The 557,325-nt window shown below is 38.8% G+C and overlaps 12 protein-coding genes, 2 long non-coding RNA genes and 3 pseudogenes across 23 annotated transcripts; 8 read left to right on the forward strand and 9 right to left on the reverse strand.

Moving 5' to 3' along the window:
* Window positions 1-13,012: 13,012 nt before the first annotated feature.
* en1a (engrailed homeobox 1a) lies at window positions 13,013-18,464 on the forward strand. The gene is made up of 2 exons (XM_051709836.1): window positions 13,013-13,813; window positions 15,510-18,464. Exons 1-2 carry the CDS (start codon window positions 13,336-13,338, stop codon window positions 15,821-15,823), a joined length of 792 nt encoding a protein of 263 aa, XP_051565796.1. The 5' UTR covers window positions 13,013-13,335; the 3' UTR covers window positions 15,824-18,464.
* Window positions 18,465-48,592: 30,128 nt separating this feature from the next.
* insig2 (insulin induced gene 2) lies at window positions 48,593-60,390 on the reverse strand. Its single transcript, XM_051709844.1, has 6 exons — window positions 60,314-60,390; window positions 54,675-54,986; window positions 54,351-54,475; window positions 52,739-52,905; window positions 52,560-52,659; window positions 48,593-49,906 (listed from the first exon to the last, which is right to left on the reverse strand). Exons 2-6 carry the CDS (start codon window positions 54,919-54,921, stop codon window positions 49,865-49,867), a joined length of 681 nt encoding a protein of 226 aa, XP_051565804.1. The 5' UTR covers window positions 54,922-54,986; window positions 60,314-60,390; the 3' UTR covers window positions 48,593-49,864.
* A 5,207-nt stretch (window positions 60,391-65,597) lies between these two features.
* Window positions 65,598-69,062, reverse strand: LOC127447788 (uncharacterized). The gene is made up of 3 exons (XR_007898416.1): window positions 67,653-69,062; window positions 66,092-66,187; window positions 65,598-65,979 (listed from the first exon to the last, which is right to left on the reverse strand). It is a non-coding gene; the product is annotated as an uncharacterized LOC127447788 (long non-coding RNA).
* An 8,274-nt stretch (window positions 69,063-77,336) lies between these two features.
* On the forward strand, window positions 77,337-94,340 carry usp37 (ubiquitin specific peptidase 37). The gene is made up of 24 exons (XM_051709796.1): window positions 77,337-77,477; window positions 78,473-78,714; window positions 80,861-81,023; window positions 81,699-81,793; window positions 81,883-81,998; window positions 82,118-82,195; window positions 82,283-82,371; window positions 82,451-82,544; window positions 84,974-85,129; window positions 85,220-85,351; window positions 85,721-85,844; window positions 85,944-86,149; window positions 88,506-88,623; window positions 88,766-88,845; window positions 89,409-89,573; window positions 89,653-89,700; window positions 89,788-89,902; window positions 90,265-90,478; window positions 90,582-90,742; window positions 92,050-92,110; window positions 92,246-92,361; window positions 92,454-92,523; window positions 92,652-92,790; window positions 92,998-94,340. The coding sequence occupies exons 2-24, from the start codon at window positions 78,541-78,543 to the stop codon at window positions 93,077-93,079; spliced, it is 2,796 nt and encodes a 931-aa protein (XP_051565756.1). The 5' UTR covers window positions 77,337-77,477; window positions 78,473-78,540; the 3' UTR covers window positions 93,080-94,340.
* Window positions 94,341-97,991: 3,651 nt separating this feature from the next.
* ndufb3 (NADH:ubiquinone oxidoreductase subunit B3) lies at window positions 97,992-101,900 on the forward strand. Of its 5 annotated transcripts, XM_051709850.1 has the most exons (5): window positions 97,995-98,068; window positions 98,186-98,274; window positions 98,551-98,686; window positions 98,768-98,909; window positions 100,598-101,113. In XM_051709850.1, the coding sequence occupies exons 4-5, from the start codon at window positions 98,776-98,778 to the stop codon at window positions 100,746-100,748; spliced, it is 285 nt and encodes a 94-aa protein (XP_051565810.1). In that variant the 5' UTR covers window positions 97,995-98,068; window positions 98,186-98,274; window positions 98,551-98,686; window positions 98,768-98,775; the 3' UTR covers window positions 100,749-101,113. The 5 variants fall into 5 exon arrangements, with proteins under 5 accessions (XP_051565813.1, XP_051565810.1, XP_051565808.1 ...); XM_051709853.1 differs by lacking the exon at window positions 98,551-98,686 and having other exon boundaries at window positions 97,992-98,068; window positions 100,598-101,141; XM_051709851.1 differs by lacking the exon at window positions 97,995-98,068 and having other exon boundaries at window positions 98,154-98,274.
* A 5,761-nt stretch (window positions 101,901-107,661) lies between these two features.
* LOC127447758 (CASP8 and FADD-like apoptosis regulator) lies at window positions 107,662-114,294 on the forward strand. The gene is made up of 10 exons (XM_051709806.1): window positions 107,662-107,703; window positions 108,290-108,591; window positions 108,703-108,808; window positions 108,956-109,091; window positions 109,362-109,429; window positions 109,515-109,566; window positions 109,833-109,879; window positions 110,344-110,419; window positions 112,098-112,608; window positions 113,282-114,294. The coding sequence occupies exons 2-10, from the start codon at window positions 108,305-108,307 to the stop codon at window positions 113,409-113,411; spliced, it is 1,413 nt and encodes a 470-aa protein (XP_051565766.1). The 5' UTR covers window positions 107,662-107,703; window positions 108,290-108,304; the 3' UTR covers window positions 113,412-114,294.
* Window positions 114,295-117,641: 3,347 nt separating this feature from the next.
* LOC127447743 (disco-interacting protein 2 homolog A-like) lies at window positions 117,642-323,947 on the forward strand. 5 transcript variants are annotated; one of them, XM_051709775.1, is made up of 39 exons: window positions 117,642-118,074; window positions 233,783-233,854; window positions 246,815-246,931; window positions 247,138-247,257; window positions 265,557-265,802; window positions 269,188-269,319; window positions 275,804-275,923; window positions 282,320-282,517; window positions 282,617-282,708; window positions 283,127-283,237; window positions 283,894-284,017; window positions 284,110-284,219; window positions 284,819-284,921; window positions 285,575-285,639; window positions 285,820-285,913; window positions 294,835-294,954; window positions 295,068-295,182; window positions 295,292-295,431; window positions 297,751-297,887; window positions 298,555-298,635; window positions 299,083-299,210; window positions 302,113-302,227; window positions 302,418-302,625; window positions 303,096-303,196; window positions 303,405-303,485; window positions 303,584-303,707; window positions 303,960-304,081; window positions 304,474-304,585; window positions 305,198-305,307; window positions 305,412-305,542; window positions 315,795-315,963; window positions 316,308-316,478; window positions 317,118-317,147; window positions 319,403-319,464; window positions 319,636-319,693; window positions 319,843-319,917; window positions 320,064-320,238; window positions 320,499-320,622; window positions 321,525-323,947. In XM_051709775.1, exons 1-39 carry the CDS (start codon window positions 117,951-117,953, stop codon window positions 321,775-321,777), a joined length of 4,770 nt encoding a protein of 1,589 aa, XP_051565735.1. In that variant the 5' UTR covers window positions 117,642-117,950; the 3' UTR covers window positions 321,778-323,947. The 5 variants fall into 5 exon arrangements, with proteins under 5 accessions (XP_051565735.1, XP_051565736.1, XP_051565737.1 ...); XM_051709778.1 differs by lacking the exon at window positions 117,642-118,074 and adding an exon at window positions 223,328-223,428; XM_051709776.1 differs by lacking the exon at window positions 317,118-317,147.
* On the reverse strand, window positions 235,316-240,317 carry LOC127447790 (uncharacterized). Its single transcript, XR_007898418.1, has 3 exons — window positions 240,214-240,317; window positions 239,352-239,441; window positions 235,316-235,532 (listed from the first exon to the last, which is right to left on the reverse strand). It is a non-coding gene; the product is annotated as an uncharacterized LOC127447790 (long non-coding RNA).
* Window positions 323,948-324,004: 57 nt separating the features above from the next.
* Window positions 324,005-368,731, reverse strand: si:dkeyp-118h9.7 (sacsin). Its single transcript, XM_051709772.1, has 8 exons — window positions 368,601-368,731; window positions 343,266-343,337; window positions 342,901-342,988; window positions 342,664-342,775; window positions 339,903-340,049; window positions 337,143-338,580; window positions 336,965-337,053; window positions 324,005-336,733 (listed from the first exon to the last, which is right to left on the reverse strand). Exons 2-8 carry the CDS (start codon window positions 343,298-343,300, stop codon window positions 325,797-325,799), a joined length of 12,846 nt encoding a protein of 4,281 aa, XP_051565732.1. The 5' UTR covers window positions 343,301-343,337; window positions 368,601-368,731; the 3' UTR covers window positions 324,005-325,796.
* Window positions 368,732-368,968: 237 nt separating this feature from the next.
* Window positions 368,969-375,411, forward strand: LOC127447769 (zinc finger protein 239-like). The gene is made up of 2 exons (XM_051709832.1): window positions 368,969-369,540; window positions 374,123-375,411. The coding sequence occupies exon 2, from the start codon at window positions 374,175-374,177 to the stop codon at window positions 375,180-375,182; it is 1,008 nt and encodes a 335-aa protein (XP_051565792.1). The 5' UTR covers window positions 368,969-369,540; window positions 374,123-374,174; the 3' UTR covers window positions 375,183-375,411.
* Window positions 375,412-376,228: 817 nt separating this feature from the next.
* On the reverse strand, window positions 376,229-386,198 carry LOC127447732 (immunoglobulin superfamily member 3-like; annotated as a pseudogene).
* A 27,128-nt stretch (window positions 386,199-413,326) lies between these two features.
* On the reverse strand, window positions 413,327-464,807 carry LOC127447753 (prostaglandin F2 receptor negative regulator-like). Its single transcript, XM_051709798.1, has 9 exons — window positions 464,452-464,807; window positions 457,195-457,566; window positions 451,735-452,148; window positions 442,563-442,946; window positions 434,966-435,388; window positions 433,472-433,876; window positions 431,939-432,046; window positions 418,023-418,334; window positions 413,327-414,802 (listed from the first exon to the last, which is right to left on the reverse strand). Exons 1-9 carry the CDS (start codon window positions 464,501-464,503, stop codon window positions 414,624-414,626), a joined length of 2,649 nt encoding a protein of 882 aa, XP_051565758.1. The 5' UTR covers window positions 464,504-464,807; the 3' UTR covers window positions 413,327-414,623.
* Window positions 464,808-469,194: 4,387 nt separating this feature from the next.
* si:dkey-11f4.20 (T-cell surface antigen CD2) lies at window positions 469,195-475,040 on the reverse strand. Its single transcript, XM_051709833.1, has 6 exons — window positions 474,932-475,040; window positions 473,657-473,950; window positions 473,277-473,528; window positions 472,966-473,031; window positions 472,611-472,760; window positions 469,195-471,157 (listed from the first exon to the last, which is right to left on the reverse strand). The coding sequence occupies exons 1-6, from the start codon at window positions 474,987-474,989 to the stop codon at window positions 471,000-471,002; spliced, it is 978 nt and encodes a 325-aa protein (XP_051565793.1). The 5' UTR covers window positions 474,990-475,040; the 3' UTR covers window positions 469,195-470,999.
* Window positions 475,041-481,795: 6,755 nt separating this feature from the next.
* Window positions 481,796-491,640, forward strand: LOC127447766 (uncharacterized; annotated as a pseudogene).
* Window positions 491,641-503,473: 11,833 nt separating this feature from the next.
* Window positions 503,474-514,522, forward strand: LOC127447765 (CD48 antigen-like). Of its 2 annotated transcripts, XM_051709825.1 has the most exons (7): window positions 503,475-503,689; window positions 508,937-509,230; window positions 511,360-511,605; window positions 511,740-511,856; window positions 512,003-512,191; window positions 512,783-512,953; window positions 513,493-514,522. In XM_051709825.1, the coding sequence occupies exons 1-7, from the start codon at window positions 503,578-503,580 to the stop codon at window positions 513,552-513,554; spliced, it is 1,191 nt and encodes a 396-aa protein (XP_051565785.1). In that variant the 5' UTR covers window positions 503,475-503,577; the 3' UTR covers window positions 513,555-514,522. The 2 variants fall into 2 exon arrangements, with proteins under 2 accessions (XP_051565787.1, XP_051565785.1); XM_051709827.1 differs by lacking the exon at window positions 511,740-511,856 and having other exon boundaries at window positions 503,474-503,689.
* A 2,678-nt stretch (window positions 514,523-517,200) lies between these two features.
* Window positions 517,201-523,240, reverse strand: LOC127447763 (eIF5-mimic protein 2-B-like). Its single transcript, XM_051709823.1, has 12 exons — window positions 523,132-523,240; window positions 522,368-522,443; window positions 521,287-521,463; window positions 521,107-521,201; window positions 519,875-519,940; window positions 519,639-519,774; window positions 519,431-519,540; window positions 519,172-519,342; window positions 518,912-519,058; window positions 518,415-518,553; window positions 518,202-518,324; window positions 517,201-517,685 (listed from the first exon to the last, which is right to left on the reverse strand). Exons 2-12 carry the CDS (start codon window positions 522,429-522,431, stop codon window positions 517,651-517,653), a joined length of 1,263 nt encoding a protein of 420 aa, XP_051565783.1. The 5' UTR covers window positions 522,432-522,443; window positions 523,132-523,240; the 3' UTR covers window positions 517,201-517,650.
* Window positions 523,241-534,100: 10,860 nt separating this feature from the next.
* Window positions 534,101-541,540, reverse strand: LOC127447733 (trans-1,2-dihydrobenzene-1,2-diol dehydrogenase-like; annotated as a pseudogene).
* Window positions 541,541-557,325: the final 15,785 nt, after the last annotated feature.

Raw genomic sequence — 557,325 nt, forward strand, 5'->3', positions numbered from 1 at the left:
AGCCTGGCCTGAGGTATCTTCCACAGGTCAGCCCATCCTAAAACTCTATTTGATGCACCTTCCCATACTGTCCAGCACCCTTGCTGTTGCTGGCTGACTGCTCAAATCATATACCCTTCCTCTTCCATCCTAGATAATTCTGTCACTACCAGCCTCTGTTTTTTAGAGGCTGCTGACCACAGTTTGGGAGCCCTCCCCCCATCCAAACCCACCTCTTCCTGACTGGGTTCTTCTAAAAATATCTTGTTGCTTCAGTCTTAAAACTGTCCTGTTTACAACCTTCTCTGCCTTCCAGGCATGGCCTGTTTGGATCTGGGCTTGACAAGCCCTCACAAACTGTTAAGGCCATGGTAGCCTTGAATCTTACCTGCATGACACCATCTGTACAGTCTCAAAACTGTGTACTTTTGATGAGCAAATTAAGCTCTCCAATTAAGGCTTTAAAACAAAGTTAGTATAATAAATTACTAATAATGATTATAATTATAAAGTGAGAATGATTACTGTATGATAATAATGATGGAGATGATGATATATACGCAATAAGTAATTATGATGATGGTGTTAGTCTTTTCTGCTCTTGTTTATTCTTTGTAATGGGCCTTCAACAAACAGTCATTGTTTAATGGAACAACTTTGTGAGAAATTTGTTATTGTCAAGGAGAACTGAAAAATTCTATCTTAATAAACTAGTTACACCTTCACTGGACTGAATCCCTTAGTTCTAAGAACAGCCTGGTCTTCTCCTGCTTGTAACCCAGCGTGATGGACTTTAGTGGCAGTTGTGAGGCATTTCTTTCAACCAATGCTACATCTGAAAAACAAAGCGGCAAGCCCAGCCACTTCCTGATGTAACTGTTGGCCTTGGTGTCTGTCCTTGCCACTGCCGCTGCAGTGATCTCACACATTTTTAGCGGCCTCATCAGGTGATGATCCAATGTAAATTGGTAACATCAGACCTTGTGTTAGCCCTCTTTCAGCTGCTTCATAACCAACACTGCCATGTGTTTATATGACTGATCTGCTGTGTATTCTCTCCCTTAACTTTGAATGGGCTGCTCTGCCAGCACCTAATTCTTTCAACATCCACCTCAAAGGATATCCGGTCGCTTCTAATTCCCTTACGAATAGAAAGGCTGCATTACTTTGCTGGTTTGATCTTCATCCTGGCCCATACCAAAAGCTCTTCCAGCCTTTTAAAGAGTCTGTTTGCACATGCAGCAGTCTGGAGAATACTTGTGACGTCATCCATATAGCCGCGCAGTGCTGACAATCTCACCCCAGATTGTACACAGATTCCTCTGGCCATCTGTCTGGCACCAAATAGGATGATCTCGAATGCTTTAACTTTATTATTTTTAGATTTCTTGATGTAAACTGGAGAGCTAACAACCTGATCCTCCTCTGCCATGGTTGCGGACAGGTAACAGCAGTAATTAATGAATGAATGAATGAATGTTACATTTATACAGCTTTACACAGTGAATTGGGGATTCTCCTCAACCACCATCAGTGTGCAGCATCCACCTGGATAATGTGAAGGCAGCCATAGTGTGCCAGTACACTCACCATACACCAGCTATTGGTGGAGAGGAGAGAGTAGAGTTATTGAGTCAGTTAATGGATGGTGATTATTAGGAGGCCATGATTGATAAGGGCCAATGGGGGGAATTTAGCCTGGACGCCGGGGTTACACCCCTAGTCTTTTTGAGAAGTGTCCTGGGATTTTTAATGACCAAAGAGAGTCAGGACCTTGGTTTAATGTCTCATCCAAAGGACGGTGCCTTTTGTCCCCATCACATTACTGGGGCATTAAGACCCACACAGACCGCAGGGTGAGTACCCGCTGCTGGCCTCCCTAATACCTCTTACAACAGCAACCTTAGTTTTCCCCAGCAGGTCTCCCATCCTGTTACTGTCCAGGCTCAACGCTGCTTAGCTTCAGTGGGCAACCGGTCTTGAGCTACAGGGTGATATGGCTGCTGGAAAAGTTAAAGTTGTATTGTATTCCATTTTAAATTCTGTCACAAATTTTGGATTAAACAAATAATCAAGTAAAATATTGGAAGACTATATTATTCTAGAAAGCTGTCTGATGTGCTCTGTGACTTGTGTGATTTGCTTTATACAGATGAAAAAATGGAGAGGATATAATGATGGCATTTACTGATGATACAGAAGAGTCGGGTTGATCAGTTGAAAAATTATGATTGTTTAGATGCAGTCATTTTATAATTTGTAATTTGAATTACTGCTGTTTTGGCTTCTAGAATATGTAGTATTTTAGTGGTTGAAGATAAAAACACTGTCTGAAAATGTCACGTCCTGAGCGGAGCCGATTCCCAGAGTCTATGCCAAGCTTTGGAGTTGAATCTTGATACCCAACCCCTCGGAACAGAAAAAATTGATTCTTTTTGGAATTTTTCATGCCTACTTGCTGTACTTAGTGGAAGAGGCATTAAGCTACCAGGCTGCATTGCTGGTCTGACAAAACAGTTGTAAATAATGGAGAATGTGGCAACAAGTGCAACTTCAGAGAAGACAGCACCTTACAAATATAAGTTGAATACTTTACCATCACTCTATGCTGTGTGAATATGTATGTTGTTTGAGATACAAGTGTTTAACTGAGGTTGGCTAATGCACTAAAGCTAGCTGCAACACATCACATGCATTTGAATACTTTCATCAGCTTTTAAATGGCAAATGCTTCTGTGTTGCTAAAATCCATTCGTTTGAAAATTCATACACTGCATGGCTAAGTGCATAGTGTATTAGTGTGTAGTGTATAGGCTTAGTGCATCATTTGGGACACATACAATTTCAACAATGTAAACATAGGAATTTACCCTTCGCTAAGCCCCACCTTAAAAACTTCTGACCAATCCTGTCTTAGCAACTGTTGCTGGGCCACCATTACTGCATTTGCTATTTTCCAATGACAGCCTATGGAAGTAATGTTAGTTTGAGTAGTTTTAAGTGGGATTTTATAAAAATAAAAAAATAAAAAATAAAAAATAAAAAACGTTGTCATTTGTAATAGTGACACGAGTTACCCAGAGAGGATACCCGCAGTGTTTTTCTTTCTTTCTTAAAAAAAATAAATCTTTAAATAAATCTGGAGAAGAGCATGTTATGGATTAAACTGTGTCAGCCCTCATTGTCAAATGAACATATAACATCTGCAACGACACCTGCTTTTGCTCAAAGTTAAATTAAAGCTAATAACTGAACGTTAATTCATTTAAGTATTGATTAAGTCATAGTAAAAGCAATAGTAAATAAACAGTTTACAGTGTCAAAATTAGTGTTATGAGATGTTATAAACAGCTCTGTTCACTTCTGCTAATGTTATTAGATGTGTAAATCACTATTAAATGAAGTTTTTCTCTTTTCAAGTGACTGTAATAATCATTTGCTTTGATTCTGATTCACAGTCTCCACAGTTTTTAATCAAATTACTGTGTAATTTAACCATTTCTTTTACAAAAAACTTCAGATAAATATGCATTACTATGTCACTCTTCATACCAGACCACGTTAAAATATTATCCATTCCGTTTATGAGAATACTGTGCCAAAAACCGTGTCGTTCATGGCAATCTCCCATTCATTAAAATGGGGAGTTCTGCAGACTGCAGAGCTTAACAGAGGGAGCAATATGGCGTCATTTTTATATCACCAGAACTTGAATTTGAAAAAGCCTCCGAATTCATGATCTTGAAAAAAGACTGGGTGTAATTTGATGTCATCAAAAATATTTGCTATTAATTTTAAATATTTGAAAATACTTTGTGTGAATTCACCTAAAAAAAACAAAAACAAATTCAGGTTGCGAAATTCAAGTTTTTATTATTCAAGTGGTGGATTTCAGGTTGTGAAATTCAGGTCTCAATATTCAGGTTATTGAATACGGGTTGAAAAATTCAGGTGGCAAATTTCGAGGATGACATCCGGGAATGCAAAGAGTAGCACACATGTGTCGATGTAATCCATCTCTCTTGGACAATCGCAAAGCGATGGAAACAGCTCAAAAGTTATTTTAAATGAATTAATGAATATATACAGTATATTATACATATATAGCAGTAAATATATATTGCTTAAATTTTTAATAATGTGCAAAACGTCTTTTCTTTGCTCCTTGGCAATTCACATTGAACGAATCTGCTGAAAAGGTCATTAAAATTATTCACGTGCACGCATACATGCCCAGATAACACGATCCCCAGTTGATCCATAAATCCGGCCAATCTCAGTGGTACATCACCGTAAACATCTCTCATTCAGAAGTTTCAAATGTTTTTGTGTTGTTTTGTGGTCTGATTAATTACAAAACGTCTGTGATGATCACATCTGTATGAATATAAGAGCTACTTTTAACCCATGAAGAACACACGAAAAGCGAAAGCAACCGAGGCATTGTTTATGACTAATGTTTACATTGTAGTCAGGCAGTGTGAATGAAGTCTGTGCTTCATAATCTTACTTGTTGTTTATTGACCAACATTAGTATATACACATAAAAATATATACTGTGAATTGACATTATAGTGCTTTTTTTATTATTATTATAATGTGTTACAATCTTGACATACCATAGTCTGGGTGTTACGACTATGAACATATGAACATATATACTGTATTTGATACACAGATAACGGAAATGTCTAAATAAAGAAGAAACATATGTTATATCTCTGTTCTCCCCCTTCATCTCTGCTTGACTTGGGTGAAATGAAGCCGTGTCACCTGAAAGATAAAACTTTAATGAAAGAAAAATACAATTTTGGCTCTGGTAAGTAAACAGCGGTATCACTTTTTCAAGATTTATAAATAGAAGCAAAACTTTTGCTGGCTTTTGTCGCATCCCACACAGCACACTGTCTGAAAGTAAATGGAATTTTGGTCACAAAAGCAGCATAATCATACAGTGATGTCACATGTAACAGGTCAATATGCTCATGCATTACCGTGAATTTTTAATTAGATTTTTTTGGTATATGCACGAATTGAGTGTATAGGAAATTAATATAATAATACCTGATTAATAATAGCTACAGGAAATGACAAAGAATACTTTATATTTTAAGTGGTTTACGAGGACTTTTTTTTAGGTTATAAACTGGTAATTACAAGGGTATTACGCTATAAATGTGGTTTATGAGGACATTTCTAGTGTCCCCATAATTCAAATCGCTTAAAAAACATACTAAATGATGTTTTATTGAAAATGTAAAAATGCAGAACTTTTTCTGTGAGGGTTAGGTTTAGGGGTAGGGTTAGGTTAGAGGATAGAATCTATAGTTTGTACAGTATAAAAATCATTATGTCTATGGAGAGTCCTCATAATGATAGCTGCACCAACATGAGTGTGTGTGTGTGTGTGTGTGTGTGTGTGTGTGTGTGTGTGTGTGTGTGTGTGTGTGTGTGTGTGTGTTAATAGTTAAAAGAAAATGTGAGGAAGAAAAAGACTGACATTTAAGGTTAAATGACTTGTGTAATGATCACTTTTGATCTTGCAAAACAAAAGAAACTATAATGGAATACTGCTGTCTAATTTTAGTAAGGGCTACAAATTCTCATATTACAGAACACTTCTCTAAAGTATATAGATGGAGCCCAGATTTGTATTTCATGAAGGTAACGTGGTCTGCCTGAAAATAAACATAATAAATAAGACACTGACAAATCATCAGTAGTCTACAAAGCTACATATGAAGTTAGACTATCCAGAATTTTGAGAAAAATATTAAAAAGCGAGATGGCATTCTAGCGCCAGCAATTCAGACTGATGTAAACAGTTAGGAACAGAATGTGTGTTGTACATTCAAAGTTCACTATATTTTCATTCAACACTAGTACAAATGTCCAAGAGAAAATGAAATATAATTATAATAAATATAATAAATATTATCACACAGCCAAGACATGCAACACACTTACAAAATGGGTAAAGCCGGATGTTGTTTCAGTCAGCCAGAGGTCTGTATTATTTCACTTATTTACAGTAACAACAAGAGGTAGCTATATACCTGATTCATGTTATCTATATATATATTTAGATTTATTATTTAATACTTATTGAAAACTATTTTTGTTTTTTGTTTTCAGACTTGCAGTTAAAAAGAGGTAGTTTGATTATTTGTTTCCACTGGTAAATGTCATTTGCCCATATCATTATGAAATAAGGTTCTTGATGAAACTTGCTGTTAGGTGAAGGATCCAATTTAATAATTAAGTTGATCTTTTCTTCAAAACACATTAATGAAACATTATAAGTATCCCTAAAGTATACCTTTTAGTTTTTTCACAGTGTTGTTGTCACAGTTGTTTAAAATGACTTTTGAGCTGTTTCCATCGCTTTGCGATTGTCCGAGAGAGAGATGGATTACATCGATGCTAGTTTGCTCTTCCTTGCATTCCCGGATGTCATCCTCAAATTTTGCCACCTGAATTTTTCAAACCGTATTCAACAACCTGAATATTGAGACCTGAATTTCACGACCTTAAATACACCACTTGAATAATAAAAACTTGAATTTCACAACCTGAATTTGTTTTAGGTGAATTCACACAAAATATTTTCAAATATTTAAAATTAACAGCAAAAATGTTCGATAACATCAAATTACACCCAGTCTTTTTTCAAGATCATGAATTCTGAGGCTTTTTCAAATTCAAGTTCTGGTGATATAAAAATGACGCCATAGAGCAAATGTAATCAAGGCGGCGGAGCTTAGCATAGGGTCAGTTAAAACGCTACTAAGCATGTATTGCCCTAAAGCATTTCCGGCAGCGGTAACAGTAAGTCTATCACTGTTGTTTTGAATGAGTTTGAGAACTGGAAATGTTCAAGGGACAAAGACATTACTTCTTTAAACCCTCCTTAAACTATCCTTTTAAAAAAATGTAAGAGATGCTACATGTTCTTTTTTGGTGCCCGGATGACTGTTGCCTGGCTGAGTGTATTTTACACTTTTTTTTTCTTTTTTTTTTTCTTTAATAGGTAGGCTATACTTACCTTATTAATTTAGCAATTCGTTCATTTATTTATCGGAGTTAGTGCATGTTTTTATATTATTTTAATAGTTTATTTAAATACGATTAAATAACATACATGATGCACCTACTTTTGCTGTTGTTCTGCGGGTGACTGCATGAGTGTGCTTTCACTTACAGTAAGCACCCTTGACAGCAAGAACCTTTGGGCCAAATGTGGAAGTTAGTTGTCACATCTGGCCTAGATCTGAAATGGCTAAACACATGTGGGCCAAACTTTCACCATATATGTTTTGCCAAAGCTTTAGAATTGGAGGGAGTGACCGGGGGCCTGGGTAGCTCAGTGGTAAAAGACGCTGGCTACCACCCCTGGAGTTCACTAGTTGGCTAGTTCGAATCCCAGGGCGTGCTGAGTGACTCCAGCCAGGTCTCATAACCAAATTGGCCCGGTTGCTAGGGAGGGTAGAGTCACATGGGGTAAACTCCTCGTGGTCGCTATAATGTGGTTTGTTCTCGGTGGGGCGTGTGGTAAGTTGAGCGCAGATGCCATGGTGGATGGCATGAAGCCTCCACACGCGCTATGTCTCTGTGGCGACGCGCTCAGCAAGCCACGTGATAAGATGCGCGGGTTGATGGTCTCAGACGCGGAGGCAGCTGGGATTTATCCTCCGCCACCCGGATTGAGGCGAATCACTATGTGACCACGAGGACTTAAAAGCGCACTGGGAATTGGGCATTCCGAATTGGGTGAAAAAGGGGGAAAATCCACACAAAAAAAAAAAAAAGAAAAAAAAAAGAATTGGAGGGAGTGTCTTGGGCATTGAGGTATATGGCCCAGAAGACAACACATAGCTGAGAGCCATGTGTGGCTTGGCTATGGCAAGCCATGGAAAACGTTAACTTGTGAACATTTGGTTTATACTTGGAAAAACACATGTAGGCAGGTGTGGTAGTCCACACTTCAGCCTGTTCAACAACGCCATTGGTTGGTCTCGATGTTGTGGCATCTTCTTTCAATTCCTATTGGTGGAGGAGTGAAACTGTCACTGCTGCAGCAACTTAAAAACTGGACTGTGGCCATTTTTCTCACTCTTTTCTCTCCTCACAACTGCTGCATCCTTGCACACCCTTAAGTAGCTTCAGGTAAGTGAAGTTTTGGCATTTTAAAATCCTATTACTGATATATTAAGAAAATAAAAAAAGAAAATTATCTAATATTTTTTTAGTTTAGGATTAAAAGTGTTAGGCGTAGATGATGTGTGTAGTGTTTTCAGGTTATAATTTTTTTTTTTAATGTGACTAATTCTGTTGATTCTATCTAATTCTATTTTCTTCCTAACAGGTTGTGAGTGAAAAAGATATTGTCCATGGGTGAGATTTTTCTAATATGACTACCAACTTTAATACACATTTCATGTGTTATGTTTAACATTATCTTAACTGAAAAATTATAAATGATTGTAAGTATGCTCACATCATGCATTAGACAGTTCTAATCACTTCCAATGTACTGCCAACATCAACACACTTCTGTAATGTTTAACATGTTATTTAAAAAAAATAAAATTTAAAAAAAAGATTGTGATTTAAATTTGTGGTTTATGTTTGACTTATTTTGCAGTAAATTAAAGTATTGAGTATGGTTGGTGTTTTTCTGGTTAAATTCTGGGAGAATACTGGTATTTAGTCTATCAGCCACATAAGGGCCTTCAGGCCTTAACAGAACTCAGCCAAACAAGAATTACATATAAGGCCCATGTATGGGCCACACAAGCTTTACTGATTTGACTTTCTACTGGTGGAGTTATGGCATGGTTTTGGTTCAGTTCTGGCAAAAAATATCTGTACCAAATTTTGGCCATCCATTCACTTTCTGAGCTAGGCCACATTTCAGCTGTTTATTTGGGCCAAAGCTGTGCCATAGGAAATTTGCTGACTGGGCACCCTACGATTATTCCAGAACACTCGTAGATCTACGATTACTTTCAAGTGCCTACTACTAAAGTTACAATGTTTTTGGGAAACAGCCCTTAAATCTAAGATGATTTGTATAAATGGTTTGGGGAACTGCTGTAGTGCCTAGAAATAATACAGAGAGTGCTTAAAAATGTCCATGTAAGAGCTACAAAGATCTAGAAAGGGAAAAATTGTGTAGGTTTTGCTTTCTTTCTTGCTTTCTTTCTTTATTTCTTTTCTTTTTTTTAACAGCCAATGGTTAGCATGCGGATTCCGTACCGTGAACTTGTGCTACTCCAACTGGCCACAAGAGAACGCAAAAGACTTTCGAATTGCAGCTTTTCCGCATCGTCTGTAATGTTCATATTCACCTACATCAGCTGTTCTGTTCGCAAGCTGTCTAGAGAACATCTGAAGACATATGAAAGAAAACTCAGCAAAATCAGATCCTCTTAATGATACGATTAAATAGGTTAAGAGGTTAATTTACTGTAGCTAAAATGACGCATAACATATTCTAATAATTATTATCTGCAAAAATTTACCTTAAAGCCAGGAGACTTGGTATATAAAAAAAATAAAATTAAATTAAATTAAAAAAAATCCTCATAGTTGTGAAATATTTAGAAAATTAAAATGTTATGGCAGTCGTATTAACCGTTTTAAATGTATGCAAAAAAAAAAAAAAATAAGGTCATGATTATATTTTTAAGGTCTGTGGAAATGCATTTTAATTTAATGTATAGGCCAAAAGGGAACTCTGTGCATCTCAGAAAAAACGTAATTCATAATTCTGTCTTTTAATATTTCTGACCTTGTAGTTAGAAAGCTATACATGGAATAGAACAGAATCAAATAAAATGCAGTCTACACTTGGTTGGTCTGCATCTGTTCTGCTAGCATGAGACCAGCATTCTTCACGCATGACCAAATTGGCAACGTCCAAGCAGGTCCTAAGATCTAGTGTGCTGTGACTGGCGATGTGTAGATGTGTTACCCCCAAAAGGGTCTCCGACTGTGCATCGGGTAATAATATCTGTCATATCGTTACTCGATGTCTACCTTTACGCACCTTTTCTTACACGATCCAGATGTCTAAAGAAGCCCAGAAGGTAGGGTATAACGGGACTAAAGGCTCCGCGGGGCAAAATGTTCCTTTGATTTTGTTTTCTCCCAAAACACTAAATAGCATTAAAAACTACCACAGGACTTTCAACACCTGTTTGACACTACAAACTGCAAAATATTCCTGCTGATCCATGAGATCATTGCGTGTAATGTCTAAAGGTTGATTTTGAGGCAATTTAATCTAAAATTGTATATATATATAAGTTGTACGCTGATGAATATCCTGGAAATTATAACATTTATTTTGAAACAAATTACTTATTTGTAATTTTCAATTTTGCTCAAGGTGATTATATCAAAATATTTTCAATAACTGTCCAATAAGTGAAGGATAGTATTTGGGGTTAAAAGCCCCCCTGTTGCAGGGGCTAAAGGCCCCTATTAAACACATTGTTTTTTAAAAGTGGGGCGAATAGGTTTGTTATGAAAAATGTTCAAAGTGTGCTCACATTGACTGATCCAATCACAATGGAGATGCATGTGTTTGTAGAATACTTGAGATGTAATAAAATGCCAAATGTGTTTAAAATAACAGGAAATGGTTGACTTTATTCTGAAGTGGTTATTTTGAGTAAGCATTATCTTAAATTTACTCAAAAAAGCATCTTGCTGTCTCAAAATTATTTGCATTTGTTGACAAATGTTGCACTATAACTACTGCCCCAGTATCTACACGATATCACTTTAAACCCCCTATAGGGACGTTTTACCCCAAGTGAGGGAGCCTTTTACCCCAAGTGAAGGCTCCCTCAGCACCTTTTTTAAAAACTGAATTTTAATCAAAACAACCTTCTGTTATTATTTATTTTCACACAAATTATGTTGCTCCATCAATAATCAATAAAAATAATAATACTTTTTTTTTTACTTTGATACATTTTTAAGGGGTGCCTTTAGCCCCATTGTACCCTATATGACGCCAAACTTGGATCCTTGAAGCTTGAACTTGTAGGTCAGTGTCAAAGCATTCAAAGCATGAATATAATGCCAGTATTAGTCTTATGGACTAATGTCTTACGGTTGGAGTTGGCAACAGTTCACCCTCTGATGTCCATTGTAGAAGACTGAAGTGAAGTCTGGCCGGCACAGGCTGCAGTTAGTCATCATCACTCAGCCACAAGTAGCAGCGGAGTCCAACACCAAGCAGGAATGGAGCTCGATCCTCCTAACCTCAGGATAGAAGCTGGATCCGGCCGGCTCTGGTAACCTCGGGATAGGAATAGTATAGACCAACATTTTGCTAAACAATGAAAAATAATTAATCATAAACACTCTGCCACCTGAGGGCTTATATTAATCACAGGAGTTTAGCTGTCAGTTAAGTCAATTATGCACATTTTCCCATAAACGCTTTTATGCAAAGCTGTTTATGCATTTAAGCCCTTTGCAAGGCAAGTTTGATTAAACACCTCTTGCGTGTATTATGGCAGTGCCTGTACCTGGGCTGTATTCACTGCTGTATAATTAACGCCTAACTGATGGTATGGAAATTAAAGCTATATATTATGTTTTTATGGGGGTTCTTAAGGCGCGTCTTGTGAGAGATAGCAGAGTGTTTAGCCATTTAACTGCATAAATGAAGAGGCCTCACAAATGCTATTCTTCAAACTGAGGCAGCTATACCATTCTAATTAGACATTAATTAAGTGCCAGCAGATTCTCGAGATAAAGATTTCAGGCACTCTCAATTACTGCGAACTATAAGCTTGACAGTATGCCCATCTGACTTTCAGTATAGTCCTGATAAGGTCTAAATTAAATGAGGTAATAATACCTTGAGGTAGTAGTACTTATTTTATTAGTAGCAGTAGTAGTAGTAGTAGTAGTAGTAGGCTAATTATAGTATCTGTATTTTATTTGTAACACCAAATATATTTAGATTTAAGTCATTTAACAAACACTCTTATAGGAAATGTGCTTTGGTTTCAAAAGTGAAGAATAGCAAATTGTATTTGGGTGATTTGCATGAACCCTGTCAAGAAAATGTCCTGGTCATATTTAACCCCAAATCAATATAAAAAATATGAAAATGTATTTTGCATAAGGAAAATGAGCACACTATAGCCCTACATTCCCGATATGTCTGTTTAAGAGCATTTAATCTGGAAAGCATCACAATTTACATGCTAAACATCTTAAAAGGTCAGATTTACAAACATTCTGGATCATAAACGTCTCAAAGACATCTGCTGAATGTCTTGCTGACATCTGAGAGGAAACGTCGTACAGATGTATTGCATATGAGCAAACAACCTTAAAAAAAATACGTTTTTCAGGTATACTGTAAATTAGAGATATAAATCCAGAGATATGTAAAAATAGCCTACTTAATTATGCCATTTTTGATGTGGCAGTGGGGGTAAAAGTCACAATGTAAAAAAATGGCACTGGCCTTAAAATATACCTCTTCTTTATTCAAAATGTAACTTCTTATTTCTTTCTTTTGATTTATAAGTAAAATACCGTATTCTTTATAGGCCTATAGGCTAGGCAATAGGCCTACCGTCGAAATAAATTTCGTCTATGGCTCTTCAAAGCTCAAACAGCCGAACACTTATTATTTTTAGGCTATTTGAAAGAATGCATCCCACAAAGAATTGCACGCTTGGCTGTGTTGAATTTGAATAATTTTCCGGAAAGGTTTTTTTTTGTTGTTTTTTTTTTTTTAAAAAAGGGGGCTTAAGAAAGACATGCTTTTAAATTTAATTCTCTCCTTGCGAGTCAGGACCCTAATGGTGTGAGCATTTGAGTGTACTAGGGGACAGAATTAGACTAGTGCGAGCGCATGCACTGTTTGATATCCACGAGCAGCTCAGCGCGGAACGGCATTGGACGCTGACACGTACGTGTGACACAAGAGTTCATTTTTCATGGATAGGCTCCCCACTCGTTTGTGATCTGATGCGTTTCCGGCTAGAGTGGGCGACTGAGAGTGGTTGCCGTTGCGCACAAGTAGAGTTTCAGAAAAAGGGCTGTCATAAACTGTGGACGGGCAACGCAGAGTGTCTGCTTATGAAAGTTGCGTGTGGGCTGTCAGTCCTTTCAAAACTCGGACTCAGAGACGGCGCGAGCGTGGTCTCCACTGCAGGTCAACAAGTTGACTTCCAAAATGTACTCACTTTCACGGGAAATGAGCGCGTTGTTATGGATACATAGATAACGTTTCCCTGTCTTCTGTCTTCTGTTCTATTTTGAACTGAGTAGGTTTCAGTCCAACCAGTGAAGCGAATATTAAAGGGCAAAGCTGTTATGGAAGAGCCGCGGGATCAGAGCAAAGATGACAGCGTTTCTTTATCTCCTAACCTGCGCTCTCCACCTCTGCTCCCGCCGCAGGCTGCGCACCACATGCACATAAACACTAATTTTTTCATTGACAACATTCTTAGACCGGACTTTGGCTGCAAAAGGGAGCAGGGTCCAGACGCACACACGTCCCAGAGGGGGGTAGGCCTACGTTGTCTTTCTCTCCCCAACACTGCTTGCTCGGACTCTAACTCCAGCGCCGACAGCGTTTCTTCTTCAGCCTCCTCCACCGTCTCATCCCCAGCCAACAGGAGACATTCCCAGGTAGATGATGGAGTTAATGCACCAAAATCTGGGGTTGTCCCGGCACCAACCGTTGCTTTGAATAATCCAGGGGAAAACCCCGCGCCCAGTAAGGACACCCGAGAGCGTTTGTGGCCCGCCTGGGTTTATTGCACAAGATATTCTGACCGGCCCTCCTCTGGTAAGACATCTGATAACAAATAATATCAAATTGGGCGAGCGCATAGACTACATTCCCTGGCCCAATTAAAAGCAAGGATATGCAATGTTTCTAAATTAAAATTAGTGACTGACAGTTTACTTATTTTGCTTTATTTACTTTTACGCAATTTCTCATTGTTGTTATTACCCCAGCTTTTCCAGCATAACTGCGTACAGTTTTGTCATGGCAATAAATTACACTAAATTAAAATGTAATAGAGGTTGTCAAGGAATGGAACACGCAATTCCCAGTGTAACACACTTGATCCGGGTTGCATTCAGAATTGTAGCCTATGCAGTTTCCAAATGTGCAGACTACTACTGAATTCCTCTAACATCTTTGATTTTGGTGACTTTTGGTCGTTAAAATATTTCGTTTCGGTAAAGGAATATTAGAGCAGAAGAAAAGAAATAATAGGCCTGTACCGTCATCCTGCCGTGGTGCTTTTTTAACAGATCAAATTAACCATTTAATGACCAACAATAATTGCAGAAACAAGACCACAGTGTCTTTGGGGGTTTTGGGGTCTATGCGAACACGATCCATCCTAAAACTACTGTAAAATTATGGATTTCTATTTGTAATAAGTTAATAATTGATTGCACTTTAATAACATATATTTTTACATTATATATTTTAATTTTGTCGTCTTTACAATAGGCCTATTCAAATCAATAATTCATGCAATTCAGGAAAACTAGACAAGCTATAACAACATGAACAACAACAACAAGAACAATAGAAACAATAATAATAACTAATATATCTTGAACAATCTCTTTAAAAATTGTGCTTACATTTTTAAATTCTTTGCGTTTTTAATCCTAAACATCTGCAAGTCTACTATAACATTTTAAAAAATAAGAAATAAACAATACAGTTTTAAATGTCTATGATTGACCTCAACAGAATAAGACAAAGTTTTAGCTTGGCTACACTGAATTGAAGTCGTTACTGACATGTTTACAGTTATTTAGCTTATTGTATATTCATTTCCAAAACTATTATGAGGTAAATCTTTTTTTTTTTTTTTTTTTTTTTAAACGAGACCTGCGAAAGGTCTCGTGGATACTATATATATATATATGTATATATATATATATATATTTTTTTTTTATTTCAGATTTCAGATTTCAGTTTCATTTAAGATAAAAAAAAAAAGTATTTTTATTTTAAATGTACTGGCCTTATACATTCCAAATATATATTTATCTAATATAGCTATTTATTCGCACCATCAGCACCTTAGTTTGTGGTTTTGCTCATTTTAAAACAGATCATTCAACTCTGGCAAAATATTGCATTTTTATTTGTGCACCTTTCTAATCAAACAACTCCAAAAAAAATAATAATAATATAAGACATCAATAATAACCTAATAATAATGCGCATGTTCGAAATAGAAATTGATATAAATATGATTTACTGTGTAGAGACTGGTACAATTTGAAGCATTTTTCCAAAAGAAAACAAGTCCTTTACTGTTGTTCAGGTAACACAAGTTCTGTTAACAAGTTCAAACAGAAGTTATTTTGATCTTTATTTCAAATGGTGTTGCACTGAAACAAATATTCGACACGGCAGTGCTCTTTTGTCAGTGTGATCCAAATCGGCTTTGATATTTAATGAGATAGTTGATATTCATGGATTCGTCTCATTGTTGTCTCCACACAAGGGCCAAGGACCCGGAAACTGAAAAAGAAGAATAACGACAGTGAGGATAAACGACCCAGAACGGCGTTCACAGCTGAGCAGCTCCAAAGACTGAAGGCTGAGTTTCAGGCCAGCCGGTATATCACGGAGCAGCGCCGGCAGACTCTAGCGCACGAACTCAGCCTGAACGAGTCGCAGATTAAAATCTGGTTCCAGAATAAACGCGCGAAAATCAAGAAAACCAGCGGATTAAAGAACGGCCTCGCGCTGCAGCTGATGGCGCAGGGACTGTACAACCATTCCACCAACACCATTCAAGAGGAAGACGTCAACTAGACGAGAGAGAGAGAGAGAGAGAGAGAGAGAGAGAGAGAGAGAGAGAGAGAGAGAATAGGAAAATTGGTAAATGACCAGATATTGTTGAAAGGAACTGTGGCTTGGCCTGTGAAATTACCCGATCAACCATGGGCGAGTGTGTCAATTTCTTTAAAAAATAAAATAAAATAAAAAAAAAGAGTAGAAATAAATCTGATGGTTCTTGAGGTGGAATTGAATTAATTAACGATTGATTTTGAAAAGGGTATTAAAATTCAAGTAGCTCGGGATTTTTTTTTTTTTTTTTTTTTCATAGTCAAACAAGGGCACGACATTATTATATTTTTTCTGAATTCCTATTTTAATGCAGTTAATTTCTTCGTGCCACAGATGTGAATATATTCAGTTTACAATAAGATGCCGAATGTTTATGACTTGAAAATCGAAAAAAAAAAAAAATGAACATTGCAATATTTTGAATATTGACAATATTTTTCCCCCACTTTTTTATTCGACTTGGTATAATGAGATACTTAAATATCTGATATCAGATGTTATTCTTTTCTAAATATTTAATGCTGTATCCAAATAAATCCTTTTATACCTGCAATATGTAGCCTTTATTTTATCCGATATTATGTTGCCTTATGGTGTCTGCATCGTAAAATATGCTATTCTTTCTTGCATTAAGAATCAGAGATGGACCTCTAACTAGTGGAATAACCAAGAGCATTAAACAGTCGTTTTGTTTCGCCGTTATTTATTCCTACGTTATATTTACGGCTATTTACATGCCATGCTGTTACATGCCATATTCATGTATTACCCTCACACAGACGCATTTAGTATCGCAGCGTAATTATTTCATCAATGCAGGCTGATGCATGTAACATCAAAACACAATCCTTTAAAATGAGTCAATAATATAAATATGAAATCACTTTTTCTTGCACAAAAACAAACATTTTTGTAATATATACAGAGAGATTACTCTGTAGTTAATTTCTAATAATAACAGATTTGGATATAAATTGCACCCATGTCTTTCCCAACCCGAATACTTTATTTTATTTTTTTATTATTATTTTGTTTATTTTTTAAGCAGGGAGATGGGGAAACGGTACACATAATGTACTATCTTCTTAACGATATTCAAACTGTCTAATAAGAATAAGAATAAATATCATATTGAATTTAACGATAACGTGTAAATTAAGAGAAAGGCTTTAATGCTGATTTGCATGGCTCTGAGCTGTAGTTGAGTAACTGTTTTGGTGGTGTGTTGTGGGCATGTCCTGGCTTTTTTAACAGATTAATCAAGTCAAAAATGACAGAGAACAGTGAGCACCGTATCCTGATGGCAATCACTGTTTGTTTTCTGAAGCTCTCTGCCCGGAGCAACATTTTACCCTGGCATTTTCATCTGACATACAGAATGTGAGTTGTTGGATTCGTGGTTTTCTCACACTGTTATTGTCTCCACCTTTATGACCCTCTACACAAGGCGCGCCCGGGCAGGCTCGGTTGAGTGCAGGAATTGGAAACTGTCTAGTTCAAAAGCGAGTTGCTTTGATTAAGATCTTGATCTGCAAATCGACGTTTTCTCAAGTTCTGAAAATCTACACTGGAAGCCTTCAAACTGTGCATTAGAGATAACAAAGTAATGCAAGATTCCTGTACGCGTCTTACGATGTGAAGATTCTTCAGTAATGCCTGCAAGTCCTTTGTGAAGACCTATATTGCCACAGAAAGTTACAGTTCAGCTAAATTATGCGCATTCTTATTCGCCCTTTGTCATCAAGTCTCCCACTAAGCGTTATAGAAAACTGCTTGTGTGCAGCATTCGGGAACGAATTAAACGAGCAAATGAGACGATGTTGCGGGATGTTCTCCGCCATCAATCACTGCGACAAAGTCACCAAGCCAGACTTAAAACTAAATTTGCTTAAGCTAAATGGTGAATATACAGGAACATGATAACAACAAAGCCACGCATTTGACAAAATGAAAAACGAAGGTTATAGTATAAATAGATATACAGGTTTTATTCAGACAATTAGACTCTAAAAATCGACGAAAGTGTCGGTCTCATTCATTTGCGTCAATGCATTTGTTTGAAAATATCTACAACAATATTTACACCGTCAAAGTAAAGTCACACAGACTGTAGGCGGGGCAAAAGGCTCCTATAATTTTTGTTTTCTCCCAAAACACTAAATAGCATCAAAAACTACCACAGGACTTTCCTAACCTAACCTTACCTGTTTATCACTATGAACAGCTAAATTTTCCTCTACCGTGAGATCATTTACGTGTAATGTCTAAAAGTTGATTTCGAGTCAATTTGATCTAATATTTAATCTTTTTTTTTTTTATGTTGCAAATTTCATATTTAATTTTGAAACAAATTACTTATTTGTAATTTTCAATTTTGCTCAAGGTGATTATATCAAAATATTTTCAATAACTGTCCAATAAGTGAAGGATAGTATTTGGGGTTAAAAGCCCCCCTGTTGCAGGGGCTAAAGGCCCCTATTAAACACATTGTTTTTTAAAAGTGGGGCGAATAGGTTTGTTATGAAAAATGTTCAAAGTGTGCTCACATTGACTGATCCAATCACAATGGAGATGCATGTGTTTGTAGAATACTTGAGATGTAATAAAATGCCAAATGTGTTTAAAATAACAGGAAATGGTTGACTTTATTCTGAAGTGGTTATTTTGAGTAAGCATCATCTTAAATTTACTCAAAAAAGCATCTTGCTGTCTCAAAATTATTTGCATAAGTTGCCCATAACTATTGCCCCGGTATCTACACTATATCAATATAACCCCCCTGGGGGCCTTTTTCCCCAAGTGACGGAGCCATTTAGCCCAGGTGTGATGTAAAAGGCCACCTCACCTCCTTTTTTATTTTTATTTTTATTTTTTTATTAATTTGATTCGAAACAACCTTATATTGTTATTTCTATTCGCGCAAATTATGTTGCTCCATCAATATTCAATACAAATAAATATATTTATTGAATCTTGAGACACTTTGTGACCAGAAAAAGCACATTTTCCTTAAGGTGTGCCTTTAGCCCCGTTATACCCTATATAAGACTTTAGCAGCTGATCACTAACAGTGGTTTGTATGTTTGTTTCAAGCACCTATAGTTCAACTATTAAATTCGAATAAATATTTAAATGCTCCAAATGTTGTTACCTTTGCCATTTATACAGTTTTATGAATTGTTCTGTTGCAAAATTGTTTTTATGTTTAGGCTTTGTTAAAAAAAGGCATTAAATAGCATATATAAATACATTATATTGTGGGAAATGGCTTATTCTTGCAATTCCAAATGAGTAAACAGCAGTAGGCTCATTGTGACAACTTGCCCCATATAGTGCGACAACATGCCTCACTATAAATATTTTTGTGCCCAAGAGGCCTTTCAAAACCTTTCAAAAATAAACCTACCCTGAGAAGTAGGCTTTTTGGTGTACACGTGTGACAACTAGCCCCGGACTAAATTCCCTATTTTGCCTATAAAGAGCAGCGAAAAACTAAATTCGTTTGAATAATTTCATTGCTGATTTTTATTACATTAATTTTGCCCAGCTATTAAAAAAATATTTTGATACTAGAATTTTAGTTTAAAGAATAAAATTCTAATTGATAGGCCTACTATCACAAAGATAACCATGCTCTTCTGGAGAAAACTGTGCAGATGCAACAAATGCAACAACAACCCGGTCAAAATTATGCCTGCAGACCAAGTGTACTATTTGTGTATATCCACCGCGCTTTGCAAATACTCCCTGTAATTTGTGCTAAAGCAGCATGTAAGCTTTACGGCTACTAGCCGCTCACATTGCATAAACATCTGACTGTGTGTGTGTGTTAACCGGCTGAATATCTGAGAATGCTGGGGTGTGCATTTGGAGGGTGGAGGTGGAGTGGGAGGATCTTAACAAGAACTCAAGGTTCTCTCCAAGTTCAACGGCTTCAGTCAGCTCATTCATTTGTTCGTTCGTCTGTTCACTCCCATTAGGCTACTTGATTCATGAATTATTTTGTAAAAACCTTTACTATTTAAAATTGGCTAGAAAGCAATTCACTAGCCTATAAAAATTGTAGATACGCTGTTGAAGTTGGCTTTTTTCTTTAGATAGTAAGCTATTCGTATTTCCTGCACATTTGTTGCTCTCAGCCTATCAAACTGATTGGCCACCGGATCTTCCACATCTTTTATAAAAGAGCGGGAAAACTTGTAGCATTATAATTTTCAAAACAAAACTGTTTTTCACTTTTGTAAAGTCGAATATAGACCTATAGGTCAGTTTTATCAATCCTAGTATGTATCTTATTTTCTATTTTGTGATATCATTTTTGGGGTTTTCAGGGCAGCAAACACAAAAGCCTGCATTGTATATTTGAAGTGCACCACAAAGTCGATTTTAATCTTTGTTTTGTACTTAGTCGGTGCCTAATTAACCATACTCGGTTAAATATTTTGCATGTTATTGCGCTCTAATACTATTTCTAAATTTCCGCTGGCATTCGTGTGCAGAGCTCGGACCCGGAAGAGCCCAGATGACGATTCGCACATATCCCATCTGTGTGTCCAGGAGCTTGGGTTTCCACCGGTAGTATTTTTGGAATGGAGTTCCCCTCTGACCGTGGATGACACGTTTAAAACGCCGTGACAACGTGGTGTGTGGTCCACCGCACGCATCTGTCCTTCAGTGGAAGCCCCTCGCGAGGCATGCATTTGTTCATTTTATGCGGGGAAAAACTCAGCAGTTTACTGTTCAGCATTTCTCAAACAGATTATCTTGTATGGCTTTGTCTGTCTGTCTGTCTCATTATCAGGCTGTCTTTCCCACTTTTCTGTCTGTCTGTCTATTAGTCTTTCTTATTTGTCTGTCTGTCTATCAGTCTATCAGTCTTTCCTATTTGTCTGTCTGTCTGTCTATCAGTCTTTCCTATTTGTCTGTCTGTCTATCTGTCTATCAGTCTTTCCTATTTGTCTGTCTATCTATCTGTCTATCAGTCTTTCCTATTTGTCTGTCTGTCTGTCTATCAGTCTTTCCTATTTGTCTATCTGTCTATCAGTCTTTCCTATTTGTCTGTCTGTCTATCAGTCTTTCCTATTTGTCTGTCTGTCTGTCTATCAGTCTTTCCTATTTTTCTGTCTATCTATGTATCAGTCTTTCCTATTTTTCTGTCTATCTGTCTATCAGTCTTTCCTATTTGTTTGTCTGTCTATCTGTCTCAGTCTTTCCTATTTGTTTGTCTGTCTATCAGTCTTTCCTATATGTCTGTCTGTCTATCAGTCTTTCCTATATGTCTGTCTGTCTATCAGTCTTTCCTATTTGTCTATCTGTCTATCAGTCTTTCCTATTTGTCTGTCTGTCTGTCTGTCTGTCTATCAGTCTTTCCTATTTATCTGTCTATCTGTCTATCAGTCTTTCCTATTTGTCTGTCTGTCTGTCTATCAGTCTTTCCTATTTATCTGTCTGTCTACAGTCTTTCCTATTTGTTTATCTGTCTGTCTATCAGTCTTTCCAGTTCATCTGTCTGTCTATCCATCCATCCATCCATCCATCCATCCATCCATGCATCTAGTCTTTGTCTAACTGTCTTTTTTTACCAATTAATCCATTAATTTATATGTCTTGCTTACTTATCTAAGCTTTCTGACTGAATAAAAGCTTACAAAACTCTAGACGGAGCATTTGCATCCATGTTTTATGCAGCAGGTTCAGTTTGTTACACTATGGTTCTATTCCAAAGCTTAGTGAGGGTGCTCCGGATGCAGCATTTTAAGACATCATGGGCATGCTCCCAACGAGAGGGTTGTTCCAAAAGGTAGGTATCTTAATTATGCTGCCTCTTAAGATATCTAATTCTGGACAAATTCTAAGGTATCATTGTATGTCTCATTCCCCGGGTAGGTAATCCCAGAATGCACCGTGATGAGCTCGGTGGAAAAATAAATCCAAGATGGCAGACGAAGTGAGGGAAATTTAGATTAGAAATATACTTATAATCAGTGTTGGGGGTAATGCAATAAAAGTAACACGTGTTATGTAATCAGATTACTTTTCCGAGTAACAAGTAAAGTAATGCAATATTTTTTAGTTTAGACCATAATATCGGAGTTACTTTTTAAATAAAGTAACGCGTTGCTTTTGTACACCTCTACCGTCCCTGTATTATGAGAAATCAGGAGTAAAAGTGCGCAAACTTCAGGGAGGAGATGTAGTGCATGATGGGCATTGTACTCCTATAGAATGTGAGGCCAGAGACTATTTAGCAGAGACCAGTCACTTCTATTTAAATGAATGGGAGAAATTGGAATGCCCAACCAAGAAGCTCTAGCACCCAACAGTTAATAGATGTAGAAAAGAAGTCACGCCTTGCAGGTAAAAGAGCCAATCACCTTTTAGATACAGACATCGCCTGTCAATCAACTCGCTAACTCGCATGCGCATTTCGCGTTTTAGCGTAATATGAGGTCAACATTCAGTTGAGTGAAACAAGGTTGATCCACGTGTTAATACACACTGCATTAAAAAATCAGTAAATGTGTTTAGCGAGAGGGACTATAAGACATGATACACAGGGTGAAATACTCACTCAGTTTACTGACTTATGCAGCCGAACTGCTCCGTGTTACAGCTCCCCGTATATAGGAGAATGGGTTGAGATAAGTTGGCTCTGGAGCTGTGGCTCCGAGCAACATTCTACATCGATTGTGTATGCAGAGAAAATGTCTTAGTTTCTAAAAATATTTGAAATTTTTGCTTTATAATAAACAAGTAGTTTGATTCATGAAACAAATCGACATTTTGGTAGCATTAAAAGCATTGTATCAACATGCGACTTCGAAGTTGTGGCATCTGTATGCACCATGGATCAACTCAAAACAAGCGTGCATAGACATGACTTAAGTGAAAAATATTAATTTACTCATCAGACTTATTCCTTGAACATGTTAGGCTGGCATTCCCCACTGAATTTTATCCTTACTTCTGAAAAACATCTTAAGTTGACTCTGGCATTGTCGATGGAAACATCACATGATGACATATGATGCAGGTTCAAGTGTTGGACTTTGCTGCTTTAGGTAAGACAGTGGTTATTCTTCATTAGTCATGTTGGCTGGCATGTTGATGGAAAAACAAATCATGAATATTCATGTTATTGATTCTTTATTAGAAATATGACATGAAGACCTACTTTCTAAATATCTGTTTGTTTACTGTGTTGTTTTGACATGAGTGTTACAGTAGCTAGCATAACCTGTAATGTCTCTTATATGCAATGCATGGCTTATTTGTATGGAATGCATAGCATAGCAGAAGACAAAGTGGCTATGAGAAAAAGTAACGCTTTACTTCCCATAAAAAATAACTGTTTAATAAATTAAGTTACTTTTTAAGGAGAAACGCGATATTCTAGTGAGTTACTTTTAAAAGGAACGTTACCCAACACTGCTTATAATCCATTCAATACTGAAAAGTATCAATAAATAACAGTTTAATAAGATACAACACTGACAAATTTACCTAAAATGTGTGTGTGCTGTGCATATTTATGCTCATTAGAGGATTGCGTCGTTTCCCTCGATTCACCTGTATTGAAATCAGTTGCGAGTTGACTGTCCCATGCGCTGCGTGTGAGGAGTGTTATTTGAATGATGTGCGGAGCTATGTAGAGCATTCCAAATCGCTCTCTTATGAGGCATCATTTCAGTAAGGATGCTGACATTGAAGACAGCTGCCTATGTAGGCAGTAGATAGCGAGGCAGATCACTAAGCTTTGAAACAGACCTAGTGTTTCATCTGTCCCCCAGTGTTCACCTGATTTTCTCCACGACCTTGCATCCTAGCATATTCCAAAATGTGTTAATTTTAAGTTGACAAATCAATAATTATAACAAGCAAAGGTTCCTTTAATGGTCAGACAGGAATAATGATTTATTCACAATGAAAGAGGAATAAGAAAAATGTACCCCTTTCTAATTATTTCGCACCAGTGTGAAGTACGTCCTTCAAAACAGAGAGCGGATGCTAATGTAAATGTGCACACTGATAATGACAGTTCAAACTTGCATGAGAAGAGAAATATTCACAGTGTCATAACTGTACTCGCTCTACCCGATAAGCTCCGCTTCATGTTGTCCCAAAAGAACAATCCTTAAAATCGCTGAAAACAGCTTCTCGCAACTTATTGCTTTATTTCACACTTTTGCTTCCTTGAGATGCCCATAATGATTGTAATCTACACAGAAGGGAACTAAAAATAAGACAAAATTCACAGACTCTTATCTTGACTCCTTGATACCTTAAAGCTGTTGACGGTTTGGACTGTCTCATTAATTAACCTGTGACAGCAGTGAGTGCAATACACGGAAGCAGTAGACCCCTTCTGACATCTAAGAAGTATTGAAAGAATTGGACAAATATCTGGCACAGATTGACTCTAAGCAAGACCAACCGAAATGTTTTCTACAGACATACTAAATGAGCATTTAAAGTGAAGATTTAACTGTCGCATGCTGACATGAACAAATATTGTCAACTCTGAGGTTAAGATGGACAGAAAGAAATCAAGATGTTGCTTCAATCACATTGGGTGTCAGGGGTTTGGTTTTTGTTTTTCATCTCTACTTGACAACATGAACCACAGCCATACAAGCTGTCATTGCATTAACCATTGTAAAAGCAGTAAGGAAATGTTTGTCAAAACACACACAGTAAATGCATATTAGCTTTAAATGACTCAATCCTTAGAATATTTATATAGTTATAAAGGGTCTCATATGAAAGTTTTACCCTAGGTATTCAATGCATTTTTATTAGCTGATATGATGCTGATGCACAGACAAATAAATAAATACAAAACAAATATATTCATGAGTAGTTATGAAGAGTTACGGAAGAAACAGAAGGGAGCTCACAACATTGCAGGGGAAATTACTCTAAAATGCAGGAAATTACACTGATTGCTGGGTGGCTTGTCAAAAGAGGAAACATTGTCATGTATGAGACAAATGAAAGTGACAGGAAGAGCTTCATCTAGATTATATTCATTTGAACCAACACTCTGTAGCGCCACAGAGGGTCTCATTACAGGTGGAATCACAGTCTGGTATGACAGTAGTATAACACAGCACCGGACAGCTTTGTAGAGTAAAATTACATGCCATATCATTCACTGAATATATCTATACTTCTTATATATAAGTCCTTTTAAAGAGTTAGAAAACCCCAACATATTACAACACAACACAAACCATCAGATAAAAATACTTTTTACATCCATTAAAATGTTTAGAACTTGCCAATATCACAGTTTGACAGCACTTCACATTATCAAGGCAATCACATCCTCAACTGCAAAACTGCAACAATTACATTGTATTTATGGGTGATCTCTTTACTTTCTAGATCTAGATTTTTAAATCTTCTAAAATAGAACCTGCATCAGTACAGATGTTCCGTGCCCCTGCTTTTCCGCACAGGAAAGCATAATGTAGCAATTTTTAGTGCATGCCAATCAATGGTCTCCAGCCCTTGCCTTAACACACATCACATCTGTATAGCCTACTGTGAGATTCCTTCTTTGACTTCCACTATCGATAAAGAGCAGACCAACTCTAAATTGCAGTGTGTGCATGTCTGCAGGATGTCAGTATGCTGTCAGTAGGCACCTATTATTATTGTTTCTCCGGCCAGACAGAGTGAGAGCGGACATATGGCCTCAAATCACACAGACACGAAAAACATACACACAGACAGTCAAGGATGAGCCAGCCAAGTGCAGACAAGACTATGCCCAGGATAGCAGCAGTAATAAATCTTGGACTGTGTTTGGCTGTGACAGTTCAGATGCTATCAGCAAGTCAGTGGTCAGTCAGTATAACTAACAATGAGCAAGACAGGAATCATCCATAATACAGACATACATACTCATTATAACATTCACTTACAGACATACACTTTGAGATGGATTATTACTGTGGAAACGTAGGAAAACAGAGTGAGCAAGAGAAACAATCAGACAGATAACAGTGGTAATAAGGGCTCAGTGACACTGAACAGAGTAAAGCCTCAGGCTATCAAACACACTGGGATAAACTTGCTTAAACTTAGCATTATAATCCATCTGTAAGTACCTGACACAAAAGCGATATGAAAACAATTATAATTTCACTCTTCTAAAGCCTTCAGACAACACAAGCCGCCTTCTCAAAATGGCTTTACTGAGACTCCATTTATCATTGTTTTCTGTCATCAGCTGATATATGTGTGCGAGAGATCAGGATAAGGGGAGCATGTGCTCTCTGACCTCTTGATTGGTGATAAAAGGATCTGGAGAGAGGAGGGTAATAGAACAGTATGGATCATTCGCCTCATTGGCTCTCAGAGAGAAGAGAGGGACACAGGCAAAGCGGTTGCCAAGGAAACTAACTGCATTTTCTTTGCTTTAAAGTGAATCATGTATAAGATTTAACTTGTTCCTCTACATTTTTTCCCCTTCATTCTTCAAATAATCACTGTATAAATACGTATGTAGCTAACCGTGGTAAAATATTACATATTTTTTTGTTATAAAATATTATATAGACCTACTATATATACTCAGTAGGTGGTTGATTTTCATTTAAAAAAATGTAACTTATCCTTTTTGTAAAATGAGGGTGTCATTAAAACTGAATTGGAGGAGTCACGGGACACCATGTGAGGTTCGGACGTGTGAACGGCGAGATCTGTGCCCTTTGCTAGTTTTAACACTATTAATGGCATAAACCAGTGAGATTCGATACACTCCCTTCCATAACAGTTCAAGCAGGACAATATATCAAAGAATTCAAAATTCATGGGCTCAGGAGACATTAAAAGACACTTACGTGCTCAAGCTGACACCCTCGAGAAGGCCCCGAGCCAGGGAGTCGATTTGGTCGGAGAAATGAGGGAAATTCGGCGAGAGATGTTGAACATGTCAGCAATGCTGATGAAGGTTGTTGCTGACTTGGAGGACCTCGCTGTACTATGTCGATCGATCACTGCCATGGAGACAAAATTCTCTGAGGTGGTTACAAGAGTGGGGGATGTCGAGAAATGGATCGATTAGCTGGAGTCATCGGAGAGGGAATTATCTGCTAATCTGCTAGTGACCAAGGTGCATTTGGAACATGTCTGGGAGAAGTTGGAGGACATGGAGAACCGTAGCCGGCGGAATAATGTCAGAATCGTCAGAATTCCTGAGGTCGAAGAGGGTCAGGATATGGTGAAATTCCTGGAAGGACTCTTTCCGAATCTGCTTGACATTACAGGCCATAAGCTGTAAATCGAGTGAGCTCACAGGGTCCCAGCTCGGCGATCCGCTGAGGGAGACAGGCCCCAATCAATTCTGGCCAAATTTCTGAGATCATCCGATAAAGATCTTGTGTTACATGAGGCGAGGAGTAAAGGAAGGCTTTCTTGAAAGAACAACAGCATTTTCTTTTTCCTAGACTTTGCAAATTCAACAAGAGGGAAATGTGAAAGATTCAAGGAATGCAAGAAACTCTTACATCAATGGAAGGTCGCTTTTGCACTGATATTCCCGGCCAAATTGAGAATAGATGCTAAGGATGGCCGAACATTCGTATGACTGTTCGAGGAAACTGAGCGCCTTTTTTTTGTACTGGTTCCGCCTTGCGGCTAGAGTTTGTTTTGTGGAGTAGCACATCTTCGGGACAGTTTTGTGGATGAATCTACACGGTCTTTGTGTTTATTCTGCCTATTGGCTGGAGTTTGTTTTATAGATTATCTTTTGTTGTGTAATTCTGTCTCACAAAATTTGTATAGAAACACCAGACTTGAGCAATCAGACGGCAAAGTTGTCGCAGGGGCTCTCTAGGCATACATGGACTGTTTGAGTTTAGAGGGATGGATACCAGTTGGCGCTGTCGTGCGCGGGGTTAATGCGCACGTTTTTCTTTTTCCTGTTTGTTTGGTTTTGGGGGAAGTTCGGGGTTTGATTGTTACACTAATGTTGGAATGTGGTCTTTATAATTTTGTTTTTGACACCCAATCTATTTTTTCACATATGTCAAAATGTCAAATGTTAATTTGAGTGGATTGTCTCTCTCCACGTGGAATGTTAATGGGTGGGGGCACCCCATAAAAAGAAGGAAGGTTATTTCTCTTCTTAAGCGTAAGAAATATGATATAGTGTTTCTTCAAGAAACGCATCTTTCCCCGCAGGAAGCTGAAAAATTTGGGAAGGTATGGGGTGGACATGTTTTCTTTAGTGCTGGCTCAAGTAAGAGCAGGGGAGTCATTGCACTGATAAGTAAGCATCTACAATTTAAATGTTTCAAACAGATTAAAGATAAATTAGGAAGAGTCATTATTGTTTTAGCAGAAATTCAGAGGCAAAGTCTTATTTTGGCTAATATTTACGCACCTAACATTGATGATCAGGGCTTTTTTATAGATCTTGAAGGGATGTTGCAAGCTCCTCATGATATAATATTGGGAGAAGACTTTAATCTTTTGATAGGCTCAGTCCTTGATCATAGTGAAGCAAAAGTGTGCAAGCCCCCTAGAGCAACACTGACGCTTCACGGGATGTGTAAAAATCTTGGTCTTACAGATATTTGGAGACTTTTGAATCCATCTGGTAGGGACTATACATTTTTTTTTCATCCCCTCATTTCAGCTGTTGTTGATTGCTCAGTAGGAAACATTTTAGTCTCAGATCATGCCCTGGTGTGTTTAGAGGTGTTGCCACATATGGAGAAAAGGAAATCATATAGTTGGCACTTTAATATATCCCTTTTGCAAAATCCTAAATTCCAACAAATGTTAAAGGCTGAAATCAATGTTTATATGGAGACCAACTGGTCCTCAGTGTACTCTCTGGGCGTGTCTTGGGAGGCACTTAAAGTGGTTCTTAGGGGCCGGATCATACAGTATGCCTCATTCACCAAAAAATCCAAAGCACGAGAACTCGTGGAGTTGGAAGGGAATATTAAAAGTGCCGAGGCAGAGCTGAAGCACCGAATGTCGTCTGATGGCCTCAGAGAATTGACCCGATTGAAATACAGATATAATACTATTTTGTCACGGAAGGTGGAGTTTTGGCTATTCAGGGCAAGACAGTCATACTTTGAGTCAGTGGACAAGGCAGGAAAACTTCTGGCTAGATATATAAAACTGAGAGAGTCTTTTTCTACCATTCCCTCAGTGAAATCTGCTGGTGGTGAAATATTTACCTCAGCCATTGATATTAATAATGCTTTTAAAGAATTCTATCTTGATCTCAATAGTTCCACATCTTCATCTACTAATGAGGATATTAGAAACTTTATGGAACCATAAGAACTTCCTAAACTGACGGCTGAGCAAATGATTCTGAGATGACCTTGGAGGAGCTTGGCGAGGTAATTAAGGCCTTGCCTACAGGCAAGGCTCCGGGGCCAGATGGCTTTGCTGCTGAATTTTTTAGATCTTATGCTACAGAACTCCCTTCTAGAAGTTTATACGGAATCATTAAAGAATGGAAAGCTTCCGCCTTCCGCCTTCTTAAAAAGGACAAAGATCCAAGCGAGTGTAAGAGTTACCATTCAATTTCCCTGATCCAGCTAGACATTAAAATTTTGTCAAAAATTTTGGCTAACCGATTAAGTAAAGTTATGAAATCTCTTATACATATAGATCAGGTGGGGTTTATTCGGGGCCATAGCTCTTCTGATAACATTAGGCGTTTCATCAATATCATGTGGTCAGTGGTGAATGATCAGACTCATCTCACTTGATGCCAAAAAGGCATTTGATATGGTATAATGGGATTATCTTTTTAAGATTTTAGAAATGTATGGGTTCGGGAATACTTTTATTGGTTGGATTAAGTTACTTTATAGACACCCGGTAGCGGCAGTACAAACGAATGGATTCATTTCAGATTATTTTATCCTGGATAGGGGCACCTGGCAGGGTTGCCCTCTTTCCCCATTATTGTTCTGTCTTGCCCTGGAACCGTTAGCAGCTGCGATAAGAAAGGAGGATGATTTTCCAGGGGTGGTGGCAGGAGCTGTGGCTCATAAGCTTTTGCTTTGTGCAGATGATATTTTATTATTCGTCTCTGACCCTATTAGATCTATGCCTTGCCTCCACAGAATTATTCATTACTTTCCTAAGTTCTCAGGATATAGAGTTAATTGGTCTAAATCCGAAGCTTTGGCTCAGACAGCGTACTGCCCGGTAACAGCTTTTCAGCTGGGCGCCTTCCAGTGGCCCAAACAGGTCACTAAGTATTTGGGTATTTTATTCCCAGCAAATTTGTGTGATTTATTTACAGTTAATTTTGACCCTTTTATAAAAAGTTTTTCGAGCAATGTGGGCAGGAGGACTTCATTACATTTATCGATGACTGGGAAGGTTAATGTTATTAAAATGAATTGTATTCCAAAATTCAACTACCTGCTACAATCTCTCCCTATAGATGTCCCCCTCTCTTGTTTCAAGCAATTTGATAGCATAGCGAAGTCCTTCATTTGGAATGGTAAACGTCCCAGATTACACTTCAGTAAATTACATAGGCCGATTGACAAAGGTGGGCTTGGCCTACCTAAGATTTAGTTTTATTATTATGCATTTGGTCTCAGACATTTGGCTCATTGGTCGCTTCCACCTGAGAGAGCCCCTCCCTGGTTTTGTATTGAACACAAAGTTCTTGCCCCTATTTTGTCATTGCAAGGCCTTTCTATCAAACTAACCAGAGAAGTGAAGTTACACCCCGTTATCTTGCGTTTGCATGCGGTATGGTCAAAAGTGTCCAGAATGTGTAATTCAGACATTTATTTAAATATTGTCTCGAGCATATGGCTGAACCCAAAATTATGTATCAATAAGTCCCTTTTCTGTGGACAGAGTGGATTGTGAGGGAGATTAATATGCTCGGTGACCTATATGAGAGTAGAATGTTGAGATCCTTTGAAAATATTGTTCAACATTTTGGGATTCCCAGATCTCAATTCTTTAGATATTTACAACTGCACCACCTGCTCTGTACTATTTTTGGGAGAAGCATACTCCCCCCTAAAGCAACAGACACTCTGGGAGTGGTGATTACTGCCTTTGGAAGAGGTTATGAGGCATCAGTGTATTACTCCCTGCTAATTCAGGGTCTGGGGGATGGAGCTTCAACGTCTCTCAAGAGATTATTGGAGAAAGATTTAAACTTGGTATTGGAGGAGGGAGTGTGGGCTAAGATTCTAAAAAATGACAAGTCTACATCTAGAGATGCAAGGGTGTGCCTTATGCAATTTAAGATTTTACATCAATTCTATTGGACCCCCTCTAGATTGTATAGGCTTGGTCTTAAAGACATGCCCACCTGCTGGCGATGCCAATCAGAAGATGGAGACACAACCCATGTTTTTTGGTGGTGTGTTAAGATCCAAGAATTTTGGTTGAGGGTTCAGAGTTTTATGTGTGATGTATTGGGAACTCAGATTTCATTTTGCCCCAGACTCTGTATTTTAGGTGATGGGGCAATCATTAATATAGGGGATAAATACATAAAAAATTGGGTCCTAGCTAGTGTTATGATTGGCAGAAAAATTATTCTTAGGGGATGGGGGTTGGCTGGAGCACCCTTGTTTCGAGAGTGGCACACAGAGATGGGCAGGGTGGCGGCATTGAGGGAAAGTCATATAGAAGGCTAGGTAGCATGGATGCGTTTAATAAAAAATGGGGCAACAATCTGGCCTTTTTGTAGGGTTCTCAGGGAGGGGCAGTGGGGGGTGATTTGTAGTTTTAAATGTATGATTTTATTTTTTTATCTATTCTGAAGTGTTTCCTCTTGTCTGATAAAATTATTTTTATTTTTTTTGTATGTGTGTATACATTCATTTTGTGTTAGACCACTGAATGTTTGTAGTGTGTGGGGGGGTGGGGTGGGGGAGTGTTCAGGGGGAGGGATATGTAATTTGATATAATTTGATTCTGTGTGTATGTTCTGTTTCTTCAGTCCTGTTTTGTGAATCAATAAAATGTTAATATATATATATATATAAAAACTGAATTGGAAACTATCATGTAGTCTTGTCCTAGACCCAGACTTTCAATATTAAACTTTGAAAATCCATTAGAGAAATATAAATTAAGACATGTTTGAAACTGTGAAAATCTAAACAAAGAATCAAATAAACAAACTATTTCAATATTTATTGTGTGAAAATTATTTCTATCAATTTTTCAATAATTATGACTGTCCCACAGTTGTGGCATCACTTCCACCACACCAATTTTTATTTATTTGTTAATTTTTTCAAAAGTTAGAGTAGGCCTACTTGTTTACCAAGTTGTTAAAAGTGTTGGTACAGATCATGCTTGAAATAAAATATGAGATAAGTGATGTTTGAAGAAAAAAAAGAAAATTCAAGGTCAATAGAACGTGTGCACAGAATATTTTTATTGAGTGTAATTTCCAGTCAAGCTGTAATTTTGCAAAAAGTGTGAAAATATTTTTAAATTGTGTGTATTTAGGATACATAAAATGTTACCTATGAAATTTGCCTCAGCAAAACAAAGGAGGTGGTCATTTGATTTGAAAAACTTTAAAAAGGCTATTCCCATTACTGTAATTTCCACCACAGAACTCTATTTAACGCAACACAGAATTTGCGGTTTTCATGATTTCAGAAGAAAAAACAAAACAAATATGACACAAATGTTTTGCATGTCTATATGCTGTTGGACATTGTCAAAATAGTGAGAGTGTGAAAAATGTTTTACAGTAACAATGCTTCACTTTCAAAAAAAAAAAAAAATAAACAGTGTTAAAAGTGCCCAGAGTTGAAGAAACACAAATATACAATATGCATTACATTAACTATATGTATATTATTCATATAATAAAAAATAATGTATAATTTCTATTTATATTATAGCTATATATGGTTTATAAATGATTATTCAATCAGCTTTTACCATAAACACATGTACCTGTATACAGATGCTTGCCATCGTACACTTATGAACACACCTGTACAACTTAAAGAAAAACAACTACCTTGTTGATCAACAGACACTTTTACACATATTTAATTAACTAACTTAGATGAAAAACAATTTAGCAAATCTAATCTAACAAATCTATTCACCCCATTTAAGAAAACCAATGTGTTTTATGGGGGGCTTTTTACCCCAAATACTATCCTTTCATGTTTTGGGGATTTAGTCACCTTAAACAAAACTAAAAATATCGAACAAGTATTCTGTATCAAAATACATGTGATAATTTCAGGGATTTTGATTAGCTTTTGATGTACATACATTTGAAACATTTTAAAAATGATTAAATATTAGATCAGATTGCCTCAAAATCAACCTTTAGACATTATTCGTAATGATCTCATGGATCAGGAGAATTTTGCAGTGTGTAATGACAAACAGGTGTTAGGGAAGTACTGTGGTATAGTGTTTTGTGAGAAAATAAAGTCAAATGTGCCTTTTACAGCGGGGGCCTTTAGCCTGTTGTACCCTATAATTCATACATACACAAAGACAATAGACAAATATGCAGCAGGTACATGTCATCTGTGCATATATGTTTACTCATAGTTTATTAATGTGAATGTTAATATCTAGGAGATTTTTGTGTCTTGATATAAAAATAAATCACGTTTAGATTGTAATGATCAATCGGTCAAAGTAATTGATAAATGTAATGAGGAAATGATTTAATGTTCAGTAGTATGTTACAGAGGTTAATGAGCTAATTATCACTTGAATTGAATTGATTAACCTCTTACTCCAAATCTGTGTGCTTTGAGGAGACTCTGTGTGATGGAAACACAATGTTACACCAGTCTCTCAGCCCTCATTACAACGACAGGGTCAAAAGTCAACATGACCGAGTCCATCTGCTGCACGCACACACACACACACACACACACACACACACACACACACACCAGCCTGTCTGCTTTCATATGCTAATGAGATGGCTACAAGCTCCTCCATTTATACTCCTTTAAGTGAATGTAAAATTAAAAACATGTACACATAACCCAAAACCTATGACTCCATGACATAACTAAATCTTTAATAATAATAATAATAATTATTATATTTTTTTGAGCACTGGCTGTATCACAGCTACAACTCTAGCCCAGATAGCTTTATTCAGTTGCCAAGATTGTAGCTTGGCATTGTGAGTTGTGCTGTACACAAATACATATTCAGAACTCCCTGGGATCATTGTAAATAAATGTCTCTGAATTCTTACAGTTAGGATCTCAAAATATACTTTCTGGAACCCAATTGAAGCTTCAAAAATGGCCTTTTAGAATTTGTGTGTTGGCTTAGATTTTAGAATCTGCCAAATATAATACACTGAAAAAAGTGGGAACCTGCAATTGCTATGTAAGTAGCAATTGTGTGTTAGCTTGATCTTTAGTGGGTGGCAAGGACTGCACAGTTGTTATGAGCTATATGACCTAAATAGGGTCAAAGGTGAAATGTTTATTAGGAAACAGGTTAGTAACTGTTTTAAATAAGTTAGGGACCTCACAAACCTCCCCCTCCCCCCACCTGCTCTGCAGTTGACACCTGACACAAACAAAAAACATATATGGCAACCAGGGGCAGACTGGCTGTCGGGAGCACCGGGCATTTTCCCGGTGGGCCGCTGGGTGATTTGGGCCGGCCCCTTGCTGCACAAGTATCGGCCAGTCCTACAGGCGGTATAGGTGGCCATTCTGGGCTTCAACATGCCCGCATGTATCCCATTAAAGAGTGAATTTTCAATGAACTCTGCATGGTAAAGTCAGTACAATGGCTTGCATTTTGATAAACTGAAATGACTTTTATTTTGAAATTACTTATACATCATAGCGCATTTCTGTATGTTAACATTCACACCTCGCGTGGAACTCATTATTTGACATACAAATCACAATAATGGTGACAACCAAAGACAACATATTAAGTATAAGATGAGCTCTGAATAATCACAAAATGAAAAATAACTGCAAGTTACAACAAATACAATAACAGCAGCATATATCAAATCTGCAGACAGTAAAGCTATGAGCAGTACATAGTCATTTGCATAATTTATTCATACCACAGAGAGCTGAAGTGCAGCTTGCAGAATAGTGCTCATGCCTGATAAAAATGCAGAAAATAAGTCATGAAAAATATTACTTTGTGGTTGTTTGAGACTTTGAGGCTTACTTTGTTTAAATTAAAGCAGAAACAGAGCTTGTCAAAACATTAGGCTTGATACATCAAGCCCAATGAGACATTCTTGAGAATAATCTGGGGGAGGAATTAAAACTGCAGATATAAAGATGCAACAAATTCACATAGAGTGAAAATATGAGCAATTAATCTGCAAAAAAGGTATGTTTATTTATTTACATATATTTATATTTGTATATTTATATTTATATATGTACATATTCTGGCCAACTTTGTTTTCATTTATTTATTTATTTTAAATAAACTTTTACACATAGTTATGTGGGTAACTGACATGAAATTTTAAGCATTGTCATCAGTGTCCTGCTGTGTGACACTTTCGTGACTAGCTATATATACATATATAATATATTATCATTATACTTGTTGTTTTCACAAACTCATATTAACTAAGGCAAAAGTTTATTTGCACTTCTAGAAAAAAGTTGAAAGGTGATTAAGATCTTTACAAACTTTGAAGAAATGCTGACTTGTCACAGCACCTAAAATACACACTTTCCCTTGTACTTTAATTTACATTTTAACCTATATCTGTATGTTGGGAAAATTTTTCATACATTTTTCAGACATGTTATTTGTCTGAGCTATAAAGTGCTTATTTTAGTGCTTTCTCTAAAGAAATGTAAAACAATCCACCCATCACATTTACAGTAGTTTTATATGTTTTAAAGTTATGTCAATTTTTTTGTGCTGTGGGGCCTGTTGTCATGACTACTAGTCAATAGAATAAAAAAAAAAATGTTAACACAAAAATTGTAAACTGAGCCGGAAAATGAAATTAATGAGCCGGTGTGTTATGGTGTGGTGTGTTGCGGCCGGCTTTGGTGGGTCGCTCTGGGCCAGGGCCACTTTTTAGTCCCAGACCGCCCCTGATGGCAACACACAACATGTAAACAGATGTATAGCAAGACTGTACTAATGTTAAATCCTTGATGGCAATGAAGGGATTATTTTTATGGCTTGCATTTGTTCATAATCAGTAGTTATCTGACAATGTAATGAGTGAGGGGTGACAGCAAAAAAACAAAAAAAATAGTTTTTTCATTCCACTCACACAATGACTCAGTTCAGTGATTCACTTAAAACATAAAACATGCTAATTTGTCGCCACCTACAGGCATACAGATGAAATCTGCAGAAATTGTCACAGAAGGAATCAGTGAAAAAAAAAAAAAAATAACAATGATTTAAAATCCCCATCACTATTTGGAAAGCTGTGAGCACAGACAAGCAGGGTGTCTCACTTCTGAGACAAATTCATCCCCAAGCTATAGCTAAGTATGCAGGCTTACTTAAGTACACACATATAGAAACAGAGATGCTAAGGCAATGCAGAGAAATTCTCAAGGGACAATTGGAGGTGCCTCAATGTACAGACTGGCAGTCTAGACGTCTCGCTCTGTGTCCTCTTAAATAAGATTTCTCTTTTTCTTTTACTCTCTCTCTCTCTCTCTCTCTCTCTCTCTCTCTCTCTCTCTCTCTCTCTCTCTCTCTCTTGCTCCCTCCTGCAGAGTGTAAAGAAAGACCAGGCTTCTTCACTTCCTGAACATGCAGAGGTCTTGTCATGTTGTCATATATGCTGTAGGGGGGAACTCTGATCACCCATGCTCAACAGGAACAGTAGGAGGAATCACACACACAGACAAACAAATGAAATTAATGAAAGAAGTGCTACTGCTATCCTGAGGAGGTCTAAAATGGCATTTATTTATTTATAATTTATTTATTTATTTCTATGTTTATTTTGTTGATTTCTTGTTGTTATTATTGCCAAGAAATGTAAATCTGGACTTTGTTTGTTAAGCAAAGCAAAGTAAATTTTAAACTAAAACACATATTTTGAAATGTTTGTTTTTCTTTAGAAACAAAGTTACACACTTCAGCTTTAAGGTTGTTATTAATTAATTAATTAATTAATGTAATTATTTATTGAAATTTCTGAATTGTTTCTTGGCAAAAAAAAAAAAAAAAAACATAATTCCCTGGGAATGGGCCAAATAAATTCATCCCACTTATGCATCCACTCAGGACTCTATTTTTAATGGAGATGATCACCCTCTGCCACTGATCACAGACCTGTGGGCAATCTTAGCTCTGCTAATACTCAGACTTGTTCATCACTCACATTGCAAACCTTCCACTGTCAGGTATTTCTCTCAGCACACTCACAAGCAGGGAGATCCTCCTGTAAGAACATGTGGTGTCTTTCAGTAGCTAATAATGTAAATTCCAAAACAGAAACTTGGCAGCTTTTTGGTGGAGGAATGAGCTTACCTCTTTTTGCTTTTGCATCACACCAGAACATTATTTTATTTTATTTTATTTTATTTTTTATTTTTTATTCATCAAATGTTGCATGGAAAACTGTGTATGGATTGTGTAACAATTAATGAGCCCACACAGTTGGCTCTTACACTCACCAAATCAAAATTCACTTTTACGTATTATGAAATGTCAATAAGCCAGTTTTAAAATTGCCTGTGTGTGCACAGAAAGCTCTGCACATTCTGCAGAATTTAAATGCTCATTATTCACAAAGCTGTACTCAACACCTGTACCTTGCATATTTGATTATTAAATAATTTGCCTAATTTGATTATGCATTTAGCTATCAGTAAGTGTGTATACTCTCAGCTCCATTTATCATTTCACCACTCCACAGAATTCAATTTTCCAACAAAATGGCAAATGTAGTTCACAACATACTTCCCTGGAGCAAATCGGGGGTCAAGGATTAGTTGGTTAGCTTCTGCAGTTAGGCCCTGCTGGTAGATGCAGTAACAACACCATTATGTGAACAAAAAGCATATTTCTCCTTTGACTGACATTGAAAAGTTGCCATACATTCTGACTAAATATTTTATTTTTAATGCAACATATAAATCATAAAAATAAAAAATAAAAAAATATCATTACATTATAGTAGATGTTTCACCAGTTATCAATGTTTGGTCCAACCGTGTGATCACCTGGGATCTGGAAAGGACCAACCTAGTGCCTCAAATCTTTGGAGTTATATCAAGTAAGGAAAGGACTGAATTTGTATAACAATGTATCAATGATGGATAGTGGCAAACTGATTATTAATGAATAGTTTTATAAAAGTTTGTTTATGCCTAGCATTGTGTGAATTACCATAAAATACCAAAATGATATGGTGGCAAGGCGCTATTGCTAGGTGAACTAGCCAACTTTAAGTGACTTTTCGTGTTGACTTATTTATATTTTATTTTCATAATTGTCTGAGGGCTTTTAACAGTGTGCAGTTGACTTGTGTTTTTCCCTGTCTGCTGGCAAGGAGTTATAAAATAGAGTGATCAGTCACATAGCATTTATGGTTTAGGTGATCAGCTCAAAAATATTTCTGAGCATGAAGCAAAGATGGCAACAGCCAGGTCGCGACTCACATTCTTTCAGGGCTCAATGCACCAGTCGAGCAACTGCCATTGAGATGAATGGGAATGCTAGTGGATAGCTTTCGCCAGGGATATTAGAACTTATTTGTACAAACCATGTTGGTAACTGAATAGTAAGGGTGTATATAAATGGTTTTTACAGCCATTTTACAGTAATTTACAGCCATCAATAACCGTCCTTGTGGTTTATGATCTGCTTGAAAGCTGGTCCATGTACTGTAAATGTCTGGCGTATTCTGACAGAAGTGTGCAACTGTATTTCAGTTTGTCTGGTCCATATCCCACGTTCTCTGTATGGTTGGTCAGCCCCTGCTGGTGGCCTGGCTACCCCTGATTTTTGACCTCTGGACAGGTGGCTGCAACACTTTTTAAAACCAGTTATTTGACCCTACTCACACTGAGGTCCTGACCCTTGCAATAGGCACCTGCTCTGGACTTGCAATGATGAGATCTCTCTTAATACAACAGTCAACTATCGACCATACCAGAGACTATTCAGCTCGAGATGGAACACTTCATAGTAAAATTAATGGGAGAAATCAGAAAAGCCAATATGGCGGATGTAGGGAAGACCAGCCTTACAGGTAAAAGAGCCAATTACCTTTTTGAGACAGGCATTGCCTGTCAATCAACTCAAGAATGCGTGCATGTGCATTTGCTGGACCAGACTGAAAAATAGCTTTTTTTTTTACGTGATGTGAGCTAAAGAAGCACAATTTATGATACCAATGTTGACAGATTTTATTGCTGATTTGAAATATGTTCTGTGATCTTATTCTTGGCCAACCATTTTAGAGATTTCAGTCTATCCCCATTCAAGTAGATAGTAGTTGGATACATTTATGCTGCTTGTATCCACAGAAAATAGTTGTCCGGGAGCGTTCAAAAGATGGCCGTCAAGTGGACTGACCTGCTTTGAAAGGGACTTTGACTATACTCAGACAGACTAGTCATAGAAATTCAGCACACACATATCTATGCCACATGTAAACACTGGTTTAATGTAAGTGCTTTAATGTACAAGTACTTATAGGTGAGTTAAACTTACAATCCCAAAACACACACATATTTGCAAGGGAGGAAATAGTGTAGCAGTGATGACATATTCACCACAGGTGCAGGTGAATTAGGCATAAATAGGTGGAGACATTAGTTGTGATCATGCTGTTAAAATGTTTCATGCCATTTTTTTAATTTATTTTTTATCTAATAAACTACTTCCTTAGAAATGTTCTTCGTGTATTTAAATTCTTTAAAAAAAAATTAAAAAAAATAAAACAATGATACACATTTAAAGAAATAAGACTTTTTGTGTTGAGATATATATATATATATATAATTGTCTGTTGCCACACTGCACATTTTAGATGTTTTTCTTTTCTGACACCAATTCAGGTCATGGAGCCTCTATTAATGAGATGAGTGGAATCTGGAGTGTTCATCAAGGGAGACATCTAAAATGTGCAGGACTTTGGGTCCCTTGGGCCAGACTAGCTTACAAGATCGATTGTCAAATGTGACACTACTGGACTTCACAAACAAAATTTCTATTCTGTTCCTGTGATCTTAATCTTTTTTTTTTTTTTTTGTTGTTGTTTTTGTTTTTTTTCTATTCTGTTTTTTGATGTGTTTTTGTGTGGGAACAGCTCCTCTGGTGCCTACAGCAACAACCTTTTTATTTTTACTGTTATTACTTTTGTGATGAAGATATAAAATTAAAAAAAAACTGTAAAACTATGTGAACCTTTTTTATTTATACAATTGTTTTTACTCCAAATGTCTGAGTCTTTGATACTTCAATGTCATTTCAACACTATCACATTCTAACACTGATGTTACAGATTGCCATGTTGATTCAAAGTAAATATAGATTTTTGGTTGAAATTTCTGTGTAGTTTCAACAAAAGTAATGTAGAATAAACATCGGAGTGCAACATTGATTCAGTGACATTAACATTGATTTGATGTTCAAATTTCAGCGTTGAAATTCAACAAAAAATGATGTAGAATCAACATTGCAGTGTAATGTTGATTCCATGACAAGCATCGCATTTTTTTTTTATTATTTTTTTTTTTTTTAAATGTCAACATTGTTTCAACATTAACTGTGGGTGCAAAAGTTATATTGAACCAACATCACCTTGTAACGTTAATTCAGTGCCATTAAGGTTGATGCATCAAAGTTGATTTAGCATTGTTTCAATGGTCACTTGCTATCTGGGTGGTCTTGTGTGAAAGGAATAGTCTTCATTGACTTTCATTGTATCCTTTTTTTCCTACTAATGAAGGTGAACAGTGTCTGAGTCTGCAATTCTGCCTAACATCTCCATCCTTTTGTGTTAAAAAGAAAGATCAAATGAGTTTGAAGAGTAAAGGGTGATTTTCATTTTTGGGTGAATTATCCCTTTAAACTCTCAGACTGTTACAACAGCTTATTCCAGCAAACATGCATAGCTTTTTGTACCATATACTGTATATTTATAGTGCATATAAAGCTACATCCTGACTCTAGCTTTATGTATGGTGTGATGGAAATCAAGTGGATGAATATGGCCCAAGTGGAAATTGTCCACGCCTGATATGGTTGCTATATATGGCTTTCCTTTTAGGCTATGGAATTTTTTGCCCATTTTAAAGTCCACTAGACAAAAAAAAAACTAAAGTCTGATCACTTTGAAAAGTATACAGCACACCAATCTTCAAATGAATTCTGTTAGTCACACTGTCTGGACATTTTAAATTTAAAACGTGTGTTCAGTGTGGTCTGTTTGTGTTAATGCACTTGTCATAGGAACAGCATTCAGACAGATTTCTATCTACAAACCGCTACTACTGCAATTAATAAAGATGAAGAGGTCACAAGTAGTCTGTGTTTGGCTTTTTAATTTTTCCTTTAAGCAATATGGACTTAAGGGTGTGTGTGTGTGTGTGTGTGTGTGTGTGTGTGTGTGTGTGTGTGTGTGTGTGTGTGTGTGTAAACATATGGCAGAGAGAGGTGCTGCTTTGATTTTAACTCTTTCCACAGCAGTAAAACGCATTCTCTCTGCCTCTAGAACAAACTAGAAACAGAGCTTAACTTTGACCTGGTATATTTGCATGTAAGAGCGTCTAGTTGTATCCATTGCCTTGAAATGCATTATTACTAATCAGTTTTAGGTTTATAGATTTAAAAGCTGTTGTGGTTGTTTCAGACTTGCATTTCACAGGTGAGTGTGTACAAAAAAGAACATATCTGAATGAAATAACAAACAGGAAAGGCAGATATCTTCTGTAATATGTGCAGGCAGGGGCTGTTTGTTGATAATTTTCTATCAGCGCTCTCTAGTGATAATAAAGTGGACAAGTGTTGTTCAACCAGAAAGTGTTTCTTTACCTTTTAGCTTCATTTTGAATCGTACTGTATATCTATTATTCATGATTCTAAAACTAACAAACTTTTTGTTAATTGTTTTACATAAAAAATAAATAAGTATATAAAAACATGGTATTGTGGTACTTTTTGTTTTGCTGAAAAAAAAAATGATTCTTTGGCTCAACAACCATGATGTAGTTTCTACTCAGAAATGTACATATTTATCAAAGTTTTAGCTTTCCTTAATTCGCATAAACGTTTACAGCACAAAATATTAATTATAAGGTGAACTTAGAGAGATACATAAAGTAGATGAATAGTTGTGAGTTCCTTGAACTTCTTTGGCTGAAAAATCCATAAAATTAAGATTTGAAGTACTTCTAACTCAAACAAGTAAGTACAGAACTGAGGTTGTGGGGAATTCCCATAAGTCCTTGTGCTTCAATATAAGCATGTTTGTTTGGTCAGAGGGAATATATTGGGTCATTTAAAAGTTGTTATTAAGGATTTCTAGATGATGATTGTTTTGTGTAAAGTCACCATCAGGGTGATTAGCGTTCCCTTTGGTGAAGTTGAATTCTGTTCAATCCATGTAATTTTTTCTTGCGCATGTGAACGTTTGTTGCTGAAGTGCAGCTTTATCTGCACTTCTTTGAGGAATAAATTGTTCAATACCTCATCTCAGTCATTATTTTCTTTTGAGCTTCTTAAATTAAGTAGAAACAAAAATATTAAAGTTAATTTGAAACAACATGCTATTAGTTCATAAATCTTATACGTGGGACACCTTTTTAAGTAAATAAAGTTGAAGGAACTGATGCATTTGTGTAACAAATGTTTTCTAGTTGTGCTGACATAAAATCACCATAAGCTGATTTACTTAAAATATATATGTAGTATTTTTGCATCTCGTTTTTTAAGTAAATCCAACACATGTTTGTTTCAGTGTAGTGCAGTTTATTATGGTTAGCTATGGTATTTTTTGTGGACATTATAGTTTAATGTAACTTTGTCATTTATTGTCCAAAATCCTCACCAATTTCTCGCTTGAGTTTGTGTAAGAGTGATTTAACTTTATACATTTTACTAATGCATCATGATGCACTGTCTTGACTGCCATAGGTCTATGTTTTTATTTGTTTGTTTGCTTGTTTGTTTGTTTTTACTTTTCATGGTGGCTGTCCACATTCTTTAAAATAAATAGGCCTGTGCTGTATTGTGTCCACTGAAAACATCCTTGTTTCAGCCCCTGCAGCCCGTAGATAAAGACTGTCTATAGTGCAGGTTTGTGTCAGAGATCTTCACCTAACTAGACAAATTTACCCCCCCTCCGTGATCAGTCGCGTGGCAAGCAGAATTAGGCCTCCTGTCAATCAAGATACACCTGCTGTTCTATCTCAGTGTTCATTTAAGAGCACACTATCATGGTCAGGATTCAGAAGCAGACATATTACAGGCATCCAAGAGGAAAACAATCCTGCTGTACAAATGTGTGATGTGTCGGAACAGCCTTTGGTGCGCAGATACTGTAGAGCAGGGCAGATTTCATGTTTCAAGAGTTATCACAGAGATTGTGTTATTTGTGCAGACTGTCTCGCTTGGAAATTGAGGGCTGTACAACAAATAGCCTTTAATTAGAATACATTTTGTGAATTTTATCTAAACAAACTAAAGTTAGATTTAATTTTTTTCTAAAAGCTCTATGAAAAAAAAAAGCAAGAAAATAAAGAACGCACTCATACAGGGATACGCTGAAGCAAGGTTCAACTGTTATGAATGTAGACCTGTTGAACTGTGTTCTAAGCACAAGCTTATTTTTCATAATTTTCAGGTCAGGACAGGTTGTCACATTCCTGGGCAAGTTATCACATGTTTTTGTAATTTTATACAATTTAATAATTAAAATGTTGGTTGACCAAAAAAAAAAATAATAATAATAATAAATAAAAATGCAATTTGATATGTTTATGTAATCTTTTCCATTTTTCATTTGAATTTTTTTGTTTCATCATTGATTCATTATTTCAATTTTGCCGAAAAACCACTTAATAGCCCGTAATACATTTAAAATACAGATATGCTGTGAAAAATGGCTTTTTTAAAAATAATATAAAAATACAATTGTTATATTATACTGTATAATATTATAATGAATGATTTTAACCCCTTAAACTCTGGTGCATTTTTGGGCTGCCGCCCGCAGTTTTTCACACTCAAATTTAGGTGCTCACCATTCACACATACTGTGGACTAATAGCAAAAAATTGGTCTCATTTATCAGAGAACCACCCAAATAAAAAATTAAAAAAGACTCCAATTATTCATAAATATTGTTATATGTGTTTATAATCTTATTATAAACAGAATATATATATATATATATATATATATATATATATATATATATATATATATATATATAGTTGTTGTCCTAAATTTGTAAACATGCAGTTCTGGTTCTGATCCAGATTTCATATTTTGTTCTGGACAACTAAGATATAACATTAGATTATTCAGCCAAGCAAGCTCACAGACATGTAAACAGTGGCTAATTTGTTAGAGAACTTCCTAAGTTAAAAGCAGATATAAAGTTTTTAGGCATTTGGGGCTTACAGCAGCAGTTATCAGAGCCTAAAAGAACATTTGTATTTGATGACTTACAGAAATCATATTTCACTTTGTGATTCTTTTGAAAATTTTTCAAGCTGTGGTATTAGTGCAACACAATTTACTACATTTATGTGCTATGTGAAGGACTTTTATTTTTATATAAATATTTCTACCCCATTACCTATAATGTATTTTTCTAATTTTCAACACGAATGTTTTGAGGCCTTATTTTGTTATTTTAAGTAACATAAATGCAGGAGTGATTTAGTGGTTATCTCTGAAAAGTTCAGATTCTAAGCTTTCCAATGATACCTCATATGCCTGACTTATGTATACAGAGACTTTAAAATTTTAAGCATAAACTTTTTTCACAATATAGTATTTTAAAATCTTGTGTCAAATGACAGTTAGTGACTTTCAATTAAGTTAATTACTTTCTAGCCCATTACTTGGGTTACGCTTATTTCTAAAAAAATATATATATTTCTACATAATATGTACCATGGAATATCTTCTTTATTTATATTATCTATTTATAATTTGTTAAGTTTAGACAAATTATTATGCAGAAAATGATGCATTATCTTGAAATAAACAATACATTAAAAAAATATGCATAATAAAAAATAAAATGAAATAAAATAACAAATTGAAATAGAGATACATTAAAGAAACAATATATATATAAAACACAAAAAGAAAAGTATAAAGAGTCTGGTGTTTTTTTTTTTTTTTTTTTAATCTATCATGTCATGTTGTGCTCAAAAATCTACAGAAAACAGATGTCATGTCCAAAACAGATGTACAGATTTCCAGGAAATTTTGGAATGCCTTCTTGTAGCACAAAAATAATTTATTTATTCATTCATGGAAACAATTTGATACATTCCTCATATTGGCAAACTAAAACAGATTATAAATTTTCAAGGAGTTCAAAAGTGAAGGAGAGCAAGAGAGAGAGAGATATGGCACACAGCTGTTTCAGATCAGTGGGATGAGTGCAGTTTGTTCACACTTTCACACACAGAACTGAGGAGAATGGATTAACTAGAGCAAGAAGCAGAGATCTTCTGCATGAACCTTTATAGAACGAGGCAGCATGTGTGTGTGTACGACAGAAGTAATATTTTTACTGGATAACACTCCCTAGAGACTTAGTGATCACCATTTGTTGAGGCTTTGAGCAGTTACATGAGACCACACACAGATTGACACAGTTTTAATTGATTAAATGCACGCAGTCCGTAACTGTGGGATTAAAGCAGTCAGTGTTCCTGAGATGTGGAGGAGCCAGCAGCCACTAAATTTCCCATCACACACACAAACCAGTCTTTCTCACACTCATATGCTTGGATATGTGCACAACAGGCTGATGAGTAAAAAAAAAAAAAAAAAAAAACTTGTGTGGTGCTGACATAGTGGGCTAAAGCACAGAACTGGTATGCAGAAGGTTGCTGGTTCAATCCCCACAGCCACCACAATTGTGCCCTTGAGCAAGGCACTTAACTCCAGGTTGCTATGGGGGATTGTCCCTGTAATAAGTGCACTGTAAATTGCTTTGGATTAAAGCATCTGACAAATATGTAAATGTAACTATTATACAGAATGCCAATTAACTAGTTACAGCAGACATAAGCTGCCAGAGCTACCCTGCTCACTGCCAGCTGTTTTGTGTGAAGGTACAACTCCAACACCAAAAACCTTGGGACAGTATGGAAAATCCTAATAAAAACAAAAAGGAGTGATTTGTAAATTCTATTCACCCTGTACTATATTGAAATCACCACAACATATTATTTGATGCTTTACCATGTGAAGTTAATAATAATTATTTTTAAACATACACACTCATTTTAAATCAGAGGATTGCAACACACTCCAAAAAAGTTGGGCCAGTCAAGTGTTTACCACTGTGTAACATCACCATTTCTTATAATAACATACAGACACTGGCTTTTGGACCTGACTCTGATAACAGCTCGGATGGTCCTTTTCCTCTTTGGCCCAGAGAACAAGACATTTTTTTTCAAAAACTATTTGAAATGTGGAATCGTCGGAGCACAAAACACGATTCCACTGTTCTACTTTCCATCTCAGTTGAGACCAAACCCAGAGAAATCAGCAGCACTTCAAGACAGTGTTGATGTATGGCTTCTCCTTTGCATAGTAAAGTCTTAACTTGCATCTGTGGATGCAGCGGCAAATGGTGTTGACTAACAAAGATTTACTAAAGTAATCCCAAGCCCATGTCATGATATCCATTACAGACGCATGACGGTTTATAAGACGGTTTACTTTACGTCTAAGTGATCGGAGATCACGCACATTCAGAAGTGGTTTTCCAGCAGGACAACGCCAAACCACATACTGCCCAGATTACAAGTGCATGTCTGCGTAAACTGAGAGTGCGGGTACTAGATTCATCTGCCTGCAGTCCTGGGCTGTGTTTCCCAAAAGCATCGTAAGCCAAAGTAGATCGTAGAAACCATTGGTTCCAATGGTCTCTAAGATCAACTTAAGCTTGCAATGCTTTTGGGAAATGCAGTCCTGATCTGCATTACGAAGCACACAATACGGCAACGAAGACCCCGTACAGCTGCACAGCTGAAGACCTGTATAATGGATGAATGGGGGAAAATTCGGCTTGCTAAACTTAAACTTGTGTCTTCAGTGCCCAAATACTTAATAAGTGTTATTAGAAGAAATGGTGATTTTACAAACTGTTTTGTAGCATGTTGCAATCATCTTTACAAACAGAATTTACAAATAACTCCTTTTTGTTTTTATTAGCATTTTCCATTCTGATCCAAGTAGATTTTACTGTGTCAGCCTTGTCCAGACAAACATCCATTGTAAAATACAATTACGTTACAAATTATGATAATCATAAGAAAGAGTGAAATAAACAATTTTGGCAAAATGAATATTATTGTGTGAAAATTATTATATACATTTTTCCAAATGTACAACTGTTTCACTGTTTTTTCACCACACCAAACAATTATGAACCTAAAAAAGTTTTTTATTTTTTTATTTTAGTATGCTAACTTTGATAAAAGTATCAGCGAAAAGCATGCTTGAGATGAAATATGAGACAATAGATGTTTGAAGAAAACAAAGAAAATTCTAAACAAATATCACCTGTGAGCATATTTTTAATTGGGCATCTTTTTTCAATCAGGCTGCAATTTTGCCAAATTATGTAAAAAAAAATAAAAATAAATAAAAAGTGTCAAAAAATTATTAAATTGTGTGTATTGAGGATCCATAAAATGTTAGCTAGAAATTAGTCTTAGAAAGTTGGGCTTTTTATTTAAAAAAAAAATTTTTTTAATGTTATTTCCATCAGCGTCATTTCCGCCACAGAATTCTAATAAACACAATACAGAATTTAAGATGTGCTGGAAATGACACTGTGCTGGGAATTATGACATTCAGAAAAAAAAAAAAAGACACAAATATGTTGTGACGTATGCACATACACTGTTGGACATTGTAAGTAAACAAATTAAATATACTAGTGAGTGTGGAAAAGGTTTTAATAAGACTATATATAACTACTTGGATGTTTGGGTGCATAAGGCAGTGAGAATCATTATGCAATAAAACATTTATCTTAATATCAATTCAAATCAATTCTCTAAAGAAAACTTCAACCTTTATTTATTGTATTTGGTATATCAAGAAATTTAGTAAGACATGTTCAGTACACCAACCTCATGGGACACTTTCCCTTGATGACAAAGGGGCCTGCTTTAGGCCAGCCTGGTGTAAGAGCAGGACTACAAGCTTAATAGAACCCCTCAGGTTTGTGGGTTGCCTCTCTATGAAAATAAGGGACTATTTTGGGTCTATTGACAGTATCTGTGCATACAGTTGATTGCTGCAGAAAATCATTTTTGACTCATCCCACAGTTGGTAGTGCACAATAAAAGCCTATGAGGCAAGTGTACATACTGCAAGTAAACATTTTAAATATGCAACTGTTGCCCTGTTATGAGTCCAGATCCCCAATTAGGCTGTTCCCCCAATTGCGAAAGTCCTGCAGACTTAAAAACTGTCAACCTTGGCATAAAAGCTGAAAGAAACAGAAAAACACTACATACACAAACTATTATAACATTAAACACACAAGAACAGATCATCAATACATTTCAAAGAAAGTCTCTTTTAATAATGCAGATGTAATATCAATAACAAGTAGCCTAACCTCTTCCAAAACTTCCAACTTAACTTCCAAAAACAGTGTGATTAAATATAGATTGTAGATTGAAAATACATCCCAACATGCTTTCAGACGATCACAAATTAACTTTAGAACAGTTCCTGCGAGTCTACAATTGTTTTAACCCACTGTAACACTTGATAAATTTTGCTGACTATTCACTATTTTCATACAATTTTCCTTGAAATAAGAGATAATAGTAATTTCCCTTAATTTATCCAAAACCAGTGCACAGACGGTGGTCTGACAGTTTAAATGTTCTTTTAATTCCAAGCTCGATCTGTTAAGGCTTTGGTAAAAATCAACGGAATGTCACTGTTTGTCAAAATAATTTAGATTTTATTCTGATGTCAAAACAACTCTTTATATATGACTTAGTATAAAGTGATCTCTAAAGCTAAGGAATGCTTCATTCAGTCAGAACTGAGGAATTATTCGGGTCTGGCAGGGACTTATCTGGTTATTACAAGAAATGCAATCACTTTTAAGTATGTAATAAACTAATTAAAGCAGTAGTAAACACCAATCCTTTAGCTAATGAACACATGCTGGTGAGTAACAGCTAAGAGGTTACTGCATGTTGGTTAGTCTGTTGTAGAATATGGTGTGAGGTGGGAGTCAACTGTGCTCTGATGCCTTCTGGTGGTGGATTACAGACACAGCAGAAGTGAGCTGCCCTTTATGTAGTGACATGTAAATGATCCCTCACTAAGAACCAGGTGCCCTTTCATAATACTCTATTGTCCCCTTTACTGCTCAATTTTCTGTATGAAACATCGAAAAATGAGAACCGATGGTGGTGCTGCATCCAGATGACACTCCTTCACCCATCACAGAGGATGGAGGTGGCAATGGTAGTGTGTCTAAATATTTAGTCAATATATTATCCTCACTTATGAGTGAAGGACAGTCATGCATTTTGACCAGTCATAGTCAGTTTGGCACTTTACTGTAGCCAATAGCGTTTTAGCGCTGGTGCAGATGGTACAAGTGTGTAATTGATTTTATATCCTGCCGTTGCACACTCTGAAAACCTGATGTGCAAAGAACATATCCTCAGGCATTAATTATAATACTGTCCCATCCTCAAACACAGCGAAGCCCCTCTTAGCAATGGATCACTCTGATAGTCATTGTGCTCTCGGTTGATCCCATGCTTCTTCATCCTGGATTTCCTGATGTGGGCAGAGGCTTCTCCATTAATCCAGATGGGTCTTTTCCTGACTGACTTTGTACTCATACTGTAGGAAGAAAAAAATATATACTTAAACAATATACTCTAAAGCGCTGTTTAAAACCTAGTGATCTGCCCATCCAGGCAACATTTTTAGGCATCATAATAAGTTAACTCTCAATGTGAACACTATTTCAAACAGCAAAAATTATGCCACCTTACATGATACCCTGTTTTGCTGAAGTTCAAGAAAGGACCATAGAATATGGCAATCCAAGAATGCATTGTGATGAGCTCTGTGAAAGTCTTCATCCAAGACGCTTTTTTTCCCCCTCCCCTTTTCACCCCAATTTGGAATGCCCAATTCCCAATGTGCTCTAAGTCCTTGTGGTGGCGTAGTGACTTGCCTCAATCCGGGTGGCGGAGGACGAATCTGAGTCCGTGTCTGAGACCGTCAATCCGCGCATCTTATCACGTGGCTTGTTGTGCGCGTTACCGCGGAGACATAGTGCGTGTGGAGGCCCACGCTATTCTCTGCGGCATCCACGCACAACTCACCATGCGCCCCACCGAGAGCGAGAACCACACATTATAGCGACCACGAGGAGCTTACCCCATGTGATTCTACCCTCCCTAGCAACCGGGCCAATTTGGTTGCTTAGGAGACCTGGCTGGAGTCACTCAGCACGCCCTGGATTCGAACTTGCGACTCCAGGAGTGGTAGTCATCGTCAATACTCGCTGAGCTACCCAGGCCCCCCCAAGATGCATTTTTAATAAGACTGTCGATTTAACATGTTAATTCAGTGTGATTAATTATATAAAAAAATAATGCGTTGAAAAAAAATAACACAATCACATCCCGAGTGTACATTAAGGAAGTTTCCTACAGACGGAGCAATTGAAGCTTGAAGTACCACCTTCAACATGTTTAAGCGAGTTGCAGTGAGCAGGAGGTAGTCAACCCAACTCCAGTTATACAGGTAAAGGTGGTTTTACATGGTAATCTCAAGCTCTCTGTTCATTTTCAGTGGGAGAGAGGTGGCAGAACAGAGGTGGCTATCCAAGCGGCACCACTTTCCACACTTGTTTGTGAGAATCCTGCTGCTTTGTCGTGCATGAATGTCTGTGGCACACACTGCTCAATAAAAAATGTTAAATATCTTTTCGTGGCTACCACTTGTATTGCCTAATCGGAGGTGATTTTATTCACAACTGAGCTATATACAATGTTTCTTTGAAGGTTTGAGTGGTGTAACAGGTGATATTAGACAATGTTTGGAAACATGTATAGCTTGTGAAAAAATAGACAATTGTGGAATGTATGCAAACGGACCATGGACCGCCTATTTTAAATTTGCTCTTCTCAAAAAGAGCATAACAGTGCCCCGTCCATTTATTCAGCATCTGGGTTCTTAATGTATTTTGTTTTCCATTAATTTCTTCCACTGACTAATAAAATCCTTCATAAAATAGTTGTAAGCCATTAACCAAACCAACCAGCTCCAAGGAGAATCACATCACAAACTTTCTTTTGAAGCAAAAGCGTATTTGAAAATCGGACAAAAAGACAAAAATACAAGAATGTGTACATACCGTTTTTCATGAGGGTACAAACTACAATCCCATGAATGATGTAATTGAACAAAAAACAAGGGGAATATATCCAACTATTGATTTTAGATGGTTGATTATAAGAAACAATATAGTTTACAGTATGTTTATTGCAAAATATTCCGATATGTACAAATAAATAAGTAGTTTGAGGGTGAAGGGAGACCGACTCATTCGCATAATTCACAGTGCATCATGAGCGTGGGCGGTCGTTTCCAGGCTTGTTTGGCAGGCTTTCTTGGCCACAGTTCTCTGATTGGTGGATCTTTCTCTGCTGCACCATGGGTAATGTAGTTGTTCCCCATGAATTCTACTAATAAACACGATTTTTAAACAATGAAGTTGAAATAACACAGACTGATGGCTTCAATGGAAACATATATCATCAATAACAGATTTGTACTTCTGGAAAAAGACTGTTGCACTCTATAGAAGCCTTTCTTATTTGTTACATTTCTTACTTTGATAGTTTTGTGCAATGACATTCATCTGATCAAAGTCACGTGAACATAACGGAGCCTAATTAAACTTTCATTGGATTCTTAACACCGACTAGTCATTCAGACAACCCACCGACAAGTCGATTTTGAAAATTGGTAGTTTTGCACATACCTATTATATTATTCATAATTATGTTGATTATTATATATTCAATTATCTGGGGGCCTTTTTGGGCAAATATTGATATGCGATAAAATGTGATTAATTCAATTAATTAATCATTATACTGTATCATGTAATTAATTCAATTAAAAATGTTAACCGATTGACTGCCCTAATCTTAATAGTAACGTTTTCTAATTAAAAATGCACTATTTCTGTCAGAGTGATGGCCTTATGATAAATGCAAAACCCCAAGATACTGAGCAACTTCTAGCTGGTGATTTTTTTTTTTTTTTTTACAACTGAGCATAACTAAAAAAAAAAATTATTTACACAATAGAAATTTCAATGCCTTTTTATTCATTTCTTTTCCAGGCATTCCAGGCATAGAAATTAAAATACACAAATTCCCATTTATTTCCTGGTTTTCCCATGACCGTGGGAACCCTGTCATTAGGATTGGGAAGAGTATGTTTATGTGAGTGAGCATGTGTGAGAGTTTACCAGAGCTAGTTGCCTTCCGATATTCCCCACAGTTATCACACCCGCAAAGAAGATACATGGCAGCCAGGACCGAATGTACAGGAAGTCAGGAGAGGTATATCTGCACACATATTTACAATAAAGTACAAATGGTGTGAGCAGTAGATGTTTGTAGTGTGTTGGTGTATGACAAAACTTACTGAAAGACTCCATTGTAAACCAGTAGCTGAGTGGCCAGTGTAGCGAGTATTGCAATGACGACTCCCAGCCCAAAACCACTGCGTGAGCGATCAAACGTCCACCACAGGCCAACAGATAAGGCAGCCAGAGTCAGTGACAGCTGCACGTTATTCGCAAAGTCCACCTTCTGATAACAACAGTGTTAAAGGCAACAACTCATACAAAAATGAACTCCAAAATAAGCACCATCATTTGTGTGCACTGTGCTGAGAACTGCTGTCAGTCAGAACGTTTACATGCACTTTAAAAGTTCGGAATTCAGTCTAACTAAAATAATAATGAGTCTTTTTTATATGTCACGTAAAGGTTTAGTCAGACAGAAATTGTACCAAATTAGCAAAGTTGAACTAAAAGACCTACTGTAGATATTGTGACTGTATCTCGGCTTCATCCAGCATGTATACACATTAATCGCACCACAACTGGCCTCTGCGTTGTGCACAAACTCCGAAAAACAAAGCTGATGCACAACATGTACCATACATATTTAACACTTGTTCAGCTGACATCTTTCCTCCACATTTTCAGTCATGCATTATCATGTATACTTGGAAAGACAGATGAAGACTATAGCTCGACTACGAAAAACCCGCCGGAGCTTGATTATAACTGCACATGTAAAACATACCACTGCAGAAAAATCTTTTTCTTTTAGTTTTCTTTTATCCTCCTGTTCTGAAACTTTTGAAATCCTGTAACACTCTCACACTGACCATGTTTATATGCATTTACGAAAATGGTTTATTCCAGGGTTTTAGCAGAAAGCGGCATTCTGAAATGTCACGTAAACAGGAACGGTGTTTAAGGGATTAAGAGAACACAGTTTAACGCAAATAGGTTTCTCTCGGAGAACGCGGCTTACTGTTGCCATGTAAACACATAAGCAGCATTCTGGTGGGCGTTTGAAGTGTGCGCGTGGATGGAACAGACCGGGATAACAAACATCATAGGATGGAGCCCAACAATAAATCAACACAGCGGAAAGAATTCAACATTTCTGGGTGTAAAGTGGGAAAATCACAAACTATAAACTTTACCCATTTATACACACCAATTTAAAATATCTACTATCCTTCACGTTTGTGTATATGCACTCATACATTGGGGAAATCCTGGTGTTTTACATAAGAGGGGAAATTCCACTATTGCAGTGCAATTCAGCTGCAGGTTGTGAAAGAAAGTGAAGGAAACAAACACAGCAACAACTCTAGAATATCTGGAAATAAAGCGAAACAACAGAGAGTAAAATAGTGAAGTCTTCCTCAGATGCCATGTGTGTTATTTACACAAGCGTCGAGGGAAAATTACGTTGCTGTGGAGAAAGCCGCTTACCGACCGGGCCGCATGTATAAAGAAGGAAAGAGTACGCTGCTTAAATAGTGCATGTAACACTGTTTTCTCACAATAAGCCACTTTCTGGTGTCCATGTAAACATAGTGATTGATCCTAAGACTGACTGCATGAATGGAGATAATCTACAGCAACTGACAAGCAGCAGCTCAAAAACAGATTTTTGTTAAAGGTTACAAATAAAAAATAAAATGTGCAATGTGAGATGTGTGAGAAGGATACAGCACTGGCATGATTTATGCCCACAAAGACGGCCACACAGCGCATCACATTAGACCACTCCCTCTTGAGTTTATGGGGCTCCCCCAGACGACTGTCCATACAAGGATACAGCAAACCTATCAATGCTGGAAAAAGAAGAGTAGCATTCAATGGCTCATAAATAATAAACAAAAAAAACATCATAAATCTCAAATGCTATGCAGTGTTGGGAGAGACAACCACATTTATTTGCGGGACTGAATACCCCAAGTTTTTGTTTCCTTATTAATTCCATATGTTTCAGTACAGAGCATGTGTTAGTACAGTGAACATATGTGCGTTTACCTGTAGCTGTTCCGCAGCAGGGTGGAACCCACCAGGCAGATGAGAAAATGCTGCTGATGACATCAGGAGGGAAAAGAGTGACGTTACGCTGCACCTGTAGCAGGTTTAGCACCAGTGCCAAGAATACGCCCACCATAAAGAGCATGGCAGCACGGATCATCAGATTTATTTTCTGATTCGTGATAATGCTGATGTAGGGCCCCCGTCGCATCGGAGCTCCACTGCTCATTGCAGAATTCTCCGCCATGCCCGCAGTGACACAAGGAAAACCCAGAGAACCTACATCTGCTGCTGTCAGCTGACATCACACACCTGTAGACGAGATGATGATGAGGATGGTGCCATGCTTCTATAATCATTAATAATAGAGGATTTCGATTGTGGATTTTGCAGATACCGATAACTAATGTGGTGGAAAAGGCAGATAACCGATTAATCAGCCAATGGTTCTTTAAAATCGATCTATATAATAATAAAAAATATCTTATTCTTTCCTTACTATGAGGGGCACAGACGAAAAGCAGTTTATTGTGCAACAAAATCCCCAAAATAAACAAAGAAATGAAGATTTGGTGCATAACTTGGGAATTTTTTACTTTAAACAAGCCCGAAATACACTGGGGGCTTTTATTTTGAAATTATAGAGATTTGGCTCCGTTACAATTCTCTATATGTGAGTATTTACCAAATTAAGCTTTTTACACTCACCAGATGAAAGTTTTGTATGTATATATTTCACCACATGGTTGACTGATAAGGAATAAGAAAAAAAGGGAAAATGAAAATAAAATATTGGCAACTACTGGCATATATTTTTTTCTGATAACCGATAGTTCCAAAAAGCAACTATTGGTACGATTAATCGGTAAAACCAATAAATCGGTCTACCTCTTATTAATAACTGCAATAGCTATTAATAGCGGGAAAAAAACGTATTGCTCTGGAATTGTATTATACTGTAGATACATTGTTTCGCAACTAGTTTTGCTTCAGGACCTAGATTTTACAGTGGATGTTGAGTAGTGACTTTAGTCCGTTCCAACATTTTTTATCATAATAAAGTAGCAAGACCGTCTCAAACATGAAATCTAATAATATTACATAGCTGCATAAAGGCGCAGTCACACATACCTTTGCACAGCGAAATTCTGCAGGCAAAGTACGGTCATCTCAATGGGAATCCACACAGTTGTGCATTTCACGCGATGGACTTCTGGTGGCAAAGAGTTTCCCCTCAAGGGTTTCAAGTTTGGTGAACTTTGACAGCGGAAATCGCTAGGGATGGGCAATATCACTTATTTTCTTTTCGATCTGATACCAAGTACTTTTAGGCCAATATCGCCGATATCAATACCGATACCTCTATTAAATTGAATTTTTAAGAATTCTTTGGATAAAATGAGTAACTTAATTATTACTAAATTTTTTTATATATTAATGGCCTAAACAGAAAATGATTAGGCTGCTTTGTTTACCCTTTAAAAATTAGTATAAGCCACATATAAAACCTCAAAATTAACCATAGATATTATTATATGGTTACTATTACTAAAACCAAGTTACCATATGGATACTACAGTAATGCTGTAGTAAAACCATGGTTAATTGTATCAAAGCCTTGGTTACTGCCAAAAAGAAAGAAAACATGGTTACTACAGTCGTGGTTACTAGTCATGGTTAATACAATATTACTACAGTAAATCCATGGGTAGTTTTCATAAGGGTATCATTTATCAACGAGGATTAAAGATCATTATCAATGTTTTAACAACTCTGAATTTAAATAAACCTGTAAAAATTGTCAAACAAGCCCATTATAATAAATGTCACATCTAGGTTTGTCATAACTTAGTGTAAATGCTGCTTTTCTGTCATTACCCTCTTTGAACGAGTGCTTTGACTGAAAAGGTGAGCGCCGTCTGACTGCTAGTGTATTTTAGCATTTAACAGTTCCGGTGTCATGCAACTATTCACGCATATAATTCTTTTTTTCCACTTCGAAGCTTATGAGATGCATTAATATTCATGTTATCTAAAGGGGCCTGGGTAGCTCAGTGGTAAAATACACTGGCTACCACCCCTGGAGTTCGCTAGCTCGCTAGTTCGATTCCCAGGGCGTGCTGAGAGACTCCAGTCAGGTCTCCTAAGCAACCAAATTGGCCCAGTTGCTAGGGAGGGTAGAGTCACATGCGGTAAACTCCTCGTGGTCACTATAATGTGATTCGTTCCCAGTGGGGCGCGTGGCGAGTTGAGCGTGGTTGCCGCAGTGGATGGCATGAAGCCTCCACATGCGCTATGTCTCTGTGGCAATGCGCTCAACAAGCCACGTGATAAGATACGCGGGTTGACGGTCTCAGACGCGGAGGCAACTGAGATTCGTCCTCTGCCACCCGGACTGATGTGAATCACTACGCGACCACGAGGACTTAAAAGCACATTGGGAATTGGGCATTCCAAATTGGGGAATTTTTTTTAATATATATTCATGTTATCTAAATAATAAGATCACTTGTTAAAAAAAAATCTACAGAATCTATATTTTTATGTGAGGATTGATATTGTTAATACCACATTTTTTTTTTAACTTCATTCTCCTAGAGTATAAAGTGTAGCATAAAAAGAGGCTGCTTGGCAGTTTTTTTTTTCCGCTTATTTCACATGCGCTCAACATTCACCCACGCCTTCTTCGCCCGTGGAATTTCACCATTTGAAGGTATGCTTGACTGCGTCTTAAGCTCAACAATATTCAAAATTATTAAGGCTGAATAGGAAAAAGGACAATTTTGTAAATACATAAAACCACAGTAGAATGTGATTTACCAGACAAACACACACAGACAAATATTGTATTAGTAATAGCCATATTACCAAGTGACAGATTAATTTGAGCCAAAATATTTTACTGTTTGGTTGGACGCAGAACTTTTTATTTAACGTAAACACTAAAAGATGTGGGAAACATTTTCTCCTTCTTTTAAAGCTAAAGTGAGCTATTTCTGATTTACTAGTGTCACCAAATGGAATTGCAAAAATAAGCATCGTTTTAAAACTGCTTTTTCAAACTCTCCCCGTCTTTCGTTGATCGAACAGACTGATTGGACAGTCCTGCCCCAAACTTACGCCACTGGTTGAGTCAATGTTGTTGCATCAGACTGGATGGGACACTCAAAAGAAACAGAGCAACTTTTATAGCAAAGAGACACAGTGTTTACGGTTTTCGAACACCAAAAACATTACACACTCCAGCTTTAAAGTAATATTCCGGGTTCAACACAAATTCAGCTCAATTAACTGCATTTGTGGAATAATGCCGATTACCATAAAAAATGGATTTCTGACATACTTCATCCGGGGTCCTGGGCATTGTCCCGTGACCCGAATATCTGATGTAATGACAACAACCACTAAAATAATCTTCTCTGGTTTTGTTAAACAAGCTTCATTTAAGCACAAGAAACAAATTTCTTGGTATATATCTTGCTTGTAGTTGAGAAGAGCCATCCTAATTGCAGTTCTCCGCTGCTCTTTTAAATCCAGCATTTTGAATATGAGATCTCTGTTCTCGAGGGATTATGGAATCATAAAGTGTCCAGTCGATCTGCACTTCAGAATCTCACCGGAAACAGTAGGTCATCCGGTATTTCTTGCTTACTGTTTAATCAATAATATGGACTCGGACATACTACTCCATTGGCATACTGTTTTTGGCATACTACTGTATATAGTATGGAAGTATGGATATTCGTAAACAGCGATAGTTTCAAAAGTATAGCCGCAAGACATAAACATTGTTAACATTATTTAAGTGTGATAAAATCACTTGCTAACCTTATCTGAGTAAAGTTACGTATATCCAATATTACAACAAAACCCTATAATTCCGGTATTGGATATAACTGTACACAGAAAATGTTAGTAAATGATTATATCACACTAAAATCATGCTAACATGTATAATGTTTGCATCTTGTGGCTATATTTTTGAATACTGTAGCGTTAATGGACTGGCCCCATTCACTTTCAAACACAAACCCTTTTTTGTTTATTTTTTGTTTGTTTTTTAAATAAACAACAGGCAAGTTGAAATCATTTTTTGTGGCAACATTATGCCACAAATGCTGTTGATTGAGCTTAAAGGTGCACTAAGTAAGATTTTAGCAAGAATTTAGCTGGCTTTTACTCGTCCAATTGGTCCCAGAAGTAGTTTGCAGTTTTGGACTCTATACTGACACCTATCATCCTGGAGTGCTGTCGCTTCTTATCAAAAGTGTTTGTTTATGATCTGCTTTGTTACTTTTAATTGGTGTTTTTATCTGTCTCATATTACACACATCCCTATAATGGACATTCTTCTATCCAATCCAAACGAATGTCCGCGCATTATTGTGCAACGGACTGTGACCAGACACTGCTTTGTGCTCGCATTTGCGCATGTTTTTACACAGGACGCGGCAAGCACGAGTGTCTAGTTCATTTTAAATGAGAGGCATGCGGAAAGCGGCAAATCGCAGGTGGTTTTGCAAGCAGTGCGCAGGCTGTGCTCGTACACCCAAAATCCTGCCACTGCTGTTGGTGTGCGTGTAGGTGACCTTGCGAGTTCTTGCCACCCCTGAAATCATGACACTAGCAACACCTTGACTGCACAAAACGCTTCCTCTACTAGAGAAAGCGGCAGCCATACAGCGATTCCACCGCTTGCCGCGTCCCGTGTGAAATGATTTATCCGTGATCTGTGAGAGCTGCAGGTCGTAGCTGTTTAATCACTCCAGCGGGGACCTCTTGTTTGGACATTTTATCTTTCCACTTTTACTCATTCTGTTTGAACTGTCTGGTGGATCACACTCCTGTTTATCAATACCGTACCATCATTGTTACCACTGGTGACCATTGCATGACACAGTGTCATGTGTTGTCAACATGGCACCGCCCATGAGGGGGCGACCCGCTCCATGTAAAATTAAACAGCTTTTATAGGGTGTCTGATGTGACTGTAGTCTTCATCTCACTGAGTGTACATATTTTTCAACATATTTCTAAAAAATGCTATTCATGTCTTTATGTGTAAAACTTTTTTAATTAGCAAAAACTTACTTAGAGCAACTTTAACTTGTATTGAACCCGGAATATTCCTTAAGCCTATTTATTTTGCTAGCCTAACTATACGTGACTATATGGTTAATTGCATTTGTGTTATTTGCACTGATCCAGGTGGACAATTCCTGCTATGAGTGTACTGTACAGTTCCTTGCGATAAAAACACCAGCTAAATGGCACAAAAACACATAAACATGAAAGGTCTCTGCTGATCACTTGACAGTTCTCAAACAAACCTGTATCTCTAGCTAAAGCGAAGTGACCAAAGGCCACATTAACAGGCCAATGCAGCTCTAACATCGTTAAATATGTTACTTTGATGACATCTCGGGGGGGGAATGAATAATTCACATTGTCCAAACACAGACAATGATGAAAGCACTAGCAGGTCGAGGCTGTCGGATTCTCAATTCATTACATCCACACTAGTTTGTCCTGATCCAATGCGGGAGAAAATACCTTTGTTAATTTCAGATTACATCCAAAGTCTGCGGCAACTGGCTATATTGTAGTTTTTTCTTTATACAATGACATAAACCACTTACCGTTGTGCCGTTTTAAAGGATCTAGTTTTCTCTCTCTGAACTAGTCTCGAGCGGAAGTCTGTTTTGCGGAATAATGCTGAGGACTTCCGCCTCGCTGGTCGCGCGGCCCCGTCAATAGCCAATCAGAGGAGGAGCTGGTGACGTAATGAAAAAGAGTTTCACGTGCCTTCTTTCTGAACGTAAAGCGTTAAAAGATTATTAACGATAAGTTTCACAGTTTCACACATACTTTTGAAACGTGGGGAAACTATGAATGTAACAACTTTCACAGTAATGCAAAACAAGCAACCAAGGGCACTGATTCAACCTCTATCCTAAAGTATCGATACTTCCGATTTGATGTTTCATCGAGAACGTCGATCCTCACATAAAAATACCGAATCTAAAGTAAAAAATAAATAAATAAATAAATAAAAAAGGAAAAAAAGATACGTGATTTTATTGTTCAGTTTCCATGAAAAAAGGCGAATTGCATCTGGATTTAATTTGCAATAAATAACAAATCTAAACGCGACATTTATTTTAATGGTCTTGAGTGATGTTTGTCACAAGTCAGTTATAAATTTAAGGTGATCCAGCCATTAATCATGTTCAGTAATTGGTAATAAATGATAAATAATGATAAATAGTTAGAATAAATAATAAAAAGTTTAAATAGTTCAAATATAATAATGTTAATACATTTTCTGTTCTGTTTAAGCCTATAAATGTAATATAAATATATCATAAATATGTATATATATAATAGTTAAAATTGTCCATGTTGTCCCAAGAATAAAATAAAATAAAAAAATCTATTTAAAAATTGATTGGTATTGGTAATCGGAATTGGCGATTTTGGCCTTGAATAATAAAGGTAATAAAATAAAAAGTGTTATCGCCCATCCGGAGATCTTATATACTGAGATAACAACCTCCACATTTTTACCATAGGAGAGAGTGGTCAACTACAAAGCCCTTCTGATAGGGAAGCCTACAATGTTAGCATCGATTAGCATTACGCAGCCATTCCATTGACATTCTATGGCGGTACACTGGCGAGGAGACAAGAGGCTGTTCATTTTGAATGGGTGTCTATGGAGAAGAAGCTTCACAATGCTGAATAAACTGCTTTTGTGAGGAAACAGCTCATCATTTAATGAATTAACTACCTGTTTGAAATGGAACCTAGCCTTGCTCTGATATCATGCTGACGTATGCCAAAAAACTTTCGCGACTGTGAGGCGGCTGTGCCAGGCGGTGCAGTTGAGCGCAGTTGCTCTTCCCTGGCTGCGTTCCATTTCAAATTTGTATCCCCTTCCCTTGCTAACTTCACTCTGTCTCATGGACTCGAATGCATGTCACTGCTCACGTTGCGCAAGTGTCCACTACTGGCGGAAGACATGCAGTGGGTTTAAATGGAACACTCTTAACCCATGATCACTTGGAGCATGTTGAAGGCTGATGTCAATTTGTGGAATTATTTAGTGATTTTTGCACCTGAGGAAACAATGTTTTCGGAGATTGATTTCAGAGGCTTATGTTTAAATCTTGTATGTTTAATTGAAATGAATTGTTAGAAAGGATTAATCAAGATTTACACAAACGAACACATAGGCTGATAAACAGTTTAAGGTAGCTACAAGTATTATGCTGTTAAATCTCAATATAACTTTTCTAAACTACTCAATTGACCTAACTTCACTTCCATTACACATTAGAGTTGTATGGGGGTGGGGTTTGTGAAGTGCAATCTGCTGTCACGTCACAATAGAGTTGCATTGGGGGATATGGAGCTGCCTGAAGCGTACATCAGAGTAGGCTCGCTCCCTCTGTCAAAATCGAGGGGTTGAGGGTCTGTCAACAGAAACTTCCCTCGCTCACAGAACCAAGTGGAACGGACTTCCTAAATGGCAGCGGGGATTCCCCCGATGGGATTTGCTTAGGGGAGTTAGCAAGTGGATGTTAAAAGTGAAGGGGAACGCAGCCCAAGTCGGACACATTTCTAACCGGCATGCACCTCGCGGTGATCACCGGTGATCGGTGCTACGCAGATTTTGCTCATCTCAAACGAGCTGGATGAGAAGGGGTATTAACATGTGGTATGGCATCTTAAGTTTTGGAGCCTCTGGCACATGCTGGAAGTTGTGGCACATCCGGTGGCATATCCGCTTGTGAGTGGCATGTGCCACTAAATTTGTGGCACATGCCACTGGATTTTCTGGCACATCTAGTGGCACGTTCCACTGAATTGTGTGGCATTTCCGGTCGTTACAGGCATGTGCCACTGAAATTTGTGTCACGTCTGGACGACTGACACATGCCACTGTATTTTAAGGCATATTGTAGACGTTGTCAATGATACGCACCGGTTTATTTAACGGTAGTGATGGCACGTGGACATACTGTATAAATCACGTTGCTTCCTGACATTAGCTTTTAGCAGGCTAACCACACAAAGCCAAAAATGTTTGTTTTACAGTGTAGTTTAGGTCTGTCTCGTGTTCTGTTGTAAAACGCGTAATGCATGAAATGTATTTTGTTTTCTTGTAATAAAGTCATTAGTCAACATAGGTGTTTTATTTTTTAAATTGTCACTGTGCTCTGACAGCTTATCTATTTAAACTGCTTAACTTTTCATTATATTTGTATGGTTAATGTCACTGTGGTCACCAATGTGTGATTGTATTCTTCTGAGTCTATGTAGAGTGGTGGCTACAACTGTAAAATTTAGAGAGAGTAAAAGGATATTTGCCAATTGCCACAAAGAATTTACAATCAGGTTTGGCTTAGATCATTTGTAGACTAGCAATGTGGAATATGGCAAGATTATACAGTGGCTGTAATGATTGATGTGGTTGTTCATGTTTTTCATGTCTTTTATTTTGAAAATCTAGTTCCTGTTTTATGTCATGTGTTCCCTAGTCATAGTGTTTCCCTCCATGTTCTTGTGTCTTGTTTTCATTGGGTTATTGTCTTTTTATCTTGTTATCAGTTAAAACCTTGTTTTACCCCTTGTCCATGTATTTAAGCCCTCATGTTTTCCATTGTCCTTTGTCAGGTATTATGTTTGGTAACGTTGTCAAGTCAAGTCAAGTCAAGTTCATGTTTATTTGTTTAGTTCATGTTTATAGTTAGGGTTATTGGATCTCACTTTTGTTAATAATATTGCACCTGGGTTCTTCACTCCATCGTCATCATCTTCGTCATTGCCAGCGCCAGCGCATCGTTACAAAATACCTGACCTAACCATGAACCCAGCAATCCAACTCCTACACCTACATCAGGAGAATCATCCCCTAGAGGATTATGTGGAGGATTTCTGCGCTCTGGCCTGCCGGGTGGACTTTAATGAGGTCGCCCTCAAAAACTGTTTTCGTTTTAGATTAAGTGAGCCAGTTTCCTCTTTGATGCCTGGCGGTTGCAGTTCCCTCAATCTGGTTCAGTATATCGACCTTGCCCTGCAGATTACTGGTTCTACATTCACTGTGGGGAAGCGGATGCCGAGCCAGATGCCGAGCCGGAGTCCCACGTCATGGTCGACGAGCCGGAGTCCCACATCATGGTTGACGAGCCGGAGTCCCACGTCATGGCCGCTGAGCCGGAGTCCCACGTCATGGCCGCCAAGCCAGAGTTCCACATCATGGTCGCCAAGCAAGAATTCCACGTCATGGCCGCCAAGCCAAAGTTCCACATCATGGTCGCTGAGCTAGCACCATCTTTTGCCCTGGATCCTCAACCTGCTTCATGTCATGTCACATCAACGCCTCCATCTGCTCCATGTCACATCACAGCCACGTCTGAGCCTGCTCCATGCCACGTCACAGCCACGCCTGAGCCTGCTCCATGCCACGTCACAGCCACGCCTGAGCCTGCTCCATGCCACGTCACAGCCATGCCTGAGCCTGCTCCATGCCACGTCACAGCCACGCCTGAGCCTGCTCCATGCCACGTCACAGCAACACCTCAGTCTGCTCCATGCCATGTCATGGCCACATCTGAGCAGTTGGACCTGGAGATGGTTCCCGCCCTTGTACCCACCCTATGGACACTTCCTCATAATCAGGCAAGGGGAACTTTCGACCCTCTGACCCCACCTGGACCCTCCGAGCCCTGGACTCTGCCTTGGCCTGTCAATCCCTCGACATCACCTCGGCTCTACATTCCCTCGGCTCCACTGCGGTCCTTCAGCCTGTTGGCTTTACCGGGGGTCCCTTGTCCCTCCAGCTCCTCCTTGGTCTGTCAGTCTCTGGCTCTGCCTTTGCTCTCCGATCCTCTGGCTACGCCTCATCCCTCTGATCCTTCAGCTCCACCGGGGACCTCCTTCCTTCCAGCTCCACTTTGGTCCCACAGGCTCTGCCACAGTCTTCCGATCCCCCAGCTCCGCCTTGCTCCTCCGGGCCTCTGGTGCCGCCTTGGTCCTCCCTGCCTCTGGCTCCACCCTGGCCCTTTGAGTCTTTGGCTACTTTCTGGGTACCAAGTTCCCTGCTGTCGCCCTTCAAGTCTCTCACGGCTCCAACTTCCATGGCTCCACCCCTCAAGTCTCTCACAGCCCCACCTTCCACGGCTCTGCCCTTCGAGCCTCTCAGGGCCCCACCTTCCATGGCTCTGCCCCTCAAGCCTCTCAGGGCCCCACCTTCCATTGACTCTACCCTGGTCCCATGCCCCCCCCCCCAGCTCCCTACAGAACTTTGGAAATTATGTCATGTTTAATGTGTTTGTCTATGTTTTGGGACGTCGGGAGCCACCCCTAGTGGGGGGGGGGGTATGTAATGTTTGATGTGGTTGTTCATGTTTATTATGTCTTGTATTTTGAAAATCTAGTTCCTGTTTTATGTCATGTGTTCCCTAGTCATGTGATTCCTGTTTCCCTCCATGTACTTGTGTCTTGTTTTCATTGGGTTATTGTCTTGTTATCTTGTTATCAGTTCTGTCTGTTCATTGGTTCGCTCGTCATTGTTTTACCCCTTGTCCATGTATTTAAGCCCTCATGTTTTCCATTGTCCTTTGTCAGGTATTGTTTGGTAACATTGTTATGTCAAGTCAAAGTTAAGTCAAGTTCATGTTTATGTTTTGTTTAGTTCATGTTTATAGTTAGGATTATTGGATCTCACTTTTGTTCATAAAATTGCACTTCGGTTTTTCACTCCATCGTCATCATCTTTGTCATTGCCAGCGCATCGTTACAGTGGCACCTTTTGTCCTTTGTCTGGAATGACATATGAAAACACCTACAGTTGAAATCACAAGTGTTGATGTCAAGGAGAAGAGAAGAAAGTGGGAGATGAAGCTTGGCTCACATACGTTTATTTATCTTCATCAGATCACACAAAGTGTGATTATGTGTCTTCAAGTTCACACACAGAGATGTTATCTGTGCCTTTAACTGTTCACACACACATAGATGTTACGAGTGCACCTTTGTCAAAAGCTTAAGAGAGAATAATTGCTTAAATACACAGTTATGCATACTGTTGCAGAAACATGCAATGTACACACAAGGTAGACTTGTGAACATTGTTGCAGGAAGACATTAGTGCCTTTCCAAATACAGAGCTGTAACTTTCACCTCTCTCTAACTGCTAATGGTGTCTAAACCAAGAACACAACATTAAATACAGTGTTCTCTACAAGAGGAAAACAAAATGCCATCATGTCCATGTCAGCAGAGGTCTCACAGTGGTACCCTAGAAAATACAGATAAATTAAAAATGGTTCAACTCGTTAAAAAAAATAAAAATAAAAAACATACAATGCACATGGCAGCATCACTGATATTTTGAACACTATTGGACAAACCTGCTTCTAGAAGAAGCCTTGAAAGTTGACATCACAGCTGGTGGAGGAAGGCCACTTTCTGGGTCTCATAGATCAAAGCATGTCCTCAGATAAAATCTATGTAAAAACAAAGATAACTCAAAGAAATATATATTGTAAGTCGACATTTCATTGCATACATATTAAAAAATTATAACCTTTCACATCCTATCCTTCTTCTTTATATACTTTCAAAAGCAGTGAATGTGAAGAGACTGTGAATGTTTTAAAGTGAATTATGTTTCATGCTTTCAGGTTGAAACCATGAAGTTATTCATTTTACAAATAATGGAGCTGTATGTTCTTTCAGTTTGTAGAGCCATACAGTACAGTATATGAAGTATGCTTGGTCTCAGACATTAATTCCATAAACCATTAGAATGTAGAATGAAACAAACCTCTAGGAGCATCACACACACACACACACACGTGATCCCAAACAAGCCACTTAGCTTTTTTTTTTCTAACAAAATAGCCTGTCTAAGCTGCCGACTCCACAAGTGTCACCCAAGTACCTCAAAATACAGTGGCATGTGTCAGTCACTACCGGACGTGCCACACATTTTAGTGGCATCTACAGTGGCATATGCCACTAGTGACCAGAAATACCACCAGATGAGCCACAAGATATAGCAGTACGTGCCAATGGCATCAGAACGTAAGATGCCATAACAATTAAAGTTATAACCACTGCTGCATTTAGTGGCATGGCATCTCTGTCCCCGTTTACACCTGATATTAAAATGCATTTCAGGTGATCCAGTCAGATGTGGTCAGCACTAAATACAGATCTAAACGGCATCTAAAATGTTTTGTGATTGGATCACAAAAACCACATATGAATGTTTGTCTTTTCTGACTTTGTTGCAGTTTATTATCATGCAGTTACACACTGACATAGTGATTGATGTATGTCGTCATGAAACAGAGTCCCTCTCCTCCAAATCCGATCACAAGTGGTCACAGAAGACGCATTTAAGCGACCATGTGTAAACAGTGATGTGTCTCACCTGACCACATGTGATCGGATCACCCGAGACGCACCTTAATACCAGGTGGAAACAGAGTCTTACAGTCTACATGAAAGTTGGATACGGAAAGTTGCCACATTATGCTTTGGCAAAGTAAGGTAAACATAAATGCATGCAAAGAATGCTGCACTGATAAACTCTCTCGTCTAGTCATTAGTCACGCTTTAAAGAGGGATTAATGGAAATTAAATACTGTATGGATCCAGAAACTGAAAGAACAGATTAATAACAGATTTGCACATGCCGCTGAATTTAGTGGTGTGTCTGGTTGTTAGTGGCACAATCAGTTTCTGGATCCATACAGTATGAAAGTTTCATTAGTCCTTCTTTATAGCTCAACTAGTGACTAGAAGAGAGTTTAGTGTAAATACATCTTGGTCAATACTGCATTCTTTGCATGCATTTATGTTTTGTCTGGTTAAAATCCATTAAGAACTTTCGCAGGATAGTGGCATATTTTAAGATTTCTGAGCTAGAACATGATCTAAACCAATGCTTTACACTTAACTAACCCATCAGAAGTGTAGGGTTGCATCTTACTCTCAGTAACTCCAGCAGAATCAGTGTGCAGCCAACCTAAACATACATCACACTGTACCCACTACAACCTTGCAGCACTTGGATACAATAACCTGTTATTGTGTGATAAAAAATTTTGTTAAAACAAGAAGGAAAAAAAGAGTTAAACGTGAACTGCCTTAAAATCTTAGAGTGGTTTAAAATGAACAAGGCCTATTCTTGGCCCACTTTCTAGAAACAGAATGCATGACAGTCACCAGTGATGCACCTTAATTACTTTTTCCAGTTTCTACATGCCCTATGAGGTAAATTGTTAAATATGAATGAACTTAAAGATACTATTACAAATGATACACATTAAATGGTTAAAGTTTGTTAACATTCACCTGCTTTTACATGAACATGCAATAGAATGTGCAATAGACATGCAATATAACTAATAAATCCATGTACCACTCTGGTATGTCTTTCTAAAAGCCCCAACAAATCATAGTTTTTGATTCATATACATAAAACAAAAACAACATAAGAGCCAGACTAAACTATACACCATACATTTCAAACCCAATTGTACTATCTCAATATTTTACCCTTACCACAGAATGAAGTGATCCCCAGCCAGGCTCAGGGCTCTCATGCTGACTGACACATCAAGGAAAAACCTATAGTGCCTTCAGGTTTAAAGTCATTTAAAGAATAAATAATAAATTAGGTATTACCACGAAATACTCCAATAAAACATGAGACTTTAAATTTACAACCATAAAAATGTTCAGCAATACACTATCAAATCCGATAAGTTTCAAGTGGAGATATTTTTGAATGATCTGTTTTCTCCATGTGGAAATAAATGCTGGGAGCATGACACACTTTGAAACAGTGTTGTTAAGAATAATAAATAATTTCTGGGTGCATCAAGGGTTCATCTATTATCCAGAGATACTTCTTTCTTTAGCTAATAGCTAACCCGATTAGTTAAAACAACACCGACAGTTGCCACTTACCTTTCATTTTCTGCCATGTCAGTACAAACACTGTACTGCATTTATGCCTAATTTTTTTTTACAGCACAGTAAATTTTTGTGTATGTGCTGCCGACTTCTCCTCAAGTGTTTATCGACGGTATCAAAATGCAGCGGCATATGTCAGTGCCACAAAATCACTGGCATGTGCCACAACTTCCAGATGTGCCACAAAACCCAGCGGCATGTGCCAGAGACACCAAAACATAAGATTCCATACCACAAAATGTTAATACCGCTACTGGACTGGATAGTGAAAGGTATTTGGTTGGTGTCTCATTTAGTTAATAGTAGTGGCTGTATCATATCATATGAGAATTTGTGCCTTAAATATGATTTAATTGGCAATCGGAACACATTCAAATCCATAACTAAAGCTATCCCCAACTCTATTATATCAGAATCAGAATCAGAATGAGCTTTATTGCCAAGTATGCTTACACATACAAGGAATTTGTCTTGGTGACAGAAGCTTCCAGTGCACAACAATACAAAACAGCAACAAGACAGAGATAATAATACAAAATAATAAAAAATTGAATAAAAAATAAATAAATAAAAATTGAATAGAAAATAAAGTATATATAGAATACACAATAAGACATATATATATATATATATATATATATATATATATATATATATATATATATATATATATATATATGTCACAGATCTACCTGACACTCCTAGCACTAATATCCTCTCCCCTGAGTACTGATCACCTGCACCTGCCACTCATCACTGCATCAATCAGCTCCACTACATAAAAACCAGATTCTCCTTTCACTCTTCATCTGGTCTTGATTCAGAATACAGACTCACATACCTGTTATCGCTGAAAGCCTCTCCAAAGATATTCCTGTGCAATCTCTTCCTGACTCCACTCCTTCGCTACTCCAACGATCACCAAGGTTACTGTCATTCACATCCTCTCTGTGTTTGTTGTTCTATAACACGCCAGTTAATCTCTATTGTTTGTTTGTTTTCAATAAACCCCTGCCGCCGGTGGCAACATCATCTTTGAGTCTGGGTATCTGTGACCAATATATATATATATATATATATACGTAGTGCAACTCTAAATACAAATCTGTTATATACAGTGCAAGGGAATGTAATGGCTGAAGAGGTTGGATGTGTTGGATAAATATAAAAAGACTAGACTGTGAATTGCACCTTAATTATTGCTCAATGGCGCAGTTTTAACTGTTCATAAGATGGATAGCCTGAGGGGAAAAACTGTTCCTGTGCCTGACGGTTCTGGTGCTCGGAGTTCTGAAGCGTTAGCCAGAAGGCAACAGTTCATAAAGGTAGTGGGCAGGGTGAGTGGGGTCCAGAGTGATTTTTCCAGCCTTTTTCCTCACTCTGGAAGTGTATAGTTCTTGAAGGGTGGGCAGGAGGCAACCAATAATCCTCTCAGCAGTCCGAACTGTCCTTTGTAGTTTTCTAATATCCGATTCCGTAGCTGAACCAAACCAGACAGTTATTGAAGTGCAGAGGACAGACTCGATGACTGCTGAGTAGAACTGTATCAGCAGCGCCTGTGGCAGGTTGAACTTCCTCAACTGGAGAAGGAAGTACAACCTCTGCTGGGCCTTTTTCATAATGGAGTCAATGTGGGTCTCCCACTTCAGTTCCTGTGATATAGTAGTGCCCAGGAACCTGAATGACTCCACTGCTGCCACAGTGCTGTTTAGAATGGTTAGGGGGGTCAGTATTGGAGTGTTAACAATTAGTCCACAATCATCTCCACCGTTTTGAGCATGTTCAGCTCCAGGTTGTTTTGACTGCACCAGACAGCCAGCTGTTTAACCTCCCTTCTGTATGCAGACTCATCGTCATCTCGGATGAGGCAGATGACAGTGGTGTCGTCTGCAAACTTCAGGAGCTTGACAGAGGGATCCTTGGCAATGCAGTCATTGGTGTAGAGGGAGAAGATTAGTGGGGAGAGTACACATCCCTGGGGGGCACCAGTGCTGATTGTACAGGTGCTGGAAGTATGTTTAATACAGGTGTATTGTACAGGTGCTGGAAGTATGTTTATATGTTTATTTAAAGGAACTCCATTTTTACAAATTATATTTCCATCACCCCGTGTCTCCCACAACTTTTAATTGGAGGTTGTGATTTTTTTTTTTTTTTAGAGAAATTGCAGAACACGCACCCCAGTGGTCAAAAGTTCAATTGACAATGACACACAAACATAAAAAAAAAATTATTAAAAAAAACAAAAAGGTTGTACACACATTAAAAACTGCAAATCACTCTCCACTGCCCCTCCCCGAGAGCCGTCTAAAAAGGCTAAATACAGGTGCATCTCAATAAATTAGAATGTCGTTGAAAAGTTCATTTATTTCAGTAATTCAACTCAAATTGTGAAACTCGTGTATTAAATAAATTCAGTGCACACAGACTGAAGTAGTTTAAGTCTTTGGTTCTTTTAATTGTGATGATTTTGGCTCACATTTAACAAAAACCCACCAATTCACTATCTCAACAAATTAGAATACATCACAAGACCAATAAAAAAAAACATTTTTAGTGAATTGTTGGCCTTCTGGAAAGTATGTTCATTTACTGTATATGTACTCAATACTTGGTAGGGGCTCCTTTTGCTTTAATTACTGCCTCAATTCGGCATGACATGGAGGTGATCAGTTTGTGGCACTGCTGAGGTGGTATGGAAGCCCAGGTTTCTTTGACAGTGGCCTTCAGCTCATCTGCATTTTTTGGTCTCTTGTTTCTCATTTTCCTCTTGACAATACCCCATAGATTCTCTATGGGGTTCAGGTCTGGTGAGTTTGCTGGCCAGTCAAGCACACCAACACCATGGTCATTTAACCAACTTTTGGTGCTTATGGCAGTGTGGGCAGGTGCCAAATCCTGCTGGAAAATGAAATCAGCATCTTTAAAAAGCTGGTCAGCAGAAGAAAGCATGAAGTGCTCCAAAATTTCTTGGTAAACGGGTGCAGTGACTTTGGTTTTCAAAAAACACAATGGACCAACACCAGCAGATGACATTGCACCCCAAATCATCACAGACTGTGGAAACTTAACACTGGACTTCAAGCAACTTGGGCTATGAGCTTCTCCACCCTTCCTCCAGACTCTAGGACCTTGGTTTCCAAATGAAATACAAAACTTGCTCTCATCTGAAAAGAGGACTTTGGACCACTGGGCAACAGTCCAGTTCTTCTTCTCCTTAGCCCAGGTAAGACGCCTCTGACGTTGTCTGTGGTTCAGGAGTGGCTCAACAAGAGGAATACGACAACTGTAGCCAAATTCCTTGACATGTCTGTGTGTGGTGGCTCTTGATGCCTTGCCCCCAGCCTCAGTCCATTCCTTGTGAAGTTCACCCAAATTCTTGAATTGATTTTGCTTGACAATCATAAGGCTGCGGTTCTCTCGGTTGGTTGTGCATCTTTTTCTTCCACACTTTTTCCTTCCACTCAACTTTCTGTTAACATGCTTGGATACAGCACTCTGTGAACAGCCAGCTTCTTTGGCAATGAATGTTTGTGGCTTACCCTCCTTGTGAAGGGTGTCAATGATTGTCTTCTGGACAACTGTCAGATCAGCAGTCTTCCCCATGATTGTGTAGCCTAGTGAACCAAACTGAGAGACCATTTTGAAGGCTCAGGAAACCTTTGCAGGTGTTTTGAGTTGATTAGCTGATTGGCCTGTCACCATATATAAATTTTTTGAGATAGTGAATTGGTGGGTTTTTGTTAAATGTGAGCCAAAATCATCACAATTAAAAGAACCAAAGACTTAAACTACTTCAGTCTGTGTGCATTGAATTTATTTAATACACGAGTTTCACAATTTGAGTTGAATTACTGAAATAAATGAACTTTTCCACGACATTCTAATTTATTGAGATGCACCTGTAGTTGCCCCATTTTTTATTAAATAAACCCAGGTTTCCTAGCCTTCTATATGACATTTCTTCCAATGCCACTACTCTGCCCATCTCTGTATGCCACTCTTGAAATGAGGGCGCTCCAGCCGACTTCCATCCCCTAAGAATAACCTGTCTTCCGATCATAACACTGGCTAGGACCCAATTTTTTATGTATTTATCCCATATATTAATGACTGCCCCATAGCCTAAGATACAGAGTCTGGGGCCCAATACGTTACACATAAAACTCTGAACCCTCAACCAAAATTCATGGATCTTAACACAGCACCAAAAAACATAGGTTGTGTCCCCATCTTCTGATTGGCATCACCAGCAGGTGGGTGTATCTTTAAGACCAAGCCTATACAATCTAGAGGGGGTCCATATAATTGATGCAAAATCTTAAATTGCACAAGGCGCACCCTTGCATCTCTAGATGTAGACTTGACATTTTTATTAGAGTCCTAGCCCACACTCCCTGCTCCAATACCAAGTTTACAATTTTCTCCCATAATCTCTTGAGAGAAGTTGAAGCTCCATCCCCCAGACTCTGAATTATCAGGGAGTAATACACTGATGCCTCATGACCTTTTCCAAAAGCAGTAATCACCACTCCCAAAGAATCTGCCACTTTAGGGGGTGTATGCTACTCCCAAAAATAGTACAGAGCAGGTGGCACAGCTGTAAATACCTAAAGAATTGAGACCTGGGAATCCCAAAATGTTGAACCATATTTTCAAAGGATCTCAACACTCCATTCTCATATAGGTCACCGAGCATATTAACCTCCCGCACAATCCACTCTGTCCAGCAGAAAGGGGACTTATTAATACATAATTTTGGGTTCAGCCATATGCTCGAGGCAACATTTAAATAAATGTCCGAATTAAACACTCTGGACACTTTTGTCCATACCGAGTGCAAATGCGAGATAACGGGGTGTAACTTAACTTCTCCGGCTAGTTTGATAGAAAGGCTTTGCAATGGCCAAATAAGGGCAATATCTTCCTGTTCAATACAAAACCAGGGAGGGGCTCTCTCAAGTGGAAGTGTCCAATGAGCCAAATGTCTGAGACCGAATGCATAATAATAAAACAAAATCTTGTGTAGGCCTAGCCCACCTTTGTCAGTCGGCCTATGTAATTTACTGAAATGTAATCTGGGACGTTCACCATTCCAAATGAAGGACTTCGCTATGCTATCAAATTGCTTGAAATAAGAGAGGGGGACATCTATTGGGAGAGATTGCAGCAGGTAGTTGAATTTTGGAATACAATTCATTTTAATAACATTAACCTTCCCAGTCATAGATAAATGTAATGAAGCCCATCTACCCATATCGGTTAGCCCAAATTTTTGACAATATTGTAATGTATAGCTGGATCAGGGAAATTGGACGGTAACTCTTACAGTTATCTTTGTCCTTTTTAAGAATCAGACTGATCCGGGCTTTCCATTCTTTAATGATTCTGTACAAACTTCTAGCAAAAGTGTAGCCAGTTCTGTAGCATAAGATCCAAAAAACACAGCGGCAAAGCCATCTGACCCTGGAGGCAAGGCCTTAATTACCTCGCCAAGCTCCTCCAAGGTTATCTCTGAATCAAGAGAATTTAGGAAGTTCTAATGGTTCCACAAAGTTTCTAATATCCTCTTCAGTAGATGAAGACGTGGAACTATAAAGATCAAGACAGAATTCTTTAAAAGCATTATTAATATCAATGGCCGAGGTAAATATTTCACCACTAGGTAGTGGTAGAAAAAGACTCTCTCTGTTTTATATATCTAGCCAGCAGTTTTCCTGCCTTGTCCCCCGACTCAAAGTATGACTGTCTTGCCCTGAATAGCCAAAACTCCACCTTCCATGACAAAATAGTATTATATCTGTATTTCAATTGGGTCAGTTCTCCGAGGTCATTAGATGACATTCGTTGCTTCAGCTCTGACTCTGCACTTTTAATATTCCCTTCAAATTCCACGAGTTCTTGGAGGCATACTGTTTAATCCGGCCCCTAAGAACCGCCTTAAGTGCCTCCCAAGCCACGCCTACCAAGGATACTGAGGACCAGTCTCCATATAGACATTGATTTCAGGCTTTAACATTTGTTGGAATTAAGGATTTTGCAAAAGGGATACATTATAGTGGCAACTATATGATTTCCATATGTGGCAACCCCTCTAAACACACCAGGGTGTGACCTGAGACTAAAAAGTTTCCAACTGAGCAATCAACAACAGATGAAATGAGGGACTTAGATATAAAAAATAAAAAAAATCTATTCAAATAAGTAATCTTAAGAGTAAATCTTATGGACTGATGAAAAAAAATTATAGTCCCTCCCAGAAGGGTTCAAAAGTCTCCAAATATCTTTAAGACCAAGATGTTTACACATCCTGTGAAGCGTCAATGTTGCTCTAGGGGGCTTGCACACTTTTGCTTCACTATGATCAAGGACTGAGCCTATCAAAAGATTAAAGTCTCCTCCCAATTTTATATCATGAGGGGTGCCAGCGGCTTGCAACATCCCTTCAAGATCTATAAAAAAGCCCTGATCATCAACGTTAGGTGCATAAATATTAGCCAAAATCAACCTTTACCCCTGAATTTCTGCTAAAACAATAATGACTCTTCCTAATTTATCTTTAATCTGTTTGAAATATTTGAATTATAGATGCTTACTTATCAGTGTAATGACTCCTCTGCTCTTACTTGAGCCAGCACTAAAGAAAACATGCCCACCCCATATCCTCCCAAATTTTTCAGCTTCCTGAGGAGAAAGACGCGTTTCTTGAAGAAACACTATATCACATTTTTACGTTTAAGAAGAGAAATAACCTTCCTTCTTATTATGGGGTGCCCCAACCCATTCACATTCCACATGGAGAGAGACAATCCACTCATATTAACATTTGACATTTTGACATATAAGAAAAAATAGACTGTGTGTCAAAAACAAGATTATAAAGAACACATTCCAACATTAGTGCAACAATCAAATCGATAGGCGAAACCAGCACAAAAAAAGCACGCAGATTCCTCAAACAGTCAAGCAAATGTTCAGTGAGCCGGTCCACTCGGCTGCAACATGAATGCAAACAAATGGCTTACTCCAATGACTTAGCAAGAAATACTCCACAAAACAAAGTCCAGCCAATAGGAGGAATAAGCACAAAGAGTGTGTAGATTCATCCATAAAACTGTCCTGAAGGTGTGTTACTCTACAAAATAAACTCCAGCCGCTAGGCGGAACCACCACAAAAACAGCGCGCAGATTCCTCAAACAATCAAGCGAATGTTCAGTGAGCCGGCCCACTCGGCTGCAACGTAAGTACAACAAGATGACTTACTCACTCCATTGACTTTATGAAGGCCATCGCTTGCTGTGGGCATGTGAATATTTTACGACCATCCTTAGAAACTATTCTCAATTTGGCCGTGAATATCAGTGAAAACATAACTTTCTGTTGACGTAAGCGTTTCTTGCATTACTTGAAACGATCACGTTTCTCTCTTGTCGAATTTGCAAAGTCTGGGAACAAGAAAATGCTGTGGTTCTTCCAAGAAAGTCTTCCTTTACTCCTCGCCTCGCGTAACACGAGTTCTTTATCGGATGATCTCAGAAATTTGGCCAGAATTGATCGGGGTCTGTCTCCCTCAGCGGATCGCCGAGCCGGAACCCTGTGAGCTCGATCGATTTCCAACTTATAGCCTGTTATGTCGAGCAGACTCGGAAGGAGCCTGTCCAGGAATTTCACCATATCCCGACCTTCTTCGGCCTCATGAATCCCAACAATCCGGACGTTATTCCGCCAACTACGATTTTCCATATCCTCAAACTCTTCCCAGATGTGCTCCAAATCCACTTTGGTCGCTAGCGGATTAGCAGCTAATTCCCTCTCCGATGACTCCAGATAATTGATTCGTTTCTCGACATCCCCCACTTTTGTAACCACCTCAGTGAATTTTGTCTGCATGGCAGTGATCGATCGATGTAGTACAGCAAGATCCTCCAAGTCAGCAACGAGCTTCGTCAGCATTGCCGACAAGTTCAACAATCCTCGCCAAATTTCCCTCACTTCTCCGGCCAAATCGGCTCCCTGGTCCACCGCCTTGTCAGGAGCATCAGCTTGAGCACGTAAGTGTCTTTTAACGTCTCCAGAGCCCAAGGGTTTTTAATTATTTTACATATTGAGGCATTGGGCGACATGGGCAGTTTCCAAGGGCGGCATCTTGCGGGGGTTGAAGCGGGTTTCGCCCAGGGCGCCATACAAGCTAGAACCGCTACTGATCATATGTTACATATAATGATATATAACTTAAGTTATAGATTGTGAAATTAAAGATGTGTAGTTGTTTGTGTTTTTCAGTTAGCCTAGACTTCAATGACATGCTATTACGATAACGTGACAGGTTTTTACTCAGGCATTACAAATGGTTTCCCCCATGGGGACTCGATTTACCAGGCAGACTCAATTTATCATGACACCGGAACACGCAAAAACGAAGTATACCTGGACCTTATTCAGCACACTGAAACATTTCCTCATCCATTTAAAGAAAAAACGGCTTCTGGACTCCTCACCAGTCTCCGGTCCATAAAATGCATATGGGGTAGCTGCATTATGCATTGCTTCGCAATCTTTGAAAACTCATTGTAGAAGGGCTCTGGCCCATCCCTACCTTTTCACACAAAATCTCGCGTGTCTTCACGCTCCTCATCTCGCCTCCCATTTCCGCTCTGAATGTTCACATTCCCGCCATCATTGACTGCTCGTGTTGCTCGAGCGCAGATAACATCATACCCGGCGAAACTCACAAACTCTCACTGCGCTACATTGAGAGGATACATCCATTCTCCGGCGCTTGCTACTAGGACATCACCCTCCTGCAGGTAAACGACATGCGGTTTCTGAGCCGAATTTGGCCACTTTTCATCCGAATGGTCAGTTAGTGGAGCCAAAGCCCGTCACACGGCCTGGGCTGCTAATGCTAGTTAATTAGCTGCGTGTGGATGACGAGCGTGTCGTTATTTAATTGCGTTTTGTATGAATACTGCAACATGAGGATGCGTTTAGGCGAAAGCTTTGTATTTTCTTTATTTTAAGGGCTTTAATGTGAATGCGTGAGGCGCTGTGGGGTCTCCGGGGATGCGAGTCAAGTTGGTTCATTTAAAGCGCGCGTGATGTCTTTGACGTGTGGCGTTTGTTTACTTCAGTGTTTACTTCATTAAACACACTGGACTTAATGCTCTTCGGGATGAAGTGTTATAAACGAGAGTTCTGCTGTTGTTCTGATGCATGGGCCGATAGTTAACTATAAAGTGTTAGATGTGTGCCATGTTTATGCTCAAGGCACTTCTGTGAGCTTTTGATTTGAAGACTCTTTATTGCTTTATTTTATATGACATATTTTTAATAGTAGATCAAAGCATGAACATTACTGTTTTGGTAAAGGTTTGGGGTATTAAACCCCGTTTTGTGCACCAGGTGTTTGAGAAAGTTTTAAATGACCGAAAGCCTGTTGTTACACCACCAGATATGTTTATTATATAAATTTAAGCGCACTAATGTCTATGATTCGGTGCGCAGAGATTCATTCTAGCTTTATTTATTTTGAAGTGATTTCATTTCTGACACGTGGGTTGCGTGTCTTGCTTGCTAGGTCGTTGTTTAAAATGTAAAGACCGTTCAGACGATTTCTGTGTTATAGATTTTAGTAAAATACATCATGTATATACATGGGAATGCAGTAGCTCATTTACAACTAATTCTAGAGAAAAGCAATAACACCTAATGCAAATGATATAGCTGCAATTTACGGTTATGTCTAAACTCATTCATGTTGGAAACATGTTTCTCTTGTCTTTTGTCGGGGTTTTCGTTGAAGATCACCTGGCCTCATCTGTTCACCCTCAATTGTGTCCGGAGACGGAGTTTTGAGTGCCTCATTCACTAATGGCCGTCGCAGTGCCCAAGCTGACCAGCGGTGGCACTGTCCGCATTCGCATCAGGTGTGGGGAGTTGGGGACCACCAAATGGAAAGAGGGAATCTTTGAAATCCACGAGAGAGACAACAAAATAAACCTGTTACTGAAGTTCAGCAGTGGTGGTGCTCCGAGAAGCTTTCAGGTATGGAAGTGTAATCCTTTAAGGGATAGTTCACCCAAAAATGAAAATTCTCTCATCATTTACTCACCCTTGTGCTATCCCAGATGTGAGACTTACTTTCTAATGCAGAACACAAACACAATTTTTTAGAAGAATATTTCAGTTCTGTAGGTCCATACAATGCAAGTGAATGGTAACTAGAAGTTTGAATCTCCAAAAAGCACATAAAGGCAGCATAAAAGTAATCCATATTACAGTAGTGGTTAAATCCATGTGTTCAGAAGCAATATGATAAGTGTAGGTGAGAAACACATAAATATTTAAGTCCTTTTTTGCTATAAATCAACACCTTTGACCAGCCCTTCTAAGTGCTCTTCTCTTAAACAGTTCTTTCTTTCTTTTTTTTTTTCTTTTTTTTGGTGATTCATATTCTTTGTGCGTATCACCTACTGTGGTGGGAGAATAATTTATAGTAAAGTTTTTTTTTATTTTTGATCTTAATGTTGATCTGTTTCTTACCCTCACCTATCGTTTCACTTCTGAAGACATGGATTTAACCACTGGAGTTGTATGGATTATTTTTATGTAGAGCTGCAACTAACAATTATTTTTATAATCGACTAATCTAACGATTATTAGACTATTCGGGCGATTATTGTAACGATTAATCATTAGCCCTTAACCGACTATTCAGCTTGTGCCCCAACTTAAAAGGATGTATAACACGTGCTTGCTAACAATAAAGAGGACAAAATCATCTTTAAAAAATACCTCTAAATGACATTCACTGAATTAAATGAAAAAAATACTTGTTTAATTAAGAAATTCACTGCAAAAAATCTTATTGTTATCAAGTATATTATCAAGGATTTTTAGATATTTTAAAATATTTGTATTTTTAATATTATATTCAACATTCTCAGATAACAATTTTGTCTTCTGCAGTAATAGCTGCTTAAGTAAATGTATGTTGTTTTAAAGGAGTTTTAGATATTTATATTGGAAAACAAGCCAAAACAAAAACAAAATCAAAAACATATTTTGTTACAGTGTATTATGGGGCAAAGACTACCCTCTCTCACCTTTCTGTTCACTTCAATCCATCTTTAACTCACAAAATAAAAAACATAAAAAAACCTCTCTTATTAATAAAGCTTTGTATTGCCAATTTTCTTTACGATAAGAATTGCACAGTGACATATATTATGATTCAATAAGTCACGAGTCATCACGTTATAATCTAGCTGCATTAAGCGTGCGCACTCGAGGGATGAGCGTTCCTGCGACAGTCTGCATCAGCTGGCGCAGTTTCAGTCTTTCCCCCTAAGATCGGGACACTTCACACAACTCATAGAAGAGGCACGGAGCGCACAGAGAAATGCCAGTTTTGGATTTTGTAGTTATTTACATGACCAGCTTCCTTATTATTTGAACTTTAATAAAGCTATAACACATTAAATAGAACTGCATTAAAGATGTAAAGCTGGGGTGTGTCCTTTAAAGACGCTCGACACGCAAGTTTTGCTTCAGCGGCGCGGCAGCTCCAGCTCCACTTATTCCACAGTGAGGGTGCTTCAGTATTTACTTTATTGGTATTTTTGCATTATAATTCCCTTATACTTTGCGATCTACATCACCTGAAGCTGTTTGGAAAGTTTAGAGTGCGTCTGGACTGTGAGATGTTTTCTTCCTCTCCTCAGTCAGATGCGAGCTGCAGTGCTGATCTCATGCGTCATCAGAGTTTTATATGATCTCATGTTACATTAAATGAGATAATACAGCTATTTGAAAATGAAGATTTTTGTCGTCAATTTTTGTTGTTGTCGATGTTGTCAATAACGTCGACTAATCGTTTCAGCCCTACTTTTATGCTGCCTTTATGTGCTTTTTGGAGCTTCAAAGTTCTGGCCACCATTCACCTTGCATTGTATGGAACTGCAGAGCTGAAATCTTCTTCATAAAAAATCTTAATTTATGTTCAACAGAAGAAAGTCATACACATCTGGGGGATGGCGTGAAGGTGGGTAAATGATGAGAATTTTCATTTTTGGGTGAACTATTCCTTTTAAGAAACAATTGCATTGTTTTCCTCTGGTATGTACAGTGTTGAATGCTACTCTTAACATGTATGAATGCTATTTTGACTGATTTGCTTATTTCTTTACAGCTGAATCACAATGTAAAGCAGGTTTCATGGGCTCCAATGCATGGCCCGAACCGTGTGACTTTGACCCTGAAAGACACAAGTGTCGTCATGATGGACAAACTACCCATGTTAGTTGCAAAGAAAATGAGGGAATATCTTGAAGTGGTAAAGCATGGGAAAACAGGTATGTTTGTTTGTTTCTCTGAATAATTAATAATTACGGCATGCATTGCATCACATCACAACTTGTTTTAGGATAGTTTTCAAAGATTAAAATTTCAAACAGATCAAACATTTTGGTGAAATGCCAATATATAAAACCATGTAAATTATTTGGCTGCAGATTAGCCACACATTTTTTAATCAGTCATTTAAAATCATTAAGCATTTTGCTGAAAATGGTAGATGTTTGGTAAAGTGTGTCAGATGGGTAGTCGTGAAGGTAAGCTTTGCCTCTAAATGCAGAAATTACTTTTACAAATACTTGTAAATAAACATAAATTGTCCACATATTTCCCAGTCATTCAACTTGCCTCTTGACATAACACCACTTATCTTTAATGTGTATTAGAAATAATTTTTCCATTGGTGTGTGTTATAGACACTTTTCTCATTTGCATTGATCGCAGATATCTTTAAAACATAATTAGGAGTATTGGTGTATTGGTTTTAACCTCTCATTTCTCCTTGCGTACATGAAGTAAAAAGGGACACGTTTACCCCACTCTCCCTAATATAAAAATAAAGTGCTTTACAAATGAAACTTACTTGACTTATAATGGTATAATAACATGTAATGATTATTTAAGTTGTTACATCAAGTTTTATATTGTTTTTTTGTCTTTGTTTTCCCATTTAGTTTTAAAGACAAACCAGGGAAGTGCCAGTTTTGGATTAGTCCTTGGGAATCGTACATCACAGAATGACTCTGGCCTCTCTCAATCGGAAAAACAGGTAGTACAGCGTCACAAGCAAAATCTGCCCAGAAATGCATGTGAATGCTTGTCTAAGTGTTCTTTTACTGACCACCTGTTTCCTTTCAGACCACCCCAAGGCGTCCGAGTCTTGACAACAGAGATGACTGCACACCCCGGAAGCCTCTCGGGAGTCCCAGTCGGGTAACTTCCACACCTGGCCGCAATGGACTCTCAGAAAACAGGTGTGTAAATTCGCCTTTGCGATGATGCAAAATGGTACAATGTTAGTTTGAGAAGATGATTTTACTGTTTGCTATTTTGGTTAATTGCACCTAATTTGTGTTATTTCTTTTCCCTGTAGGAGTGAGAAGAGGAAGAGGCTCATGAACTCTGATGGTGACATGACTGAGGACTATCCCAAAGAGAATGACTCGTCTAGGTAAATAAGCCTTACAGACTCGTTCAGACTGTTAAAATTCATCTGAATAAGAAGAAACTAATTTTTTTAAATATTGCCTGTATTCAGCAACAATAAGGCCATCACAGACACATCTAGAAAGTTTCTGCTCAGCTGCAAACAGAAGCTCAAGCAGTCAGAGGAGAACAGAGCATCAAGTTAGTGCCTATTCATGTTTCATCCACTAGAACTGTTTCCTCTCGGTTGTGTAACATATGCTTATTCCTTTTTCCTCAGCTCCACTCGTTTCTGCCCCTCTCCAGCCAACATCCTTTTATGGGACCAGAACAGGAACTAAAGACTATACCCAAACCCATTCATTTTTGGACAGGTAAAGAGCCTCTGACTTGATGTTATTGCTCATTTGTGTATTGGCTGTGCAAAACCTGTGCATCAATGTTTAGAATAGGGCTGATTTTTTTGATAATCAATTAGTCTTTGAATATTTCTTGGATTAATCGAATAAAAACCCATTTTATTTCCTGTATTTTATTCAGATGTATTTATTAAAAAACATTAATGATTGTATGCAATACAAAATATTGTGTTCAGAAATGTTTAAAATATAAATGTTATAAAATAAATTGCATGTACTTTTTTCTTTTAAATCCCTGTTTGTCCTCGGTTTGGAAACAACAGGACAAATTAAACCACTCTATTATAAATGATAATAAACAAAACAACCCCAATCTAAGCGTTAACTGGTAAGAGGTACAACCCCAATTCCTAAAAAGTTAGGACAGTATGAAAAATGCTAATAAAAACAAAAAGTAGTGATTTGTAAATTATATTCACCCTTTGCTTTATTGAAAGCACTACAACTACACATAATATGATGTTTTTACTTGTGAATTTCATTGTTTTTTGAAAATGTACAGTAATTTCAAACCAGATGATTGCAACACGCTCCAAAAAAGTTGGGACAGTCGAGTGTTTACCTCTGTGAAACATCACCATTTGTTCTAATAACACTTAAGCATTTGGGCACTGAAGACACAAGTTTGTTAAGCTTAGAAAGTGGAATTTCCCCCATTCATCCATCATGCAGGTCTTTAGCTGCACAATTGTACGGGGTCTTCGTTTCTGGATGGTGTGCTTAATAATGCACCACACATTCTCAATTGGAGATGGTCAGGACTGCGGGCAGGCCAATCTAACACATGCACTCACTGCTTACACAGCCGTGCACTTGTAATCCGGGCAGTATGTGGTTTTAAATTGTCCTGCTGGAAAATGCACGGACGTCCCTGGGAATGATGGTGCTGGATGGCAATATATGTTGCTCCAAAGTTTGTACATATCTGTCTGCATTCATGGTGTTCTCACAGATGTGCGTTACCAATGCCATGGGCACTGACACACCCCTGGCCCATACAGACACTGGCTTTTGGACCTGACGCTGATAACCGCTTGAATGGTCCTTTTCCTCTTTGGCCCGGATAACACGACAGCTTTTGTTTAAAAAAAAAAAAAAAAAATTGTTTTAAATATGGACCAAAAAACACAGTTCGACTGTTCTACTTTCCATCTAAGATGAGACCGAGCCCAGAGAAGTCGGCAGCGCTTCTGGACAGTGTTGATGTATGGCTTCTCCTTTACATAGTAAAGTCTCAAATTGCATCTGTGGATGCAGTGGTGAATGGTGTTGACTAACAAAGGTTTACTAAAGTAATCCCAAGTCCATGTTCATGATATCCATTACGGATGAATACCGATTTTTAAGACAGTGACGTCTGAGGGATCAGAGATCACACACATTCAGAAGTGGTTTTCGTCTTGTCCTTTACATACAGAGATTTGACCAGATTCTTCGAATCTTTAAACTATATTGTGCACTGTAGAGGGTGAAATGCCCAAAATCTTTCCAATTTGTCTTTGGGGAACAATGATCTCAAAGTGCTGGATTATTTGCTGAAGCATCTGTTTGCAAATTGACAAGTATCGAATGATCCTTTCTCTTGAAGTACTAGGCTGTTTTTGGAGGCTCCTTATGACATGATTGCTTCACCTGTTTAACATCTCCTGTTTCACATCGTCTTATTTTAACTCACCAAATTGTTGTTAGTCTTAAATTGCCGCTGTCTCAACTTTTTTGGAGTGTGTTGCAATCATCTGGTTTGAAATGACTGTACATTTAAAAAAAAAAAAAAAAAAAAAAGGAAATTCACAAGGAAAAACATCATTGTGTAGTTGTAGTGCTTTTTAATATAGCAAAGGTTTAATATAATTTATAAGTCACTCGTTTTTATTTTTATTAGCATTTTTCATACTGTCCCAACTTTTTTGGAATTGGGGTTGTAGAATATTGTAATGCCTTTATTCTATAAATATAAGGGACACTGTGCAGTAACTGTACAATTACTGTTCTTAAATATTTCTTGCATTATAAGTAAGATTTCAATTAGATTTTCATCCAAAACCAATGTTTAACAAACGGCACGTTTAATTCAAATCTTTTAAGTGTTTAACAAAGTGCTCTGGTGCACTGGACAACTTGGGTCATGTTTTTTCTGCTTGAACTGGTCTACGTCATTTTTCAAACAAGTTGAAATCATGCAAACGTATTTTTCACTACTGTAAAGTGACGTCACTGACTGAGTTTGTGCACGCTGCACCTTGATAATGAAATTTGTTGATTATTTTCATTAATGATTATTGCCTATTTTTTTTTATTTGTTGTTGCAGCACTAGTTTGGAAAATATATTTAAACAGTGCCCACATTGCTGTTAGTTTTATGAGATCTGACCATGTCTTTACAGACCCAGCAGTACAGGCCAGTCTCCCTCTGCTAAAAGAAGTCTGATGTTACCCAATCACTCAACTCCCTTTAAAAAGGTGCGTCCAACTTTGGACTACGGTGGTTGGAACAAACCAAGGCCGTCCTCATTGGCTCAGCCACAACCTCCACTACAAGGGTAAGTGTTTGAGCCTTGCCAACATTATACAGCCCTGCATGTTTCAGTGGTCTTTATCGTGTATTCATTGAGTTTCTGCACAAACATTAGATTCTCCAACCTTGGGAACACATGTTACATGAACGCCATCCTACAGTCACTTTTCAGCCTGCCTTCATTTTCAAATGACCTGTTGAAGCAAGGAGTCCCATGGAGGAGGGTCCCAATCAATGCTCTTCTGAGGTACGCTCATGCTGTAGTCTGTCTTCATGATGAAGTATGCAACATTTCTAGAAGCTTTTTACAGATGTGAATGAGATACGATTTAATATTAGCAAATGAGAAGTGCACAAAAAGGTTCAAATTAAGCACATATTTTATATGGTATTTACTCAAAATTCACAAATGAAAACAGAAAATGGTCATCCACTGAGAAGGCTGTTGGTAGATTTTGAAACTGACACAAGGGGGAAGAGCCACTGTTAAACTGCCAAGGTTATTTGCTGATCCTGATAGCTTAAAACATATCACCAGATATTGCCTGGTCAATATATAGTTCTATCACTAACTTCAAGGTGAATCCCACCGTTACTGTTATGTTCTGCTTTACAGGCGTTTTGCTCACCTGCTGGCTAAGAAAGACATCTCCTCTCCAGAGGTGAAGAAAGATCTTTTACGGCGAGTGAAGAATGCCATTTCATCAACTGCTGAGCGTTTCTCTGGTTACATGCAGAATGTAAGAGATCTGATATCTTTATTTATATTGAAGACACACTTGATTTACTGACACATTATGCTCACATGAAGCAAGGGCAAATCAGCTGTCTTTACCCAGGATGCCCATGAGTTCCTGAGTCAGTGCTTGGACCAGCTGAAGGAGGATGTGGAGAAGATCAACAAAAGCTGGAAGAATGAGCCCTCGGTCTGGGAGGAGCCTCAGAGGGCACGGTTAGCAGAGGAGGCAGATACCTCACGAATTTACACTTGCCCAGTAACGGTCAACATGGAGTTTGAAGTTCAGCACACCATAACGTGTAAAAGGTGAGCTGACCATGTTTAATTAAGCAATAAGTTACGAGGGGCCGTGCTTTATTGTGAACTTACGACTAGATGCCCTTGTTTGGCACAGTGCATGGCAGAGAGCCAGTGACCCATTCTGCCATGAGCAATTTCATTCATTAGCACAACTCTAGGCTGTTTAAGATATTCAAGCAACGTACTGATTGGTCACGTTTGGAAATGCTGTATATCGGCTATTTTATGATGGTTTTGAACATGGCTCATCCAATCTAATTTTGAAGCTGAAAATTTGTTTTATAAAGCTTTGCTATTAGATTTTGTTGAAGATTTGTTTATAGCCACAGTTGGTGTAATGATTTAATGGTGTAACTGCTGTTTGAAACAAATTTAAACAAATTAATTACGTAAGATGCAGAATTGATTTCATGTGTCAATATTTGCTGAAAAGTCCCCCAAATAAAGAATTCAATATTTATGTATTCCACTAGGGATGCGCAAAACTACCAATTTTCATAATCGACTAGTCGGTCGGTTGTTTGAACGACTAGTCTGTTTAGGATATTAATGTGTAATTAGGCTCCATTATGTTCACGTGACCCCAATCAGACACGTTTTGGAGGGATATACGGATGCTCAGCGCAGCACTTTAACATGTTAACTAACAAATATTCAACAAAAATATAGGCTGTATAGCTAACATATTATTGCACAAGGTTGATCCTCGCTGCACATCCAAAAGCACAGAACTGCAAGATAAAGATACGGGTACACCTAGTTCAAGATATCAAGCAATTTAAACCTTTTGTACTGCTATTAGGGATGTTAATGATTAATTGAAAATCGGTTCATTGTCGTTAGGCCTGTCGCGATTATTAAATAATCGTCTGATCGCGGTTATTTGAGAGAACCGCGATTATTGTGCACTTCAAATTCCAATCACATTTAATGCCCAAATAAGGGAATTTTAAGCAAATATACAGGCTAAATGATGTCAACGGCACGTTTGTGTGTCATTCAGTTGATCTCCGAGCACCACTGAGCCACACCGTGGATGTCAACCAGCAGCTCCTGTTCGGAAGAGCGCGTGAAGTGCGCGCCGTCAGCAGAGGCTCGTGCCAAACTCCTGTGAAAATATAAACTAACAAATATAAACTTTGATAGTGAAAGCAAAGCGCTCTGGCTTTAAATGATCATGTAATGGCAAATGTTTCTGGTCATTGTGAGTTCATATACGCAGTGACACAGAGGAGACACACGCTTACTCTGTTTCTGTGGAGTGATCAAATGATGAAACAAAATCTCAAGGTTTTGCATTATGAGAAATGAGGGCTCGTGAGTTTAATCAAAGACCATTAAAATGTGTGAAAGTGAAGAAATTAGGACAGGAATATTTTACTATTGCAAAATATAATATACATATAAAAACAAAATATATATTTTATCTTTTATAAAAAATATAGCCTATAATATAAAATATAGGAGTTCCAAAACAACAGTGTAAATGTAAAACTGACCAAAATCAAAGTTGACCAAAATGAGAGACATATTTTAAGTATTTAGAAATATTTTTTTTAAAACATTGTCATTCATAAGTTTTTAAAGCCTTAAAAGGAAATCATATATCACTATTTTATTATTTGAAGAAGTAACTCTTTGAAGTTAAATATGAAATCTGACAATTTATGACAATTAATCTTGAAAGCCCTGAAACAGACCATTAATCTTCATAATCGCAATTATTTGTTTGACAAAGTCAAATTTCATAATCATGACAGCCTTAATTGTCGTTAATAGTTTGATTAAGCTTATCAATCATCGATTAATTAATTTCAGGACAAATGCATTCAGTAATCATGACAGCAGAGGTTGATAAGGCTGTCTATACAGTCACGTGCCGCTAGAGGGAGCTTGCGCTCTGCATGTCACTTATCCAAATCACAGAAGAAGCCACACAGATCAGAGATTAAGTGGGCTCAATGTAAACAATGATGGAGTGTTTCTCTATAAATGAACATTAATGTTTAATGCACACACAGTGATAGTTTGTTGAAGTACAACATGACAACAAGCACTGTTGAACTCGTTTCATCCCAACCTATGATTACATCAGCGATTGCTGGGAAAGCAGGAAAGTACATTCAGCTGACATCACGCTATCACCAGAGAAGCGGTAGCTTATGTTATGTATTATGTACGATTATATAATTTGCGTATCCATTAATATTGTAGCCTTAAATGCCACATTTTTAGGACACTGTATCAATGTAAAAATGTAGTTTGTAAAATAAAATAAAAAGAACACGCCTTGAGACCCTGGCATTCTGCTCCATCTAGTAGTCAGGGTGCTAACACTACTCTCTGTTCCTGTGGTGAACAGCTGTGGAGAGATGGTGACAAAGCGAGAACAGTTCAATGACCTGTCCATCGACCTGCCACGCAGGAAGAAAACGCTCCCTCTGAGATCCATACAGGATTCTCTAGATCTCTTCTTCAGAGTAAGCATCAGCTGTTTGTAAGAACACACTTTGCTGTATGTTGTCAACAATCACAACACAGTGTCTCATTTCTGTTCAGAGATTTATTTCACAATATGGTATTGTGGTTTTTCATCACCCTGTCTTTTTTTATTGTTTGTAGATAGAGGAGATTGAGTATTCCTGTGAAAAGTGCAGTGGAAAAACAGCGACTGTCTCTCACAAATTCAGCCGACTTCCCAGGTTGGGCTAATAAAACCATTACAGTCAAGTCTTAAAGGAATAATTCACCCAAAAATGAACATTCTGTCATTTCCTCACCCTCATGTCACTCCAAACCTGTGACTTTTTTCAGTGAAACACGAAAGGAAAAAATTATAAAAATCTTTTTGCCATATAATGAAGGAAAATAGTGACTAATACAGCGACACGTCAACAACCTCACACCTCATTGGTGCTTGCATGTTTCACAACCAAACATCATGACGTCAGTGTGCACAAACCAATGAGGTTTGATGGTGTGCTTTTTACAGGAGTTGATCAATGAGTTAATTTGAGTGAGTAGTGACTGGTGGATTTTTTTGTATTTATTGTCCTTTCTAGAGCTTGACAGCCCAGAGTCACTATTCACTTATTATATGGTGTGAAAACATTGTAAAAATGTTCTTTTGTGTTACACGGAAGAAACAAAAGCATTTGGATTTCGAACAACATGAGGGTGAGTAAATAATGACTGAATATTTGGATTAACTCAAGACCAGAAATAAATTCAAAACCAGAAATGTGACAAATTATTCTCTCTTCAGAGTGCTGATTCTTCATCTCAAACGGTACAGCTACAACACCCAACTGTCTTTGAACAGCAAGCTGGGCCAGCAAGTGCTGATCCCCAAATATCTCACGCTGCTCTCCCACTGCACAGACGCCACACGCCCTCCTCTCAGCCTTGGCTGGAGTGCTCAGACAGCCCTGTAAGCCACACTCTAACACACTCTCTCATTTAATGCAGTGCCTTTCTCTTCCGCTAATAGTTATGCATGCCATTTTCAGCTCCAGAACACTGAAGGTGTCACAGTCTGTCAACTCTTCAACGCTACGGTGAGAAAGCACTTTGTGTTCACTTAAGATATATTCAGTCATGGTCAAGTATTCATACTTGTTTTGCTTTATTTTTATGGTTTACAGAATAGGCTGTCAGAAGTCAGAGAGTTCAGTCAGTATGTTGTGTGACTCTGATAGTGAGGAGGAGCTCGTCAGAAAAGTTAGTCGCAAACATCAACCAGAAGATAAGATGGAAGAGGTGAGATGGTGATAATTAAAAAAAATATATTTCTTAAGAAATTGGTTTAGAATAATGTCTGATTCCCAAATTAACCGTTCCTTAGACATAATTTATTGATCTAAATCTAAACAGAGTAAAAATGGCAGTATTTATCCATTTTAATTTTACAAAAAAAAAAAAGACACAAGATGCCTCATCAGGCCTTCTGGGAACACTTAAGCAATGACTCGGTCAAATGTTTTTTAACCTGCTCATTGAAACAAACTGTGTGAACAAACTAATTCACTAAAATAAATCAGACTTCCCAATGCTACTTCAAAATGCCCTGAAATGTATTGAGGTGTAACTTTTTTTAAGATTCTCTCTCTGTTTCTTCTCAGGTACAACACAGTGGGCAGGTAGTTCACTCAGAGTTTAATGCCATCAATGATGACGAGATGCTGGCAGCTGTGCTGGAGATGAGTCATGACACCAGTCTGTCTGCATGTCCTGATGACGAGCCAACCAGCAGTCCTGACACAGGGTTTGGAGATGCTGACGGCCAGGATCTGACTCATCATTTGGATCTGCTGGATGGAGATAAACAACATGCTGGTACACTATTAGAAGTCCTTGTTTTTTTTTTCAATCAGTAATGCCAGTATGAACCCTGATCATGAACTCAAAACCAAGTTGATTTTGTTTGGTTAATGTGTAGATGCTCTGGAGTCTCTGGATCTGACTATGGATGAGAACAAGGAGAACCAGACCCCTGATGGTGTGCAGGGAGAACTGGACTGGGTGAAGCAGTACAGCTTAGACCAGGAGCGAGAGGAACAGGAGCTGCAGCAGGCCCTCGCCCAGAGCCTGCAGGAACATGTAAGTTTCATTTTACACATCCTCTACCTGCTCTACATCGGTGATGTTGTGGTACCGAGTTGAAGGGGTTAAAAAAGCATTTCCATCAATCTGAAAATTGGCAATGAAAATTCAATGCATTGATTCTGAAAAATGATTATAATTTACTATTACTATGCTACTACTATGACAAGTTTAGTGTAAGCAAACAAAAGCATTGGTTAGCATGCTAAGCTAATTTTGCCTAGAGGTAGCATTGTGATTAAATAGCCTCAAAAGATCAAAAACCCTACAGTTAGCATGCTAACCAATAAGCATGCTAAGCTATCATAACATGTAGCATGGTAACCATTTTCTTTTGAAATACAGGTGATGCAGTTTCCAGACTGCTTAGGTAACCTCAGGACATTGTGGATGAAGCATAACATTTTAAATTAATTAAGGGGTTAAAAAGACATATCACTTTATATGAAAATTCAAAATGGCTGCGATGCAGTATGCATGATATTGTATTTGGTATCTTTGGATTCTGTATGACCCAAGAAATCCAAAACACAAAGCTCATGAGTTTAGGGTAAACAGTTCAAAAGGTACAGACTGAAATAGCTATTTTTGACTTCTTTTTTTGACCCATAGGTGGCGCTGTCACCAAACTTTGCATGTACCCTCAGATCATGGTCCTAATGAAGCATACCAAGTTTTCGTTTCGGTAGGAATAAGCATTGCCGAGATACAGCCTTTCATCATGTTTCACGTCGACTTCGCATTGGTATAATTTCAAAATGGTAGCACAAATCAAAATGTTATTGTGTCAGTTCTGTTCAGCTTAATCTGGAGATTATTGTAGCCATTGTTTGGGCCAGAAGCAATGGCAGAAGAAAAAAAGAAAATTGTTTCAAGGCCAAACAGTTCAAAAGATATGCGCAAAAGAAAAGTGGATTTTTGAACTGGTGGTGGCGCTGTAAAGTTTTTCCTAGAGACCCCAAATTTTGTCTGAGGGCTATTCATAACCACCCCTATCAGTGTGCCAAATTTAATGATTTTCTTATTAATGGTTCATAGGGCTGCCATAGACTCCCAGCCAGAATAATTTAGGGGCTTGACCTCTGAAAATGGATCTTAAACATCTTATATAGGTTAAGTTGTTTTTCCATTATATTTTAACCTGGATTTTACAATGAAAATTATCATAGGAGCTGGCATGGTGTTAAAAACAAACATAATATCCTTTTCAAAAAACAATTCTTGAGCATGAGAATTTTTCCTCTCCACTAACTAACATTTTAATGTTTTACAATGATTTACAATGATTGTTGTTGATTCCACAGGAGGCGAGAGAGATGAGAGAAGAGGATGATCTGAAGAGAGCCACTGAGCTCAGCCTGCAAGGTCAGTATGTCAAATCATCACAGTATGTTTTGTTCCAGTCCATATCACATTTCTATGCATATTATAATATGTATCTTGTTAATATGGATGTTTTTGTATTGAACGGTGCATCTGTTCTTTGTTTTGTTCTTGTAGAGTTCAATAACTCTTTGCCTGAGCTGCTGTGCTCTGATGATGACTCTGGGAATGAGGATGGTCTGGACATGGAGTACAGTGAGGCTGAGGCTGAAGAACTCAAGAAGAATGCCGAGGTGGGTCTGAAGCCTCTGCTGTAAAATGCTGTTTTATAAATGTCCTTTTTCAGGGTGTGGTTTCAATGATTGTTTAATGCTTTGCTCTCTAGACTGGAGACCTTCCTAACTCTTTCAGACTCATCAGTGTGGTCAGTCACATTGGTAGCAGTTCTTCGTCAGGTATTGACATTTTTCTGTCCTGTTATGTGTTCATGAATGTAATTATGTAACACTTTAGTTTCACATTTTGTTGTTGATTTAAGCACACAGTCACAGTTCATTGGCTGGTTTTGTCCTTCACAACATAGGCCATTACATAAGTGATGTCTATGACATGAAGAAACAGTCCTGGCTCACGTACAATGATCTGGATGTCTCCCGCACGCAAGAGTCCGCTGTCCAGAAAGATCGAGACAGGAGTGGATATATCTTCTTCTACATGCACAAGTAAGTCTTTTCTTTAATCATCTAATGCAATCAATTCATTAAGAAAGCTTAAGATATTATTTTCCTTTGTGGTTTAGTAAATCATCAAATCAACACTTTCTCTAAGAACATTTTTGCAGTACATTCGAGAATTAGATTTAGTTTTTGGCTGGACCCCTCAACAAGGGATCATGTTGCATTGATCTGATGAGGTCTGTCTGTGTTCAGAGATGTGTTCGAGGAGCTGTCTGAGCTGGAAAAGGCAGGAGGGAACGGTGACGCTGGCCGCACTGTGCTGCAGCCGTTATGAGTCTCACCCACACCAACATCCCATTTAGGTGGATCCTTCTACTGTTGAACAGCCAAACTGAGCCAAGGGTAAAAGCAGCACCCTTCATCAGTACTACTGAAGACCGTCCACACATATAAAACACACCTACTTCTGGCTCTTTTTCTTTTATATTTCTCTATTTTCACTTTTCCCATTTCTCCCTGTGGAGTACTGTTGCTGTTTCAAATGTAGACTACAGTTTAGATGGGCAAATGTAGTAGAAACCCAAGTGTTTATGGGGAAAAGCAAAGAAAAATAAATATAAATTGAAAGCATTTTGAGTTTCTCAAAAGGGTTTAACTTCAACCTCAAAAATATATATATATATATATATATATATATATATATATATATATATATATATATATATATATATTTCTTTGTGTTTAATATAAAAAGTCTCTCTGGTGAACTTTTATGCGAGATATATGAAGTCAGAGAAAGCTTGTTCTCTATAACTTTGTTTTAGATTTTTTCTGTATGATCTATTGCATATAAAAAAATATTCTTGTATGTTTTGCCTAAGGGTGTAATGGGGAAGATGGGGTGTCTGTTTCTTGTTTGATATGCAGCTGAAAATGTGGTGCAATATTTGCTTTTGCCAGATGGCTTTTAAATGACTGTCCTTTAGCGATGAAGAGAGATGGGGAATAGTTCCGGTTTATGTTCAAGGCTTTACTGAAGACTGTTGTTTTATTTCATATTTTATAAACATGACTCGAGCTCAGTGGTACTGATGTAGCTTGTCTTTTTTTAAAGATCTCACTCCAATATTCTCCAATAAGCCTCTCCAACACCAAAAGACCTAGTTAACTATTTTCTTCCCCTTCTCTGTAGAGCTTTACATTGTGAAGTTGCACAACCGTTGTGTACATTGTCTTCAGAAAGAAGTCAAATAATTCTTACACCTTTACTGAATATAGAAAGTATACCAATGTGACTGCTTCATATGAAGTCAGCTTATATGATTATTTATTTTAGGACCTTTTTTTATAATTTGTAAATTGCTGTCTGATTACAGTGTATTGTCATTCACATTTTAACCTTTTTTAGTAACCATTTCCTTATTCATGGTTTCTGTGCTGGTCATCTGAGGTGGTTTATGGAAGAGTGGAACTTGTCTGGAAATTGTGTGTATGGTGTTCTCTGAAACAGTGGTATAAGCTCTAAATAATTGCTTAGTATTCAGTATTTGACTTCTTTAAACACATTTTAAAATAAAATTTATTTAGAAAATAAACTGCTTGCATTTGAATCAAGTGATGATACAAAAACCAGATGTTCCCAGTAGTGCATTTTAGCAGCAGTTGTGGTTTTTCCAAGCGCCAACAATTTCTGTAAAAGAATCCATGCGGTGTCTCGTCACCTGTCCTATGTGCATCTCTTTGTAAGTGATTCGAGATGGTGGCCAGTTAGTCTGTTGAACTCTCCAAGAATATAACTTTCTGTAGCATCTGTCAACAAAAGAAAAAAAAACACTTTGTGATGCATGCATTACATGTTTATTATGCAGCTCTCTGGAATAATTGGTCAATTGTGGCATTCTGTGGTCATATACAGTGGTGGCCAAAAATATTGGCACCCTTGGTAAATGAGCGAAGGCGGCTGTGAAAAAAAAATCTGTATTGTTTATCGTTTTGATCTTTCATTCAAAAAATTCACAAAAATCTAACCTTAAATTGAAGTAAACTAATTGAAAGGGGGGGGAAATATCTCATTATTAAATATTGTTCTCCAAAACACATTGGCCACAATTATTGGCACCCCTAGAAATAGTAAAATATATCTGAAGTTTATTGCCATTCATATTTTACATTTTTTAGTACACCTGGGTGACTAGGAACATGACATTGTTCATCCATGACTTCCTGTTTCACAGGGGTATAAATATGAGGTAACACACAGGCCAAATTCCCTTAATCATCAATCACAGTGGGTTAGACTAAAGGATATAGTTCTGATGTGTGGGAAAAAGGTTGTTGAGCTTCACAAAATGGGAAGTGGCTATAAGAAAATAGCTAAAGCATTGAAAATACCCATTTCCACCATAGGGGCAATAATTAACAAGTTCCAATCAACTGGAGATCTTTAGAATTGGCCTGGAAAAGGATGTGTCTATATTGTCTCCACGCACAGCGAGGAGGTGGCCAAAGAATCTCCAAGGATCACAGCTGTCAGAAAGTCTAAAAAAATATATAAACCAGACATCACCTACATCACACATTGTTTGGGAGGGTTTCAAGAAAAAAAAGTCTCTGCTCTCATCCAACAACAAACTCGATTGTCTTCAGTTTGCCAGACACTACTGGAAATTCAAATGTGACCAGGATCTATGATCAGATAAAACAAAACAAAAATAGCTTTTTGGCAGCAAACGCCAGAGATGGGATTGTCGCACACAGAGATGAAGTACCTCATGCCTACTGTTAAATATGGTGGTGGATCTTTAATGTTGTGGGGCTGTTTTTATGCCAGAGGTCCTGGACATCTTGTTCGGATTCATGGCATCATGGACTCTATCAAATACCAACAGATAAAAAATCAAAACCTGACTGCCTCTGCCAGAAAGCTTAAAATGGGCCCTGGTTGGATCTTCCAGCAGGACAATGATCCAAAACACACATCAAAATCAACACAAAAATGGTTAACTGACCACAAAATCAAGGTTCTGCCATGGCCATCCCAGTCCCCTGGCCTGAACCCCATAGAAAACCTGTGGGGTGACCTGAAGAGGAGAGTCCACCAACATAGACCTCTGAATTTGAAGGATCTGGAGAGATTCTGTATGGAGGAATGGTCTCAGATCACTTGCCATGTGTTCTCCAAACTCATTAGGCATTATAGGAGAAGACTCAGAGCTGTTATCATACAAGGGTGCAAATAATTGTGTCACACACATATTTGACAAACTATTTGTTTTTTTATAAAACTTGTGGTTGGAATAGTTTGATATCTATAGATGTTTTTTTTTTTTAATTAGGATAGAATTTTGTGAATATTTTAAATGAAATACCAAAAGGATAAACAATAAGGATATATTTTTCATAGCTTTCTTTTCTCATATTTACCAAGGGTGCCAATATTTTTGGCCACAACTGTATATACACCGATCAGCCACAACATCAAAACCACCTGCCTAATATCGTGTAGGTCCCCTTCCTACCACCAAAACAGCTCTGAACCATCGAGTCATAGACTCCACAAGACATCTTAAGGTGTCCTGTGGTATCTGGCCATCTTCATTGTTTGTATTCACCGCTCTGTGGAAGAATGCCTATGTGCACAGGCGCGTAGTGTTTTTTTACAAAGTAACATCGCCAACTACTGGCCTGGCATGCATAAAACAGCGTTTTTAGTCATTTTCGCGGATACGTGTGAACGGGATCGTTTTGACAACGTTGTCGTCTGTACGTGAAACTTTTCCGTTTTTAGTACATCGTTGTCGTGTAAACGTACCATATATAAATAAATAATAAAAACAACTGTCCATATTCATCTTTTATTTGGGATGGGGATGTCAAACATACAGCCCGTGGGATGATTTGCCGAAAAAATAAATAAGTAGGCTAATGTTTGAAAACATTCACGTTGATTAAGCCTATAACTTGGGTAAGATGTATTCGTACTATTATTTTATAAGCAACAGCAGAACAGATAAACATTTAAATTTGTGGCGTTGCATGTATGTTGTAGCTTGCATCATCAGTGGAATTTCTTTAAATTACGCGGGACATTCAGCACTGGCAGAGTCACGCGCAGCAGTGAACGCCACACGTGTCTGAGGGTGACAAGTGGCCACGCGTTCCCAATGTGAAGTTTCTCTCACATAAATAATGACAACACGGACAGGTCCAAGGATATTTTATGTAATAACTGTTGCGTTGTTTCCGTCCCATTGAACTATTCTTCATTTTAAGCGGGTTTCAGTTTCTGGGCATTTACGTTCGGTTTTAGTTAGGTTTATAGAGGCCAAAGCTCCAGCCAAAGAGCGAGCGGTTCTCTCCTTTTCTTGTAAATATTATTGCTTGATTCCCTTCAACTAATTGTGTGTATTTGTGATGTAAACTCTGGTTAATGAAGTTAGTAAATTCTGTGTTTTTCCTTTTGTTCCGAGTAAAATTTGCACCCACCAACCCGACAAATGTTTTAAGACCAGTTTAACTCTGAGAATATAGAGACTGATCATTGCAATAAAGATTTGATCTTATTTTATTTATTATTATTATTATTGAACAAATATTACAGGGGATACATATATTAAAAAAAATAAAAAATTTAAAACAAGTTAACAGGAAATTTGAGGTAGAGCAAGGCAATAAAGTACATTTTCAAACAAGATACAGTAAACAGAGATAGTCTACTAAAAAGAAAAACTAATTCACAAAACATCAAAAGCAATAGAAATTAAACATACAATTAATGAATAAAAATAAATAGAAATAAATAACATGAAACTTTAAAAAAAAATCACCTTCAGGAAATCAGGAGGTAAAACTAATAATGAAACCATATTTTTTTTTAACCAACAGGGCAGTTTTAGCGGCTTTCTTGTTAAATGATGAACAAAGAGAGTCATAGAATAGCTTTAGATCGACACAGAAAATCCTAAAATTGGGCTTAGAATCACTGACTTTACATTTATGGAGATGAAACTGGCCATAGGGAGTTAGCATTTTTAACCTGTCATCCATCTCCTTTGACCCTAATTTGAGTCCCAAATCAAAAACAGTACATTCAATATTTCAAAAATAAAAAGTTTGTTGTAAGCAGAGAAAATAAGCCAGGCTACTTCTTTCCAGAACTCCTTTGCATAATCACATTCAAAAAACAAGTGTGGTATTGTTTCAAGATTAAAGTCGGTGTGGTAGTCCCGTCCATTGATTTAAAAAAAAAAAAAAACAGTTAGTGCGCATGTGCGAACCGGTCAGATCTGTGGAGGACTAGTTGGAGAATTTTTCAAAATAAAAGGTAATATTTGACGAATAACGGCGCAATGTTAATTCCCTCTCGAGGGCTTCAATAGCAGATCCTTTTAATAATGTTTTATCATGTTGATATAAATTTGAACAAATAAATGCATTTCAGAGACGTTAACCATTCTTCTCAGGAAGTGGAAAGTGAACTTCCGGCTTTGCTTGTGTGTTCGTACTGGAGGTCACTTTGCTTAAAAAAAGGTAGTTATGCTGCTCTTTTACACACGAACACAATTTATATATATTATATAACTATATATATTTATATAAATATTAAATAACTTTACACAGAAAATGTTTGCAAATTTTATCACACTAAAATCATGTTAACATATATTATGTCGCAATACTTTTGAAACTGAGTATTTTAATATTTACAGATTGGCCCCCATTCACTTCCATTGTAAGTGCATCACTGGAACCCAGATTTTGACTTGTACTGAACCTGGAATATTTCTTTAACTGTCATTCCCTTAGGTCTTCTGTAGAGACTTTAGCTCAGTGTTTCTCAGACCTGCTCTTCAAGGGACTTCACATTGTGGATGTGTCCACATCAGCAGATTAGTAGACTGAACAATGAACTGAGTTGGTTATGTCAGAAAAATAAGCCTCTGTAAGCGGAATAAAAACTAAAACAAACATTGCTTAAGTTTTGTATTTTCTGCTACTGTTAATAATTGTGTTATCCCTTCAGCAACAGTCATGGGTGGAGATCACGGGCATGGGCACGGCAAATTGTCCATGCCAGACTGCAAAGTGTGGAAATGGGAAGGAACGCCGCTGGAAGTGACCCAGCAGAGGCTTGCTCGAAGAGGACTCAGGGACCCCTGGGCTCGGTAAGATTATTTAATTTTTTGCCTAAAGTTCTCCAGAACTCATATCAGTGCAATATGAACATAATTGCTGATTTTTGTTGTCAGTAATACTATTTTAGCATCCTATGCTTGCTTTGAGGGTTTGAGTCCGAGTAGTGGCTCGTGTCACCATCATACGGAGTTTGATGTATCACAACTTGACAAACAAACTTAAAACTCATAATTATTATTTTGCTGTGGGTATTTATTTATATGCATAGCCATAAATCACTCAAAATTATCTGTGACTTTATGCTCTTCATGTAGGCATGTGACGGTATAAACCTTTCACGTCATGATAGTTGAAGCTTTTATCACGGTATACGATATTATCATGATATTGAATTACATTACAAAAAAGGTTTGAGCAATAAACAAACTTTATTGTTGTTCTCGTAATAAAAAGATTAATTACATTTTCAGTACCAGACTGGCCTTTAAATTAACAGATAACAAAGAACTTTGAAAAGAACCTTGAACATTTAAAAAAACTACCATCAATGCCAAATATAACATTAAGTTGATGTCTTAATATTTAAATGGTCATTATGCCATGGGGCCACTGATCATTACAGATCAGGACAGACCTTGTTTTGTTAAAGAAAGGCAAGACTAAATTAATCGAGCCAGCTACTAAGCTACAAGAATGCATGTTTTTTGGATAGCAAGCTAGTTGCTAATATATAGCTAGCTAGAAATGCACGCAATGATTGTCCCGCAGATGAGCGAACATGTTGTCCACGGCAGTTTCGCTGCCACTTTTCTCCCACGTGTTTTACACAGATGGAAACCATCTCCAACCAACAAGCCCTCTGCATTTTTATGGAACCCAAAATGCTACCACACTTCCGACTTAATCCTAGTATCATGTGGTTAAAGGGTCAGTAGCGTTCCTCCTTTAGCCACGTTTCTCTTCCACACTGGTTTGTTTACATCAGAGTGCGCATGTGTCATTTGTTCCGCGTGCACGCAATGTTGTGAATCTTGATTCGTTAATTCTGAAAAAACTACTGTGCAATCAGAAAAATGAAAGGGAAAAAAATGGCCAAAAGGTTATCTAGAATTATTTACAGTATTTTGAAGTGCCCAGCAAGTAAATACGCTGACTACCACCCCTGGAGTAGCGAGTTCGAATCCAGGGCGTACTGAGTGACTCCAGTCAGGTCTCCTAAGCAACCAACTGGCCCGGTTGCTAGGGTGGGCAGAGTCACGTTGGGTTAACCTCCTTGTGGTCGCTATAATGTGGTTTGCTCTAGGTGGGGCACGTGGTGAGTTGTGCGTGGATGCCGCGGGGAATAGCGTGGGCTTCCACATGCGCTAGGTCTCCGCGGTAACGCGCTTAACAAGCGACATGATAAGATGCGCGGACTGACGGTCTCAGACACAAAGGCAACTGAGATTACAAACTCCACTCTCTAAACATATAAGGCAGTTGTTCTTTTCTGTCATCGTGTTTGGTTTGTTAGGCATTACTCTTTGTCAAGCTCATTCAGAGCAATATGTATTGTGAGAAGCATCATAGTTGTATAGAGTTGATACAACGGATCTCTTCAATTTAGGCCATCAGGTTAGTGCTTTTTATGGAATTAAATGGATTGAAGAGCATTTAGTCAGTTGTGCCTTATATGTGAGAGTGAGTGACAAAGACAACAACGCTTTTGTTTTTGCAGGAATGAGGCATGGAGATATACTGGCAGCTTTGGCATCCCTGTTACCTTCCGAGATATTCTCCTCCGTGGATTTAAGACTGGATTCGCAGCATTTGCAGTGGCGCTGGCAGTCGAGTATGCTTTCTTCCCACCAAAGAAGTCGGAGCACTAATATCATGGCTTGCCTATAGTAGTTACAGCTCAGGAGAGCCAATCACCACCGGACTCTGTGTTTCCTGCAGGTTTTAAGCCTGTTGTTGTTTTCCATAAAGACATTAGCCCATGAAAGCCCATCCTATACCTATGTGTTGAATCATTATTATGTTTCCCATGACCAATCTAAATAATAAATATAAGTGAATTTGAATGTTTCATGGATATTTGTAGTCATATGTTTAGAGCCATCAGTCTTTAAATCTTTCACTGATATTACTTATTTAGATAAATATTTACATCTGGCTTTAAAAATAAATACTAGTGTTTTTTTTTTATTTTTTATTATTATGGGTGTATAAAGAGAGTCACATGGGTGCTATTCTTAAATAATAGATAAATAAATCTTAAAATAAATACTCAGTTATAACATGTATTATAACTGTTTCTACACTGCAAGTAAGTGCTGCAACAAGACTAGGACGCTCATGTTATAATATGCAGAGTAATTTTTTTAATGTCTTTCTCAATTTCTTTAGTAGTTAAATAGCTACCAGGAAAGAAAAAGATTGAACAAAATAAGGTTATATACACTATATGGCCAAAAGTTTGTGGACACCATATGTGCTTGATGAACATTTGATTTCAAAACCGTAGGCATCAATTTCCCCCTTTGCTGTAATAACAGCTTCCACTCTTTTGGGAAGACTTTCCGCTATACTGTATGTAGTAACATGGCTGCAGGGATTTGCTCTCATTCAGGCACAAGACTATCAGTGAGGTCAGGAACTGATGTTGGTCGATGGGGCCTGACTTACAGTTGCTGTTCCAGTTCACCCCAAAAGTGATAAGTGAGGTTCAGGTCTGGGCTTTGTGCAGGCCAGTCAATTTCTTCCACGCCAGACACAGTAAATCATTTCTTTATGGACCTCACTTTGTTCACAGAGGCATTGTCATGCTGGAACAGAAAAGGGCTATCCCCAAACTGTTGCCACAAATTTGGAAGCACACAAATCCCAAGCCATTACATAAAGAAACATTAAGATTTTTCTTTACTGGATTTAATGGAGTAACCAAATTCATTAATTAGAAGGAGGTGTCCACAAACTTTTGGCCATATAGTGTATTATACTAGGTCTTAATAGACACTGCACATTTTCTGATGTACTAAATCATATTATTTGTGATCTACACAAAAAAAATTGTGTTCCTTTTCCAAACTTGTTTTCTTTGCTTTAATTTGATTGTCTAAATGTGCACTCTACTAAATTACATTATGTATACATCATGCTTTGCATGGGACTTGATGCAGAGAGTAAACATTTTAAAATTAAGTGTTATTTTAAGGAATTTTTGAACAAGATGAGAAAAGGGGGGTACTTAATAGTGTTTAATGTTGTTATTTTGATATTTAGAACCAATTCAGTTACGCTGGGTTATTGTGGTGAAGAGTTGAGCTTTTTGCTGTGGTTTAGGATGGGTACACAAACATCTTGTTGTATGTTGCTTTACTCAGAAGAGCAATTACTACTTATTTAGCATGCTAATGTATGCTTTTGCTAGCTAAAAGTTAGCATAACCTTATAACATAAATCAGTAATGTGGCACAAATATACGAAACACCTAAAGCTGGCTCCACACTAGCAGACTCAATATGGGTGGGGGTGTAACACTTAGTAAATGTTTTTACTGATCTTGCCCTCCTAGTCACAGAGCCTGTCACATTTACCGATTAAAAACAGAGGGAAGGTGTCACACTTAACGACTGCCTTTGACTTTTCTCAGTGCTTCACTGTCACGGCCCATTTTCACAGCCAATCAACCAGAAGCTTTTGAATTCACAGGTATTTTTCAATATTACTTCAAGAGTCTGCAGCATCTGCTATGTTAGGTTGTTTGTTAAAGACATGTCCTGTTGATAACACACAGCAAAAAATTGCATCCTTTTCACAAATTTTTTGTCACACCGCAAAGAGCTGGGCAACAAACGTGTGTCATTTGGTAGAACGTGAACTTCAAAAGTATATTAAAGCACCATTAACTAAAATAAAACAAAATAACAAACTTGTAAGGTATGCATATTTATACATAATTGTAACGAGTTCAGTGAAATGAGGAAGTGGGAGATGGCGATTCCAACTCAGGAATGTCACTTTATTCAACATAAAATAAAACGCGTTCGCATCAAGCGTAATGGTTAAGCTTAAATTTTACGGACGGCAGCGGCCAACACAAACAGCTTCGGGTGTCTGTTTCTCTCTCCCCTCACACCCCAAGGTCTGGCCTCTTTTATTTACCCATCTCTCACTGCGAACACAGAACCAAGCAATTACCAGCAATTCATCTCAGGTGAGAACCCTTAATGCTCACTCTCTTCCCAGACGAACGCTTGACCATGCCCTCACCACCACATATCCCCACTGCCCGACTCAGACCGGGGGACCGTCTGGAACACCCCCCCCCCACCTTCTGGAGAGGAAGTCCGCGACAGCCATCTGCCTCCCTGGCCTGTGGACCACCTCAAACTTAAATGGGTGATGCAGGCTTTGGCATCCTTCATGCAGTGGAGCCACTGGAGTGGGGTATGGTCTGAACAGAGGGTGAATGCTCGTCCCAACAAATAGTAGCTGAGAGTGTGGACCACCCACTTGATAGCCAAGCACTCCTTGTCTATGGTGCTGTACATAGTCTCTCTCATAGAGAGCTTCCGATTAATGTACAGCACCGGGTGCTCCTCCCCCTCCACCACCTGGGAGAACACCGCACCCAGCCTCCTGTCCGATGTGTCCATCTGCAAAACAAAAGGGAGAGAGAAGTCAGGGGAATGCAGAAGCGGCCCACCACAAAATGCGGCTTTTACCTGCGTGAACACTTGTTGGCACGGCTCCGTTCACTGGACCGGGTCTGGAGCTCCTTTTCTAGTGAAATCAGTCAGCGGGCTGGTGACATTCGACTAATTAGGCACAAACCTTTGATAATAGCCAGCCCCAGGAACTGTCTCACCTCCTTTTTGGTCTTGGGTCTCGGGCAGGTCGCAATTGCTGCAGTTTTATAAATTTGGGGCCACACCTGACCGTGACCCAAGTGGAACCCCAGATACCGTAACTCCACATGCCCAATTCAGGTTTAAATTATTAAATTATTGTTAATTTTGACATGACTGATCCACAGAGCACAAATATATCTATAAGCCCTGAAAACTAAAAGTAACAATGCTCCTGTTCGTTCAACTTTTTCGGGTTTACTGTGAGCCCCGTTTGTCGCAGCGACCTCAGAACGGCACCCAGATGCTGCATGTGCTGCTGCCAATCATTACTGTAAATAATGATGGCATCCAGATAGGCATCAGCATACGCAGCATGCGGTCTGAGGACCCTGTCCATAAGATACTGAAACGTAGCCGGTGCCCCAAACAAACCGAATGGAAGGGTCACAAATTGGTGTAAACCAAACGGTGTGGAGAAGGCTGTTTTCACGGGACATCGGCGTAAAGGGGATCTGTCCATGGATTGAGGTGGTAAATCTGACGTGCCTCGCCCCTATCCTTACGCACCACCTCATAGTCGACTTCCCCAACTCACCGTGTGACCTCAAAAGGCCCTTGCCACTTTGCGAGTAACTTTGAGCTCGATGTGAGCAGCAATACAAGTACTTTTATCTCCCTTTGCAAATTCCCGTAGCCGAGCTCCCCTGTTATACAGCTGGGACTGACATTCTTGCACCTGTAGCAAATTCTCCTGTGATAGTCGCCCCAGTGTGTGACGTTTTGCTCTCAGGTCAAGAACGTCTTGAATTTAATTTTTGCTCTGTGAAGGTCCTTCCTCCCAATTTTCCTTCATGACGTCTAACACACAATGGGGCTTACACCCATATAACATTTCAAACAGGGAAAACCCCATGGAGGCTTGCGGGGCCTCTCGCACTGCAAATAACAGGGGTTCGAGCCACTTATCCCAGTTCCGAGCATCTTCGTACATGAACTAACGAATCATATTTTTTAAGGTCTGATTAAATAATTCAAGCCGTCCGTTTGTGGATGGTACACTCTTGTCTAAATCAATTTAACCCCCAGTAATTCGTGCAGCTCGAGTAGTGTGCGTGACATAAAAGCAGTGCCCTGATCAGTGAGGATTTCTTTCAGAATCCCCACTCGGGAGATAATTCTGAAGCGTGCCTCCACAACACTACATGCTGAGATGTTGTGCAGAGGCACTGCTTCTGGATATTGCGTTGCGTAATCCACCAGGACTAACGCAAAGCATTGCCCGCATGCTAATGGCCCGACGAGGTCCATGCCAATCCATTCGAAGGGGACCTCAATCAACAGGAGGGGGTGCAATGGTGCTTTTGGAGCGGCCAGTGGATTCACCAGCTGACATTCACGGCATGTTGCACACCACCGGCGAACATCCCTGTGAATGCCTGGCCAATAGAAACGGGCCATGAGACGGCTTAGTGTTTTCCCATGTCCCAAGTGACCTGCCATCGGATTATGATGAGCCGCCTGGAATAAAAGTTCCCGATGGCTCTTTGGTACCAACAAATGGGTTGTATTTTCTTTTGTCAGAGCATCTTGTGTCACTCTATACAACCGATCTTTTACAATTTATAAATATGGATATATGAGTGCGATGCCTGGCTGAAGACGTTGACTATCAATCACTATCACTTGGTCAAGCACGTGCTTCAAGGTTTCATTTCGCGACTGCTCTAGAGGGAAATCCTCAACCGGGAATTCCCTAAGGGCGGGGGCGGATAACCCCTCCCCTTCCCCGGCGCCAGCCTGACGCGGAGCAGACGCAGATGGCCCAGGCCATGCCTCCCCATCCACACACAACCCCTTCAATAATAATCGAAAAGCCGGCCAATTTGTTCCCAAAATTAGTGGATGGGTGAGGCGAGGACTAACCACCGCTTCAACATTATGCTTTTGTCCCCGGAACATTATCGTGACAGCCATTAAAGGATAATCATGAATATCCCCGTGTACACACCTCACACCTCACCCTCACCCGATTATTTGCATCCAATGCCCCGTTTTGAACCAAACAATGATGAATGGAGGTTTGATTACAATCTGAATCCACTAAGGCTTGGCATGTACCCCCCTTAACACTCAACGGTATCTGGTACGTCCCTGCTCGATCGGAGGCAGTCTGTGGAGAGTTGGGGACTCGGATCAAGGCCCCCACTTCCATTACCGGGCACTGATCTCAGACATGACCCGGCTCCCCGCAACTCCAGCAGACTGGAGGTGGCGGGTTCCCTCACTTGGGGTGAAGAGAGGGGAGAGACAGGGTTTGTTGGTGCAGGGAACCCCCAAGAACAGGGAGCCGGTTTCGGGGGAATGTTTCCCCATATCCGGGGAAATGGAACAGGGTGGAAGGAAGGAGGGGGGAGGGAGAGAACCGGGGATAATACAACAGGGTGTGGGGCGCCAGGGCCCCTGGATATGCTGCCAGATGGTCTTCCGCCAGCTGGACCGCCTCGTCCAGCAACACCGGCCGGTGGCACTGGATCCATTCGGCTGTCCCCTTCGGCAGCCGGGAGACTGTTTTGCAAGCTATGGTAGTGTGCGGGATTTTTTTGCTTTTAGTCTTGATAAATATATTTTTCTCTTATTCACCTACCTATAACTTTTCAGGTGTGCGAGGGGCTTTGAATTATCATATAAATGTAGACTACCATATATTTATATAATCAAACGCTGTATGCAAATATAAAGCTTAATTTGACGTTATATAATATAACATAAGAGCCAATTATTAAATGTAAAAGATTTATAGTCATGTTGTGCAAAAATATGGGCAGCTGAAATGTTTATCTTTTAATAGTCTGTCATGATATGAAATATTAGATATCATACAAACATACTTGTTGACTCCAAAGAGCAATAAGCTTCTCATCCAAATGCAGGTTCAGTCGCTTTCGCAAGGTTATTTTTATCTGTCATTAGATGCTTTTGCATTATTTCTGCATTGAAAAGTACCTGTTCTCACAGTCATGGACCTCCCTGTGGTCGCTATAATGTGGTTCTCGCTCTCGGTGGGGCGCGTGGTGAGTTTCCATGGATGCCGCGGTAGTGAAGCCTCCACACGCGCTATGTCTCCGCGGTAACGCGCGCAACAAGCCACGTGATAAAATTCTAGGATTGAGGGTCTCAGACTCGGAGGCAAATGAGATTCGTCCTCCGCCACCCGGATTGAGGCGAGTCACTACGCCACCACTAGGACTTAGAGCGCATTGGGAATTGGGCATTCCAAATTGGGCAAAAAAAAACTTTCCATTATGTTGAAATTACATTAACAAATTTTGACAAAAATTAATGAGCTTAACCAAGATGCGAACATACGTTGATGTATCTTAACTGATTCACGTGGAACCGATGTACCTGATTAAATCATGTAAATTCATAGCATTTCTTTTTTTAGTGTGGTCATGTTTTGATAGTAGCTGCTATATTTTTATTTGAGATGAAATATGACTGGTGAAAGGTAGATAAAAAAAAAAAATTTCTATTCTGGCAATTTTATAGAACCCTTACAGTCTTTATATAACAAAAAATATTGTTAGAGAATAAGGAAGTTTGGGTCAAAATTAGCCATGTTACACCACCTTTGGATTTTTTACAGATTATAGTGCCATTAAACGTAACATAATACAGTATATATTGTAAGAAATGGTGAACAGAGGCAGACAGTACTAAATTTCCGTAATTTATCAACCGCCATACTCTTCAACCAAATGCAGGCACTCGATCAAGAACAATGATAATAAAAGCACTGATATGCACTTTACTCCTCTCTGCTAAAAACTTCTTCAATGTTTCTGCTAATCTAGATGAGACCCCCAATTCACTTTCATTTCCTCTTTCCTCTAAAAGAAACCATTACGTCACGGAGTTCCATTAGGATTCACTCACTGAACGTTACGTATTTTTACCCCTGTTCAAACTAAAGAACAGCTCTGTCGAGGTAAGGTCTGCTTTTTTTTATCGTTTGTTTGCATAATATTTTACTGTAATTTCTGACGTTATGACAGCACATAGCCACATCACATTTAGTGGTCACAAACCTACCCCATATTAACCTTAGTTTAGGCAAATAATACCATATTTATTAGGCTAATACCATAAAGAATTATATTAAACGACATACTCTATAACTATAAAAAATAGTTCCTACAGATAGCCTATTACCCTATTGACTATTGTGACAGAAAGTTTCTGAAAGCTTCTTTTATTATTTGAAGGAGATTTCATTTTAATATCATTATTTTACACTAGTTAATAGTCAAATCATATATATATATATATATATATATATATATATATATATATATATATATATATATATATATATATCAGTGAAGAAAAAGACTAATTTCATATAGGCTATACATAGAAATTCAGTTGTGGAAGTGGTATGATCATCTGGCTCACCAGTTTAGTTTTGACAAGAAAGTATACTGGCATAAACCCCCCTGAATATTTATTTGAGTAACTGAATGGTCTTATTCAAAGTGATGACACATAACAACACTGTTTTTTTCTTACCACAGTCAGTTTGAAACAGAATGTCAGGGCAGCTGTACCACACCATCAGTCAAATCACAGATGAGCTCAGCACTGAAGAATGCAAGCAGATCTCTTACCTGTGTGGGGCTCTTGATATGGACATGTTCTCTGCTGATCCCAGAGGAATGTTACAATCTGTGTTGTGCCAAATGAGGATGGATTATGTGTTCCTCATGGAGCTCGTTCTGAAAATAAAACGCTACGATCTGCTGAGAGGAGTGCTGATGACCAGCAAGAGTACGGTTGAGGGAATGTTAAAACATGGACATGCTGTACCTGAATACAGGTAATATTCCATATAGTTGTTGTTTTTTTCTTTCTTTCTGAATGGTGTATACGTAGGCCTACTATGTGCATGAGAATTGGTCTTTTTTTGCTGTATTCTCTGTTCTTTTAGATTACTGATGGCTGATGTCAGTGAGGAGATGGGCACTGAAGACCTGAAATCATTGACATTCTTACTGAGAGGCACTTTACCGAAACATAAACTGGAAAACGTCCAGGTATGATGTACTCAAAGCTACACTGCATTGTCATTGTATGCTGTAGCATTAAGATTTGTCTACAATAGCCAAACCTGTTCATTAAAAGGGTCTGCCCATAGAAGTATTTACCATCAAAAACATTGACAAAAGTATTCACAATTGTAGAGTTTTCTAGACATTGTGGTGGAGCTGGAGAAGCTCAACCAGCTCTCTAGTGAGAAAATGGACATGATCGAACACTACCTGAGGTCCATTCACAGGGCTGATCTGGCTAAAAAGATCAGCCGTTACCAGCAGAGAGGTGAGATTCACCATCAGTTAAAATTTAAACACTTTTGTTGTTATGGTAGATTTAAACAAATAATACAAATTGTAATTTGCCTGTTAATTGTCTCTTATTGAGTACGTCATTCATAAGGTAACAAAGGATGCATGAGAACAGGACTGTCAAATGACTTCAGTTCCTCTTATTTTACCCTTTTTTCTCTTGCGTCATTGTTAGAAATAAGCTCATGGAAATTTGTGAGGAAATGGAGTAATTCCATTGATTTACATTGAATTGCTTTTACAGGACTAATGACAAACCAAGGAACTTCCCCTCCAGACAGACTGCAACTCGGCAGATGCAGAAATGCATTGGTAAGAGATTTAGCCTCATTGCTTTGTCTAAGATAAAACTTAAAAATGTGTGTTGATTTTCACTTTACACTGTTTTTGTCCTCAGCCGAACAATTCATCAGTTTCCTGCAATGTTAAGCAGGTTCCCAAATTCTGTGGTGAGTACATTCAAAGTGGGCAGAACAAGAAAATACACTAGCGTAAACGTGGACACACCTACGCATTCTGTATTACTACTATTTTCCATATTTTAGAATACTGTTTTTATTGTTAGCTATTATTATGTATAGAGCCTCCCTTTGTCTAAATTAAAGCTCTTGCACAGGTGTGTCCAAACTGATACTGTGTATTCAGTGTAATTATATTGCTCAGTAATAGAGCTGCCTTCATATTACATAAGATACATTTGTTTTTGTTTTCTTAGATAAGATGACCGCTGTGAAGAAAGAAGCACTTAGCTCCTGTTGTCAGGTAATGATTGTGGATTTAAGAGCTAAGTTTTCTGTTATTTCTATATTAATAAACATTACTTATTCTACATTAGAAATAGGTGTACAGAACATACTTGTTCTTCAAATGTGTACTGTATATGTGTTCAACACAAGGAGCATTACACTCAGTTCAGATTTGTTTATTTCAAGTTTCAGTGTGGAAGCAGATGCATACATATGTAATATATAATTTATATACTTTATAAAATTGCTCATCGAGCAGTGTCTCTTTCTGGGACTCAGTTTATTTGGATTGGTTGTCTATTTTTAGACTTAATTACAGTTTAGCATAATGATGCAAAAACAACATGTACTCAATAACATTGTAAATGCATATTATTTGAAATTAGCTTAAGCATTAGAAAGAATGTGATTGATGTTCTGCAATAAGAATGTGGTCAAACTCGGTTTGTGACGTGTTTTGATTTGTACTCTATTGAGCAGAAGGATGAAGAATACAGTATGCAGAGTGATCCCAGAGGAGTGTGTTTAATCATAGACTGTGTCGGCACTGAAGGAGGTGAGAAATCACTGATCTCTATTGCACTCTTTTATATTGTTCAGATAATCAACAGATTTTGTGATTGAAATTGTCTTATACTGTGTTTTGAATTGACTGCTTTGGTACTATTTTTTGCAAGTATGTGATATTTTCAGAACTTTCCAGACAAAACTCCAGATTGATCACACTTTTATTCAATTCATTTATTCAAAACCTCCTATCATGTAAATTATAATTTTTTAAAACAATGTATAATACAAAATATATAAAGTTCAAAATTACAATATTTTAATATTTTTTCTTGGTCTTAGAGTAAAAAATGTCAAAGTAGTGTAGGCTAATCGTTGGGAAACTGTACAATAAAAAAATAAAAAGTCTCATTAAAAAGGCAAAACACATTTCTTATTGGATTCATATTCAACTGTAGGTTATAACAGAATGGCACAATCATAAAACAAAACATGGCAACAAAGAAAAAAATGAAATGACCCCTGTTCAAAAGTCTCCATACCCTTAGTTCTTAATACTGTGTATTGCCCCCTTTAGCATCAATGACAGTGTGCAGTCTTTTGTAATAGTTGTCTATGAGGCCCCAAATTCTTGCAGGTGGTATAGCTGCCCATTCGTCTTGGCAAAATGCCTCCAGGTCATGCAAAGTCTTTGGTCATCTTGCATGAACCACACGTTTGAGATCTCCCCTGAGTGGCTCAATGATATTAAGGTCAGGAGACTGTGATGGCCACTCCAGAACCTTCACCTTTTTCTGCTGTAACCACTGGAGGGTCAACTTGGCCTTGTGCTTAGGGTCATTGTCATGCTGGAAAGTCCAAGAGCGTCCCATGTGCAGCTTTCGTGCAGAAGAATGCAAATTGTCTGCCAGTATTTTCTGATAACATGCTGCATTCATCTTGCCATCAATTTTCACAAGATTCCCCGTGCCTTTAGAGATCACACCCCCCCAAAACATAAGTGAGCCACCACCATGCTTCACAGTGGGGATGGTATTCTTTTCACTATAGGCCTTGTTGACCCCTCTCCAAACATAGCGCTTATGGTTGTGACCATAAAGCTCTATTTTGGTCTCGTCACTCCAAATTACAGTGTGCCAGAAGCTGTGAGGCGTGTCAAGGTATTGTCGGGCATATTGTAACCGGGCTTTTTTGTGGAAATTAATGATAAAGTTGTATACACTCAAATGTATTCAAGTTGCAAGAAAAGTATTTTAAAACCTTTTTTCCTTGATGGTAACACCACTTGACATTTTTAACATCATTAAATCTTTCTTTTGTGTGTGTGTGTGTGTGTGTGTGTGTGTGTGTGTGTGTGTGTGTGTGTGTGGAAAATGCTAAAATTTTTCCCCAAAAAGTTATGAAACCAACATGAACACAAACACTACATTTCTACTAACTTGACCAGTGTTTTAAACTAGTTTTTGAAAAGATTTGTCATTTTTATTCCCTCAGATGACCTTATTTGTCAATGATCCAGATGGCTCTTGGTTTGATATTTTGTCTGATCTACTGATCTAAGTTTAGACATTTTAAAGAGTGACTTAAATGTCCAAAAGAGCCCAGATACCTTTTGGGTCCACTGGATGCTTAAACAGTTTAGTGATTTGTACTATTAGTGCCACTTAGATCTGAAAATAGTAAGCAATAAAACCTCAAACAAATTGTATGCTTTCATGTCCATGCAGACCAGCTGGCGAAAACATTTAAGGGCTTACACTTCCATGTGATCATACACAAGCTGCTGAGTGTCAGAGATGTGCTGTCCACTCTGACGGAAGTGGCCCGACAGCGGGATCACTACAGGGCATGTGTGTTTGTTTGCTGCATTATCAGCCGAAGTCTCTCATCAGACCTGCTGGCCACTGACTCCCACGGCCCAGGATTGAACCTGGACACAGTCAGGCACCTGTTCACCCCAAACTCCTGCCCTGGCCTGGCAGGCAAGCCTAAACTCTTCTTTATCCAGAGCTATGATGTGTCAGTGCCTCAGGGGTATGATGGATGTACAGGGTGTGGAGATCAGGGAGATTTGGAGACAGACGGGACTGTGCTGTTCTGCAGGGCAAGGACTGTCCCAGCTGATGCAGACATTTTCTGGAGTCATTGCTGGACTGGAGGGAAGAAACTGGAGATACCAAACCACCAGTCTGTGTATCTGCAAGCTCTGCGATCCTCCTTAACTGAGGGACAGAAAAGGTTGGTCAACAAAGGCAGACTTTTGGACTTATTTAAATCTTTCCTGTAGTGAATAATACTGTATTTTCTATTGTGTTCTATTCTATTCTATTATATATTTTCAGTCAGCTTTACAATAACGTTGTATTCATTAACATTAGTTAACTACATTCTTAACAGTGAACAATACTTAATCTAAAAAAAAAAAAACATTAAACATGGTTAATGTTAATTTCAACATATACTATTTAATTTCTTTTAATAAAAAGTTGTATTTGTTAACATTAGTTAATGCATTATGAACTAACAAAAAACAGTTGTATTTTCATGAATTAACATTAACCAAGATTAATAAATGCTGTAATAAAATTTGTTCTTGTTATGCATTAACTAATGTTAACAAATACAACTTTATTGTAAAGTGTTACCAATACCAAATGTTTTTTTTTTTTTTTTTTTTTTTTTCAGTTCTAAAACATACTGTTTATTTCCTGTTTTAAAATAGATTTTGAATCCCAAATTTTCAATGTAATCTCAGACTTTTGGACTGCACTGTATTTCAGGATCTCTATGGAATAATAACCAGCTGTGTATGCTCACTATTTCAGAATGAGGGATTAATTTGATCTCTATTGATCTCTCTAGTAAATCCTTCAGTATAACTAATTGCCTATGTTTATTTTTTTCTGTACAGGAGGACTCATTTGGTAGATATACACATGGCAGTGAATCGTGAAGTATATGAGCACAATAAGAAATCTGCAGAATCCTCTTGCTATTTAAATCTGAGACACACTCTGAGGAAAAATGTCTATTTGTCATGATTCTGAACACTTATGTTTAGACATGAGTGGGGTTATACATAAGTAAATGTTGATGTTGATGCCAACTCCAACCATAAGACATGGAATACTTCATATGCCACTGCCTGAACCTTGGATTTAGGATAGACCTCACCAAAATGACCTGCCGGTTGAACTGCAGTTCACCTCACTGATCTCTGCCAGCATCACCTTGGTCTAATGATGGACTACACTCTTATAATGGAATACATCAACTATCAATTAATTGCCAACAAAAGCCTTCATCAGCCAACTAACCAAGGACAATGCATCAATGTGAACTTCTGCAGTTCATCCAGGATGTACTTCAGAGACATTAGTCATTAATCTTACAGTTCATATAAAATCTTTGTTTTAAACACTGACCCTTAACACTTACTTAGTTTAATAATTTTAAACCATGACTTGCACTATACATAAGTAATGTTGGCATTATATTCATGATGTTAGCCAGAGGGGAACTGGCCCCCTCAGTGAGCCTGGTTTCTCCCAAGGTTATTTTTCTCCATTAACCAACATCTTATGGAGTTTTGTGTTCCTTGCCACAGTCGCCTTCACAATACAATTATAATTTAATTATTTAATTTTTATACACAATTTACAATTATATTTAATCAAACTACACAATGATCACTCTAAGACTTTATAAATGTCACAGTTTCAATTTTTGTTAATGCATGATTTTCTGTAAAGCTGCTTTGAAACGATGTGTGTTGTGAAAAGCGCTACAAATAAAGATGACGGCTTAAAGGTATATGTTTATAAAAGAACATGTACAATGTCTAACTTTAAGTAATATCATAATGATGTTAATATGAATTGTATCAATTATAATTTGCATCATGTTATATTGTTTCAATAAATGTTTCTCATACCACATTGTGTTACTGGACTCATTGTTTGGAGTTTCCTAAATCGTCCACATGTCGGCAGTGTTGACTTTCTGACAGTTTGAAACTTTACCAAATACACTGTAAACCCTAATGCTGTCATTACCGGAAAAATCAAGTTGTCTTAATAAAACATTATTTGAAGGGCTGAACTCAAATATATAAGTTCCTTGAACTTAATTTTCTTAAAAATCCAGAGACTTAAGATTTTAAGTGTTAATAACTCAAACTATTGAGTAAAAACAATTGAGGCTATGGGGAATACCCACAATGCCAAATATATCAAATTATATATATATATACACTATATTGCCAAAAGTATTCGCTCACCCATCCAAATAATTGAATTCAGGTGTTCCAATCACTTCCATGGCCACAGGTGTATAAAATGAAGCACCTAAGCATGCAGACTGCTTCTACAAACATTTGTGACAGAATGGGCCGCTCTCAGGAGCTCAGTGAATTCCAGCGTGGTACTGTGATAGGATGCCACCTGTGCAACAAGTCCAGTCGTGAAATTTCCTCGCTACTAAATATTCCACAGTCAACTGTCAGTGGTATTATAACAAAGTGGAAGCGATTGGGAATGACAGCAACTCAGCCACGAAGTGGTAGGCCACGTAAAATGACAGAGCGGGGTCAGCAGATGCTGAGGTGCATAGTGCGCAGAGGTCGCCAACTTTCTGCAAAGTCAATCGTTACAGACCTCCAAAGTTCATGTGGCCTTCAGATCAGCTCAAGAACAGTGCGTAGAGAGCTTCATGGAATGGGTTTCCATGGCCGAGCAGCTGCATCCAAGCCATACATCACCAAGTGCAATGCAAAGTCTCGGATGCAGTGGTGTAAAGCACACCGCCACTGGACTCTAGAGCAGTGGAGACGCATTCTCTGGAGTGACGAATCACGCTTCTCCATCTGGCAATCTGATGGACGAGTCTGGGTTTGGCAGTTGCCAGGAGAACGGTACTTGTCTGACTGCATTGTGCCAACTGTGAAGTTTGGTGGAGGGGGATTATGGTGTGGGGTTGTTTTTCAGGAGCTGGGCTTGGCCCCTTAGTTCCAGTGAAAGGAACTCTGAATGCTTCAGCATACCAAGAGATTTTGGACAATTCCATGCTCCCAACTTTGTGGGAACAGTTTGGGGATGGCCCCTTCCTGTTCCAACATGACTGCGCACCGGTGCACAAAGCAAGGTCCATAAAGACATGGATGAGCGAGTTTGGTGTGGAAGAAGTTGACTGGCCTGCACAGAGTCCTGACCTCAACCCGACAGAGCACCATTGGGATGAATTAGAGCGAAGACTGCGAGCCAGGCCTTCTCGTCCAACATCAGTGTCTGACCTCACAAATGCACTTCTGGAAGAATGGTCAAAAATTCTCATAAACACACTCCTAAACCTTGTGGAAAGCCTTCCCAGAAGAGTTGAAGCTGTTATAGCTGCAAAGGGTGGGCCGACGTCATATTAAACCCTATGGATTAAGAATGGGATGTCACTTAAATTCATATGCGTCTAAAGGCAGATGAGCGAATACTTTTGGCAATATAGTGTATATATATATATATATATATATATATATATATATATATATATATATATATATATGATATTTAAATAACATTTTATAAACACAGTTTTAATTTTATTCTATTATTCAGTGGTAAAAATGAATGGTGTACTTTGCATAGTATTTCAATTACTGTATAACTCCAGAGAATAAGTACGGAGAAAGAAAGTTAAAAACACGCAGACAATTTGAATATTCAGCATCTAGACCCAAGGCTGTAACCATGTCTTGAACATTGGGGGGGACCAAACCATTTTGGGGGTGCGGGTGTTGAGGTCACAAATATAAGTATCTTTTTGGTCCTTTAATATAGTAAAGGCACTGAATGGAATAATTTTCTGAATAAAGGCTTTAAATGCGATAAAGGCCCAAAATTATATAATTTTTGGTTTTAAAAGATACGTTTTTTTTTTTTTTTTTTTAAGTTGACAGTACAAGACTAACACTATGTCTGCACTGCTAGCAATTAGCCTGTTTCAGTCATCTTTTCTTTCTTTTTTGTGCTGTCTCAAAGAAAAGATGAGTATAATTGTAATTCTTTTCATCATTGATGTGTCTGTAAAATGACATGACTGTGTCAGCTGACTAGCAAAAAGAAAATACACAAAATGATTTACTGCCCTCAAGTTGTTCCTCATTGTTTTTTCCTCCCAGTAAAATCTTAAGACAGTCTGTTCTTCAGGAATCCTAACTCTCTCTCTAACGCTCTTTTCCATACAAAAACCACTGCTGTCATGGTCCAAAGAGAAAAAAAAATCATTATAAATATAGCATAAAAGTTGTTGTATGACCCCAGAAATCTTGGAAAATATTGCACAAGTCATTTGGACTGTTATGATGTCTTTATACTGAACCTTCACTAGTTCTTTATAGTATTTGTCCTTTATGAAGCTCGACAGCTCCTGCTCACTATAAACTCTTATTCTATGGAATAGAGCTGTTTAAATTTTCATCATGTTCCAAGGAAAAAGTAACAACATATGGGTTTTGAACAACATAAGGATGAGTAAATAAGTAAGTAAAAGTACATTTTCCATTTTTAGGTGAACTACTCCTTTAACTGGTGGCTCATCCTCAAATAAAAGTCTCTAATAAAAGAAGACTCTTAGGAGATGCTGTAAAAATTTAGAACTAATTAAAGACATAAAGAAATTATTTAGACAATCTCACTGATTTGAAATTATTACTTAATAATATTTGCATTACAAATATATGACACTGTCATAAAACACAATGTAAGACACAAGTCACAGGTCTTATCATGTTCTAGTTTTAATCTGAGGGTGCAAACGCTTTACTTTTTGTTATAGATCATTTTCTAAGACAATATCAAGTGAATTTTCTAAAAAGCTACTTCAGAAGCTTGACAGATAACCAATATGCACACATTGGCTCTTTGTCTCAAGTCTTGACGACTTGTCCCCCTCAATGTATATTGTGGTTACGGCCCTGTCTAGACCTACAGACACTTAATCATCCATGGTATTATCAACTGGGACACTGAAATATAAAATAAATCCATATACAATGATTTTAGATGTAAATGTTTATATCTTATAGTGATATATATGGGTGTTTATCATGTCGTGAGTTCTTCTTTATTGTTATTACTTTTTTATTGGAGTACTTCTCAAATCTCAATCCAAGTGCACGGATGTGTGTGTGTGTGTGTGTGTGTGTGTGTGTGTAGGTGAGTGAGGAATCATTCAGGCGCTGTTCCCGCAGCTGCTCCACTGCAATGGCGATGGCGGCGCAATGAAGAGCGGAGTTGGGCGAGTTTCCCTTTGTTTTACAGATAATTAAAAGGAAACCTTTAGTTATGCACGATGATCCAGCGCTAAATACGGCTTGAACAAGGGTGTGAATCTTGCATTTTAACATTTTATCTCAGGTGGTCGGAGCGGTCGGGCTGTGAAGGCAAACAGCAGCTTATATGCAACCGCCCCGAATACTTCTCACATCTGCATGCCATAAGCGAGCAGCACGCGCGCACCCACCCACCAGCTGATCTGAGCCACAAAAACCTGCTGGCCGGCGTGGACCTGGATCTTCCCGAACCAACATTATGGCAGAACGCAATTCCACCGGATTACTCATGATGATGTTGGAGCCGTCACCGGCGATCGCGATGACTCTCCCGGCGGAGGTGCGCGAGAAGCTGGCGGAGCTCGAGCTGGAGCTCTCCGAGGGTGAGTCGCTGCTTTCCCGCGTGTATGAGTCTGGGAAGCCCTTCCGACTGATGCGGCATGAAGTAAAAATATCAGGGTTGCATCACCAGTGAATAGGGATTGGTACATGTTTCATGCATTTTTGTGACGGTGGGCATGCAAAGGCAAGTCCAGAATTATGTATATACATGACACACACACACACACACCCCTGTCCATATGTGCTCTGAAATATTAGAGCATCCCTGCATGGAGATGATGAAGATGATGACAGGTCGGTGTAATGCAGGAGGTCAGTGCTGTGTCAGCAATGATTTAGAATCACCAACTGATAAACAACTGATAAATACTCTGTCAGTTTTGGCAAACAAGAAGAAAAAAAAAAAACATGTTGCATCCAAATGAATGGTTCTGTTTGAATTTGAAGGTGCTGGATAATGGAAAGGTACTTTTTTATTCATGCAGTTGTGATTTACTAGTAATAGAAAACACACATTAAAGTTGGACTAAATGAGAGTTGGTTACAGAACTGGTTTTGTTTGAAGCTATGTGGTCAGTGTTTATGCTGTTATATGGCTATGTAAATGTCAGACATGAACATCAGCATGCATTTCATGTCATGTGGCAAGTCACATCTAATATTGATCAAACCTGTTTCTTCTCGGATAAGGTAATGTTTGTCACTGAACGACCACTGCCACCTAATTTATCTTTGAACATAACATTGAAATCAGGATACAATAATAGTTAGATTACTGGACAATCATATATCCACTCTAATTATTCTCTCTGTCTGTGAGAGATTTGTGTCAAGTAATGGAAAAATAGTTGGACCCATAAGAGCAACACAATTCTTTTCACCCATGTACACACATTTACATGAATGCATTTGGCAGAGGCTTTTATCCAAAGTAACTTTTCCAGAATGATTTAATGATTTAAATGAAATTCACACAATTGCAGGGGTGTGTTTGTAAAGGATTGTTTTGTCAGAACCAATTATGGGCAGTACTCATCCACATGAATTTTAAGACCTTGGTTTAAAACGTTTTGCTCTATATTGCATATGTTTATTAATTCAGGGCCATCCATAATTATTTGTTCTGCTTAGTGATGCTCTGACCTTTTTGTAGAGTGGTATTGAAGGCTTCTAAGGATTCAGAATATTGTCCTAACCCTTCTTGTCTTTTAGTTTACTCTTACAATAATTGTGCAAGACTCATTCTTATAATCTGTTTCTGTAATGATTGTTTCATAATTGTGGGAATATAGCTACACTTTGCTAAAGTAAGTTAAACATTAGTAGGCTACACATTTTGTTCAAGGCATTTAGAAGAGGTATTCGTTAGAGGTCGTCCGATAGTGGGTTTTGCAAATGGCGATAACTAAAGTGGTGGAAAAGACAGATAACCGATTAATCGGCTGATAGTTTTTAAAACTGATTTAAAGAATGTTAAAAATTTCAGATGCAGTTTATTGTGTAACCAAAATCCCCCAAATAACCATGAAAAATAAAACAATTAAGCACATTTGCATCTCAATTACTCATTACTGTAGTGTATTTGGTCATTTTTCTTGGAGTGTGTTTTTTTTGTGATACTACCATTATTATCAATGAAGATTTTCATACTATAATACTGTGTTTTGTTAATTTATTACAGTAAAAATGTTCTATGTAATGAAATATGTGCCAATGTGTCTTGAACTTGAATTTTAGGACTTGAATTTGAACATGTTTACTTAAAATTGAATTTGCAGTTTTGAACTTGAATTACATCAAACTTGAAATTCAAATGTATGTGGCACGAATTCAGATTGTTAAATTCAACACTGATTCAGGTTTTATGTTCAGATTTGGGTAAATTTGATCTATTTGGGTAAATATCCGGGGTACTCAGAAAGAGCAATTGAGCCTGTATGTAATCAAACTCCTTTTTTTTTTTCTCCCAATTTGGAATGCCCAATTCCCAATGTGCTTTTAAGTCCTTGTGGTTGTGTAGTGATTTGCCTCAGTCTGGGTGGTGGAGGACGAATCCCAGTTGCCTCTGTGTCTGAGACCATCAACCCGTGCATCTTATCACGTGGCTTGTTGAGCGTGTTGTCACGGAGACATAGTGTGTGTGGAGGCTTCACGCCATCCACTGCGGCAACCATGCTCAACTCACCACACCCCCACCAAGAACGAACCACATTATAGTGTCCACGAGGAGTTTACTCCATGTGACTCTACCCTCCCTAGCAACCGGGCCAATTTGGTTGCTTAGGAGACCTGGCACGCCAGCACGCCCTGGGATTCGAACTAGCGAGCTAGTGAACTCCAGGGGTGGTAGCCAGTGTATTTTACCACTGAGCTACCCAGGCCCCCAAACAAACTCCTTCTTGACCAATCACAAAGCTCAGAGTTCACATTTGGAAGAGGAAGGGTCCACTGTGAAATTGTGCCAACGTGAGATCACTGACATGCACAGAACTGGGGCTACAGGGTCACAAGCCCCTGCCCCTTTCGTTCACAAATCTAAAAGGTGAAGGTGCCCTTTTAAGCAGAGGTACCTTTAAGAGCGCGGAGGTATCTTTACTACAGCAACCCCCCACGCTCAACAACTATTGCCGCACCCCCTGTATGTACAGTATACAGGGGGAGCAAAAAGGAGTGAGTTTAGATTGTTGTACTCCACCTAAATAGTAGATTCTTTAACTCTGTTACTGTAACATTTGAGGAGAGATGAGGCAAGAGAGCAGGATCTAAACACTGCTACTTTCAATGGGGGGAAAAAAATCAAGAACCAAGGCATAGAAACATAAGAACTGAACAAAGCATTACTGCCTAGTATGGACAAGAACTGACAATGAACAGAGGAAAACACAGAGATTAAATACACAAGGAACTAATGAGAAAACAAGGAACACCTGGGACTAATACACATAAGAATCAATGAAACGAACTAAAAAACCCATAATCAAACAAAAGACACGAAGTGAACAATAAACAAACATAGTGACCCCGGTGGTCGCCAGGGTAATCCTTACAGTAACCATCTGCAGTGACAATATTTGACTGAATTTAACACTTATTTTGTTAAATGGCCTACTTTAAATATTGGTGTTTCGCTGACTGGCTTTCAAAGTCTTGATGGCATGCAAGTATTTAAAACATTTTTGTGACCTTTGACTTGCCCAAAACAGATGCATTTGGTACTAACTGTTCTCAACATGGGAACTAAAACTTCATGGATAGAGATGTAACACTGAGATGGTTTCAAGGACACAGATTTACTGTTATTATTACTGAATGATGTTTAGAGATTTCAATGGAGAATCACAATTCAAACTGCAGTTCAGTTCAGGTGGTTAATCTGTGCATGAGAATCCAGCCCTGAGGCTATTTCTTTTTTTCAAGGGGCACAGATTAATTGTTGTAACTCTTGCATCATGATCATGCAGGTAGAAAGATGCTGTGCTGAATGAAATACATTTCACTTGTCGATATGTATGCATGGGTAGATTGCACTGCATTGTTAGCTATGTTTAGACAGTATACATTTGAATGTCTCAAGGGACTTTTTTTGTTCCTGAGTAGATTGTAATAGGCAGAATGTAAATAACTCCAGGCTACTCTAAATCATTCATTTATAGCCAATGGCAGAGGTTTTCAAACTAGGGTCTGGGGGCTGCAAGGTGGTGTTAGGGGGTCTGCAAAAATTTCTGAAAAAAAAAAGTTAAAGTTTACAGAATTTGACATTTTGACAGTTTCATTCTGAGAATCATAAGAAATTTAAAAATTCTGGTTCTGATTCCTCTAAACATTTCAGTTTTCTTAACGGTTCTATTAACGATTCTTTTAGTAGTTTTGGGGAAGAAATATTTGGAAATAAGAAATGCAGTTCTTATTGGATTTACTGCACACAGACTGTTCTAAATAATTAGATCATTTCATGTTTTAACAGAACAGAGGTCTGCAAATAGTGTGGTTAAACAGACTTTTTATGAATGACACGCAGTTCAGTATGTTTTTGATAGACTAAGAATTGAATGAGCTTATAAAAGTCATTTGTTTGATTGTGGTTTTGCACTGTAGATTCAAAAGAAGCGACTACAAAAGTCTTTAACTCAGAAATCAGGCTGCAATGGACACAATGTATGTTTTGTGGTATAGATTCAAAAGAAGTGACAAAAAAGCTTATAGTTTGGGAATCGGGCTACAATGCTCCCAATCTTTATACATGAAAATATATAGCTGCCTATATAATTTAGCAAGGGGGTCAATTGCAAGGCTATCGTCATATTTGGGAGTGCTTTAAATCAAAAAGCCTTTGGGATAAAAGTTTGAGAAGATGATTTCTCAGCACACCCATTTCGGTGATATCTGTCAGGTAGTAGATGCATTTCATGTGTGGTATTCCAAAAAATCCATTTATAGCACCTTTAAGTCATAATTGAGTAGTTAGTTAGACTTGGAGAAGTACTGATTGTTCTTAGATTCTCGTGACCCAAGGTTTAATGGAAGCTTGCACCTTAAGCTGGAAAGTTAGATTACGTGCTCTGGTGTTCTCTAAGGGTTTTAATGGGAAAGGAGTGGGTTGTGAGGGTCTGACCAGGGAGCCATGCAGACACGCGGAGCTTTTGACCTTGATATGGATCAGTGGTGGTGAGATGGGGTGTAAATGAGCACAAGAAGACAAATAGTGTAGTCTACATTAGGCTCTACTTTCCCAGATAATTCATTCTCTGTCTCATTTTACATGTTATTGTTGATCAACCTCTTGAAAAAGAGGGTGTTGCCCGGTCTGACAACAGTCATATGTCAAGTCATACTATGAATTTGAAGCAAAACTATATTTTTCAACTTAATAACATAATATCACGGGGTCATGGTTTGTTTGTCGCTAGATGTTCCTCCATATACTTCCATCTCATTTGGTCGGTCAGGCGACTGAAGACTTGAGTTGTTTTTCAGGGTGGGAATTTTCCTGATGTCTATATATACATATATATTACTGTTTGTTATTGCTGGATTAAGTGTTTGTTGCTTTTTACTTGTCCCTGTCCAACAAAGTTGGAGTCAAATGTCTTTATTGTTGGCAAAAGTGTTTGGACCAAGACCAAGTCAAAGTTCACTCTATCCAGCTGTTCTGTTTTATATTCAGTTGTTTTTTTTCCATGACTGTACTGTACATACCAATGAGTAAGCAATGTTGCACACTGGAATTTGGGATTTTGATATGAGATTCTAGACTATTAACTCCTATGAAAGCCTTATGCATTTCTGGCCTGGGATGGGTCTCAATAAAGATTTTTTTTTATTTTTTTTATTTTTTATTTTTTTTAAATTTTTAATTTGGAATGCCCAATTCCCAATGTGCTTTTAAGTCCTTGTGGTTGTGTAGTGATTTGCCTCAGTCCAGGTGGTGGAGGACAAATCCCAGTTGCCTCCGCGTCTGAGACAGTCAACCCATGCGTCTTATCATGTGGCTTGTTGAACACGTTGCCACGGAGACATAGCACGTGTGGAGGCTTCACGCCATCCACCGCGGCAACCACGCTCAACTCACCACGCACCCCACCGATAACGAACCACATTATAGCGACCACGAGGATTTTACCCCATGTGACTCTACCCTCCCTAGCAACCGGGCCAATTTGGTTGCTTAGGAGACCTGGCTGGAGTCACTCAGCACACCGATCTCCAGGGGTGGTAGCCAGCTTATTTTACCACTGAGCTACCCAGGCCCCCACTATAGGGTTTTTGTATTTGAGGGGGTTTCTGCAGTCTTTTGATGCAGCCTTCATTAGCATTAGGCCAAAAGTAAAGTTTGTCTGGATTTGGAGGTTTTTAAGAGGCTCCCATGAATCAACATCTCCTCAGCAAATGGGGCGGGTTGGAGTCTCAAGAATACAACTTAGTGTAACTTTTGAAATGTGGCATTTTTGGACGGTACCAAAACAACATGATCACACTGGAAGTCGGCATGTTGTTTGAGAGTTCCAGTACCCCAGGATCGGCCACAGTATGCCGACTCACTGACAAGCGGCATCTCCTATCAGACATTTCTGCATCGACTCCAGTGTGTTTACCTGAAGCACGTAGCGTCAGGAGCATGGGAAACCCGGGTTCAATTCCCGCATTGAAACCAGGAAATAATCATGTTTGCAAAATCAGTGATGAGTACGATTTGGATGTTGCATTTTTTCCCTCTAACATAACTTTTTTACTCCACTGATGGTTAGATTTAGGTTTGGCATTTGGGGGGGACAGTTTATAAAATATGCATTGCTCTTCACTGTATTACAGCCTAATAGCTGAAAACAACTCGCTTCACAACTCGCATTTGGCGCCCCTCCGTGGACATTACACCTGGAAAATAAAGCTCGTTTGTACCCATACGCCCTACACCACTTAGCGCTTTGGCCACTGGGGGCAGTGTTTTGCATTTCGGTAAACAGAGACTGATTTTAGCTAAAGAAAAGTAAACCTACTGTTTCTGATGTCACTATGAGATCAGACTGTCCTAAAATGAATTGATTTTCTAGTGCAGCAAAAACATGAAACTCTTGGACAAACCCCATATGTGTAGTATTAATTACATGTTATTTAGAAGAATTCAGTCCCTGTAATTTGATGTCACTCAAAATGTCACTCCATGTCTTTTGGTAAGATTCCTGTGATTATTACCGCATTCCATTCAAAGTCGGAGATGGGATATTCCAACTTGACATCTGTGAAAATGAATTGACAATGGCATACAATTATCTCTGATTATCAAGAAGATCATTTCACATGTTTTAGATACCTGTCTCACCTGACAAACATTGGCTAAACTGATCTTATGATAATTGTATTCATTTCATTTACTTAAAAGTTACGTTTTTCCAATGACTGTGTACATATCCCTGGATGCCACCATATTGGGGTTGAAAAGTTCTGTCTGCGCCAAGTCATGTGGCACTCTGTTGTACATTTCCAAGTAGGAAATTGGAAATTCCGACTTTCGTGTTGAATGGAATTCAATATTAGCACACTGAAAAAATGTTAACCATAAAAATGTCCTTCATGTGTAACACTGGTTTTCTTCAAGTACAAAATATTATTTACATCACTGAATCAATATCAAAGCAAGTTACATTCAGCTGAATTTTGCTTTAATCATTTGAAATGTATTGATAGCCAGACTTAACGAAAAACACAAATACACAAATAAACGCCCAAATGCACAAATAAACATCCAAAGGCTTTTGCTTGAATGACTTGCATTAAATTGTCTTTCAGGTTTCTAAAATGCTAAACACATGAAGTTGACCACACAGATGTTGGCTAAACTCCCAGCCACTCTTTATTTCTGGGATTAGAGCATGTCCCAACCGCTGTTCGAAAAAGAAAGCTCGCTGCTGACTCGCACCAAACAGTATCCCATCTATATAAACTCTACTGTGCTGGTTTTAGCCAAGAACTCGTGCAAGATACTCGGTTTTGCCTGCGGCTGTGGAGAATAGATTTTCTGAAGCTTGTGCCTGAAAGCATGTGAAATCTTCTAATGCTGCACGCTTCACAGTTGTGTATGGGTATGTGTGCGAGAGACAGTTTGTGTATTTGTATTGTTGTCTGGATTTGTTGTTTTTTGGGCTGTGTTCTGTTTGTTGAAGCTGATCTCTTCCCTTTCAAACACTCAAGAACCCCGCTGCACGCCTCGCTAGGTCACATACGGCTTACGGTTTTATGGATTTCTTTTGCTGATGTTTATTTTTTTTAAACTTCTTTCATTTCATGCTGTAAGATTAAATATCAATAATTAATTAACTGTGCAAGGGGAAAGCAATATTGAAATACATTGCTGCAGCTTTGAGTTTATTTGATTTAAGATAAGCCCACCACAGGACTTTTCAACAGACACGCTCGTTTTTATCTTTTCACTTTTTTTTTTGGTAGTCATGTTTTATTTAACAGTGTGTCGCAGAGTTTTTGTTAACACTGTCTACTACACACACTAATGGAATCTCTCCACTCTTTTAGAGGAGTGTAGATAATTAAAGTGTAGATAATGCTGTCCTTTTCTGCATATCGCTGCCCCCTTCCGCATATCACGGCACCATTTTGTGGCGCATTCTACATAACATGGCGGCCCATGGGGTCCCATTTCGCAGCCCACCAGGAAAAGTCCCGGTTCTCCCAATGGACAGTCCGCCACTGCACCCCACTGAGAGCGAGAACCAGATTATAGTGACCACGAGGAGGTTACCCCATGTGACTGTACCCTCCCTAGCAACCACGCCAATTTGGTTGATTAAGAGACCTGGCTGGAGTCACTCAGCACGCCCTGGATTCGAACTCACGACTCCAGGGGTGGTAGTCAAGTGTCACTACTCGCTGAGCTACCCAGGCAACCCTGTGTATAATTTGAGTTTTAAAGTTGTTTGAATCTTATTTTTTTCAGTCGTTTTAGTGTTTATGGTGTTTTGTCATCATGGCAACAAAGTTGTATAATTGGATGAAACTTTTAGTGATCATGTTAACAAGCATAGTGTTTACATCCTCTGGCTATATTTTTGAAACAGTGAGTATTTTAACGTTTAAGGGTTGGCCCCATCCACTTCTCATTGTCTGTAACCCAGATTTTTTTTTTCTTTTTTTCTTTTTATGAAAAGGAGGGACGAGTCGAAATGATTTTTTGTGGTAATCAACATTAATGCTGTTAATTGAGCTTAACTTGTATTGAATATTCTGGTCAGCCTGGTCTGGTTTAATGGTGGCTCTTCAACACGCAAGGACGCAGTACTTTAATATGCATGTGATAATATAATTTTTAATCAGATGGAGCTATTTTTGTCAATTCTTTGTTGTATTGAATAAAATACTGTTATATTTATAATCAGAAATTCTCCCAGATTCCTCCCTAATCAAGTTATCTTATAAGACAACATAGTTATCCTGCCTACTTTTTGGAACACCCTTGTTGGAATCATGCATGCCGACTTAAACTGCTGTCTAGGTGGGCAGTTCACTAAGTTTCAGAACCGAGCCAGTGTGTATCAGTTTCCTGCTGTATGTTCATTATCAGTCATCTCTTCAGACACACTCTCTGACTTGCTTGTGTTGTTTTATCATACACCTGCTCTCTCAGGAGGTATTTTGTGCTTTCAGCACTCTTGAAGCAGGACTGTTGTAGTGGATTGATTTATTGCTGGCATGAGTCCTGGGCGTGTGATTGAAAGCCCTGAGCAGATTGGGAGTGCACATTTTAATTTCACTCCCTGTATCCTGCGTTGGCTTTCTGCTAACTACTGCTGTCACATCAGAGGGGTCTATCTCTTACATGTATGTGAGATTGAACAAGGGTTTAATACATTATACTTCTGATCTTCAAGACTAACACATAAAACATGCTTGAGGTTCATTGTTTTTGCCAAGATCCCATTGCAGAGCAGGAAAACAGGTGGCTTCATGAAGCTATATGGCTTGACTCCCAACGTTTGAAAGTCTGAATCCTTAAATTCTCAAGAAAAAAAACAAAGAAATATTAAAGCAAATAAAGCCTATTTTTAGGACCATTAATATTTACATTATAATTTCTTGATAATTTAGCACATTTCCCCACAAAATTTCATTAGCGTTAAATAATTCTCATTGTTCTCAATGATGATTCTCATTAAAATCTCAATACTGTAATACAGTAATTTTTTAATCATTAAAGGCAATGCATTTCTATATCACAAATTAAAGGCAACACAACAGATACAGCATAATATATTAATACATTTTAAATAATAAATCATTTTTCACATTACAGTAATGAGAATTGGAGGAAGGAAATATATTTATTTGTCAAGATAATAATGTCACAATCTAAAAATCTTGAAAAAAAATGTAGGCAAACTATAATTTATTATTGGAGTGAAGTATGACCCGGACATGTTCTTAAACGGTTTTGTGAGATTCACACATTAATTGTTACAGGTATGTTTTGATAGTGCACTGAAGAAAAATCATTTACATTTACTGTAAAATATTGGCAGCTGTGGTTGCCAGAAATGTAATGTAAAAATACTGTGACCATGTTTCAGGCTTTATGGGATGTAATTTTGATGTCTGTATATTTAATGGTTCACTACCGCCAGTGGCGGATTTAGGCATGGGCGACATGGGGCGCTTGGCGGTGGCAGCACTGACCCCCCCTTCAGCACCCCACGTATGTCTGCTTCAGCCTTTCAGATGGGTACGGAAACCACATGGTGCCCTCTGATTGGTCCACCGCTCTGCAAGAACACCAATCAGAAAGCAGTCTCATGGGCACAATAAACACCACTGAGAAGCACAGGAAGGTCAAATTAAATTTAAAAGCTCTGAGAATAAAACATCTCAACTCACCTTTTTGGTTTGTCAGTTAGTTTTTTAAATTTATTTTTCCTTAGTTTACGTGGGGAAAAAACATAAATGAAAGATTAATCTCTCATTTAAAGTTTTAAATGTCAATTTCATGAAATATGTGAAAAATAGTGAACGGGTTTAAACGGGACATGATGTACCATTGTGCAGGCCTAGTCATCGCTTTTTTTCAGTGTCTCTGACACATGTATTCCTCAGTAACATTTCATAACGTCTGTCAAATTGTTAATCCATGCGTGGTTGGACGATGGGCCGGACCTTCCCACTGAATGTGTGGCTACATCAGATTGAAGCCACACATTCAGTGGGAAGGCAGTCAAGGACACCTTCCCAAACCAGACTCATGATTCAATCTTGCCAATGTATGGTCGGTTCAAGTGTAGGCCTGTACAAATATGGAACACATGAGCTGAACCACTCCACTAAAACTATCACCTGACATTGGTTTATTGAGTACAATAAAACCCGTCTTTGTCTGCCTGATTGGATCAGGAGAGAAAATCTTTTTGTTATGAACAATTTTACATGACCCCAACCAAATGAACCAATGAGATGTTTGCCTTTCCACACTCTTCACATTTTTTGGGTAAATATTATGCATAATTCAGGAAAGCCCATGTGACTTTGTGTCAGAGGTCAGTGTGGCAGCTCCTTCGAGAATTTCACAGATCAATGTTTCCAAAGCAAGCCTCAATAAAAAGGATGGCCTGCTGGCCCGTTAATGGAACAGTCACTTGCCCTATTGGGCCACTGCCGCGTTGCAAGCCTTATGTCATGCAAAACGTAAACTTTTGGGTGCTGATTTGTTTATCATTTCCAACCCATTATAACTGATGCTTCCCAAGTCATTCAGCCATTTTGACGAAATCTCATATATATCAGCCAATATAACTAGAAAACGTTGCCTTGGTGACATTCTTAATCAGCAGACTTTGGAACAGCAATGTTCAATTTATCACTGAGCATGTTTACATGCACCTTTTACATGCATCTTATGCCGTTTATGCTTAATAAGCTTAAGAAGATCATGTAAATGCCTTAAACGGTTTTCTTTTGTTGGGGAAAGGTCATTTACGGTTTAAGCATAAACCGATTGACACAGGTGGATTTTTGCCCATTACACCGATTTTGCATTGCACGTAAACACTCTTTATCGCCGTTCTTACTGGCTTATCCAATGTGCGCAAGTGTTGTGCGCATGCCTGTTTACGTTTTGATGTCAAAAGCAGAGAATTACCTGATTATTTCAAATCTCACGTTATCACGGTTTTCCTGCATTGCTGGAATAAAAAAAAGGCTATTGATATGCGTGTAAACACTCAAAGAAAACTAAATGTATAAGTTAATTAATTAAATGTAATTAAAAAAATAAAAACATATTTTATTACGAAAAAATATATATTTTTAAAATAACTATTTAATTAACAATATAATTCAATATCTTATGAATTAATGAACTCTATCTTAACTATTTAAATAACTATATAATTAATTAATTTTCATATTTGTGGCAGGGCAAGTAAAAATGTTAACTACTGGCCTGGATCTTGCAAAGCCTTTGGAAGTCTGTGCCATGGACATATGCTTGATTTATCCATAGTCCTTCATCTCATTTAAGCCAACATTGCCCCAGAAGGTTAAAACTGTTACAGAGGGCTAAAAATGACATGGTCCCTTATGAAGGCCGTGCTAAGCGAGTCTAATGCCGAGTTGGACTGCTGGGATGCATGAAGAATTAATTTCTCCATATAAGAAATTTCTGTGTGAATGACCAGCACTCGGGCTTTTGTGTCCGGGGTCTTTTCATAGCCCACAAAGAATATCCATTATCACACTATAGGTGCAACACGGCTGGACTCCAGATTCAGCGATGGGGTACCTACTGAGTCTGAGATCTTACGCTGTTCTCATGGGCATATTGGAGTGCAAAGTGTCTGTGTGTGTCCTCGTAACTTTGCCAGGAATTCATAACATTTTCATTCTGCTTAATGAGTAAAATCAACAAGCTTCTCTTGGCACAAGACCTGTTGGAGTGGTCTGATTAGGCACCGGAAATGCTTTGAATTGCTTTTTCCAGCACATATTTTGAGCCAGGGTGACCAATAATTTTTCAGTAATTAACTGGCTATTTGCAATTCCAGAATTCCTCAGACATTCTTTTCAATTATTCAAGTGCAACATACCCGAAAAGTTGACTGATGCTCCATTGTGTTGTAATAACCCCCTTGGAAAAAATGCCCCTTTTCTCAACTCGATCTCATGACAAGTTGTAAGAATAGTACGTGATGGCAGAATCTCAAGAAATCAGATGAGTTGGCTTGCACAAAGTGAACAAGTTCTACTACTGTGTACCACAGAAGAAAAAGAAACAGCAGGGTTGTGATGTAGCGTCCTGACGAAAGATTAATTTCACGATCCTTCAGGTCTGCACAATTAATCAAAATAACATCAAAATGGCGACATGTTCATATGTGATTATTAAACCGCAAAAGGCTGTGATTAAAGCAGAAAAACATGGTCTGTGTGCACTTGAGAATAATCGGGTGACGCGCTGTTCTGTGCACGCGCAGGGCTCGTGGGCTCGTGTTTTTAGCGCTTTTAGAGCAGTTCATGTGCAGTGTGAAAGAAAAGTACTGCAGGCACAAGCATTCATGCAATTCCAAGCATTAGTAACCACTATTTCGTCTTTATCCCCCTCCTGGCTGATTAGGACGATTCAGCGCCGGGCATGCGTCCTCATGGCCCGGCCACGCCCTCCTCCTCGTCACATACACACTAACACTTTCAGTGTCAAAATAAAAGCTCCTGGTCAAGGTGGAGTAAATATGACAGAAATACTGTATATTACTTTTGTATAAAACAAATCTAATCCTCAAAACAATAATAATAACTCAGTATTACATTATAATAATAAACTGGGTCCCACAGTAATAATTTAATATTATGCAATATTCAGCTGGGCTCCTAAAAATAAGTAAGTAGTTTTTGCACCTTGTTCATTCACCAATTTTTTTTGTGTGAAAATATATAAGGGTAAACAATATGTTTTTTAAGCTACTATGTGTCATTCATTATACATGGAATATAAATATAAAGTGCATATCAATGAAAACGATTAAATCTCATTCTCCCTTGTGTTCATTTAGTGAAAACTGTGGGAAACATGCCTTCATTGTTTTTATATAGATTTTTATTTAATGCTTTTAAAATATTGCATCTACTTGGCTAAAATAGTTGTTTGGATGAAATGATGGTTCCTACATAATTATCAAGATACATATTAAATATCATAGGTTGGCTGCAAAATATCTATATTTATTTTTTGTAGCCATATTGCCCAGCGTTAACATATTGTACATCAGTCTTTTTATTGTACAGTGAGAAACAAACTGTGTTCACAGTAGTGGTGCACCGATCAGGAAATTTGAGGGCGATACGATCTCCGATTTTTTTAACACTAAGATCGGCCGATACCGATACCGTTTTTTTCTTAAAGTGCCCTTTGCCACACTTTTGCAAGTTATATGCTGCAGTTATGTTTATGCCCCACACAGTAAAATATCAGTAACACTTAACAAAAAGATTCCATTTGTTAACATTATTTAACAGCATTACTGTAGTTAACATAAACTAATGAACTTAATGTAAGTTACAACATATACTAATACAATTTTAAAATCAAAAGTTGTTTAAGTTAACTTTAATTCACTATGAACAATTGTATTTATATTAACTAACATTATGATTAATAAATGCTGTAAAAATATATTGTTCATTGTTTGTTCACAATACCTAATGCATTAATGTTAAAGAAATGAAACCTTTTTGTGTTACCAACATTACATTAAAATTACATTAATTGTGAATTGCTAACATTTTATTTGTATTGAAAACAGTTATTAATAGTTCTGCTGTCAGTATGAAAAGGTAATTATGACATACTTGCTACTAAAAACCATGAGAGCAACACACAGAAGAGATGCTTTCAAAAGTAAGAAAAATATATCCATTACAAGCTCTAAAACTGCTCCAGTGAGAAATCATTAATATCTATGATTTGTTTACTGTCTTTGGCATCTTGTTGGAACATAAATCGCTAATTATTAAGCAAATGCGTGAAGACGCGGTGCCGTTATTGAAGGTTAAACAGTTACATCTGTTATTAGTGGTATTGTGACCAACATTAATCTGATTTAAATGGGGATCCTCACAGAATAGCACTGAGATGAGTGACTGATGATGAGATATTAAGAGCACCTGGAGAGCCGCATGTTTGATTGACACAGAGAGCACTCATGTTATTTGTTGTTTAATTAGTTAGCAGCCTCTTTATCCTCTTCCTGCTCACTGTGCAATGAGTCAGAATAACTACCATAATAGCTCTAGAAAATGGGCAACTTAGTATTCATACACGTGTAACTCTTAACACATTTTTAAAAACAAAACGGCATAGTCATGTGAATTACATCATGTCTGAAAGTTTAAATTCATGAATGCTTAGAATTGCCAACAACTCACCCTCCAAATGTCACTCTGTCATGCTTCAAGGGCTGAGCAAGCACTCATTTATTAGAGAAGCAATGTATGTGTGATTCTTTGTGTGATGCAAAAAAGATCGGCCCTGATTCTAAGCATGATCAGCCGATCGTCGATCACAGATTTAAGACAAATATCAGCCGATTTCGATTGGTGGCCGATAGATTGGTGCACCCCTAGTTCACAGACATTTCCTTTATTTACAGAAAGTTTTTGGTAGGAGGTAGCAAAAAGTTTTACATGTTTATTGTATCGATTTGAAATAGTTTTGGTTGATTGGTTGGAATAAATGTTGTACGATACCGTAAGATTTTGCCATGTTGTACAAATTATTACAAATTGTCATTTGTTATTTTTTCTTGTTGTGGCTGGTTAGGACAAAAATTACGTAACATGGAAGAAATTGCTTTTATCGCTTGTCACTTTATTGTGTCACAGACTACAGATATTTTGTTTTATGAGCAATGCATATTATTTTTATGTTTAAGCATCTGAAATGCAGAATAGATATTTAGTTAGTGTTATTTCTGCTTTTTTTCACATTAATAAATAACAAACACAACATGTATTAATAACTGATTGTATTAATGAACTAATATTTTTATATTTTTATTAGTATTTCCTATTCTATCTCATCTCTGTTTTGAGCTGTCTAATAGTTAAGCCTAAAATGCTTTTTTACTTGAGAATGAATGACATAAAAGTCAAACAATTTATTCAAACATTTAAATAAATAACTTCACCATTGAGGGGGTGACATTTATCAGTAGACCAGAAGAACCAGTAACCAATTAAGTAGAAAACTGTAAACAATAAAATAAAGGTCAAACCAATTAATGGTCTATCTTTAATTAGGACACGCCATTAACTGTGTGTAAACAGATGATCTCAATACAGTAAAGATAAACTGAAAGAGCATAACACAAGTCTCTCTGTTTAGGGTTTTGTCAGGCTTGCACACAGAGATCAGTATTACTTTGAGGTTGATGTGTGCTTCTGTGAGGTTCTTGTGTAGGTGAGGTCTATCTATGTGGGCGGGGCGGGGGGCACACACAAAACAAATAGGCAGAAAATCTATGGAATGTGTCCTGTCCAATCAGCTCCGAGAAGTCGGCCAAAGTCCTCGAGAGTGGAAGATTGTGTCTAGTTGTGAATTTTTCAAAGTTCCCGCAGGATTGAAAACACAGTCTTGACCTTAGTAGTGTTTATAGTTTGGATTTAAAGCCAGCATTTAGAACACAAAAACTCTACTTGGCAAATGCATTTGCGTATACCAGAGAAAAGAATGACATTTTCTTCATCCTGCCTGGCGAGAGCAAAACCAGAGGCTCTTTTTGTTTTGAAAAACACATGTATGAAGATCCAGACTGTCTTAAAGGCATCTGAAATATGGGTGTTAAGCTCGAAAGAGCGCTTGGATAAATGCTTGTACATGAGAAAGGAGGAGTGGGAGAAAGAGTGAGGCTAATGTTAGATGATGAGCCAAAAGTTCACTAAAGTAATTGCAGTCAGATCTAGCCAGCTTAATAATTGTGAATCTTTTATTTATTAAGGCAGCAGGTCAATTTTAAGACTCATTATAAGACGGCATGAGACCAAAACTGACTGTATTTACTTAAATGTCCTTGGTCTTATTGTGCACAGTTCGTCATCATAGCATGTTATCTTACAGAAAAGGATTTCATTAACTTTCTTTTCTTTTGATGTAACCAAGGTTGCTCAGTTGGGAAAAAATAATGTTAGCCAATAATATCAAAGCCTACTTTTGAAGATCCAACCAAATCCTGATGCATCAAATGAAGTCCCGCCCTACATCATTTCCCAATGAATATTCTGAGAGAATGCTGTTAAATTGTGGAGAAAATGTAAAATTGTTGCAAAAGCCATTTCATGAAGACATGAAATGGATATTGAGGACTGAATTGTTAGGATACTCATGTTGCTCATGAATTTTTACAAGGTTTGAAACCAGAAAATGTTGAATATAGCTGTTGCAGATGTCTGTTAAATGGATGTGATATCATAATTGTGTGTTGTGGTACAGTAGACATTCTCTCTGTCAGCTGCATGTGAATGGCAGCAGTGCATAGTGAACGTTACGTTCCTTTAGCAGCAGTAATGAGTGTGTGTAGAGCTGCTGGGGTGTTCATGGGTTTCTTGTAAATGCAGGAGGAATCTCAGGACTGCGGTCTTGTGAAATGAGACGAAGACAACACAACTAGCCTGTAATCTAATGAGCACTAACACGCTCTCAGGACACACCTCACTGATTCACACATGACATTCTTCAGAAGAAGACAATGAGAGCACACACTGAGTGTTTTGCCCCAGATCCAGGACTCTGATGATGCCTTGCACATAAAGTTTATTCCTATTGGTACACAGATATCTGTTGTAAAAGTTTTAAAGGCCCCATTGACATGTTATCAACATTTGTTTTGAGCGATCACCAGTGGACAACTCTAAATACAGCTGTAAACAAAGTCCAAAATATATTGTGATCGGACCACTTTCACTCAAACCACTTTCAGACATAGTTGAAAATTCATGTGGCCTCATCACTTTTGTGTTGACTCATTTGAGTCTTGTAAATACCAAGTGTAATTGAATGTATGTCTCGGCTGACCATGATTTTAAAAGCAGATGTAAACAGGGCTAAAGTGTCACTCACTTAAAGGGATAGTTCACCCAGAAATGAAGATTTTCTCATAATTTACTCTCCTTCATGATATCCCAGAAGTGTATGACTCTCTTTCCTATGCAGAACACTAACAAAGATTTTTAGAAGGATATTTCAGCTCTGTAGGTCCATACAATGCAAGCGGATGGTGACCAGAACTCAGAAGATCCAAATGGGAAATTAAGGCAGCATAAAAGTAATCCATAAAACTCCAGTGGTTTAATCCATGACTTCAGAAGCGATATGATAGGTGTGGGTGAGAAACATATTAATATTTAAGTCCTTTTTTTAACAATCAGTCTCAACCAGTAGGTGGCTGAATGTGAAAGTGTAGATTTACAGTAAACAAAAACTTAAATATCGATCTGGTTCTCACCCACACCTATTATATCGCTTCAGAAAATATAGTCTTAATCATTGGAGCCTTATGGGTTACTTTTATACTGCATTTATGTCCTTTTCTGGTCACCATTCACTTGCATTGTATGGACCTACAGAGCTGATAAATTCTCCTAAAAATCTTTGTTGTGTTCTGCATTAGAAAGAAAGTCATACACATCTGGGATAGCATGACGGTGAGAAAATGATGAGAGAATTTTCATTTTTGGGTAAACTTTACCTTGAAGATCAGAATGAAATAATTAGGGACCTTGTTAAAAACTAACTTTAGCCACTTGTTTCTAACATTGGAATCCTTTGGAATGATTTTCTTATTGATAGCTTATGTACAAAGAAGAAAAATAGGATCATCCACTGGTCAGGAATGATAGTATCTTACAATGACTGTGCGGGCTAATTTGACATGTGAATGTGGGCAATCATGTTAATGTTCTCATGGTTGTGACATAACCACAAAGATTGAATGATTTTTGAACATTTTTGCAACTTTGTTAAAAAATAGTAATTTTGGACTGGGTAAGAATGTTGAGTTCTAAAAGTTGCTCTATGTTTTCATAGTACATCAAACTCTATTTTAAAGGATATTTAAGGTGATGTGTAATCCTTTTGAGATCATAAGGCCAATTGTAGTGTGATTTTGTATGTCAAACATTTAAAAACATCACATTGTATGCTTTCTTTTAGGGTTTGGTCATGTTATCAGCTAATCTAGACAGTTTCTGTGTGTCCATGCTGTATGTTTTGTACAGAGTTCTCTTGAGGTTAGCACAACCCTTTTCAACTTAAATCCATAAAATGAGTATTTGTAGCCATATATCAGAGAAAGAGAGAGAGAGAGTTCTGGAAGCAAACAGCCCTCCTGTCCCGGCATCAGAGCTCCCCCAGCTGCTCTACTGTACCTCTCTCGGACAGAGGTCCCTGGCTGAGCCAGAGAAGATTAGTTCTGCTGCATGTTTCTCTGAGGGGAACCCAGAATGCTGGAGAAGCACGCCTGATGGGCCTGAAGCCAAACTGCAGGGTCATGCACTGTACAGGGGGACAGGCTGCCCTCCACCGCCCTCCTTTTTCTCTCTCTCAGGAGCAGCTGCTGCAGTTGAGGAAACAGCCCGCAAGCTGAATGCATGATGGGAAATACATCTGCTTAGTTATTTATCCCCAGGTCTTTGCCATATAGGGCATATCTGACTCTCAGATCCGAAAGCTCAAGGCACGGGCTGAGAGAGAGGTGTGTTCGTACAGCTTGCACAGCATGCAAAGAAGTCCTGAAGGTAGGCTTTTGAAAGATCAGAGTTTCTGTTGATGCCCTGCAGCATCTTGCCTTGATCACAACACTTGTTGTATTTGCAAAATGATATTATGTGGTTCATTACATGTATCACAGCATTTATGAGGTGAAATGTCCTCTGTGTGGCACTAACTGCAGGTTAAATGTTCTGCAAAATAGATGAGAAGGTTAAAGTAAAAATTCTCTCATCATTAACTCTCCCTCATGCCATCCCAAATGTGTATGAATTTTGTTCATCTGATTAACACAAGCGAAAATGTTTAGAATAATTTCTCAGCTCTGTAGGTCCATACAATGCAAGTGAATGGGTGCCAAAAGTTTGAAGCTCCAAAATCCACATAAGGACAACATAAAAGTATTCCAGGCAACTTTGGTGGTTAAATCCATATCTTCAGAAGTGATACGATAGGTGTGAGTGAGAAACAGATCAATTGTTAAGTCCTTTTTTTTACTATAAATCTCCACTTTCACATTCTTCTTCTTCTGTTTTTGGTGATTCACAACCTTCGTGCATATCGCCGCCTAATGGGCAGGGAGGAGAATTTATGATGAAAAATTACTTAAAAATTTATCTGTTTCTCACGCACACCTATCGTATCGTGTCTGAACACATGGATTAAACCACTGGAGTCATATGGATTACTTTTATGCTCCAAATTTTGGCACCCATTCACTTGTATTGTGAGGACCTACAGAAAAATGAAATATTCATCTAAAAATCTTCATTTGTGTTCAGCAGAATAAAGAAATTCATACACATCTGGGATGGCATGAGGGTGAGTAAATCATAAGAGAATTTTCAAATTAGGGTGAACTATCGCTTTAATGAGTATATGAGTTTTAAATAAACACAACCCTAAACCTAATTGATAGTGTCATAAAAAGCAAAGGTGAGATGAAAAACAGATGAGGTTTTTAAGGTATATGCTTTATCAAGTTTTAAATCAACAAAAGGGAACTTACTCTAAACATTAAACCTCAGTGTAATCAAGAGTTGGGATGCACCGATACTGATACTGATATTGGTATCGGAATCAGGTCTGATACCACGCTTATGTACTGGTACTGGTACTCGTAAAAATGCTCCAATACCAAAAACCAATACCATCTGACGTACGAATGTCATTAGTTAATCATTCAATGCAAAGATTAAAATCATGTGATGTCCTAGTGAGATTATTTAACAGCAAAAGCTGCGATTTAATGAGATAAATATATAGTTTGCACATGCAGTGTTTTAAATGTGAATGCTTGTGAATGTGTGGAGCTGGTGTTGTGCTGACATAGAAACACAAACTGCTCATACATTATAGACAATATAGAATTTACAGTTTCATTTTTTTTAATGCATGATTTTCTGCAAAGCTGCTTTGAAACGATGTGTTGTGAAAAGGGCTATACAAATAAAAATGACTTGACTTGAAATGACTCATACCTTTAAGAGATCCGTTGAGTGTTTTTATATATATATATATATATATATATATATATATATATATATATATATATATATATATATATATATATTTTTTTTTTTTTTTACCCCAAGTAAGCTATTCTGGTCTTTAGATACTGAAGATATTGTATCTCTAGTTCAAATCCCAAACCGTAAAGGGATAGTTCGCCCAAAAATGAAAATTCTCTCATCATTTACTCACCCTCATGCCATCCCAGATGTGTATGACTTTCTTTCTAATGCAGAACACAAACAAATATTTTTAGAAGAATATTTCAGCTCTGTAGGTCCATACAATGCAAGTGAATGGTGACCAGAAGTTTGAATTAGGGATGTGCAAAATGACTAATTTCACTGACATTTAAACAAAAATTTTGAAGTCGACTAGTCTAAAAAGAAACCAACCTTATGAAAACAGTCAAAACATTTTTTGTTTATGCGCCCCATTTAAATACTTAATCTGTTCAAAATCCGATGCTAAATTCCTCTGAAAAGGGGCATTTATGTGCAATGTGCTCACCTTGCATTATGATAATTGTACATTAAATATAGAACATGACACACATTCACTGAATCAACGTTAGTAAATATTTAACAGGCATATTTATTGAAAACAATTGAATGAATAGTGCAGGACCAATAGAGCAACCCAGCCTGTTCTAAACGAATTTCACCATGTAAAAGTTACTTAACATATTAAAACAGTAAGGACATTGTTGAAAATAATTAACAGGTAGACTAAGCCAAAGCTACGAGAGGAAAAAAAAAGAGCTGAAAAGTTGAGCGTATTTCACACCTTGCAGTCGCGTATTAGCCATTGATCTGATATGAAAGCTGTTCAGTAAAGAACGTTAACCAATAACAGTTACAATGTAAAAAAAAAAAAAAAAAAAAAATATATATATATATATATATATATATATATATATATATATATATATATATATATATATTTTTTTTTTTTTTTTTTTTTTAATGCTGCCTTTATGTTATTTTTGGAGCTTCAAAGTTTTGCCACCTGTTCACTTGTGAGGGTGAGTAAATAAGATAATTTTCATTTTTGGGCGAACTATCTCTTTATGGATGGGTAGTAGTCAAAGCGATGCTTATCTTGTCAAGCACCAAAAAAAAAAAAAAAAAAAGCTGGGCCCTCACAGGTGACATCTTCACACAAATACAGACACATAAATGAGGGAGCAGGGTTAACCAATGCCCTGACCATTGACCTTAATACAGGGTCAACATGTAGCCTGCAGCCCTCAAGAGATCCTTAGAGGAGCTATCTGTCTGTCATTGTCTTATGGGTTAAGTCCCTCATTCTGCCACTGTATTTGTTCACTGACTCGACCAAAATGCTTTATTTTTAAGTGTGTTATTTTATGAGGTCCGATTTCCTCTCTCTTACTGTGCTTGTTTATTGAGAGAGGTTCTGGCTTTGCTGCTTACCAGTCTACAGCCTGTTTAAGTGGAATAACAGACTCAGCCCAGCTGCCTCAGCAAAATATTATCCAATTTATTTTTGTAAAGAATATCCTGTCATTTTAAGGTGAACTGTAAGTGCAGAGCTTGGTGAGAAATTTAATTATAACATTTGAAGTTTGATACAAGCTCTGCTTGTTTCATTGACAATGTTCCATTTTAACCTCAAAGGGCCTCTTAGAAATGCCTATTAGGGCTGGGCGAAACCAAAGTCTTTCCATCCAGTCAGTCCACTGACGGCCATCTTTGGAATGCTCTCGGGAGGCTATTTCCAGTCATGCCAGTGCAACCCCTATCTACTTGAATGGGGGGACACCAAAATCAAAAAAACGGTTGGTCAAGATTACGATTAAAGAACATATTTCAAATCAGCAATACAATTTGATAATATTGAAATCATAAATTGTACTTCTTTACCTCAGATTACGCAAAAACACACAATTTTCCCGGCTTGTATAGCTAATGCTCATGCACGTTAGCGAGTTGATTGACAGGCGATGTCTGTATCTAAAAGGTCATTGGCTCTTTTACCTGTAAGGCGGAACTTCCTTTCTACATCAGCTGACTGTTGGGCGTTTCAATTTCTCCCTTTCATTTAAATAGAAGTGGCCAGTCTCTGCTAAATAGCCTCTGGTGATACATGGAATTTTCACCATGTATTATTTGCACTGTCTTTGCTGGTGATAAAAAATCATTTGGCCATCCTTGGGATATGATTGGCAGGCTCCTCCCAAACTTACATTTGGAAATTTATAACATTTAATAATTGTACCCAAGCTAATAAGAGACAATGACGAGTGTTTTTATGACAACATAAAGCTATAATTCCTCATCATTTGGAAAAATCATCTGTAATGTGTGGCCATTAGCCTCTTACAGTCTTTGATTGTGTTACTGAGAGAATTGGACAATAAGGAACCCCTATTAGATTCCATCTTGCCACTCTCCGCTGTTAAAGCAATTAAAGTGTAGTGCGATCCTCGGTTCGCTTTCAACGCTGGGTTCAGCTGGAATGCTCGGAATTGGAAAAACCCTTTAAGGTTCCTAGTAATTCAAGAGCAACAGAAAGTCTGCTTTTATTTTATGGTAAAGATGAAATTTATGCTGCACACATTGCAGTAATAAAACTATTTAGTTCCTGAACCAGAAACACCTCAGTGAGTTGGAATGCCTGTGATGGGAGGTAAATGTGAATGCATAGATAAACAAGCTATGTCCTGATTCATGCTCTCAGGTTTTGGTATTGAGGCTGATTTATGTCACAGTTAATGTATAATATTTCTTGTTTTGTTTTATTTGAAGCATGTTTTCAATTTTGGTTGATATGTAGATCTGAACGGCTGGATTCAGTGCTGGGCTGGCAGGGACATTGCTTGAATTCACAGGACACGGGGACAGTTTTTTATTTTCAACAGATTAGTTTTATACACATTGGAAATCAAACCATTATAATGCACAGTAGAAAAGATGTATAACTTTAGTTCTTTTGAAACCTGGCAAATAAACCTTTCCAGGGTGATATGGGAATACTTTATGTCATGTTGGTGCCCTCACGTCAGTGATTCTTGACTGGTTTTGCTTTAGAAACCATATTTTAAATGGGCATCAAGTGACAACCCAACACAATAGCAAACGTAACATGTATTTAATACAGGCTTGGTAAATTTTCTTTTACCTTGCGTAGTTCATGGTTTTGGAGGATGAGGGCATGTCACACAACCTGTCCATATTGACATCCGTCTAATTTAATTGGCTTCTACCCAATGATTTTGCACCAAAATACTATAAAGGTTAAACTTTTGAGTCAACAACAAAGATATGGGAAGCATTTTCTCCTCCCTTTTAAAAGATACAGGAGGTTGACTGATAGTGGATTTTACCGATACCGATGACTAAGGTGGTGGAAAAGGCAGATAACCGATCCGAATCATAAAATGTTTAAAAATGTTCTTATTCTTTTCTTACTGTGATGGCCATAGACACAGAGGTAATGTAGTTTGTTGTTCAAAAAGAATCCCAATAATAATTAGAGAAGCACTGATATGGAATTTCTGGGCCGATACTGATAACCGATAATTGACGACTCATTGTGGCCGATACTTGCTGCTATTCAAGTTTTGGCGAATGTAACATGAACCAGAAATGTGCCTGTATTGCAGATAGAGTATATGCTGATTTGAATGAGAAATAAATGACAATACACTTGCATAAATTGTATGGTGCCCCTTTATATGAGTGTTTACGTTAATCCTGATAAATTGCTCACAGAGAGATTATTATGAACTTCTAACTGCTGTAACAATGCATTAAACCAAAACGAGGCAATAAACAGCATGTAAAGAAAATTAATAACAAAATCTCTGTAATCTCTGTACACATTGTGTAATATTAGTGCATTGTGCTCGTGTGTCTCATTCACAGACACTTGTTACAGTGCTCATCTGTGACAGTTCTGCTGTACAATTTATGAAATGTGAACACAATCATAATGGGAATAGGTAACATCATACAGATCGAATAGTCATGAGTTACAATGTTCGAAAAGTCTCAACTCATAAAATACAACTAGCACATTCGTTTCACTCACAAAGTAGTGTTTTTTTTTTAGCCTCGCGTCACTCTGTGAGGATTATTTCAAGATCTGTGCACTGTGTTAGATTGTGTTTTGACTTGTTTTCATTGCAATGCTGTGCTATAAGTAGCAATGTGCTATTTTCCATATTCTGTTTATGTTTCAAGAAGTAATAAGTGAAAATGATTGCCCCAGGTAGCATGTCATTACTTACAGCAGATGATCCCGACTGAAACCAGCCCCAAAACAACATAACAAGGTGCAAAATATTCCTCAGAGTGACATTATCTTGGCTTTCTCTGACACAGACACGTTGTGTTTGCACATGCGCACTGTCGCTTGAGGCAGCCCGAGTCTCTGCCTGAAGGAAAGAAGCCACAGGCAGAGATTCTCAGCCCCAAGTATATAAACTGTAACAAATTATCAGCCAAAATATGGCCGACAATTCCATTATTGGAGTGATGATAATATTTGGATTTTCCTGGTTATTGGCCAATAATACTGTATATCGGCCGTAGATATACAGTATTATTGGCCAATAACCGGGACAATAGATTTTTGACTCAAGCGCGAGTATTTTGAAACAGGAGTTCTAGGGTGAAATTCTACCTTTCAATCAACCACTGCAAAACATGATTTTTCAACTTCGCCGGTAATGGTGGCTTGAAATGGAAATAACCGTCTGGTCAGAAAATCAGGTTCTACATTGTTCTCCAAATAACTGAGAATTCTGTTCTAAATGTCATGTTTGTGCTAAGATTAAATGCAAGTATAATTGGCAGAAACAGTAAGCTGAGTTTTATTATCATGCAGACGTATGCAGTCATGAAATCAGATTAACTCCGCTCGAAATCCTAAAACAGATGTGGTCAAAAGAGACGCATATATGATCAGGTGTAAATGGCAATGGCGCCTGTCCACTTGTGATTGGATTGCCTTAAACACATCTTAATACCAGGCAATAAAGAGGGGCATGACACACACACACACACACCGCGGGAGTGAGAGAGAGCGAGTGAGATCAAAACTGACGCACTAGGTTTAAGTGGTTTTCTTGTGTATTTTTTTATCTGTCAAAATGATGGAAAGCATTTGAAATTATCCTTCAATGTTTCAAAAAATCTGTAAATGACGGAGAATTTTCGGTTAACACAACCCCTGGGTGGATCTATGGCACTATTGAAACATTGCTTTGTTTGAGCAGCTCAACCAATGGCATACAAATATGGGGCGGGGTTATCTGTTTGCAGACCAGTGGTAGATGGGGGAGTGTTTGGGAAGCTTACATTGAAAAATGTGGTGACTTCTGGTGCCATTAGACTTCAATGAGGTCCTAACAACATTCAATTCAATTAATGTGTTAACACCAAAATATCAAAGGAGATATTTAAGTCTTTTAACACACTTTTGTCCGTGTTCCCTGTGAAGTCGGCACGGAGGTATCTTTTTACATTTTCACATTACTTATATCCTCAGCCTGTCGTTTGAGTAGTGTAAAGCTTTTAACATGGTGTCATTTCCTCTCGTCTCTTGTTAAGTTCAGGTTAAGGCCGAGAGTTGAAAAACAGCGGCAACTGCAATAGGATGTAAAACCAATGTCCAAAAAAGTCCCTAAATTTATTATTAAAAATAGTTGCAATAAATTATTGTTCTACGAAGTGATATAATTCAATAGCCAATCTCTAGGCTGTTTACAGTTTCTAAGTAACAGTAGCAATATGCTGTTTTAATATGGAATTCGGGTGATGTGCAATCATTTCAAACTTCAAACACGACTCATCTACTCTGATTTTGGAGCTGGACCTATCTGTTTTTATACAACATGATTATAAAACGGATAGTTCAAACTCTAAATTTTGATTGGATAAGCCACATTCATAATGATGGTGCGCAACAGTCAGGTTCTGGAAGTAAAATCCCAATTATTTTCTCCATAGACAAATTGATATTTAGCTATAAAATCCCTATGGGAAAAATGTAAGGGAAAAACACTTCCTGAAGCAAGACGGCTAAATGAACAGGTGCTGTTGCACTCTTTTAAATCATTGTTTGCTTTAAATCAAAGTTTGTAATGTTTAACAGTGCCCACCCACTTTTCAGCCGACTTGGTAGTGTTTTTCCCATTCATTTCTCCCATAGGAAATGCATAAAATCCTTCATAAGAGTTCCAAGCCATGAACAAAACCAAACTTTGATTTGAAGCAAAAAAGTATTTAAAAATCTGACAAAAAGACCAAACATACAAGAATGTGTGCTTAATATCTTTAATAAGGGAATGAACAACAATCCAATGAAGCATTGTGAATGACGTAATCGATTTTAAAACAATGGAACAATATAAAACTATTGATTTAAGTTGTTATATTATAATAATTATTTAATTGTACTGCAAAATATTCAGATATTTGCACATATATAAGTAGTTTGTGACTGTAGGAAGACCAACTTAATTGCGTTATTCACAGTATGCCATGCGAGTGGGTGGTTGGTTCAGCGCTTGTTTGGTGCACTTTGTTGGCTGCAGTTCTCTGATTGGTGAAGTGTTTCTCTTTAGAATCATAGGAAGTGTAGTTCTTCACCAGAAATTGCAATCAAATAATAATACGTTGAAGTAACAGTGAAGTTGTAGTAAAAATAACTTCTACTTTTTTACTTACGGATTTTAACTTCTGGAACCAGAATGTTGCGCTTTATTAAAAATTGCTGATATAATTTCTGAATTCTAGATTAATTCACCAAGTTGCTTGGCAACTGTCAACAGCCCACAGTTAAGCTAACAGAACTTTATTATTTAGTCTAAGAATTGTAGCCTATATTGTGATTATTATTTATGGAATGTGTCTTTGTTGCCTTTTATCATATACTGTATTGTCTTTTCAATATGTCTTTTATCATATTGTTGTCATTGTAATTTTTATAAAAGCAATAAGCAACTCAAAGCTGTGTGTTATAGGACTTTTACTCAGTTAAGGGTAATGGTAAAATCATAAAAACAAACAGCGTCGAATGGCTTATTGCCGTTGCATAGAATGCAGTGGAGGAAAATATTCACAGAATTCATGTTTGATACTCTGAGCTCTGGTCTAAGATGAGAGCGAGTTAAACTAGCAGGGCTTTCTTTGCAACTGGTGTTGTCTGAAGGCGAAAGCAAGCAGCAGTGTAAAATGGTAAGGTTTCTGCTTCAGGTACTTTCTAAATGAGGGAGATTAATTGTAAAATAGTGGAAGAGAACTGTGGAAGAGAATTATTCCAACAAAGTTACTTGACAATAAGACTGTTGAAACAGTTATGATGAAGAGATGGAACCGGAGAACCTTCAAACCTAAAGGGATAGTTCACCAAAAATACAAAATGTATGTTATGTTGTGTTTGCTCACAACATGTTGTTATGGTGTGTGTGGGTGTTCATTTGTAAGCACTGGTTGGACAGCAAGGTGCTGGTATCCTGGTGTGAAAAAGATGGTTCACCATGTGTGGTGGCTGAATGCGCAGATTTAGTGTGGTTTTGAAGGGATAAACATTACATTTTGTTGAAAAGAGAAGTCAGCAGTGATGATGTCTGTGGATTGGTGTTTATATGGTGGATTTAAGAATTTCTTTTCACATGTTTTGACATAAGACCCTGCTGAAAAAGAGATAGAGAGTGCGAATAATTTCATGCTGGATAATGAGCAATGCACTTTAGTCATTAGAGTTATACAGTCTGCAGTGCAATGCACACTCACTGACTTCTCAAAGCATGCCATAAAAAAAAAAAAAAATAAAAAATAAAAAACCTCCATAGCACACACTTAGACCATAAATGGAAAATATATAAGAAAATTAGGGCTGTCAATCGATTAACATTTGTAAAATTAATTATTTTATATGCGATTACTTAATCAAATTATTTGCATATATAAATATTTGTGGAGAAAGGCCCTGAAATAACAGTAATTCAATAAATATATAAACATATATATATATATATATATATATATATATATATATATATATATATATATATATATATATATATATATATATGATACACACAGTGAAGCGTCCAAGTGCTAATGGTGTAAGACCATCAGTGCTTGTGGAACGTCTCTCGTCCAATCAGATTCGAGGACCGGAACTAACTGTTGTGTGAGTGTGTGTATATATATATATATATATATATATATATATATATATATATATATATATATATATATATATATATACAGACACTGACAGCCAAAAGTTTGGAATAATATTTGAAAAAACAGATTTTGCTGTTTTGGAAGGAAATTGGTAATTTTTAATTAATTAAAATTAATTTATTCATTTTCAATTAATCAAATTATTTGCATATATAAATATTTGCGGAGAAAGGCCCTGAAATAACAGTATACATACACATATATATATATATATATATATATATATATATATATATATATATATATATATATATATATATATATATATATATATATACAACAGTTAGTTCCGGTCCTCGAATCTGATTGGACGAGAGACGTTCCACGAGCACTGATGATCTGACCCCATCAGCACTCGGACGCTTCACTTTGTGTATCACTCCGCTTGTGTTCGTGCCATTCTAAACTAAAGTGTAAGAGAAGTGCAGATGTGTTAAGAGCTACTGTTTGTCTTTTTTTATATTATATATGTTAGCCAACAGGTGGTGGCAAAAGATCATTTTTATGTGTAATATGAGCCAATTGGTGACGTGAAGTGAATCCGCGTCAGCCACTGTTTACATACAACAGCGTTCGCAATAGTAGATCGCTACTACACTACTAAAGTTAGGAAATAGCTTTAAACGGCTTTAAATGAACAACTTAAGCATTACGGCTCATCACAGCTGAGAGACACAACAGACTGATTGATTACAGAACTCAAGGCACTTACCTCTTACCGGAGTTTCCACATTGGATAAATACTGTTTAAAATGGTGGAGGACATTGCGGTTTCTATAGTGATCAACTCTTGCGCACCGGCTACCGCGAAATAGAGAGGAATACCCCCGCTTGGATGGCTATTTATTCACACTATCGAGTGATCCAAGATGGCGGCACGGTAGCACGCAGCGGCCGCTCCGGATCCAAAATTGTGCTATTTTTTGTTTCTTAGTCCGAATTTTACGGCACATGGACATCGGAGCAACCAGTGTTCATGTTTACCATCACCAGACACTGCTCAAATACAAGAATCATGCAACGACCAAGCTGCATGATGATCTGCAGGAGAAGCTACGCGACCTCGGCTTGCTGCGGAGACCAGGCCTCCAGTCCTCGGCGTCGCCTGATGCCGGTGGCCGGGGGAGGGGACATCGTAAGCAGTGTGCAAGGAAGCGGAAGTACGCAAGAGGGCGGGGGTCCATGCAAGGCTAAAAACAAACCCTAGCCGGTCGGCCCTTCCATCTATCCTGCTCTGAAATGTTTGCTCCCTGGACAATAAACTGGACTACATCCGACTCCAGCAGACTACGCGGTGTGAGTTTAGAGACTGCTGTGTCTTTGTTTTCACAGAGACGTGGCTCAGCAACAGAGTTCCGGACGCCGCCATTCAGCTAGATGGACTCGCCTCGTTTTGTGCCGACAGAAATCTAGCTCTGTGCGGTAAGACTCACGGTAGTGGCTTGTGTGTTTACATCAACACGGAATGGTGCAAGAACTCTATGCTAGTCCCTAGCTACTGCTCATCGCTGGTGGAGTTTGTGACTGTTAGATGCAGACCTTTTTATTTACCACGGGAATTCACCACTGTCATTATAACCGGAGTTTACATTCCCCCCAGTGCTAATGCTAAGGAAGCGCTCTGTGAACTGTATGGGGCTATTAGCGAACTGCAGAATGCTCACCCTGACGGACTGTTTATTGTCGCTGGAGATTTCAACCATGCGAATCTCAAGACAGTGCTCCCTAAATTCCATCAGTATGTGGACTTTGCAATGAGAGGGGCGAACACGCTGGATCTTGTTTACCCAAACATCCCAGGCACATACCACCCCCACCTCAGCTACTCAGACCACATCTCTGTTATGCTAATCCCAGCATACAGACTGCACGTCAGGCGCACAAAACCGCTTCTGAAGCAGGTGAAAACCTGGCCAGCAGGAGCCATCTCTGCTCTTCAGGACTGTTTTGAGTATACTGACTGGCACATGTTCAGGGTGGCTGCAACATTTGGCGATTCTTCCAACATGGAGGAATAAACAGCATCAGTGACCAGCTACATCAGCAAGTGCATTGATGATGTCACTTACTCCAAGACCATCACCACACGCTCCAACCAGAAGCCGTGGATGACTGTGGAGGTGTGTGTGCTGCTGAGGACCCGGGATGGCCCTAAATACAGCGAGGGCCAAACTGTCCCGGGCCAACAGAGAAGCAAAGCGCGCACACACCCAGAGAATCCACAGTCACTTCCAGGACAGCGGCAACACGTGGCGCATGTGGTAGGGCATCCAGGCCATCACCAACTACAGGACAACATCAGTTGCCTGTGACAATGATGCCTCGCTTCCAGATGCGCTGAACGACTTCTACGCTCGGTTTGAGGCGCAGAACGACGTGGCGGCGAGGAAGACCACCCCTCCAAAGACAAGGTGCTATGTCTTACCATGGCTGATGTGAGGAAAACTCTACGTAGAGTCAACCCACGGCTGCTGGACCAGACAACATTCCTGGCAGAGTGCTCAGAGGATGTGCTGACCAGCTGGCGGATGTTCTTACCGACATCTTCAACATCTCTCTGAGCAGCGCCATCGTTCCAACGTGCTTCAAGGCCACCACTATCGTCCCCGTGCCGAAGAAATCTTCAGTGTCCTGCCTCAACGACTACCGTCCCGTCGCACTCACACCCATCATCATGAAGTGCTTCGAGAGGCTCGTCATGAGGCACATCAAGACCCAGCTTTCTCCCTCACTAGACCCACTGCAGTTCATTCAGTGCACTCATACGTTCGAATGTTGTTCATAGACTTCAGCTCAGCATTCAACACAATCATTCCTCATCATCTGATTGGAAAGCTGAACCTACTGGGCCTGGACACCTCCCTCTGCAACTGGATCCTGGACTTCCTGACTGGGAGACCTCAGTCAGTCTGGATCAGGAACAGCATCTCCACTGCCACCACACTGAGCACTGGGGCCCCCCAGGGCTGTGTGCTCAGTCCACTGCTGTTCACTTTGCTGACTCACGACTGTGCAGCAATGCACAGCTTGAACCACATCATCAAGTTCGCCGATGACACAACTGTGGTGGGTCTCATCAGCAAGAACGATGAGTCAGCATACAGAGAGGAAGTGCAGCGGCTGACGGACTGGTGCAGAGCCAACAACCTGTCTCTGAATGTGGACAAAACAAAAGAGATGGTTGTTGACTTCAGGAGAGCACAGAGTGACCACTCTCTGCTGAACATCAACGGCTCCTCTGTGGAGATCGTCAAGAGCACCAAATTCCTTGGTGTTCACCTGGCAGAGAACCTCACCTGGTCCCTCAACACCAGCTCCATTACCAAGAAAGCCCAGCAGCAACTCTACTTTCTTCGAAGGCTGAGAAAAGCACATCTCCCACCCCCCATCCTCACCACATTCTATAGAGGGACTATTGAGAGCATCCTGAGCAGCTGCATCACTGCCTGGTTTGGGACTTGCACCGTTTTGGACAGCAAAGCCCTGCTGAGGATAGTGAGGACAGCTGAGAAGATCATCGGGGTCTCTCTTCCCTCCATCAAAGACATTTATGCCTGTGGCCAAATCACAGCAGTGCTGATTTAGGGCCATATAGCACGATTGCAAGTGTATGCATTAATATACATATATTTCTATATATAAATATAAGCCCGACCGATATGGGATATTTTAGACCGATACCGATTTTAGAGGGGGAATATTCACAGATTACCGATATGGTGGCCGATATAGTTAATTTTTGAGCTGGAATGAAAAAAGACCTTTTCTATGTGGATTGTCCACCGATTTTGCACTGATATGACTATGTGTAGAGCCAAGGAGGGCGGGGCCGGGCTGGAATGAGACACACCCGGTCCCCAATCAGCCTGATGGGGCGCGCAAGGGATAAAGGCGGCCGGGGACGACAGTTCGAGAGAGAGAGAGAATTACAGACAGCTGTACTGTGTGTTTATATTTGTGTGTTTTGTTTAAGTTGTTTATTAAATTATTATTTAAGTCGTCAAGCCGGTTCTCGCCTCCTTCTTTCCACCAAACCCCCTTACACTATGCAAAGGTACTCAGAAAGCTGCTTTCTTATACAAATATTTTTATAAAAAATATTTGACATTATTATTATTATACATTGTCAACAAATTCTAGAAATGAACACTGAGAAAATAAAGAATAAATAAAAATAAAATAAATAGCTAAATAAACATAAGAACTGTTTAGTATCAGTCAAATGCTGACTGTTTTAATACTGCCAGTCAATTAGGGGCAAGTTGTAAAACAAGAAGCATTTACACCTGCCGAGTCAAGAGATAAACAGCGGCAGCTGTGTTACACCGTATTCTGCTATACAGGTTCAGGGGAGCTTTCAATGGTGGAAAACCAGACTTTTAAATATTACATTTTATAAATAGAATGACTGGAATTGTTCGGTTGAAGGGGGCACCAAACTGTGAATCCCGAACAAAACAGTTTGTTGAATACATGTTTACACATTAGCTTCCACTCAGCTGACAAGCAATGAAAGTAGCTACATGGTTAGCTAGCTAGCTATAAGCTCGTTGTCATGGAGAGTAAAAGATGGACGTTGTTTATTTACTTTCCAGCATTGCGTCTCAACAACTAGGTAACAACGTAGCGTGAAATCAACACTCAACAGACACAATCCACCACCACATGGTTGTCTGCTGAGCTGCAAAAAGATGCTCTGATATTTACCTTTCAATCTGCTACATTACTGACTGCATGACAAACTATAGCTGGCTAACATAGCAAACAGATGTGATAAACATGAGTGACATGGTTGTCAGGGACAGGGTGAACGTTATATTAGTTATATTGAAAAGAGAAAATGATGGGGTCATTGTTTATTAACTTTCCAGTATGTATTTCACAAACTAGTAACTTACCGAGAAGACACCGCTTAACACCACACCACTTAACTCCGCCCTGTCTGCATAGCCACCGTCAGCTCAGCTCTATAAACAATGGAGTTGGAGCGCGCTCTGCTGGACAAACTACGTTATGACACCAATTCTAAAGCATTGTTTTCTGCATTATATGTTCTGAAAAAAGTTTTCATATCTGTGCATATTGGTAAACATATATGGCAATACCAATATACTGGTGAAAGGCGATATTAGCCTTTCACCGATATATCAGTCGGGCGCTAATATATATATATATATATATATATATATATATATATATATATATATATATATATATATATATATACAGTACTGTGCAAAAGTTTTAGGCACTTGTGAAAAATGTTGCATAGTTAGGATGTCTTCAAAAATAATGCCATATATAGTTTTCATTTAGCAATTAATGTCATGCAAAGTCCAGTAAACATAAAAACGCTAAATCAATATTCGGTGTGGCCACCTTTGCCTTTAAAACAGCACCAATTCTCCTAGGTACACCTGGACAGTTTTTCTTGGTTGTTGGCAGATAGGATGTACCAAGCTTCTTGGAGAACTCTCCACAGTTCTTCTGTCTATTTCAGTTTATCTATTTAGTCTCAATTGCTTCTGTCTCTACATGTAATCTCAGACTGACTCGATGTTCATTGGGGGGGCTTTGTGGGGGCCATGACATCTGTTGCAGGGCTCCCTGTTCTTCTATTCTAATCTTTTCTATTTGCAAAAGTAATGTTTGGAAGTCTAAAATTTATTTTTCCTATTGACACACTAAAGCTGAAGATATAAATAACCATCTTAAGACAAATATATATATACAGTACTGTGCAAAAGTTTTAGGCACTTAAGATGTTTCACCAAAACATTTGTCTTAAGATGGTTATTTATATCTTCAGCTTTAGTGTGTCAATAGGAAAAATGCATTTTAGACTCCCAAACATTACTTTTGCAAATAGAAAAGACACACACACACACTGGCGGCCAAAAGTTTGGAATAATGTACAGATTTTGCTGTTTCGGAAGGAAATTGGTACTTTATTTCACCAAAGTGGCATTCAACTGATCACAAAGTATAGTCAGGACATTACTGATGTAAAAACAGCACCATCACTATTAGAAAAAAGTCATTTTTGATCAAATCTAGACAGGCCCCATTTCCAGCAGCCATCACTCCAACACATTATCCTTGAGTAATCATGCTAAATTGCTAATTTGGTACTAGAAAATCACTTGCCATTATATCAAACACTGCTGAAAGCTGTTTGGTTTGTTAAATGAAGCTTAACACTTCTCTAGAAACTCGTCAGTCAATCATTGTTTTGAGGAATGATAGCTATACAATGCTTGAAAAACAGAATATTTCATATAAAGGTGTACACTACAGTCTTCAAAGACAAAGGACAACTGGCTCTAACAAGGACAGAAAGAGATGTGGAAGGCCAGATGTACAACTACACAAGAGGATAAGTACATCAGAGTCTCTAGTTTGAGAAATAGACGCCTCACATGTCCTCAGCTGACAGCTTCATTGAATTCTACCCGCTCAACACCAGTTTCATATACAACAGTAAAGAGAAGACTCAGGGGTGCAGGCCTTATGAGAAGAATTACAAAGAAAAAGCCACTTTTGAAACAGAAAATCGAAAAGAAAAGGTTAGAGTGGGCAAAGAAACACAGACATTGGACAACAGATAATTGGAAAAGAGTGTTATGGATCTTAACCCTATTGAGCTTTTGTGGGATCAGCTAGACTGTAAGGTGCGTGAGAAGTGCTCGACAAGACAGCCACATCTATGGTAAGTGCTACAGGAAGCGTGGGGTGAAATGTCACCTGAGTATCTGGACAAACTGACAGCTGGAATGCCAAGGATCTGCAAAGCTGTCATTGATGCACATGCAGGATTTTTTGATGAGAACTCTTTGAAGTAGTTTAAGAAGTTCTGATTTTTTTTTTTCAAATTGTAATAGTAATTTTTCACATTATTAATGCCCTGACTATACATTGTGATCAGTTGAACACCACTTTGGTGAATAAAAGTACCAATTTCTTTCCATAAGAGCAAATCTGTACATTATTCCAGACTTTTGGCTGTCAGTGTATATATGTGTATGTGTGTGTATGTGTGTGTGTGTGTGTATACTGTATATACAGCTCTGGAAAAAATTAAGAGACCACTGCAAAATGATATGTTTCTCTGGATTTACTATTTATAGGTATGTGTTTGAGTAAAATTAAAATTTTTGTTTTATTCTATAATGTACTGACAACATTTCTCCCAAAATAGAAATAAGAGCATTTATTTGCAGAATACCAAAAAAGATTCAGTGTTTTCAGACCTCGAATAATACAAAGAAAACAAGTTCTTATTAATTTTTAAACAACACAATACTAATGTTTTAACTTAGGAAGAGTTCAGAAATCAATATTTGGTGGAATAACCCTGATTTTCAATCACAGCTTTAATGCGTCTAGGCATGCCCTCTATCAGTCTTTCACATCTTTTATATTATTATTTGCACTGAATTAACACATTAAATCATCAGCCTTAATTAAAATGTAACAATGCTCTACCTGAAATGTGTAAAATATTTGTGGTGATGAATAAGCATAAGCACATACAAGGAAAGCATAATTTTGCATTACAATACATTAATTTTTTCTTGTAATAGTTACATTTGATACATACTCATATTTGCATTTTACAATTTTCATACCATGAAATGTGCCACTTTCATAGAATAAAACCTGCAGTAAGTATAAGATACATGGAAGAGCTTATACAAAGCTACTGTTAGCAAAATATGATATTCATTTTATAAGATTCTCCTAGAACTTTTCCATATGGGACATGTTCACACAAATCTTCTGACAACTTGCCACTTTTGGCTTCTCTATCCACAATTTGAAATATTTAGACTCTCATAAACCACCAGCCATTCATTATTTCCCATTATTCCAGACCTTTAATGCAAGTTTTGGATGGTTGATCTTAATAAGCTCAGAGACATCATATAGAATGGATGTGGAATTGACAGTATCCATGGAAACAGACTGTTACCCCCCCCTCTGCTGGTGATTATCCATATGTGAAAATGTTTAGGTGCTGTTCCATCCTCCGAATTCTCATTTCATTTCTTTCTCATTCTGTTTTAAATATTAAGAGGTTTTCAGTGACAGGCTCACACAAGTTTGTCCTCTCTGCCCTGAGTGGATTGTAGGGGAGGTGTGTGTGAGTGTGCTTTTGTGTTTGCTGAGGTAACCAAAATAAACAGTGATATCGGTCTCTTTGCAGAAGGATGTGTCAGTCAGTGGGCCCTGTGATCAGGGGCCGTGTGTCTTTCTGGTATTTCCTCTCACTGTCAGAAATTCCCTTTAAACAAGCATTTTTAGAGCCTGATTGAACCTTTGTGTTTGTGTTTGTGTGCATGTAAAAGTTTGTTGTAAAATGACAGACTTTCGCATGCAATAGCTGAGTCACACAGCCTGCCAACTCAGGAGAAAAGAACACCCTGAAAATCTTAACAACAATGTTACGATTCAACCTCAAACAACACCATAGAACTGATGGAAACTTTAACTGATGGAAACCCTTTAGACCTGTTTAATATGTTCACTCAAAAAACAGATATTTCTGGCTCTGAATGGTTTGTGTTGTGCTTTACAAAACTCCTTAATCATGGTAAAGACATTGTAACATATGGCCTCTCATGGATTATTACTTTATACACCCCCCCCCCCCCAATTATGTAATCGAAAATTATTGAAATATACAAAATAAACTGCATTGTCTTTTGACTTTATTTCTTAAAAATGTTTTATTTAAAAACACTATGAAAACTAAATGAAAATTTACACTTCATTGAAAAAGGATGTGAATGAATGGACATTTGTCACAATGACAACATTGTTCAGTTATTATATGCATGCTTTGTATTACATAAATGCATTACACATTTTAATTATGCCCATATACTTTCAATACATACAAAAAAAAGAATAAAAATTGATACTGCTGCAGGACAAACTGCTGGAGACATTTTACACTGGATAGATATTTTTAATGACAACTAATAATTACAAGAATTCATTCATGTGAATGGAAATCCGCCTCAGCAGTATCTATAAAAGCATTTTTAAACTCCAGTAAACTTCCAGTAATAATAAATGACTGTGATGGGCCAATCCTGGCCAGTGCTGAGAAAAGTAACTGGTACCACGTGACAGTGCCATCTTCAAGTTTTTTTCCCCCCTTTTTTCACCCAATTTGGAATGCCCAATTCCCAATGCGCTTTTAAGTTCTCGTGGTCGCATAGTGATTCGCCTCAATCCGGGTGGTGGAGGACGAATCCCAGTTGCCTCCATGTCTGAGACCGTCAACCCGTGCATTTTATCACGTGGCTTGTTGAGAGTGTCGCCACGGAGACATAGCGCGTGTGGAGGCTTCACGCCACCCACTGCAGCATCCACGCTCAACTCACCATGTGCCCCACTGAGTATGAAGCACATTATAGCGACCACGAGGAGGTTACCCCATGTGACTCTACCCTCCCTAGCAACTGGGCCAATTTGGTTGCTTAGGAGACCTGGCTATTCGAACTAGCAAACTAGTGAACTCCAGGGGTGGTAGCCAGCGTCTTTTACCACTGAGCTACCCAGGCCCCAATTTACCCCTGATTAATGACACTGAAAAATTCTAATAACCACTGAAATAAAAACAGACCTCAGACCAAAGCCGTCACGTGGTGTCCCTGGGTACGTGCCTTAGCCCACACCACAAGGTCCACCAACTGTCCTTCTCCACACGTTATATGTCATTGAAGGGCCGATAGCGGACGCGGAGCTCTCTCTCCGCCAGACGATCGCCCGCTCCTGCACATCTCCCCATCAGAAAACTCCTTTGCACGCACTCACATCCATCTAAAAAAAGTCATTCATATCACTTGTGCCTTATATTTAAATTCTTCTGAAGCCATTCGATAGTGTTGTCTGAGGAACAGACTGAAATTTAAGTATCAATCTTTGTTTACATAAGCGCAGCTGTGAGCGCACCTGACAGTGACTAAACGCTTTGGGCTGTGGAAAGCTCCACGCAGGAAGCGCTGTGGTGCCTGGCGAAAGTTTACCATGTTTGGTTGGCTGATTAACACAAGTGATAACTTTCCATTTTTTCAGTTCCAAAATCGGATAGTAAACATTTTCTGTTTTCTAGGATTTTTTCACCAAGTTTAAGTGAATTTGAGTAAACAGTAATAGTGTTAAACAATAATTTGTTTCACTTTAGAAATGTTATGTTGATTAGGGCTGGTCGATATGCAAGAAATATGTTTACAATATTTTTATAAAAAAATATTGTAATATACGATTACATCGTCAAACCCCCGGCCAAGGGATCGGTGAATATTCTTCTTTATTTGATTTTGCTTTAAAATTAAATGCATTTTTTGAAACATAAAAAACTCAAACCAAAAATATTTCTAAATTCAAATGACTTCAAACGAAAAAAATAAATAAAATAATAATAATTTTAATTAATGAAGTGGTCAAAAAATTGTACATAACCACCTGTCCATTTGCTGTCACTCAAGTATCCGCCTCTGAACAAATAGCGAAACAGACACGCGCATCAACTGCTTTTCTTTCATCTGTTCTTTAAAATATAATAAAGTGCGTTTGTTCAAGCGCCTGTCTTTGTGTCTAACAGCATTTCTGGTCACGTGTCAATACGTCTTACAGTTAGCCCGCCACAGTGGCAGGTAGATGAGCAAAACTGCCTGCCATGCGCATGATATAGGCTACCCGCATTTGGTGGGTGCTAATTTCAAACCCTGTGTGGCTGTTTCATATATTTGCCGACTTCCCAGCTCTATGGTTTTGTAATTACCTGATGTTGTTGATCTTTGTCTGTCAATGAGTGTCACAATCGGCAATGGAATATTTGTGAGATACTGTCGATTTCCAGTTACATCGTCCTATGGCCCAGCCCTAGTGTCCATCTGGTTTGCTGTTGTTAAATTGTATTATATATATCGGCAATCGAGCTCGGCATTGGCCAATAAAAACCTGTATTGGTCAACTGCTAATATCCACTAACGTTACATTTTAATTTATTTTTGCATCCAGTCTGTGAAATAATCAGTACATATTATGAAAATTAATAATATTATCAATATCATCAAAACCAATACTTGTGAATTCCAAAGTCTACACACATTTTCTACCAATCCTTTCTGTCTTTTCTGTATAATCATTTGTGGACACTGCTATGTCGTTGTATGACATTTGTTTTATTGTGGTTTCATCAATTTCATATTTACCTGCCCCTAAATGGCACATAAAAACCAATCAAACTGTAGTTTGTAGTTGCTTTTACATGCCGATCAGACAATCTTTCTGTGTAAATGGGTGGTTCCTTGCCAGAATAAGCTGCAAAGACTTTATGCAGATTTTCAGAAGTATGACTATGCGTTGGTTCCCACCATCAGTATACAAGGGGTTCTACCAGCCTTAACAAGGTTGATAAAGATGCTTTCCCATGTGAACAGTGTCCCCACTGGCTGGTAGTCCAGCTTTTCATCCATTTAAACCAGCTAATGACCGTCTTTGATCAGCAACAAACCTTGTAAAACCAGCTACCATCAGAAGTTGGTTTAAACTATTTGTTTGTTTTTTTTGGGCTGGATTTACTTTCTCATTTTTCACTTTTCCTCTTTTCATTTCTTTCTCTCACTCTCACTCTCACTCTCTGACTCAATTTCTGTCTCTTCCCCTGGCTCTGTCATCGTCTTCCTCATACAGATGAAGGTCTGTGTGTTTGTTGTCTAATGAGCCATGAGACTGCTCCTTTCACAGCTACAGTTCAGTGGCCGTGCCCCGTCTGTCCACTGTGGCTTTGCTTCTGGTGCCACTATTAGTGTAATTGCCCATAGGACACACAGCCTTCTTACTGTGTAAAACTAGTCAACCCTGTAACTGAGTCAAAAACAGCGATAAACATTTAACGAAATATTCCAAGTTATTGTAATTAGGGGTGGGCGGTATGACCAAAATCTTATATCACGATATCACTCATTTTATATCACGATAACGATATATATCACGATATAGTTAAATTAAAAATCAATCAATAAAAATTGGTTTATACTGTATATTAAATAACCATATTGTAATGCCTATTTTTGAAAAATCCAGTCATTGAATTAAATACTTTATAAATGAAAACTACTTCCTCTGCATATCATTTTCTCTTTATTCGGAACTTGACAAAACATTGGTGGTATTCAAAAAGTGGTAATCAACCTTACCACAATGCTAAATTTCACATTTCAGTGTGATGTTGTTGACTAGTATTATTATTATTATAAAACACTTAATTAGGCTCTTAATGTCTTAATGTAAGAATAGCCATCTCTGTAGACAATATTTGAATATCTGAAAGCAAAGCTGGTTTGTTTTCTAATATCTTAACATCATTCAAACTGAATTTTATTAAGGGTGATGATTAGCGATCGACTGATATGGGTTTTTTAATGGCTGATGCCGATATCCAGAGAGCAGGGTGGCTGATAGGCCGATACAATGCTGATATATCACACAATTTAATATAGTAAATAACATAAACATAAAATTGCTGAAAAATTAATAAATTCTTGTTTAGCACTATATTTACTCAATTTCTCACTAAACTTTATCTTTGTAAAAAAGAATCTAAAAAAAAAATAAAATGTAGTTTCAATGGTAGATAGCAGTTTCTTCTGATTTCTGTTTAGTCATCAGATTTTAGTAATTTATTTGCACATGAAGAAATTGTTAATATGTTAGGAAGAAGGAAATAACAGTACACACAGAAGTCCAGCAACCAAGGATGGCATGTCCACGTTAGCAATCGCATTTTCTCCAAAAACACAGAATCAAACCAATTGAACATACAATGTATAGTGAATAAGACATTTACTTGTAGCACACATGAAACTCTTTTACTTTGAAGTTGCTCTTGCGTGCTCGTGCGGATCCAGCTCAAGCAACAGTCTCCTGACAGTTTAAATGGCCTGGATCACCTGTTTGGATTGTCATGGAGTGACCATCATGATTTGTGAATCAGAGGAACTTTTGATCCTGATCCTGAAGTTTTGATTCTGGCTGATAGAATACTCGCTTCAGAGAAAGATATTAGATGAGCACTCGATGGAAAGAAAACACTGGATTTTCATGAGGTTCGTGAATTACATCTGTTAACGAGATATCTGCATATTTGCAGACATATATAATAGAAGTTTTATTATATATTTGCCTTTTATCATTAGAAAAGTGACAGAGAACTGCTGAGGAGAGACTGTTAGAATACGTGCTTCACGTACACCGGTTGCCAAATCTCTACCGGTTTATCATGTCTGGTATATCGCCCACCCCTAATTGTAATGCATATTCTAATATTATTTTGTATCACTACTAAAAAGATGTAAAATGCAATGCAAGCAAAGCAGTTCACTAAATGAATTAAGTTCCCAATACTGAACATGAGAGACAGAAAGTGGATATTTTTGTCGAGCATGTTTGATTATTGCCACAGTTCGCTCAACTGTGAAGCTGCATGTGCAATACCATAAGACAGTAAGTATTGATTTGTTACTGTGCAAGCTGATCTGTTTTGAAAACAGTAGCTGAGCTACTGTCATGCTACTGAGATATGGAGTTAAGTTAGTACATTCGCTACATTCAGTGTGTTACTCCCTTACTAGTCACACACACTCATCTCCCATTCATGACTTCCTGAGCCATTTTATCTGGCCGAGTGTTATCATAAGACAGCATGGAATGGTTGCAGGAAAGGTGTCACTCACAAACATGCTCTGTAAGATAGTGAAATACAGACAGAGAGAAGCAAGTAGGCTGAAGATAGTGTTGACTATCATGGAAACCTCTGAGCTGTCAGCCGTTCTCAAACACACTGAGTTGTTTTTCCCACAAATCGATGAGTTGAGGAGCCTGTCTTTATTTTGTAACCTTAGTCTTACCCTCAGATGGCACATGGACTGTTCACAGAATGTCTGATGCATGTTGCACATAAACTTGGTAAGATCTTTCAGAAAATTGTAAGCTGCAATCTGATTGGCTGGTTGTATGCAACTTCTGTGAGTTTGAGTGGACAGGTTTTTATCAGTCAGCCTGGAAATCGTGTTTACAAGGTAAAAGAACTGAGGGTTTTCTTAACTTAAGGGGTATCTTGCAACCGGGCCCAGTGCTGCCACTATGAGTACTCCTGAGGAAGAACTACATATTCAAATCTGAGGCACTTAAATAGGGCTGGCTAAAAATATAGATTTTCCGGTGAATTGCAATCTTCATTTGAACAATCCCAATATTGATTCTTAAAGAGATAGTTCGCCCAAAAATGAAAATTATTTCATTATTTACTCACCCTCATGCCAACCCAGATGTGAATGACATTCTTTCTTCTGCAGAACACAAACGAAGATTTTTAGAAAAAATATCTTAGCTCAGTAGGTCCATACAATGCAAGTGAATGGTGACCAGAACTTTGTTGCTCCAAAAAAAACATAAAGGAAACATAAAAGTAATCCAAATGACTCCATTGTTTAAATCCATGTCTTCTGAAGCAATATAATAGGTGTGGGTGAGAAACAGATCAAAATTTAAGTCTGTTTAAGTCATTTTTTACTCTAATCCTCCACTTTCACTTTCAGATGTGAAAGTGGAACTAAACAGGCATTACATTTGATTTTTAGATGTAAAAGTGAAAGTGGAGATTTAGAGTAAAAACTTTACTTAAATTTTGAACTGTTTCTCACCCACACCTATCATATTGCTTCAGAAAATATGGATTTAAACACTGGAGTCTTATGGATTACTTCTATGTTTCTTTATGTGATTTTTGGAGCTACAAAGGTCTGATCACCATTCACTTGCATTTTATGGACCTACAGAGCTGAGATATTCTTCTAAAAATCTTTGTTTGTGTTCTGCTGAAGAAAGAACGTTATACACATATGGGATGACATTATTCAGTGTAGTTGTGCACAACGCACCACCCACATAGAGGTTATTGCCAAACCAAACAACTTCCTATTGTTCAATGCCTTGAGACGTTCCTCGAGGGGAAATTCTTCGACACCGGAAGTCCATCGTGCAAAATTCACGATTGTGCGGATTCCCATTGAGATGACTGTATTTCACCCGCTGAATTTTGCAGTGCAAATGTATGTATGAGCTCGTGTTAACAGTCAGTTGTTGATCAAAAACAACAAAAAGAAGCATTTAATTCTAATCAAACACTGCAAGAATGTGGTAAAGAGGCCACTCCACTCTTTTAAATGTGCACACATCTGTGAGAGGCTAGCTGAACTGCTGCTATTCTTAAAGAGACAGTATCGTTTTAGCACTTGTTCTACTTGTCAATGTTAATACTTGTAAATAGTGCAAAATAGGCATGTAAAAAATAAACAATTAAACATTATATATATATATATATAGTTATATGTAAGACATATTTATTGATGGAATTATTGTAATTTGTAATTTTCTAAAAAGCTAAAATGTGACCAAAATGATGAAAAACTCATGATAAAATGTATAATTCATATTTTTGTAATATACCAAGTTAGAAGGTCCACTGTATAATTAATACGTAAGCAAAATGGACATTATGAGCTCTATTTCTGTGACTGCGCTAAGTGCAGCGCTTAATATTAAGAGCTTGTAAATCAGAACAGAATTAAGAAATCTGTATCAATACCCAGCCCTACACTTAAATAGAGGTAGCAAGTAAACTTGATATTCATACTTCTGGGTGGATGGAAAAGTTTGATCGCAATGTCTATGCACATTGTACTTTTGTGGTATCATCCTTTCAAAATATACTTGCCCAAACTGTCATGTAAAACATCTTGATTTTTTACATGTCTGTCTGACGTGAGCAGTCAAAAGTGGGCTGTTCTTATCAGAACAAGCTGCCATATGGACCAGACTTGTCGATAATCAAAAGTCTTCAAGACTATGGTTAACCAAGTTTTGTTTTGATTACTTTAGTATTAGCTTAAATTTAGATCAGCATTTGCTTAGCGTATAGATCAACAGATATGAAATATTAATCAAACCTTTCAGAGTTGAATCAAGTTAAAAGTTGTAACAAAACGTGTTGCTAGCACAGAGAGAGAATTCCTATAATTTGTCTTTGTAATAGAGCGAGTGTTCTGGCAGCTCAGAGATCTTCTGAATGTTTTTGAGCTGATGTCATTCTACAGTCTCCTGACTTCTTTTAACGTTAGCGTCAATGCTGGCAACCAGATGACGGACCAGCAAAACTATCCAGTGATGTAGCATGAAATAAATGTGTTGCTCTATGATGTGTTCTTCCTTACTGTCACCATAAATGGTCAAAACATGTTTGTTGGCCATGGATGATACGAGATTAAAAAAATATAGGCTTGTGTTTCAGTGGAAAGCATGGAGGTCTGTAATACCTGGAGGGAGCTCTTAGCATTGTCATTCATCCCAATAGCAGAATTGCTCAAGAAAATTGGTATAATATAATTGAATATTTGCAATTTGTATGTTGCTTGCAAAACATTTTTTGAAGCACTGTTGGCAAGTTTAAATTGTCAGTTTTGAATGGCCATCAGTGATGAAACAAGCTGACTGCATAATGGTGTAGATACGGTAGATATGGCATCTATCAACAGGAACTGGCCATTCTTTTTTTTAAATTATTTTTTATTGAATTTTCAATGTAATACAAAAATAACAAGACATCGCCCCAAAAAAAAAAAAAAACAAAACAAAAAAAAAAAACAGAAAAAAAAAAAAATCCAGACTTTATAAAACTGGCCTGTTTTTTTATGTAATACATAGGCAAGACGCTCCAGGGGAATCAGTTCAAAAATTATCTTATGCAAACCTTTAAGTGATGGAGATTTATCACTAATCCAATTAAGTAAAATATTTTTTCTGGCAGCAAAGGAGAGAATATTATACAATTTCTTGTTAGCAGATGAAACAATGCATTTATTAGGTATACCAAAAACCAATACCTTTTCAGTCTGTTGCATGACCACAGACAATGTGTTAAAGTACCTACTTCAGTTTTACATTTTAAACACATAAGCGATATAGAGGGGTTAGGAACTGGCCATTCTAACCAGCTCAATCCTGACTCCATGATGCCATTAATCTCCATAGAGCAGAGGGGATTCTGGGTTTTCCAGATCGGAGAATCAGTCAATAGATAGCAGCTGCGCAGGAAGTGTGTTTCTGTGAATATATGCGTGTTGGCACGTTTATGTGTTTGCATGTATGTGTTGGCACAGTTGTGTGTTTTTGCATGAATAAAAGTTGGCAGTCTGCGAGTAATGCCCTCATTGTACTGATGTCTCTTTTCTCAGATTCACAGAACTGTTTACTGTATTGCCCTAAACTGGGTGTGCAGGTGCAGAAAAGCAGAGATTGTGTGTGTCTGAAAGATGAGGAAGAAATGGAAGACATGAAAGGGAAAAAGGAATGTTGAAATGAGGGAAGATTGTGTGCCAAATTGTGTGTGTTTGTGTGTGCTTGCTGGCTAGCGGCAGTTGCGTCTCTACAAGTAGCAAAGCTATTAGTGTCACTACGTTTTGGGGTGGTAGTCAACAAAGCTATTTTATAGATAAATTATTGTTATAAGTCCAACCAGGGGACAAATGAACACTTGCCCATTTACTTTGCAGTTGGCTGAAAACTTTAATAGCAACTGCAACATTTTATGGCTTAAATGGAATTGTAGGAACGGTATTCTGTCCGTTCTTATAAGTGACCTGCATGTTTCCTAAGAAAACATGTTGCATGGCTTCATACGTCTTTTTCCTCAATGGAAAGTTGCCTTTTTATCTAGTATTGTTTTTTTGTTTTGAATTTTGGTAAGCACAGACTGATTTTTGCCACGGTCCTGTCACTCTGCCAGTCTGGGTTTTTGTCTGACAGGACTGTGGCATCATCGTCCCATGTCTGTCTTGTGTTTCGTTGTCTATCTTTGTGTGAGCGCACGGTTTCGGTAGTATTCCCTGCCGTGCGCTCTTCGGTCTGTCTTGTTTCATGTCAGGAGCATAGTGTCTAGATCCTGACTTCCTGTCTGGTTCAGCTTCGGTCTGTGTCAGGATTCGGACACTCATGCTCCATGTCTGTCTGTTATTGACGTGGGTGCATCGCGCTTATGTCATCTTGGCAGCATGCACTCGCGTCAATAGTTTGTCTGTCTCTCGAGAACACGGGTGCGCCTCGCTTCGTGCTCGCATTGCATGCCCGGGTCACGAGCTGTCTTTATGTTGTGCTGAGGTTCAGTCACTTCGGTCTAAGGTGTCGGGTGTGTGTGTGGCCGAACTCTCGCACAGGTGTCCTGTCTTGTTTTTGTTACCTGTTGTGTGCATCGCATGGAATTTGCCTCAGGTTTTGTTTAGTGCGAGAATGGGTTGCATCACTTTGTTTGGCATTGCTACGCATTCTCTCATCTTGTTTGTAGGTTCGCATGGGCGTATATTGCCTTATTGTCTTGGCGATATGCACTCATGCCATTAGGGTGTTTTGTTGTCTTGTGAGAGCATGTGGCTTTGTTTTGTTTCTGTATCGCCGTGTATCTCTCTGTCTTACGTCATACCTCGCCTCCTTGTTTGCCCATTATTAGTTTATTAGTCACATCTGCCCTGTCTTGTTCACCTGTTGATTTCTCTCCCTATTTTAGTCTCGTCGTGTTTGCTGTCCAGTACCAGTTCGTCTTGTTTGTTCAGTCGGTGTTGGTCTCATGTTCTGTCAGTCTAGTTCGTTTCTGATCAGTCTGGTCGGTGCTGGTCCCTGTTTCGTCTGCCCCAGCCCCTCTTCAGTTAGCTCTGCCCTGGACTTGTTTGTTTTCCCCCTTGTGGGAGTTTTAGTTTATTTTTTTATTTATTTTTGTATATAAATAAATTCCTTTTTTCACTCTGCGTTTGGGTCCTGAGCCTCATTCTTTGCATTCGTGACAGATTTTAGCTGAAAAAAAAGTAAGTCAGCTGCTTCCGATTTCACTGTGGCCACATTCACACAGCAGCAGAATACGGTTGTCCTGTTTTGAGTGCTTAATACAGTTGCTTTCCCACACAGTTCAGTTATTTACGAGAGTAACAACTGCATTCTATAACCGAACTGACACCCGCAAATTTTCAGGTCTCACAACCGCATTCTCGGCAAACCCGTGCTGTGTGAACGGAACCGTACTGGACAACAAGTTGTCTGTCACGTCATTTAATGTGAGAGAGCCACGCTGCACTGTACATGCGTCACTTGGGGTTTCATTAACTCACGGTGACGGAGATATTAGCTGCTTATAATCTGAAGATTCAGCTGCTGTTTTCCACCGGCTGCTCACGGGCGCAAGCTGCGTGACTCAAAAGCTGCGCTCTGCACGTGGTTAAAAAAAACATTCAAAGCCGCTGCTGTCGGTTAATTGTGATCTGATGGATGAACTTGCGCCTCAATTGGACTTCTTTATTTAAAAACGGCAGGTCAAAAAGGGGGCCTGGGTAGCTCAGCGAGTATTGACACTGACTACCACCCCTGGAGTCACAAGTTCGAATCCAGGGTGTGCTGAGTGACTTCAGCCAGGTCTCCTAAGCAACCAAATTGGCCCGGTTGCTAGGGAGGGTAGAGTCACATGGGGTAACTTCCTCGTGGTCTCTATAATGTGGTCACTATAATGTGTGGTTCTCGCTCTCGGTGGGGCACGTGGTGAGTTGTGCATGGATGCCGCGGAGAATAGCGTGGGCCTCCACATGTGCTATGTCTCCGCGGTAACGCGCTCAACATGTCACGTGATAAGATGCGCGGATTGACTGTTTCAGATGCGGAGGCAACTGAGATTAGTCCTCCACCACCCAGATTGAGGAGAGTCACTATGCCACCACGAGGACTTAGAGCGCATTGGGGATTGGGCATTCCAAATTGGCGAGAAAAAGGGGAGAAAAAATAAATGCCAGGTCAGTCGTGGTAAGACTTGCCGGTGTTATGGACTTCGCCATCTTTAGTCACTGTCGCTATGGTTACAGCTGTTAGAATACGGTTGTGACTTTGGTTGTTCGTTCATACAGACAATATTCAAACTACTACTGTAAGCTGTTGTATGAACAGGACATTTCAAGGCTCACACCTGTAAGGAAATACGGTTGTCAATCCCAAACACTGACTGTGTGAACGTAGCCTGTGAGATCAGTCTGCTTTTTCGATAGTTTGGGCCACATCCACACCAATATATTTTCATTTGAAAACTTTTGCTCTATGTTTTGGCCTTCCGTTCACACTGAGATGGTGTTTTTGTTAGTGAAAACTGAGCTTTTTGAAAACGCTCTCCCAAGTGGATAAATTTGAAAACAGCATCTAGTGTGGACTGGGAAAATGGATATATCTGAAAACGATTATGTATTTGTTGTCATGTGACGCAGTCATGTGATCTATTCAACCAAAACAACAAGGTGGCGGCCTGTGTTATAGCGGCTGTTGTAATTTTTTGCTGTTATACTCACTTTGATAGCATTGTTAAAGATAAATGTTACTTTGCACAACATTCACATTGCGTTCCTTCAAAGGTGAAGGGAAGTTTACTCGGAATTGGTGTCCGACGACGGAACATGAAGACAGTTGCGTTTTAGACCGTACATGCAACGGGGATTTTTTGCATGCGCAGCAACAGGATTTAAGTGTTTTCATACGTGTCAGTGTGGACGTGCAACTTTCGGAAAATGCTTGAAAACGGCAGTGTGGACGGAGAGAGTTTTGAAAATGATAACGGGGCTTTCAAATGTATACGGATTAATATAGACATAGCTTTAGAATCATAATGATGTCAGATTTAAAACTGAAAAACACTTGATTCAAAATCTTTTCAATGATTCAGTTAAAACTGTTTGCAGAATGGTCTGAATCAATTCACAAATCTTACAATTTCATACTTCACATTTAAAAAAAGAATATTAACTGGCTTAAATGGAACAAACTTCTTTTTCAATGTAGCTAATAGCTTTCTCTAATAAATATCTTTCAGTTCAGGTTAGCTAATTCTTCTCTATAGTGTATCTACAGAGGCTGTGTGCGGAGAGACTGGAGAGCAGCTCTTGAGGAGGAGAGCCGGTGTGGGCAGTAAATAGTGTGGCCGTCTGGATGGTCACAGGGCATCCTGGCACTCATACTGTCTGCACTCAATGCCCACTCTGTCTGGACCCCGACTCACTGCTGCAGGACAGAGCTGGACAGTAAAGAGACAAACAAAAGTGTTTTGAGCTGGGTCACAACAGGCCAGTAATTATCAACCCACCCTTCTGTGCTCAGCTTTCCTTTATGTGTCTCTCTCTCCCTCTGTTCCCTGCCAGAAAAAAACAGGTCATACCAGATTAAGGTTTTTTGGAACTTTTTTTTGTTTTTTGCAGTTTTTTCTGATTCAAAGTGGTATACCAGCTCTAATGAGCTTGACCATAATGGTCTACCAAGTTGAGACCAGGTTCACCAACTGGTAGTATAACTGATCAACTATTTAGACCAGCACTGGAAATCATGTAAAACCAGCAATATATTAGTTGCAGTGACTCCAAATTATTTACTTCACTTTCAGTCTGTTCCTCACACAAATCTGTTGAATGGCTTTACAAGACTTGAAATATAGTGCACAAGTATGGCTGGGTGATAAAACGACCTCAATATTTAACAGGGAAAAAATCCTCGATATTGATGATAAACTTTTGAGTAATTTTAAATATTTAGGCTGATGTTCTACATCTAGATAATTGGATCAGGTGCGTGTCACTAAAAACACAAGCAGTTTGGAAAAGTTATACATACAACTAGCTAACTGAATCACAGTCTTAAAATTAGCCGGTTAGGAAGTATTAGCTGGCTAGCGGCTACCTAGCCTCATTACTGGTGTACATGACAGCAGGGATAGGTAGCCGCTAGCCAGCTAATACTTCCTAACCGGCTAATTTTATGACTGTGATTCAATTAGCTAGCAAGCTAGCTAGCTAGCCATCTGACTAAAATTATATTGTTGAACAAGACAGCACTGACGGTGCAATACAGCTATCAATTGAACACAACAGCAACTCCGACATCAACACTGTTGTTTATGTCATACTATTTAGTAAAACACTTTTTTCATGATCCATAGCACTGTCACTTCCATGTTTATTTTTTAAGAAAGACTACCTAACTAAAAACTGAGGAGCAATCCATGGTCTTAACTATGGTATACACAAGGGCAAGTAGGTTACAATATAGTATATAAAGTCATGTGTAATATTATAATATATTTCCTGTGATGTTTAATATTAGGAAATAAACTGGCCTGGTTTGGATTCCTAAATTATTAAGAGTCTGATAAAAGAAAAACAATATCTGTTGAAAACAAACAAATGAAGTAGAAAAAACATATTTACTATTGAAGCACAGTCCCAAATCAGTAAAGTGGTTTACTCATGAATATTATAAATAGCCCTATAGAAATAAGTTAGTTTGACTTCCCACAGTTCCTTGAAGTACAAAAAACTCTGTTGAATTCAGAAGTTTCTAGACGCTTAGATGATCAAAAATAAATACTATTCATTACAAAAATGAAATGCAACAACTTATCTTAAATATTAATTGCAATTATGAAAAAACAAAAACTGCTTCCTGATGAATGTGTATGTCGGCCACCACTGAAGATCAGTTTTGACCCATGAAAAACCCTGGTACTGTAATGTGAAAAGATCTCATTTTTATTACCATAATATGTCTGGATGTTTTACTTTTGAATTTGTAATTCTAATTATTCTCGATGATAGTTCTCATTTGATTGGCATTACTGTAAAATTACTTTCTTTTATTAAAGCATAAATTAAAGGCAGCACAACAAATACTACCATATTTAAAGTGGTAAGTATTAATTAAAAGGAAATATTCATTAAATAAAATTTGTTTTTGTTTTTTTACATTATGGGAATGAGTATGATTTTTTTTCTCGCAATACAGCAGTTTTGTTTGAGTAGCGGTGTGTGTTTGTGTTCTCAGCGTGGGTGTGTTTTTCTTATGCCTTGTGTTATGTGTGTTTAAGGGCTTGTGCTGTTGGGTTGAGTGTGTGTATTTGTATACGTTTTTGTACAGCAGTTAGTGGCTGTGTTTGTTTGTTTGTGGGTGTGAGGTGTAATGTGGGAGTGTGTGTTAATATCATGATTGTGGGATTATGGGTACTTTAAGAATATGTGTAGGCCTAGTCACTGTTGTGTAGTATGCAATAATGAGTATAAGTACAATAGGCCGATATATCGGTTTTACTAATTAATCAGTGCCGATAGTTGTTTTTTGGAACTATCGGTTATCTGCAAAAATCTATGCACATTTTTTTTTTTTTTTCAGTGCTGGAGGACAGCGACCTCTGGAGGTGAAATAAAAACAATCATTAAAACATCGTGGGGATTTGCTATTTTTAAAGGTGCTATATGTAAGATTGACAGCAAGCATTTGAAATGGGTACTGCAGTCCAAATTCAAAATATTGGAGAGTTGTCTGCCCCAGAATTGAAGCTCATGCGGGTTGCCAACTCAGCATCCGTTTTAAAGGATTTCTGGGCTTTAAGCTGTCTCCATCTTCCAAAGGCATCTCCAATATTTATCCTTGTTTTACTATGCCTCTGGTCATGGTGGTTTTTAGATGGATGGCGAGGCTTTTTAGGTCAGGTGGAATCTGTTATCTCTGATCCAGTTTGTTTGCTGGCTTTCATGGCTGAATCACGCAGTGTTGTTTGCCTGCAAACTTGTTCAAATCTGGCAACCCGGCGGTGTCGAAATACTACTGGTGAGTGGGCAGTGGGCGGGATCACACAGGCCAAAACATAAACAGAAATTCCGGCCAGGAATAGAAATTTCAAAGTAGAATACACTGGCTGTAGCATTGTTATCGGAGAAGCCAGTATTTCAACTTAGCATGTTTCCTAATTCTCTAATGACATATTATGGTCATTTTATGATTTAGTACAGTAAAAATATTACATATAGCACCTTTAAACAGCTTAATTTGGTTAATACTTAAATATAGAGCTTTGTAATGGAGCCATGTCTCCAACATTTCAAAATAAGAGCCCCTTGTGTGTTTTGGTCATGTTTACATTTAAAAGTCCCACATGATGCACCAAATCTTAATTTTTTTATGATTATTTTGGAATTGTGGCTGAACAAACTGCATAAACTGCATCTGTGATTGTATTCATTTTGGACTCTTGTAGCCTCTGTTTCTGTGCCCGTCGTAGTAAGAAATATATATATATTTTTTTTACATTTTATAAATTGGTTTTCGATCTGCATTTTAATCTGTTATCTGCCTTTTCCACCACCTTGGGTCAGTCATAACAACTCTTGGAAAGATTTAGCACGTGAATGTGGGTATGACATATTTATAGGATATTGATCTTGGCAGAACATAAATTACATATATATAGGATATTGGTTTTGGCGGACTAGACTGCGACACTGCTGCTGCTGTAGATCAAATATGGAGACTTGCCACTGATATGGTGGCCGATATATTTCATTTTTGAGCTGGAATGAAAACAGACCTTTTCTATGTGGATTTTTCACCGATATGACTATGCAAAGGTACTCAGAAGGCTGTTTTCTTAAATATTTTTTATCAAAGAATATTTGACATTATTATTATTATACATTGTCAACAAATTCTAGAAATGAACACTGAGAAAATAAAGAATAAATAAAAATACAATAAATAGCTTAATAAACATCAGTACTGTATGTTTAGTATGTCAATTGCTGACCATTAAAATAAAGAATAAATAAAACAAATAGCTAAATAAACATCAGTACTGTTTAGTATCAGTCAAATGCTGACTATATTAATACTGCCGAGTCAAGATAAACAGATAAACAGCGGCAATGGTGTTACACCGTATTCTGCTATACAAGTTCAGGGGAAACTTTCAACGGTAGAAAACCAGAATTTTCAATATTACATTTTGTAAATGCAACGACTGGAATTGTTCGGTTGAAGGGGGCACCAAACTGTGAATCCTGAACAAAACATTTTGGTGAATACATATTTACTCATTAGCTTCCACTCAGCTGACAACAATGAAAGTAGCTACGTGGATAGCTAGTTAGCTATAAGCTCGTTTTCACGGAGAGTAAAAGATGGACGGTGTTTATTTTACTTTCCAGCATTGTGTCTCACCGACCAGGTAACAACAATGCATGAAATCAACATTCAGACACAATCCACCGTTGTCTGCTGAGCTGCAAAAAGATCTGATGTTTACCTTTCAATCTGCTACATTACTGACTGCACTGACAAACTATAGCTGGCTAAAAGCAAACAGACATGAGTGACACGGTTGTCAGGGACAAGGTTAATGTTATATTAGTTCCCTATCTGTCACTCACTCGACGTTGTGTCGATGTAGTGACACTAGGGGTCACTCTTGGGAGCCCCAAACACCTCTGCTTTTTGAAAAAAAGGCCAATGGAAATTGGCAAGTGGAATTTGCATGCCACTCCCCCAGACATACGGGTATAAAAGGAGCTGGTATGCAACCACTCATTCAGATTTTCTCTTCGGAGCCAAGTGGTTCTATTCATTGAGCTGAATTCATCCGCCAAGTTCATTCACCTCATCTGCTGGATTTACGGTGCATTTCAGCGGCTTCTCCCCCTCTGCACCCGTGGAGTGCAGAGAACGCCTCTGGGTGCTTCAGAACAACAAAAGAGTATATTTAAAAAAAAAAAAAAAAAAAAAGTATATTTTCAATTCTAAAAGAGCAGCACACACGGAACGTCTTTTTAAAGATGTCTTTCCGCTTGTGTGTTATTCCTGGTTGCGGTCATTATCTCTCCGCTTCTGACAGCCACGATCGCTGTTTTGCGTGTCTGGGGCTGCCCACGCAGAGACTTCGTTCAGGTGGTCCAGCTGATTTGGAGTCGATTCGGTCAAGCACAGGTAGACCTGTTTGCTTCCCGGGAATCCTCCCACTGCCCGCTTTGGTACGCCCTGACCGAGGCACCCCTTGGTACAGACGTGCTGGCACACAGCTGGCCCCCTGGACGAAGTGAGCCAGTGAGCCTTTCCCCCAGTGAGCCTACTTGCACAGACCCTGTGCAAGGTCAGGGAGGACAAGGAGCATATTGTCCCAGTAGCACCCTACTGGCCCACCCATACGTGGTTCTCGGACCTCACGCTCCTCGCGACAGACCCCCCGGCGAATTCCCCTGAGGAAGGACCTTCTTTCTCAGGGACGGGGCACCATCTGGCACCCGTGACCAGACCTCTGGAATCTCCACATCTGGCCCTTGGACGGGACGCGGAAGACATGCGGTGGTAGATACGATCACTCAGGCTAGGGCTCCCTCTACGAGGCGCATGTATGCTTGAAGTGCCATCTGTTCACTAAATGGTGTTCTTCCCGACGCAAAGACCCCCAGAGATGCGCAGTCAGATCTGTGCTTTCCTTCCTACAGGAGAGGCTGGAGGGGTGGTTGTCCCCCTCCACCTTGAAGGTGTATGTAGCCGCCATTTCGGCACATCACGAGGCAGTGGATGGTAAGTATTTAGGGATGCACGACTTGATCATCAGGTTCCTGAGAGGTGCTAGGAGGTTGAATCCCTCCAGACCGTGCCTGATGCCCTCGTGGGACCTCTCTGTAGTCCTTCGGGGTCTGCGGTGTGCTCCCTTTGAGCCTCTGGAGTCAGTTGAACTCTCTTTGAACACTGCCCTCCTGACTGCACTCACTTCCATCAAGAGGGTAGGGGACCTGCAGGCGTTCTCTATCAGCGAATCGTGCCTGGAGTTTGGTTGTTTACATGTACAATAGCAGGCGATTCTCAGCTGCCTCAAAAAAAAAAAAAAAAAAAAAAAATTATCGGCCAAACAGAAAAATTTCAGCTGATGCGATAATTTAAAGACAGAATATCGGCCGATTTATCGGCCTCGCGATATATCGCTCAACCACTAATACATACAGTCATACCATCCAGCCCTACTCTGTACTGTGTCTATTTAGTTAAAGAAGCAAAAGCTCTAAAAGTACAACTCCAAAAATATGTTTGAGTGAGGAGGTGGACTTTGACCTCATGCTTGAAGCCCTCCATCACAGACAGCAAAGTCAAAATATATTTACCCTATTTTCCATCACTTTTGGAAAATAATATGCAAATGTGTGTATTTATGTGCTTTCTCACATTGAGAAGAAGTGTGGGCGCAATGTGTCACATAAGCAAATCTTTCCAGGATATGGAAAGAGAAATACAGTATATGGATATGAAAATACTGTAGTAGCCTATATGCAAGGAGAATCAGGAAGTCAGAACAAAGCCCACACAACATCCAAGTGCTTGAAACTCTTGGCATGTTTCCTCTGCTTGAAGTACTGTATTGGCTTTTGACTCTGTTGTCTGTCCGTTGCCTGCACAGGCTCAGTTTACACGTCTCTCAATCACTGACTTACTCTCTGAAATGACATGCGTTCCCTGTTTTGACCATGACTCTGCAGATCTTACCAGTGGTTTGGCAGATATTGAAAAAGTACTGAAAGACAGATTTCTGCATTTATAAGGAAGATGACACATGTCTGTTTTTGGCCTGTTTTCAGGAGATCAAATAGTAACATAATGAATGATTGCTGCTGACCATTTAAGACACTATGAGAAGTTTGACAAAAAAAAAAGTTGTTTTTTTTTGTCCTCTCAAGGAGGTGTTAGCATTCCCATTCATCTCAATGGAAGTTGCTCGGCTGGCACGTGACCTCCATGAAGTATGCAACCATCTTTGCTTATGGGAACTCTGTTATGGGAACTTTTTTTTTTTTTTTTGAGCCAATCACCTGAGCTAAAATGTCACATGACTAATCACTCTGGAGCTGCAGGAAGATGATGTCCTGACATGCAGACAATGGTGATTGATGGCACTAGTGTAATAAGTCCAGCATCAGTTTTGTCAGTGACTCCAGCCAGGTCTCCTAAGCAACCAAATTGGCCCGGTAGAGGTAGAGTCACATGTGGTAACCTCCTCATGGTCGTTATAATGTGGTTCGCTCTTGGTGGGGCGCGTGGTGAGTTGTGCGTGGATGCCGCAGAGAATATAGTGAAGCCTCCACACGCGCTACGTCTCTGCGGTAACGCGCTCAGCAAGCCACGTGATAAGATGCGCAGATTGACGGTCTCAGTTGCGGAGGCAGCTGAGATTCGTCCTCCGCCACCCGGTCACTACGCCACCATGAGCGCATTGGGAATTGGGCATTCCAAATTGGAGAAAAACGGGAGTTAAAAAAAAAAAAAAAAAAAAAAAAAATCAGTTTTGTCAGACTCCGTTTTAAAAGTTGATTAAACTATATAATGCAGAAAAGTTGAGATTACTTAAAACAATTAATAAAACTTTCATGCCATTTATGCCAGAATTGGCTATAAAATGTGGAATGCCATAGAATTTGACATATTTTGGATGAATTAATGTATAAAAGCACCATTATTCAAATTAAAATCATGGTATGTCTATAAAAACACAAAAGACTGTGATTGAATTAAAGGGATAGTTCACCCAAAAATAAAAATTCTCTCATCATTTACTCACCCTCATACCATCCCAGATGTGTATGACTTTCTTCTGCAGAACACAAAGATTTTTAGAAGAATATTTCAGCTCCGTTGGTCATTTCAATGCAAGTGAATGGTGGCTAGACCTTTGCAGTGTCAAAAAGCAGAATAAGACAACTGTAACGTGTTGACTGCTGACAATGATGGCAATGACGAAGACGAAGATGAGAACCCAAGTGCAGTTTATTTACAAAAGTGAATCCAAAACCCTAACTATAAACGTGACTTGACATAAACATGACTATGACTATGACTATGACTATGACTATGACTATGACTATGACTATGACTATGACTATGACTATGACTATGACTATGACTACAAAACAACATTCACATCCAATACTTGACCACTACACAATGGAAAACATGAGGCTTAAATACATGGACATGGGGGAACATAAACCAATGAACAAACAGAACTGATAACAAGCTAATTAAACAATAAACCAATGAAAACATGACACATGAACATGGAGGGAAACAGGAATCACATGACAAGGGAAACAGGAACTAAACATTTCAAAATAAAAGACATGAATCAACAGAATACATATGACAACAACATTAAAGTAATCCATTCAACTCCAGTAGTTTAATCAATGTTTTCTGAAGTGATCCAGCCGGTTTTGGGTGAGAACAGACCAGAATATAACTCCTTTTTCACTGTACATCTTGCCATTGCAATCTCTAGACACAATCATGATTTTGAGCTTGATTACACTTCCTAGTGCTTGATGCTAGGGTTGCAATGGTATGAGATTTTCACGGTACGATAACCATCTCAGAAAATATCACAGTTTCATGGTATCATGGTATACGGTATTACACAATTATTATTATCAGTTGCAGTGACCTTTAAAGGGGTGAAAACAGAAGGTTTTTTTTTTTTTTTTTTGGACGAACAAATGCTTTATTATAATTGAAATTTGAAACCATTTTTTTTTTTTTTAATGGAAGTATGTGTAAAAAAAGTTTCCCTTTTGGAAATAAATAAATTGAATAAATAAGAAAGCTAACAGAATTATAATAATAAACCAAATTATAAACATGATTAAAAAAAATAGCATGTAACTATAACATGTTATATAACTAAAGCATGTTAATTTACATGTTAGCATGTTAAATTAACTACTAAATGAAAAATAACATCAGCTGTGTGAGCTTTTAAAGTAATGTCCTATGATTATTAACAATTAACATATACTGTAGGTGTGCGACAGTGCAGCCAGACTGCTCTTGTCTGTACCTTTAACTCAATGGTTCTCAACTGATTTTGCTTCAGGACCCAGATTTTACATTGGAAGTCAAGTGTCGACCCACCATAGTAAAAACGTAATCTGTATTTAATGTATTCTAGGTTGCATTTCCTTTTATGTTGCATAGTTTTGTTCATGGTTTTCAAGTACAAGGACATGCATCAAGTGACATTACTTTTGTTGTTGACGTCAACAACAAAAGCGACTGGAAGTTTTCTCTCCCCCCTTTTAAAAATTGAAGAGCATATTTACTTACATGAGCCCATTATTATCCCATTTGTTTCCTAATTTCAAACTTGATTCAAACAGAACATACATATTACACAGGAGGAAAGGCTCCTCATTACCATGGTTAGGTCAGTGTAGATAATCTTAAATAATAGTAATAATAATAATAAATTATAGTATTTATGAAACAATAAATACTAGCTGAAACACATCTTGAAACTTTAACTACAACTGCCACTGTTGATAAAAAATGAGGTCTAATAGAGTCTACCTATAGATTATTTCATATGAAACTAAAACATTTTGTCAAAATATAACAATTACTTTTACTCATGTAAAATCGTGAAACAGTTTTGTAAAGGTGCTGTTTGGCATGTCAGGACTGCCTGCTGTTTGAGAGGTTCGACTTGACTTCCTCTGTAACGCTTTAAACTAGAAAAGTCTCACTAGAATTTAAATTGGTCACATCAATTTTGAGGTCTGCGCTCCGCAATATCGAGGGAAGCCAGGTTGTTGCACACGGGCGCCAGAGAGAAGAGAAGATCATGATCGTGAGCTGGTTCCGTTACACTCGTGCGAAAGTGCAGATGAGAAGCCTTTAGCTGATTGCAAGATTATCATTAAATCTGCCTCGGCAGTCCTAAATAGGCTATCACTTGGGTGGCTGCCGAAATATCTTCAATGGGAGAACCATGTCATTGTTCTTTCCCTGCTGTCCGTGACCTAGTCCGAATAGACCTGCGACCCACTTTTGGGTCGCGACCCATCAGTTGAGAAACACTGCTTTAACTCGCACACACACTCACTTATGTCAGACCCCTTCGCCTCGCTTCTCTCTGACATTTTCTCAGCTGCATGTGCATTGACGAGTCTGACAGGCAGTCGAGGAGGAAATGAGATGCGCACGCACGGTGAGATTCTCCGTCCAGTTGCATTTTTTTCTCAATACTGTAGATAAGCAAATGTACATGGTATGAAACTCAATTTTCATACTGTGGTATACCGTGAAACTGGTATACCGCTGCAACCCTACTTGATGCATGCGCAGAGCACTAGACAGGAGACTGCTGTCAAGATTTATAGTAAAAAAGGAGGTACATTTTGGTCTGTTCTCATCGCTTCACATGACATTGAGTAAATGATGAGAGAATTTCCCTTTTTGGGTAAACTAACCCTTTAAATAAAAATATAGTCTGTATATTCTGCGTGTAAGACAGTGAACATGTGAAAATGGCTGGTCATACACTGACAACACCACATCATGAGCGTCATGCGTGCTTTGTGTGTGAAGTGCAGAAGATGACTGACAGCAGAGCGCTCACTCTCCTTGAAGCACACAAGCACATGCAGACTATATATTTGCATAAGTAAATCACAGCCTTTTGTGGTTTATCTGTAGGTGAGAAGTTGTTGTCAAAAACATAGAAACTGATCATGTGCTCATGATCACGGAGGTCATTCCCCTGTCACTGCCAGTATTCACGGCCACTGAGGCCATTCCCCAGTTGCTGTCAGCACTCCCGGCCTGAAAGGGCTTCACTTGGTTTTCCTCCAAAATAAAAGCTCAATTTAACGATGCGTGAAACTGAAAAAATTGTGACAGAAATATAGTACCAGTGTATGGTAAATTTGTAATATTCAATATAATAATAACACTACTACTACTATTAATAATATATCAATAATAATTACCTTATATTTAAGCAGATCTGCACAAGCATGTCATGATTACCCTGGTGACCACTAGGGGTTGCCATCTATGTTTATTGTTTCCCTGCCTGTCTTGTGTGTTGATTATGGGTGTTGTAGTTCTTGTCATTGTCTTTTGTTTAATTGGTTCTTGTGATTATTAGTCCCAGGTGTTCCTTGTTTCCTTGTTTGCCCCTTATTTAATCCCTTGGTTTTCCTGTTTTCTTTGTCAGTTGTTTACCATTCATGGATGTAACGGTCACTGCCTGTGCTCATGGCCACGGAGGTTGTTCAACAGTCACTGCCTGTGCTCACGGCCACGGAGGTTGTTCAACAGTCACTGCCTGTGCTCACGACCACGGAGGTCCTTCCCCTCTCACTTCCAGTGTTCACGGCCATGGAGGTTGTTCCACAGTCACTGTCTGTGCTCATGATCACGGAGGTCATTACCCTGTCACTGCCAGTATTCATGGCCACTGAGGCCATTCCCCAGTTGCTGTCAGCACTCCCAGCCTGAAAGGGCTTCACTTGGTTTTCCGCCAAAATAAAAGCTAAATTTAACGATGCGTGAAACTGAAAAAATTGTGACAGAAATATAGTACCAGTGTATGGTAAATTTGTAATATTCAATATAATAATAACACTACTACTTCTATTAATAATATATCAATAATAATTACCTTATATTTAAGCAGATTTGAACAAGCATGTCATGATTACCCTGGTGACCACTAGGGGTTGCCATCTATGTTTATTGTTTCCCTGCCTGTCTTGTGTGTTGATTATGGGTGTTGTAGTTCTTGTCATTGTCTTTTGTTTAATTGGTTCTTGTGATTATTAGTCCCAGGTGTTCCTTGTTTCCTTGTTTGCCCCTTATTTAATCCCTTGGTTTTCCTGTTTTCTTTGTCAGTTGTTTACCATTCATGGATGTAACGGTTTGTTCTGTTTTCATGTTTTAGTTTCCTGTGTTTATTTTAGTTTCCTGAGTTTTTATTAATTAAGCCTGCATTTAGATCCTCTTACTTTTGACTCCTTCCAGCAAACGTTACAGAACAACTGACCCATGCCATGATCTAGCAGCTTTAGAACTCTTATCTCATTGACAGGGAACTAATTCCACTGAGGAGTATGTGGAATCGTTTTGTGTGCTTACCAACATGCTAAATTGGGGAGACACTGTGTTTAAGGACAACTTCCGTATTGGCGTCAACGAGCCCATCAAGTCGGGGTTGCCAGGAAGCAGAATTAACTGTACTTTTGAACAGTATTTAGATTATGCCTTACTGCTAAATCCCCCTACTACTCCAGTCCCCATGTGGCTCTCAAGATTCTCTCCTCCGAGATTCCCATTACAGAGATCCCAGTGGTCCCAGCTTCACTGGTCTCTACTTCAGTGGGCCCCAACACGGTGGTCCAGCTGACCACGCCTGCCACGGTCAACGAGCCAGCGCACACGCCTGCCACGGTCAACGAGCCAGTTCCTAAAGACTCGTCCATCCCAGAGCCAGCACCTAAAGCCTCATCTGTCCCAGAGCCAGCACCTGAAGCCTCGTCCATCCCAGAGCCAGCGCCTGAAGCCTCGACCGTCCCAGAGCCAGCGCCTGAAGCCTCGACCGTCCCAGAGCCAGTGCCTGATGCCTCATCTGTCCCAGTGCCAGCTTTCCCATAGCAGTGATCACGGCCGTCTGGAGGAGGAGGAGAAGGGCTCCTACTCACCTGTCACTGCCAGCGCTCATAGCCACGGAGGTCATTCCCCTGTCACTGCCTGTGCTCACGGCCACGGAGGTTGTTCAGCAGTCACTGCCTGTGCTCACGACCACGAAGGTCATTCCCCTGTCACTGCCTGTGCTCACGGCCATGGAGGTTGTTCAACAGTCACTGCCTGTGCTCACGACCACGGAGGTCCTTCCCCTGTCACTTCCAGTGTTCACGGCCATGGAGGTTGTTCCACAGTCACTGTCTGCTCATGATCACGGAGGTCATTCCCCTGTCACTGCCAGTATTCACGGCCACTGAGGCCATTCCCCAGTTGCTGCCAGCACTCCCGGCCACGGAGGCCGTTTCCCAGTTGCTGCCAGTACTCCCGGCCACGGAGGCCGTTTCCCAGTTGCTGCCAGCACTCCTGACCACGGTGGCTGTCGACGAGGCTGTCGACGAGCCTGTCCGGTTCCCCGAGGCTGTCCGGTTCCCCGAGGCTGTCCAGTCCCTCGAGCCTGTCCGGTTCCCCGAGCCTGTCCGGTTCCCCGAGCCTGTCCAGTCCCTCGAGCCTGTCCGGTTCCCCGAGGCTGTCCAGTCCCTCGAGCCTGTCCGGTTCCCCGAGGCTGTCCAGTCCCTCGAGCCTGTCCGGTTCCCCGAGGCTGTCCAGTCCCTCGAGCCTGTCCGGTTCCCCGAGGCTGTCCAGTCCCTCGAGCCTGTCCGGTTCCCCGAGGCTGTCCAGTCCCTCGAGCCTGTCCGGTTCCCCGAGGCTGTCCAGTCCCTCGAGCCTGTCCGGTTTCCCGAGGCTGTCCAGTCCCTCGAGGCTGTCCAGTCCCTCGAGTCTGCCACGCTCCCTAGTGCCACGCTCCCTAGTGCCACGCTCCCTAGTGCCACGCTCCCCAAGTCCCCTAGTGCCTTGACCTCTGAGTCCCTTAGTGCCTTGCTCTCTGAGTCCCCATCTGCTCTGAACTCTGAGCTCTCTGAATTCCCAGCAGCTCTGAACTCTGAGCCCTCTTGGCCTTCCACGGCTCCGCCCACCGAGCATTCCACAGCTCCGCCCACCAGCCTTCCGCGGCTCCGCCCTCCGAGCCTCCACTTCCTGCGGCTCCCCTCCTGCTGTTTCGCCTGATCTGCCTTGTTCTCCTGGCCATCTGCCTGATCTGCTCTGGTCTCCTGGCCATCCGCCTGATCTGCCTTGGCCTACTTTTGTCTCCAGACCGTCTGCCTGATCAGCCCTGGTCTCCTTGGTCTTCTGGCCAAACACCTGATTTGCCCTGGCCTCCTTGGTCTCCTGACCCTCCGCCTGATCTGCCTTGGCCTGCTTGGTCTCCTGGTTCACGTCGGTCTTCGGACCCCTCGTTTGCTCCACCTTGGCTGCCTGGTCCGTTTTGCCCTCTTGTTTCCCCTGTGCTTTCTCGGACTGACGGTTCCATGATGTCCTGCTCCTCCCATGCATATTTCTTTTTTTATGTGTGTTAAGGAGCTTCAGGGGCCACTTCTTAAATGGGGGGCTCTGTCACGATTACCCTGGTGACCACTAGGGGTCTCCATGTATGTTTATTGTTTTGTGGATTGATTATGGGTTTTGTAGTTCTTGTCATTGTCTTTTGTTTAATTGGTTCTTGTGATTATTAGTCCCATGTGTTCCTTGTTTCCCTGTTCGCCCCTTGTGTATTTAATCCCTTGGTTTTCCTGTGTTCTTTGTCAGTTGTTTACCATTCACTATTCTTCTCAACACAATTTTACAGAGTGGTTACAGACATACTCAAACCAGCCCATCTTGAACCAGCAATCATCCATGCCATTATCTAATCAGCCAATCATGTGGCAGCAGTGAAGTACATAAAATCATGCAGATATGGTTCAGGAGCTTCGGTTAATTTTCACATCAGTCATAAGAATGAGGAACAAATGTGATCTCAGTGATTTGGACCATAGCACGATTGTTGGTGCCAGATGGGCTTGTTTGAGTATTCCTGTAACTGCTGATCTCCTGGGATTTTCACACACATTAGTCTCTATAATTTACTTGGAATGGTGCCAAAAACAAAAAACATCCAATGGGTGGCAGTTCTGTGGACGGAAATGCCTTGTTGATGAGAGAGGTCAGCAGAGAATGGCCAGACTTGTTGGAACTGACAGAGTCTGCGGTAACTCAGATAACCGCTATGTACAATTGTGGTGAGAAGAATAGCATCTTAGAATGCTATTCTGAGATGCAGGTTGGCGCTATTTTGGTGGCACAAGGGGGACCTACACAATATTAGGCAGATGGTTTTAATGTTGTGGCTGATCGGTGTACATATAAATATGTTGTGTTTTGCATTGTGCTGTGAGGATCTGTATAGGCACAGTTCATGAAAAAATGAAACGGAATTTGGTAGAAAGTAAAAAGGATTTCATAGGGCCCTAGTTGTACAGATACAGTATATCACTAACTCATAGTGACATAAGATCAGCTGTTATCAAAATGAACAACCGGACATCACACATCTGGTTTAGAGGATTTACAGAAAATCGTCTTAGTTTTATATTTCTCCTTAACTATAGCTCCTTAAGAAACAGCATGTGCTGCAAACCGTAATCCCAGGTTTGGATAATAATGTACAAATTGTAAAAGCATGTAAAGTGGGCTCATGCTGTTACTATTTCATTTTATTTTGCTGCTGTAAATCCATGTGCATAAGCAGATTTATGCAGTCTGCTGGTCTGAGTGGGTTAGTCAGGGGTCACTGATTGTTCTGTGTGAACTGATTGTAGTTCAGATGATGCTAGTCTCGCCTAGCCAGACGTTTTACTATCGGCCTAAAGTCTGGTCCACATTGTTGGCAATGGCAACCCTAGTTGCATGTCACCTCTGTCTTTCGGAGCATGCATGCGCACAATGCCGAGAGCAATTGTGGTCCAATTAAGCAATATACATGCTGGACGAAACCGAGCTACAATCAAAGTCTGTTAGTCCAAATTTGCAAAAATAAGACTGGTACGATTTTAGGCAGACTTTAGCATTTACATGACATTTTAAAAAGACAAATGATTGTTTTTAGTCCGACTGAAATCGAACTTTTAAATTGCATGTAAACATATTGAGTGATTGTGGGTGTTCTGTGGGCTTCTATAATTGTCAGATGAACAGTCTGAAGTTGATTAAACAGTAAATATCATAACTTTGTAGCACTGGTATGATGAGTTTGCAATTACAGGGCTAATAACGGTTCACATTTGTATGCTAAGTGCACTCGAGAACCATTTTCAAAAGCACCTGAGCTTGTTATGTAACAAAAAAAGTGTTTTGCAAAGACACTCAGCACCACCTGCCTGTTCTCAGGCAAGCTAATAGCTTTGCGAATATGTTTAGCTGCACACATGCTGCAGTCGTTTTGTAGCATTTATTTTTGGCTTCCTTGAGGGGTGTGTATTTAGTGTCTCTCTGCAGTAGTCTCATTTTTTCAGGAATCTGAATCTCTTTTAGGTGTGTGTATGTGTGTGTTCCTCAGGCACAGGAAGTGAGGGGGTAAGGAAGTGCCTTGTGTTGTGTACTTGCGTTGACAGGAATTAGAGCATGAATGAAAAGGATTTGACTGTAGTTTTCAATAGAGGAGAATTAACAGTGTGCACATGACTGCAGGGAGTTATGGACAGACAAAAAGATACTCATGATAACAGGCTAGACCTGTCTTCAGAAGCAGGACACACACACACTTCAGTGGGAAGTATATTTATGCTTGTGCTTAAGGATGTTTTGAGTATGCAAACAGTTAAAATTTAATGCCATACAGTGCATGTCTGATTGAGTTTACATAAGCAAATTCTGAACGGTTAAAACAGGGTAAAATCATACTTTAGTTGATTAGTTGAGAAGTTCACCCAAAAATGAAAATTATCATTAACTCACTTTAAAAAGGAGATATTTAGAATGACATGAGTGTGAGTAAAAGATGACATATTTTGTTTTCTGTTTTTTTGTGTGAACTATTCCTGTTAAGTGTGCAATCGTTAAATCAAAGTTTGAATGAAGTTGTCATGATATCTGTTTATTTAAATTCCGAAGTGTTTTTTATAGAGGAGTTTTTTTAATTAAAGTCTAAAATTCTTTGTTTTTTTTATGGATGGGTGGATTAACTAGTTTCGTTTTGCTCTCTGTGTCAGTTGTAACAGAGGATCAATTCCATGGGAAACACGATTCAGATATCAAAGCCAGAGAGGTGTGCATGCTTTGAGGTCAAAGGTGACCTGCATGATATGTTAAACAAACTCTCAAACAAATGGGTGTGGATTCATATTTATGTCACATTAAGTGGCCTAAACATGTACATTTTAGAGACATTTAAATTTTTTTACAATAGGCATGTGCCAGTATCACATTTTCATATCGTGATAATTGCTGAAGCTTTTATCGCGGTATTGTGTTACATTACAAAGCTGGTTGAAAGATAAACAAACTTCTTTGTTGTTCTTAATGACAAGTTTAATTACATTTCAAACACCAAATTGGCCTAAAAAAACTCACAAAGAAAGTAGTTTTGAAAAGAACCTTGAATACTTAAGACAGTAACATTTAAATAAATACACACACACACACACACACAAAAAAATGATAAATAAAGAAATATTTGAAAATAAATATTAAATCAAATGGTCACTATGTCTTGATGCGGACGCAGACGCTTTCCTCCTTAAACCATGCTACAGGCCCACGTTGCTTTTGTCTACATTCTCTCCTTAAATATTAAAACATATTTATAAGTGAGTGAATTTACATGTAGGTTCTTACTCTGATTATGCTTAATACACTGACAAAAGCATGTAGTCATGTAAATGCAATAAACAGCATTCCTTTATCTGTGTAAGGTCATAAAGAGTGTAAGAGTAAACTGATCAACATGGGTAGATTTTTGCCCATTACGGTAATTTTGCATGGCATGTATACACCTTAAGTGGCATTCTCACCGGCTTATCCAATGTGTGTGCGTGTTGAGCTCATGCCTCTTTATGGTTTGACGTCAAAAGCTGAGAGTAACTTGATTATTTCAAATCTCATGTAAACGCAGATTTCTTGCTTTGTCAGATTTTTTAAATAAGATGATTTTTGGGAGTAATCAGTGTATTGGTGTGCATGTAAATGTGCCCAATTATAATCTAATGTGTCTTACTGGGCATAAAACTGTATTTTGCATTATTTGTATAGAAAAAAAAAAAAGCATATTTGTCCTTATAACAGACACAAAAACATAAAGACAGTTGTGATTTTTGGTCTTTATATTTTCCTTTTTGTTGGTGAATCTTAACTCGTTGATGGAAATTAAGATACAGTGCATTAAAAAAAATCTAAACAATTTCACTATTAGGTTATCTTGAATTTTTTACTGTAATATGAAGTGTCCATAACAACACTGCACGTCATTTGTCATGGTATACTCTATTACCGAATACTGCCATATGCCTCTTGTTTTGTTTTCATAATATTTTATCCAAAAAAAAGAAAGTTCGAAAATCTGTATCGATACCCAGCCCTAAGTGCTACAGAAGTGTAGGACATGACCTCTGAAACTCATTTCAGGATATTGTCACTCTTCTATCTTTACCTGTCATTCATAGCAGTGGCAGTTCTAGCTTGTATGGTGCCCTGTGCGAAACCCGCTTCAACCTCCAAACTCCCCAAGATACCGCCCTGGACAGCTGCACATGTCGCCCATGCCTAAATCCGTTACTGATTCATAGCTGCTCTCCTCGATTTTGTGTCATCCTCATCCTCTCTCTGCCCTCCCCAGTCCGCCTCATTTGATATCAGCCTCACAGTATTACCATCTTAACCCAGTTTGTCCTGAAGTGCTAGTTCTTGCACTGCACACATTCAGATAGTCATGCCTTCTAATTTTACAACTGGATTCCTCTTAATGCTGGGGCTGAAAGGTGGGACAGTGTTAACCTACTTGCTTCCACAGAATAAACTGCGGTTTGTCCCAAGAGCTCTTGTGCCCTGTGTCAGGAGTTTTATCTGGCCAGAGTGGCCGTAGCAAGGGATCAGAAGAAAAAAATTTTGTAAATTTTTTAAAAGTGTGTTTGAGACAACGGAATAGAGAACTATTTAATGAACAAACAGCATCTTGCTAAAGATATGTGCATCTTGTGAAATATTTTGTTTGCAGTTCAGATGCTGAATTCCTTTGGCTTGTAATTAAAATCAAGATGAATAAACATTTAATAAAGGACCTAATTCCAACTGTGCAAATCTGTGTTTTCTCTATCAGGGGTTTTGTATATTGGTTTTAAACACAGAGTTTAAATCCCTCTTCAATTAGAATTTTTTTTATTTTTTTGTGAATTCTACTAGAGGTCGACCGATATATCAGTTCTGCCGATTAATCGGCACCGATAACAGATTTCTGGAACTATCGGTTATCTGCAAAAATCCACACCTATAGTTTTTACGTTGTGTCCAGTGCTGGAGCAGCTGGTAAGGGCGTCTGCCACCCAAATGTTTAAATGTCATGATTGTTACCATCTATTCGCATTAGTTTATATCCAGCTGGTCACGTTTATGCATTCTTTAGCCAGCTAAGCTGCATATATTTAAAGCTAGTGATGTGAGAAAGCAAATTAATATCATCATGCAGCCGAGAGAAATGAATAAACAAATCAGAAACACATCTGATTTCAATAAAAAAAATGTATCCTCACTGTAATACAATGACTTCAGATCGATCACATTCTTGTGCTACACAGCGCAACAAATACAGTTTAACAGAAAGTTCTTTTTAATTAGAAAAATCATCTAAAAAACAGCGCTCCTGCACAAGACACTGAATAAACAAAAGCAAAGGGAAACAAAGAGGTTCGTCTAGCGCGCATTTACATAGAAAAACAAATGGATGTTTGCAAAAGCGTTCAGCGTGAACAGCCCCTTACAGTAGGTGGAGGTCTTTGGCCATTGCGTCTTGCTCTCTTATAAGCATTTCTCAGATTAAGCAATGAGTTGTTTAAATGCTTTGTCAGGAAAGATGTTCAACTTGGAAATGTGTGTCTCGAGATTCTCGTGTTTGGTTCCAGTCTGTTGTGTTCCGTCTGTTTGAACAGCCCCTGGCCTGGGCTCATAGTTTGAGCCACTTCACCACCGAGTTCAGCCGAATACCACTGCTATCTGTGAATACTGCTACTCTACATACAACTGTGCTGAATAAAAAAACCAAGGTGGTTTTTCGCTGTTATTATGAAGCTCGAGTCTGGAGTAGTAGGAATCAGTGCAAGTGTAACACCATGCGAACTGTCTATTGAAGCGTTTCCCCCCTCATTTTATTTTTGAATTAACATTTGAGAATATGGACTTTGTATTTATTTTATGCACATTAGTTAGAAAATTAAATGCTCTTTTATTTAACAGCCAGGATAGGAATGTTCTATGCAGTAATATAACGGTGCTGAATGGTTTATGTATTTATTGCACCCTCTTGTGGACTAAGGAAGTAACGTCAATTTAAAAATCAGCTGATTTTAAAATACGTATATCAGTTCATATATATTAATTTCATTTAAAAAAGTACAATACATTTTCATGGTTCAGTCAGTATGGTTTATTTTTGTAATAAAGTTCAGCACTATTTTACTTTGAGTGTTATTTTTTCATTCAGTATTAATTTTAAAAACTATCGGTTGATTAATCGGTTATTGGCAGGTACTGCCCAACTTATTTATCGGTACCGGTAAAATCCACTATCGGTCGACATCGACACAACATCGAGTGAGTGACAAATAGGGAATCGTTTTTATTTGTAAAGTTTTTATTTGTGCTTTTCCCACTACACATTGTTCCAAAGCAGCTTTATATAAAATCAGATGTAATGTCTGTAACGTCTCAAAAACAGGACATCAGTTTTTAGGACAACTATTTGCTCTAGAATTTATTTATTTTTTGCTTGTTTATTAGATGCTACTAGTTACAAATCAAAAAGGAAAATGGAAAATGCACACAGCAGTCATGCTCAGGTTTTCACTATCATCATGATCATCATCATCATCATATTTTTGTTACAGCTTTTAGGTAAACAAGCGATCATCAGCAAAGCACACTGGCATACATTAAACCAAGGGTCAACTATATGAAGGCAGATTTTTGCTGAAATACGAACAGTATTTTTCATGAAAGTCAGGTCGGGGCGTGTTGTCAAATGTCAAATTTATCAATTACGGTATTTGTTGGCCAAAACAATGGTTTGATATTTTTGCATGCAATTTTTTAGCTTTGTTGTTTCATGAATTGTTTTGGGGCTCCTAATTGTTTTGCTTTTTAAATTTTTCCAAAAGCTTATAAAAGGCTGTTTAATGCAGGCATAGTTTTAAAAAGAGGTGTAGCTTATGTTTTGGTGGTTGTGACGGGGGAACCCCCAATGTTTACATAAAATCTATGCCACTGGTTTAATGGCAGATTCCATTATGACAACTTACCGCATATAGTGTGACCACATGCCCTGCTTTGCTATTCATAAACTTGCTTAAGTTTACACAAACTCCTACTTATTTTCTTAATGGCAGTGTCTCTGTTTGCCCCCAAGAGACTAATTACAAGTGCACCGTCTCTTGTTTGTGTCCTGTCCTCTTTATTTCATCATGCATGAGGCAGTGTCTCCGTCATGTGTGTACAGTACATTGTAGTTGTTGCCAGAGACCCAGTGTGCATCTCAGATTCTACTTCCTGCCGCCACACAAACAGACTGCCTTCCCCTTCCCTCTGAGGTCATCAGACTGCATGACCAATAGCTCTGTCGTGAACCAGCAAGAAGGAGATAGGAAACAAAGAACCCATTTCCTGTGGTGGACGGCAACATTCCGGACAATGGAGAGGGAAGTGCTTGGCAACTAGATGACTCGGAGGAGTTTGAAGGGAAGATAAACTAGTCTAGCTGTCCCGGTTTTCCATCAATCTCTCTTTGTCTCTCAACTGCCCTTTCAGTCTTTGTTGTTAGTTTATAATGCTTTGGTCTTTGGTACAATGTTTTTTCCATATTAGATTCAGTTTTTTTGGATGTTAAATATGCTGTCACACAGTTGACACATGAATTGTGAGCCGTGTTTTAACTATGAAAATGTCATAAATTCTGCAACCATCCTGTATGGAAGCAGTCACCATGGAGTCCCTCTACTGGGCCATTTCGCTAAGTCAAGAGGGAAGGGGGACCAAAGGAATGGCGCAGATTCTGGAAGTCTGAGTTAAAATCAACACCATACAAATCCTTCGGGCTCCAGATGTCAGGCCTCTCTGCAACAGTGTGGGTGGTGGGCGGAGACACCCTGGACATGATTCATCCGCGCCCTCCACCCTCTCAACCCCCTTCAGCCTGACCCCCGTGAGATACCTCTTAGATGGGCTTGAGCATTCAAAGGAAACCGTCTCCCTCTGGGCTACTCTGACTGACTTTGAGCTCTTCAAAACCTTTCCGAGGTCTACTGAAACTCACAGAGGCCAGGTGGTCCCAGGGGAGCGCTGCGGAGAAGAAAAATATTGGCATATTGGAAAACTCTTTGCTCATATTGGGTAAAATGCAAGTGATGCATAAGACAAGATGTTGAGAGAGAGACAAACTTGAAAACATGCTTTTTTTTTTTAATAGTTAGGGCTGGGAGTAGAGGTTCTTATGGTGTGCTCACATCAATTCGGAGTTATAATAAATACGAGATTCCGACTTGTAAAAAGTGTTCGAAAATGCCATCCTAGTGTGGATGAGAGGCATAAAGGTAGCAAAATCAATATCTTTTCAAGCGAAAGTGTATCAGTGTGGATGTGGTCTGAAATACTGATAATGTTACCTATGCCGCTGAATCTACAGTGCCACGGCAAAGAAATTAGGTTTTGGCTCAGTTGTGAGCTTGCCATTCGGAAATTATAATGGGAAACACTGGGAACCACGAAATAATATATATATATATAAAATAGACAACACTTCTGTCTGTTGCATTGTCCACGTTGGTTGTGTGTGACAAACATATACCAACACCAGTGTATTCTGATTCATGAACAATATACTCTTTTGAGCTAAATAAATCGGTCAAAATGACTCACGAATGAGTCACAGACCAACTATGTGATCTAAAATGGCTCACTTACTGAATCAGTTGGAGCGATTTCAAAATTCACGTTGAATCAGTCATTAAACAGCAAATCATAACTTTCAGACATATCTGAAATAAACCAAGAACTGTTACCATGGTATGTTTCAAGGTTGTTGGGGCTTAAATCAGAGACTTTGTTGGGGCTTAAATCAGACCAAATGGTTCCTCATATGGGATATGGCAAAGTGTAGTTAAACTATATATATTCTTGAGTATTGTTTAAATAAATGGTACCAAAAATGTTAGCAAAATTAGTAGTATTTTGGTTTAAAAATATATTTAAAAAAATTATACTTATAGGATCAATGATGTGGTGCTACCCCAAAGTACTATATAACCGTTAACGGAATCATGAAGGAATCAGAATCGTTAATTTCCTCATGATTACTTTGTCTAGCAGTCATCTCGACTTCCCATGCCTTCTACTAAACCTTTTCCATTTCCTACTCAGCATGCCGAAGGTAAGCAAAAATTTAAGAGCAAAGACATCTCCAGAGGTTTGCCTTTCAACACTCCACTCGCTCTTGACTTCCATCCTCTGTGCTGTTTTTAGTCGGCCTGTTTTTTTCCCCACGGAACTTCAGAGAGCTCAAGTCAATTGTCATAGCAGAGAACAGCTGGAGGAAGCAGAGTAACGAGACTGAGGGACATGAACTTTGTACAGCAATTTACACGTGAGAATTTTCTTTCCAGATAACTTTTTTTTTTCCCGCTCTGCAATGACATGCAATGCTTGAGTGAGTGCTTGAGTTTTCTGGAGAATATATTGTTGTCATCTGTCAAGCTAGTCTTGTTTGAGATTGTTTCCTAAATCTTTTAACTCAACCCTGTTTGCATCATTGACAGACCTTTGCAAAAGTATTCATGCTACCTTTATAGCAACAACTTTAGCTTATTATGTTCACATTTTCAATCAACCCTATCTCGTGAAAATTATGTGAATTGTGGCAAAATTTTTGCAAAAAAATATTACGTGGTTCATTACACATATCGCGGCAGTTCCGAGGTGAAATGTCCACTGTGTGGCACTAAAAGCGAATTCATATTTCTCTTAAACAGATGAGGTTTTTAAATAAACAAAACCAACCTCCCTACCCTAAACCTTAAATCGAACCCTAATCTAACCGATAGTGTCATAATAAGCAAATGTGAGATGAAAAAATGCAATTGTTGAAGCAACCATGTCATTCTTCTATGACACTTTCGCCTCACGTGTCGACTCGCGTGCTCTTCAGAACTCGTACTTTGTTCCTTTGCATTGCAAGTGCAACTCTCTATCAGTTTAGCTACTGCTCAATTTGAACACACTTGAACTAGCTTGTAAATTTAGTATACATGTTTAGATTTCATAAGATAATATTGTGTGAGGAACAGGGTGAAAACAAATGTTTATATACTGATAATCTGCCGTTCTATTCGTGATTTGTGTGAAAGTGAATAAATGTTGTTGTTGTAGCACCTCTAGTGTTCATTTCATCAGTAAACTGTTGCGATATGTGCAACGAGCCATGTACAAATTATTTTTGCAAAAATGTAGATATAGTAATGTGATATTATGAGATCAGGTTGTTATCGATCTTGTTTTTGTTTTTGTTTTTTTCAGTCATGTTTATGTTTTAGTCCTGTTTGCATAAATGACTTTTGTACCAGTTCTGTATTAAATTTTGAGATGATGGAAAAATAACGGAGAAATCACAATGCTCAATAAGGCAACTGTATGAATGGAAACTGAGTAAAAAAAAAAAAAAAAAAAAATCTTGACAGTTTTGTAGATTTCCAAAATGCCCAAGGCTGCGTTTCCCAAAAGCATCGTAAGATTTAGTTGATCTTAGAGACCATTAGCGCCAATGGTTTCTACGATCTATTTAGGCTTACAATGCTTTTGGAAAATGCAGCCCAGGGCGTTATAAAGATGGCCACAGAGCGAAGTGACTTGCTTTAAATTGACTTTGATAATAGTCCAATCCTCTGAAACCTTTAGGTACAAAAGCTGCCATGCTTCCACAGTAAAACATCAAGTCCTAATGTTGAAGTTGTTGCGGGCCACTTTAGCTAAAGGATAGGTTGTTAATGACCACGATTACATGCACTTAAGAAAATGGTTTATTCCAGGGTTTTTGCAAAAAGCGGCATTCTGAAACATTATGTAAACTAGAATGCCAGTTTCCTTTTTCAGTGTAAGGGATTAAGAGTAAGCGGTTTAACACACCTGGGTTTCTCATAGAAAATGCGGCTTATGTGGTCATGTACATAGATAAGCAGCATTCTTAAAGGTTTTTGAGGGGTGCACATGTGCGTGATTTGACTGAATAATAAACAACATAGGATGGAGCCCAAATTTCTAGGTGTAGAGTGGGAAAATTACATAATCTATAAACTATACCCATTTAGACACCAATATAAATTATCGACTGTCCCTCACGTTCGTGAATATGCGCACATACATTGTGAGAGTCCTGGAGTTTTACGTAAGAGGGAAACCCCACTATTGCAGCGCAATTCAGCTGCAGGTCGTGATAGAATGTGAAGGAAACAAACACAGCAACAACTCTGAAATATCTGGAAATAAAGCAGAGAATAAAAAAGAAACAGAGAATAAAATAGCAAAGTCTTCCTCGGATCCCATGTTTGTTACTTACACAAGCGCTGCGGGGAAATTATGTTGCTGTGGAGAAAGCTGCTTACTGATTGAGCCGCATGTATATGGGAGCAAAGAGAACGCTGCTAACACAGCTCATGTAAATGCATACTCCGATTTTGAGCCTTAAGCAGCTTTCTTGCAATAAACAGCTTTCTGGTGTCCATGTATATGAAGTCAGTGTCAGGGACTTCATGGCCAGTGACTAAGGAATATATTTTGAAGCCATCTAAACATTATCTACATCTTTACACTCACACACTCTCTCTCTCTCTCTCTCTCTCTCTCTCTCTCTCTCTCTCTCTCTCTCTCACACACACACATACACACATACACACACACAAACACACACACATGTATTTGAGCTGTGCTCCTCAGCCAGATCTTGTTTTATGCTCCTGTTTTATGCACTGGAGTGGAGTGACCTTCACATTTCACTCCCAGCCAAGAGTGATGTCACAGCTCTGAAGGTCCCTGCAGTGTGCTGAATCTGTGCTGTGCTATGAGCTCAGACGCCCTCAGGTACACATGCACTGCAATATTTCTACCTCAGTGTAACAAAACTCAAATGGTCTCTAATGGTGAATGTGATTTAAAAGGAATAGTTCACCCCAAAATGACAATCCAGTCATCATTTACTCTCATTCATCATTTACACTTCATTTTTGTGGTGAACTATCCCTTTAAGTGTTTGTCTTGTAAAGAACTGCTGCATGTTTTGCACTGTGGCTCCAAGAAGCACTGTAATTTATAGGAACGTCATGTAGGGGAGAGATGACAATAAACTGATACATCTGAACATTCTGCATTCCTTCCTCCCCGTGTTCTCATTATCTTAAAGTGACAGCTGCCATTATCAAGACAGGTGTTTAAATAGAACAGCATCACGGTCAATAAACCTGCACTCTCTGTATACCTGACACAAGGAAGTATTCATGGTATGTGATGTTTCACTTGCTTTTTCATTTGCCCATGAGCAATACACAATGAGTGCTGTGCTCTGGCCAATAACAGTTCATTTCTGAATCTTTGGGTCATCTACATTACGACCATTACGCTAAGGTACTTTTGCTTAACTTGAGAGGACTGCAATGGCTTAAATAGTAGGGGACAGTTGGGCTAAAGGTACCCCTTAAGGAAATTTAGTTTTTTTCTGGTCAGAAAATGTATCAAGGTCAAAAAAAAATTATGTATTTTTATTGAATATTGATAGAGCAACAGAGGTTGTTTTGATTAAAATTCAGTTCTAAAAAAAGGTGGCGAGGGAGCCTTTTACCCTACACTTGGGGTAAAAGGCCCCTATAGGGGGTTTAAAGTGATATCGTGTAGATACCGGGGCAATAGTTATACAATCAACAAATGCAAATAATTTTGAGACAGCAAGATGCTTTTTTGAGTAAATTTAAGATGATGCTTACTCAAAATAACCACTTCAGAATAAAGTCAACCATTTCCTGTTAATTTAAACACATTTGGCATTTTATTACATCTCAAGTATTCTACAAACACATGAATCTCCATTGCGATTGGATCAGTCAATGTGAGCACACTTTGAACATTTTTCATAACAAACCTATTCGCCCCACTTTTAAAAAACAATGTGTTTAATAGGGGCCTTTAGCCCCTGCAACAGGGGGGCTTTTAACCCCAAATACTATCCTTCACTTATTGAAAAATGTCTGATTTAATGACCTTAAACAAAATGGAAAATGATAAATTAGTATTTTGTCTTAAAATAAATGTTAATTTCATGGATTTTCACAAGCTACATAAATTTGCAACATTTAAAAAAATATACAAAATAGATCAAATTGCCTCAAAATCAACCTTTAGACATTACATGTAATGATCTCATGGTAGAGGAAAATTTAGCAGTTCATAGTGATAAACAGGTGTTTAGGAAAGTACTGTTTTTGATGCTATTTAGTGATTTGGGAGAAAATAAAATCAGTGGAGCCTTTTACCCCGCAGAGCCTTTAGTCCCGTTGTACCCTGAAGATTACAGTCAAGACCCACATATGTTTTCTTCTGCCAATACAGGTAAATAAGGGCACCTGCAGATAATAGACAATGTTATCTGAGATGTCAGCACAATGACCATCTGTCATAATTAATCTCTTTGTCTTAAATAATAGTGCTGCTCAGTGTCCTCAGCCACAGATTAAGTTTTATTCAGTTTTACTCTGTTGACAGGGGCTTTTCAGACTTTTGATGCAAAAAATAAAAAATAAAAAAAAAATTAAAATGACAATCGCCTTGCAAGGACCTCCTTCGTAAAATATTAGAAGACAGCAAGATGTTAATGTACACTATAAAGAGCCATTTACATTGTGTGAAGAAAACAATTGTGATATTATAAAGACTAGGGCTGCCCCCGACCAAAGATTTTCCTAGTCGACTAGTAGTCGTTAGTGTCAGCCATTAGTCGACTAGTTGTCGTATGTTTATGATAGTAATTGAATTACTTAAATATATATTTTTTGGGGGAGCATCAGATAATGGATTGAGTTCCAGGGCTGAGAAAGTATGTTATAAGTAACACTGCTAACACTGTTCTACATTACAGAGAAACAATAAACCGTAATAATGAGCCTTTAAAATATACATTTTACAAGTGCACGCACGAAGTGAGCAGCAGCAACACCGGCAAAAGCTGTAATGATTCTAAGTGTGTCGGAAAAACCAGCAAGAAAACTGTCTGAACATTTTGTTAATTTATAGAAAGAAATGCTCATTAAGTTAAACATGCAGTAAGTGAGATATTCATTTAGCTTCCCCACTCCCCACAAACACTTGGATAAGCCTAATAGCGTATATTTATCTATGTTATCTAACGTTAGAGCGAGTGGCCATGCTAAGTGGCTAATGTTAGGCTACTTACATGTTTCAAATGATAAGCCATGTTTGAGGTCAATGAATGATTTGCATGTCACGTTCTTGGAGTCATCCTTTACCCTCCTGAAATGATCCCACATTTTGGATTTCCTGCGTGACATAATTAATTACCGCATGGACCAGCCGTGTAAAGGATCATGTCTGTCCTTCACTGACTGCGTGGCCTCGCCACTTCCTGTGGAGTTTTTGTCTGTGACCAACCGATCAATCAAAACTTGGTCGACCAAGACTCTTCTCATCAACTAACATTTGGTCGACTATTAGGGGGCAGCCCTAATAAAGACAGCATGTTTGCAAAATTAAATAATTGGTGTTTATATGAAATACTCAAACCAGCCCATCTGGTACCAACAATCATGCCACGTTCCAAATCACTGAGATCAAATCTTTTCCCCATTCTGATGGTTGATGTGAAAATTAACTGAAGCTCCTGACCCGTATCTGCATGATTTTATGTACTGCATTGCTGCCACACGATTGGCTGATTAAAAAATTGCATGGATGATTGTTGGTGCCAGATGGGCTGGTTTGAGTATTTCTGTAACTGCTGATCTCCTGGGATTCACACACAACAGTCTCGAGAATTTACTCCAAATGGTGCCAAAAACAAAAAACTTCCATTGAGCGGCAGTTCTGTGGACAGAAATGCCTTGTTGATGAGAGAGGTCAACAGAGAATGACCAGACTGGTTCGAACTGACAAAGTCTATGGTAACTCAGATAACCACTCTGTACAATTGTGGTGAGAAGAATATCATCTCAGAATGCTATTCTGAGATGCGGGTTGGCGCTGTTTTGGCGGCACGAGAGGGACCTACACAATATTAGGCAGGTGGTTTCAATGTTGTGGCTGATTGGTGTGTTGTCATTGTATTTTGTCAAGCCAAAAGAATTACAAAAATATTTGTTTGGAAACTATTTTTATTTTTTTTTAAGTTGACTGCAAATCTTTTTTCTACTTACTACTGGAGTAATGTCACATGTATTAAACTGAAGAAGAAAAAAATCTGGGTCAATTGAAATTTACAGTTTTTATAAATCAGAGTGAAATAGTAATAATGCCAAATTCATTATTCAGAAATAAATAAATAATAATAATTAAAAAAAAAACAAATACACTCTTTTTTCAGAAATTTTCTAGCACTCTCTTTGGCCCTATGGAGATACCCGTATCCCAGTTTGAAAACCACTGGTTTATAAACTGGTTCAGGTTTACCACAAATGATGTGCTGGTACCAGCTCATTCAGGTCCATTATTGATGCCTGATTCACAAACAAACTGTTGTTTTGAACCAATTCTTTTTAATGAATCGATTGAAACGATTCACAAAGAGTGGGATTGAGTGATGGTAATGATGCTGCTGACCATATCAGGAACAATTTATATTAATATTGTTTAATAATTTTTTTAAATTAATGAATATTACTAATATTATTGTGAATATTAATTACAAACAATATATTGTTATATTGAACAATAAACAACAAAACATCTGATGCAGTCTTTAGAAATAATATTCAGAATAACATTAATTCATTGTTAATAAATGTATTTGTTGTTAACAATATTGTTTGAACAAAAAAGAACACAACATTTGATGCAGTGTATATAACCTAATCATGATAAACGGCAATTAAAAAAATAAAATAATAATAATAATAATAATTGACAATTTTGTGTGGCATCTTCTGGAAATGCTTGAATTGGCTCTTTGAACTGGTTCATTAAAACTAACTATCTGAATGAACTGCTCAAATGAATAGATCTTGCCAGTGCTAAGGCGCATTTGTGAATGGAGTGAGTCACAGCACTCAAGGTGGGGAAGAAAGAGCAGGAAGAGAGAACAGGGTGAGGTGTGGTGTATCTTTGGCTTGATGGCTCTCTGGCTCCACCTATTGATAATGCCATAATTGTGACAAGGCTTTTTGGTGTTGTTTAAGGTGATTGTGAAGATGGCATATGGCTGACACATTTTAGGTGCTTTAGACTCACGGGGAATAGAGGTTGTCCAATAATCCTTCAGGAGAACGCGCTGGTGGACACATGCTTTGATGTGTTTGACTTTGATAGCGGTTTAGGTGTGTGTGTGTGTTTGGGTGGGAGGACCACCTAAAATGTCCTCACTAGTGGGTTTTCGACAAGTTTCACTATATTAATGAGGACATTTAAAAAAAATTGGCACTCACAAATATAGTGAAACCTGTGGCTCACAAATCAGCCAAATCATGTTTAGCCTTAAATCTACTGATGAGCGCTGGTTTCTGTAAGGGTTAGGTTTAGGGGTAAGGGTTAGGGAATAGAAAATATTTTTAGCCTGCTATGAAATCAGTGGAAGTCTATGAGATGTCCTCACTTATATAGTGAAACAACCCTGTGTGTGTGTGTGAGTCATTAGCAGAAAAGACTGCTCTGTCTCAGCAGGGTATCAAGGTTTATGAAACAGCTGTTTGACAAGATGGATCGGCCCTTAATGAGCCACACACACACACACACTCGTCTTTCTCATGCGACTGGCAACTTGACTCCCTACTAATTGTTAGCAGAAAAGTTTTTACAAAGATATTACAGCGAAAAGTAATAACTTTGAATGTTCATATTGGCATACTTTCTTTTTAAAAATAGTACGTATAACAGTATGCAAATGTCTGTATGCATGGAATATCCGGATGGCCGACAGAATTTGCCAAAATGTGCAGTATACAACTAAATCACACACTGTGCTTTATCCCACAATGCACTCAAATTGACCTTCCATTTCCAATGTGACGAGTGAACCAGAAGTAATATGAACTGCAATTTAATATCTCATTCTTGACTCATTAATTGACCAGACTGACAAAATAGTCATTTTTACTTGGGTTAAAAATGCAAAATAAATAATTATTTATCTATGAGATAAAAAAGTTTTTTTTTTTTTAAATGGGCTTGTCATGGTCATATGAAAACAATGTTTATTGTTCTTTCCATATGCTGTTTTTTGTTTTTGTTTTGTTTAAATAGTAGGCAGTATACAATGTATACAGCACACTGTGTGCAGCATTCAGTATAAAGCTTGGATTAGATTGCCAAAAATTAAGACATTATGCAAAATAGGATTAAAATGCAAAATAATTGGATTTATTTCTAAGATGATAACTGGGCACCACTCCCTCTCCCTGAATTTGACAAGTAGTGAGTTCATGTGACAACAATGTACAGTAGCATAATACAGTTATTTTATACAGTAGCATAATATAGTTTTAATCATGAATAGAGTTTAGTGTTGCAAACTGCTTTTCTGTCCTATTCTTTAAAAAAAAAAAATTGTGTGACAGTGAGGCACTTATAATGGAAGTGAATTGGGCCAATTAGTAAATGTTAAAATACTCACTGTTTCAAAAGTATACTGGCACCAGAGGCGTAGCCAGAAATAAGATATATATATGTGTAATTTTTGTATTTTTTGGAATGATTCATCATTATTTTCCAAAATATGCTGAAGACACAAATATAAATGGTGGTAAAATTTGCACACTACAGACAAATGAATAAAAATACACCATTTTTTTGTTACATTAATTGGTTTAAAAACTTAATTGTGGAAAGAAAGAAATAAATCAGTAATGCATTGTGTTCAACAGAAGAATACACAACTGTAAGAAGATTCTAAACCTTTTTTGAACATTCTTTGTATTTATGGAGCACAGGGAGGTTTGGTTCATAGTAGAAAAAAAGAAAAATCATACTGTTGTTATGTTAATTATTAAGCCAATATAAATAAAGGATAATACCATGTCTGACATGATGCAGACAGAATGGTAAGTAGACTGCTGATTATGATAAACAGATTTACATACACTATATTGCCAAAAGTATTCGCTCACCCATCCAAATAATTGAATTCAGGTGTGCCAATCACTTCCATGGCCACAGGTGTATAAAATGAAGCGCCTAGGCATGCAGACTGCTTCTACAAACATTTGTGAAAGAATGGGCCGCTCTCAGGAGCTCAGTGAATTCCAGCGTGGTACTGTGATAGGATGCCACCTGTGCAACAAGTCCAGTCGTGAAATTTCCTCGCTACTAAATATTCCACAGTCAACTGTCAGTGGTATTATAACAAAGTGGAAGCGATTGGGAATGACAGCAACTCAGCCACGAAGTGGTAGGCCACGTAAAATGACAGAGCGGGGTCAGCGGATGCTGAGGCGCATAGTGTGCAGAGGTCGCCAACTCTCTGCAGAGTCAATCGCTACAGACCTCTAAAGTTCATGTGGCCTTCAGATTAGCTCAAGAACAGTGTGTAGAGAGCTTCATGGAATGGGTTTCCATGGCCGAGCAGCTGCATCCAAGCCATACATCACCAAGTGCAATGCAAAGCGTCGGATGCAGTGGTGTAAAGCACGCCGCCACTGGACTCTAGAGCAGTGGAGACGCGTTCTCTGGAGTGACGAATCACGCTTCTCCATCTGGCAATCTGATGGACGAGTCTGGGTTTGGCGGTTGCCAGGAGAACGGTACTTGTCTGACTGCATTGTGCCAACTGTGAAGTTTGGTGGAGGGGGATTATGGTGTGGGGTTGTTTTTCAGGAGCTGGGCTTGGCCCCTTAGTTCCAGTGAAAGGAACTCTGAATGCTTCAGCATACCAGGAGATTTTGGACAATTCCATGCTCCCAACTTTGTGGGAACAGTTTGGGGATGGCCCCTTCCTGTTCCAACATGACTGCGCACCAGTGCACAAAGCAAGGTCCATAAAGACATGGATGAGCGAGTTTGGTGTGGAAGAACTTGACTGGCCTGCACAGAGTCCTGACCTCAACCCGATAGAGCACCTTTGGGATGAATTAGAGCGAAGACTGCGAGCCAGGCCTTCTCGTCCAACATCAGTGTCTGACCTCACAAATGCGCTTCTGGAAGAATGGTCAAAAATTCCCATAAACACACTCCTAAACCTTGTGGAAAGCCTTCCCAGAAGAGTTGATGCTGTTATAGCTGCAAAGGGTGGGCCAACGTCATATTAAACCCTATGGATTAAGAACGGGATGTCACTTAAGTTCATATGCATCTAAAGGCAGATGAGCGAATACTTTTGGCAATATAGTGTATCATCAGAAGAACATTTACTGAACCAATAAAACACAGTAAAAACGCAGTAGAGTATAGCCTACTTTTTCAAGCGTATCCTCCAACTATTCCACAATATGCATAATATATCAAAACTGGGGAAGAAAAGAACAGCAATTAACTTATTTTGCTTGTATGGACACATTCCATTATGAATAATGAGGCATAAATCCGAACTCGGTAGCATAAACTTCCTTAATTTAAAGTGTGTGCTTGTTTCCTCAGTCATGCACCCAGCATCTGTTGCGAGAGTGCGCTTGTAATCTTAGACAGCCTCTGTAACACACTGGGTATTATTATAGTCATGATAATTGATTATTAAATCAATTAATCGATGCATTGAAGTTTAAGCATAATTTTGATGCATTTTACATCCCTACATACTATCAAGCGTAAAAAAAAAAAAGACTTTTCATTTAGGTGTGCAAGCTTTAGTTTTGGGAGGCAGTTGCACACCCGTGGCTATACCACTGATAAGCACAAGACATAAACAATATGTGTGTTAACATAATTTTAGTGTGATAAAATTGCTTACTAACCTTATCTGTGCAAAGTTATATCCAATTTTACAGCTTTGTTGCCATGACAACGTAACGTGGTAAACCCTAAAATTACTGTAAGACTTAAACAACTTTACAGCTGAAATACTACACAAGTTTTAACAGAAGTATTAGTGTAAATGCTTTTATAAAATTATGAGATTCACATTTCTGCCTTTAAACCCTCCATAAATTGGCCCCATTCACTTCTATTGTAAGTGCCTCACTGTAACTTTGATTTGAGCTATTTTTAAAGAAAAGGAGGGAAGAGTAACAATTCGTTTTTGTGGTTATCAACTTTTTACCACAAGTGCTTGTCGAACTTGCATCGAACTTGGAATATTCCTTTAAACCAGCAAAGCAGCTCTGCTAGTCTCTGTGGTTTAGTTTTAGGTGTGTGATTTATACTCTTGAGAATACATGTCTCAAGTATGGAGTTTTGGCCTCCTCTAGATATATATTCTATAAAGAGTGTCTCAAAGTCTTGCTGAAGACCATGACTATGCGGTGTTAAATTTTAAACAGACCCTTGCTTAAAGTATCATCACTCTCCCTGTGAGAGTGCTGCAGGGACCTCTGAGCTGCCCGACACTTCATGAGCCATCTGAATTATTAATAGCCCACGGAGCGTGCACAGTAGCCGTGGTGACAGGGAAAGGTGTGAGGGAGAGATGGCCTGTCTCGGGGTTGGAAATATTGTTATGCCATTTTCAGCAGAATGCTTTGACTTAATGACTAAAAATGTGAAGTTCCATAATTTTTTTAAACAAATGAATAATAGTATTAATAATTATAAATAAATAATGATATTTCCCTTTTTGAACATATTTTTGAGGAAAAAATATTTACCAAAAATTTGTTCTTAATGTTTTACCATTTGACATGTGAATTATAACCTTGCCATGTCAAATTATCCGATTTTTATTTTTATTTTTAATACTGCCGCTGATACACAGTCAGTATGTTTACATGCACAGTTGCGGCTCTGGTGCTTTTGAAAGATTATGTGATGAAAGTCGTTTCAGGACTGCAGCTAGTAATTTGGCTCAAGGATAAATCAGTTCTTTATGCACAGTCATGGCTCGGTTCCCATTGTCCTCTTTGTCTTACCACCACGGGCCTCTACTGAACTGCAAAGACATTAAAGAGAAATTTGTCGTTAGGAATATGGGAGGTAAAGAGGCAGCGAGTGGAAAAGTGAGAGATAGATTTGAGGGGAAAGAGGCAGAGACAGTGATGAGGAGACTCATGAGAAAGAGGGTTGGTGTTGAGTGTGTTTGAGGATCATATTCCCGATGAGACAGATGCTGTGGTCACAGCAGTTCACAGGAGTAGACTCGTCCACTCTATTGGCCATCAGTTAAAGGCGAAGTGTGTCATTTCTGTGCCATTAGCAGCACCAAACAGAATTGCAAAAATAATGATGGTTTTCAGACAGGTTTCCCAAACACTTTCCCCATCTTCCATTGCCAAACAGATCCAATGGCTTAGTCAATGTTGTTGTGTCGGGCTGGTGATGATGCTCCAACAAACAGAATCAGAGTCACCGTGTTTACACCATTAGATTACAGCATTATAGGCTTATGCTGAGTTTACACTACATGATTTTAGCCCTCATTTTCCACTCGCCGACAGTTAATGGAGATCGCCAACAAAAGCCCGGAATCAGAGGCAAATCGGTGCTTGCTCATGTGAGCAACAATCGCTAATCGGATTCTTCCTAGTGAAATGTTTTGTAATGTGTGACCCCTGTCGCCGATCCCTCGTGTAATGTGCAAACCACAGCAACTTCAAGATACCCCATTATAGACAGACAGTTGTGTAATGTGAAAAGAACAGCAATCCGACGACTTTGAAAGTCGTATAGTGTGTGGGCGGCATTACTTATATGGTAGTTGTCTCTGCATATTAAACTGGTAATATGAAGTATTATGTTTTTAACTTGAAACAGTGTTCCCAGCATTATCATGTTTGGTTAAGCTTGAATCCCAGATCCCAGAGATCACAAATATAGTTGTTTTTTGTTCCAAATTGCATTTTGGCTGTGTATAATATGTTCAGTTTACCATTATTAATTAATTAATTAATTAATTAATTAATTAATTAGCTATGAAGCAGATGTTAAAAATCATCTTCAATTATTTGTATTTTTTGAAAAAGTGTATGAATATAAAGTTAATTTATAAAGTTGAATATAAAGTTAACACCATATTGTGGGATATGCTATAAGATCTGTGTTGTAAAATATTTTATTTTATTTTTACACTGTCATTCATAGTTTGTGTTATGTTTGTATTAATTTCATAATTGGTTTATTCAGTTTTGAACAGCTGTCCAGAAGCGCTTTATGTAGACATTTGCTTCTACGTTGACTTAACCACTGATCTTTTATACTGAGATAACAGCCTCCACGTTTTTACCATAGGAGAGAGCATAAACTAGTGTGTTACGACAGTAAATCACAGTTTGCAGATATCATACAAATGAATGGGGGGAGCCGTAAACCAACATCTACCTTTCACAAAATTGTCAGTGTCTTCTCTTTTAAAACAGCAATTGTATCGTAGTAAACTCCACTTATACTGTAGTTCACTCCAAAAGGAGTGTTTCATCTAAAACATGTTAAAGATTAGTGGACTGGCGGTCCATTCATTAACTGATAAGCTTGTTGCTAACCTTGTAGGCTGCCCTTGGTAGAAGGGCTCTGGTTTGACGTACCTGTTCCCAGTCCACATTGAACTTCAGACTGATAGGAATGATTTCACGGGGCAGTCAGATAACACAGATCCACAGCGGCCAATAAACAAGCCAAGTTTGAGTTTGTATACTGGCGTCTGGTCTCATTATTATATGCATACACACACAATGCAGAGTGAAAGCACAGGACCACGCCAGTTACAGCTACATATTCACAAATGTGACACGCTCCATCATTTGAGTCAGAAGTAGTTTTTGGAGAAACACGATTTTATTTTCAGCTTTAAAATTGTATCAAGAAATTCAAACAATTAATGTTGTTTTGATACTCTTGAATGCTGTGTGTGACACAGCACAAAGCTCTCTCTCTCCAACTTAACAGAAAAAACATGAATGAACATCAGAGGGTGTGTTGAAAGATACAGTACAACTTACTAAAATGTGTCTTCTCTCATGTAGTCGCACAGTCTTTTAATGTTGAAATGACAGTGGAGAAAATTAATGGGGAAAATCTCACGCCCCGGACCACACACGGGATCGCATATGCACACACACGACACACACACCAAGTGACAATCGCACGCCTGGTCTATTCTCTGCGTCGCAGTGAACATAACTATATCATTCTGTTTTCACAAGCCCTTGCGATATGCATATCACAATATGTACATTGGCGATATTTCGATAAATTCAATATATCGTGCAGCCCTAAATCCCTAGATTGTAAGTAGTGTGTGTGGGTGTGTGTAGCCACACTCAGTGTGGGCAGTTCCTGTGTGTGTTATTCAGACAGATGGTAGTGGGGTACAGGCATGGTCTTCCTGCCCCAAACCTGGTGAGCCCAGGCTGTCACCCAGCAGAGCAGCTGTGTGTGTATTACGTGTGTGTGTGTGTGTGTGTGTGTGTGTGTGAGAGAGAGAGAGAGCGAGTGAGAGATAATAATTTCTATAATTTACTATAATTTCTGTAATATCTTAGATGCCACAATTATCGTTACTACTTGGGCTGTTTAAACAATAACATGCAGAGGAAAAAAGAAAAAATTATTCTTCAATAAATATACGTTATAAAAGGTAAATATATAAAAAAAAATGCGATACTGTAAGATGCAAATATAGGGGCTTTACAGTAAAGAATTTCTCAATAAACTTTATGTGAAATTCTTCTTATTGATGATAAATATTAAAGACCTTTTCAGAAGTTCCATTTCACAAACCGTACAAGCTGCTGAGCCATATAATGAAAGCCAGTCACTCATGACAGCTGGACGAAGCACAATAGGGATCTCGAGATGCATTTTTCAAAGATTCAACTACTTCTAACTTGACACAGCATCCTAAAAACGTGGCGTTTATGTAGCTGAAAACCAGGGAGAATTACAAAAGCTTAGTTTTCAATGCTTTACTTGTCTGTCATAATGCAGTAATATACAGTATATGGACTATGTAGTATTTATATTGAATTATCTCGATTTGGGGGCCTTTCTCAGCAAATATTGATACAGTAGATAATTAAATGCAATTCATTTGATTAATTAATCAGCATGCCGTGTAATTAACTTAGATTTTAAATGATGGGCAGCCCTAGTTACCACTATGAGATCATAATAGCCTACATTACAGTAATGAGGTATTAATTCATAATTTTGTTTAATTAAAATTTCTGATGAGTTCAGTTACCACAGTTTTATTGCATCTAATGCAATGTAATTGTATTGGTAGTGTAAATGTTAATTTCTCAGGCCACGTACACTAATCGGTTTAAGTTTGAAAACTTTGTTTTCAGTTTCTTAAAATCATCGTTTACCAAAGTGTGCAGTTATGGGGAGCGTTTGCAAAACTCTTTGCTTTCGTTGGAGGAAAACGCTGTTCTAATGTGGATGAGAAGTGCAAATGTAGTATTTTCAAATTAAAACTCATCAGTGTGGATGTAGCCTCAGTCAAACCAGCAAATTTAATAGCTAACAATTTTAGAATTAATAATTGAATAGCTTATAATAACTAATAGTTTAATGGATGATGGTGCAAATGAAAGTTGATGCAGAGGTCAGATGGGCATGCACTTTATTGCACCTGAGGAAACCACAAAGTTTAAAGCACACAACTCTGCATAATTTTCATCTTAATTGACCGGCACCCCAACAAGCTGCTTACACAATGCAGTTTTTCTGACGCATTCAGTTCACCTAATCTTAAAATTACAGTGAAACAAGTGTTGATGCCAATGAAATTGGATGATTGGCAGCATTTTAAACAAAAAAATTACCCTATTTACACAGCAGAATTAATAATAATAAAAAAAGAATTTTCTACTGTTCCAAGTTTCACAATCAGGTTCATTTTCACCCACCCCTTAATATTCACTATCAAAATTGTGACCCTTTGCATCTGTTATGGTCTTGATCTGGCTTCTGATGTTGAGTGCCACTGCTGTAGCTAATTGGTCTCATGTCTGTAATTACTGCTCTCAGATCAGCCGTTGTCTCTGCATTCAGACAGAAAGTTATTGATTTAGAGGTAACCTGCATTTTGTCTGTTTATACAGCTGTCTGAAATATTAGTTTATAACACACACACTGGGGCATTACAAACATGAATCCCAATGAAGGTATTAATGTATGGCATAGCAAATATGTCATGCTGTAGAAATCTATTTAATAGCTGAGAGAACATACACACACAGTTACATGGTCTATATCTTCCATAGGCTGCATATTGACACTGTGTGTTTGTCCACAGCTTTTAAATTGATTTCTGTGGTGTGCCTGTAGAGATGTTTGGTGTTTTCAGCGCTGGGCTGGAAATGCTCCTCAGGCCTTATGAGGGAGCCCATCCTTAATCACCCATTCACACAAAGCAAAAGAGCCCATTCATGTGATAATTCATATGCACAGAGCCGGTCTGTCCATTTATCTTCTGTTTCAGGGGTTAATGCCTTTGTGAAAAATAGGACACACACACAACAACAACATAAAACACACATCTCCCAAACTTACACATGCTAAAACAAATGATTGACAATGCCCTCAACTTCAACTAATAGTACTATTATTTATTATTTTTTATACTGTAACGTTTATTATTATACTAATATGTACTAATTATATCAATGATTAGTGAGGTTGACTAATTTTAGTAATTGCCTTGCGGAAACGCCTTGTTGATGAGAGAGGTCAACAAAGAATGGCCAGACTGGTTCGAACTGACAAAGTCTACGGTAACTCAGATAACCACTCTGTACAATTGTGGTGAAAAGAATATAATCTCAGAATGCTATTCTGAGATGCGGGTTGGTGCTGTTTTGGCAGCACGAGGGAGACCTACACAATATTAGGCAGGTGTTTTTAATATTATGGCTGATGGCAACGGACTCAAGATGGCGCAGAGTATGGCTGCTGCGTTGCGAGCTCCGACACAACATAGTAATATTTTGTTTGTTTTGTTTACAATTCTTATGTTTTTTGTCTTGGATGTTGTCTGCCTTATTGTTTACGACAGACAAACACTTTTGGACATTGGTGCTGCAATTACACACCGTAAACCGGACTTCAAATTCCTCAATGCCAGCCCGCTGTTTACAAACACACCAGCGGAGCCCTTTGTCTGCACCAGACGACTTCATGATAGCTTCTTCCCCCAAGCAATCAGACTTTTGAACTCTTGATCTCCCACGATCAAAATACATCAGCACTGCACTTTATTACCCTTACTCTTATATCTCACACCGGACTGTCATAAATTATATTATTATTGTATTATATTCTCTCCTAACAACTGACTATCAACCGACAGCCTGAATGTCAATACAGTACAATACAACCTACTGTACATTCTATATATACTATATATACTTTTTTATTGTATAATGTGTATCTATATTGTGTGTATTGTATACTGTACATTGTGTGTTATTATTTGTATATTGTGTTGTGTGTAATTATGTGTATATTAGATTTTAAATTGTGTTGTAAATCTGACGTTTATTGTAAATTGGTATATGTCTCATCACTGTCACGTCTACTATGTTGCTCGGAACTGCACTTGTGTATATGGTTGTGTGACAATAAAAGTGATTTGATTTTATTTGATTTTGATTTTGATCGGTGTACATATACTTATATATATACTTTTTTCTGGATCTTTGACAAACCAAAATGTTGCCAAACTCTGGATTTGAAAGAGGAAGGCAGATTTTGAATAGTCTTCAACGTGTTCATACTGTCAACAAGTTTTCCAAGTTGTGGGTGACATCAAAGGAGTTCCGTTCTGTCTCAGCGGTAAAGCATAATAACTGCGCTATCTAAGAGACTGTTGTAGAAGTTGAAAAATTTAAATGAAGTTGATTTTTGGCACGTGAATATCGATACAATATCGTGAGGAAAAATGTCACAATGCTATAACACCACGGTTTTCAAACTGGGAGGTGGGCCTCCCCAGGAGACGCCAGAGCATGTCAGGGGAAGCGCGGAGATTGATGATAATTTCACAGAGTAAAATCAAAAGATACATAAATACAACAAAAATGTAGTGCAAATGGCATTATAATACTGTTAATGTCAAGAGCACAACATGCAGATCATGTGAGAGCGCATCCATGTACCGGTTGCACGTGGAAATCCTAGGCTCTCACTCAAAACTGGATGCGCACACTCAAATAAACTACGCTGCTCTACGAAATCTCCCTGCTCTCGCTCAGGGAGGGTGCTCAAAACGTGTCCTATGCATTCGCAAATCTATTATAAAGCTAATAGTGTTGAGAATTCATATTGTAAGAATGATATTCTGATGTAAGTGACGTGAGCAAATAAAGAAGTCAATTAAACATCTGTTGTGACTGACATCTTCTGTCACCTCAGTGGAAAATAGCTGCACAAGTTAATCTAGGCCGCAGAAAATCTGAAAATATGCGGAACAAAATCACACGTGTCCATTATTACGAGTTTAACGTGATATCGGTTTGATGTGTCATCATGTTTGTGACAAGTGCAGTTTCACACAGAGGAGGAGTCTGACTCATGTGCTGCGAGTTTATCACAGATATATACAGGTGCATCTCAATAAATTAGAATGTCGTGGAAAAGTTCATTTATTTCAGTAATTCAACTCAAATTGTGAAACTCGTGTATTAAATAAATTCAATGCACACAGACTGAAGTAGTTTAAGTCTTTGGTTCTTTTAATTGTGATGATTTTGGCTCACATTTAACAAAAACCCACCAATTCACTATCTCAAAAAATTAGAATACATCATAAGACCAATAAAAAAAACATTTTTAGTGAATTGTTGGCCTTCTGGAAAGTATGTTCATTTACTGTATATGTACTCAATACTTGGTAGGGGCTCCTTTTGCTTTAATTACTGCCTCAATTCGGCGTGGCATGGAGGTGATCAGTTTGTGGCACTGCTGAGGTGGTATGGAAGCCCAGGTTTCTTTGACAGTGGCCTTCAGCTCATCTGCATTTTTTGGTCTCTTGTTTCTCATTTTCCTCTTGACAAAACCCCATAGATTCTCTGTGGGGTTCAGGTCTGGTGAGTTTGCTGGCCAGTCAAGCACACCAACACCATGGTCATTTAACCAACTTTTGGTGCTTTTGGCAGTGTGGGCAGGTGCCAAATCCTGCTGGAAAATGAAATCAGCATCTTTAAAAAGCTGGTCAGCAGAAGGAAGCATGAAGTGCTCCAAAATTTCTTGGTAAACGGGTGCAGTGACTTTGGTTTTCAAAAAACACAATGGACCAACACCAGCAGATGACATTGCACCCCAAATCATCACAGACTGTGGAAACTTAACACTGGACTTCAAGCAACTTGGGCTATGAGCTTCTCCACCCTTCCTCCAGACTCTAGGACCTTGGTTTCCAAATGAAATACAAAACTTGCTCTCATCTGAAAAGAGGACTTTGGACCACTGGGCAACAGTCCAGTTCTTCTTCTCCTTAGCCCAGGTAAGACACCTCTGACATTGTCTGTGGTTCAGGAGTGGCTTAACAAGAGGAATACGACAACTGTAGCCAAATTCTTTGACACGTCTGTGTGTGGTGGCTCTTGATGCCTTGACCCCAGCCTCAGTCCATTCCTTGTGAAGTTCACCCAAATTCTTGAATCGATTTTGCTTGACAATCATAAGGCTGCGGTTCTCTCGGTTGGTTGTGCATCTTTTTCTTCCACACTTTTTCCTTCCACTCAACTTTCTGTTAACATGCTTGGATACAGCACTCTGTGAACATCCAGCTTCTTTGGCAATGAATGTTTGTGGCTTACCCTCCTTGTGAAGGGTGTCAATGATTGTCTTCTGGACAACTGTCAGATCAGCAGTCTTCCCCATGATTGTGTAGCCTAGTGAACCAAACTGAGAGACCATTTTGAATGCTCAGGAAACCTTTGCAGGTGTTTTGAGTTGATTAGCTGATTGGCATGTCACCATATTCTAATTTTTTGAGATAGTGAATTGGTGGGTTTTTGTTAAATGTGAGCCAAAATCATCACAATTAAAAGAACCAAAGACTTAAACTACTTCAGTCTGTGTGCATTGAATTTATTTAATACACAAGTTTCACAATTTGAGTTGAATTACTGAAATAAATGAACTTTTCCACGACATTCTAATTTATTGAGATGCACCTGTAAGTAATCCCATTGTCATGAGGACAAACTGGTATTTTATTATTAAAAATAATACAGAATACGGTTTCATATTATTAATAGAAACATTTATAGCTGTTAATCATGGATCAGTTTTGAGCGCATTGGCCGAATGTGTCTGTCAGACCGAATGAAAGGTTACTGATCATCATTGGTGAAATGCTCCAACACCTGAAATATAATGCATTTTGATAATATTACACTAGAAGGTTAAGGGGGCGCAGACTTTGAAAACCCCTTCTATAACATATAGATTTTCCCCTACTTCTACTGCTCACATTTTGACATTGAAAGCAGGGAATAATCCGATGATTTCAAATCTCGTGTAAAAATTGTTTACTTATGTTTTTGGCTAATTTTTGGTAGTCATCAGCATATTGATTTGCATGTATATGCACTCAATGTTAATAGCTTTCTCCAGGTATATTAGACTTCCTTGAGTGGACCAGACTTTATGCTGATAGCGAAGCAGCCAATGGCATTTTCTGGCGTATGAGTGTGTGTTGGGTGGCTGCTCTTCTTCTGTGTTCCCCAGTGTGCCAGCGGTCCCAACACCCATCCACTCTTCAGTGTAAATGCCCTAATTATTCCTGCTGCAAACGATAGAAAGACAGAGTGAAAGTTAATGAAAAGTGGGGAGGAGGGGGTGGAGTGAAAGCCCTCCTCTCTTCCTGCCTCCTCCTTCCCCCTTTTATTTCTCTCTTTTTATCTCGCAATCCCTGTCTGCTTGCCTAAATCCCTTTCCCTTTCCATATCTAGCTTCCCTTTGGCTGTTTCTCTCTCTTTTCTTCCATATCTCATGTTCTTAAATTTCCTGTCTCTCATCCCCAATATAATTTATATCGCTCTCCCAGAATTTGCATATTTCATGTTTAGCCACATAGGAATCCATCCGGAATGGCTGGAAATCATATGCAGAGTGTAATCTGTTATTATTATTACTTTTATACACGATTAGACTTAATTGCCTGGTGGACGATAAAACGAATGAATCCCATAGACTTATATTGAAAGAGGGACCCGAGTCATATTTAGGTGACGTCATAGAATTGGGGGAGGGCTCTTTTTATTTGGGCTTTATTTGAAACTACACAGAAACCAACCAGAACACCCTAGCAACCAGCCAGATGCTGTAGCATCATGGCAGCAGGTTTTGCATGGAAAAGCACCACTCACAGTTTCTTCAAAAAATGTAAAAATAGTGTCGTAAACCATTTATTCATAATTGAAAACTGAGTTAAATTCATTTTAACATGTCTGTTTTTCTAAATCCCGTTCCCTGTCCATGTTTCTCTTTTTTTCTTCTACCACATCTTCTGTGTTTAACTTCCTGTCTCTACAAAATTATTTTATGTCATTCTCACAACATTTGCATATTTGAGATTTTTACCAGAGGGAATCCATCCGGAATGGCTGGTATTCATATGCATAGTATAATCTGTCTCTTATTCACACAGCTCAGTGTCTGTCGTGCCGTTTGTGTATGCTGATTGCATCTCGGTGGTACCTCTTGTAAATGTCAATGCCTCTAAGGAGAGTCAGAGGGTGCAGGTGTGTCGTGAGGTGTCGAGTATAAATGAGGTCTCCTTCACCATTCTTGGCCTTCTCTTTATTTCTCTGTGCGTGTACTGTTAGATTTATTTTGCCGGATTCCTCTTCTCATCCCTCTTTGTGTATTAGGTCTAATGCTGCCTAATTGATGTTCAGCTATTCATTGTAGTAGCTAGTGGCTGACAGATCTGCCCTCTTTCTTCCCTCAGGAGTCAAAAGCATTTACTGTTTTCACTGGAGTACCATTCTAATCAAATGCGCTGGTGATACAGACAGGCCTCTGGGAGATATGCACCTGTCTCAATGCCTGTATCTTCAACTCATACAACCAGTGGAGCTGACAAAATTCTATTACAGGGTTTCCGCGGGTCCTTAAAAAGTCTTAAATTTACTTTTTAAAATTTAAGGCCATAAAAAGTCTTAAATATCTTAAATTACAAGAAGTCTTAAATTTCGTTTGCTGAGGTCTTAAATTATGCAGTGTGAATAGAGGAGACGCTTAAAACAGCAGAATCTGCGTGAGTCAAAATCATCTCTATCTCTCTCTCTCTCTCTCTCTCTCTCTCTCTCACACACTCTCTCGTGCATCCGTCATTTAGCAGCTGACGCTTGAGTTTAGTGTGAGCGCGCACAGGGAAGTGCATTTTTACTGAACTTACGATGTTACACATGTATAAACCTTCACAAGCCCGTTAATCAGAAATGCAAATGGCATTATTTTGCGTCTCTGGAAGCGAGCGATGCGCTAACGATTGACAAAGCTGTCAACGTGACAGTTTACAAGCGCGCGAGGTTGGAGCATCTTTTGACACCTTTCAAATCTTGGCATTTCCTTATTTTACATTACCTTTGACAATAATTGTAAAGCTAACAGAACTACTCAGCTGCAGAGTTACACCTGTTAAATCTCTCATCTCCATCTCTCTAGATCTAACACATACAGGTATTTTCTCTGCCATCTCAATCAGTCAATTAACTTTTTTTTTTAATAATATACAAAACAATAATCATATAATTATATAAAATTATAATATTAATAATATACATATTATGAAAATATATTATCTATATTTAATATTTAGTATACAATCTGTTACATCATAACTAATTATGCAGCACAGTTCTCTTTCATAATTTAATCTGTTAACATTTTCAATACATATTGTCAACTTTAAAAAGCCATTTTTAAGGTAACTGACGAGTTTTGAATTTTACTTGAGATATTTCACACAAAAATTACTATTCTCATCACTTACCTTCATGCTGTTGCAAACCTGTATGGCTTTATTATTTCAGTGGATATCAGAAGGAGATATTAGGAAGTTTCAGTCACTATTCACTTACATTGAATGAAAAACAGGATGCAGTGACAGTGAATGGTGACTGAGACTAAATGTTTTGCTTAACATCTCCTTTTTTGCTCCACAGCAGAGAAAATTCATACAGACTCAAGGGTGACCAGTGATGACAGAAAATTCATTTTTAAATGAACTGCCCTTTAACTACCTGTTAAAGTATTTGGTAAAGGTATCTGCCTAGAAAAAATATGTATAAATGTTATTCAACACATGCTAGACCTTATTCACAGCAGCGGCATATTACAGTTTTGACGAGAATGACAACGAGGCTGTGCGGGATAGACGTACAGTCTCTTCAATGGGCTGTACTGCAGTTTAAAGTGTTTTTGGATCGTTCTGTGTACAAAACATTGGAAAAATATCTTTTCAAGGACACTCAGTAGACAAAAAACTCCAGACAACATGAGATGTGGAAAATCAGATGGGATGTTGGAGCTTTTTACAGATTTATCCCTCACAGCCTCATTTCCATTCCCATTAAAAATCAAACATGGCACTACTGTGAATAAGGTCTATAGACCAATCCTCTTGTTTACAAAAATGTCAGCACATGCGCAGTAAGTGGTGGCAGAAAGCCCACTGACTGTTGTGTTAGATTTGACAGATTAGATGATTAAACGAAAGTATGACACAAAACCATCATAAATACAAACATATTCTTAACGATAAATGTACTATAATAAAATGAGTTCATAAATAACGTAATCATGTTCGCTATCAATTTTTGCTGCAGAGTTGTGAGTTGAAATGATCTCCTCAGTCCAGTCAGCTCTGTTGATGGTTTGAAGCCACAGCAGTCAACGAGAGCCCTCGGAATAATTTTTCAACAACTTAATCCGATAAAAGTTGACTCTTTACGCATGGTTTTTGCCACCGCTTCCGTGTTTGACATAAGCGGTGACATTGCCAAAGCATTGGTCTATTGCGTCACGTCTTGCTGGAAAGCAAGTGACTAAAGAGAAGGGTCAAAATATAGGCTACATACTTTAGGCTACGTGCATTCTTAATGAATTCACTTAGAGTTTTAATGTTGTATTCACTTTTTTTTAAAAATTTTTTTAAGTCTTTTATTTGGCCTTAAAAAGTCTTAAAAAGTCTTAAATTTCATTCCTTCGAACGCAGAAACCCTGTATTAACTGCTCTTTAATCAGGGCTCCCGAGGTCATGGACAGTGTTAGGTGTACGTGTTACTGTAATCTAATTACAATTACTACATTTTGCGGTAACGCAGTTATATAATGTGTTACTTTTAAAATTAAGTTATCTGATTACAGTTACAGACATGAATAAAATTGCGTTACATGGATTACACATTTATTGCTAAGACAATAATATTAATTAAGTAGAATGCATTTTAAAATGAATTTTGTTCCTATGTTAGTACTTTTATGTGCTGTGTCAGCTATTGAGCATGTGCTCTAACAAACCACCATGGCTTAGAGGACATGTATCGAGGCGATGGCAGATGAGTGAGTGGCGTAACTATGGATGCAGCGGAGTGTAGTTGTTTATTCAAATTGAAAACGAAAGTAAAGCATTTCAAGATTTCATGCGCTCACAATCAATCTCAGCAAGCGCTGTGTCAGCATGCTCCCAGCCCTGGCTGGAGGAGAGAGGCACGCAAGGCTGGACCACCGACAAATTTTCCTCAAATCTCCGCGCTCTACCCCATCCTCGCGCACATCCCTCGTGTGTCCCTCCGCAGCTGCCGTGGGAGGAGAGGAGATCGGCTTCAGGCAGAAATGGAAAACAGCGCTCGTCCCCGTCTGACAGAGGGAGATAACGCTCACAATGTGGTAACATTTGCAGAATGGCGTCTTGAAAAAGACGTTGCTAAGCAAACAGCTCTTTTATGTTATTTTTGTACTGTACACAATAAAACACAAACACAATGCAATAGTGTTACAGATGCACAAGTGATAATGGATACTCAAGCAGGGAGGTAGAAATAATTCCCTCACTGTAAAGTTGTGTAAACACACACATGCTGTACATGTACACACACAAACAGTCATACTGTACATGCACACATACACATGCATGATGCAACACACAAGCAAACCTGTAGAAAGAAACAACAAGCATTCAAATACACAATGGATTTACTATCAAAGCTGTTTGCAAATGTGTTTTCAGAAATGGTTTCAGTTCATTAGTATTCTTTTTCTGTCTTTCACACCAACACAAACACAGGTAAACAAGCTTACTGTACACATACATGCCACACACAGCTAAGAAGGTTGTAGGTAGCGGACACACACGCACACACACCTGAAGATGCTACTACAGCATATTTGAGATAAGAGAGTTAAGTTGCATTTTTAGAAATGCATTGGATCTCTTTAGCCAATTTTCTGCCTTTGTCATGTTGCTGTAATTTTTGTTGTTGTTTTCGGTCAATATTAAAGTACTAAAGGAGCTATTAGTGTCATGTTGGTATTTTCCGCAGGTTTGATTGGTTTTAGAAAGTAACTTCAAAGTAAAGTAATTAGTAATCGGAGTACTTTCACTATGAAGTAATTAGTTAAGTAATCCATTTTTTATTTTACAGAAATAATCAGTAATTAGTAGTGAATTACCTTTTTTGAAGTAACTTACCCACCACTGGTCATGGAAAACCTGGAATTTTAAAATAGTGTTTCCGTGGCCTGGAAATTAGTACGATCTGAATAATGACAGGGACATTCCTATAGTGAATGTTCCCCCCCCCCACCAGATTTTTTTAGTTATGCTCTGTTCTACAATATTTCATTGGATAGATATTGCTAGCTTGTAAAACTTGTTTGCAAACCAAGGAATCAGACTGTTCACAAATTAGTCTAAATTATTAATTAGCTAATTGGTCCCAATTTGAATTATTTAAAAAAAGAATACTTATCCAGTGATCATAAAAGACGGGAAAGGTCATGGAAATTCATTCGTCAAAAAGTGTGGGAACCCTCACTGTAAACCCTAATGCTCAAAGTAATTCATTGTATTGAGTAGGAAAAATTTTAATCAAATAAATCAGTTCATATAAACTGACCTTGATGAGTATTTAGAACTTTCGCTTTATTTTTAGTTCATGAAACTGACTCTTTTTAACCCTTGCGCTGTGTTTGTTTTGTGCCAACATAGTTTGTGTTCCCGGCCAAAAATTATTGGCCCACTAAGATGGTTTATAAATCTCTCATATTGCATGTACTATCACAATATATTGCATTAGATCTTTTTATCAACTTTTTTTTTGTAATTATGATTTTTCACTCCATTTTTGAACATGTTCTTAAAAAACATTTATTTTTATTGATAGAAGGTAGGAATGCTCCGATCGATCGGCCACTGATTGGTATCGGCCAATATTCACGTCCTATGGCTCGATCGATCATCGGTAATTTGGCCGATTGCATAAACCGATTGTTCTCGCCACAAAAGACGCACGGCTCCTTAAAGACTTCAGCAGCACTGTCATGGCAAGATGGAGTGTAGGGAATACTGCCATAGTGTTGTAAGACACCAAACTTGATTCAGCAGTTAAGAAAGATGCAGTGGGAGAGGTATGGCGAATATGAAATGTTTGTGTACTGTACTGTAAATGTGGCGTTTCACACACGACAAGGCAAAGGGAAAACGGCGCGAGCTGTGAAACGGTCCTTATTATCATTCATGGCGGCAGCTTCTCAGTCTCCGTTGGGCATAGACATCTCAGTAATAACACGAATTACAAGATGTGGTGTAATTCAAATGTCTTTATTAAATATCTCCCGATTAAACAGCATTACAATAGTAGCACCTGTAGAGTCCAGAAACATGCGCTCTTTCTCTGCGTTCCTCTCATCTCTTGCCCTGATGAGAGAGCGCGTGTTCCCCTCATTAAATTTCAAGCAGCAACAAGTGAAAAATGTACTATTAATACAATCTATGGAAATGAAAAGGCGTACAATGTTAAGATACCATAATATAATGTATGAAATATAATAGATATAAAATAAGGAATAATAATAATTATGTGAAATAATGACAATGAATCAATAACCAAAAATGTCACATTAAGTTTTATTGCATCTATGGGTTATCAGTTTGTCTTCAGTTTGACACTAAGCTTCATTTTTTATAGGGATTTCTATCTTAATATAGAGAATATTTAGTTAGCCTTCACTTGTTTTAAAGTCTAATAAAAAAGCTTTTTAATAAGCCTTTGAAACTTTTAAAACTTTTTTGTCAGCAAAAACTAGGCAAAGTGATATTACTGGGAAGAGGAAAATTAATTTATAGGGACAGTGTGCAGAAAGCTTATATAGAGCTAGTTATGACAGAGATCCTGATAAAAGGTGAAATGACCAGTATTGTTATCGGCCGATCAGGTGACAAGAAAAATTCGGTGATCGGTATTGGTTGTAAAAATCCTGATTGGCGCATCCCTAATAGACGGATTAATTGAACTGAGCCTTTGTCAAGCTAGTGAGGTGCACTCCCTGCTGAAATAAATAAATAATTTTTTAATATATTAATAACCACTTGCTTGATCTGAACAAAATAGGTGTTATTTTAAAGCTTAGAAACTTTACAGTGCATATAGCTGATCCTACAAATTCTTAAACAATGCTGTTTAATTAGCTGACAAATAAGAACTGTTTCGTTCTCATCATTTGCAAATTTGTTATCACAATAATTATATTCAGAGTTGGTAAAACCATAAAAAGATGAGATAACAATGTGTTATATATCGTTGGAAAGGTCTCAATTAGTAGAATGCAATGAGCAAATTTGTTTAACTCAGAGGCCAAACTGCTGTGAGTATTGTCATGTTAATCCTTACTACCTCCTGAAACATACATAACATAGACAATGATATATTGTAACTTACAGCAGACTATCAGACGATTCAAACGTGCCCAAACACAACATAATACGATTAGTAGATCTTGAAATATTCCTCAAGGAGTGTAAATGGAAAGACGATGCACAAAAGATTGCTCAATACGATAAAAATAAGAAATAAGATTGTGTGTGTGTGTGTGTGTGTGTGCGCACATGTCCGAGGACATTGTGTGTGCGAACACACATCTACATTTTGTAGTCTAATCCATTAATTTCAAATGGCCAGTCATTTGTGACTGGGAAGTGTAACAACTGGAAATAAAACCAATAAAATGTAAAGTAAATGGTCAGTTTTTTTAATCCATGTGAACTATATAAAGAATTGTCCACTGAATCTTTGTATGGCTTGAATCTTCTTTCTTACTAAAGCTTATTAAAGCTGATTAGCGGTTGGCGCCTACACTGTTTATGCTTCAGGGTGTGTGTTTGTGTATGTGTGCGATTAAAAAGAGTGCATGCTTTAGAAAGAATCATCTAGAAGCTGTGTTTCACACTTCAGCTGAGAAGGTTAGTAGTCTTGCATTGTGTGTTTGTAGACTTAACACTTAATGATCATATTTAGCCAGAACTGTTTAAAAAGCTGCATAAGGCCTCTAGAACAGTAGTTCTCAACCTTTTTGACTCCAAGGCCCCCCATTGTCGGAGAAAATATTTGAAGGCCCCCCATGTAGGCTATTAGATATTTATAAGACATATCTATTCCAGTTGTGCTCAAAAGTTTGCATACCCTTGGAGAACTGGTAATATATGTACCATTTTTAAAGAAAACATGAGTGAGAAGGCAAAACACATTTCTTTTATTTCTTACGGGATTCATATTCTACTGTAGGTTATAACAGAATGGCACAATCATAAAACAAAACATGGCAACAAAGAAAAAGTGAAATGACCCCGAAAGTCTGCATACCCTTAGTTCTTAATACTGTGTATTGCCCCCTTTAGCATCAATGACAGTGTGCAGTCTTTTGTAATAGTTGTCTATGAGGCCCCAAATTCTTGCAGGTGGTATAGCTGCCCATTCGTCTTGGCAAAATGCCTCCAGGTCATGCAAAGTCTTTGGTCGTCTTGCATGAACCACACGTTTGAGATCTCCCCAGAGTGGCTTGATGATATTAAGGTCAGGAGAACGTGATGGCCACTCCAGAACCTTCACCTTTTTCTGCTGTAACCACTGGAGGGTCAACTTGGCCTTGTGCTTAGGGTCATTGTTGTGCTGGAAAGTCCAAGAGCCTCCCATGCGCAGCTTTCGTGCAAAAGAATGCAAATTGTCTGCCAGTATTTTCTGATAACATGCTGCATTCATCTTGCCATCAATTTTCACAAGATTTTCACAAGACCCCGTGCCTTTAGAGCTCACACACACCCAAAAGTGGGGATGGTATTCTTTTCATTATAGGCCTTGTTGACCCCTCTCCAAACATAGCGCTTATTGTTGTGACCATAAAGCTCTATTTTGGTCTCGTCACTCCAAATTACAGTGTGCCAGAAACTGTGAGACGTGTCAAGGTCTTTTTTGTGGCATTGGCACAGTAAAGGCTTCTTTCTGGCAACTCGATCATGCAGCTCTTTTTTGTTCAAGTATCGTCGTATTGTGCTCCTTGAAACAACCACACCGTCTTTTTCCAGAGCAGCCTGTATTTCTCCTGAGGTTACCTGTGGGTTTTTCTTTATATCCTGAACAATTCTTCTGGCAGTTGTGGCTGAAATCTTTCTTGGTCTACCTGAACTTGGCTTGGTATCAAGAGATCCCAGAATTTTCCACTTCTTAATAAGTGATTGAACAGTACTGACTGGCATTTTCAAGGCTTTTGATATCTTTTTATATCCTTTTCCATCTTTATAAAGTTCCATTACCTTGTTACGCAGGTCTTTTGACAGTTCTTTTCTGCTCCCCATGGCTCAGTATCTAGCCTGCTCAGTGCATCCACGTGAGAGCTAACAAACTCATTGACTATTTATACACAGATACTAATTGCAATTTAAAAAGCCACAGGTGTGGGAAATTAACCTTTAATTGCCATTTAAACCTTTGTGTGTCACCTTGTGTGTCTGTAACAAGGCCAAACATTCAAGGGTATGTAAACTTTTGATCAGGGCCATTTGGGTGATTTCTTTTATCATTATGATTTAAAAAGGACCCAAACAACTATGTGATAATAAATGGCTTCATATGACCACTTTAAATAAAAGAGTTTTTTTGCATTATATTTTCAAAATCAATGCCAAAATTTCACAATTTCTGCCAGGATATGCAAACTTTTGAGAACAACTGTATAAGATATTTCCTCTGCTACTTCTGTTGTAATGAGGACCAAGCTTGTTTTTCAAAGTTTTTTAATGTAAGAAACTACTAACATCAATAGATTAAAACAATTAATCATGATACATTTTTGTGATTCCAGAAATGTCTAAAACTGTATGTTCCTCATAAAAAGGGTATTAATTTTTTTTTATTTATTTTTTTTTTTTACATTTTCAATAAATGTAATTATAAATTATTTACAAATTATAATAATCTACTTTATTTTAAATTATTTTAAGAGATCTTGAGGCCCTCCTGGAAGTGTGCTGAGGCCCGCTAGTGGGTCCCGACCCCCTGGTTGAGAACCACTGCTCTAGAACCTGAAGTTTCAACCAGGGATCTTCACAGAGACTGCTTATAATATACAACATAATATAGACATATTTGATCTATTTCAAAGTTCACTTTTGGTATTTCTTTTATTTTTATTAATGGATGAAAAAACAATAAAACCAATATAAAAATCTTGAAATGTCAGACAATACAGAAGCGAGATGAATCCTGGATATGCTAAGGCACAGAAAATAAGTCAACATTACTTCATGTTATTCATGAAAGTTATTAACCTCTTTTAACCTTTTTTCAACTTTTGAGGGAATAATGTCCCAAAATCCACATATGTGGACATCATATTTATCAGTGCTCTGACCCGCAAAAAAGATATAAATTTTTTAAAGCGCCATAGCAAACGAGACGCTACTTTTTACACCCAAACGAAAAACTTAAAGAGGTTTCTTACCAGATACACTTTCGTTGGCACTGCGCCCATATAAGCGCTTCACGGAAATCGGTGCCATGCTGTTGTGCCACGTGACGCGGTGCGCCAGAAGTTTAACCATTAAATGACAGTGTAGATTCTTGTGAACAGTATTCAGTCAGTTTGAATTAATTAAAATTATGCATTGCGTATTGCAAAGCTGGAATACAACGTCCATGCATGTGGACACGTCCAAGCATTTTATAAAAGAGGGACCCTGGGTTGGCAGAGAGTTTGTGTGAAATGTCCCATGTTAAAAAAAGGTTTACAAACCCAGCTCTAGAATTATCTCCAAACTATTATACTAAGATTTAGAGGCACAAAGAGTTTTAACATTTCTTTAAATAAAATAAAAAACAGTAAGTTGCCCAAATATTAGCTTGAAAAACATTTTGAGCTGTCATTTTGCACATTTAGCCCAATGAGTAATGGAATTGAATGAACAGCATCTTGTAGGATCTTCTCTTGGGCTTCTTTTTTCTTTTTTGTGAGATATTTTCTCAGAAAACTATGTGACAAGTCACATAAAGCTTGTGTGCTCTGTGTTTTCAGCATGACTGTTTCCCCCTCCACAGGGCGGTGGTCACACTAAGACAGATAGGAGAACAGTGCTCTCTTTCTCTTTCTAACAAGATCACACAATGTCACTAAATGGTCAATAGTCTCCTTAACTTTCTTAATTCGTTAGGAAGAGAAGAGCTGCTGGCACCGGATGTAAAGTTGGATTGTTGACATGGCAGGTCTGTCTCGTGTTATCTGAGGCCTAGTTATAAGAAAATCAAGAACCGATGGCATTGGCGCCCTTGATGTCAAACCTGTTGCGATACATTCTGATGCACCAAGTTTGAATAGGCAGAAGTGTGAATGAGATAAGAAAATATGTTTTGCTGAACCTAAGGTGCTGCAAAGACCCATCAAGGAACCTTTATTTTTGAGGGTGTGTTTGGTGTGCTGGGGATAGTGGGGGTTGGAGCTTTTTAACGCTCTAATCTGTCAGCCTGCTTCGGCTCTGGGATGAGAGGAGGGTGGGAGAGAAATGGAGGGGAGGGGAACAGAGGAACAAGAGGAGAGAGAGAGACGGTTGAGGGGGGGAGGAAAGACAGGAGGAAATATGTGTGATAGATAGAGACAGCAAAGGTTTCTCTATGTGAGGAAACAAAGACAGCTTCCAAACCTCAGTGGCCTGACTTCAACACTCACCCTGTGTCCTGATGGTGTCGGGTGGCCTGATGTGACCTCAGTGTGGAGCTCTCTGACTGCTTCTCAGTCCTGGACTCTGGTTACAGCATGTACGAGGGGAACAGCCCCTGCCCGGCTCTGCTCTAGTGGTTCTGAGTCAGTGTTAGAGTTGCATTGCTGGATGCACGTGTGCCGTCACTGTTGCTGACTCTGCAGTGTGGTTTGGCTGCCATACTGCCAGACAGACAGAGGTCTAGCAGCCCACTCTTGAGCGGAGAGAGCTGTGTGCTTTTTACTTTGAGTATTTGACTGGAATCGGCTCTCTCCGGAAGAGTTTTTCCATACCTCCATAGGCGAGATGCACTGATGGAAAGGTAAGTTGCATGATTAGAAACTTTGGAAGATTTACAAGACAGGCCAGTTTCCTATTTTATGTGTTTTTTTATTTTTTATATAAGATTTATGTTATTTTATATGTGCATTATAGTCCTAGAGGAAAAATGTATGGCTCAAAGGCTCTTTATTTTGGGAGTCTTTGCTAGAGTTCTCAGTTACTGTATGTTTCATGACAACTTTAAGTAACAAGAAACAATTTAGATGTTTCTCCTAAAATTACTTATTAGGAGAAATGTAAACAGACACAAATGAGACAACTGTTGACATAAAAGAAGTGTATAGTGCTATAAAATTAATGTGGATGGTGTAGCTCAGATAATTTAGTCTTAGAAGAATTTGATAAGAAATATTTAAGGGTCATATTGAAATCTCTGACTTTTGATTGCAGACTTTCGTAGCCTGGCGAATTTGAGCACAATTTGAGACAGTGTTGAGATCTCTTCTGAAACTCAAGAGGAGACACTGGAGATTTTTCTCAGGAGAAACATCTGAGAACTGGGAGAATCTCTATTTGCTTTCCATTCAATCTCATTGCTGTCTAGGGAAAACAACTGAGATTTTAAAGATATTTGGAAGTGTGATTTTTCTTGAAAATTAAGGCTAAATGTTAAAACGTTGAATCAGTATTTTATCTAATTATGTAGTTATGCATTTATTTATTTTTGATTAAGTGATTTTTCTTCCTTAAATACCACTAATGTGTTGGTATTGCTCATTATTAGTCATATTTGGTTTTAGACGTTTTCTGTTTTCCATGCTAGCAGGGTTCTTTGAGTCGTTCACAAGAATGATTGTGTTTGCTGTCAGAAAAGTTAGATGGCATCTTGTTCTGCTGTCATGACAACAGTTTGTGCAAACTGCAGTAATCACTAGCAGTTTATCCCATTGTGCCCAAGCAGAAGAGACATAGTTGGCACTGAATATGCCAGGCTGGCAATCCTATTATGTGTGCCAGCAGGCAGAGTGAGTGCAGTTGTATATCAGATGGGTGTAGCCCTGAGAGGTGTGCTTCGTTATAAATCTATGGCATTTTCCACAGAGCTGTTGTCATCATTTAATGTCACGCTGGTCACGGTGATGTTCTGGTGTTTTGTGAAGCTGTTTTGTGATTAAATTTGCCACTGTGTGGACAATGGACATTAGATGAGACATTTCACATGAGTGCAGAAAATTCTTGTTTTTGTGTATTTTCATGCCAAAGTTTCATTTTCATGACTGTGGAATTTTAAACATGCCACAAATGCTACAGTATCTATAGATCTTAACTTGAGTTGAACACAGAACATATATTTTAAATGGTGAAGTTTTGGAACCTCATTACATTAGATTACTGTACCATTGTTAACAGCCTGACAAACAAACACCAGGCCTTTCTTTCATCCTTATGGTGAAGAATAAGATTTGTCATGCTGATAGCATCTCTTAGACTGTATGGAATCAGAATAGACTGAATGCAGACGTGAAGAGCTCTCTGCTTCCAAGGTGATTGTCCATTCCTAAATGCTGCCTATAATCGCACGGCCCCTCCTCTTTGTTCCCAGGGGGTCTCGAGCTTGTGAAATGGTGGGGTTGGGGCTGTTTAAAAAGATAGGGTTGTTCACAGACACGGCAGAGTAGAGCTTAGAGCAGCAGAAGACACTGGGGACGACTACAGCCATTGGGAAGAGAAACTTGTGTGTCTGGTGAGATCCCTGTCTGAATTTGTGTGGGTGTTTGTTTATGCATGGTTGTGTGTGTTTTAGAATGCAGCACATTCTTATTGTGGGTTAAACAAAGATTTGGGGATTTCCTCAGGAGCGTAAACGTGTATTTGATGAGCATCTATGAAATTGCCAACACTCTTCTAACACTCTTGAAAACACATTTACTTGAACAGCAAAATTGTGTAAGATAATTAAACTTTTCACAAAATATATCTTGAATTAAGAAAATGAAATAAGAAAAGACTATTTGCCAATTGGTTAATTTCAACATACAGTTGTGCTCAAAAGTTTGCATACCCTTGGAGAATTGGTAATATATGTACCATTTTTAAAGAAAACATGAGTGAGCAGGCAAAACACATTTCTTTTATTTCTTATGGGATTCATATTCAACTGTAGGTTATAACAGAATGGCACAATCATAAAACAAAACTGAAAAAAAAAATAAAAATGAAATGACCCCTGTTCAAAAGTCTGCATACCCTTAGTTTTTAATACTGTGTATTGCCCCCTTTAGCATCAATGACAGTGTGCAGTCTTTTGTAATAGTTGTCTATGAAGCCCCAAATCCTTGCAGGTGGTATAGCTGCCCATTCGTCTTGGCAAAATGCCTCCAGGTCATGCAAAGTCTTTGGTCATCTTGCATGAACCGCACGTTTGAGATCTCCCCTGAGTGGCTCGATGATATTAAGGTCAGGAGACTGTGATGGCCACTCCAAAACCTTCAACTTTTTCTGCTGTAACCACTGGAGGGTCAACTTGGCCTTGTGCTTAGGGTCATTGACGTGCTGGAAAGTCCAAGAGCCTCCCATGCGCAGCTTTCATGCTGTAGAATGCAAATTGTCTGCCAGTATTTTCTGATAACATGCTGCATTCATCTTGCCATCAATTTTCACAAGATTCCCTGTGCCTTTAGAGCTCACACACCCCAAAAACATCAGTGAGCCACCACCATGCTTCACAGTGGGGATGGTATTCTTTTCACTATAGGCCTTGTTGACCCCTCTCCAAACATAGCGCTTATGGTTGTGACCATAAAGCTCTATTTTGGTCTCGTCACTCCAAATTACAGTGTGCCAGAAGCTGCGAGGCGTGTCAAGGTGTTGTCGGGCATATTGTAACCGGGCTTTTTTGTGGCATTGGCACAGTAAAGGCTTCTTTCTGGCAATTCAACCATGCAACTCATTTTTGTTCTGGTATTGTCGTATTGTGCTCCTTGAAACAACCACACCATCTTTTTCTAGAGCAGCCTGTATTTCTCCTGAGGTTACCTGTGAGTTTTTCTTTGTATCCCGAACAATTCCTCTGGCAGTTATGGCTGAAATCTTTCTTGGTCTACCTGACCTTTGCTTGGTATCAAGAGATCCCTGAATTTTCCACTTCTTAATAAGTGAATGAACAGTACTGACTGACATTTTCAAGGCTTTGGATATCTTTTTATATCCTTTTCCATCTTTATAAAGTTCCATTACCTTGTTACGCAGGTCTTTTGACAGGTCTTTTCTGCTCACCATGGCTCAGTATCTAGCCTGCTCAGTGCATCCACGTGAGAGCTAACAAACTCATTGACTATTTATACACAGACACTAATTGCAATTTAAAAAGCCACAGGTGTGGGAAATTAACCTTTAATTGCCATTTAAACCTGTGTGTGTCACCTTGTGTGTCTATAACAAGGCCAAACATTCAAGGGTATGTAAACTTTTGATCAGGGCAATTTGGGTGATTTCTGTTATCATTATGATTTAAAAAGGACCCAAACAACTATGTGATAATAAATGGCTTCCTATGATCACTATCCTTAAATAAAAGACAGTTTTTTTGCATGATCAGTCATATTTTCAAAATCAATGCCAAAATTTCTCAACTAAATTAAGGATGTTTAGATATTTTAGTGGATAACAAGACTAAAATACTGATTAAGAAAATGATTTTTGCAGTGAAAAGTATTACAATTAAATGATTCTTCATCTGAATTGTCCGCTAAGACGGCACGTTAAACATTTTAAATTAAAGGTGCTGTAAGCGATTTTAGCATTCTGAAGCTTTCACTGGACTGAGCTGTTGAATTAGCCAAGCACCCTCATTCCAAAACCCCAGCCTCCAAAGATAATTTTGAGACCTAAACAAAAGAGCAGCATTGTTTGTAACTGTGGCTGTCATATTCAATAGTGGCACAATAGCGCCCTCAACTGATAAACATTATGAATCATAGCCTCAATGATCTTCTTCAAATGCAACACTATGAGAAATAGCAAAATGATTGACAGGTGAAGTGTTCATGTCCACAGTTCACAGACACATATTTGTTTGCTGTTTACCAAGTCTACAGCTATCACAGACCGGTGAGATATCTCAGGACACTTATTTCATAAACATCTTTAAGGGAGTAGAATTTTTTTTTGAATACTTTTCCATGAAAAAAAATCGCTTACAGCACCTTTAATCTCATGTGTTAATGTGTTAATTTCAACAGCTCTAATGTAAAGTTATCATAGAATGGTGAAGAATGTGGCTTCCAAAATGTTTTAGGAGGAAGTGACCTTGTGGACATAATTGCTTTTGCCGTAATTACGCTGTACTCTGTAACCACTGGTACTAGATATTATTGTCTTGAGACATTTGTCTTTCGAGTAAAATAGAGCTGCTGTTCAATAGCTATCAGTCAATTACAATCATCAGAAGGATGGAGGAGAGCACTGGGAGTTTTTTAGCTGATCAAAAGCCCATATGTCCCCACAGCAAGATGGAGTGGCACCTGTAAATGAGATTCAGCTGGCATCTCTGCTCTCCAGATTCCTCATTCAGAGTGAAATGGGAAATTATTGCTTAGGACTGAAATATCTGGGTCAGTCTGTGACTGGAGTGCATTTAAATACACGTCTGGTTTGCGGTGAAATCTAGACTGATGGAGATGGAGAGACAAGACTGAGCGAATAGATTTTATACTGCTGAGGAATGATGGGAAACAATGGGCTGTAGTAAAAGTGATGATGATGATGATGGTGGTACAGGAAACGAAAGAGGGAAGCTGACACCAAAAACTAGGCCCACACAAAATCTGTGCCCGTAGAAATCCTCCACAGATTTATGCAGAATTGGAATGATCGTCAACCCTTGCACATTTGTTTATGTAGTATTTTAGCTAATGTTTAAAGTCAACATGAAAATTGATCCTACTGACCATCATTATCTCAGTAGTCCCTATCACAGTGAGCAGAGTGCTAAAGCAGTTTAATAATCACATTGTGTCATGTAGTGACCTGTTTTTCCGGAAGTGAGAAGCTAGTCAAAAACACACCGAAACGGAAAGGGCTTCACTCCAAAATAAAAGGTTCCGTCAAAATAAAAGCTCAATTTAAATGGAAATACTGTATATCACTACTGTATAGTTATGAAATATTCACTGCAATACTACTACTACTACTGCTATTACTAGTAATAAATCAATAGTAATTATATTTAAGCAATATCTTAAATCTGCGCTCAAAAAATAAATCTTTGGCTGCCACTGAACATGATTAATTGAATCACTGATAGTGGTTCCACATGTTTCAAATGGGTTTTCTTAAATTAAAATGACCATCAACTTAAGTACTTTAAGTAGAGGGAACCTAACTGAAGTAAAGTAAAAGTCAAGTAAACCCAACATAATTTAACATGTCAAAATAAAACACTTTTAGTGAAATGCTAGCTAGTGACAGGAAATGTTAGCATGCTAAACACATGCTGGTGAGAAGCACTATTGAGTTCAACTTGGTCACTTTGCTATGGTTAGCACAGCATTTGGACAATGGATAAAACAATACTGTAGTATGTAGAATACTTGAAATGTATTGCTCCTTAACCTAGGACCAAGCTCCACTCTTCACAATGACGGTAACCCAACAACACAACAGAAATTCTTCTAAATCTCTACATAATGACACATTAAACACTAGCAATTCTCCCCCTTTATATTCATCCTGCACAAAGACACATAACATAACACTTAATTTTAACATTTACGCTCCCTGTCGAGTCCTATGCAAAGCATGCTGGCAATTAGAAATCCCTTCAGTAAACCAAACACAAATTAAGTTGTCCCAACACAAATTAAGTAAAGCTTTTTTAGTTAAATTAACTCAGTTAATTTAAGTTCCCTTGGTTACATGATTTTTTTGGAGTAATGTGAACATGAAGGGGATTGAGTAAAACTGACTTCTGAAAGATACTTTTTTTTCTAATGCTCTGTGATGCAGCACTTTATTTGATAAAAGCTACTCCAATGTTTTATTTTGGATTGTGCTGTGAGGTTCTATAGCAATTTATTTTATAAAAAATAATAATACAATATTATATTGAAAAGTAATTGATTTTCGTTTGATTAAAGTTTTAATGACTTAATCCATTTTTATGAAAAAATTATATAAACTGTTGATCCAGATAAAATAAAACAAAAAACATGTATCGGTATTGGCAAGTACAGAAAAGGAATATAATTATTAATTATCATACAACTATATAATTATGATGTTTCTACTCCAATAAACACATTTTCGAGATATAATAATTAAAATTTTGGCTGCTATAATTATATAAATGCCTTCTTTTTTACTTTAGTGCATAAAACTAAAAATGTGTTTCTGGGTCAGTGACCTAAAATGATGGAAGAGACCACTTTTCACCCTCCAGTCGAGTCTTGATGGATTCAATATTTTTCTCGTTCCTTCTTTTGAAAGATGTCACCAGGAAATAAAATGGGTTACAAACATTAAGACAAATATTGATCAAACACAATGAGCGACTGATTGTTATTGTTGCACCCATAGTATACAGTATGGTTACAAGCCGGAATGAACACCCCTCTTCCCAGGTGTGCATCTGTACTCATAACCTCACTTACTGCTTGTACACATCCCAATTCAGCAGACAAAAGGGTTGTAGTGTCTATGTGTGGCAGCTATGGCCACCTCGGCCTTCATCAGCCACTAATGGCCAGTTCTTATGGTTTGAAGTTGGCGGACTGTGCACCTGATCCTCATCCACACAACCGTCAACTCATATTCTCAGCACATACAGGGGGGAGGCTCATTGACCTTTGACTTCTATCTCCAAGCAATCTGAATTAGAACATATTTTAAATGCAGCAGAAGTTGAGTTAAAAGTCTCTTTCTATGGGGGTGGGCATTAGTTCCAATTTGTATTGTTCCTCTCAGCTTCTTTTTGCTGAAAATATTGATTACTAAATCCATTTTTTTTTTTTTTTAAATAATGATGGTGGTCGTCTGAAATGTTCTGTACAACAGCCAATGTCGATGTCGATGTTATTTGGAGAGCAGGGTGGCCGTAGGCCGATGAATGGCCAATTGAGCTACAGGAACATTCCTGGTTGATTTGTGAACCGAAGGAGGTGCTAACACTTCTGTCGATTGGTCAAGCGGGCACAGTTATTGGCTGATAATCTCAAAATGGTCAAATATGGCTGGATGTAATGTTCTGTTACCAAGTAATTGGCAAGTGAGGACAGGACATGATGGGGAAACATAATCAGCAAGCGTCTCAAGCCAAATTCAAACTCTTATAATGCTGGAACAGAAAGAAGTGCTTCAGAGAGATAATGTAGGCAGGAGAATAGCCGTCCATTTGTGTCTCCCGCTGTTGCACCATGCTCTGTGTTTTAGCAGACAATGCATGCATCAGGTCAGCTGCCTGAGCTGTGCTACAGTAGCACATTGTTTTCATGATCTATGTTTCACACTGGAGACAGTAGACCTTTCAGCCCTCTGCAGTGACTCAGGGCATCTGTACACACTAGTGGAAGTGTCTGCTGATATAGCTCTGGGGGTTGAAATACTGAAAATGTCAGTGATTTTATTGTGGACTGATCGATCTTTTCATACCTTGTTTATTGTCTTTATGCTTTGGTGTCAACTTTGGCATGTCTTAACAGGAATAGTTGACCCAGAAATAAAAATTCTGTAACCCTTTTGTTGTTCCAATCCCCTAAGACATTCTTTCTTTTGTAAAATGCAAAAGGGGAATTTTTAAAGAATTTTCTGGCCATTCTTTCCAATAAAATGAAAGTGAATGAGGACTGGGGCTGTGAAGTCTTGCAGTGCTCCAAGTCTTTTCAAGTGATACAGTAGTTTTTGTGGGCAAAAGACGCAAAGTCTGTCCTCATTCTTTTTAACAAATCAGTTGATCCAGTTCACAAAATTGGTCTGAATCAGACCGATCCAGTTCTCAAGTTTAACTCGCTCACTCAATGATCTGGTCACTGTGGTAAACAGCCCCCTCGAACAGAATGATTATCATTAAATAATGATTTAAATTTTGGTCTTTTCCTCATATGTACCACTTTTATAATGTTATTATATCCTTTTAAGTCAAAATTACTTTACTCTGTGTTGTCAACTGCAGGTTAGATGTGTTGTTTGCCGGCCCAGCTGTTTGAGTGTTATCTTTTCCAAGCGTCCCCCTCCCAGTTTTATGTGAAGGTTTTTATCAACCTCTCTGGGCAGCTGAGAAAGGCTCGGGGAGGGGAATGTGTCAGAGGCGGTTTGGGTGCCTCACTTGTATTTAGTGGTGTCAGTCAGAAGGGCCGTGGCCTCCACGCTGAATCAATACGGCTTTTGTTGAAAGAGAAAAAGCTTTTTTTCAGGTTGAGGTCTGGGAGTGAAGCAGGGTGATCCAGGATAAGAAGGGAGTAAGCATCCTGACACAAGTCCTCAGCATTCCCAAACTACACCTTCAATATCAACACTGTTTCCCTAACAGGTGCAATGCAGCAAATTTCCAGTCAAGCCCGTTAAGTAATTTTTCTGTTCCACTGAAAGCGAAATACTGTGTGACAAATCTTAGCCAATCAGAATATATTTTATGTTTAAAATACAGCTACACTATATTGCCAAATGTAGATGGACACCCAAACACTTAAACCTAAATGTTGAATATTTAATTTCATATTTTCAAAAGTACTTTCATTTAACCATCCATCCATGCATCCATCCTTCCTTCCATCCATCCATCTTTTTACACATCCATCCATACTTCCATCCATGCATCAGTCCATCCATCCATCCTCCATCCATGCATCAGTCCATCCATCCATCCATCCATCTGTCCATCCATTCATTCGTCCATCCATCCATCCGAGGACAGAATCAGCTGAGAGTGACACAAATAGGACCATCTCACTGTTTCCTTTTTGTTGCTTTGCGATTAGGGAATCTATTGTTTCCTTTGTCAGATGCTTGATTGTCAATGTTTCTTTCTCTTTCTTGTGATTGAAGAGTAAGGCTGAGGTCTGCCCGTGTCATTGTGGTGCCATTACGCAAGAATCAGAAAGATCTCTTTTCATTTTTAAAAATGCATGTCTTCTAGACAGCCTGTAATTAAGTGTGTGTATCAAAGCCCAAACCATTCAGAGAGCAGTCAGCAATATTTGCTGGAGGAAAATCAGTATGTCACTGAAATTATATTTTAATAACTGTTGGTGAAGTTTGGAGTAGAAATTCAATCATTCCCAGCTGATCTGTTAGACATCTGCTGTAACTGACTAGCACAGTAAATTAAAGCTGAAGTATGTAACATTTTCTGTGTTAAAATACTTTCTTCAATCCCAGTTTAATACGCAGAGACAACTGTAAGTAATCCATTCGTAGGTTAATTATCTTGAAAACTGTTAGCACAGTGTTTCTGTGGTGCTTTGAAAATTGCTCTTTTTGTTTTGAGTGACCCGCTTAGACCCGTCCCAACAACGAGGGACTATCTCTTTGTTTGACCAACGGCAGATGGTGGGTGTATTCAGAAAGCTGGTTTGAAAACAAAGTTTATTTTTGCAATACTGTTTGGTGGCGCAGAAATTACATACTTCAGCTTTAAGTGCATTATAAGTCTTGCGCCATCGCAAAGCAATGTGCTTGTGAATGATATTACTGTAGGTGTGAAAGTTTGTTTTAGCCTAACATTTTGTCTAGTAAATCCTCTTCAGTCTTTTTACATTTATTTGAACATGGCGTCATTGTTTAGGAGCGAGCTCAGATAAGTATTTGGGATTTTATTTTATTTGGACACATAAGCCACACTTAAAAATGTCTGAATGTCATTGTATTATATTGCAAAATACAAAACCAAGTTATATCTGCAAACAAATGATGCTACAGTAGACCTTTTAAGTTTCTACAGTCTTTTTTGTTTAATTTTGCACAGTATACCTATTGTTCTAAAGTAATGTAATTGTCTTTATATGTTCTTTAAAGTAAAAGACATTCGGTTTGATATTTTGTCATCTAATTTAATGACATTCATACATTTATGAATTTAACTTTTAAGGCCACTGTATATGTTGATTTTTGGAAACTGGTGTCTCTACCAGGATTCTTAACTATCTTAACTAGAAAGACTTCCTTGGTTATAATTAAATAGGCTTATCGAACCACAAACATTAAATTAATATTGGTTTTATCTAACAGAAGTTAAATGCGTACATACAGTAAAGGGGCTCAATGCACCAGTAAAGAAGTGAACTTTCTCTGTGCCCTCCTGTGCCAGGCTGATGGGCTGACACTGGGCAACATCATGCCAGCTTTTCAAACACAGAATACATGATTCATCACAGTCTTTTTGTTTCTCTCTCTCTCTGTAGGTGACATCACACAGAAAGGCTATGAAAAGAAAAGAGGGAAATTATTGGCACCCTACATACCACAGATACAAGGTAAACAGTTCACTCTGATTAACTGCACATTAGCGGTGGGAATCAACAGGGACTTGGAAATATGATATTATATTGATTTCTGGGTCACAATACGATAACGCTGTGATTCTTTGTTTAGTGTATTGCGATTCTAAAACATGGACTATAGCAATTTTTTACCAACATTTTTTATTGGTCTTTGGACGACAGTTGCTGAACTGTCACATCTGCGTTAGTAAAACAACGTACACCTCTTCAACCTTCTTTAGAGGTCTGAATCTTACTGAAGTCTAGATTGATCTGAAATACATTCATGGTTTCAGTACTGTCAAGGATACTTTGAGCTAATGGAAACAATGTGTGTATGTGTCTCTTTGGGGAAAAGGAGTTATCCACAATATAAAAGTGCAGGGTTCAGACTGCCTCAAACTCTCCATTATGTGGTCCGTGCCTTTGTTATTTGGTTTAGGGTGGCTAGCAATATCCCACATATACAGGCATGATATCTATTTTCATGTGCGGAATATAGACATGATAGAGTTATTTATGGAACCTTGCTCTCTGACCTCTGAAATATAAGAAATGTCAAAAGAAAAAAAATGAAGAAAGAGCTTTTACCTCAGTTGCTGGAATAAAACCCTTTTGCTGTCCCTCATGTTAGTTTTTATTTCTCCAAAAATTAAAATTCCATAGTTTATTCACCCTCATGTAGTTCCAAAGCTGTTGAATTTCTTCCATGGAACACACAAGGAGATGTTTTCGCAAACTGTCTTGGCAGCTCTTATCCATACAATGGAAAGGAATGGGAACTAGGGCCATCGAGCTCTTAAAAGCACCAAAACAGACCGTAAAAGTAGTCCATATGACTTGTGTGCTATATTCCAAGTCTTCTTAAATTAGACAATAGCTTTCTATAAGGAACAGACTGAAATTTACATCATTATTTGCTAAAAATGTTCCCCTCCACCATAGCTCTCAAATATCATTCACATTCATGTTCATTCAAATTTGGTACATCAATACAGTATGTTTGATGTAAAACATGCCATATTTGAACGTCGAGAAAGTCATAAGTGTTCATAACAACATGAAGGTTAATTATGTAAATTATGACTAAATTGGAACTTTGGGGTGAATTGTACCTTTAAAATGCAAAAAGGCAAACCTAGTGATGCTCTTTGTTCTAGTTTTTTTCCTCTGTGAACTGACCTTGTGGAAAAGCCTGAGGTTTACAGCATGAGAGTAGATTACAGCTCATCTCCCTCTTCACAGATCAATGGGATCTCTTGGTGATTTTGATCACACTTGATGGTCAATATTTGAACGGCTCCCGTCTGCCTTAACAACCCCCTCAGAGGTCTGTCCCTCACTGGACGCTGCATAGCAAGCTCAATCTATTCTTCTTGTGTGTTTAATTTTAGAATGGCCCTGTATAAATATTTTATGATGCTTGCAGTGGCTTGTGGAAAAGTGAACGTCTGTCCGGGCCTCCACTCTATATTTTTGGTTTGGCTTTGGAACAGGAAGTGAGGGCTTCGTTTTAAATTAGCCTTGCAGGAGAGATGGCTTTCCATTGTGGGGTTTGTCTTTGTCGTTTTCTGAGCTGACGTAGAGACAAGCCTGTCGCACCACACTTTCCCGTGATCCTCTCTAGTCAGCAGAACTCTCAGTGATAGAGTGCTCCGACAAACACAAGAAACTGGAAGAGTAAGACATGACCAAAGTTATTTCTTGAAAGTTTCTTTCAGGACTGTGATGCAAAGCTTAGCCCACATGCTAACATGATGAATCATGGTGCTGTTGTGGTTAATACAAGTTCGAGTCCAGTCTGCAAAATGTCCTGATCTCATTCCCTCTGTCTCGCTCTCAAAAAAATTTAATTAGTCTCAATATTATTTACAAATGTGTGCACACTAATCCAATTTGATAAATGACACAAATGTATCTTAATATTTATAAATTACTTTCAACTTGTGTCTGTAAAATTAGGAATTTGCAACAGTTTGTGCAAATAGGGACATGTTTGTGAATACAAATGTTCTCTTTTTTTATAATTGTACAACCTCAGTTCTGAAAAAGTTAGGACAGTATGAAAAAGGCTAATTAAAATTTTTTTTGTGATTTGTAAATTATATTCACCCTTTGCTATATTGAAAGCAACACAACTACACATATGATGTTTTACCTTGTGAATTTCATTGTTTGTTTATGTACAGTAATTTCAAATCAGGTGATTGCAACACGCTCCAAAAAAGTTGGGACAGTCGAGTGTTTACCATTTCTTCTAATAACACTTAAGCGTTTAGGCACTGAAGACACAAGTTTGTTAAGTTTAGAAAGTGGAATTTTCCCCCAATCATCCATTATGCAGGTCTTTAGCTGCACAATTGTACGGGGTCTTCATTGCCGTATTGTGTGCTTCATAATGCACCACACATTCTCAACTGGAGATGGTCAGGACTGCAGGCAGGCCAATCTAGCAACCATACTCTCTGCTCACCCAGCCGTGCACTTGTAATCCGGGTAGTATGTGATTTGAAGTTGTCCTGCTGGAAAATGCACGGATGTCCCTGGAAATGATGGTGCTGGATGGCAATATATGTTGCTCCAAAATATTTATATATCTGTCTGCATTCATGGTGTTCTCACAGATGTGCGAGTTACCCATGCCATGGGCACTGACACACCCCTGGCCCATACAGACACTGGCTTTTGGACCTGACGCTTGGATGGTCAGTTTTCTCTTTGGCCCGGATAACACGACAGCTGTGTTTTTTCAAAAACGTTTTTAAATGTGGACTCTTCAGACCAAAAAACATGGTTCCACTGTTCTACTTTCCATCTAAGATGAGACCGAGCCCAGCGAAGTCTGCTTTGCATAGTAAAGTCTTAATTTGCGGCGAGTGGTGTTGACTAACAAAGGTTTACTAAAGTAATCCCAAGCCCATGTTCATGATATCCATTACAGATGAATACCGTTTTTTAAGACAGTGATGTCTGAGGGATCAGAGATCATGCGTATTCAAAAGTGGTTTTCGTCTTGCCCTTTATGCACCGAGATTTGACCAGATTCTTTGAATCTTTTAACTATATTGTGCACTGTAGAGGGTGAAATGCCCAAAATCCTTCCAATTTGTCTTTGGGGAACATTGTTCTCAAAGTGCTGGATTATTTGCTGAAGCATCTGTTTGCAAATTGACAAGTATCGAATGATCTTTGTTCTTGAAGGACTAGGCTGATTTTGGAGGCTCCTTATATACTATGACATGATTGCCTCACCTGTTTAACATCTCTTGTTTCACATCATCTTGTTATTTTAACTCGTCAAATTGTTATTAGTGTTAAATTGCCCTTCTCAAAAATTGGGAAACATTTTTGTGGAGCGTGTTGCAATCATCTGATTTGAAATTACTGTACATAAACAAACAATGAAATTCACAAGGTAAAACATCATATGTGTAGTTGTGTTGCTTTCAATATAGCAAATTTACAAATCACTTTTTATTCGCATTTTTCATACTGTCCCAACATTTTTTCAGTTGGGGCTATATTTGTGCATGCTGCCTGTGGAAGATGTTCCACATTTGTTAATAATATTGAGACTGGGGTAGAGTATTGAAACAGATTTCCCGATTCGATTTGATTCTGATTCACAGGCTTAAATGGGTATATTTCAGTTATAATGTCAATTTTGCTTACGTATGAAACAAATTGTCTCCCAAATAATGCTGTTAATTATACAGATAACTAGGTACATTACAAAAATATAAATGATAAATTATATTTTATTCATTTTTCATCATTTTAGTCACATTTTAGCTTTTTTAAAAATGAACAAATCCATGTATTCCATCAATAAATATTATATTTTGTTGCATATATTTTGTTATATCTTTAGTGTTTACATGAATAATTTGTACCATTTACAAGTATTTAAATTGATTTGTTGAACACGTGCTAAAAACCGGTACTGTCTTTTTAAGAAAACCTGCACTTCTGTAAAGAGCGTCTGTAACTGAGTGCATGTTAATGGGAGAGAAATCAAACGGCTTTTCCTCATCTGTGCTATGCATGATTACAATAAAAAAAAAATGTATTTTTGTTTTTGATCAACAACTGACTGTTAAGAACAGAAAGGATTAAAAGAGACATTATTCAATGATAAATGGATTGCATGGATATCGTATTTGGACACACATGAAACGAGTCAAACCACTCACAACACGGTGTTTAACTTCTTCCCCACAAATTGCACAATCACTGGTGAGATTTTCCAGCCAGTCACAAATAACTGACATTTTAAGTCGTATTGCGTGAAATTTGGTTGCAAATTCATGTGATTTCCTCTCATTGTAGTGGAGGGATGCACATAGATTAAAAGATCGATCTAGAGATTTAAGTATTGGTATTTATATTGTTCAAATGAAAGACCGCGATGCATCAGAAAATCAGTATTTTTACCCAGTGCTAATTGAGACTAATTTCATCCCATAGATGTTAGGCAAAATGTTCACACTGCTCTCTTCCATACAATAAAAGTGAATTAGAATGAACTCTCGTGCTCTTTGTCTAAAATTACAAATAAGCACCATAAAAGTAGTCCAGAGGACATGTGTGCTATTTCCCAAGTCTTCTGGACATTTTAGAACGTTTAAATTAATGGATGGGAAGATTTGCAGTCCATGATTTTTCTGCTTTTCTTCATCCCCTTTAATGTTCTGGAAGATTTTGGAAGATATAAAGTAATACAGGTAAAGAACGACATAATGGTGAGTTAATGATGACAAATTTTAATTTTTGGTTGAACTATTCCTGTAAAATAGATGTTACCACATAAAATAATTTTAGCGGTTACCTGACAAAACATTTTTACAGTAAACAGGCGCCAAATGTTCTTAAAGCTCTCACAGAGCCCATAATTTTATCGTCCCCTCTTAAATTTATTTAATGTTTTTGCCTGTCCTTGAGTCTGTGTGTGCCAGTGTTTATACTGATATCTCATTGGTATGAAGACTTGATTGGGGACAATCAAGTCTAAGTAGCTAATCCATGTCCCATGTAAGTGAGATCATTAGTTAGCTAATCACAAAGCCTGTTCCTGTTATTCTGTTCCGTTCTTCATTTAACTAAATCTCAAATCTACTTTAACAAGATTTTTCTTGATCTTTCATCTGGAGACAATGCATCCAATTAAGACCAGCAAATTATGTCAATAAACAAACAGTTCTAACTGGTACATTGTTACCGAAACATCTAAAACAGTGTGTCAAGATCTGACTTGTAACAATCATTGTATTTTGAAAGCAGGGACGTGATTGGTTGGTTATCCACCAGCTGTGGAGGGGCTTTGCTTATCAACTGCACAGAGATACTTGAGCATTTATAGCTCTGTTATCTTTGCACATAGTTTGGCTATTGTGAAGCAGTATTGTTGAAATTACACACTTTCAGGACATTGTATCAATGTGGATACTTGTATTGGTTCTGGATAGAGTGAGTGTGAGAGTATGTGTGAGACCTTATAATCCAAAAGTCCCTATTTCTTTTGATGTCACAGACAGTCAGTAAGCTTTTGAGTTAAGCAGGATTGGAGGTTTTGAAGTGTTTCCTGGAACCAGAGCAGAATGAATTAAGTATGTCTGCCCCCTATGGGGACCAAAATTTGAGACAGCAGTACTATTAGTATGAGTAGTACTATTATGATATCACTGTGCAATTATTGGAGATCTGAAGCTTTTCTAATGGACTTTATAACAGATCAGAGGAAACGAGACATTTTTAACACATTTTAAGAGATACTAAAAAGGGATGTTCCGGGTGCAATTATAGTTAAGCTCTATGGGCAGCATCTTTTGTTACTGATTAGCAAAGAAAATGTATTTCATTGTGCCACAGTTTGTATGAAACAAGAGATTATCACATTTATTGTAGTGCGCTTACAATGGAAGTCCATTGGTAAAGGCATTCCTGAGAGTTTAAATGTAAAAATGCATGCTTGTTTTAATTTGTCTGAGCACAAATCTGTGTTATCTGAGCTGTAAAGTTTTCTAAATCATCCTTGTTTGAGGTGGGAAGCTGAAGTAATTTGTGAACCTCTTGGTTATGCATCATCAATTTTATGGAGTTGTCAACAGTCCCCAATGTCTTTCCACATAGATTTCCATTGTAAAAACCTTAAACACCATTTTGTTGTATTTACAAACAGAGTTGAAATTATTTTTTTATGGTAATTTTGCATTATGCCGTGTATGCTGTCAATAATGCTTAATTTGTTTAGCTTATAGAATTTCTATAAGAGCATTATGTTTAGTAATGTGTAACAAAGCAAGTTCAGATGGATAGTTCACCCAAAAATTTTAATTCTCATATCATTTACTCACCCTCATGCCACACTGATTCGTATGACATTCTTTCTTCAGCAGAACAAAAATGAAGATCTCACAACACTGTAGGTCCATACAATACAAATTAATGGTGATCAAACATTTGTAGCTCCAAAAATCACATAAAGGAAACAAAAGTAATCCATACACTCCAGTGTTTAAATCCATTTCTTCAGAAGCGATATGATATGTGTGGGTGAGAAACAGATCAAAATTTAAGTGCTTTTTTTTTTTTTTAACTCAATCTCCACTTTAACTTTCAGATGTGAATCAATACTACACACCGGAGACTTAACATGTACGCACACCAAGGTTGCCGCACCGCTCTGTCCCGGGTGTCACTGTATCCACTCCTCTCCGTTTTTGTATCCACACGCCTCCCCTTTCTACACCAACAACCACCATAAATCTAATAAAAGTCAAGTTACATACCTGATCATGACTTTTAAAATCATGACAATATGTTAGTCACATTTCTGTTGCAAGTTGAATCAAGCTTTTATTTTGACATTAAGACCATTTAGACGTGTGTTTTTGAATGGTAGCTTCTCACCTCCAGATAAGCAGTAGTTTAAATGGCTTAGAATGATTATTAAAGCACAAAATGCTGCAGTAATTATACAAAGAGTCTGCAGGCACTATGCGCTTCACAGTGAATAAGCACTCTGTTCTGTCATCTATGACAACATGCACAGTGAGCACAATGCTCTAAATGCAGTGATTTTAGCATGTAAGCGGCTTCACACATACATTTTAAAGCATGCAGTACATGCAGACAGTATATTTATTTAAACTGCATCCTTTTTGCGGTTTAATAGTCACACTAGGGCACTATTGACTTATTTTAATTAGATTAATTGTGAAATATTCCCAAATATTTCAAATTTGTGTGCGAGCATTTGAAAGCCGTCTTATATTAGTCAGACAACACACGGGTATCAAATTCCATCGACGGTACTTACCAACACTGCATAAATACTGGTATCGTGACATCTTTTTAATTTTAGTATCGACTTAATACAAAGTACTGGTACTTTTGACAACCCCAGTTGAATCTGAATCAGAATCAGAATGAGCTTCATTGCCAAGTATGCTTACACATACAAGGAATTTGTCTTGGTGACAGGAGTTTCCAGTACACAACAATACAAGAACAGCAACAAGACTTTTAAAAAATAATTAAAATTGAATAAAAAATAGATAAATGTTGAAAAGAAAAAAGTATATACAGAATACACAACAGACAAGACAAAAACAAAAATGATATGATATATATATATATATACACAGGTGCTGGTCATATAATTAGAATATCATCAAAAAGTTGATTTATTTCACTAATTCCATTCAAAAAGTGAAACTTGTATATTATATTCATTCATTACACACAGACTGATATATTTCAAATGTTTATTTCTTTTAATTTTGATGATTATAACTGACAACTAAGGAAAATCCCAAATTCAGTATCTCAGAAAATTAGAATATTACTTAAGACCAATACAAAGAAAGGATTTTTAGAAATCTTGGCCAACTGAAAAGTATGAACATGAAAAGTATGAGCATGTACAGCACTCAATACTTAGTTGGGGCTCCTTTTGCCTGAATTACTGCAGCAATGCGGCGTGGCATGGAGTCGATCAGTCTGTGGCACTGCTCAGGTGTTATGAGAGCCCAGGTTGCTCTGATAGTGGCCTTCAGCTTTTCTGCATTGTTGGGTCTGGCATATCACATCTTCCTCTTCACAATACCCCATAGATTTTCTTTGGGGTTAAGGTCAGGCGAATTTGCTGGCCAATTAAGAACAGGGATACCATGGTCCTTAAACCAGATACTGGTTGCTTTGGCACTTTGTGCAGGTGCCAAGTCCTGTTGGAAAATGAAATCTGCATCTCCATAAAGTTGGTCAGCAGCAGGAAGCATGAAGTGCTCTAAAACTTCCTGGTATACGGCTGCGTTGACCTTGGACCTCAGAAAACACAGTGAACCAACACCAGCAGATGACATGGCACCCCAAACCATCACTGACTGTGGAAACTTTACACTGGACCTCAAGCAACGTGGATTGTGTGCCTCTCCTCTCTTCCTCCAGACTCTGGGACCCTGATTTCCAAAGGAAATGCAAAATTTACTTTCATCAGAGAACATAACTTTGGACCACTCAGCAGCAGTCCAGTCCTTTTTGTCTTTAGCCCAGGCGAGACGCTTCAGACGCTGTCTGTTGTTCAAGAGTGGCTTGACACAAGGAATGCGACAGCTGAAACCCATGTCTTGCATACGTCTGTGTGTAGTGGTTCTCCCCCACATTTTTGAATGGGTTTTGTTTCACAATCCTCTCCAGGGTGCGGTTATCCCTATTGCTTGTACACTTTTTTCTACCACATCTTTTCCTTCCCTTCACCTCTCTATTAATGTGCTTGGACACAGAGCTCTGTGAACAGCCAGCCTCTTTTGCAATGACCTTTTGTGTCTTGCCCTCCTTGTGCAACGTGTCAATGGTCGTCTTTTGGACAACTGTCAAGTCAGCAGTCTTCCCCATGATTGTGTAGCGTACAGAACTAGACTGAGAGACCATTTAAAGGCCTTTGCAGGTGTTTTGAGTTAATTAGCTGATTAGAGTGTGGCACCAGGTGTCTTCAATATTGAACCTTTTCACAATATTCTAATTTTCTGAGATACTGAATTTGGGATTTTCCTTAGTTGTCAGTTATAATCATCAAAATTAAAAGAAATAAACATTTGAAATATATCAGTCTGTGTGTAATGAATGAATATAATATACAAGTTTCACTTTTTGAATGGAATTAGTGAAATAAATCAACTTTTTGATGATATTCTAATTATATGACCAGCACCTGTATATATACATATACATATACACACACACACACACACATATGTACACACATACATACACATACATACACACACACACACGTAGTGCAAATCTAAATACAAATCGATTATATACAGTGCAAGGGAATGTAATGGCAGAAGAGGTTGGATGTGTTGGATAATATAAAAAGACTAAACTGTGTATTGCACATTAATTATTGCTCAAAGGGGCAGTTTTAACTGTTCATGAGATGGATAGCCTGAGGGAAAAAACTGTTCTTGTGTCTGACGGTTCTGGTGCTCAGAGCTCCGAAGCATCGGCCAGAAAGCAACAGTTCATAAAGGTAGTGGGCAGGGTAAGTGGGGTCCAGAGTGATTTTTCCAGCCTTTTTCCTCACTCTGGAAGTGTATATTTCTTGAAGGGGGGGCAGGGGGCAACCAATAATCCTCTCAGCAGTCCGAACTGTCCTTTGTGGTCTTCTGATGTCTGATTTCATAGCTGAAATCAAACCAGACAGTTATTGAAGTGCAGAGGACAGACTCAGTGACCGCTGAGTAGAACTGTATCAGCAGCGCCTGTGGCAGGTTGAACTTCCTCAACTGGCAAAGGAAGTACAACCTCTGCTAGGCCTTTTTCGCAATGGAGTCAATGTGGGTCTCCCACTTCATGTCCTGTGAGATGGTAATGCCCAGGGACCTGAATGACTCCACTGTTGCCACAGTGCTGTTTAGAATGGTGAGGGGGGGACAGTGTTGGGTGGTTCCTCCTAAAGTCCACATTCATTTCCACCGTTTCGAGTGCGTTCAGCTCAAGGTTGTTTTGACTGCACCAGACAGCCAGCTGTTTAACCTCCCTTCTGTATGCAGACTCATCGTCATCTCGGATGAGGCCGATGACAGTGGTGTTGTCTGCAAACTTCAGGAGCTTGACAGAAGGGTCCTTGGCGATGCAGTCATTGGTGTAGAGGGAGAAGAGTAGTGGGGAGAGCACACATCCCTGGGGGGCACCAGTGCAGATTGTACAGGTGCTGGAAGTGAATTTCCCCTGTCTCACAAGCTGCTGCCTGTCTGTCAGAAAGCTGGTAATCCACTGACAGATAGACGTGGGAACAGAGAGTTGGTGTAATTTAGTCTGGAGAATAGCTGGGATGATGGTGTTGAAAGCCAGAAAGAACTGAAGTCCACAAAAAGGATCCTTGCATATGTCCCTGGTCTGTCCAGATGTTGCAGGATATGATGCAATCCCATGTTGTCTTCATCATCCACAGACCTGTTTGCTCGATAAGCAAATTGAAGGGGATCTATAAAGGGTCCAGTGATGTCCCTCAGGTGGGCCAACACCAGTCTCTGAAATCAGAGTGGTCAGAGTGGGTGTGGGGTGTGAGATTGGTCCTTTCAAATCTACAGTAGAACACATTCAGGTCGTCAGCCAGTTGTTGGTCCACCACAGGGTTGGGAGTAGGATTCCTGTAATTCGTAATTGTTTCATGCCACTCCACACTGATGCAGGGTCGTTAGCTGAAAACTTGTTTTTCAGCTTCTCAGAGTATCTTCTTCTAGCCACTCCGATTCCCTTATTCAGTGTGTTCCTGGCCTGATTGTACAAGACTTTATCCCCAACTCTGTAAGCATCCTCTTTGGCCTGACAAAGCTGCCTGAGTTCCGCTGTAAACCATGGTTTGTCGTTGTTAAATGTTAAATAAGTCCTAGTAGGAATGCACATATCCTCACAAAACTGATATATGATGTAACAGTATCTGTGAGCCCGTCCAGGTCTGTGGCTGCAGCCTCAAAAACACTCCAATCAGTACAGCAGGCTTGTAGTTCCAGCTCTGCTTCATTGGTCCATCTATTGCCTATACATTAAACTTATTTCTGTTTCTAATTACATCTTATTACTCCTAGCCAGGTGCAACATTTTAATCTAAGTTTTTGTCCTAACCAGCAACAAGCAACAAAAGACAAGACTTTTTGTTGGTTGCTTAGTTTCCATTTCTGCGGGTTCGCCCAGGGTAGCCTCACCCACAGTCAAATTTAATTGATCCAAAGTCCCTCTTCACAGTGCTGTATTTTAAACATACACAAATGTGCTGTGATTTTGGCACTCAGAATTTACTTTGTGTGGACATATCTATATAGATATATATATATATATATATATCTCGAGATATATATATATATATATAAATTATTCTCTTAAATGCTTTTTGTTTACATTTTTAGATGTTTTAATTTTTAAATGCAAAAGTATATGCCAGTTTGGTGACGTAACACATTTCAGTGTTTTCAATGGTAAAATCATTACCCCCACCCACAACTGAAAATGTAGTCGTAAATAACTTGTACTACCCTATAACTGTCACAGCAGAACAAACTCGACTCCCCTGGGCTGATGGAAGACTTGTATCTCTCCTGCCCATATCTGTCAGGATTGAATTAGTGTTCTGAATGCTGCACTCTCTGCATCAGCACGGCTTCACCATGAGACCTCTGTTCAGAGCTCAGATGTGGTGTAGAGGGCCAATTGATCTAAAGGTGTTGTATTACCCAGATAGCAGAGAAGTTTGAAGTCGAGAGGATTTATGCTGCAAACTAAATGCAAGGATAGTGTTGAAATAGGATAGTTTCACCTCAAAGGTTTATTGAAAGTAAATTACTCACCCTAAGAATATTTTCCTTAATACAAGACATCTGGACCTCTAATCTAGTTGGACAAGTGGCGTTCCAAGAGTGCTGAAATTTAGTTAAACAGCACTGGGGCACTTTGCTGTTTTTATCACTCGGCTCGCTCAGAGACACACAAACTGTTTTTGGGACAGTTTTAGTTAGCAGAGCAAAAATAGACAAAATGACTTGCCCTAATGTGTCTAAAATGTAAGTTGCTCAACATTATTACACAACGCTCTGGAATACTTGATTCTGATTGGTCAATGGCACCATCTAGAGGTCTGATATCTCAAAGTAACAACCGCACATCCACATTTCAAACCACTCATCCGGGTGTTGTGAATTTGTGACCCATCTTTCCTGATTTCAGATCACTGATTTCAGATCACTGTATCATCTCTACAAGTAAGATAATACAATAATCAAATCAATGTTTCATTTGCATTTATTCATTTATTTGGCAAGTAGTCGTGTAATAGGCTGGATAATGAGAAGTCAGACAGTTATTTTCAAAACAAACAACAACAGAACTCACATAATTAAATTATTTCAATGCAAATCAACATTTATACATTTATTTGCTTAGTAGCTGTGTAATAAACTGGATAATGTACAGTCAGCCAGTTGTTTTTGCAAATTAAACCACTTCAGGATGATACAAAAAAATTATACAAAGTACTCCGCTTCGCGTCGGGGTCCTGATCTCCCTGTTTTGGTTTATTTGCGATAACAACCGGCTGACAGTACATTATCCCTTACTGAGCTACTTGTTTACCAAACTGATGACATGCAGCCTTACTCATATTCAGAACAAAAGCACTCTTCCTTGTGTGCTATTGTGTAAATGTCCATTTTTGTGGGCAAAATTGAGTGACCTTTTATTCTGCAATGCTGGTTTTGTAGATACATAAAGCAATTTCTGCTCTGCTTAGTGATCCCATGCTGAGCGGTTGTCAATTCGATATGACTGCCCTTTATTGCATTTGTTTTACACTGCAGTTAGCTTGCTAATCGGTGAAATGTCAAGTATAGAAACTGATGTAATGTGTATGGCTCTCATTTGAGATGCTAATGTTCCGTTGTCTCTTGTATGCAGGTGTAGATCCCTCCCTGCAGCTAGAGCACAGGATCCAGACATCACACGTGGCCCCTCCAGGCTCCAAACAGAACAAGTCCCGGGCAGCGAACTCAAGGGATGAATGCTTCAGATCAGGTAAGAACTGCTCTCTTGGACAAACACAATAGACTGTTTTCTGGTTCTGCATCTGCTTTAGTTTTTGTATAAAAGCTATTAGTAAACAGTTAATTAATATGTAACTTGTTTTGTCATATCTTGTTAGTTTTGAAATTGTTCTTTGTCTATATTCTCATGGTAGTGTTCTGTCATGTCTAAAGTTATGTCTATCTCTGTCCCCACAGACCTGCACACAGAAGCAGTACAAGCAGCCCTGGCAAAGTATAAAGAGAGAAAGATGCCTATGCCCTCCAAGAGACGCTCTGTTCTAGTGCAGTCCTCAGTTGAAGCATGCACTCCCCCAGGTAAACAACACAGACAGATCTTTACGCTAAATAAATGCCTTCTGGGTGACAGAAGGCCTCGTGATCACCCTGTCTTTGATCACTGGTTTATTTTGCAATAATGACCGGCTGACTGTGCCTTATCCCTCACATATTATAACTTACTGTATAACCAGGGCTTGTTTCTAATTCCCCACAGCCAAGTTGAAAAGTGTCCCCCCACTTTACATATTGTTTCTACGCCCCTGGTTATAATATTCCTCTCATTGTCTCTATCACTTTGTGTATTATTTGGTTAGTCCGTCGTACTGGGGGTACACTGCTCTGTATTTCTTGTCTTTTGCCCATTGCAGCACTTCCAGTGACAACAGTTCATGATGTGCATTTTACTGTAGTCTCTTGATAGTATCAAGATTACTTTTTGATCTATTCAGCCCGAGGAGAGGAATGCAGAGTTTTATGAAAAATGTCCACATTCTGTACAACAGCTGCTGTTGTTGTTCCCACATTTAACATTAGAGTTAAAGGGATAGTTCACCCAAAATAAAAATTCTCATTATTTACTCACCCTCATGCCATCCCAGATGTGTAGGTCTTTCTTTATTCTGCAGAACACAAAATATTTCACATAAAGGGAGCATAAAAATAATCCAAATGACTCCAGTGGTTTAATCCATGTGTTCAGAAGTGAAATGATAGGTGTGGGTGAGAAACAGATCAATATTTAAGTCATTTCTTTGTCATAAATTCTCCTCCCTGCCAATTAGGGGGTGATATGCAAGAGGGATGTGAATCACCAAAAGCAAAAGGATCAAATCAAATCAAATCACTTTGTCACACAGCCATATACACAAGTGCAATGGTGTGTGAAATTCTTGGGTGCAGTTCCGATCAACATAGCAGTCGTGACAGTGATGAGACATATACCAATTTACAATAACATCAACTTAACACAACGCAATTTAAACATCTGTTATACAAAATTAAACTCAACTTAAAACATCAAATTAACACAACACAATTTAAACATCTGTTATACATAATTACACAACTTAAAACATCAAATTAACACAACACAATTTAAACATCTGTTATACACAATTACACTCAACAATATACAATAATAACATACATTGTACAGTATACAATATGCTGTTTTTTTTTTTTTTTTTTTTGAACTATATAGATACTATATAGATACACATTATTCAATAAAAATTAAAATATATATGAAAAAAATATATATATAGAATGTACAGTATTGACATTCAGGCTGTCGGTTGATAGTCAGTTGTTAAGAGAGACATAATATAATGACAGTAATATAATTTATGACAGTCCGGTGTGAGATAAAAGAGTAATAAAGTGCAGGGCTGATGTATTTTGATCGTGGGAGATCAAGAGTTCAGAAGTCTGATTGCTTGGGGGAAGAAGCTATCATGGAGTCGGCTGGTGCGGGTCCTGATGCTGCGATACCGCCTACCTGATGGTAGCAGTGAGAACAGCCCATGGCTCGGGTGGCTGGAGTCTCTGATGATCCTCCGAGCTTTTTTCACACACCGCCTTGTATATATTTCCTGGAGGGAGGGAAGCTCACCTCCGATGATGTGTTTGGCAGTTCGCACCACCCTTTGCAGTGCTTTGCGGTTGTGGGCAGTGCTATTGCCGTACCAGGCGGAGATACAGCCAGTCAGGATGCTCTCCACAGTGCAGGTGTAGAACCGTGTGAGGATGTGGCGGTTCATTCCAAACTTCCTCAGCCGTCTCAGGAAGAAAAGGCGCTGATGAGCCTTCTTCACAACGACTTCAGTGTGGACGGACCATGTGAGTTCCTCAGTGATGTGGACACCCAGGAACTTGAAGCTGCTGACTCTCTCCACTGGTGCTCCATTGATGGTGATTGGACTGTGTTCTCTGTCTTTTCTCCTGAAGTCCACCACAAGCTCCTTTGTCTTACTGACGTTGAGGGAGAGGTTGTGCTCCTGACACCAGTGTGTCAGAGTGTGCACCTCCTCTCTGTAGGCTGTTTCATCATTGTCAGTGATCAGACCTACCACCGTCGTGTCATCAGCAAACTTAATGATGGCATTGGAGTTATGTGTTGCCACACAGTCATGTGTGTACAGGGAATACAGTAGTGGGCTGAGAACACAGCCCTGCGGGGCTCCAGTGTTGAGGGTCAGTGATGAGGAGATGTTGCTGCCTATTCTAACCACCTGGCGTCTGCTTGACAGGAAGTCCAGGATCCAGCTGCACAGCGAGCTGTTTAAGCCCAGAGCCCGGAGTTTCTCATCTAGCTTGGAGGGCACTATGGTGTTGAATGCTGAGCTGTAGTCTACAAACAGCATTCTCACATAAGTGTTCTTTTTTTCCAGGTGGGAGAGAGCAGTGTGTATTGTAGATGCAATGGCATCATCAGTGGAGCGGTTGTTGCGGTAAGCAAACTGCAGCGGGTCAAGATTGAGTGGTAATACAGAGCAGATGTAATCTCTGATTAGTCTCTCAAAACATTTGCTGATGATGGGGGTCAGAGCAACAGGACGCCAGTCATTTAAACAAGTTATTTTCGATTGTTTTGGAACAGGCACAATGGTGGATGTTTTAAAGCATGTGGGGACTACAGACAAAGAGAGGGAAAGGTTGAAAATGTCCGTAAAAACACCAGCCAGCTGGTTCGCGCACGCTCTGATGACGCGGCCCGGAATGCCGTCTGGACCCGCGGCTTTGCGGATATTCACCCGTCGGAAGGATCGGGTTACATCCGCTACAGAGACGGAGAGTGAACTAACCTCTGTAGCTTCAGCCGTGAGAGCTCTCTCCGCGAGGGCGGTGTTATTTCCCTCGAAACGAGCATAAAAAGTATTTAGCTCATCCGGTAGAGAGGCAGCGGTGTTCATGGCGGAGTTTTTATTCCCTTTAAAGTCCGTGATGATGTTAATTCCCTGCCACATGCTTCTAGAGTTGGTGGTGTTAAACTGTCCTTCAATCTTACTCCTGTACTGGCGTTTTGCTGTTTTGATAGTTTTTCGGAGGGCATAACTGGCTTGTTTATGCTCCTCCGCGTTCCCGGAATTAAAAGCGGAGGTCCGCACATTAAGTGCCGCGCGAACATCGCTGTTGATCCACGGCTTCTGATTCGGATAGATTCGCACAGTTCTGGTCGGAATCACTTCCTCTACACACGTTCTGATGAAGCACATTACGCTATCAGCGTAAAGCTCGATGTCGTCATCAGAGGCGGACCGGAACATCTCCCAGTCCGTGCGATCAAAACAATCCTGTAGCGTAGAGTCTGATTGGTCCGACCAGCACTGGATCGTTCTGAGGGTGGGTGCTTCCTGTTTCAGTTTCTGCCTGTAAGCGGGCAGAAGCAGAATGGAAGAGTGGTCCGATTTGCCAAATGGTGGGCGGGGGAGGGATTTGTAGCCATCCCGGAACGGAGAGTAGCAATGGTCCAAAACCCGGTCCCCTCGTGTGTTGAAACTAATGTGCTGGTGATATTTTGGTGCGACTGATTTTAAACTGGCTTTATTAAAGTCCCCGGTCACAATGAACGCGGCCTCAGGGTGCGCGGTTTCCTGCTCACTTATACTCCCATACAGTTCCTTGAGTGCCCGGTCTGTGTCGGCTTGTGGTGGGATGTACACAGCAGTGATAATGACCGCTGTGAATTCCCTCGGTAGCCAGAATGGTCGACACAGAAGCATAAGAAATTCCAGATCAGGAGAACAGAAAGACTTGATGGAATGTACGTTCCTCTGATCACACCAGGATTTGTTGATCATAAAACATACACCACCTCCTCTAGTTTTACCTGAGAGGTCTTTCGCTCTGTCCGCTCGGAGCATGGAGAACCCCGCGGGTTCAATGGCTGAGTCTGGAATCTCCGCCGACATCCAAGTTTCCGTAAGGCAGATAACGCAGCAGTCCCTCGTCTCTCGTTGGAAAGAGATCCGCGCTTTCAGCTCGCAGAGCTTGTTATCCAGAGACTGAACATTTGCCAGTAGAATAGTGGGTAGCGGGGGTCGATTTGCGCGGCGTCTTACTCTGATGAGAACGCCGGCTCTGTTTCCCCTTTTCCTCCTGCGTTTCCGCGGCCGTGCTGCCCAGACAAAGGGCTCCGCTTGCGTGTTTGTAAACAGCGGGTCGGCATTGAGGAATGTGAAGTCCGGTTTACGGTGTGAGATCGCTGAGCCAATGTCCAAAAGTGTTTCTGTCGTAGACAATAAGGCAGACAACATCCAAGACAAAAAAACATAAGAATTGTAAACAAAACAGACAAACCATTGCTATGTTGTGTCGGAGCTCGCAACGCAGCAGCCATACTCGGCGCCATCTTGAGTCCATACAAAAGGAGAATGAGAAAGTGAAAGTTAAGTGGAAATTGACTGAGCAGGGAGGAGAATTTTAGCAAAAAAGGACTTAAATATTGATCGCATCTGAGGATATAGAGTCGTATGGAGTACTTTTCTTTTACCCATATGTTGATTTTGGAGCTTCAAAATTTTGGTACCCATTCACTTACATTGTATGGACCTACAGAGCTGAAATATTCTTCTAAAAATCTTCAATAGTGTTCAGCAAAAGAAAGTCAGTCATACATATCTGGGATGGCATGAGGGTGAGTAAATGAGAGAATTTTCATTTTTAGGTGAACTTACCCTTTAACAAATTTAACATAATATCTTATTTTAGGTAAAAGACACTCAACCTTTGCAGTGTTCCCACATGAACATTTGATTGCTCAGATGTTGCTTCATTTCAACTTCATTTGTGTTCAGTGTGTTTTATTTTTTATTTTTGTGTGAACTATACCTTTAATATAGTTTTCAGTTAAGTATCAACTTTCAGATGTTTCTCCTAAAATAAAAAATAAAAATAGACAATTGTGGACAAAGAGCTATAAAATTAATGTAATTGATAAATCATTTGGTTTTAGAAGAATGTGAAGACAAATGTGAGATCATATTACAATTTCATATAAAGTTATGTGAAAATAAAATGAGTACATTACATTTTGGAGACATTGTTATCTGTTCTGGAACTTTCTGTTCCAAAAAGTTCTTTCCACTCTCCATTTTCTCTCAATATTCAATTTTCTTTCCTATCTGTGCTGATCTTACTTTTACAACACAACATTATTTTATCTTTCAGTTTATTTGATTCCTTTTGGGGGTTTCTTCATTATTTTGTAATAAAAGTCATTAGTTCCATTTTTTAAGTCATTATTCAATCCAGTGCTCTGCTAAGCTCATCATATTTGTGTAATGTCTTCAGTTTGCCCTTCAGTGTGGATTGCATTATTTTCTCCCTGGTTGTTTTTTGTTAACGAGTTTCAGAGTGATCGTGGCCTGATATACTCTTTCTGCAGTCAGAATGATGATGTCAGTGAAATGTCAACAGGATTAAGGGTTCAAGGGTGGGGTCAGATCAGCATAACATGACCCATTCAGGGTCATCCTCTTTGGGGATTGGTCATGGTCCACTAATTCTTTTGTGCCCAAGTCATAGCAATGCACATACATGCACAATGGCAAAGCTGTCCGATTACTCTAAAGGAGATGATCCAATAACCCATCTGGCCTTTTAGAATACCCCTCTTGCCCCTTGCCCTAACCCACATACAGTACTGGGAGAGCTTCACTCTTGGCACTGTCTCTGGTTTTGATGCCCATTTGAAGGTGTGGCCCATGTGGGCCAGCATGGAATCTGCACAGTACATTCATTGGCTGGCACATGTATATGAAAAAAGCCTGTGGATTTTGTTGTGGCCTGCATGTAATCACCCTCTTTCCCACTTTAAAGTAACCTTATAGCAGTGCGACTGATTTGGTTTTGCTTAGGTCTAGGTCTGACAAGCTTTTAAAACATCGTCTGACCCACTTTCTGTTGGTTTTTGATGGTGCATGCAGTAGCCCCTTGCCTGTTGAGTGAAACTGTGTTTGATCTCAGAGATACTTCTGTGGTGGAGCCACTGATAGTTAAAAATAGAGGGATTTTAGAGGAATTATTAATTTGTTTAAAGGTCAGATTTCCAATTATTTCCAGTACAGTAGTTGTGCAATAGAGGAATAGTGTCTTATCTACTCATTCCAATTTCTCCCCCATCATTTCTCTTATCATTCTCTATTACTCTCATTTCGCTCACTCTCTCTCTGCATCTGTGTCAAGGTTATTGCAGGAGAGCTCAAGGACATGGAATGAAAATAGAATTACAATATTTCTCAAAATAATGAGCTTAGTTTTCATGAGATTCATCTGCTGGCTGCTTTTCACCCTAGAGTTAAAGATGGCATTAAATAAAAATAGACCCATGTTACTGGTCTTATTGTGAATGATTCATCCATGTTTATTTTATATATATTTTTTCATTAAATGTGGAAAAATGTCCTTGGAATATTTATTCAAAATGTCATAACTTGCTCTTCAGCTGATGTAACTGAAGTTTTTCTGCTGATGTATGCGAGACCACTGGCCAGATCGCTCTTTCAGCATGTCATGAAAAACCTGGCATCAAAGCAGCCTTGGTGACTGGCCCGCTGGCTTGAATTTTCACATTTTGTAGGAGGAATAACTGCGAATTTGCGGTTGCGTTTGAGGGATGTTGCACCTGAACGTTTCAAGATGCGATCACTTCTGAATGTAGCGCGAGTCAGATGTGGATAAAACTGCTTCAGTTTCTTTATAATTGCGATGTGCAGTGTGCTTCGTGATGAAATTAGTGATTAGTGAACAGCCTAGCCAATTAATCTGATATTTGGCCATTTTGTGTATCTGCACTGGCCAGTCGATTAAATCGTAAACCTGATCACTTAAATAACTAATTACATCCCTCTCCTAAACAAGCCACACAATTTGATGTATTCATGTTAGTAACACAGAGCAGGATGTTAACACAAGGTTTAGGAAAAAACAAAAATGGGCAATTATTATAGTAATGATTGCCTTAGCAGGTGGCACTAATACACATTTTATTTTTGCAAATATTTTTCCAATACATTTTATATACATTGAGTATATAAAGATTATATTGGATACCAGTCATGGTCTGTGGATTTCAACATTGGCCATCACATACATTTCAATCTAAATTGATAATGGTGGTTATTGCTCAGGGTTCATAACTGTTGGTCAGGACTGTGGACTTCAGCGAGACGTTTCCATTTTATTTTGCTTCGAAAATTCTTTCTAGAAGAAAAAAAATGCCTATACACATGGAAAAATTGTTGCTATATTAAAATGTCTAAAATACAAAAAGCACTTAATTGTGATGCATTTTGAAATAAGTACATTTCTGGTTTATAATTTGCCTAGGTTGAGGTTAAATTGTAATGGTATGCAGCCTAATTGAGGTTTGTAAAGGTATGCGACATGATCATATTTAAATGGATTGTTACAACAAATGCAATTAAGCCATAAACCAAAGTTAAATTTAGTGCATGTTAAATGCATTTTATCATACAATTCAATTATATTTTTAACACACATTGCTTTAGGCATAAAGTGTTACTTTTTATAGTGCTTGTCCTGCCACAAAGGGATTACTTAAATCTCAAATTCTTAAAGATTAGCTTCAAACTGCCCCATTCATTATTCTTTTGTTTCACATCAAACACATCTCTGCTTTGTGGGAGTCAACGAGGAATTGGGGGATGAAAGGCCTATATTTTTTGAGGTAGGCCTAAATGTGATAAAGTGATCAGAATACATTACACATTTATCTTCATAGCTTAAAAATTACAATTCACACTGAAAGCCATAACAACTTTCACTTTAACAAAAGGTACACACAAGTTTATTATTAGCCACACTTACATTACAAGTCTGGAGGTGTAGGTGTCTGCTGTATGTGCGAATATTCCCCTCCTCCATTAGGGTAGCCTAATTCCTACAAGGAATGTTTCTGATGCATAAACCTTAGCTTACATTAGCAATGGAATAGGGTACCATATAAATTTTACTGCACATATCCAGGTGTTCAGTATTACTGCCAGTACCAAACTGTTTTTAAATAAACCAAAATTTTTTGCTGGAATAAAACCAGTTAATTTGGCTATACACAAAGCTCTGGGGTTTTAGACCACAGTGTATGGTGTGAAATTCAGACTTTATTTGGCTATATTTGGCGTGTGCTGTCATGTAGCCTACTGTACATATATTCTTCACGATTTGTGAATTCAATTGATATACTCCACCGTTGGTTGTTTTTAACATTATAAAATAAACAATGCATATAGCTCCAAAAGTTAAACACCGTGGTGAACTTTTTCCACAGCAAAGTTTTTGTCTGTCAATTAAGTCCGCAAGTTGAAAAATAAGTGCTCTTCACTTTTAACTGCTATTTCTAATAAACACTCAGTCTTGGTCAAGTTTCACTTGATTTTGACAGAGCCTGATTTGTGAAAACTCACAAATCACATTTGGTCACATCTGATTGCATCTTACTCCTCTACCCCCATTGCCTTGTTTAATAATAGGCTGTGTCAAAGGATGTTCAACTTTGAGCCATTTACATTATAAAATAAATTGGTCGCAAGGTTAAAACGACCGATTGCTTACGTGTCTACGACAGCGCACCGCAGATTTATAGCCAAAAGAAGTTGTCAGTTTCAAACCGCATTCTTTACTGCAGTAATTGGTTGGTTATTTATTATTTTCCATATACACACAATGAGGAAATAGAAGTCATGCAGAAAAATACCTCCACCCATAAAAGGAAAAGGTTCTTTTATAACAGTGTTTGTATAGCAGGTGATAAATATGCCATTCATTTTTGTAATAAGCATATCATTTTTATTCCCTGCCACAAATGATTTATTTAAATCTCAAACAGCATGTGGGGTATAAGAAAGGGAAGACTCTTAAAACAACGGTAAAGAACCACCAAGTAATGGTAATAAAAATAATACTAACAATATCCACCATACAATATAAAGTGAAATAAATATTTGACAACATTAACGATAATAAATCTTTCATGCAAGAGTGTTCATGGGACAGGACGTTTATTTGTACTTTTTGTATGCTGGACTTTGATCAAAGCTCAAGTAAAATATCACCCACGAGACCAACAACGGCATGACACGCAAACATCAGCAGTCTACTGCGATCAGTAGCATCTAGTTTAAAGTTTTAAGAAACTGACTATCAGACACAAGTCAGTCAGACTCTTGTGGTCGTTTATGAGCGACACAGTGTCCTGAAAATGATAATTCAGTTTTTATCCAAAATGTCTAGATTGCAAATGTGTTGTGGAAGTTTATGCGGGGCTTGTTGTAAAGCATGGTCCAAACGTTTCCACACAAACTGGTAAGACGAAATTTCATTTGTTTACTTGTTGCCATATCAGCACTGTGAAGAGTAAAAAATTGTGGCAAAATAAAAAAAACTTTGGAAAATAATCACCAAAAGTTCATTTTACAGAAGCAAAAGTAAAAATTCTAAATTAAGTTAATTTTCATCTCTGTTTTTAAGTTTAAAACAAGGCAAACTCTAAATCTGTCAGAACAAAATTCAATTCCATGCAGTCAGATATGTAATTTACATAATTCTCCTTTAGTGATAGTGTGTGTGTATGTGTCTGATCCATGCATTATTTCGGCCAATGCGGTGGCTTTGTGAATTTGTCAAGTGTCAAAATAGATATATTAGCCAGTATATCAGTGGTTCAACCTTTTTTTGATGAACACCCCCCTTTTTCATTACCTTACCCCAGCCTACTTCAAACACATGTAAAAACAATAAATACAAAATATAAGTTGTAGCAAAAATTAATCAAATTCCCTCACTCCCCTAATGTAGTCTATGACAAATTTAAGAGCTGAAATAATGATTATATTGTCAATCCATTTCTGCCAAGTACAGTTAGTGTTACTATAGTAAATTCAAGGGTGGTGAGTTTAAGAGCTCGCGCTGCTCTGTCCAGTGAGCCGTATCCATGTACAGAGCCATACAGGTGCATTAGCCGAAGTTGTGCCTCCACCTGTGTATTTGATGCTGCTAAACCAGATATGGAGATATAGTTGTTGCATATTAACATACAAATGAAAAAAAAAAAAATAAAATTACAATTAGAAAGTTGGTTCACAAATAAAAATTTGATTTACAAATATATGTTTGGAGTTTCACAAAAAAAGTGAATTCACAATTTTTCTTTTTTTGTTTACACAAATATATGTTTTTAACTCAACTCTATCCAGCAGTCGTTTGTGAATCAAGTGCATTTATTTGTGGATCGCTACACACATTTTTTTAATTTATTTTAAAACAAGGGCACACAAATCTACAAATAGGTGGCCGCCACCCATCATCTACTCAAGCCAATCAGATAACAGCCACATTACTCGGACCAGTTGTAGCATATTCTAGCTTCAATCAATCACGCTTCGTTTTACTATCAGGGTGAGACCAGAGTCACAGCTCTCATGAGCATGGAATCAAGCACTTACAGATAAGCTCCAAGACTGCAAACTTTTAAAAAGAAATGGATGCCAGAGGAATACTGTGACTTAAGTTACGTGTCAATTTCTCTCGGTTATAAACATGTGTAGTGTCTTGTTAAATGTCAACAGCTGAAAATTGCCCATTTGTAGTGTGTCCTGATCAGCTTTATAGCTAATCTGGCTGACTGTATGAGTCTTCTATTTTAATTTTAACCAGGTTTCTTGACTGAAATTTGTCAAAAACCTTTACGCTTGTTACATGACAGTTCCAAACAAACACTACTAGACACTTCAAGAGATCAGTAGTACAGATAGTGTCTTTATAAAAGATGAATCATATTAGATGATCTTAGGAGCAAAAAAACCACAAATTAATACCCTAGATTACACAGTGTACAATGCCAATAATTTGGTTTCACATTGTTAATGTATTTAATAAAAGCAGTTAATAAATAACTTGTTAATGTTTTAGGAGGCACTATTACAGGGTCCCTTTCTAAAATATAGCATCATGTTCTGACAGTGATAATTGACTCATTGGTTATTGCAATCTTTTTGAGAGGTTTCCCCTGTGTGCTTATCAACTTTGAGCACTTGACTCACCTGCTCTAACTCAGTGGTTTCAGCTCCAATACAGAATACCTTTTAAAATATGTAATATGAGATTGTTTATTTTTATGTCAGATTTAATTTAAGTTACAATGTCATGTCTTGAAATGAAAGTGCAATACAAAATTAATAAACCTTAACACTGGGTTGACTTAATGAAAATTGTCATTTATTCACCCTCATGTTTTTTTAAAACCTGTACTATTTAGTTTCTTCAGTTGAATAGGAGAATACATTGTAAAATGTAGACGCTTCTAATGAGGCTGAAATAAAAGTGAGGCTGTCAGTCCCTCCCACAGAAGTTAGTCGTAGATGAGAATAAATGACATGTCATTTGACAAAATATTTTTTGTCATTTAGTTGACAAACCTTTTATTGAGTTCTATCAAGGCATTTTGAGGTAAATAGGTTTTAAAGAGTGCCTGTTGTAACGGTGGCAGCCCCCAGAATGAATTTAAATACTAATAAAATAAATACATTCGGGTGCCAGACAGGTTTAGGCCTGTCACAAAGTGTAAATTGACCCTGGATAGCTCTAAGCCACCTGTTACACAATGTTAAAATGAACACAGTTTTGTTTGAACTCAAAGAATACACACAAAAAAGGCTCAATTCTCACTTGTGTATTTCAAAACAAAGGCAAAGAGATCTCACAAATGAAAAGGCAAAAAGGATGAATAAAACAATATCAAAATAAACAATTATTAAGTGCCCTCAAATAAATGTATGCATATATGTGTGTAAGCGTGTGGGTGCAAAGAGGGAGTTTTTAGGCTCACACCACTCCATTTTAAACACTGAGTCAATGGTTAGATGGTTTGGTCCATTCTTTGTATCCAGGCAAACAATGTTAAGCACTAGTTAGTACCTTTTTGTTGTCCTCTTTGTTCTTTTCTCACTCCAGTGGCACTCCTGATATCACACGTACACTGGGAAAACTTTCTCCAAGCACTAACTCTGTTCACCCCACACTTGTCTCACACTTCTGTCTCACAAACCTGGGATGTGCAAATGAGCAGCCATTTTATACTCTCGGGTTTGGGATTGGTGGCAGATCCTTAAAGTGACAGGGCACATTTTCTCTCCACCACACTGTTTTTTTTTTTTTTTTTTTACATGTTAAAGCAAGTCTGTTGGCTAAAAGGTATGCTTTTTGGTTACAAATTACAGGTTGTCATGCATGTAACTACAAAACACGTCAGAGACTCATACAGTCAGCCAGATTAGCTATAAAGCTAATGATCAGGACACTCTACAAATGGGCAATTTTCAGATGTCGACATTTAACAAGACACTATACATGTTTATAACCAAGAGAAATTGATACAAAACTTAAGTCACAGTATTCCTCTGATGGCGTCCGTTTCTTTAAAAGTTTGCGGCCTTGGAGCTTATCTGTAAGTGCTTGATTCCATGCTCATGAGAGCTGTGACTCTGGTCTCACCCTGATAGTATAACAAAGTGTGACTGGTTGAAGATAGAACGTGCTACGACTGGTCCGAATAATGTTGCTGTTATCTGATTGGCTTGAGTAGATGATGGGTGGAGTCCACCTATTTGTAGATTTGTGTGCGCTTGTTTCAAAATCGACAAATGCGTGTAGCGATCCGCAAATGCACAAGAAGCGATCCACATATAAATGCGCTTGATTCACAAATGAATGCTGGACAGAGTTGTGTTTGTGAGTTAAAAACATATATTTGTAAATAATTTTTTTATTTGCAAATCTCATTTTATTTATTTGTGAATTCACTTTATTTTTGTGAAACTCCTAACATATATTTGTAAATCTCATTCTTTATATTTGTGAATTCAACTTAAGAAAACCAAAAAGTGTTAGTTTGTGCCCCGCTCTCCATGTGTAAGAATAAATTGTAGAAATATTAGTAGTTTAATGTTTTTAATTATTTAAGCGCTATCATAAAGTGGGAGCTTTTTTCTAGTATTATTATTATTATGTACGAAACGGCTTAACATGTTTTTCTGCATATTTTTTTTTTCCATTTCCCCTGGCATAAGTTGCACCTTATGGGAAATACCTGAAAAATGTTAGATATTTTGATTAGTGGTTGACCGATATATCGCCGAGGCCGATAAATCGGCTGAAATTCTGACTTTTTTAATTATCGTATCGGGCGATAAATTTTCCCATTTGGAAGATTTGTTCGAGAATTGGCTGCTTGCCTGTAAAGCGACTGAGACATGTAAATGACCAGTCACGGTTTGTTTTGTTGTGACGTGCCACCGTGTTACTACAATAATAGTGCATCACAGTGTCATTTAAACGGTCCGCATATCAGAGCCGCAGCAGATGCGTTTGAGCTCATAATGTTAAAGCACTCGCATGTTTCATTCTCCCTCACTCTCCTCAACAGTTCCCTGTAACTTTTAACTGTCTTGTCTAATGATAAAAAGACAAATATAAATAAAACTAATATCATATATTGTCTGTAAATATGCACATATCTTGTTTAAACAGATGTAATAAACCAACCTCAAACAACTTCAGCAGATCCAGCATCCTGTGGAGTGCTCATAAATCTTCATCTGAAGCACGTATACTAACAGTCTCTCCTCAATATTTCCTTGTAACTTTTCTAATGATAAAAGGCAAATATCAATCAAACTAATATCATATACCGTCTGTAAATATGCGCATATCTCATTTAAACAGATGTAATAAACCAACCTCACAAAATTCAGCCAATCCAGCATCCTGTGGAGCTCATAAATCTTCATCTGAAGCACGTATTCTAATAGTCTCCCCTCAACAGTTTCCTGTCAATTTTAACTTTCTTTTCTAATGATAAAAGGCAAATATCAATAAAACTTCTATTATACACCGTCTGCAAATATGCAGATATATAATTTAAACAGGTGAAATTCAAGAACCTCATGAAAATCCAGCGTTTTCTTCCCGTCGAGCTCTCATCTAATATCTTCCTCTGAAACATGTATTCCATCAGCCAGAATCAAAACTTCAGGATCAGGATCAAAAGTTCCTCTGATTCACAAATCATGACGGTCACTCCATGACAATCCAAGCAGGCAATCCAGGCTATTTAAACTGTCAGGTGATTGCAGCTCGCAATGGATCTGCACGAGCACTTGTTTGCAACTTCAAAGTAAAAGCGCTTCACGTATGCTACAAGTAAATGTCTTATTCACTATGTACTGTATGTGCAGTTGGCTTGATTCAGTATTTTTGGAGAAAATGCGATTGCTAACATGGACATGCCATCCATGGCTGCTGGACTACTGTGTGTACTGTTATTTCCTTCTTCCTGAAACAGTATATTAACAATTTCTTCATGTGCAAATAAATTACAAAAAGTTGATGAGTAAACAGGAATCAGAAGAAACTGCTACCTACCATTTAAAATACAATATAATATTTTTTAGATTCTTTTTTTACAAAGTTTTTAGTAAATATAGTGCTAAATAAGAGTTTATTCATTTTTTGATAATTTTTTTTTTTTTTTTTTGAGCAATTTTATGTTTATGTTATTTACTTTATTAAATTGTGTGATATATTGGCATTGTATCGGCCTATCGGCCACACTGCTCTCTGGATATCGGCATCAGCAGCGGCCATTAAAAAACCCATAATGGTCAACCACTAATTTTGATATAGGCCTTTGCAAAATGGACTAAAACAAGAACCACATTTCTCTCACGTCACTTGTCACAAACACGATCTACTTCTAAAAAAACAAAAAAACAACACCGTGTAAGAAATATTTGTACATTAAGCCAGTCATTCATAGAAGTGCACAAGGAAAACACTTGACGTGGCTTCTCTTCGGAGAAAAATAAACCTCACCGAAAGTCCCAATGAACTCACTGACTTAAAACATTAGCGATCGGTGTTGGTTCAAAGAATGAAACACGACTGCCCTCTACTGATCAAGTCTCTCCTGTACCACTTAATGATGCGTCACACCGCGTGATATCACAGGATCTGTTTCCCTTTGACGCGCCTGTAATTTGCTGGGCATGCTCCATTAGGATTGCTCCCTGCGGGTGATTAATTGCATGATTAATGTGAAATGAATCTATTACCACATGCAGACTACTTGTCAGTCAGTCTCTCTTTCTCTTGGGTCTTTTTCTCTGTCTTTTTATCCCTTCTTTTCTCTATTAAAATATTTTAGTCATTTATTGTTGTGTGTAGTGGCTGTTTAAAGATAAAAAAAAAAGACAGTGAACTTTGCAGAGGCAAAAACATTGAAAGAAAGAAACTCTTTGTTGTCGGAATTGTAGCTGAAATTTGTAGTATAGGTTTTACAGTGCTTGCAAGTCAGCAAGATTATAAAATCAGCTATTTTTATTCTTCTTGTCCATCATTTTTTGCAATTAATTCAGCTAAAAATGCTAAATGTACAGACTCCATTTTCTGTAGTTTTGTAGATAATTTTAGTCTTAAGTGTGTAATCTATTTTATTATTATATTGTTGTTGTTGTTGATTGTAAGTTTGAAAATCTTTGAAAATTTCTTGAAAATTACATTGATAGAATGTCAAGCATTCTAAATCTAACTGTCAGTGATAACACATTTGAATAGTAAAATGTGATTTATTCTTTTGTTACACCTATTTGCACACTGAATTGTGATTGGTCTCGTGTTCCTTGCATCCATGTACTGGTAACACTTTACAAAAAGGTTTCATTTGTTAACATTAAACCAACAATGAACAATTATTTTACAGCATTTATTCATCTTGGTTATTGTTAATTCCAACAAATACTAATACATTTTTAAAATCAAAAGTATTTGTTAAGTAAGGGATAATGTACAGTCAGTCGGTTGTTATTGCACAATAAACCCCAACAGGGTGATCAGGATCACATTGAAGGGGTTTATTTTGCGATAACAACCGACTGACTGTACATTATCCCACTTATTACACGGCTACTAACCAAATAAATAAATACATTGACATAAAATATTGATTTGCTTTGAAATTATGTAATTTGAAAAGAAAGAAATAGCCGAACAGCTGAAATCAACCTCCTGTTTGCGTCAGAGTTCTGTTGGTGTTTATTTTGTGAAATAAATAAATGCACATGAAGCATTGGTTTGAGTTGAAATTATTTTATTAGCTTACTTGTAGAGATCACACAGTGATCTGAGAAGCAGGATAGACAGCTCGTTTAACCCGGATGAGCGGTCTGATATGTCTTAATCCACAGATTTGCGGTTGTTACAGAGCAATATCTGACCGCTGGGTGGCGCCATTGACCAGTCAGAATCGAGTATTCCAGAGAGCCGTGTAATAACATTAGTTAATGCACTAGGAACAAACATGAACTAACACTGAACAATTGTATTTTTATTAACTAACATTAACAATAATCAATAAATGCTAAAAATATATATAGTTCATTGTTTGTTCATGGTACCTAATGTTTTAACCGATGTTAATGAAATGAACCTTATTGTAAAGTGTTACCAATGTACTGTAACAATTTATTGCCATCTTAACACTGCACAGTGACTATATGTTGCTCCTTGTGCACAGCTGACAGAAAACAAGAAATATTAAGTAAATTAATTAGAAACAAACACCTTATCTTTTGGCAAATTGCCTAATGATCATCATTCTTTAATTTCCTATTAGAGTTAATAGACTGTGAACTCACTCGGTTCTCTATTAAACGTCTCTTGTCATGGTCTACACGAAATGTAAAAAACATTCCAAAACACACTATAAAGACCGCTATATGCCTTACAAGTGATGAAATAGCACAGATGGTTTTGTTTTAAGACATATTTTAGTCATTAATTGTGGTCATCTGTTATTTTGTATGGTATAAGTAATGTATTTATAATAGGGGAAATGTAGTGGGGAACTGAAGTCATGTGTGTTGCCATAACTGCAGAATCACACGCTTCATCTCTGACCACATGAGCATGACATCATATGGATTTTCCACCTTAACTCTCGGCAGTTCTCAGCATAGTGATGTTTTAGTTTGGCTTTAAAACAAATACCCTTTTTTTTTTTGTCTTTCATAACGATCATGCAGTATTGTAGTCCTCCTCAATTGTATGATGCAGGCTTTCACCAGAATTTTGATTAGAGGTGTTTTAACAGACAGTGGCCTCAAAAAGTATTTGGACACTTAAGCCACATGAGATGAATGTCATTGCATTAAACAACAAAATATCAAACCAAATGACATTTATTTTAAAGAAAGATAGCACGAGCTTACAAGCAAAATAGTTCACAAAAAAGCGACCCGGCACGTATATCTATCAGAAATGGATCTATGAAATGCCCAGATATAGTCAACTGGCTGTCAAACACATATTGAGCTACACATAAGTTTTTTTCTCAGGCTCTTTTTGAGTATAAATAGATGAACAACTTACATCATTTCAGTAGTACACCCAATAGCCATATCATACTGTTCATGTGTTACACTTGCTATAGTTTACTTCCACGTTGCTTCTTCATCAAATAGCAATGTCAAATGTAAATCAAGTCAGTCACTGAAACATCAGCAGCACCTTGAGTAACAAATAGCATGTATAATATTCATGTGTGTACGCATTTGGGATACTGATAATTCACTGTTATCACACAGAAAATCAACATGATATAGTCATTTGTATGAATATAATACCAATTTGTCTTGTAATAAACAAATAAATGTATATCCTGTGATAGTAAAGATGTGAAATATTCATAAAAATGTGATTTATGGAAGTGCAAATAAAAAACAACCTTATTACTTATACATTTTTGGTAATTAAGCATTTATATATATATATATATATATATATAAAATTGCAATTTTGCCTTTTTTTTTTTTCTTTTTTTTTTTTTGCAATACTATTTGGAAGAGAAAGGTTGATAAATAATAATGAGGTGTGGGCATAACTCCTAAAAAATGTTACAGGGGGTGGAATTAATTTTGTCAACTTTTAGAAGTACAGAAGCATATTTATCAGCGTCAATTCTGACAGACATGAACTCACATTATTTAGATTTTTAATGGGGTCTTTAAGAGTAGGCTCAACAGCATTATCATCGATAGGCCTTTTCAACAATATTCAGCAAAATAAAATAAAAATGACTTACCTACTACTTGCAAAACACTCACTGCATTTTTAAAGTTCCTTAAAGTTCTATTGCAGTTCTATTTGAAAAGTTTTCTCAAATGGCAAAATTATATCTCATAAAGTTAGACTGCCCCATGAGATCTAATTTATTTAGGTTGTCTTCTAACCATCATTGAATCCTGCTGTTGTTGACCTCACAGACACCTCCTCCGCATCAGAAGACGAGGGCTCGCTACGCCGGCAGGGACGGATCGGCTCCTCATCTCCTTACCAGGCGCACCCTAGCATAGAGCACTGGTTTAACAGAGTCATCCAGGGCTCATCCACATCATCGTCTGCATCCTCCACCTCTTCCCACCCCGGAGGGAGACCCCACCACGCCACAAACACCACCTCCGCCTCAGCTGCTACAGTACTGGCCGACCTCATGGCTCACACCCAGCTAGGTAACCACGACTCCACATAACCCCTTTCTAGATCTGCAGAATGGACCTCCTTCAGGGATGTGATCCTTCCGGATTAATCCGTAATTCAGTTTTTTCCGACCTAAAAATATGTTCCGCATGAATTGTATAAATCCGTAAGAAAAACAAAAAGTGTGTGTGTGTGTGTGGGGGGGGGGGGTTGTGTTTATATTTCATGGGGGATTAATATGTTATCGACAATGTCCTGTCCAGTGCATTCTTGATAAGCATTTTTCACCCAAATAAGTGTTATTCGGCCTTCCCTCGGAAGTCGGAACAACTTCACTCACAAACTTCACAGCTGCTTCTGCATCACGCACACTCGTTGTTGAGAATGTGTGAGAAGGAAGCTCCTGATTTTTGCTGTCAGGACTTTCAAGTGAGACAGTGGGGGGTCATTGCTGTCCCCCGCTTTGCTGAATACATTTTCCTGCTTTTTTGTGCATAGCCGATCACATGCCTGCTTCTTGTAGGCCTCACGCTTTCTGTTGTCAGATGTTGCCTAATGTTAGTTTCTTTCCATGTTTACATGCAGGATAGTGCTCAGTCATTTGCTGTGCCCTGCTGAAAAGACCAGAAAATGTTTTGTTTTGGATGCTGACGCCATAACAAGGCTGCTTAAATAAAAATTGTTCACCAAATATGAAGATTCTGTGGTGCAAAACATCTTTTTTTATCTTGTTTTCTAGTAAAAATAACTAAACATTCTCAAAACAAGATAACCTAAATTTACTTGAGAAGTAAAATGATATTTTGTCCTGTTTTCAGAGTAATCAAAAACTAATTTTTTTAATGTTTATGCTTATAACAAGAAAAATCTTTCTTACCCCATTGGTTTGTTCTTATTTTTTATTATTATTATTATTCCTGAAAACAACAGTTAAATCTTGTCATTCTGCTTCACAGGTAATTTTGTCTTGTTTTAAGGATGTTTAGATATTTCTACCCAAAAATAAGACAAAAAAAAAACAAAACAAAAAAAAACTCAGTAATAAAATATTTCATCATTCACTCACCATCAAGTTGTTCCAAACCTGTATGAATATCCTTCTTGGGTAGAACACAAAAGGTTTTTTAAAATGGTTGGTTTTTGAACTTATTTTAGATACAGTTCTTATATATTGTTATTTACACAGGGCAAATATACTATTTATCAAATCTACTTTTATTGTGCATCGTATTTTAATGGGGATATAAATTATTACAGCTGACAGTTACATGAGCAAACAAGGTTTGAATATCAACCGTAACAAGATAAAACTGAAATTCACAGCTTTTAATAGTTCTGTATACAAATTTGAAGGCTGTTTATTGGATCAGTACAGGTAAACGTCTTATTATGCGACTATATGCATTACTTTACGGAGAGCTTACGACCTAATAGTTAAGTCTTGCCTTAAGAACAGGTGGTGCAACCGAATTAAGCACTGACTGTTACAAACTAACTAGTAGTTACTAAGCCCTTAGTGTGAACTTAACATCCCAATTTAGTGAGGCCTTACACACAGCTGGTGCAACCCTACCTGGGAGCTAATCTGTGTAGATGAAGCTAGCACTGTCCTTGTTAGTTTCACATGCAAACAAAAAATCTAAGCAGATTCCAGTACTGTTGTGCAGAAAACATTCTGTTAAAGGTGCACTCCGTAATTTTTTCCCCATTAAAAAAGTCTTACTCCTAAAGAAACGAATTGTAATTTTGAAACATGTATAAAATCATGAGCACTCACATGAGATGAAGACTCCAGTCATATCAGTAACCTTATAAAAGCTGTTTTATTGTACGTGGGGGAGGGGCGCCCTCACGGGGGCAGCCATTTTAGAATCACATGACCAGCTGAATACTACTCGCCTAATCTCAGTATCCTTCTTGTTATTGGACACTTTCACTCTGGGATTAAATTAATCATGACTGATTGTGAATAGTGAATTTCTACAATGGCATCTGTAACTGAAAACTATTTTGTAGTATACAAAGTTACTGAGTGCACCTTTAAAGGAATAATTAACTCAGAAATGACAATTCTGTCATCATTTACTCATCCTTAGGTCATTCCAAACCTGTTTGACTTTCTTTTTACCTTAGAACACAAAAGAGATGTTTGGCAGAATGTTCATGCTGCCTTTATTCATTCATAGGAAATGGATGTTAATTTACACCACCAAGCTCCAAAAAGCACAAAAAAGTGTTGCACGGACATGGACATGAGGGTGAATATACGATGATAACATTTTTCATAACTTGGGATTCACTCAACTCTGCATTAATTTCTGTGTACTGAGTTCTGCTTATAAAATATTTGTATTCCCCTCCTTTCTTCCCTCTCTCCTCTTCTTTCTCTCCTACTTTCTTTCTTTCTGTCCTTGAAGGCCACTATCATTATCCTGGGTACTGACTGTAAATAACTGCAGATTTCACACAGTATCACAGGCGCTCTGTGCGTCCACTGCTCTAAAAATGCCTGCTAGTGTAACTCTGGAGTAAGAGCAAAGATTAAATGCAAAACAGCCTTTTGATGATTAATAGCATGGCAATTTGCTTATATCTAATCTTATAAAGCTCTTCTGTTTGGCCTTTGGAATAAGAAATAGTAATAAACATCCCATGGAATTAGTAAAAGAGATGATAGGGAAGTCTTAAGTGTCCTAACCATGTGCAACGCGACACATTTCCAGTGTCAGGTCCACACTGAAAGTGGAATACAGCGTAAAGCGACAAAATCACAGCCAGTCAGAGCATATTTGATGTTAAATATTCATGTGTGGTAGAGTTTTTGACCAATGAGATTTCACTATGGGTGGGGCTACCCAGTGTGACGTAACAGAAACTGTAACCAAGGCTGCATCCCAATTTGGGGAGAGACACCAGTATTGGGACATATTACCACCTCATAAAATTGCATCTTAATACCACCTTGATACATGGTAACGTCACAATCACTTCCTTTTGCAAGGAGTTGTGGGCAATATTAGACAAAAAACATGCATGGATGCACACTTTGAAAATCTGAAGGAAATTATATATTGTCCTTACATTTAATTTTCAATGTACTATGATTTAGGGCGCAATAATTCTACTTTTAATCTAATAGTATAGTAATAGTATCATCACCATTTATGATGGATAGTATGTGAATTGGGTGAAAACATTTTTTGTTGCTTGCCACTTATTGAGGTGGGTTTAACCATTTTAACATTGTAATTGCTGTGCAGTCCACTCATTATCACACCACCCAACACAAATCCCACAAAGCTTCTTCAAATATTATTTAATATCATCATTTATCATAGGTTTAATCCCAAATCGATCCATCTTACTTTTCTGTATTTTGATCTCCGCTCACATTTCACTTTTGGCACATCATGACAGACAACCACAGCGCCCCCCCGGATGTGACAGTTCTGTCAGAGCACTCGGTGCGTGCGGAGCATCCACAGGTGGCATCAGTGCGAGGGCTTCCACGTGGATACACACACACCAGCGTCATGGAGACTGCTGACGGTGAGTCCCCTAAAGCTTCATCCTGCTGTCGCCATGACAACAGTGCATCTTTCTGTGACACTTGTAAGAAAGAGAGAACATCAAGTCCACAGAAGTGTCAGCACTACTGTATGCCAGAGATTCAAACTGATTGATTTGTGTATTCAGAAACTTTTTTCACATTTTTTCACAGTGTTTCGAGCTCTGTTCTAAAAGCTTGTGAGCTGCCTTGCTAACTACTGCCTTCATAGGTAGCTGCCTCCTTAAGAAGCTCCCTAATTGAATGGAGCCTCATTAGTGACTTATTTGGAGTCATGGCCAGATCTAGGGGGGGTAGCCAAATTGTACCTATGCCTCCCCAAGTGCAAGTGAAGCACTTGGCGTCATGGCGCTAACGATAACCCTAACATGAGGGAGCTTGAGCAACACTCAGGCAACACCATGAAAACCACTGGCGCACATGGAAGACCCCCCCAAGTAAAGCACTTGAAAGATTCGATTCACAGTTGATTTCAAGAGTTTGGAGTTAGCATGTTGCTAAGCTTAAGACATGATACTCTAAAAAGCATAAGAATTAGGGCTGTCGATTTAACACTTTAATTTAGTGCGATTAATGATGTGAAAAATAACGCTTAAAAAAATATGCTATTGTTAATGCCCCAATCTGTACAGAAGTTCTGTAATAAGGAATGTTTCTACCATCGGACCAGTTCAAAGTTGATGTACCACCTTGATGTGACAGTAAGGGGAAGTCAGCACTTCAGCTGTTCAAGCAACACACCTCGTCAAACCAATGAGAACAACAGGCAGAACAGCCTTCCACAGATGCAGTTTTAACCTCGAAGACAGCTGGACCAAGCACAACAGAAGGCAGGGATCTCGAGATGTGTTTTTCAACAATTCAAACTACATATAACTTGACACAGTATTCTAAAAACAGAGCGCTCATAACTAGAGATGCTGAAAACTAGTGAAATGTGACGCAACCAAAGTGAGACATTCCAAAATGGACTGTCTAACGCATGAGGGCATTGACCAACAATTAAAAATAGAGCAGAGAGAAGTTGGCCAATAATAAGGTTATGTTCAATGACATGGAAATAAAACAATATTTTGACTTAATAGCCACTTTTGTATTGTAGAAATGCTTAGCGTGCCACAATATATAGTATGTAAATGGTATAATGTATTTGAGTTATCTGAATTATATTATTTATTATATTTTATATTTAAAATTATTAAAATTATTTTATATTACATTATCTTTATTTGGGGGCCTTTCTCAGTAAATATTAATATATGTGATTAATTGCAATTAATTTGATTAATTAATCAGTACATCATGTAATTAATTTGAATAAAATTTTACTAGATTGACAGCCCTAACAAAAGCACATGACACACACAAATATTGTGTAAAATAGTTTATTCTAATTAAATTGCATTATTTTATTATTTATTATTTTAATTTAGGTACTGAATGAAATACAGGTATATTTATAACCAGCATTTTCTCAACTGCATTATTTCCATGGATACGAGTTTGTCGCATGCATTATGTGATTGCTTTTCCACAAAGGATGTTGCCTTAGAATTTGGTTGAAACGTCCACACTAATACGTTTTCAGTTGAAAACCTTCAGTTTCCAATTGTCATCATTTTCCAAAGTATGCACTACAAGAGAATATTTTCTCAGTTGTTGGTGGAGGAAAATGCCATTTAAGTGTGGATGAGAAGCATAAACTCAGTCAGCAAAATCAATTTGTATTCAATCGAAAACGTATTATTATGAACACGTGTTGTCTAGGATGGTAGCTTACTAGATTTTGGAACAGAGCTAATGAGATGAACTTCATATTGGTAGAATTGAATGGCATATTTTTAGGCTGCTTTGAGTTTGTCCCTGCTTGTTCCATCCAGATACCATGTCATCATCAGCATGATTTCATTAAAGGAATTATTAACCCAACAATGCAGATTCTGTCATCTACTCACCCTCATGTTGCTTGAATGCTTCTTGATCTCGATCATGATCTCGTTTACGCTGCCACACATTCAAACCTGATGCTTTGACAATACATGTGAGAACCAATGAAGCTGGTGTACAACTCCTTCTGTAGTGTTGAGTGCACTGTGCTTCCAGCTGATTTTAAGAAAAGTTTTCACATAAATTGTGAATGCGCCCAGTTTAAGCATTCGGAAGCGCAAGTGAGATGAGATAGCTTGGGCGGAAGGCGAATGGCTCCAGAAGACTGGGGATATTTATAGTTTTATAGTGCATTTTGCTCATTTTGGAGCTTGAGAGCCCCAGTCACCATATTCTTTCAATGTATGTAAAAACCACTCTGGACATTCTTCTAAATGTGTCCCTTTGTCTTACTCTAGGGGTAAAAATCAGCGATATGAGGGTGTTTAGATGATGACTGATCAATTTTCATTTTTAGGTGTACTGTCACTTTAAGACATAGACCATAGCATCACACATGCACATCACAAATAAATACACCAGTCTCATGATTAACCTGCTTCCTTATCCTCTCTTGAAGCAGTTCTTTTGATGCATTAGTTGTTAGAAGGATGAATATTTGGTTAGTCTTCTTTTCAGACAGTAAGATGTCTGTCATGCTCATTTTGTGAGTTACCGGCTATTTAGAAGCAGCTTGATGGTGAGAACATGCAGGTTCATTCACACTCTCTCTTCTCCAGGCTCTGACAGGGGAGATGGGGAAGCCATGGAGGGTATTTATACACATTTATTTCAATGTGCCCCTCCCCCTGGTGTTTCTGTGCATCTGTGTCCCAACTGTGACCTCTGTGTTAAACAGCATCTGCTTAACGTGTCCACCATGTCAGTTTTTTAAAATTATGATCGTAGGAAATTAATGTGTCTTTTGTTGTCGTCTTGATTGTCATTTAATTATTCTTTCAATTACCATCAGTTTTAGCAGTCATATGACTCTTAGACTTTTATCAACAAACTATAATGGGACATTTTAAATAATACACTATTATTTAATGAACTGGATGTCTAGAACTGTCAAGCACAGAGAATGATTTAGGTGTGTTTGTGTTGATCCACAGTGCTGTTATTTATTATTAATAACCTGCATTTGTTTGTTATTTGAACAAACCCCTAACCCTAAGTATTAAACTTTGGGACATAACTCATCCTGCACTGTTTATTCGACATGACACCTCAAATGTTTTTCTTGTTGAGGTTTGCTTTTACTTTTCTATGTGATCAGACTAGGACAGACTTACATTAAATGAGCAACCCAAAGAGATCCAGAATCAACTCTTAATCGCAAATTATCCACATAATTAGTGCAGTATGTGATATTGTGTTTAATTTAATAAGGCTTAATATAAAAGTATGTGTATAGTGAGCTTTTAAATGGCTTCATAGGGTCCTAGTGTGTGTGTGTGTTGCATACAGAGGTCAGTGGTCTGTGGCTCAGGTGTCTCTTGAGAATGTAATGTGAGCGAGCATCTCAGTCATGCATATATACATGACACATCGTAGCTCTCTGACAGACATTTAACAGAACAATGAAATAATAGATTTGTCATTTGAAGATGAGTGTTTTGTCTGAATGTATTTGGTTTTATGCGAGATACTGATCCCTTCTCCTGAATTGTGTGAAAGCGAATGTTCACCTGAATGGAAACTTTTGATGGGTGATTCTATGTTAACTGTTACAAACCAGCTGGACAAATGGCTAAAAACAAAAAACTTTTAAATTTGACTAAAATTTCATCATACTATATTTGGCAGTATCATTGCCCCATAGACAGTTCTGTGGTGTTACTGTGATAGGTTGTAACTATGGGTGTAAATATTTGCTTTAACTATAAATCAACTGGATTTTTTACTAAATGATGAGATGCACCATGAAATCTGAAATTTAGTCAAAATTCTATTTAATTAGATTAGTTTATTATAATTCATAATTATTTTCAAAAATATGCTGTAGACACAAATAACTGGAGGGACAGTTTACATTGCAGTGGATTATTTACAAAAGCAATAGACTAGGTTTTACATTCACAGGGTCAAGTATTGTATTTTGGATAAGAAATAAATGCATAATACATACAGTAGGTACTAATATTATGGTTATTACTAGAGTAACTAAAGACAGTTAGTAAATTCTTTAATTCATTGATGCAGTTTTACACCCCCTAATGCTAACATAAAAAACAGGAACATCAACAAATCACTGCACAAAACATTATCAAATATACAGTATATATATATATATATATATATATATATATATATATATATATATATATATATATATATATATACACACACACACACACACACACACACACACACACACACACAGTTGAAGTCAGAAGTTTACATACACCTTAGCCAAATACATTTAAACTCAGTTTTTCACAATTCCTGACATTTAATCTTAGAAAACATTCCCTGACTTAGGTCAGTTAGGATCACTACTTTATTTTAAGAATGTGAAATGTCAGAATAATAGTAGAGAGAGTGATTTATTTCAGCTTTTATTATCTTTCATCACATTCCCAGTGGGTAAGAAGTTTACATACACTTTGTTAGTGTTTGGCAGCATTGCCTTTAAATTGTTTAACTTGGGTCAAATGTTTTGGGTAGCCTTCCACAGGCTTCTCACAATAAGTTGCTGGAATTTTGGTGCATTCCTCCAGACAGAACTGGTGTAACTGAGTCAGGTTTGTAGGTCTCCTTGCTCACACACGCTTTTTCAGTTCTGCCCACACATTTTCTATCGGGTTGAGGTCAGGGCTTTGTGATGGCCACTCCAATACCTTGACTTTGTTGTCCTTAAGCCATTTTGCCACAACTTTAGAGGTATGCTTGGGGTCATTGTCCATTTGGAAGACCCATTTGCGACTGAGCTTTAACTTCCTGGCTGATGTCTTGAGATTTTGCTTCAATATATCCACATAATTTTCCTTCCTCATGATGCCATCTATTTTGTGAATTGCATCAGTCCCTCCTGCAGCAAAACACCCTCACAACATGATGATGCCATCCCCATGCTTCACGGTTGGGATGGTGTTCTTCGCTCGCAAGCCTCACCCTTTTTCATCCAAACATAACAATGGTTATTATGGCCAAACAGTTAAATTTTTGTTTCATTAGACCAGAGAACATTTCTACAAAAAGTAAGATCTTTGTCCCCATGTGCACTTGTAAACTGTAATCTGGCTTTTTTATGGCAGTTTTGGAGCAGTGATGGTAGGACTAGTTTTACTGTGGATATAGATACTTGTCCACCTGTTTCCTCTAGCATCTTCACAAGGTCCTTTGCTGTTGTTCTGGGATTGATTTGCACTTTTCGCACCAAACTACATTAATCTCTAGGAGACAGAATGGGTCTCCTTCCTAAGAGGTATGATGGCTGCATGGTCCCATGGTGTTTATACTTGTGTACTATTGTTTGTACAGATGAACTTGGTACCTTCAGGCATTGCTCCCAAGGATGAACTAGACTTGTGTTCCACAATTGTTTTTCTGAGGTCTTGGCTGATTTCATTTGATTTTCCCATGATGTCAAGCAAAGAGGCACTTAGTTTGAAGGCAGGCCTTAAAATACATCCACAGGTACACCTCCAATTCAGTACACCTCCTATCAGAAGCTAATTGGATGATTGCCTAAAGGCTTGACATCATTTTATGGAATTTTCCAAGCTGTTAAAGGCACAGTTAAATTAGTGTATTTAAACTTCTGACCCACTGGAATTGTGATATAGTCAATTAAAAGTTAAACAATCTGTCTGTAAACAATTGCTGGAAAAATTACTCATGTCATGCACAAAGTAGATGTCCTAAACGACTTGCCAAATCTATAGTTTGCTAATATTAAATCTGTGGAGTGGTTAAAAAATGAGTTTTAATGACTAAGTGTATGTAAACTTCTGACTTCAACTGTCAGTGCTTAAACTTAAAAGACATTCTTAATCAATATTTTGATAATCATTTTTACATATGTATAATGTATACTTTTTGTATTGTATTTAAAAATATTTATTGTATATAATTATTTTAACATAGAATTAATATATATATATATATATATATCCTAAAACTTTTCCATTGCATTTGTCCCTGTGTTTATTTTGAATTCATTTACCTTAAAATGAGCCCAAAGCCTTGTATGAGGCATATAGTAAAAGCTCAGATGGGCTCTTTCAGCAGGAAGCTCATGAATGGCAGATGAGACGGGTAGCTGTGTAGCAGCTAGTTGCTAGGCAGCAAGAGTCCAGCATCCTCAGTCAGAGTCAGGCAGTATTTGATGCTCTGGGTCAGGTGCGTCTATTGAGCGTGCTCAGTGCCATATTAAGCAATCCACTTGGGTGTACAGCTTTACATTGATTGACAAGCAGTTGTGTAAGATTGTCCTCAAACTCCATTCACAGTGACCTTCCCTTCATTTTTATTTCACCTTCTGCATCTCTCCATTTTTCTCTTTTTATCTCTTGACACTATCTCTGTCTGAAGGCGTTCCAGTCAACAGTCGAGTGTCTTCTAAGATTCAGCAGCTCCTAAACACACTGAAAAGGCCAAAGAGACCCCCCTTACGAGAGTTCTTCGTTGATGATTTTGAAGAACTTTTGGATGGTAGGTTCATGACACTCATAGAATCAGCTGTTATATTTTTTTTAATTCAGTGATATTACAATATTGACTGTGGATGATGGAGGCTTGGGATTGCTGTTGCTTTTCTTTAAAGTTAACAGGAGTTAATGGAGTCATCTATTGAACCAAACAAATACGTAATGTAGTGTGTATTTACACACATTTGACTGCAAAAGTATTTGGACACTAAAGCCACAATGAAAAATGTCTGAATGCCATTGCATTAGATAAAAAACCTAAAATCAGTGTCATCTGCAAACAAATTATGCTAAAGTTTTTCTCGTAACTTTCTTTTAACTCACCATATTTGCAAGTGCTTTTAACCAACTGGTGTTAAGTAGATTTTTAGTGGATGCATGAAGTCAGTTCCCCTCAAGTTCACACAGAGTAAGCATTAAATATGGACATGTTCCACTAGGCTTGATAACGAACTGGTTACTTTCATAACCTCCGTTCCCTGATGGAGGGAACGAGACGTTGTGTCGATGTAGTGACACTAGGGGTCACTCTTGGGAGCCCCTAACATCTCTGCTTTTTTGAAAAAAGGCCAATGAGAATTGGTGAGTGGAATTTGCATGCCACTCCCCCGGACATACAGGTATAAAAGGAGCTGGTATGCAACCACTCATTCAGGTTTTGTGCTGAGGAGCCGAGTCCAGTTCCCGGCCATTTCAGCAGGTAGTTCAGTGTTGTGGCAAGAGGGCCACAACATCTCGTTCCCTCCATCAGGGAATGGAGGTTATGAAAGTAACCATGACGTTCCCTATCTGTCACTCACTCGACGTTGTGTTGATGTAGTGACACTAGTGGGTCCCTATACAAAACGCCACAACTATCTGAACTGTGTTACGTGAACTGGCGGTGTGTAACGGGCAGACCGCTGTGTGCCTCGTAGCCAGAGCACCAGGCCGTCACGTAACCCCCCCCCCCCCAAACGCTCTTATGAGCATTGAACGGTCCTTCAGGTACTAGTCAACTGCCCAACAATAGGGACAGGCTAGCTCAGCCGAGGCCTCTTTTCCTCTCTTTTCTCCCCCAAAAAGAGTGGAATTTGTTAACCGACTGGGAGCCATAAGTGTCTACGTCGGGTGGTGTCCCTCCCAAAGGGAAGACCACACCCCGCCCAAAAAGGGGGGGGGTTATTTTGAGTGGAATACGTCATATGGTCTTATCGAGTCTTGTCGGAAGTATGTCATGTGGAGAGGTCCCATGGTAGGTCCTACCCGAAGGGGGAGGAGTTTCTACAAAGCATGGCGACCGGGGGCAGAGGCCATGGAAAACACAGTTTACCGACAGGGAAATGATTTTGTGGAAGATATCACATGGGGTCGCCTTCTGGGAACCAGCACATGTGGAGCACTTACCTCAGTACAGGGCCTCATTAGCGCACGTACTGGGCCAGCAGCGAGGAAAAGTCATCCAGGGATCACAGTCTGTGAACAAGAGTGCACGTCTTAACCTCGCTATGCGCAAGTGGTACATCCGGCCAGCTGTCCCGGAACTTACCTGCTCGTGCCTGCCAATACACAGGACAAGACCGGCTCAACCCAGAGATTGTAGAACCTTGCAAAGGTGTTGGGTGGTGCCCAGCCCGCTGCTCTGCAGATGTCTGCCAAAGAGGCGCCACTGGCCAGGGCCCAGGAGGTTACCACACTCCTGGTAGAGTGGACTCATAACCCCGCAGGGGGTGGCACATCCTGAGCCTGATATGCCATCGCGATGGCGTCAATGACCCAGTAGGCGATCCTCTGTTTGGAGACAGCGATTCCTTTCCGCTGTCCACCAAATCAGACAAAGAGCTGCTCGGAGCTTCTAAAGCTTTGCGTGCGATCCAAATAGATGTGTAAAGCTTGCACCGGACACAGCAATGCCAAGGCTGGGTCTGCCTCCTCCTGGGGCAGCGTTTGCAGGTTCACCACCTGATCCCTAAAAGGGGTCGTGGGAACCTTGGGCACATAGCCCAGTCGGGCTCTCAGGATCACGTGAGAATAACCCGGACTGAACTCCAGGCACGATTCGCTGACAGAGAACGCCTGCAGGTCCCCTACCCTCTTGATGGAAGTGAGCGCAGTCAGGAGGGCAGTCTTCAAAGAGAGTGCCTTAAGCCCAGCTGACTCCAAGGTCTCAAAGGGAGCTCCCTGTAGACCCCGAAGTACTACAGAGAGGTCCCATGAGGGGACGAGGCGCGGTCTGGAGGGATTCAACCACCTAGCGCCTCTCAGGAACCTGATGATCAAGTCGTGCTTCCCCAAGTACTTACCATCTACTGCATCGTGATGAGCCGAAATAGCGGCTACATACACCTTCAAGGTGGAGGGGGACAGCCACCCCTCCAGCCTCTCCTGCAGGAAGGAAAGCACCGATCCGACTGTGCATCTTTGGGGGTCTTTGCATTGGGAAGAACACCACTTAGCCGACAGATGCCACTTCAAGGCATACAGGTGCCTCGTAGAGGTAGCCCTAGCCTGAGTGACCGTGTCTACCACGTGGGTGGTAGGCCACTTATGTCTTCCACGTCCCGTCCAAGGGCCAGACATGGAGATTCCAGAGGTCTGGTCGCGGGTGCCAGATGGTGCCCCGTCCCTGTCGCAAGGAGCGTGAGATCTGAGAACCACGTCTGGGTGGGCCAGTAGGGTGCTACTAGGATGATCTGCTCCTCGTCCTCCCTGACCTTGCACAGGGTCTGTGCAAGTAGGCTTACTGGGGGAAACGCGTATTTGCGTAGTCCAGGGGGCCAGCTGTGTGCCAGCGCATCTATACTGAGGGGTGCCTCGGTCAGGGTGTACCAAAGCGGGCAGTGGGAGGATTCCCGGGAAGCAAACAGGTCTACCTGTGCTCGACCAAATTGACTCCAAATCAGCTGGACCACCTGAGGGTGGAGTCTCCACTCTCCCCTGAGGGTAACCTGACGTGACAGCGCATCCGCTGCGGTGTTGAGGTCGCCCGGGATGTGAGTGGCTCGTGGCGACTTGAGGCGCTGCTGACTGCAGAGGACGAGATGGCTGGCAAGTTGTGACATGCAACGGGAGCGTAGACCGCCTTGATGGTTGATGTACGCTACCATCGCTGGGTTGTCCGTCTGGACCAACACGTGCTTGCCCTGGATCAATGGCCGGAACCTCCGCAGGGCAAGCAGTACTGCCAACAACTCTAGGCAGTTGACGTGCCAATGCAGCCGCGGGCCAGTCCAGGAGCTGGCAGCTGTGTGCCCATTGCATACGGCACCCCAGCCCGTCTTGGAGGCGTCTGTTGTAACCACGACTCGCCTGGAGACCTGCTCTAGGGGAACCCCTGCCTGTAGAAATGCAAGGTCGGTCCAAGGACTGAAGAGGCGGCGACATATCGGCGTGATGGCCACGCGATGTGTCCCACAGTGCCATGCCCATCTTGGGACTCGAGTCTGAAGCCAGCGCTGAAGCGGTCTCATATGCATCAACCCGAGCGGTGTGGCCGCCGCTGAGGATGCCATATGCCCCAGGAGCCTCTGAAAAAGTTTCAGTGGAACCGATGTCCTCTGTCTGAACGCCTTCAGACAGTTCAGCACCGACTGTGCGTGCTCGTTAGTGAGGCTCATCAAGACTGAATCCAACTCCAAACCGAGAAAAGAGATGCTCTGAACCGGAGAGAGCTTGCTCTTTTCCTAGTGGACCCGAAGCCCCAGTCGGCTGAGGTGCCGGAGCATGAGGTCCCTGTGTGTGCACAGCAACTCTCGAGAGTGAGCTAGGATTAGCCAGTCGTTGAGATAGTTGGGGATGTGGACGCCCACTTCCCTTAGCAGGGCAAGGGCTGCCTCTGCGACCTTCGTGAAGACACGAGGGGACAAGGACAGGCCAAAGGGGAGGACCTTGTACTGATAAGACTGGCCTTTAAAGGCAAACTGCAGGAAGGGTCTGTGTAGAGGTAAGACCGAGACATGGAAGTACGCGTCCGTCAGGTCTACCGGCGCAAACCAATCTCGATGCCGGACGCTCGCTAGAATGCGTTTTTGCGTCAGCATCTTGAACGGGAGTCTGTGCAAAGCCCGTTCGGTACTCGCAGGTGAAGGATTGGTCACAACTCACCGCCTTTCTTCAGTACGATGAAGTAAGGGCTGTAGAACCCTTTCTTCACCTCGGCTGGAGGGACAGGCTCTATCGTGCCCTTGCGCAGAAGGGTCGTGATCTCCGCATGCAAGGTAGCGGCATTCTCACCCTTCACCGAGGTGAAGCGGGCACCGCTGAACCTGGGCAGGCGCCTGGCGAACTGTATCACGTAGCTGAGTCGGATGGTCAGCCATCGCGATGGGTTGGAAAGCACGAGCCACGCACCCAAACACATAACTGACTAGTTCTTTTGCTTGAAAAGTGTACTGGTGAAATATTTTTTTGATAAATTACACTTGTTTTGATATTATCTAATGTACACTCATTTACAAGGATTTTGAGAGTCACACTACTAATAATGAATCAGACCTTTTTAACTTTTTAACCGTTATTTCTTAGATAAGTGTCACTAGGTAAGTGGAATCATCTGGCACTTTCTGATTTTGTTAGAAAACAGCTCTTTAAATAGAGGTCAGAGAAAAAACTTTGAAAAGTACAGAGCCGGTGTTAGGATGTGATCTTTGGGGGTGCATTTTGACCTTTAGGTTGGGCAATGGGTGAGAGAACCTATTGCCCAAAATGGCTCAAAACAGCATATATGAATTAAATGACTCGTAGTGGTTATTTCTACCAGTCACGGACTGTGCAGTTGTGAGGTCTTGAAGCCATCTGGAACGGGATTATGGTTCTCTTGTACAGCACAAGCAATGTCCATTGGATTAATCTGGCAGGTTCAGTAACACTACCTGCCCGGACTCTACATCTTGATGCTTTAAATCAACCCCTCTCTCCTTAGCCCTGTCATTCATATCTCTCTTGTTCTCTATTTTTAGTCTTTGTTCTAGACACACAAAATCAATCGAATCTACAGCCATGTTCTATCTCAATGTGGGGACACATTAGTCATCCTGACACAGCTGTAGAAAAATTTAAAATCACATACAAATACTCTTTCTTTCCATCTCATCTATCACATTCTCCATTCCCCATCCCTTGATTTCTCTCTACTGTTGGGATACATATTGTCTTGCTTTGGTCCACTTTGCAGCTTATTTTGGCCAAGAACCACCACTTAGACAAAAATACCTTGTTTACACCTGGTATTAAGATGTGTTTTGGTTGAACCGATGAAGTACAAGTGTAAACAGGGTCCAAAACCAATACTGAGGTGGTCAAAAATGCACATAACCACATTACATTTGAGGTGTAACCGCTAATCCATCCAATGCGTCTTGGACAGCAGCGAAGCATCACCCACTCATCTGTCAATCAACCACTGCACCAAAGTAAGTGTCTTAAACTGTGCCGGTTATGTTCACAGTTCATGCAGTCATGAGATCATGCAGAAATTTATTGATGTAGCAATTGATGTTTGTCGTCATGAAATCAGAGACCATCCCCTCGAAATCCAAACCCAAGTTGTCACAGGAGATGCATTTGAGATACCAGGTATAAATGGCGATGTGCTCGCCTGACCACTCGTGTTCGGATCTCCTGAAATCTTAATACCAGATGTAAACAGGGCCAAAGAGACCTATCTAGATGTAGATTTAATGTGACCATCATTTCATGTTGATTTTACTTGCCATTTAGGGGTGGATTTATCTGAAAAAGATAAAACCACAATAATGGACCAGTGTGGAATTAATTAAAGCAGTGTCTGTCCGCAATCAACTTTGTCATCAGAATTTATGTCCACTCAAAAGGAAATTGTACTGATTATCTCACAAACATAACTCAGAATAAAATACAAACATTTGATTGTGGATATCTGGTTTACTTGCTACTAAGCCTCAAACAAAGCAAAAATATATTTTTCAAATATTTGATGCAACTAACCAAGCAAACATATGTGACTTGCTCCATTATTGCATCATGAGTTGCATTGACCCAGAATAAAACACATTTTGAGTTTTATGCACTAAGTAAAAAGGAATGTTTATGTTTCTATTCCAAACCGTTGCCGAGATATAATTGTTTGAATGTTGGCTGTCATAAAAGCCATCTTTTTTAATTTTTTAAACAGACTTTAAAGATTCCAAACAATTTTAAACATTATTTAATAGAATTGGAAGATTTAATCATCAATACTGACCCACAAAGCATCCTTAATTTTAATATTTAAAAGCATAAAATCAACATTTATAATTTGTTTGATCAAAAACAATAGAAAACAGTAAAAATCAAGTTTTTCCAAAAAACAGCCCATTGCGACTCCCGTCTCATTTTGATAGAACCATATGCAACGCGCTCTTTCTCATTGCCTGTCTCTGACATCACATTCTGTCCTCTGCAGTCCAGTGTCCGGATCCAAACCAGCCCAAGCCTGAGGGGGGTGAGATGAGAGCCCTGAATGGGGAGCCGCTGGGGGTGGTCATGAACTGGCCCCCATCATTATTGGCCTCCTTGCAGCGCTGGGGCACGACACATCCCAAGAGTCCCTGCCTCACCTCACTGGATAATGCTGGCAAACCCATCTACATACTCACATATGGTACATTTATATTTTTCATTCATTTTCAAAACATGTCATTTTCTTGGACTGTCTGCATTTGAAAATGCTCTCATTGTCTGTACGTATTTGTTGCCATAGGGAAGTTGTGGACTCGGAGTCAGAAACTAGCCTACACACTGCTGAATAAACTGAGCACTAGGAATGAACCACTACTGCGGCCCGGAGACAGAGTGAGTGTGAGAGAGGCTACGTTCACCAACCAACCTGCACACCCTAACGGCAGCATGTCGATTTCCTGTGTGAACACTTTGCACTCTTTTGTGTAAAAATATTAGATGGTGTAAAGCAATGCACATCTCAGGACACGTCAACTTTCCAGAATTATTTTTTGTCTACTTCCCATATGCTGCAAAAATTTGCCTGTTTTATGGACAGGACAATTTGAGAGTCACAGCTGTTAGTTAAAATGGTTGTTGATCTCAAACAGTGACTGTGTGAACTTAGTAGAAACGGTGTCAGTAAACAATCTTAAACGTTTTACTCACAGCCACAGGGTTTATCACAGCCACAGGGTGTATCACAGCCACAGGGTGTATCACAGCCACAGGGTGTATCACAGCCAACCGTTATGTCTGCCCGCCTTCACAGGTTGCACTTGTGTTCCCCAACAATGATCCTGTGATGTTTATGGTGGCGTTTTATGGATGCCTCCTGGCAGAACTGGTGCCTGTACCCATAGAGGTGCCACTCACTCGAAAGGTATGAATCTACTTTCTACTAATCCACGGACACTAACAGATTTAAAGCACAATAGAACCCTCTGCTGGAGCAGGCAGGATATGACACACTGGTGTCCTCACAGCACCTTGAGTATCCTCAGAAAACAACATCCAATTTCCACAGCTTCACGCACCAGTATACACAGGTCTTATTGTATAAGCACAAGTAATATATTGCTGTGCAAAAATAGATACTGTCTAAATCGTATTTATGGTATCAGTGAGTTCAGGCTCATTTCGAGTTCATTTGTAAACCTAAAGTTTTTCACGATACATGTTCCTGAGTAATAAATGCATTTATTTTTATGTATGTATAAACATAGAGATACAGCTATCCATCTTAATTTTAGTGAGCATGTACATTATGATAATAACCAGTCATTCATATCTTGGTTTCCTATTATGTGTTTCCTGAATGCTGATTTACAGCATGTTTGGTTTGATTAATACAGCTGATGTTCGTGACGGAGACAGCTCATCCTTAAAAAAGGCACATTAGGACACATCTATCCTTTAATGCAGGTGTTGTTGAGGGTTTGTTATTGCAGACTATCTCATGAAAGATAGAGAGAGTGTGTATGTGTGTGAACTACAGATCAGTGTTAAATCTATGGATCTCTCTGTGCCTCTCATCAGGATGCAGGTAGTCAGCAGGTGGGCTTTCTGTTGGGCAGCTGTGGGGTCACTCTCGCTCTGACAACTGACGCCTGTCAGAAGGGTTTGCCCAAAGCGCAGACCGGAGAGGTCGTCACGTTTAAGGGTGAGTAATTCATGCAAACTTATTCCAAAACATTTATGTAATGGCAGTGCTGTACAAGCCTCAGCAATAATGTGTGTGTTTATGCTTTACAGGCTGGCCACGATTGCTGTGGTTTGTTACTGATGGAAAGCATGTTGTAAAGCCCCCTAAAGACTGGCATCCTCCAATAAGAGATGCCAGCAATGAGATTGCATACATAGAGGTAAAAATCAGACTTACTAACATTTTTTTTTGCCTTTGTTTCCATCCAATTATTAATTAAATTTATGCAAAATATCTATCTATCTATCTATCTATCTATCTATCTATCTATCTGTCTGTCTGTCTATCTACATGTCTTTCTGTCTGTCTGTTTGTCTGTCTGTATGTCTGTCTGTATATCTATCTGTCTGTCTGTCTCTTTATCTGGCTGTCTTTCTATCTATCTATCTATCTATCTATCTATCTATCTATCTATCTATGTCTGTCTGTCTGTATATCTATCCATCTGACTGTCTATAATCTGTCCGTCTCTCTGTCTGTTTCTTTATCTGTCTGTCTGTCAACATACTGTATCTATCTGTCTGTCTGCCTGTCTGTCTGTCTATACATTATCTGTCTGTCTGTCTATATATCTATCTGTCTATCTGTCTATAATCTGTCCGTCTCTCTGTCTGTTTCTTTATCTTTCTGTCTGTCAACATACTGTATCTATCTATCTGTCTGTCTGCCTGTCTGTCTGTCTATCTGTCAATGTATCTGTCTGTCTGTCTGTCTATCTGTCTGTCTGTTAACTTATCTATCTATGATCTATCTGTACAGTATAAGACATGTAAGGAGGGCACTACCATGGGCATCACTGTGTCTCACTCAGCTATGATGTCCCACTGTCATGCGCTCACACAGGCCTGTGGTTACACAGAGGGTGAGTGTGTGCGGCTTACACACATTACACATAAGCTCTTCTAAGACCGAGCTCTGCAGGTCTGGAGTGTCCCATTTCCATTCTCTAAAAAACTGCTCTGAAACCTGGCAGAGCACTGTATTCAGAACAGGTACTGCAGTAAAATGACTTTCCTCTGCACATTTTTTAAACCTGATTTGATCTAAATCTAAGAGTTATTAGTGGCAGTTAAAGCTGCAGTGTGTAATTTTTGCACCACTAGCAACATCAAGCAGAGCTGCAAAAAATTATCTAAATGGTTTCAAACACTTCCTACAAACAGGTAGTACAACCACAAATTTGCACCATTGTGCTGCTGTGTCTGATTGCTGTTACTGGGAGTGGGACATTCTCATTCTAGAGAGCATTTAATTGAACTAAAATATCTGTAGTGCGACATGACTCACCAATATTTCCTGTATGTTTTGCTTGAAGATAAAGAAGACTGTAAACTTTTAGTGTGCTGTGTATATCTGTTAAATGTGAATTTTATTGATGTTTAGGAGAACACTAACATGAATGGCTTCAAGGCTAACAGACATGGACTACAAGCCACACAACTCTAATTTTGATTAAATGGGCTCTTTATAATGATCAGTTTTCTCACATTGTAACAACATCCCTCTTCTCATCAGGTGAGATCATGACAAATGTTTTGGACTTTAAACGAGATGCTGGTCTTTGGCATGGGGTCCTTACAGTGAGTCCTTATAAACAGACACATGTGTGCTATTCACACTTTCCTACATACACACTCACATAGATACAGAGTTAAAGCCTTCACACTACAGTATATGTCAACATCAGATCCCTCACACTCATCCAGCTATCTCTTGTTTTCTCACCTGTGTCCTTGGCAACCACTCTCATGATAATTTAGAGTGTGATGAACGGGATGCATGTGATCAGCATCCCGTACTCGCTTATGAAGGTCAACCCACTCTCATGGATCCAGAAAGTTTACACTTACAAAGGTGAGTAAACCGCCTAAAGCCAGATCTGCCATGTGTGTCACTGTAGCGGTTTCTGAACACACAGCTACGGTCCCTGACATGTGAATGCGCTAAGTGAACTGATGTTTGATGTAGTTGCTAAAGGGGCACAGGCCGCTACTGCTTTTGTAGCTTTTCTTATTATTATAATTCCGCCATTGGATTCTATGGCAGCCCTATGAACCATATGTAGGAAAAGCTGAAATTTTTTCCATACAGGACTGGACTAACTAAATAGTTACAGACATATGGCTTCAATAGAATGTTCATTTACAATAATACACAAAGCACAGCCTTCCACTGTAGAAGCATCGGATAGTCTCATTTCTTGTCTGCTTTACTGTCCTCCTCTTTTGTAACCGTGTGACAAGGACAATTCTAATAACATATTGATTGACTTGTGAATTCCATATTGTGTCATTTATCAATGCCAATTTAAAGTGGATTGTATTCTACTTATGTATGTACAACCCCAATTCCGAAAAAGTTGGGACAGTATGAAAAATGCTAATAAAAACAAAAAGGAGTGATTTGTAAATTATATTCACCCTTTGCTATATTGAAAGCACTACAACTACACATAATATGATGTTTTACCTTGTGAATTTCATTATTATTATTTAAATTTTTATTTATTTATTTATTTTATGTACAGTAATTTCAAACCAGATGATTGCAACACACTCCAAAGAAGTTGGGACAGTCGAGTGTTTACCACTGTGAAACATCACCATTTGTTCTAATAACACTTATTAAGCATTTGGGCACCTAAGACACAAGTTATGCTTAAAAAGTTGAATTTTCCCCCATTCATCCATTATGCAGGTCTTCAGCTGCACAATTGTACGGGGTCTTTGTTGCCGTTTTTGGACCTGATGCTGATAACAGCTTGAATGGTCCTTTTCCTCTTTGGCCCGGAAAACACAACAGCTGTGTTTTGCAAAAACTATTTGAAATGTGGACTCATTGGACCAGAAACACAGTTCCACTGTTCTACTTTCCATCTAATATGAGACCGAGCTCAGAGAAGTCAGCAGCGCTTCTGGACAGTGATGATGTAGGGCTTATGCTTTGCATAGTAAAGTCTTAACATGCATCTGTGGATGCAGCGGCGAATGGTGTTGACTAACAAAGATTTACTAAAGTAATCCCAAGCCCATGTTCATGATATCCATTACAGATGAATGATGCTTTTTATGACAGTGATGTCTGAGGGATCAGAGATCACGTGCATTCAGAAGTGGTTTTCGTCTTTCCCTTTATGCACCAAGATTTGACAATAGTCCTTGAATCCTTTAAACTATATTGTGCACTGTAGAGGGTGAAATGCCCAAAATCCTTACAATTTGTCTTTGGGGAACATTGTTCTCAAAGTGCTGGATTATTTGCTGAAGCATCTGTTGGCAAATTGACAAGTCTCGAATGATCCTTTCTCTTGAAGGACTAGGCTGATTTTGGAGGCTCCTTAAATACTATGACATGATTGCCTCACCTGTTTAACATCTCCTGTTTCACATTGCCTTGTTATTTTAACTCATCAAATTGTTATTAGTCTTAAATTGCCCGTCTCAACTTTTTTGGAGCATGTTGCAATCATCTGATTTGAAATGACTGTACATTAAAAAAAAAAAAAAAAAAAAAATAGAAATTCACAAGGTAAAACATCATATAATGTGTAGTTGTAGTGTTTTCAATTTAGCAAATGGTGAATATAATTTACAAATCACTCCTTTTTGTTTTTATTAGCATTTTTCATACTGTTCCTTTTTTGGAATTGGGGTTGTATGTTTGGATTCATGAATATATCTCTTTTTTATTTTTAAGGCTCTGGCAGTACAGGTCTATAGTTGTGTATAGTTACCCCCTTCTTTTTCTTTTTCTTTTTTTGTTTTGTTTTTTTGTTACAAACAGTATATGGTTAATTTATTTCTTCATGCAAAGTGGTTATACAATCTCATCCTATTTCAGCTATGTGTATGATTGGAAAAGTATAAAAAGTTAATCACAAAAAAAGAAAATGCTGAAATTTGCCACACCGATAGGGTGGCCATGAATAGCCCTTATAAAACCCCTAGGATACTCCATACCACCACTGCCAGTTAAAAAATGCACTTTTCTTTTGTGCGAATCTTTTGAACAATTTGGTCTAGAAACAAAATTCTAAACAAATCCAGTCCTGATTCTAATGGACCCCTTACATTAAAACTCTGCCCATTACAGTGGCCGGCACCTTGGATAATGATGTTTACAGTTTAATCTTTTCACATCCTTCAAACTTTGTCCTATTTGTCTAAACTATGGCTCAAAATAATCCCTAGACAGAGCTGCACAGATGTGACTTCACCACATTTTGATTTTCACAACTGTTGAAAATTTACACTTACGCAAAGTTAACGATGTTGAGGTGAAATAGGATGTGAGGCTGTATCTCGGAAATGCTTTGTCCTATTGAAACAGCGCCACCTATGAGTCTTTTGAACCATTTGTCCTAATGCACAATTTTTTGTGTTTCACAAGCATGCTAATCGGTTAGCATGATAACACTTGGGTATTCTATCTTTTAAGGCTATTTGACCACAATGTTATTCATAGGCAACATAAGCTTAGCATGTTAATTGGTTAGCATGGTGATTGGTTAGCATGCTAACCAATGCTTTTGTGTGCTCATTTTGAACTTGTCATGTCGAGTATAGTCTGCATGTTGTGCTTACTACTAGGCTGTATTACATTGCATAATTCCTGCTTGAATTCAAAACCACTTAGCTCTAAAAATGTTTTCTCAGCAATCATTTTATACTCTCACTTGTAATGTCTCTTTGGCAGTGTTGAGATGTATTATCTGAGTGGCCTGGTGGTTAATGCATTGGAATATTGCTTAAAAGGTTGTGAGTTTGAGTCCAGCAAAGAATAGTTTTAAAAATTGTACTTCTGTTGACCTTTTAGTCTTGATGTGCTTACTATAATGTAGGCCATACTTCACTGAATAACCTGCTTCAATTAAAAACTTTGTTTTTCACTGAAGTTTTATACTCTCAACTTGCAATGTCTCTTTTGCATCATGTAATTTTGTCAGTTGTGTGGTGCAGTGGTTAATGCTTTGGTCTGCAGTACAGAAGGTTGCAAGATCAAACACCTGTGGGCAAGTGCTTCTGTTGAACTGGAGCTCTAAGCATCGTTCTTAGTGAATCTGTCAAGTAATAATTTTGTCGATGTAGTGACACTAGGGGTCCCTATACAAAACACCTGAACTGTGTTACATGGACTGGCAGTGCAAGACGGGCAGACCGCTGTGTGCCTCGTAGCCTGCGCACCCAGCCGTCACGTAACCTCATCAAAACGCTCCAAAGAGCGTCGAACGGTCCCCTGCAACTCGGGGATAAGTTGAGCCGTGGCCTCTTCTCCTCTTTTTTTCTCCCCAAAAAAAGAGTGGAAATCGTTTACCGATTGGGGGCCATAAGTGTCCGCGTCGGGGGTGTCACTCCCAAGGGGAAGACACCGCGGAGACCACACCCCGCCTGGAGGGGGGGAGGTATTTGAGTGGAAATACGTCACATGGCCTTACTGAGTTTTGTTGGAAGTATGTCATGTGGAGAAGTCCCGTGGTAGGTCCTACCCGAGGGGGGAGGAGCTCTACAGTCATGGTGACTAGGGGCAGAGGAATCTCTGCCCAAGGAAGATGCAGTTTACCAAGAGGGAAACAATTTTGCAGAAGATACATCACATGGGGTTACCTACGGGGAACCAGCGCATGTGGAGCTCCTATCCCAGTACAGGGCCTAGTTAGCACCCGTACTGGGCTGGCAGGAAGTTTCTCTGCAAACCCACCTGCCACAGGGCTAAGGAGGAAAATCATGCAGGGTCCACAACTTTGTGAACACGACTGGGAGTCAAAGCGCACGTCTTCACCTCGGGGAGGGGAAAGGCGCTATACGCAAACATGTTTACAGTATAGTCTGCATGTTGTGCTTACTACTAGGCTGTATTACATTGCATAATTCCTGCTTGAATTCAAAACCACTTAGCTCTTAAAATGTTTTCTCAGCAATCATTTTATACTCTCACTTGTAATGTCTCTTTGTCAGTGTTGAGATGTATTATCTGAGTGGCCTGGTGGTTAATGCATTGGCATATTGCTTAAAAGGTTGTGAGTTTGAGTCCAGCAAAGAATAGTTTTAAAAATTGTACTTCTGTTGACCTTTTAGTCTTGATGTGCTTACTATAATGTAGGCCATACTTCACTGAATAACCTGCTTCAATTAAAAACTTTGTTTTTCACTGAAGTTTTATACTCTCAACTTGGAATGTCTCTTTTGCATCATGTAATTTTGTCAGTTGTGTGGTGCAGTGGTTAATGCTTTGGGCTGCAGTACAGAAGGTTGCAAGCTCAAACACCTATGAGCAAGTGCTTCTGTTGAACTGGAGCTCTAAGCATTGTTCTTAGTGAATCTGTCAAGTAATAATTTTTTTCATTTGTAGAGAGCTACTCACAATGTTGTAGGAACAGTATGTGTGTTAGGAATTAAATTAAACTGTCCACATTCTACATCATTATATGTAGGGAAATTTATAATGGAATTAGTCACATTCGACAACCATTATGAGAAAGATAAATGTTAAATAATTAGATTATTTGTCTGAATAAAATTCTCCACCATTAAAATCATATTACAACGTCTCGTTGTATTCGCTCACAATTTCACAATTTAAGGAATTAGCTTTAATAATGGAATTATGATTAATTCAATTATTGGAGTAATATTATTCTCATGGCTTCTTGAAAATAATATCACACTTATTTTCAGTATAGCTTCAGGGCTGGATCTTTGAAAAAAATCAAGTGACGAGATTATTTAACGTCCTGGTTACTTTCGTAACCTCCGTTCCCTAATGGAGGGAACGAGACATTGTGTCGATGTAGTGACACTAGGGGTCACTCTTGGGAGCCCCGAACACCTCTGATCTTTGAGAAAAGGCCAATGGGAATTGGCGAGTGGAATTTGCATGCCACTCCCCTGGACATATGGGTATAAAAGGAGCTGGCTTGCAACCACTCATTCAGATTTTGTGCTGAGGAGGCAAGACAAGGTCCCGGCCATTTCAGCGGGTAGTTCAGTGTTGTGGCAAGAGGGACACAATGTCTCGTTCCCTCCATCAGGGAACGGAGGTTACGAAAGTAACCAGGACATTCCCTATCTGTCACTCACTCGACGTTGTGTCGATGTAGTGACACTAGGGGTTCCTATACAAAACACCTGAACTGTGTTACGTGGACTGGCAGTGCAAGACGGGCAGACTGCTGTGTGCCTCGTAGCCTGCGCACCCAGCCATCACGTAACCTCCCCAACGCTCCAAAGAGCGTCGAACGGTCCCCTGCAACACGGGGATAAGTTGAGCCGTGGCCTCTTCTCCTCTTTTTTCTCCCCAAAAAAAGAGTGGAAATCGTTTACCGATTGGGGGCCATAAGTGTCCGCGTCGGGGGTGTCACTCCCAAGGGGAAGACACCGTGGAGACCACACCCCGCCTGGAGGGGGGGAGGTATTTGAGTGGAAATACGTCACATGACCTTACTGAGTTTTGTTGGAAGTATGTCATGTGGAGAAGTTCCGTGGTAGGTCCTACCCGAGGGGGGAGGAGCTCTACAGTCATGGTGACTAGGGGCAGAGGAATCTCTGCCCAAGGAAGATGCAGTTTACCAAGAGGGAAACAATTTTGCAGAAGATACATCACACGGGGTTACCTACGGGGAACCAGTGCATGTGGAGCACCTATCCCAGTACAGGGCCTAGTTAGCACCCGTACTGGGCTGGCAGGAAGTTTCTCTGCAAACCCGCCTGCCACAGGGCTAAGGAGGAAAATCATGCAGGGTCCACAACTTTGTGAACACGACTGGGAGTCAAAGCGCACGTCTTCACCTCGGGGAGGGGAAAGGTGCTATACGCAAACAGTACACCCAGCCAGCTGTCCCGAAACTTACCTGCTCGTACCTGACAACACATGGGACGAGACCGACTCAACCTGGAGATTGTAAAACCTCGCAAAAGTGTTGGGTGTTGCCCAGCCCGCTGCTCTGCAGATGTCTGCTAAAGAGGCGCCATTGGTCAGGGCCCAGGAGGACGCCACACTCCTAGTAGAGTGGGCTCGCAGCCCCAAGGGGGGCGGCACATCCTGGGCGTGATATGCCATCGCGATGGCATCAATGACCCAGTGGGCGATCCTCTGTTTGGAGACAGCGCTCCCTTTCATCTAAAGCTCTGCGTGCGATCCAAATAGTTACGCAAAGCACTCACCGGACACAGAAACACCACGGCTGGGTCTGCCTCCTCCTGGGGCAGCGCTTGCAGGTTCACCACCTGATCCCTAAATGGGGTCGTGGGAACCTTGGGGACATAGCCCAGTCGGGCTCCCAGGATCATGTGAGAGTAGCCCGGACCGAACTCCAGGCACGTTTCGCAGACAGATAACGCCTGCAGGTCCCCTACCCTCTTGAAAGGTGAGCGCCGTCAGGAGGGCAGTCTTCAAAGAGAGTGCCTTTAGCTCAACTGACTCCAGGGGCTCGAATGGAGCACCCCATAGGCCCCTAAGGACCACAGAGAGGTCCCACGAGGGAATGAGGTGCAGCCTGGGGGGATTTAACCTCCTAGCGCCTCTCAGGAACCTGATGATCAAGTCGTGCTTCCCTAAATACTTACCGTGTACTGCATCGTGATGTGCCATTATAGTGGTGACATACACCTTCAAGGTGGAGGGGGACAGCCACCCCTCCAGCTTCTCCTGCAGGAAGGAAAGCACCGATCCGACTGCGCATCTCTGGGGGTCTTCGCGTCAGGAAGAACAGACGCCACTTCAAGGCATACAGGCGCCTCGTAGAGGGGGCCCTAGCCTGAGTGATCGTGTCTACCACTGCAGGTGGTAGGCCACTTAGGTCTTCCGCATCCCATCCAGGGACCAGACGTGGAGGTTCCAGAGGTCTGGTCGCGGGTGCCAGATGGTGCTCTGTCCCTGAGAAAGAAGGTCCTTCCTCAGGGGAATTCGCCAGGGGGGGCTGTCGCGAGGAGCGTGAGGTTGGAGAACCAGGTCTGGGTGGGCCAGTAGGGTGTTAATAGGATGACCTGCTCCTTGTCCTCCCTGACATTGCACAGAGTCTGTGCGAGTAGGCTCACTGGGAGAACTCACACTTGCGTAGTCCTGGGGGCCAGCTGTGTGCCAGCGCATCTGTACTGAGGGGGGCCTTGGTCAGGGTGTACCAAAATGGGCAGTGGGAGGATTCCCGGGTAGCGAACAGGTCTACCTGTGCTTGACCGAATCGACTCCAAATCAGCTGGACCACCTGGGGGTGGAGTCTACACTCTCCACAGCGTAATCTGTCATGACAGCACGTCCTCCGCAGTGTTGAGGTTGCCCGGGATATGAGTGGCTCGCAACTACTTGAAGCACTGCTGACTCCAGAGGAGGAGACAGCGGGCAAGTTGCGACGTGCAACGGGAGCGTATGCCGCCTGTCGCCATGTTGTCCATCTGGACCAACGCATGCTTTCCTTGGATCAATGGCCTGAGCCTCCGCAGGGCAAGCAGCACTGCCAGCAACTCGAGGCAGTTGATTTGCCAATGCAGTTGCGGGCAGGTCCAAGAGCCGGCGACTGTGTGCCCATTGCATACGGCGCCCCAACCTGTCTTGGAGGTGTCCGTAGTGATGATGATATGCCTGGAGACCTGCTGTGGGGGAACTCCAGCCCGTAGAAATGCCAGGTCCGACCAAGGGTTGAAGAGGCGGTGACAGATCAGCGTGATGACCACGTGATGTGTCCCACGGCGCCATGCCCATCTCGGGACTCGAGTCTGAAGCCAGTGCTGAAGCGGTCTCATATGCATCAACCTGAATGGTGTAGCCACCGCTGAGGACGCCATATGCCCCAGGAGCCTCTGAAAAAGTTTCAGTGGGACCGCGGTTTTCCATCTGAACGCCTTCAGACAGTTCAGCACCGACTGCGCGCGCTCACTTGTGAGGCGTGCCATCATCGAGACTGAGTCCATCTCCAAACCGAGAAAAGAGATGCTCTGAACCGGGGAGAGCTTGCTCTTTTCTCAGTTGAGCCCCAGCTGGCTGAGGTGCCTGAGCACCAGATCCCTGTGTGCACATAACAAATCCCGAGAGTGAGCAAGGATTAGCCAGTCATCGAGCTAGTTGAGGATGCGGACGCCCACTTCCCTTAGCGGGGCTAGGGCTGCCTCTGTGACTTTCGTGAAGACACGAGGGGACAAGGACAGGCCGAAGGGGAGGACTTTGTACTAGTATGTCCGGCCCTCGAAGGCAAACCGCAGGAAGGGTCGTTTTATTGGTGAAATTCTGTTTTAATTCTTCTTAATTTCCTTCTGCCTTCAGTCACAACAGTGCACATGGTTTTAAATCAGCTTTAGAGAAAATGATACAGTAATGTCTTAAAGCCGACAATGACCAGCTTTATTGAAAGTCGTGCCTTAATGTCTTTGTCAAGCCTTGTGGCTAAAGAGCTAGGCCCCGCTTTGTTTTAAAAAATATACTCATGGATTCTAAATTTGGATTTCTTGAAACTGGAACTATATTAGAAAGATGAATTTTATTCTAAAAAAAAAAAAAAAAACAGTTGATAATGCAGACAGAGCATTTAAGGATAATCAGTTTGTTTTACAGTTATGCACTTGCAATGGAAGTCTGAGATAACCATACCAAATAGACTTCCGTTGTAAGTGCATTTCATCATTTTCAGTAGAACTTTAATTATTTTCAAAAAGCTGTCAATAGAGCTTAACATGTATTTACCTTGCATTCCTTTAAATGTTCCTTTAGAGTAAAAATGTGTAGTTATCATTGTGTTGTTAGGACTGTGATTAAACTCTGTGTAATTGAGTTATGGTTTGTTTGAGCAGCACGTGTAGCAGTGGTGAAGTCCAGGGACATGCACTGGTCACTTTTAGCCCAGCGGGATCAGAGAGACATCAGTCTCAGCTCTCTCCGAATGCTCATCGTTGCTGATGGAGCCAACCCATGTGAGTATACACTTATACACATTCTTATTCTTTTTTATAATTTAAGATCATGATCAATTGCAAGACATAGAATATAATGGAATGCATCCTGAAATCTGTTTATTGAAACACAGGGTCTATTTCCTCCTGTGATGCCTTCCTAAACGTATTTCAGGCCCGTGGGCTTCGGCCAGAGGTGATTTGCCCCTGTGCTAGTTCCTCTGAGGCCATGACTGTCGCCATCCGCAGGTAAACTGATGATATTACTGCAAATTAATCAATGCCATATCCGCTGTCTTTGCACAACACTTGTCTAGAGTGCCTTGCCTTATCTGATTATGTGTTTGTGTGTGCTCAGGCCTCCAGAGATGGGCGTTCCTCCTCCGGGTAAAGCAGTGCTGTCCATGAGCGGTCTGAGTTATGGAGTTATCCGAGTGGACACAGAGGAGAAGCTCTCTGTCCTCACTGTCCAGGATGTTGGGCATGTCATGCCTGGATGTAAGACTGCTTCATATAAAAAACTTATGTAAATTAAAGGATTTTCTTACCATTAGAACAATTCAAGCTTGATTTAGCACCTAAATGTGTGTCCTAATGCTGGGTTCCAGTCAGATGTTGGATATTCCTACGTGATATCTCTGACCATTAAGGCATTTCATTGCCTGAAGCAGGAATATGACCTATAAGGAAACAAAACAGCCACACTCCAGGTGTAGTTTAGCTTAGCAGGTGTATAGACAAGTCTCCTAGCAAACTAATTGTGGGAAATTAACAATTTTGTTCAACAGATACACTATTATCAAAAGAGTAGGTTTGCTAACTGTCCTGTATTAGCTGGGATGTCACATGTTTTGGCCGAAATTAACACATCTAGTAAACAATCAAGTTAAGTTTATTTTTTAAGAGCACATTTAAAAACAACAGACATTGAAAGTGTTGTTCAATTGTAAGAAAGCAAAGCTATGAAAATGGAAATCACACAAGAAAAGTTATAATTTAAAACATTAATAGAAATAATAAAAATAAAAGGCACAATAATCTAAACGTAAAACTACAACTAGAAAAAACATAAAACCCCTGTACACCTCTACCAACTTCAAAAGCTAAGGAGTAAAAATTAGCCTTTGAACTGGATTTAAATATGAAGGGGTAGGAGAAGACCTAACATGAAATGGAAGACTGTTCCACAACTTAGGGGCAGGTATTGAAAAAGCCCATTCACCCTTCTACTTTATGCTAGAGCGAGGAACAGAGAGAAGTAATTGATTGCAAGACCTGAGTGAGCTGGTGGCAGAGTGTGGATGAAGGAGAGAACAAATTTATTGTGGGGTAAGACCATGCAAGGCCTTAAAAACAAAATGCAAATCTTAAAATTAACTAATTAAAGTATACTTAGGTCAGGTGTATGTGTACAGGATGTGTGATGCAAATTTCGTCATCAGCAGAGTGCTCGATCACTGAGCGTGCGAGGCCCTATTTTTTTAACCGCATTAAGTGTTTTTCAAACCACGTTTTTTGTACCATCTGTAGACGTGCAAGGGAAGACTGAGGCAAGCCTACATGCAAAGAGTTACAATAGTTTAGCCATGATGTAATGAGCACGTTAATAATAATGAGCGTGTGAATGTTTCCAGGTCTTTCTGTGAAAGAAACGGTTTTAATTTGAAAATAGACCTGAAATGGAAAAAGCTTCCCTTCAGAACCACACTAACCTGCTTATCAAAAAGCATTGCAGAGTCGAAGATGACGCCAAGGTTCTTAACCTTATTATGCAATGTATAAGATAAAGGACCTAACTGGTTACCAAGGCTAGAGATGCAAACTGAATAGCCAAAAACAGTTGCTTGAGTTTTATCTTCATTGATTTGATTTTTTGATTTTTTTTATCCTTTTATACTTTTTATCCTCAAGGCAGGAAAAGAGATTGCTTAAGGAGCAGATATAGTTGTGAATCGTCAGCATAACAGTAGTATGAGACATTACATTTTTGAAAGATAGAGCCCAGAGGAAGCATATATAGAGAAAATAGTTGAGGACCTAAGATGGAACCCTGCGGAACGCCACATGTGATGGGTGCTCAAGATTAAAAGAAACTGGCAATGCTAACAGACAAAGTTCTCTCTTTGAGATAATGAGATAATTTAAAACAGGCCCCTGGATGCCAACCACATTCACATAAATAAGTAATTTAAGAGGATATTGTGATCTATAATGTCAAATGCTGCATTAAGATCTACAATGTAATATGATAAAAATTGCACCATTCCCAGAGAAATGCCAAATATCATTAGTTACCTTTAACTGCACAGATTCAGTGCTGCGTAATGCCTTGAAGCCAGATTGGAATTTGTCAGATAGGTTAAAAGTGTTCAGAGATCTAATATTGAAGCATTGAAATGCTCGATGGGACACCTCTTGCTTGCATTCAAAAACAGCTAGACACAGTGCAATGGAATGAAATAAAGTATATAGTCTAATAAACTTGAAAAGGTGTCTTTAAAAAGACTTCTGCCTAGCACATATTTACTTAAACCAACAATTAAAAACAGTGCAGACTGAATGCGTGAATGTATCCTCTGTGTACCTTGCACATATTGATAAGATTGATTACAGAATGGATTGCTGTGGACTGTAGGCCAATGTGGGGCTTATATTAAAAAAATTTGGAGATATTACAAATGACATAATGACTTCAGACCAGTGAAAACCAACCTGGTGGCCAGCTTAAACCAGCAAATCACCTTTAGACTGCTTCCTGATCATTTTTTCTCCTGAATTTCTGATGTTCTGTCTATGTGTATCTCTCTGTGTGTTCAGCCCTGGTGTGTGTAGTTCGGTTAGAAGGAACACCATATCTGTGTCGAATGGACGAAGTTGGTGAAATCTGTGTGAGCTCCAGCAGTACAGGCATCTCCTACTATGGCCTGCCAGGAATGACCAAGAACATCTTTGAGGTGAGTCTATAGAGCAATAAAAAAAGAGTGTCAGAAGTTCTTGTTTCTGTTTCATTTTCAAATATGTACTGCAGGTTTCCAAGGTACATATAAAAACACATCTAATAACACATTCATAATTCTTTACTGTAAATCACTTTGAGCCATGTACAACAGGCTCATACTTAATCTGCAGAGTACTTCACATTTTTTTTGCACTGACTATTGGGGAAAGCGAGCACAATCCTGCAGAATTGATGTAAAATAAGGTCACATGTGTTAAACAGAGCTTCATGTGCTACACACTTGTCAGTAGCTAAATGCATGATTGAATTGGCCAAAATATTTACATTTCACCTTTTGTTAAGCAATGTCTCTTTAAATATATTTCAAAATGCAATAGTGAAGAAACACAAGAGAGGCATAATGTTTTTGAAAGACATGCATTAACTTTATGTGGTAATCTTTCTGTGGGTGCAGATTCAATTCAGGCCTTGTTAAAGAGTTGGTGACAGTGTACTGTAAATATGAAAACAACAAGATAAAAGGTGAAAAGCTGCTTTTGTTCAGAACACTATAGTATGTTAAAGTTAAATGAGGAAGCTGAAATGTTGTCTTAAAACCACAGTAAAGGCTTGAAAAATTCATTTTGTTTGCGGTTGATCATGATGTTTTCTCCTGCTTTCAGACCATTCCAGTGACAGCATCAGGGGCTCCTATAAGCGACAGACCCTTCACACGCACATCTCTGCTGGGTTTCATTGGGCCGGTGTGTTCAGGAGTCTTAAACCAAAACCATCATTTTGAGCCATCAACCTTAAGGCCAAAGTATACTTCGGTTTTCCGCACTCCGGTAGCGTTCGTGCACAGTATGCATGACACAGATTTTATTATTAGCACAGCACGGTTTTTCTCGACATGCAGACAGTCCTAGTCTGTGAGATGGAGCCATCTTCTCTGTGCGTCTGTGGCATACGCACCTGCCATTGACTGTACTAAAGAGTATCACAAAGCAGCGCATGCGTCAAATGCATCCAATTGTGCTCGTGGTCAAAAGAAAAAAGTATACTTTGAAAAGCTGAGTGCTCGACCGTGTGGGAGATGGAACGGCATGCAGAAAAATGAAGTATACCCGAGCCTTTATTCTTTTATGTCTTTTTAAATCAACTTGCAGAGTTAATTTCCATGTGTTGTGAATGTGTTGTGTTATGGGCAGGATAATCTGGTGTTTGTGGTGGGGAAGATGGATGGACTGATGATGGTGAGTGGACGGAGACATAACGCAGATGACGTAGTGGCCACAGTACTGGCAGTGGAGCCCATGAAGTTTGTGTACAGAGGAAGGTAATTAACCTGGTTAGCAAAAGCATTAGAGATAAAGAAGAAATGTTCTTGTGCTCATTCCTGTTCTGTATTTATACAATTGACAACTTAAAGTAGTTAAACTACAATCAAGCTACTCCTTTGAAAAGTAGTTACTACACTATAAGCTACAAACTCTGCATATTCTTAAAAATCTTTTATGTATTAAAAGAAGTTATGGTAACACAATTAAATAATATCATCTTATAAGTAAACAGTAGTTCAATTTCAAGAAGGGAACTACACACTGTGTCAGGAAAGCTGACACTAAGGAACTCCTCTTGGGAGGCCATACCTTGAAACCCTATACCATCACACCAATTTGATTTGCTAGTGACGCATGGAGCTCCGCCAATGCTCACGTACCGTGTGTATGGAAGGCGGCACCAGGGACACATCCCCAGAATTTTCCTCTTTCAAGGACGCATGTATATCTCTCATGCCTCTGGAACCCTACAAAGGCTTCAGCTGTTTTAATCTGCACCTGGTCAGCGAGACAAACTACTCTTCTCCCTACATGCTACAGCAGAATATGTGTACCCTTGTAAGCACTTCCGTGTTTTCACAGGGGTATGTTTTTGCCTGAAGAGCACGTTCACTAAAGACAGAAATGTTACATGTTTCAATGTTTTCCACCTTTGAGCGGTATCCCTTTGGATGATGGTCTTGTGCGCTGTTCCGTAACAGAATCAGAATCAGAATGAGCTTTATTGCCAAGTATGCTTACACATACAAGGCATTTGTCTTGGTGACAGAAGCTTCCAGTGTACAACAATACAAAAGCAATACAAAAACAGCAACAAGACATAGATAATAATAAAAAAATAGAATACAAATAAAAGTGAATAGAAAGTAAAGTATATATGGAAATACACAATAGGACAATATATATATATATATATATATATGTACAATATACAAATACAAATCTGTTATATACAGAAGCAAGGGAATGTAATGGCAGAAGAGGTGTGGTATGTTGGATAAATATAAATAGGCTAAGCTGTGTATTGCACATTAATTATTGCTCAATGGGGCAATTTTAACTGTTCATGAGATGGATAGCTTGAGGGAAAAAACTGTTCTTGTGCCTGACAGTTCTGGTGCTCAGTGCTCTGTAGCGCCTGCCAGAAGGCAACAGTTCAAATAGTTAGTGGGCAGGGTGAGTGGGGTCCAGAGTGATTTTTCCAGCCTTTGTCCTCACTCTGGAAGTGTACAGTTCTTAAGGGAGGGCAGGGGGCAAAAATAATCCTCTCAGTAGTCCGAACTGTTTTGTAGCTGCACCAAACCAGACAGTTCCTCAAGTGCAGAGGGCAGACTCAGTGACTGCTGAGTAGAACTGTATCAGCAGCACCTGTGGCAGGTTGAACTTCCTCAACTGGCGAAGGAAGTACAACCTCTGCTGGGCCTTTTTCACTGTGGAGTTAATAACAGTGCTCATTGAGACTGATTATGACTGATTACTGAAACTCATAATGCTTGCCTCTAGTGGCTCACTTTAGTTCTGAATGCCGAAGCCTGTCCCATCTCTTCCCATTAATGCTCCTTGCCGGCTTCCGAGGGACCATATGAGTGAGACACGTGAGGAGGGGATATTGAGTGTGGAGATTTTAGGAGGGTTTGCGCAGGCTAAAGCCTTGCATGCCACTTTTTTCTCTGTATTAAGCGTTTGGCCATTCAGTACGAGTGCTGTGTGTGGTGTGGGCTGAAGCCTCACTGACACAGTGCCCGCTGAGATTGATTGTGTTCATGATGGACACAAGAAACTCAACACACTTCGCTCTCGGCAAACGCTTTAATTCTGAAAGCTGAAGCCACATCCCTCTCCTCCCGCTAACGCCACTCTGCAGCTCCTGAGGGACTGTATGAGTGAGACACGAGAGGATGGGATACAGAGCATGTAGTTTTTATGAGGGTTTGCGCAAGATCAAGCCTTTCATGCCCCTTTTTTCTCTGTATTTTCCCCTTAACGAGGCTGCTGTTACCTTCAAGTGGCGACTTTTTGCCTGGGGTGCCTAGGGTGAGGACCCAAAACATTGCCCTCTGCAGACGATACTATGACCAGGTCTGTCTACGGCCATTCTTAAGCCCAGGGAAGGCTATGCACCAAGTGCTGGCAACCCCCTTTAGGGCTTTAGGTTTTTACCCTACACATATTCTCTCCCCCTCCCTTGAGTCAGACGATGTTAAGAGATTACACATGCACTTAAATTATTTGAACTTCCCTATGCACATATGAGAGAGTATGTTTAAATCAGGGAATCATTTCTCTGAACTAGTTCATTCACATGAACTGTTCGAACAAACTGATTCATTTGGACTTCATATACAGATTTGGACTTGGACTTGGACTTATCAAATCCCAATGCTACCTACGGTAAGTGAATAGTTTATTTTAATCGGTTAATTTGCTTGAACTCTCCGAACGAAATGATTCACTAAAATGAATTTGAGTTCCTTATGCCCAGCCGTTTGTACAAACCGATTCATGTGGACTTCCCTTTTGAATTTTGACTTCCCAACACTACCCATAAGTGAATAGTTTATTTTAAGTGGTTCATTTACTTGAACTGTCTGAACAATGAACTGAATAAAATTAATTGGACTTCCCAACGCCCAACCGTTTGAGCAAACCGATTCATTTGGACTTCCCATTTGATTTGGACTTCCCAACACTGTCTATGAGTAAATCTGTGAATTGTTTATTTTAATCTGTTCATTTGCACGATCTGTTACATGTGAACTATTGTGAAAATAGTTGAGCTACTGTCACGCTACTGAAAAGTGCAGTTAGTATTATCACTTCTTTTAGTTATTTACTCCCCAACACTGATACACAGATATATGGCAAACATTTACTGTATCTCTGTTCTCTGTGTGTCAGGATTGCAGTGTTCTCAGTATCTGTGCTGCATGATGAACGCATTGTTGTGGTGGCAGAACAGAGACCTGATGCGTCAGAGGAGGACAGCTTTCAGTGGATGAGTCGCGTATTGCAGGTTAACATACACATCATCAGTCACTATAGTCAGTGTCACATTCTTGTTTATGGACTGGGTTCGGACTTGAAATTATGCCTGTGCAGATCTCCAACACATATATAGTACACACATTCACACTAAATGTGACATACAAAAAAATCCTCTCATCCATACATGTTTTCTTGACCTTTGTCTGTCTCGATACCAGGCTATAGACAGCATCCATCAGGTTGGAGTATACTGTCTGGCTCTGGTACCTGCTAACACACTACCCAAAGCACCTCTGGGCGGCATCCACATCTCAGAGACCAAACAACGCTTCCTGGAGGGAACCCTGCACCCCTGCAACGTTCTCATGTGTCCTCACACCTGTGTCACCAACTTACCCAAACCAAGACAGAAGCAGCCAGGTACAGGTAAGTGGTTGTCTGTGCATGAAAGCTTTAATTGACATTGTAACAATTGTTCGGGTTGGGCAGATAAAGGAGGAAGCGGGAACCGGTTTCCACAGTTCACGTGAGACCGTATTATTCACAGATAACCAGCAATCACTGTACAGCTTCACTCAAAACATAAGACGGCTTTTCAGCATCACTCAAATAAACAGTCCGCTTTTCAGCTTCACACAACACAAGGTTCTCTCTCTCAGGAGACAGATACGAAGACTCTGGTTTGTCTGTCTCTCTCCTCTCTCTGTGAACTGGCCATCTTTGTATCTCCCCTGACTCTCACTGTGAACATAGAGATGGTAATTAGTCACAATTCATCTCAGGTGGATGTCCTTACCGCTTTCTCTCTCCCCAGACGGGCGCTCGACCACGCCCTCACCTCCACAGACATATTTTTACACGTCGTATAACTTGTGTCTGTCCACTCTTTTTGTCAGAGGTGGGGCCTGCTTCCATGATAGTTGGAAACCTGGTGGCAGGAAAGAGGATTGCACAGGCCTGTGGAAGAGACGTATCACAGCTGGAGGATAATGATCAGGTGTGTAAAGTAAAGCTCAACCCTGTTTCACATCCCCACACCATAAAAGACACATTCATTATCTCATCACACAAAAAATATTCCCTTTTTGATGATATTCAACTATACATCTCAAAATGTATGTATTTTCTTTGAAATGAGGTAAAAAAGCCATCATTTGTACCAAACAGCCATTCACAAGTTCACTGTGTCATGTTTCCACTTGTAGTTCCTGTATATGCAGGATGTTTTGCAGTGGAGGGCTCAGGCCACTCCAGATCACCCACTGTTTCTGGTGCTCAATGCCAAGGTACAGCACTCAGCTCTCAGCGCAGCAATAAGGTACATTCACATTCAGTATGTGTGTGTATTCTTCATCCTCTTATAGGTGTATTTGATTTATTTCAGGGCACTGTGGCCAGCACAGCCTCCTGTGTACAGCTGCACAAACGGGCAGAGCGTGTGGCCGTAGCGCTGATGGAGAGGGGCCGACTCAACGCTGGAGACCATGTAGCACTTGTTTATCCTCCTGGTGAGGGAAAAAGAGAGATTAAGACTCTTTATGCATCTTAATTTATCTTACTGAAGATTTTTAAAGACATAGTTCACCCACAAAACTTTTACTCACCCTCATGTCTTTCCAAATATGACTTTCTGGGCTCTATTTTCTTACAGATGATGAGAGAATTTTCATGTTTGGATTAACTATTCCTTTAATCTTTTAGGGAATTAAATATAAATATAGTTACCTACTATACACTTACCGTGTCTTCTCCTTCTTTAGGTATTGACCTGATCGCCACTTTCTATGGCTGTCTGTACGCCGGCTGTGTTCCAGTCACTGTCAGGCCTCCACACCCACAGAACTTAACCACCACCCTGCCAACCGTTAAAATGATTGTTGAGGTATACGGAACCTCTGGTAAACCTATGCATTAGTGGTTGACCCATATATTGTCCAGGCCAAACAGTATTTGGCATTTTTAGACTATAGGCTGATAATTATGCTTCTTTAGCCATTTAACAGAAATGTCAGATCCCCCTTGTGTCTATACCACAACCTATTACTAAATCTGTTCATTTGAAAGCTGGAGTTTCGATTTTCTGTTTTACAATGTTTTTTTTTTTTTGTTAATAAATATTGTGTAAAATAAATATTCCTTTATTCTAATTTCATTATATCATATATATTGGCATTGTATCAGTCATAGCCCATCCTGTTGAAAAAGCCCATATGGGTTGAACACTGCTTTGTATCACCTGTCAGTTGATTCAAGGCTGTTGTATTTTTCTGACAGGTCAGTAAGTCTGTGTGTATTCTGACAACACAAGCAATAATGAAACTACTGAAATCCAAAGAGGCAGGGGCTGCTGTGGATATTAAATCATGGCCATTGATCCTAGACACAGGTAAAAAAAAAAAAAGGTCACTGACCAGTGCTACCTTAGCAACTGTTGCTGTTCTGCATTTTCATCAGACGAGTGTTGGCTTTTTTCTTACGAGAGTCTATGGAAGTCATGTGTGTTTGGGTAGTTTTAATCAGCTTTTAAAAGTAATTATACAACAACATAGAAATTATGTTGTTGGAGGTTTACTTATAATAGTGATCAAATGAGGCTTTTCTCTTTTCAGGTGACTGTGATAAGCGTTTGCCTCGATTATGATTCACAGTTTCCACAGTTTTTAATCACATTACTGTGTAATTATATTTCTTTAAAGAAAACATCATATAACAATGCTTTGCAATATCACTCTTCATTTCAGCCAACGGAAGAATAATATCCATTCAGTTTCACAATATATTGTCAAAAACCATGCAGTTCACGGCAATCTCCCATTCATTCCTATGGGAAGTTCTGCAAATCTTGTCTAAGCAAGAAACAGTAGCCAAGTGCTTAGCGAGGGGTCAGTTGTAACCTGCAGTACATTGGAAATTGACAGCGAGACCCCAAACTGAGACCTAGTGCTTGAGTATATTCTTTGTATGGAAAGTGTTAAATTAATTTCTTCATACATTTCAGATGATCTCCCTAGAAAGAGAATTCCTCAGATCTACAAACCACCCACTCCAGAGATGTTAGCCTACCTGGACTTCAGTGTGTCTACCACAGGAATACTTGCTGGGGTCAAGGTACTGTCTAACCTGTCAACCAAGAGCCAATAATTAGATTGAAGGTTTGAGAGTGGTTGACAGCTTTGCTATTTTTAATATGTAATGTTACGTGTTTCTTTCAGATGTCCCATGCTGCCACCAGTGCCTTGTGTCGCTCTATAAAGCTGCAATGTGAGCTGTACCCATCTCGACAGATCGCCATCTGTCTGGACCCCTACTGTGGCCTGGGCTTTGCCCTCTGGTGTCTCTGCAGGTGAGAGGCAATGCACTCTAAAGATTAGCTCCAAAAAAAAAAGGCCTGTTAACACCAAGAGTGATGCAACAAAGCAATGTGAATCACCCACAAAATTAGAATTCACTCTGAGCGTGACATGAATTTCCGCTGCAAAAATTTTTATGTGAAAAAAAGTGAAACACGCTCTGGCCATTTGCACTCCAGTCATAGCTTTAATGCAAAATACATCTCATTAGGGCAGCAACTAATGATTATTTTAATAATTGATTAACCTTCAATTATTCCTTCAATTAATTGATTAATGGAAGTCAAAAAATAAAAATGTGATTCATCTTAGTTTTGCAGCCCGTTGCCCAAAAGCATCGTAACTTAAGTAGTACTTGAAAATGCTCGTAGATTAACGAGTGCTCTGGAGTACTCGTACAGCGTTAAGACCATCGCAAGGACACAAATTTAAATACCTATAGCCACTCTTTATGCTCATTTAATATCAGTTTACATACATTTTATTTTATTTAATTTTTAACCGAAAAGGCTAATAATAATAATAATGAACACATAAATGGATAGTCAATATTGAATGAACAGATAAATTAATAAGTGAACAAATAAAAGTTATTTGTGGACTAGTTGCTAACAACAAAGTGGTGGGATGACTGTTGCAGAGAACTGTAAAAATTACAATCAGAGAGAGAAGGAAAAAAGTAAATATCTTGCTGCCGTGCATGAAAATCATCCGTACAGTATATTGGCTCCTCATCCTCATCTCCTCTTCCTCTCTGACACCTAAGGGCACTCTCGCCCGTGTAGCATTGCTGTTACCGTTATCACTTTTGGGAGTAAAGAGTAGATCTCCCTTTGATTGGTGAATGTCCCTAAAGCACAGCTTCCATGAGTCTTCTTATTTTGCGCTGCGTGATAACACTGTGAATCTCGTTATATTCAATTAATGCTTGTTGTCATTAGCAGCACCATACACATGACCTCTGCTGTCTTCACTCATCCTGGAAGCTTTAATATCGACCCACAGAGCAATTTTTTTAAACGAAATATTTAAATGCACATCTGATGAATGAATCAGTGATTGTGTAAAATAAATGTATCGTTCTGCACAAAACGATTGCAAAACAAAAATGCAATTATATGGTTAATTAAGTTGTACATTTAAGAAAATATTTGTAAATATTTAAAGCGAGGTAAATTACAATTGTTTTTAAAGTTACACAACAAATATAATGAAGTTGCTATGATGAGCAACACTATACGGTCACATTTCAGCAATCACATTTATGGACAGCGTCTCTCTTAAGTAGCACTTCATGTTAACTCATGTTAAGTGCAGTTTTGGGAAACGCACGTAAAAAATAATGAACATTCGTAAAAGCGCTCATAGAAAACGCACTTAACCACTAAGATCAATCGTTATTAGGAAACAAGGCCTAGGGCATTTTTTTCCCCCACATTTTGTCATTTTTGGGGGCATTTTTGCCCAGAGCCCACTTTAATTTCTGACCCTGCATCACTGTTCTTTTAAAAGCATTCTTGGTGAGAGAAATATCCTTTATTAACATAAAGTGTGATTAAAACTAAAAATATTAATCATATAAGATATAGATGATGCAATAGTGGCATCTAGCCTTTTTTTTTTTCATTATTACGATGATGCGGCACCTGGCCCCAGTAGAAAAGGTTTGGACACCCTTGGATTAATCAGACACAACTTTTTTTATTATTATTATTTTTATTTTATAAAATGTATTTCCTGTATTTTATTAAAATTTCGTTTTTGAAAAACAGAAATGATAAAGAGAGCAATAGTGACACCAATAGAAATATTAATAATTCTGCCCAGCTGAAAAAAATACATAATTTTGCTAGAAACATATGCTTGTACACTGTCACTTTTTACATACATTTTAAGTCTTTTAAATTAATATTGTGAGTTTTAAAATAGTATTGTCACTGATTACATGTTTCTTAACTATTCTTTTCAAAAATAAATTTTTAATAGTTGTCTGTGCTGTTGTGCGCTACATTCAGGAGCGGGTTTGGCTATTAGCAATAATTAATCATTATCAAAGATAATTATCAATTATTAAAATCAATAGAACTTTGATTAGAATCAATGTTAGCTTTTTAATCCTTTAAATCAACAATTATCAAAGATAACCATCAACTATCAAATTCAATAAAATATTAATTATTATCAAAGATAATCATTATTCAAATCAATGAAACATTGATTAGAATTAACACTAGCTTATTGATCCTTCAAATCAACAATCATCAAAGATAATTATCAATTATCAAAATCAATAGAATATTAATAAGGATTAATATTGCCGGGGCAACACCCTGGAATCAGGGACTAATAACCAGACAGTGTAACTGTCTCAATATAGGCTTGTTCTCTTAGGAAGGTCGACATCCAGAGAACATCGGCATTCATAAGGAAAACAATGAAGGCTTTAATCTGAGCACTGACATCCCTTGCCAGCCCTTGACACAGGTGTATGCAAAACAAACTAAGGGTACGTTTACACGACAACGATGTGCTAAAAACAGAAATGTTTTTCCTTTGCGTTTTTGAAAAGTTTCGCGTACAGACGACAACGTTGTCAAAACGATCCCCGTTCACACGGATCCGCGAAAACGACTAAAAACACTGTATTATGCATGCCAGGCCAGTAGTTGGCGATGTCACTTTCAAAAGAAACAGTACGCGCCTGCGCACTTAAGCATTCTTCCACAAAGTGGTGAATACAAACAATGAAGATGGCGAAAGCATCGAGAAATTTTGTCTGGATGGACGATGAGGTTGCTTTATTACTACAATTATTTTGCTGGAGAAGCGTCAATAAACTCAAAATTTTGAGCAACACAAACACTGTCCAGTAGTCCACCATTGTAGTTTTGAATGTCTCACGCATTGTTTTGAACTACTCGCACGCATGCCTATAGACTGAACTCTCAAGATTATTCAATAAACTCTGCTCATTTTTACCATCACTTCATCTTTACCTTCTTCTGTATTCCTCCTGCTGACTCTTGGGCTGGTAGGAGAGTGAGTTAACATAACAAGCTGTTGATGTTGACTGGTTTTTGGTATCAGACAGAATTCCGATATATGCATATCTTCTGACGGAGAGAGAGGTCATGTGTACACTGGATCTAACATGCATTTTCACTGCCTCATGTTTTCATATTCTAAGCATATCATTGAATACTGTACATGGCATCACATCTGTGTCTTTAGGCTATATACATAGGCGGTGGGTGAATGAATTGCAGGGTAAAAGTACATAATATAACATTTAAAATACAAATACATTTTCCCCATCTGAATCCATACATTAATTTCAAGATTTTCAAATTGCAGGTTCTGCCTAATGTACAATGTTCACACTCCATACAAAACACTCCAAATGAATAAATTGTTGATTATTGTTATTTGCACAGACACCAGTATTCATAATGATAATTATACATCTCAAATTGATGCCTGTCAATCCATCATTCTTTATATAACACGTAATACGCGTGTGCATGACGTCATCGTTTTCACAAATTCGTGTTTTTGTATGTTTACACGGAGATGATAATGGCATCGTTTTCAAAAACTTGCACTTTGAAACCCGTTTTCAAAAGTTTGCATTTTCAGACCCCAAAACACCGTTATCATGTAAACGAACAGCCAAAATGCATAAAAAGTTTTCCGTTTTTAGTTGAAAACATTGTCGTGTAAACGGCCTCTAAAACACTTCTCTTTAAAGTATAACAAAGTTTATTGATGCAGTAATATCAATTAATAATCAATACAATGCAGTCAATAAACTTCCAACTTCCAACTACAAACTAAACAGTTACATGATTAGATATGGTAACCAAATAAGCATATAATACATGAGAGGAAGGTGTGTGTGTGTGTATGTATGTGTGTGTATGTATGTGTGTGTGTGTGTGTGTGTGTGCGTGTGTGTATGTGTATGTGTGTGTGTTTGTGTATGTGTGTGGGCAGGTGTAAGTGGGACTTAAGTGGGACGAGGACTTTTTTTTTAGGTTACAAACTGGTAATTACAAGGGTATTATGCTATAAATGTGGTTTATGAGGACATTTCTAATGTCCCCATAATTCAAATCGCTTAAAAACATACTAAACAATGTTTTATTGAAAATGTAAAAATGCAGGAAGTTTTTTGTGAGGGTTAGGATTAGGGGTAGGGTTAGGGGATAGAATCTATAGTTTGTACAGTATAAAAATCATTAAGCCTATGGAGAGTCTTTGGTTCTTTAATGGATAAACTCAGTGTGCCGGTCTCACCCGCGATGGTGGAAATACACAACAATCCAACGTGGTTGGACTACAACACAGCAAAACTCATTCGTGGTAACAGTACGTTATACTTTGAGTATTATTAGCAGCAATGAGCGGACTCGGCGGTCGGTAAACTGTACAAGCAATAACCTTGATACACAAGAATAACACACTATAATTATCTATCTCTGCCCAGACGTAAACATCTTACTTGAATCGCGTGAGGATGCGGGTAGAATGTTTGTTCGTTCGTCGTTTGACTCAGACGGGAGGTCATTTCCTCGCTCTGTCGGTGGGTGGTACGGCTGCTGATTCTCAGAGGGCTGGCAGAGAAATCAGCGAAGTCGACTCGGTTGAAGAGGGAAGAGAAACCTTTCTTCTTTTCTGCAGGCAAACGGGTGAAGACATTACGCTCGCAATAAACAGGATCGATCTCAATGAGCGCTGCGTGCCTGGCAGGGATAATGTTAGTGGCAGCATCCCTCTATTCATAAACTTTGCTGAACGTGATCGCATTATGCACACCACACACCACAGCCGTACTGGGCAGGCAAAGCCATTTTAGATGGGGGAGAGGAGAAACGTAAGGCTCGAGCTGGTGACAGATCATTCTCAAGTTCTCTGTGCTCTATGTCCCTCTATGGCTCTATGTCATGTGGTCCCTGTCAAGCGCTATCTGTCAATTAAAACTGGCGAGATTTTAAAGAGTTTCAGAGATTGGTTACACCTGCAGAGATAACCCCTAGTAGAGTTCTGCATTCCCACTAAACTCTTGCAGGACCCAATTAGAGTTCTTGCAGTGTGGGATTAAATTTCGAAGTTGAAGTCAGGAGCGGACGGTACTTCCAACGAGTTGTGTGCCGGAGCGGGCTGAATTTAAAGCAGGCTGCGCAGGTAGATACATTTAAAAGAATGGCATAGCAAAAGTGTGGACACACTGTGTCATCAAAGGATGTGAAACTCAGACTGGAAAATGATCAATTTAGTGTGAAGAAATCAACCTCAGGCAAGTCAGACGGGCATCATGTCAAGTGTCATCTGATAATAGCTATAACAGAAAAATAAAACATTATTTTTGTACACTTGTTGTCTATTTGTATGGCTTTTGCCCTATGTGGAAAACACATGCAGGGTTGCGGGAACGGGAGCGGTCGGTGAGAAAATCACTGTGAGCAGAGTGCGGGTGAACGGAGTAAAATTCAGTGGGAGCGTTCGGGTGTGGGATAGAAACTTGTGGGAGCAGGATGGAAAAAACACAGACCTCTGCACAGACCTCTAACCCTTAGTGTCAGCTAAAGTGATGCAGTGTTGAATTGACTGGCTTAAAAGGGAACTTCGGTTGTTTTCCGCTACAACTTGTGGATAGATAACTTGTTCAACACGTTCAAACAAGTTCTCATGAAAGACATTTTTACTGGGCTGTAAAGTGACGTCACTGATGGAGCTTTTCCATGCTCGCCACACATATCCAACTAATCTATAATGAAATTCATTGTCGAAGATTTTATATTAGTTGTTGCAGCACTACAACTCATTGCTAAATAAAAAACAAAAAATAAATTAAACAATTTAACTTATTAAAACTACACTGAAATGTGTTTTCATGGCTCCAAAAAACAAAACAAATTTTTTTTTTAAATGTAGTTAAACAATGTTAATGTCTTGGTTATGTATGTAACCTTGGTTCCCTGAGACAAAGGGAACAAGACATTGCATCAGGAAGCTGACGCTATGGGGAGTGTCCTTCTATATGACCTAGTTGAAACCTTTCTACAATAACGGCAATTCTAAAATTGGCTATGGTGTTTAAGCCTCGCCCTTTTAGATGCAAAGCTGTATGGTATAAAAGCTGACTGAGGGACAAGAGCGCATCGCTCGCACCTCCAAGAACTCTGAGTGCGGCCAGCTTATGCAATGTTTCGTTCCCTTCGTCTCAGGGAACCGAGATTTCATACCCCTTATGACTCAGTACACTTAACATTGCGTCAGGAAGCTGACACTATGGGGAACAGAGTCCCATCACGCCATACTACACGACATAAACTTCCAGCGAGGAAACATGACACCGCAGTCCCGCAGGACGGCGACCGACGTGAGTATGCCACAAATGAATGACCCTCTAGGTGGACCAGGAGGGGAACACTCAGAATGGATATATGAACTGTAGTAATATAATATGAAATTACCCCTTCTCAAACCCAGTCGGGAAGGACGTTTATTTGTAATTAAAGTGCCTGTGGCTTTTGAGAAATACAATGGTCTGAATGCAGGCGGTTGTGTAAAAAGTCAAGGAGCCTGTACTTAAAAAGAGGGCCATAATTATATGTTTGGCCAATGAAATAACAAGCGCTCTAGTCAGAGATGACTTGCTATGAGAGAGACGTTACATCTAGGTTGTAAAACCTTGTGAATGTTTTGAGAAGACCATCCTGCTGCAAAACATGTGTAGGTGCTATGGGTTGTTCAGATCAGTTTTACTATCAGAAATAATTAATATTATTTATAATATTTATTAATTATTAATTAATATTTAAATCAAATAATATAATTTAACTCATTAAATTCTATCCTCGGGGCACCACTCTTTGACAAGAGAAAAATGATAGCAAGTTACTGATCGAGTCTCATAAAAAGAAATCTACCCTGAAGGTTGAGTATTTTAATTATTAATAAAAATAATCAAAAAGGGGAGGAACTAGTTAAATTATTGCCATACAAATCCAATAGTATTCTAATTACAGTTAGTTTCTAACACCAATAAAATAACAGTACGCTGAGGTAACATGGGAGTTCCTGACGTGGCAGAGGTTGGCTTCAACACAATATTCAAGCAAAAACAACCAGGAGTACTTCTTATTATAATATAACAATATTTATTATAATCAAGCAGTAATGAACACAGCCAATACTATCTGAATATAATCAAAACATAACAAGGAAATCCTAAACTGACAGTGGAGCTATATGCTAGAGTGTGTGTGTGTGTGTGTGTGTGTGTATCTAGATACGGTAACAAAGGAACCAAAATGGAGGACTAGATTTAAAATGGAGGACTCGATCCAAAATGGAGGACTCAATCCAAAATGGAGGATTAGGTCATTTGAGTGTGTAAGAAAAGGGGAAAAGGAAAGATGGCTGGATCAGTTCCAGAGCGGTGGAGCTGATACCACGTGAGGGTGGAAATGAGCGGACACACAAAGGAACTGACGAAACAGGCGAGAGAATTTTGTACCTCAGCCTGAGTCCGATATAAACCGTGGCGCCGCTCACTCAGTGAATATCAGAGAGAGAGAGAGAGAGAGAATGAGAGAGAGAGAGCAAAGAGGTGCATGCAATCTAATTGAGGGTAACTGCTCATAACAGCGGGACTGAATTACTAGTTCAGGTCACTCAACAAAACAAACTTCACACAAAAATGAAAATCTCCCAACTTAAAACAGCAAACAGCGAGCAGAGTTCAACATACAAAATATACTCAAAACATCAGCATTTCGAATCAAACATAAGATTTAGTTGCGCAAGAAAATGACAAATCGTCAGAGAAAAGACGCGTCTCTGCTTTATTCTTTGGATCCAGCGGTGGAGAAGAATGCAGGAGGTATTCAACGTTGACAGAAAAAGAGGGAGAAGGGAAACTGGTCGCCTTTCCGTTTTTCAAAATAAATTCCCTGTTGTCTTGCAGTGAAACTGAACCGGTTATTATAAGTATACTAGAAGACTTGAACAAAGCTAAGTTAATCTTACTCTACCGTGGCCAAATGGTGAGGTTAGAAAAACGTGGTCTCTTTGTTCTTAGTCCAAAAAGGAGGGAAAAATCCTTCAGTACATGCACAACACAGATATCCCTTAACAGCCAGCCGGAGCTTAGCACAGAGAGGCCGAACTACATCTCTCCGCTGGGTTTATTGACAAGATGACGTCATCGGTTGTAGGCCGCTTTCGACCAATGGCGTTTGAGATTGGGTCCATTGGCGAGATTTCACAACCAGTTGTGAAATTGTGAAGGATCCTGGGAAACTGAGTTCAATGTCTCTCCTTTGATTATAGAACAAAGGACCATGCGGTCTCTGCTGCCATGTTGAGTGGGCCAAGGCCCTTCATATGTCTTGTAAGGACACACCGTTCGTCCATGCCCATGAAGAGGCCACACCTTTAGTTGAGTGTACTTTAACACCAATTGGGCAGTTCACACCCTGCGACTCGTAAGCCAGGGCAATCGCATCAACGATCCAGTGAGAAAGTCTTTGCTTGGAGACAGACATTCCTTTCATGCATCCTTCATAGCACACAAAGAGCTGGTCAGATAGTATGAATTGGTGGGTGCGCTCAACGTATGTGTGTAGCGCTCGCAAAGGGCATAACAAATGCAGGGACTGTTCCTCATCCAAATTAAATGGAGGAGGGAAAATGGATTAAAGGTGAACCATCTGCGCTCTGAAGGGTGTGGTTAGAGCCTTAGGCACATAGCCTTTTCCGGGTTTGACAGTGGTTTTTGAAAGACCCAGACAAAACTCCAGACATGAATTGTCAACTGACAGTGCTTGCAAATCACCAACCCACTTTACTGAGGCCAAAGCCAGCAGTAAGCAGTCTTAAGAGAAAGCACATGCAATTCAACATAGTCCAGAGGCTCGAAGGGAGGCTCTGTGAGCACTTTTATGACCAAAGTTAGGTCCAAGTCGGGACTGTAACCGGGCGAGGGGGATTTAGCCACCTGTCCCCTTAAGAAATAATGATAAATCATGTTTGCCTATTGAGGTGCTGTCTTCAGGTGCGTAATACGCAGATATAATCGCTACATAAACTTTGAGCATTGACAGAGTGAACCCTGTGTCCAATTGATCTTAAAGAAATGTAAAAATTTCTGGTAAAGGGCAGTTCACTGTGTCTTTGGCGTGTGAAAAGCACCAATTAGTGAACACATTCCATTTCAGTGCGTAAAGGCATTTCATAGATGGTGCTCTAGCCTGTAAAATGGAGTTCATAACCGACTGAGCCAATTCTGGCTCATCCACTGTGTTCCGTTCAATGGCCACACGTGCAGTCTTCACAGGTCTGGCTGGGGATGCCAAATCATGCCTTTTGTTTGAGAGAGAAGGTATTTTTTCAGCAGTATTTCACATGGAGACCCATCCAGTATTTCTACCATCTCCAGAAACCAGGACTGATTGGGCTATTTTGGCTCAATTAATAGAACTGTTTCCAAGTCCACTCGAACTTTGCTGATGTCAGAATGAAGGAGGCGCACCGTTTTTAGCACCCAGTCGGAAATGCCCGTAAGGGGTCACCACACGTCTGTGTAACAGGACAGAGGGCAATTTGGTTTGTTCATTGTATGATATAATGCGCCACTCACCATTGGGAAGCAGTTGTTCATATTGTGTGGGCTTTGAAGTGGAAAAGCTCTTTTTTGGAAATATTGTGAGCAAGGCGAGGCTTAAACACCATAGCCAATTTTAGAATTGCCATTATTGTAGAAAAGTTTCAACTAGGACACTCCCCATAGCTTAAGTAGTAAGGGAAATATATTTAAATTATATCAGTGCAATAACTTTGGTTGTAAAACAAAGAATCCTAAAAACAAAAAACCCTGAAAAACTCAGCTGAAACTAGAAAATACTTACATGTAACAAACTAAAAATCATATGGTAAACAATACTTCAAAAAACAATTAAAAGTATTTTAAAAACCCTAGAATACCCTAGTATTTTTTTTTTTTACATATACTGTACATATATACTGTGTGTATGTATGTATGTATGTATGTATGTATATGTATGTATATATATATATATATATATATATATATATATATATATATATATATATATGTATATGTGTTTTTTTTTTTTCTTTTTTTTTTTTTTCTGTGCCATATTTCTATTAGAAGGTTGCTGTAATCTTGGTACACTTAATGCGAATTGTCTGAACTGATTGAATTGTTTGTGTTGGCAGTGTATACTCAGGCCATCAGTCTATATTGGTTCCTCCTCTGGAGCTGGAGAGCAATGCATCTCTGTGGTTGTCTGCTGTCAGTCTGTATAAAGTGCGAGTGACATTCTGCTCATACTCTGTCATGGAGATGTGCACCAAAGGCCTGGGTTCACAAACTGAAGCACTGCGGGTCAGTCACAAACTGTCCATACACACTGTCACCCACCAACACATACAGAAGTGTGTTACATGTAACATTTAATGTCCAGAGAATTTATATGGCATACATAAAAAAAAATTCTAAGGAGTTTACTGCTGTTTTGCACTAAATTTACCCTCAGACATCAATAAATTGTATCTAAATATGAATGCACATAAACTGCATAATTTGTTGCTTAGACTATATCACCAATCCCAATCACAATGTGTAGGCATTTTCTAGTTTCTCTAGTTTAGGTTAAAATCAGTTTTGTGAAAAATTAAGGAGCCTCAACTTTGCAGCAGTACTGTTAACCGCCCTCTCTACATCTGCAGTTAAGGAATGTGAATCTGTCATGTGTACGGACCTGCATGGTGGTGGCAGAGGAGCGTCCCCGCATCACGCTCACTCAGTCCTTCTCTAAGATCTTCAAAGACCTGGGCCTCTCCCCACGTGCTGTCAGCACCACCTTTGGCTGCAGGGTCAATGTGGCCGTTTGTCTTCAGGTGAGTAAAGGGGGTGTTTATAATTATTTTCTGTGTAGAAATAGAGTAGAGGTTCTGGTAACTTCCATCAGATTATTTACTTAAGCTTTTAAAAGGCCTATTCACACCAAGCGGGACATTTTGATATCAAGAAACAATGCATCTTCATAGACCTGGCTTTACACCAAGTGTAAAAATTCCCCTAACATTTTATACTTAACAACCAATAAAAGAGAAGCTGTTTGGATCTTGTGTCCAGAACAGGTTTTCAGTTTAATGTTGCATCGTTAAATTTTAATGATAGGTTGTATTTTACATTAAAGAAAGTAAAATCTGTACTGTTAGATGGATTGTTTTCTGCATTAAAGCATGTGAATCAGGCACTCATCCCCAAAGCTAATGAATATTTGAATTACACTTGGTGTGAATAGTTTTTGTTTGAAAAAACTGAATTGATTTTCTGCTGCAGTCTCCATCGCTTTGTCGTGTCACTCTTGGTGTGAATATGCCTTCATGTTTTTTTTGTTTTTGTTTTTTTTACAATTTCTGAATCATTGTGTTGTATTTGACTAGTCTGGATGCTTGTCTGTAACTGTGTGTGTGTGTGTGTGTGTGTGTGTGTTAAATGTGTTTGTCTGCTGCTCCATGCCCTCTCGTCAGCCCAATAGGCTGGGCAATTTGGCTGAGCAGGTATTGTGACCCAGACGGGGACCACAGGGGTGCTAGCTGGGGGCTTTCAGGATGCTTGTAACGCCTCTGCTTTTTGTGTGTGTGTGTTTGAAATGAAATGCTCATGTGCATGACAAGAATGAATTCCTTTGAGTATCTGAGATTATTGTAATATGTTTTATTTTATTTATTTTTGCCAGAGCTGTTGCATACAGTACCATGTTTTATTTCAGAATTTTAAATATAACTAAATATATTAACTGTATTTAATATCCAACAGTTTTATTGTTTGTTTGGTATCACAACAAAAATTTGATTATTACATTGTCATTGTTATTTAAAAGTATATCATTTAAAATTTCATTCAGAGATGTTAATATTATACAATATCAACATAATAGATTATACACAAAATAAAAACAGTTTTATTATATGTTTGGTATCACAACTAAAAGCTGGATTCTTAATATAAATGAATTGCATTTATTATTTAAAAGCATACATTTAAAATTTCAGTCAGAGATGTTAATATTACACAAAATCAACATAGATTACACACAAAATAAATATTATATTTTTATTATATTGTTTTTAAAATGGTACATTGCTGAAAATGTTTATTTATTTTTAAATACAGTATTAACACAAAATTAATCTCCGTCAAAGATCACATCAGCCTAATCTCATGAACATTACATTACCGTGGCATCAGTAAAATGTTGGGGGGCCGGGGGCGCCAAAAGCGAGTGAAATAGTGTCGTAATCAGTCAAGGTTTTGAGGTGAATATTAGATGGAGGTTATAATGAGTAAAATGTACCTCCCTGACCTTAAACTTTAACCTAAACCTAACCGAAAGTGTTCTTAAAGCAAATGCGACTTGAAAGCACCACTTCTGAAGCAGCCACGTCATTTTATGCCGCTTCAGTTACACTTTCTTCTCATGTGTCAGCTTGCGTACTTGACTGGGCTCTAACCACTGTCTTCCGAGTTCAAAGTACAACATTCTATCAGGTGAGCTACCACGGAAGCGAATTACATTGGAATAAGTAAATGTAGGTGGGTTTGTAATACAAGCGTTAAAATGAATCGTTTTTCAAATGAATCATTAGAGTAAAAGTGTGTCCATATCATAACATAGCAGCATGTGAGTAATAGAGCAAAAATTAATTGTTTATAAAGTCAAAATCAGCAGCTGTAGTCGTGATTTGAGTGAAAGTGAATAAAACGCACAGTTGTTGTAACTCCTCTGGTGTTAATTTCACATTGACAGTGCTCCATATGCTTGGACAGATACATTTGCCTGCTCTGCATCCTACCGTTCACAGCTTTATTTGCTTAGTCCTGCACTTATACTTAGGCTGTGCCAAAGCAAAGCTTGTAGCCACTCATGTAGAGTATAATTGCTGATTTACATGCAGTTTTTTTCATTACAAGTGTTACAATAATGACCCAGGTCATTGTAACTACTGAAACTCGTTATTCTATTCTGTAAAGTTGTAGAAGAAGGTAGAGTAAGAAAATAATGGTTTAAGTATTTACAGTGCCTGGTGTAGTTGTGCCAGTAAAGAGGAAAACAAACCTTTACAGTTAACAAAAAATTAGGACATATTTCTCTCTGTTCTATTGTAGTGACCCTTTTTTGGCCCTTTTTTGTGGTGAAGTGTGTAATTTCTGCAGCACTAGCATCACCAAACAGAATAGCATAAATAATGTTTTCAAACTGGTTTCCCAAACCCTTCCCCTGTCTGCCAGGTAGTGCTTCGCCAAACTCAGGCTGGTTGGGTTGCGAAAACAGAGCAGTTTTTTTTTAATCCTGTATAGTTGTAAATTGGCATAAAAAAATTACACCCATCACCTTTAAGAAGCTGTTTACATTTTGATAATCCTAGTTGGAGGGCCCTGTTGTGTCACCAATTTTTCCTTCCGTACAGCACAACTCTATGTGTTTTCTTGGTGTTTACACTCTATTAATAGATGAAGATTTTTTATAAGTTATCAACCCATTTCTTAAAAATAATAGTAGCTGGCATTGTCTATGCTGATGTGTTGGTAATTTATTTGTGAAGGCTCTGTGCAGATTTGATAATTTTCATGTCATTATAAACCATAAGTTATATCTTCAAAAAGACAGCTTCTGGTAAATGGCAACTTGCAGATCACATAGAGTGTTAGTGTCTTTAGGTACTGTAAATACCAGTATACTGTAAGTACTGAGTATGTCTTGGCAGCTATAGTATATTCTGTCTTCCAACATCCCTCTGCTCTTTGTTTCCAGGGTACCGCTGGGCCAGACCCCACCACAGTATATCTAGACATGAGAGCCCTTCGGCATGACAGGTGCTATTACAAACCCTAATGTTTTATTTAAATCATGTATTAAGTTATTAGGTATTTATATTGAAGCTCAGAGCTATTGTATGACTAGATACAAAGAGTTTTTTTAACCAATGAATGACTATAAGATTTGTCAAGTTTGATCAATTTTTAATCTTTTTTCATGTGACTCAGGGTTCGATTAGTTGAGAGAGGCTCACCACACAGTCTACCACTGATGGAATCTGGGAAGGTGAGAAACCTCACACGTCAGCTTCAAATAATATAATATAAGAGATAATGTACAGTCAGCGGGGCATTATCACAAGTAAACAACAACAGTGATCAGCTTGGGGTATGTAAAGTTTCATGTCTGAATAATTTATGTTTTTCACCACACAGATTCTTCCTGGAGTGAAGGTTATAATTGCCAACACAGAAACCAAAGGACCTTTGGGAGATTCTCACCTAGGAGAAGTAAGTTTCATCCTCGTCATCAATCAGGAGATCATCCAAAAATGTCTAAAATTAACAGTGTTCGTAGTTTCTTTTTTTATTATCTGATGTATTTCCTGTTATTTTGTGTAGTGAATTGATGGGACTGTATTTGAATTTTAAAACAGATCTGGGTGAGCAGCCCCCATAATGCCACAGGATATTATACTGTTTATGGGGAGGAGGCGTTACATGCTGACCACTTCAGCACCAGACTGAGCTTTGGTGACACACAGACAGTGTGGGCTCGCACTGGATATCTCGGCTTCTTGCGTCGTACGGAACTTACAGATGCCAGTGGAGGTATGCATTCAATAAGTAAACCAGACACACACGCTATTGTCCCAGTTAAGGATATTTCTGGGGTTATGGTTTATTTTCAGTTGAAATTCTTTCTAATAATACATTTTGGTAAGGGACTCTTAACATTAAAGTTAATAATTGAATTGAAATTTGCATGTACTATTCGTCCTTTACATTTTTGATGTTTACTCATATCAAATGCAACACACTAACAAAACGTTGGTTACCAGAGAAACCCATTATTTTATACATTTTTCTAGAGCGCCATGATGCCTTGTATGTGGTTGGGTCTCTTGATGAGACTTTAGAGCTGCGGGGAATGCGTTATCATCCCATTGACATTGAAACGTCTGTGATAAGGTCACACAAGAGCATTGCAGAGTGGTAAGCTATATTTCTAAAAGGTTTTTCTTGTACCTCATAGAATCAGATTTTAATGGATAACCTTTATATGTAACACTGTAATCAAATCACTTTTTGACATGTAAATCGTTCTTCAACTATAGCACTGGTTTGAAAGTGTGTAACTTCTGCACCATTAACTGCACCAAACGAAATTGCAAAACTGGGACTCTTAATTTGTTTGAGTGGCCCGACTGGACCGGCCTTAATCAATGATGTGAGTTTGGTGCGTGGCTACCTGTTTGCCCAATCAATGGCAAACGAAGGAGTGTTTGAAAATAGGGATGCCACAAATGAAATTTCTGGGCTGATACCGATTACCGACCATTTAACTTTTTGTGATTTTAACCTTTTAAACTGTATCTGCCAGCTAAATAATTAAAAACAATCCACTTAAAAACAAAGTTAGTGATGCTAAAAGACTTCAGCAGTTCTTAACTGCTGCTATTTAAGATGTGGTGGATGTAACATGAAGCAGTGACTATATTATAGATGTATGATGACTTGAATGATGCATAAATTGCATCGTTTCCACGTATGGTATGTATGGTAATCCTTGTAACAAATTATTGTTGAAAATATCAGATGTAATTCCAATATCAGTGCGATAATAACATTTTGATTTTCCCAGTTATCGTCCAATAATATATTGGCTGCCAATATATGGTGCACCCCTATTTGAAACTTGTTTGAAAACAGTAATTTATTTTTGTAATTATGTTTGGCGACACAAGTGGCACAGAAATTACTCACTTTTAAACACTGATGAAAATAACTCTTATTTTAACTATTTATGAATTAACTGAATACATTTTTTTTAACTGAATTAAAGATAACTAAGTACTCTTTTTCTCTCTCTCTCTTTCACTCTCCCCTCTCCTCAGTGCTGTGTTCACATGGACTAATCTGTTGGTGGTAGTGGTGGAACTCGAGGGCTCAGAACAGGAAGCTCTGGATCTTGTGGCGCTGGTGACTAATGTGGTTCTGGAAGAGCACTATCTTATTGTGGGGGTTGTTGTGGTGGTCGACCCTGGAGTCATTCCCATCAACTCCAGAGGGGAGAAGCAGCGTATGCATTTGCGGGATGGCTTCCTCGCTGACCAGCTGGACCCGATATACGTGGCTTACAACATGTGAGAATGTCTAACATGGAGGAACAGAACCAGATGCCAGAAAAATCTGCATATGCAAACATGCAAATTTACAGAAGAATACAAAAGAAGACTTAGGGTGAAAGTCTGGACAGTTTTGCCTCTTGACTTTCTCTTCCACAAATATGAAGAGTCCTTGATGGAGCTATGCAGTTTATTTTTTATATCAAACTGTGAGAATACCTTGAAAATCTAACTGTAACTCAAGTGTATCAGGGCAAATGACTGCAAATACGGATTCATTTCATGATTTCTTGTGTGGCATAACTAGGAGATATTATTCAAGCACACTTGTTCTGCACATATGACACAAACTGGTTTTGAATGTTCCTGTGTGAGGAGGACTTGCCCTATTGGGCAAAGGAATGTCTGATGTCAGAAGCTGGATGCAGATTCTGGGAGCAGTGTGCAGACCATCGCTATGTATTACAGGGGCATGTCAAACTTTGTAATGCATTTCATTTCATAGCATTACTATCAGCATCGGTTTTGTTTGGTTTGGTTTATGCTCTTTTTATTGCGGCACTACTGTTACGAAATAGAATTGCAAAAATAATTGCTATTGGTTGAAACTGTCTGTCGTTGTCCGATCAAACAGATAGTCCCACCCCAAACTCATGCCATTGGTTGAGACAATGTTAATGCATCAGTCTGGTTGTGATGCTCAAACAAACAGAGATGTGTTTTCAGTACAACGACATAACTCACTGCTTAACTACCATAGTACGATGCATCATTGGAGAAATGATCTAGCTATTCACAATTGTTCCCTGAATCTGTTGTAACTATGTCGCACATCCATCCTTCGAACCATGTTGGTTCAACATATAGAAGGGGTGGAGTAAAAATTTCTGTGCAGATTGAATGGATGTCAAATTAGAGGTTGTTTACATGGACACCAGAAAGCCGGTTATTGCGAGAAAGCTCCTTAAGACACGAAAGTGGCATTCGCATTTGTATGCGTAGTTGCCGTTCTCTTTACCCCTGTATACATGCGACTCTGCAGCCTAAGTAAGCGGTTTTCTCCACAGTAACATAATTTCACAAATATGGTGTTAGAGCACGACTTTGCTCTTTTTTCTTCTTTGCTTCGCTTTATTTCCTGATGTCCCATAGTTGCTGTTGTATTTGTTGCCTTATCACGACCTGCTGCTGCTTTGTGCTGCAATAGTGGTGTTTCCCTCTTACGTCATACTCTGGGTTCATACTCATTTGAGAACATACAAAGATGCACACTCTTTAAAAGCCTGTAGGAATGCTGCTTATGCATTTACATGACCACATAAGCTGCATTCTCCAACCGAAATCAAGACGAGTTATTGGCATATGGAAAATGGCCAAGTGTACGTGACGTTTCAGGAAGCCGCTTTCTGAAAAAACACCGGAATTTGCAGTTTTCCTATGTGCATGTAAATGATTAATTATAATTATTACAGAATGAAAGATATGTACTGTATGGAATAAAAGATACAGTCTCAGTGAAGTCAAATGATGTTAACACTGCAATCTAACCAGAAACTTCTAACCAGTGGTGGAGAGCTGTAGTTCCAACCACACAACTTTGCAATGCTCTTGCAATGTTTGTATGGAACTACGGTTGCAGTAGACACCAAATCATTGAACTATGTTGGTAACGACAGAACTTGCAACTTTAGTTGGCCAGCAGTGCTTTTGGGAAATGTACCCAAGATCAAATGTTTTAACAGAGCCACAGAACCACAATGTTTACACTTTTCAGGGCAATCAGTAAATATATTGCCCTACAAAGCCAAAACACAGTAACTTCACTGAAACAGATAAAAATGCTTTAAAGTTCAAAAGATTGTCCAGCCGAATGTGAATTATAAAACAGTCTTTACTCCGTTTCTCTGATTGTAAACATAGTTGAGCCAAACCCGTCTGTTACTGGACAGATCTCAGTCCAAGAGTCCTGATTTTGGTCAAAGTTAACATTTTAACAAAATGGGTAGTTACTGTGTTTTGCCTTTGCAGGACAGTATATTTTTCTCTGCATTTTAAACTGGCATAAGTTTTTTTAACATTGAAAAATTACACACTTCACCTTTAAAATGTATTAAATATTTTATGAATATTTTATCAGAAGACCAAAAGGCAATAAGGAGTTGGATATCTGAGGTTTTTATATATATATATATATATATATATATATATATATATATATATATATATATATATATATATATATATGTATTTTTTTTTTTTTTTTTTAAAGCAGTATGAAAAGTGTGCTGTGCATATGTTGCTCCTCAAATTCACAAGCTTATGCATTACCAGCTAATGTTTCAACATGGTCCTTAAGTATTTTCAGATGTATGTAGACCACTTGTTCATGTGTGAGCTTCTAGACTGTACAGGACAGGAATCAGGGTAGTAACAATGATTCAGGTCTTATTCAGGTAACCAAGTCCCAATCTAAGAAATCTTTCTCTTCAAATTCATACTTTTTACAAGCAGTTTTCCTTGCAGGTCAGAGCTATTTTTTCACTTAATGACAGTACCATTCATGGCTAAATTATTTTATATTCCTGCTTCAGATGAATGAATGAAGGTTACACTGTAGTATCCTACATATATTTATTATTGATAAAAAAATAAGCCTTTTCCCTTGACACATAAATCAATACCAAACAAATGGGACATCTATTTCAGGAAAAATGACAACTGCAGGTGAGGGCTTTTAATGCTTAATTTTCCTTTCTGTGGAAATAATTGCTTGTGTTTTTCAGGAGCACTTTACCTTGCATTGGCCAGCTCTGTTGAGACCACTTCTAACAATCCTTGCTTTGTTTTATTGTGTTCATTGTTTAAAGGACAGGCAGGAAGCCTGCTGTAATTATGTACAGAATTTGTGTAATAACTTATTACTGGGATACCAGAAACCCATGAACACTTTTCATATGTTTTTTGCAGCAACGTGGAGAAAACCAGATGCTGCTCAAATCAGCAAAGAAAGTTTCATTTCTTGACCTAACAGTAATGGGAACAAAATGAGCCACCACTTATGTAACATTTTATATTGCAATAGACTTGTAAGAGGTGAGACTGGTTTTGCTGCAAGTATTGTAAAGCACATACAGCATCTTTATCACAGAATGATTGTGTGACTGTTAGTGTTCAATTTTTTTGCAGTTCAGTCATTTAATGAATATTTGGTTGACAGCTTTTGACTTATGTTAATATTTCTAAATAAAACAACATACTTTTATAACTGATTGATATTGAAGTTTAATCACAGATCTTAATTGTAATGCAATGATTGTATGTAGGTTATGCATATATTAGTACATGTGAGAAGAATCTTAATAATTTTGTAAAATAGTTTACAGAAAGTATACATTTCCATAATGCACTACAGTTGTACTAAATAGACAAAGGCAAAAAAGAAAAAAAAAACTAGCTTCCACCCAACAAAACATGCCTGCATAAAACAATATCCAATGTTTCTAATTTTCATGACAAAATTATGATTACGTAGTTTTTACAAGGACACGTTTCCATAATACATAACAGTAGTACTAAGTAGACAAAAAAGACTTAAAAAAATAAAAAATAAAAAATAAAAAAAATTCCACCCACCAAAACATATGCATGCCTTAAACAAAATCCAATGACTTTCATCTTCATTATCAAATGATGATTACAGAGTCATTAAAAGAAAACCTCATAATATAATATGAAGTAGACCAAAAATACAAATAAAAATTAACCTCAACCAACCTAAACATATTCCTGCATAAAACAATATCCAGTACATCTAATTTTTATTATCAAAAGATTAAAAAGAGTCATTACAAGAAAGCATTTCCATAATGTATAACAGTAGTACTAAATAGACAAAAACAGCCAACCTCCAGAATATATACCTACACAAAACAATATACCTCCAGTGCCTCTCATTTAATTAGAAAATATGTGATCAGAATTTTACTTGAAAAGATATCCTGATGTTTGGCTTAACTGAATAAATTCATAAGTTTAAAGAAATCATCCATTGATGTATTGGTCTACTTTCGCTAAAAGCTCTGTTGCGATGTCCAGTGCCTTTCTGGCATTATTAACCTTGTACTCTCTGTTTGGAATGTGAGGAGACTGGTGATAATTTGGATATTGAGTCTTTTTAGCATCAACACCAAGTTCAATCAGTTGTCTCACAGTGGTGGGAACAGAACTCAACTGTGAGCTGTAGTAAGACACCTTCTGAGCAAGACTTGTTATTGAACTATTGTTGGGACGCTGTCCTATTTTCCTGTATACCACCGCTATCAGGGCTTTTTCCACAGCCTGGTGTACCTTAAACAGACACCACTCCGAGGTATCTCCTCCAGTGTCATTGTGAGCAGCATTAACGTCACATTGTGCCTGTTCATACCAGCGTTTAGCTTCCTCTCTGTCTGGCCTTGGAGTTTCTCTGTGGTGTGACCAAAAGTTATAGTGCCATCTATAATTGTTCTGGTAGAACCTCTCACGTCCCCTCCTGTGGCTTTGTGCCTCTGTGTTCCACTGGTAAAAGTAATCTCTGAAGTCTCTCCCATTCGAGGATGTGTTATGTGCAGTTCTCCCTTGTTGTAGCTCTTCAATTCTAGTTTGCAGGTATTTGAAAGCCTCAGTGGAAAGCCCTTCGTTGCCTGGATTTTTGTCTGGATGCCACTGGAGGTAAAGACGTTTAAGGGCTTTGCGTTTGTCCTCACTCGACATATTCCAGATTTCTTTTAAGCTTTGGTCAATTTCTTTTTTGGCCTCTTCCAATGTCTGTGGAAAGGCTCTTCTGAGTGGAGGCTCAGGTGTGACTCTAGAGGGTGCAGGCTCAGATGTGCATCTGTTGGGTGGAGGCACAGATGTTAAAAGAGGTTGTACATCTGTGCAAGTGGCATTCTGGCATGTTGGCATTCTTTGCTTCTTTTCCCTTTTAAATTGGTACAGGTCAAGAGAGCTTACTTCAATGAAGTCATTACAGCCCAATTGTATTTTATATCTAGCAGGATATTGTCTTGTTTGTCCCAATGAATCATCCAGTTGCTCTATAATAATGGCATAAAAATATTCACCCGATTCATCTTTACTGAAGCCAACATACTCTCCACTTTCAAAATTGTTCAGGAAGCTCATATCAAGGCAATCATGCCATTCTTCAGGTATACGACATCCAGGTTCAGGTAAGACACCGTGTCCTTCCTCTTTGTGGCCAGTGTTATGAATGCCATGTTTTGACAATACTTTCTCAACATCCTCCATGTTATCACAGTACAGAAGTTGCCCAAGGACTGGAAGCCTTGAGGTGGCCAGACAGTTCTTCAGAAGAGCATTGATTTCTTTAGTAAGACACATAGTAACTTCATTTACTACTTTGTGGGCCATGTCATCGTGGTGTTTCAAGTAGAACGTACATCCATCTTCCTGTTTATTCACATAAACATCTGTTTCAGTCTTGCTACCCTCAAGTGGCTCCAGGTTTAACAGAATCTCAGTTTGAAGAGTTTTGCAACAGATCATTTGAATCTTAGAAAAGAGCATCCCACACATTTGAGTAGCTCCAGAATGTGAAATCTCACCATTGCTCTCTTTTCTGATGAGACAGGCTAACCCGTGAAGAAATGCAGCAGAACACAAGTGATTTTCAAACCAACTACCAAATTCACAGCCCTCTTTAAAATCACAATATTGGACACTTGTTCCATCCAGGTTTTCAGAAATTACATCAGAAAGAAACTTGGGACGGACTTGCAGAGGAAGCAACTGCACATATTTTTGATGTTCATAGTGATCATCTCCAAGGTGGCAGTAGTTTAATTTTTCAAGTAATTTCAGCTTTGTTTCCAAAGGACCCTCTAGTCTTGAGGCCTGGAAGACGGTGTCATTGAAAAACAATGTGCTGGATTTGTAGAGTCTTCCATCTGTTGATGGAAGATAAAGTGGGGAGTTTTGGAAAAGTGTTTCCTTCTGTTCCTTTTTCATCAGACAAAAAAGCTGCTGTACAACACGTTGTGCTGTTTTCTGCTGATTTGCCTGAAGCTTGTCTTTGTCAGAGCTATCTGAATAGATTTCTTGAAGAACAGTACTGTATTGTTCAATCGTGGGTCTCTCATTTATGCCAATCTTCTTGAAGAAGTCTTCAAATTTCATATAATCTGAGGGGATGTTGTACAAAAAGGGTCTAAACTCAAGAGCATTGTGTAGCACAAGGGCTGTCTGCTGGGCTTTCACAAGTGTTGTCCCTTTTTCCACCAAGATAATGGGGAGGTCTGAGTACAGAGAGGCATCAAATTTCACTGACTGCAGGTATGCATATGATTTGCTAAATACTTTCTGTCTTATTTTCAGCAAACTGTCTGTTTGGCACTGGGAACTACAGATGTTTCTCAGATTATTAGCTATTTGTTCAGGCAGCGGGGTCTCCAAGGCTCCAGCATTCTGAATCATCTTTATGAGTTTAGGAGAGCAGTGTTCTGATGGTAGTATTGGCATGGATGTCCATATGAGATACTGGTGATCAGTATCTCTTTCAATCAAAGATCCACTGATTGGAACAACCTCTCTCTCTTGAGCAAAGGCCTTGTGATAATCACAAAGTGCTGGCTGAATTTCCACAGGGAATATGAATTTAATGTTAGCAATTCTGTTCAAAAGATTAGAGTTTTTCTCATTACTCTTCTTTAAAACAGTCTTAAACATCAGTTTTGATCTTTTCTTAAGAACATCAAGGGAAGTGGTGCCTCTAGTTTCAGATTCAATTTGATATGCAAACTCAATGATTTCCTCATCTGACACTTCATGTTTTAACCCAATGGTCTTCAGAAAACACAGTGCTTCAGAACGTTTATCTTTGAAAATGTCCCAAAACTGTTCTTGCACAAATCTCTCTTCTGGAAGCATGAGCTTATAAAGAGGTACTTTCTCATCATAGAAGTATGCAGCCACCTGAAGAGAGCCATGCATGTCTCGAATAAATGAGATCCCTTTCAATGCAGAGACAATCCTGTGGTCCACCGGTCCAAGTTCCACTACCAACCGAATTAAATCAAGAAGTTTGGCCTCTTTCATCGTATGCACAGAAGGAAGAATAAACTGTACACAGAAATCCTGATCATTTAAAATTGGAATTTTAAGACTTTCTGACAATTCTTGGTTCAGCAAGTTGTACTTAAGGAAAATACTGTCACACCCTTCTACAGTGAACAGGTTTGGAAAGTCAAAGTAATGCTTAGAATTCAGAATGAATACAGTTCCGTGCGAGTCAATCCTTATGCGTTTGCCAGATATCGACTCAAACAGGGGCAAAGACTTGAGCATTCTTGCATATTGACTCTTGTTTTTGGAATCTCGAATCCCACGCTGCAAGAAGCATTGAAGCTCTTCACGTTCACCATCAGACAGCTCCTCAAACTGTGAATGAGATACATGATAAACCTGCTGCAAAACAGCTCTGCTGTCTCCTGTTTTCAGCAGTTCAGGATACAGATTAATGTAACGGAATTCCATGGAACCACTGAAAAAGATGCTGTCTAATTTCATGAACCCAAGTTTAATGAGAATGGATGGTATTTTTTCATCTGAATTCAGAATCACTTTTGATACATTACTCATTGTTTGTAAGAAATGCGTATTATTCTGAATTGGGCAGATAACTGGAAGAATAGGACTGTCATTGAAGTGCTTTTTAATCTCACTGTAGACGTTCGGCATTCCATTTTGCGAGATAATGTCTTGATCATAAAAAAACCTCCATAATGTTTTTAGCCAAGTGATTATCTCTTTCTGTGCATTGTAGAGTTGACACTTTTGATCAGGTACCGACAGCCTGAGCAGTTGCGCAAGTTCTGCTTTTAAGTAGTCTGCTCCAATAGCAACTGTCAAGTCCTTAATGAAGTTTCCTTCACGCAGAATTTTGATGCACTGTCCATTGACTTCAATATCTGCAAACATTTCCTGATGTCCAGAGAAAAGGCTGCTAAATTTTGATATTAGTTTTGGGGATTGTGAGTTGAAGACTCTTAAAATCTGATCTTGGGTGAGGAGAAGAGGCAGCTCATTGAGGTCAGGAACAGGGACAGCTTTTTTCACATCATTATTAGTCAAGCAGAAGCTCAAAAGTTTTGAATATCTTTTTTTGTCTTTGATCAATGTCTGGTTAATGGGCAAAGGCAAACCATTAGTTGTCTGTTTAGGGTCATTCAGCGATACTTGCTTCAAGAACTTCACCACTGCTGAAGCACTGACTTCTGACACATTCACACCAGCCGCTTTGAAATTATCTTTTATTTGATGTATTTTAGAAGACTGTGGTACCAATTTCATACCAATGTCATCTAAAACTTCAAAAATGCCTTCATGGTCCTCAGTTGTAAAATATGGACAATCCACTGAATCTGGTTTAGACACACTGCGCCAGTTCACTGTGTATTTTAGTATTGATTTGGCGTGATATGACTTGTCTGCAACAGCGTGAATGGTTGGTATGACAGAAAGTTCATGTTTGTTGACTGATCTATACACCTCATGGACCATCTCATGCCAGACTTTGTCTACTTCCTTCGAATTGCATGGAAAGTATTTAAGGCAGGAAGCCTCTAGCTCCATTTTGAGGTATACAAGAGCAGTGGGTGTATCTTTCTTCATGGCTGTACAGAGGTGTAATAGGAGGTCAGCATAGAGTGGTGAAATGATGTTTACTTTCAAGGACTGGTTCCATTCAGTTTTCAGACTATCACCATCTTCTTTCCACAAGTCCCTTCTAGAGGAATCTACTTCAAAATTGGCATTCACATGTATTGGTAAACCAGTTTGTCCAGGCAAAGGCAAAGAACAAAATGCCCTGCCAATGAAATCATGCTTTAACGTGCTGCTAAAACATGCAGCCAGTGCTGCTTGAGGAACTTTTAAATTAATCTGCTTATTTTCGCTCACATGGTTTTGTTTAAAAGAGCCAAAGCACTCTGCAATGACCCACTGACTTTGTTGTTTTCCGTTTGAGATCTGCATGCTGTAGATGGTTTTGCATGGTTCTGGTATCCCTGACATGAGGGATTTCCGAACATGGTTGTCAAAGTTTTCCTTGTGTACCATGTTCTTTTCTGTGAATTTTCTCTCAATAATGAAAGAACATTTTGGTTTTCCATCTTCACTGATCTCTGAGAACTGTATTTTTGTAATGTATTTCAGGAAGAGAATTAGACCCTCAGGATCTTCAATCAAGGCATGGTAAAGATTCTTCATGTCACTGTCTTTTACTATACTCCTAGAAATGTCAGATTTTTCTGCCATTTGTTCTGTCCTGAGAGGGAGCCTGAACATGGTTCCAGAACTAAGTGCAAACATTCCTGGTAGAAATGTATGATAAACATCCTCAAAAGACTTCTTAAATTCATCTTTCATTGAATACATGCACCCTGGGGACTGCTTTGTTGCATTGTCCACATATTTCAGATTTGGATCAGAAATGCAGAGCCATTTGTCACCGGTCAGGATAGATGGACAATCTGTTAAATGATACACAGAATTGAACCCAAGTCCATATTTCCCAGTCCTTCCTAAAGTGCCATGTTTTCCTCCTTCCCCCAGCTGTTGAATACCTTGAAGATCAGCATCAGAAAATGTTCTGTTGTTGTACACACAAAGTGCTGGGCCTTGAGCCAGTTCCCATTTTTTTCCAAATATTTTTTTCGTTGGATGTTTTCTTTTGTCCCATACAAAGTGAATTTCTGTTGCCTCTGCATCATCTGCATTTTGAATGAGCTCTTTCAGAATATCCTTTTTAGATGGATATGCGTCAATTATGTTTTTTATTCTGACAGTTAACTTCTCAGTTTGTCCGAACTCTTTGTCAAAAAGGGAAAATCCACTAACCAAATGATTCTTCAGGGTATGGTGTCTTGTTGTCACAACACCAAAATGACAGGCAACAGCTCGAGGTATCAATGCATGGGTGAGCTTGACACCAGCTGAAACAGGCATCCATTGACTGTCATTAAATTTGAGCTGATTAGAAGATATCAGCATGCCACTTTCATCAGGTATGAGACAATTTTCAAACTTTTCCATTTTTACTTTAAGCAGCCCTTTCATGAGTATTGAAACACACTTATGAAGGTCTGACACAGAAAGAGGCTGAGATCCATAGAAAGCTTTAATATCCTCAAGTGCAGCCAACAATTGCTCTTTCGTAAATTGTTTTGTAATCCCAATACAGTCCCAGAGTCTCTCAAATTTAGAGAAGATGGCTGGTAGTACATAGAGATATGGTTTCTCCTCAAATACTTCATTTCTGGCCACTGACCTTACATTTACAAAGTGATCCTCAATTAAAATGAATGGATGTGATTTTGCAAATGCAACAATAGAATGGGGATCATTCTGTTCCAACAAGTAAGTGTTGAGGTATTCATAGCAAAACTGGGCAATGTTAAGGAGAACTGCCTTTTCAATTGCATTGGATTGTTGGTGTGCTTTTAACAGCTGCTGAAGCACTGTCACAACTGGTGGATTTGTCTGTACTTGCAATGTTTTGAGAATGGGATCCATATTGTGTATTTGAAGGTTTGAATGATCAACTGTGAATTCAGTCATGCTTACTAAATTGCGGCAATTGTCACTGTAAACTTCAGCTGGTTTTTTAAGAATGGTGACATTCTTGTTTTGCTGAACTAAAGGAGCTACAGCCGGAAGGAATGATATTTGAGATAGTAATACCCAGCGATGAGAATTCACATCTTCTGAAGAGACTTTTATTGATTCAATGAGACACTGAAGGTGTTTACGACATTTTGATTTATTCTGTTGCCAGTCTCTGGATACTCTCCCTGCTCTGTCTATGATGTCCTCGAATGGGAGGCGGTCATTCAGCATTCCCAAATCTGAAAGCCGTTGAATCCTTTTTGGTGAGAGGAAGTCAGTTTCAGTCCCTTCAACAAAGCGTCCTTCTTCAAGCTCGTACAAACACGCCACCTTACCAGAAGGATTCACAACTTGCTTGATGAATTGAAGCTTCTTACATCTCTGTGTAGGAATGCAAGGGTACCCTTTCAGTAGGTCATCAACAGTAGGATCATTCAAGTCAATGGCATTTAGCACAAGAGCATTTCTGTTGTGTGTCCCCAGGACACTCAAGTTCTTCAAAACAACTTCATAAAACTCAGGCCAGTTGATTGTTTTCTGTTTTATAATTTCTTTGAAGCCACACTGACTGAAACTATCTCTTACCCAGGATGGAAGAGAAACAACACAGGAATCTGAGTCTCCCATATTCAAGAACACTTTCATGGCAATATTTCCAACTGCTGTGTTCTCTGCAATTTTTGGATTCAGAAATCTGGCCTTGTCCATAGAACACCAATTTTGTCCATTACTGAAAAGCTCCAGAGGTTTTCCATTGGCATTCTGTGCGATTGCTGAGTAGAAAGACTTAACCATGGGCAAAAATGCTTCACTGACTTTCTCTGTTCTAGGCCAGAATGTGTAGAAGGGATAGTTCTGGAGATTTCCATTTTGTGCCATTTTTTTCAGCTCAAGAATGGTAGTGATGTAAGCAGTGGTTACAGCATCTTTAAGTAAGGCGTTGTTCCACTCAGACTTTACTCCTTTCCCCCATAGGCCTTTCCTATTTGATGTGACAGCAAAAGTGCCATTGACATGGACTGGAAGACCTGTCTCAATTGGAAGAGGAAGAAAACAAAAAGCCTGGCCAAATAGGCTTTCATTAGGGGACCACATATTAGTTTGTGTTTCTCTATGTAAAGGTACAGCAATACCTCCAATTGGCAAAGAAAACACATGTTCATGTTCATTTCTTCTCTGGAACATTCGCAAAGAATCCTGTGTCCCAAAACAAGAGTACAAAAGCCAGTACTGGGTAAGCGATCCCTCTTGGTTATCCTGAACTATTTTAACAAGCTGTGCATTACTATAGTCAATAATGTTGTGGCACGTGATATCACCCTTCATGAAGGTCCCCTTGATCTCTTGGATAAGTGTGTCATTTGAGACAGCAAATGAATTTATTACTTCTCTAGACAATTTGAGAGTAGTCTGAATCTCATCATGCCGTGGAGGAGTGAATGCAATTTCAGGGACAATTTGAAGTGACATAGACATAATGTTCTTTAGAAATAGTATGTGAGTTTGTGAATTTTCAGTCAAATAATGTTTAAAACCTTTAATTCGCTCTTCGTCATATACTTTTGCACTGATCTCTGACTTGTTTGCCTCCTCCACAGTGCGAAACGGTAATTTAATCAAAGTGCCATTGTACGTTTTCTTGCTGTTTTGTACTGACAGATCACAATCAAAAATACCCTCATAAGACTTGAACTGTCCAGGAAACCTTTTGTAGAGACGTTCCTGGAATGGGTTAAGTTTAATTCCAGGGTTTCCTTTGCTGACTATGTGCTTCTCCAAATGGGTGACATTTGGATCTAGAATGAGAAGGCTTTTCCCACTCAAAATAGAGGGAATATCGCTCACATGGTAAACTGCATTAAATCCAAGCCCAAACTTCCCAATTTTCTCAACTTTGCTTTCCTTTGATGCCGATCCCACTTTGACAATGTTTGTCCAGTCTTCTTCTGAAAAGAGCTCATTGTTGAAGATCCAAAGGCATGGTCCATTGCAGATGGCCATTCCATCATCAATGAGGGTTTCAGGTGGGTCTCTGTGTTTTCTGAAGTCCAGGAGGAATTTACAAGTGCTTGCTCCTGCATCCTCAGCATTTTGTATGAGTTCTTTGAAAATGTCACTTTCCTCATCATACTCTTTAAGAATGTTCTTAATTCTTTGTGTAATTGGCTCTGACTGCCCACATTGTTCTATACCAAAGGATCCTTGATCAGTTGTTATGCACTGTGGTTTTAAGATGCGGGTACTTAAAAATGGTATTTTCAACCACCTTGCAGTAAGGGGTAGTACTTCCTCATGAATAACATAGAATTCCTCGTTGTCTTGTTTCAGGTCATCCAATCCTTCAGCACTGATGTCACAGAAGACTGTTTTGGACAAAGACTGCAAAGTAAAGCTTTTGTTTTGTGCCATGACAGGCACAGGGGTATCGTCCTTTAAAAACTTTTCATTTTTTCGCATCCAGTCAAGAATGGCGATTGACACTTTGAGTTCTGTCGAGTCTCCATAAGGTGGATCCCTGTCATCTATTCTTTGTTGTATGTCATGGAGTACTTCTTCAATCTCCTCATCAGACAGTGTCTCCTTTACACCAAATTCCCTTAGCATGTTTTCATACTTCAAAAACTCTTCAGGCACTTTCTTGATGTAGGAGCTCAGATCCAATTCAGATGGATAGGCTAAAACTATGTCTCTTGGAGCGACAAACTCTGTTTGATTCCACAGCAAGGGAATGCATTTTGCATTCATTGCCTGTCTGAAATTCCCCATGTTGTCTTGCATGAATCTGTAAATATTGTGCAACTTGGTTTTAAACTGGAAATCTGAATCTGGATTGACCATGCCAGCTGCAATTGATCCCAGTACAGACAGGTTCTCCAAGACCTTTTCAGCAGGAGGAGGGTCGTAAAGACCAAGATGTTTGCAGACACTCACCGTTAGCTCAGAGGTAAGTGGCATTACATATCCAACAATTGCAGAATATTTGGAATCCCTTACTTCATCTGGTTTATAAAGACATCTCTTTTGATTTTTACAAATGCCACTATTTAGGGATTTTGGATTTTCACAGGGTACCCATTGCATTTGCATTACCTCTCTTCTCTCTGTCTTAGAGAATTTTGAAAGTAAATCATTCCCATTCAATACTCTAACAAGAGTATCTGCTTTTTTGAGTGCCTTATTTGGTGAGTAGATACGAAGATTTTCAATATGTTTCATGACTTGGAGTATGTTTGCTGTTGATATTTCTTTTTCTTCTGTCTTTAGGCCAAGGCGCTGCAAGCTCTGGAGCATTTCTTGATTCTTTGTGTAAAAAGGTGGGGGGAATAAATCTTCCTCGAAAAGATCCTGGAATGTCTTGTTTCTGGGATCAAAAACGTCTGAGGCTTGTTTGTGTTCTCCCTGAGTGGTCTGAATAAAATTGAGATCTTTCGTTTTTGTGAGCAGCATCTCACTTTGTGAGAGTAGAAGGCAACCGTGGTTCAATATCCAGCTCATTATTGTCTGTTCCTCGTCTTTTCGGAAATAGGCTGTCTTTATGCAATCAACCAAATTAATAGCCACCTTAGCTGCATCCAAAAGTTCAATATTAAGAAGAGTCAAGAGTCTGCGATCAGTTTCATTTGCACACTGTACAATGGTCTCAGGCATGGGCAGATCTTTTGGAATGGCTGGGTTGGTGGTTAAAACAACTGCCTGCTTTGATTTAACTGCAACATATTTCCCAGACATCAGTCTGAAGATTGGTAACAAGGAAAGCAATTTCTGTTCAGCATTTGAGAGAGAATCCAATGAAGAGAGGTATACTTTAAACTCTTCTTTTTCATGTAGTGAAGCAGAGGCAATGTGTTTGATGACCTGATCTCTGGCTGAGTTCATCAAAACTTGTAGGACATTTTTTGGTGAAGCTGGGAGAATGTAACTCTCAATGTCATGATGTCTGAGACACTCGTCTCTTTTTATGACTGTACACCCCACCATCTTAACCACTTTCTGAACGTGATCTGACAAGATGGACCCCCTGCTACTCTGAAAGATTAAAGTTGTGTTCCTCTGCAACTTGGCTAACAATATCGAATTTCCAGAATTTTGGAGTGGCTCCAGAGGTATTAAAGGCATTCCACAAAAGTCACTTAACTCCTCACATTCAGTGCTTAGAAACTTCCAGAATTCAGCCAGCCAGCTCTTTGGTGGATGATGATCTTTTGCTGGTTTCCATGTCACATGACCTTGGTTCTCTCTCCAGTCCATGGGTAAGTGCTTCTTGATAAGCGCAACAACATGTTTTGCATCCAAATTGATTATGTTATATTTGCCTGAAACAAAAATTAGTGAGATATAATTTTTCCAAATCGCCCCATTTATTTATATGTGGTAGAGAAGCACAATGTAGAATCTGAAATTAGATGCAAGAGAATCAATGTTCTATTTGAAGAAGAAGCCTTGCACAATCTTATTTAAGTATCATTAAACCTTAACAAATGCATAATATTATTTTCATATTATTCTAAGTGTTCCAGATTAAATAAAAGAAACAATTTTCTTACTGTCTGATGCTAGTTTCCTTAGATGCATTGTGCAAAAATGGCTCAGATCGTTGGGTAAAAAGCTTTTGTTACAAAACGGCAGCAATGTTCTAAACAGAGAAAAACAGAACATTACAACTTGGACAACACAATATAAATATACTAAAACATAGGAATGAGGAACTATATCACACGTTACCTGGGAAACCTCTCATTGTCAATTAGAACAGTGTTCTGCTCTTTGTTGGTAAATGATGTGAAGGTTCCATCACTGAGTGGCAGAAGCTTAAGACCTTGTAGTTCTGTGTACTTCTCATCACTGAGCAGAAATTCAAGAAGAGAATATTTATCCTCTTTCCTGAAGTTTTCCACATCACTTCTACGAAGGACATCTCTAACAAAAGATGGGGTCACTCTTTTCAAGGTATCACTTCCAGCAAAGGTTTCTTCAACATCTTTCAAAACATGTTTTGGGACAGTGACAAGGTTCTCCCCCTTTGCGATCAATAATCTTGACACTGCAGTCATTGTGTCACTACATATAGTGTTGTCTGGAAAAACTGCATCTGAGGGAGACACCCAGATTTTCTCATTATCGGCAAGATGAAAGATCTCATATTGAAACAGACACTTCAGGGTGTCCTTTGCAACTTTATGCCACCTATCTGTGTGTACAGTCTTGGTCAGGTCAGGCCAAAGATTATACACAGAGGCGGCAGGCAGGGCTGAGCTTCTGGACAACTGAATAGCATCTAGGATCATCATTAGATATACAATAGGAAGAACATCTTTTATAAGAAGCTCATTCCACATTGCAGCCTCATCGTTCTTCTGATCCTCCTCTTGCCACTTGATGTACCTCCGATTGTCTGTCAGGCCAAAGCAAGCATTGATGTGAACAGGAAGCCTAGTTTTGTTTGATTCATTGTTTGGAAGGGGCAGAAAGCAACTTAGTCGTCCATTGCAAAGTGATCTGTCTTCATCTAATTGAAATGCTACATCAACTTGTGGGTAGAAGCTTAGCTTATTGGCTAGAGAGTCAATCTCTGGTATACATCCTTGTTTCAGAAGACAAGGCGTCACAAGCCACCGTAACTTTGTTTCTTCCATTTGCCGGGATATGTGTGATACAGTTTTGAAACACGTTTTTCTGTCCACAGATTCCTGCTGGACATACAACTCCTGATTATGATGAGAAACCGAGAGACTTGACACTGAAACTTTGAGCCTTTGTTTGCATGAGCCGCTGGTGTCAATATGCAGCAAAGTAATGGATGACACATTTCTCAGAAAAAGAAGACTAATGTCTGCATCAGCAATGAAACTGTCAAAAAGCTCTGTAACTTTCTTGGAGTCATATAAGTTATCTGATATCTCAGAAGCTTCATTACGCAGAGGGAAACGAAAGAGGGTTCCTTTGAAGTACTGATCCTCACTGATGACCGTCTCCCAGGAACAATTGTTGACTTGACCGACAATATTCTGAAAGGGCTGAAATTGATCTCTCAAGTTCAAAAGACTTTCTCTGTCCTCTTCATCGTCTAATGACCATCGATAGCCTTCCTGCTCATCTCCAAACATCATCTTTTGTGGGTCAAAAATGGCAAGGTGTTTGGAGCTAAATACACTTGGCAAATCTGTAAATAAATAAATAAATAATATTTATTTATATAAATATTTATATATTTATTGTTGTGCCAAATGCCTGACCCCATCTGAACCCTACACCCCAAGGACCCTAAAGGGGTAGCTATTTGTGAAACCTGATCAAAACTGCTTTTTGCCCTATTTTATTGGAGCTAATCAGGTCAATACAGTCATAATTAAACAGTGCTAAATAAGATACTAGATTACAACACATTTATACAGTTTGGCATTTTAACTGTGTGATTCTGTTCTGTGCGATTTTTTAAAATCTCTCTCTCACACACAAACAAATACACATACACAGCACCTAGAGGAACACCTGTTCATAAAGTAATGGAGAATGTCCCACTTTTCAAATAATTTATTTATAAATCAATCCCAGATGAGAAGTACGGTCATTTGCACTTTGTTTGGTGGAATATAATCATCATAGAAGTTTAACGAGTGAAATATCTACCACGAGAAAAACACTGTCATTCATAGAAATGCACACAATAGCAGGCCAGCGGCATCGCTGCACATGATTACATCCATAAAGTGTGGGAAAAATTTCTATATTATTTAACTATAGACCTTCATCACAGTTGGTGTGTCATCTCATCCGGCTCTGAATAGTAGCGTAATCAAACCTTCACCTATAATTCTATCAATGGACGATCACCAGTTTTGAGAAATAAATTAAACTAAATTAGATGTACTTAACAATAATCATAAACAGTTTAAACTATTTCTTTAGCTTGACACAGCACGTGTGTGTCATATTACATTTTAATGTACAACAGTATCTGAGCGAGGCGATTATCAGGGCAACGTGTTCCTGGTTCATGAGGAGCTGCGTGCTGTGCAGGTTTCTTCCAGTGGATTACTGTGCTCAACTTAATCTTGTCGGGCATATAGTATTTGGTTGTCAGTGAACATTTCCCTAATCATCAAATTCAAAGAGGATATTACTCCATGTTTAAAATGATTACGCTAATTATTTTCTGTAATCGGACTCTGGGATAGGAATATTCCTTTATTTGAACATTTGTTAATTGTATCTTATCACTTACCTGGAGATTATATTGAAAAGGACATAAAAGCAATGCAATCATTATAATTGCTCATACTCAGTACATCTTTACTCGTAATGTAAGTTTTTTGTGACACATTTAAGAAATGGCCTATTACATATAACCTAATAATTGCACAAAGGCATTTTTTTTCTTGCAACTGAGTGTTAACTACAAAATATTTAAAGTATGTGAAACTAAATATTTTAATGGATTGACAGCCCTAATTTTAGTCAATCTGCTGATGTAGTATATTTCACCTGTAATATGATAGACAGAGTTGAAGCCAATCCCAAATCTGCCAACTTTTGTTGGGTCATCCTGCTTGATGCTTCTGCCAACTCTCTGAATTCCTTCCCAGTCTTCCTCTGTGAAGGCTGCATCATTGAAGGCATAAAGAGAAGGTCCTGCCAGAACAGTTATACAAAGTGACAAAATAGTTATGCAAACATGATAAAGTGAAAAAGTTGCCCTAACAGATCAGGCATGCAAATTAAAGAGCAGTTGAAGATGTGTCCTTCCTCCTATATGTGAAAGTGCATTGTCTGCAGCCCATTATATTTAATTTTGGCACCATACAGTGATTTTAACCTTGTTTTTGATATTTAAGATAATTGGGTCATATTGGGCCACCCTATGCAAATGTGTCTTTTTAAAAGAGGGTCACACAAGCTGTGTTTCGTTTAAGAAGTTCTGTGCTACGGAGGTCGCATTTATCAACCGCATACGTCATAGAGGCTGTGTTGTTTCAGAAAAGCAAGTAGATCACTACTAATGTAGCCTTCTAATTCGATCTTCTTTTACAGGAATTCAAATGATGCAAGAGGGTATCCTTAAGCTGGCACTCACAATCCACAATTCTTTCCGTCAACACAAACAATACCTAATTTCTCTGAAAACAGATTTACTTGAAGATATGACATTCAAATACAAGTAATATTGATCCCAAGTTGAAGTACTGCAGTAGATAGGTGCAAAATGTATAATATGTAAAATACTAATAGTAAATAAAGTATAATATACAACAGTTAGTACCAGTCCTCGAATCTGATTGGACGAGAGACATTCCATGAGTACTGATGTCTCAGTACATCAGCACTCGGACGCTTCACAGTGTGTATCACTCCGCTTGTGGTTGTGGTGTTTTAATCTAAAGTGTTAGAGCAGTGCATATGTGTTAAGAGCTACTGTATATGTGTCTCATTACATTTATTTTTGTGACATTAGAGATTTTAGCCAGCAGGTGTTGGCAAAAGACCATTTTTGTGTGTAATATAAGCCAGTTCGGTGATGTGAAGTGAGTCAGCGTCAGTCAGTGTTTTCATTCATCAGCAGTGCACTATGTGATCGCTTGGATTATGACTACACTACTAAAGCTAAGTAACAGCTTTAAACAGCTTTAAACTAACAAATTCAGTATTAAGGCTCATCACAGCTGATCTAGGAGCTTTATACAGCTTTATACCATTTGTGCCATTGAAGAGACTGTAATGACACTTTTCCACTGCACGTTACGGTTCGACTCGACTCGACTCTGCTCGCTTTACTTTTCTGAGCTTGCTTTTCCACTGCAGTTTAGTGCCGCCTCAACGTGGGTGGGATTATAGACTGATCGTCATAGTTGCGCCGGCTCTACTACCGTGACATCATCTTAAACGCGACAAAAACATTACTGACCACAAACAATAACACGACCGCTAGCTGTTAGCTACTAGCTCATTGTGCTGCATAAAGCAGTTGTTGCATGGTGATTTTGTTGGTGATCTGGTTGTTTTAGAAGCAAGCTTTCCAGTAGCTGGTCAACTAAATAAAGTGAAGCTTTCAAGCAGAATATAGAGTTAACGTAACAAAACTTACCATCCTCCATTGTGGACTCTAACAACGCCGAGTCCAGGGCACTCTCGCCGGTCTATTGCCATAGATAGTGTCCATTTGGTCAAACCACTTCCACTTTTCACTATGGCTGTTGTGGTCCTTGATGGTTCTGTAGTCACTTTTAAGTTTTTGTAACTTTTTCCTACACTATTGGTAGGTCCGGTGGTAGCCGTGTGCGGCCAACAGCTGAGACGCTTCCTGAAAGACTTTTTCATTTCGCGTAGTTTCGTTTGAGAGGAACATCTGCACCTCGTTTATTGACCACGGCGTGGTTTTGCGCACAGACATTTCTTGTTACAATTCGAAAGTCGCGTGAACAAATGATATTGCTGTCGCTGTTGCTAACTTTAAAACTAGCGGGTTGATGTCCCGTGTCGCAAATCCAGTGACGCTGGTAGTGACGATTCTCTCTGACCAATCAGTGATCTGCAGGGTTTTGACATCACATTTAGTATCGGCTCGGCTCGCTTGGAACCTCGACTGAGGTGGTACTAAAAAAAGTCCACAGTGGAAAACCCCCAAAAAGCGAGCAGAGTTGAGTCGAGCTGTACCGTGCAGTGGAAAAGCCCCATAAGTCTATCCCTCACAGCCTCATTGTCATTCCCATTAAAAATCAAAGATGGTGCTAATATGAAGAAAGGTTTATAGTGAATGACTCTTGCGCACCGGCTACCGCGAACGTACAGCTTTAGGATGCATTTGACCAAAATGACATTATTTTCAGAAAGCTGACTAACACACTACAGCATCTCTGCACACTCCATATCTCTCTCTCACACACACACCTATGAAGGCCTACGCTCCGTATACCTCTGCCTACAAAGAACGCGTCCTACCTATCAATAGCCTTCGTAATAAGACACACCTACAGATGAAGTAATCAATAGCAAAGTGTGTCCTTAGATTTACTGCAATGTTGCTCCCAAAGCAGCTAAGCTGAAACCTATTACCTATACCCTCAAACCTATACATCTTAGGGAGTTTTTCCTTGCCATTATTGCTTTTGGCTTGCTCACTGGGGGATTGTAAGGCACTATATTTCTATTTTTCATAATTTTTTCTGTTTTCTGTAAAGCTGCTTTGGAACAATATGTATTGTAAAAAGCCCAATACAAACAAAATTGGTTTGAATTTTTACACAAGTACCTTGATACTTTCTGAGCTCTTCACTCCACAGGCTTTGAGTCCCATAATGTCTCTCATCATGAATAAACACCACAGCTGAAGCTCCTGCGTCATCTGCATTCTGTATCAGCTCCTGATATGTTATAGCACAATTATTATCATTAAATAGGCAGCATATAAAAATGTATGGCACATCACAATGATTGTCAAATGTCTATGCAATATGTAAAGATATTCTTTTTACTTCAGCAAACCTACCTTTAATATTTGTCCCCCATCTGGGTACCTTCTCAAAATCTCTTTCAAGTAATCAATAAATGGGGGGGACGTGGCACCAAATGTATTTCTAAATTAAACAATGTTAAAAGTTATCACAAAGTGCACAAAACACACGCAAATTAAATTCAAGTTTCACTGTAGGTTATGTAAATGTGTTCAAAAATTAGTTTAATTCATGCTAGTGTTTAGTGTTAGTATGGTGAGCATTTGTAAAACATATTGGTCTACTGAACAAATTCAGGTTTCAATCAGTTTTTATGTTCATATAAACTTGCTTCATCTGAGAGTTCTACATTTTTCCCAGGTTTAAAAATAAAACACAATCAATTAAAATAATCACTTACTTTTTTTTCTTCTTGTGCCTTGATGCTGAACTCATTTTTATGCTTTTACTGTCTCCTCTGTGATGAAAGAAACTGTTAAAAAAAATTTGATCAGTTCAGTAAAAACTTCTCAACACAGCACTAAATAAGAATGATATACAAATTTCTATCAAAAAATATTTAACTGAAAACAGAGGATGCCTCGCAGGTATTTCTGGAAAAACTTTTGAATGACGACAAAATATTTTTTTTTAACACAATCTCCTGAACATTTTTATGAACAATTCGAAATAATTAGTTCAGTAAAATGAATCAAACGTCCCATCATGACAGTTAACCAAATAGAAAACATACTGATAAATTCAATGTATCCTTTTTACATATAAATAGAGGTGTTATAAGTAATGGGTTCGTCAATATTTTAAGTTTCTAAAGCTGTAAATACGTTAAAAAAAATTACGTATTAGATGCTTTCAAACGTCCATATTGTGTGTTTTAGTGTCTATCCAAATGTACAAACATCTATGTTTAAATGTTACAAATATTAACATACAAATAGCTATGTATATTAGTGAGATCAGGCTGGAGCGACCTGACTTGCCTTGAAAAGGAAGTTAACTGCACATTGAGGTTTTCTGTGTTGTACTTTTTTCTACACATTGTCCTCTATTTATCTGTGTTTTTGTGTGCAATGGCTTGCGGAAAAACTAATGTGCCATAATTTAAAATACATTTAAAAAAATTCCCACATGGCTTTTTATTATGGTGTAATACAGGTGCATCTCAATAAATTAGAATGTCGTGGAAAAGTTCATTTATTTCAGTAATTCAACTCAAATTGTGAAACTCGTGTATTAAATAAATTCAATGCACACAGACCGAAGTAGTTTAAGTCTTTGGTTCTTTTAATTGTGATGATTTTGGCTCACATTGAACAAAAACCCACCAATTCACTATCTCAAAAAATTAGAATATGGTGACATGCCAATCAGCTAATCAACTCAAAACACTTGCAAAGGTTTCCTGAGCCTTCAAAATGGTCTCTCAGTTTGGTTCACTAGGCTACACAATCATGGGGAAGACTGCTGATCTGACAGATCAATAATTGACACCCTTCACAAGGAGGGTAAGCCACAAACATTCATTGCCAAAGAAGCTGGCTGTTCACAGAGTGCTGTATCCAAGCATGTTAACAGAAAGTTGAGTGGAAGGAAAAAGTGTGGAAGAAAAAGATGCACAACCAACCGAGAGAACCGCAGCCTTATGAGGATTGTCAAGCAACATCGATTCAAGAATTTGGGTGAACTTCACAAGGAATGGACTGAGGCTGGGGTCAAGGCATCAAGAGCTACCACACACAGATGTGTCAAGGAATTTGGCTACAGTTGTCGTATTCCTCTTGTTAAGCCACTCCTGAACCACAGATAATGACAGAGGGGTCGTACCTGGGCTAAGGAGAAGAAGAACTGGACTGTTGCCCAGTGTTCCAAATCCTCTTTTCAGATGAGGCAAGTTTTGAATTTCATTTGGAAACCAAGGTCCTAGAGTCTGGAGGAAGGGTGGAGAAGCTCATAGCCCAAGTTGCTTGAAGTCCAGTGTTAAGTTTCCACAGTCTGTGATGATTTGGGGTGCAATGTCATCTTCTGGTGTTGGTCCATTGTGTTTTTTGAAAACCAAAGTCACTGCACCCATTTACCAAGAAATTTTGGAGCACTTCATGCTTCCTTCTGCTGACCAGCTTTTTAAAGATGCTGATTTCATTTTCCAGCAGGATTTGGCACCTGCCCACACTGCCAAAAGCACCAAAAGTTGGTTAAATGACCATGGTGTTGGTGTGCTTGACTGGCCAGCAAACTCACCAGACCTGAACCCCATAGAGAATCTATGGGGTATTGTCAAGAGGAAAATGAGAAACAAGAGACCAAAAAAATGCAGATGAGCTGAAGGCCACTGTCAAAGAAACCTGGGCTTCCATACCACCTCAGCAGTGCCACAAACTGATCACCTCCATGCCATGCCGAATTGAGGCAGTAATTAAAGCAAAAGGAGCCCCTACCAAGTATTGAGTACATATACAGTAAATTAACATACTTTCCAGAAGGCCAACAATTCACTAAAAATGTTTTTTTTTATTGGTCTTATGATGTATTCTAATTTTTTGAGATGGTGAATTGGTGGGTTTTTGTAAAATGTGAGCCAAAATCATCACAATTAAAAGAACCAAAGACTTAAACTACTTCTGTCTGTGTGCATTGAATTTATTTAATACACGAGTTTCACAATTTGAGTTGAATTACTGAAATAAATGAACTTTTCCACGACATTCTAATTTATTGAGATGCACCTGTATATATATATATACACTGTAATATACTGTATATGTATATACATATATATATAACGAATGTTAAATTATTTTATGCTTGTTACAGAGCAGTGTCAAATTAGTAGTTGTAATAATTGCCTAAAAAAAAGCAAAAATCTAAAACTTTAATGGATATAAAATGAGAGAACTTAATTTGAAAATGTGGGAGACTTTTCCTGCAAAATTTTAAACTCTTGTTTTAGCAGAGTGGTCCGATCACAAAACCTTTGGAAACTGTTTCCAACTTTATTTAGCGCTGGCAACTTGCGATCAGATCACCAAGATGGATCTTAATACCAGGAGTGAATGGGGTCAAAATGCTTGTGGTGATGTGTAGTGGTGACATCATCATCTATCCCTGCTTCCTTAAACTATTCCTTTCTGATATTTATGAGCCTCTTCTCACAAACTAATCAATTCCTGGTAGATTAAATCAAGTCCTGCTGCACATATTTTCCCTTTTCCAATACTCTAAATCAGAAATACATCAGAATACACAAGTAAACAGGTCAATATTGTCAGCAACTTTGTTTGTCACTTGTGGGCATTCCTACAGCTGGTCGCTATTTATCGTTATTGATCGATTCACAAATGGCCATATCTTTATAAAATCTTATCACAGATGAGATATATTGCTGCTAAAACTACGATATCATTCTTTGGTGATGGGGGCTTGGCCGAGCGACGTCTGTGGAGAGTGAGGCTGAGAGAGTGAGTACGGTAAGGGTTGACACCAGTGGGAAATCACCTCTAACAGCTGTTTTGTGTTTGCAGTGAGAGCGGAGAGGGATTTAAAGGGCAATCCAGGCTGTCAGAGGAGAGAGAGAGTGACCACCAGTCTCAACATCAGGCCCTGCTTGAGCTACGCATGGAACTGGAGTGGCGATTCCAGGCACTAGTCCAGGCTCAAGGGGAAGACCGGCAGGTATTAGGGAGGCCTACACCACGACTACAGCCATTCTCACAAAGATGGGACCACGAGATTACCCTGAGGCTTTCACTGAGCTGTTCGAGCAGACGGCGGAGGCGTGGAAGTGGCCAAACTCCCATCAGGTGGTCCGCCTACTGCCGTTGCTGACGGGGGAAACCCAGCTTGTGGCCCATCAACTTCCAGTCAACATCTTCCTGGTGTAAGAGGATCTGAAAAGAGCCATCTTGCAACGGGTCAGCCATAGGAGCAGCACCTCCAGCGCTTCCAGACACTGACGCTTGGGAAGCACGCCCGCCCATTCGAGGAACATATGGCGGCGTATCCGAGGACCGGCAAGCCCTATTCTCTCTATCTCGCTCTCTCTCTCTCCCTTCCCTCCTCCTCCCCTCCCCCTCATCCCATTCCTGTTACCCAGAAATGGGGAATTCCTGTACCAAAACTTGTTCCCCGGTCTCGTGGGCCGTTGGCATCCCCTAATCCTCTTCATTGTCCCCCACAGTCAGGTGAATCCACTGCTGCGGGTGTGGGCGTGAAGTCTGGGCTGGTCTGCAGGGAACCTGGGCATTTCCAGGACCGATGCCCCATGATAAAGGTGTAGACACTGGTCCGGGTCCCTGACATGCCACAGGCCGTCCCTGATCGAGCAGGAGCGTACCGGATACCGGTGCCTATAAAGGGAGGGGGGGGGGGGGTGGGGGGGGTACATATCAAGCCTTGGTAGATTCAGGTTGTAATCAAACCTCCATTCACCAAAGCTTGATTCAATCCGAGGCTTTGGATACAAGCCAGCGGGTGAAGGTAAGGTGTGTACACGGGGATATTGACGATTAGTGACGGTCATCATTGAATTTCAGGGACAAAATCATAGTGTCGAGGCTGCGGTTAGTCCACGCCTCACCCATCCACTAATCTTGGGTACGAACTGGCAGGCATTTACTATGAGATTGAAGGAAATTTGTGTGGATGGGTCCTGTAATAAAGTGGTTGTGATTCACTGGCAGGGGAGGCAGAGCCGGAGCGTCAGGATGACGCAAGGGAGGGGGAAGTCTTGGCTTCCCAAGCCCCTAGAGGATTCCCTGCAGGGGATTTACCTCTGGAGCAGACGCGAGACGAGACCCTTAGACATGCCTTTGACCACGTGAAAGTGATTGATGGTCAACGCCTCCAGCCAGACGTTGCACTCACATATACGTATTTTTCAATTATCAAGGATTGGTTATATCGAGTGACACAGGATGCGCAGACAAAAGATGATACAACCCAATTGTTAGTCCCGAAGAGTCGTTGGGAAATGTTATTCCAGATGGCTCATTATAATCCGATGGCAGGTCACTTAGGGCAGGAAAAAACATTGAACCATCTAATGGCCTGTTTCTATTGGCCGGGTATTCACAGGGATGTCCGCAGGTGGTGTGCTGGTGGTGTGAGCTGGTGAATCCGCCAGCCACCCCATGAGCACCATTGCGCCACCTTCCATTGATCGAGGTCCCCTTCGAACTAATTGGTAAGGACCTTGTCGGGCCGTTAGAGTGAATGGCACATGTGCTTCATTTTGTGTTCGTTCTGGTGGACTATGCAACACGATATCCGGAAGCAGTGCCTCTATGCAACATCTCAGCACGTAGTGTTGCGGAGGCACTCTTCAGAATAATCTCTCGAGTAGGGATTCTGAAAGAAATCCTCATTGATCAAGACACGATGTTTATGTCACACACACTACGCAAACTGTACGAATTATTGGGGATTAATCGATTCGGACAAGCGTTTATCACCCCAAACGGACGGCTTGGTCGAACGATTTAATCAAACATAAAAAAATATGATTTGTACGTTTGTGTTGTTTGAGAGGTCCCACAAGCCTCCACAGGGTTCTCCCCATTTGAATTATTGTACGGGCATTGACCACGCGGCGTGCTCAACGTCATACGGGAAAATTGGGGGGAGGTAACTTCAAACAGCAAAAACAAAATTCAATACATTCTAGACCTGAGAGCAAAATTCCACACGCTGGCGCAATTAACACAGGAGAATTTGCTCCAGGCTCAAGAATGTCAAAGCTGCCTGTATAATGGGGTACTCAGCTACAGGAATTTGCACTGGGAGATAAAGTTATTGTATTAATCCCCACATCAAGCTCTAAATTACTCACCAAGTTGCAAGGGCCTTTTGAGGTCACACGGCAAGTTGTGGAAATCGATTATGAGGTTAAACGAACGGATAGAGGCAGAGCACATCAAATTTACCACCTTAATCTCCTAAAACCATGGAGAGAGGCAGTCCCTGTGACTTTGGTGATGGTGGTTTCGTAGATGGAGGAGCTCTGACCGGAGGTGAACTTAAAAGCCACCGACTGAGTCACTTGCAGAGACCACCTCTCACCGTCACAATCATGGAGGTTGCCAGGTTGCAAGGAGAATTCGCCGACATGTTCTCGCCTCTTACCGGTGGTACGAATCTCATAAAGCACCATATTGAAACAACCCCAGGGGTAGTGGTACGCAGTTGTCCCTACCGATTACCTGAACACACAAAAAAAAGCAGCTCGCTTTTATTCAACACTGGATTTGAAAAAGGTATATTGGCAGATCCCCTTCACTCCCATGTCCCGTGAAAAAACTGCATTTTCCACACCATTTGGCTAACACCAATTTGTCACCCTTCCTTTCGGTTTGTTCAGGGCCCCGGTCACGTTTCAGCGACTCATAGACAGAATCCTCAAACCGCATGCCGCTTACGCCGCTGCCTATCTTGATGACATCATTATTTACAGTAATGATTGTCAGCGGCACCTGCAGCATCTGAGGGCTGTCCTGAAGTCGTTGAGATGGGCGGGACTCACGGCAAACCCTAAGAAGTGTGCAATTGGATGGGTGGAAGTACGGTATCTGGGCTTCCACTTGGGTCATGAACAGGCGCGGCCCCAAATTGATAAGACCGCAGCGATTTCAGCCTGCTCGAGACCTAAGACCAAAAAGGAGGTGAGACAGTTCCTGGGGCTGGCTGGCTATTATCGGAGGTTTGTGCCTAATTATTCGACCATCATCAGACTGCTGACTGATCTTACTAAAAACGGGCACCAGATCCGGTCCAGTGGACGGAGCCGTGTCAGCAGGCGTTCAAGCAAGTGAAAGCTGCACTTTGCGGCAGGCTGTTATTACACTCACCTGACTTCACTCTCCCTTTTATCTTGCAGATGGATGCATCAGACAGGGGGTTGGGAGTGGTACTGTCCCAGATGGTGGAGGGGGAGCAACGCCCTTTGCTGTACATTAGTCGCAAGCTCTCAATGAGAGAGGCTATTGTAGCTATTGTACTACTGGAGAAATTGTAGCCACTCTGACTCTTTTATTAATAAAATATTTGCGGTTTAGAACATTTAGACAAAACACTGTAAAGAACTTTGTCTGGGAGCAACAGCACGTCACAGTTCTGGGAGCACTAAGTGTGTGCGTTCCTTCATCCTTATGACTTTACTATGCGGGTCTATAATATATATTTTTTTAAAGTGTCAATAAACCTGCTCTTCCGCACAGTTCAAGTTTGTATTCAACATATTTGCTTAGCAAACTCTTCGCAGGCTTTGGTTTTCAGGACACTGTTATTTCAGGATGACAAAAGCAACATTTCAGATATAATGATTGGTTCGCTAGTTAGTCCAGTTATAAATGAATTATTCAGTCACATGACTTTTTTGATGCACATCTTGTTTTCATAATAAATTAAAGAGCAGCTTATTCTGTAAATGTGTTTCCATCATAGTTTAATAAAAAGAAGTATCCATCTCAACTGAGCATGTACATTTTTTATGCACATTTTGGAGATTTTATTTGCATCTTGGTGTTTCCATCCAGCAGTTGAGATAAAATGCGCATTAAAAATATGTGGATGGAAACCCAGCTATGTTTTTTATTATATCCATGTATGTGGTTACAGAGAAATTATATAGAACAGTGAAATCGATGACAACATTAGCTTCTCCATCTTGCCTGTGTAACTGGTCCTACTCGACCCGACCCAAGCGGGATTTGAACTGGCGATTTCCGGCATGGGAGTCGGACAGGCTAGCAAGGAGGCTAGAAAAGCCATGGCTTCTAGCCTCGGTCGCTAGTGCATCTCTTAAGGCCAGAAAAGTGAGGTTTACACACTGCACAGCTATCACGAACCAGCTGGCTACCATAACACTCACCCCCCTAAACCTCACTCCCATCCGGGTCACCGGTCCTACTCGACCCGTCCAGAGCAGCATTCAAACCGACGTACCAGCTGCCTACCATTACACCTACACTACACTCCAGTATCTCACAGGAGACTTATTACGTAAGCTTCACAGTCTTCACCCCATTAGTCGTCGCTGTGCGATAACACTCCGTATTTGCATAATGTTACATTTTTCTCAACTTTGTCACGTCTCTCGACATGGTCACATCCCATCGCCACTGGTTGCTGTCGCTCATGTCGCCAGAAATCACCAGCCCTCATTGAAAATCAATGGCCTCCTGTCACTTTGTGGCTGACAATGTGAATGGGACAAACTGAGTATTTGTTACCTAGCTACTGTAAGTGGAAAACAGCTGCCACTAGTACTCACAGTGGTACTCAAGTTGTTAATGACACAAATGTACCATGTTTCAAACCTAAAACTGCAATGTGACAAGAGGCCTGCAGGATTTTGTAAAATCAAACTCTGGCTCAGACCAAGCAATAGAAATAGAAGTTTGAAAAAAGACTAAATATTTTGCATTGCTTGGGTGGCCTGTGATGTATAGCAGCATGTGGGGTGTCCCTTATGAGTTGAAAAAAAGAGTACCCTAGAATAGCGCAACAATCACTACTTACATTAGCGTAGCCAGAAACTTTTGGGTGAGTGGGCCAAGAGAAAAGTTTTTTTAGTTTACTTTTTTATCCAGCCATGGCTGAAAATGTATCTTTGGTCTCGACAAAACACAAACAATTACATTTACCACACACCAATGCAAATACATTCCAGTTATAGTACATACAATACAACACACATTAGGGAGAAAAAATAAAAATATTAACACAAAGCCAATATGATGCCCTCTTGCCTTCTACTTTATTTTATTAAGGATGCCTACTGCACATGGAACAAAGGATTTTTTATAAAATAACTTTGTGAACTTTGGTATCCTATAACGTCGTCCCAATGGAAGAAGCTGAAATTCATAATTAAGAGGATGTGTTATGTCATTTGTGATTGGTAAGGCCTTTCTGTGCAATATCATAATGTATAAGTCATCCAATGATTTTTGTCTGGCACCCACAATTTTTCCAGCTGTTTTAACAGTCCTACCCAGTTTCGTTTTATTTGCCAATGTCAGTTGTCTGTACCAACGGTTATGTTGAACACTAGAACACTTTTGACCAGGCTGGTGTAGACTCTTTGCAGGACACCCTGGCTGACAGCAAACTCTTTCAACTTCCGCTGCAAGAATAATCTCTGAATTGCTTTCTACAAACAAGATCGATATAAACTAAATAAATATTTATTTATTTGTTCATTTTTTTATGTTTAACTTATTGTTTCCAAAGGCGTATTTAGGACATTTAGCTACTAAAGGTCGTCTACTGTGGCATGGGGGGCGTGGACATGTGTCGGTCTGCGGGAGAGGGAGAGTGATAAGGCTCGTCACCTGGCTCATAATTATCTCTAACACCTGTCTCTCATTATAGTGATTGCGGAGGGAGACTTAAAAGGCACGCCAGAGCATCAGAGAGAGAGCGAGAGAGAGTGACTGACAAGTCCAGAGACAGCCACGAATGTTGTTATTTATTATTTAATCTGTTTTGACGGTTACCATCGATTGTGTCTGTGTGTGAAGCTGAGAATTAAAAGACTGACTTCACTGTCTCCTGACTCCTCCATTTGCCTGAACTAAGAACTTGTTACAGTGGTGCCGAGAACCCGGCTTTGGAGGAGAGCGCTGTTATGGAGTCCTCACCGCTGGGCGAAGTCTTCAAGACCCTCACCAGCATCCAGCAGTTGCAACACCATGCCCTCATGGAAGTACGCCAGGAGCAGGAACAACGGTTTCAAGTCCTGCTCCAGGCACAAGCGGAGGACCGGCAGGTGCTCTGGAGCTTGATCGCCAGGGAGGAGGCTGGTGCTGCGACCTCCTCGGAGCCCATCCCACCGGTGGCCCTCATGAAAATGGGGCCAAACGACGATCCGGAGGCCTTCCTCGACCTCTTTGAAAAAAACCGTGGAGGTTTGGAGGTGGCCTCCCGATCAGTGGGCGGCCCGCCTGTTGCCCCTGTTCTCCGGGGAGGTGCAGCTGGTGGCACAACAACTCCCCGCCGCCAGCATCCTGGACTACAGTCTCCTGAAGAAGGCCATCCAGCAATGGGTCGGTCGGACCTCGGAGCAGAGTCAGCAGCTCTTCCGCTCGTTGAGCTTTGGGAAGGACGGCCACCTGTTCGCTTTTGCGCAGCAGCTCCGTGACGCCTGCCGGAAATGGCTGCTGGTGGGGGGAACCCGTGGCGTCGGGGAAGTGGTCGATCTGGTGGTACTGGAGCAGTTCATCTCCCAACTTCCCCGAGGCATGTCCGAGTGGGTCCAGTGCCACCACCTGGCATCGTTGGAGGGGTTGGCAGAGGACTACATGGCGGCGTTCCCAGGAGGTGGCAAAGCAGGCTCTTTCTCTTCTCTCTCTTCTCTCTCTCCACCCCCTGAGCCTCATGTTCCCTCCACTCTCCCCAGTTCCAGCTCTGCGGAGGTGGGAGGCCCTTGTCAGTCTCTCCTACCCCCCCCCGTCTCCCTCCGCTATCCCCCCCAAGTTGGCGAGACCGCCCCCACGAGTGCGGAAGGAAGACCTGGGCCGGTCTGCTGGAGTTGCGGGGAAATCGGACACAGCCAGGAGCGGTGTCCAGTAATGGAGGTGGGGACACTGGTCCGGATCCCCGACACTCCACAGGCTGCCCCCGATCGGGCAGGGGCGTATCGGATACCAGTAGAGTAAAAGGGGATACACATCATGCTTTGGTGGATACGGGTTGTTCTCAAACCTCGATCCACCAACGCTTGGTGCAAGGCGGGGCATTGGATAAAAATAAACTGGTGAGGTTGAGGTGTGTGCATGGTGACATTCACAAGTATCCAGTGGTTACCATTGAGATACAATTCAGGGGAAAAAGGCATAGAGTCGAGGCTGCGGTTAATCCACGCCTCACCCATCCACTAATTCTGGGAACCAATTGGCCCGGCTTTAAAACTTTATTGAAGGTAATGTGTGTGGATGGGTCCTGCAAAATAGTGGGGCGGGGTGTGACCTGGGATACAATGACTGGTGAGGCGGTGCCTGGGCTGTCAACGTCAGCTCCGCATCGGGATGACGCAGACGGAGGAATTCCCGTTCTCAGGGGCTTCCCTGAGGGGGATTTCCCTCTGGAGCAGTCGCGTGACGAGTCCCTTAAGCATGCCTTTGACCAAGTGAATGTAATTGATGGTCAACAGCTCCAGCCTGGTGTTGCGCTCACATACCCGTACTTTTCTATTATCAAAGAGCGGTTGTATCGAGTGACGCAGGACACACAAACCAAAGAGTATACAACTCAACTGTTAGTACCAAAAAGCCGTCGGGAAACACTTTTCCAGGCAGCTCACTATAATCCAATGGCTGGCTACTTAGGTCACAAAAAGACGCTGAACCGTATAATGGTCCGTTTCTTTTGGCCGGGCATTCACGGGGACATTCGCAAGTGGTGTGCGACGTGCCGTGAATGTCAGCAATTGCGTCCACTGCCATTGATCGAGATCCCCTTCGAGAGAATTGGCATGGATCTCATCGGGCAATTAGAACGGACTACATGTGGCCATCGCTTTGTATTAGTTCTGGTGGACAATGTAACGCGATATCCGGAAGCGGTGCCTCTAAGCAACATCTCAGCACGTAGTGTTGCGGAGGCACTCTTCAAAATTATCTCCCGAGTGGGGATTCCAAGGGAAATCCTCACTGATCACTGACTCTTTTCATATATCCATTGTTAAGATTTCTTTAGCACTCCAGCTAATTGGCTGCAGCAATGCAGAGTGCTTTGGCTAGCACAGGGGATTCTTTGAAAACTTTTTTCTTTTCTTCTCCTTTTATTTACTTTTTTTTTCCCTTTTTGTGTACAAGTGATGCAAGTGTACAAGTGATGTAAATTATTTTGCTACAAATATGCAAGTCTGCATTGATACTCCTATATTGCACTTTTTCATTGTAATCTTTTTTTCTCAATAAAAAAAAGAAAAAGAGAAAAAACATTTTTTGTAAGGGCAAAGCAGAATGAAGGAATCTAACAATGAACAACATCATGATGGAGGAATCTAACAATCCGAGGGCAAGTTTTTTAATAATTAATTAAATGGTAATTAAACTCACACACTTATCATTATGTTTTCCTTCACTAATATACAAAAGTATATTACTGATGAAGATTACTTTCCACTCACCAATGTAACGTTTTACAAAGTATCCAAGTATTGTTAATTAAATAAAGGCCGATCAGAACAAAACATGGTGGGCCAGTTTGACTCATGGCCCAAGAGGTCTGTGCAAAATGTAAAATAATTGGTTACCACGTGACGCTATTGTGATTTTTATGCATGTAAACAGTTGGATTTTCTGTAGTGTTTCACACAGACAACCGATATAGGGATGTGCATGAGTAATCGAGTACTCGTTATACACCAGCTGCTCAAGTATTAAAAACGCTTTTCAAATACCGCAAATTACATTTCCTTTCCGATTTTCCTTTCCGTAGTGCTAAATTACACTGTTTTCCCTCTTAATCTCTCACCAGATCACGCAGTTAAAATAGAGTCCATTGGGGGGTGCTGTGGATACATGTAGTGTTGAGATGTTGGATAAGAGAAGAATACGTGTAATGGCGTCTGTGCTACTAAAGCAAAGCCAAGTTCTCTTTTAAGCATACGTTTGGTGACTCACTGTGGGACATGGCCCTTCTGCGTATTCCTCAGAAGGGAAAACAAACACTCACAAGAGAGAAAAACTGAAAAGCAAAACAATAATAAACTTTTAAACTCTTTTTTTAAAAGACAAAATGACAAACCAGACTAGAGGCTGAGCAATAAAAAACACTGACCGAAAAAAACAAGAGAAACAAAATGATCTGACAAACACAAGAGGAAAGGAAGCACAGTATACAGTATACAGGTGGAGCACATGAGGAACATGTGAAGACAATTAACATAACGAGGACTAAATTAGAGATTGAGGCCAGAGGTAATGAGGAGACGGGGTCGAGACAGCACAAGGCAAACAACAACACTGACTATGCAAACGCATAACACAAACACACACAGAAAGAAAACAGACAAAGAACAGAGGGCAGACGGAGTGGGACCATGACACAGCATTACTTCATTATTCAAAACCTCTTCTCACTTCACCCCAGAAGCCTGGATAACAATTCAGCAAGGATCCACACTGGCCACTGGCTACCCAATCTGTTTTGGGTAGTCCCAATCCCAATTACATTTTGTCCTACAATTTTCTCTCTTTTCATATATCCATTGTTAAGATTTCTTTAGCACTCCAGCTAATTGGCTGCAGCAATGTAGAGTGCTTTGGCTAGCACAGGGGATTCTTCGCAGCTTTGCTCTTGCAGGAATACATTTCATGCAAAGACACACACCAGGTCTGCTCTGCATGTACTGGGCTGAAACATGCCCAAGCGGCGATTGACAATAACGGATCTTGTGACCATTGTGCGCGCTTCACCATGAAGAGCCTTCATCGCAGACTGGCACACCAAGCGAGACTGTCGGGCCAGGATCCCCTCATGTCAGCTAGCCCTGCTTTGCTACCACCTGGCAGGTGTCCATTCCTGAAGAGCTTCCCAACACAGTAGCATTGAGCTGGGGTAAACAGCTCAATGCATGTGCCCCTTTGTCCACTGTGCACAGTACAGATGAGGACGAAGAGGAGGCGGCGCTGGATTAGGAGGGACAGTCGGATTTTCTTTTCTCTGAAGAGGAGGAAGATTTTGAGGGCTCCCTTTTCCTTTCCCCTGCATAGTCAGCACAACCCCTCACCGCAGTGGGAACCACGGAAGAGGCGGGCGGGGCACCATCCTCTCCGCTTCCAGCGTTGATCTGCAAGATGAGTGTAAATGCGAGGCAGAGAAACTAAATATCCCATGGCTGCCAGTGGTAGCAGAGGCTGAAAAGTTGCATTATGAGGGTGAAAGGCTGCTGAAGGCAAAACAGATGGCAAGACAGCTTCTTCCAATATTTCCAGAGCTATTGGAAGCGGTTGCAGAAACATGGAAGGATAAACCTTTCACTTGTAAAATGCCCATAGATCTTATTCACGCTAGCACCATTTTTAATGGGAATGACAACGAGGCTGTGAGGAATAGACTTACCATCTCTTCAATGGCACGAATGGTATAAAGCTGTATAAAGCTCCTAGATCACATTTGATTTTCCACAACTCATGTTGTCTGGAGTTCTTTGTATACTGAATGTTCTTGGACAGAAATTTCATCAATGTTTTGTCCGCAGAACGATCCAAAAACACATTTAACTGCAGTACAGCCCACTGAAGAGACTGTAAGACTATTCCTCACAGCCTCGTTGTCATTCCCATTAAAAATCAAAGATGTTGCGCTAGTGTGAATAAGGTCTATTCAAGGGGTATCCACACTCGATATGGAGGGAATGGAGAAGGAAGGCCTTCTCCGCATGCCTCCTATGGAGCTTTAATGGCATCGCACCTGCACCCCAGGCAACACAGCTGCTGCAAATCCGACCGTGCCATCAAAAGCGGACCGTTTCCAGTCAAGCATGATGGAACACACTTATAAAGCAGTTGCTCTTTCACTTAGGGCTTTGAATTATATTTCCATGCTGACCGCATACAAAACGGAGCTGCAAGACGAGGTGTCTGCCATGCCAGGTCAGGCACAATGGGACAAGATCTGTGTCATCACGGACCTCTATCTCCTTCTTCAGAGATGTGCTGTCCAAGCTGCAGGCAAGGCCATGGACACAATGGTCATTCAGGACAGAGGGTGATGGCTAAACCTTACAAACCTTTCTGACAGTCAGGAGGCCATTTTGGATGCACAGGTTGTTTAAGAGGGGATATTTGGTTCAGCTCTGACATGGATGCAGAAGAGGTACAAGGAAAAGGAGACGGATGATAAAGCTTTGCAGCTCTGTCTGCCCAGAAAGACACAGACTGCACCACCTTGACAAACTTTTGCACAAATTACAGCTTGTCCGCCTCCGAGCTTTCGCATTCATAGGCGGCAGAGACCACATGTGAGTGTGGCGGGTCAGATCATAGTTCCAGAGCAAAAGAATGCTGGGCCCAGGAAGAGCTATCTACTTGCTACAGCTCAGACGGATCAGCCAGCTCATCATCCCACCCAGGGAGCGAAGAGGAAGAAGGCACCCTAATGGGTCTTTCCCGTGGGAAGGGAGCACACAGCCCCTCCGTTTGCTGCCTCCCACCCTTCAGTTCTTCAGCAATCAGGAGGGAAAGAGTCCCAAATTTCCCAAAATGTTCTGTGTCAGAAGCCTGGCTGAGAATGCTGGGCAGTGAAAAGATGCGAGAAATGGTGCAGTGGTACACATCCATCCATTAGTGACAAGCACTTCACATTCTCTAAACTCAGCAAAGTTTTCACTGTCCCCCCAAAGAGTGTTGCAAAACAAAATGCCCCAAAAAATGTTGAAAAATGTTGGAATCGCCATCTCCCGGTTCTACATTCCTTGAACCTCATTACATTGGTGCTGAAACCTGGGATTGAGGGAGATACGTGGTCATGGAGTCCTCGCCATTGGTGGACATAATCTAAACCCTCGCTGGAAAAAAAAGTTTTTTCATGGAAAAGTATGCAAAAATGTTCCTACTCCCTTAAAGGTTTTAATGAAATAAGTGTCCTGAGATATCTCACCGGTCTCTGTGACAGCTGTAGACTTTGTAAACAGCTAACAAAAATGTGTACACGAACATTGACGCTTTTCATCTGTCAAACATTTTGCTCGTTCTCATAGTGTTGTATTTGAAGTGGATCATTGAGGCTATGATTCATAATGTTTGTCAGTTGAGGGCGCTATTGTGCCACTGTTGAATTTGACAGCCAAAGGAACAAACAATGCTGCTGTTTTGGTTCCAAAATTATCTTTGGAATGTGGGGTTTTGGAATGAGGGGGCACGGCTAATTGAACGGCTCAGTCACGTGAAAGCTTCAGAATGCTAAAATTGCTTACAGTACCTTTAATAAATTGTTCATTAAATTTATTTCCCAAAAAGAAAGCACAGTTTGTTGAAGTTATCTTATTTTGAAACCGTTCTTGTTAATGTTAAACAAAATATAAGATTTACTTATGTGTCATATGTGTTATTTTTAACATGCATTTTAATTTACAAGTAATCAGGTACTCGTTTTTTTTTTTTTTGTTTGTTTGTTTTTTTTGTGGGTTAGAGAGTACTCGACTACAAAATTACTCGAAAATGCCCATCCCTAAAACGATATTCATATCATATAGATCTCTTCCTTCTGAACAACTTTGCCTCAAGAACCATTGGTGTGAATCATTTCATTCATTACGTATTTGAGATTATTATTTATTTTTAAAAACACTTTTTTGAAACTAGTCCAAGGTTTTTCACCTGACATCATTTAAACCTGTACAGGAAGAATCTGTGGACAGCCAAGATCAATAAAAAATTATAATTGTTGAACGTTTTATTTGGCATTGGCACCATGTCATTAAAAATATGGCCGTGGCCCATGTTTACCCAAAAGCTATAACTCCTAAATGAAAATCCAGTTTTCATCAAATTTAGTACACGTGGAATGCGCAACATGTGATTCTGAAGAAATGTGCAAAATTTGGTGGACAATAGGTCCACCAAAAAAATCATAAAGTAAAAAATGTGGCCCTATGCCGCTTGAACCCCGAAAAATGCTGCTTGCACCTATATTTCTTTTTATTTTAATTTTTCCAAAAGTATGCATTTGAAACCGCATGGTAAAATAGCACACTCTGGAAGAACCCTATCAAACAGTTTAAGTTAACGATGTTAGTCCTATTCAATCCGTGTATCATTCGTTCATTTCATATTCAATTAGGAATTCAAAATTGGAAACCAATATTAAAAAACAAATAATGACTTGTTTTTCGTAATTTCGATTTAATACTCAAGTTAAAATAGGAAATTGGAAAAACAGTCACGGGACACTGTACGTTTTGATGATTTGATTTCACTAATATATATCTTGAATATTTGATTGGCACATATGAGTGGACCTGAAACGCCCCTTTCTTCTGATTGGTCAACCTGCACCGTCGTCTTCCTCAATGCTGTGAGACAGAATAAAAGTTCTCTGCCCTTTAATTGTTCAGATGAATTCGTCTCAGTTCATTTTAAATTCTTTACCACTTATTCTCCAAAACTCGCTGTGTTTATTGCAGCTGAGCTATCTCTCTCATCAAGCAGACAGATTTATCAGACACCCCTACACATAAACCTGCTGTCTTTGACGTTGCTCCGGTTTGAAAAGGCATGGTTTTAAATGTGATGATGAAAATAACCATACATTCATAAGACTATTGAAGCATATGCCTACATTGTAAAGACATAGGCTTACCTTTAACTGCGGGGTAAATTTAGTTTTAGATTCGATATTCTTTGGAGATTCGCCTATGATGCGTAAGGGACTGTCTGAAAACTCCACCCACAACTAAAATGTCACTGGCATCAGAGCAGTCATTTATTTGACTACTGGCATGTTCTATCATAAAAAAAACACTTATTTAAAAAAAAACAAAAAAAAAAACAAACAAACCGATACAAAAAAAAATTGGTTGTAGTTGTATGTGATGAGCAATGGACCAGATGCCATTCCAAAAGACTTGGTTATGGCAGGGCCCCTCTCTACTTGTCAGGGGAAAGAAAATTTGCCCTATTTTGATTGGATCATGGTGGACCAACACAAACAAATGCCAAGCAGCCATCAGATAAACTCTTTGGACAACTGCCAGATACCTTTCATGGGGCAGAAAGGAATGCCCCGGATAATCCCCCACATTGGAGGAGACTACCCATTGGTCCAACGTGCGGTTTGTTTACACCAAAACCCATTGGCACATCTTGACTCTCACCCTAAGGTTTAAGCTAAGGTAGCCATAAAAATTCCTCAGGTCTTCCAGATGCAGCACATTAATTAACTGCCCATGTGGCAGCAGTGGCTGAAACAAAGAAAATCCTCAAAGGACAATTTCATCAATGCAAATGCTTGAAATCCTTGAAATGTACACAAACTGCAACACATACACTCCACGTTCACTCACAGAGCAGTTTATGTTAATTGCAGTTGATCGTTATCACAATAATTCATAGGTATTGACTCATTAACATATAAATGAATGTATGGGTGATAGCTCAACCATTTCAGATTATATTTGGTCTCTAAAAATTCAGAATAATGCCTAGACCATTTGGAAAGAGGTTTGGAAAAGAAATAAAGCATGGGTAAAACTTTAGGGACACTGATCTAACCGTGTACTTTATGACATGCAAATGAGTTCCACACCAGGGTGGGCCATACTGTGGCTACTTCTGATAACAACAGCCAACCACGTCGCTGGAATGGAAAAGCGCCAGATTTCAATTCCCGCCTTATCAGAAAGGGATCAAAGTATCTCCCAAATGGACACGCCTGTGTTTTGAGTTTCTAACCTGATGAGGAAAGAGACAACAGCACGACTAAGGTTAAGCTCTTAGCGAGTAAAACCTTACTTGTACATCTTCTCCAGCTGCACTCTAGATTGCAGAGGACCCCAGCATCTACAGGCTTTGCCGAATCCACACAGTTCCTTCAGCATTGCAGACCAGTCTGCAAAGGAAACTGTGACAACTTAATCATTTGATCAGCTGCACAACCAAGACTCCAAGGACCCTCTTGGTGCAACAGGAATTCAGCATCCTCCAGCACTTTGTGGCGACGATTGTTGGAGTGCAATCCTGTACTCTTCCCACTGTACACAGTTTACACAGCCAGTGGAAGACGTCTCTGCTGCCGGACTGATCACCCGACTGTGTGGAACGTAAATATAACCTATCCAAACCTCTTTCTTGAGATGTTGGCATTAGTTATAACCACAGCTAATAATTGTCTAACTTGCTTAGATAATATGTATCTGAGGTCAGTTCATGACAAGTAGTAGTCAGATTATGTGTAAATACTTATTTATCCACTATCATTAGAGACCCTAAGCGGTCTTTCCCCCAAGAATGTTGGCTGCCATATCATTCTATTTTATTGCTATATGCAGCTCAACAGCATTGCATTTATCCATTCTGTGTTTATTCCATTTATTGTTCCATGTATTGATTCAGTTTTCTCTTATCTAATTATTGGTTATTATTCATTAGCACTGCATATTCATTCATTAGTAGCATTCAGTATTTGTAGTTTTTACTCTTGCTTATCTTGTGTTAATAAAATTAATTTTATTATAATTGTGTCTTTCTTGTGTTGATGACTAGAGGCTCTACTAGTTATCAAAAATCTCACAAATCTTCAGATAAGTCAGATGGCAAACTCCCTCTAATTTACTTATTTTTTTTCTAATTCATTGAACCATCCTCTTGAATCGTTCTTATATTGTTATGGTGAAATTCCCTAACTGGTGCCCCAAAATCAGGGAGGGGCCATCTGACACTAACACACACATATTTGGGTGGCCGTGTGATTATTACTACATGTAGTAGGTTGTAGTAGATCGCCAGAGTGATGACTGTGCATTTGAGTGTACAGTATTCACTTATATTATGAAAAATTAATAATAAATTAACGAAAACATTATTTCCAAAGGTTGTAGTAAATTCCCACTGGGCAGACTGACTTACTACTGGTGAGAATGTTACAGTAAATCCAATAATATGAGTAGTTCATTAAAAATGAATGAACTAAAATTCACCAAAATGTTATTTTCACATTCCAAAAATTCGTAGTAAGTTCCCAGTAGACAGACTGACTAACTACAGGTTAGGATTTTTACAGTTAGTCAGTCTATCCACTGGGAAGTTACTATAACCTTTGGAATGTGAAAATAAAATTTTGGTGATTTTTTGTTTTTTTTTCCCCCTCTCGAAAATAATCGAATACTGTACTCATTATTGGACTTACTGTAAACATCTCATCTGTAGTATGTCCGTCTATCCTCTGGGAACTTACTACAACCTTTGGAATGTGAAATGACATTTTGATGAATTATTTATTTAAAATAATCTAATACTGTATTCATATTATTGGACTTACTGTAAAAATCTCACTTGTAGTAGCTCAGTCTATTAACTGGCAACCTACTACAAAATGTAAAATGTAAAAGTGTACTTTTAATGTTTTATATTTAACTTGCACCTCAACTGAATGAGTGATTGGACACTACCTGTGTAGTAGTGAGTGGAATTTTCAGACAGTCCCTTAAGTATACTAAATGAAAGCCCATTGGAGCATTTTCATAGGGCTGTTCGATTCCAGAAATGTGGGAATCGATTCCGATTCCTGGTTTGACTCATATTTTCGATTCCGAAAATTATATAAAGTTAAATCTCAAAATAAACAGCTCACTAGCGTTCTTTGCACTATTTATAATCGCATAAATGACATTTACTATTAATAGGTCCATTCTAAAATTAAATCATGGCCTATCTGCACATACCAAAGCACGATGCTGAAGTTTGAGTAGATGCGGCTGTATTTCAAAGAACTACAGCAAATAATCTTAAAAGCACCATTTAACATACATTGAAGTTTTCTGTTACCACTCATGAGTTCTTGTTTAGAAAGAGGTTTATATTAGAATGTACAGTAACTGTCCACTACCTTTTGTACAAACAATACACTTCAGATTTATTTAAAATCCAGGTTGTTGTATTTGTTTATTTCATACAATTTTAAAAATATATTATATTTTATTTTAACATTTTTGTTTTTGAATTTGATTTCATAAAATCATTTTAATGTCAAATTGTGTAAAATGTAGGTTAATTAAAAAAAATGTGTGTAAAAAGTTTTAAAACACTGTAAAAATGTCGAGAACGAATAGAGAAGCGTTACATTCTCACTTTTATAAGTGCAGCACATTGATCAATTAAACTTCAACATACTGATTTATGTGATCTGGGAAGCTGACTCAACTCTGCCATCTCCTTGTTGCAGACTTGTGTTGTAACATAGTGGAAGTTGTTATTGTTTGCCAATTTAATGTCACAGATTTGGCATGTTACTTGATTTTAATCCAAAGTAAAAATAGGTCTGGAAAGCAGATATGTTGAAGGGCTTGGGTGATTGCGAATACAGATGAAGAAACGAAGCGGATTTACAGACGCTGACGGACTACAAATGACTCAAGAGTCAGGTTGATGATCGTTAAGATGCAGACTTTTTTACAAATCTTTTGTAAATAGTTTTTGTGCTGTTAGGCTTCTGAAATGTGTAGTAGTTCAGTGGTCGAGGAAATAAACGCAGTCTAAAAATATCAACCAGTTTCCCCGAAAGGAATCGACTTCAGCTTTGGAGTCGATTCCAACATTTCGATTCGATTCTCGATTTCCAAAGCCTCAGAATCGAGGAATCGATTATTTTTTCCCCAGCCCTACATTTTCAGTCATAATTCTGCAGCCACACCGATTGACAGTTCTGAGTGCAGTGTTTTATGTCTGTATATTATAGTTATATACCATTTATATACCATAACATCAAGACAAGTGTGCGAAAGCTTTGCAAACTTGCCGCCAGAAGAGAGCGTGGGTACAAGAAACCAAATATCCAAAAAATACTGAACCTAAAGCTAACTTTAACCCGCTCTGGGAGCTTAGGTGTGCTCATCATGGAAATTATGCAAAAGGAAGTTCATGAAAGCTCGACCAGTGAATTTAAAATCAGCATTTACACATAGCCTTCACATTTGTCCGATAATAAAAGGCACACATAACTGCCGCATATACGAACCAGTAGTTAAAGAACCCATGTTCCCATTCACATACATGGATGTAGGAATGATCTGAGCTTGAAATTTGTACTCTTTGCTGCCATGTAAATATTTATTGTCTTATATTAAATATTAAATGCAATAATATCTTCCAATTTATTTGTTATTATTATTATTGATCATTTGTTATTTACTGTTGTAGCTGTTATAATTCACTGGCATTAATGCTCGTCTGTCTTGGATGCACCCTACGTTACGTCTGTATATTCCCTGAACCACATCTTGCTTTGTTCATTTCACTACAATATATAAAAATGAAAATAACCCGATTCTTTCTAAACTCTTTGATGATTTCTCATTTCAAAAGCGCACGAAACACTGATGTCAACTTAAAACGCTTATTTAAATCAAACTATAGCTGCCTTAGACTAAATATTAGGACAAAAGGTGTCCCGACTGTAAGTCCACTGTGACTCGGTACATGACTTGTAAAATCGGGACTGTCCCGGGTTTTAAACAGTGTGGACCACCAGTGCCCAACTGATCAGCTGCACTGCATGCACCACTTATAAATGAATAAAACAAGTTGTGTGGCACGAAGAAGGATAACTGTGAGAAGACATCTGGCATACAGAGCGAGGGATTCATCTTAATAACATCTTAATTGTGTGTATGCGTGTGCTTCTCATTTCTGAAATTGTGCATCCTCCTTACCTTACCTTGCTTCCTTTCCTCGTTTCCTTGCTCCACCCACTTAGGAAACGAGGAAAGGATGGAAGAAAATGAAACGAGGACAGAGGAGTCGCTTCAGAGCTCCATCTCATTAATCCAATCAGCTGCATTACATCGGAGCACTTTCCATTGTATTGTTGAAACTTGATAAATTTATATTTTCATCATAAAACCTAATAATTCAAGACGCACAGTTAAAGCATGTGACAATTATGCTTTATTTAAACCGCAAAGGTGAAGCATGAATTAAAACTGTTGCGCCAGATGTGAAGGGGGCGGAGAATTTGAGCGTGCGTCAGGTGCTTCGACCAAAAAGTGTTCCACATAGGAAGCTCCTGTACTTTTCCTTGCTCAAGCGTCCTTGGTCCTCGATCCTCGCCTCCTCACAGTGCATTTAGCGAACTGAGACGTCCTTCATGATGGCGGACTTTTATGGGATCAAAATCCCGCCAGATGTATTGCGGTCACAGATCCAAAAATAATAAGCGTGAATAAAAAAATTATAAGCGCAGATAAAAAAATAATAATAATAAGCGCAAAAATAAATAAAAAGCGCAGATAAAAAAAATAACAAGCATGAATCAAAAATATATAAACACATTTAAAATATGCTGCAAAAAAAACAAAAACAAAAAAAAAATTAAAGCAAAGTCATCAGAACTGCAAACAAAATCATGTTTTCCTTGGTTATTCTACTGTCTTTTGTGCTCTCTGACAATTTTGCTCATATTTTAATTTTTTTGTACGCTTACGCTGTATTTTTCTTTGCTTTTGTTTCCAAGTTCTGCGCTTGATTTTCCAAAACTTGCGAGTAGAGTTTCATGTAAATCAGGGGGCGTTTTGCGTTCCTATTGGTCCACTTGATTGACAGCTCCTCTAGCCAATCATTCGAAGAGGGGAGGTGACGTCATCCAATGTGCTCAATATTATATTATTGTGGTTGATAGATACGCTGCTTGTGTCTGTTTTGAGTATTTTCTGCCAGCTTTAGGAAACCGAGTAGACCATGTTGTCCGAGTAGACCATTATCATAGCCCGTTAACACATGTATCAAGTCAGATGAATTTAGTTAGCAGAGTCTTTAGTTTATCATTATTTAAGACTTCCTTGTTTGTAGGTTATTGGCTGCATATCTAAAAAAATAAAAAATAAAAATAAAATAAATAAAACAAGGCTGGGTTGGTGTGGATGTTTGATGCATGTTTTTACTAGCTGTACCAATGTAGTGGCGAGTTCAGAACCCAACTTGATCCGCTTTCCACGAAATAAAATCCAGATCCCGACACCAAGGCCTATTACAATACTGATGAATATAGAAATGCTTACATATAATTTTTATTTTAACTATGTCAAAAATGTAAAAGGTGTGCATTATTGCTGACACCTACATGCACACTTTGGAGTTGGTTGTATGCATGTAAGTCATTTGCTTAAAATGTTACTGAAGTTGTACACTCTGTTATGGAAATGTTTGTAAATGTTTTGGATATGTATGCTCCAGTGTTGCTGTATCTTTAGAGACGGTCCCTAAATTTGCGACTATTTGTGATTCAAGAACATCCAACGTCAAGCCAACATTATTGTATAATGTTGCATTATTTATTGACGCGAGGACGCTTGGGTACTTGTTTCTGATTTCTCTGCAGTATCGTGGAAAAAAAAACTACATGTAGCCATGTCAACGATGCCAACGTAGGATCAGTACATAACGGCACATTCAGCAACATGGAAAAGCCGATCAAGTTGGGTTCTGAACTCGCCACTACATTGGTACAGCTAGTAAAAACATGCATCAAAAATCCACACCAACCCAGCCTTGTTTTATTTTATTTTATTATTTATTTATTTTTATTTCTTTAGATATGCAGCCAATAACCTACAAACAAGGAAGTCTTAAATAATGATAAACTAAAGACTCTGCTAACTAAATTCATCTGATACATGTGTTAACGGGCTATGATAATGGCCTACTCGGACAACACACTGTTTCCTAGAGCTGGCAGAAAATACTCAAAACAGACACAAGCAGCGTATCTATCAACAACAATAATATAATATTGAGCACATTGGAGTGACGTCACCCCCACTCTTCGAATGATTGGCTAGAGGAGCTGTCAATCAAGAACTAGTGGACCAATAGGAACGCAAAACGCCCCCTGATTTACATGAAACTCTACTCGCAAGTTTTGGAAAATCAAGCGCAGAACTTGGAAACAAAAGCAAAGAAAAATACAGCGTAAGCGTACAAAAAAATTAAAATATGAGCAAAATTGTCAGAGCACAAAAGACAGTAGAATAACTAAGGAAAACATGTTTTTGTTTGCAATTCTGATGAATTTGCTTTAATTTTTTTGTTGTTTTTATGCAGCATATTTTAAATGTGTTTATATATTTTTGATTCATGCTTGTTATTATTTATTTTTTATCTGCGCTTATTATTTTTGGATCCGTGACCGCAGTACATCTGGCGGGATTTTGATGCCATAGACTTTGATTGGTGTCCGGGTCACAGGCTCGAGCACGGAGGAGCGAGGAAACGAGGAAGCAAAATTTAGGAAATGAGAAGCACATTTTACGGTTGTGTGTGGGCACTGTGTCTGACTACTTGATGAGAGAGATAGCTGCGATAAAAGTGGCGAGTGTTGGAGAATAAATGGTAAAGAATTTAAAATGAACTGAGACGAATTCATCTGAAGAATGAAACAACAGAGAACTTTTATTCTCACAGCATTGAGGAAGACGACGGTGCAGGTTGACCAATCAGAAGAAAGGGGCGTTTCAGGTCCACTCATATGTGCCAATCAAATATTCAAGATATAGATTAGTGAAATCAAATCATCAAAACGTACAGTGTCCCGTGACTATTTTTTTCCAATTTCCTATTTTAACTTGAGCATTAAATCGAAATTACGAAAAACAAGTCATTATTTGTTTGTTTGTTTTTAATATTGGTTTTGTAAACGAACGATGAAATAAGTTGTTTTTGTTTTTCCGATTTTGAATTCCTAATTGAATATGAAATGAACGAATGATACACGGATTATTCTATTACAATGTATTAACGAGTTTTTGCTTGTTGGTCATCTGATCTCTGTCACATCCTGATGGCATCAGCGGAGACAAATTTGGGCAGAACACAAATGAAGTCTGAACAAAATGTTTATTCAAAATTTAGATTTAATCTTTAAATTTATATTTACGATTTTGGAGTATTTTTTTAGATTTATTTTTTAGATGCTAGACTATTTTTGGCAAAATGTTCTGTAATTCGACAAAACTGGGCAGTTTTGTAGCCTTTGTAGCACTTCAAATGATGTACTTCTAAATGAACTTAATCAAGTTTCTTACCTTCAGTGGTCCTTATGACTGCAGTCATGCTGATGCTTCCTCTCGTGGCGACTGAATGAAAGCAGGCAATCAGAATGAGACAGATAAACCAGAAGCAGATGAGATCAGTGCGCTCGAATCCGCTCGGTTTCTATTCTCTGGAAGAGCCTGAGCAAGAAAACGAAACTTAATCTGGGGTGAGGGTCAGATACCCATCACTGTTTTCACTAAAAATTGCAAAACACCAGAATATCTGTGATAACATAATTAAGTTACGTCAATTGTATTTATCAAAGTACATTAAGCTGTCCTTTAAGACGTGACTCAAAGGCAACTTAAGCTCTTTAATGCAACAAAATATATTTACATTAATTTTTATCCTGAGCATAATGGTTCCTCTTTATATTAAGGGGACTGAATGCACACCATTAAAAAAACAATACCTTACTAAAAATGTCCACCAAAATACTGTAGTTATTACAATGCTAGGCTGCTATAAACCGTGGTAACTAGCTAGCATTGACATACAAAATAAAATAAATAAATAAGTAAAAAAGATTATAAAGCTTTTTACAGATTGAAGGAGATCCCACATTTATTACAGGAATATATGAAGTAGTCTAATAAGTATAACGGCAATAAGTATATGAAAACATTAGCATGGTAATTTGGCGGAATCTGTGGTTATACCATGTTAAATGTTTTTAACTGGTTTATAACTATTTAAGTGAGTGTAGTTATAAGTAACCTCTGCCGTTAGACTACTTTTATTTTGATAGCATCTAAGCTGCTTTGTCGGTTACTTCATACTAGCTTCATGTGAAGAGAAGTGCTGTTATGTTCTGATGTGCTGAATCATGTGGGATAATTTGACGCAACAATAACGTACATACAAAAGAGGTTATTAAAATCTCCCATGCAACGCTGGGCGATGTCCTTGGCGGAAATGTTTGTCAAAGGGGTGAGTCTTGTTTTACTGCATCCCTTGCTCTTGGATGCAGCATGAGCATGAACGCGACAATAACCGTCCACAAGAATACAAACGTTTGTAGGTTATTATTGGCATTCTCTTTCCCCTATTTCAATTCTAATGTTCATCATATAAAGCGCTTGCGATGTGTAGGGGTTATGTAGAGACATTTAAGATCAGAATCTACTCAACTGTAACTTTCGCTTTTATTTTTTGTATGGGTTTTGGGTGAGTGCAGGGGCCTAGAATACGTGGGGGATGCGGGGGACGTGTCCCCCCTCACTTTAAATAAAACCAAAGTTCGTCCCTCCCAATAGTTGACTGACACATCATAGAAGTAAATCACTGCAATTGAAACAACTTTGCAAAATCATTGCTTTCCATCATCTTTCATGACATGCCCTTCCATCATCACAACTCTAGTATCTAGAGTTTCCCCTGTAACAACAAATGTATTAGCCTAAATATTTCAATTATAGCATGAGATTTATTTTATATTCTACACGGCAAACGTTATATCCACAAACAAAAATGTGCAAACTGCCAGCCTAAATTTCCTTTTTCCTTTTTTTTTTTTTTTTTTGAAAAAGCTTTTTTGAAAAAGTCTTTAAAATTGTCAAGAATGACACTTAAATTAATTGAAGAATTATTTGTATTGGAAAGCCCCTAACTTTGCATCTTACTGTATTTTGTTTTTGCACATTTGTAATGTATATTTGAGGGAAAATCTTCTCTCTTTTTTTCGTTCTTTTCCTCAATATGTAAGTCAGAGTAATTTTTTGTTACGGTACTGATATTCATCTGACATTTTGTGAACATGTCAGTTATCATACTTAAGTCATTTTGATGAAACTTCATTAATAAAATAAAACAAAATTCAGAAGTACGAGTTTTCTTGGTCATTGCTCGCAACATCTAATTAGGGTTTTTCCCACTCCACTTGAAGGGCACATTATTTTGAAGTCCTTCAATATTTTTGCTGTATTTAAGTCTCTCTTCACCTGTTGCTGTTAAAACAAGCAGGCTTGATGACATACTAAAGTGATACAGAAAGTTAATTGGTTTGAAAGATTACCTTGGATAATGTATTTGATTAAGATTAGTTTTTTTATAAGGAAGAAAGCAAATAAAATGTATGGAAACAAATAACAATGCATCATTTAATGCTTATGCATTCTGATTGGCCGATTTACACATCAGATGACTTAAGGGTTTCCACGGTCATGGGGAACATGGAAATAAAAAAATAAAAAAATACAGGCCTGGGAAAGTCATGGAAAATCAATAAAATCTTAAAATGTCTTGTAGATTTCTGTAGTATTATATTTTCTAGTTATGCTCAGTTCTAAAATATAATTGGCTAGAAATTTATTTTTTATGAGTGCAATCTCCATAAATTTATTTTTTAAAATTCGTATCCAGTATTCAAAAGCGATTGGAAAAAATCATGGAAAAATAATCAAAATACATTGGTGAAAATGTGTGAGAACCCTGCTTTAAGCTGTCAGATTTGTTTATTTATTTAATTATTTCAAGCTCAACAGATGACAGATATGCATGCATGCATAATTAAATGGAGTTCTTAGCAAAAATTTGGGAGGAGCATGTTCATTTAATTCAGCCAACCAAAGTAAGCATACAGTGCATCCGGAAAGTATTCACAGCGCTTCACTTTTTCCACATTTGTTATGTTACAGCCTTATTCCAAAATGGATTAAATTCATTATTTTCCTCAATTCTACAAACAGTACCCCATAATGACAACGTGAAAGAAGTTTGTTTGAAATCTTTGCAAATTTATAAAAAAACAAAAACAAAATAAACACATCATGTACATAAGTATTCACAGCCTTTGCTCAATACTTTGTTGAAGCACATTTGGCACCAATTACAGCCTCAAGTCTTTTTGAGTGTGATGCTACAAGCTTGGCACACCTATTTTTGGGCAGTTTCTCCCATTCTTCTTTGCAGGACCTCTCAAGCTCCATCAGGTTGGATGGGGAGCGTCAGTGCACAGCCATTTTCAGATCTCTCCAGAGATGTTCAATCGGGTTTAAGTCTGGGCTCTGGCTGGGCCACTCAAGGACTCCCGTAGCCACTCCTTTGTTATCTTGGCTGTGTGCTTAGGGTCGTTGTCCTGTTGGAAGATGAAACTTCGCCCCTGTCTGAGGTCCAGAGTGCTCTGGAGCAGGTTTTCATCAAGGATGTCTCTGTACATTGCTGCATTCATCTTTCCCTTGATCCTGACTAGTCTCCCAGTTCCTGCCGCTGAAAAACATTCCACAGCATGATGCTGCCACCACCATGCTTCACTGTAGGGATGGTATTGGCCAGGCGATGAGCGGTGCCTGGTTTCCTCCAGGCATGATGCTTGCCATTCAGGCCAAAGAGTTCAATCTTTGTTTCTCATGGTCTGAGAGTCCTTCAGGTGCCTTTTGGCAAACTCCAGGCGGGCTGTCATGTGCCTTTTACTGAGGAGTGGCTTCCGTCTGGCCACTCTACCATACAGGCCTGATTGGTGGAGTTCTTGCAGAGATGGTTGTTCTTCTGGAAGGTTCTCCTCTCTCCACAGAGAAACGCTGGAGCTCTGTCAGAGTGACCATCGGGTTCTTGGTCACCTCCCTGACTAAGGCCCTTCTCCCCCGATCGCTCAGTTTTGCTGGGTGGCCAGCTCTAGGAAGAGTCCTGGTGGTTCCAAACTTCTTCCATTTACGGATGATGGAGGCCACTGTGCTCATTGGGACCTTCGATGCTGCAGAAATGTTTCTGTACCCTTCCCCAGATCTGTGCCTCGATACAATCCTGTCTCGGAGGTCTACAGACAATTCCTTGGACTTCATGGCATGGTTTGTGCTCTGACATGCACTGTTAACTGTGGGACCTTACATAGACAGGTGTGTGCCTTTCCAAATCATGTCCAATCAACTGAATTTATCACAGGTGGACTCCAATCAAGTTGTAGAAACATCTCAAGGATGATCAGTGGAAACAGGATGCACCTGAGCTCAATTTTGAGTGTCATGGCAAAGGCTGTGAATACTTATGTACATGTGATTTCTTTTTTTTTTTCCGTTTTTTTATTTTTAATAAATCTGCAAAGATTTCAAACAAACTTCTTTCACGTTGTCATTATGGGGTATTGTTTGTAGAATTTTGAGGAAAATAATGAATTTAATCCATTTTGGAATAAGGCTGTAACATAACGAAATGTGGAAAAAGTGAAGCACTGTGAATACTTTCTGGATGCACTGTATATAAGCTGCTGCTTACCTCTGTCCTGCGACAGTTCTTCCAGCATCCCTCCTCTACTCCAAACTCTACCTTCATGGCTAGTTACCACTAAATCAGACAAGGAGGTCCAGGGGGTTCGTAAGGCTCGGGTCGAGTCTCGAGCCCTCCATTATGGTCAGCAAGCCAAATATGTTTACCATCTCTTCCATTCAAAGATTACATTAACATGCAAACTCGAGAAACAAATAACTGAATGCTGTATAAAATTTGCAGAAAGCTGTCAGATTTCTCTGGCATTTGTGCAGTGATTTCAACATCAACATGAGATGAACATGATTTGGGTTGGCGTTATCCTATTTTACTTTCTTAGTCTGACATGAGTGAAACAGGATATCAGCAAAGGGAAAAATAAAAAAGGGCAGGACTTGATTTTATCTAGCAGGAATAGAGGGTTGAGAAAGAAGGAGCATTTCTGTCAATTAAAAAGGAAATTTGTTTGAGGCGGAGCAAGTTATTACATTTTGATGATTGTTTTTTTCTTTTGAATAAAATGCACTAATTAATTTGGCATAATATAACATTAGAGACATATATTAATAAAGTAAATAGGGTAAATTTTAATTTCAAAATAAAAGCAAAAAATCTCGCTACTCACCTAAGCTACTGTACATAAAATACAAGTTCTATTAAAGTACTATTAATTTTATCACTGTAGTTTATTTAGAGGATGACCCTCCTTTGACTGGTAACTGCTGGAGGATTACCATCAATCACATTTTGTTTTTGAAAAACATCTTTAAAGGGATAGTTCACCCAAAAATGAAAATTCTCTCGTGATTTACTCCCACGTGACATGCCATCCCAGATGTGTATGACTCTCTTTCTTCAGCAAAACACGAACAAATATTTTTAGAAAAATATCTCAGCTCAGCAATTGAATGGTGATCAGACCTTTGTAGAATGACTTAAATATTGACAAATAAATGAAATATTTCTCACCCACACCTATTATATAACTTCTGACTTGGATTTAACCACTGGAGTTTTATGGATTATTTTATGTTTCATTTATGGAGCTACAAAGTTCTGATCACCATTCACTTGCATTGTATGGACCAACAGAGCTGAGATATTCTTCTAAAAATCTTTGTTTGTGTTCTGCAGAAGAAAGAAAGTCACACATCTGGGATGGCATGAGGGTGAGTAAATGATGAGAGAATTTTCTTTGTTGGGTGAACCTTCCCTTTAACAAGGGTCTGAATTTGGAAGTGTGTATGACCTCAGTGTAGAATCAATCTCAGACAGGTAATATGATTTGTTAACTCACTGTTTTTCCCATTAGGGGTGTTAAAAGGTGATCCTTTTGTCAACTCTGTGATTCTACGTCATCCGACATGTCCCACTCTTCCGAGCGTCGACCCCACCCTTGCGGCCTTTGTGATAAGTCATTCGCCCAGATATCCACGCTCACCAAGCACCAGCAAATGCACACTGGAAAGAAGCCCTACAAATGCCCCTACTGTGACAAATGTTTCAGCCTTTCTTCTGGCCTGGTTCTGCATAAACGAAGCCATGCTGGAGAGAAGCCTCACACCTGCCGGCTTTGCACCAAGACCTTCATCTCCTCCGCTCACCTGACACTGCACCTGCGCTCACACACAGGAGAAAGGAAGTACAAATGCAACATATGTTCCAAAATGTTCATGCAGCCCTCCCAACTTATGTGCCACAAGACGATACACACCGGCGAGAAGCCTTTCAAATGCCCTGACTGCAACAAGTGCTTTGGCCGTGCGTCGCACCTGAAAACCCATCGCAGGCTTCACACAGGTGAAAAGCCTTTCAGATGTACACAGTGTGACAGGGCTTTTACACAGAAGGCCGGACTTGTTATACACCTGCGCCTGCACACTGGTGAGCGCCCTTTTAAATGCGACAAGTGTGGTAAGGCCTTCCGAACCTCAGCCCATCTGCTTAAACATCAGGCTCTAGAGCTAGATGAGGGCACGTACATCTGTGCCACATGCCACAAGGGCTTCAGGTCAGTGTCCGCACTAAAACAACATGAGAAGAGCCACCAGAGCAGCGGGTCACTCTGCTGTGGTGTATGCTCGAGGGCCTTTGTTCCCTCCTCTTACATGCAGCTGAAACTGCAGATACGCAACAAAGAGCTGCTCTACCATTGCAAGGTGTGCAACAAAACATTTGTAAAGATATCCACCTTTGAGAAACACTGCAACAAGCACCACATGAAGATGGACAGGCAAGAGGACAATACTGTAGAAGAGGAAGATGCACATGAGCCACCATTTGAGCTGCATACTGCAGCATCCTCAACATCAGATGTCAACACACGTTCAAAAACAAGAACCAAATGTTGGATTAAAACGGAAAACTCATAATAATGGAGTTGCTGTCTTTTTACAAAAGCCTTTTTTCGATAACATTTACATAATGACCTACTGTATTCACACTTCATAAATTATTCTTTGATATGTTCTTAATTAAATGATAATAAAAAATAAAAAAAATGCACACATACAGATCTTATAAAGTTGTAGAGAGACTTGTCTTTAAAGGGATAGTTCACCCAAAAATGAAAATTCTCTCATCATTTGCTCACCCTCATGCCATCCCAGATGTGTATGAATTTCTGTCTTCTGCAGAACACAAATGAAGATTTTTAGAAGAATATTTCAGCTCTGTAGGTCCATACAATGCAAGTGAATGGTGATCAGACCTTTGTAGCTCCAAAAATCACAAAGGCAGCATAAAAGTAATCTATACAACTCCTGTGTTTAAATCTATATCTTCAGAAGCGATATAATAGGTATGGGGGAGAAACAGAATTATATTTAAGTCCTTTTTTACTCTAAATCTCCACATTAACTTTCACTTTTAAGATGTAAAAGTGAAACTAAACAGGCACCACATGTGACTTTCAGATGTAAAAGTTAAAGTGGAGATTTATAGTAAAAAAGACTTCAATTTTGCTCTTTCTCACCCACACCTATCATATCGCTTCTGAAGATACAGATTTAAACACTGGAGTCTTATGAATTACTTTTATGCTGCCTTTATGTGATTTTTGGAGCTACAAAGGTCTGATCACCATTCACTTGCATTGTATGTACCTACAGAGCTGAGATATTCTTCTAAAAATCTTTGTTTGTGTTCAGTAGAAGAAAGAAAGTCATACACATCTGGGATGGCATGAGGGCGAGTAAATGATGAGAGAATTTTTTCATTTTTGGGTGAACTATCCCTTTAATAAGCACATGTAAAAGTACTACATTTTTTCCTGCCGCTGGCATTTTTACATTGAACAAGTTCCTTGTTTTCATTCCTTCATACTGACGTCAAAGTGGTACTGAGCGAGCACTGCACTTTCTAAAATGTGCTACTCGACATACTATTTAAAAATGACAAAATGTAAAAGAATTGAGACCTACACAAAATCCATGTTTCTGGAATTCCGTAGTGAAATGTGTTGGGTTCCTGAAAGAGAAAAAAGTTTGTAAGCAGATAAAAACAGTGATGTTTGAGTTTTATGGTTTGATTTTATTGTAAGTTGTCATAAATGTTTATGTCAACACCCTAGGTTGATAATGTGGAAATAAGCTATTTATAGTATTATCAAGGACTCAAGCATTTGAAAGTTGATTCAAATATCTAAATGTACTTTAGTCTTAACAATCTTATCCACTGAAAATGTTTAGTAAGTTTAGCAGAAAAGATTAAGTACTTTTTACATTGAAGAAGTTAGTTTAAGTATGAACTTGAAAATATTAAATTCTACAAATGTATGCTCTAGCTTATAAGTGAATATTTGTTTATGATTGTTTCTTATTTTTACAATGCGTCATCTTGGATCAATCCTAAAGTGGAAAACCTTGTCATATTTATTTGCTAATTCGAGTAAATTTCTCGAATTTACATTTTACAAAATACATTTCTCAAGTAAATAAAATAAGTACATTTTAATTCCTAGCAGGCTTGAAAAGTGAATGAGCTTGCATGGTTTGCAAGATTATTTACACCATTTGTATTGTTGATCATGTTATGTTTGGTAACTTCTTGTTTTGTAAAGTCTGAAATTCATTTTCTACTCCAAATTAGATAAAAAAAAAAAAAAAAATGTATCTGTTGATTGTTACCGTCATCGTGTTTTGTGCACCAAGTGTTGAGGTCTATGTGCTGTGTATCTTGATACTACCGATAATGCAAGGTGATGTTATCACTACATGGCATGCATCAAGCTTCCTTGTGGATGGCTTCTGTATGTCATGTGGTACATGATTAAATGTGTTTGTAAGTAAAGTTCAAAACATGAAGTATTCTAATAAAATTTCGATTAATAAGTTTAAATGGCATGAACATCAGATTTGTACAGTATGTGAAAGTTACTGTATTAACTGAAATGTTAAAGTTTAATTTACTTACTTTAATATTATGCCATGAAGTAGATTTTACTTAATTGTATACCATAAAAATGTACTTAGAAAAACTGTGCGCAAAAACCTGTGAAATAAAAAGTAAATCTTAATCATTTTTTTCAGTGTAGTAGAATTGCAACCTCAAATGTAACCCTTTGATCCTTTTATATGGTGAAGATTTCAGCTGTCTTAAAGCTGCAGTTCGTAATTTATGTGCAATCAGCTGCTCCAAATGGTATTGCAAAAATAACCTTTTGACTGTTTTACTTTTTTAACAGTTTACATCATCTGCCATTGGTAGCACAAACAGGTAGTCCCACCCCACACTCATGCCATTGTTTGAGCCAGTGTTGCTATGTAGGGCTTGTCAGGATGCTCAGACTGAGCTGTTGTTGAATCACCAGTGTTTCCCTTTTTGGGAAATCAGTCTACAAATTATTTACTTGCAGTTGCAGATAGTTCTGTCCCAAACTCACACCAGTGGTTGAGTCAATGTTGCTATGTCAGGCTGGTCAGGATGCTACAGCAAACAGAGCAATATTTTAATAGAGACACAGTGTTCACTCTTTTGAGGGAATCAACTTACAAATGGCTTACTTCTAGTTGTTTCTGAAAATTAAGCTGGGATAGGAGAAAGTTTTGTTTACATTGAAAACGTTACATACATCACCTCAAATCAAAGCACTTACATTCTGAAGTACTGAGTCTTTGAAATATAGAGGACGTACCCATGAGGTGAACATTAACATCGGTAGAACCTGACTTGTCGCTTGCCTTAGAAGACCATTGGCCTTTGCAATCCAGCTGGTGCTGATCAACTTGACAGTAATACTGCCCACTGTCTTCCTGGATGGATCTATGGATGGTCAATTGAAAGACACCGATTGCTGGGCTGGAAAAGTGGAGTTGTCCCCCAAGCTTTGGGTCAAAGCTGTTGTAAATCAGACGGCCATCATAATAATAGGTCGCACATTAGAGGACTGGTTCAAGTACCAGGTAAAGGAGTAGCGAATTGTGAAATCTGTCCCAACACCATCCACTGAGCAATTCAACATTAGTGACTCTCCCTCCTTAACCCTCAGCTGAGTGTTAGCTTTATTCATTTTGAAATCACTGGCTAAAAGATATAAGATAAGGAAAACATCAGTGAGTAAAGAGGAGTTTTTTCAGTATCTCATTACAAATTGAATATTTCCTACAAATCCTGATGTACTTATGACACTCAAAACTGTATTTGTGTGTTAGAAATACTGTATTATGCTCTACTATCAACCATTGCTGGGTAGTAATGTACCTGATTACAATTCAGAAGTAATCTACCCATTTTTTTAATTAAGTGGGTAACTCATTGAGTTCTGGTTTCTACAGAATCACAGGTTGTTAAGCAATGGTCTGCTTAACAACCTCAGAGCACATGGAAGGGTTATACAGTACTTTGAAATGTTTATTCATACAGTATCTCTAAAAATCTATTTCTACATGGAAAAAGTTCATGAGATTTACTTTCGGAAGGCTCTCTAGACTCCAGATGTAGCTACTCTTAGGATTGGTTCAAATATCTAAATTGGTGCTTAACATTGCATGAATAGTGTATACTCAACTTTGTATCCATATTGTGGTTCAGTGAAAAGATCATTCAGATAGTTCAGTTAATTTTTTGTACCTTTGTCATTGACAACAAGCTCTGTGGAAATTTTCTCTAGAGAATACCAGTCACCAAGAGGATCCTGAAGCCAGTCTTCCACTAACAGTACTGTCCACTGTCAGATTTCCTGAGCTAATGGATATTAAGCTGGAAGTTTGGTTTCTGTCTCACTTCCATGCAGATTCTCTGGTCCATCTCTAGGCCAGATGCAGGGCCAAATTTGACAACAACATCCAGGTCCATAGTTAAGAGCGTCAGGGACTCAAACGGCCATGTTACTGTGAAACGAGAGGTGTTTGTGGTTGCACTGCTGACTGAGCACTCAATCTTAGCATCACTGTCGACAGTGGTTTCCATCCTAGACTTGGGTTTGGACAGGTTCAGCTTGCTGCCTGATAATACACATTACAGAGAAAGAGAGAGAGACAGAGATATTTAATATTTGGATACTGGACAGTTTACTGGAAAGTGACATTTCTGTCATCATACACACACCCTCATGACTTTCTTTCTTCCGTGAACACAAAAGACGTTAGGCAGAATGTTAGACAGCCTCAGTCACGATTCAATTTTACTGTACTGTATAAAAAAGATGCAATAAAAGTGAATGGTGACTGAGGCTAACATTCTTTTTGTTCAACAAAAGAAAAAAAGTCATACGAGATTGGCACAACTAGAGTGTGAGAAAAGCCAGCATCACACAAGAAGGCTAAAAACAACTCGATTTTGGTCGAGGGTGTTACAGTTGCCAACTTTTTTGCTGAGATCTCACTCTCTTCATTCAGAGGTATGACACACTTGCCGATTCAGAATGGTGGAGAGGTGACAAGCATACCAACTCACCACAACACTTTTTTCTGATTCCCTGTAACGTGGAGCTCGCCATAATAACAACAGAAGTACCGCGTGAGCATAAACAATTTAATAGAGTGATTTAGGATGTCATTCATGGAGTCCCTTACAAAAATCGAGAGTTCATGGCAAATTTGCTGCAAACTTGCCCCAAATTCGCCACTGATCATTTTCACATGCAAATGAGCTTTGCAGAAAACTGTGCATTGTTGCCAAAGGTTTGCTGCAGGTTCACTACTACCAGTGAAGAGCTGCAAATTTCTGGCAAACATTTGCAGCAATCGCAAGCTCTTTTGCAAGTGAAAATAAAGAGTGGCAAATTTGCGGCTAATTTGTGGCAAGTTTGCAGCTAGTTTGCCAGAACTCTAGATTGCTTGTAATGGAGTAACTTTACCTTGTGAAAGTGTGTGATTGCATATTTATCCCCTCGAGGCTTGCCATAGAATGTGTTTGTCCATATGCAGCTGTCAGTGAATAAAGAAATTATGTTCAATAAAAACAGACTGTTGTGTCTCTACTTTCTGATTTCATTAGTCCTTTATAGTGTAGGAGAAAAACACAGTAAAAACTTTTGGTGACAGAATCAGTATGGATAACAGTCAGCGTTCGTGATGAAATTCAGATTGCGATGAAAACGTTCAGATCTGCTTATCTTGTCAGTTCTTCAGTAAAAGAAGAAGCTCATTGGTCACTTGACGAGAACACAAGAGCTGGCGACGGAGCGCTTTTTTCTGTCATGTTGGATTCTTTTTTCCTTTTTGCTGGAATCAACAACTCAGCAGGGAGTCTTGACGGTCAAGTGATTAACAACCTCTCGCTGGCAGAAGTAAATGTGTGCTCCATCTCTCACCTACTGGCAGCGAATATTGTAATGAAGCTCACACCTGAAAATCACTAGAAAAATCAGCTAGTGTGGCGGCGGCTTAAATTACAGAAGATAACAGAACTTTTTGTTGATCTTTGGAAAAGACCTAAACTCTTTTCCAAACCTAGTGAGCTTCCTCGCTGCCTAGATAGACAGCATCCTAACCATAATAGAACCTCATGAGTAACTGATTTGAAAGCTGCCACATTGGCAGCAACTACTTTATGTGCACCACAGAAACAGACTGCACTCAATAGATTGCAATAGATTTTGATGTTAAAGGTTCACTCAGTAATTGTTTTCTCATTTAAAAAGTTTTACTTCTAAAAAAAAAACAATGAATAGTAATTTTGCTTCTGAAGACATGGATTTAACTTCTGGAGTCTTATTGATGACTTTTACGCTGATTTATGTGATTTTTTTGAGCTTCAAAATGTTTGCACTCATTCACTTGTATTGGACCAAAAGAGCTGAGATCTAAAGTCATACACATCTGGGATGGCATAAGGATGATTAAATTATGAGAGAACTATTCTTTCCAGTTCCTTCAGTCTCAGTAACCGCCCTGTTATTGGACACTTTCATTTGTGGATTAAATTAATCCTGGTTTACTGTGCATAGTGAATTTTTGCAATGGCATTGGTAACTGAACATGTTGCTAAGCAAACGATTTAATACTATTATAAGCATAAAAATACATAACACACAAATATTGAGTAAAATACTCTATTTTTAAATCACACTAAACTTTTTTCTCCACACTTTTCAGTACTGAATTAAATAACCATTTATTTATAATCAACATTTCTCTTGCCTCGTCTACAATCTTTGAATTGTTCTTCCACTGAGCTTGCATTCTGGAATTCCTTTATTTAGCAAAGGATGCATGCAATGCTTCCCTAGAATTTGGCTAGTATCTTATTTTAGAACAAATTGAACAAGCTGTATTTACAAGGTTTCTGTACAGTCACTGCTATAGGGTTGGAGATCTTCCTGGCTTTCTGTACATCCTTCTGATAGGCATCAGCTTGACACTGGTACTGTCCTCTGTGCTTTCTGCTGGCTCTCGACACCCTGAGAGTGAAACTTGTATCTGGATGTTGCTCCTGAATGGACAGCTGGTAACTTCTCTGAACTGCTCCCCAGGTGATTTCTCCAGTGTGGTGTAGAGATACAGTACTTGGCTGAGTAGATGAATTCATAAGCCGAAACATCCAGCGTAGAGCAGGCACCTTAGGTCCTCTGACTGAGCACATTCTATCGGTGAATCTATAGCCACACGACTTAAATGACTTCTCAAAACCACCCTCATTAGAGATTCTGAAAAGAAAACAGTAATTAATACAATTTTATGTATATTGTATATTGCTGGGTATGGTATTTCTAGGCAGAAATATCATTGTCATGAACTGTTTATCTGCAATAATTATTCATCTTTGCCATCATATGCGATATTCTCCTGTTTATAACCATAATTGTACAGTTAGTGAGGCTTGCTAAGCAGGGCCGTACCAAGGAATTCTGGGCCCCCTGACTATGTATTGGTATGGAACCGTTGCATATTAAAAAATAAAGTTTTGAATTTGTTGTAGGCCCTCCTGGACCTTTGGGCCCCTAGAATTGTTACCACCTTTTCCCCAACTAGCTACGGCCCTGTTGTTAAGGCAAGCATCACTATTACAATTGCTCAAATTTAGGGTTAGGGATTTTTTTAAGTATTAAATGATGGTATACAACTCATCCAACATCTTTTGTGTTAAAGACCTCCACATTCAAATCATGCAACTTGTTGGGGAGGGGTGCATGTGTACGTTTCGGGATCAAAACAAGCTAAGCTCAATTGACAGCATTTGTGGCATAATGTTGATCACCACAAAAATAAGTTCAGCTTGTCTCTCCTTTTTACAATGGAAGTGAATGGGGGCCAATTTTTGGAGGGTTTTAAGGCAGAAATGTGAAGCTTAAAAGTTTATAAAAGCACTTACATTAATTCTTCTTTTAAAACTTGAGTGTTGTTTGAGCTGTAAATTTCTTTAAATTATTGTTTTTGCAGTGGACTACTAAATTACAGGAATTACAGGGTTTACAGCATTACACCATCATGGCAACGAAGTTGTAAAATTGGCTATAACTTTACACAGAAAAGGTTAGTAAGCCATTTTGTCGCACTAAAATCAAGTTAACACACAACCTGTTTACATCTTGTGGGGAAACTTTTGAAACAGTGAATATTTTAACATTTACAGATTGGCCCCATTGACTTCATTTGTAAGTGCCTCACTGGAACTCACTGGAATTTTGCTTTTTTTTTTTTTTTTAATAAAAGGAGGGGCAAGTCAAGATTATGCCACAAATGCTGTTGATTGAGCTTAACTTGTATTGAACCCGGAGCATTCCTTTAACATGAGCAAAGAAATCCCATAAATTTACAGAGTATCAATAAAGGCTTGGGGCTGGTCACTTTTGACTTGTGCCAGTAAGCATTCTAGTAACTACTCAGAACGTCCTAACTACTGCATAGCAATGTGTTAAAAACCACTCAAAACACTTTAGCAACCACAGATAAATGGCCTGGCAACAACCTTAACACTATAGACCATTTCAAGGACTGTTCGTTGGTGACGCCAAGTGACGTCATTGTTCCATGAACATTTCCTGCTTGTCAAAACAGAAGGTGCGTTCCAAACTGCTCCATTTGGGACGATACTACACTTTGAAAATTCATACACTACATGGCTGAGTGCATAGTATATTTTAAAAGTGCATAGTGTATAGTGTGTTGTTTGAGACACAGCTAGAGACTATTTAGCAGAGACTTCTATTAAAATAAATGGGAGAAATTGGAATGCCCAACAGCGGCCAACAGTCAGCGGATGTAGAAAGGAAGTCCCGCCTTACAGGTAAAATAGCCAATCACCTTTTATATACAGCAATCGCTTGTCAATCAACATGAGAACGTACATACGCATTAGCCCTACAAGACGGTAAAATTGCGTTTTTTAGCGTAATCTGAGTAAAAGACACAATTTATTATACCAGGTGTGACGGAAGGACACCCCCCTCCCGTGGATCATTGTCGCCTGTGGTGACTTTTCCCCATTTGGAGGCTTGTGATGGGCTCACCTGAACCCAATAAAGAGCCTCATCACTGCTGCGTTTAAACACAGAGTGCGCCTCTCCTCGGGAGACCGTCTCTACCTGCTGGCGTCTTTGCAGGTCCAGGAAAGTAGCGGAGAGGGTCCGGTGCGTGTTAGATGCATCGCCGGACCTGCACCCCACTCGAGTGAAGCTGCAGCACCACACAACTTGGACCAATGAGGGGAGCGGGTCGCAGCTGCCGGGACCCTGCCCACTATCACCTGGACCTTCTCCTGTCTTCATTACTCTTCCTTCACATTGCCCTTTCCACCGTGAAGGCCCCAGATTTCCCATTGTTTTGGACATTTTAAATAAATGCCTCTCCGAGGCCTGACACCACACCCACTGTGTCCGTCTTTTGCTCACCCCGCCACACAGTATTGTCAGATTTTACTGCTTATTTGAAATATGTTCTTTTATCGTAATCTTGACCAACCGTTATGGAGAATTCAGTCTTTTCCCATTCATGTAGATAGGAGCTTCACTTTCTTGATGATTGTTTACATAGAAAAATAGCTGCCCAAACTGTTCAAGAGCGTCCCAAAGACAGCTGCCGTGTGGACTGACTTACCTTGAAAAAGAGACTTTGTTGAAAGGATCAGGAAATATGTTTGGACCGTTCAAATTCCTATGTTTTTGTTTACATTCTTAAAATGGTCTATATCATCATCGCAGAGAGTTTTGCAAGGGCAAGGACCAATAAGTCCTGATCCAAATAATACATTACTGAATGAATTACACTTTCTTCAGAAAATGTACAACCCCTAACAGCTCAAGTGTAGAGAAGACAAATTGTAGTGTCGGACTGTATTTACCTTTGGCTGAGACGCTCACAGTCTCTGGACTGGATAGCTGCTTTTGTACTTTTGTAAAGGTGCCATCCTCACTCCTGTCTTCCTGCCATACTTCACATTGGTATTGGCCCTGGTCCTCAGTCCTAGCTGAGCGAATGGTCAGCAGGTACTCCAGAGGACTGGTTTTTACTGCTTTCATCTCTGGTTTATTCTCTCTCTCTTTATAATTCTCAAACATGGTGAGCACCCCAGACAATTCAATATGGGCCACTTTCTTGTCGTTTTTCAGCCAAGTCACTGAAAAAAACTGACCAGGAAGGTTCTGTGCCTTTACACTGCAGTTCTGTAATGGCCCCTCTGAAACCTCCATCTGAGCAATGAATGAACCAGGAGCCACATCTGAGACACAGGAAATAGCATGAGATGAGAAAGGTTCTCCAACACTATTTCCTGTAATATGATTGCAATTATTTGTACACGGTTACTACACTGGTCTAACCAATATAGCTTATACCAGTGTATCTCAACTGTTGGGTTTTAAAACATCAAATTAATTACCCAAAATTCAGTCACAGGTCTGTTTTGACAGGGTTGCGGACAGAAGGGGACAACATGCTAAATGCAAATAACAAAATGCAACGGACCTATAACAGTGCACAGCTAGGATGACAAAAAAAAGCTTCCCATATCTTTGTTAGTTGCATCAAAGGCTGTGTGTCGAATCAAACTCTATGGCATTTGAAAAATGTATCTGTTGCTTGGTAGAGACTAGCCAAATTAGACAGATGCCAACATAGACAGGATGCATTACATGCTCTCATCCTCAAAAAGATGGATTACGTTATATTACAAAAAACAGTACATCTCACCAATTCATTTAATGTCCACATTACAGGATGTGGTGGTTTTGTGGGTGATCTGTGACCAGGAACAGTCAGGGTCTTGGATCCACTCAGTGCCCTTACAGAAAATCTTCCCACGGTCTGACTGCTGCACTGGGGCATCTTCAGTCTGTAGGTTGTGTCCTCCACCTTATCTATGCTAATAAGACCTGATTGGTAGCGGTCCTCAAATCCAGCTCCTGACTTTACAGTAAGATCCCTGTCCAGAGTAATGATTGGTCGGGGGCTCACATCCTCTTCATTGACTCACAGATGTGTGCGTTGAAAAGTCTGACTGGACACCTGGCACTCAAGTTGAAAAGAGTCACCCTCAGACGTGCTCTTAGAGGAGAAGCCAGAGTATGATGCCACCAGGGTGTCCTTGATCACTGTGGACAAAACAGTCCCCTTTTTGTAATTAAAATTATTAGTCAACTAGTGGTCAACCAATATGGGTTTTTCAAATTACCTATAATACCAAAATCAAAGACATTGCTAACAACCAGCTGCTCCTTAAAAAAGACAGTTTGTGAGTGTAACAAGGTTAAAATGGGCAAGGTGGAGGCGGGAACTGGCTGAACAGTCAAAATAATGTTTAATGAAAACTTAAGACACAAACATAAACACACATGGGCAGCTGTGTGTGGCTCTCTCTCTCTCCCGAACTGCTGCATCCTGCTTGGCCTTATTCCTCTCCTCAGCTGATTAGCCCTTTTGGGGGCCGGCCGTGGGGTCTCACGGCCCGGCCCCACCCTCCTCCTCATCACAGCGAGCATCAGATATAGTCGTCTTCTTCTGGACATGCATATCTGCTGAATTACAGCATGCAATGCACAGAGGTGCAAGTGTTGTTTACTGTGGTGTGCATAATGACACCAAACCCCAGCATCTGCCTTATTATGCCAAGCATTGACAAGCCAAGTGCCATCTCCTATCAGATATTTATTGACTCAAGTGTCTTTAACTTCCTCTGTGGCATGACCCGGAGCGAGTCACTTCAGCAGCGTGAGATGCCTGGGTTCGAATCTTGCATTGAAACCAGGAAGTAGTTGCATTCACATAATCAGACATGAGCGCAGTTCAGAGGTTGCGTTTTTCCCTCAACAGTACATTTTTACTCCACTGATGGTTAGGTTTAGGTTTTGGCAGGGTTTGGGTTGGGGGGTACAGTTGATAAAATATGCATTCCTCTTAACTGTATTACAGCCTGTACAGCTGAAAAGAACTCGCTTCACAACTTGCTTTTGGTGCCCCTCACGTGAACAATGAAGCTCACCCGTGCACATACGGTCAACAACACTTAGCGCTTTGGCCACTGGGGGCAGTGTTTAAATTTCAGTAACCACAGACCGATTTTAACTAAAGAAAAGTCAACCAACTGTTTCTGATTTCATGATGGGATCAGTCTGAATCTTAACATTTTGAGTTTGATTACAAAGTGAACATTAATTTCTTCATATTTGATATGTTCCCATTTTGCTTTAATGATTTCACAAGTTTTTGCAAAAATTGAAAATCTGAAATGAACATGGTCCATGTCATTTATTTGTTTACATTTGATGAGTGATCTAGAAATGGCACAGAATCTTAAATATATCTTATTCATTTTATGTCATAAGATTTCATTCAGACTTTTCAAAATCCTAAAACTTTCTGTTTCCAGTTTTAAATCTGATTTTGAAACCCAAATTTTCACTGTTGACTCTTTTGAACCCCATTGCAAATACAGTGCAATTTAATGTTAGCAAATGAGATGTCAACAAAATTGCTGAAACTCTTTTTTACACAATTTCAGTGTTTCCCAACCACTGTGCCGTGGCACACTAGTGTGCTGTGAAAGATTGTCAGTTGTACCGTGGAAAATTATCAGATTCCACAAAATAAATCAGGGCTCCGGACTGAGACTAATTTTTCAACCATTTTTCCTAACAGTGCGACTAAACTTTGCAAGAGGTTGCATTGGTGCGACTACAAAGTTGTCTGACTCTCTGATTGTGCTCTGTCATTTTTTGTTCCGTATGAGAAACTGCAAATGTTCCAAATGCGGAAGGAAACAGCTTTACCCGGATCAGTCAGCGCTGCTCAATGGACAGATCAGCGCAGAGACGTACATTTACACGTGGACCAGTCTCGAGCACTCATCATAAACAGAACTGATGGGCTGGGTCTCGAATTCGGCATTGATTATTTGTTTAAAACCTCTATGAAAGCCCATAATGTGTTGATGATTAAACCAGTTTAAAATTGTACTAAACTGCCCCAACATTCTAAACAGCATTGAAAAGGAATAAAGGAGAAATCTGCACAATGAACAGACAGAAATTGTAAGGTTTCAATCCACACATCACAGATATTTAAAAAAATATTTACCATGAACTTATATCAATATAGTAGGTAAAGAATACAATTTAATTTCTGGATGTGTTTTTCTTACGAAAAATGTCATAATTTGTTTATTTTTTAATTTGTCATAAAATAAAAAATCTGGATTAGTGAAATTAAGCTGAAAAAAAAGTAACCCAAATGATTCATGCTTAACATTGCAAGTCTCTTGAAACCATATGACAGATTTGTGTGAGTTCAGTGATGCCAAATGATGCTGGTTCTCACATGTCAAACATCAAGAATGACATTCCAAATCTGAATATGTAGAAATGCAAATGAGATTTGAGAGCAACAGCAAAGATTTTCAGTGAATAATGACTTGAATTTCAGTCTCAAACAAAGTTATTTTATGGCTTCATAAGACTTTGAATATAGCACATTGTTGTATCATTAGTATGTTTTTTGTCCTATTAGGAACGTGACAGCCCTGGTAACCATTCATTTTCATGATCACCATCCATTTTCCATTTTCATTTTTGTATGGAAAAGTCCAAATGACACTAGGGCACAAAAATGTTTTGCATTCCATGAAACAAAGAAAGCTACACAGCTTTGGAATGTCATGAGCATGAATAAATGTTGACAGAACTTTCATTTTCATTTAAATATTAGGTACAATTCATCGCCTTCAGTGGTGGACCAAAGACAACACTACACACATAGTCCCAAAACTTAACCTGAAAGAAATCTATCAATTCAATCTCGATGCTTGTGATTTTGAATGGAATGAGAGGCAGATAAAGTGTTCATTCTTACCCCATTGCAGGAGCCCTGTGAGACACAGCAACAGTGGCAGGTGCCACAGCTGGTCATAAAAGACTACCATCCTTAAATGTTTTAGATAGTAATCAAATCGAAATCGATGTAAAAACAGCACATTTTAAATCTAAAAATGCAAACAAACATAAGAAATTACGCTCCAAACGGTAGATGGCACAAATCTAACATCGCATCGGGCCTGAAACTGCTGTGGCTCTGCAGACGGACATATCTCAATGCACATTACAAAATCATACAGTTTTATTAAATATAAAAATAATATACACCTTGTGGTGTTGATATGAAAAATAAACAGATATACATACAAATGTAATCAACAGAAGGACTCCCGACCCCCAAAAAAGCATTTTTTAAGAGGTCACAAAAGTTGAATATAAAAGCACAGTTTTCATAGCTTTGGGATTTTTGGAGCTTTTGATAGTTTTCAAATACTCATCAAGCTCAATCTTAAAGACAGGAAAGAAAGGTTTAGAACCATTATATTTGCATTTGTGTATATAGTATTTTGCTAGTAGGAAACATAAATTAATTATGAAACATTTTTCTTTGTTTTCTCTTGAGTAGTCAAGCATTCAAAAAAAATACATCTTTAAAACTATAAGAGAAGTCACTTACAAAGTGAGATTGAGTAAACATTAGAATTTCTGACCAAAATTTCTGTATATGGGTACAGTACCAAAACAAATGAGTAATGTTTTCCACTGAGGATGGGTTAAAAAGTTATCCAACTAAAATAAGATTGTTATTAAACCAATTATCAAAAAAGAGTGATCTATTTTTGTAGAGAATGTTCTTATTATTCTAAATGTAATATCTGTGTGGAGAGAAGATGTGTTTGTATATCAGGGACCAAGCCAAAAGCAGCTGCTTATGAAAATTGGACATCATAATTACAAAGTAAAAGGAAACACAAGCCAACAACCTTAGAAAATATATAATAAGGGATAATGTTACAAAGCGATGCAGAGATATTAAAAAAAATGCTTAAGTAGGGGGCCTGGGTAGCTCAGCGAGTAAAGACACTGACTACCACCCCTGGATTCGCAAGTTCAAATCCAGGGCGTGCTGAGTGACTCCAGCCAGGTCTCCTAAGCAACCAAATTTGCCCGGTTGCTAGGGAGGGTAGAGGCACATGGGGTAACCTCATCATGGTCGCTATAATGTGTGGTTCTCGCTCCCGGTGGGGCGCGTGGTGAGTTGTGCGTGGATGCCGCGGAGAATGGCGTGGGCCGCCACATGTGCTTCATCTCCACGGTAACGCGCTCAACAAGCCACGTGATAAGATGCGCAGATTGACGGTCTCAGACGTGGAGGCAACTGTGATTCATCCTCTGCCACCCGGACTGAGGTGAGTCACTACGCCACCACGAGGACTTAGAGCGCATTGGGAATTGGGCATTCCAAATTGGGGAGAAAAGGGGAGAAGAAAAAAAGTGCTTAAGCCAATTAATTTTAAAAGTATTGTTTAAAGTAGTGAAGTCCAAAAAATAAAGGAGGCAAGCAAAAACAAATATGGGGATATAGGACAGCCTTGTCATATACCGCGCGATATACTGAATATTGGTGAAGTTCCAAATTTTAATTTGATAGAACTACTATTATTCCTATATAATGTTTTAATAACTCTACAAAAAAAATCTCCAAACCCAAATTTTGCAAGAGCTTTAAATATGAAGTTGTGTTAAAATGAATCAAAGGCTTTATAGAAATCTAAGAAAAGCAAGTAACTATCATTAGTGATGTGTTCATTATAATCCAGTAGATCTAAAACTAATCTTTTATTGTTTGCAATATGATGTTTTTCCATAAATCCTGATTGTGATTCGTCAATTCTAGAGTTAAGAACATCTTTAATTCTTTTCACAAAAATCAAAGCTAAAATTTTATAATCTTTATTTAAAAGGGTAATCGGGCGCCAATTATCTAAACATTTCTTGTCTTTATTGGGTTTTGGTACTAAGGTAATTATCCCTTGTGTCATACTTGGTGGAAGTGCTTCCATTTCAATACTCTCTGAAAAAAACTTTAACAAAAAAGGGGATAAGTGTTCAGCAAACATCTTATATTACTCAGAGGTTAAACCATCACAGCCTGGACTTTTATTATTTTTTAGATTCTTAATGGCCTGTAAGATTTCTGTTTGGGAGATATTATCGCAAGCTTCTTTATCTTCTGCTGAAATAATTTTATTTTGACTAATTGAATCAAAAAAAGAATTGGCTGATTTATCGCAATATCTTGATGTATATAAATTATTATAAAACTTGGAGCAAAAAGATGCTATGTCTTTAGGGTCATTAAGAACTCTTTCATTAGTTCGAAGATGGTCAATTGAAGCATTCAAAGCATTCACTTTTTCTAACCTAAAAAAGTACGCTGAATTTTGTTCCCCTTCTTCTAGCAATTGTTTTCTAGATCTAACATAGATCAAAAGCTAATGGAGCCTATACAGTTTGTCTAATTTATTTTGTAGTCTGGAGTATTCATATTTTTGACTGCCAGATAATGGCTCCTTAAAAGATAAAGAGGTTAGTTGTGAAAGAACTACTACTTCTGCTATCCTATTTTGCTTTGCTATATTACTTCCAAACTTCCTTAGAAATTTCCCCAATTCGTATTTTAAAAGCTCCCGTTTTCGCCCATAAGCCTTTTGTGTCTCTGCTCTGTTCCAGTAAGTTTTGATTAGATCATTAATTTGCTGCTTCGCCTTTTCATAGTTGAGGGAACTATTTAACTTCCAGAGTGATGCTTTTGAGATTTTGAAGGTATAATTTTGTGATAAATGTACTGAAATATAAATACCTTTATGGTCAGTCAAAGGACTGTTGCTAATAGAAACAGAAATATTGTTGCTTCTTAATGTTTTAGAGATCAACCAATAATCAATTTTAGATTGTTTCGAACAGTCCTTGTTACACCAGGTGTACTGAGTTTCATCTGGATACATTTTTCTCCAAATATCAATCAAATCAAATTTGTCCATAAACGTTTTCAGGTTTGAGTTCGAAGATATTGTTTTTCTTGTCAAGTACCTATCTAACATATTATTTATTGCTATATCAAAGTCACCACCTAAAACCAGTAAGGCAGTAGGGTATTTGCTTAATGTGTATGAATTTTTTTTATCCAGAATATATATATATATATATATATATATAAAAATTCTCATCAGAATTGTACCCATAGATGTTAACAATAATCACAATAAATTTGTCCACTACAACTACCATTAAAAAAATGAAGTGTCCTGAATAATCAATATTGGTTTCCAAAATGCTCCCATTAAAATTGTGTTTCAAAACCCCAAACCCAGCAGAATGTTCTGACCCATGTGCCAACCATATATTGTTGCCCCATTGTGACCTCCAGAAGTTAGTGTCCTTAGATGTAGAGTGACTCTCTTGGAAACAAAAACAGAAATCTAATTTGTACCTCTTAGCAAACAAAAATAAAGCCTTCCATTTCATTATTTTTCAGACCCCTGGCATTAATAGATAACAAAGACAAAGACATAACATGTAACAACCAAGGAATACCATGAGAACTAGGTATAGAACAAAATACTAACCTGAGAAAATGAGACTTCCCTTAAACAGCTCAAACGTTAAATTTATGTCTTGCCTAACTCTGCAACAGAACATCAAGCAGAATAATGAATATGAGGGTTGATGTGGAAGTCTTTTTTTGCTTTTTATCGATCTATTCTTCTCACTTTTCTTCCCTTTTCAATCTTCTTTTTCCGATATCTTCATTAGAGCAACTAATTTTTTTACATACACTACCGGTCAAAAGTTTTGAAACTCATTCTATATTATAATTATTTTATTTATATATATATATATATATATATATATATATATATATATATATATATATATATATATATATATATATCACGTTTTAGAATAATAGTAAAGTCATCACAACTATGGAATAATAGAAATGGAACTATGGGAATTATGTTGTGACTAAACAAAATCCAAAATAAATCAAAACTGTGTTATATTTTAGCAACATCAAATTACGATGTTTACTGATAGTGGCACCTGGTGGCCAAGGTTGGTACCGCATCCATTTTTTTGAAGAGAGAAAAAAAAAACATTTGAAGAGAGAAAAAAATATTTTTTTTGAAGAGAGAAAAAAAAAATTTGAAGAGAGAAAAAAATATTTTTTTTGAAGTGAGAAAAACAAATTTGAAGAGAGAAAAAACGTTTTTTTCTTTTCTTTTCTTTTTTTTTTTTTTTAAGAGAGAAGAAAAAAAATTGGAAGAGAGAAAAAAAAATTTAGGAAGAGAGAAAAAAATTTAAGACTTAGGCTCAGGAAAGAACTGAGACACTATTTTTTTATTTTATTTTATTTTTTTTCACCGTGCGGTTCAGAGCTTCCGTAGTATCAAGTCTTCGAGAATTCTGATTTTCCTTTCCCTGAGGAAGTCTGAAGTTGAATGTAATTACTGATATCAACAATTACATTGTTACTAGTAAAAATATCAATTCCTGATATCAAGAAATTAATTTTCATTTCATTCTAATTCTTGATATCTGTAAATGTATCGCAATCCGTTTATGCTTTTAAAGCTTTAGTCTATTGCGACATCTGTTTATATATTTTGCCTAGTCGAAATTCCATTTAAGATATCTGAATTGACGTCACAGATTTCGTCTCTTCTCACGTCACACATCCACAAAGATGATTAGAGATATCTGTAATTCAGTTTTGACTAATCAAAATTATATTTTCTGATATCTAAATTGCCCTTACCCCTAGTCGATCAGCTGTGTTGTGACGTGCAATGACTCTTCATTACGTAGTGCTGTCAAAGCTGTTGAAGTAACTAGCTGCTAACAGAAAGATTAAGATACTTGACAACTTAATAAACAATATCTTGATGCATTTATATATGTTAAAAGGTCTCCAGTTAACTATGTGTAGCAAAGTGATTGTTATATGTTGCAGCACGGACCAATTTAAGTGTAAATGATTCATAAACACAGTTAAATATTACAGTCAATTGAAAAGAGAGAAGCATCATTCAGCAATTTAAATAATCGATCATAACTGTTATAAGCGGCTGTGAATTTCCTAGTTACTATAACTTCTGAATTAATACATAGCCTATATTAATTAATGGTATAAACAATTAAATACATTTATTTAATTGGTATATTAAACATGCTTGTATATTATTTGCCAATACCGTTATAGTCCACTTGATGGCAGTGAGTAACAACAACACTGAATAAAGTACTGCTGTGTTGGAGTGATGAGACATGGAGCAATAAAGTTTCTAATAATTACATGCCCACTGTACTGCAATGTGCAATTGACCTTTGAGCTAATGTAGGGGTCCCGTTTGATTTTATTTGAGTTTATTTGGGAATGATGGCTGACACAAATCATTTTTACAAGTGCTCCATTATCATTGTTCTTTATTATTGGATTTTTATTTGTTTTTTAACTGCAGATATCTCCAAATAAAGATCTTCCTGGTCTGTTATCAATTTGAGATATCCATAAATACATTATACATTTTATATATATATATATATATAAATAAATGAAAATTGACTAGAAATATTTCAAATTAAAGATATCTCCTATTAAATATTGACCAGTCATAAATCCAATTCAAGATATCTACAACTATATTTTGCCTAGTCATATCTTAATTTCAGATATCAAAATTTTTAATTAGGATATCTTTAAAGATGTAGAATTGTAGATATCTGTAACTGAATTATGACTAGTCAAAACCATATTAAAGATATTTTTAATTAAGTTATGACCAGTCATAATTCAATTACAGATATCTACAACTAATTTTATTACTAGTAATAAATAAATTGTAGATATCTGTAATTACAATTTCTACTAGGGGAAAACTCTATTGTAGATATCTGAAAATAGTTTTCAGTGCAATCCTATGGAAACAAATGGCTGGTCAAAGTTGCATTGCAGATATCTTCAATGTAAATTATGACTAGTCAATGCAATGTAGATATCCTAAATGTAAAATACTACAAGTCAAAAATGCACAACAGGTATCTGAAATTGGATTTTGACTAGTCGAAACATAATTATGGATAGTCAAATCTGAATATTAAATGATAAAAGCGCCTGCCATACTGGTACTGCACACCGGTGAGTACCTGCCCACTTCAAGCACAGGCAGCGCAGTGAGCTTCTGGTGTCTCGGACAACCCTTCTGTTGCTGACTAATTTTGTGACAACCCTTACAAAAATCGACAATTCATGGCGATTTTGCCGCAAACTTGCACCAAATCCACTGATAATTTTCATACGCAAATTAGCTTTGCTGCAAACTTGCGGCAAATTGTCCATTGTTGCCAAAGGTTTGCTGCAGGTTCACCACTAGTGGTGAAAAGCTGCAAACTTTTGGCAAACATTTGCAGCAAATCACAAGCTCATGTGAAAATAATTAGTGGCAAATTTGGGGCAAGTTTGTGGCTAGTTTAGATTTTATGTAAGGGATGAGATTTAGAATCTGCTAAAGACCACATGAGGGCTTCATCTCATTTCATAAGTGTTGACTGTGGCTTGTCTCTCACAAGCTTACAAAGCTCCCTTCTAAGACCTTCATCCCTAATCCCCTTAATGAATTGATCTTGGATTGCCATATCCACAATTGATATTGCATTTGATGATTGTTTCAGGCTAGAACTCTGAATTTGAGACAAAGCATGAGAGTAAGCACGAACATCCTTACCTTCCATTTGTTTACAGCTATAGAATGTTTGTAATAACTGAGACACAGTCCGCTTTTCGAAAAGCTTCTCTCAGGTACACAAAGAGGTCACATGGTCGCGTTGTTTCATTCCCCATCCATAATCTGACCTCTTCTAAGGCTGCACCATTTAAGAGGGAGAGTATGAGGTCTAACTGGTCCTCTGTGGTCTGATATCTAGCATGTAAAACCCTCTCTACTTCTTCAATAAACTCAGCAACATGTCTCCCATCTTTGCTGAAATCACCACTAAATGGTTGAATGTGACGTTCTCTTGGCACATACACATAAGACTTAGTAGGCTGCCATGGTCATCATGCTTTCTGTTGAGTTCTTGAATCTGTCCCTGAACATCATGCATACTACTACCTGCACCATGTTCATCATCAGTGTTTTGTAATACTGGACTATCATCATCATCAAATTTTGACATTTTGAAATGTTCAAATTATCCCAGTTCAACTCAGTAAAAAAACGGTGTTGGTTCATTTGTGGGCAAAACAAAAAGTCTCTTAATCAGTCTGTAACGTTGAAACCAATGGATATGTTGCCGAATGTCTGTACACTGATCAGCCACATTAAAACCACCTGCCTAATATTGTGTAGGTCCCCCTCGTGAACAGCGCCAACCCGCATCTCGGAATAGCATTATGAGCTGCTATTCTTCTCACCACAATTGTATAGAGAGGTTATCTGAGTTACTGTATACTTGGTCAGTTCGAACCAGTCTGGCCATTCTCTGTTGACCTCTCTCATCAACAAGGCGTTTCCGTCCACAGAACTGCCGCTCACTGGATGTTTTTTGTTTTTGGCACCATTCGGAGTAAATTCTAGACACATTGTGTGTGAAAATCCCAGGAGATCAACAGTTATAGAAATTCTCAAACAAGCCTGTCTGGCACCAACAATCATCCATGCGATTATCTAACCAGCCAATCGTGTGGCAGCAGTGCAGTGCATAAAATCAGGCAGATATGGGTCAGGAGCTTCAGCTAATGTTCACATCAACCATCAGAATGGGGAAAAAATGTGATCTCAGTGATTTGGACCGTGGCATGATTGTTGGTGCCAGATGGGCTGGTTTGAGTATTTCTTTAACTGCTGACCTCCTGGGATTTTCATGCACAACAGTCTCTAGAATTTACTCAGAATGGTGCCAAAAACAATGACGCGCTTCCTGCCTCCTCCTCCACGCGTGACCTTACCAACGAGCTTACGTCATCCCTCTCATTAGTGCGCGTCACAGAGATGTACAGAAGCGAACATTTGTAGTTAAAAAGTATATGAGTATTGTTTTGTTTCTAAAAATAATCAATCGTTTGGGTTCAGAAGAATTTTATTTGTCGACTGGAGTCGTGTGGATTATATTGATGCACCCTAAATATGCATTTTGGCCGTCAAAAAAGTACATTCACTTGCATTGTTTAAAGGAGGAGGTCTGAAATGAAATCCTAAAAGTCTTAAATTCTGTTTTGAAGAAGAAAGAAACTCAGATACATCTTGGATGACCTGAGGGTGAGTAATTTATCAGCAAATGTTCATTTTTGGATGAACTATTCCTTTAAGTGTTGCCTGTCCATTCATGATTTTAAAATGTCCTGCCTGAGAGAAAGTACATATACTTCTGGGCATTTCACCTCAGCAAGCCCAAACAGTATTAGGGTTTTAAACTTTTGCATCAGGACTGGCACCAATGAAGCATCCATGAGAAAACAAAAATGTAAACACATTCAAATTTAGTTACCGTTCCAGTGCCTCAAGTTTCTTGTTATGCCTCTTTTTCATAGCACCGATTTGCCTTACTCCCTTAAAGGAATAGTTCACTCAAAAATGAAAATTCTCTCATAATTTACTCATTCCTCATTCCATTATAGGTGTGGGTGAGAAACAGATCAATATTTTTTAATATTTAATATTTACATTTTAGCTTGAAATTCTTACCCCTGCCAAGTAGGGGGCATATGCATGAAGAATGTGAATCAGCAAAAACACAAGAAGGAAAATAAGAAAGTGAAAGTTAAAGTGCAGCCTGACCGAGCAGGGAGGTTAATTTATAGTAAAAATTGACTTAATAATTTATTTGTTTCTTACACACACCTATCATATCGCTTCTGGAGACATTGATTTAACCACTGGAGTCATATGGATTACTTTTATGCTGATTTATGTGATTTTTGGAGCTTAAAAATTTTGTCACCCATTCACTTGCATTGTATAGACCAAAAGAGCTGAGAAATTTGTAAAACCTACTAGCTGTAACTTTGACACATTTCTCGCCATAGTGCAGGCTCGGAAATTCTGCACAATCAATACTGCAGGTAGTTTTGGGAACACAGGAGCATTTGGGTGTTTGAATATGTCTTTTGTCATAAGAGGAGGGCCCTGGCATGAGAGTACTGAACGTCTCGGTTACATGGAATGTTACCCTGGCTCCCTGAGTGGGAACAAGTCGCTACGTATGAACACTATGGGACATGTCTGAGTGTCACATAGCCTGAAGCCTTATACAATCATGCCAATTTATTGCGCTTATGCAACACCCATAGGGAGCTACATCACAGGCTCCATAAATGTGCTCGCTTTTGCGCCATCGAGTCAGATTTTCTGCAGGAAGGCATGAGCCTATGCAGCTGCTAGAGAGTATGGCCAGCTACGCAGCATCTCATTCCCACTCAGGGAACCAGGGTTAAGTTCCACGTAACTGAGACGATCCCTTTCGTAGGAACTCAAGCTGTGTATGAATGGTATGGGAACATATACATTCACGCCATGCTAACAGTAGCTGCCAACTATCTAAGCCTGTGTGGCAAGCATATAGCGGTGCACAAATGAGCTAAAGCATCCGAATAAAAAGAAGGAATTATGAGGCTACTCCTGTTCCAACAGAGAAAACCTGGGAAGCAGGAGTCAAACCCTCATCCAGATTATAAAATCTAACAAATGTATGCAGAGAGGACCACCCTGCTGCCATACGAATGTCCTACAAGGACGCACATCTAGCCAAAGCCCATGAGGATGCCATGCTCCTCATAGAATGGGTTCAAATACCCGAAGGCGAAGGTAACCACACGCTTTGTAAGCACTTGAAATTGCATCAATAAGCCAATGAGACAGTCTTTGCTTGGTCATCGAAACACCCCTGTTGCGGCCACCAAAGCACACAAACAACTGTTCTGACTTACGCCACTGGCTAGTACGGTCAACATAATCTCGCAGCGGCCAAACTGGGCAAAGCATATGTAAACTTTCATGCTCCTCTGACTCAAATGGGGGAGGATAAAAAGCCTGAAAATTTGTAGTTTGCAAGTGAAATTATGTCGAAATAACCTGGAGCAAATAACCCAAATGAGGTCTTAACCCCTTGAACACCCTGCCGCAAAATCCATACATAAGGGATTGATTGACAGGGCATGCCATTCACCAACTCTTCTAATCAATGCCAGTGCCACTAGCAGGGCCACTTTAAGAGTCAAAAACTTATCAGAGACTGTTGCCAAGTGCTTATACAGAGCACCCGAGAGCGCCTCTAAAACAACAGATAAATCCCATAAAGGAACGCGGATGGGACAAAAAGGTCTAAGCCTGTGTACCCCGTGCATAAATCGAAAGACAAGAGAATGTCTACTGACAGAAACTCCACTGATAAGCGCATTCTCAGCCACTATAGTGGCAACATAGACTTTAAGCATTGCTGGGGAAACCCTGGCCCTGAGATGCTCCTGCAAAAATTCCAGCACTGTACCGACAGGGCAGTGAACTGGATTTTCACCTCGCGCTGTACACCAAGAAGCAAAAATACACCAGCTGAACGTATAAAGCCTCCTAGTTGATGGAGCTCTAGCATTTAGAATGATATCAACCACAGTGGGAGATAACCCATCATTCAAAAGAGTACCCCGTTAAGGGGCCATACCTATAACTTGCACATGCCTGGCCAGGGGTGCCAAATGCTCCCTTGTGCAGCAGACTGATCGGTAGAAACATGCAAAGATGCACTGTCGGCCACTGATGAGGCAACGCATCGATGCCCAGCGGTGCCGAGGCGAGAGGGAAAACTAGAGGGGACAGTGCAACATCTCACTCGAAGCGAATGGGTCTACTTCCGGTCTGCCGCACCTGACTCGAAGTGGTGCCCTGTGTCCATTAGTGATCCAGGGGTCCATACATCTGGTCCATCAAGAGTCACTCTCATTTCATCTGTCCATAAATCCTTTGAAAAATATGTCTTCATGTATTTCTTTGCCCAATCTTGACGCTTCAACTTGTGAATATATTCAGTGGTGGTCGTGTTTCAGCCTTCTTGACCATGGCCATATCTCTGAGCACTTGGCACTTTGTACTTCTGGACACTCCAGGTAGGTTGCAGTTCTGGAATATGGTAGCATTGGAGGATAATGGGTTCCTGGTAGCTTCATGTTGAATTCTTCTCAAGTTTTTTTGCAGTTAATTTGTGCCTTTTCTTCTCCATGTGTTTTTTGCGCCCCAGTTGACTCTTCGCAACAAAATGTTTGATGGTCACGCCTCAATAGTTTAGCTATTTCAAGAGTGTTGCATCCGTCTGAAAGGCATTTTACAATATTTGACTTTTCAGTGTCAGTTAAATCTCTTTTTTGGAGGTAATGATGCTGCCTAATAATTATGCACACCTTGATATTAGGTATTAGTCACTTTCACCACACCCTCCCTCATTACACAAATACATACCACCTGAAAATGACTGAATCCAATAAGCATTCAAGTTTATATGGTTTGGAGTTGGAAAATGTGCATGGAAATATTGATAAGATCAGAATACTCACTTGCCTAATAATTGGGCACGTAGTGCATTTTCACAAACCAATCCCTCCGGCTGCACTTGTGACATTATTTGAGTCTGTGTCAGCATTCTGAAGTGACAATTCATTAGAGTGAAATTCAAATGTCTCAAATCCCGAAAGGGACGCAAGCCACCTGAATTGAATGACATAACCATGCTTTATCGTTTGAAGTACCCAGTTCAAAATGCCCTTCAACTGCTGCAAAGCTGACAGACTGGCAGTCAGAGGAATTGATGCATGGCTCTTGCCAGCTGCGCGACCTGAAACCACTAGATGGCACGCTTGGTTTACTTTTGGCGACTGCCCCAGAACCAGCGGCACAGCAGAAGGAAGCCTTTGCTCCTCCAATACTGTGGCTGGTTGAAGGGAATTTGATAATTTTTTGCCTTTATTGTATTTAGGCATAAATGATGAGCGCCCTGAAATGTATCTACAGCAGGGACGCTGACAGAAATTTTCCTTAGTATTTTGAATTGAGGAAAGTGTATGAACACTGGGGGGAATGGCCCCAGCATTCTTTTTTGTATTTTTATTTTTTTTAGAATTTTTATCCCCTTTTCTCCCAATTTGGAATGCCCAATTCCCACTACTTAGTAGGTCCTCGTGTTGGTACAGATACTCACCTCAATCCAGGTGGTGGAGGACAAGTCTCAGTTGCCTCCGCTTCTGAGACAGTCAATCCACGCATCTTATCACATGGCTCGTTGTGCATGACACCACTGAGACTCCGCATGTGGAGGCTCATGCTACTCTCCGCGATCCACGCACCACTTACCATGCACCCCATTGAGAGCGAGAACCACTAATCGCGACCATGAGGTGGTTACCCCATGTGACTCTACCCTCCCTAGCAACTGGGACAATTTGGTTGCTTAGGAGACCTGGCTGGAGTCATTCAGCACACCCTGGATTCGAACTCACAACTCCAGGGGTGGTAGTCAGCATCAATACTCGCTGAGCTACCCAGGCCCCCACAGCCCCAGCATTCTTTATGGGGGGACAACGTATGGTGCTTATGTTCACTGTGTGTTTTGTGTACACTTGTGTTTGATGAACATAGAATTCTGTAATTCATATCTCAAGACCCTTGGTCATGGAGACAGAGGCTGAATTCAGGAAGCGTTTTTTGTATGTTCACTCCCCAGTAAGCTGCAGGGAAAAACTGAAACATATTTTGGTTGTCGGACGTTTGAGGCATGTACAATGGTGTACTCATCCCGATACTTACCGAAGGGCAAACAGGTTTATATGGTCCAATTTCGTTCACTGAATGGGGGCTTATCCTTCGTTACACCACAAGCCCGTCCGGCTCATTTGCAGACCTATTTTTATTGTACATTGAGATATATTACACGTGCCCCGAGACCCTTGGTCATGGATGCAGAAGCTGAAAATATTCAATGATCCTTTGCCAGCGTAAATTACGGGGAAACTGAGCTAAATTGGAGTACTGAAAAATGGGTTAGACACTAAACCAGCCCCAGCATATAATGGGGGAATAAAGTGTAGTACCCAGATAGTGCGAAACACCCCCACGAACAAGTGTGGAAAGTCCAAATGGAGCCAGTATTAACTCAAAGGCATTCTTTAATGCATTGCGCTTAGTTGGACTGCAAAACCATTGTGTGTAGATCCAACAGCTGACTGAAAAGAGCAACATTCATGCCGCCACCAAAAAAATTGAGCAGAGATTGCAGTGCGTGTCTCTTGTCTCCTGATAGAATCCCAACATAATAATGGCACAGACGAAGCACTCTGCGCGTTGGTTCGCCATCACTCCGTTGGGGAATATTCTCTTATTCCAACCCCCTCGTTCTGCTGTCGGGCTCACCGGTCCATGCATGATCTCCTCCGCTGCGAGCAGATCGCTTCGAACAGGGAGGGGAGAATTCCCTCATACAGCGTTTTTTAATGACGACGGCTCAAGACGCACACGGTATCACTTTTGCATGCTTTGTTCATCAGAAAATGGCTGAGCTAGGCCTCAGATCATGTCCAAGGAGACTCACGCATTCGCTCGGGTGGAGGGCGACAAACACGAGGAAGAATCTGATGTCTGTTCGCACTCCAATCCTCACAGACACAAAGCCAAAATCACAGACAGCACCCCACACAGAGCTCCAAATCTGGAGGCCGTGGAACTGAAACAAGTGGGGATAACGCCTCATTGTGAGAAATTGCAAGCCTCGAAAAGCGGACCCTTGTAATGTTTGGAAAAACCAAATTAAAATTGCTCTGAAATTTACGCTGTATAAATGATGTCCTTACATGTTCGCCACTCAAAAGGGAGAATTAATAAACCACACAGCACAAGTCCAGATCTTGAGTCAACCAAAGACAGCTTAGATAAATCATGTGGAACACACTGGAAATGACTGGTTGGGTAATTAAGCTTTTTCCAGTATCTCCAATAGACAATGCTTCTGCTGGGTCAGGGAGGCTTCCTGTAACTGGTCACCATTTTTAGTCACTTTTTTTGCCATCACCAGTTCATTTTTAATGGTCCTGCTCTGTGGCAAATTAATATTTGAAAGATACAAAGCTGGGTTCCCTACACAGTGTTCACTGCTCCCTACTCACTGAGCATGGGATATATACATACAGGTGCATCTCAATAAATTAGAATGTCGTGGAAAAGTTCATTTATTTCAGTAATTCAACTCAAATTGTGAAACTCATGTATTAAATAAATTCAGTGCACACAGACTGAAGTAGTTTAAGTCTTTGGTTCTTTTAATTGTGATGATTTTGGCTCACATTTAACAAAAACCCACCAATTCGCTATCTCAAAAAATTAGAATATGGTGACATGCTAATCAGCTAATCAACTCAAAACACCTGCAAAGGTTTCCTGAGCCTTCAAAATGGTCTCTCAGTTTGGTTCACTAGGCTACACAATCATGGGGAAGACTGCTGATCTGACAGTTGTCCAGAAGACAATCATTGACACCCTTCACAAGGAGGGTAAGCCACAAACATTCATTGCCAAAGAAGCTGGCTGTTCACAGAGTGCTGTATCCAAGCATGTTAACAGAAAGTTGAGTGGAAGGAAAAAGTGTGGAAGAAAAAGATGCACAACCAACCGAGAGAACCGCAACCTTATGATTGTCAAGCAAAATCGATTCAAGAATTTGGGTGAACTTCACAAGGAATGGACTGAGGCTGGGGTCAAGGCATCAAGAGCCACCACACACAGACATGTCAAGGAATATGGCTACAGTTGTCGTATTCCTCTTGTTAAGCCACTCCTGAACCACAGACAACGTCAGAGGCGTCTTACCTGGGCTAAGGAGAAGGAGAACTGGACTGTTGCCCAGTGTTCCAAAGTCCTCTTTTCAGATGAGAGCAAGTTTTGTATTTCATTTGGAAACCAAGGTCCTAGAGTCTGGAGGAAGGGTGGAGAAGCTCATAGCCCAAGTTGCTTGAAGTGCAGTGTTAAGTTTCCACAGTCTGTGATGATTTGGGGTGCAATGTCATCTGCTGGTGTTGGTCCATTGTGTTTTTTGAAAACCAAAGTCACTGCACCCGTTTACCAAGAAATTTTGGAGCACTTCATGCTTCCTTCTGCTGACCAGCTTTTTAAAGATGCTGATTTCATTTTCCAGCAGGATTTGGCACCTGCCCACACTGCCAAAAGCACCAAAAGTTGGTTAAATGACCATGGTGTTGGTGTGCTTGACTGGCCAGCAAACTCACCAGACCTGAACCCCATAGAGAATCTATGGGGTATTGGCAAGAGGAAAATGAGAAACAAGAGACCAAAAAATGCAGATGAGCTGAAGGCCACTGTCAAAGAAACCTGGGCTTCTATACCACCTCAGCAGTGCCACAAACTGATCACCTCCATGCCATGCCGAATTGAGGCAGTAATTAAAGCAAAAGGAGCCCCTACCAAGTATTGAGTACATGTACAGTAAATGAACATACTTTCCAGAAGGCCAACAATTCACTAAAAATGTTTTTTTTTATTGGTCTTATGATGTATTCTAATTTTTTGAGATAGTGAATTGGTGGGTTTTTGTTAAATGTGAGCCAAAATCATCACAATTAAAAGAACAAAAGACTTAAACTACTTCAGTCTGTGTGCACTGAATTTATTTAATACATGAGTTTCACAATTTGAGTTGAATTACTGAAATAAATGAACTTTTCCACGACATTCTAATTTATTGAGATGCACCTGTATATATATATATATATATATCTAAGTTCACTTCACTTGACAAAATGTGTTCATTTTGGAATATCTGCAACATCATCAAACACAGACAACGCTTGAGTCACAGATTACGGGATTGCTCAGATTACTTATGTAATAAAGCAACATCACACAAGCAAGAGTGCTGTTGTTCACACAGGCAATCACAGCTGTGCAGATATATGGGACCAACAGCACGAATGTGAGTGTGATATTGCTTTTATACAACCCTTCTCTGCTGGCCTAACATGCCAAATAAATAAATATTTTTCATCCTTTCATTCTCAATCACCCTTTTGCCTATGTATTTTTAATCGCTACCCACTTTTAATTAATCTACAAACAAATAGAGAAAAACGAAAAGTTTAGAATTTATTCCTTGATGGTTACAAGCGAAGTGTGACAGCTGTTTCACAAATCGCATGCCCGAATCCGAAGCAATGCGTGAGTCTGAGCTCCACCCTTTCAGGCCTTCAGAATTTCCACAGAATCCCTCAACAGTGCAAATGAATGAGCAACTAAAGTCAGATTGTCAGGTTCATCAGCCAATCAGATTGATTTATTTGTTCTTGGTGGGTGTGATCTTTAGGATATGTCCTGGTCGAGGCCTTCTAGCTGGCCTTGAGTGACGCAATCACGCTTTAAGTGATGTGCGTAATTTGAAAGCAAAAAGCACGAGATCTTGCTGACGAGTCAGCTGTTATCACTGCTACATCACCATTGAGAAAGAGATCCTTATGGATTTAAAAACACGAGATGTTCTGCATGATTGTGTGATGCTTAATTTATTAAACAGGAAAGGAGGACTGATTTTCACTTCAAGTAAATTAGTAAAGTGCTTTTTGCATTGTTATAGCAACATCAGGAATTTTCTAAGTGTAAATTAGGCTTGCTTGAGCATTAAGTGTCGTTTCAAGTTCTGGCTTTTGTGTGTGGACGTGTTTTTAAAATGTCAGTTGGTATTATTTGTTGACTGCCAAGTAATGTATGATAGGCATAGCATCTTATTCATTGTGAAACTGTGTTTTCTTAATGGCACGAATCGCACTGAAGGCCTAGACTTTAAATGCACGGCCCGTTGCTGCATCAGTCCAAAGAATAAGTAAATAAATAAGTGAGGAAAAACTAAGAACTGCCCCAAAAACGCTCTTGTCTGTGGAACTACTTGATTAAGATACTGATCAGGACCTGCCATTGCCGTTTAAATAAATATATTTCTCCAGACTCACAGGTTAAATGACTGTTGCTGTTTCATATAAAAATAATGAATACATTTGTTTTTGTTTTTTAATAATATGTGTGTCTTCTTAATTGTCATTATAATGAATATAACAGTCACATCTTGTGCACATTACACTCGCGCACAACTGCATAGAAAGCACACCTGATGTAAATTAAAGGGATAATTCATCCAAAATTAAATATTCTCTGTAGGGCTTTACTGGTTTTTTAGATCAGTGTTACTATCAGAAATAATTAATTATTTCTGTAGTTATTAATTAATATTTAAATTAATTAATTGGATCTAACTCAATAAAACCTCATATGGGGCTCCAGTAAATGTAGTGCGCTACGTTTAGGAGCAAGTTTGGTTATTAGCAATAATTAATAATTATCAAAGATAATTATGAATTATTAAAATCAATAGAACATTGATGAGAATCAATGTTAGCTTTTTTAATCCTTTAAATCAACAATTATCAAAGATAATCGTCAATTGTTAACATCGATGAAATATTAATTAAAATTAACACTAGCTTATTGATCATTCAAATTCAATCATAGATAATTATCAATTATCAAAAATCAATAGAATATTAATAAGGATTAACACTGACGGGGCACCACCCTGGAATCAGGGACTAATAACCAGACAGTAAAACAGTTTCAATATTAGATTGTTTTCTTAGGAAAATCGACATCCGAAGAATATCGATTTTCGGGGAAAAAAAACAATGAATGAAGGTTTGAATCCGAGCACTGACATCCCGTCAGCATGACACAGGCGTATGCAAAACAAACCAAAACACTTCTCTTTGTAATATAAACAAAAGTTTATTTATACAGTAATATCAATTAATAATTAATACAATGCAGTCAATAAACTTCCGACTTACAACTACAAACTAAACAGTGATATGATTAGATATGGAAATAAAAATAATTCTATAACACATGAGGGTGGGTGTGTGTGACAGTGTGTGTGTGAGACAGTGTGTGTGTAAGGAGGGACGCGCACAAAATAGCGGACGTGACTCTCGTGGAGAGTATGTCACGCGAGACTTCCGGCCAGGGAATATGACCGTGAATGGGGGCGGAGATGGCGTCTACCAGTTACCGCGTATATCCGCTTGTATGATAGCTTAGGGACAAAGCTGGGCGTTAGCATTTAAGCTATCTACGAGCCAAAATGTGTGCCAGACTGTTTGTGAGGGGTCGCGTGCCTGCGTGTGCGTGTGTGTGTGTGTGTGCGTGTGCGTGTGTAATTAGTACAAGAGAGAGAGAAGTGACAGCCCTAAAGCTGATTTTGCGATCGTGGGAGAGAAAGCAGCTGTTTAGTTCATCGCTCAGAGACGCGGTGGACGGCTCGTAAACAGTCCCGCATTATTTGACTCTTTAATGGATGAGCTCAGTTGCGGTCTCACCCTCGATGGCGAAATTGCACAACAATCCAATTTGGTTGGACCACAATACGGCAAAACAAATTTGAGATAATTAATACCCTGAGTATTAATAATGAGCGGACATGGTGATCCGTAAACTGTACAAGCAAAAACCTTGAAACACAAGAATAACACACTATAATATTCTATCTCTGCCCAGACGTAAACCTCTACTTGAATCGCATGAGGACACATGTAGAATGTGTGTTCCTCCGTCCTTTAACTCTGACCTGGTTCCTTGAGGCTCGGGTGATGACGGGAGGCCGTTTCCTTGCTCTGTCGGCGGGCACGGCTGCTGATTCTTGGCGGGCTGGCGGAGAACTCAGAAATGTCGACTTGATTGAAGATGGAAGAGAAATCTTTAATCTCTTCACTTCTGTAGGCAAACGGATGAAGATGCAAATTGCTCGGCGGTCTCCTTCGGATCCGTTAGAGTGTTCGGTTGAACACAGAGTAATCTCAGCTCATCCAGCGAGATGGAGATTGTATGGCTACAGTTTCAAGTTGGACATTACTTCCTTGTGCCACGAGGTTGCACCTGAGAGCAACAAAAAAACTACGTCTATATTCGGTGAACAAAGTCACTGGAAGTAAATTCTGGAAGCATTTCAGAGGTATTTCAGCTCCTGATGATGTCATGGTTTGAGGTGCGTTTGTTGTGTGCCTCATCCAATAGGAGTTGAGAGTTCGATCCTTTAGTGAGCAAGGCTTCATGGGATTTGTAGTCTGTTTTGGACTCCCTTTGTTTGATTTTGGCGTGATTTTTATCAGTAACATTTACGACATGGAATGTGTGGGGGCTGAGTTAGGTTTTACGACTTGTGTTAGGCCTGCCTTTGTCTTCTATCTGAATACATGAGGCCCAACATCTCTCATCATTTATTCACCCTCATGCCATCCCAGATGTGTATGACTTTCTTTCTTCTGCAGAACACAAATTAAGATTTTTAGAAGAATATCTCAGCTCTGTAGTCTGAACAATGTAAGTCAACAGGGTCCAAAACTTTGAAGCTCAAAAAAAGCATAAAAGTATTCTATAAGTCTCCAGTGGTTAAATCTATATCTTCAGAAGCAGTATGATATGTGTGGGAGAGAAACAGATTGAATCGTCAAAAAAATCACAGGAAGGAGAAAATGAAAGTGGAGACTGATAGTAAAAAATGACTTAAATATTGATCTGTTTCTCACCCACAATTATATCGCTTCTGAATACATGGATTTAACCACTGGAGTCATTTATGAATTCCTAAGAATTGTGCAAATTTTGGGAGTTTGATCAGGGCAATGACCTTATACGCATGTCCTCACAATCTTCAGTCTCCTCCTGCAGACTTCTATATATGGGAAATTACACTGAACAGAAACTGCTGTGGGTTAAAGAGGAATATGTCAGAAAAGCCATCTAAAGAGAAAGTCGTCAAAACATACTTTGTGTGTGGCCATCTGCTTGACCACTATGTAAATATCTGTATAATTCTAGCAGGTCTGAATGAGGAAATGCTGATAACAAGCCAACGTGAAAGTGAAACTTTATACTTGTGCTTCCACCAGCCCTTAAGATAACATTAGCTTCCATATTACACATAAGGATTGATGCTTACATTTGTATAATTCTGTTTTCATTGCTCTGAATGAGATGGAAAATAAGCATTGAAGGGAAACTTGTGTTTTTTTTTTTTTTTTTTTTGGCAGAGGACGCCATCTTGTGGCTAATACAAACCACTCAAAAAAAGATACAAGAAAACTGATTAAAGCTTAAAATTATTTAAAATAAATGAATGCATGAATGCTAAATAAGTATCTTAGTCTGCAAGGGAGTCTATTATGAAAATATGTCCAAGTTACATTGGAGAGAAGAAATAATAAAAAAAGGAAATTCTATTTTGCATGATTATATATATATATATATCAGCACAAAGGCAAGTACATCACATACTATACTTATAGACTTCATTTTAGGCTTAATTTGAATTTTTTGGGTGAAACATGACAAATATGTTCTTGATAGGTTTCATTAGATTCACACACCATGTCTCTAATAATTATAGCCCATTTTAAAACATGAGTGGATAAAGCAAGTCATGAAACAGATTTAACTTTTTTCACACAAGAGGTTAAATCATAGGGGCACTGTCATTATAATTTACTGTACATTGACCAGGAGATTAGAGCTATGTAAAATAGTATAGCCAGTTCTATGAACAGAACAGCCTTATAAAATGCATAGCTGACTGACACTATCTTCACTTCTCCTCCTTTGTTCAATTTGTCAACTGTTTGTCATAGTTTGTCACAGTACGCATGGTGTTATGAGCTGATAACACCCCGCCTTCCTTCGATCTCTCTCAAATCTAACTTACTACTGTATGTTTAATCAGAGCTGTAATGTGTAATGTGAATGTGTTTCATTCTTTATTATTATTTTTACTTTAACTTTCATGCAATATTGCATAGTAGCCACAGATTTCTTAAGAACTTTTTGCATATTCCAAAAATTCTTCTAAAAGATAAAAAATAAATAAATAGTTGAACCTAAAATTATTTTTAGAGCACGTCATGTACTACTTTAAAGGTTCTTTTACACTATTTTAATTTGTTAGTTTTTGTTGCGTGACTCCCGTGTTCACAATGGACTGCGTTGAATACTTGGGATTATTTTTACATTAAAACCCAAAAATAAACAAAGAATGTTATGATGTAAAATTAAGAGTAAATGTAAATCAAAAATATACAATGTACAGTGCATCCGGAAAGTATTCACAGCGCTTCACTTTTTCCACATTTTGTTATGTTACAGCCTTATTCCAAAATGGATTAAATTCATTATTTTCCTCAAAATTCTACAAACAATACCCCATAATGACAACGTGAAAGAAGTTTGTTTGAAATCTTTGCAAATTTATTAAAAATAAAAAACGAAAAAAATCACATGTACATAAGTATTCACAGCCTTTGCCATGACACTCAAAATTGAGCTCAGGTGCATCCTGTTTCCACTGATCATCCTTGAGATGTTTCTACAACTTGATTGGAGTCCACCTGTGATAAATTCAGTTGATTGGACATGATTTGGAAAGGCACACACCTGTCTATATAAGGTCCCACAGTTAACAGTGCATGTCAGAGCACAAACCAAGCCATGAAGTCCAAGGAATTGTCTGTAGACCTCCGAGACAGGATTGTATCGAGGCATAGATCCGGGGAAGGGTACAGAAAAATTTCTACAGCATTGAAGGTCCCAATGAGCACAGTGGCCTCCATCATCTGTAAATGGAAGAAGTTTGGAACCACCAGGACTCTTCCTAGAGCTGGAAGCCTGGCCAAACTGAGCGATCGGGGGAGAAGGGCCTTAGTCAGGGAGGTGACCAAGAACCCGATGGTCACTCTGACAGAGCTCCAGCATTTCTCTGTGGAGAGAGGAGAACCTTCCAGAAGAACAACCATCTCTGCAGCACTCCACCAATCAGGCCTGTATGGTAGAGTGGCCAGACGGAAGCCACTCCTCAGTAAAAGGCACATGACAGCCCACCTGGAGTTTGCCAAAAGGCACCTGAAGGACTCTCAGACCATGAGAAACAAAGATTGAACTCTTTGGCCTGAATGGCAAGCGTCATGTCTGGAGGAAACCAGGCACCGCTCATCACCTGGCCAATACCATCCCTACAGTGAAGCATGGTGGTGGCAGCATCATGCTGTGGGATGTTTTTCAGCGGCAGGAACTGGGAGACTAGTCAGGATCAAGGGAAAGATGAATGCAGCAATGTACGGAGACATCCTTGATGAAAACCTGCTCCAGAGCGCTCTGCACCTCAGACTGGGGCGAAGGTTCATCTTCCAACAGGACAATGACCCTAAGCACACACCCAAGATAACAAAGGAGTGGCTACGGGAGTCCTTGAGTGGCCCAGCCAGAGCCCAGACTTAAACCCAATTGAACATCTCTGGAGAGATCTGAAAATGGCTGTGCACCGACGCTCCCCATCCAACCTGATGGAGCTTGAGAGGTCCTGCAAAGAAGAATGGGAGAAACTGCCCAAAAATAGGTGTGCCAAGCTTGTAGCATCACACTCAAAAAGACTTGAGGCTGTAATTGGTGCCAAAGGTGCTTCAACAAAGTATTGAGCAAAGGCTGTGAATACTTATGTGCATGTGATTCTTTTATTTTTAATAAATTTGCAAAGATTTCAAACACACTTCTTTCACGTTGTCATTATGGGGTACTGTTTGTAGAATTGAGAAAAATAATGAATTTAATCAATTTTGGAATAAGGCTGTAACATAAAATGTGGAAAAAGTGAAGCGCCGTGAATACTTTCTGGATGCACTGTAAATCAAGTTTAAGTTAACTCCTTTGAATAAAAGTTCTAATTTCATTGCTTCCATTAAATGATGTTGGGATAACATGGTTTTGCACAATTTGTGGAGTCCATAAGGAAGACTTACAAAATATTAAGATGAAATTCATATTAATTTTTCAGTTAAATGTTTAATTAAAATTATGATTATAGTGTAATTTGTAATTAAACACTTTAAATTATAAAAGACAATTCAAGTATTTTCACTAGTAGACTCCACTATATGTGTTACAGCAAGTTATGCTTAAGCATGAAAGAAGTTCAGATATGTGGGCCGTGAATTAACATAAAAAATGTCGAAGTAAATAAAATGCCTTCATGGATTGTGCAGTATGCACTAAAGCCACAGAAAACTCCCAAACACCTGCTGTCTGTGACTCGTTATCTCCTGGAAAATAAGCTAGGGTTTTATAGAACACTACATTACCGATAAAGTGAAGGAAGTCCATTATTTTCAAAAAACACTGAAAGCCAACAGGTGCCTAAACTGGACCTAGACAAACTTTTATCAAGCAAAAAGTAAAAAAAAAAAAAAAAAAAAAGACAAAAAATTTAACCAAAACACTACAAAGTGGTGGAGAGCAGAACCGAAGCAACTATGAATCACATTGTGTCCTAATCAGCCATAACATGGGTCATTCCACAGATTGCTTAGTTTATTGTATATTTCTGAGGTGTCGTGCTGGGTAACCCCACCCACTGTGAAATCTTACAGGTTCAAAATCCCGCTCCTCATAACAGTACATCAAACTTCAATATTCTGATTGGCTGTGATTATCACATCATGCAACAGTTTCACGTTTGGGTCGACAGAATTGCTTGTTTCTTGAAACCTTTCGCATTGCACCGAGTACAGTCTCAAAATAATCACAAATGACTGGAGTGTCTGATTGGATCTTTAACAAACATAATTTTCTGGCAGACCTGCATCCCTTCAGCACAACAATACAGAAACTAGTCAAAATAAAGGACCAAGGTGAAACAGTTAAGTGCAACAAAGAATGCTCAGACTTGCACATCAGGAAAATAACACAACCTCTTTATAAGCATACTGTAGGCCAGTGCAGAAGGTCAAACCCCTCAAGGCAGGTCTTGGCTGCTTATTTGCATACTGAGTGGTTAAACAAGTTAAAATGGGTTAAACAAGGTCAGATGCTCTACAAATAAAGCCTGCATGGCGTTCCACAATGACAATGGATGACTGAGAACCTTCATAAGCATTCCTAAAGTGGGAAAGGAAATTCCCATGTTGAAAATGAATGCTTAGAGGTAGAGCATAGAAAAGTAAAAGTTGAATATTTGCAGATGCTGGCCTAGTAGAGTGCAGATTTCAACAATTGAGCTTACTGAATATTCTCAAAATTAAAGTGAAAATAATGGCAAAGAGAAAATGGAAGTTCTCAAATACTACAAAAAAATATTAAAGTTTCATTTCACAGTAATTGTGGAAATGACAATGACAAAATATATTAATCGTATGAGTGCTAGTAGAATGCTGTGCATCTTATCAAAAGTAGCCTATATATATATATATATATATATATATATATATATTATTTTTTATTTTATTTTTATTTTTATTTTTTTTGACAGCCATGGTCAGTATTAACTGTAATTGCATGGAAAAAAGCTGTTTGTAGATTCTTCAAAAATTCTCCTTAAGTGTTTCATGGGGGAGGGGGGACAGCATAGCCTACAGGTTCAGAACAAAATGAGGATGAGTAAATAATGACAGAATTTATTTTGGGTGAACCATTCATTTAAAAGTAAAGGGATGACAAAGAAGGTTGTTGGACAGATGAACAGCTAGAGTACATTAAGAAAAGTAAAATTGAAACGGAGAGCCATGAGAGGGAAGGAATGTTACAGAAATACAACAGACTGCAATATCATGCATTTAAAATAAATCTTCATTAATAATTGAAAGAGTATACAGATGCATTTCCCAGGAGCTTTGCAGAAATGTGGGACAAACAGAGGCCTCAAGTCAACTCAAGCATTTTAAAAAGTTTTATTAAAATAATTATTTTACATTGGTTTTCATGTTTTTTTTTTTTTTTTTTTTTTTTTGAGAGCTGGAGAGTCTGTCACTGACCAAAAAAAAAAAAAAAAAAAAAAAACAGATGAAAAAAGCACATACAAATTTACAGAACTTAAAATCTGACCAATTTTTTTAAAAACGACTACTTACATATATCATAAAGCAACAACATTAAAGTAAAACTGCGGAAACTTCCCTTCTAATGACTTCTCAATAAATGTGGGTCTGGATGGCACTCTCACTCTGAGATACTACAGTGAAACCACTTCATTGTGTGCAGTGGCGCGCATTCCAACAGCTTCACCTCTCTGAAAATACTTGGCTCACCACATAGTGGATTAAAGCGAGCATGTGCACAAAAGGATCTACTGCAACCACGTCAGTGCGGGTCAGTCCTGTAAGTGAGGGTGCAATGAGTGCATTTTGTTATAAAAAAAAAAAAACAACAACAACGTGTTAGTAACTGATATTCATGTTTCTCATTGTTTGTGGGCAGGAAAGAACAGGTTAGGAAAGAGTTAATAACAACAATGTGGATCTCAGTTATGAGGGCCGTTGAAATGCCTCTAACCAGTCAAGCATTTTTTTTAAGGCAAGGCTCTTAAGGCCAAGCCACAGATTGACAGTCTTTTGGTTTGTCTGAGTGTGCTGTGCATTAATTGGTCACTTCTGGATCCCACAAGAATGCAGTGTCAGTCTTGGTGCGCTCAACCATCAGCCAACTTATCTCTCCTCCTTTGCCCTTAGACCGGGAAGGTCAACCCTTTCAGGGGCCCCAACTGTTGGGGACATAACTCTGACAGGCAGGAAGGGGCGGGCCACAGAGTATATCCAAAGGCAACATGACAAATCAAGCCTCTGGAGATGACAGCGGTTTAAAAGGTCAGTCTACAATTTGATACAGAATTTCAGCCAGAATCGTAGGGCAGAGCAACTCTGTGATTCTTGGCTCTTTTATTGGACTCCTTCCCATGATTCCCATGAAAAACTAAGAATTATCAATTGCGCAAAGTGTAACATTGCTGCTTGGGCCACAGTGCACAATTCCTGAGAATAATAAGTCTATCACTCCCTTGTGTGAACATGGTGTGGCCCAATACTCTTAATGCAGATGATCAAACAGGTTCTCCATCTCTTTTTAAGCAATTTGCATATCCATGTCAGGACACCCTGTCCAGTGGCGTAATACAAGGCGGCTGTAGTGGTTTAGCACAAGGTCGGGCCACAGCCGTGGGAAGGTGGACTGGTTTAATCAATCTCCAGATCCATTAGCTTCGGAAGCTTTTGGTTGCGGGGGCGGGGCGTGTGCATGGGGTTCCTGGAGAAACAGCAGTGGGCAACAGCGAGACCTAGCAGCACTGAGAGAAGCCCAGCGATCACAGCAGCAACTACGCCATATCCCACAGGCATCTTCAGCGATTCCCACACTGAAGAAAACACAAACAAAATAAAGAAAATTGCTACTGAGAAAATATCAAATCACAAACATTCATAAGTTTACCATATATAGGAAAAACTCAAGAGGACGAATTCGCTTAAGTTGCGGCACTTTTGTGCATTGCATTTCAGTGCAAAAACCTGCATCTTGCTCTAGTTTAAGCTGGTACAATCAGTGCTAAAAAAGTGTTGCGTCTTGAGTATTTTAAAAAAGTCATTGTCATTGTAAATTAGGGTCATTATAGATTGCGATACACTCACAAAATTTGCCTGCCGCAATTTATGTCACGCTATTACCGCCAACTGAAAGTAGCTGGGAAACTGCATATTATTTTAAAGGGATGTTTGTGTTCATTTTCTATTGATCATACCAGTAGTAATTCATCAAATAATAATAAAATGATAATCTGGCATATATCCAGATGCACAGTATAGTCAAGCATACTTTAGGTGTTACAGAGATGATTCGGGTGTCTGGATCACAGTAGAGGAATGATGCTATACAGTTCTGGTAGAGTGTATCAGATAATGGTGGTCTGCAGCATCCTCTGCTATATACAGTAGTGTACAGAATTGGCACGCAAGATTGGAATTGCACGTGCAATTTGCGTTCAGCACAGATTTTGTCGGCATGTTTGCGCCATTGCCTGATCTGCATAATTCCTTTAGTGAATCGAATGCTAACCCTGCGCACACAGCTTGCACAAATAAACAATGCTTTTATTGCAATTAGTCTTTAGTTTTCATATTTATGATTTTTGTTAAGTATAAATACGTTTTAAATTTGAGCCTCTTTTATAACGGACACAACACGACTTGGAATGGGAATCGAAAGCTGGCTCTTACTCAGACACAATTCCATTTTTTTCTACAAATATGGAACTGAAAAATTTTCATGACATTAACTTTTTCTGTAACATCAGACAAAGGCAGTAATATACAGTACTGTGCAAAAGTCTAAGGCACATAAGATGTTTCACAAAAGTATTTGTCTTAAGATGGTTATTTATATCTTCGGCTTTAGTGTGTCAATAGGAAATATAAATGTTAGACTCCTAAACATTACTTTTGTAAATAGAACAGATTAGAATAGAAGAACAGGGAGCACTGCAACAGATGTCATGGCCCCCACAAAGAACACTCTGAACAGTCTGAGATTACATAAAGAGACAGAACCAATTGAGACAGCCTAAATAGATAGAAGAATTGTGGTGAATTCTCCAAGAAGCTTGGAACATCCTATCTGCCAACAACCAAGAAAAACTGTGTCCAGGTGTACCTAGGAGAATTGGTGCTGTTTTAAAGGCAAAGGTGGTCACACCAAATTTTGTTTTAGCTTTTTTTATGTTTACTGGACTTTGTATGCCATTAAGTGATAAATGAAAACTATTTATGGCATTATTTTTGAAGACATCCTCACTATGCAACATTTTTCACAAGTGCCTAAAACTTTTGCACAGTACTGTAGGAAATATGCAATATTCACACCAGAGCCACCTTAAACTTTGCCACTGTCATGATAGCATGTACACTGTTTTCAGTTGGCTGTTCATGACACAATGAACAGTCTGCTTCTTCACAAAATTTTGGTCTGTTCATCGCACAAATCTATTTTATGGCTTCAGAAGACTTTTGAAGTAGTCACACAGACTACTTTTATGGTACTTTTGTGTATTTTTGTGTTGAGGAAGCAAATTTGAACTGTTGCTTGCCAAGCTACAAGCTACTCATAACTTAGAGTAGTTAAACTATAGTCAAGCTACTCTTTTAGTGTAGCTAAGTACCTAATTACACTGAATTTAAAATAGAAAATATCTTCAGATATATAATATTCAAATTATTTTATTCAATTTATTTTGCAATCAAAACTTTTTAAAGAATTAATTAATATGACCTGATAGTATTTAATTAGGGTGACAACATCAAATAGTTTTATTAGTGTATATTAAGAATAAATTTGGTGTACTACATTGAATCGAAATACAGTGATAAACAGCAGCAATTAACCAAATATTTTGCTTTTGTCATACAAAGTCCAGTAAACATAAAAAAGCTAAATCAATATTCGGTGTGACCAACTTTGCCTTTAAAACAGCACCAGTTCTCCTAGGTACACCTGGACAGTTTTTCTTGGTTGTTGGCAGATAGGATGTTCCAAGCTTCTTAGAGAATTCACCACAGTTCTTCTGTCTATTTCAGTTTATCTATTTAGGCTGTCTCAATTGCTTCTGTCTCTTCTTGTAAACTCAGACTGACACGATGTTCAGTGGGGGGCTTTGTGGGGGCCATGACATCTGTTGCAGGGCTCCCTGTTCTTCTATTCTAATTGTTTCTATTTGCAAAAGTAATGTTTGGGAGTCTAACATTTATATTTCCTATTGACACACTAAAGCTGAAGATATAAATAACCATCTTTAGACAAATGCTTTTTGAAACATCTTATGTGCCTAAGACTTTTGCACAGTACTATAAATATATATATTAGTAAATAAAGGCAAAGTCCCTTTAAGGCTGCGTGTTCAAGTGAATCATTTGTGACATAGTACATACCGTCTGAGCAAACCAACTCACTAATATGAATTGGACGTCCCAACACTAAATAAGAGTACATTTTATTTTAACGTTTTCATTTACATGATTCACTTAAATGACTCCCCAAAGGAATTAATTCCAAAGGTTGTAGTTGATTCCCAGTTGATAGATTTAATTATTACAGATTATATTTTCCCAGAATGTCCAATTATATGGATTCAGTATTCAATTAATTATATATATATATATATATATATATTAAATACTGTATCCATATATGTAATCAAGACATACTGGAAATGCTCACTTGTAGTTTGTCATCCTACTGGCTTAGAAGCTTAGAACAACATTCAGAATGTGAAAATGTATGTTTTAACTATTATTTATTTTTTTAGTTTCTTTTTTAAGAAGCCTAACTGTATTTTTGTCCTTTTTGGAGCTTGACACTCATGGTCATTATAAACTGTTGTTGTATGAATAAGAGTAGTGTGAAGATACTTCAAAATTTCTCGTGTTTCATAGAAACAAAACAACAGAAAACAGGTTTAGATCTATTTGAATACGAGTTGAATACGAGTACATTTTAGGTGAACTACTTCTTTAAGGAACTGGAATCATTTATGGAATCATTAAGTTCCTTATAATTCCCATCCGTAACCACAGCGAGAAGATCCTTACATTCTATATTGACAAAGAGAAACACAGGAGCAGAGGTGAGGTCCTGTCCCTTGGTCCAGGCTCCGGTAGAAGGGGACAGGAGCCAAGGTGTGGCGGTACAGTAGTATTCTCCCACATCCCCGTGTTGGGTCTTGTGCACACTGAGGACAAACGTCTGCCGGTCGGTGCGCTCAAGACTGCACTGAGTGCTGTCATTTGAGCCAGTCTTTTTCACCACACCCCAGCGGTCCATACTGATGAAAGGTGTGATGCCTCCATTATCTACAGCCCGCTCTGGACGCTGGAACCAGCGTATGTCAAACGCCACATCACCTGTGGAAAAGACAGAGTGCAACAAAAACAACAAATTAAAGTAATTTTACTTAATTTCCTAATGTTATCGTGCATGATTTGTCAGAGCATATTGTTTCAAGTACAGGTATCCCAACCCTTTTTGATCAATTAATTCTATTATTTTTCCATAACTTTCCCAGTTGTATGTCATGACTGAATACATAGTTTTCATATGTATCATAATGAATATTTCTGTAACTGCTGATCTCCTGGGTTTTTCATGCACAACAGTCTCTAGAATTTACTCCGAATGGTGCCAAGAACAAAAAACATCCAGTGAGCAACAGTTCTGTGGACGGAAATGCCTTGTTGATGAGAGAGGTCAACAGAGAATGACCAGACTGGTTCGAACTGACAAAGTCTACGGTAACTCGGATAACCAATCTGTACAACTGTGGTGAGAAGAATATCATCTCAGAATGCTATTCTGAGATGCGGGTTGGCGCTGTTTTGCTGGCACAAGGGGGACCTACACAATATTAGGCAGGTGGTTTTAATGTTGCGGCTGATCGGTGTATATATACAGTTGAAGTCAGAAGTTTACATACACCTTAGCCAAATACATTTAAACTCAGTTTTTCACAATTCCTGTAATCATAGAAAACATTCCCTGACTTAAGTCAGTTAGGATCACTATTTATTTTAAGAATGTAAAATTTCAGAATAATGGTAGAGAGAATTATTTATTTCAGCTTTTATTACTTTCATCACATTCCCAGTGGGTCAGAAGTTTACATACACTTTGCTAGTGTTTGGTAGCATTGCCTTTAAATTGTTTAACTTGGGTCAAACATTTTGGGTAGCCTTCCACAAGCTTCTCACAATAAGTTGTTGGAACTTTGGCCCATTCCTCCGGACAGAACTCAGGTTTGTAGGCCTCCTTGCTCGCACATGTTTTTTCAGTTCTTCCCACGAATTTTCTATCGGCTTTGTGATGGCCACTCCAATACCTTGACTTTGTTGTCCTTAATGTCCCATGTGCACTTGCAAACTGTAATCTGGCTTTTTTTATGATGCTTTTGGAGCAGTGGCATCTTCCCTGCTGAGCAGCCTTTCAGGTTATGTCGATAAAGGACTCATTTTACTGTGGATATAGATACTTGTGTATCTGTTTCCTCTAGCATCTTCACAAGGTCCTTTGCTGTTGTTCCGGGATTAATTTGCACTTTTCGCACCAAACTACATTCATCTCTAGGAGACAGAATGCATCTCCTTCCTGAGCGGTATGATGGCTACATGGTCCCATGGTGTTTATACTTGTGTACTATTGTTTGTACAGATGAACGTGGTACCTTCAGGCGTTTGGAAATTGCTCCCACGGATGAACCAGACTTGTAGAAGTCCACAATTTGTTTTTCTAAGGTCTTGGCTGATTTCTTTTGATTCTCCCATGATGTCAAGCAAAGAGGCACTGAGTTTGAAGGTAGGCCTTAAAATACAGCCACAGGTACACCTCCAATTCAGTACACCTCCTATCAGAAGCTAATTGGCTAATTGTCTAAAGGCTTGACATCATTTTATGGAATTTTCCAAGCTGTTTAAAGGCACAGTTAACTTAGTGTATGTAAACTTCTGACTCACTGGAATTGTGATATAGTCAATTAAAAGTGAAACAATCTGTCTGTAAAAAATTGTTGGAAAAATTGTGTGTCATGCACAAAGTAGATGTCCTAAATGACTTGCCAAAACTAGTTTGCTAATATTAAATCTGTGGAGTGGTTAAAAAATGAGTTTTAATGACTTAAACCTAAGTGTATGTAAACTGACTTCAACTGTGTGTGTGTGTGTGTATATTATATATATATATATATATATATATATATATATATATATATATATATATATATATATATATACACACACACACATACACACACACACACATACACACACACACACACACAGTGGCGCCTGCAGCTGTACGCCGTACGCACTGTACGTACCATGAGCGCTCTGACTGACCTGAGAAATATTTACTATTTACAAACGCGTTGTTGCCAGGTCATTTGTAATAGTGACACGAGTTACCCAGAGAGGATACCCTCAGTGTTTTTCCTTCTTTAAAAAAATAAAAATAAATAATCTTTAAATAAATCTGGAGAAGAGCATGTTATGGATTAAACTGTGTCAGCCCTCATTGTCAAATGAACATAAAACATCTGCAACGACACCTACATCTGCTCAAAGTTAAATTAAAGCTAATAACTGAACGTTAATTAATGTATTATTTCAAGCCACAGTAAAAGCGATAGTAAATAAACAGTTTACAGTGTCAAAATTAGTGTTATGAGATGTTATAAACAGCTCTGTTCACTTACGCTAATGTTATTAGATGTGTGAATCACTATTAAATTAAGTTTTTCTCTTTTCAAGTGACTGTAATAATCGTTTGCCTTGATTTTGATTCACAGTCTCCACAGTTTTTAATCAAATTACTGTGTAATTTAACCATTTCTTTTACAAAAAAACTTCAGATAAATATGCATTACTATGTCACTCTTCACACCAGACCACGTTAAAATATTATCCATTCCGTTTATGAGAATACTGTGCCAAAAACCGTGTTGTTCAAGGCCTATTCTTTCCAATGGGGAGTTCTGCAGAGCTTGACAGAGCGAGCAACCGTAACCAAGGGGGGCGGAGCTTAGCGAAGGGTCAATTCCCATTACCTTCAGCAAGCTGACCAACACTACACTACAGCTTGGGCCCAAGCCATCATTACTAGTTCTAAAGTGACGTTTTCAAACTGGTAATGGAGGCTTGTTCACATCTTTTGAACTAGCAATGGCAGGTCCTGATCCTGTTGTATAAAAGCAATATCACACTCGCAATCATGCTGTATGGGCCTATATCAGCACGGCTGTGATTCGGTCGCAGGCATGAATCAGTCAATAAAAACAAAAAGGAGTGTTATGAAAATTCAATTCACCCTATATTGAAAGCTCTACAACAACACATTATTTGATGTTTTAATTTTTGAATTGCTGATTTTGACTGATTATAAAAACGTATTTTTCACCGCTATGTTATGATATAAAAACACTTCAACTTTAACGCATGATTTGAAAAACAAAACATTTTAACACTTGTATTACAGACCCACCTACATATAAAAACTTATTCCAATGTCTATAGCTTGCTTGGTAGCTCAGCTTATAGAGCGCTGAACTTTAAGCTTGATGGCCGTGGTTCAAAACCAGCCAAAGACACACGAAACCTCATCTGATAACAACCTCATTTCGCTCAGTTTTGGCACCCCCTGCTGGACATTTCACTTGAAAACTGTAACCAAACGTGTACTGAAACACGTTATTTCAGTTTTACAAAAATGTTGCAATGCTCATGTATATTTCATGAGACCAGGCTAGAGATATCGCCACTCAGTGGTTGAGCATAATTACTTATTTCTAACTAAATTAAGAGTGATCAAGTCAAACTGAGTGATCAAACCGTCCTCTGTTGTCCTCCCCTCCCCTTCCATTTTGATGATTAAAAATGAGCAGCACTTATTGTGTTGGCTGTTAGCTTACAAATACATGAAATATTTCTACAGGACTGTATTAGATTACACCAGCATCACGTAAATAAGTTTTCATGATGATCAAGTTTGTAACACTTATCAATAGCTCACTCCTGATAACCATTTTATACCTTTATTTTCTGAATAGAACGCAGCAGTTTCTGCAGCAGAAACACAGCTGGTGTTAAAGCACACGTTGTTTGCTACAAAATTGTCATGACGCACGTCAACAACATACAGTAAGTTATATTTCACTTCAATAATCATATTCAATAAACGTAATAACAGCCAGTTTCAATTTAACAAGTGCATTCAAAATAAATGCAAAGATGTAATTTATGAAGTATTGCATTATTATACACATATATATATATATATATATATATACACATATATATATATATATATATATTTATTTTATTTTATTTTATTTAATTTTTTTGCATCTCTCTTTACAAACAGCCAGTAGGTTCCGAGAAGGGGTCTGGGTCATCCTTTGACATCTTACATGGTGGTATAAGATCATTGTCAGATCATATTTAGCCTCATTTCTGCCACAGCGATTGCACTTTGGAAATGAAAAACAGCAGTTTGTGATCAGAGTTAATGCGATTCCTTTGTTAAAAGTTCAAATATGCCAACAGCAATTGCGGGGTCTTATAAGAGCAGACTCGATAAGAATGCTGATCAATCTGTGAAATATCATAATTTGTCAAATCCTGAGTGTCTCTTGATTCAGCGATCCTGATGTAAATTTAAAGTAGCCCATATCTCAAAACATCTTTTGGAAACACACCAATGCATTAAACGCACCAATTATAGTAATTATAGTAATGAACAGCAATATTTACCTTCATATATATTTTTAGTAAAATATTTTAATACATGAAAAAATATTTCATGTTTGAGTGATAACTAATTGTGGATTCACTGAAACTGACATTTAGAACTGATTCAAGGAAATTAAACTTATCAGACGCTATTAAAACATTTCAGCCTTAAAGGGATAGTTCACCCAAAAATAAAAATTCTCTCATCATTTACTCACCCTCATGCCATTCCAGATGTGTATGACTTTCTTTCTAATGCAGAACATAAATGAAGATTTTTAGAAGAATAAATCAGCTCTGTAGATGCATACAATGTAAGTGAATGGTGACTAGAACTCAGAAGGTCCAAAAATGACAGAAAGGCAGCATTAAAAGTAATCCATAAGACTTATTGGAGGTTAAATCCATATCTTCAGAAGCAATATGATAAGTGTAGGTGAGAAACAGATAAATATTGATGTCATTTTTTACTATAAATTTCCACCTTTGACCAGCCCTGACCAGTAGGTGGCTGAATGTGAAATTGAAAGTCACTTCAACAACAGAATGTGGAAGTGAAAGTATAGATTTAAAAAAAAAGGACTTCTGTTTTTCATCCACACCTATCATAATCGCTTCTGAAGATATGGATTTAAACAATGGAGTCTTATGGAACACTTTTATGCTGCCTTTATGCGATTTTTGGAGCTACAAAGGTCTGATCACCATTCACTTGCATTGTATGGACCTACAGAGCTGAAATATTTTTCTAAAAATCATTGTTTGTGTCATACACATCTAGGATGGCATGAGGGTGAGTAAATGATGAGAGAATTTTCATTTTTGGTTGAACTACTCCTTAAACACTCATTACTTTCAAGTTGTGAAATAAGGAGAGAATGTGAAACTACTCTAATGATGCGGCCTTTACGAAACTTGAGGTCTGTTCCAAAACCTTGCGAGTCCTCCAGAGGCAGCACTTTAAGACATCATAGGTGTTTCCGACGCGAAGGCATCTTAATTATGCTGCCTCTTAAGATATCTTGTTTTGGACAAATTTTAAGGAAGCGTCGTATGTATCCTCCGGGTAGGCAATCCCAGAATGCACCATGATAAGCACGGCAGAAAAATAAATCCAAGATGGCAGACGAAGCGAGAGAAATTTTAATGATAAATATACTTCTAATCCATTTAATACTGAAATGTATCGATAAATAACAGTTTAATATGATACAAAACTGGGTATTTTACCCAAAATGTGTGTGTGCTGTACGCATTTAGGCTCATTAGAGGATTGCGTAATTTCCCTCGCATCACCTGTATTGAAATAAGTTGTGAGTTGAGTGTCCCATACGCTGCGTGTGAGGAGTATTATATGAATGATGTGCGGAGCTGCTGCCTATGTAGAGTGTCCCAAATCGGTCTCTTACGAGGCATCATTTCAGTAAGGATGCTGCCATAGAAGACAGCTGCCTATGTAGGCAGGAGACAGCGATGCAGCTCACTAAGTTTTGGAACAGACCCTTAATGTCCAAATAAAAAGTGTATTGAAACCAACACAATAATCACAATGTTGCTTCATTTCATCCATGTAGCACCAAAAAAACCATTTTTTCCCCATGTATATGTCCTGAATATATACAGCCCTACTCTTCATTATATACCAAATTAATTCTCTAACAAATCTCCAGCCACTCTATCAGAGTTCAGGTCAATTCAGAGCCACTCGAGCCATGAAGATGCTGGTTAGAAAGTTAAGGCCAGGCTTGACTAGGCATTGTAAGATGACATGGGGGGGGGGGGTTCCTGATCAGCATCATTTATTTTAATATGATCCAGCATCAGTGAATGAGGAAGGACAAGTTCTAACTAGCTTTCAGTTCTGGGGCCTAAGGGTGGCTGACTGGCACACAATGTCAGAGTGGATTGTTCCACATATTCAATAGATAATTGTCTTCTCTTCACTTCCACGGTCTGTAATGATTAAGGACTGGACTTTACAGCCTCTAGAATTTTTCTATATCTACATGGCAATCTTAAACACACACACACACACGCGCACGCACGCACGCATGCACGCACACACAGAGACACAGAGAGAGAGAGAGAGAGAGAGAGAGAGAGAGAGAGAGAGAGGCTCCAACTTTTAACCAATGAATTTCCATGACTTTTATATGTGTGTGTATGTATATACAGTGGTGTGAAAAAGTGTTTGCCCCTTCCTGATTTCTTATTTTTTTGCATGTTTGTCACACTTAAATGTTTCAGCTCATCAAACAAGTTTAAATATTAGTCAAAGATAACACAAGTAAACACAAAATGCAGTTTTTAAATGAAGGTTGTTATTATTAAGGGAAAACAAAATCCAAACCTACATGGCCCTGTGTGAAAAAGTGATTGCCCCCTAAACCTAATAACTGGTTGGGCCACCCTTAGCAGCAACAACTGCAATCAAGCGTTTGCGATAACTTGCAATGAGTCTTTTACAGCGCTGGAGGAATTTTGGCCCATTCATCTTTGCAGAATTGTTGTAATTCAGCCACATTGGAGGGTTTTCGAGCATGAACTGCCTTTTTAAGGTCATGCCACAGCATCTCAATAGGATTCAGGTCAGGACTTTGACTAGGCCACTCCAAAGTCTTCATTTTGTTTTTCTTCAGCCATTCAGAGGTGGACTTGCTGGTGTGTTTTGGATCATTGTCCTGCTGCAGAACCCAAGTTCGCTTCAGCTTGAGGTCACGAACAGATGGCCGGACATTCTCCTTCAGGATTTTTTGGTAGACAGCAGAATTCATGGTTCCATTTATCACAGCAAGTCTTCCAGGTCCTGAAGCAGCAAAACAGCCCCAGACCATCACACTACCACCACCATATTTTACTGTTGGTATGATGTTCTTTTTCTGAAATGCGGTGTTACTTTTACGCCAGATGTAATGGGACACACACCTTCCAAAAAGTTCAACTTTTGTCTCGTCAGTCCACAGAGTATTTTCCCAAAAGTCTTGGGGATCATCAAGATGTTTTCTGGCAAAAATGAGACTAGCCTTAATGTTCTTTTTGCTCAGCAGTGGTTTTCGTCTTGGAACTCTGCCATGCGGGCCATTTTTGCCCAGTCTCTTTCTTATGGTGGAGTCATGAACACTGACCTTAACTGAGGCAAGTGAGGCCTGCAGTTCTTTGGATGTTGTTGTGGGGTCTTTTGTGACCTCTTGGATGAGTCGTTGCTGCGCTCTTGGGGTAATTTTGGTCGGCCGGCCACTCCTGGGAAGGTTCACCGCTGTTCCATGTTTTTGCCATTTGTGGATAATGGCTCTCACTGTGGTTCTCTGGAGTCCCAAAGCTTTAGAAATGGCTTTATAACCTTTCCAGACTGATAGATCTCAATTACTTTTTCTCATTTGTTCCTGAATTTCTTTGGATCTTGGCATGATGTCTAGCTTTTGAAGATCTTTTGGTCTACTTCACTTTGTCAGGCAGGTCCTATTTAAGTGATTTCTTGATTGAGAACAGGTGTGGCGGTAATCACGCCTGGGTGTGGCTAGAGAAATTGAACTCAGGTGTGATAAACCACAGATAAGTTATGTTTTAACAGGTGGGGCAAACACTTTTTCACACAGGGCCATGTAGGTTTGGATTTTGTTTTCCCTTAATAATAACAACCTTCATTTAAAAACTGCATTTTGTGTTTACTTGTGTTATCTTTGACTAATATTTAAACTTGTTTGATGATCTGAAACATTTAAGTGCAACAAACATGCAAAAAAATAAGAAATCAGGAAGGGGCAAACACTTTTTCACACCACTGTATGTGTGTGTATGTGTGTGTGTGTGTGTGTATATATATATATATATATATATATATATATAATTTCTTTGTCTTCCTCTGGAGGATTCTACAGTTAGAAAGATTTTGTTCTGCAGTATAACAGCAGCCTATAGAGGTGAAATAGATACAATTACTGACACCTTGTCATCATTAACAATATTCATCCATATTTATATCCTCACTTTAACGCATTTTGATAAGATAATCATGTATTCTAAATTGAAGCGAGGGCATGCAAAGAAAAATGCGACTAAATACCACATACATTGTCAGCTCATATATTGTGTCTCCAACTGCATATCTTGTGAATAATAATGAATCTTATTTCTCATTAAACCTCATCTGGTGAAATATATACCTACAAAGCCCTTCATCAGTAGAATATAGAGACTATTAAAAGCTTAATTTGGTTAATACTTAAATATAGAGCATTGTAACAGAGCCAAGTCACTGTCATTTTAATACAAGAGCCCTGGTGCATTTTGGTCTTGTTTAGAGTTAAAAGTCCCACATTATGCACCAGATCTTCATTTTTTTTCTGATAATTATTGGGATTTTGGTTGAATCTGGGATTTTCATTAATTTTGGACTCTTGTAACCTCTGTGTCTGTGTCCATCATAGAAAGGAGAGACTAAGAAATGTTTTTCACATTCTATAAATCGATTTAAAAAACGATCAGCCTTTTCCACAACCTTAGTTCGGATCATACCTCTAGTGGGAACCCTGCATTACACAAAAATACTATTAGGGTAGTATTTAACACCCAATGCAAAATTTACATGGAGAGGTATTATTATAAATGTGCAAGGAAATTAATTATTGTATTGCATTATTGTAGGATGGCCACCCAGCGTCAAAAGCTTTCTGGAAAAAAAAAAAAAAAACTAGTTAATTCAATGCAAAGAACTGTGCTATTTCAAAGCAGAGCAGTTTGCGTCACAGCCTCCAGCCTTGGTAATGGTTTATGTAGGACTTGGTAAATTAGATGCTGTTAAACTGCACAGGTATTTGGCAGGGGTTTGCTTTGAACCTGAGATCATTTGGAGCCTTGGGGAGCCACACTGTCCTTATTCTCAACCACTGTGAATAACAACTAGGCCAAAATTAGCCTCGAAACAGTAATGTTCTTTCTCTTGTGATCTAGCACAGAACAAAATGAGAAATGCTCTCAGAACTCGTGGACTAACTTTGACTTTCAGCCTTGAATTCTGACAGTACTCAGGGGTGCTTTCATCTCCCAGCCTCCTGTTATCTTTCAGCTGAAGCACTCGTTCTTGGCTACATTACTTGAGCACATTAGTCAGTTTGGGGATGAATAAGCAAAGTGAAGTCATTAAAATTCATGAATTTAATTACAAATAAAACTTTTTAATGAGATAAACAGTTCATTTAAATACGAAAATTCTGTTGTTATTTACTCAGCCCTGTCTTGTTCCAATCCCATCTGCTGTTGTTTTTTTCTGTGGCGAACTTTTGTTCTATCTTCATACTGCTCTTTTACACACAACATTCATTGTGAGCCCGGCTGTCAAGATCCAAAAGCAGAGTTCCCACACTTTTTGATCAATTAATTTCTATGACTTTTCCTTGACCTTTCCAGGCATTAGTGATTAATGGATACAAGTTTTTAAAAAACATTTTGATTCAGAAAGATTTTCAAATGAATTATTGAGACCAATTTGTGAAGTGTTACAACGAATTAATTGAACAGAAGTGTTTCAAAAGGACAATTCACTGACAAATCGGACATCACTATGGCTTGTAAGAACAATTTATATGTGATCAATATCTATCTCACGAAATATTCAACAGCAGTGAAAAACTATAAAATATATATATATATACACACACTTACTGTTCACAATAGAATTTTCCATGACTTCTGAGATTTGGTCAATTTCGAGGACTTTTACAGGCCTGGAAAACACACATTTTAAAATTCCCTGATATTTCCAGGTTTTCCATGATCATGGGAACCTCGCAAAAAAGAAATGAGCAACATTTAAAAAGCCTATATGACGTGTGCGCTATATTCCAGGTCTTCTGAAGCCATATAATAATTATAATAATTGTGTGAGGAACAGACCAAAATTTATATTGTTATTCACATAAACTTGTTGTGCTGCGGCTCTCAAATCACATTCTTATTTCACATAGCCTATTTGAAGTGGTGTGTTGCCAACTGTTATGAAACATGCATGAACCAATGGCGTTTTGGGGTCAATTACATCACACCTGGTGCAACAAAATGCTGCACCCATTTTAAACCTGAATGCGAACACGGACAATATTTCAGAGCTTCGGCAGAGAGACAGTTTAATTGAATTGTCTATATGTTTCTCATACAAAGCTATCGTATGGCTTCAGAACACTAGGAATATAGCACACAAGGCATAAGGATTACTTTTATGTTTTTTGGTGGGGTCCTTATTGGACCTTTGGAAAAGAGGTGTGTAAAGATTCTTCAAAATAACTCATTTTGTGTTCCACAGGAAAAAAAACAACAGCATACAGGTTTTTGAAACAACATAAGAGTAAATACCGATAGAATTTATCTTTTTGAGTAACTATTTTAATCCACAAATCCTCAGAGACATACAGTAAACTGCTATACTAGTCTCGCTGAGGGTGACACGTTCAGCACAATAGAAATAGAAACCTCTTTTCCTTCAGGGTGATAAACCTTTCAGAATCCAAACAATAAAAAGCAGCACAAACATCTCTCATTTCTCTACAACTTGACAAGAGAAGTGTGATCATTGTGCTGACATGCATTTATGACTACAGCGTGTGTGTGTGCCCGCCTGTGGCTACAGACTGACGATGAAAGAACATTCTAGCTCTTGTGCTGAGTATTACCCAACATTCAACCACAACAGTGCAACATTTATGACTGATACAATCACAAGCAAAGCAAACAATGATGCCAGCAGCAGACCTGCAGTTCTGCATGTTCCTCAACTAAACAAGATCATGGATCATGGACATCCGGGTAAATAAAGCATTCACCTACATGTCTGACTAATCCACAGCAAGAGAATCACATTTATGCTTTCTATAGAACAATTCAACAAATCTACATCTTAAATGCATCCCTGTTAAGAAACATTTGAACCTAAAAACAAAAACAAAAATCTATAATTATTTACTCCGTCTCCTGTTGTTCCAATCCTGTATTCTGTTTTTCCCCATGGAACACAAAAGGTGAATTTCCACTGAGCTGTTTTTCATTCAACAGTTTGTAGTGGATGCATCTGTGAAGCACCAAAAAGGACAAAACAAACAAACAAACAAACAAAGCCACCATAGTCCACGTGAGTTGTGCGCTATAATTTATCTCTTCTGAAGCCATTGCAGAGCTTTGTGTGAAATTTAAGATCACCTTCCCCTCTGCTGAAGCTATGAAATCTATGTCGATATGCCATGCCAGGTTCAGTATGTGGAACTGAGAATTGAGACATGCGGCAGAGGGGAAGATTATTTTTTATTTTGCGAATAATGACTTGAATTTGGATCTGTTCCTCACATAAGGCTATAATATGGACTTTTAACATAGCACATGAGTCATACAGACTACATTTATGGTACCTTTATGGTGTTATTCTGTCCTTTTGGAGCTTGGCCGCCATGGTCACTATGAACTATTGTATAGACAACAGCTAATTTAACACTGTTCAAAAATTGCCTATTCGTGTTCCATTGGAAAAATAACAGCATACAGTTAAATATAAAATATAATCTCTTCTAATAAGGTTTTAGTTTCTGTACTTAAATACTAATCGATTTTAATTTGCACATTGCTAACAAAAACAAGTGGGAACAATGATTAGGTAGTTAGTCTCAGTCAGCATGAGTCAGACCGTTGATGACCTACCGGATGCATATTACACAAAAAAATGGCATGAACACACATAGATATATTGGAACACTTAAAATCCTGCCTCACATAACTGCATACAGTTTGAGTAACAATTAAGCAATAGCCTTAGAACTAAATAGGAAAGGATGCTTTGACACTGAAAGGAAGGATGTGACTCAGGGGGTAAAGTTGAGGTAATAATTTCCACCTGGAGGTATTACCTTACAATATTGTCTGTGAAAAACCACAAAAAACCAAACTACAACAAAAGCATGTGGCATCTAAAGAAAGGTGGGGAGAGGGCTTTTGTGCTGAAGAATAAGCTGAAAACAGGTGTCTTAATCAGAAAGATATATGTTAATGGATATTAAGTGTACAGTAATAAAACATGACAAAACATGTCATTCAGTTCTTATAAAGTGGGAGTGGATTAAGGCAAGAAACTGGGCATGAGTGAAAGAACAGAGACTAAAAATGATTCATGAAAAAGATACGTGTGGGGAACAAACAATCTTCAAATAAATAAAAGACTCAGTTTTTCTCAGTTCTGTTACTTTTGAGATGATGTTCTTTTATACATCAAAGTCTGGGTAACATTATGAGTCATATGTGAAATGAGTTGGGATATTTAAGAGTGAATTTCCAGTAGTGTTGACTGTCAACTGATTACAAAGTAGAAGTATGGTTACTGACTTTGAATAAAGTGAATCACTTTTAAGTACATTGCTTGCGTTACACATTCTAAATAGTTATGTAGAATACATTTAAAACTAGAATTATGGTCATACTGTATTGTCTTTTTGTGTTTGTGACATCTATAAGGCCTTATCCATATAGACATTATTTTGAATTTGTTGAGAGAAAAAAGTAAATTTTGTGAAATATGTTTGATAGTCTCTTAAAAGTAATTAGTAAGGTGATTACTTTTGTGAGAGAGTAATCAAAAGTAATCTGATTACATTTTATGGAAGTAATTAGTAATGTGATTACTTTTGTGAGAGAGTAATCAGTAAAGTAATCTGATTACATTTTATGGAAGTAATTGTAATATGATTACTTTCTGGAGAGTAATCAGTAAAGTAATCTGATTACTTTATATTGACGTAATTAGTAATCTGTATCGGATTGCTTTTTGTGAGTAACTTACCCAACACTGACTAAGAAACCAGTCAACAACATATCCAGGACATTTATCACCCCAATAGAAAGAAATAAGAAATCATATTTTGCTTAAAAGAAAAATGAAACCTATTTTTAGGACCATTAAGATTGTGTCAATATGTTATTTAAATAGTATGTTATTAAAAGTATTTATATATCACTGTGGTAATTTGTTTTTAAATTAAATTGCCTTTTTTATGCTAATTAAAAATGTTTTACAGCTTAAAAAACTATTACAGTAATGAGAATATCCTGAGAAACCCTGTATGACCAAAATAATGGGAATTACAAAGAAAGGCCTTAATGGTTCTAAAATAAGCTTAATTTGCTTCATCATTTTGGGGTGAAATGTGACCTGGGCATGTTAAATAGTGATTTGAGGGTTACACAGGTTAAACAGTACTTGCCGGTGCTCGGAGTGGTGCCCAGCGTGGACATGATGCACTTCATTTTGACTGTCTCTCCAGGTAACACCTTGTTGGCATCCGAACGAATGGATATGTTGAATAATGGACCTGCAGAGGGGAAGGACACACATTTACAGTTTTAAAGTCACAGCACACTTACTGTACTCCTAATCCTACCTCCATGCCAGAATACCTGCCAGTATGGCCACTAGTACAGAAGGGGTTGACCAGAGTTTATCATCATTGTCTTTTCATTCCATTTTCTCTGGAGTTTCTTAAATCCACTCAAGAAAGTCTCTTTGACCCTGTTTCCACCTGGTATTAAGATGTGTTTTTGGTGATCAGCTCACATGAGGTCAATGCTAAATACATGTGTAAACAGGGTCTAAAACGTTTTGTGATTAGATCACAAAAACCACATACGAATGTGGTCAAAAACACATGTGACCACATCACATCTGAGATGTAAATGCTAATCCGTCCTGTACGTGTCCCGGCAGCAGCGAAGCACCACCTGCACTTGCCTGTCAATCAACCGCTACGCTAAAACAAGAGTTTAAACTTTGCTGGTTACGAGCGGTTTAAAAGGAAACAACCGTCCGATCAGAAATAGAAAAAAAGTGGATACATACACAAGCATGAGAACTTCACGGATCTTCTTTAGTGTGTCTGAAATCAACATGCACGGACACTTATGAGAAGCACGAACATCTGCAGCTCAGGATAATGCAACTAATCCACTAAAATAATGGATAATTCTGTTCAAAATGTTGCTTTTGTGCTTGGATTAAATTTCAGTTGCATCTGGGAGAAACAGTTGTCCATTTTTCACGCTTTCTTTGTCTTTTCTGACTTTGTTGTGCTTTAATGTGATACCACATGTGATCTCATCAACCGAGAGGATTTTTAATTCCAGGTGTAAATGGGGTCTTTATAAGAGAGCTTGTGGACTACTAAGCAATTAAGTCCTCTGGTGCTTAACTGAATGTAAAGGCTACTTTGAAATCTGTAGCTTCAAATTAAGAGAAAAACAAAGCTTTTTTAGTTTCATTTTAATTCATTCAACAAGAGGGAGTGAGACGGAGAAACAGAGAGGGCAGGAAAAAATAGATTTGTATTTCCTGAAAGAAAATACCAGTGCTTGCTGTTAATGTTTTAGACAAGCTTAGGTTTTAGGTAAATGAAATTGACATGACGGTCAGCTTGCATCTTGCTATCTACCAGCTGAGGAGGAAATGAAAGCAGAATAGGAGAAGAAATATGAGTATGAAAATGTTCAATATGGTGCTTGTGTTGCAAGATGAAGAGAAAGTGAGAATGAAAGAGACTTTGTGGGCAGCAGGAATCTGCCCTGGGGAGAGACTATAGAGGTCTAGTCATCTAGAAGCAAAGAAAGAGGGAATTACTGAATTAGGGTGTGTGAGTGGGTAAAATGATCTCAGCTATAAACATGCCTACAGGCAATTCTGCATCACCCATTTGGGTAATAAAGCTTACTGCATTATGAGCCCAGTCTAGTTAGCATGATAATACCTGTGTCTGCAAAAGCGATCTCGATCTTGTTGGATTCTGCACTGACGGCTTTGATCCAGTCTTGGCTCTTGTCACGAGTCCAGGCTGTTACATCGCAATAATAGAACCCACGATCCGAGACCATCGCCCCATACAAACGGAAGCGGTACTCAAGCTGCCCTGTCTTCTCCAGAACAACACTGTCAATCCGGCTCGGCTCGCTCCACTCCTCTAGCTGCAGGACTGAGTCCGGGCTGAGTGATAAAACTTTGCGTGACTTTCCTCCCAATATCTTCTCAAAGCGGATGAGAACAGAGTAACCAGGACTCTGCAGGCTCTGACCAGTCACCTGGCAGCTCATCTCAAATGTGGATCCACCAGTGGAAGCTTCTCTCACGCGATGGGCTACTACATGCAAAACCGGCACTGCAAAAACAAGATAAAGACATTGCATAATCTTTGGAAAGATACAGTCTGAGAAGAATAAAATAACTTTTCTTAACATTGTATATCCATGCAAAAATATACTTAAAATACAGCATGCACTAATCAATAAGCAGCATTTCAAAGTTAGAGCCCCCATCATGTTCCAGTAATGTTTTTTTTTTTTTTATATATATTTATTGAAGAACGGGGTCAAAAATAAAAAATCCCTTTGGTCAGTTTTGTGCGGCTTGGCCTGAAGATCCTCTGACAACATCTTGGTGAAGACCGATTTTTTTGTTTCAATTTCACAAAGCTTTGCAAATGTACAAGCTCACTGTTGGCCAACAACTTTGAGATTTATTAGAGAACGGGATCAAAAATAATTAATTTCTTCAGTCATTTTTTTGATGCTGTCTAAGGGTCTTCTGACAAAAAGTTTGGACAAAAGACAGAAAATATAGTCAGAAAGACTACATTTTGTTTCTAAAGCACACAGTTCAAAAGTTACACAGTAACTATTAGTGCAACTTTGAGCTGTTGGTGCAGCTAAAGGGTTTGAGACAGTGGCCTACAAATTGCCACCAGGAATGTTCAGAATCTTCCTGAAAAGTGTGCCAAATTTTACAACTTTTTACCAAATTGTTCTATGGGCTGCCACAGACTCCCAGCCAGAAATGGTGAAAAAATAAGAACACTACCACTAACAAATACAATCCTTAAGAGTAAAGCCACAAGTGAATCAAGGGTGTAGAAGAGGTCATTGTGAAAATAAAGCTGTCTTCAGAGAAAAAAACACCATTACAGCCACAATTTAAACCATTTACTCTAATCCCTTATTCAGAGACATTAAGGACTTTCAAACTTCATTTGCTTTGATGTGTGCCTTTTAATGCATTGCTCCAAGTAGTACAACTGTCACAGTCACAGGGAGCACTTAGCAAATTATGTAAAATATGAATGTCAGAATGCTACAATGAGCACAAATCTTAAAAAACAGTCAATGGAAAAGTTATGAAGTGGCTGGAGGCCCCAAACATGCATTCGGAAGAACGCTTCATAAAGATCAAAGACCCCAAATATAGTGCTTACTCTTTGGTGACCACTGAACAATCACAGGAGTTGACTGGACATCCGTCACTTTTTCCCATCCTCCTTGCCGGGCAGGAGTCCATGCAGTCACGGTGCAAAAATAAGAGCCCATGTCTGTGTCTCGAGTCTGAAGCACTCGCAGAGTGAAGATGTTGGGTTCTCTTCTGGTCACTACTATTTCTCCTCTCTCCAGCCTCTGCTGGTACTCACTGCCTGTAATCAGAGCTCCATGCTCATTCAGGGAAGCTATCGTACTCTTCTTCTTAGACGCATCTCCAGGTGTGTTAATGGAGAAAGACCAGGACACGCCCAGATGGCCATCTTGGAGGTGGAGGAGGTCGGTCACCTGACAGCGTAGCTCAGTGGGGTCACTGGTGAACTGAGGGGTCAGAGGTGCTTCTAGGGTCACCTTAAACTGTGGCTCTGTTTGCAAAGAAGGGAACAGATGGGAAATCAGTCATACAAAGACATTTTTAAGCAAGTCAGCAAAGCCATGTCCCTACATCTACAGCTAATGTTTGCACAATTTTTAAGATAGGCACCTTTTAAGCACAAGTAAAAGCCAGAGGTAGAGGTCATCCGATACACGATTTTGCCAATACCAATAAGTAAGGTGGTGAAAATGCAATAGCCGATTAATCGGACAATAGTTTTTAAAATCGATAATCATTATAGGATGTTAAAAATATTTTTTTGCCTTTCCTTACTATGACAGGCAGAGACACAGAGGCTACAAGACTCCAAAATGAATAAAATCCTAGATGCAGTTTATTGTTCAACCAAAATCCCAATATTAACCAGAATGTTTTTTATTTGGCGCATAATACAGGACTTTAAGCTATAAACATGCCAGAAATTCACCAGAGACTTGATGACAGAGACTGTGCACCATTGAAATGCTCTATATTTATAAGTATTTACCAAATTAAGCTTCTTATAGCTTATGTATTTACCAGATGAAGGATTTTGTGTGTGTGTGTGTCTGTCTGTGTATATATATATATATATATATATATACACACACACACACTTTCACATTACCTACATGTGTGTGTGTGTGTGTGTGTGTGTGTGTGTGTGTGTATATATATTATATATATATATATATAGTGTGTGTATATTTTTCAGTGTTAAAATACTTTCTCCTATACCAGCTTAATATGCAGAGACAACTAGTAAGCCATTCGTAGGTTAATTCTCTTGAAGAAAACTGTAAACACTTATGTCTCTGTGGCACTATACAATTCCCATTTGTTTTTGAGCAACCTGTCCATCTCAACACAATGTTGGCTCAACCAATGGCTTGAGCTTGGGGTGGGACTATCCTCTGTCTTTGATCAACGTAAGACAGGGGGCATACTCAAAAAACAATGTTTGTTATTGCAATGAAAAATGTAAAAAAAAAAAAAATCAAATAAAAAAAATAATAATATCAAGGTATAATTGTTTAAGCTTTACCACCCAGCCCCGGTGACAGCTGAGGGATATAGTTGACCTCTGATCATAGTATTAGTCATAAGTCCCATTCACACTACCAACAAATAAATAACTAAGTCGCAATCCTGTTTTTCTAGTACGCACTATGTCCGCTATGTCCAAATGTCTCAGGTGGCGGATCACTGTCTGCGCTCCTTCTGGTAGCTACCACATCACAATACTGCTTATTTGCATAAGGTTGAACTTTGTTGCATTGCCAACGGTTACTGTCGCTCACCAGAAATCACACATTAATGATAAATGACTTCCGGGCATTTTGTCACTGCAAATCACTGTCATTGTGATATGCGTTGTGACTCTGGGGAGGAAGGGAAGGGCAAGGGTGCACATTCTCTCAATTTACAGCTGTCATTGATCAGGCTATGGCATGCTTGCACACACACAGGTCTGGCTTTGTATACTTGACACCAGGCCAGCTCACTCACGGCCACTGCCGTGACTCAGACACATATTGTATGCAGCTGTTGTGTGTTTTGAGAAGAGACACCTGTTACTGTGGTTGGAACAACACACTTCCTTAGTTCTATTTGAATTACTGTAGTCTTAAAGACAAAGAGCTTGGAGTGACCCTTATTATTAACAGAGGTTTAACCAGTTCCTCTACTCCTTATATTTAACGGCCAGTATAAGATAATACTCATTCACTTCCTCTAAGGCTTTATTTCACCCAAATTTTATATGTTTTTTAAAATCTTATCATTAGAACCAACTGTCTGCATTGTCATTTTGCAAGTAATGAAATCCGTTTCTTTAGACAGTACATCTACATTCATTGCTATTATAATGAATTAAGTATCAGCACAAGGCAAGAGTAGCTGTCATTGAGGGAGGACGACGGAAAACTGGAAATTTTCCATATGCTCCTGTCCATAATGACTCTTCGCCACGGCACTTGACTCATAAGACAACATATGGGTCAGAGGCTTGTCAAATGTCAAACCTCATTGCGAGATAGAACGCAAACCTCATTGCGAGGGAACGCAAAATGTTTTGCGAGGGAACGCAAAATTTTTTGCATGGGAACGCAAAATATATTTTGAGGGAACGAAAAACGTATTGCGAGGGCACGAAAAATATTCCATGGTTCCCATCCCAGAGTTCACGGGGAACGTGGAACCTCGCGCACTTTGATGCGGTCAAAGATCGATAAAATGTGCAATACCGGTAAGACAGCTTCCTTGTCCAACTCAATATAAGCAATATCTCAATATAAAAAAATTTGCAAAGACTTAGCACCCTAGCAACTGTTGCAAAACGTTATGAAATATCACACAACCGACCAAAGCGTCTTTACAAAACTGCATGAGGATGAAGCGCATCAAATATATTCTGTGGCGCTTTGCTGACTGTTGCATGGCCAAGTGCTTGTGAGTTTACTTTTCTTGAATTTTGGAATAACTGCAACATCATAACCACACACTGCAGGACTGCAAAAGCATATTAAAACTGCATACTTTGTTGAAGTGTTAACGCATTATAAGAAGACCATCAATCAGATTCAGGGCTCTGCATCAGGGTGGACAAAATACCAGTAGAAATGTGTTAACATCAAGAAATGTTAAAGTATCATGTCTATTATGGTTATGCAAAATCCTGCCACATGGCAAAGAATGCACATTCCAAAAAATCATTATATTGTAATATATATATATACATACATACATACACACACACACACACACAAACACAGCGAGAGATGAGATATGATACAAAAGCCCCACTTCCCTTAGTTACTGATGCCTTCAAGTTTCCCTGTTGGCATCTGTTTTGCCAGAAAGCATGGAGAAGTATATAATGATGTGCAATATAAATATGGGGGGCAGACTTTCTTGTAATTAAGTAGGGGGGCTTCAAGGAAAAAGGGTTGGGAACCACTGCTCTAGGGGCTCTTTAATAAAGCCGGTGTCCTCAAAAGTAAAAAATAAAGTTTAACATTTCATTTTCACTCTTTACACAGAGATATCTTTTAATGACAACATTATTAGACCATACAAAGAAAAAAAAAAAAGGTTTGGGCCTAATGCTAAGGCCCAATGTATCAAGCCACATTGCATGGCAGAGCTTTGAATATCCTGCTACATGGAAATTCCCCAAGCTGAATTCTCAGCACAGTTAGAGTATGCAAAACACTGATTAACATTTAATGTTGAGGGAGAGGACTTCAAAAATACATGTTGCACAGAGCTCCTTGAAATGCCTCCATCACCAGCAGCTAACAAGAAAAAATTGAGCAGCAAAGACAGCTCTTTTGCATGATGATCGCACTTAATAAAGAGATTCATTATTGAACAGAGACAGAACTCTTAGATATAATGTTTTACAATAAGCCATTAAGGAGAGAGAGGAATGCCTTAGAAACTGGGCCTCAAGAGAGCTAAATGGAGACACTACAAAGAAATGGCATTGAAAGGAGGACACTTCTACTGCCACTTAGAAACATGTCTTCTCATAACAAAGCCAAGTAATAAATCTTCTCAAATCTCTTCTTTAAAAGTGACAGTGTATTCACATTAGGGGTGGACGGTAAGACCAAAATCTGTTTGAGTACAGTAATTTTATATTACAGTAATGGTATACATCATCACAATAGGAATGTTTTGGGTTCAATGCAAGTTTAGTTCTATCGAAAGCATGCTGATTACCACAAAACAATATCAACTTGTCTCTCGATTAAAAAAAAAAGAAAAAAAACAAAAAGGAAGAGAATGGGACCAGTCTATAAACATCTAAATAAACTCTTTTAAAAGTATAGCCACAAGACGCAAACATTATAGCTACATGTTAACATGATATTAGTGTGACAAAATTGCTTGCTTACCTTAAAGTTATATCCAATCACAACTTCACTGTCATGACAACGTAACAGCGGTAAACCCTGTAATACCAGTAAGCAATTTTATAACACTAAAATCATGTTAACAGGTATAATGTTTATGACTCTTGGAGGCTATACTTGTGAAACTGTGAGTTTGTACATAAGTGCTTTACTGTAACCACGATTTGCGCCTTCTTTTTTAAATAATAAAGAAAAAGAGGCGAGTCAAAATTATTGTTTATGTTAATCAAGATTATGCCACAAGTGCTGTTGAGCTTCACTTGTAAGAAGCCAGAATGTTCCTTTAACAACTAAACTCAGCTTTGTGTTTGAAACCCTTGAAAACAAGTTCTTCCTTCCTTGACTTGTTTGGGACATGGTAGAGAGGTATAAAAAGTACAGTACAGCAAAATCTCTACCATTTTCCACCATCATACTGCCCAGCCCTAATCCACACATGAAACAACAGCCGAGTTAACTGCTAAATAATGAAACAACAGGAAGAGAACTTGATATATCATTCATGCAGACAGAGACTATCCACCTCCCCTGACCCCACAGTGAACTATGCACAGACAAGCCAACATAAATTACTTCATCACAGCACTAAACGAGGAAATTGGATTCATAGTCTGGAGAGGCAATTGCTGAGAATTTTGCTGAAATTACAAAAAAAAAAAAGAAAAAAAAGAAGAGAAATAACAATTCAGTATCAACACTGTGTATTGAGTAGATCAAAACTCTCTTTAAAATATCCACACTACTTTCTAAGACACCATGTTTCTAAGAGGGTATCTGAAGGGTTAAATGTACGGAGAAAGGGCAGCCACTCTGTTTGCTTGGTAAACTTCAAACAGCCCTCACACTCTGTTGCATGGCTTTTTGGAGGCCGGTAAGAGGGTCACAGATAATATCAGATCCTAATGGCAGGGCCCACGGCAAACCAAACGACTCCATTTGACCCAAGAATTTTTATGTTAGTGTTGAAAGCAAATACCAAGTAATCTTACATAATTTACAAGTAAAGTTGGGTAGGGAAAGGTAGAGTATGCTTTGAGAGAGAGGTGTTTGTAGGGATTGTTTGGGACTTTTTATTCCCTGAGGGAGTTTTTGGTCTCGTGGTTAAGTCAGACATATAAACGAAACATGAGTGATTGCTTGTTGCAGAACTTTTCTAAAGTTTTCTCTTTACTTTTTTATGCAAATGGCCTGAAATCAGAGATGAGTGACAGATACCAAGATTTTCTCCAGTATATTGGAAATATCCTTTCATTCATTCAAAAAGACAGGGAGGTTAAAATTAAGTCAGGATTTGTATTGTGAGGAATTTATCAACACAGACTCCGATTCACATTTCACTAAAAGGAATATTCCGGGTTCAATACAAGTTAAGCTCAATCGAAAGCATTTGTGGCATAATGTTGATTACCACAAAAATTATTTCAACTCGTCCCTTCTTTTCTCTAAAAAAGCAAAAATGGAAGTTACAGTGAGGCACTTACAATGGAGATGAATTGTAAGTGCCTCACTGTTTTTGGAGGGTATAAAAGCACTTAGATTAATTCTTCTACCAAAACTCATGTATTATTTGAGCTGTAAAGTTGTTTACATTTCTGTTTTTACAGTCATTTTAGGGCTTGTGTGCTTACAGCGTTACATCATGGCGACGAAGTTGTAAAATGTAATATAAATTTACACAAAAAGGTTAGTAAGCAATTTTATCCCAGTAAAATCATGTTAACACATATATTGTTTGCGTCTTGTGGCAATACTTAAAGAAGAGCATTTTAATGTTTACAGATTGGCCCCATTCCCTTCCATTGTAAGTGCCTCACTGTGAATCCAGATATTTACTTTTTTTTTTAAGAAAAGAAGGGACAAGTCAAAATGAATTTTTGTGGCAATCAATGTTATGCCACAAATGCTGTCGGTTGAGCTTGACTTGTATTGCACCGTACTGTTCCTTTAATGAATCCAGTTCCTTAATAATTCTGCCCAATACCAATTTTGTTTACATTATTTTTTGTAATTGAAGTACTGTTTATTACAACAAATATCTGTTATGAATGTGTATCATTAACTACATGTTGTTATATGAACAACAAGGCAGTAGTTCCACTGATTTAAGTGTCATAGAATATAAGTGCACATTACTCAGAAACTGTTCTAAAATCAATATAGTTGGAAATCATGAAAGTAATGACTTGATCTCTCACCAAGTCGTTAAACTGATTCAAACAGTCATCTCATGTCTTTTTGACCAAATCATTAAAAAGAGCTGGATCATAGCTATGTTCACGAATCTAACTACACTGGTTGTGCTGCATATTTGTTGCTGCATGCAACCGCAACGACAATGAGGAAGACGTGCTGCCCAGTCTTTCCCTCTCATAATTAAATATCATTCAATTTAAACTGCAACTTTGCATGTGCACAACTCCATGGCACATTTGCAGGAAACACTGTCCAAATATTTCAGTACAGTGTTCCGATGCAGAAGAATGCAGACGAACAGAATCGAACGTCATGAAAATCTTTTTCTTTTTTTAAAATTCTGATAAAAATAAATTCCCAGCTTGCTTATCCATCTGTAAAGGTGTAGTGTAACTTGAAGCCTTAAGACTCTTTATTGCACAGACTCTAAATTTGATGTTGTACAAGAGTTGATTTGATGGCGCACAGGGAAATTCTGCTGAGTCAGGCCTGTCTGATAAGCAACCACTGCCTGTTTAATGGACTCGAAGAAAGTAGAACCGTCTTTGACAGAGCAAGGCGATAGAAAAAGAGAACTCCACCCAGTATCTAGTGTTGCTGGATAAAGGGAAGAAAGAGGAAAAAGTTCATAAGAGTGATAAATTAAAAAACTAGATAAAAGAAAATGAAAGGAAAGGAGGGACAAATTGAGATATGCTAGAACAGTGGTTTGGAGGAGCAGTGGAGGAGATGTTTTGTTGTTGACATCGAAGGCTTGCGCCTTCAATCAAACTTTACGGTATTTTGGCACAAATTAATCTGTTCCACACGAGAAGCCAGCCAAATTAGTCAGACCCCAAAATGGACAGGTTGCATGACATTCACTCACTCTCGAGAACCATGAACAAAACTATGCAAGGTAAAAGAAAATATGACCCAAAGTACATTAACTGTTGCCACATTAAATGGTCGCCACTTAATGTCCAACATAAAATCTGGTTCTTGAGGCAAAACCTGTGCCACTGTGCTAAAATAAAGGAAAAAAAAAAAAGTAGACTAGGGGATAATATTTTAAATATGACTCTCTCTTACCTAGATGGGTCACCAGAACTTGTACTGGGTCAGATGTTTTCTCCGCTGCCTGGTACCATCTTCCATTGCCCTGTGGAAGCCAGGCCTTGACAAGGCAGGAGTACAGTCCAGAATCTGAGACCTCTACCTTGTGAAGGAGCAGTCGGAAATTTCCTGCATTGACTCTGCTCACACCCACAGCTTCTGACCCATTCTGTAAGAGCCCATCATGTCCTATATGGATTAGAACCCGTGGGCTGCTGGAGCCATCGACTGATCTGACCAGCCACATCACTTCCAAACTGAGAGAGGGCAGGCCATTAGCAGACACTTTGCAGGTCAGATTCAGAGTGTCCTCCACGTTGAGTGTAGTGTTCTTCTCCACGGCAACCACCAGAGACTGGGCTGAAATGTATCAGAGGGGTCACCATTAAAATAGACTTAGATGATGTACAAAGGTATGGAGTCAGTGGCTGTATTTGGAATAGAACAATAGCTTTTGAGTAGTCTACGAACCACCTGCAGACCGTTCACTAACATATTTGCACACAAAACAACAAAACTAACATATTTGATAGATATTTGCACACAAAAATCGAAGTACTTTCTTGATCCAGAAAGTTCTTTAGTCTAAGGTCTGGCTGAGCGAGATTAGCTTACTACTTAAGAGTACACTACCTACTACATTGATTAAAAAAAAAAAAAAAAAGAGTTTGTAAAACAGAATGCATTATACAGCAATAAACTAACAGTTTCTAACAGTAGTATGCTTTTGTTGTTATCATATTACCTGTTTATTTCAAAGAGTGACATCCAGTTAGCAATTTTTTATTTATTTTTTTATAAACTTTTGTGTACAAATGCCTCAACTATTGGTGGTTCCATTAAAAAAAATGTGTGGACATAATTACTTTGTGTTCATTCGTCACACTGAAAATGGAAGATCAAATCAAAGTGTGTTTCATTGTGGGATGCTGTACCTAGCTGTAAACGGCACAGTTTAGCAAATCATCTGTGTATTCAGAAAATGTGCATAATATGCACAGTACACACACCAAATGCTGCAGAAACAGTATGGAAGTATGCTATTCCGACCAGGCATTCTTGGAAAGTAGCCAATATTTGAAAGTACTCTGGGTAATCTTTACAACATCAAGCTGAGATAAAATGAACATGTTTACTGGAGTGAGAGCCTCATGTAAGAACTTGGGTAGGCAAGAGCGCTTTTATTAAAACTCTATTTACAGGTCACAGCAAAGGTCTAGAAATCCCTTAGACTTTGGTGTCATTGTTCATAATTCTTCATAATTCAGCAGGGACTTCCAGAGACATTTCTCTTTTTCTTTTTTTTATTTGGTGTCTATAGGCAACAATTTCTCTTACACATCCCAGTGTAAATGAAAAGAGTTACAGTAATAAGGTCTGTAACCAAGACAACCACAGCACAGTGGGGAAATTGAAGTGAGGAGAAACTTTATACATAAGTATCACCATTCAAGTTCCTCTACAAAAGTTCATATCTTGTTTCCATTTCTGCTTCTCAGTTTAAATTTCAAAACTCCAATTCCCAAAAAAGCTGTGACAGCATGGAAAATGTGAAAAAAAAAAAAAGAAAAAAATAAAAAAAAAGTGATTTATAAATGCAGGGATGTGCTTGAAAAAGATGGCATCTGGATGGCAGCATACAGTATGTTGCTCCAAAATTTGTACATATCTTTCTGCATTAATGGTCCCTCACAGATGGCACTGACACACCCCCGTACCATGACAGACACTGGCTTTTGGACCTGACGCTGATCACATCTTGGATGGTCCTTTTCTTCTTTGGCCCGGAGAACACGTCAGCTGTTTTTTCAAAAAGAAATCTTGAATATAACATCTTGAAATCTTTCTCCCATACTCTCTCGAGAAGTTAAGGCTCCGTCCTCCAGACACTGATTAACAGGGAGTAGTGCACTCATGACCTTTTCCAAAAGCTGCAATCACCTCTCCCAAAGTATCTGCCTCCTTAGTGGGGTGTGTGCTACTCCCACAAATAGTACAAAGCAGGTGGCGCAGTTGTAAATACCTATAAAACTGAGGTCTGGGGATCCCAAAATGTTGGACCAAGTTTTCAAACGATCTCAACATTCCACTTTCATACAGGTCACTGAGTATAGCAACCCCCTTCACAATCCACTCTGGCCAGCAGAAAGGGGACTTGCCAATACACAATCTTGGGTTCTGCCATATGCTCGAGGCAACATTTAAATTAGTGTCCAATTTAAACAATCTGGACACTTTAGTCCATACCGAGTATAAATGCGAAATAACGGGGTGTAACTTAGCTTTTCCGATTAGTTTGATAGAGATGCTTTGTAATGGTGAAATAGGGGCAAGAACTACCTGTTCAATAACAAACCAGGGAGGGGCTCTCTCAGATGGAAGAGACCAATGAGCCAAATGTCTGAGACTGAACGCATAGTAATAAAACAAAATCTTGTGTAGGCCTAGCCCACCTTTGTCAATCGGCCTATGTAACTTATTAAAATGCAATCTGGGACATTTAACATTCCAAATGAAGGACTTCGCTATGCTATCAAATTGCTTGGGGGACAAGAGGGGGACATCTACAGGGAGAGATTGTAGCAGGTAGTTAAATTTTGGAATACAATTCATCTGAATAACATTAACCTTCCCAATCATCGATAAATGTAATGAAGCCCACCTGCCCACATCACTCGAAAACCTTTTTATTAAGGGATCAAAATTAACTCTGACTAAATCAGACAAATTTGCTGGGAAAAAAATCCCCAAATACTTAATGCCCTGTTTGGGCCACTGGAAGGCACCCGGCTGGAAAGCCGTTACTGGACAGTACGCTGTCACAGCCAAAGCTTCGGATTTAGACCAATTGACTTTGTATCCTGAGAACTTGGAAAAGGAATTAATAATTCTGTGGAGGCAAGGCATAGATCTAGTAGGGTCAGAGACGAATAATAAAATATAATCTGCGTAAAGCAGGAGCTTATGCGCCATACCTCCCGCCACCCCTGGAAAATCATCCTCCTTTCTTATCGCGGCTGCTAATGGTTCCAGGGCAAGACAGAACAATAATGGGGAAAGAGGGCAACCCTGCCGAGTGCCCCTATCCAGAGTAAAATAATCTGAAATTAATACATTTGTTTGTACTGCTGCTACAGGGTGTCTATAAAGTAACTTAATTCAACCAATAAATGTACTCCCGAACCCATACATTTCCAAAATCTTAAAAAGAAAATCCCATTCTACCATATCAAATGCCTTTTCGGCGTCAAGTGAAATGGCAGGGACCGGAGACTGATCATTCGCTACTGACCACATGATATTGATGAGACGCCTAATATTATCAGAAGAGCTACGGCCCCGAATAAACCCCACATGATCTATATGTATAAGAGATGTCATAACCTTACTTAATCGATTAGCCAAAATTTTTGACAACATTTTTATATCTAGTTGGATCAAGGAGATTGGATGGTAACTTTTACACTCACTTGGATCTTTGTCCTTTTTAAGAATCAGACTGATCCGGGCTTGTGTCATGGTTGGAGGAAGCTTTCCATTCTTTAATGATTCAGTATAAACTTCTAACAAAAGTGGAGCCAATTCTGTAGCATAGGATCTAAAAAATCCTGTGGCAAAACCATCTGGCCCCAGAGCCTTGCCAGTAGGTAGGGACTTAATTACCTCGCCAAGCTCCTCCAAGGTCATCTCAGAATCAAGAGGTTTTTTTTGCTCAGTCTTCAGTTTAGGAAGATCTAATGGTTCCACAAAGTTTCTAATATCTTCATCAGTAGATGAAGACGTGGAACTATAAAGATCAAGATAGAATTCTTTAAAGGCATTATTAATATCAATGGCTGAGGTAAAAATTTCACCACCAGCAGATTTCACTGAGGGAATGATAGAAAGAGACTCTCTCTGCTTTATATATCTAGCCAAAAGCTTCCCTGCTTTGTCCCCCGACTCAAAGTATGACTGTCTTGCCCTGAATAACCAAAACTCCACTTTCTGTGACAAAATAGTATTATATCTATATTTCAATCAGGTAAATTCTCTGAGGCCATCAGATGACATACGGCGCTTCAGCTCTGCTTCTGCACTTTTAATATTTCCTTCCAACTCCACGAGTTCTCGTGGTTTGGATTTTTTGATGAATGAGGCATACTGTATGATCCAACCCCTAAGAACCGCTTTAAGTGCCTCCCGAGCCACGCCCACAGAGGATACAGAGGACCAGTTGGTCTCCATATAAACACTGATTTCAGTCTTTATCATTTGTTGGAAATCAGGATTTTGCAAAAAGGGATACATTAAGGCACCAACTATACGATTTCTTTTTCTCTATGTGGCAACACCTCTAAACTCACCAGGGCATGATCTGAGATTAAGATGTTTCCAATTGAGCAATCAATAACAGATGAAATGAGGTATTTGGATATCAAGAAAAAAATCTATTCTAGAATAAATCTTATGGACTGATGAAAAAAAAATGTATAGTCTCTACCAGATGGGTTCAAAAGTCTCCAAATATCTGTAAGACCAAGATTTTTACACATCCTGTGAAGCATCAATGTTGCTCTAGGGGGCTTACACACTTTTGCTTTACTATGATCAAGGACTGAGTCCATCAAAAGATTAAAGTCTCCTCCCAAAATTATATCATGAGGGGTGCCAGCGGCTTGCAACATCCCTTCAAGATCTATAAAAAGCCCTGATCATCAGTGTTAGGTGCGTAAATATTAGCCAAAATCAGACTTTGCCCCTGAATTTCTGCTAAAACAATGACTCTTCCTAATTTATCATTAAACTGTTTGAGACAATTGAATTGTAAATGTTTATTTACCAATATAATGACTCCCTTGCTCTTACTTGATCCAACACTAAAGAAATCATGTCCACCCCATATCTTCCCAAATTTTTCAGCTTCCTGAGGAGAAAGATGCCTTTCTTGAAGAAACACTATATCATATTTCTGACGCTTAAGAAAAAAAATAACCTTCCTTCTTTTTATGACATTTTGATATAATAGAAAAAATAAATTGTGTGCCAAAAACAAAATTATGAAGACCACATTTCAACATTAATGCAACAATAAAACCCCAAAGTTCTCCCCGAACAAAACAAACAGAAAAAGAAAAATGTGCACATTAACCCCGTGCATGAAAGCGCCAACCGGCGTCAATCCCTTTAAACTCAGAGTCCATGTACGCCTACGAGAGCCCCCACGACAACTTTGCCATCGGATTGCTCAATTTTGCCTCACAAATTTGTAAGGCAAAATTACATAACATCAAATATTTTGTAAAACAAACCCCAGCCAATAGGCAGAATAAACACAAAGAACGTGTAGACTCATTCACAGAACTGTCTCGAAGGTGTGTTCCTTCACAAAACAAATTCCAGCCGATATAAAGCGTTCATTTTCTTCGGACAGACAAACGAATCTTCAGTGAGCCAGCTGATGAGTGAAGCAGATGATGTAATCATTCCAATGTCCCACGAAAATACTCCACAAATCATACTCCAGCCAACAGGAGGCATAAGCACAAGGAACTGACAGATTCATCCATAACTGTCCCGAAGTAATGTTATTTAACAAAACAAGCTCCAACCGCTAGGCAGAACCAGCACAAAAGGAAACGAAACATGCATCCTGGTTCCTCGGATGGTCAAGAGTCAATTCACTCGGAGGCCGCATAAAAGTATATCCCATGATTTACACAGTCCGCTAACATTATAAAAGACATCCTTTGTGTGGGCATGTATATATTTTGCGGTCATCCGTAGTGTCTATTCTCAATCTGCCCGGGAACTTCATCGTAAATGTGATATTCCGTCCATGCAAAAGTTTCTTTAAGGAAAAGTGTTAATCCACAAAACAAAACAAACTCCAGCCGCTCGGCGGAGCCAACGCAAAAAGAAAAGAAATGCCGCCCAGCTTCCTCCGAAAGCCAGAGTATGAACAGTGAGTCAATCTACTCTCAAGAAAAACACCCAATGGTTACTCACCCATTATTTCAATGAAAGACATTGCCTGATTGGGACATGTAAATACTTGGCTGCCGTCCTTGGTGTTTATTCTCAGTCTGGCCGGAAACATCAGAGCAAAAGTGATCTTCTGCTGATGTAAGAGTTTCTTGCATTCCTTAAAGCGATCGGGTTTCTCTCATCGAGTTCACAAAGTCCGGGAACAAGAAAATATTGTAATTCTTCCAAGAAAGCTTTCCTTTGCTCCTCGCCTGGCACAAAACGAAATCTTTATTGGATGATCTCAAAAATTTGGCCAGAATCGATCAGGGCCTTTCTCCCTCAGCAGATCTGTGAGGTCGCTCGATTTCCAGCTTGTGGCCTGTTATGTCGAGCAGACTCGGAAAAAGCTCGTCTAAGAATTTCACCATATCTCTGCCCTCCTTATGCTCAGGAATTCCTACAGTTCGAATGTTATTTCTGCGGCTTCTATTCCCAAGATCTTCAAGCTTTTCAAGAACATGTTCCAAATCAACTTTGGTCACGGGCGGATTAGCGGCTAATTCCCTCTCTGATGACTCCAAGTAATCGATTCGTCTTTCAACATACGTATGTCACTCTTGTGACTAACTCGAGAATTTTTTCTCCATTGCCATAATCGATCGACATATTACAGCGAGATCCTCCAAGTCCGCAAGTACCTTCGTCAACATCACCAACATGTTGGACAGTTGATGCTGGATTCCTTCTCCCACCGCACCATCCAAATCGAGTCCCCGGTCCACAGGCCTGTCTGGGCTTTCATCTTGAACCCGTAAGTGTCTTTTAATGTCTCCAGAGCCCGAGGATTTTGACTTCTTTGCCATGTTTACCTCAAACAGCAAATGTGTAACTGGGTGTATCGAATTTCACCGGATTATATCATGAAAATAATTAAAAAAAATTAGCAATGTGCGCAGATCTGTCTCTCACACATCTGCCCTTCGCATGGCGTCACGTGGCTCCACGCATATGGTTAAGACAGTGACATCTGAGGGATTCAGAAGTGGTTTCGGCTTTGCCCTTTATGCACCTTGATTTGACCAGATTCCTTGAATCTTTTAATTAAATTGTGCACTCTAGAGGGTGAAATGGCCAAAATCCTTTCAATTTGTCTTTGGGGAACATTGTTCTCAAAGTGCTAGATAATAAACTGACACATTAGTTGGCGAATTGGCGAGCCTCGACCCATCCTTGCTCTTGAAAGACTAGGCCTTTTCGGAGGCTCCTTATATACTATAACCAGGGGTTAATTTGGACCGGTACGGTCCGGAACGGTGTTCTGGCACCTTCAATTCCAAAAATAAAATGCTTATTGTCAATCCATTCCATTTCTTGTATTCTCCGATGCGGTTTTTGTTTAATCCATTTCACACATTCCATCTCTATTTAGAAAGTGTACTTGTTCAAAAATATTTCTTGAATAAAAAAAGTTCAGTTGCGGATGCTGGTAGAAGCTGCATATTCGAGAGTGGCAGGAAACCGCGCGCCCCCGCATTTAGACGCGCTTTCTTCTTCTGTATCGCGCCGTGGCCCGATCTCTGTTTCATAGAAATCACGTTGAATCAACTGTTCACTCTTTTCATAGATCCACTGATAGGCAGTAGTGATTTTGCTTAGTTTATTAAAAGCAGTATACACTAAGGGGTTTTGAATCTGGAATCACTCGCATCCAAAGCGACATCAACATCGATCAAAATATCATACATACAACAAAATCAAAAGACCACTCCACCAACCCACTGTAAAAGGTTATACTGTTATTTGTACCTTTATGTGAGGGTACTCTATTTTTGTTGATTCAGCATTTATTTATTTTTTGTGGGGGTTTTTTCTTTTGGAATGATTATAACATCACTCGATTCTAGGGTTCCCCCACCTCCAAAATCCCAGTTTAATCCCTGACTATAACTATGACAAAATTGCCCAATCACCTTTTTAGCATCTTCAGTTTCACATCAATTTATTTCAACTCGTCAGATTGTTATTGGTCCTAAATGGTCCCTTTCTCTACTTTGTTGGAATATGTTGCAATCATGTGATTTGAAAAGAAAGTACATTAAAAAAAAAAAAAATTATTCACATGGTAAAACATAAAATAATGTGTTGCTGTACTGCTTTCAACAAAGCAAGGGGTGAACAGAATTTTTTTTGTGGAGTTGAGATTGTAGATTCAATAATGTATACACACTTTTACTACTTATATGAAACCACTAACATAACCCAACATCACCTGCATGTTTTTTCTTTTTCTTTCTAAAGTCTATTTACTGGGAAGTGTATTTACAGGGAGTCAGCCATTTCTAGGGCTGTCCCATTCATTGTCAAAATTCCAGTGCACTGAAATGTTCGCTCACAGGAAATACCCAGAATGCACCATTAAGAAAAAAGTGAGCATCAGTTGCTCACTACAGAGCAGAAAAGCAGGGAATAAATCCCATTTACTTTCTCAATAGAGAAACAGATTTTTATATAAACCTTTCAAAACTCAGAGCTATGAGGATGTTATAGAAGCCACACGTCATATAAAACCTACATTATATCTGAATATATTGCAATAAACTTCTTATCAAATCAAACACTGATTAACTCCCGTAAACATAGCACAAATCAAATATGGTGACACATAAATAACTTAAGAGGTTTAATGTTACTGTCACAGTTGTTGATCAATAATTTGATTTGAGAGTAAATAACAACTTCTGTTTAATCATCCCACAAAGTGATCATATGGCTTCAGAAGACTTGGATAATAATGCACAAGTCACAATGACTACTTTTAGGTTTTTGTTTTGTTTTTATAGTCACTTTTCACTTTCATTATATGGCAAAAAGACGAAGATTAAAAATGTTTCCTTTTGTTTTCCCAGAAACAAAGTCATGCATGTTTGGAACAATACAAAGGTTAGTAAATGTTGACAAATTAAATTTAAAATTTAAAACATATTGTTTTTATAGTCATTGTAATCAATGACAATATTGGTAATGGCATGTTAAATAGTGATGCTGTTGATAAATACCAGCTTTTAATGCATTTTAATGCATCCCTATGTAATAGTGTCTCAGGTAATGGAGTCTTCAATGTCCCTTAATTTATTGTATTAAAGCTCTCGCTAGTGGCAAAAATCATTTCCTCAATATAGTGGAATGAGATGTGACTCACCTGTGGGTGTAACCAAGACCTTTCCCATTTCCTCAGTCCTTTCCAGAATCTTCTGCCAGTTTCTACCTTCTCCCTGCCTCACCCACTCGCGGGCCGTACATGCATATTCTCCTTGGTCTGTTGGCTGTGCTCCTTTCAGAACCAGTCCATAAAAGCCCCCTCCACGAAGGTCCAGCTGAAACCCACTGTCCGAGTTACGCTGGACATAGTTGCTCCCTACTACGATCTTATCATCTGGTCCAAACGTCAAGATTTCCACTAATGGGTTCTTCCCTTTTCTGATAGACCAGGTGACTGAAAGGAAAGTGTGCTCTGTGAAGCCTCGGGTAGCGTTGCAGCGAAGCTCCACTGATTCTCCCTCAGACACTATTGGTTTGGGTATGGCTGGAGCCAACTTCAGACTGTCCCCAATCACTGAAAATAACAAATGACAGGTTAAAGCAGGAAGGAGAGTTTACTGAATGTCCAAATTTTTAAAGGTGAAGTGCAATTTCTGCATCATCAGTGGCACCAAACAGAACTGCAAAACTAATTACTGTTTTCAAACACTCCCCCATCAACCATTGATTGGAAAAACAGAAAGTCCCATCCCAAACAACAAACAGAAGAATTCGAATACAACGCATAAGTCGAATGGACTACATTTATGGTGTTTTTCTGAGCTTGACAGCCATAATGAACTGTCATTGGAATAGAACAGCATAAAGATACTTCAGATATTCTCATTTTGCATTTAACCAGCATAAGCGTTTGGATCTGTATGAGTGCGAGTAAATAAGCCTTGATTTTTTTTTTTTCATTTTGAATGTGAAATGGCTGAATGGAAAACTTCAGGCAGAAAAGTGTTTTGCATGTCACACAGATCCTGTATCACTGAAATACATAAACAAATCATCAGTCCCTATACTGAACCCCCATCCTCATTGACATGTGAGTGCCACATAAAGGGAGGACAGTTTCATGGTAACGTCTCTCTACTGCACTGATTCTGTAGTTCCTAAACTCAATCGCATGAGCAACAAAGCTCACCCACTTTCAGAGAGAACATTTGGTTTACTGTCCTTGACAGCTCCTCACAAGTTCTACTCAAGTGTTTATTACAGGAAAAAAAAAAAAGATTCTATGCATCTAGCCAATTATTTGGTTACTCGTATATTCAGTACATACAGCCAACTGAGAGGTGCTTTGAGCCAGATTTGCATTTGACCCTTGACTTATCTCAAGCTCTTGTGTCTGTAAGTGTCATCATAGTAAAGTAGGCTCTTTATTGGCTTCTCTAAAGTTTAAGGGAAATTCCTGATGGTGACTGGTTTGTTTACTTTCCACTCTATTCCCAGAAAGCAAACATAACTTGTTTTGGAGAATACATATGTTTTAAGGAGTACTTCATGGCAAATTAATCTCACTCTTTGATTTGGTTTCGTCTTGCAAAACAATATGTTGGGTATGACCGTTATCAGTGACATACTGCGGGCAGGACTGCTTTATGTTGTTTATTAGGGCTGTCAATTTAACACGTTAATTCAGTGCGATTAATTATATGAAAAATTATGTGTAAAAAAAATGAATGCAATTAATCATGTCTCTAGACCGTAATAAGGAATATTCCTTCCATCTGAGCAATTCAAGCTTGAAGTACCACCTGTTTTCTCCAGGGGGCAGTAAGCAAAACTGTTGAGGCAACGCGCATCTAATTCATTGACAGAGAACAAACCACACTTACCCACAGCAGACAGCACAAGACGATGAGTCTCATTCCTGCGTTCAAAGCTTGATCACAGCTTGATGGAGCACAGGGATCTCAAAGTGTTTTTCTAAGTTTCAAACAACCTTTAACTTGACACAGCGACCTAAAAACACGGTGTTTATGAAGCGAAGCAACGCAACCAAAGTGACGCCTGTGTACACTGACATTTCCTTAGAGAAGTCCATCTAATAAATCTCGGATGAACTGTAGGCCAAAGACTGGCTTATGTTCAAAGGTATGGAAACAAACAGTATATTGGATTCTAAAGCCAAATTTAGTTTTGTCTTATAAATGCTTCTCATCTGCCACATGATTACATATTACACATAACATAATCCATCTTAATTATCTAATTTATTTTTGTTTATATTTTATTTATAATTATTTGAATATAACTATTTATTAATGTAAATTTGTCAATGTCAAATTTATTTATATAGCACAGTTTAAAACAACAGTTAACCAAAGTCCTGCAAAATCATTACAACAAAAAATAAAATAGATAAAAAATAAGCAAAATATGAAAACATAAGTACATAATAAAAGAGCAGTTAAAGAAAAAGATACTCTACAAGTCAAAATGTATATCTAAGATCTTAAAAGCTATTGAAAATAAATGCGTTTTTAACTTTGATTTAAAATCATGTATTGTAGGGACAGTTCTTCTAATGAAAGCAGGTAAGCAGTTCCACAGCTTAAGAGCCACTACTGCAAAGGCACGATCACCTCTCAGTTTCAGTTTGGACCTGGGGACACTCATGAGCCTCTGGTCAGAGGACCTCAGTGATCTTCCAGGTTGGTGAGCAGACAATAGTTCAGACAAATAGGAAGGGGCTAAACCATTTAAGGACTTAAAAACAAAGAGTAATAATTTGAATTCAATTCTGTAGCGAATCGGCAGCCAGTGTAGGTTAAAAAAAAAAAAAAAAATAGGGGTTATATGTTTGCGTACACCTGTCAAAAGCCTGGCAGCAGTATTCTGAACCATTTGTAACCGTGCAAGAGAAGAAAGAGGTGAACTAATAATTTCTGTTTGCTGTGTGAGCAATGCATAGCGTATACGGCTGTCACGTGATAAAATAACGAACGACTCGGACCAAAAGAGTCGAGAGGTGAACTAATTATTTCTGTTTCCTGTACAGCGCCTATGTGATTTTCATGTAACTAACGAACGGAGGATGCGCAATGCACATGCAAGGCCAACACAAAATGAACGAATCACTCTCTGAGACTACTCGTTCTTCTGAGTCACATAAAAGATTCGTTCAAAATGAACGAATCGTTCATGAACAACCCATCACTAGTGGTTTGGCATAAGGAGCTAGTTCACCAAGATTAAGGTTAGGAGGGGCCTGGGTAGCTCAGAGAGTATTGACTCTGACTACCACCCCTCGAGTTGCGAGTTCAAATCCAGGGCGTGCGGAGTGACTCCAACCAGGTCTCCTAAGCAACCAAATTGGCCCGGTTTCTAGGGAGGGTAGAGTCACATGGGGTAACCTCCTCGTGGTCGCTATAATGTGGTTCTCGCTCTCGGTGGGGCACGTGGTGAATTGTGCGTGGATGCCGCGGAGAATAGCGTGGGCTTCCACACACGCTACGTCTCCGCGGTAATGCGTTCAATAAGCCATGTGATAAGATGCGCTGATTGACGGTCTCAGACGCGGAGGCAACTGAGATTCGTTCTCTCCGCCACCCGGAGTGAGGCGAGTCACTACGCCACCACGAGGACCGAAAGAGTCGAGAGGTGAACTAATCATTTCTGTTTCCTGTACAGCGCCTATGTAGTTTTCACTACGAGTCACTACGCCACCACAAGGACTTAGAGAGCGCATTGGGAATTGGGCATTCCAAATTGGGGAGAAAATAAAAATAAAAAATAAAAAAAGTAAAAGGTTAGGCATACCTGAGGCCTAAACACAAATGATCTCAGTCTTACTCTCATTAAGATATAAGAAATTTGACAACAACAAAGTTTTTAAATCTGATAGACAGACCAGCAAGGGTTCCAAGCCACATTAATCTTTTATTTTTTTCCCCAAAGGTACACAGATTTGGGTGTCGTCCGCATTGCAATGAAAAGATAAACTATGTTTCTTTTTTTTTCGTCTTCTTTAAAATTGTATCCCCTTTTCTCCCAATTTGGAATGCCCAATTCACACAACTTAGTAGGTTCTCGTGGTGTGTACGTTCACTTTAGACATCACTCTCTGTGTTTACATGAATACAAAGACGGGCATTTTGGTAGAATTTTGAAATGTATTTGACCGTTCAGGTGTGCATTAGCGCAAGCATTTTCACACACAAACATACGACGCCTGTCAATCAAACAGGGCGCAGCTACTAGCGAATTATAAAATTACGTGCTCTGGATTACTTTCAACAGCAGAATAAGAATATGAACTTTCTAATAAGTGACACAGGCCTAGGCTATCACAAATATAGCCGGTTATTTTTTCATTATTGATGTTATAATCAGTCTGCCTGTCCGGTCGGGCAAGTAAAATTTTCTTTCACTCGCCCTTTCAAAAATCCACTTGTCCCAGACAAGCATTAATGTCGAGCCCTGATTAAATATTGTATTCAACATTATTGGATAACAATTTTTTCTTCTGCAGTATAGCTCAAAGTAAATGTAAGTTGTTTTAAAGGAGTTTTAGATATTATTTTGGAAAACAAGCCAAAAAAAGATTTTTTGCTCCAGTGTATAGTGGACTTTCTCCTCTTAACAGAGCTACGTATCACCAATTTTCTTCATGATAAGGTACACACAGTGAACGTGATACATATATTATGATTCACTACTTTGCGTGCCATCACGTTATAATCTAGCTGCAGCACACACACGCGAGTGACGAGTCCCCACACCAGAGTGTGCATCAGTCGGGAGAAGATTCAATCTCTTCCCCGGTTACTTCATGCGAACTACACTCGAAGTTTATTTTTATAACCCGCTTCCTTATTATTTGAACTTTAATAAGGATGCTTTAAAGATATGACGCCGGGGTGTTTCATTGTGTAACGGAATGCGGCACAATAATCGATTTATATCGATTATCTTGTTTTCATAATCGTTGGAAGCCAAAATCGTAATTGAAAATAAAATTCGATTGATCACCCAGCCCTAGCTTGAAGTGGTTTTTCAATATAAATCTCCTCCTTTGACCCGCCCTGACCAGTAGGGGGCAATATGCACAAAGAATGCGAATCACCAAATAATTGTTTTTTTTAAAAACATGAAAGTGAAAGTAAAAGTGCAGATTTATAGTAATAAATGTTTTAAATATTGATCTGTTTCTCACCCACACCTATCATATCGATTCTGAAAATATGGACTTAATCACTGGAAACTTATGGGGTACTTCTATGCTGCCTTTGTGTTTTTTGGAGATTCAAAGTTTTGAACTTAAATTGTATGGTCCTACGGAGCTTATGTATTCTTCTAAAAACCATTTGTTTTTGTGTTCTGCAGAAAAAAAAAAAGTCATACACATCTGGGATGGCATGAGGGTGAGTAAATGAGTGATTTTTAATTTTGGGGGAACTAACCCTTTAAAGTTATTACAAACTGTTGCCAACAAAATGCAAGGGTTTTGTATTATACTAGGTGTCCCTGATTTGGCAGATAGTCTGTCCTAGCACAAGTTCACAAGACTGAGAAGACATGAGCACATTATGCTGGTAAATGTAATAATCTCCTAGCAGTCATGACTCACCTTTGAGCTCCACATCAGCATTGTAGTTCCCACTAAAGACCGAATCTGTGCTTGGGGTACTGCAACGATAGACGCCACTGTCTGTTGCTCTGACCTTCTTGAACTTTAGTTCCACAGCAGCATCCCCGAGCTTACTATAACTGATGTCAGCATTTTTGACCCGGTCCCTCACTGAAGGGTCAGTGTAAGTGTTGTCAAATGTGGAGATAAGTTGGAGCTGCTGGTCACCAGTGAGCACCATAGACCACTCAAACTCCTGATCTCTAGGTCCATCGTACTCCGATACATCACAGCGAATGGACACAGCCTGCCCCTCGACATGCACCAGTGGACCAACTGGAACCTTCACCACCCGGCTCTCACAGACCACCACTGTTAGAAGGAGAGAAGCTTTGTAAGATATGGAGTACTGTATGTCCAAGGGAAATGCGGGAAGCATAAATGGACAGTTGACAACAAAAACTGGTAATAGTATGCTCAAATAGACACTGCAAGTCAAAAGCTAGGACACACCTACCTTCTTTATTAATGAAAACATTTGAAAATGTTCCCCAAGTATGGGAATTAGGAATGTAGTGACCAAAATAATTTATTGTATGATTATGTTTTGTGCTAATAATTTAAAGGGATAGTTCACCCAAAAATGAAAAGTCTCTCATCATTTACTCACCCTCATGCCATCCTAGATGTGTATGAATTTCTGTCTTTAGCAGAACACAAAGATTTTTTGAAGAATATTTCAGCTCTGTGGTTCTTCACAATGTATGTGAATGGTGACCAGAACTCAGAAGGAATAAAAAGGACATAAAAGCAATCCATAAGACTCCAGTGTTTTAATCTGTCTTCAGAAGTGATATGATAGGTGTGGGTGAGAAACAGATCAATATTCAAGTCCTTGTTTACTGTAAATCTACACTTTCACTTTCACTCCCACATTCTGGTGTGGAAGTGACTTTCACTTTCACATTCAGCCACCTACTGGTTGGGGCTGATCAAAGGTGGAGATTTATAGTAAAAAAAGGACTTAAATATTGATCTCTTCTCACCCACACCTATCATATTGCTTCTGAAGACATGGATTTAAACACTGGAGTCTTATGGATTACTTTTTGCTTCCATGTCCTTTTTGGACCTTCTGAGTTCTGGTCACCATCCACTTCCATTGAGGACCTACAAAGCTGAAATATTCTTCTAAAAATCTCCATTTGTGTTCAGCATAAAAGAGAAAGTCATACACATCTGGGATGGCATGAGGGTGAGTAAATGATGAGAGAATTTTCATTTTTGGGTGAACTATTTCTTTAATCAAAGGACAGAAATTTCATAAAAGAGAGTTGTGTCTTCGCCAATTTCAGAAAACATTCAACAATTCAGTTTGCTCCTTCCAAACAAAAAAATTTTTTTCACACATTATCAGCAATTTATTATATCCTCATCCATTCCCAGTGGCTGGTCAGGCTGCTTAGCTCCTTTTCATAATCAAGCTAAACAAGTTGAGATGAGAATGTAACCACCAAAATATTCAAATAACTGTACCTTTGTCCTTTCAACATAATTTCATTTAATAAATGTCCAAAGAGTGTGCATGCAAAACTGTGCAAATTACCTCTGTACTTCATGGGAAGAGGATTTCTAAACTTTGTTAAAATGTCAACTGGGTACATAACCGTTGCTAGGCAACCACAGCAATAATCAATCCCATAATTATACATTTGTTCACAGAACTAAACTGCATGCCATGTTTGGTGAATTTTATAGCAGAATTATAGTTGTTGTTAAAATAAAAAAGAAGAAACAAAAAACAGAAACAGTTATTGTTATAATTAAGTTACCATTGTTTGTCCTTTCAATTATTCATGAGACAAGTCTTTGCTGCTTGGACACCTTTGAGGCTCCAGAAATAAATGTAAAAATCCTTGATCTATGCTGACTATAGTATACTGTGCGTTTCAATAGGTTTTAGTTACAACAGGTTTAGCCACGAACCATGATTTGATACTTGCTAGTCGGTTGCAGATGATATTAGGTGGAGGAACATTCTCATTCTAGAGAGCTTATGATTGTTTAAATATTTACAGTATACACAACTGAGTTAAAGATGGGTCATCAATATTTTCCATCTATTTTGGTATTTTAATGCAGAGCTGGAAAGTAATGAATTACAACTACTCTTGTTACAGTACTTAATTGTTTCATATTTTTCAACTTTAAGTATAAATAAATAATAGTACTTGAGTTGATTAAAAATGAATTATTCAACTTCACTACAATTATTTTTCACCACAATTACAAAGTACAAAAAAAATAAAAAAAATAAAACATATTCCTGCATTTTTGGGAAGAAGAAAGTTATAAGCGCTAAATCTGTTTATAAGCTAAAACGCGCTGTGGGCGGCACGACAGAAGCCCGCAGGGCACAGCATCATGAGCTCAGCAGCTTGTATAAACTGCTGCCGGTGTCCTCTCTCCTCTAGCTTCTCCAAGACTTTCTCCCCTGTCACTATACAAGAACTGCAATACTGTGATTTTCTGCATATTTCATTTTATTCTAGAAAGGAGCCCTTCATTCAGGTACAAGGGAACCATCTGAACACGTTTAACTGCTGATCAAACTTCATTTGTTTTTAAGTTAGGCAATGTTTTAACTTTGTCAAACATTAAAACATGTAGTTTGAAATGTGTGTGGATATCTCGTTTACTTGCAACTATATGTCTACAACAAACTTTTTAAATATCTCAGAAAAATACAATGCCAATAGTGTTGGAAATTAACGGGGACTCATTGCCACCGAAATTGACAAAAATATCCCAGAAATTCAAAATATGGGGGCAAAAAATGCCCACAATTACATACATTGCGATCTTCATTTGACTTTTCACTGAACATTTTTTTTTCCCTGCCATCCGGTTCCTCGCACCATCGTGCACACAGACGGGCTGCCCGCTTGTATCAATCCACATCAGTTCAGTATTGTACTCCCGCATTAAATTCCGTAACCGTTTGCCGCTCTTGTTCAAAATAAACTGTCCTAGAAGGTAACACTCTCACTCACGGTGTTGTACTATACTTCCCTGCCCTGTCTCACCCGCTAGAGGCCAAAAGTGTGCAAGAGATGGATGTTATATATAGAAGGTATGAGAAATCACAAAACATATTGTAACCAAATGCTACTTAACAATATCTCAATATGTTAAATAACCATAATGTTAATTAGGACTTTATTATTACAACTGTAATACAATAATACATATACAGAACAACCATATTCACTAAACACAGTGTGAAATGTTTATTTTTGCCTTATTTTATTCAGTTGGCATGGAGTTGATAACAGGTTGCTTAATAATCTCATTCCATATCTGTATAATTGCTGCAGTATCATAGATGATAAATTTCCTCCTCTATGATATTCCATTATTAGTTTTGTACAGTATGTTCACTTAATAGCCAAAATACTTGGACATATGTGAATGAGAATAAACTTGAAATAGGAATGTGTTTCAGTCACAATGCACATTATGTAGTTTAGAGACATTTAGAATGTTACAAATGGCTATTTCTATTTCAATAAATGTTGTATCCTTAAAATGATCTCTTTGTCCAAGAATCCTCTTGCAGCAATGCAGGTCTTTGACATTTAGAAGCTACTAGTTTAGGACCTGTGAGGAGTCTTTTTCTCAAACTAGAGATTGTGATTTACTTGTCTTTTTGTTGTGCATCTGGCCATCCACTTCCCTCTCTATCCTGGTTAGAGATTCTTTTTTCAAAACAGTAATGCATGGAATAGCCTTCATCTCTCTAAAACAAAAGACTTTAGAAGAAAATTGAATTTCAGGAGAAATGTGTTTCTTTTTGCCTAGTTTTAAAGCCAAAATTTGACTTGCAAGTGTAAAGCAACACTCAATACCTCAGAAAATGGGGGAAAACCCCCACCATATTGTGATTTCTGCGTGGTAGCGCAACCATTTATTAATTGTTCTAATAAGAAGAACATATTCTTGAGTACCAAATTAGCACTTTAGAATGCTTTTGTAAGGAATAGGTGACATTGTGAAAAAATGGCATAAATACCACTTAAAACAATGATTTCAAACATAATAATAATTTGCAATGAATGATTTTGGCAGTATTTTTGATCAATTTAATGCATTCTTGGTGAAAAGAAGCATCAATTTCTTTCAAGAACAAAAATGTCTGTGTTCTAAAAATGGAAACGTATATACTATATGAAAATTATATTATATAAGTAACTTCTAACGTAATTACTCGAGTAGTTTTTTGGCAAACTACTTATTTACACTTACTTGAGTCATAATATTTATTAGTACTTCTACTTGTACTCGATTGAATTATTTCTTCAGTCGCAGTATTTTTGCTTCAGTAAAAAATAAATAAATAAATAAATAAATAAAATCAGTACTCTTTCCACCACCGTTTAAATGTGTATATTTGCTAAAATGTTCATTTTGTCAACTTTAGGAGAACATTAGCATATAGATGGCCACAAATGCTAACAAACATTGACTAAAAGGGAGAAAAATCTAATTTTTATTTAGCATTAAAGAAATAGTTCATCCAAAAATAAAAAGTCTCTCATCATGTACTCACACTCATGTCATCCCAGATGTGTATGACTTTCTTTCTTCTGCAGAACACAAATTAAGATTTTTAGAAGAATATCTCAGCTCTGTTGGTCCATACAATGAAAGTAAATGTTGACCAGAACTTTGAAGCTCAAAAAAGCACATAAAGGCTACATAAAAGTAATTAACATGACCTGAATAATCAGATCTCTTATCCGTGTCAATGAGAAGGTCGAGTTCACGCAACCTCCTGTATCACATGGACGTGCGTAGGAGATCTGGCTAGAAGCGAAGATTAGTAGCTAAAAAAAGTTTTAAATATTGATCTGTTTCTCTCGCACACTTGTATCGCTTCAGAAGAAGTGGATTAAACCACTAGTGTTTTATGGATTACTTTTATTTTACCTTTATGTGCTTTTTGGAGATTCAAAGTTTTGGACCCTGATGACTTGCATTGTATGGACCAACTGAACTGAGATATTCCTCTAAAAAAAATTCACATCTGGGATGGCATGAGGGTGAGGAAACGAGAGAATTTTCATTTTTGGGTGAACTATCCCTTTAACCAGAACTCGCCTAAGATCAGGTCTTACAATGTTTGTCCAACTCCTTTGAGTATCAAAACCTTTCAACCCACAGATAAAAAAAGATGTGTCTATTTATGGGAATGTTAATAATAAATAACCATATTAGGCAACTAATGATGTCAAAGCACTAGAATGAAGACATGTTGTCTCAACTACACGTGAATATTAACATTTCATTTGGTCAAGAATTAAGTGCTCTGAGACAAATTGTATCAGCATGGCAGCTGCACAGAGGAAAATTAGTGACATGAAACAAGCCAAGGAATGAGCTGGAACAAAAACAGTTGGATACAGAGAGAGACGAGCAAAGTGACAGAAACTAAAACATGTAAGAACTTGTCTCTACATGAGGGATTGGTTCTTCTCGAGAGGTGAAAGAATCAACTCTTTTTTTATGATTAGTAGTGATATGAGGTTTTCAATTGCAGGTACGTTTGGTAAAAACACTAATACCTAGAGAACATGGTGCTGACCGATGACTGATATAGGCAACCCCAAAATTTACTTAAAGGGAGAGTTCACCCATCAATGAAAATTCTCTCATGATTTACTCACCCTCATGCCATCCCAGATGTGTATGACTTTCTTTCTTCAGCAAAACACATGTGAAGATTTTTAGAAGAATATTTCAACTCTATAGATCCTCACAATGCAAGTGAATGGTGACCAGAACTGTGAAGCTCCAAAAAGCAGATCAAGTCAGCATAAACATAATCCATCAAACTTAATCAGTGTCATCTGAAGCAATCCAATTGGTTTTGGGTGAGAACAGACCAAAATATCTTGCGCTCTGTGCATTGGTAAAGCACTAGGAAGTGTAATCGAGCTTGAAATCATGATCGTGCCAAGAGACTGCAATGACAAGATGTACAGAGAAAAATTAGATATATTTTTATCAGTTTTCACCCAAAACCGACTGGATCACTTCCAGAAGACATGGATTTAACCACTGGAGTATTATGGATTACTTTTATGCTGCCTTTATGTGCTTTTTGGAGTACAAAGTTCTGGCCACCATTCACTTGCATTGTATGGACCAACAGAGCTGAGATATCCTTCTAAAAAATCTTCATTTGTGTTTTGCAGAAGAAAAAGTCATACACATCTGGGATGGCATGAGGTGAGATCTGGGATGGTAAATGATGAGAGAATTTTCATTTTTGGGTGAACTATCCCTTTAAAGTGATCATATTTACTCAGAATTTTTAGTTTGATGTACAAGTCTGTCAGAAGATTCTGGAACTGACACAAGGGAAAACTAAACTTCACTTCTGTTCACAATAAGGGCATATATTGGCCAATTAGCCAACATATACAGTCAGTATGTATGTATGTATATATATATATATATATATATATATATATATATATATATATATATCACACACACACACCTTATATTTATACCTTAGAAACATGATGTTTGAAAAACAGGTTTGAGCCATTTAATCTGCTTGAAGTAAACATGTTTAACTCCCTGACTCCCATAGGATCATTTCACACAGACTTAAATTAGAAGCTAAACTCTGGTGGTTGGCATGTATAGAAGACAACTGAGAGCCTCCCCACACTTCAGACATATACAGTAATTCAACAGTGAAGGTTTAGGGATTGTAAAGACAGAGGGGGAAAGAGCCAAAAGCAATAAAGCCCAAAGCTCCAGGCAAGGAAAAAAGAAAAACAAAAAAAGCCTCATTGGCAAGAACTAGTTTATAGTCTATTGCTGGATTAGCAGTACTAATTGACCTAAATAAAGTGATAAGGAAGGACTGTGGACAACTTACCATTTTACCAGATGGCCTATACTCTTTTTGACACTTGGTTTGAACACTCTTTACAACTGCTTAAAATAATAGGACATGACTTGTAAGGTCGACCTGACACAAAACAAGGTCATTTTGTCATACTAAATAATTATGAAATTAAAGTCAAGAAGTGTACGTGTTTGTAACTAAGACAGAATTTACGTCCGATGTGTTGGTTAAAAACAAAGTTAAATACAAGCACGTACTTTCATCGTGGGTAAATATAAACCACCAAGCCGTGATTAAAACAATGGCAACCGCCGTTTCTTAAATCAACTTACCAAGCGCGAGACATAAAATGCAAGGTTGAAACAGTCCCGTTCTTTTATCCATCTTGTGAAGGCGCGAGGTTTTCCCACGGGCTCGCCTTTGTCATTCAAGTGTGGAAAATCCTCCTGTGAACTCCGCGTGACTTACTCTGTACCCAAAAGTTGAATCAAGTTTTGATCCGCTCTATTCAGTCTTGTAAATCCTTCGGTGTTGGGAAAAATCACTCGTTTAGTTGGGCCGGTGGTTTCAGATCTGTACATGGTTCATGATAAATCTCAGTACAGAGGGCTGAATTGGCACGCTCGTGTCCGGAAGTGTGTGAGAGGAAATTTTCTCTCTTGTTGGATGACGAAGTGGGACATGGGCGTGCTGTTCGCCGCAGGTGAAGTATCGCCGCACCCAGGCAATGAGCAGCGGACACTCGTGACAGTGCAGGCAAAATACAGGCGCTAATTATCTCACCCAGAATAACTCAATACGTCTAGAGACACTTTGCTCCCCGAACCACCTACTTTTATCCTCAGATCTTCTCACTACGGCGCAGAATGAATCATCTATGGCATAAAAGATGTACACATTAGTCTATCTGTCCTTTCATATTTCAAAGAATGTCATTGATGGAAAATCCGCTTTTTGATCATACATACATAAATAAATGCATAACATAGCAAAACATTTTACAAAAATAAGTTTGTTAGGTTATAAAAACAATCTGGTGTTCAAAATTAACTGCTTGGACACCTGTGTGAACTTAAAGGGACAGTTCACCCATAAATGAAAATTCTCTCATAATTTACTCACCCTCATGCCATCCCAGATGTGTATGAGTTTCTTTATTCTGCTGAACACAAATGAAGATTTTTAGATGAATATTTCAGTTCTGTAGGTCCTCACAATGCAAGTGAATGGGTGCCAACATTTTTAAGCTGCAAAATCCTCATAAAGGGAGCATAGAAGTACTCCAGTGGTTTAATCCATGTCTTCTGAAGTGATATGATAGGTGTGTGAGAGAAACAGATTAATTTTTAAGTCATTTTTTAATTGCAATTTCTCCACTCTGCCCAGTAGGTGGTGATATACATGAAGATTGTGAATCACCAAAAACAGTAGAAGAAGAATGGGAAAGAGAAAGTGAAGTGGAGATTGACTGAGCAGGGAGGAGAATTTTTAGTGAAAAGGACTTAAATATTGATCTGTTTCTCACCCACACCTATCATATTACTTCTGAAGACATGGATTTAACCACCAGAGTCATCTGGAGTACTTTTATGTTGTCCTTTTTATGTTGGATTTTAGAGCTTGAAAATTTTGGCACTGATTCACTTGCATTGTATGGACCAACAGAGCTGAGATGTTCTTCTAAAAATCTTCATTTGTGTTCTGCAGAAGAAAGAAAGTCATACACATCTGGAATGGCATGAGGTTGAGGAAGTCATGAGAGAATTCGTATATATACTGTATATATTAAATTAAGAGTAAATCATTCCTTTAAAAGTTGCAAAAATGGCACAGAAAAGTCTTTCACCCCAACCCTAACCCTAACCCTACAATAAGGTTCCATTTATTAACATTAGTTAACAACATTAAGTAACATAAACTAACAATGAACAATATTTTTTACAGCATTTGTTAATCTTAGTTATTGTTAATTTATACATATACTATTTAGATGTTACCAATACAAATTTTATGACAGCATTTTTGCCCCTTCATTTGAAATTTGCAAAAAATAAATTTGTCATCTTTGGTGGAATTTTTGCCTTGAGCACCCCTTAATTTCAAGCCCTGGTACATAATTACATTTTAACTGTTTGTGTACACATGGACACACACACACACACACAGACACACACACAAACTTATAAAAAGATTTAGAAGTGTGTGTATGTGTGTGTGTTTGTGTGTGCACTCGTGTAGATCTACAGATCAGGTGATACGTTAAGTGCGTTAAGGCTCACAGGTCATTGCACCTTCTAGTAAGCCACAGTATAATGCTTGTGTTGAATTTTTTGTTTGTACTACTATTTTTATTCCTTGATGCAGAGCATATGGTTGTTGGCCTGGGACCACAGTTGTACTGCAGTGACCTACTGAGACACACACAGCATGAGCATAAAGCCAGAATTCGTTAAGGTACAATCACGTTCCTTTTCACAGTTCCTACAGATCTCCATTGTGCATGGCTCCTCCTAGCATTAGTGCTTTCAGAGCAAACATAGCACACCCCTGAGACCTGCCTGCATTACAAAAGACCAGCTAGCTGACTTCTCCATGCTGGGTTTACTGCATGAGCACAACCCAGATGAACATATGCAAACAGTGTCGCAGGCACATGCACTCTTAAATCAATAAAACATAATCACTGTGTCAGTCACTAGAATGATGTTGGACTGAATGCAGTCAATCAAACCCATTACTCTGTCACCAATACTCAGAGTGGTCTATTCAATAACAATGTATTTAGTCTGTTTCATGCAAAGTTGTCCACAGTGTACTCATTCCAACCTAAATATATGGACTGATTCACTCTTTTCTGGAATTCACCTGAAATTCTGTCATCATTTATTCCTCATCAGGTAGTTCTGAATCTGGATGACTTACTTTCTTCGGCAAAACATTAAAGGAGAGGTTTAGGAGAATGTTTGAGCTGTTCTCTTCCATACAATACTAATGGGGACTGGGGTTGTCAAGCTTCAAAAAGGATAAGAAAGTACCATTAAAGCATCATAAAAGCAGTCCATATGATTTGTGAAATATATTTTAAGTCTTCTGAAGCCAAACAAGCTTTGTGCGAGGAATGAGCTGAATTTTAAGATGTTATTCACTGAAAATCTTGCTTGACAGCCGTGGTCACCATTCACTTTCAATGTATGGAAAAGAGCAGCTTGGATATTCTGCTATAGATAACTTCTTTTGTGGTCCACAGTAGAAGGAAATTCACAAGTGTTTCAGTAAATGATGACAGACTTTTCATTTTTTGGGTGAACTATTACTTCAATATCCTGTCATTACACAACATAATCCAGCAAGAGTAAAGCTACATTCTTCTACTTAAGGATCCTTCATCTCAAAGAAATGACTACATATGACTACAAATGTGTGCTTGCATAAGCTTGTTCACATTTTTGGAGGCAAAATGTTTGACATCTTTGTTGCGACCTGCTGTGGTTTCACAATTCAAGCCTTTTACTAATAAAGATGTAGGTTTGTGAAATATAATGTAAAACGGCTTTGTTGAGGAAGGAAACAAAGGTACATGTCTATCTAAACTTTTCTCAAACAAGCAGTCTCAAACAGAGTTTATCCAATACAGCCTGATCAACAGCACTTTCTAGTGGTGATAATCTGCATGTTCATATTTTAGAGGAAAGAGGACTTGATTGGGAGTTTGGGCTTAATATGTCTGTTCTTCTAATATTCGCCACTAATTGTCAAAATCAGGAAGTCAGATTAATCAGATAGACTACTATAGTAATCTATTAGAAAATTCTGTACATTCCTGGTAGGTCGGTCCACTTGTTGCAATGCAAATGCAATGAGTTGACTACTCAAATGATTAAGTAAACTGTTGGTTTTTTAAGACAAGTTCAAGGAACATAGATATTTGAGTTATGAGCCTAAAACTTGTAGTTTCAAGTAATGCTTTATTAAGACAACTTGATTTTTCCAGTAATGACAACATTAGGGTTTACAGTGCAAGCTAATATACAAATGATGTAAAGAGAGAAAAAATATGTAATGGAGAAATATCTGTTTTTCACCACACTTTCCTGGAATAGGATAGAGGTCAAACTAATATATATTCATACATAGGTACTGTATATACATATAAACAATATACCTATTTAAATATACAGTATCCCATAAATTACAATTATAAGAAAGCATATAAAACATATGGCCCTGAAAATATGACCTCTCAAATAAATGTAATCCAATCCCAGAATCAAGTCATATGAAGGGGCAAATTAAATCTTCTGATGCTGTATTGGACAAAATGATGCACAACTACGAAAAAGAGATTGAAACAGTGCAAAACACTTTGTACAATGTGTATATGTGGTGGGGTATTATTCGTGGTGGTTTGTGAAGGGCCAGTATAAGCCTGATATTTAGTACCAGTTCATTCCTGATCATGACACATGCAGTAAGAACATATGCTTGTCATTGCACTGAACTGTTCATTGTCTTACATTTTATTAGGATGAACAAGGTTCTAACTTGTAGTACTGTACTCGCTGTAGAATATACAGGTCACCCGTTACAGATTATTATCAGTCATTTCTTCACATTTTCTCTTTGACAAACAATTAAGCAAGCAGAAACTCACCTCAGACTGCACAAAGTCTCAATGACATACTTTGGTCTCTGGTGCAATGCATATCTGGAAGGGGGTTTTACTTTCTGCACCGCTGTGCTCAGATTATGTGTTAATGTGAGTGAGAACATACTTTGTGAGTTTTGCCTTCAGAAATGATGAGCAAGGGAATCAGAATGAAAAAAAAAAAAAAAGTTATTGCTCTACTGCAATACATCGGTTGAAAAATGTTTGTTGCACAGAAATACATATTATACTAAAATGGAAAATGAAAATACTTTGTAAATTATTCTCAAAAAACAAAAAAAAACAACAAAAAAAAACATGCAAAATACAGCAATTGCAAGTTCAAAATATTTCAACTGAAAATCATGCAGCAATTTGATTAAAAGCTGATTTATTTTTTTTATATGCAAATGAAAATATTTAAGATGCCAACATATTCCATTTACTTCTCATTAAAACAATCAAGTTTTGTTTTGGACTTTGTGTAAAGTACCTCAAAAAATAGCATTCAACTCACATTTTCAGGGGGACGCAAGACATTTAGTAATAAAAGTATATTCATTTTATTGAATCACACAATGACAAATGCATATTTCTGTGCAAAGCTCAATATGATAAACAGCAAACAGAAGTGCCCACATGTTCACACATGCAAACCTAAACAACCAAGAGAGCTTTATAGTTTTCACACACCACATGTGGGAAACCTCATGGCCTTTCATGCTTTTCACTTGAACATTTTCGGTTAGTAAAACTGTGATTTGATAGGTCTCTATGTAATTTGGCTAAATGAAAAATGCTCTGTCCATCATCTTCAAGTTTCCAATTTTTTCTCATAAATATGTCCTTAAAACCTATAACTTTAATATTACTTAAAATTGGTTGTTGTTTGGTTGTTTGTTGCTTGAAACGATTAATGAACACAGTAAATCAAGTAAATCATATGAACTGAGTGACTGTGTGGGAGATATTTATGTAATGCATTTTGTTAGAGCAGATCTTGCAACCACAATTCACTAAGATCAGTTAAAACAGGAAAAGTGCAATGTCTGTTGTGCTTGCATGAACAAAGGTGGTCTTGCAGAGCACCATCACAATAGTTTCTGTAGAAGTGCATATACCCTGCGGAAATGACCTAGTTTCAGTGGAATATTCATATTTACAAAGGGAATTATTGATATGTTGTTTGTGTAGGGAAAAAAAATCGAATATACATATACATAGACTTGACAGTTTATGTTTTTTTAATACAAAGTATATTTTTTAAAACCCGTATGATCTAAATGTTTCAATGTTTTTACAAAACTATAATTTATTACATTTTTATTGTATTACATTTGTATTCATTTGTATTTTTTAAGTGGATTAATTGGACCAGATAATGTAGGAAAGCATTCAACTTGTGTCTAGCGAACATGGGAACACCTTCAGTGCTGTTTAAAAAGCATCTCAGAATGCACTTCATGAAGTTGTTTGAGAGAATGTCCAGAGTGAGCAGAGCAGTAATCTAGACAAAGGGTGACTCATTTTAAGAAAATAAAATCTGAAATAATATGAGGATTAAACATTTTTGGTTGCTACATAATTCCCATACTTCCATTTGAGTTTTGTTGACTTTACAATTATTCTACAATGTGGAAAAAAAATTTCCCTCCCCTTTTCTCCCCAATTTGGAATGCCCAATTCCCAATGCACTCTAAGTCCTCGTGGTGGCGTAGTGACCCGCCTCAATTCGGATGGCAGAGGATGAATCTCAGTTGCCTCCGCGTCTGAGACCGTCAATTCACGCATCTTATCACGTGGCTTGTTGAGCGCGTTACCGCGGAGACATAGCGCTTGTGGAGGCTTCACGCTATTCTCCGTGACATCCACGCACAACTCATCACGCGCCCCACCGAGAGTGAGAACCACATTATAGCGACCACGAGGAGGTTACCCCATGTGACTCTACCCTCCCTAGCAACCGGGCCAATTTAGTTGCTTAGGAGACATGGCTGGCGTCATTCAGCAAGCCCTGGATTCAAACTTACGACTCCAGGGGTGGTAGTCAGTGTCTTTACTCGCTGAGCTACCCAGGCCCCCTACAATGAGGAAAATTGAAATATTACAAAATGAGTAGGTATGTCAAAACTTTTGGCTAGTAAAATATAAATCAGAAATTAAACATTATATAAACAATACTTATTTAACATGATGATCTTGGTGGTCTCAATGTTTGTGGAAGGACAGATTAATCTAAATATAAGAGGGTGCATCACTAGGGGGTCTTCGGGGGCCGGGTATGGGTGGAAGAGGACGCTGGCTTTTGGATGGCCTTTGAGATGCAGTTTCTTGATTGTACTGGCAATCAGGCTGATCTGGCATTAGAGAGATTAGCCGAAACTCTTGCTCCTCTTCAGGATATAAGAGAGAGAGAGAGATACGGCAAAATATAAAATTGTTTGAATGATAGGTTGTTGTTAAAGGTGAAGGGTATAATTTCTGCACTGCTAGCGTCACCTAACAGAATTGCAAAAACAATGGCTGTTTTCAAACAGGTTTCCTAAATACTTCTCCTATCCTCATAGGTCACCAAAACGGATAGCTCCACCCCAAACTCCCACAACTGTTTGAACCAATGTTGTTAACTCACCTTCATGTTGTTTCAAATCTGCATGACTTTCTTTCTTCCATACAACACCAAAGGAGATGGCAGAATGGCAGCCTCAGTTACCATTCATTTTCATTTATGTTTTTTAAATCTGTAATGAATGGTGACAGTGGCGAACATTCTGACATATAGTTAGGAAACAACAGGAGGGTGAGTAAAAGATGACATGATTTTCATTTTGGGGTGAACTGTCTCTTTATGCTGGGATAAGAGAAAGTATTTTAACATTGAAAAATAATTACGTCACCTTTGATTCAGATTTCCGTTTAAATGTGAAAGTGTTCTGTTCATTTTTGGGTCATTTTTGACTCATTACATCTTAAGCTTGTATTTGGTCAAAATCCTTTTGGCTTCTCCACAACAATGAATAAATGATTGAGTAAAGAAAAACAAAGTATGAAATTGATTACTAGGGCGCTGCTAGGGGGTTGCTAGGGCATTACAATATGGTTGCAAGATGGTTACTGACTTGCCCAAGTCAAAAGAGACCATCACCAAGTCTCAATAATATCCTGATCCCTATATGGACCTTTTCAATGAAAGTCTATGGGATTTTTCAAAAAAAATAATAATAATAATAATAATAATAATAATAATAATAATGTGTTCGCCAGGCAGACATTAAAATTCTGAAAAAAAAAGAAAAAAAAATGTTGAATAAAAAAAAAAAAAAAAAACGTGATTATTTGTGTCAAAGAGATTACATTTTAAGTATTCTAATTATCATCTTTTTGTACTCAAAATGAAGGGTTAACAGTTTATTTAAAGAATTGTACTATTGATATATAGATGGCACTCTTTCCAGATGATTTTTCTTTTCTTTTTTTTTTTTTTTTACTTGTGTTTAGTGTAAAAAACAAGCCTATGTCAATGTTCATCTTTATAATCAAAAGTGGATATGCTGAACTGTATATTTACTGTACTCTACCGGAGTCTTTTTGACTAAAGTAAAACGGTTGTTTGGAATTTTCTCCCATAACAGAAGGGTTAAGCAAGCTTCAGTATGAGTGACTGAACAATTTATTGAATATTTACAACTGAATATTTGATTTCTCTATTCTTCTTTTATCTGAATGACTGAATGACTTCACTACCCTCATTCACACCTACAGATTTCCTCATTTGCTCTGTTCCTAGAGTGAATGTAAAAATAGTAAGTGACAAATGCTTCTGAAAAGAGTTCACAGGAAACGTACCTTTCGCGAGTTTCTCGCTCTGTTTGCAGCAGCGGCAGAGACAGACTATACAAATGAGGAGGAGTATGAGGAGGAAAGTGCCACCTCCTGTCAGGACCATTAACATCCACCAAAAGTCCAAGCCAAAGAGAAATGTTTTCTCAGACACGTCTTATGCGGGATATAACAGAAACGGACATGATCAACAATTTCATCACCACCTTTTATCACTTTAGTGTAAATGCCAAATGATGATCTTCTTTACATATAATATATACTGTATGTAATGAGGGATTTATATAATATGTAAGGGAAAATGTACAAGTTAAACTGGTAGCCAACAACAAAAGGAAATAGATATAATCAAACTATTTACCGTCTTTTTTATTTCCCTTGTCGCTCTTCACTTCTTTTTCTTTATTGTCATTCATTGGATGTTGGCCTTAAATAGGTTAACAAGAGTTTTGTTTAGATTCTGCACAGACATACCCTTAAAATCTAAAACATACATACAGAACATCAAATCAATCAAATGTTCAGTGGCCCAAAAAAATATTTGGACACTTTTCGAGACTTCACAAGTTAGAGTCATATAGACATTCATGCATTTTAAATGTGGTTTATGTGTCCAAATACTTTTGGGGCCACTGTATATTTAAAACTATTTTGGTATTGCACCTACTGTACCTGAATCAGAGCATAAAGGCTGGACGTCTTTTGCTGACTTTACACTAATCATGTTTCTGACTGTGCATGAGAACTTATCTCCAGCCTTGAGGTCAGATGAGTTTACATGTAAAACAGCATTTGCCATGATGGACTCATTCTTTCCATTTTTTATCCATGACACAACAACCTCAGAGTGGTTCATCCCATTACAAGTTAGAGTGACTCTGTTTTCTTCACACTTGAATATGACTGTAGGTTCGGCCACTGGCTCTGAAATGCACAAACAGTAGCAAGCCATATACATTGCTGTAGCAATATGCCATAATGTAACACAGTTGGTCTTACATTCTATTGTTTAGGGCAAAAAGAGAGGAGGTGCAAGAAAGACAGCAGCATACCTTGCACACAGAGCTGTGATTCATTTTTCTTTAAAAATTTTCCGTTACTGTTAAAGACTTCACCCATGTACTCCCCTGACTGATCTAACCGTATGTTCTCCAGTATCAGAGATCCAGTGTGGTCTATGTCGAGCTCTTTGACTGTAACTTTCATGCCCCTCTGAACATACACTCTCTTTTGATTATGCGTCCAGGTCACATGGCTTTCAGCTTGTAATTTTTCCTTATCCATTTGAATAATAACTTTTTCACCCACTGCTTTGTAGATACATGATGATTTACTCCCAGGATTACCTAGAAATAAAGTGGTGTGTAAAAAAATCAGAGCGAAAAGCATATGTTGTAAGTAACAAATGTAAGTATATCAAGCACACAGTCACTGTGACCTTAAAATTTTTCCAACATGATTTAATTTAAGGAATATTCTGGTTCAATACAAGTTAAGCTCATTTGACAGCATTTGTGGCATAATGTTGATTACCACAAAAATTAATTTTGACTTGCCCCTCCTCTTCTTTAAAAAAAAGAAGCAAAAATCGAGGTTACAGTGATGGGGACAATTTCTGAATGTTAAAATACTCACTGTTTCAAAAGTTTAGCCAGAATGTGTGTAAAGTTATGACATGACGATGTAATGTCAACAAACCCTAAAATGACTGTAAAAATGACGATTTAAACAACTTTACATCTCAAATAATACAGGGTTAGTTTTAACAGGAGAATTAATGTAAGGGCTTTTATAAAATTATGAGCATCACATTTCTGTGTTTAAATCCTCCAAAAATTGGCTCCATTCACTTTCATTGTAAGTGCCTAAAGAAAAGGAGGAACGAGTCGAAATGAATTTTCTGTGGTAATCAACATTATGCCACAAATGCTGTCGACTGAGCTTAACTTGTTTTGATTTTCCTTTCATTTTCCTTTAAGACAAGCGTGAGAGAAAAGACTTTTAACCTGTTTTACTTAAGGCATGGGATTTTACATAAGAAACACATGCTTGGCTATGATTAAAACTGAGTTGCTATGACATGCAAATTATTTCTGCTTACAACTACTACATTTTCTTTAAAAGTAAACTATAAGTAAAATGCTAAAAAGAGGATTAGATTTCTGTTTCACAATTCTGAGGGCTGATAAATGAAACTGGCATTCAAAGAAATCTAAAGATTTCTGATTAAATTGACAAATAATTCACTAAGAAGAATATTTGTTTCTAACCCAGGCAATTGAAATTCATGTTAATCTTCCAGAAATGGCATTATAATAACAACTTACCAGTGGAGAACACGACAGTGAAATTGAAGAAAAGTATTATTGCCAAGATTTGCAGCATTTTTACATGAGTCTTTAAGCAAGGCTGTATTGTTTTAAGATGAAGCTCACAGTAGCATCATTTCCTGTTTGTCTTTGGGGGGGTTGAGTGTAAGAAGGTTAGTTTGCTGTCAGTAATTCACAGCAAATTAGTGAAAACTAAATGGCAATCTTGGGGTATGTATGGAAAAAATTTGGCTAGTAGATTTAACAAGACTGCAAAATGAATAAATTCTAAAACAAACAAAAATGATAATTATTATTTTATATTAAAATTAAATAATTACAATGTAATTATTTTCTTTTTTTATTTATTATTTTTAAATCAATCAACTTTATTTACAAGACATCTAGAGATGCAATTTGAAGTTGCATTTGATTATTTTTGGAAACTCCTTTATTTACAGTTTTAACACACACACACACACACACACACACACACACACACACACACACACACACCATGTTTTTATATCATTGTGTGGACTCTCCATAGGCTTCCATGCATTTTATGGATTTTATACAAATCTAGCGATAATTTCTATCCCCTAACCATAACCCTACCCCTAAACCTAACCTTCACAGAAACCTTTTTTCAGTTTTACATTTTCAAAAAAACATCATTTAGTATGTTCTTGGATGATAGAATTGACAGTTGACAGTTGACCTTTTTAGATTTGGATCAACTAATCTGGCAGCCTCTGTCATAGAAAGGCCTCGGTTCACCACATGACCAACAATGATGTCCTGGACTTCATTAGAGACAACAGTTCTGCCTCCCTCTCTCTGATGACCAACCCTCCGACGGGCCCCATGCCCACCACTCTGACCTTTCTGTTGGTGCCCTTGTCCATGAGCTCTTTCTATTCCTTGCTGTCTATCCCGCTCCATGTTGAAAGAAATTGCCAGTGTTTACAACCGCCACCCCCCCCCTTTTAGATGGTGACCAGTTGTGGTTACCACTATGTGAAATCAATTAGCAATAACGAGTATTCATTCATTATTTAGATGTTCATACAAACACACATTTTATTTGTGTAGTTCTTGAAATTCATATACTGTATAGCTGAGAAACCAATTTAAAATCTATAGGTTTACAAACGGTTCAGTGATTAACCATTAAGAGCAGTTGGATCAAGTGTTGGTCAAATGTATTTACGCAAATCAGAAGAGAAGCATATCAATAGTATTGTGAGCATTGCATTGTGAAAGACAATTACTTCATATGAAAGGTATTTCTTTGATGACACACTGATTAGCTGTGGTGAAAAAGTTACTGTGTAATTTTTGTGTTGTACTAAGTTGTACATGTTTGAAAAACAGCCTTTTTGATAATCTGCTGAACCCTACCCCTAAACCTAACCTTCACAGAAACCTTTTTGCATTTTTACATTTTCAAAAACAAACATCATTTAGTATGTTTAATAAGCCATTTCCCTCATGGGGACCGCTGGTAGGTTTTCTCAGGTTTGACTGTTCTTGTGGGGACATTTGGTCCTCACAATGTAGTATAAACATGGTTACACACACACACACACACGCACACACACACACACACACACAGACATACACATAAATGTTGCACTGTGAGTTTTGAACATTGTGAATAATCAGAATTCCTTTCAGAACATTATGAAATAGATGTATAGAAGGTTGTAATACTCTATATATTTATTTATTTATTTGTATGATAGTGATTTTGCCCCTGTAGCTAATTTCTAATTGGTTAAACTGATGGGGTTTTAACATCCCATCCTGTGTTACAACAATCTGCGGTCTCCCCTAAGACATTTAAACATTTTTATTTATTTATTAATACATTATTTTGCAACAGATCAAAACAAATTGTGCAAAACTGTTTTAATAATCATCAAAATCACTTTCCCTTTTTATTTGCCAGAATTTCTATCAATCTAATCTGTCACTCAATTTATATGAAACGAATAGTTCACCTAAATAGTTTTTAAAATTGAACCTAAATTAAACCTAAAAATGTAATTTCTCTCATCATTTACTCACCCTCATGCTATCCCAGATGTGTATGATTTTCTTTCTTCAGCAGAACACAAATGAAGATTTTTAGAAGAAAATTTCAGCTCTGTAGGTCCATACAATGCAATTGAATGGTGACCAGAACTTTGAAGGTACAAAAAGCTCATAAAGATAGCATGAAAGTAATCCATAAGTAATCCATAAGAAAGTAATCCATAAGAATCACTGACCCCCCTCATCATTCTAAACAGCACTGTGGCAGCAGTGGAGTCATTCAGATTCCTGGGCATTACCATCTCACAGGACCTGAAGTGGGAGACCCACATTGACTCCATTGTGAAAAAGGCCCAGCAGAGGTTGTACTTCCTTCTCCAGTTGAGGATGTTCAACCTGCCACAGGCGCTGCTGATCCAGTTCTACTCAGCAGTCACTGAGTCTGTCCTCTGCATTTCAATAACTGTCTGGTTTGGTTCAGTTATGAAATCGGATATCAGAAGACTAAAAAGGACAGTTCGGACTGCTGAGAGGATTATTGGTTGCCCCCTGCCCTCTTTTCAAGAACTATACACTTCCAGAGTGAGGAAAAAGGCTGGAAAAATCACTCTGGACCCCACTCACCCTGCCCATTACCTTTTTGAACTGTTGCCTTCTGGCCGACGCTTCAGAGCTCTGAGCACCAGAACCGTCAGACACAGGAACAGTTTTTTCCCTCAGGCTATCCATCTCATGAACAGTTAAAACTGACCCATTGAGCAATAATTAATGTGCAATACATGGCTTAGTCTATTTATATTTATCAGCATACCCTACCTCTTCTGCCATTACATTCCCTTGCTTCTGTATATAACAGATTTGTATTTGTATATTGTACATTTATATATACATTATGTGACCAAAAGTTTGTGGACACCATATGTGCTTGATGAACCTTCAATTTCAAAACCATAGGCATCAGTTTCCCCCTTTGGTGCAGTAACAACTTCCACTCTTCTGGGAAGGCTTTCCACTATACTGTATGTGTGACATGGCTGCAGGGATTTGTTCCCATTCAGACACAAGTGCATCACCGAGATCTGGCACTGATGTTGGGCGATGGGGCCTGGCTTTCAGTTGGCACTCCAATTCACCCCAAAGGTGTTCAGTGGGGTTCAGGTCTAGGCTTTGTGCAGGCCAGTCAATTTCTTCCACAACAGACACAGTAAACCATTTCTTTATGGACTTTGCTTTGTGTACAGGGGCATTTTCATGCTGAAATAGAAAAGGGCTCTCCCCAAACTGTTGCCATAAAGTTGGAAGCACCGAATGCCCTAGAATGCCATTGTTTGGAGTAGAATTATGATTTATCTTCACTGGTATTAACGGAGTAAACAAACTCTTTAATTAGAAGGGGGTGTCCACATATTTTTGGCCATATAGTGTGTGTGCATATATATATATATATATATATATATATATATATATATATATATATATATATATATATATATATATACAGTTGTGCTCAAAAGTTTTACATACCCTTGGAGAGTTGGTAATATATGTACCATTTTTAAAGAAAACATGAGTGAGAAGGCAAAACACATTTCTTTTATTTCTTATGGGATTCATATTCAACTGTAGGTTATAACAGAATGGCACAACCATAAAACAAAACATGGCAACAAAGAAAAAATGAAATGACCCCTGTTCAAAAGTCTCCATACCCTTAGTTCTTAATACTGTGTATTGCCCCCTTTAGCATCAATGTCTTTTGTAATAGTTGTCTATGAGGCCTAAAATTCTTGCAGGTGGTATAGCTGCCCATTCGTCTTGGCAAAATGCCTCCAGGTCATGCAAAGTCTTTGGTCATCTTGCATGCACGTTTGAGATCTCCCCAGAGTGGCTCGATGATATTAAGGTCAGGAGACTGTGATGGCCACTTCAGAACCTTCACCTTTTTCTGCTGTAACCACTGGAGGGTCAACTTGGCCTTGTGCTTAGGGTCATTGTCATGCTGGAAAGTCCAAGAGCGTCCCATGTGCAGCTTTCGTGCAGAAGAATGCACATTGTCTGCCAGTATTTTCTGATAACATGCTGCATTCATCTTGCCATCAATTTTCACAAGATTCCCTGTGCCTTTAGAGCTCACACACCCCCAAAACATCAGTGAGCCACCACCATGCTTCACAGTGGGGATGGTATTCTTTTCACTATAGGCCTTGTTGACCCCTCTCCAAACATAGCGCTTATGGTTGTGACCATAAAGCTCTATTTTGATCTCGTCACTCCAAATTACAGTGTGCCAGAAGCTGTGAGGCGTGTCAAGGTGTTGTTGGGCATATTGTAACCGGGCTTTTTTGTGACATTGGTGCAGTAAAGGCTTCTTTCTGGCAACTCGACCATGCAGCTTATATTTGTTCAAGTATCGTCGTATTGTGCTCCTTGAAACAACCACACCGTCTTTTTCCAGAGCAGCCTTTATTTCTCCTGAGGTTACTTGTGGGTTTTTCTTTGTATCCTGAACAATTCTTCTGGCAGTTGTGGCTGAAATCTTTCTTGGTCTACCTGACCTTGGCTTGGTATCAAGAGATCCCCGAATTTTCCACTTCTTAATAAGTGATTGAACAGTACTGACTGGCATTTTCAAGGCTTTGGATATCTTTTTATATCCTTTTCCATCTTTATAAAGTTCCATTACCTTGTTATGCAGGTCTTTTGACAGTTCTTTTCTGCTCCCCATGGCTCAGTATCTAGCCTGCTCAGTGCATCCATGTGAGAGCTAACAAAATCATTGACTATTTATACACAGGCACTAATTGCAATTTAAAAAGCCACAGGTGTGGGAAATTAACCTTTAATTGCCATTTAAACCTGTGTGTGTCACCTTGTGTGTCTGTAACAAGGCCAAACATTCAAGGGTATGTAAACTTTTGATCAGGGCCATTTGGGTGATTTCTGTTATCATTATGATTTAAAAAGGAGCCAAACAACTATGTGATGATAAATGGCTTCATATGATCACAATCCTTAAATAAAAGACAGTTTTTTTGCATGATCAGTCATATTTTCAAAATCAGTGCCAAAATTTCTGTATATAAACTGTATATATATATATATATATATATATATATATATATATATATATATATATATATACACTATATTGCCAAAAGTATTCGCTCACCCATCCAGATAATTGAATTCAGGTGTTCCAATCACTTCCATGGCCACAGGTGTATAAAATGAAGCGCCTAGGCATGCAGACTGCTTCTACAAACATTTGTGAAAGAATGGGCCGCTCTCAGGAGCTCAGTGAATTCCAGCGTGGTACTGTGATAGGATGCCACCTGTGCAACAAGTCCAGTCGTGAAATTTCCTCGCTACTAAATATTCCACAGTCAACTGTCAGTGGTATTATAACAAAGTGGAAGCCACGAAGTGGTAGGCCACGTAAAATGACAGAGTGGGGTCAGCGGATGCTGAGGCGCATAGTGCGCAGAGGTCGGCAACTTTCTGCAGAGTCAATCGCTACAGACCTCCAAAATTCATGTGGCCTTCAGATTAGCTCAAGAACAGTGCGTAGAGAGCTTCATGGAATGGGTTTCCATGGCCGAGCAGCTGCATCCAAGCCATACATCACCAAGTGCAATGCAAAGCGTCAGATGCAGTGGTGTAAAGCACGCCGCCACTGGACTCTAGAGCAGTGGAGACGCGTTCTCTGGAGTGACGAATCACGCTTCTCCATCTGGCAATCTGATGGACGAGTCTGGGTTTGGCGGTTGCCAGGAGAACGGTACTTGTCTGACTGCATTGTGCCAACTGTGAAGTTTGGTGGAGGGGGATTATGGTGTGGGGTTGTTTTTCAGGAGCTGGGCTTGGCCCCTTAGTTCCAGTGAAAGGAACTCTGAATGCTTCAGCATACCAAGAGATTTTGGACAATTCCATGCTCCCAACTTTGTGGGAACAGTTTGGGGATGGCCCCTTCCTGTTCCAACATGACTGCGCACCAGTGCACAAAGCAAGGTCCATAAAGACATGGATGAGCGAGTTTGGTGTGGAAGAACTTGACTGGCCTGCACAGAGTCCTGACCTCAACCCGATAGAGCACCTTTGGGATGAATTAGAGCGAAGACTGCGAGCCAGGCCTTCTCGTCCAACATCAGTGTCTGACCTCACAAATGCGCTTCTGGAAGAATGGTCAAAAATTCCCATAAACACACTCCTAAACCTTGTGGAAAGCCTTCCCAGAAGAGTTGAAGCTGTTATAGCTGCAAAGGGTGGGCCGATGTCATATTAAACCCTATGGATTAAGAATGGGATGTCACTTAAGTTCATATGCGTCTAAAGGCAGATGAGCGAATACTTTTGGCAATATAGTGTATATATATATATATATAGTCCTGTTGTATATTGCTATATATACCTTATTTTCTATTCACTTTTTATTTTTATTCAGTTTTTTATTATTATTATTATTACTATCTCTGTCTTGTTGTTGTATTGTTTGTGCACTGGAAGCTTCTGTCACCAAGACAAATTCCTTGTATGTGTAAACATACTTGGCAATAAAGCTCATTCTGATTCTGATTAACCACTGGAGTCTAATGAAGTACTTTTATGTTGCCCTTATGGACCTTCAAAGTAAATGAGTAAATGAGTAAATGAGGAGAGAATTTTCATTTTTGGGTGAACTATATTTTAAGTTCCTCACAGCAGCCACTTCATGTACATGACGTGCTGTCAGTCTCTGTGCTGCCATCTGGTGGAGTTGAGCAGTTGGTGACAGAGAGGGAAAATCACTTATCACTTTACCTTTCTTTCTCCGCCCACAACCTTCTCGGGTTACTTCAGGATAGTTTTCAACTGCTTGTTTCTTTACTAACTTCCTCAAAACATCGTAGCTAGTTTTTTTATTATTATTTTTTTATGTTTACTAGTTCGGGTTTTATGCATTCATTGTCGCGATTCGAGCAGCAATGTGGTTTTACATTTGACAAAAAATAGCATCCCTATCCAAAGGATAAAAAGAAACTAAAACATGGGAGAGAAGATGGCAGTTACTAACTTCATAATGCTTTATGTTACATATGTCAGTTTTGTTCAAGGTAAGTCAGAAGAATCTTTTTATAATGGAGTGGACGGAAAGTAACTTTAAAAGGCTGCATTAGTTTACCGTGGCCAGGTGCAGTGAACTCGAAGTGGCAGCAGAAATGTTGCTAACCTGTAGTCTAAATTTGAATGGGGGACTTTTACTGAAATTGAGTTGTGCGCAAAACATTTGCTAATTTGCGCTCTACTGCACAGACAGTGTCAGTGGAATGAAACGTACAACTTCTCAAGCATTGTGGGTTGACATAATTAGGCTTTTTACTGACAAATCACCCTAATGTATAAAAAATACTCTTAACACAGGGTAAATGAAAATCAGACCAATAAATAATATCACCATAAGCTTCATTTGTCGTTATGCTAAATATAATTTATTTTGACTTTGGGGTAAAATTTAGGTCACATTTTATGAGGAACATGTTTATTATTGTTACATTTATCCACAGATTTGTACCAATTTCTAAGAAGATGGTGTCTTTTTTCTTTCCCCTAGATTTATTAGATTTATTTTTCTGTGAAGAATATGGAGAGAGTGGAAAGGAAATCACATTGATCCCAAACATTCGTGGAAAGCCTGTAGAAATACGATGGAAACACAATGGCAACATGATTCTGGACTATGACGAGAGTGTAGTGGTGGAGTATGACTCGATCAAAGGACGTGTAGTTCTTGATTTTGAAACAGGACAGCTCACGATAAGAAAATTAAACATCCAAGACAGTGGCCAATATCAGTCTGAGATTTTCATCAATGGACAGGTTCAAATATCAGGACATTCTTTGACAGTCTTGGGTAAGTTATCTGTACATCACAAACCATCAATTGCAGAGCCGCTACAATTTATGAATGTGCCACAATGGAAACAAGAAACCAGGCTCTAGGCTATTACTTGGTAAAATGCAATATTTCAGACTAAACTTCATTTTGATATATTACCGAAATTGTTCTACTTCTGAAATTTGAGCAGTTAATCATTTATTTGAGAGGACATTCTGTAGTTAATGTAAGCATAGCACACCATATCACTAAATACTTATCTACTTCTGTGTCTTAGATGCTTTGCCAGAGCCAACAGTGACCTGTGAAGTGAACAAAACTTCCTGTTAAAAACACTGCTGTGTTCAGTGGACTCCCAGACACAGCCAAACTATGAATGGAACAGACCATATTTCAGTGGCCGTCAGGAGTCAAAACTTTCTGTTGACAAACAGGAAGAGAACCCAGACTCAGTCTATACCTGCATTGTGAAGAATAAAGTGGGCAGCAAGAGCACAGACTTCACTTTGAAAGACTGCCACACAGGTTTGCTAGTAAATTGTTGTATTTATCTTGATGCATTACTTTAGATATTGTATGCTAAAATAGTCATTGAGAGCTGCATTTTAAAAAATACAGTGGTTAAATGAAAGCTATCTGCAGTGATGACAACATTGAAGAGTTATGACTATTTTTGAATGCAGGCAGAGCATGGGCTGCAGTGCTCACTCCGGTCCTGTCAATCATGCTCCTCATCGTCGCTCTGCTCATTTTGCTTGCATCGCACATCATCAAATGGAAAAAGAAAAAGTGTAAGTGCCATGAAAACGTATTCAACAATTTAACATCAAAATACGTCAATTTCTTTAACTTGATGCTCATTTCCTACAAAACAATCTATTGATATTACATTTATGAATTGTATTTACTTTTTTGTTTGTTATTTTGTTTGTCATGTACATGGATGAGAAGCAAGGAGGTCTGACATGGACAAACTGCACCCAGAAAATGGTAAGATGGGTTTAATTCACACGAGTATCTTAAAAGCTCACATGAGGGTGATGAAAAGTGAAAATTGCATCATTTAAAGGGAAAGTTCACCCAAAAATGAAAATTTTCTCATCATTTACTCACCATCATGCCATCCCAGATGTGTATGAATTTCTTTTGTCTGCAGAACATAATTGAAGATTTTTAGAAGAATATTTCAGCTCTGCTGGTATTCACACAACATGATCACAAGGGAAGTCGGCATGCTGTTTCCGAAAGTTCCGGTACCCTAGGATCAGCAACAGTATGCCGAATCACTGACATGCCCTATCTCCCATCAGACTTACTTAGAATGGCTCAACAACAATTACTTTCCCTCATGGCACAATTGTTCGTGCGTTGTGTCAGTTGCATGGGAGACCACAGTTCAATCCACATTCAAACGAGGAAGTAATCACGTTTGTATTAACAATTACGAGCGTGGTAAGGAGGTTGCATTTTTATCCCTAACATTGCATTTTGTCTCTCCTAATGGTTACGGTTAGATTTGGGTTTTTGTTGGGGGTGTAGATTAAATCAAATAAACATTTCTCTTCACTATTTTACACTCTGTTCAGCTGAAAATAATTATTTTTACAACTGGCTTCTGGCGAACTCTCCTGGATATAAATGGATGTCACACTTGTTTATATGCTCTGAAACACTTACCGCTTTTCCCTCTGGAGGCAGTGTTTTCAAATTTAGTCAACGTATACCAATTTCGGCTTAAGAAAAATCGGCACACACTTGCCGAATTTTATATTAGATCAGGCTGATTCACACTGCAAGTGAATGGTGATCAGAACTTTAAATCTTAAAAAAATCACATAAATGCAGCATAAAAGTAATCCATATGACTCCAGTGTTTAAATCCATATCTCCTGATGCGTTATGATATGTGAGGGTGAGAAACAGATAAATATTTATTCCTTTTTTTTTCCTGTAAATTTCCACCTCTGACCAGCCCCGACCAGTAGGTGGCGATATGTATGAAGAACACGAATTTCCAAAAAACAAAAGAAGAATGTAAAAATGAAAGTGGAGATTTATGGTGAAAAAAAAGAAGGAATTAACTATTTATCTTTTTCTCACCTATCATATCACATCTGAAGACATGGATTTAACCACTGGAGTTTTATGGATTACTTTTACGCTGACTTAATGTGCTTTTTGAAGATTCAGATTTCTGGCCACAATTCACTTGCATTGAATGGACCAACAGAGCTGAAATATTCTTCTAAAATCTTAATTTGTGTTCTGCAGAGGAAAGAAGGTCATACACATCTGGGATGACATGAGGGTGAGTAAATTATGAGAGATTTTTCATTTTTGGCTGAACTTTACCTTTAATCTATTCATTTAATACATGGCTTGTATTACAGGTACTATATATCTAAATAATACATGACATTAAGACATTTATGACTTATGACAGTATGATTTTCTTTTAAAGCTGCTTTGAAACTATGTGTGTTGTGAAAAGCACTATACAAATAAATATGACAACTTTACCTGTATAATATTGTGAGTAATGTTCTAATTAAGGTTTGGTAGCATAACAGAGCACTTTATAAATAATAAAAAATCCTTTAAAATCTAGGTGAACACCATAACCTTTTGAGAAGTCTCCCAACAGAGGTTATACCAGGTAACAAAATGCATTTATTATTGTTGTTGTTGCTTTTATTTATTCACTGCACTCAAATGAGGCGTTCACACTGACAGCGATTTTATTGGTAGTGGTCGATGAGTGTTGTTGGTCGTACTTGCCATTCCAAATGCTGTCTGCCCTAATGTTATTTGTTGGCTGCACAAATGGCCATACATTTTGAAAAACTGATCACAAATGGGAAGCATTGCCTGCACAAATAAGATGTTATTCTAATTTAACAACTAAAAATTCATATTCTGGATGGGAAACATTTGTATATATAATTATATAAATTGCAGCAGTGCATAATGCATAATATCTTCAACAAGAATAACAATTAGCAGTGCATGCAATCAAACTCACTTAGAACAATTTCTGACAAGTTTTTCCACACAACATTTATATCATATTGCTGTATGTGGGCAGAGACAATATGATATAAATCTGTAAAATTGCTCACAGTAATATAAACCTCTCCTCCGTCATGCCTACAGTATCACACAGGATATGGATTACATTTGCACCAATGTCTTGACTCCTATTAGCTTTTGCCACATTGCTGCTTTGTCGCTACAAATCGCTATATGTGTGCCTGCCCCTTAAATAATCTAAGGAGTCAATTGCAGTTGGCAAGGAACACGTCATGGCTTGATGTTTGAATGTTTGTTAAGGTTTCCAGTGGTTTGTTTCAGGTTCCTCTGATGCTACACTACCTTGCCACACCAGACTTACTTCACCAAAAGAATCCATTGCTGTTAAAAGCTGGGATCAGATACAGATTCATCAGGAAAATGCATCTGAGAATATAGTTGAAATTGAAGGAGAAACACATGTGAAGGGAAAGTATGGTTTGAAGGATAAATATCTAAAACATAGTATTTGCACACTAAGGGAATCAGAAATGATCAACTGTCTTCCAGTGGAAGACCAAAACTTAGGAAAAATCGAGATAGTAAATATTCAGCATCAGAGTCCAGAATCTGCTGTAACTGAAACAAACAAAGAGGACACCGAAAATGAAGCAAAGGAACTAGACAAAAATTAAAACAATAGTCAAAATGCTCTTAAAGCAAAAGAAAGCAATTATTTTGAAACTGACAAAGAAAAGGAGAAACATGAACCCTTACAAAACCCAGAAGAGTTCAGTAATATCAAGATTGACCAGGATTTGGATCTATATCAGAGCGAACAAGTTCAGGAAGAAAAGGAGAAAGAGGGATGCCAAATACTGGAAAATAAGGATGAAAAAGGGGGAAAGTCACCTGAGCAGCAGAATGAAAGTCTGAGGAATCAGATAAATGAAGCTAAGACTAAAAATGAGAATGACCAGACACCAGGAGAGAAAAAAGAGGAAGAAGAGAGAATGGAAGAGGAAAACCATGAAGGGGAAAATGGAGGTGAGATGCACGATGATGTGTATTTTCTGGAGAAAAAAAACTTTGCAGACAAATCACTGAACAACTCTTGAGTCTAAAATAAAACATATTATTTGGATATATACATATACACTGGCAGACAAAAGTTTGGAATAATGTACAGATTTTGCTCTTATGGGAAGAAATTGGTATTTTTATTCACCAAAGTGACATTCAGCTGATCACAAAGTATAGTCAGGACATTAATAACATGAAAAATTACTATTACAATTTGAAAAAAATGTTCAGAACTTCTTAAACTACTTCAAAGAGTTCTCATCAAAACAATCCTCCACGTGCAGCAATGACAGCTTTGCAGATCCTTGTTATTTTAGCTGTCAGTTTGTCCAGATACTCAGGTGACATTTCACCCCACACTTCCTGTAGCACTTGTGATAGATGTGGCTGTCTTGTCAGGCACTTCTCACACATCTTACAGTCTAGCTGATCCCACAAAAGCTCAATAGGGTTAAGATCCATAACACTCTTTTCCAATTACCTGTTGTCCAGTGTCTGTGTTTCTTTGCCCACTCTAACCTTTTCTTTTTAATTTTCTGTTTCAAAAGTGGCTTTTTCTTTTCAATTCTTCCCATAAGGCCTGCACCCCTGAGACTTCTCTTTACTGTTGTACATGAAACTGGTGTTGAGCGGGTAGAATTCAATGAAGCTGTCAGCTGAGGACATGTGAGGCGTCTATTTCTCAAACTAGAGACTCTGATGTACTTATCCTCTTGTTTAGTTGTATATCTGGCCTTCCACATCTCTTTCTGTCCTTATTAGAGCCAGTTGTCCTTTGTCTTTGAAGACTGTAGTGTACACCTTTGTATGAAATCTTCAGTTTTTTGGTAATTTCAAGTATTGTATAGCCTTCATTCCTCAAAACAATGATTGACTGATGAGTTTCTAGAGAAAGCTGTTTCTTTTTTGCCATTTTTTATCTAATATTGACCTTAAGATATGCCAGTCTATTGCATACTGTGACAACTCAAAAACAAGCACAAAGACAATGTTAAGCTTCATTTAATTAACCAAATAGCTTTCAACTGTGTTTGATATAATGACAAGTAATTTTCTAGTACCAAATGATCAATTTAGCATGATTACTCAAGGATAAGGTGTTGGAGTGATGGCTGCTAGAAATGGGGCCTGTCTAGATTTGATCAAAAATGACTTTTTTCTAATAGTGATGGTGCTGTTTTTCACATCAGTAATGTCCTGACTATACTTTGTGATCAGATGAATGCCACTTTGGTGAATTAAAGTACCAATTTCCTTCCGAAACAGCAAAATCTGTACATTATTCCAAACTTTTGGCCACCAGTGTATATTAATTTTTTTTAATTACTTTGTTGTTACATTTACTTTGAAGGATCTATCAGATTTTCTTCCTTTATTTACACATGTTTTTAAAGTCGGTATATGTTATTACATTTGTTTATTACTTTAAAAGATTTGACTATGTACAGTATTTTATATTTTGTTTATATTATTAAACATATCATTCCAGTTTTGGATGCTTATTAGTCAACCCAGCTTTCCAGTCATGCTAAAATACACCACATAGTAACAGCTATAATGCAAAACACCTCTTCAGATAACTACTTAACACTGTAAAGAAGAATTTGTCAGGCAGCCTAAAAATTTACTTCATGAGGTAACATTTAAATGAACATGTTAACCTAAATTAAAATGACTAAATTAACCTGACTACATTAAGTCACACCAACAAAGTGGGTTTTATGGGTTATATCAAGTAGAAATAGAGCCTTAAAGGGTTAGTTCACCCAAAAAAGAAAATTCTCTCATCACTTACTCACCCTCATGCCATCCCAGATGTGTATGACTTTCTTTCTTCTGCAGAACACAAATGAAGATCTTTAGAAAAATATCTCAGCTCTGTAGGTCCATACAATGTAAGTGAATGGTAACCAGAATTTTAAGGTCCAAATAGCATATAAAGGTAGCATGAAAGTAATCCATGTGACTCCAGTGGTTTAATCCATGTCTTTAGAAGAAATATGATAGGTGTGGGTGAGAAACAGAACAATATTTAATAATACTGATCCTTTTTTACTATCAGTCTCCACTTTCACTTTCACATTTTTCTTTTGTTTTTGGCGATTCACATACTTCATGCATATCGCTGCCTAATGGGTAGGAAGGACAATTTATAGCAAAAAATGACTTAAATATTGATCTGTTTCTAATCCACACCTATTATTTTGCTTCTGAAGACATGGATTAAACCACTGGAGTCATATGGATTACTTTTATGCTGACTTTATGTGCTTTTTTGGAGAGTCAGAGTTCTGGTCACCATTCACTTGCATTGTATGGACCTACAGAGCTGAAATATTCTTCTAAAAATCTTTGTTTGTGTTCTGCAAATGAAAGAAAGTAATTCACATCTGGGATGGCATGAGGGTGAGTAAATGATGAGACCATTTTCATTTTTGGCTGAACTATCCCTTTAAAGTAACAATTGGACATTACAACTTTTTACGGTGTACTGTTTATCACTGCAAAGCACCCATAGAGATCAACTTTTAATCTTAGTTTTACATGTCAGGGATAATAATGTGTAGCATAAGGGTGATGCCTAATGAATTTGCTTAATAAACTACCTTTTTTCCACAATACAGCACAGCCTGAAGTGCCTCATTGATTAATTTTGCTGCTAATTATTTAGGTGAAGCTTGGAATCAATCTTTTTATCAACCTTTGACAGTTCCAATTGCTCCAGCTGAGCATCTGTCAGTTTAGTGTCTGCTGGTGTTCTTCAGATTTAAAGGTGTTTGTTTGACCTTTGTGAGCACATTGACATGCAAATGTTCATATTCAGAAGTTGTAGAGTGATGAAGTACTTTGAACACAATGTGAATTAGTGAATGAGTCTCTCGTGTTTAATCTTGTTACAGATTCACCAGATAACCTGGGGCCTAAGCACACCACAGATGAGACTGAGAATAGTTTCAACACAGATTTCTGCAGCATAGGTGCCTTTAATCCAACTGCACAAAGTAATGACAGTGTTATATAAGACCAGGGCAAGAGAGAGACTGAGGGTGATACATCAAGTGACAGAGGTGTATATGCTGATGTAGAAGCAAGTGAAGGAGAAAAACTTCAAGAACTGCAGGAGGAGGAGATTGAAAGGGATGTTATACATGAGGAACTGACGGGCCATCTACAGGACCAAAATATTCAACAACAAAATCCAGAATCTGCTGTGACAGAAAGAAACACAGAGGACAATGAAGTAAAAGAATTAAACAAAAATGAGAAGAATAACCAAAATGCTCATGAAGCAGAAGAAAACAAAGGCAGAAAACCTGATGAAACAGACAGTGAAAAAGAGAGATATGAACCCCTACAAGAAGAATGCAGTGATATTAAAATGACCAGGATTTGTTTGTGCAATACAGTGGGTTTGGCACATTTCCATATCAGAGTGACCAAGTTCAGGGAGAAGAAGAAGAGAAAGAAGGAAACCAGATACTAGAAAAGAAGAATGAAAAGGGGGAAGATTCACCCAAACAGAAGAGAAAGAGACTTGGAAATCAGAAAAATGAAGCTGTGACTAATGATGAGGATGACCAGACAGGAGAGACAATAGAGGATGGAAAGGATGAAGAGAAAACAGAAGAAAACCATGAAGGGAAAGACAAACCAAACAGAGGTAAGATCCATAATTTTTGTCTAGAGAAACAAAGCTTTGCAGACAAATCACTGCATTAATCTTGGATGCATTAATCCGGAAATGAACAACCTGGTATCATTGAATCGTGTTACTATACCTTCATTTTTGCTAAATGATTTTTACGTGGCTCGTAAAAATTTCCTGGTGAAATGAACACTAGAGTTGCTGCAACAACAATTACTTTTATTCACTTTCATACAAATCAAAAGTAAAACATCAGATTATCAGTTCACTCACTTTTAATGCCACACAGTGGACATTTCACCTCTAATGAATAACTTATTATCATTTTGGAAAAAATTTTGCCACAGTCACATCATTTTCATAAGATCAGACTGGAAATAAAATGTCTGATCCGGATGTAATTTTATTTTTACTTTGTATTAAGTAAATGTATATTGAAGGAGCCAGAAGAATTTATTTTTAAAGTCAGTTGCTGTTAATACATATGCTTATTGTCATAAAAGATTTGACAACAGTAGGTTTTTGGGTTAACACTACATATTTTGTATTAAATATTCAGGTGAACCCTACAATCAAACTTTGGACAAGGAGTCACCCAGTGCTCTGGTTGAGCATCTGTCAGATTACTTTTTGCTGATATTTTTCATATTCAAAGACCTGTGTACCAGTGTTCCCTAGAGAATTTTTTTCACAGTATTCAGTACAGATTCAGAAATATTCAACTGATAAAGTTATCTGAACAAAGTATTTTTGAATTAGTGCATGAGGTTCCTTCTTATTCCTATATTTTTTTAATATATAGATTTACCAATTAACCTGGAGAAGGGACCTACACACGCCACAGATGGGACTGAGAATAGCATCGGTGCTAATCCCTCCAGTGTCCCATCTTTTAATCTAACTGCTCCTACTAATGACACTGTTACGAAAGACCAAGACATGGCAGAGACTGATGAGGATGGTACATCAAGTGACAGAGATGAGCATTCTGCTGTCAACATGGAAAAAGAATGTGAAGAAGAAGTTCAAGAACTGGACCTGAAGGAGAAAGGAAATTATGTAACAAATGAAGAACTGAGAGGCCAGCAGGAACAAATGCCAGAAGAACAAAACCAAATGCCAGAGATATCCGGGTCAAAAAGTGGCATTAACTTAGAAAAGCAGGTTGAGTATCAAACTGATCCAAGTAATACTTTGAACAGCATGCCCATTCCAGCGAATGAGGACACTGAGAAGGAGTTGAAGCACAGGAATGAAGTTGAGCAGGCTTGCACAGGGAAGTCAGATATGAGAGATGAAGAACAAGAAACAAAACAGATCAATGTTAATCAAAATACCATGCAAAATGAAAGAGAAACTAAAGAGGATGGTGGAGAAGATGAGGAACACTTTCCCCAGAAAGAGGATGATGAAAGTGGACTGGTGAAGAAGTGCAGTGAGCCAGAACAAGGCATGATGGAGCAAAATTATCCTGCAGAAATTAAGAACTCAAAAAGTGTCAAACATTTTGAAGACTTGGTTGAGAAGAATACAAATCCAGACAACACAAACAATAGCATGTCTATGCCAGAAAGTAAGAAAGCAGAGAAAGAGAAGGAAAGCCTCCCAAAACAAGTAATGAAGGAAAATTATAGTTTGGAAACTGGGGAGCTGGATTTGAAAGAACAATGCTGTACAGAAAGTGAGATCAATGAAGGAGTTTGCAGTGTGAATTGTGAAGTTGAATTTGAAGGAAACAGTGGAAGGTCAAAAATTACAGAGGATGGGGGAGGAAATAATAAAGACACATTCAACAGCATGTAGAACTGGAAAGTGATGGTTTAGGACTGAGGGGTTGTGATAGTGATGATGATTCACAGAAGGATCTGACAAAAGATAAGCAACAATTCCAAACTGAGAATGAAAGCAAACAAGATGCCAACAATGAGGGAGATAATGATAAATCTGAACTTAGTGTTTCTAGTGAAATGGAAAGTGAAAAGGCAAGAGAAACAATAGAAAGAGTTTTCTTCACCATTCTCTCTATCTAAAATTTATTGTACTTTTTTAAAAAACATTTATGTTTCAAAATGTTTAAAATTATTTGAGATGTAGATTATATGGAGATGCAGATGATGTAGAAAATGTGAATAATATGCAGCAAAATACGACATATGAGTAGTGCTTATTAATTGTTTGTATTTAAATTAAAATGTGTGTATAAATATTGTTGTTTTTAATTAAACGATAAATTGTTTGCTTATTCTCTATTATTAAACATAGACATTTGTCTTACATAATTGACATGGCTCTTGTGGCATCTTGCAAACATAATATATGCTCAGTATAATTGAAATAATTGAAAATCCCTGTAGAAGAGTGCTAATGTATGGATAATTTCAAGAATGGAACACCTTTAAATTCATGCTAGGCACTGAGATGAAAAGTTGGTTTTATAGGATGAATGTGATTAAACCATTAAATTACATCTGGACATTTCAGTTTCAGAATAAATGAGGTGAAACTGCAGAGAAACAAGCATCCATCAACAAAAACAACAGTTATTAAACCACAATAGAGTTTTAGAAAGGGTTGTTAGGCTACTCGAGATTTGAACTTTTTGTGATTGCAGTGTAATGACTGTTCCGATTGTTATTTGTAAGTGACAAACCATTACATTTTTGGATGTTTGAGTGTGGCAAATAAACCATGCTTTATTAACAAGAATACATTATACTGAAACTATTAAATTCACAACAGACCTCTTTCAGGGATAATTACAATGACAAAATTCTGCAAAACTGATGAAAACGTAATATTACACATGCATGAACTAATTCTTAAAATGTGTTCTGTGTATAGGCCTACATCAAGTGAAAACACAGACGTATATAAATTTTAAGAGGTAGGTGGAAGTAAATGTAATCTTAACCTATTTAATCCCAATTTTTTTTCCCAGCTAAGTGAAGTCATATATTTTACTCCTTGGATACCCCAGTGGAACAAAGTATGTCAAATTTTGCACAGTCCTTAAAAAGACCCAATAGGGAATTGCAAACAATAAAGTAAAATCATTATTGCTTTTTTTAACTTTCACTTTTGGGAGGAATGGGTATGATGAAGCGAAAATAATTTCTTATGCATATTTAGCTTTGTACAATTTATTGATAGTATACTTTGAAATGTGCAATTTTATAATAGGAGTCAGTAGTCACCATTCAAATGAGACTCTGTGTTTTCCCACTGGTCACAATTGTACCAGTGTAGTGAGACAGACTACTGTCCTGTAGTATTCCCCTGGTTTTGTCATTTCTTTTATATTGTGTATAATGGTGACATTCCCTTATTTATAATATATTTTAACTCTAATGCGACCTGCATTATACCACGTGGAGAAGATGCAGTTTCATTGTATCACGCTCCCTTGGAATTAGGTGGGGTTTGATAGCCTATCACTGTGCGTTTGTGTATTTTAGGCCCAACCTTAAAACTATGCAAATATAGCATTGGTAGCACATCCTGATAAGCAGGGCCATTGCTAGTGGGGTGAAAGGTGGTAATGATTCTAGGGGCCCAAAGGTCTAGGGGACCCCACAACAAATTCTAAACTGTATTTTTTAATAGGAACAGGGCCAAGAGCAATGTACAATCAGGGGGCCCAGATCACCTTGCTACGGCCCTGCTGATTGGTAGCATATATTTTCAGAATACCGGCTACGTGTCACCTAGACACACGTCACGGTCTAATGACCTCCGGTATCAGACGCTTCAACTTAAGAGTTATATGTTGTTGTTTTGATGTTAGGCTAACCGCTTGGCTCTAGTACCCGGTGTTAATGTTAGTTCCTTTTTATGTGATAGCGGTTGTTTGTGTGAGTCTCGTATCGAGCTCTGCTGGCCAACTGTTGCCTTCCTCCAGTCTGCCTGTTCCATATACCGCCTGTGTACTCGCGGCTGTAATTATGACTGTAGCTCCAACACTTTTGGTCTGTGAAATCATTAAATACGATGGTGATTAAAACACGTGCGGGTTTAATGTTTTTAGCTTTTTGTAATTGTTTGTCCTTTTATAGGTGGAATAAACTGCTCAACAGAATGCATCTGTCTGTATTGAAGCTGCAGTGATGAACTCCGACGCTGCTGTTTTGTTTGACCAAGTTTTATTACTAGTATTTATTTCCCATACAAATCTCTGTAAGTGCTGTTTTGATACTCACAGAGACAAGTGTGATCCTTGTCTCAGTATTTGTATATCTTGAGCCAACAAGATCATCATAAGAGTTTGGAAACAGTGTTTTGTTCTGTCTGAAACTATTTTATATTGCTTATGTGAAGCTGATCTTAGCAGGGTGATTTGTCATGGGCTCTCTCCCTTTCCCATGCTCTTCACAATAACATATAATTTCTTTTTGTGTGGGTTAAAACCCTTGTTTGCGTTTGTTAGCTCTGTGTCCTCTTAATGGTGGCCAGAGTTTGTCTTTTTGTTTTGTAGGTTTATTATGATTATTTTATTGTACTTTTTCTTTTTCTCTTCTCAGGAGCTGAGGACCTAGTGTAGGGGGCAAGCCATTCCCTGCTAGATGGTGTCACATACTGAGTGCTTTGTATTCACAACTGATTCACCTGTGTGCTTGTGTGAGTGAGAGTGTACGCTTGTGTGCTTGTGTGAATGAGAGTGTACGCTTGTGTGCTTCTGTGAGTGAGAGTGTACGCTTGTGTGCTTGTGTGAATGAGAGTGTACGCTTGTGTGAATGAGAGTGTACGCTTGTGTGCTTGTGTGAGTGAGAGTGTACACTTGTGTGCTTGTGTGAATGAGAGTGTACGCTTGTGTGAGTGAGAGTGTACGCTTGTGTGCTTGTGTGAGTGAGAGTGTACTCTTGTGTTCTTGTGTGAGTGAGAGTGTACGCTTGTGTGCTTGTGTGAGTGAGAGTGTACGCTTTTGTGCTTGTGTGAGTGAGTGTACGCTTGTGTGCTTGTGTGAGTGAGAGTGTACGCTTGTGTGAGTGAGAGTGTACTCTTGTGTTCTTGTGTGAGTGAGAGTGTACACTTGTGTGCTTCTGTGAGTGAGAGTGTATGCTTGTGTGCTTGTGTGAGTGAGAGTGTACTCTTGTGTCCTTGTGTGAGTGAGAGTGTACGCTTGTGTGCTTGTGTGAGTTAGACTGTACGCTTTTGTGCTTGTGTGAGTGAGAGTGTACGCTTGTGTGAGTGAGAGTGTACGCTTGTGTGCTTGTGTGAGTGAGAGTGTACACTTGTGTGCTTGTGTGAGTGAGACTGTACACTTGTGTGCTTGTGTGAGTGAGAGTGTACGTTTCTGTGCTTGTGTGAGTGAGAGTGTACGCTTGTGTGAGTGAGAGTGTATGCTTCTGTGAGTGAGAGTGTATGCTTTTGTGCTTGTGTGAGTGAGAGTGTACGCTTTTGTGCTTGTGTGAGTGAGAGTGTACGCTTGTGTGCTTCTGTGAGTGAGAGTGTACGCTTGTGTGCTTGTGTGAGTGAGAGCGTATGCTTGTGTGAGTGAGAGTGTACTCTTGTGTGCTTGTGTGAGTGAGAGTGTACGCTTGTGTGCTTGTGTGAGTTAGACTGTACGCTTTTGTGCTTGTGTGAGTGAGAGTGTACGCTTGTGTGAGTGAGAGTGTACGCTTGTGTGCTTGTGTGAGTGAGAGTGTACACTTGTGTGCTTGTGTGAGTGAGACTGTACACTTGTGTGCTTGTGTGAGTGAGAGTGTATGCTTGTGTGAGTGAGAGTGTACGCTTGTGTGCTTGTGTGAGTGAGAGTGTACACTTGTGTGCTTGTGTGAGTGAGAGTGTATGCTTGTGTGAGTGAGAGTGTACGTTTCTGTGCTTGTGTGAGTGAGAGTGTACGCTTGTGTGAGTGAGAGTGTATGCTTCTGTGAGTGAGAGTGTATGCTTTTGTGCTTTTGTGAATGAGAGTGTACGCTTTTGTGCTTGTGTGAGTGAGAGTGTACGCTTGTGTGCTTCTGTGAGTGAGAGTGTACGCTTGTGTGCTTGTGTGAGTGAGAGTGTATGCTTGTGTGAGTGAGAGTGTACGCTTGTGTGCTTGTGTGAGTTAGACTGTACGCTTTTGTGCTTGTGTGAGTGAGAGTGTACGCTTGTGTGCTTGTGTGAGTGAGAGTGTACACTTGTGTGCTTGTGTGAGTGAGACTGTACACTTGTGTGCTTGTGTGAGTGAGAGTGTATGCTTGTGTGAGCGAGAGTGTACGTTTCTGTGCTTGTGTGAGTGAGAGTGTACGCTTGTGTGAGTGAGAGTGTATGCTTGTGTGAGTGAGAGTGTACGCTTGTGTGCTTCTGTGAGTGAGAGTGTATGCTTTTGTGCTTGTGTGAGTGAGAGTGTACGCTTTTGTGCTTGTGTGAGTGAGAGTGTACGCTTGTGTGCTTCTGTGAGTGAGAGTGTACGCTTGTGTGCTTGTGTGAGTGAGAGTGTATGCTTGTGTGAGTGAGAGTGTACTCTTGTGTGCTTGTGTGAGTGAGAGTGTACGCTTGTGTGCTTGTGTGAGTGAGAGTGTACTCTTGTGTGCTTGTGTGAGTGAGAGTGTACGCTTGTGTGCTTGTGTGAGTGAGAGTGTACGCTTGTGTGCTTGTGTGAGTGAGAGTGTACTCTTGTGTTCTTGTGTGAGTGAGAGTGTACGCTTGTGTGCTTGTGTGAGTGAGAGTGTACGCTTGTGTGCTTGTGTGAGTGAGAGTGTACGCTTGTGTGAGTGAGAGCGTACGTTTCTGTGCTTGTGTGAGTGAGAGTGTATGCTTGTGTGAGTGAGAGTGTACGCTTGTGTGCTTCTGTGAGTGAGAGTGTACGCTTTTGTGCTTGTGTGAGTGAGAGTGTACGCTTTTGTGCTTGTGTGAGTGAGAGTGTACTCTTGTGTGAGTGAGAGTGTACGCTTGTGTGCTTGTGTGAGTGAGAGTGTACTCTTGTGTTCTTGTGTGAGTGAGAGTGTACGCTTGTGTGCTTGTGTGAGTGAGAGTGTACGCTTGTGTGCTTGTGTGAGTGAGAGTGTACGCTTGTGTGAGTGAGAGCGTACGTTTCTGTGCTTGTGTGAGTGAGAGTGTATGCTTGTGTGAGTGAGAGTGTACGCTTGTGTGCTTCTGTGAGTGAGAGTGTACGCTTTTGTGCTTGTGTGAGTGAGAGTGTACGCTTTTGTGCTTGTGTGAGTGAGAGTGTACGCTTGTGTGCTTGTGTGAGTGAGAGTGTACGCTTGTGTGCTTGTGTGAGTGAGAGTGTACGCTTGTGTGAGTGAGAGTGTACGTTTCTGTGCTTCTGTGAGTGAGAGTGTACGCTTTTGTGCTTGTGTGAGTGAGAGTGTACGCTTTTGTGCTTGTGTGAGTGAGAGTGTACGCTTGTGTGCTTCTGTGAGTGAGAGTGTACGCTTGTGTGCTTCTGTGAGTGAGAGTGTACGCTTGTGTTCTTGTGTGAGTGAGAGTGTACTCTTGTGTTCTTTTGTGAGTGAGAGTGTACACTTGTGTGCTTGTGTGAGTGAGAGTGTACGCTTGTGTGAGTGAGAGTGTACGCTTGTGTGAGTGAGAGTGTACGCTTGTGTGCTTGTGTGAGTGAGACTGTACACTTGTGTGCTTGTGTGAGTGAGAGTGTACATTTCTGTGCTTGTGTGAGTGAGAGTGTACGCTTGTGTGAGTGAGAGTGTATGCTTCTGTGAGTGAGAATGTATGCTTTTGTGCTTGTGTGAGTGAGAGTGTACGCTTTTGTGCTTGTGTGAGTGAGAGTGTACGCTTGTGTGCTTCTGTGAGTGAGAGTGTACGCTTGTGTGCTTGTGTGAGTGAGAGCGTATGCTTGTGTGAGTGAGAGTGTACTCTTGTGTGCTTGTGTGAGTGAGAGTGTACGCTTGTGTGCTTGTGTGAGTTAGACTGTACGCTTTTGTGCTTGTGTGAGTGAGAGTGTACGCTTGTGTGAGTGAGAGTGTACGCTTGTGTGCTTGTGTGAGTGAGAGTGTACACTTGTGTGCTTGTGTGAGTGAGACTGTACACTTGTGTGCTTGTGTGAGTGAGAGTGTATGCTTGTGTGAGTGAGAGTGTACGCTTGTGTGCTTGTGTGAGTGAGAGTGTACACTTGTGTGCTTGTGTGAGTGAGAGTGTATGCTTGTGTGAGTGAGAGTGTACGTTTCTGTGCTTGTGTGAGTGAGAGTGTACGCTTGTGTGAGTGAGAGTGTATGCTTCTGTGAGTGAGAGTGTATGCTTTTGTGCTTTTGTGAATGAGAGTGTACGCTTTTGTGCTTGTGTGAGTGAGAGTGTACGCTTGTGTGCTTCTGTGAGTGAGAGTGTACGCTTGTGTGCTTGTGTGAGTGAGAGTGTATGCTTGTGTGAGTGAGAGTGTACGCTTGTGTGCTTGTGTGAGTTAGACTGTACGCTTTTGTGCTTGTGTGAGTGAGAGTGTACGCTTGTGTGCTTGTGTGAGTGAGAGTGTACACTTGTGTGCTTGTGTGAGTGAGACTGTACACTTGTGTGCTTGTGTGAGTGAGAGTGTATGCTTGTGTGAGTGAGAGTGTACGTTTCTGTGCTTGTGTGAGTGAGAGTGTACGCTTGTGTGAGTGAGAGTGTATGCTTGTGTGAGTGAGAGTGTACGCTTGTGTGCTTCTGTGAGTGAGAGTGTATGCTTTTGTGCTTGTGTGAGTGAGAGTGTACGCTTTTGTGCTTGTGTGAGTGAGAGTGTACGCTTGTGTGCTTCTGTGAGTGAGAGTGTACGCTTGTGTGCTTGTGTGAGTGAGAGTGTATGCTTGTGTGAGTGAGAGTGTACTCTTGTGTGCTTGTGTGAGTGAGAGTGTACGCTTGTGTGCTTGTGTGAGTGAGAGTGTACTCTTGTGTGCTTGTGTGAGTGAGAGTGTACGCTTGTGTGCTTGTGTGAGTGAGAGTGTACGCTTGTGTGCTTGTGTGAGTGAGAGTGTACTCTTGTGTTCTTGTGTGAGTGAGAGTGTACGCTTGTGTGCTTGTGTGAGTGAGAGTGTACGCTTGTGTGCTTGTGTGAGTGAGAGTGTACGCTTGTGTGAGTGAGAGCGTACGTTTCTGTGCTTGTGTGAGTGAGAGTGTATGCTTGTGTGAGTGAGAGTGTACGCTTGTGTGCTTCTGTGAGTGAGAGTGTACGCTTTTGTGCTTGTGTGAGTGAGAGTGTACGCTTTTGTGCTTGTGTGAGTGAGAGTGTACTCTTGTGTGAGTGAGAGTGTACGCTTGTGTGCTTGTGTGAGTGAGAGTGTACTCTTGTGTTCTTGTGTGAGTGAGAGTGTACGCTTGTGTGCTTGTGTGAGTGAGAGTGTACGCTTGTGTGCTTGTGTGAGTGAGAGTGTACGCTTGTGTGAGTGAGAGCGTACGTTTCTGTGCTTGTGTGAGTGAGAGTGTATGCTTGTGTGAGTGAGAGTGTACGCTTGTGTGCTTCTGTGAGTGAGAGTGTACGCTTTTGTGCTTGTGTGAGTGAGAGTGTACGCTTTTGTGCTTGTGTGAGTGAGAGTGTACGCTTGTGTGCTTGTGTGAGTGAGAGTGTACGCTTGTGTGCTTGTGTGAGTGAGAGTGTACGCTTGTGTGAGTGAGAGTGTACGTTTCTGTGCTTCTGTGAGTGAGAGTGTACGCTTTTGTGCTTGTGTGAGTGAGAGTGTACGCTTTTGTGCTTGTGTGAGTGAGAGTGTACGCTTGTGTGCTTCTGTGAGTGAGAGTGTACGCTTGTGTGCTTCTGTGAGTGAGAGTGTACGCTTGTGTTCTTGTGTGAGTGAGAGTGTACTCTTGTGTTCTTTTGTGAGTGAGAGTGTACACTTGTGTGCTTGTGTGAGTGAGAGTGTACGCTTGTGTGAGTGAGAGTGTACGCTTGTGTGAGTGAGAGTGTACGCTTGTGTGCTTGTGTGAGTGAGAGTGTACGCTTGTGTGAGTGAGAGTGTACGCTTGTGTGCTTGTGTGAGTGAGAGTGTACGCTTGTGTGCTTCTGTGAGTGAGAGTGTACGCTTGTGTGCTTGTGTGAGTGAGAGTGTACTCTTGTGTGCTTGTGTGAGTGAGTGTACGCTTGTGTGCTTGTGTGAGTTAGACTGTACACTTTTGTGCTTGTGTGAGTGAGAGTGTACGCTTGTGTGAGTGAGAGTGTACGCTTGTGTGCTTGTGTGAGTGAGAGTGTACACTTGTGTGAGCGAGACTGTACACTTGTGTGCTTCTGTGAGTGAGATTGTATGCTTGTGTGCTTGTGAGTGAGAGTGTACGTTTCTGTGCTTGTGTGAGTGAGAGTGTACGCTTGTGTGAGTGAGAGTGTACGCTTGTGTGAGTGAGAGTGTACGCTTTTGTGCTTGTGTGAGTGAGAGTGTACTCTTGTGTGCTTGTGTGAGTGAGAGTGTACGCTTGTGTGCTTGTGTGAGTGAGAGTGTACTCTTGTGTGAGTGAGAGTGTACGCTTGTGTGAGTGAGAGTGTACGCTTGTGTGAGTGAGAGTGTACGCTTGTGTGCTTGTGTGAGTTAGACTGTACGCTTTTGTGCTTGTGTGAGTGAGAGTGTACGCTTGTGTGAGTGAGAGTGTACGCTTGTGAGAGTGTACGCTTGTGTGAGTGAGAGTGTACGCTTGTGTGCTTGTGTGAGTGAGAGTGTACGCTTGTGTGAGTGAGAGTGTATGCTTGTGTGCTTGTGTGAGTGATAGTGTACACTTGTGTGCTTGTGTGAGTGAGAGTGTACACTTGTGTGCTTGAGTGAGTGACAGTGTACACTTGTGTGAGTGAGAGTGTGTGCTTGTGTGAGTGAGAGTGTACGCTTGTGTGAGTGAGAGTGTACGCTTGTGTTCTTGTGTGAGTGAGAGTGTATGCTTGTGTGCTTGTGTGAGTGAGAGTGTACGCTTGTGTGCTTGAGTGAGTGACAGTGTACGCTTGTGTGAGTGAGAGTGTATGCTTGTGTGCTTGTGTGAGTGAGAGTGTATGCTTGTGTGCTTGTGTGAGTGAGTGTACGCTTGTGTGCTTGTGTGAGTGAGAGTGTACGCTTGTGTGCTTGTGTGAGTGAGAGTGTATGCTTGTGTGCTTGTGTGAGTGAGAGTGTACACTTGTGTGCTTGTGTGAGTGAGTGTACACTTGTGTGAGTGAGAGTGTACGCTTGTGTGAGTGAGAGTGTATGCTTGTGTGAGTGAGAGTGTACGCTTGTTTGAGTGAGAGTGTATGCTTGTGTGCTTGTGTGAGTTAGAGTATATGCTTGTGTGCTTGTGTGAGTGAGAGTGTACGCTTGTTTGAGTGAGAGTGTATGCTTGTGTGCTTGTGTGAGTGAGACTGTATGCTTGTGTGCTTGTGAGTGAGAGTGTACACTTGTGTGCTTGTGTGAGTGAGAATGTACGCTTGTGTGCTTGTGTGAGTGAGAGTGTATGCTTGTTTGAGTGAGAGTGTACACTTGTATGCTTGTGTAAGTGAGAGTGTACACTTGTGTGAGTGAGAGTGTATGCTTGTTTGAGTGAGAGTGTACACTTGTATGCTTGTGTAAGTGAGAGTGTACACTTGTGTGAGTGAGAGTGTACGCTTGTGTGCTTGTGTGAGTGAGAGTGTACACTGGTGTGCTTGTGTGAGTGTACACTTGTGTGCTTGTGTGAGTAAGAGTATACACTTATGGGCTTGTGTGAGTAAGAGTGTACACTTGTGTGCTTGTATGAGTGAGAGTGTACGCTTGTGTGAGAGTGTACATTGTGTGCTTGTGTAAGTGAGAGTTTACGCTTGTGTGCTTGTGTGAGTGTACACTTGTGTGCTTGTGTGAGTAAGAGTGTACACTTATGGGCTTGTGTGAGTGAGAGTTTACACTTGTGTGCTTGTGTGAGTGAGAGTGTACGCTTGTGTGCTTGTGTGAGTGAGAGTTTACGCTTGTGTGCTTGTGTGAGTGAGAGTGTACGCTTGTGTGCTTGTGTGAGTGAGAGTGTACGCTTGTGTGCTTGTGTGAGTGAGAGTTTACGTTTGTGTGCTTGTGTGAGTGAGAGTGTACACTTGTGTGAGTGTACGCTTGTGTGAGAGTGTACATTGTGTGCTTGTGTAAGTGAGAGTGTACACTTGTGTGAGTGTACGCTTGTGTGAGTGTACACTTGTGTGCTTGTGTGAGTAAGAGTGTACACTTATGGGCTTGTGTGAGTGAGAGTTTACACTTGTGTGCTTGTGTGAGTGAGAGTGTACGCTTGTGTGCTTGTGTGAGTGAGAGTTTACGCTTGTGTGCTTGTGTGAGTAAGAGTGTACACTTATGGGCTTGTGTGAGTGAGAGTGTACGCTTGTGTGCTTGTGTTAGTGAGAGTGTATGCTTGTGTACTTGTGTGAGTGAGAGTTTACACTTGTGTGCTTGTGTAAATGAGAGTGTATACTTGTGGGTGAAGTGTCTTTTTTTATCGGGGGATCTTTGTGCTCTGCTAGCCTACCTGCTCCTGGTAAGCCTCAGCCCTCAAGTGTAAATGCTGTATTATGGTTGTGTGTGAAGTCTGTTATGAATCACGCAGGTGATTGCGGTGCTCATAATTTTAATACACTTTTAAATAATGGAATGCGTGTGCAGTGTCCATATGACTCATCTAATGTTAAAATAAATCAAATATGTTTGTACTTTGGTATTCACATCTCTTGCCCTTTTCTTTTGAAACAACGAACCTGTGTGCCTTTTTCTATTTGTGATTGGGTTAGTATTTTACTGTTAATTACAGGGTGGTGTAGTCAGCTTATCGATTGGTTTTCCGTAACATATTAGCATCAGCAGCATTCTACCCCCTCTGCTGGTGCAACAGCCCTATCCTCCTACCCCCCACTCCGCTACACCAGCATACATGTTTATTTGTCCTGTAGCCATAATTTACATGAGATTTTTATTAATAAACCAATAAAAGATCCTTTAAACATTTTATATAGCAAATATGGTAGTTTATTATGACAGGTTTTGCTTAATTTGTTTTGGTCATGTGACTATTTGCACCACCCATGTGAAAATGTTCACATGAAATTAAGACTGCACTTTCATTTATAGTTCACAACTCTGTGTAAAACAAACAACAGCAACAACTCTCTGTAGATCCTAAAAATGTCAGACTAAACTACAGTCAGATGTAACCGGTATGATTAAATACCTAGATCAGGTGAGGCAACAAAGCAAAAGTAAAAGCATAAAAATGATGGCTCTTTGGAAAGCATTTCATTTTTTCATCTGTTTAACACTAACAAGATTCGGTGAGTATAATGCTATTTATTTGATGTTTACTGGTCATTGGAAACTTGCATTGTTATAAATATTCACTACTTTGGTATTCTGATTTACTGATTAAGCAAACATTGAACAAGGTTGCTTTTTTAGACCTTTGAAGTGAAAGGATCACTACACTAGGTGATTAGGCAACTTCAGGTATAGCCTAGCAATTAATAAATAAATCCGAACTCCCTTATCGTATTTTTGTCGTTTTATTTTCTCCCGTTTCTACATTATTATTAACTTTTTTTTTTTTTTTTTTTTTTTTTTTTTTGTTATCAGAGGGCCATACTGACATTGATAAAGTAAGCTGGTGGCCACACATTGGAAGACTAATATGGAACATGAAAAGCATAATGCCGATTTATGTTAAATCACATGAAATTACGGCACAGCAGATTACTTTATAAGGTAGGAGAGAGCGGGGCACAAACACGTTTTAACTTTCTTAAGTTTGCGTAAATGCACTTGGGGTTCAAAGTATTTATCTTTTTTTCACATTAATTTTACACATGTCTGGTACAAAAATGTGGACTTGTTTCATGAATACAGCGTATAGGTTGCTTGAACGCACGCACGCACAAACAAACGCACATATACACACACACGCACGCACAGACACACACACGCATTAAGAGGAATTATGTATATTACATATCTGACTGCATGGAATTAAAATATAGTTTGTTCTAATTTGGGCACATTGTAATACAGTGTTACAACTGGGATTTAAACCTGATTGGTCACTTCTGCTGGCCAGCTAATAATGCAAAGAATATGCAAGATGCTAGCTAAAAGATTGGAGATTTAAATTATACCAAGTTTGCCTCGTTTTAAATAGACTCTAAAAACAAAAATGAAAATGAACTTTAGTTAGAATTTTTACTTTTGCTGCTGTAAAATGAACTTTTGTCTATATTTTCCAAAGTTTTTTGAATTTTGCTGCAATTTTTTCTCTACACAGTGCTGATATGGCAACATGTAAACAAATGAAGTTTCGTCTTACCAGTGTGTGTGGAAACGTTTAAACCGTGTGTGTCATAACATGCCCCCTAGTTGTACAGACTCTCTCTCTCGCTCTCTCTCTCTCTCTGTGTGTGTGTGTGTGTGTGTCTTTCTGTTGGTTATATTTATCAATTAAATTCTGTAACTTAATGTGAACAATTGAGGCGTCTGATGTTGAGATCCTTAGTACAGCAGACAGATGTTTATCCATTAGCCATGATCTGTAGCGGGACTTGTTGAAATTGAACACAGAAAACGTTTCTCGCAAACATAAGTGGAGCCAAATAAAACGAGCATTCTTTGTTTCACTCAGTGAGCCATACAATTTGTCTAGTGAGGCTGTGGCATATGTTTCCTTGAGTGCAGGATCACACTGGATGGATCTGGAGGAGCTTTCTCGCAGTCTAAGTTAAGAGGGGAGGACACCAGCTCTAGTTCACTTTCAATCTTGGCAAAGTTAGAGAAACACCAATTGAATACATTATGGAGGTCTGTCAGTGCGGTAGTGTACAGTATTTCGCAGTGTGGTGGGATGGCACCTCCAGACTGGCCAACGTTGGTAATTTACCCGGAAAACAAGACCAGCTTAGCTTTGAACACTCGCACACATGAATGCAGTTTGTGCACAAACACATTCTTTCCTTGTAGTTTAAGGTTGAAATCATTCAGATTGCCAGGTACATCCACCCTGAATGCCAAGTCGCACACCCAGTCTAGGTCTTTTAGCTCTGCAAACTCGTCAAACCTTCCCCACCGTCACAAGAAACGTCTCGACCTCCTCTCTCAGCTCCCACACATGGCAAAACACATTCCCCAGACTTAGCCAGCGAACATTCGAGTGATACAACCAATCCGTGTGCTCTGTGTCAGTGTCCTCAAGTAGCTGAATGAACTGGCGATGATTGAGCCCGCAGGCCAGTTTAACCACAGGCTTAGAGTCATGGTCAGTTTTCAGGACAGTTTTGCAAAAGGAGTTGGGATCATCCTTTCTTACCTTGCCCTGTATCCTTTGCAGTAGTCTAACGTTCTTCCCGGTTAGATTTGGAGATCCAACAGTGGTTACGTTTAGCAATTTAGCCCATGGCAGATTCAGTCTCTCCAAACATCCAGACACCCTGACATAGAGGTCTGATCCCCTTGTTGTCCCCTTCATTAACTCCATAGCAAGAAATTCTTCCACTATTTAAAACTTGTAGCTAGTTTCTTGGATGAATATTAGTAGTCGGGCAGTATCTTTGATATACATGCTTTGGTAAAGTGCAATGGGAAAAAAAGTGAAGTCAGCTGCCTTTCTTGATAATTCAGCAACCAACACATCATCAATGACTTCCACATGCCGACGGACTATGCGGCGAGACAGGCTGCTTTCGAATTTACTTTTGCTGTCAGGGCACAATATGTCAGCTATTTCTACCATGTAGTCCTTCAAGGACTTCTCCTCTGAAAATGGTTTACTGTGCTTTGCTATTTTATGTGCCAGTATGTAGCTAACTTTTGTAGCTGACTCTTGAATAGTTGACTGCCTTATGAAAATATTCTGTCTGGCAAGAAGGTTGAATGCTTATCTCTGAGCTTTGCTCACTCTTTCACGCTGAGACAAATTTGTAGCATAGTTAGCATGCTTGGTGGAAAAATGTCTATTGATGTTGTATTCTTTGAACACTGGAAGGCTCTGTTTGCAAAGTTTTTGGCATTGAAACTTTGTATAAGATTAAAGAGTACTGCTTGAAGCAGATTATGTGATAATTTGAATGAGTTACCACTTTGATGCATGTCATACCACACTAAATAATACAAATTACAAGTAAACATTTTGTTTTTCCACCATTAGGGGGTCCTCCAACATAAATGTAATGCCTATAATTGGCCCAGCCTATGTGAAATAAAACGACAATATAAAATAATGGAGTGCAGATAGATTTTTCTTTGATATAGTTAATTTGTTTGGACATTTTAACATGTTTTTTTAAGTAGACAACTTTTAAGTATCAGCCAGGATTTTATTTTGGACCTGCTTTTTAAAAGGAGATGCAATGGAAAACTAGTTAATAACCTGATGGGTAGACCAAAGCTAGTGAGCACTTTTACTCCAGTGAATGTTTTATTTTTGAATGTAAAGTGAATTTCTGTACTGACACTTAAAGCTGATGTGTGTAATTTTTTTTATCTTCCAATACCTTTTCCTATCCCATCTTAATATGCAGAAACAATTATAATTAAACAATTTGTATGTTGATTACCCAGAGAAGTATAAACACAGCGACCCGTCCAGCCTGACACAACAACATTGGCTCAACCAGTGGGGTGAATTGGGGGCAGGACTACATTTTAGGGGCCGTTTACACGACAACGTTTTCAACTAAAAACGGAAAACTTTTTATGCGTTTTGGCTGTTCATTTACAAGACAATGGTGTTTTGGGGCCTGAAAACGCAAACTTTTGAAAACGGGTTTCAAAGTGCAAGTTTTTGAAAATGATGCCATTATCATCTCCGTGTAAACATACAAAAACACGAATTTGTGAAAACGATGACGTCATGCGCACGTGTATTACGTGTTATATAAAGAATGATGGATTGACAGGCATCAATTTGAGATGTATAATTATCATTATGAATACTGGTGTCTGTGCAAATAACAATAATCAACAATTTATTCATTTGGAGTGTTTTGTATGGAGTGTGAACATTGTACATTAGGCAGAACCTGCAATTTGAAAATCTTGAAATTAATGTATGGATTCAGATGGGGAAAATGTATTTGTATTTTAAATGTTATATTATGTACCTTTACCCTGCAATTCATTCACCCACCGCCTATGTATATAGCCTAAAGACACAGATGTGATGCCATGTACAGTATTCAATGATATGCTTAGAATATGAAAACATGAGGCAGTGAAAATGCATGTTAGATCCAGTGTACACAAGACCTCTCTCTCCGTCAGAAGATATGCATATATCGGAATTCTGTCTGATATCAAAAACCAGTCAACATCAACAGCTTGTTATGTTAACTCACTCTCCTACCAGCCCAAGAGTCAGCAGGAGGAATACAGAAGAAGGTAAAGATGAAGTGATGGTAAAAATGAGCAGAGTTTACTGAATAATCTTGAGAGTTCAGTCTATAGGCATGCACACGAGTACAATTCGCGAGACATTCAAAACTACAATGGCGGACTACTGGACTGTGTTTGTGCTGCTCAAGATTTTGAGTTTATTGACGCTTCTCCAGCAAAGTGTAGATTTACTGCATAACTACTACGACCAGCGATCACCATCTTCATTGTTTGTATTCACCGCTCTGTGGAAGAATGCTTATGTGCGCAGGCACGTAGTGTTTCTTTACAAAGTGACATCGCCAACTACTGGCCTGGCATGCGTAATACAGCATTTTTAGTCGTTTTCACGGATCTGTGTGAACGGGGATCGTTTTGACAACGTTGTCGTCAACTTTTCACAACGCAAACTTTTCAAAAACGCAAAGGAAAATTTTTTCAGTTTTTAGTACATCGTTGTCGTGTAAATGTACCCTTAGTTCGACCAATGGGAGATGAAGGGGTGTGTTCAGAAATCTGTTTGTAAACAACATTTATTTTTGCTATTCCATTTAGTGGCATAGATATTAAACACTTCAGCTTTAAAGTCTTTGCTAACACATGTACTGTTGTTGTCTAGGAAAAAATATTTGGTTTAATAAACACATTCACACTGTGGAGTAAGCTGACACAATGGGAACCTGTCAATAAAGTCTTTTCAGCAATCTATATTACAAAACTATGATTATGGAATTTGAGTTTGAAAGACAGTTTAAAACCAGCATACAAAACCTCTACTCGAGAAAAAAAGGAACCTGCATGATTAGACCTTTTGTAAAATTAGACTTCTGAAGTCTTGTAGTAACTGAAATATAGCCCTTGTGACAATGAATACTGTACATGGCAACTAGTTCTGGTCTTTCCTGTTTTGTTTTTAAGAGAGTGAAGAAGTAACATTGTTAATTTAAAAATAGCTTTTAGCAGCCTGGACTTAATATTTAGAACTGCTATTAATGGAAAACTAGAGCTAAAAACTTGATTCATCAAGATTGTCATTTTCATTATAAATCATCATCTAATGTTGATAAGATTTAGATGTTCATCATTGCACCTTGTTCTTTGCATTCGCTCACATATTGAATGTGTTTGTTGAATTATTAACGCATTAACACTTTATTAATGTTTATCAGATGCTGTAATTTGTGTCACCTATGTCAAGAGTGGGAAGAGTGTTACCTTAAATCCAAATGTACCTGGAGGAACACTTGAAGACATAATATGGACATACAATGGAAATAAGGTGGCTGAACATGATTTGATTAAATTTCAAGAGTATGGTCAATTCAAAGGAAGAACAGAGATTGCCATCTCTACTGGACAGCTCACAGTTCATCATATGACCAACAGTGACAGTGGTGTTTATGGGTCTGTAATACAAATAAATGGAAAGCTGAAACATTCTGCACATGATGTTCAAGTAATTGGTAAGTGACTTTATACGATTAAGAATGAAAGAAGACACCCCTGCTGAAAAGACAGGTTAGACAAGCATGAATTGGTGCTGGTCTTGCTGGTGGACAATCATAGCCATGCTGTTTACCAAAAAAACTTAGCTAGTGAAGTTGGATGTCAAGCATCCGTCTCTGGTTTACCAAAGAAATCTTGTATATATCTTGTAAATATATATATATACACACACACACACACACACTGGCAGTCAAAAGTCTGGAATAATGTACAGATTTTGCTGTTTCGGAACAAATTGGTACATTAATTTCACCAAAGTGGCATTCAACTGATCACAAAGTATAGTCAAGACATTACTGATGTAAAAAAACAGCACCATCACTATTTGAAAAAAGTCATTTTTGATCAAATCTAGACAGGCCCCATTTCCAGAAGCCATCACTCCAACACCTTATCCTTGAGTAATCATGCTAAATTGATCATTTGGTACTAGAAAATCACTTGTCATTATATCAAACACAGCTGAAAGCTATTTGGTTCATTAAATTAAGCTTAACATTGTCTTTGTGTTTGTTTTTGAGTTGTCACAGTATGCAATAGACTGGCATGTCTTAAGGTCAATATTAGGTCAAAAATGGCAACAAAAAAAAAGAAACAGCTTTCTCTAGAAACTCGTCAGTCAATCATTGTTTTGAGGAATGAAGGCTATACAATACTTGAAATTGCCAAAAAACAGAATATTTCATATAAAGGTGTACACTACAGTCTTCAAAGACAAAGGACAACTGGCTCTAATAAGGACAGAAAGAGATGTGGAAGGCCAGATATACAACTAAACAAGAGGATAAGTACATCAGAGTCTCTAGTTTAAGAAATAGACACCTCACATGTCCTCAGCTGACAGCTTCATTGAATTCTACCCGCTCAACACCAGTTTCATGTACAACAGTAAAGAGAAGACTCAGGGGTGCAGGCCTTAGGGGAAGAATTACAAAGAAAAAGCCACTTCTGAAACAGAAAAACAAAAAGAAAAGGTACAAAGAAACACAGACATTGGACAAGAGATAATTGGAAAAGAGTGTTATGGATCTTAACCCCATTGAGCTTTTGTGGGATCAGCTAGACTGTAAGGTGCGTGAGATGTGCCCGACAAGACAGCCACATCTATGGCAAGTGCTACAGGAAGTGTGGGGTGAAATGTCACCTGAGTATCTGGACAAACTTACAGCTAGAATGCCAAGGATCTGCAAAGCTTTTCTTTCGTCATTGCTGCATGTGGAGGATTTTTTGATGAGAACACTTTGAAGTAGTTCAAGAAGTTCTGAATTTTTTTTTCAAATTGTAATAGTAATTTTTCACCCTATTAAAGTCCTGACTATACAATGTGATCAGTTGAATGCCACTTTGGCGAATAAAAGTACCAATTTCTTTCCATAAGAGCAAAATCTGTACATTATTCCAAACTTTTGGCTGCCAGTGTATATGTACAGTAAATATAGCATATATATATATATATATATATATATATATATAATATAAAATATACATTATAAATATATAAGTTAAGATAAAGACAATAAAGTTTGTTCATTATTGATTATTTTAATGGTTTTGCAATGTAAGCATCATAACAAAGTATACATTATAGAGGTAATTTACACCTGTTATTATATGCCAGGAAAATGCATTTCTCATGTTTATACAATATATATAATGTAAAAAATGTTAACCTAAAAATGTGCCTCATATTAACATCTAAATTAACTGGTTTGATTTAAGCCAAAAATAGTCTGAATCAACCATTAGGAAACACTAATGAATCTAATTTTAAGTGTTAGATCAGGTAGAAATAGCTCCTTAAAGTTACAATTGCTGGTTAGCACTTTATAGTGTAATGGGGTCACTGCTCCATCTCTAATATTCATCAAGGGGTCCCCGTATTTAGCCATAAGACTTATCTCAGGCTATAGTTATACAATGACACGTGTCATATTCTCATAATATTATGAGTCAAAAATTAGTCATAGTCTCACATTTGCAAATAGTAGTACTAGTAATCACAACATTAGCATTTACACTTAAGATTTTCTGTTGTTTATAAAATATTTGTAATAGATAAACCATTATTCACTGTGTTTCTGCTCAGATCCTGTTCCAGAGCCTAAAGTGACCTGTGAACTGAATCGTACTGCAGAATCAAGAACATTGTTCTGTTCTGTGGATTCTCAGTTTCCAGCAACCTATGAATGGAGTGGATCAAATGCAGCACAGCAGTCTGGACAAGAGCTTAATATCAGCAAAGAGGAGAATCTGGACTCAGCTTATACCTGCACTGTGAAAAATCAAGTGAGCCAGAAGAACACCAGCTTTATTCTGAAAGAGTGCAACACAGGTCTGACATATCATAATCAATTCGTACACAAGAACTGCTGTACTTTACAATAACTGCTGAAAACTGAGGAGCAGAAATACAATGTTCATGATAAAGCGCCTGCTTTTTTATTATTATGTTTTTGTTATTATTAGATGGATCACAATTAAATCTGATCATCATCATCATCATCATCATCATCATTTCTGTGATCATAGCAGTTGCCATTTATTTTGTTAAAAAAAGAAACAAGGTTAAGATGTCTGGACAAGGTGATCATTACCTTAAAATTGAATTATGTGGCTTTTTCAGTTTCCCATGTTTCCAAGAATAATTGAATTGTCCCTAATCCTCCCTGAATTGTATTTGCATGTATTAACCAAGAAGTCTCATTTCATTTTGTTTTATTTATTTAAAGCTGAAGATGCAGATGCAGAGGAAAACAGAGAGCAGGAAATAAGTGAAGACAGAAAGGAGTTTGTGGACAATGATGACAGTATGAATGAGGAAAGTAAATTAGATGAAAGCGCAATATGTGCAGATGAAAATAGTCCACTAGTTATAAATAAAGAGGATCTGACTGAACAGATTTGCCAACATAAAAATGGTAATTAAACAGATTTACATGAAATCATGTGCATTTGTGGGGGATTTGATTTGGACGTTTTATTGCAAATTAGAACTTCAATAACACTTCCATGTCTCCAAATTTTAATGAATAAACATATTTATGCATGTTAAGTCTGGAACTACAAACAAACTTTTTTTCATGACGTACTGAAGGGGTGTAATGCATCATCTACTTTTATTTCACAGCGACAGCAACTTTAAACTACTGTACGTTTAAACAACTAAAAAGACTTTAGGTATCAGTTATTTTCAATGCATGTTTGTAATCACACACAAGTTTCACTTCTTAAAATTAATGGAATAAGTCTGTTGGACTTAGCAATAAAGTCTAAGCTGCTCGAAAGTGAATGGTGATTTATACTGCTAAGCTCCAAAAAGGACAATAAAGCACTGAAAGTATCATAAAAGCTGTCCATGCAACACATGCATTATATTCCATGTATCCTAAGGCCAAATGATAACAGTGTGAAGAACAAACTGAAATTTACTGTAAGCAATTGCTTATTTTGCGTTTAATGTCACAAAAACTACTAAGAAGAGATCATTAAGTTACTGTTTGTATTTCCAGCACACAATATTAATGAGAGATCTATAACAAGAGATAATGAAGAGAAGAATGAAGTGGAGATGAGTGATGACAGAGGAGAGTCTAAAGATGAAGATGAAAACTCAGGATGTGCTGATGAAGAAGATATTCAACAAGATGTAAAAAACTCCCGGGAACAGATACATGAATCAGGTAAATACATTAACAGCATGTGCAGTTTTGCAAAGGCAAACATCACTAGTGCTCATTTGAACAAACCCCCAACCATATATTAAACTTTGGTGCGTAACTTATCCTACACAATTGTGCTACTGACAAGAAGTATTAAAAAAATTGTGCAGCATATTGAAGAGAGGCGTGCTATTATTTTTAGGGATTTTAATTTTCAGAAAATTTTCATCTGATGGACGATCAACAGCCAAAAAAACATCACCCTAGTATCATGCCAATGAGCTTTACATGGGCAAAGCAATTTGTTTTTTATAATTTTTTATTTTTATTTTGTATATATAGCAATTTATAATTCAGTATACCACTTAAGTTTTGTGTTTGCTGCAAAGCTTTGACATCGTTTCTAATCAATCCATAATATGAATATGAGTTTGTGCATTTATTTACTTTCTATGGAAAAAAAGAAGTTACAACATAGCATGGTGGTGAAATTAATATAATCAAAATAAATAAAGATATAGCAATTTATAAATGTACTCTTCTTTCATTTTTATCAACAGTGGAACAGAGGCAGAGTGTGCAAGAAATGGTAAAGAAAATTGAGGAATTGGAACCCAAATGACTACCACCCAAATTTTCTGAAATATGAATTATGCACTGTTCAATTTAGCACTTTCTCAACTTGGAACACTATAAATCTGTAAAATTATTCCACACATTGCCAAGCACAAATATCTAACAAAGATTTTTTTTGTGTGATTAATCACTGAAATTGTAATTTGAAAATCATTAATCTTAAATGGATATCTCACCCAAAAATGATAATTCTGTCATCATTCACTCACACTCATGTTGTTTCAAACCCATTTGATTTTCTTATGTGGAACACATTGTTAAAAAAATGTCATCATCATCATCATCATCATTTCTGTGATCATAGCAGTTGCCATTTATTTTGTTCAAAAAAGAAACAAGGTTAAGATGTCTGGACAAGGTGATCATTACCTTAAAATTGAATTATGTGGCTTTTTCAGTTTCCCGTGTTGTTAAAAAAAAAAAAAAAAGAGATGCAATGAAAGTGAATAGTGACTGAGGATAATTTTCATTTTTGGGAGAACTATATGCCTTTAATGTTACATAATTTGAATGGTATGGAAAACAGTCTTTACTCAGACCTAAATTGTTGAATTTATTTGTTCAGCAAATGAGTAAAGACTGAGATGGACAAAGATGAGCAGCATGATCAAAGAGTAGTAAATTATATAAGAGGTGCTTATCAGCATCAAAGATTTCATAAATATAGCTTCATGATAATTTAGAACAGGGGTTTTCAAACTGGTGTTCAGTGACCCGTGGCCTAGAGGGCCATAAGGGGGTTCGCAGAACATCTCAGGGGTGGGGTTGGGAAGATTTTTTTGTTAAAGGAGTAGTTCACCCAAAAATGAACATGCTCTCATAATTTACTCACCCTCGTGCCATCACAGGTGTGTATAACTTACTTCTGCAGAACACAAAGAATTTTAGGAGAATATTTCAGCTCTGTAGGTCCATACAATGCAAGTGAATGGGTGCCAACATTTTGGAGCTCCAAAAATCACGAAGGCATCATAAAAGTAATCTATATGACTCCAGTATTTCAATCCATATCTTCTAAAGTGATATTATAGGTATGGGTGAGAAACAGATTAAAGTCAATTTTTGCTTGAAATTCTTCTTCCTCCCAGTAGTGAGCAATATGCATGAAGAATGTGAATCAACAAAAACACAAGAATGTGAAAGTGAAGCCTGACTGAGTAGGGAGAATTTAAAATAAAAATGAACTTAAATATTGATCTGTTTCTCACCCACACCTGTAATATCACTTCAGAAGATTTGGATTTAAATACTGGAGTCATATGGATTACTTTTGTGACACCTTTATGATTTTTGGAGCTCCAAAATGTTGCCACCAATTCACTTGCATTGTATGGACCTACAGAGCTGAAATATTCTAAAAATCTTCATTTGTGTTCGGTTGAAGAAAGTCATACATCTGTGTTGGGCCTCATGTATTCAGATAGAAGACAAAGGCAGGCCTAACACAGTCGTAAAACCTAACTCAAGCCTCCACATTCCAAGTTGTAAATTATACTGATAAAAAATCGCACCAAAATCAAACAAAGGGAGTCCAAAAAAGACTACAATTCCCATGAAGCCTTGCTCACTAAAGGATCGAACTCTCAACTCCTATTGGATGAGGCGCACAACAGAACGCACCTCAAACATGACATCATCAGGAGTTGAAATACCTCTGAAATGCTTTCGGGATTTGCTTCCAGCAAATTTGCTTGCAGTGTGTGGAAGCAGTTCATCGCTGCTCTCATGTGCAACCTCGTGGCACAAGGAAGTAATGTCCGACTTGAAACTGTGGCCATACAATCTCCATCTCGCTGGATGAGTTGAGATTACTCTGTGTTCAACCGAACACTCTAACGGATCCGAAGGAGACCGCCTAGCAATCCGCATCTTCATCCATTTGACTGCAGAAGTGAAGAGATTAAAGATTTCTCTTCCATCTTCAATCAAGTCGACGTCGCTGATTTCTCCGCCAGCCTGCCAAGAATCAGCAGCCATACCGCCAGCCGACAGAGCGAGAAAACGGCCTCCCGTCATCACCCAAGCCTTGAGGAACCGAGTCTGAGTGAAAGGACAGATGAACACACATTCTACCTGTGTCCTCATGCGATTCAAGTAAGAGATTTACATCTGGGCAGAGATAGAATATTATAGTGTGTTATTCTTGTGTATCAAGGTTTTTGCTTGTACAGTTTACGGACCGCCATGTCCACTCATTAATACTCAGGGTATTAATTATCACAAATTTGTTTTGCTGTATTGTGGTCCAACCAAATTGGACTGTTGTGCATTTTCGCCATTGCGGGTGAGACAGGTAAACTGAGTTCATCCATTAAAGAGTCAAATTAACGCGGGACTTTTACGAGCCGTCCACCGCGTCTCTGAGCAATGAACTAACAGCTGCTTTCTCTTCCACTATCGCGAAATCGGCTTTAGGGCCGTCACTTTATTCTCTCTCTCTCTCTCGTACTAACCACACACCCACACACACACCTTATGTGTTATAGGATTATTTGTATTTCCATATCTAATCATATCACAGTTTATTTTGTAGTTGTAAGTTGTAAGTTTATTGACTGCATTGTATTAATTATTAATTGATATTACTGCATAAATAAACTGTTATATTACAAAGAGAAGTGTTTTGGTTTGTTTTGCATACACCTGTGTCATGCTGACAGGATGTCAGTGCTTGGATTCAAACCTTCATTTTTTCCCGAAAATCGATATTCTTTGGACGTTGATTTTCCTAAGAAAGCTATCTAATATTGAGACCGTTTTACTATCTGGTTATTAGTCCCTGATTCCAGGGTGGTGCCCTGTCAATGTTAATCCTTATTAATATTCTATTGATTTTTGATAATTGATAATTATCTTTGAATGATCAATAAGCTAGTGTTAATTTTAATTAATGTTTCATCGATGTTAACAAATAACAATTATCTTTGATAATTGTTGATTTTAAAGGATTAAAAAGCTAACATTGATTCTCAATGTTCTATTGATTTTAATAATTATCTTTGATATTATTGCCAATAACCAAACTTGCTCCTAAACATAGCACACTCCATTGACTGGAGCCCCATATGAGGTTTTAATGAGTTAATATTTAAATTGAATCTAATAACTAAAATAATTTCTGAGTAGTAACACTGATCTAAACAACCAGTAAAGCCCTACAACTGGGATGGCATAAGAGTAAATGAGAGTGTTCATTTCTGGGTGAACTATTCCTTAAAAATGACAATGTTCAATATTACATTGTTTTCTATAGACCAGAAATCATGAGACTGATAATTTTTTCTATTGACAGCCATAGTTTTTCCCCTTACCACTGTCAACTTCAGCTTGCTCATCGATTTCCTTTCAAGCTGCTTTGGTGCTACTTTCAACAGTTTTAGTAAAAAGCACTTTACAAACTAATTTAATTTTAGTTGCAACTTATTCTTTTCAGGTCTAGATGTTTCTCTAGCAGGGAGTAGAAAAAGATCCATAGTCGTTAACTTAATACAAATTTTTCTAGATAGCATCTCTTGGCTGCAGTTAATACATTTTTTTTTTTTTTTTTTTAAAAAGTGCGCAATCAGGGACTTAGTATTAACAACCCTGAAACACATTGGGGACTCTTTAGAAATGAGAACGCCACACCTCTATAAACACTTGCAGTCTTTAATTCACTTTTATTGTCTGCATAATAAAATGTCTGAATATGCAATATTTGTATACACAAATATTAGTGTTAACATTAGGAACGAGGTCCCTTCCTGGGAATTTGCGGGTCCTTGGCCTCAAACTTTGAAAAACCCTGCTCTTTTCCACGTTTTTCCTATGCTTTAAGACAATGTCACACCATTTACATTACAGAATTGTTGAAGCTCATTTTCAATATATTCTCTTTATTATAAAAAGTGATGTCAAGGTGAAGGATAAAAAGCATCAAGATGCTGGTACAGTACACTTGCATGTCAGCAATACAAACAAAAACATGCCAATGATAAAAGCTTTCAGGTTTTCAATTCCTGAAGGGAAAAACGTCTAAAGTTAAACTTTAAAAAAAAAAAAAACTTCTACAGCAAACCGCTAGTCCTCATTCCAGAATGGCTTTAGTCCGTTTCCTCCTCAGACTCCGACTCAGATTCTGAAACAGAGCAGATAAGGTTTGTCACAACCACTTATAATTAACAGGGAAAGTGGTTAAAAGGCAGCCATTTAAGAATGACGAATCTTTTGCAATTGGTCAGCTGAACTGGAATGCTTTGTAATACAAATATGCAAAAGTAAAATTAGCTCATCTTATTCACACATTTGAAACTCATCTGGTGTATTATGTATGGATATGTACTGTGTTCAACAGAAGTAGAGTTCTGTTGACAGCATTTGTAATATTCAAGTATTACAGCTACTTTAACCATGTGCATGAAAGTACATGTGCATAAGTACGTGGGGGACACTGCCATTACAGCAAGTAATGGATTTTTTATTTATTTTTTTCTTAAGAGGACTGGATAATTGTACCAAGTCGACATGGTCACAAATGCCATCAATAGAGCTAAACTTGTAGTGAACCCACAACATTCCTTAAACCTGTGTACATGCACGTTGCATGACGGAACAAAAATGCACCAGTCCCACTTCTGAAATGCCCGATACTCACCCTCTTCTGCATTTTTCAGCCACTCCACAAACTTCTTCATCTGCTCCAGGAAAACACTCTTTCCTTTGGCAAGGTGAGAGTCAGTATACCACTTAAGAATAGCCTCTTCACTCAAGATATTCACTGAAGAGTTTAGATTAGAAAGGGTTAAAAGGACCATTTAATACATTAAGCTTTGCAAAAGCATGGAAATAATTCAGCCCTTAATACTACCTTTATAGAGGAGCAAGACAATCTTCTGGAAAGCTTTCATGAAGTGGATGTTATCATAACAGTACTCTTGAATCTTCAGCAGTAGGCTGAGCTCAGAGAGGTCCTGTGTGGAGAAGGCCTTCAGAAGAGGGCTGTGTTGCTGTGAAAGGAGTCAGGAATAGGGTTCAAAATACCATCAAGTTCAACAGATTCAAAAATCAATAAAAACTTTGATGCCACAAAAACTTGAACACTCATGAAGATGAAGGCCATCATATTCTACAGTAGGGATGGGAATTGTAAGAATGAAAGGATTCCAGTTCCCCTAATGTTGCCAATTTCTAACCGTTTTATTAACAATTCCTGCTTTTGGAGGAAGAAATATTTGGAAATAAATTGGTCTTACTATAACTATTAAAGTCTTAGTTAATGATAATAGTCGTCCATCTCTAAAATTAAAAGTCCAGGCATGGCAAGCTGTAAAAGGCAGGGTTATTCCAGGCATTCTCAGTTCTTACCTTCAAGTGTTTAATGGCTTGTTCAGTGACCAGCTCCTCTTTCTTATTCCACTCCACTGTGCTCATGACACTGCTCCACATGATACTAATCATCTTCTGCTCAGAGATGCTGCTCCTCAGCATTTCTTCCTTACAAGAAGTGATTATCTAAGAAAAAAAAAATAAAAAAAAAAAAAAAAAAAAAAATATATAAACTATAGCTTGTAATATTCAAAAAGGCTCAAATTTGGAAACATTTGCAGGGCAGTACATTCACAGACCTCTTTAAAAGAAACCCCTTGAGATATCTGCTCTTGGAGATCTTTTTGAAGCTCCTTGCGAGCTCCTAAGGACTGCTGGTTACGGGAAATATCAGAGAGCTCCTTGAGGCCAGCATCAGTGAAGTATTTTGAGAAATATTCATTGCTCCGCTTGTTCACTGGAAACAGCTCCTACAAAAGAACAGGACAGTTAACTTAACTTGTGGTCTGCACAGGGTCACTCATGGGGTGTATGTTGACATCCACTATTGTCACTCACCATCAACCTGCTGTCTATGCCAACCTTACGGAGACAGGTAGCCACAGAGTTAATGTCCTTCTCATTGATCCAGGATTTGAACAGCTTGACAGCGAAGGCTGGAGACAAGCCTGCATAATATGACAATGCACAAAATAAGACTGGGTGATGAACAGTCATTCAAAAGTTGCATAAAGATGTAAACTACACCGCAATCCATCAGACATACCTTCTTTGATCAAGTTCTCATTGAAGAGACTGCTTAGGATTGAAGCTGATACATTCCCATTAGCCAGCAAGATGCCAGCGAGCATGGCAAGTTTGTTGCGCTCGGACTCCGTGAACCCTTTTAAAAACAGGAGCAACTGCCGGGGGGGGGGGTCAAAATATTAGCCAGACATCTCAAAACTCTGGGTTTGAGGTCTTTACAGAAAGGGTTATGGTTGACAAGAGTTCCAAAATTACCTTTTTCATCTCCTCTTCGAAACCTCTCTCCAGGTACTTGTAACGCCTGATAAGCTTGTTAAAAACCTAAATTGAGACAATCACGTTAAACTGGGATTATTTCTCTCTAGTATAGTTCATTTTCCCTTGCTTAATAAAAAATGTCCAGGTTTAATAAGTTAAGCTCAAAAACAGCATGTGGCATAAAGTTGAAAAAGAAAAAAATCTGGGTTAAAGTGAGGCATTTACAATGAAGGTGAATGGGGGCCAATCCGTAAGTGTTAAATCACTCATTTCAAACGTATAGCCACAAGTAGGGCTGCGCAATATGGAGTAAAAAAAAAATATATATATTTTTCATATTAGATATCCATCTTTATCACAATCGACATTTCATATCATTAATGGGGGCGGAACTGAATTCCACATGTTTGTTAAACCTCAATGCAGTTGTATTGTATTGTCAGTGCCATCTTGTTCACTACACAATATTAAATTAGCTGGATAGCTAGCTGCTACCGAGCCCGATTAGTTTCCATGACAGCAGGGCTGCCTGCTAATTGCTGATTTAATGTCTGTAATTCAGTTAGGTAGTTGCAAGTACTACTTTACTGAACTGCTTGCATTTTTAGCAACCCGTTCCTGATCCGATCGACTAGATCAAGAACACAGGCTAAATATCGAAAGTTACTCAAGTTTAATAGGTGGAATTTTTTTTTTTTTTTAATATAGTTTTATCACCCAGCCCTAGCCACAAGACAATGCAGGTTACCATGATTTTTCTGCAAGCTTAAAAACATTTGTGTAAAGTTCTAATTCCAATCTGTTGCCATGACAACACAACGCTGTATACCCAAAAATGACGAATTAAACTTTACATTTCAAATAATACAGGAGTTTTAAAATATTGACGTCAACTTTAAACCAGATTTTGTTAACAGAAGGCTTTTCACAGAGTCATGCCAGCCCAAATTCTGAAAAACCACGTAAACTTCTCTCCAAACTTATTTTCTGCAGCAGCTGGAACACTTCAGGGCTGCATTTCCCAAAAGCATTGCAAGCTTAAGCAGATTGTAGAGACCATTGGTCACAGGCCACAGGCCAATGGTCTCTACGATCTGCTTAAGCTTGCAATGCTTTTGGGAAATGCAGCCTGGCTGTTATTTTGTCATGAAACTCATTAAAAAGAGATCCAGAAAATGAGCAATGCATTACACAGGCATGTGCTCTCTTGACAACTCAATAGACGTCACCTGAGCATAGGCCTGCATGGTTTTGACATCCTCTTTTGCAGTAAAGAGACAGAAGTGAGTCCGAGTCATGTCATCGGATATGGCACCTCCTGGAGCTAAAGGGCATATACAAAGAGCAGCTTTAATCAAACTATACTTCCCCATTAATCCCCCCCCCCCCCAAAACTGCCACCCTCTTACCCAGCATTCCACCAGCCACCAGGATATCAAAGAGGGTTTCAGCATAGCGTCGATAATCAAGCTTGGCACCAGATGAATCAAGGAACTTGGCAACAGCGTCCAAATCAGAGCCAGTTTGATTCAGTCCTTGAACAATGCACTCCTGAAACTGTGTAGGGTCAAATCTCTCCTTTTCATCTGTTCAAAGGTGGTGGGAGTTGAAGCGTGTTAAGTGAAAGATTCAACAAAATAATCCTGCAGGCTTTTATGGCTATAGATCTATACACTTTAGGTAGGGGAGACTGGGATAGTTGTCACACTGGAAGTGGTCTATGTAAAATCAAATTACACAAATGCTTGTTTTCTATAGCAAAAGACACCTAGTGGCCTGGATGCAGCATCATTCAAATGCAATCGTTTTTAAAGACGCCATTGTAGAAATGTACTATTCACCATGAGCCATGATTAATTTAATGAGTGAAAGTACGGAGATGGTAGTATTCGGCTGGTCATGTGATCCAAATATGGCAGCCCATGAGCAGACCCTCTCTATGTAGAATAAAACAGTTTTAATAAAGGTTACTGATAGGACTGGAGTCACTTCATGCAAGTCATTCATATAGTTTATTTGCGCTTAATTGAGGAAAACTTTGAGGGAAAAAAACTAAACTACTGAATTGCCCTTTAAATTAGATGTGAACGCCATCCTTCAAACTAAAACTCCAATGCATTTGTAATAGCTCTTAGTGAACAAACCACATGGCATACATTAAAGCCAGTTTTAACTATATAACGGTAGAATTCAACCGAAATGTTTGCACGGTTCTTAAAATGGTATTTGTCATGTTATTTCAGGCCAGGTTACCACTTTTGAAATATTGTGATTTAAAACTAACTGTTGGCCAAAAACTATGTTTATGGCACTTTTAGTAAAGTGCTCTGTTTTGTAATCGTTTCGTTTTAAACGGCAGGTTACCATCGGGACAACTTTTCTACATAGTGTGACAAAGGTGTGGCAGTAACAGTGAATAATGTCCAATATCATTTTTACATTAGTTTAAAAAAAAAAAAAAAAAAAAAAAAAAAAATTGGCTTCACTTACCTCTTTTCCGTGTCTTAAAACGCTGGCCTGTTAGCGTTGGCTTCTGCTGCTTTTGATAACTCATAAAAAAGACACCCTGCAAAAAAAGAAATTAAAATTGAAAAAAATAAATAAATAAGAATTGAGAAAAAAAAAATTTAGGAATCTCCAAAAGAGGGCGGGGTTACTCTAGAAGGGGGTTGGCCAATCTCCAAAAGGAAGTGACACCTCCACACACACGATCCGTTTCCTTTACTGGCGGTTTGGAGCTCCAGTCCCTTTATGGAGCTCAAAATAACAGCTACCCACGTGGTCACAACCGGTTTAATGCACACCACTTGGCTCAATTTGAGAAAAATGACTTCCATGTCTCAGCTCATGCTAAATGACTCTGATTATAATCAAATAAATTCTTATTGTGAGAAGGTGCCAGCTGGAGATTGGCGAGGAGAACAAACCGAGAGGATCACAAACTGAGGAACGTCAGGAAAAAACACCCTTGATCATGTGATGTCCTAACAATCTACAATTTTAGGTTCACAAATAGACGCATAACCGACGTTCTTCGGCGACATGGTCCAATAACTAGAAGCTCATTCGTTACTACCAAACGGATCTGGAAAACAACACGCAGTTTCGTGTTTTTCATTAAGTGCGACACGTTCAAAACTGGCGCAATCACATCGCAAAAGACATGACATAAGAATTACTATTTTTTTAATCACCTTTAAAACAGAAAAGCATGACAACGACTCAAAAGAAGTAACTTTTAAGTGAGCACTTACCGAATTATAGGAACAGAAACAACTGGTTGCGAAACCAAGAACGATTAGACGAATACTGAGCTAGCACAGTTCTTCACCGCAACGCCGACACAACGGGTTTATAAGAGGTGGACGAGTACATGTGTAGAGGGGGGGTCAGTGACGACAAAAGCGGAAATAAATTAATAAAAGTGACTAAATAAGTCACGTTTGAAAGATGCTCTCAATATATTAGTGAATATAAGTAGCCATACTCGTATAATAGATAATGTTAATATTTTGAGAATTGTGACGTTAAGTTTAACTCCGACCCCCCCCCCCCATTATTGTTTCCAGACTTCCAGTCACTTGGTTTCCTGATTTGTAATCATGAGTCACAGGGCTGTTACGCTTTGTCTTATAATTCTCGAAAGATCTATAAAACTGCAAACATTTCTCAAACATGTGCAGATATTTTAGATTATATGTTCTGGTTCTGAACTAGAAAAGGGGTATCCAAATACAGGCCTTTATATATATTACAATATACAACATTGTTTCAGGAAGTACCCAAAACCTGACCAGAGTTTCGACCCTGCTGTTGCGAAACCTTTCCTTTCCTCTGTTGCACAACACTTATCTGGGTCACGTGGTTAAAAAATAAAACTTGATTCCAGTAATTATGACCAACGTCACTGAAATCTTTAACAGTGTTCTACTAAAGTCTAACATTAAATGTTTTCTAAAAACCATTATTTTTTAAGAATACCCCTCTATTTATGATCCACTCAAAGGTTGGAAAAGGTTAAACGCTCCATATTAGAGCAAGTATATGAAAAGAGAGACAGGTAGTTCATTTTTATTTGTCAGGCCCCACATGTGTTTTGTGGAGGTTTTTAGCTAACGTACGACTTAAAGGGATAGTTCACCCAAAAATGAAAATTCTGCCATCCTTTACTCACTCTCATGTTGTTTTAAACCTGTATGCCTTACTTTCTTCTGTGAAACACAAAAGGAGATGTTAGGCAGAATGATCGCCTCAGTCATAGCCGCCGTCGCCAGAATTGCCATAGTATCGCTTTTATTTTAAGTATTGCTCAGCAATACTGCTTTTCTCCATTCGTACAGCTTCATTAACCTGCATATTTAGCTCTCTCTCTCGTCTCATGCAGCGCTCCGCAGCTTATTTGACGTGTGTCAAGTTTAGCGTGAGCGCACAGTAAGCAAAGGAAGTTGTACATTTGCTGAACTTAAAAGTTAAACCTATATAAACCTGTTAATTTGACAAGAAACGGCATTATACCGTGTCACTGCAAGCAAGCGACATGATAAAACAATTGCTCCTGTTTATGCAGTACAAACGTGGGATGTTGCAGCGATCTGGTTTTGTCTCATCACATCATGGTATTCCCTCACAAAACAGCATTTTTGACAAGAAAATAGCAAAAATGCTTCGTGTGTAATCCAACCAGAACTACTCAGAGTAAAGAGAAACACTTCAAACAGAATTCATCACCCTGGATTACATCCCTCATTTCCATCATCTGATGTAGGCTATACAGGTATTTTCTGCCTTGTGATTTAGTCAAGTTTAATAATATAAGTAGGCCATATGTAGCCTTCCAGTAATAGTATACATAATAATAATCTAAATACTATAATATCAATACTTGTAATATACATGCATAATATTCAAAATATAATCTTTAATATGCATGGTATTATCTTTCACTATAAATCATAACTTATTTAGCAACAAGCTCCCCTCTTTTAGGATTTCACCTGTTAACATGTTCATGTTAATATGTACATTTTGTCTACTTTAAACCTGTGAGCACTGACTGTTGAAAAATGAAAATTCTGTCATCTCTTCACATTTGCAAGTTTTTGCAAACCCATTACTTTTTTCTTATGTGGAACTCAAAAGTAGATGTTAGGCAGAATGTTAGTCTCAGTATTCACTTTCATTGTATGGAGAGAAAAAAAGGTGCAGTGAAATTGAATGTTGACTTTGACTGACATTCTGCCTATAACATCTTTTGTGCTACACAGAAGAAATAAATTAATATGGGGAACAACATGAAGTTGAGTAATGATGACAGAAATATATATATATTAATCTTTTTAACTATCAGTTTTTGATAAAGGTATCTGCCAAAACAACAATAGAAATGTAAGTCAGTGATGGCATTACGTTTTGCTGGGAAACAAGTGACTGAAGAGAAGGGTGATAATGTAGGTTATACTAAAAAAATAATTCCATCTGAATAAAACTAGAGGTAAGATTTGAGAAAAGTATCCCCCTGTGAGATTTAGGTGAGATTGTTTCTTACGCAGTAAAACAGTTTCGAGATAATTTAGAACACAGGAAACAAACAGAGTGCTGGATGAAGTACATATTTATCTACAATTAATTGAAACAAAAGGCTACATTTTGAGAGGTAACTTTGAGAAACTTCAACTAGCGCTGTGTCACGTGAACAAGTATTTTAGAAATGCTTTGTAGCAAATAGTTACATAAATGTAAGTACACATACTGAAGAAAATATAAAAATGCTTCTCACAAAGTTACCAAAATTGAAGCTTTGGTGTTGTTTTTCCAATAAATTTCTCCCAGGGGTTCATGCCCCATGCAGACCCCCGTAGACAATAACAGTACACTTCTTTAATTAGTCAGGTTTCTCTGCATACCCAGAGAACAAATCCTGCAGGCACCTCTGATTTCAGTAACAGACAGTTAATTCACAGACAGTAAATACATAAAAATAGATGTATATTTAAGGATGCAGTGATAATATGCTTACATATATGAATATAAAATTGAAAAGAAAAAAAACATGATTTTATAGCAGGTAGCCCACTTATTTCAACATTGTACTTCTTGGCATTCAAATTTGACAGAACTACTTCGACACATGTGATGGCACTCCTGGCCTCAGTCACCATTCACTTTTATTATGTGGACGAAAGATCCAATGCAAGTGAATAGAGATTGAGACTGATATTCTGCCAAAAATGTGTGTGTGTGTGTGTGTGTGTTCCAAGGAAGAAAATCATCCAGGTTTGGAACAACATGAGTGTGAGTAGCATAAATGATGAATTCACTTTTGGGTGAACTATCTCTTTAAATCAATATGGCATTTTGTTGTGCTGACATGCTTAAAAAGGCTAGCACTGTCTTCTTTAGTGTTTGGTGTTATTGTATGACTAAGTTTATGATACATACACATGCTGACACAGAAGATGAGCAAATATCTTAATCAGCATTTGTACTGTTCATTCAGAGGCACACCCAGAGCTCCACACACTCGTTCCCTCCTTGTGACCAAGGGAAATAGCAGAGATACTCCTAAAATATTATATGTCTATGTTTGAAATGTGTTTGGAGCTCTGTATACTGTCTACTAGACATATCATTGCATAATGTGTTCTGTTTCACAACAATTTTTTTAAGAAGGTAGTAAAATAGTAAAGATACTGCACAGTATTCATAACCAATATCTTTGAGTTTCACAATCTATTTCCACTATTGACTCCACCATCACATGGTTTAGTACATGTTCTACCTGTTGTCCATGATGAGAACATGCCACCTGTACCATTAGACACAGCTGACTTGTCACAAGTTCAATCTTTCACAAATATTTGCTTGAGAACTACAGTGGCGAATTCTCAGGGCCAGCAAAGCCTTCTCTGCTGGCCTAACATGCCAAATAAATATTTTTCATCCTTTCATTCTCAATCACCTTTTTGCCTATTTATTTTTAATCGCTTTCCACTCTTAATTATTCTACAAACAAATAGAGAAAAATGAAAAGTTTATCCAGTCAGAATTTATTCCTTGATGCTTACAAGCGAAGTGTGACAACTGTTTCACAAATCGCATGCCCGAATCCGAAGCAGCACGTGAGTCTGAGCTCCACCCTCTCAGGCCTTCAGAATTTCCACAGAATCCCTCAGCAGTGCAAATGAATGGGCAACTAATGTCAGATTGTCAGATTCATCAGCCAATCAGATTGATTTATTTGTTCTTGGTGGGTGTGATCTTTAGGATATGTCCCAGTCGAGGCCTTCTAGCTGGCCTTGAGTGACGCAATCATGCTTTAAGTGATGTACGTAATTTGAAAGCAAAAAGCACGAGATCTTGCTGACGAGTCAGCTGTTATCACTGCTACATCACCATTGAGAAAGAGATCCTTATGGATTTAAAAACACGAGATGTTCTGCATGACCGTGTGACTGCTTAATTTACTAACAGGAAAGGAGGACTGATTTTCACTTCAAGTAAATTAGTAAAGTGCTTTTTGCATTGTTATAGCAACATCAGGAGTTTTCTAATTGTAAATTAGGCTGCTTGAGCATTAAGTGTCAGATCAAGTTTTGAAAAGTTGTGCTGAGTTCCATTCAACTCAGAAAGTCGGATTTTACAACTTCCTGCCAGGAAAAGTGCAATGGAATGCATCTTGAAGTCAGAATTACAACTTGTAAGCTCGTGCAGAAATTCTCATCTCCGATTTCGCCGAGATGCAGGGGCATGATGTCACACAAACATGTCGACACTCAGGGAGATATACAAAGTAAGTGATAAACATTCATTTTATTAAGTAATATCGATAAATGAGTTTGTTTCCACATTACATGATATTAAAGCTTGTTTAATAAATGCCTGCAGAAACAGGTGTATAAAACATTATAATCTCTTTTGATAATCGTACACCTGAAGCACAAATGCTAGCGCTGCAGCATTGTTTATCAGTCGGGTTGCTAGGAGACTTCTCTAATGAGAGTCAAACCCCTGCTAAGCTAATGGGAGCATTGCAGTTGCGAATATCGGGAAATGGAATGCATTTATGGTCGGAGATATCAAGTAGGAATATCCCACATCCAATTTGAATGGAACGCAGCATAACCATGTACCCTGATGAAACAAAATTTATTGCAAGCAACATTTAAATCACAGATATTATTAGATAGATTTTTGGACCAGGTATTATAGACCTCCTTGGTAGATTCATATGAAAAATTATGATTTTTGAATGTCTGTTCGGGAGACGTTCGTTTCACAATACAGTCATGCTGCAGTTAAAATTAGGCTTGCTTGAGCAGTAAGTGTCGTTTCATGTTCTGGCTTTCATGTGTGGACGTGTTTTTAAAACGACAATTGGTTTTACTAGTTAACTGTGACGTAATGTATGATGCCCAAAGGTATAGGGTGTCTTATTCATTGTGAAACTGTGTTTTCTTAATGGCACGAATCACACTGAAGGCCTAGACTTTAAATGCACGGCCCGCCACTGGAAAACTATAGGCATTTTCAGTAAATCATTCAGAGGATATGGTAAAACAGACATCATTCAACACCATTTGAAATGGTGATCAAATATAGAGAGTTGGTAAGGAATACACATCTTTTATTTATAAAGACTGGTTTAATCACAGCAAAGATCACAGGATTAATGAGGATCTAGACTTCACTCAGAGTCCATCCACAGACTTTGAGATGTGACACTCATATTGAGGTTCAAGACAGACCACTGAAACAATGTGCTTGCATTTCACTGTTTGTCTGGTTCTTATTTCATCATTTACAGCATCAGATATAACAACAGTCCAGGGGTCTTCAACCTTTTTAGACAAAGAGATGGAGCAGGGACTGTTATATGTAGTATAAAATTGAGCTTTGACTGACCATTAGTAACATGTGTATAGTACCATATTAATGTATTTACTGTACATACTCTTGTGCTTATTTTACACTAAGCCATTAAAACAATTATTGAGTCTGATCTCATGAAAATTACGTGACCGTGGCGAAATTTTTGCAAAATTATATTATGATGTTTTCTTACACATAGGCTTTCGCGTCGGTTCCAAGGTGAAATGTCCACTGTGTGGCATTAAAACCGAGTTCACTGTTCTCCCCAAACAGATGAGGTATTTAAGGTTAATGTTCTATCAGTTTTAAAGCAACAAAACCTACCTCTCTATGCTAAGCCTTAAACCTAAACCTAACCAATAGTGTCATAAAAGCAAATGTGAGATGAAAAACGCAATTGCTGTAGCAACCACGTCATTTTGTGCTGCTTTTATGACACTTAACTCGCGTCTCAACTCACATGCTCTTCAGGACTCGTATCTATCCTGGTCCTTTGCATCACAAGTGCTCTATCAGTTGAGCTACAGCGCAATTAAATTTCTCATGAGTAAGCTTGTAAATGTAGTTGGTTATGTAATGCAAACGTTAAAATGTATCACCTAAGAAGTCATGCACTATATTAAAGTGTTCAGATGTTATAAGATAGCATTGTGTGAGGAACAGGGCCAAAAGTAAGTGTTAATGAACTGATAATCTGCAGATTTACTCGTGATTTGTGTGAAATTGAATAAAAGTCATTGATGTTGCAGCGCCTCTAGTGTTAATTTCACTCTCGTGAGTTATTGACACATACAAGATTGCTACCACCTTTTTTAAAAGTCTCCTCCATCAAAGAATTGTAAGGTTTCTTCTGTCACCGTTTACAAAATGCTTCCCGAAACTAACAAGAAATATTACACTGTTGTGTTATGGTGTGTGTTGTTATAGTTCTGCATTCTTACATATTTGTGCCCAGTCTGTACTTCCGAGTCACAGACAAGAGTGAAAACACTCTGAGGCAGATGGAAACAAGCGCAGATATAAATGCAGAACTGTGACCTCAGACACGTTTATCTTTCAGGATGTAAGACATGACCTCAAGCATGGCTGATAGTATTATCAGGGTGAGGTCACATACAACAAAACAGTAGACACGTGCTTCAACAAGCTCTAAAATAGTGAACAGCCTGATTTGTTCTGTGTGAGGAGAAAGCGGAAGGTTTTTCCCAGAACACGGGTCACATCAGGACAGGTTGTAAAGCAACAAGAAAACCTAAGCAACATACTCATACAAATAACAAACTCATACATAAAAATGCAGTTCTTAGAACTGTAATAAAGGTATTAATAACTATTTAAGGCCATTTTGAGGCTCTGGGAAAAAGTCAGTGGCACAGAAAACTAGATAGGGAGGACCGGGGTTAGTTGTCACAGAGAAGTTGGGCTTCTAAGCAACTACTGTATAAGGTTTTAAGGAAAAAATCTGCACAAATACTTATTTCCTCTAGCGGTGGTTTTGTACGTTGTTTTCTTAAACACCTGGTCTTATTATAATATCTGAGAATTCAGTCCTCCCAACTGTAATTCCAGTATAATCATATCTTTGTAATGGCAGTTAAAGTGATGGTTCACCTAAAAATGATAATTCTCTTCATTTACTCACCCTCATGTCATCCCAGATGTTTATGACTTACTTTCTTCTGCTGAATACAAACAAAGATTTTTAGGAGAAATATTTCAGATCTGTAGGTCCATACAATGCAAGTGAAAGGGGACCACATTTTTAATCTTTAAAAATCACAAAGGCAGCATAAAAGTAATCCAAAAGTAATCCTGCTATCTTCAGAAGCGATGAGTGTGGGTGAGAAACAGATCAATACCAAAGTCCTTTTCTTACTATCAATCTCCTCTTTCACCTTATTTTTTTTTTTTTTTTGTTGATTCACATACTTCATGCATAATGCCTCCTACTGGTCAAAAGTGGTTTCTCACCAACACCTATCATATCGCTTCAGAAGACATGGATTTAACAGCTGGAGTCGTATGAATTACATTTATGCTGCCTTTATGTGCTTTTTGGTGTTCAAAGTTCTGGCCACCATTCACTTGCATTGTATGGACCTACAGAGATGAAATAGTCTTCTAAAAATCTTAATTTGTGTTCTGCAGAAAAAAGAAAGTTACACATATCTGAGATGAGGGTAAGTAAATAATAAGAGAATTTTCATTTTTGGGTGAACTGTCCCTTTAAACAATGACCACTTGTGGCTGGCATACATTAAGAGTCAATTACTGAAGGGAGACTTTAACCAAAAGGTTGAACTGGACAAGGTGGTGGACAAGGGATTCTTAGGACAAGGGATTCTTTCACAAATGTCAATTTGGTGCAAGTTTTCACACTTCCTTTGGGGCAATGTGTTTTCTTATGTGCTTTAAACATTGTCATTTTATTTAACAAATTATTAGTTTCTGTTGTTGAATATACACTTTTTTCATTGTTTCATCTTTCATTGTTGTTGTTTCACTGTTACCTTTTCACTGAAAAGCTCATACTGTGAAACACTGTTTAATGGCTGGTTCCCATTGTGACATCTTATCCCAAATGGGACAACATTCCCCACTATTAGGGCATGTTGTCACAAAATGTCAAGGTGTGTTTAATGATCTGTATCTTTATCTTTTACTGTATCTTTTTCCTGAGCAATAATGAGGAAAAAGTTCAATAGATTTTTTGTAACTTAAGTCTATATTGTATGTGCTTGCACAGAAACTGATTTTTGGAAATAAACCTAGCGTGAATACTGTGACAAATAGCCCTGGTTATCAATAACCAAATCAAAGACACATTTAAACTATATGGCATGATAAATAATTATAATTTTTTCAGTGCAATTATCTATTTTACTAACTGTAAATTACACAATGTTAAACGTGATATGCACGGATATGGTAATGTCTAAACATACAGGTGCATCTCAATAAATTAGAATGTCGTGGAAAAGTTCATTTATTTCAGTAATTCAACTCAAATTGTGAAACTCGTGTATTAAATAAATTCAGTGCACACAGACTGAAGTAGTTTAAGTCTTTGGTTCTTTTAACTGTGATGATTTTGGCTCACATTTAACAAAAACCCACCAATTCACTATCTCAAAAAATTAGAATATGGTGACATGCCAATCAGCTAATCAACTCAAAACACAAATCACACCTGCAAAGGTTTCCTGAGCCTTCAAAATGGTCTCTCAGTTTGGTTCACTAGGCTACACAATCATGGGGAAGACTGCTGATCTGACAGTTGTCCAGAAGACAATCATTGACACCCTTCACAAGGAGGGTAAGCCACAAACATTCATTGCCAAAGAAGCTGGCTGTTCACAGAGTGCTGTATCCAAGCATGTTAACAGAAAGTTGAGTGGAAGGAAAAAGTGTGGAAGAAAAAGATGCACAACCAACCGAGAGAACCGCAGCCTTATGATTGTCAAGCAAAATCGATTCAAGAATTTGGGTGAACTTCACAAGGAATGGACTGAGGCTGGGGTCAAGGCATCAAGAGCCACCACACACAGACATGTCAAGGAATTTGGCTACAGTTGTCGTATCCCTCTTGTTAAGCCACTCCTGAACCACAGACAACATCAGAGGCGTCTTACCTGGGCTAAGGAGAAGAAGAACTGGACTGTTGCCCAGTGGTCCAAAGTCCTCTTTTCAGATGAGAGCAAGTTTTGTATTTCATTTGGAAACCAAGGTCCTAGAGTCTGGAAGAAGGGTGGAGAAGCTCATAGCCCAAGTTGCTTGAAGTCCAGTGTTAAGTTTCCACAGTCTGTGATGATTTGGGGTGCAATGTCATCTGCTGGTGTTGGTCCATTGTGTTTTTTGAAAACCAAAGTCACTGCACCCGTTTACCAAGAAATTTTGGAGCACTTCATGCTTCCTTCTGCTGACCAGCTTTTTAAAGATGTTGATTTCATTTTCCAGCAGGATTTGGCACCTGCCCACACTGCCAAAAGCACCAAAAGTTGGTTAAATGACCATGGTGTTGGTGTGCTTGACTGGCTAGCAAACTCACCAGACCTGAACCCCATAGAGAATCTATGGGGTATTGTCAAGAGGAAAATGAGAAACAAGAGACCAAAAATTGCAGATGAGCTGAAGGCCACTGTCAAAGAAACCTGGGCTTCCATACCACCTCAGCAGTGCCACAAACTGATCACCTCCATGCCACGCCGAATTGAGGCAGTAATTAAAGCAAAAGGAGCCCCTACCAAGTATTGAGTACATATACAGTAAATGAACATACTTTCCAGAAGGCCAACAATTCACTAAAAATGTTTTTTTTTCATTGGTCTTCTGATGTATTCTAATTTTTTGAGATAGTGAATTGGTGGGTTTTTGTTAAATGTGAGCCAAAATCATCACAATTAAAAGAACCAAAAACTAATTCAGTCTGTGTGCACTGAATTTATTTAATACACGAGTTTCACAATTTGAGTTGAATTACTGAAATAAATGAACTTTTCAACGACATTCTAATTTATTGAGATGCACCTGTATAATGATAATTCTCTGACAATGACATATACTGATTTGCTGAAATACAAAAGACTTTGAGTACAAACACTGTACAGAACAGTCAAGATACAGCTTGTTTAGATGCAATGTAGACATTTAAGTATCAAATCTGTTGTACACATTTTCTATTGACTGATACATAAATATTCTTGTTAGCACATTGTGACCGGTATTACTTGTTGGATGAGTAAAGTTTGGCTAGCCTATACTTAATGATTTAACTATGCATAAGAGAAAATATCATGTTCTAACTTTCTCTTAGTACTGAGTTTCACACATTTACAAAAGTTTGCCATAGACTAAGGCACTTCACTGTTTATTCATCACAGCAACTATTTAACTTTGCAAGTCCCTTCTAGAGAAGTCTGAAAATATTGACCATTTCTTTATACAGTATGTATTTACAGTGTGTGTGTGTGTGTACATATATATATATATATATATGTATTTTGCTCTCGAGTGCTGGTTTGAGTCCTGACTGAGTTCTGTCTCCCCTTTCAGGTCATCAGAGGAATGGCAGGGCTCTTCAAGCTCCTGTATTACAGATTGCTCTAAACACACACACACACACACACACACACAAAATCGAAAAGTAGAACTGACCAGTGTGTTTGGTTAAACACACAAGCATAAAAATAAAAAATACAAATGACGGTAATTCATGATTCTTAATTCTTTCTGTAGATTTCATAATGTGTTTTCTTTTTATTGGAAAGCAGTGCACTCTTTTACTATTAGGCCACATACAAATCTGCCCTTAAAGTTTTAGTTTTGATATTGTCACTGCCACAGAGTTTTTCATAGTCAGTGGTTTTCATCTTCACTGTAAGTCACACCAACTTGTCTTCTGGCCTCATCCATAATCTCTACCAGAAGAATGGAGTCTGCCAGTGACATCACAGCACTCTCTTTCAGTCCTTGGAGAGACAGAACAAAACAGCTTTACAGAAAGCCAACCATATCATTTTAAAATGTGTCTATGTAACAACAACACGTATTCAAACACAATACAGGTCTTACCATTCAGCAAACATTGGCGCACCTTCTGGGCTTCATAGCGTAGTCCTGTGCTGTTGGTGAACTTGAGAGGAATGCTGGGCTCTGGTAACAGGTGCTGATTCACCTTACCGTTCACTTCTAAATTAGTAGGACACCACATGTGATCTGGTACCTTCAGATACAAAAGACAGTCAGGTTTCAAATGATTCATGACTTTTCCTTCACATTAATCACTAATGTGCACTAATTATATGCCATCATGTTCATAACACAGACCTCAGTCATGCCGTTTGTGCCAATAATGACAGCATCATTGATGAGCATCACAGATATAGAGCATGTGCACACAGCTATTCTGTTCTGTGAGAACTTCAGCACAATTATCATGTCCATCGACACATATAGCACATTAAAATGTATTACAAAACAATATGTGCTGTTTACAAATCCAATGTGTCCTTTTAAAAATTACATTTATTGTCATATTGATGAAAAGTCTGTATGAGTAAATCTCATGAAAACATGTCCAGGACACATTTTACCCCCCAAATCAAAAGAGAAATCAAACAAAAAAAGACAGTATTTTGCGTAAAGAAAATGAAGTCTATTATTTATTTATTTATTTGCATTGTGACACTATTTTCATGACAATTAAGCAAATTTTTATGTGTGAGCACTGAAAAAGATTTGCTGAAACATTTGCTCCTGTTGGTCTCAATTTTAATTCACTGGACATTTTACTTTTTTACTGTTATGTTTTTTTGTTTTTTTGGTAATTGTTCCCCCATTATTCTCAATGGTGATTTTTATTAGATTTCAAAAAAATTTAACATTTTATTTAAATCAACAAATTAAAAGCAATTCAACATATAGTACAATGACATATACATACTATTTAATATAGAATTTATCATAATCATAATATAATCATAGCACATTATTATCAGTGTGCTTAACTGTCATGGAAATTATGTCACAAAGCAAAACTTAATGGATCCTCAAAATCGGCTTCATTTTCTTTGAGAAATAAGTACAGTTTTCTTTAGTTTTTGGGATGAAATATGAACCAGACATGTTCTTGACAGGTTTCATAAGATTCACCATTACAGTAATATAGATTTTTTCAGTATAGATGCTTTGAAATCATGTGTATTGTGAAAAGCGCTATGCAAATAAAAATGACTTGACTAGTGTCTATTTTGATCATGCCAGTATTATTAAATTCTTAAGGGTTGAACAATTTTTCAGTTTATGTATAGGCTTCAATAGAGTTTAATAATTCTGTTTATTTCAAAGAAAGTGTGTTGTTATCAAATGTACCTGTGTCAAGAGTGTACCCAGTGGCTCGGATAGATTCTGGTCTTTCTCCATTGTAGACCATCAACACAAACTGCAAACAGTACACCCCAATATCTAGCAGGGCTCCTCCACCAAGATCTTTCTCTATCAGCCTAAGAATATGTGTGATTGGTGCATCAAGATCTGCTCTCACCATCTTAACCTCACCCACCTCGCCCTGAGCCAGCAGCTTTCGAATTTCCACAGACATGGGAAGAAGCGTGTCCACAGTGCCTGTGAAACATGTCAGTTGTTGGAATTGGGAATTGAAAGGCTGTTTAAGCAGAACACTAATCTTCATTTAATTAGGATATATCACAATTTAGTGATATTAGTCAGAATGAGCCTTTGAGTGGTAAGGTATTTAGTCTGCACTGAAGTCACTCACTCACCTCCATTAAGAATACTTTGTTTTGTTGGCAGAAGCAACAAGCTCCATGACTTCACCTACGATCATGGCCAGCGGTTTCTCTATAAGCACACACATTCCAGAGTTCACGAAGAGCTGCCCGACTCGCAGGTGGTGAGGATGGAGATTGCCAACTTGTACCGCATCTATAGAAATATCAAAGACATAAATTACTATGAGGTCTGTGGACTGTATGTGAGGATTTGTGTATTGAATTTCTTGTGACACTCTGTGCCACTTTATGTAGTAAAGCTGCAATTAATTTCTTATGATTGTCCAGCAGATGTCTTCCAAGGAAATGCCCTAAGACCATGCCAGGAGGAGGCTATGCTCCTGGTAGAGTGAGCTTTAACAGCCATGGGGCATTGAATGCCTTGCGAATCATACGCAAGCACAACGGCGTCAACATCCCAGTAAAAAAGTATTTGTTTGGAGTCTGCCAGACCCTTTGATCGACCTCCAAAGCAGACAAAGAGCTTATCCGTCAGCCTGGTTTGACTCGTATGGTCAACATACATGAGTAAAGCCCTTACAGGGAAGAGCATGTGCATTTTTTGTGCCTCGTCCAATGCGAACAGAACAGGAGAGAAAGCCTGTATGGAAACACCGAAGTCCTGAAAAGAGGGCCAAAACCTTGGGAACATAACCTTCCCTAGGCTTGAGAATGGCTTTTGACAAGCCTGGTCTAAACTTCAAACAAGAGTCATTGACTGATAATGCCTAAAGGTCCACAATGCATTTAACTGAAGCCAAAGCGTGAAGCAGTGCAGTTTTCAGAGTGAGTACATGTAAGCTTCCTGTAGTAGCTCAAATGGGGGACCCGTAAGTGCATTTGGCACAAGCGCTATGTCTGGGATGGAAGTGGGATGAAGGGGCCTCAGCCGCCTCGACCAAGGGGTGTTTGCCCATTGACAAACTGCCTAGGAGGTCGTGGCCAGTCGCTATAGCAGCGACATACACTTTTGAGCTTGGTGGAGAGGGGTGTTCATCCAACAGCTCCACCAGCTCTGGAAACCAAGGGCAGTTGGACCACTCCTGCGCAACCGACAGCATGGTTTTCCGGTCTTCAAGGACTTTGCACAACACTTAGTAAGGATAATGAACGGGAAGGAACATATATTTACATTTCGCTGGCCATCTTTGAGCTAAGGCATCCAAGCCCAGCGGTGCGAGTCATGGAGTATCAGAGGCGACAATTCGTGGTCTCCGGGGAGGCATACAGATCCACCTCTGCCTCCCTGAACCATTGCCAAATCATCAGAACTGTCTGAGGATGAAGTCTTAATTCCCCCTGTGTCAAACCCTGACATGAAAGCAGATCTGTGCCTCAGGTTACCAAGGACATGTGTTGCACATATCAACAGGAGATGTGTCTCACACCAGAGGAGAAGCTGGCACGCCAAGTCATCATTAGCCGAACTCCCCTCTGGTGGTTTACGTACACCACGACTGCAGTGCTGTTCAATCGGATCAGAACGTAAAAGCCTTACACGACTGAACGGAAAGCTCTCAGAGCTAGGAAGACTGCAAGCAGTTCTAGGTGATTTATTTGCCACACCGTCCTTGCACCTGTCCAGGTGCCGAAGTCTGGATGTCTGTCACACAGGTCTCCCTAGCCTATGTTGGACTTGTCTGTCGTGACCCCTTTGCATCTGGTCACTTGACAGAGCTCCACGCTTTTCTGATAAAGTGTTTTCCAAATGACTAGTGAGGCTTGCTCCAAAGCCAGGTGAAAGTGTTTCAGTGGAAAAGCTCCCTTAGCTTGAAATTCATCGATCACCGGAGAAGATGCGGTCAGATGTGCCGACTTGGCGACCGAGTCAAGTTGAATTCCTAAGAAGGAAACCTGATGGCTGGTGCATTAACACACTCTTCAGCAAATTGACTCTAATGCCCAAATGCTTCAAATGTGCAAGCAACAAATCCCTCTGTTTGCAAGCTTGTTTCTCTGACTGTGCTAAAAGCGACCAGTCATAGAGGTAGTTCAAAACGTGACACTGCTGAGCCTCAGTGGAGCGAGCACTGCATTGTCACATTTTCTCAACGTTCAAGGATTCAAGTGCCAGAATAGGTTGCAGCCCACTATCCTTTTTGGTTACTAGGTAGTAAAAATCCACTCTGAGTATTGCACACCTGCCTCTATCGCACCTCTGGTGAGGAAACTTAGTACCTCTCAGAGTAAGACCGCCGTGTCCCAGACCAGCATGGTGGAGGATACACACCATTGAAATGAGGAGGCCACCTCGCGAACTGCAGCATGTAGCTGTGTTTGATTGTACACAGCACCCAACTGGAAATGGCATGCCAGGTGTTTGCGTAATGGGCCAGAGGACACAGGAGCCCCCCATTTGCATTGGGGAATTGTCGGCCGACTGAGACCAGACCTCACCTTCAGACACTGCGCTCGACATAATGTCCATGTTTTCGTTGTAACCATTGAACGTGATCACACCATGCACGCAGATAGTGGGGTGCAGGTCGTCATAGGTGTACTCCACGGGCGAAGATGCTTGAAATGGAGACAGGGAGGCTCGCAAGGCTTGCACCAGTGACAAATCCTCCTTGACTTCTCCATGCTCTATATCACGCCCTCGCATGCTTCCCTCGTGAAGGAGTACGGTGGGAGGGGAGAGGACCAGCATCATCCTTCAGAAAGAAGTCGATCTGAGAAAGAAGCTTCTTGAGATTCCTGCACTTGCAGTGACTGCAATCAGAGCGCTGTCTCTGCGTGAGCTTGGCCCAGGCAAATAATACAGAGCTTGTGACCTTCAGACATGGGAATATATTGCTTGCATGGTTGGAAATATTTAAGAAACGCCTTCTTGAAAAAGACGTCGTTAAGCAAACAAAACACACACAAATCAAAATACGCAACAGCGTTATGAAACATGTTCAATCAAAGTATATGATTTCATTGAAGCACAACAGGAATTAGAAAATAATCCACTTGCTGACAAAGTGCAGTATCAGTGGTGAAGCAAAGGCTTGTCTGTCCGCTGACAGACAGAAAGCAGAAAACAAGCCACTCGCTGGGGTGTACAGACTCAACGGCGAAGCACATTGTAGCTTGTTCAACGGAGCACCACAGGGAAGTAGAAAATGATCCACTTGTTGTGAAAGTGTGCAGAATCTGATGACGAAGCAAAGATTTGGGCATCCAGAGAACAAGAGATAATATTGTGTCCCTGAAGGAGAAAATTCTGATCTGATAGGCACCATGCTCCACCTCATATGCTCGAAATGACACGCACATTGGGGATGGAATGTTAAGAGATATCTGCCAATGAAACTGGCGTGATTCTAAAGGGCTTCAGAGATCATTACTCCTGGGCGGAGCTTCCCATAGCGTCAGCAACTGACGCAGCGTCAAAATAACTAACTTGAAGGGGAACCAATATGGCTCAATTTGCTCAGAGCAGTTTAAACTGTGTTAAGTTAAATAAGTTTGATTATTTTTTCATAACCAATATAGTAACTGACAAAGTGCAGTAACAATGGTCAAGCAAAGGCTAGTCCGTCCGCTGACAGACAGAAAGCAGAAAACAAGCCACTCGCTGAGATGTGCAGACTCAACGGCGATGTGCATTGTAGCTTGCCAGCAGCCATATCACCCTGTAACTCAAGACTGGTTGCCCACTGAAGCTAAGAAGTGTTTAGCCTGGCCAGTACCTGGATGGGAGACCTCCTGGGGAAAAACTAAGGTTGCTGCTGGAAGAGGTATTAGGGAGGACAGCAGGGGGTGCTCAGCCTGCGGTCTGTGTGTGTCCTAATGCCCAGTATAGTGACGGGGACACTATACTATAAAAACGCACCGTCCTTCGTCATGACTCTCTGTGGTCATTAAAAATCCCAGAGCACTACTTGTAAAGAGTAGGGGTGTAACCCCGGTATCCTGGCCAAATTCTGACCATTGGCCCTTATCCATCATGGCCTCCTAATAATCTCCATACATTAATTGCTGTATCAGTCCACTCTCTCCTCTCCACCAATAGCTGGTGTGTGGTGAACATACTGGTGCACTATGGCTGCCGTCACATCATCCAGGTTGATGCTGCACACTGGTGGTGGTTGAGGAGAGTCCCCTGTTCACTGTGTAAAGTGCTTTGAGTGTAGAGTCAGAAAAGCACTATATAAATGTAACATGCACGCATTCATTCGTTCATCATTATTATTCCTGGGCGGAGCTTCCCATTGTATCAGCAACTGATGCAGTGTCAAAATAACTAACTTGAAAGGGAACCAAGACGGCTCAATTTCCTCACTGCAGTTTTAAACTGTGTTAAGTTAATTAAGTTTAATTATTTTTTCATAACCAATATAGTAACTATATGACAATATATAACCTATAGCCGGGTCTCTGGCCAGCTCCTTGTAACTTCCAGAAGCTTTGAGGATACCGTGCTGCTTGGCGAACTTCTGAGCGCTCTTCAAATCATGAGCTGCCACAGCAACAAACTTAAAGAAGCAAAGTTTTGGTTATTTGAGTAACATAGTGACTTTACACGATACATTTAAATGTAGTCTCTAAAATTGTATTATAAACAATTTACATATTTTTGTGTTATTAATGGTTTCAGTTCAATAAAGGAATAGTTCACCCAAAATTGAATTTACTCACCCTCATGCCATCCCAGATTTGTAGCTTATGACTTTCCTTCTCCTGCAGAACAAAAGAAGAAAAGAATATCTCAGCTCTCTAACTAAAGCTATTATCATTAAAAGTTATATTTTGGTTTGTTCTCATCCAAAATCATTCAGATCACTTCAGAAGACACGAATAAATCCACTGGAGTCGTATGGATTACTTTTATGCTGCCTTTATATGCTTTTTGGAGCTTCAAGGTTTAGGTCACCATTCACTTGCATGGCATGGATCTACAGAGCTGAGATATTCTAAAAAAAAAAAAAAAAAAATCGTTTTTGTTCTGCAGAAGAAAGAAAGTCATATACAAGAGAGACGGCATGAGGGTGGGTAAATGATGAGAGAATTTTCATTTTTGCGTGAACTATTCCTTTAACCATGCACTGAAACCATTCAAATCGCCAGTGAATTTACATACGCGAATACTAAAGATAGTACGGTCAGCCCGTTTTTACGCAACAAAAAACACGAGTCAAAATAGTCTGTTTTGTCCATTGAAGTCTATTTGAAAGTAGCTTTAGTCAAGAACTATGTAAGTCTGTTGACTGGTGGCTACACCACAACTAAACGTGTTCTTTGTTTAACTGGGTATCGATTCATGCAGAAAGTAGCGATCTAATTCCTATGCAGAAAACATTTCACTGTAACTTCATTATTTATTTTAGTATTGTTAATAATGCAGTTAAATATACAAGGCAAGTTCTCAAATTATGTTTGCACGCTGTAAACAACAGTGAAGCCCATCGGTTGTGTAAAGCACACATACCAGATGTTCCTTTAATGATAAAGTTTTCAGCGCCACTCTAAAGTCATGACTGATTTGTCCAGCGCTGCAAATTCCCTAACGAGTGGCCATGTTCATAAAATATAGACCTAAACTAAAAGCCTACACAGACAGCAAACTTAAATCCTCTCATTCAAACATCTACATGACCCTGGCAACGCTGGTTAACCACCAGAGGACGCCAGAAGACAGTGCAGTTTATATAATAGTTTTTTCAAGATAATATTCCAGAGTTGCTAACCTCACTGTTTCATTCCTATCCATTATGTTTTAAAAATAACTAATTTTAAAGCTTCCCTTATTTCAAGACTGATGTCAAAACAAAGGCTGCTTTAGTCAGTTTATTCATGCAACTAGCAATATGATCTTAAATAATCAGTTAAAAGTTCTTAGGTGTAGTCAGGTTAACACAAAAAATAATAGGGCCTGGACAACATTTTTATGGGTGGGCCCCCTCTCCTCCTGGCCCAAAGAGTAGGCTATGGCATAAAGGACCTTAGTTGGCCCTCCTCATCACAGGGCCCATGACAACATTTGGCCCTGGGTGTAGTGTGTACTTTTTGGGGGTCACACATAAAAGAAGGCAGGATCTGTAGGGGTTGAGCTAGAAAGATCTTCTGGATGTGTCTGTGGGTTGGCCTGTTGCAGGGGGTTTGGCCTCTGCTGTGTTCCCAGACTACACAATGGTGGGAACTCTGTGAGGTCAGCTCTGCTGTTGGGTGCTATTTTTAAATACAACATCCACAATCTGTCAAGGGCTGCTCCACTGGGAACTTCCACCAGCAGTCTCCACAAGCCACGGAATTTAACCCGGGACAACTCTTCAAATGTGATGGAAAAACATCTGGACTGAGCTGCACCCACACAAGGGTCTTTCTCTTTCACTTAATTATTTGTTCTTTGGTCTGTGCTAACAGATGTCTGTATAGAAACTACCTTTCTTTGGAGTATTTAAATCTCAGTCATTCGGGCAATGAGGGCTGTTGGTGGCCTAATGGTTGAAAATCTGGGCTGTTGTAGACCGAAACAGCAGGCTGCAGGTTCAGTCCCATGTAGAAATGATCTAGGAATTGGAGTTTTACCTGCAGTAAGTGCTAGTCAGTTAGGTAAGTAAATGAGTGTGCTGCAGGCTTGTGTGCCATTCAGAATTGAGTTGAGAATGCCTTTTTAGGCTGATGTGTGTAATTTGTTTTTAATGTTTAATCTTATCCCAGTTTAAAAAGGATAGTTCACCCAAAAATTAGAATTCTCCCATCATTTACTACCCTCATGCCATCCCAGATGTGTATGACTTTCTTTTGCTGAACACAGAGATTTCTAAAAGCATATCTCAGCTCTGTAGGTCCATACAATACAAGTGAATGGTGACTTGAACTTTGAAGCTTGTAAAAGACCGCACTGAATTCAGATAACGTCCCTTGCGCTCTCAAAATGCACCAAATTACAGTTTTAAATTTAACCATTATTTTATCATTATAATGCGTATAACAACAAGAGTTTACATATTTTCGCAGATCTGATGGATTTAAACAGGCGCACTGACGTAGCACCGAAAAATGTATGTATGTAGCTGTACCTTCGAAATTTGACCACAGTGGGGGAAGAAAGTCTCACTGCAAACTGGAATATGGTGGTCCCTATCGATTCAGTTCACTCGACATTGCAGTAAATGCTTTTGGGGAATTCCTTCTTCAACAACCTAGTTGAATCCCTTATAATAAGAAGACTATAATAACAAGAAGACCGTATAATAACGCCAATCTTATGATTGGCAATGGTGTTTGAGCCCCGCCCCTTTAGGCACGCAGTTGGCCTATATAAGTAGGTGTGCGAACACCCCTTTTCTTCAGAATTTTCTTCCTTCAAGACCGACATTGTCTGGTCTTGAACAGCCCTTTATTCACCATTGACGGACATCCTCCAGTGGACGAGACTTCCCTGCAGACGCATCAAGATGTTCATCGCCTGACTCTCAGCGCATGCAGCGAAAGATATACCTGCCCCCTCTAGTGTTCCGGTGAAGAGTATCTCTGCCTTGCCGCCGGCATCAGGTTCGTCACCTCAGCTAGACACTTACCCGTTTCCCGGCAGGAGCTGTATCCTTTGAAATATTCCGTCCGTGTGACATAAAACACTCGATAAAGAGCCGCTTGTGTGTATGCGTCTTTTTAAAGATGCTGTAACACAAGTGTCACATCGCTCCATCAGATCAACATGACAGCTGCGTTCATTGCCTGGGCCACACCCACGCCGAAGCAGCTCTCATGGGGACAGACTGCCCTCACTGTGAGGACATGAGTCTCCAGACGCTCCGCTCTAGGGTTGCCCTCATTCTGAGGGACGATTCCGCCTCTCGCGCCCTCCTAACCGCTTCCTCTGTGTTAAGTCTTGAGGGACCACATGAGGAAGCACGGCAGGGCCGTGAGGTAGAGATGGAAAAATCAGAGGAGGATCTTGTGCCGGCGCAAGCCCCACGAGCCCCTCGATCTTCCATCCTCGCCAGTGCAGTACGCACGTGACGACATCCGGCCATCTATGGATGAGCATGGTGTTATCATATTCGGCGGGTCTGACGGTGGTAATTATGCCATGTCCCTTGCAGCTTCAGACATGGGAGAATGGTCCATGGAGGATTTTGCAGCCCCTCCCCCCAGCGAAGGTGAGTAGTGTGCACAGGCCACTGACAGAGAGCTTCTTCGTGTCCTCGCATGGGCGGTTGAGGAGCTCGGTCTCAAGTGGTCCTTTCCAGAGAAGCCGGTAAAATCTTACTTGGACGAGTGGTTCCTGCAGGCCGGCCACTGCCAGTAGACCGCGGCCCGGAAAACTGCGCCGTTCTTCCCGGAAGAGCTCACGAAGACCTGCTGTGAGCCCCATTCATCTCGTGTCCAGGCCGGAGCTGCAGTCCTCACAAAAGTGTATCACGTGGAGGAAAAGGGATATGCTAATCTTCCCCCTATTGAAGAGGCAGTTGCAGCTCATCTCTGTCCGTCTACTGCTATGGGATGGAAACCCCCCCTGCCCACCCTTCCAAGCTATGCCGATTGATGTCCGTACTGGCTGGAAATGCTTATACGTCGGCGGGCCAGGTTGGCTCGGCGCTCCATAGCTCCCTCCATTCTTCTTGGCCCAGATCCAAAGAAAGCCTGGCTCGACACCCATGCTGTTCCACTTCCCGCAGAAGTTTGCCGGGACCGGGATGTTGTGCAAAATGTTGTTACTGTGTGTTGTTTGCCAATAAAGAATGTGTTAAAAGAAAAGCACTTGTTGTGACCGCACGAGACGCTCATACATTCTCAAAGAGAGGGCTCAATTTCTCTTCACGATTCTCACACCCCGCACACCATGCTCAAACACTTCCCTATGGCGAGTGGCACTCTATCTCCTATAAAGAGCGGATCGATGCATCTGCTGTCTCACCACGCAGACACATGGCAAGCTCTCACAGGGTGTGTCAGACTGGGTGCAAAAACTATCAAGCATGGTTATACGCTCCAATTTGTGCACCGGCCGCCTCCTTTCAATGGCATTCTGCCGTCTATAGTTTCGTCACGAGACACGGCACTGTTACAGGCAGAAATTCACAATCTTCTCGTGAAAGACACGATAGAGATTGTTCGAGACTGCCAAGCTCACAAAGGGTTTTACAGCCGCTATTTTCTCATTCCGAAAAAAGATGGTGGGCTTCGGCAGATTCTATGTATGAGATGCTTGATATCATACGCTTGCAAAACGCCCATTCAAAATGTTAACTCGGAAACAGATCTTGTCGTACATCCGCCCACAGGACTGGTTTGCATCTATAGATCTGAAGGATGCGTACTTTCATGTCTGAATTGTACCGAATCACAGGCTGTTCTTGAGATTCGCGTTCGAGGGAACGGCATATCAGTTCAAAGTCCTCCCCTTTGGATTGTCTCTGGCCCTGCACAAGATCACAAAATGTATTGATGCGGCGCTTGCCCCATTGAAGATGAACGGTGTGCGCATTCTGAATTACCTCGAAGATTGTCTTCTACTGGCTGATTAGAGGCTCTGCTATGCGAGCACAGGGACTTAATACTCCACCGTTTGAACAGCCTAGGTCTCAATGTCAACTAGGCGAAAAGCACACATTCTCCCAGTCAACAAATCTCCTTTTTGGGAGTTCAATTCCACTCCGTGAGCATGCGTGCGCACCTCACACACAAGCGCATTCGAACCATTCATCAGTGTCTATCTCAGTTCAAACTGGGGAAAGCATTTCCACTGAAGTTATTTCAGAAAATGCTGGATTTTATGGCAGCTGCCGTCATACCGTTAGGTCTTTACACATGAAACTTTTCCAGTGCTGGCTCAAACGTCACATACCGCATCACGCATGGTGCCAAGGGTGCATGCACGTCACCGTGACTCTTTGCTGTCTGGCTGCTCTAGCACCATGGACAGCTCCAAACCTTTATCAGCAGGAGTTATGCTGGGTCAGGTTTTCAGGCGGAAAGTGGTGACCACGGATGCATCCAACACAGTTTGGGGCACGCTGTGCGATGGATACCCGGCTTTCAGCACTTGGACGAGTGCGAAACGGGCATGGCACATCAACTGTCTGGAAATGCTAGCTGTCATCTTAGCTGTGAAGTCTTTCCATTCCAACATAGTAAATCATCACGTTCTGATTCGGTCGGACAATATGTCAGTGGGAGCATACATAAATCTCCAGGATGGAACTCGATCGCTACCAATGATGAGCCTAGCGCAACGCCTCCTCGTTTGGAGCACGCACCATCTCCTCTCCCTGCGTGCAACATATGTCCTGGGCCGTCTGAGCTGCAGAGCGGACATGCTGTCACGCCAGAGACCAATGGTGGGGGAATGAAGACTTAATCCTCAGATGATTCTGAGGATTTGGGAAATGTTCGGAATAGCGGAAGTCGACCTATTCACCTCCACGGACACCGCCCACTGTCCGCTTTGGTACTCCATGTCCCAAGCCCCACTAGGGGTGGACGCCTTCACCCACAAGTGGCCGGCACATGGTTGAGTGTTCATCCAGGGGGAGGGGAAGCGGTAAGGATTCATCCCTGGGTGACAATTAGGTCTAACAGCTGCGCCAAAATGGCTCAACCAGTCATGGTTTCTGGAAATGATGGAGATACTAGATGGCCCTCCATGGGAAATACCACTGAGGAGGGATCTGCTCTCCCAAGTGCAGGGCACAATTTGGCATCACCAGCCGGAACTGTGGAACCTACATGTATGGCCCCTGAATGGAGCGCAGCGAATGAGCCTGAACTGATTCTGTACTGAATACCATTTTGCAGGCTAGAGTCCCATCCACGAGACACCTCTATGTGCTAAAATGCCGTGTGTTTGCGGATTGGTGCTCTTCACGCGGCAAAGACCCACTGAATTGCTCCATAATAGAGATCCTTACATTCCTTCAAGAGCGGTTCGACGCAGGTCTTACTCCGTCAACGCTTAAGTTTATGTTGCGACCATCTCTGCATTTCACGCCCCAGAGGCTGGTTCTGCTATAGGCAGACATGATCTGATCTTAAAGTTCCTTAGGGAAGCCAGGTGCTTGAACCCCCCTCGCCTTGCTATAGTTCCAACGTGCGACTTAAATATGGTGCTGAGGGCACTCACGAGCCCCCCGTTCGAACCACTGGAATCCATTGAGTTGCATGTTCTCTCTCTAAAGACTGCACTTCTGTTGGCTCTGGCTTCAGTTAAACGGGTTGATGATATACAGGCACTCTCGGTTGAGCCTATAAGCCTTCTCTTCTCCACCATTTAATTCGGATGAGGAACAGTTAACGCATTTATTATACCCCATGCGTGTATCACACACGTATGAGGAATGCACCCGCCAGTTTAGACTGTCAGATCAGCTCTTCATTTGTTATGGAGGACGCACAAAAAGCATGTCCGTCTCCAAGCAAAGGCTGTCTCATTGGATCATTGATGCGATCACCCTCGCTTATGAATCACAGGGCGTAAGCTGCCCTATTGGTATGATAGTGCATTCAACCAGAGGCATGGCGTCTTCATGGGCATGGACAAATAGTGTATCCCTACAGGATATATGCCTTGCAGCAGGATGGTCTGTTTGCGAGGTTGTTTTATAACCTAGACGTGGTGTCCATCACTTTGCGAGTCCTCTCTGTCTAGAGAGCTTGCTATTCCAACACCAGTGGGTGAGCTCCTTATTATGGGCAGGCTACCTGTTATAATTTTAATACAACCGCCTGTGTAGGCTGTTGTCCAATTTACTCCCACTAGAAGTCACAAGCACTTCCAAAAAGAATAATCCTCCCTACCTACCTCTGGTTATGAAGGGGTTACATTTATTCTATATCTATTATATGACTCATATATATATATATATATATATACCCAGCATAACATTAACTTCCCTTCTAGTTGTCACCATGTAGGGTTATTCATTATTCTATACACTTGAAATATGTTCTAATATGTCACCGCCTGGTGGGCCCGTGACCTCATATACATATTCTTTTACAAGTGTTTATACCCTGGTGTATTTCTCGGGGTATGATGTCATGTAGTGAGGCGTGATGGGATGCTTCTCCAAAAGCGTTTACCGCAATGTTGAGTGAAATGAATCAATAGGGAACGTCTCCGGTTACACATGTAACCTCGGTTCCCTGAGATGAAGGGAACGAGACATTGCGAAACCTGGCCACACTACTACTTCAGAGTTTCCAGGTACGAGCGATGCGCTCTTGTCCTTCAGTCAGAAAATTCTGAAGAAATGGTGTTCACGCACCCGCTTATACAGGCCAACTACGCTTAAAGGGGCGGGGCTCAAACACCATTGCCAATCATAAGATTGCCATTATTATACAAGGGCTTCAACTAGGTCATCGAAGGAATTCCACAAAAGTGTTTACCACAATATCTCATTCCCTTCATCTCAGGGAACCGAGGTTACATGTGTAACCGGGGACGTTTTTCATGAGTCCAGATAAAAACATAGGCCCAGCTTCAAAAGTTAAGCACTGAGACAGATAAAACTAGGCTGAAATTGACCAGCCTGATTTGTAAATTTTTTTACAGTCAAGTTTTCATCCACCAGATGCTTACAACACTAGTATTCAGAAATGTGCAATTAAAAGAGATTTTTCACCTACCAGGCCATTCCTGATTAACATAATGCCAGAATCCATAAAAAATCACTCTGTAACACAGTTCAAATGGGCAAGGAGGAGGCGGGAACCGGCTGAACAGTCAAAGTAATATTTAATGAAACAAAAAGACACAAAACACAAACACACACATGGCAGCTGCGTGTGGCTCTCTCTCTCCCGAACTGCCGCATCCGGCTCGGCCTTATCCCTCTCCTCGGCTGATTAGCCCGATTGGGGGCTTGGCCGTGCAGACTCACGGCCCGGCCCAGCCCTCCTCCCCGTCACACTCCTCCCTCCTTTGCCTCAGTCCGGGGAACCCCCAAGAGGTGGGGGGGGGGGGGTTGCCCTTCCAACTGCGCAGGCTTTCCCTGCCTTTCGAGACCTGGGAGGGAGACAAGGGGAGGGAAAAGAGGAGAGGGAAAGGGCAAGGCGGAGCGACAGTGAGAGAGAGAGAGAGAGAGAGAGAGAAAAAAAAATTGCTTGCTGGTTCCCCGACATGCCGTCGCCTGGTCCTCGACCACTCCACCCTCTGGCAGACGACAGCCGCTCCTCCCTGGGCGGACCGGAGTGAGTCCTCCGACCCCTGGCAGATGGAATGCCCCTCCGCATTCTCGTGGCCAGTAGCAAGCCCCTCCACCCCTGAAAGCGGCTCCACTGCTCCAGGCGGCCGGCAGCGAGCCCCTCCTCCCCTCGTGGATGGTGGCCAATCCTCTGTGTCCAGGCGGCCAGCAGTGACTCCTCTGTCCACTGGCGGATGGCAGTGGCGAGGACTCCACAACAGCATCCCTCCTCCTTCCCGGGTTTCGGCCCCAGTGTAACAGGGTTAAAATGGGCAAGGAGGAGGAGGGAACCGGCTGAACATTCAAAGTAATAAAAACAAACACACACACACGGCAGCTGCGTGTGGCTCTCTCTCTCCCGAACTGCCGCATCCAGCTCGGCCTTATCCCTCTTCTCGGCTGATTAGCCCGATTGGGGACCGGCTGTGCGGACTCATGGCCCAGCCCCACCCTCCTCCTCGTCACACACTCATTTCAGGCATAGCTTGATTTGTGAAAAGTTTCACAAATGCATTTTGGCACATCTTATGGCTCTATCCCCATTGCAGTGTGAAAAAGACACAGTGTAGTACAGGAAACTACACCCCTGTATGTATTAATAAATAAAATACATTGTATGGAAATGTACAATCCCTATCAACTGCTTATGTCTTATTTCTGCATTTTTACCCAATATATCCACAGATAAGTAGCCTTCTTCTGACTACAATTTACTTGTTTTTTTAACCCAATAAACAACACAGCAATAAGAAAAACAAATCTACTCCCTACCTCACTGGTAAGCAAGTGTGATTTCCAATAAAATAAATAAATAAATAGATAAATAAATTAAAAAACATTGACAAAACCGGGTTCACAAAGTTGCTATTGAATGTACCGGAGAAAGCCAAAATAGCAGTTGCTTTATCTTTCCGAAACTCCTCTATCTTCTAAAACTTGACTGTGAAGAAAATCACAAATTAGACTGGTCAATTTCAGCCTAGTTTTATCTGTCTCAGTGCTTAACTTTTGAAGCTGGGCCTATGAATTATGTTTTCTACGCTTGAACCTATAGAAATGTGTCTTTTTCACACTGCAATGGAGTTAGAGCCATAAGTTATGCCAAAATGCATTTGTGAAACTTTTCACAAATCAAGCTGTGCCTTAAATGAGTGATTTTGCTTGGATTTTGGCATTATGTACATCAGGAATGGCCTGGTAGGTCAAAAAATATGGGATGAATATAGTATCAAAATTATTCACAAATGCATAAACACTTATCCATCAATTCGATAAATGTCATACATGCCTCTTACTGTCCACACACAAATGCCTTTCAACTTGCGTCTGTGAAATTCCAAATTAAATGAATGTGCAGTGATTTGTACAAATAGAGACATATTCATGAATACAAATTTTCACTTTTGTATTAATGCAGTGGCGATTTTAGGGGGTGGCCTGTGGTGGCCTGGGCCACCCCTGAAATCTCATTGGCCACCCTGTGGCCACCCCAGAACTGATTGGTAGTTCATCAACACAAGAACGAAGAACCAGTAGAAACACCTGTCAAAGATGACATCTCAGGTCATTTGTTGATTTAGAGCCACACTGACCCAGGGTCAGTTTTATATTTCTGACCATTATAGTAGTGGTGGGACTGAAGCTGTGTGAGCTAATCTAACGTTTAATTTATCCTGAATTTCCATGTGAATGTGAAAACATTTTTTCATTATTACCGTAGCTAGGTTAAAGAGTAAGCTAGACCCTACAACACATTCAGCATGTTATCTTTATATTGACATGAAATATGAAATGCTATGTTTTCTGATTTAATGACGAAGGTGTGTAAAGCATTTTACAGATGTATATGTTCAATAGCTAAAGTTATATATATGGCTAACCTGTGTGTGAAATGGAAAGGTTTGTGCTGTGACTGTACTTTAAATTTTTACATGAGTTATTTATGAGCTCTTTGTTTATTATTGGTCAGTCAGACCAATAAAATCTTCAAAGTTTTTATACCTTATTTGACATTTTAAATATGCAGAGGCAGGGCAAATTGCACTTAAATGCCGCAAATGATTTGACTATTTTATTTGGTAATATTCAAAGTAATTGAAGCTATCAGAACATGTGGAAAATAAACCCGAGTAGACACTGTAAATAGAGTTTTGTTTTTTACTGTGTACAGAGCTCAATCTGCAATTTTGGGGTTTCCAGACAGACACCTATAAGCCCTCGTAGCCAATTTCACACACTGATTTGTACCCAATTTAACAATATTTCTGCTGGACAGTGCAGTTATAGCTATTAAATGAATGAATAATTGATTGAATGATTGATTGAATTGCGCCTCAATCAGTTATCACCTGTACTTGTATCTTTTTATGATTATACACTATACCTGATGTTATACGCAGATTAATTCTCTACAATGAGAATAGCTCTTAAAAATGTGTAACTGACTTTTCCTAAACAATTACTGATTTAAAAATGGATGTTATGTTAAAATAACCAGAGATTCCCAGAAACTGTAATAGGTTGAAATAGAACAGGAATAGAAAACTGTCAAATGTCAAAACAACAGTCTGATATTGAATACAAACAATTCAGTGAATGCTAACATGAGTTTAAGAATTCATTTATTCTACATGTGTAGATGTTGAAGCAAAGCAATGCGCTATTTACACATTTTGATCATGTGCCATTCATAAAGTTTCTCCCGGTATCGCCACCCCACACTAGGTCTGTGCCGCATCTTGGCCACCCCAGTAAAAATGTCCTGGATACGCCACTGTATAAATGTAACACAATTTGCGTGTCTAATCAAAGGAAGACATTTCAAATTAAACACAAATTGGCCTTGTGAAGCACTGAACGTGTATTTGTGGATCAAGAAAGGCGTGCATTCATTGACATGTTTTGTGTCTATTCTGTTTTATTTGAATTTTTAGACTTTTGTTTAGCTGTTTTTACCATGGCCGACCCACACACAAACAACTACCAATGAATAAGTCCTAAATTCATTCATAAGTGTGTGCACATCTACCCACCAATTTGGGAAAAATTCACAAATGCGTGCTATTAGCCATATACAAATGTCTTTTTACTTGTGCCTGTGTCATTTATTATTAAATGAATGCACACCTGTTTGTAGAAATAGAGACATATTTATGAATATAAATGTTCCCTTTTGTACAAATAAATCACAGTTTGTGTATGCAACCAAATGAAGATGTTCCAAATGAAACACAAAATGGCCTTGTGAAGCATTGAATGTGCAATTGTGGATCAAGTGAAATGCGTGCATTCATTGACATGTTTTTGTGTCTATTCTGTTTTATTTATTTGAATTTTGAGACTTTTGTTTTGCATTTGTTTCTCCATGTTTGTTTGTCTCTCTCACTATCAGTCTCACCTTCAGCCAAGTGGAGCATTGCATGCACAGATATTTGCATACCACGATATAGAAACATTTGTACTGATTGACACTTTATTCCATTGTCACAATATACAGGTGCATCTCAATAAATTAGAATGTTGTGGAAAAGTTCATTTATTTCAGTAATTCAACTCAAATTGTGAAACTCGTGTATTAAATAAATTCATTGCACACAGACTGAAGTAGTTTAAGTCTTTGGTTCTTTTAATTGTGATGATTTTAGCTCACATTTAACAAAAACCCACCAATTCACTATCTCAAAAAATTAGAATATGGTGACATGCCAATCAGCTAATCAACTCAAAACACCTGCAAAGGTTTCCTGAGCCTTCTAAATGGTCTCTCAGTTTGGTTCACTAGGCTACACAATCATGGGGAAGACTGCTGATCTGACAGTTGTCCAGAAGACAATCATTGACACCCTTCACAAGGAGGGTAAGCCACAAACATTCATTGCCAAAGAAGCTGGCTGTTCACAGAGTGCTGTATCCAAGCATGTTAACAGAAAGTTGAGTGGAAGTAAAAAATGTGGAAGAAAAAGATGCACAACCAACCGAGAGAACCGCAGCCTTATGATTGTCAAGCAAAATCAATTCAAGAATTTGGGTGAACTTCACAAGGAATGGACTGAGGCTGGGGTCAAGGCATCAAGAGCCACCACACACAGACATGTCAAGGAATTTGGCTACAGTTGTCGTATTCCTCTTGTTAAGCCACTCCTGAACCACAGACAACGTCAAAGGCATCTTACCTGGGCTAAGGAGAAGAAGAACTGGACTGTTGCCCAGTGTTCCAAAGTCCTCTTTTCAGATGAGAGCAAGTTTTGTATTTCATTTGGAAACCAAGGTCCTAGAGTCTGGAGGAAGGGTTGAGAAGCTCATAGCCCAAGTTGCTTGAAGTCCAGTGTTAAGTTTCCACAGTCTGTGATGATTTGGGGTGCAATGTCATCTGCTGGTGTAGGTCCATTGTGTTTTTTGAAAACCAAAGTCACTGCACCCGTTTACCAAGAAATTTTGGAGCACTTCATGCTTCCTTCTGCTGACCAGCTTTTTAAAGATGCTGATTTCATTTTCCAGCAGGATTTGGCACCTGCCCACACTGCCAAAAGCACCAAAAGTTGGTTAAATGACCATGGTGTTGGTGTGCTTGACTGGCCAGTAAACTCACCAGACCTGAACCCCATAGAGAATCTATGGGGTATTGTCAAGAGGAAAATGAGAAACAAGAGACCAAAAAATGCAGATGAGCTGAAGGCCACTGTCAAAGAAACCTGGGCTTCCATACCACCTCAACAGTGCCACAAACTGATCACCTCCATGCCACGCCGAATTGAGGCAGTAATTAAAGCAAAAGGAGCCCCTACCAAGTATTGAGTACATATACAGTAAATGAACATACTTTCCAGAAGGCCAACAATTCACTAAAAATGTTTTTTTTATTGGTCTTATGATGTATTCTAATTTTTTGAGATAGTGAATTGGTGGGTTTTTGTTAAATGTGAGCCAAAATCATCACAATTAAAAGAATCAAAGACTTAAACTACTTCAGTCTGTGTGCATTGAATTTATTTAATACACGAGTTTCACAATTTGAGTTGAATTACTGAAATAAATGAATTTTTCCACGACATTCTAATTTATTGAGATGCACCTGTATATCATTCCGCCCAGCCCTATTGGATACTACAACATGTCCTCATGCGGGGCCTGGGTAGCTCAGTGGTAAAATACGCTGGCTACCACCCCTGGAGTTCACTAGCTCGCTAGTTTGAATCCCAGGGCGTGCTGAGTGACTCCAGCCAGGTCTCCTAAGCAAGTCCCTGTTGCTAGGGAGGGTAGAGTCACATGGGTTAAACTCCTCGTGGTCGCAATAATGTGGTTCGTTCTCGGTGGGGCACATGGTGAGTTGAACGTGGTTGCCGCGGTGGATGGCATGAAGCCTCCTCGTGTGCTATGTCTCCGTGGCAACACGCTCAACAAGCCACATGATAAGATGCGTTGGTTGATGGTCTCAGATGCGGAGGCAACTGGGATTTGTCCCCCGCCACCCGGACTGAGGCGAATCACTACGTGACCACGAGGACTTAAAAAGCACATTGGGAATTGGGCATTCCAAATTGGGAGAAAAAAAAAAAAAAAAGAATTCTCCTCATGCTTTGACTACACAAACAGACATTTCCCATTGTGTAGACAGGAATTTCAGTCTAGAAACTTAGTTAAGATTGAAGTAGCAGTCTCTAACACTGACCTGGAACAAAGACCTGGTTGGCCAGGTGTTGGAATCCTATTTGCTAGAAAGTTTCAGACATGTAACACAAACTTTTTTTATCACCAGGACTTAAACTCTAAAATGGGCTTTTTCACCTTTTACAATGTGACAGGACATTATCCTTGGTTATATATATGAGAAAAATTGAAACAAACCTTTGATTCTTCCTGCTGATCTCAGACGCTGTTTGTTTGAAGTGCCGCTTGTAAGCCATGCAGGCCGAGTGACCTTGTGAATAAACCACGCCCCGCCTGATGGTACATCTGTAAAATGAGACCGCCATCTAGTGGTAGCTGCTTTTACACAGTTACGCATGGATCATGCAAGGCAAAACCAGCGGAAAGGAAGTCTCAACATTCAAATGAATGAAACAGAAAACACACAAAAAGGCATCAATGAATGCACACGTCACTTGATCCACAAATGCACATTCAATGCTTCACAAGGCCATTTTGTATTTCATTTGGAACATCTTCATTTGGTTGCATACACAAACTGTGATTTATTTGTACAAAAGGGAACATTTATATTCATAAATATGTCTCTATTTCTACAAACAGGTGTGCATTCATTTAAAATTACACAGACACAAGTGAAAAGACATTTGTTTAAGGCTAATAACATGCATTTGTGAATTTTTCCCAAATTGGTGGGTAGATGTGCACACACTTATGAATGAATTTAGGACTTAGTCATTGGTAGTTGTTTGTGTGTGGGTCAGCCATGGTAAAACAGCTAAACAAAAGTCTCAAAATTCAAATAAATAAAACAGAATAGACATAAAATCATGTCAATGAATGCACGCATCACTTGATCCACAAATACACGTTCAGTGCTTCACAAGGCCATTTTGTGTTTCATCTGGAACATCTTCATTTGGGTGCATACACAAACTATGATTTATTTGTACAAAAGGGAACATTTATATTCACAAATATGTCTCTATTTGTACAAATCGCTGCACATTCATTTAATTTGGAATTTCACACACAAGTTGAAAGGCATTTGTGTGTGGATAGTAAGATGCATGTATGACATTTATCGAATTGATGGATAAGTGTTTATGCATTTGTGAATAATTTAGATACTATATTCATTCCATAATTTTTTGTATATTAAAAAAAAAAAAAAAAATGTATTCCACATTTCTGAATACTAGTGTTGTAAGCATCTGGTGGATGAAAACTTGACTGAAAAAATTCACAAATCAGGCTGGTCAATTTCAGCCTAGTCTCAGTGCTTAACTTATAAAGCTGGGCCTATGTTTTTGACTGGACACATGAAAAACGGCATATTCCAGTTTGCAGTGAGACTTTCTTTGCCCACTGTGGTCAAATTTCGAAGTTACAGCTACATAAATAACATTTTCAGTGCGCCCATTTAAATCCATCAGATCTGCGAAAATATATTTGTGAAAACTTTCACAAATCGAGCTTTGTATGAAACTTCATGATAATTCATAATATCTTAGCCGGAAATAGCAATTATTTGTAAAAATGCACATTTAACACCTTTGTGATTTAAGGACTTGCAAACGGTTGACAGAAAAAAATATATATATATTTATGAAAAAATTCAAAAATCATCCTGGTTAAAGGTTGGTTTCACTTTCCTGACATGTAAACTCGTTGTTATATGCATTATAATAGTAAAATAATGGTAAAATGTAAAACTTAAATTTGGTGGATTTTGAGAGCACAAGGGACGTTATCTGAATTCACAAATAAGGACTAACAAAATGTATCATTTTTTAGGACTGTAATTGCTTTGTTGTCTTAAAGGCAGATGAAATCCCCAAATCGCTAACTGCAAACTATCTTTACTGCAGTTCCTAACAGTACATAAAGGCAGCATAAATGTAATTTATACGACTCCAGTAGTTTAATCCATATTTTAAGCAATCCAATTTGTTTTGGTTGAGAACACACCAAAATAATTTTTTTTTTCACTGTAAATCTTGACAGCAGTCTCCTTGGCGATTATAATTTCAATCTCGATTACACTTCCAATAGCGCCATCTAGCGCTCTGTGCATTGCTCAAGCAATAGGAAGTGTAATCGAGCTTGAACTCATGATCGAGCATAGAGACTGCAATGACAAAATGTACAGTGAAAAAGGAGTTACATTTTGGTCTAATCTCACCTAAAACAGATTAGATTTCTTCAGAAGACATTGATTTAACTACTGGAGTCTTAGGGATTACTTTAATACTGCCTTTATGTTCTTGTTAGACCTTTAAAGTTCTGGTCACCATTCACTTGCATTGAATGGACCTACAAAGCTGAAATATTCTTCTAAAAATCTTCATTTGTGTTCAGCAGAAGAAAGAAAGTCATACACATCTGGAATGGCATGAGGGTGAGTAAATGATGAGAGAATTTTCATTTTTGGGTGAACTATCCCTTTAAGATTCAGAGACCGATATAATTAAGCCATTTGTTGGTTGATTTCCCTTAAAAGGGTCATCACTGCTTTGTGTTG

This window comes from Myxocyprinus asiaticus, chromosome 11 (genome assembly GCF_019703515.2).
Source record: "Myxocyprinus asiaticus isolate MX2 ecotype Aquarium Trade chromosome 11, UBuf_Myxa_2, whole genome shotgun sequence".
Classification (NCBI taxonomy): Eukaryota; Metazoa; Chordata; class Actinopteri; order Cypriniformes; family Catostomidae; genus Myxocyprinus; species Myxocyprinus asiaticus.

Coding starts and splice junctions, on each gene's coding strand:
- en1a (XM_051709836.1), top strand. CDS start 13,336: ATGGAAGAGCCGCGGGATCAGAGCAAAGATGACAGCGTTTCTTTATCT. Junction 13,814..15,509: donor TTCTGACCGGCCCTCCTCTG/GTAAGACATCTG, acceptor TCTCCACACAAG/GGCCAAGGACCCGGAAACTG.
- insig2 (XM_051709844.1), bottom strand. CDS start 54,921: ATGGCGGAGAATTCTGCAATGAGCAGTGGAGCTCCGATGCGACGGGGG. Junction 52,906..54,350: donor GCATAAATCATGCCAGTGCT/GTATCCTTCTCA, acceptor TGTTGTTATCAG/AAGGTGGACTTTGCGAATAA. Junction 52,660..52,738: donor GTTTACAATGGAGTCTTTCA/GTAAGTTTTGTC, acceptor ATATGTGTGCAG/ATATACCTCTCCTGACTTCC.
- LOC127447758 (XM_051709806.1), top strand. CDS start 108,305: ATGTCAGGGCAGCTGTACCACACCATCAGTCAAATCACAGATGAGCTC. Junction 109,567..109,832: donor GCAGGTTCCCAAATTCTGTG/GTGAGTACATTC, acceptor TTGTTTTCTTAG/ATAAGATGACCGCTGTGAAG. Junction 110,420..112,097: donor CTGTGTCGGCACTGAAGGAG/GTGAGAAATCAC, acceptor ATGTCCATGCAG/ACCAGCTGGCGAAAACATTT.
- LOC127447765 (XM_051709825.1), top strand. CDS start 503,578: ATGATTAAATACCTAGATCAGGTGAGGCAACAAAGCAAAAGTAAAAGC. Junction 509,231..511,359: donor ACATGATGTTCAAGTAATTG/GTAAGTGACTTT, acceptor GTTTCTGCTCAG/ATCCTGTTCCAGAGCCTAAA. Junction 511,606..511,739: donor TCTGAAAGAGTGCAACACAG/GTCTGACATATC, acceptor TGTTATTATTAG/ATGGATCACAATTAAATCTG.
- si:dkey-11f4.20 (XM_051709833.1), bottom strand. CDS start 474,989: ATGCTGCAAATCTTGGCAATAATACTTTTCTTCAATTTCACTGTCGTG. Junction 473,951..474,931: donor CACTGTCGTGTTCTCCACTG/GTAAGTTGTTAT, acceptor CTTTATTTCTAG/GTAATCCTGGGAGTAAATCA. Junction 471,158..472,610: donor GAGCGAGAAACTCGCGAAAG/GTACGTTTCCTG, acceptor TATATCCTGAAG/AGGAGCAAGAGTTTCGGCTA.
- LOC127447743 (XM_051709775.1), top strand. CDS start 117,951: ATGGCAGAACGCAATTCCACCGGATTACTCATGATGATGTTGGAGCCG. Junction 282,518..282,616: donor CATCTACATACTCACATATG/GTACATTTATAT, acceptor TTGTTGCCATAG/GGAAGTTGTGGACTCGGAGT. Junction 302,626..303,095: donor ACAGAAGCAGCCAGGTACAG/GTAAGTGGTTGT, acceptor TCTTTTTGTCAG/AGGTGGGGCCTGCTTCCATG.
- ndufb3 (XM_051709848.1), top strand. CDS start 98,175: ATGCATTTCAGAGACGTTAACCATTCTTCTCAGGAAGTGGAAAGTGAA. Junction 98,275..98,767: donor GTCACTTTGCTTAAAAAAAG/GTAGTTATGCTG, acceptor TTATCCCTTCAG/CAACAGTCATGGGTGGAGAT. Junction 98,910..100,597: donor CTCAGGGACCCCTGGGCTCG/GTAAGATTATTT, acceptor TTGTTTTTGCAG/GAATGAGGCATGGAGATATA.
- usp37 (XM_051709796.1), top strand. CDS start 78,541: ATGGCCGTCGCAGTGCCCAAGCTGACCAGCGGTGGCACTGTCCGCATT. Junction 81,024..81,698: donor GGTAAAGCATGGGAAAACAG/GTATGTTTGTTT, acceptor TTTCCCATTTAG/TTTTAAAGACAAACCAGGGA. Junction 89,574..89,652: donor TGGAGTGCTCAGACAGCCCT/GTAAGCCACACT, acceptor TGCCATTTTCAG/CTCCAGAACACTGAAGGTGT.
- LOC127447769 (XM_051709832.1), top strand. CDS start 374,175: ATGTCCCACTCTTCCGAGCGTCGACCCCACCCTTGCGGCCTTTGTGAT.
- si:dkeyp-118h9.7 (XM_051709772.1), bottom strand. CDS start 343,300: ATGAGTTCAGCATCAAGGCACAAGAAGAAAAAAAA. Junction 342,989..343,265: donor AGGCACAAGAAGAAAAAAAA/GTAAGTGATTAT, acceptor TGTTTAATTTAG/AAATACATTTGGTGCCACGT. Junction 342,776..342,900: donor ATGGGGGACAAATATTAAAG/GTAGGTTTGCTG, acceptor ATAACATATCAG/GAGCTGATACAGAATGCAGA.
- LOC127447763 (XM_051709823.1), bottom strand. CDS start 522,431: ATGAGTTATCAAAAGCAGCAGAAGCCAACGCTAACAGGCCAGCGTTTT. Junction 519,941..521,106: donor CCATGCAGGCCTATGCTCAG/GTGACGTCTATT, acceptor GTCTCAATTTAG/GTTTTTAACAAGCTTATCAG. Junction 517,686..518,201: donor GCTGAAAAATGCAGAAGAGG/GTGAGTATCGGG, acceptor GCTCTGTTTCAG/AATCTGAGTCGGAGTCTGAG.
- LOC127447753 (XM_051709798.1), bottom strand. CDS start 464,503: ATGGATAAAAGAACGGGACTGTTTCAACCTTGCATTTTATGTCTCGCG. Junction 457,567..464,451: donor CATTTTATGTCTCGCGCTTG/GTAAGTTGATTT, acceptor TCCTTCTAACAG/TGGTGGTCTGTGAGAGCCGG. Junction 433,877..434,965: donor TGTTCAGTGGTCACCAAAGA/GTAAGCACTATA, acceptor TTGTTTTTGCAG/TGCCGGTTTTGCATGTAGTA.